Source organism: Hemitrygon akajei, chromosome 18, assembly GCF_048418815.1.
Source record: "Hemitrygon akajei chromosome 18, sHemAka1.3, whole genome shotgun sequence".
Taxonomy (NCBI): domain Eukaryota; kingdom Metazoa; phylum Chordata; class Chondrichthyes; order Myliobatiformes; family Dasyatidae; genus Hemitrygon; species Hemitrygon akajei.
The window spans coordinates 65,909,613-66,486,328 of record NC_133141.1 but is presented as its reverse complement, the minus strand read 5'-3'; the positions used below and the strand labels follow the sequence as shown (position 1 = coordinate 66,486,328).

Genomic DNA, 576,716 nt, shown 5'->3' with positions numbered 1-576,716 from the left:
TTTAATGTGTGTGTGTGTAAATTTGTGAGTGTGTTCCTATATGTGTTAGCTTGGTCTGTAGTTTGGTGTTGGTGTATCTACGTGAGCGTATTAATATGAGTGTGCCAGTGTACGTCTGCATTACTCTGTATGTATGCTAATTTGTGTGTGAACGTGATCGCGCTTGTTTGTATTCAGTGCTTGGTTTGATACCAAAAAAGCGACAGTGGGACGTGCGTGGGTGCGTTGACAAATCGCAACCCTACATGATTCTAAATTCAGTGATTCTGAGAATTAAAACTTCCGACTTTGCTGTGACAAATTAATGCACAGAAAGAAACAATGCGCCGCATTAGCTGAGGTTGTTTAAACTGCACGATCATGCTCTTATTCAATTGTTCTATTTTTTTCCCTGCTAATATGCGGCAGATTATTTATGGGCAGCTTGCTTGTGTGTCTCTGCGGCGAGGGATGCCATTTTTTTTAGGTTTGGGGCTGATAGGCAAAATCCTTTCCAGAAGAACAAGCCGAGGCTAACCGGCGTCGGAAAATTAAAGGCGAGAGAAAGGCACGTCAATTTATTTCTCTGGTCTTTCCCTAATGTTATGGGAAACATCCTCTCTATATCCACTCCACCTAGGCCTTTCAATATTCGATAGGTTTCAATGAGACCCCCGCCCCTCCATTCTTCTAAACTCCGGCGAGAACAGGCCCAGAGCCATCAAACGCTCCTCACATGTTAACCCTTTCATTCCCGGAATCATTACCCGTTCAAGTTGATCAGATCCTTAGAAATAGATTTCCTTCCCTGAAAGGAAAATTGAATTAGTCAATCATTTGAATTAATAGAAAAAAACACGAAAGAGAGGGTAGTGTTATAAAATAAAAGGTTAGATAATTCTTAATTATAATAAGTAGGTTCCATGTATTTTCGTAGCTGCTGATGGACAAAAATAACTATTCCAAAATATTGGAATGGATGAAAAGGTTACAAGGATGTTGCGGGGACTTGAGGACCTGAGTTATAAGGAAAGGTTGAATAGGTTAGGACTTTATTCCCTACAGTGTAGGAGAATGAGGGGAGATTTGACAGAGTATACAAAATTATGAGGGGCATAGATAGGGTAAATGTAAGTAGGCGTTTTCCACTGAGTTTGGGGGAGACTAGATCTAGAGTTTATGGGTGAACGGTGAAATATTTAAGGGCAACATGAGAGGAAGTTTCTTCACTCAGAGGGTGCTGACTGTGTGGAACGAGCTACCAGTGGAAATGGTGGATGAGGGTTCGATTTCAATATTTAAGAGAAATTTTGATAGGTACATGGATGGGATGGCTCCGGAGGGATATGGTCTGGGTGCAGGTCGCTGGGAATCCGAATCAGAATCAGGAGTAGGCAGATTAATAGTTTGGTACGGATTAGATGGGCCGAATAGTCTGTTTCTGTGTTGTAGTGTTCTATGACTCAAAATGATCTGCCACGAAGTGTCATCTTTCTTGGCGAAGAATACAACCGTGTTACCATAATAATCTAACTATGTAGTTGGTTACTCGTATTATTATCTGCCAGCGCCATGTACAAGTACAACCTTATTTTAAGAGATCATTCATCTTGAGCAATTAGTGTTACCAGACAGTGTAGAATTGGCCTTTACTAATGGACGTGGAAATACATTAACCTATAACATTCTGAAAATTCATTAATAGTGTAATCATTTAAAGGATACAGATAGCTTTGGGGTAGCGTGATGTTCTAATAAGGAATGTGATCTTTGAGCCCAGTAAAAGAGACTTGCTTAGGCTGTCTTGCTTATCGTTGCTGAATTGTACAAGTATGCAATATATTGTTGTGACTAATGTACCTAGAACTATCAATTGATCAATATTCCCTACAACCTTTCAGGTAACCTGACCAGACTGAAGACGGTCGGTCAATTTCTCTTTAATTCGGTACCTGTTAATCATTGCAGTCCTTGTAATAAAACCGCGTCGTGTAGAAGGAATTAAGCAAAACTAATGTGTTGCTAGAATAGGTTATTTTCCTTATTTTGCTGAGAATATACTTACACAGAACATAGCAAAAACTTTTGCCAAGTTTGAATAGATTCAAGATGTGGATGGAATGGCGTCTTAAATTTTAAAAAAATATTGCTACAACCTATGAATTGAAATACATCTGTTGTCCGCTGTAAACATATCGCAAGGTCCAAAATCTCACTCTCTTACCTTCCTCATTTTCCGGGAACGAGAATTCCTTATTGAATTTTTACATTTTACAATTTCCTTTTCGTTGTGTGATTGTTGATGACAAGGCCAGCACTTACTGCTCACCCCAAAGTAATGTTTTATTCCGAATCAGATTCCATCCAGCACCGCAGCGATTCGGTATCTACAGCATAGAGCACGCCGATCGCCCACAACACAACAAACGTTTTGGTTTATAAATGAACTTTATATAGATAAAACCGGTAAAGTGCAAAAATAATGAGATAGTGCTCACGGGTCGATTTTTTCCGACCCATGAACACTACCTCACTATTTTTGCTCTCCTATGCACTACTTATTTAACACGCGCATACTCATATACACACGCGCACACACATAATTGTATAATATATCTATTAAATAAATATATATATATATTTATATATAGTGAGGTAGTGTTCATCGGTTTGACAATGAACACAATGAATACTATAAATTACAATAATATATATATTCTTATTGCAATTTATAGTAATTGCTACCTATTGCATTGTACTGCTGCAGCAAAACAAATTTCATGCCATTTGTCAGTGATATTAAACCTGATTCTGGTTCTGACAAATACCCTCATAATTGTGTTTAGAAATAATTCATACACACTGTTTTAAGACCGTGTACCCTCTAATGCAAGTTGTGGCTCCTTCAGAACTTACAATGATGGTTAATATAGTCACAACCATTTCTATATTTATAAATTATATATTATTTATACATTTATATATTGCCATTTATATAGCAACTTTGATATAGTAATGATTCCAAGGACCGCTCTGATATCCAGAGTATATAGCATTAGGATCTGACTAACATCAGAAATGAATGGGTTTTATGGAGCGCTTAAAGGGAAGAAAGAAAGAGAAAAAACGTAAGAGATGTTAATAAGAATGAGGATTCTACAGGACAGATTCTGGCACTAGGTGAAATATTGTGAATGGTGCAAGTACCGCACGTTTTAAGCTAATTTATTGATGCTTACAGAAAATCCCCCCCCCACCACATATTCAACGCACATATCGCAAAATACACTCAGTGAAAAAAGACGACATCTAAAACAATAACAGAGAATCTGAGATATAGATAACGAGAATTTATTCTTCACACTGTGAATTTTACTCTTCAGAAAACAATTAGTCTTGTTTTAATTAGAGGTGCACGACGATAAAACCGTGTTGGCTTGAACAGAATGCGTTCCGCAGTGATTGCATTTAAACGTCAATGCATGCAGACGGGTCCCGCAAGGATTTTACAGGACACCTGGATTATATTAAATGTTGAATATAGGAACATAGAACTGAATTACTTAGCGTATCATATAAGGTTTGGAATACAGGAAGATTTAGTTGCATCTGTATCAGATAATTGATGATGTTCTGAGTAGTTTCATTTTATGATATTCCTCTTTTGGTATTTGCTTTTATAAACGTGACCGCTTTCACAGAAGGTTGAAGATTCTGCAATTGTTTTTCTACGACGGGTTCTCAACTCAAACAAGAAGTTCTAGACGCAACATTGCCTGGAAGTCAAAACAATGCCGACCAAATTTGGAGATGACGTGAGATAGTAAATATTTTGCTGCATGCTTCATCGCGCCAACAAACCTCTCCAAAACTGTGCTCTTAAACGTGTTGCAAACAGAACACAAGAAAAAATCTTTCAAGAAGGAATATGTCAGTGCATGAATAGGATCTTAAAACAAGGCGGCTGAGCAGCTAACCTTATACTCTTCCCTCTTGCTCGCGCATCTTCAAAAGGCCTCAGAAAAGCTGCATCCATCATTAAGGACCCCCATCACCCAGGACATGCCCTCTTCTCGTTGCTGCCATTGAGGATGAAGTACAGGAGCCTGAAGACACACGCTCTAGATTTCAGGAACAGCTTCTTCCCTTCTGCCATCAGATTTCTGAATAGACAATGAACCCATGTATATTACCTCACTATTTCCTTTTTTCTCTCTCTTTTTACACTACTTACTTAATTTAATTATAACATGTATATTCTTATTGTAATGTACAGTTTTTATTGCACTGTACTTTATAGCAATGTACTGCTGCCACAGAACAACAAATTTCATGACATTTGTTAGGGGATATTAAGCCTAATTCTGATTCAGATTCCAAAACAAAATGGTTTACTGAATCCCTACCAATTCACACAATTTCAAAGTTCAGAGTAATAATTAAGGCATATTTTAAAAAGTGAGTAAAAATTTCAGTGCTTACAAAATGTATTCAAGATAATATATCAATTCAGTGTATGATCAGATAATTTAGAAGTAATTACAGCATTGTTACAGAAGGGTCTAATTCATCAAAAGGTACTTTTTGTAACAATGCATTGCTAGATTAATAGACAATCAAATTAGGAGACGGTAAGAAAGTGTGCTGAATTACTATGCGATTTGCAGGGAATTTCTAAAATGAGCAAAAGGACTAACAAATGTTGCAGTATTGTGTTGGCCTGGACGTGGAATGGGATCGGAGATGTGAAGTATGTGTGTGACTTGAGCTCCTTGGTTGTACATGTTGATGTATATGTGCTTTGATAATAAATTTACTTTGAACTTTGAACTGTACAAGTAAAACCTAAAGCAACACACACAAAATGCTGGAGCAACTCAATAGGCCTGGCAGTATCTATCAAGGTGAATAAACATTGGACATTTTGGACCGAACCCTTCATCAGGCCCGAGATGTCGACTGTTTATTAATTTCCATAAATGCTAACTGGCCATTTGAGTTCCTCTACCATCTTGTGTGTGTTGCTCTGCATTTCCAGCATCTGCAGAATCTCCTGTGATACAGTCCAAGCTAATGTTTGCTCGCAGACTTTGTCTGACTAGTCCGGGAGGTCGTTCGCGAGACTGATAAATAACACACGAAGGAGAGAACAGGGGTGTTCACCACATCTACATGCAGAATTTATTTTTGCATTGTACTTCTAGGGTGGGGTCAGTCTGGTGAAACAGTAGCAAAAGTGAAATTTGGCAGCCCAACCCCGGAGGTTTCATTGATAGTTTTAAGGTGAAAAATACAATGCAGGATGTGACACCCTTCAATACGAGAATCAAAAAATACGTAGCGCCGGGATCTTAATGAGGGATGATTGACACTGAACACAAAACAAAATAAGCATAGGTTTATATTAGCTCTATATAAGAGGAGTGTCCCGTAAAGGTGAGATTACATGTCTTGGACTTTTCTTTTGTTCGTACACAATGTGTACCTGAGAATGTTTGTACACATTTGAGTGTTTGTGTGCAGTTGTGAATATTTTAGAGAGATCGGGTAAGATCACCATATTGTGTCTGTACCCCTGATTAACAATCACTCCATTCTCAAGACTTTACAATGGTTATTGGGTAAATATTAGCAGACAAGTAACTATGTGAAAACTCCACCATGGGCGGTCTCAAGCTCGGCTGCAAAAGGAGAAGGGTTTTCCATGGGTCTAGCAATCCCATCCTGTAAAATCCCAGAGCTACAGAAGCTTGAAAGGCCTCATCCCTGGGAGAGGACGGATACACCAAGAAGATGGGCTACACCTGGGGACAGCGTGAAAGCCTGGCCCAGGGCAGAGGACTCTGGTGAGCTGCTGTTGGCGGCCTGTGCCCCAGTGGGGCTGATGGGGTTAAGAGAATTATGGTAAACTATAAAAAGCGGTTTAACATTTGATTGCACTCATCAATTAACGGTAATGGAATACCAATTTCTGTATTATAGAAGTAGGTGGTGACTCCAAATGTTGTTAATTTCCAGTAGTAAGATACAATAACTCAAAAGCTCCATTCTAACTACACAGTGGACATGGAATAATCTCCGAGAGACCAGTGAGGTTCCATATTCAAGGTACTTGCACTATCATCTGGCACAGGATCTTTCCCAAGTATACCTGACATCTGCATCCTGTTACTTGGGGAATATTGTGACATAATCTGGCTTTCTTTTCATTATTCAAAGAACCCGGTTGTCCAGTGAGATGTTGTATTTGTTGGGTGGATTTTAAAGACTTCTCTCACAAAATGGCTGATGTCAGCTTTATATATTCGAAAAATAGCTCGTCGTATTAGGTGGAGTAACTTGAGCCCGAGATGTTATATTTTTTTCTTCAAAATATACGCACATTGAGACAGGGATGCACACGTGTAAATATATATCATTCACATATGTGCTTGGCGAGCCATTAATTGTACGATACAAACCAAGTATGCAGACACTCGCACATAATCTATAAATAGATACAGACACAGGGTCACGTATATAGACAGACACACACACATGCACACACACATGCACACACACACGCGCGCACGCACACGCCCTCAAATGCCATTGTGTGTGTGTGTGTGTGAGAGAGAGAGAGAGGGAATGCAATATATGCACATGTGGTTAGAACCATAGAACACTGCAGCACAGTACAGGCCATTCAGTCCTCCATGTTGTGCTGACCTATATAAACCTTAACATAAAGTACTAAACCCACTCTACCCCATAACCCTCCATTTTTCTTTCATCCATGTGCCTGTCCAAGAGGCTCTTAAATACCCCTAATGTTTTAGCCTCCACCACCATCCCTGGCAAGTCATTCCAGGCACTCACAACCCTCTGTGTAAAAAAACTTACCCCTGATGTCTCCCCTAAACTTCCCTCCCTTAATTTTGTACATATGCCCTCTGGTGTTTGCTATTGGTGCCCTGGGAAACAGGTACTGACTATCCACCCTATCTATGCCTCTTATAATCTTGTAGACCTCTATCTAGTTCCCTCTTATCCTTCTACGCTCCAAAGAGAAAAGTCCCAGCTCTGCTAACCTTGCTTCATATGACTTGTTCTCCAAACCAGGCAACATCCTGGTAAATCTCCTCTGCACCCTCTCCATAGCTTCCACGCCCTTCCTATAATGAGGTGACCAGAATTGAACACAATACTCTTAAGTGTGGTCTCACCAGAGATATGTAGAGTTGCAACATGACCCTCTGTATACAGAACCTCTGGTTCTGTATTTCTGCTCAGGTTTGTGTATATGCAAATGCATATTGATGAAATGAATGGACACAAAAACATATGTATATATATGTTTTTAACATATGTGTGCCCACACATGTAGGCGTGTGCGTGTGTGTGTTTATGCAAATTGGGTACATTTGTATAAACACATATCTACATTACATACGAATGTTTACATGCAGGCATACCCACATAAACGTGGGTGTTTTTATGGAGAGAGATGAATGACAAAGTTGATAAGAGAATAAAGTTTGTAGATGAACAGACTGAAAAATAGATAGACACAGGAGATTCTGCAGATGCTGGAAATCCAGAGTAACAAACACAAAATGCTGGAGGAACTCAGTAGGCCAGGCAGCATCTTTGGAGAGGAATGAAGAGATAACGTTTCAGGCCGAGTCAGACAGACGGACAGATAGATAGATAGGAAGGAACACATAACCTTAGGTTTTAGCCGAACTACGAGATGGCTCGCCCTATTGTGTCATTATTCAACACGGACTCCGAATTGGATCCAGGGCTCACTCTGTGCAAAGTAGGGAATCCAAATGGCGAAGCTACATCTCAACCCTACTCATTGTCTGCCTGCTTGGCGTCCAGCTCTGACATCGCATATTTACCCCGGTCACAGTGCCACACAGGGTTATTCCTCCCCCCGCCTCCGTATCCACCCCCACACAGCCAATGCCTATTTACTTCCCGATAAGGCTCGGATCGATCAAGTTAACGCCTTTTTAAAAAAAGTTTAAGGCATCTGTTTGAGCGTGAAGTCTCAATGTGGCTCAGGGGTAACCTGAGCCAAAACAAACCATGGCCAGAGAGAGAGGGAGAGTGAAGCGAATGCATTTGAAAAACTGCATGTATTTAATAGAATAGTTCGGGCAGTGTTTGAGCTGCAGTCCCTGCCTCTTGCAGAGAAACGCAGCAACAATCACCTGGTTTAAAACCGACACTAATAATTAAAAAAAATAATCGCCCTCTCGGTATGACTTCGTACTTAAAATATTTTGAGTGAAGAAGTAGCATATGCTGAAATTGATATTTTAAACGACGAGGCTGTAAGCGACTTCCTGCCGATAAAACAAATATATGGGTGAGCCAGAGAGGGAAACACGACTCTGCCCTGAGAGTGTTGCAAAAATAGTTTTTAAAATTAAGTCTGAAGGCGGCGTTTTTCGTGGCTGTAAGGATGATATCTGGGTCACGCAGTCGCGTCAAAATTGGATTCTGCTTTAATTATAAAGGCGGTGTTTGACTTTCGAAAAACATTGGTTGGGATATTGAAAAATAACGCTTGAAATACCCTCAATGAGTGTATGTAAAAAAAAAAGCAATGTTGTTTTAACGGGTGCATTGGGAGCTCTCCGGGTAGATCAACATAGGGGAATATACATATGTTCCGATTTTAGATTTATGTAACATGTATCCTGCTGGGTTACTTCGAACTTCGATAACTGCATTAATGTTAGTGATAAGGGCAAGATCAATGACCTCTTATATTGTGTCGCTTCTAGATGAAATAAGTGGAAAATGAGCAGCTTTGAGCTGTCCTTAGCCAGAGGAGTAAACAGTAAGGAAATTGTCAGTTCCAAATTTGGAAAACGTAAAGCGTTTTCTTGTTCTGCAGCTACTGAAATAAATAAATGAAATTTGAATCAGAATCTAATCAGGTTTATTATCACTGACGTGTGTCGTAAAAATTGCTATATTTACGGCAGCAATACAGTGCAATACATTTTAAAAACTATAAATTAGTTTTATAGTTTTGTGTGTGAGCGGTGGAAAAGAGCAAAAAAAAGTGAGGCAGATTGTATACGTTGCTCAAGATTTCCAGCATCTGCAGAATCTCTTGTGTTTCTGTTTTATTTTTAGTTGGAGTTCAGCACGATTATGATAATGTTGGGACTCAGTGTTTTATATGATCCCCCTTATTTACAAAACTCGTTTTATCCTCTCGCTACTCATTAACGTGCTTAGAAACTACAGCCAGGCTTAGTTTTCTGAAGCAGTGTCTTATAAATTGAAATATTTCACGAGATAAATAGTGAGTTAGTGTTCATGGGTTGCTTCATTGTCCATTCAGTAATCTGATAGACTCATGGATGTTTTACATTTAGGGAACTCGTTCTCCTTGTGAATACAAAAGCGTGTTTAATCTGGAGTCGGGGATACGACGATGTCGTGTGTTTGCTCTTAAATGGTGCTGGCAATGATTACAGGAACTTGATCAATATTTTGGAGACAGGACGTTGTCGTGTTTGCTCTTAACTGGTACTGGCATTGATTACAGGAACTTGATCAATAGTTTGGTGAGTTTAGAGATTTTCCTGCCAGTATGAATTTCTGCGTGATGTACTGTAAATGAATAAACTATTTGTTCGTAATTGTAAAGACTGGATCAAAAATGGAAGAAACGGGAAACTGAATAAAATTACAAATGGCTTGTAAAGGTGAATTTCAGCCCCTTTACCTGAGAGGAAAAACTGTGACAATCTCTGTAAAGAAGCACTTAACCCGCACAAAATGCTGGAGGAACTCAGCAAGCCCGGTGGCATCTATGGAACAGAATAAAGAATCGACGTTTCCCGGAGACCCTTCATCAGATGTCCGCTCGAACGGTCGACTGCTTATTCCTTTCCATTGATGTTGCCTGGCCTGCCGAGTTTCTCCAGCATTTTGTATGTGTTACTCTGGATGTCCAGCATCTGCAGAATCTCTTGTGTTAAAGCTTAAACCGCGGTCTAATCAGCAATTAATACCACTTGAATTAATCTCGCATTTAATGAATCCAGGTGGAGCGAAAGGCGTTTTCCTTTTTTTCAGACAGCACTACTAAGTCTTTCCTGGCTCTTTGTACTATTTTCGGTGAAGAATAAATAATATATCAAATTCGTATTTACAACTGGTTGTACATATGTACTGGAAGATATGGATTTCAGTTCTATTTCCTTTAACGTATCATCCAGGTGGTCTTATTTAAACAATGGATTAAACTCAGACACAACACGTGGTTGCAAAGGACGCTGGATAACTATTCATTAGAATATAAAAATGTCACTGATCTGAGTTTATTTTGGGGGTAAAATTAAATAGTTCACGATAATACAAGGAAGTTTAATTTTAAAGAACATTCAACATATAATCCACTTTAACAGTAAAGAAAATGCCTTCCATGTTTCGGGTCAGTGTTGAGTTGTAAAATTTCCGAAAATTATTCTGTAGTCGTCTTAAATCCTTAGGCCTTTTGTAACTGTTCAGTTAAAGTTTTTTTTTAAAGAACGCTCCAAACTAAAATGAAAGGTGACATTTATGTTTAGAATTGGCCCAAAATGCTTAGATTCGGAAATCGCTTAATTTTGTGATTTAGAAACTATAACTCGGGGCGATTTATAAATATACGCATTGTGTGATGAAGAGATGTTCAAATTTATTAGCATACGGTTTGATTTACGGTTGTGGAAGAATATATGAGGTTCAGACGTCATTGAACATGCATGTTGCGATGGTCGTTTAAAGAATCCTGGTACTCCAGATAATAAAGAAAACTCGCTTTAACAGCGGAAATGTACGCAGGATATATTTAATGTGATGTCTACTTGCTGTTCGGGTGGTTATGAGTGTTTGGGGTGGTGGGGGGGGGAGTGGAGGTGGAGTTGGAGATGGGGGGGTTAAATATCGGCTTTTATTGCATCACATGTACAAAGTGTCCAATCAGCTTTGAGTTGAAGGAAATTATTTGGTGGAGTGTCTCTGGACAAGTGTGGCTTTTATTGAGAACTTTACTCTTGGAACGAAGCGGGTTGGAGTTGGACCCCCCCCCCCCATCTTAAATATCTCGTCTAATCGGGGTTTAGTTACACCTTAAAATAAGCGGGCGCCTAAATGCTTCGATTAAATGCATAATTGTTTATTCCAACCTTAGTGTCGCTCTCTATGCGAATTATTTAATATTAACAAAATTTAATTAATGGCAGAGCCGGCCTCACTCTTTTTCGTATGGCAAGTACAATGGTTGGGATTATTCCAAGGTGCGTGGATTATATCTCAAGTGTTACACTGGATGGATTTCAGTTTGGGCATTTGGAGATGTTCGGCGTTAGACTGGGTTACCTGCGTATTAACGGCAAGCAAATGTTCGCCCTGTCTCAAGTGCTAGCTGATCTCTTCAAGCATGTCCCCAGGACCACGATCCGAAAAAGAATGGAGTACCTGAAAATCAAAAGGCGTCGCTGCGATTTGCAGGAACTACGGACGCTCAAAGCCATGAAATCTGTGCCAACACGGGCAGTCAAATGTACGCTCATTTCTAAAGAGGACCTGGAGGCTCTGTACACGGTTTACAAAGACCCCGAATGCACCAGGAAGAAACTCAAGGTAAAAGTAAGGGAGAAGGGACATTTTCCCAGCCGCCAAGACCCCAGTTACTTCTCCGATTTCTGTAGAGAGAGGACGGTGTTGTTGCGGACTCGGAACTCCGCCGTGCCGTGCGAGGAGGAATCCAACCGAGTTGTCGAATCAACTGAAAACAGCGGCCTATTCGAGCGACCCGGCTGCCGATCCATCACCGATCCAGCCGAACAAGGCTTCACAAACTATGAAAATGACGGAAAATCCAGTTTCTGCCCGCTGTATCGAGAACGGGACGGGTTTCATCAGGACGAGGGCAGGTGTTACCCCAGAACAGTTCAACCCGCCATAGCAGTTCGACTCAATAGAGCGGGCAGTCCCGTTCACTTCAGGGCGAAATATTCTTGTTGCAATCAGAGCAAAAATGCGGAGAGTGGATTTATCGGAAACTATAATTCATCCTTACCGCCACCAGTTTTGAAGTCTGTAAAAAGGATGGTTCTTTGCGGGGATATAAAGGCTTTGAGTGGAACTCCCTGCGCGCAGATGACTCAGGGCGCCTCTCTGGGATGCTCCAGCGACTCAGACTGCAGCCTAGATCCCGAAAACGACTCGGATTTCGGATCGACGGACGAAGACGAAGAGGGAGAGTCGCTACTGTCCGGCTGCAGTAGTGACGACGAAAGCTCTTCGGCCTCCGATTCCAGTTCGGCTTTCAGCGGTGCCTCCTTGCACAGCATCCGCTTCAGGCGGGCCACCTTACCCAGTCTCTGTCACAAGACCCCTGCTGTCCCGGGGCAACCCGGACTGGAGGAGAAGCCGGAGCTCGCGACAGGGGAATGTCAATCACTTTACGCCGGAGGTGCAGCCCTGTCGCGCCCGTTCAGCCGCCAACCGAGTTACGGGCCCTCGGGCAACGCGACTGGCCGCCAGAACGCTCTTAAAACTGAGGCCGAAGAGGTCGACGCGTCACAGCCGCAGACGGCTAGAAATCCCACTCTGACCCCAAGCTACTTAGCAAAGCGTGGGGCCTCTCAACCCAGCCACCAAGAGAGCTCGCAGCCTTCACAACAAAGGGATTTGCTGCATTCAGATGCACGTTCCGGTGCATCCACTGCACTCTGCCTCGGCAATAACTATTTGAAAACCTCCGGGAGGGACGAGGGAACTTCACCAGCTCCCAACACCCAGGCTGAAGGGAGGATTAAACAAACTTTCAAGAGTTCTGATTTAAACCAGAATTCTACAGTCACCAGCGCTGCCCCGGCCCAACAGAATACCCAGAGAGTCTTCGATCCCATCCACAAATCGGGCTTTTGGAAGTTGGGAGAGCGCGAGGGTCCGGGGAACTATGGCCTCAAGAGGAAACGGCGGAAAGCGAAACTCGTCCAGGGAATCCACCGAAATGAAAATGGCGGAGTGCAGTCTGCGAGGGGCAACGGTGCCTCCGTCCATCGCCCCAAACACTCTACCTCAAAAGGAGAACAAAACCGCAGCACTTTACACAGCAAAGCTTCGGCCATTGGTAGGTGGGACAATGGTACAAAAAAGAAACAGGTTTCTTCCAGGCGTGACAAACAGCTTAACTCCAAGGGATACTCCGCGAAGACACCTGATAGGATTCAACCTTGGGTGACCGCGGCGGGAAAGAGGGAGAATTTGCTGAAAGACACGTCGAAGTGCAAACGGGTCACTTGCGGATTAGCAACGCCAGTAAAGACAGCTTTTAGCCTCATGGGCAATTTCCCCTCGCCACCCTCACTGGTTGTGGGGGATGATGGTGATTTGTGCCCAGCCTATTCGTTTTGCTCTGATCATTCCTGTTCGATGCAGAAAGCTCACCCGGTGTGGAGATGGCAAATCGGGGGCACCGCCATCCCTCTTCCGCCAAGCCATAAATTCAGGGGTTTCAGCATTTAACTCCTTAACCTGCTTGGGTTTGAACATGAATTGGCTGCGAATGAGATCTGCAGAGTTGGTGCTAATGGGAATGACCCTGAAAGTTATTCTATTTATGACATATACAAACAATTTGGGGAAAAAACTATCAAATCGGGAAGTATGGTTTACAATGTTGTATGAATGAGAGTATTTCTATCACGTCACCTCAAATGAAACTCAGTCATAATCCTTAAAAAAAATCTGTCACATTTTAGCAAATTAAATATGGCACGTGCCATTGTTTTTTTTCGAGACTGAAGTGTATGGGAAAAAGGAATTTAGTCCAAGGATTGTACAAGCGTGTCTGTACCTTTGCACTATTGATCGTCCCTGTACAATCGACTTATATACATGGGAGCCTCGCTGGGTGAATTCTTCAGTTTATCCAGCGAACACAATCTCAAACAATGCGTTAACACAACAAAATAATAACAAATTTCAAATCTACATTCAAAGTAATCAGAATGCATTGTGGAAAGTGAAAGGGTGTTGGAGTTTTGTGATTGTTTTGTTTTCCTCTGGATAGTTTTGTTTTTAATATTAGGTAATCCCAAAATGCAACAATCTTTTATTTTTGCTTATCTCTGTTCCCTCGTTGTGTTCAATAAGCCTTAATTAAAAATAGGCGGAAAACAGTAGTAACAAAGCAAGAGGAGGGGCCATCTGTCATTTTTATAATGGATGGAATGTTCTCATAAAAATTTTACTCTATTTCTTAAATTTTTAAAATGTTTATTTTCTCTTAAAGTCGTTACGTAAGGACGAACTATTCTGAGATTTAATTTAAATTCTGAGATTTAATTTAAAACATGGTTTAGTTGAGATTACACTGAAGAGGGAAGAAAAACGTGTGTGTGTGTGTGTGTGTGTGTGTGTGTGTGTGTGTGTGTGTGTGTGTGTGTGTGTGTGTGTGTGTGTGTGTGTGTGTGTGTGTGTGTGTGTGTGTGTGTGTGTGTTGGGGGTCCCTTTCCCTTTGACCGTCGTTCGGCCAGAACGATTAAACTTCTATGCTCTCTTTTACTTGTATCTCTTTAATAATCGGATGTATGACTTGCAGGGAAACACGGTAACCTCCTTCCGTTTAGATGCAAATCAGTTGTACTCCGGAGGAAGAGAGGTTAATGCACCAGGGCACCAGGACATGCATTAGTGATCAAACCCCCACGCAATCCTCCAATCAATAGTTCCTTTCAGAATGACTCAAGACGAAATGCCATTGTAATACCTTTTGGAAATTAAAAAAAACAATAATAGTCAGTTGTTATAAGCGTCATTTGTTTAGTGATCCTCATGGGGCCGGAAAAATGTTGAAAAGTTTTGCATCTAAGTTTCTTTCTGTCCTTTGTGGTAACTAGAGTCTTTCGGCGGCAGGATGCTTCTTTTTCACGTGAGAGTTAAGGAAAAATATGGCGATGGTCTTGCGTGTTATTTATACAGTTTCTATGACGGTGCTAGGTAGATCCGCTCAAAGATCGGTTTTGAATTAGCGTGATGCAAAACACATTGAACGCAAGTTGTTGTGAGGGGGCCCCAAGCTTTTCTGAAAAGATTTTTAAATCTATTTCTACCGCTCACTCCCGGCGCACATACTAAAATTTGCATTTCTTCCAAGATGGTGGTCGTTTATTTACATAAAGTAGAGTCCAGAGTGAAGGTATCGGCTCAAATTACTCTCATCCTTTGGGTCAGAGGAACTGCCAAATGTCACGGATGTTGGCTGTGGACAAAAACAAGAGGTCGAAATGTTGCACACATTCGCTTCTCGTGTCACAGAAGGTAGATGAAAAATTAGGCTTAACTGGCGAAGTTGTTTTAAAGCAGCCCCTGATACGGGAGGGAGAGAGAGAGAGAGAGAGAGAGAGAGAGAGAGACTGCTGTTCTTTGTCGGCGAGGGAGATTGGGGTGGCTGCACTCAATGTAGCAGAGCCTTTAAAGGTTATAAGGAAAACAATCTCTGGGGGAAAGAACGAAATGATCCCGTGAATTTTAAACCCAAGTCTCGCGGTGATATATAAAAAAACAAATTTCACGAGTCTGAACAATTTACGAAATCTAAGGAATGGGTGAAATGAGTCCTTTACAGTGGAAAGTTGTAACCCGAATTCGAGAAGCCGACACGGTTTCCAAGTCTTGTTTGACGCAACTGCCATTTTCCCACAAGGAACATGTTCTAATCAGTAGCGTTTTCTACAAGGTTCTCATTTTCACTCAGAAGAAAATATCTTAGTTTTGAAAGTGGTGGGGTTAGTGGGCAGGAGTTTCAAATGCATGAAGAAAATAAAGTTGATGCTGAAGAGGCAATTGCCATATCAGTTGTCGAGCCCTACGCTTAAATCGCAGGAAATAGCGTTATAAACCCTGCCTGTAAAGATGAATGACAACCATAGCTTTGTCAGCGGCCGGTGAGTCGTGCTCATACAACAGAGTAAATTTAGATTTTAATTAGATTCCCATTCAACCAAATGCAATAACTTCAGGCGAGGCCATCACAACAAGATGATTCTGGCCGTGGTCTAATTGTTGGGGGGCACTGGGGGAGGGGAGGGGGGAACAAGATAAAGTTAAAGTATGAATTGATCAGGAAACACTCAATGTGCATACTGTCTATACATTTTGTCTGCAATTGTAAGACGGTTGTTTGTGTGGATGAATGCTTAAAACAAAGAAAGATAAATAGATACACACACACATATACACACACATACACACACACATATATACACATACACACACACATATATACACACACGTAGCATAATACAGGGTCTCGGCTCAAAACGTCGACTGTTTATTCTTTTCCATAGATGTTATCCGATCTGCTGATTTCCTCCAGGATTTTGGGTCTCCATTGCTCTAGATGACCTGTTCCTACTCTTATGTGTCTAAGTGGTAAATGCAAATAAAAAACTAATTTCTGAATAATCCAATTTAAATTCAACTTTCAGAAAATTGGACATATAGATAGATACATACATAGACATAGATAGATACGTAAATAGACAGATAGATAAGTACACAGATAAACAGATAGAGATAATGGTGTTAACTGAATGGGTTTCTCTATCTCTTTATACCAGTTTATCTTAAAGGGTTTAATGCCCAAGGAGTCTTCTTTGATGTCGATGTCGCTGCATGTTTGCCTTGCCATTTTCAAACGTGTTTGTACTATTTGTTCTTGTATGTGCCTGCCTGCCTTATTTTCAGACTGAAAATAGAATTGTATGTCCTAGTGGGCTGCTGGAGCGAAGGTAGCACAAAACATTTCATTAGACCGAAAAGCTATGCCAGGATGCAGATTACTCGAACCTATTAGTCCAACCATTCTCAAATAGGGAGCCGTACTTTTCAGGATATTACAGGGAGCCCGGGCTTACAGTCAGACTTTGATCAATAGTAACGCGATCTTGGGATCAGACTAGGCAATCGGTTTTTCTTACCAGGTTGAAATTGGAGCTGTGTTCTGGAGTCAGGTTACGACTTCGGCACTTATAGTATTATAATGCAAACGGATTAAAATTAATATTTAGGGTGAACACTCCGACCGATACTGGATATAACCTCAAAGACTGCACCGAAAACTCTTACATAGTTGATTTGTTGATTGTTAATCATTAGAAACGGGTCTTATTTGCGATTGAGGAAATGTGAACCATTCTGCACTTGGGTAATTCACAAATTGTATTTACGACCGACGGACTAACGTCTAAACCAGAGCAGCCCGTTGAAATGGAAATCCACCCTCCCCACTCACTAATCTCCTCTCCAAGTACAACGTCACTTTGAGCCTTGAGGCCGTGATTTCCAACGACATTCTGAGTTTCCGTTGCAATTGCTTTATGCCCACTTGCATGATCCAGGTTTTCTAGCTGATTAAGAGCTAAATTGGATATTGACAGCTTTTCAATAATGAAATACGTAGAACGATATTGTTGCCGCAAACCACATAGATTAGGGGGAGCTGGCGCATTAGATTCAAGATTCAAGATTCAAGATTCCGTATTGCCATTCTTTAGTGCACGAGTGTAAAGGAGAACGAAATGATTGTTGCTCGGGATCCGGGAATTAAGTACATCGAGTTTGGATTACAGAAAGAAGCAACATCCTAGCGGAGGGATTCGGGGAAATACAGACCACAATATTTATAAATAATCGATTTCAACGCTTCGTGGAAAAGGGGAAGGGTCAGCGGCGTTGGGGAGAGGGAGAGAGTGATTGGAGGAATATTCCAGACAAGACATTAAACTGGTGCCATGGAGGTGTCACCTTTGACTCAGGGGACGTCACCCCTAGTTCATGGAGTTTGTGCGTTCAAGTCACGCTGGGGGCATGATCAGAAAACTCTCGATTACATTCCAGTTCCACATTAAGTGAGTGCTACGCTGTTGGGAGTACTGCATTTCGGATACGCTTTAGCTGCTCTTTCTGATAGACGTAAATGACCCCACCGCAGTATTTCAAAGTAATTTAACATCGCGGAATTACAAAGGTCCTAATCACGTTCATGTGTGGGCGCTTGGTGTGCTCAATCTGGCTCTACCTCGTCACACTCCAAAAATATGTAATTGACTTGCACAGGATGGCTAGATAGATTAACTTTATTCACCATTACATTTACATGTATTAGGACTTTGCTGTGGTGTGTTGGCACAATATGCAACAAAAAACAACATTCAACAATTATACAGAATAAATAATCACATAAGATATAGTTAGAAGTATAGATATGGAATAAGATGTGCATGAGTAAATAAATACTGGCATGTATTTACAATGTAAATAGCATTATAAAAAGTGATTTAAAGTGTTTACAGTACAGTGCAGTGACAGGTCATAGATGGAGGGGGTGGGGTGCTAACAAGAATGCTTGATCAGATGAATTGCCTGGGAGAAGAAAAGTTTAAGATGGCATGAAGTTTTTGTTTTTATAGCTCTATTGCGCTTTCTGGAAGGGAGTTTTTGGAAAAAGTAGTTTGCTAGGTGGGTAATGACACCCTTTTAAGAATCCAATTAATTCAGGTTTTTTTAAAAAAAACTCTTGATAGTCCCAAACGCGTTTACGATCAGGTATCTGGTTTTGAAGTGATGAATTTTAAATGTAGACATTTGAGATATTTCGGTTATGTGGCTATCTTTGTTACATTCAGCAGAGAAACACACAAAATGATGGAGGGACACAACAGGTCAGAGCAGCATCTGATGGAGGATTTTGGCATGAAACTATTTATTCCGCTCCAAGATGTTGCCTGACCTGCTGAGTTCCTCCAGCATTTTGTATATGTTACTCTGGCATCCATCTATTTGTCAGTCTGTCTATCTACAAATCAACTATTGTAGCTCACCAATTGGGGTTGTAATCCAAGAGAGGTAAATTTAAACTCTGAGACGGCATGTACCAGAAAGTCTCACCGGTTCTTGGTCGTGATCTCATCTTGCATAATATAAAGTTACTTCCCATTTTCTCCTGCTACAGTTGACCTCTTTTAATTATATCCCATATTCATAAAGGGAAGGAGTAATCGCTGAATGAATCTATTGTCTTGGAAACTAAAGCTAAAACACTACTTCTGCAGAACAGCAGCACAATGGAGTGAATTTGTTAACGATTCAGGGTTGGATACCCTCAAAGTTCCAAGTAAGTTCATTATCAAAGTACACATATGTCACATATACAATCCTGAGATTCATTTTCTTGCGGGCATTCACAATAAGTACCAGAAACACAATATAATTAATGAAAGACCGCACCCAGCAGGATCGACAAACAACCAGTGTGCAAAAGACACCAAACCTCGCAAATACAAAAAGAAACAATAATGAATACATAAATAAGCAATAAATACAGAGAATATGAGATGAAGAGTCCCGGAAAGTGAGTCCATAGGTTTTGGGAACAGTTCAATGATGGGACGACTGAAGATATCCCACTTGGTTTAAAAGCTTGATGGTTGAGGGGATCCTTTACCTTCTTCTCGATGGTACAGTGAGAAGAGAGCATGTTCTGGATGGTGCGGGTCTTTCCCCTACCATCAATAGATGCTGCTTTCCTGCGACAGCAATCACATTTAAACAACTGTGAAATTTGGAAGGTACACAGTTAGTCTGCTCTTTAATCCAAACCAGTCACACATGAATATTACTTCTACGTAAAATGTGTGCACCTGTATAGATAAAACTGCCATGTTTTGACCTGTTATTCAAAGGAATAGTACAACAGGGTGGCGGTTACTGTAATACTATTTACAGTGCCAGCGACCTGGGTTCAATTTTCACCACTGTCTGTAAGGAGTTTATACACTCTTTTCCTGACTGCGTGGGATTCTTCTGGGTGCTCCGGTTTCCCCAACATCCCAAAGGGTTAGTATGTTAATTGGACATATGAGTGTAATTGGGCGGCGTGGAGATGTTGGGCCAGAAGGTCCTGTTACTTTGTTTTTTCTCGAAATACATAAAAAATAAAAGTTGAAACCTGAATTCGGGGAAATCTATAGCTATTCTGGTATGTCCTTTGTGAGTTGGACTACTTATTGAAAGGAACTAGCTCGGCTAAAAGAACAAGCACGCTTTTAGAACATTATCAGTATCAATGTAGAAGAGGACCTGTCAATTCCATGCAATGTATTAGTACGCGCGGATCTACATTCAGTGGCCACTTTATTAGGAACACCTCTACACCAGCTCGTTAATGCAAAAATCTAATCAGCCAATCATGTGGCAGCAACTCAAAACATAAAAGCATACAGACATGGTCAAAAGCTTCAGTCGTTGTTCAGACTAAACATCAGAATTGGGAAGACATGTGACATAAGTTACTTTGACCGTGGAATGATTGTTGGTGCCAGACGGGTGGTTTGAGTATCTCAGAAACTGCTGATCTCCTGGGATTTTCACACACAACAGTCTCTAGAGTTTACAGAGAATGGTGCGGAAAACAAAACAAAAAATCAAGTGAGCGGCAGTTCTGTGGGAGAAAATGCCTTGTTAATGAGAGGTCAAAGGAGAATGGCCAGACTGGTTCACGGTGACAGTAACTCACATAATCACGTGTTACAACAGCGGTGTGCAAAAGAACATCTCTAACGTAAAGCACGTCGAACCTTGAAGTGGATGAGCTACTGCAGCAGAAGACCACAGAATTCCACTCCTGTGCCGAATAAAGTGCCCACTGAGTGTATATGCAATTTTAATCCTACCACTTATTGCAATAGAAGCTATTTTCCTTTTCAAGCTGATATTAGCACGCGTCTTTCCATGTCAGGATTCAGTAGGCATGTTTTTTTTTACATCGTATAAATATTAAACATTTAAATATAAGATACCGATATAAGATATCTTTAATCGGTATACTGATATAAAAGATGTCTACTGAAATCTGTCATTGAAAGACACTTTGTCATATCAATACTTTTGTAATATTTCAGTATCCGTTTGGTAATATTGTATTTATTCAGGAGACAGGTTGAGCCAAAGAGCTCTAACATGCATCCAACAGCAATCCACTTTTCTCACATTTCAGGAACACAAGAGATTTTGCAGATGCTGGAAATCCCGAATAACACAAACAAAATGCTGGAAGAACTCACCAGGTCAGGTAGCATCTATTGAAAGAGATAAACAGTCAACTTTTCAGCCCTAAAACATCAACTGTTTACAGTATTCCTTTCAATAGATGCTGCCAGACCTGCTGAGTTCCTTCAGCATTGTTTATGCGTTTCTCACATTTCAGAATTTGAAGTTATGCTCTACCAAGAAACCAAGTAAACACAATGCAGCTGGCAAATGCTATAAACAGAACAGAACTAGAATTAAGTCGACGTGTACAGTTCCGTCCGCTTCATTGGAATGATAAATCTTCACCCTCTGGTTCTAAAAACAATTATCTAACGCCGAGATGTTAAAGATTGTGAGGCAACTGGACAATTGACAAACCTACAGTTGATAAAAGCACATCAATTCCCTAATGTGGCCCATCCATTAGTTTCCTTTTTATGTTGAGTACCAGCATAAATTCTACTGACTAATTAGCTTTTGTGTTGGCCGGGATTTAAGTGTATCGCATTAAAACCACGGCTGATCTGAACCAATAACGCCTGCAGATGAATAAATGGCCGGAGCAGCGTCTCCCAATGTTACTTCGCGCTCTGGTGCCCAGACAAAGGAGGTTTCAAAATCTGCTCCTCAGATTTAAAAAAAAACTCGCTATGAAATAAAATGGCCTGTGAATACAGTTTGGATCCTAATTGAACTTTCTTTTCAGATAGGATTTCTGTTGAGACTTCTGTCAAGGCGCTACTAATATACGCTGTGAATTCTGTTTCCGGGTTGAAGAGAGCTTCAGAAAGCAGATGAAATAATTGTTTTTAAAGTCCTCCACTACAATGTAGTTTTCAAATCTTCCGTCCGATCTGAACGTTAGTGTTGATCGCGGGAGGGGAGAGGGGCACTGAGGTTAACACTAAACTTAATGAAAATTTAGACAGTGTTTATTGCAGTCACTGTGAAATATGATCTGCACGCAGCGAAGTTTTTGACAGACAGACATACTTTATTGATACCGAGGGAAATTGGGTTTCGTTACAGCCGCACCAACCAAGAATAGTGAAGAAATATAGCAATATAAAGCCATAAATAATTAAATAATAATAAGTTAATCATGCCAAGTGGAAATAAGTCCAGGACCAGCCTACTGGCTCAGGGTGTCTGACACTCCGAGGGAGGAGTTGTAAAGTTTGATGGCCACAGGTAGGAATGACTTCCTATGATGCTCAGTGTTACATCTCGGTGGAATGAGTCTCTGGCTGAAAGTACTCCTGTGCCTAACCAGTACATTATGGAGTTAGTTCTTAACGTGAATTATTAACTACCTAGCATTCTCTCAGATGTAATTAATTTCATTCTTCCCTCAGCAGGTCAAAACTAGGGACTTAATAATACGCTAACCACGAGTAGAAAATAGAACTAAAGTTCCTTATACTTTCTCGTTCAATTCCGAATGTTGACTTGAGCGCAAAAACATTAGGCTAGTACACCAGGCAGCTGGGAGGGAGCACTATGTTGTTGGAGATCTCCATTTTTGGTTGTGAAATTAATCCAAGTGAAGTTCCCGGGGCACTGAGGGGTGGGGTAGGGGAGTGAAGAAATGTCCCCAGAATCCTGACCAATTTATCCTGCAACAAACATCAGTTAAAATATTATTGCCGCCTTAGTCGTGGAAGCTTATTCTGCGTAAAATTGACTTGCCTTATTTCATATATTATAGAGGCGAGCACCCTTGAACGTCACTGGTTGAAATTCTCTTTCAGGCGCCATACAGGACATAGGGACTTTTTTCGATGGAAGACGATTCCGTCTATCTATGAAACAATTTATTTTTGATCCTAAAGATTACCTTTCATCTATCATCAGTTTATGTACCCATCTATCTATCCATCTATAAATGCACCAAGGGTTGTACAACATCAAACGACTGGTTATCTAGTTAGATAGTTAACATAAATTAATATAAAGTATTAAGCGAATTTCACTAAGGTAAATTATCAACTTCTTGCAGTTTTTGAGTCTTTGATTAGTAACAATTCAGAATTTTTAATTGTCTTTCGAAGTCTACGATGGTATTTATATGACTTGCAGCCACAATTGCATTTTGTACGTTCTTGCGTCTTTATATAAGTCTGAAGGTTTCAGCACAATAGTTGTATGTGTGCAAAAAGGGGGTGGGGTGGAAGGACAAGTAACGTAGAGTGGATGATAGGGGAAATAATATTAACGGAAATTGAAATAACTGCCTGTTTAAACATATATCCGAAACCCTTGAACTCGGAGTTTATTTTAATAGTTTAAAGCTGGCTGTTTGCCAGCGGAACAGCATTGTTTTGGGGGTCGTGGAAAAGCTGACGTGCCTTGGGAATTCAATGTTATTTTTAAATACAGTGTATAGCGCGTAGGGTTGGAATAGCGATAGGCGTGAACGAGGCGCCTCAAAAAGGCAGTATCCATCATTAAGGACCCTCATCACCCTCATGCTTACTTCTCATCAGGGAGGAGATACAGGAACCCTAAACACACACACTCAACGTTTTTGGAACAGCTTCTTCCCCTCCGCCATCAGATTTCTGAACGGACAATAAATCAATCCATTAACATTACTCCACTATTTTTGTTCTCTTTTTGTACTACTTATTTAATTATATATATTATTTACAGTTGTTTTATTAATTGCACAGTACTGCTACTGGAGAACAAACTCCACGGCATATGTCAGTGATATTAAACCTGATTGTGATTCTGAGTCTGTTAAACGGCGCAGTTCGACCCACTTCTGCACCGCTTTATCACCGGTTTGCCACTATGCAACCGGTTTGAGGGACGGTTCTATGTCTGCGTCCTCTTCCACTATTCTATTTTCCAACTCATGTATCCAGCCCTGCCTCTCCGTGCCTCCGTGTCCCTTTTTCTCAGAGCCATCATTTAGTCTTGGCTTCATCCAGTTCGATAGTCCATGGACTCCTCCAACTTTGGGCTCCTGCATGCCTCCGATAGTCCGAAGTTCAAAGTAATTTTTTATCCAAATACATATATGTCACCATTTACCCGAGATTCATTTTCTTACAGACATTCATAGTAGAACGAACAAATATAATAGAATCAATGAAAAACCACACACACACACACACACACACACACACACACACACACACACACACACACACACACACACACACACACACACACACACACACACACACACACACACACACACACACACACACACACAGAAAAACAACCAATGTGCAAAAGAAGACAAACTGCAAATTAAAAAATAACTTATAATAGTAATAATGATACACAGATAGAAAATAAATAGATAGGTAGATTATTGAAATTGACAATACGAGTCCTTGAAAGTGAGTCCATAGGTTTTGGAATCAGTTCAATATTGAGGTGAGTAAAGTTATCCACGCTGGTTCAGGAGCCTGATGGTTGAAGGGTAATAACTGTTCCTGGACCTGGTGGTATGACCCCTGTACCTCCTGCCCAATGGCAGCAGCGAGAAGAGAGCATGGCCTGGGTGATGGGGGCCCTTGATAATGGCTGCTGCTTTCTTATGTCTGCGTTCCTTCTAGATAGTCATTGCCCACCGATCATTCACCTATCTAGGTCTCAAGACGAAGTTTCCCTCCGCCTCTTTAATACAGTTTATCTCTACGATGCCGCTTATCTCTATCCATATGATACCTCTTTATCTGGTTCGTTGTGAAATACAGTGTTGACTACTCAGGCGGCAAGTCACTTTGATGAACGCAGATCATTAACACTTTCCTTCAATTTTCTATCTATCCTAATGAAGGGTCTTGGGCCGAAACATTCACTCTTTATTCCTCTCCATAGATGCTGCCTGACCTGCTGAGTTCCTGCAGTATTTTGAGTCTGTTACTCTGGATTTCCAGCATCTGCAGAATCTCTTGTATCTATCTATTTGTCTGTCAGTCTGTCTACATACAAATCGATCGATCTATCCATTTACCAACCTTCACATCCATCTCGCTCTACAAATACACTCACACGTTTATGTGTGTATGACTATGTGTATATGTAATCATGCGTATGTAATGTAGATATGTGTTCATGCAAATGTGTGGTATTTACCTGTGTGCAAACGCTTATATTTATGTTTCTGCTCATACATGTATATTTGTGTACATACATGTGCATACAATTATAAATGTATATATGCATTCCCTATTGCATTAACATTAAATACAAGTGCGTGCGCGCGCACACAAACATACACACACCCAGACATACACAAACGCGCGCTCACGCAACATGCATAAGAGTGTGGGTATACTTATGTTTTAGGTATATACTGCTGCCTGACCTGCTGAATTCTTCCAGAATACTTTTTCTGAGTCTTGCTCTGTATTTCCAGCATCTGCATAATCTATTGCGTTTCTGTCTGTCTGCCTCTCTTTCTGTCCGTCCAAGTCTCGGCCTATCTTTGTACTTGGAAACGAACAGTCAACGTTTCGGGCCGAGACCCTTCGTCAAGACTGAAGAGGGAGGGGCAGGGGCCCTAAAAAGAAGGTGGGGGGAGGGTGGGATGGAGAAGGCTGGTAGGTGCCAGGTGAAAAACCAGTAAGAGGAAAGATCAAGAGGTGGGGGAGGGGAAGCAGGGAGGGGATAGGTAGGAAAGGTGAAGAAAGAATGTAAGGGGAAAGCACTATGGGTAGTAGAAGGAGGCGGAACCATGAGGGAGGTGATAGGCAGCTGGATGAGGAGGCAGAGTGAAACTGGGATGGGGGAAGGGAGGGGGAGGGAATTACCGGAAGTTGGAGAGTTCAATGTTCATACCAATGGGCTGGAGACTACCCAGACGGTATATGAGATGTTGCTCCTCCAACCTGAGTTTGGCCTCATCATGGCAGTAGAGGAGGCCATGTATGGACATATCCGAATGGGAATGTGAAGTAGAGTTGAATTAGGTGGCATTGAGATCCTGTCTGTTGTGGCGGACGGAGCGGAGATGCTCGACGAAGCGGTCCCCCAATCTGTGTCGGGTCTCACCGATGTAGAGGAGGCCGCACCGGATGCAATAGATGACCCCAACAGACTGACAAGTGAAGTGTTGCCTCACCTGGAAGGACTGTTTGGGGTCCTGAATGGTGGTAAGAGAGGAGGTGTAGGGACAGGTGTAGCACTTCCGCTTGCAGGGATAAGTACCAGGTGGGAGATCTGTGGGGAGGGACGTGTGGACCAGGCAGTCGCGGAAGGAACAATCCCTGCGAAAAGCAGAGAGGGGTAGAGAGGGAAAGATGTCCTTGTGGTGGGGTCCTGTTGAAGGTGGCGGAAGTTGCGAAGGATTATATGCTGGATCCGGAGGCTGGTGGGTGGTAGGTGAGCACAAGGGGAACACAGTCCCTGTTGTGGTGACGGGAGGATGCGGTGAGGGCTGAAGTGCGGGAAATGGAGGAGATGCGAGTGAGGGCATCATTGATGACGGCAGAAGGGAAACCACGATCCTTACAGAAAGAGAACATTTGAGATGTCCTGGAACGGAAAGCCTCATCCTGGGAGCGGAGACGGAGGAACTGGAGATAGGGAATAGCATTTTTGCATGTGGCAGGGTGGGAAGAGGTATAGTCGAGATAGTTATGAGAGTCAGTGGGTTTATAGAAGATGTCAATAGACAGTCTGTCTCCAGAGATGGAGACCGAGAGATCGAGAAAGGGGAGAGAAGTGTCCGAGATGGACCGAGTGAATTTAAGGGCTGGGTGGAAGTTAGAGGCAAAGTCGATGAAATTGACGGGCTCAGCATGGGTGCTAGTCAAGGACTACATCTGTAGCTTGCTACCACCCAAACAGGACTCCCTACAATTTACCTACCGACACAACCGATCGACAAATGACACAATAGCCACTGCTCTACACACCGTCCTTACACATCTGGAGAACGATGCTTATGTGAGAATTCTGTCCTTGCACTACAATTCAGCATTCAACACCATAGTTCCATCCAGGCTCGACAAGAAGCTCAGAGACCTCGGCCTTCACCCTGCCTTGTGCAGCTGGATCCTGGACTTCCTGTCAGATCGCCAGCAGGTTGTAAGAATGGGCTCCCTCACCTCCACCCCTCATACTCTCAATACAGGAGCACCTCAGGGCTGTGTACTGAGTCCCCCCCCCTTTACTCCCTGCATGTCTGTATCGCCACCCACAGCTCCAAACTGCTAATTAAATTTGCCGACAACGCTACACTGATTGGCTTAATCTCAAACAATAACGAGGTGGCCTGCAGGGAAGAAGTCATCTCTCTGACACAGTGGTGTCAAGAAAACAACCTCTCCCTCAATGTCTCAAAAACAAAGGAGCTGGTTGTGGATTACAGGAGGAATGGAGACGGGCTAACCCCTATTGAAAGCAATAGATCTGGGGTTGAGAGGGTAAACAGCTTTAAGTTCCTCGGCATCCACATCATCGGGAACCTCACGTGGTCTGTACACACCAGCTGTGTGGTGAAAAAGGTACAACAGCGCCTCTTTCACCTCAGACAGTTGAGGAAGTTTGGTATGGGGGCCCCCAAACCCTAGGATCTTTCTACAGGGGCACGATTGAGAGCATCCTGACTGGCTGCATCACTGCCTGGTATGGGAACAGTACTTCTCTCAATCGCAGGACTCTGCAGAGAGTGGTGTGGACAGCCCAGTGCATCTGTAGTTGTGAACTTCCGATGATTCAGGGCACTTACAAGGACAGGAGTGTAAAAACGTCCCGTAGGATCATTGGGGGGCCCAAGCCATCCCAACCACAGTCAATTCCAGCTGATACCATCCGGGAAGTGGTATTGCAGCATAAAAGCCAGGACCAACAGGCTCCGGGACAGCTTCTTCCACCAGGCCATCAGACTGATGAACTCACGCTGACCTGAGTGTACTCTATATTACATTGACTGTTCTATTTATTATAAATTATTATGATTGCACAGTGCAGATTTCGACGGAGACGTAAAGATTTTTACTCCTCATGTATGTGAAGGATGTGAGAAATAAAGTCAATTCAATTCAATTCAACATATCAACCGATACACTTTTAAAGATATCAATAAGATTGAAAGAGTGCAGAGAAATTTTACAAGCATGTTGCCAGGGCTTGAGGACCTGAGCTATAGGGAACGGTTGAATAGGTTATGACTTTATTCCCTGGAACATGGGAGAATAAGGAGATTTGATAGAAGTATACAGAATTATGAGGCGTATAGATCGGTTAGTGCAAGCAGGCCTTTTCCACTGAAGTTGGGTGAGACTTGAACTCGAAGTCATGGGTTAAGGATGAAGGGTGAAATGTTTAAGGGGAACATGAGGCGGAATTTCTTCACTCAGAGGGTGATGAAAATGAACAGCCAACAGAAGTGGTTGATGCGGGTTCGATTTCAACATTTAAGACAAATTTGGATAGGTACATGGATGAGAGGGAGACGGAGGGCAATGGTCCTGGTACAGGTCAATAGGACTAGGCAGACTACTAGTTCCGCACTGACTAGATGGGTCAAAAGTTTTGTAATACTCTGTAACTATGACTTTATGGCTCTAAATAAATAGCAGTGGTGATTTGTGTCTTGTATAGTTAAATTGGGTAATATAGAAACGTATGGCCGTGCCAATGGATTAAACTTACTGATGAATAATAATTCCAGTGAGTCCTTCCTGTGATAGCCAAGGCAGTCGGGGTGTTTTGCTGTAGGATAAAGGCAATAAATAACCAATTTTCATTTTGTTTTATATTCGGAAGCGCCGCTCTAATCACACGAAGGGGTTTCGCCGCTGCAGGATACGGATGGTCTGGTTTGTATTTTCCGGAGCCTCCTACCTCCTCAAAAAAAAATCTCTAATGCACTGTAAGGAAACACCGAAGTATTAAAGGAGCCGATTATTATGCGGTCATTGTGGCGGCAACTAGCCAATAAGCTCATTTTGTATATCTATTGCATAGTTTTAAACAAAAAGTTCGGATGTGTGAAATGACCAAGTGCAGCTATATAAATGTGTATCTTTTTAACATCAAAGAGATTCTCCCGATCTTAATTCACTATTTATTTTCCATTCCGGGCCTTTGTGCCACTGCTCTGTGGCTCAAAGCGGAGTTTCCGGTCTCTTGAGGTTATTTTTCCGAGCACTGGTTATTGGATGTTGCCATTGATCTTCCGATCACCGATACTTGCTGGGTCGTAGATCGGGGTGAAATGAATACCTAGAGCACACAAACGTTTGATGGTTTATTTATACAAGCCCATCACCCTCACACCTGGACTATACCTGGTCTTCCTTGTTACAGAGAACAATCACTGAACTTCATTTTGTTCTGAGTCGCTTCCGACAGATGTGACCCCGAAGGCGCTGTATAATTGCATTTCTTTCTAACTCGTTGCTGCGCTGCGTTCGACTTCAATGCACGTCAACATTAGGGAACATATTAGTACCACTACTCTTATTTTGAAGAAACCTCAAATAAGTCTACTGCAACTACACTCAGTGGCCACTTTATTATGTACCTGCTGTACCTAACAAAGTGGCCATTCAGTGTTTATTCATGGTCTTCTGCTGCTGTAGCCTGTCCACTTCAGGTTTCGACATATGCGTTCAGAGAAACTCTTCTGCACACCATTGTTGTTACGCGTGTTTATTTGAATTTCTGTCGCCTTCTTGTCAGCTTGACCCAGTCTGGCCATTCTCTTCTGACCTCTCTCTTTAACGGCGGTTTCACCCACAGCTTTCACTCACTGGATTATTTTTATTTTTTTAGACAATTCTCTGCAAACTCTAGAGACTGTTGTGCGTGATAATCCCAGGAGATCAGCAGTTTCTTAGATACTCAAATTACCCGTTTGGCACTAACAATCATTCCACGGTCAAAGTCACTTCGATCACATTTCTTCCCCCATTCTGATGTTTTATCTGAATAACAAATGAATCTCTTGATCACGTCAGCATGCCTTCTAAGCACTGAGTTTCCGACACATGATTGTCTGATTAGTTACATTAACGAACAGGTGTGCGTAATAAAGTGGCCACTGCGTGTAGATATCCGCGAGCAAACGAGGTCTTCAATTGTGAGCCGCACGAGCAAACTTTCTAAATAGCACAAAAGTAACAGAAATTTCTGCTAATTGTCGCCATTTTACTCTCTTCTTTTGCGAGCGATTTACTGCAGGTTCTTATGAACATCTTCTAACGTTATGAGAGATGTCAATGTCACAGCTCTGCACCTAATGATGTGGAATGGGAGATATGACAAACAATCTGACGGAGCCTAAAACTCTGCTTTTTCCACAGATGCTGCTTGGTCCAACGAGTAATTTCAGTATTTTCCAGTGTTACACACAAAATACTGGAGGAACTCAGCAATGCAGGCAGCATCTATGGAGAGGAATAAATAGTCGACGTTTCGGGTCGAGATTCGGTTGCCATGGTAGCTTAGCGGTTAGCCCGTCGCTATCACAGCTCGGGGTGTTCCAAAGTTCGGAGATCATTTCCGACGTTCTCTGAAACGTTGTACGTTTTCCCCGTGAGTGCGTGGATTTCCTCCGGGTGCTTCGGTTTTCTCCCACAGTCCAAAGATATATCAGTTCGTAGGTTAATTGGTAATTGTAAGTTGTCCTGTGACATGGCTAGTGTTATATAGGTGGGTTCCGGGGCAATGCGGGTCGAAGTGCCGGAAGGCCCCGTTCGGTGCTTGTGTTTAAATGAAATCAGGACTGTGTTGTGTTCAGTATTTTCTATCTTTACTTCAGAAGTCCGAAGGATCCCCAGTGCATTGCCTTTTGTCGACATAACCTACAATATACGTTAAAGACAGTTAACCTATTGAACAGGTGAGCATGAAATATTTTAGCGTTGGGAAGAACTAACATGCCTCGTAAATGTGGATAATTCTGTTTTCCTCTGTTGTTCAGGCTTCGCCTTCCCTGACTCAGAATCAGGTTTAATATCACTGGCATGTGTCGTAATATTTGCTGTTTTGTGACAGCAGTACAGAACATAATAACAAAGAGTATCAATTACAATAAGAAAATACTGTATATACAGAAAATTAAATTAAACAATTAGTGCAAAAAGAGAGCAACAGAGAAAAGAAGAATAGTGAGATAGTGTACATGGTTCCGTTGTCCATTCAGAAATCTGTTACTAAAATGTTGAGTGTCTATCTTCAGGCTCCTGTGCCTCCCCACTCTTGGTAGCGATGAGAAGAGGGCATGTCCTGCGGTGATATGGGTTCTTAATAATGGATACCGCCTTTTTGAGGCATTGCCTTTTGAAGATGTCCTCGATCCTCTCTCAGGGCCTCGCCCTATTTTAATAGGGAAACTTCAGCTTGCGAGACACGCAGTCTTATCTCCATTTCATGAGCTGATTTTTTTTGGGGGGGAGAACCATAATCTTCGGGCAATTAAATATGAATTTCCCTCCCTTTTATCTTTATCTCTACCCATCTACCCCAACTCTTCCCATTCCTTCCTCTGCCCTCTCTTGAATCTGTCGTTGTGTCGTGTTCCAGTTTCACCTCTTTGTTTTCCGCTCAGTCATTTACTCAGTCTGCGTCTATCTACCCCAGTTTTTTTTTTCGTGCCTCTCTCCCGAGTTCGCGATGAACAGGCCTCACGGCTGTACTGTGTCCAGCTGCGGTCCGAGCCTCTTCAAGCCACAGTCATTAACATTAAATTGTACATTTAAACCCCTGAGTCTGTCGTTAAGAGAGCATGAGGGAGAAGGTTGCATATGAGACGCTCGGTTTCAGAAGCGCACGTCTCCATTTAAGTACCAATTATCATTAAGGGTTCAACCCTTCCAATAGGAATATGCGTAACACGAATAAACGTTTTAACTGATTGTGGTTAGAGTAAAGGTCCGTTCCACGCAAAAGAAGACGTGAAACCGAGAGTGATTCCACTCAACAGTATGTGTGATGCTGTCTAATTCCGGTTAGGTAATCCCATTTACAGAACTCTGCCAACAGTGACATTTCTACTGACATTACCAACAGGATGTCCTGCGTGGAAGCTTTGATACCTTGCGGGATCAAAGAAAGAGCGTACACTACGTATTTCCTATCTCAATTAGTTTCATGAAGCTTGTTTTGTTCTTTCAGAGAGGTTGGTTTGTTTATTAAAACAATTTAATCATATAATAATAAACATTGTATTTATATCTTATGTATTTAATAATATATACTGTATGTATGTATACAACATTGCATGTATGCAAATATACAGTATTATATTTATAAAATATGTAATAAATATATAATAATATTACAAATATGGTATTCATTTATTATTGTTTAATTGTATCTGTATACTGTATCTACCTATATATGGTATCTATACAATATATACACTGTATATATTATACAAATACATATCCATATAACAGCTTATTAAAACAAGTCTAATTCCGGACGCAAAAGTAGTTCATGCACTCTAATTGACAAATAAATTGTTGATTTCCAGCAAACACTCACACACTATTTATTAACATTACATAATCTAAAATCATTGTATGTTACAGCACAGGAGGTGGTCTTACGTTCCATCGTTCCTGTACTAATTCTTTAAGATAGCTCTCCAATTAGTCTTACATCCCCAGCAATTTCTTATAAGGTTCACTCTTTGCAGGTCTGAAAAGGTCTACGAGGTGAGAACCACCTTATAAATTCAAATTAAACGCCTCACCAATAAAGACAAATTGGAATGTTTAATTATATGTTGCAATTACAGCACATGGAACCAGATTCAAGAACAGTTACTTCCTATCAACCGTTCGGTTCTTGATCCAATCGGTAAAACCCTAACCGTTACAGTTTAGCCACACTCTCTCCACGTTGCATTAACTTGGGCTTTGTTTTCTCATTCTGATTGCATTTTCTGGTAAAAATGTGTATAATATATGATTAGTCTATACTTTTTTGCGAACTCTGCTGATATGATGCTGTGTGCCTGTGATGCTGTTGTGCGTACATTCTATGTATAACAATAAACTCGCTTTGACTTAGACATATTAACGAAAGCACAGAGGCATTATTTAATCCCAACACTGCAAGTAAACCACTTTTTATAGCTGGAAGGAAGCACGTGTTCTTATTTTGTAATTCAAACTCAGCAGTGGCGAAGGCGGTTGTAACAAGATCCAGACAGTGAAAGCTCCTTCCTATTACCTTACACCGAGGACTTGTGTATTATAAGGGAGGCTTGTCTGACATACCGTAGATGCCATAGGGAGATGGTTTTATAAGCCAACCGTATTTCAAACACTGCAAAGTAATTGAGAATTTGGAGGTGTTTCTGACCAAAAATAAAATGCAAGTGTGACGTATGATTGAATGAAGGCAATAATTTCACAGGTGCCGATTTATAAAGCGTGGATTTCCCATTAAATGTGACATGATAACAATTATTTTAACACTTCAATGCCATTCGGGTTGTTACAGTTGCTTTTAAGTATCAACGCTGTGTTTTTACAGCGAGTCTCCAGATTGTTAACTGGCAATCTAAGTAATAATTGGGATGGGAAAGCAAACGGCAGATGCTGATTCGTCAGAACACCCAGAAAGTGTGGAAACACTCAGCAGGTCAGTCAGCATCTGTGGAAAGAGAATTTGTGTTTTCATATAGAAGACCTCATCATTCTTGGAAATCCAGACTGCTTTCATTTAGACTTGCAAAATCTTTCCGCCACCTTTCTCTGCAATCTTTTAGTATGTTCATTATTTAGTCATTTTAATAAGCATTTTGGTTCATGGATCAAAGACTGACTTTTTAAAACTCTTTCATATTTCATTCAAAACAATAACATAAAACGAGTGCACGGTGATATCTTCCATCAAGCCGTAAGAATATAGCATTAAGTTGCATGTTGGTCCCTGTTTGTGTCATGTTTATATAATTGTAGTATGCGTTTCTGGGCTGTTTCGATTATTTTTTTGTGTCCAATGCGAAATGTTTACGTACGTGTGCCGGTATTTGGTATGTGATTATGATTTTTTAAATAAAGAAATATCAAATGAGAAGACGAATGACGGAACTAGAAATAACTCCTTTATCATTTCTATCAAAACTAGACGCGTGACAGCAGCATTAAAACTGATTCTCCCAGTCCGTCTATCCTAGAACAATCTGGTTTATTCCTTAAACCAGGTCATTGCTGCGAGGTGGCCACTTTGTACCTGTAACCACGTCCTCAGTGTGTATCTGTAGGGAGATACAGCGAGTTTCCCAAGAAACACCAAGGCTGAAACGCACATAATTACTGCTCACCCCGTGTAGTCTGAATGAGACGCAGACTGTTAAATTGCTTCTATCTCCTCGACATACAGGTTTGTTTGAATATACACAGCAGGGGTACAGATTGAGGGTTCATCGCCCTCGTCGTTTGAGGAAATCAACCATCTAGGCTGTATTTCATGTATTTAGTTGTCCAATTGCAATCAATTCAGAAGGATATGTAACAATAAAACACCATGGCTCATTTCCCCTTTATCTCTCTTTGTAACATTTTATGTATCTTAGAAATAGTTTTTTTTAGAATATTATTCCAGAGAGCTCTCTCACAAATGACCGGTAATCCGCATGGATTATGAAACCTCTGGTGGTTTGACATGTCTACAATGAAAATGTTTTATATGTTGAGTCTGCTATTCGAATTGTTCCTGCCGTATCTTGGTTGGTAAAGAGCCCCATGCAATCTCGATTCCCGGGATTTAGTGAATGCTGATCGACAAGGGATCGAAGATAACTCCCTGTTGAGGCCGAAATCAAGTGATGGCCATGTGATTTCTGAAACCTCTCCCTGTTGTAATGTAAAACCTAACCTCACGTGGAAAGACTCACAAAGACTCTTAAACATTCAAACCATGTCGATTAACAATTTCAATTTCCTGTGCAGAGCCTACGGTGAACGGTTTATTAAGATGAATCTCACTTTGGTAAACCGATCAGGAAATTTTAAAAAACGTGTCATTGAGCACAAGACCAAAAATGTTACTTTGGAAGATTATAGATCCAGCTGTATGTGCGAGCGCTGCCGGGAGACTTTCGCCCAAAATACTAATCCCTCTTGTTAGCCAGACTCTGAATTCTCATTTTGTAAAGGGATCAGTCATTGGGATTTTTTTTAGGGAGTTTTAGTTGGAAGTGGTATTTAAAGCATTCAGGGATCTTTGCATGAGTTTGAATCTGTCAGCCCGTCTCTCGCAGCCGCTCAGCCATTGTGTGCGCGGCTCTCTGCGGTCGCCATGTTTACGGGTTACAAAACTCAAGCAATCATCTCTTTTGTTAACACATTTTCCTTCTTTATGCAATTAGAACTGCAAGTTTAAACCACACTGCACAGCAAAATAAATAGCTGCATAATTACAGAAAGTCATAGAACGTTATTGAAAATAAATAAACGCATTTTAACAGGAGAAATCGAAAGTTGACGATAAGTGGCGCGACTGTAAAGATCCAAACGGCTCGCAGCCACAGAGATTCTCTGTTCAAATGCCAGCTTCAGGCTGATCGAACACTGAGTCGTTTCATTTTCACTATTTCTAATTAGGATCTTTACATTTCCCAATTTTATTTAACGATAGAAGTCTCTGATACAATAGTAGTGTGAATTTATTTAATATAACATCTGCAAACGACAGGCGTTGGGATACCGAAATTAAGAATGAATTATATTCCAGGACTGTTATAGTTGTTTTTCCAAAATATTTAAAATCCATTGAGATAGACAGCGACAATGTAACTGTATCTACAAGCGTATAATCGTCCAAAGAATTAATAAAAATTCTCGTCTGTAAAGGCTAGTAGGAAATATGTAGATTGTTTTTATCGCGGGATTTTTGGCCCGATATGATCTTCCCAGTATTGTAACTCACGTAGATTTGTGTCAATAGTACAGAAGTACATGAAATTAAATACACAGCGGACAGATAAAATCAAGACACGTGTAATGAAGCACAATTCTTTCCACAGAATCATTTGCAAATAAAAACAAAATGCAATGATTGTCCGTTTGTTTCCAGGACAAGACTGTTGGAGCACTTTAGCCTTACGGTAAGTAAAATCAATTTTGTGAAGTGGGGGCAGGAAAAAATTTTGGAAGTATATGCTTGAAATTTTAAAACAGACTTTTGTTGCGGGAGGATCCAAAGTATGAATTGTTTCATCAGTAACGCCTGCTCCATGTTGGCCAGTATTGCTTTGTATCTTCTCTCAGCGATGTAGATGCGGGCAGCTCACTCTCGGCACGCAGTTACCAGCAACATACACACCATGTCAGATCAGAAATGATGAGCTTAGTTAGGGTTTCGGAGTTTTCAGTCTGAACAGCAGCCTTGTATAATCGAATCTAAAAAGCATTCTTATTTATAACCTCACACTTAACGGGAACGTGACCTTGTAAGGGAAAAGGGGTTGTCAATAACTGGCGAGGCAGTATAAGAAAACATATTATCCCAAATTTATATCCCCTGACTAGGGATTTCACATCAAAGGAATAACTCATAATTCTAACTTACTCAAATTCAAATGAAATTCTTGGTTAAATAGTAACATCAGCTGCATATTTTTTATTTATCTGGATCCTGTTTATGTGACAGCTCCCAATTCGTTAGAGGTTTATTGCGGTCGCCAGCAACCCATCTTTTAGGAGATGCTTTGTGTTAATAGTTTTTTTGTGATGAGCATGTGGGCGATTCAGAGTTAAATGGTTCCTCCATCTCTTCTATTGATCAATTATGGAATCCGTAAGGTTTCGGTTTCCGTACTTCATCTAAAACATTCCACTCTGACAGATCAAAGATCTCCTGCAAAAAAATGTTGATGCAAACACATGAAGCATTTAAGTCGCAGATGGGTAAAAACTAGATGGACTTTTACAGTCTGTTTAATCCAGTGATCAGATCGCCACGCCTCATTATGTATATAAATAATAACTGTTTAATATTACTTGCTGCTTGTTTATTTATTACTTTTTTTTCATTTTTTATTTACACAATTTGTCGTCTTTTGGACATTGGTTGTTTGTCCGTCTTTGTGTGTAGTTTCTTTGTATGCCCGCAAGAAAATGAATCTCAGAGTGGTATATCGTAACATATACCTACTACTTTGATCTGTGCTAAGCGTTTATACTCTTGATCCGCGATAAGCTTGTTCTTTGTCTTTCCAAAATCAGAATTGTGTAATTGTATATTGCTTTGATTTGTGTACTTAATTGTGATTCCCAATTGACAGGAATATTTAGAAAGCACTGGGGCAAAATAAGCTTAATTTGTTTCCTACTTAAGCATGTGTTTACAGCCAAATAAAATTCCCAGGATTTTACAGGAGTAAACAGCAAATTAAGTAACCAACCTTCTAGACTCAAACAGCACCTCTTGGTTGGGACTATCCAAAGATCACAACATAATATGTTAATTCTTTCTCAACTCTGGCATATAGATTCAGTTACAGTCTGATGCATAATTACTTGCCACTCATGCACACTCTCATCTCACTTGGTTCATGAGATTCATTTCTGTTCCCTTTGCCCTCTTACCCCATAATCAGGTTGGTGCTGGATCTCAAGAGAGAGAATTTCTAGAATGCCTACAAGATGGCTTTTTAGAGTAGCTTGTGGTTGAGCCCACTAAGGTATCAGATATTCTGGATTGGGTATTGTATAATGAACCAGATTTGATTAGAGAGTTGAAGGTCAAGGAACTCTTAGGAGATAGTGATCATAATATGATAGAATTCACCCTGCAATTTGAGAGGGAGAAGCAAAAGTCAGATGTATCAGTATTACAGTGGAGTAGAGGGAATTACAGTACAAAGGCATGAGAGAGGATCTAGCCAAAGTTGATTGGAAGGGACACTATCAGGGATGACGGCAGAGCAGCAATGACTGGAGTTTCTGGGAGCAATTTGAAATGTGCAAGATAGATACATCCCAAAGAGGAAGAAGTATTCTAAAGGCAGGATAACACAACTGTGGCTGACAAGAGAAGTCAAAGCCAACATAAAAGCAAAAGGGAGGGCATATAATAGAGCAAATATTTGTGGAAAGTTAGAAGATTGGGAAACCTTTAAAAACCAAAAGAAGGCAACTAAAAAGCCATAGAGGGAAAAGATGAAATGTGAAGGTAAGCTAGCTAACAATATCAAAGAGGATACCAAAAGTTTTTTTTTCCATAAAAAAATAAAAGAGAGGCAAAAGCAGATATTGGACTGCTGGAAAATTACACTGGAGATGTAGTAACGGGGATGAACTGAATAAGTATTTTGCATCAGTCTTCACTGTGGAAGACACTGGCAGGATGCTGGAGGTTTCTGAGTGTCAGGGGGTAGAAGTGAGTGCAGTTGCTATACTAGTGAGAAGGTACTTGGGAAACTGAAATGTGTAAAGGTAGATAAGTCTCCTGGACCAGATAGACTACACCCCAGGTTCTGAAAGAGGTAGTTGAAAAGATTATGGATGCATTAGTAATGATCTTTCAAGAACACTAGATTCCAGAATTGTTCCAGAGGGCTGGAAACTTGCAAATGTCACAGCACTCTTCAAGAAGGGAGGGAGGTAGGAGAAAGAAGAAAGCAGCTGGGTGATCTGGAAGACCGTGTGAGGAATCTGGAGCAGCAGCTGGATGACCTTTGACTCATAAGGGAGAATGAGGCAGTCATAGATGAGAGCTACAGGGAGGTAGTCACACCTAGGCTGCCGGAAGCAGGTCGTTGGGTGACAGTCAGATGGGGGAAAGTGAAGGATAGTAGACAGGTAGTGCAGAGCACCCCTGTAGCCATTCCCCTGAATAATAAGTTTACAGTCCTGGAAGCTGTTGGTGAGGACGACCGACCAGGTGTGAGCCACGGTGGCAGGGCCTCTGGCACTGAGTCTGACCCTGTGGTGCAGAAGGATGGGACAGAGAAGAGGAGAGCTTTCGTCATTGGAGAATCTATAGTCAGGGGAGCAGACAGGAGATTTTGTGGACGTGAGAAGGACACCCGCATGGTTTGTTGCCTCCTGGGTGCCAGGGTCCGGGATGTCTCTGACCGGGTGCATGACGTCCTGGTACGAGAGGGAAAGAACCGGAAGTCATGATACATGTTGGTACCAATGACATAGGCAGGAAGAGGGATGAGGTCCTGAAGTGTGAGTTTCAGGAACTAGGCAAAGGCTGAAGAACAGGACCTCAAGGGTGACGTTCTCAGGATTGCTGCCAGTACTACATGATAGTGATGGTAAGAATTGGAGGAGATGGCAGTTGAATGAATGGCTGAGGAGTTGGTGCAGGGGGCAGGGTTTTAGATTTTTGGATCATTGGGATCTCTTCTGGGGAAGGTGGGACCTGTACAGACTGGATGGGTTGCACCTGAACTCAAGGGGGAGCAATATCCTTGCAGGTAGGTTTGCTAGCATGGTTCGGAAGGGTCTAAACTCATTTGCAAGGGGGATGGGACCCGGAGCCATAGAGCAGTGAAAGAAGTGCATGGAGTAAAGCCAGATCTAACATATAGAGAGGCTTTATGGAAAGAGAAGCAGAATAAAGGGTGTAAAGGTAGTAAAATAGAAGGGCTAAAGTGTGTGTACTTCAATGCAAGAAGCATCAGGAACAAAGGTGATGAACTGAGAGCTTGGATACATACCTGGAATTATGATGTAGTGGCCATTACAGAGACTTGGCTGGCACCTGGGCAGGAATGGTTTCTCAATATTCCTGGATTTCAGTGCTTTAAAAGGAATAGAGAGGGGGGGAAAAGGGGAGGAGGGGTGGCATTACTGGTCAGGGATACTATTACAGCTGCAGAAAGGGTGGGTAATGTAGCAGGATCCTCTTTTGAGTCAGTATGGGTAGAAGTCAGGAACAGGAAGGGAGCAGTTACTCTACTGGGGGTATTCTATAGGCCCCCTGGTAGCAGCAGAGATACCGAGGAGCAGATTGGGAGGCAGATTTTGGAAAGGTGCAAAAATAACAGGGTTGTTATCATGGGTGATTTTAACTTCCCTAATATTGATTGGCACTTGATTAGTTCCAAGTGTTTAGATGGAGCAGAGTTTGTTAATCCAGGACGGATTCCTGTCACAGTATGTTGACAGGCCGACTAGGGGGAATGCCATACTAGATCTAGTATTAGATAACGAACCGGGTCAGGTCACAGATCTGTCAGTGGGTGAGCATCTGGGGGTCAGTGATCACTGCTGCCTGGCCTTTAACATCATCATGGAAAAGGATAGAATCAGAGAGGACAGGAACATTTTTAATTGGGGAAGGGCAAGTTATGAGGCTATAAGGCTAGAACTTGTGGGTGTGAATTGGGATGATGCTTTTGCCGGGAAATGTACTATGGACATGTGGTCGATGTTTAAGGATCTCTTGCAGGATGTTAGGGATAAATTTGTCCCGGTGAGGAAGATAAAGAATGGTAGAGTGAAGGAACCATGGGTGACAAGTGAGGTGGAAAATCTAGTCAGCTGGAAGAAGGCAGCATACGTGGGGTTTAGGAAGCAAGGATGAGATGGGTCTATTAAGGAATATAGGGTAGCAAGAAAGGAGCTTAAGAAGGGGCTGAGAAGAGCAAGAAGGGGGCATGAGAAGGCCTTGGCGAGTAGGGTAAAGGAAAACCTCAAGGCAGTCTTCAATTATGCGAAGAACCAAAGGTTGACAGGAGTGAAGTAGGACCGATTAGAGACAAAAGTGGGAAGATGTGCCTGGAGGCTGTGGAAGTGAGCGAGGTCCTCAATGAGTACTTCTCTTCGGTATTCACCACTGAGAGGGAACTTGATAATGGTGAGGACAATATGAGTGAGGTTGATGTTCTGGAGCATGTTGATATTAAGGGAGAGGAGGTGTTGGAGTTGTTAAAATACATTAGGACAGATAAGTCCCCGGGGCCTGATGGAATATTCCCCAGGCTGCTCCACGAGGCGAGGGAAGAGATTGCTGAGCCTCTGGCTAGGATCTTTATGTCCTCGTTGTCCATGGGAATTGTACTGGAGGATTGGAGGGAGGCGAATGTTGTCCCCTTGTTCAAAAAAGGTAGTAGGGATAGTCTGGGTAATTATAGACCAGTGAGCCTTATGTCTGTGGTGGGAAAGCTGTTGGAAAAGATTCTTAGAGATAGGATCTATGGGCATTTAGAGAATCATGGTCTGATCAGGGACAGTCAGCATGGCTTTGTGAAGGGCAGATCATGTCTAACAAGCCTGATAGAGTTCTTTGAGGAGGTGACCAGGCATATAGATGAGGGCAGTGCAGTGGATGTGAGCTACATGGATTTTAGTAAGGCATTTGACAAGGTTCCACACGGTAGGCTTATTCAGAAAGTCAGAAGGCATGGGATCCAGGGAAGTTTGGCCAGGTGGATTCAGAATTGGCTTGCCTACAGAAGGCAGAGGGTCGTGGTGGAGGGAGTACATTCAGATTGGAGGGTTGTGTCTAGTGGTGTCCCACAAGGATCTGTTCTGGGACCTCTATTTTTTGTGATTCTTATTAACGACCTGGATGTGGGGGTAGAAGGGTGGATTGGCAAGTTTGCAGATGACACAAAGGTTGGTGGTGTTGTGGATAGTGTAGAGCAGGGGTGTCAAACTCATTTTAGGTCACGGGCCGGATTGAGCAAAATGCAGCTTCATGCGGGCTGGATCAGTCGGACGCGTGCGAATGCAGCTTTCGTTGCCTCCGTTTTTTCAGCCTGCTCTCATGTGTCTCAGTCTCTGCTATAACTACAAAGTGTTTCACTTTACAAATTCCGTTTCTTATGAAGAAGACTGCCGAGCAAGACTGCCGAATAAACACTAAAAACCCTGAAAACCTAGTACCTGAATAAACTCAGCATTAGCCATATCATACACCGTAGGTGCTTCGATTACTGGGGCCAGCTTTAATAGTAATTAGATATTATCTCGCGGGCCAAAGATAATTCCACCGCAGGCCGGATTTGGCCCGCGGGCCTTGAGTTTGACATATATGGTGTAGAGGATTGTCAAAGATCACAGAGAGACATTGATAGGATGCAGAAGTGGGCTGAGAAGTGGCAGATGGAGTTCAACCCGGAGAAGTGTGAGGTGGTACATTTTGGAAGGACAAACTCCAAGGCAGAGTACAAGGTAAATGGCAGGATACTTGGTAGTGTGGAGGAGCAGAGGGATCTGGGGTACATGTCCACAGATCCCTGAAAGTTGCCTCACAGGTAGATAGGGTAGTTAAGAAAGCTTATGGGGTGTTAGCTTTCATAAATTGAGGGATAGAGTTTAAGAGATGCGATGTAATGATGCAGCTCTATAAAACTCTAGTTAGGCCACACTTGGAGTACTGTGTCCAGTTCTGGTTGCCTCACTATAGGAAGGATATGGAAGCATTGGAAAGGGTACAGAGGAGATTTACCAGGATGCTGCCTGGTTTAGAGAGTATGGATTATGATCAGAGATTAAGGGAGCTAGGGCTTTACTCTTTGGAGAGAAGGAGGATGAGAGGAGACATGATAGAGGTGTACAAGATATTGAGGAATAGACAGAGTGGACAGCCAGTGCCTCATCCCCAGGGCACCACTGCTCAGTACAAGAGGACATGGCTTTAAGGTAAGGGGAGGGAAGTTCAAGGGGGATATTAGAGGAAGGTTTTTCACTCAGAGAGTGGTTGGTGCGTGGAATGCACTGCCTGAGTCAGTGGTGGAGGCAGATACTCTAGTGAAGTTTGAGAGACTACTAGACAGGTATATGGAGGAATTTAAGGTGGGGGGTTATATGGGAGGCAGGGTTTGAGGGTGGCACAACATTGTGGGCTGAAGGGCCTGTAAAGTGCTGTACTATTTTATGTTCTACGTTCTAAAGGAAGTTATAGGGCAGTTAGCCTGACCTCAGTGGTTGGGAAGATGTTGGAGTCCATAGTTAAGGATTGGTTTTGGGGGTACTTGGAGGCACATGCACATTAGGCCAGTCAGCATGGTTTTCATAAAGAAAAATCTTGCTTGACAAATCTGTTAGAAATAACGAGCAGAATAGACAAAGGAAGACCTGAGGATGTTGTGTGCTTGATGTAATGCCCTGGTTAATATTTCTACTGCTATGCTGTGAGGTAGTTTATTTTAGCAGATTTCTGTAAAAGCACTGTGTCCTACTGGTAAGAGTGTTTTGATTTCAGCTAATGATGAGGAGCTATATTGTCCAACTTAGCAATGTCATGTCACCCAATCAGGATTGTGGAATGCAAGAGAATGTTCTGGAGAGTTGGGTTGTAAGAGATTTCTGAAAGACAGTGGTCTGGTTTGGGATCTTTTGGTGGGAATGGCTGAGCAAGGCACAAGGGAAGATGTCGTAGAATGCCGTCTGAAGGAAACACTGTGTTGTAAGGAGTGCTTTGTGCAGCCAAATGGCAGAAATGCCAATACTCCTAAGGAAGTCAATTTGTTCGAGATGGTCTTCAAGGGAACTTCGAACTGTGTTCTTCATGCAGGATGTGGGTTCAGCATTTGAGTAAAGCAATACCTCCGACTTCTCCAGAAATGATCTTTAATGTTTATGTGCACATTGACTGGTTTAACTGTAACTGGCCCTTTTCTGTTAACTGTTTCATGAAGTTAAAAATTTGTAAATATACTTTCTTTATAGTTTTATGCTGGTATACGAGCTTTCATCTCTTGGCGACAGATAATTGTGTATGGGCAGTATTTACACAGAATTCACCTGAATCGAGGTTCCTTTAATCAGAACATTCCAACTTTCCTGTTTGGTTGAACCCCCAAATCATACTGACCCAGGACTTGTATTGTTTATGAATGGCGGCCTTCTAAACACTGAGTTATGTGGCTGTAATCAGAGTTAGCTAATGAGCCAAGTTTGTATAGATCCTGGTGAAAGGGTTACATTGGATTTTCAGAAGGCCTTTGACAAGGTGCCACATATGAGGCTGCTCAACTTGATAAGAGCCCATGGTATTACAGGAATGATACTAGCATGACAGAGCATTGCCTGATTAGCAGGAGGCAAAGAGTGGGAACAAAGTGTGGTGAACTACATATACCTGTCTGGACACGCCCCCTCCCCCCCTGCTGACTGCTCCTGTGGCTCCTCCCACAGATCCCTGTATAAAGGCAATTGGAGGCACTGCTCCTCCCTCAGTCTCCAGGATGTTGTGTGATGGTCTCTTGCTGCTGATTGTGCTCTCTTCCAGCTAATAAAAGCCTATATCTCGCCTCACGTCTCCGAGAGTTATTGATGGTGCATCACAAAGGGAATCTTTTCTGATTGACTGCCAGTAACTAGATGTGTTCTGTAGGGGGTCAGTATTGGGACCACTTCTTTTTATGTTGGCTTTGTGGCCAAATTTGTGGACAATAAGAAGATAGGTGGAGGTGCAGGTAGTATTGAGGAAGCAGAGAGGCTGCAGAAGGACATGGTCAGATTAGCAGAAATAAGTGGCAAATGGAAAACAGTGTCTAGAAGTGTATGGTCATACACTTTGGTAGAAGGAGTAAAAGCATAGATTATTTTCTAAATGGGAGGAAAATTCAAAAATCCGAGGTACAAGGGGATTTGGAAGTCCACTTTCAGGATTCCTTAAAGGTTAATTTGCAGGTTGAGTTGGTGGTGAGGAAGGCAAATGCATGGTTAACATTCATTTCAAGAGGTCTAGAATATAAAAGCAAGGATGTAATGCTGAGGCTTTCTAAGGCACTGATGAGGCCTCTATAGAGTATTGTGAGCAGTTTGCGGTCCCTTATCTAAGAAAGGATGTGCTGACATGGAGGGGGTTCACAGAAGGTTCATGAGAATGATTCCAGGAATGAAAGGCCTATTGTATGAGGAGCGATTAATTGCTCTGGGCCTTTACTTAATGGAATTTAGAAAAATGATGAGGGATTTTATTGAAAGCTATCAAATATTGAAATGCCTAGATAGAGTAGTTGTGGAGAGGATGTTTCCTATGGTGAAGGAGTCTAGGACCAGAGGGCACAGCCTCAGAAAAGAGGGACATCCACTTAAAATGGAGATGAGGAGGAATTTCTTTAGCCAGGGAGTGGTGAATCTGTGGAATTTGTTGCCAGAGGTGGCTGTGGAGGCCAGGTCATTTGGTGTATTTAAGGCGAAGGTTGTCAGGTTCTTGATTAGTTGGGGTGTGAAAGGTTATGGGGGGGAAGGCAGGAGAATGAGGTTGAGAGGAAAATGGATCAGCCATGATGATATGACAGAGCAGTCTCAATGGGCCAAATAGCCTAATTATTCTCCTATGTTTTGTGGTCTTCCGGTCTAAAATCTCTTCCTGTCTCATATGTAGTTGATGATGCTCCTTGCTCCCACTTCCAACTATTCTGCCATCCCTCTCCTCAAAGGCAAGGCTTAACATTTTCATCCTTGAACACTATCTGTATCCCTTGAAGATTGCAAATTGGCTGTTTGTTCATCTTGTTATGTATGGTCTTTCATTGATTCTATTGTGTTTCCTTGTATTGTGGTGAATCCCCACAAGGAAATGAATCTCAGGATTATATATGGTGACATATATGTACTTTGATAATAAATTTACTTTGAACTTTGAACATGTGGTCACCTCTCTACTCAGTGCCCATCTGTCCAGGAACTCCATACTCTATCTCTTTAATCAGTTCTCTTTTCCTGGCTTCTTTAAAAGCCCCAGTATCTAGTCCATACTGGATTATTATTCTGCTTAGTCCCATCGATGTGCACCAGGACCACAGCCTTCCATACCCCTCCCATTAATGTACTTAATCAAATTTTGCTTAAAGGTTGAAATCAAACCTGCATCCACCACTTATGCTGGCAGCTCATTTCACATTCTCACCACCCTCTGAATGAAGAATTTTCCCTTTGTGTTACACTCAAATATTTCCCCTTTCACCCATGTCCTCTAGTATTAGTCTCACCCAACCTTAGTGAAAAATACCTGCTTGCATTTATCCTCCCTCTAACCCCTCATAGCTTTGAATACATCTATCAAATCTCCCCTCATTCTCCTGCACTTGGCAAATCTCCCCTCATTCTCCAGGAATAAAATCCCAGCCGATTCAACCTTTCCCTATTACGTAGGTCCTCAAGTCCTGGCAACATCCTTGTAAATTTTCTCTGTACTCTTTCAACCTTTTTGATATCTTTCCTGTAGGTAGGTGACCAGTAGTTAGGTGTGAACTAACATGACTTTAACAAAGGAATACTTTTCTCTCTTGGCATGTTTTCAGCATGAATGACAACAATACCAACACCTCTCCAAAATTGTCCAGCAGGATGGCACTGCACTAATCTGGTCCCATTCTTATCTAGCAGTGATAGTGAAACAACTACCAGCAAATTGTTCTAGCTTCTAGCTTGTACTCTTCCCCCCCCCCCACCCCACTTCTTTCCAGTCCTGATGAAGGGTCTTGGCCTAAAATGTCGACTCTTTATTTGTTTCCATAAATGCTGCCTGAGATCTTCCAGAATTTTGTGTGTATTCAGCATCTGCGGAATCTCACGTTTAGCAAATTGTTCTTTTCTTTTTTCCAGTTCACCCTTGGCCCTCTCCAACCTAGATATTATACTGAAGATGACTATCAATACCCATGTAAATGGTTGTAAACCAAGCTTTATCTCATCATTGCCTTTCCTGGCTCTAAGCTTATCTACCATTGAATAATGGATCAATAAGACCGTGAAAAGGGGAGGATTGAGTTAGGTCTCTGCCATTTTTTCTTAAACCAGGTACCGAGTCCATCTGGCAACCTGGGAACTCTGAAACTGATCCAAACTGTTTGAAAATTCAGTATCATATTTGGCCCCATGATGACCATCCAACCTGGTACTCATTTCATCCCTGAGATAGCCCACTTCTACCTTTTCATTACCTAATCACACCTGAGACAATCCATTTGCTCTTGTAACAATTTTCCATACATTTGTTATGACTTGGCAATCTCCACACAACCAAACTCTGAGATACTCTAACATGTTGCTATCCGTGGTTTACACTAACCTACCCCTAGAGCATCAACACCTCATATTCCATCTGGGTAGCCTCCAACCTGATGGATTGAACATTGATTTTTTAGTAATTTTCCCCTTCCCCCTTCTTCCATTCCCCAATCTTAATTCTTAACTCTTGTCTTCTCCTCACTTGCTCTGGTGCACCTCCTCCTTCTCTCTCTTCTCCTCTCCTCTCAGATTCCTTCTTCTTTCCACCTATCACCTACCAGCTTCATTTCATCCTCCCCCCTCCCTCACCCACCAACTTTCCTCCTCATCTGGCTTTGTCTATCATCTTCTAGTTGTACTTTTTCTCCTCCCCCCACCTTCCCCTTCTGGTTCTTCCCCTTTCCTTTCCAGTCTTAATTAAAGATGTCGAATTGAAACATCACCTGCTTCATAGATGTTGCCTGAACTGCTGAGTTCCTCCAGCATTTTGTATCTGCTACCTCTGCTAAAGAATGTTTGCTGGCTTAGAGTAGATCCCAGCTAACAATGACACATTTCAACTTTTCACCTTTATTTACAAGCCCTCTGTGGACTCACTCCATAATTTCCTCCACCCCAGAGATCTGCTTTATTGCATTTCAGAATTTCCCATGAGCTTACTGGCTTGATGCCAAACCCCCACATTCTGAAATGCTCTCTAAAACATCTCCACCGTTCTTTCCTTCTGAAGGTGGTCCTTAAAAAAAAGTGATTTTAAAAAGTAACAAGTTTATGTAAATACTACAAACCCTCATTCATGGGTAACTGTAAAAAAAACTAAATGTAATGCTGTTCCTATCAGGTTCCTGAACTAGTGTGGATAACTTCACTCACCTCAGTACTGAACAGACCACTGAACACAACCTATGGACTCACTTTCAAGGATTCTACAACTCATGTTCTCAGTATTATTTTTTTTTGCATTTGCTGAGTTTGTCTTCTTTTGCACATTTGTTGTTTGTCAGTCTTTGTGTGTAGCTTTTCATTGATTCTTTTGTATTTCTTTGTTATTTCGTGAATGACTGCAAGAAAATGAACTTCAGGATAATATATGGTGATATATGCTCTACCTTTGATAACAAGTTTACTTTGAACTTTGAACCATTGATGCCAAACCCCACATTCTGAAACTCCCTCCAAAAACATCTCAATTTTTCCTTCTTTCTGAAGATGTTCCTTAACGTAAGATTTTAATAAGTAACAAATTTATGTAAATACTACAAACTTGTATTAATGGGTAATTATGAAAAATTTTGCTAAACGCAATGGGATACCTCCTTCTGATTCTATGTTTTATTTGCCTTCTCCAAATTAAATTATCTCAAAGACCCTTAAAAAGAGATTTACCAAGCTAAATAAAACAGTCACAGAGTGGGCTATCAATTGCATTATTTATCATTTAATTTTGTCTAAAATTCCCTATTAAAGGGGAGCTGCAACATGTAGATAAATCCATAATTTTAAATTAAGTAAACAAAATCACAAAACACTCCTGTTTTTATCAGGGGCTTAATCCGTATTTATTTGTTGGTATTGATATCAACAACCGAGTTTCCTAATTCCATTTTCCAAATTTCCTATACTCTTGTTAAAAATGCAATTGTATAAGATTTTAAAAGAAACAGATTTATCGACCCAAAACAATTTCTACATTGCTCTATACCATGTATTTGGGAAGTCTTTAATCCCAAAACTTGAAGGACCAGTATAATAGAGCCTTCAAGATAATGTGCTTTCAATTATTATTATAATATAGCATTTTAATATCTCCAACACCAAAGATAAGTCGTCTTTAGAATCTACTGTTACACTATGCAGCCCAGATAGAAAAACGATACAATTAGGTTGATTAATAAATCCAGTGATTGATGGGGAAGCTCCTGTCCTTAATCCACTCTCTCTGAGTTTCAGCAGTACGGAGTAAACGTGCACTGTTTATATTAGTTCCCTGTAGGATGTTGTGTTCACATTTTGCTTATCTTGCCTTTATAAAGTCACGTATGTTGTGGGAGGTCACTGCCTGGCAACAAACATCACAGTGTCGGGTGTAACAATACTCTGAAGGTTAAGTCAATCTCAACTCTTGCAGGAAAGTATTTCCAGTTTTATATTCACTGAAATCGCTGACTCGTGGAAAGCACATCCTCAATTTAGACCTCTCGAGTTTGTACTTTACATACCACTCTAATAAATATTAAATATACCGGTGAGACATTGACTCATTGTCCGTCACCAACCGTGTATTGCGGGAAGAGCCAATCCTGATGCATCGTCTTGACTTCCGCCTCCCCAGATGCTGTTTGACTTCCTCAGTTCTTCGAGGAGTTTGTTCTCTCTACCTCCGCAGCAATGTAGCACCTTGACTTGAAACTCAAACTGAACCGCTGAGTTTTTCCGGGTTTTTTCCCCGCTTATTAAGACCATAAGTCTGTAAGACATAGGAAGAATGTTAGGCCATTCCGCCCATCGAGCCAGCTCTGCCATTACATCATGGCTCATCCCTCTTAACCCCACTCTCCTGTCTTTTTCCTTTACTAATAAACACCCTATCACCCTCCACTTTAAGTATACCGAATGACTTGGCCTTTATAGCGGTCAGTGGCAATGAATTCCACAGATGCACCACCCTCTGGATTTAAAAAAAAATCTTCCTCATCTCTGTTCTAAAGGGATGCGTTTCTATTCTGGGGCTCTGATCCTAAACTCCCCCACTGTAGGAAACAACCTCTCTACGTCCAATTTCTTGGCCTTTCAATATTCGATAGGTTTCAATTATATCACCCCTCGATTTTGTAAACTCCAGCGAATACAAACCCAGATGCGATGCCTCCAAAAGATGCGGCATCAATCACTAAGGATCCTCGCCATCTTCTCTTTGCTATCATCAGGGATGAGGAGAGCCCGAAGACATACACCCAAGATTTTAGGAACAGCTTCTTCCCCTTCGCTGTCACATTTATGCACGGAAATTGAACCCATGAACACTACCTCAATATTTTATTCTCTCTCTTTGCATCAGTTATTTAATTTAAAACACATTTATTATCATCATCATCATTTATAATATATTGTATGTATTGCACCGTACTTCTGCCTCAAAACAACAACTTCCACAACAGTATGTCAGTGATAATAAACCCCAATCTGTTTCTGACTCCTTAAGGAAAGGAAATCCGCCTGGTGTGACCAATACCGGTCAGTGATAATAATCCTGATCCTGACGCATCTGATCGTTGGCCTGGGCTCCAGCTTCCTGCTTGGTAGCCCCTCCTTTACTTGGATGCAAAGAATCCATCTAACTCGCCGGCTGGCTCAATAAACAGCGCGGGTTTAAATCGAAACCGCCTACACATGTTTGAATACGTAGTGGTCACTTCATTAGATACCTCCTGTACAAAATCGTGGTCTTCTGCTGCTGTAGCTCAACCGGTTCAAGGTTCGCCATGTTCTGCATTCCGAGATGCTCTTCTGCTAACCGCTGTTGTAATGCGTGGCTATTTGAGTTACTGTCACCTTCCTGTTAGTTTGAACCAGTCTGGCCATTCTCCTCTGCCCTCTCTCTTTCTTTTCTTTTTAAATCTTTTTATTAATTTTAAGAAAAACATAAGTGAAATATGAATACAAAACGTTTGAGAGTTCATAATTAATAGTTTAAATAGACAATCAGATATGTAATAATCAATATATAAAGCCTCCCAAACTCATAGTATTAATGTAAAAGAATCGAAAAAGAGAAAACAAAACCCCAAAAAACTAAAAGAAAACTTTTAAAAAAAACTAACCAACATGGGCAATTGCATAATGTTAAATACATACAGTAGTGCCGAAAACTCCGAACCTCCATCCAAATAATTAAGGATAATAACAGTAAGGTTTAGGATCAGACCATTTAACTCATATGAAAATGTTGAATAAATGGACTCCAAGTTTCCTCAAATTTAACTGAAGAATCAAAAACCACACTTCTAATTTTTTCTAAACTCAAACAAGAAATAGTTTGAGAAAACCACTGAAATACAGTTGGAGGGTTAATTTCTTTCCAATTCAGTAAAATAGATCTTCTAGCCAGCCCTCTCTCATTAACAAGGCGTTTTCGTCCACAGAACTGCCACCCACTGGATTCTTTTTTGTTGTTGTTGTTCTTTTTCGCAGCATTCTCTGTAAACTCTAGAGACTGTTGTGCGTGAAAATTTCAAGAGATCAGTAATTTCTGGGATACTCAAACCACCCTGTCTGACGCCAACAATCATTCCACGATCAAAGTCGCTTAGACTACATTTCTTCGCCATTCTGAGCTTTGATTGGCTGATTAGATTTTGATTCCCTATCCATGCCTGATTAGATATTTGCATTAATGATGTGTGCAGTTGTACCTAATAAACTGGCCATTGACTGTTTAATTTATTAGAAATCCCAGACAATTTAACCAATCGCTGCACTTTCGGGGTGAAATGACTTTCGGACCAAATCCCCTCAATAAGATGTAGGAGTGTTTTCAGACTGGCGCAGATTGACGGCGTCAAGTAGAATAGACTGTTATTTTAATGTTTCTGTGGGGGAGTTCTATTTTAAATGTATTATTATCGACTCCAGTCTGGGCTAACATTCCCCTGGGTAATTCTCAATTCTTTCACCAAAATGCATCCTATAATTATTTTATGGTAAAAAGAAAACCGTGACTTCTGAGAATTCCGCAACAAACGATACTGATTAAGCGACTTAATAAACTTTGGGCCGAAATAAATCCGTTCTTGTCGCATTATGAAAGGATAGAAGTGTCAAAATAAAGGAAACCATTTAAAGAGAAAATGTACCATAAAATGGGCACGTTTTGTCTGCGCTTCACAGAACTCATTTTAACTGAGGCTGGATAAAAGAGAAAGTGGCTTGTCCCTTTAAGTTAACTGCTTCAACGCCGCAATGACATTTAAGGAGTCCTGCTCATTTACCTCCCGTTCTGCGCAAAAAGGATGATTAAATGTGCTGCTGACCTCACGGGCCCTTCGCGAGGGAGGTACGGATGATGTGAATAATTGTTTATCTTGTGAGCTTGGTGGAACTATTATTATTGATGAAACATTCAGTCGCCGATGTCTCGGAAACGAGTAGAGTGTAGACATGACTGGGAAAGTGGACTGGAGTAAAAGACTGGACAAAGTAGACTTTTCTTTTAGAACAGAGATCATTGAGATGCATGCAGACACGAAGGACACGGTTAGGAGTAACAAACCTATGAAGAAAGGTAGAGTTAAGGTAGGGCTTCTCTCTCTGGAGTGAAGAGGAGTCTTGATAGAAGCATAAATAGAATGGACAGCCGGATACCTTTCCCCCGGGTGGAAATGGCTAATACCAGGGGAATTATACAATTTTACGGTGAATGGCTGAAAGTATAGGGGGAATAGAAGTATACGGAAAGTTAGAGAACCTTCTGCTAGGGGTAATGGCAGAGGTACATGCATTAAGGTATTTAAGGCATTCTAGACAGCCACATGGATGATAGGAAAATAGAAGACTATGCACGAGGAAAGGGTTAGTTTGATTTTAGAGTAAGTTTTACAAAGTCGGCACAACATCGTGGCTAAAGGCCCTATATTGTGCTATTATGTTCAAAACTGCAAATGTCGGTGGAACTCAGAGGGTCTGGTAGCCTCTATGGAGGGCAATGAACAGTCGACCTTTCGGGGCGATACCTTTCATCAGCCATGGTTAGGAGTTATTTTTCTCAGATGAGTACCCAAAAAGCAGGAGAGAAAGAACCAAAACGATTGGGTGAATGTTTCGAGGGGAGATGAGGATAACCTTTTTAATCATCCCGAGCGTAGTTGGAGCTCTGAGATTTGCAGTATCGCTACCTATATCAGCACATATAACATCGATCTAGGACCCAGTAAAGGGGGGGGGGTCTATTGAATGGATGTATGGCATTGTCTCATTTTGGGTATCCCGTCAGTCTGATCATGAAGCTACCATCCACGTGGAGGATCTGCCCCATTAACTTTGGTTTAGTTTAGAGATACAGACGACAGCAGGCTTTTCTGGCCCAACGAGCCCGCGCTGCACAATTACACGCACGTCGTCAATTAACCTACCAACCAGTACTTTATTGGAATGTAGGAGGAAACACGTGCGGTCACTGGGAAAATGGACAGCGGTGGGAATTGAACCGGGTCGCTGGCGCTGTAATAGCGTTACGCACATGGTGCGTTTAAACGAGACTAAAATAGGCAATTTGCCGCTGGCATCAGAGATAATGAAAATGGTCCCATTTGGCTGTGCGCTTCAAACTGTGACATTGAAGACAAGCAACTCAATGGAGTTGGCCGAATAGTACGGACACGTGGTTCGAATGGAACTCTCTGTAACTTGTCTCCACTTCTATAATAGTATCCTATTAAAAATAGGATGGACCGCGTTTATTAGAATGTAATAGGTTAATGGCTGAGCCGACCTGAATTTCAGGTCATCTCGGGGGTTGGTGCAGAGAACTAAATCGTCATGACCAACTGATCAACGGCCATTGACGAGATTAACCCCGCTTCTCCTTGGAGACACAAGAGGCAGCGGATGCTGGAGTTTGAAGCAACGAACAGTCTGCGGGTGGAGCTCAACGGGGCGATGGTCTGCAGATCCAGACTGACGACCCGAGTTACAACGGGAGATTGGCCGTGCTAGGTCTTTGTTCCTTAGAACATCGAAGAATGAGGGGCGATCTTGGAGAAATGTATAAAATTATGAGAGGTATTGAAATAGTGGATGGTAACAGCCTTTTCCCCAGGGACACGAGCAGCAACTTCACGCAGAGAGCGGAGTATATACAGAGTGAGAAACCGGAAGAAATGGTTGAGGCAGGTAAAATACCATCATTTAAGAAGCAAAAACAAACGAGAAAATCCGCAGATGCGGATAAAACAATCGACGTTTTGGGCCGAGACCCTTCAGCAGGACTGGAGAAGTGTCTCGACCCGAAACGTTGACTGCACTCTTTTTCCATAGATGCTGCCTGGCCTGCTGAGTTCCTCCAGCATTGCGTGTGTGCTGCGTGTTTATTTAAGAAGCAGTTTGACAGGATGTGAGTCGAACACAAGAAATTGAGATGAGCGGGGTGGGGACTGGTTTCAGCATGGACTAGTTGGGCCGAAGTGTTCTGTAACTCCATTGAAATCTGGAGCAACAAACAATCTTCTGGAGGAACTCAGCGCGTCCCGAACCCGCTTTTTTCCCCCTCCCTCTCTCCCTAGACGCTGTTCGATTTGCTGTGTGTTTCCAACATTCCAAAGTGACGCGGTATTTCCCATTCTCCACCTATAGGCGGTAATGGCCCTGAGGAAAAAAATGTAAGGAAGGGTCTTGGTCCAAAACGTTAACTGTTTATTCATTTCCATTGATGCTGTCGGACCCGCTGAGTTCCCCCAGCATTTTGTATGTTGTTCTGGATTTTTATAGCAGGATCTCTTGTGTGCTGAGAAAAAACAGGCGTGCTCTGTGGTGAGACGCTCAACATGCGATCTTCCCATGCATCTATCGTCTCTGCACGCATTCAACGGAAACACATCCCCGGGTCCATTTTACAGGCATAGATATAATTTATCGAGCTCACGATCACGCCTCTCGGTTTCTCCGAAGCCCCAGTTATATACTGAAGGAGATCCTCCTTTAATACAATTCAGGTCTGCCTGTCATTGAGTAGCTTGGGGCGTTTGAGCCTCCGTTCAGCTGATTTGCATTAATGAACGTCTCCTCACAGTCCCCTCCTGGAACACGCATTCCTCTCATTAAGACCTTCTTTCAGTAGATAAGAGGCTGTCCCCGCCATTTGTTTTCGCAGTTAATCCCGCTGACAAGTGTTCGCTAAAACAGTAAATCACAGGAGTGTGGGAACTCAATTACATAAAAATAGAACGAGCGTGTTTAAAGAGTATCACTAAAACGGCGTTATAACAGAATAGTAGGGTCGATGTGTAAGTATATGTTTATGTTCAGAATCAGTCAACTGTATCAATGGCACGTGTCGTGAAATTTGTTTTGCGGCAGCAGTACTTTATAACACAATAAAAAGCGAACAATTACAATAACATAAAATAAACAAGTAGTGCATAAAAAGAGGAAAAATAATGAGGCAGTAAGTCGTGTTCTTGGATTCATTGTCCGCTCAGAAATCAGATGGCGGAGGAGAAGGTGGTCAATAAAGTGGCAAAATGCAACAAGTAAAATGAATGCTTATTCTGGCTTCTTCCCCCTTTCTTTCCAGTCCTGATGAACGGTCTCAGCCTCTATTCCTCTCCATCGATGCTGTTCCCCCAACATTTTGTGTGTGCCACTCTGGATTTCCAGCATCTGCAAAATCCCTCGTGTTTAAGATTAATGCTTAATATTTTAGGTTTCCACCACTTCTTTCAAGTGTTATTCGTCCCAAGATGTTATCCCAACCAATTATTTTTTCCCGTTTTAGATTTCCAGCGTTTTATGTCTCTTGTCTCTGACCAACTCCGTCTTTAGCTGCTTAGGGCTTGTTTTCCTTGCTACCTCCTAAATCTAGGCGCTGTGGTGTTAGCATACCAACGCCTCACACATTGGTGATCAAAGTGAAACTGAATTGCCCCAGGTCCTCTACCGGATGGCAAAAGTGGCGGTGGGGGGGGGGCGCACATTCCAATTGGCGAGCCCATAATCCCATTTGTGTTGGTTGGGGATTTGTTACCAAGGTGAATTCATGACATCATAACACTTGCAAATTTCAGCGGCAACCTGTGTGTCTGGGTGATTTCATGAAAGATCTGACCGTACTTCATTTGGTCGCTGTCAGAGAAAATCTGAACCGAAGGGAGGGGGAATTCGGTGCTTGACTAGACCTGGGTTTTGGGGAGAGGGACATAGAGATTAAGACAGAGAATCCCAGAGTCGAGGGCCGACGAAAGTAAAGACTTGGGAGGTGAAATGAAAAGAAAAAGAATCAGGTTTATTAACACCAGAATGTGTCGTGAAATTTGTTGTTTTGCAGCAACAGTGCAATGCAAAAAATTACGAAGTAACAATAAGAAATATGCAAATAAGTAATGCAAAAAGAGAACAAAAGGTTCATGGTGCTCATGGTTGAGCATTTTAAACCACTTTATATTGTTTACATTGTAAATACATGCTGGTATATATGTATGCACATTTTATTCCATATCAGTACTTTAGTCTCTAACTTTAGTTTTAATATAATTCTTTATTTTTTTGTAATTCCTAATATAAAAAATGAATAAAGTTGAAGGTGAATAAAGTTGATGCTTGAAATCTGATGGCAGGGGGGAAGCAGCTGCTCCCAAAACATTGAGTGTGTGTCTTCAACCTATTGTACCTCCTTCCTAATGATCATAATGATATGAGGGCATGTCCTGGATGGTGAGGGTCCTTAATAATGGATGCTGCACATACAGCGCCTTCTGTTTTGACTTCCAATTTGGCACACCTGCATTTTGTAATTTTTTACATTTACTTTGATAACAACTTTCAAGGCATCTTCATGGTCCTAATTTGCTTGATAATGAAGTCTGAGATGTTTTACCAAGTGAAAGGTGCTATACATAAATGAAATTTCTGTTTCCCTACTGAACATTCCTAATATCTTTTTTTTTAATTTATCCTGATGTTTACTACCAGTACAGAGTCAATAAATTTCATTCCAACTGTTCTATTATTCAAGAAGGGAACCAGGGATAATCCTGGAATCTATAGACTGGTGAGTCTCATCTCAGTGGTAAGTAATTTACTGGAGGGAATTCTTAGGGATAAGATTTAGGAACATTTGGGAAACTAAAGAGTGCCAGCATAGCTGTGTGCAGAGTAAGTCTAACTAGTTTGAGATTTTTGATGAGATGACAAGGGTGATTGATGAAGGGAGAGCTGTGGATGTTGTCTGCATGGATTTTAGTAAGGTGTTTGACAAGGTCCCTCATGGGAGGCTCATGCAGAAGATTAAGATGCATGGGATCCATGGTGAATTGGCCATTTAGATTCAGAACTGGCTTGCCCTTAGAAGACAGTAGTGGTTGAAGGGACTTATTCTAACTGGAGGTCTGTGGTGTTCAGTGGTTGGTGATCCATCACCTGGATGAAAATATAACCAGATGGGTTAGTGAGTTCGAAGATGATATGAAGATTGGAGGTGTTGTGGATAGCATGGAAGACTGGCAAGTAACACAACACATCAGTTGCAGATATAGGTGGAGAAATGGCAGATGGAGTTTAGCCCAGCTAAATGTGGTGTTTCACCTTGGTAGGTCAAATGCAAAGTAACAGTATACAGTTAAGGGCAAGATCCTTAACAGTATTGATGAGCAGAGGGATCTTGCAGTCAAAGTTCATAGCTCCCTGAAAGCGTCTACACAGGTTGATAGGGTGGTTAAGAAAGCATATGGTATGCTTGCATTTATTAGTCGAGGCATTGAGTTCAAAAGACAGGAAGTTATGTTGCAGTTTTATAACAAAGTAGTTAGACCACATTTGGAGTATTGCATATGGTTCTGGTTGCCCCATTGCAGGGAGGATGTCAAGGCATTGGAGGGGCTGTAATAGAGGTTTACTAGGATGGAACCTGGATTAGAGTGCATGTGCTGTAATGAGGTTGGACAAATTAAGTTGATTTTTCTGGAGCAGTGGTGGTTGAGGGGAGATCAGAGAGAGGTTATGAGAGACATAGATAGAGTAGACAGACAATATCTTTTTCCCAGGGTTGCAATGTCTAATACCCGAAGGCATGCATTTAAAGTGAGAGGGGGCAATTTTAGGGGTGCAAGTTTTTTACACTAGAATGCACTTTCTATGGTGGTAGTAGAGACAGATACATTAGGGACTTTTAAGAGGTGTTTAGATAGACACATGAATGTGAGGAAAATGGAAGGATATGGACATTGTGTAGGCAGAAGGGATTGGTTTAGCTAATCATTTGCTTACTAATTTAATTGTTTTGGCACAACATTGTGGGTCAGAAAGCCTGTTCCCGTCCTGTACTGTTCAATGTTCTGACTCAGTTCAACTCTGCTCTTATAATAATGATTCAGTTTCAGATTCATTTATTTATCACATGTACATTGAAACATGCAGTGGAATGTGTTGCTGAAATTTGCATTTGCTTTCACATTCTCTGACTTTACCCTTCATTTTCTGGATCACTGTGTCTCTATCTCAGGAGATAGGCCAGCCACCTACATTCAGATCAGACTCAGAATTATTTATTACGTGTAAATTGAAGCATAGAGTGAAATGTGTAATTTGCATTAGCAACAAACAGAACCTAATGATGTAATGGGGGTAAGTGTCCACAAATGTCACTACACATTCCAGTTCTGTGTCTTTCTTTCAAATCCCACACCATATAGCTCCTCCATCATGGGCACTAACCTCCCCACCATCAAGGACATCTTCAAAAAGCGATACCTCAAAAAGGCAGCACATCCATCATCCCACATCCCAGGGCATGCCCTCTTCCCATTTTTACTATCAGGGAGGAGATACAGGAGCCATTCCCACCTATCTCAAGATACTTTGACCAGCGACCATTCAGGAGATCAGAAATTTGAAAGGAAGGAATTTCACTCTGGTTCGCTGACCAAGTAGAAAAGGCAGCAACTCACGGCAGTTTATTGGAGCTTTGACCAGTGACCAATCAGCATTTGTGAATGATTAGCAAGATCAAATTGAAGGAAGTCAGGGGCAAGTGGAGCAACTGTCGTAGGAGTGGATAGAGTTAGAGTGATTTTGAGGCTTTAGCTCTTTGAGGCTTCGGTGAGGACAGTCTTCAGTTAGAGAAGGCAAAAAAGAAAAGCAGTAGGTGGAGTTCCCCTGCCCCCCTGACCCTTCTTCTTTACATTTGATCAGTTAGAACTGCAGAGATGCCAGACAGGATAGTTGAATGCAGGATGCGGGAAGGCAAAGAGACCTCCAGTGTCCCTGACAGCTACAGCTTCTAACAATCTGTATTAAGGAACTGGATGAACTCTGGATCATTTGTGAGGCTGATAGTGTGATAGGCAGGTAGTTACACCCAAGGTGCAGGACACAGGAAACTGGGTGACAGTCAGGAAAGGGAAAGGAGTTAAGGAGCCAGTGCAGAGTGCTCCTGTGGCTATTCTGCTCTACAAAAGGTACATCACTTTGGATACTGTTGAGGGAAGGGGGGATCTAGCAGAGGAAAGTCATAGTGGTTAGGATACAAATGACATGGGTAGGATAAGTGATGAGGTTTTGCAAAGTGAGTTCAAGGAGTTAGGTGCTAAGTTAAAGGGCAGGACTTCTAGGGTTGTGATCATAGGATTGCTGCCCATGCCACATGCTAGTGAGGCCAGAATGAGGAAGATTATACAGTTTGATATGTGGCTAAGAAGTTGGTGTAGTAAGATTTTTGGATAATTGGGAGGTGGGACCTGTACAGAAGAGACGGTTTGCACTCGAACTGGAGGGGGACTAATATCCAAGCAGGAAGGTTTGTTAATGCTGCACGGAGGGGTTTAAACTGGAGCTGCAGGAGGATGGGAACCAGAGTGCCAGAACAGTTAGTGGAGAAGTTATGGAGACAGATGTTGGTTAGACCTCAGGCAAAGTCAGGAATCAAAAGATTGAGCATGGTGTGACTAGTATCCAGGGCTGTGTATATTTCAATGCAAGAAGTATTGTAGGAAAGACGGATAAGCTCAGGACATGGATCAGCTCCTGGAATTATGATATTGTAGCCATTATTGAGATGGGGGTTGCAGGAGGTGCAGAACTGGCAGCTCAATATTCTGGAGTTTCATTGTTTTAGACATGACAGAGCAGGAGGGATTAAAGGAGGAGGGGTGGCGTTACTTGTCAGGAAAAATGTTGCAGCAGTGCTCAGTCAGGACAAACTGGAGAACTCATCTAATGACACACTATGGGTGGAACTGAGAAATAAGCAAGGTATGACCACATTAATGTGGCGAGATTACAGACCACCCAACAGTTTTACAGATTTAGAGGAGCATACTGTATTTGTAGAGAGATTGCAGACTGTTGTAAGAATCATAAGGTTGTCGCAGTAGGTGATTTTTAACTTTCTACATATTGATTTGGAATCCCATACTATAAACGGACTAGATGGGATAGAGTTTGTCAAATGTGTTCAGAAAAGTTTCCTTCATTAGTACATAGAAATCCCAATGAGAGAGCATGTGATACTGGATCTGCTATTAGGGAATGAGACAGGGCAGGTGACAGAAGTTTGTGAAGGAGAACACTTTGCAACAATACACCATGATGCCATTAGTTTCAAAGTAAATATGCATAAAGACAGGTCTGGTCCACGGTTGAGATTCTAAATTGGAGAAAGGCCAATTTTGCTGGTATCAGAAATGATCAGGCAAGTGTGAAGTGGGGCAGGCTGTTTTCTGGCAAGGGTGTACTTGGTAAGTGAGAGGCCTTTAAAAGCGTATTTTGAGAATACAAAGCTTGTATGTGCCTGTCAGAATAAAAGGTAAAGATAACAAGTTTAGGGAACCTTGGTTTTCAAAAGATATTGAGGTGCTGATTAAGAGAAAAGAGGAGGTGCACGACAGGTATAGACAAGCAGGAACAAATGAGGTGCTTATGAAGTATAAGAAATGCAAGAGGACACTTAAGAAAGAAATCAGCGGGCTAAAAGAAGGGATGAAGCCACTCTAGTGGACAGGGTGAAGGAGAATCCTAAGGGGTTCTACAGATATGTTAAGAACAAAAGGATTGCAAGGGTCAAAATTGGTCCTCTGGAAGACCAGAATGGTAATTCATGTGTAGAGCCAAAACAGATAGAGAAGATCTTAAATAATATATTTTTGCATCTGTATTTTCTCAGGAGACAGTGACAGAGCCTGTAGAAGTGAGGCAAAGTGGCACAACATCATGGACCCTATACAGATTACAGAGGAGGAGGTGTTTGCTATCCTGAGACAAATCAGGGTGGATAAATCCCCAGGGTCTGACAAGGAGTTCCCTCCAACCCTAGGGAAGGTATGTACAGAAATCGTTGGGGCCCTAGCAGAGATATTTAAATTAACCCTCGCAACAGGAGAGGCACCAGAGGATTGGACGATAGCCAATGTTGTTCCGCTGTTTAAAATAGGATTTAAACATACACCAGGAAATTTATAGGCCAGTGAATCTGACGGCAGGTGTGGGAAAGTTGTTGGAAGGTGTTCTGAAAGACCGGATATGTAAGTATTTAGATAGACATGGACTGATTAAGGATAGTCAGCATGGTTTCATGCATGGTAAGTCATGAATAACCAATCTTAGAGTATTTCGAGTAAGTTACCAGTGAAGTGGATGTTGTCTACATGGACTTTAACAAGACATTTGACACGATCCCTCGTGGGAGGCTGGTCAAGAAGGTTCAGTCGCTTGGCTTTCAAGATGAGGTAGTAATTTGGATTAGACATTGGTTTTGTGGGAGAAGCCAGAGTGACAGTAGATGTTAGCCTGTCTGGCTGGAGGCCTGTGACTAGTGGAGTGCTGCAGGGATCAGTGCTGGGTCATTTGTTGTTTGACATCTACATCAATGATATACAGTGGTGCTAGAAAGCTTGTGAACCCTTTAGAATTTTCACTATTTCTGCATGAATATCACCTAAAATGTGATCAGATCTTCACGCAAGACCCAAAACTAGATAAAGAGAACATAACAAAAACATTATACGCTTGAGTTCTGCCAGCATTTTGTGTTTTTATATGCTTTCATTTATTTATTGAGAGAAATGATCCAATATTATGTATATTTGTTGGAAAAAGTATGTGGACCTTTGCTTTCAGTAACTGGTGTGACCCCCTTGTACAGCAATGACTTCAACCAAATGTTTCCAGTGACTGTTGATCAGTTCTGCACATCGGCTTGGAGGAATTTTAGAATATTCCTCCATACAAAACGGTTTCATTTCATCTATATTTCTGGGATTCCTTGCATGAACAGCAGTCTTCAGGTCATGCCACAGCATCTCAATTGGGTTAAGGTCTGGACTCTGACTTGGCCATTTCAAAACTCAAATTTTCTTTTTAAACCATTCTGTTGTTGATTTACTCTTGTGTTTCAGATCATTATCTTGTTCCATCATTCAGCTTTTATCAAGCTTCATGTGACAGACTGCAACCCTGACATTCTCTTATCTTGATACAATTTTGAATTCATTGATCCTTCAGCGATTGTGAGCTGTCCAGGCCCTCAGGCAGCAAAGTGGCCCCAAACTATGATGCTCCTTCCATCATGCTTCATAGTTGTTATGAGGTTTTGATGTTGGTGTGCAGTGCCATTTTTCCTCTAAACACAGCATTTCTGCCAAAAAGTTCAACTTTTGTCTCATTTGTCCACAGAACATTGTCCCAGAAGTGTTGTGGAACATCCAGGTGGTCTTTGCAAACTTGAGACATGGCAGCAATTTTTTATTTTGGAGAGCAGTGAAGAGCACCATTCTTGTTCAGTGCTTTTCTTATAATGGACACATGAACAGAGACTTCAGCAAGTTCTAGAGATTTCTGCAGGTCTTTTGCTGTTACCCTTGGGTTCTTTTTCACCTCCTTCAGCATTGCACATTGTGCTCTTGGTGTGATCTTTGCAAGATGCCGACTCCTAGGGAGAGTAGCAGCAGTCAGTAGCCTTTTCCAGCTTCATGCACCTCTACAATTTTTACTTCTTCTAAGGTCCTCTGAAAGTTGTTTGGATCGAGGCCTGGTGCACATAAACAGATCTTTCTTGAGAAGAGCAGGCTCTGTCAGTAACCTGACTTCGTGTGTCTTTAAAGGGCAGAGCACCTCTACAACCCACACCTCCAGTCACAACTCATTGATTGGAACACCTGACCACAAATAGCTTTTGTAGAAGGCATTACTCCAGAAGTTCACATACTTTTTTGAACCTAGACTGTGATTGTTAAAATGCTGCACTCAGTAATGATGAGTATAATTGTTTGTGTGTTATTAGTTTAGGCAGATTGTGTTTGCCCATTATTATGACTTAGATGAAGATCAGACCACATTTTATGAGTAAGTAATGCAGAAAACCAGATAATTGCAAAGAGTTCACAAACGTTTTCTTGCAACTATAGATAATATGGTTAACTGGATCAGTAAAGTTGTAGTTGACACCAAGGGTGGTGGTGCAGTGGACAATTAGGAAGGCTATCAAAGTTTGCAGTGGGATCTTGACCAGCTGGAAAAATGGCAGATGAAAATGAATGCAGACAAGTGTGAAGTTTTGCACTTTGGTAGGAGCAACTATTGTGGGTCCTACACAGTGAACGGTAGGGCATTGAGGAGTGTTGTAGAACAGAAGGATATGGGAGTACAGGTCCATAATACATCAAAAGTAGTGTCATAGTTAGATAAGATTGTAAGAAAGCTTTTGACACATTGGCCTTCATAAATCAATGTATTGGGTGCAGGAGATGGGATGTTATGTTGAAGTTGAGGCCTAATTTGGAGTATTTTGTGTAGCTTTAGTTAGCTATATACAGGAAAGATGTAAACAAAGTTGAAATCATACAGAGAAAATTTACTAGGATGTTGCTGGGTCTGGAAGACCTGAGTTATAAGAAAAGATTGAATAGATTCAGACTGTATTCCCTAGAATGTAGAAGATTGAAAGGAGAATTGATAATAGGAAACAAAATGGAGGGGTATAGATATGCAAGCAGGCTTTTTCCACTGAGGTTGGGTGGAACAACAACTAGAGTTCATGGGTTATGGGTGAAAGGTGAAAAGTTTAAGGGGAACAAGAGGGAAAATATCTTCACTCTGCAGGTTGCGAGAGTGTGGAACGAGCTGCATTCAAGCTCAATTTCAGAATCAGAATCAGGTTTATTATCACTGGCATAATACCATAAGGTATCGGAGCAGAAGTAGGCCACTCGGTCCATTGAGTCTGCCCCACCATTCAATTATGGGCTGGTCCAATTTTTCCACTCATCCCCACTCCCCTGCCTTCTCCCCATACCCTTTGATGCCCTGGCTAATCAAGAACCTATCTATCTCTGCCTTAAATGCACCCAATGACTTGGCCTCCACAGCCTCTCGTGTGGCAACAAATTCCACAGATTTACCACCCTCTGACTAAAGTAATTTCTCCACATCTCTGTTCTAAATGGATGTCCTTCAATCCTGAAGTCATGCCCTCTTGTCCTAGACTCCCCTACCATAGAAAATAACTTTGCCATATCTAATCTGTTCAGGCCTTTTAACATTCAGAATGTTTCTATGAGATTCCCCTGAACTCCAGGGAATACAGCCCAAGAGCTGCCAGACGTTCTTCATAAGGTAACCCTTTCATTCTTGGAATCATTCTCGTGAATCTTCTCTGAACCCTCTCCAATGTCAGTATATACTTTCTAAAATAAGGAGCCCAAAACTGCACATGATATTCCAAGTGTGGTCTCATGAATGCCCCATAGAGTCTCAACATCACATCCCTGCTCTTATATTCTATACCTCTAGAAATGAATGCCAACATTGCATTTGCCTTCACCACCAACTCAACCTGGAGATTAACCTTCGGGGAATCCTGCACAAGGACTCCCAAGTCCCTTTGCATCTCTGCATTTTGAATTCTCTCCCCATCTAAATAATAGTCTGCCCATTTATTTCTTCCACCAAAGTGCATGACCATACACTTTCCAACATTGTATTTCATTTGCTGCTACTTTGCCCTTTCCCCTAAACTATCCAAGTCTCTCTGCAGGCTCTCTGTTTCCTAAACACTATCTGCTTCTCCACCTATCTTTGTATCTTCAGCAAATTTAGCCACAAATTCATTAATCCCATAGTCTGAACCATTGTCAGACATCATAATAGGATCCCTTTATTCCCACTCTCTGTTTTCTGCTGATCAGCCAATGCTCCACCCATGCTAGTAAATTCCCTGTAATTCAATGGGCTCTCATCTTGCTGAACAGCCTCATGCGGCACCTTGTCAAAGGGCTTCTGAAAATCCAAGTACACCATATCTACTGCATCTCCTTTGTCTACCCTGCTTGTAATTTCCTCAAAGAATTGCAGTAGGTTAGTCAGGCAGGATTTTCCTTCCAGGAAACCATGCTGGCTTTGGCCTGTCTTGTTATGTGCCTCCAGGTACTCCGTAATCTCATCCCTAACAATCTATTCCAACAACTTCCCAACCACTGATGTCAGACTAACAGGTCTATAGTTTCCTTTCTGCTGCCTCCCACCCTTCTTAAATAGCAGAGTGACATTTGCAATTTTTCAGTCATCTGGTACAATGCCAGAATCTATCAATTCTTGAATGATCATTGTTAATGCCTCCGCAGTCTCTCCAGTTATTTCCTTCAGAACCCAAGGGTGCATTCCATCAGGTTCAGGAGATTTTTCCACCCTCAGAGCATTAAGTTTCCTGAGCACCTTCTCAGCCATAATTTTCACTGCACATAATTCCCTTCCCTGACACTCTTGAATGTCCGATATACTGCAAATGTCTTTCACTGTGAAGATTGATGCAAAATATGTATTCAATTCCTCTGCCATCTCTGTGCCTCTCATTACAATATCTCCAGCGTAATTTTCTATTGGTCCTATATCTACCCTTGACTCTCTTTTACCCTTTATATACTTAAAAATGCTTTTAGTATGCTCTTTGATATTAGTCGCCAGCTTCCTTTCATAATTCATCTTTTCCCTCCTAATGACCTTCTTAGTTTCGCTCTGCAAGTTTTTAAAAGCTTCCCAATCCTCTATCTTCCCACTAGCTTTGGCTTCCTTATATGCCATCTCTTTTGCTTTTACTTTGGTTCTGGCATGTGTCGTGAAATGTGTTAACTTAGCAGCAGCAGTTCAATGCATTACATAATATAGAAGAAGAGGAAAAAAATAATAAATTACAGTATACATATGTTGAATAGATTAAAAATTATGCAAAAACAGAAATAATATATATTAAAAAAATAAGGTAGTGTTCACAGGTTCAATGTCCATTTAGGAATCGGATGGCAGAGGGGAAGAAGCTGTTCCTGAATTGCTGAGTGTGTGCCTTCAGGCTTCTGTACCTCCTTTCTGATGGTAACAGTGAGAAAAGGGCATGCCCTGGGTGCTGGGCGTCCTTAATAATGTATGCTGCCTTTCTTAGACATGAGAGAAATTTGGATAGGTACATGGATTGTAGGGGTATGGAGGGCTATGGTCGATGGGAGCAGGCAGTTTAAAAGGGTTTAGCATGGGCTAGATGGGTCAAATGGCCTGTTTCTGTGCCGTACTTCTCTATGGCTCTGTGACTTGAGGCAAACTAGTGAATGTTTATTTGGAGGATCTCCGGAGCAACCTGGCTGCACACAAGTTTGCAGAAGAGAGCCAGGATCTTTTCATTACTCCCTTTGGGGAGGAGGTTCAAGAACCTGAAGATCCACATTCAACATTTTAGGAACAGTTTCTTCCCCTTCACCATCAGATTTCTGCATGGTCTATGAACACCTCCTCACTATTTCGGTCACTTTTTGCACTATTTATTTTAAATTATTTCTTATTGTAATTTATAATAATTTTTTAATGTATTGCATTGTGCTGTTGCCACAAAATCATAAGACACAAGAGCAGAATTAGGCTGTTCAGCCCATCAAGCCAGTTCCACCATGCCATCTTGGCTGATTTACTATCCCTCTCAAACCCATTCTTCAGCAGCACATTTCATGGCATTTGTCAGTGATCGTAAATCTGATTCTGATTCTCTAACCATTCTATGAAAGCTCTTTCGCATAAGACTTTGGTTACTGGAATTCCATAAATGAACTCTCTGTAGAGGCCCAATCCCTAACAGTTTGGAGTTTTCCTCACACCTCTACACTAACGCTTCACTTTTATAAGTCGTCTCTCACTTGGAGCTCTCTCCACTCCACTAGCACTGCTTATCTTCCAACAGTTTTAAAATACACACAGTGACCACTTTATTTGGTACCTCCTGTATGTCTGTGGCCTTCTGCTGCTGTAGCCCATCCACTTCATGGTTCGACGTGTTATGCATTCAGAGACGCTCTTCTCCACACCATTGTTGTAAGGTGTGGTTATTTGAGTTACTGTCACCTTCCTGTCAGCTTGAAATAGACTGGCCATTATTCTCTGACCTCTCATTATCAAGGAGCTTTCGTCCATATGACTGCTGCTCACTGGATTATTATTTTTCATTTTTTGCATCATTCTCTGTAGTTTCTGGAGACTGCTATATGTGAAAATTCCTGGAGATCAACAGTTTCTGAGATACTCAAACCACCCCATCTGGTACCAGCAATCATTCTATGGTCAAAGTCACTTAGATCACGTTTCTTCCACATTCTGATGTTCAGTCTAAACCTCTTACTATGTCTGCATGCTTTTATGCATTGAGTTGCTGCTGCATGATTGGCTGATTATATATTTGCATTAACAAGCAGGTGCACTTAATAAAGTGGGTACTAATTGTATGTATCTAGAAAATATTCTGCAGTTGCTGGTTATTAATTACACCTTTGTACAAAAGTGGGTTGTACACAAAAGGCCCAGGAAGTTCGGAGTTATATCCTGCACCATCTGCAGCAGTTCAAGGCTCAGCCAATATCCTTATTCCAGTCACAGAGATTATGCTAAAAATATAAAATATATTTTAATTCTACTTGAGAGAACATCATAATTAAAAGTTACAAACTGTGATTAAATAGTTGGATTGTTAACGTGAAAGTAGTAGCTGTGGTTTTGTTTACTGAGTGTTTACAAGTGTTCTATCCTCTCCTTCATGCACAGCACATGAAGAAAATGCACAAAAGCATCTTTACTGTCTCTGCGAGGTTTGGCACGCTTGTCATGATTGCTCAGCATGCACTAGTCACTCCTTAATACTACTCTGTGACAGATAACTGCTTCAAAACATATGCACGTTTCTTCCCTCAGTCTACAGAAGTTTAGAAGAATGGCGGGGAGGAAGTCCACCCCTCCTACAAATGACCAGGTGCTGTGTCTCACCATGGCTGATGTGAGAAGAACCCTTTGCAGGGTCAACCCACAGAAGGCTGCTGGACCAGACAACATCCCTGGTAGAGTGCTCAGAGGATATGCAGACCAGCTAGCAAATGTTCTCACTGACATCTTCAACATCTCCCTGAGCAGCGCCACTGTTCCAACGTGCTTCAAGGCCGCCACCATCATCCCCGTGCCAAAGAAGTCTTCAGTGTCCTGCTTCAATGACTACCATCCTGTTGCTCTCACATCCATCATCATGAAGTGTTTCGAGAGGCTCATCATGAGGCATATCAAGACCCTGCTGCCCCACTCACTGGACCCCCTGCAGTTTGTGTACCTTCCCAACCGCTCAGCAGACGACACCATTGCCATCACCCTCCACCTGGCCCTAACCCACCTGGACAAAAAAGACACATGCTGTTCATAGACTTCAGTTCAGCATTCAATACAATCATCCCTCAGAAACTGATTGGAAAGCTGAGCCTATTGGGCCTGAACACCTCCCTCTGCAACTGGATCCTAGACTTCCTGACTGGGAGACCTCAGTCAGTCCAGATCGGGAGCAGCATCTCCAATGCCATCACACTGAGCACAGGGGCTCCCCAGGGCTGTGTGCTCAGTCCACTGCTGTTCACTCTGCTGACCCGCGACTGTGCTGCACCACACAGCTCGAACCATACCATCGTTCGCCAATGACACGACCGTGGTGGGTCTCATCAGCAAGAACGACGAGTCAGCTTACAGAGAGGAGGTGCAGCGGCTAACGGACTGGTGCAGAGCCAACAACCTGTCTCTGAATGTGAACAAAACAAAAGAGATGGTTGTTGACTTCAGGAGGGCATGGAGCGACCACTCTCTGCTGAACATCGACGGCTCCTCGGTAGAGATCGTTAAGAGCACCAAATTTCTTGGTGTTCACCTGGTGGAGAATCTCACCTGGTCCCTCAACACCAGCTCCATAACAAAGAAAGCCCAGTAGCGTCTCTAGTTTCTGCGAAGGCTGAGGAAAGTCCATCTCCCACCCCCCATCCTCACCACATTCTACAGGGGTTGTATTGAGAGCATCCTGAGCAGCTGCATCATTGCCTGGTTCGGAAATTGCACCATCTCGGATCGCAAGACCCTGCAGCAGATAGTGAGGTCAGCTGAGAAGATCATCAGGGTCTCTCTTCCCGCCATTACAGACATTTACACTACACGCTGCTTCCGCAAAGCAAACAGCATTATGAAGGACCCCACGCACCCCTCATACAAACTCTTCTCCCTCCTATCATCCGGCAAAAGGTACCGAAGCATTCGGGCTCTCACGACCAGACTATGTAACAGTTTCTTACCCAAAGCTATCAGACTCCTCAATACCCAGAGCCTGGACTGACACCTTACTGCCCTATTGTCCTGTTTATTATTTATTGTAATGCCTGCACTGTTTTGTGCACTTTATGCAGTCCTGGGTAGGTCTGTAGTCTAGTGTAGTTTTTTTTCTGTGTTGTTTTTTACATAGTTCAGTCTAGTTTTTGTACTGTGTCATGTAACACCATGGTCCTGAAAAAACGTTCTCATTTTTACTGTGCACTGTACCAGCAGTTATGGTTGAAATGACAATAAAAGTGACGACTTGAAGGGGAATCTCATTGAAACCTATCAAATATTGAAAGGCCTAGGCACAGTGGATGTGGAGAGGATGTTTCCTATGGTGAGGGGTCTAGGACCAAAGGGCACACGCTCAGAGTACAAGGATGTCCTTTTCCAACAGTGATGAGGAGGTATTTCTTTAGCCAGAGGGTGGTGAATCTGTGCAGTTCATAACTACAGACAGTTGTGGAGGCCAGGTCATTGGCATATTTAAAGCAGAGATTGATGTTCTTGATTAGTAAGGGGGGCAAAGGTTACAGAGAGAGAAGGCAGGAGAATAGGATTGAAAGGGATAATAAATCCACCATGATAGTATGGCAAAGCAGGCTCAATTGGCTGAATGGCCTAATTCTGCTCCGATGTCATTGGCTAACACTCAATGGCCCGGGACCCAGTTCATCAGGAAGACACGCCAGAGTCTTTACTTTCTTTAGGAGGTTAAGCTTATCATCAACTATCTCCCAAATTTCTACATTTGTATTGCTGACTGGCCGCATCATAGTCTGGTAGGGCAATATGAATGCACAGGAAGATAAACTGCAGAAAGTAGTCGACTCTGCCCTATACATCATGGGCACATCCTTCCCGACCATCGGTCATATCTACAGGAGGCGCTGCTTTAAGAAGGCAAGATCCATTATCAAAAATCTCCACCATCCGTGCCATGCCTTCATCTCACGCTACCATAGGGCAGGAAGGAGGTACTGAAGCCTCAAGACCCAAACCACCAGATTCAAAATAGATTTAGCGATATAAAGCATGATAACAGGTCCTTCTGTCCCAATGAGTTTCTGCCCAATTACACCCACGTGACCAATCAACCTACACCTAAGTCATATGTCTTTGGAATATAATCACAAACAAGAGAAAATCTGCAGGTGCTAGAAATCCAAACAACACAAACAAAATGCTGGGAGAATTCAGCAGGCCAGGCAGCATCTACGGAAAAGAGTACAGTTGATGTTTTGAGCCGAAACCCTTCGGCAGGACTGAAGAAAAAAAGCAGGGGGAAGGGGAGAGAGAAACATAAAGTGATAGGTGTAACCGTGAGGGGGAGGGATGAAGTAAAGAGCTGGGAAGTTGATTGATGAAAGAGATACAGGGCTGAAGAAGGGGGAACTTGATAAGAGAGGACAGTAGGCCATGGAAGAAGAAAAAGGGGGAGAAGCACCAGAGAGAGGCAATGGGTGGGCCAGGAGATAAGGTGAGAGAGTGAAAGGTGATGGGGAATGGTGAAGGAGAGTGGGGGTTGCGGCATTTCCAGAAGTTTGAGAAATTGATGTTCATGCCATCAGGTTGGAGGCTACCCATACAGAATATGAGTTGTTGTCCTTCCAACCTGACTGTGGCCTCATTGCAACAGTAGAGGAGGCCATGGATAAATATATCAGAATATCTATGAGAAATGGAATTAAAATGGGTGGCCACTGGGAGATCCCGATTTTTCTGGCTGATTGAGCGTAGGTGCTCGGCAAAGCAGTCTCCCAATCTATGTCATGCCTCACTGATATACAGGAGGCCACAACAGGAGCATTAGACACAGTATATGACCCCACAGGTGAAGTGTCGCCTCACCTTGAAGAACTGTTCGAGGTTCTGAATGGTAGTGAGGGAGGAGCTGTAGGGGCAGGTGTAGCACTTGTTCTGCTTGGAAGGAGAAGTGGCAAGAGGGAGATCAGTGGGGAGGGATAAGTGGAATGTCTGAGGAAACCAGAACACCTGGAGAAAACCCACATGGTCACGGAGAGAGCTGTTCACAGACAGTGGCGGAAATGAACCTGGGTTACAGGCACTGTAATAGTGTTACACTATTCTGCTACCCCTTAAGGCTACTTTCCTTCAACCATTCGGTTCTTGAATCAACCAGCAAAACCCCAATTACTACAGTTTAGCAACACTATGACCATTTTGATCACCCTGCACAAAATGGACCGTATTTTTTTTGTTCCATTTGTCTTTTCCTGTAAAAATTGTGCATATGTTTTTCTTGTGAATGCCATTTGTGTCATGTTATGTGACTGTGGATGCTGCTCTAAGTGTTTTTACTCCCCAGAAGTTTTCATATTTTGTTGTTTTACAACATTGAATCACAATTTGGCTTTTTTTACACTGATCAACAGAAAAAGACTCTTTCATATCAAAGTGAAAACATATTTCTGCAAAGTGATCTAAATTAATTACAAATATACAACACAAAATAATTGATTGCATAAGTATTCACCCCCTTTAAAATGACACACCAAATCATCTCTGGTGCAGCCAATTGGTTTTAGAAGTCGCATAGTTAGTAAAATGAAGATTTGTTTTTGGAGGTCTGTGTGCAGTCAAAGTGTTTCAATTGATTGTAGTAAAAATACACCTGTAGCTGGAAGGTCCAACTGCTGGTGAGTCAGTGTCCTGGCAAAAACTACACCATGGAGACTGTGGTGAGCTACATATACCTTGTCTGGACACGCCCCCCTGCTGACTGCTCCTGTGGCTCCTCCCACAGATCCCTGTATAAAGGCAATTGGAGGCACTGCTCCTCCCTCAGTCTCCAAGATGTTGTGTGGTGGTCAATTTCTGCTTGTGCTTTCTTCCAGCCAATAAAAGCCTATATCTCGCCTCACGTCTCTGAGAGTTATTGATGGTGCATCAGAGACAAAAGAACACTCCAAGCAACTCTGCGATAAGGTTATTGAAAGGCACAAAGTCAGGAGATGAATACAAGAACATTTCCAAGTCACTGGATATCCCTTGGAGTACAGTTTAGTCAATGAACAAGAAATGGAAAGAATATGGCACAGCTGTAAGTCTGCCTAGATCTGGTTGTCCTCAAAAACGGAGTGACCGTGCAAGGAGATGACTAGTGAGGGAGGCTGCCAAGAGACCCATGAGAACTCTGGGGGAGCTGCAAGTTTCATCGGCTGAGATGGGAGACACTGTGTGTACGACGACTGTTGTCCAGGTGCTTCACCAGTCGCAGCTTTATGGGAGAGTAGCAAAGAGAAAGTCACTCCACTGTTGGAAAAACTCGCATGAAATTTCAGCTGGAGTTTGCAGAAGGCCCGTGGGAGACTCTGAAGTCATCTGGAAGAAGGTTTTGTGGTCTGATGAAATCAAACTTGAGCTTTTTGGCCATCAGACTAAACACAATGTTTGGCATAAGCCAAACATTACATATAATCAAAAACACACCATCCCTACTGTGAAGCATGGTAGTGGCTGCATCATTCTGTGGGGATGTTTCACTGCAGCAGGCCCTGGAAGGTTTGTGAGGGTATATAACCATATAACAATTACAGCACAGAAACAGGCCATCTCGGCCCTTCTAGTCCGTTCTGAACGCTTACTCTCACTAGTCCCACCGACCTGCACTCAGCCCATAACCCTCCATTCCTTTCCTGTCCATATACCTATCCAATTTTACTTTAAATGACAATATTGAACCTGCCTCTACCACTTCTACTGGAAGCTCGTTCCACACAGCTACCACTCTCTGAGTAAAGAAATTCCCCCTTGTGTTACCCCTAAACTTTTGCCCCCTAACTCTCACCTCATGTCCTCTTGTTTGAATCTCCCCTACTCTCAATGGAAAAAGAATGGGTAGAAGGTAAAATACAGGGAAATCTGGGAGGAAAACCTGATGCAGTCTGCAACAGAACTGCGGCTTAGAGAAGATTTGTTTTCCAGCAAGACAATGAGCCCAAGCATCAAGCCAAAGCTACACAGGAATGGCTTAAAAGCAATAAAGTTAATGTCCTTGAGTGACCAAGTCAGAGCCAATCAATTTGAGAATTCATGGCTGGACTTGAAGAAGGCTGTTCCCTTACAATCTGACAGAGTTTGAGCAGTTTTGTAAAGAAGAATGGGTAAAATTGCAGTGTCCAGATGTGCTAAGCTGATAAAGACCTATCCACACAGACTCAAGATTGTAATTGCTGCCAAAGGTGCAACTACCAAATACTGACTTGAAGGGAGTGAATACTTAATGCAATCAATTATTTTGTGTTTTATATTTGTAATTAATTTAGATCACTTTGTAGAGATCTGTTTTCACTTAGACGGAATCTTATTCTGTTGATCATGTCGAAAAAGATAAATTAAATGCACTGTGATTCAATGTTGTAAAACAATAAAAATACACTTTTTATAGGCATTGTATGTCAGTGATGATCAATTTTCTTCACTGTCTTGTATAACTTATGTTCTGTGTATTGTTGTCTGAACCTATGTGTCATAATGCTGCTGCAAGCAAGGATTTCTTTGCAGCCATACCTCATGGTACTTGTGTATTCAACAATAAACTTGGCTTTACTTGACTTAAAAATAATTTGATAACTGGAAACTCTTCAGAAAGAATGTTCTGCCCTACTTAAGATCCAATGGACCTCAGAAATCTTAATTTATTTTGATTTTGAGCTAACAGTCCTTTCCGGCCCAACGAGCCCGTGCTGCACAATGAGCCCATGTGACTAATAAACCTATGGACCCGTACGTCTTTGGACTGTGAGAGGAGGGAATTATCAGATCTCTTATCAAGGAAACCTCTAAACTTTAGGGATTGTGTCCTGACAATGTATTTAACCATACTTCCAATTAATGTTTGCTTTCGTGTATCTCCATTCAGGATTATTGAGAGATGATTTTGGGAAGAGTAGCAAGATCCTTTGTGAATATTCATGCATTACCCTTTAAGTAGAATCATAGAATGAATCAGCTAATATTGCACAGGAGAACAACTGACACTGTCCCAGCTTTTGCTCAGCAGTCTAATCAGTTCCATCTGCCTGCAAAATGCCAGTCCAATTCCCTGTTGAAGGCTCGAATTGATCATAAGACATACGAAGGAGCAGAATTAGGCCTTTCAGCCTGTTGAGTCTGCTCTGGCTGATTTATTATCCTTCTCAACCCTAGTCTCTTCCCTTCTCCCCATACCTTTTGACGTCCTTACTAATCAGAAACCGATTAAACCTCTACTTTAAATACACTCAATTACTTGGTCTCCACAGCCATCTGTGGCCACAATTTGCCCCAAAGCAACTGGGGAGAAAAACATTTATGCAAGGATGTAGAAAAAATGACTACCTGTGTTCCTCCCATTTTAATCTACCAGTATGTCATATTAACCTGTTGAAGATGGATGATGTAAATGTCAAATACTTAATCGCAAGAGCAGTAGGAATGAAATTAAAATTTACTGAGCAATGCAAGCTGTGAGAATCAATGCAGGATGTTCTGAAACGACAGACTGATTAGAAAGGGAGGCAGATCAAAAGGAGATGCAGTTTAACTCAGAGAATGCATGTTGGGAAAATGAACAGTGAAAAGAAATGTACTCCAGACGGTAAAATCCTTTTAGAGAAAACCTCAATGGAGAGATATTGAGGTCCAGATAAAAAGCTTATCGAAAGGCAACAGTATTCTGAATTCAATAGACAGTGCGTCAAATAGGAAAACATAATATGGAATTTGTAGAAAGTATTGATTAGGCCATGTTTCAAATTTAATGAATACCCCAGTCTGGATTTTAGAGCTTAAAACAAATCACTGCTACAACACTACAGATGATGCAAACCATTTTGTTGATGTTTCTAACATTTTGACTATCCAGGGTGAATTAGATGAGAAACAGGCTCTCTATTCGCCATTCAGATCAATATTGACAACCTGTTCAAAAAGATTCCTTGCACCTCTGATAATTTTAGGATTACCATTACTAGGCCATGCAGCCTTCTACCATGAGGGAGGAGATACAGGAGCCTGAAGACATGTATTTAATGTTTTAGGAACAACATCTTCCCCTCCATCATCAGATTTCTAAATGGTCCATGAACACTACCTCACTTTTTGCTTTCCTTTTTTGTAATATAATATCACTGATATATATTGTGAAATTTTGTGGCACAGTAGTACAGTTGTGTGGTGGTTATTACAATGCTTTACAGCACAGGTGATCTGGGTTCAATTTCCACTGCTACCTGTAAGAAGTTTGTACATTCTCCCAGTGACCGCATAGGTTTCCTCCCACAGTTCAAAGATGTACCAGTTGATAGTTTAATTGATCATTGTAAATTGTACTGTGATTGGGCTAGGATTAAGTCAGGGGATTGCTGTGTGGCATGGCTCAAAGGGCTGGAAGGGTCTATTCCACACTGTATCTCAATAAATAATCTAAACATTGTTATTTTGTGGCAGCAGTACATTGCAATACATAAAATATGCAATAAATTACAACAATAAATATTTCAGTGATGTTTTATATGTGTGTGTGTATATATAGAATATATATGTATACATGTGTATATGTGTATATATTCGTACATATACACAAATACATACACTGTCTAATATACAAACATTTGTACATATATATACATAAACATGTAGACATATTATACATAAATAATTTATGTTTAATATTTGTAATATATAGTATATATATTAGTACCAATCATCTTATTAATATATATATTTCTTATTGTAATTTATAGTATATTTTATGTATTGCATGATACTGCTGCATGCAACTTCCATAACATCTGTCAGTGATAATAATCCTGATTCTGATTCTGGATTAGTTAATGAAAACATCTAGAGAAAATACACACAATTCTGGTTTAACAGCCCTCTGATTTTTTCCCCTCAGGTTGTGGCATTCAGCAGGGTACAGGATATTAATTCCTGGACAGTCCCTGAAGAGTGCTAACTGGTATTCAGTAGGCACAAAGCCATTTTGTGATCTTATCAATGAGAGTTCTGTGCTCCTGACTGCCACACAAAAACAGAGTGCTTTAGAAGGCTTCTCCTTTTCTGCATTGGTACAACTCATCTCATTAATCAAGACAATACTGGGTTGCTTGTGGGTGCAATTCGAACCTTTTTTTAATAACGAATAGCCTACACATTCTAATTCACTCCTTTGTCATCTCTCTGGGTGGTCAGGAACAATTCAGGGCTCTTGCAAAAAAGGAAACAGAGAATGGTCCGAAGTGGCCTTCGTGGGTTTTGGATAATAGCTGATTTAGGTCAACAACAGATGTTCCTGCTCTTTAATAATGATTGTGGAAGGACAGATTTGTCAACAGTGGATCCTTCAGTGGTCCTGTTTTGAGGGCTTGATTTCAGTCTTGTGTTTATTGGAACTCAATGGTCATGCTCAAGAATGTTTAGCTGTTTACACTCTTCATGGCAAACATCTTGTGTTAGGTGGATTTGTTTGTGTGATCCTGGCTGAGGTCATTTATTGCCCAATTGTCATCTTCCTTAAAAAGGCAGTTGTGACAGCAAATGTCCTGTTGTGTTATTCTATAGGACAATTAAGAGTTAATCATATCTTCAAGAGAATTTTGTTTTCCAAAATATACTTTACTCAGTACATGTGGATTCATATGTAGCAGCATGGAAACAGCCACTCTGGTCCAACCAGTGTATGCTGACCGCGATTCGAATTGAAGCTGGTCCCATTTCCCTAATTTTACCCATATCGCTCTAGATCTTTTCTATCTATGTTCAAAGTTCAAAAGTTCAAAATAAATTTATTATTAAAGTTATGTATATGTCACCATTCACTACCCTGAGATTCATTTTCTTACAGGCATTCACAGTACAACAAAGAAATGGAATAGAATCAATGGAACGTTACACGCAAACAACCAATGTGCAAAAGAAGACAAACTATGCAAATACAAAAAGACATATAACAATAATATAATAACTAATAGAGAGAACATGAGTTGTTAAGTCCTTGAAAGTGAGAGCATAGGTTGTGAAACAGTTCAGTGTCGGGGTGAGTGAAGGGCAGGTTTAGGGGCCTGATGGTTGAGTGGTAATAACTGTTTCTGAAGCTGGTAGTGGGATCCTGATGGCAGCAGTGAGAAGAAAGCATAGCCTAGATGGTGGGGTCCTTGATGATGGATGCTGCTTTCTTGTGGCTGTGCTCCCTGTAGATGTAATCAATGATGGAGAGAGATTTGCCTGTGATTGACTAGGCTGTATCCATTACTTTCTGTAGTCTTTTCCATTCCTGGGCATTGGTTTTTCCATACCAGAAAGTTTTTGGTTTTGCAACCATTCAGGATACTCCCCACTGTGCAACTATAGAAGTTTGTTGAAGTTTTAGATTACTGCTCAAACTTTAAAGAATGCAGTGCGCTGCCTACCTGTCCAAGTATCTCCCAGGCCTCAATGCCTTAATTTGGTTTGAAGTTCACAGTTTTGTGGGTGAAAATGAGAGAAAATGTGGGTTAATGATTGATGTCTGAGGAGAACAGCTAGACTGGTTCAAGCTGACTGGAAGGCAATTGTAACTCAAAAATCACCCATTACAATAGTGGTGAGCAGAATGCACAACATGACTGAGTGTATGAGATCGTCTCATTCTCCTCCTCTCTGATGACAAAAAACTCCCAACTTGCTTAACTTCTATAACTCCGTCCCTAAAGTCCCAGCAACATCCTTGTAAAATCGCCTCTGCAAACTTTCCATCTTAATGGCAATTTTCCTATAGCAGCATGACCAGAACTGAACATAATATTCCAAATGCAGCCTTACCAATGTCCTGTACTATGGTAATAACATATTACCATACAATAGATGATAATATCAGCAAATGTCACTCAAATTCATTACATTAAGCAATTTCAAAGTTCAAAGTAAAAATTATGATCAAAGCGTTTACAGGAAAATAAAGAAATACAATAGAATTTATGAAAAACTATACATAAACCAAGACTGACAAATAATCAATTAGCAAAAGAAGACAAATTGTGAAAAAAAAATACTGAGACCATGAGTTGTAGAGTCCTTGGTAGTGAGTTTGTAGGTCATAGAATCAATTCAGATTTGTGGTAACCAAATTTCCTGTACCTCCTGCTCAATGCTAGTAGTGAGAAGAGAGCATGGCCTGTATATAAAGCAGGGTATTAGTTAAATGCTGAGAAATTGGATAGCACTGATCTTCGGAGGAACTTGGGTGTATCTGTGCCCAAGTCAATACAGATACAGAAGGAGATTAAGAAACGAAGTGGTACAGCATTTATTAGAGATGATTAAAATACAGCAGTAAGTAGACCAAATGTAATTATCTATATATCCTTTTAACTTCTAAGACTCAATTGATCATATTCCAGATAGTTATGTGACACCCTGAGCAGATAACAAGCGTAGGGAACTTTGGTTTTCAAGAGATATTGAGGCCCTGGTTAAGAAAAAAAGGAGGTGCATAGCAGGTATAGGCAGATAGGAACAAATGAGGTGCTTATGGGGTACAAGAAATGCAAGAGAATGCTTAACAAAGAAATCAGGAGGCCTAAAAGAAGGCATGAAATTGCTCTAGCAGACAAGGTGAAAGAGAATCCTAAGGGATTCTAAAGATATGTTAAGAGCAAAAGGATTGCAAGGCACAAAATTGGTCCTCCAGGAGACCAGGATGGTAATCCATGTGTGGATCCAAAAGAAATGGGGAAGACCATAAATGAAATTTTTTGCACCTGTATTTACTCAGGAGATGAAGACAGAGTCTGTGGAAGTGAGGCAAAGTGGCATTGACTTCATGGACCCTGTGCAGTTTGCAGAGGAGGGGGTGTTTGCTGCAATGAGGCAAATTAGGATGGATAAATCCCCAGGGCCTGACATAGTGTTTCCTCGGACCCTGAGGGAGGCAAGTGCAGACATTTCTGGGGCCCTAGCAGAGATATGTAAATCATCCTTAGCACCAGGAGAGGTACCAGAGGATTGGAGGATAGCAATGTTGTTCTGTTGTTTAAGAAAGGCTCTAAGCATAAACCAGGAAATCACAGACCAGTTAGTCTGACATCAGTAGTGGGAAAGTTATTGGAAGGTATCCTGGGGGACCGGATATATAAGTATTTGGATAGACACGGACTGATTAAGGATAGTCAGCATGGTTTCATACGTGGTAGGTCATGCCTAAACAATCTTAGAGCGTTTTTCAAAGAAGTTACCAGGAAAGTTCATGAAAGCAAGGCAGCGGATGATGTCTACACGGACTTTAAGCAAGACGTTTGACAAGGTGTCTCATAGAAGGTTGGTCAAGAAGGTTCAGTCACTCAGCATTCAGGATGAGGTACTAAATTGGATTAGACATTGACTTTGTGGGAGAAACCAGACAGTGGTGGTAGATGGTTGCCTCTCTGACTGAAGGCCTGTGACTAGTGGAGTGCCACAGAGACTGGTGCTGGGTCCTTTATTATTTGTCATCTGTATCAGCGATCTGGATGTTAATGTGGTTAACTGGATCAGCAAACTGGCCGATGACACAAAATTTGAGGGCGTAGTGGACAATGAGGAAGGCTATCAAGACTTACAGAGGATTTGGATCAGCTGGAAAAATGTTCTGAAAATGGCAGATGGAATTTAGAACAGACAAATGCGAGGTGTTGTACTTCTGTAGGAACAGCCAGGGTAGGTCTTATAAGGTGAACTGTAGGGCACTGAGGAGTGTGGTAGAGCAAAGGGATCTGGAAATACAGGTCCATAATTCATTGAAAGTGGCATCACAGGTAGATAAAGTCATAAAGAAAGCTTTTGGCACAATGGCCTTCATATATTAAAGTACTGAGTACAGGAGATGGGATGTTATGTTGAAGACATTGGTGACATTGGTGAAGCCTAATTTGGAGTACATATTGTGTGAAGTTTTGGTCACCCACCTACAGAAAAGATGGAAATAAGCTTGAAAGAGTGCAGAGAAAATTTACAAGGATGTTGCCAGGTTCGGAGGACCTGAGTTATAAGGGAAGATTGAATAGGTTAGGACCTCATTCCTTGGAATTTAGAAGATTGAGAGGAGATTTGATAGAGGTATACAAAATTATGAGGGGTATAGATAGGGTAAATGCAAGCAGGCTTTTTCCACTGAGGTTGGGTGGGACTATAATCAGAGGACATGGGTTAAGGGTGAAAGGTGAAAATTTTAAGGGGAACATGAGGGGAAACTTTTCACCCAGAGGTTTGTCAGAGTGTGGCACGAGTTGCCAGTGCAAGCGGTTATGCGAGCTCGATTTCAACGTTTAAGAGAAGTTTGGATGAGTACACGGATGGGAGGGGTATGGAGGGCTGTGGTCCCAGTGCAGGTCGATATGAGTAAGCAATTTAAGTGGTTCAGCACAGACTAGATGGACCAAAGGGTCTTTTTCTGTACTGTATTTTTCTATCACTCTTGATGATATGTGGCAACTGAGTACTCTGGGGTAGAGATTACAGGGATGTACTACCCTCTGTGTGATGTCCAAAGTTCAAAATTCAATGTTCAGTTGAATTAATTGTCAAGGTACATGCATGGCATCATATAGATTCCGATTTATCTATTTATTACATGTATATTGAAACATATGGTAAAATGTGTCATTTGCTTTAACAAACAAAGCAACTCAAGAATGTGCTAGGGGCAACATGCAAATATTGCCATACATTCCTGTGCCAGCAATGGTCAGACTGCACCTGGAGTACTGTGATCAATTTTGGGCCCCTTATCTAAGAAAGGATATGCTAGCATTGGAGAGGTCCAGAGGAGATTCACGAGAATGATTCTGGGAGTGAAAGGGTTAATGTATGAGGAGTGTTTGATGGCTCTGGATCTGTACTCACTGGTGTTTAGAAGAATGAGGGGAGATCTCACTGAAACTTATTGAATATTGAAGGTCCTAGACAGAGTGAACGTTTGTCAGTACGTTTCCTATACTGGGGGAGTCTAGGACCATAGAGCACAGCCTCAGAATAGAGGGACATTCATTTGGAAGAGAAATGAGGAAGAATTCCTTTACATAGTGGTGAATCTGTAGAATTGATTGCGACAAACGACTGTGGAGGTCAAGTCATTGGGTATATTTAAAGCTGAGATTGACAGGTTCTTGATTAGTAAGGGCATCAAAGGTTCTGGGGTAAAGGCTTAATTCTACTCCTATGTTTTATGGTCTTATGGTTCCTAAATTTGTTAATGTAATGCAAAGATTTACAGTATTTGAAGATATTTGCTCAACCATCAATCTTAATTTTCTGGTAAGAGTGACAAATAGGGCCTTCAGCTGGAATAATATTGACAGCATTATCAGAATCAGAGTTAGGTTTATTATTACTGACAAATATCGTGAAATTTATTGTGCGGCAGCAGTACAGTGCAATACATAAAATATTACTATAAGTTGCAATAAGTAATGCAATGTATATTTAAAAAATTAATAAGTAGAGCAAAAATAGAGTAAAAAGTAATGTAGTGTTCATGGGTTAATTGTCCGTTCATAAATTTGATGGTAGAAGGGAAGAATCTGTTCCTAAAATATTGAGTGGGTGTCTTCAGGCTCCTGTACCTCCTTCCTGATGGTAGCAATGAGATGGTAAATGAGACTTCCAATATAACTCAGAGTCCTGCCATGTGCAGAAGTTCGCTGATGACACGGCCATAGAGGGGTGTGTCAGGAATGGACAGGAGGAGGAGTATAGGAAACTGATACAGGACTTTGTGAAATGGTGCAACTCAAACTACCTGCGTCTCAATATCACCAAGACCAAGGAGATGGTGGTGGACTTTAGGAGATCTAGGCCTCATATGGAGCCAGTGATCATTAATGGAGAATGTGTGGAGCAGGTTAAGACCTACAAGTATCTGGGAGTACAGTTAGACGAGAAGCTAGACTGGACTGCCAACACAGATGCCTTGTGCAGGAAGGCACAGAGTCGAATGTACTTCCTAAGAAGGTTGGCGTCATTCAATGTCTGTAGTGAGATGCTGAAGATGTTCTATAGGTCAGTTGTGGAGAGCGCACTCTTCTTTGTGGTGGCGTGTTGGGGAGGAAGCATTAAGAAGAGGGACGCCTCACGTCTTAATAAGCTGGTAAGGAAGGCGGGCTCTGTCGTGGGCAAAGTACTGGAGAGTTTAACATCGGTAGCTGAGCGAAGGGCGCTGAGTAGGCTACGGTCAATTATGGATAACTCTGAACATCCTCTACATAGCACCATCCAGAGACAGAGAAGCAGTTTCAGCAACAGGTTACTATCGATGCAATGCTCCTCAGACAGGATGAAGAGGTCAATACTCCCCAATGCCATTAGGCTTTACAATTCTACCGCCAGGACTTAAGAACTTTTTAAAGCTATTATTAATGCTTTTTGAGATGGTGATTTAGATGCATATCATATTTTTTTTTACTGAGTTAAGTATTGTATGTAATTAGTTTTGCTACAACAAGTGTATGGGACATTGGAAAAAAGTTGAATTTCCCCATGGGGATGAATAAAGTATCTATCTATCTATCTATCTAACTTCACAGGCTCATTAATGATGGAGAAAATGGCAAAGGATAAAACCCAATGCACCTACTGCATGTTGAGCTGCTGTACATCAGAGAGAGCTGCCCTGTTCTCAGCATCTGTAACACAGTAAACAGGAATTCAGTCAGCACTAAGTAGTTCACAAGTTTAATCTTTTGACTTTTGATAACAAAAGTAAGCAAATAAATCCTGGAGGCTGTGTTTTCTGTGCAGCAGAGTCGCAACGGAGATTGTTCGATGCGGTATCTTCATTGATGAAAGGCAGAAAAGTATAATATTTGGCATAATCCATTTACAATTCATTCATAAAAACCATAAGACATGGGAGCTATTTGGCCCATTAAGTCTGCTTCACCATTCCATCATGGCTGATTGATTATCCCTCTCAACCCCATTCTGCTGCCTTCTTTCCGTAACTTTTGACATCCTTAGTATTCAAGAACTTATCAACCTCCGCTTTAAAATATTCTCAATAGCTTGGCCTCCACAGCAGTCTGTTGCGATGAATTCCATAGATTCATCACCCTCTTGCTAAAGAAATTCCTCCTTATCTCTGTTCTAAAGTGACGTCCCTTTATTCTGAGGCTGAGCCCTCTGATCCTTGACTCCACCACCGTAAGAAATATCCTCTCCACATCTACTTTGTCTATGCCTTACAGTATCCACTCTGTTTCAAAGGGATCACCCGCCTCCCATTCTTCTAAACTCCAGCAAGTACAGGCCCAGAGCTATCAAACACACTTCTTATGTTAACCCTTTCAGTCCCTGGATCATTCATTTTCATTTAAAATATTTTTTATTAATTATTATTGATTAACAAAAAAAGATACATTGAGTCAATATGTCATTATATACAATAAAGAATTAAATTAGCAAATAACTGATTAACAAAGCTAAGCAATATATCAATAATAATAAGAGAAAATAAAGTGTTAAGAATATTTTTTGAAAGAAAAAGAAGGGGAAAAAAAACCCCTACTAACTAAAAAAACCCCCTACTAACTGAAAAAAAAACAAACAAAAAAAAAACCATTGGGCACACAACCCCGGAGCTATACATCATACAAGCTTCCATAGAAAAAAAAATACCAATCCGCCAACTCAAATCCATTAAAAAAAAATCGGAAGGAAACCATATTAATTAACTCAAATCAAATGATAGTAGCAGGTGAATGAACCCAACCTTTTCTCAAAATCAAATCAAGGATCAAAAGTTCGACTTCTGATTTTCTCCAAACTAAGACAACATCACCTGAGAAAGCCATTGTATCAAAGTAGGAGTAGAAACATCTTTCCATTTCAACAGAATAGCCCTTCTGGCCAATAATGTAACAAATGCAATTACATGTTGGTCTGGTGGAGAAATACCATGAATATATTGAGGGAATAAAAATAAAACTGTCAATTTATTAGGTTGTAAATTAATTCTTAAAACTTTAGAAATTGTAGAGAAAATAGACTTACAAAAATGTTTTAATACAGAACACAACCAAAGCATATGTATCAATGTGGCTGTCTCGGTTTTACATCTGTCACACATCTATCAACATTAGAAAACATTTTTGACAGTCTCTCCTTTGTCAAGTAGTAACGATGTACAATTTTAAATTGAATTAGAGAGTGATTGGCACAGATCGAAGAAGAGTTAACCAACTTCAAAATCCACAACCAATCTTCTGTTATCAGGGTCATGTTATCATTCTCATTAACCACCCATTCAGGCTAAGTGCACGGGTTTTACAAGCTACATTTGTCTTTACAAAAGAGGAAACCAAAATAAATTGATGTTGCTGGAGTCTGAAAATAACACTACTGCTCTAGTCAGCTTTTATTTTGAAGAGTGTTCAAAATACACGCAAATAGAATGGAAAATTATCTGTACTGTCAACAGAAAACGTTTATAGCGTGCCTCTAATGCACTAAAAGTCTCCGAGACTTTTCACAGCACCATTTATTATCAGCACATGGTAAGGCATGCTGGACCACACTTGGAATATTGTGTTCAGTTCTGGTTCCCTCATTTTCGGAAGGCTGTGGAAACTTTAGAAAGAGAGTAGAGGAAATATAGCAGGATGCTACCTGGATTAGAGAGCATAGGTTGCATGAGCTAGGGGTTTTCTCTTTGGAGAAAAGGAGAATGAGAGGTGAATAAGATGATAAGAGACATTGATCAAGTGTAGAGACAGAGACTTTTTCCCCAGGGTTGAAATAGCTGATACGAGGGGGGTAAAATTTTAAGATGATTGGAGGAAAGTATAGGGAGAGGTACATGTCAGAGTTAAGTTTTTTTACACAAAGAATGGTGGGAGTGTGGAACAGCCTGCTAGGGGTGTTGGTAGGGGCAGATACATTAGGTGCTTTGAAGAAACTCTTAGATAGTCACATGAATGATAGAAAAATGGAGATCTATGTAGCAGGGAGGGTTAGATTGATCCTCAAGTAGGTTAAAGGCTCGGCACAACATTGTGGGCTGAAAGAGCTATACTGTGCTCTATATAAATCAATTCTTTGTCAAAGAAGCAGATTTTAAGCAAGGTCTTAAAGAAAGGGAGAGAGACTGTTGGAGTTCAGGACTAGATCACTTCCCTTACATGTGGATGGACCCACATCTGTAGTTTGAATTTGAGGTGTGCAAGGCACTAAGTTATTTTTTTTCAGAAGGGGGAGCTGGTGCTGTTGTAGATAGCTAGAAAAGCATAAATCAGGGCATTGAGTACAGGAGTAGCAATGCTATGTTGAAGTTGACATTGGTGACGCCGAATTTGGAGTAGGGTGTGCAGGTCTGGGCGTCTACCTACAGAAAAGATATCAATAAGATTGAGAGTACGGAGAAAATTTACAAGGATGTTGCCTGGACTTGAGGATCTTAGATATAGGGAAAGGTTGAATAGGTTAGGACTTTATTTGCTGAAGCGCAGGAGAATAAGGGGTATAGAAGAGGAGAATGCATGCAGTGTTCCCCCCTCACTTTGTGTGAAACTAGAACATAGAACAGTACAGCACAGGAACAGGTCCTTCAGCCTACAATGTTGTGCCAAATCAGCTAAAAAGTAAATCAAAAGACACCCAAACACCAATCCCTCATACCTACACAATGCCCATATCCCTCCATCTTCCTCATTTTCAAGTGCTTATTTAAATGTCACTTAAAAGCTTCTCATGTATTTGCCTCTACCAGACAACACATTCCAAGCACCCACAACTCTCTGAGTGAGAGGTCATAGGTATAGGGCGAAAGTGAAATACTTAAGGGGAATCTGGGAGGGAACTTCTACATTCAGAGAGTGGTGTGAGTGTGGAACAAGCAGCCAGTAGAAGCTGCAGGTTCAATCGCAGCATTTAAGAGAAGTTTTGATAAACACAAGGAGGAATATGAAGGGCTATGGTCTGGGTACAGTTAGATGGGCTGAAGGGCCTGTTTCTGTGCTGTAATGTTCTATAACTCTATGAATATTGTCTGAGGCTACAGCCTGATATAGATCAGCTGGCAAGTTGGGTGAAATAATGACTGACAGAAGTTAATCCTGACAAGTGATGTATTTTGTAAGGACAAACAAGGCCTACACAGTAAATTATCATTGTCCAATTATAGTTGATAAATGGTTAGAGTTTAGAATACGAATCCCTAATCCTGCAAACAGGAGTATACAGTTGGAGAGGGTGAAGGTATATTGAATGTTGCCTTCATTAATCATGATGTGGAATATAATGGCTGGGATATCAGGTTACTACTTTATAAAACATCCAGGTTCCCAGGATCGGATATCCATGCAAGCAGAGGGCATGAGGAGGCATGATGGCCAGTGAATCTGTGTGCCCAGAGTTCAAGCCTGGAGTTTGGGGGCCCATTATTGGCTAGTCCAGGGGCAGATACCAACCAAAAGTCCAGCAAACTGGGGGCCTGTCCTGCAGTTGGAAGACTGTTTGTGTGTGGGTGGATGGGAGGGAGGAAAGGGACTTGCATCTGTTGAGTTGTGGCTTCTTGTGTTCTGCTGAGCATTGCAGGCATGCTGTGTTGGTGCCGGAATGTGTGGCAACACTTGTGGCCTGTCTCCAGCACATCCCTAGGTTGTCAATGCGACCGACACATTTCACTGTACAGGTGATAAATAAATCTGAATCTGAATCATGGGGTAACACTCTCATAGAGAGTGTACAATAACAAAGAAAAGTAGTATAATGAAAACTTGGCATTTTCTTAACCTGTTAAGGTTCATTGGTCATCAAGCTGCAGTTTTAGAAATAACCAGGGGATTTGCTACAAAGAACATTTTAACTCTGATGGAGAAAATCCAGAATAAGTTTCACAGTCTTAAAATTAGAGTCAAGGCATTTGGGACTGAAATCAAGAAGCACATGTGTAAAAGAAAAAATAGTTATCCGTGGCTAAGTAAAGAAATAAAGCAAAGTATACAACTAAAAAGAAAGTTATATAAGGTAGCTAAATCTAGTGGGAAGATTGAAGATCGAGAAGCTTTTAAAGATCAGCAGCAAATAACAAACAGATTGATTAAGAAGGGGAAGATAGATTATGAAAGTAAATTGGCGAAAAACATAAAAGCAGATAGTAAGAGTTTTTATAGTTACATAAAAAGAAAAAGGGTGGCTAAAGTAAATGTTGGTCCCCTAGAAGATGAGACCAGGAAATTAATGGTAGGGGACATGGAGATGGCGGAAACGCTGAACAAATATTTTGTATCAGTTTTTACAGTAGAGGACACTCAAAATATCCCAACACTGGATAAGCAGGGGGCTCTAGGGGGAGAGAAGCTAACTACGATTCAAATCACCAAGGAAATGGTACTTGATAAATTAATGGGACTGAAGGTGGATAAATCCCCTGGACCGGATGGCTTGCATCCTAGGGTCTTAAGGGAAGTGGCGGTCGGGATTGTGGATGCATTAGTGATAATTTTTCAAAACTCGCTGGACTCGGCAATGGTCCCGGCAGATTGGAAAAATGCTAATGTAACTCCTTTATTTAAAAAGGGCAATAGACAGAAGGCTGGGAATTATAGGCCAGTTAGCCTAACATCTGTGGTTGGCAAAATGTTGGAATCGATAATTAAGGAAACAGTAACAGGGCATTTGGATAAACATAGCTTAATAGGACAAAGTCAGCATGGCTTTACAAAAGGGAAGTCATGTTTGACAAATTTGTTGGAGTTCTTTGAGGACATAACATATCGGGTAGATAAAGGGGAACCAGTGGATGTGGTGTATTTGGACTTCAAAAAGGCATTTGACAAGGTTAAATTTTAACCTTGATTAATTTAACCAAAGATTATTACTTAAAGTAAAAAATCATGGGATTGGGGATAATATTCTGGCATGGGTGGAGGATTGGCTTTCTAACAGAAAACAGAGAGTTGGGATAAATGGTTTATTCTCAGACTGGGAGTTGGTGACTAGTGGTGTTCCGCAGGGGTCGGTGTTGGGACCCCAACTCTTTACAATCTATATTAATGATTTGGAGAAAGGGACTAAGTGCAACGTATTGAAGTTTGCTGATGACACAAAGATGGGAGGGAGTGTAATGAGTGCGGAGGACATTGAAACCCTGCAGGGGGACATAGATAGGCTGAGTGATTGGGCAGACATTTGGCAGATGAAATATAATACTGACAAGTGTGAGGTCTTGCACTTTGGCAGGAAAAATAATAGAGCAAGTTATTATCTAAATGGAGAGAAACTGGAAAGTGCTTCTGTGCAAAGGGATCTGGGGGTCCTGGTGCAGGAAACACAAAAAGTTAGTATGCAAGTGCAGCAGGTGGTCAAGAAGGCCAATGGAATGCTGGCTTTTATTGCTAGGGGGATGGAGTATAAGAACAGGGAGGTCTTACTGCAGTTGTACCGGGTATTGGTGAGACCACACCTGGAGTACTGCGTGCAGTTCTGGTGTCCATATTTAAGAAAGGACATACTGGCTCTCGAGGCAGTGCAGAGAAGGTTCACTAGGTTAATTCCGGGGATGGGTGGGTTGATGTATGATGAGAGGTTGAGTAGATTGGGACTCTACTCATTGGAGTTCCGAAGAATGAGAGGCGATCTTATTGAAACATATAAGATTGTGAAGGGGCTTGCTCGGGTGGATGTCGGGAGAATGTTCCCAATGATGGGTGAAACTAGGACTAGGGGGCATAATCTTAAAATAAGGGGATGGCGTTCCAGGACTGAGATCCGGAGAAATTTCTTCACTCAGAGGGTAGTGGGGCTGTGGAATTTACTGCCCCAGAGAGCTGTGGAAGCTACTACACTCAATAAATTCAAAACAGAGATAGACATTTTCCTGGATAAAAATGGCATTAGGGGATACGGTGAGCGAGCAGGTAAGTGGACATGAGGCTAGGTTTAGATCAGCCATGTGATCTCCTGGACCAGTTTTCGATAGCCTGGATGGGTCGGAGAGGAATTTTCCAGATTTTTTCTCCTCAATTGGCAACTCTGTTTTTTTCCCCCGGGTGATCACATGGGTTTGGGCGGGATGAATAATAAAATAAAATGGGCAGCATGGTGCCCTGTTGGTTGGCACTGTTGCCTTGTGGGATTCGGTGAAAACTAGAGTTAAGATTGGATCAGCCATGATCTTGTTGAATGGCGGAGCAGGCTTGAGGGGCCGATTGGCCTACTCCTGCTCCTATCTCTTATGTTCTTATGTATGTTCAGAGAAAGAAGAGTGAAATTTGGAATTCTCCCGTTCAAAAATTTTGAATGTTGTGTCAATTACAGCTATTAAGATTGAAATTAAGCTGATTTTAATTAAGTAATCGGAATCAGAATCAGGATTGTGAAATTTGTTCTGAGGCAGCAGTATGGTGCAATACATTAAAAAACTATAAATTACAATAATAAATATACTGTTCCATACATTGCAAAATTAAATTAAAAAAAACAGTACAAAAAGAGATCAAAAATAGTGAGGTTGTGTTCATGGGTTGGTTTATTGTCTGTCAGAAATCTGATGGTGGAGGGGAAGAAGCTGCTCCTGTCTTCAGGCTCCTGTACCTTCTCGCTGATGGTAGAAATGAGAAGGGGGATGTCCTGGGCTGATGGGGATCTTTAATGATCAATGCCACCTATTCGAGGTATCGCTTTTTGAAGATGTCCTCGATGCTAGGGAGGCTAGTGCTCATAATAGAGCTGGCTGAGTTTGCAACATTCTGCAACTTTTTCTGATCCAGTGCAGTGGCCCCTTCATACCAGACGGTGATGCAACCAGTTAGAATGCTCTCCATGGTACATCTGTAGAAATTTGCTAGTCTTTGGTGACATACCAAATCTCCTCAAACTCCTAATGAAATATTGCCGCTGGCAATCCTTCTTCGTAATTGCATCAATTGAGTAAGTTGGACAAATCAACATAGTCTAATTGAATAACACACAAAAATGCTGAAGGAACTCAGTAAATTAGGCCGCATCTGTGGAGGGGAATAAGCAGTCAACTTTTTGGGTCAAAACCTTTCTCGGCCCGAAATGTCGACTGTTTATTCCCTTTGGCCAGACCAGCATTTTGTGTGTGTGCATTGCTCAAGAAATCCAGCATCTACAGAATCTCTTGTGTTTATAATCTAATTGAATGCTGTTTTTTGTCTCTTCCAATCTAAATTGTGGGAACATTGATTATGTTTCCTATTCCCTTAATCTAGAGGTGGTGAAAGCGAATGGAAAAGGGGAGACTTCATAGAGGTGAATAAAATAATGAAGGACCTCATTAGAGTAAATAGGAAGAACATACTCCTTGAGGCAGGAGATTTGAAAAAATAAGGATCATTTTAAAGGTTCACTTTATTTGTTACATGTACATCAAAACATGCAGTGAAATGCATCGTTTAAGTCAATCACCAACACAGTCCAAGGATGTGCTGGGGGCAGCCTGCAAGTGTTGCCATACTTTCACTGCCAACATAGCAAGCCACAACTTACTAACCCGTACACCTTCAGAAAGTGGGAGGAAACCCATGCGGTCATGGGAAGAATGTGCAAATTCCTCACAGACAATGGTTGAAGCCCCAGGTCGCTGGCAATTTGCCAACCGCTATGCCACAGCACTGTCTCTACTATGTTTCCACTTCTTTTAATCTAGAGGAGGTGCAACCAAATGGAAAAGCGGAAGTTAAGGTAAGATTTCATGGAGGTGAATAAAATTATGAAGGACCTCTCTGGAGTAAATAAGAAGTTCAAAGTAAATGTTTATTATCAAAGTATATATATGTCACCATTTACAACCTTGAGATTCATTTTCCTGCAGGCATACTTAGTAAATCTATAGAATAGTAACTATAACAGCAGAAGACAACAAATTGTGCAAATGCAAATATAAATAAATAGCAATAAACAATGAGAACATGAGATAACAAGGTAAAGAGTCATTGGTTGTTGGAAAAATCACAATGATGGGGCAAGTGTGTGTACCCTCTTTGTTCAAGAGCCTGAAGATTGTGGGGTAGTAACTGTTCTTGAACCTGAGGCTCTTGTACCTTCTACCTGACAGCAGCAGTGAGAGGAGAGCATGTCCTGGGTGGTGGGGATCTCTAATGATGGATGCTGCTTTCCTACAACAGTGTTTCATGTAGATGTGCTCAATGGTTGGAGGATTTACACTTTGCAGCAAATCACAGGACATAAATTTAAAGTGACTGTTAGAAGGATTTGAAGGGTGGTATGGTGGCACAGCGATTAGTGTCAGTAACGCACACGTCCAGGGACCTTGGTTTGATCCTAATCACGGATGCTATCTTGTGGAGCATTTGCATTCTCCTTGTGTACATATGGGCTTCCCCTGGGTGCTCTAGTTTTCTGCACACCTCCCAAAGATGTGCTGATAGGTTAACTAGCAGTGCATATTACTCCTTAATACAGCGGATGGAGATTTAAAAACAAAGGAGATTTAATGGGTGAGAGAATAACTTCCCTGGCTGCAGTGAAAATAAGGAGGGGTAATGGAAATGGTGGGAGCCAGCATAGACATACTAGGCTGAGAAATCTTGTTTTATGTCATCGTATGTAGTGGGTAAATGAGTTTATTATTTTTCACCTGAAATAGGGTAGAAGTCTGGACTTCTGTTTCAGGGCGGAGGTACAGAAGCATAAAGACCCACACTCAATGATTCAGGAGCAGCCTCCTCCCCTCTGTCATGAGATATCTGAGTGTTTCATGAAGCCATCAACATTTCCTCATTATTCCTTTTTATATATGATTTATTAACTGTATTTTATGATAATTTTATTTTTATGCACTATACTTCTGCCACAAAACAACAAATTTCATGTCATATAAGACAGTGATAATATCAAATATTGAAAGGCATAGACAGAGTTGATGTGGAGAGGATATTTCCTATACTGGCGGGGGGGGGGGGAGTCTAGGACCAGAGGGCACAGCCTCAGAATAGAGGGGCATCCATTTAGAACAGAGATGAGGAGGAATTTCCATAGCCAGGGGGTGGTGAATCTGTGGAATTTATTGCTACAGATGACTATTGAGGACATTATTGGGTATATTTAAAGCAGAGGTTGATAGGTTCTTGATTAGTTAGGACGTCAAAGGTTACAGGGAGAAGGCAGGAGAATAGGGTTGAGAAGGATGATAATAACCAGGTTCAGGAAGTTATTACCCCTCATTGCTACAGACAGATGTGGAGGCCTAGTCATTGGGTATATTTAAGGCAGAGGTTGATAAAAGGCAGGAGAATGGAGGTTGAGAGGGATAATAAATCAGCCATGATGGAATGGCAGAGAAGACTCGATGGGCCAAATGGCCTAATTATGCTCCTACATCTTTTGGTCTTATAATAAACCTAATTCTAATTTTGATTTTAGCATAAATTCTTGCTGCATTTCAAGGGTGCCTGGATTTGCACTTGAAGACCAGTAGTCTATAAGACCTGCTAAATAGGTGGTAGTTCTTTTTCCAATTGTGTGGACACAATGGTCAAAATAGTCTTCTGCGTTGTAAACGTCCTATGCTTAGCACAGAGCATCCTTGGTTGAAATCATTCTGGGAACTTCCTGACCTGTCTCATTCCAATAACTCATCAAAGGATGCATTTACAAACTACACCCATGAGAGGGGGCATTGTTTTTAATTCATGAATTCACAGTTTGGGGCATGAATACTTTTGGGTTCCTTTCAGACAGTTGGTGTCAGTCTGGATTTAGTTATATTGTTAGCAAATACACTCAGAGAACATATATTCGTGGTCTTCTGCTGCTGTAGCCCATCCACTTCAAGGTTCGATGTATTGTGTGTTCAGAAATGCTCTTCTGCACACCACTGTTGTAACGTGTGATTACTTGAGTTACTGTTGCCTTCCTGCCAGCTTGAACCAGTCTGGCCATTCTCCTCTGACCTCTCTCATTAACAAGGCGTTTTTGTCCACAGATCTGCAGCTCACTGGAATTTTTGTTTTGCTTTTTGTTCCATTCTCTGTGAACTCTAGAGACTGTTGTGCGTGAAAATCCCAGGATTTCAGCAGTTTCTGAGATATTCAAACCACCCCGCCTGGCACCAACAATCATTCCATAGTCAAAGTCACTTCAATCAAATTTCCTCCCCATTCTGATGTTTGGTCCGAACATCAAGTGAACCTCTTGACCATGTCTGCATTGAGTTGCTGCCACATGATTGGCTGAATAGATATTTGCATTAATGAGCAGGTGTACTTAATAAAGTGGCCACTGAGTGTATAAACTAATGATCTAGAGGGGAGCGCTTGAAAGCTCACGAAAACAAAAAGGCTGGTCATTGACTTCAGGAAAGTGGTTGGTGACATGTTCCTGTCTACATCAACAGTGCTGAAGTTGAGAAGGTTGAGAGCTTCAAGTTCTTAGCCATGAACATCACCAAGAGCCGATCCTAGTCCTGGTCCAACTACATAGACATCATGGCCAAGAAAGTTCACCATCACCTGTACTTCCTCAGGAGGCTAAAAAAATCTGGCATGTCCCTGTTTTTATTGATGCACCATAGAAAGCATCACATTTAGGTGTGGCAACTGCTCAAAACATTATCACAAGAAACTGCAGAGTTGTGGACACAGCTCAGCACATCACAGGAACCAGCCTCCCCTCCACGGACTCTGAACTGTCACCTTGATCTCAAAATCAACCTTGTTACGATCTTGCACTTTATTTCTCCATTGTTACTGTTTTACCCTAATCTAGCTCAATGCACTGTGCAATGATTTGATCTGTATGAATAGTATACAAGACAAGCTTTTCACTGGATCTTGGTACGTGACAATAATTAACCAATACCATTATGATTGGACAACTTATCTGCAATGAAACTGTGACCAAGAAACTACAGGATAAAAAGATAATTTTTTTGGTTAATTCATGTTCTTCAAGAACAGATACCCAACTTGACGTGCCCCTGTGTTGATTGTCAGCGAGGAAGAGATGTTGTTACCGATCTACACTGACTGTGGTCTCCCGATAAGGATGCAGTTGTAAAGATTTCCAACATCTGCAATGTTTTTATGTATCATTTTCAACAAGGACACAGAAGTTTTAGGAGGAATGTAGGGTCCAGGAGGCGGCACAGTAGCTCAGTGGTTAGTGCAGTCGCTTTACAGCACCAGTGATCACTGATCAGCATTCGATTCCTGCCACTGTCTGTAATGAAGTGTACATTCTCTCCGTGACCACATGGATTTCCTCTGGGTGCTCAGATTTCCTCCCATAATCCAAAGTCCTATAGTTAGGGTCAGGATTAGCAAATTGTGAGCAGAAGCATGGTGGCACTTCAGCACTGCCCTCGCTGATTTGATTTGATGCAAAATGACATATTTCACTGTTTGTTTCAAATAAAGTCAATCTTATCTAAAAGAGTGGTTACCAAATGTGAGGGGATTAAAACTGCAGATGCTGGAAATCTGAAATAAATGCAGAAATTGCTGGACTCAGCCTGTCAAGGCATCTGTGCAGAGAGATGAACGTTTCTTGTCCAACACCAGTGAGTGTCGTTCCCTCTCCAGGGAGGCTGCCTGCCTACTGAGATGTTACTCTGGGTATAAACGGATAGAGGTGTGGAAACACAACAGGACGGAAAGAGATTGCGGAACAGGGTGGGGCGAGGCGATGGAATGAAGACAATACAGGAATGGATTTTTAAAATCGAAGAACTGGCCAATATTGCGGAATGAGCAAATATTATTTAAAATAAAACAACTTTCAACTGAAATATACTCTGAATTTACAACATCTGCAGAATCCCTTGCTTCAACTCAAAACTACTGCTCGATCAGTTCGTTACTCAAATCGATGAGAGACTGTTTTATGGTACTGTATTTCGTTTCGAAACTCGACGCTAGCGAACGTTATCAAGATTTTTTCCGAAACTGGGTCCCACTTTCATCCGGTTAACGTAATCCAACAACCCAGGCTAGAGATCGGAGCTAAACACGCAAGTGGTTTTAAAACTAACCAGACATCCACCCCAGCCCCGGGGAGAGATTAACAAAAAAACAGGAAAAGATAGGGCGGAACTTAAAATAAAGCACTTGTTTAATAAAGGGAGGTGCTTGAAACTTTGGGTTTGTTTCCCCCAGCAAAAGAGATAGTGAATTTTTAAAAAATACATTTTTATATAAAATGCTTCCTGCAAGTGGAAGAGCGTGGACATTTAACACGAGATGCAGATCAGCGTTTAAGATATTTTCATTTTAGCAAGCGAACGTTTAAGCAAAAGGGAACCGAAATAGACTTGCAGTTTAAAATAGCCACCCAATGCTTATAAATAAATGACTTATTTGAAAAGATGAGATGGGGGGAAATTGCCCCTTCCCCACTGACACAACCAGACACAGGTTTAAAGTCCCCGGCTCATTAACAAGAAAATGGCAACATTTCAAGTCTGCACTGACAGTTTCCGGCTCGCCCACTTGTTTACCCACAATCCTCTTCAAAAAAAATTATATCTGGGAAAAAATATAGTTTCAAAAGATCTTCTGTTGCATTTTTCAAGCGTCCCCAGATCACTCGCTATAGTCTCTCGCCCACGCTTACACGCACAGTGTCCTCATGTATTCATTATCAGCGCCGAGAGATCATAATGAATTCTGATGTTGGCTGGATCGCGTTTGGGGCATTTGCGAGCTACACTCTCCCTCGTTCCTGACACCGTCGGTGTTCTGAAATAAAATGGTCCAGCCTATTTTTTATCAACACTTCTGGAGGCCACCTCCCTCACTCCCTAGGGACATTGAGTCTGCCAGAGCAGGGGCCTGGAAGGTAGGGAGGGTTTTAATCTTGACTGGGTATGTATTAAATCAACAAAAACTCAGTTCACAGAGCAAAATATCCCACAGTTCCGTCGACCCCTGGATTCAACTGTATCCTCTCAATGATGGGAACTGCACGCCCCCACCACCTCTTTTCCCATGCCAGGTTGAAGTAATTTAGTAATTTTTAAAAAATGATAATCTGGTATTGAGAGCAAGTTTGAGGACAGGTTTGAAACTTAACCTCTGTGCCATAAACTCTCTGAAATTCATCTCTGAGATACTTAAGTCCACAGCACTACGTTCAGGGACAGTTATTAGCGTACAACCATCAGGCTCCTGAACCAGCTTAGCTAACTTCATTCACCTCAGTACTGAACTGACGCCACAACTTACAGACTCACTTTCAAGGACTCTACTTGTTCTCAATAGTATTTATTACTTATTTTTTTATATTGGCACAGTTTACTTTCTTTTGCACAGTGGTTGTTTGTTTATTTATTGAGATACGGCACGGATCAGGCTGTTACGGCACTTCAAACCACAATGCCCAGCAACCCCTGATTCTAACCCGAGCCTAATCATGGGACAATTTACAACAACCAATTAACCTACTAACCGGTACATCTTTGGGAGGAAACCCACGTGGTTACGCGGAGAACATACAAACTCCTTACAGGACAGCAGCAGGAATTGAACCTGGGTCACTGGTACTGTAAAGCATTGTGCTAACCACTATGCTACCATGCCGCAATTGTGTCACTCTTTGTGCAACACACACAAAAATGCAGCAGGCCAGGCAGCGTCTATAGGGAGAAGCACTGTCGACGTTTCGGGCCGAGACCCTTCGTCAGCACTAACTGAAAGAAAAGATAGTAAGAGATTTGAAAGTAGGAGGGGGAGGGGGAAATGCGAAATGATAGGAGAAGACCAGACGAGGTGGGGTGAAGCTGAGAGCTGGAAAGTTGATTGGCAAAAGGGATACAGAGCTGGAGAAGGGAGAGGATCATGGGACGGGAGGCCTAGGGAGAAAGAAAGGGGGAGGGGAGCACCAGAGGGAGATGGAGAACAGGCAAAAAGTGATGGGCAGAGAAAGAAAAAAAGGGAAGGGGGAATAAATAAATCAGGGATGGGGTAAGAAGGGGAGAAGGGGCATTAACGGAAGATAGAGAAATCAATGTTTATGCCATCAGGTTGGAGGCTACCCAGATGGAATATAAGGTATTGTTCCTCCAACTAAGGAGGCTCCTCTACTGTCAAGATGAAGCCACACTCAGGTTGGAGGAACAACACCTGATATTCCATCTGGGTAGCCTCCAACCTGATGGCATGAACATTGATTTCTCTAACTTCCGTTAATGCCCCTCCTCCCCTTCTTACCCCATCCCTTATTTATTTATTTTCTCCCCTTTTTTTTCTCTCTCTGCCCCTCTCACCATCACTCTTTGCCTGTTCTCCATCTCCCTCTGGTGCTCCCCTCCCCCTTTCTTTCTCCCTAGGCCTCCAGTCCCATGATCCTCTCCCTTCTCCAGCACTGTATCCCTTTTGCCAATCACCTTTCCAGCTCTCAGCTTCACCCCATCCCCTCCGGTCTTCTCCTATCATTTCGGATTTCCCCCTCCCCCTCATACTTTCAAATCTCTTACTACCTTTTCTTTCAGTTAGTCCTAATGAAGGGTCTCGGCCCGAAACATCGACAGCGCTTCTCCTTATAGATGCTGCCTGGCCTGCTGTGTTCCACCAGCATTTTGTGTGTGTTGTTTGAATTTCTAGCATCTGCAGATTTCCTCATGTTCACTCTTTGTGTGTAGTTTTTCATTGATTCTGTTGTATTTCTTTGTTCTACTGTGAATGCCTGCAAGAAAATGAATCTCAGGGTAGTATATGGTGATTTATATGTACTTCCATAATTACTTTACTTTGAACTTTGAAATTCACCACTGAGATACTATAAAAGCTCAGAGGTGCATCAGAATGGGGCTCTAACAATGTAACTTTCTGATAAACACTGTGGCCTCACCATGGCTCACCTGTGAAGGGATTTCTACGGAGAGTTTGAACAAACTTGGGCTGGTTTTTCTGGAGTATCAAAAGTTTGAAAGTTAGTTTATTATTAAAGTACATATATGTTACTATATACTGCATTGGAATTCATTTCCTTGCAGACATTTACAAAAACTAAGAAAAACAATAAGAAATACCTCATACACGCAAAGACTGACAAACAATCAAGCTGTAAAAGAAGACAGAATGTGCAAATAAAATACTGAGAAAATGAGTAATAAAACAATCCTTGGAAGTAGGTTGTATAATCATTTTGGATTTGTGGCATATAGGAGGGAGACTGAAAATCTGGTCGAGTGGTGCCACAACAACATCAGGTACTCGGATAGGAAAAGGCATGGAGGGTTACAGACACAATGCAGGCAAATGGGAGCAGCATAGATTGACATTGTGACCAGCTTGGATGAGATGAGCTGACCAATTCACTCTATGAATCTATGAAGCAAGCTTGGGGAGGAATTAGTGTATGTCTATACTTTTGGATCTGCTCTACTTTAGTCAGAGTCTCCACCTTCATGTCTCTATAACTCATGTTCTCAGTATTTTTGTATTTGCTCATTTGTCTTCTTCTGCACATGGGTTGTTTGTCAGTCTTATGTATAGTTTTTCATAAATTTTATAGTTTTTTAAATTTTCCTGCAAGAAAATAGATCTTAAGTTAATATACATAATATACTTCGATAATAAATTTTATCTTGTCTTTGAGGAAGGACATAGTATGTTGCAATACATTGGCTGTGACAGTCTTAAGAACCAGAGTAACACTGATGGGCTGAATGGTCTCAAACCAAAAGGTATCGGATCCATTTCCCTCCACAGATGCTGCCTGACCCTTTGAGTTCCTCCAGAATCTTGGCTGTTGCCACTGAATCACTACAGTTATGCAAGAGGGCAGGGCTGGGACTACAGGCAAAGATTCAGCATCCTTAGTACTTTGGAATTGCAGGGTGATAGAAGGATGGAATATGTACTTAGTAGATCAGGCAGCATCTGTGGAGAAAGAAACTTTAATAAAAACTGGGAAAGTGAGAAAACCAATGTGTGTTTGAAGCTGCAGAGGAAAGGAGGTATGGAGAGAACAAGTCACACATCAACCCCAATCCCATACCCTGACCACCTTGTTCCTTTCCCCTCTTCAACCTACTCCATCTGCCCACGTCCCACTTGCTCCCCTATCCCTATCCATCTTGTCTGCCCACCACCCCTCCGTTATCACCTTCCTATCTTATTAGATTCATCTGCAGTTTCCATCAGTCATCTCCCAGCCCCCGTTGCCCTCCGGCAGCTGACCCCCTCTGTCAATCAACCCTCCCCCCTTGGATCCACCTACAGCTTGCCAGTTCCACCCCTATGAATGCCTACAACAAAATGAATCTCAGGGTTGTATATAATATCAGTTTGATAATAAATTTAGTTTGAACTTTGAACTCTATTCTTCCAGTAAAGATTTGCTTAGATTAGCTAAACTTTATTTTTTGTCACAAGATTTGAATAGCTCAGACTCAGCAGAAAGCAACTGATTGGGCAATCAAAAATTGAAAAGCTCAAACAAATAAAAAGAAGGGTAGCTCAAGCAGAGTGGCCAGTCAAGGAGTGGAGCATTGAGGCTTTGGCTTGAGAGGCTTCGGCGAGAAGAGGCAGAGGACGAGCTTACTGCAACTGCGGTAAGGCCGGGTAAGTTTCTTTAATTAATTTAATTAATTTAGTTGTTGGCAATGGAGGCAGTAGATAGGGCAATCCAGTGCTCCGATTGTAGGATGTAGGAAGTCAGGGAAAGCACTATTGTCCCTGATGACTACACCTGCAAAAGGTGCATCCAGCTGCAGCTCCTATCAAACCGAGTTAGGGAACTGGAGCTGGATGAACTTCGGATCATTCAGGAGGCAGTAGTAGATTGGAGTTTCAGGGAGACAGTCACCCCTAGGAGTCAGGAGGCAGGTAGTTGGGTGACTGTCAGGAGAGGGAAGGGGAATAGACAGGAAGAGCAGAGCACCCCTGTGGCCGTTCCCATCAACAATAAGTATACCGTTTTGGATACTGTTGGTGGGGACGACCTACCAGGGACAAGTTGCAGTGGTTGCGTCTCTAGCACCGAGACTGGGCCCTCAGCTCAGGAGGGAAGGAGGGAAAAGAGGAGAGCAGTAGTGATAGGGAATTCAATAGTTAGGGGGACAGATAGGAGGTTGTGTGGAAGAGATCGAGAATCCCAGATGGTCTGTTGCCTCCCTGGTGCCAGGGTCCACGATATCTCGGATCGAGTTCTCAGTATTCTCAGGAGAGAGGGTGAACAGCCAGATGTTGTGGTCCACGTGGGGACATAGATAGGAGTAGGGATGAGGTCCTGAAGAACGTATATAGGGAGTTAGGAAAGAAGTTAAAAAGCAGGACCTCAAGGGTGGTAATCTCGGGATTGCTGCTTGTGCCACGAGACAGAGAGGGTAGGAACAGGAAGTTATGGCAGATGAATGTGTGGCTGAAGAGTTGGTGCAGGGGGCAGGGGTTCAGATTTCTAGATCATTGGGATCTCTTCTGGGGAAGGTCTGACCTGTAAAAAAAGGATGGGCTGCACCTGAACTGGAAAGGGATCAATATCCTGGCGGGCTGGTTTGCTAGAGCTGTTGGTGAGGGTTTAAACTAGTTTGGCGGGGGATGGGAATCAGAATATGAGTGCAGAGATTAGGCTAGAAGGACAAGGGCATGATGCTATGTGTTCGGAGTTGATGAGGAAGGACAGGCAGGGGACAAAATATAAATGTAGCCAGTTAGAGGGGTTGAAATGTGTCTATTTCAATGCTAGGAGTATTAGGAATAAAGGGGATGGACTTAGAGCATGGAACAGTACGTGGAACTACGATGTTGTGGCCGTTACTGAAACTTGGTTGGAGGAAGGGCAGGTACCGGGGTTCAGGTGTTTTAAAAGGAATAGGATGGGAGGTAGAAAAGGGGGGGGGGGAGTGGCATTGCTGGTCAGGGATAGTATCACGGCTATAGAAAGAGAGGACGCTGCAGAAGGAGTGTCCACGGAGTCAGTCTGGGTGGAAGTCAGAAATAGGAAGGGATCAGTCACTGAGCTGGGAGTAGTCTATAGGCCCCCAAATAGCCCTCGGGACACCGAGGAGCAGATAAGCAGGCAGATTTTAGAATGGTGCAGGAAATACAGGGTTGTAGTTATGGGTGATTTCAACTTCCCTCATATTGACTGGCACCTCCTGAGTGCAAGGGGGATAGATGGGGCTGAATTTGTCAGGTGTGTTCAAGAAGGATTCCTGACACAGTATGTGGACCGGCCGACGAGAGGAGAGGCTATACTGGATCTAGTTCTGGGTAATGAACCTGGTCAGGTGACAGACCTCTTGGTGGGGGAGCATTTTGGTGAGAGTGACTACAACTCCCTTAGCTTCAGCATAGCTATGGAAAAGGATAAAAACAGACGAAATGAGAAAGTGCTTAACTGGGGAAGGGCTAACTATGAAGAGATGAGGCAGGAACTAGTGAGAGTAAATTGGAAACAGATGTTCAAAGGGGAAAGCACAGAAGTAATGTGGAGGAAGCTTAGGGACCACTTGAGCTGGGTTCACGATAGGTTTGTCCCACTCAGACAAGGAAAAAATGGTAGGAAAAGGGAACCGTGACGGACGAAACCCATGAGGCAACTCATCAAGAGGAAGAAGGAAGCATATGTTAGGTATAAGAAGCAGGAAGCAGGAGGGGCTCATGAGAAACATAGGGTAGCCAGGAAAGAGCTTAAGAAAGGACTTAGGAGAGCTCGAAGGGGGCATGAGAAGGCCTTGGCATGTAGGATTAAGGAGAACCCCAAGGCATTTTATGCGTATGTGAAGAACAGAAGGATGACAAGGATGAAGGTGGGGACGCTAAAGGATAAAAAGGGCAACATGCACCTGGAAGCAGAGGAGATTGGGGAGGTCGTAAATGAATTCTTTGCTTCAGTATTCACAAGTGAAAAGGACCTTGATCAGGGTGAGGTTGAAATAGAACAGGCCTGTGTGCTGGACAATGTGGAGATTAAGGAAGAAGAAGTGTTGGATCTTCTTAAAAACATCAAGACTGATAAGTGCCCAGGGCAGGACGTGATATACCCCAGGTTGTTGTGGGAAGTGAGAGAAGAGATCGCTGGAGCAGTAGCTATGATCTTTGAATCCTTTTTGGCTGCAGGGGAGGTGCCAGAGGATTGGAGAATGGCAAATGTAGTTCCCTTGTTTTAAAAAGGTAATAGGGAGAATCCTGGGAACTATAGACCGGTGAGTCATACTTCGGTGGTCTGCAAACTATTGGAAGGGACTCTTAAGGATAGGATCTACGAGCATTTGGAGAAGTACAGTCTACTCAAGGATAGTCAACATGGCTTTGTGAAGGGAAGGTCACGCCTCACGAGCCTAATTGAGTTTTTTGAAGAGGTAACAAAAGAAGTTGATGAGGGTAGGGTGGTAGATGTGGTCTACATGGATTTTAGCAAGGCATTTCACAAGGTCCCCCACGAGAGACTCATCCAGAAAGTCATGAGGCATGGGATCAGTGGAACCTTGGCTGTTAGGATAAAAAAAAGGCTTACAGGAAGAAAGCAGAGGTTAGTAGTGGAAGGAAAGTATTCTGCCTGGAGGTCGGTGACTAGTGGAGTGCCGCAAGGATCTGTCTTGGGACCCCTGCTCTTTGTGATTTTTATAAATGACCTGGATGTAGAGGTGGAAGGATGGGTGAGTAAGTTTGCGGATGACACAAAGATTAGAGGAATTGTGGATGGAGCTGTAGGTTGTCGAAGGTTACAAGAGGATATAGACAGGACGCAGAGTTGGGCAGAAAAATGGCAGATGGAGTTCAATTCGGACAAGTGTGAGGTGATGCATTTTGGAAGGACAAACCAGAAGGCTGAGTACAGGGTTAATGGTCGGTTAATTAAGAGTGTGGATGAACAGAGGGACCTTGGGGTTCAAATCCATACATCCCTCAAGGTCGCTGCACAGGTTGATAGGGTAGTTAAGAAGGCCTATGGGATGCTAGGCTTCATTAACAGGAGGATTGAATTCAAGAGTAGAGAGGTCATGTTGCAACTCTACAATTCTCTGGTGAGACCACACTTAGAGTATTGTGTTCAGTTCTGGTCACCTCATTATAGGAAGGATGTGGAAGCTATGGAGAGGGTGCAGAGGAGATTTACCAGGATGTTGCCTGGATTGGAAAACAAGTCACATGAAGCAAGGTTAGCAGAGCTGGGACTTTTCTCTTTGGAGCGTAGAAGAATGAGAGGGGACTTGATAGAGGTCTACAAGATTATGAGAGGCATAGATAGGGTGGATAGCCAGTACCTGTTTCCCAGGGCACCAATAGCAAACACCATAGGGCATATGTACAAAATTAAGGGAGGGAAGTTTAGGGGAGACATCAGGGGTAAGTTTTTTTACACAGAGGGTTGTGAGTGCCTGGAATGACTTGCCAGGGATGGTGGCGGAGGCTAAAACATTAGGGGTATTTAAGAGCCTCTTGGACAGGCACATGGATGAAAGAAAAATAGAGGATTATGGGGTAGAGTGGGTTTAGTACTTTTTTTAAGGAATATATGGGTCGGCACAACATCGAGGGCTGAAGGGCCTGTACTGTGCTGTAGTGCTCTAGTGTCTACTGTCTAGTGTCTAGTACTGCATATCAAAGCACATAAGTGAAATGCATTGTCTGCATCAACGATCAACACAGTCTGAGGATGTGCGAGGGGAAGCCCGCAAATGTCGCCATGCTTCTAGCGCCGACATAGCATGTCTCCAATTTACTAACCCTAACACATACAGCTGTAGAATGTTGTGGGGGGGGGGGGGGGAAGCAACCAGAGCACCTGAGGAGAATGCACAGACTCCTTCCAGATGTCAGCAGGAATCAAACACAAGTCGCTGGTGCGGTAAAGAGTTACGCTAGTTTCTACAATACCTTGTTGACTGTTCATTCCCATCTACAGATGCAGCTTGACCCGGAAGTTCATTGTTTTTGCTCCAGAGTGCAGCGTCTGCACACTCTAGTGCCTCCATTCAAAGCAAGGTTGTCCAGGTGACACAAGTGTGATCTTTGAGACGGGTTGCTTGAATGCTTGTTAATCACAACTGATCCATCTGGGAGTGATATGAAAACAGAGAGATGGGTTACATAAAGACAGAAGCAGAGATAATCTGAGGTGAAGGTCATGGCAGTTGTGCTGGGGTGTGGACAGGAAATTGAAACTGAGGCCAAAAATAGATCAGATGTAATTGAAAGGCAGAGCAGACTCTTGAGGAAGTCAGGTTGACATTTGCTTCTGTTTCACACGTTCTTATGCTGATTTATCCACAGCACCTTCCTAGACCATAAGACCATCAGACATAGGAGCAGAATGAGGTCACTCAGCCCATTAAGTCTGCTCTGAGCCTGCTCTCAGAGAGCAAAAGGTAAACGTTTAGCATTATTTGTCACGTGCATCGAAACATACAGTGAAATGGAATTGTTTTCATCAGTAACCAACACATTTCGAGGATTGTGCTGAGGGCAGCCCGCAAGTGTTGCCGTGTTTCAGGCACTACATAGCATGCCCACAATTTACTAACCCTGACCCGTATTTCTTTGGAATGTGGGAGGAAACTGGAGCACCCGGAAGAAAATCGCATGGTTGTGGGGAGAAGATACAAACTCCTTACAGACAGAGGTGGGAATTGAACCCTGACCACTAGAGCATTGCATGAACTGCTATGTTGCCATGCCTCCTGTCATGAGACTTTGGAACTCTTTTCTTCAACGAGTGGTGGAAATAGACTCAACTAATATTCCTAGGCAGAGGTACGACAGGAATGCAGAAAGGACGTTACAATTAGTCATTTCACAATCATATGCCATGCCGAAGCTGGTTGAAGGGTCTGATGGGCATATTCCTGCTGCATTTAAAGGTTTCTTCTTCAAATCTTTCCTGACATCAAAGGTATGTGGTTCAATGTTTGTTGGTGATTCATCCCCAAAAACAAGGGATGGCAAAGAAGGCACAACAGCGACTCAATTTAGAAGTCTGTGTAGATTTGGCCTGTCATCTAAAACTTTGACAAACTTCTATAGATGTGCAGTGGGGAGTATCCGGCCTAGTCATATCATGGCCTGGTATGGAAACACCAATGCCCAAGAATGGAAAGCCTATAGAAAGTGGTGGATACAACCCAGCCCATCATAGGCAAAGTCCTCCCCACCATTGAGCACATCTACAAGGAGCAGTGCCACTATAAAGCAGCACCCATCAACAAGGACCCCCACCATCCAGGCCATGATCTCTTCTCACCGCTGCCATTGGGAATGAGAACAGGAAGTTTAGATCTCACACCACTAGGTTCAGGAATAGTTATTAATTTATGTGGATAACACCACTCACCTCAACAGATTCCACAACCTACAAACTCACTTTCAAGGACTGTACAACTCATGTTCTTAGTAGTATGTGTGTTTTTATTCTTTTTTTTGTCATTTGCACAGCTTGTCTTCTCTTGCAGATTGGTTTCTTGTTAGTCTTTGTGTGTAGTTTTTCATTGATTCTATTGCATTTCTTTATTCTACTGTGAATGCCTGCAATAAAATGGATCTCAAGGTAATATAAGGTGGCATATACGTATTTTGATAATTTACTTTGAATTTGAGCAAAAATCCTCGACCTAGCACCTCTTCTCCTGAAACATCAGAAGGTCAGAGCCACTCCTTTAGCAGGTTATAGCTGCATGCTATAGTTCTTTCCACAAACTAACCCACACCCCCAACCACCACTACGTTATCATTTCCTGTCTGTCACCTGATGTACAGGCACTCCTGTGCCTAGTGTCATTTTATAGACAAATATTTATTGTGTTTTTTATTATTGTTGTGTTTCTTATCTGATTGTTTTTTTTGTGCTGCTTCAGATGTGGAGTAACAATTATTTTGTTTTCCTTTACACTTCTGTACTGAAACTGACATTAAACAATCTTGAATCTTGAATTTATCTTCCAACTGCTTTCCAATCTCTTGGTCAGAGGAGCATGACTTTTAAATGAGGCTATTTGGCTAAGACAGGATTCACAGGCAAGCCCCAGTCCTATTCCCACACATGTTCCATCAAAGATCATAGAACACAGAAAAGACTATTCAACCCAACTCATTCATGCTGAACAAGGTGCCCATCAAAGCTAGTCCCATTTGCCCACATTTGTCCCACATCCCTCCAAACCTCTCCTGTCCACACTGCTGGAGGAATAAATCAGAGGTTTTATTCCATGGCAAAGGAACGGCATTTCCCTTTCACTCTGAAGTGTCAAGATGGCACTGAGCTGTGGTCTCCATTGAACTCATGGCTCAACTTAGATTTTTTTTTAGGTTTGTAGGGATGATTTTGGAGACAAAGAGGGGAGTTAGGGGTCAGGTTAGGGTTTAGGACAGAGATATGGGGGAGTTAGAGACTGTAATCTAGGCCTCCACTCTGCGCTCTGTGTTCAAAGGGCAGCAATGATGCCCTTCTGCGGATGGATGTCAGACCTGCAAGCGTTGTGGACGAAGACCAGCGAGGTGAGAGCTGGTACCCCGCCGTCTCCAGGTCAGCAAGTCCCAGTGGAATCAGTGGGATGGGAGGTTCATGTGGGCAGGATGCACCAGCACCAGTGATCCTCTAAGTATACAAGTTCATGGCCTGGAATTCCATGTTCCATCATTGGCAAGACCTGGAGTTGATACCAAAGATCAATGCCTGAAGGTAGATTGAAAATTTGGAATTCATCACACGATGACCAAAGCCCTGGGTTTGTGAGTCCACCTGATATCTATGAGTCCAATGAGGGTGAGAGGCCAGAAATGGCCTGTCCTAGATTGGAGGAGCATCTGTGTGTGTGAATGAGTAAGTGGGTGGGTGGGAGGGAGGAAATGGGGTTGTTTTACTGTTGTTATTTACAACTTCAAAGTGCACTTATTATCAAAGTATGTATAAATTATACAACCTTGAGATCTGTCTGCTTACAGGAAGAAACCCAAAATAAAACAATTATTAAAAATAAAGAAATAAAGACCTGCTGTCATTCTGCAGAACATTATGGGAATGCGATATTGGCGTTGGAATGACACAACCGGGTTTCCCCAGCACATCCTTAGGTTGTGTTGGTTGTTAATACAAACAATGCATGTTACTGTATGTTTCCATGTACATGTGTAGTAGGCAGCCGTCAATCCCAGGGGATCATGGGTTTGTGCCTCTGGTGGACTATGTCCTGTCCAGGGCGCAAGCCTGGGCGGGAAGATTTGAAGAACCGGCTGTTGCCCAATCAGTGAGTTCCCTCACTCCACATCACTGATGTAGTCCAAGGGAAGGACTCCTTTGCTTGCATCTTTGTAAGCAGCTCTATTTCTATCTTTAATATCTCTATTTTTCCCTTTCAGGATTCTTTTGAAGACCCTGACCTGGAGTCACACACTGACTTCGGTTCTTTGTGGGAATGGGACCCACTCTCAGGGTTTCACGACTGGCCAATATTCAATATGCTCGCCTAAGAGATTTGCTCGCCTTCGAAGGTCCGGAATCTCGTGGCTCTGGAGATGGGCAGATCGAAGGTCAGTGTCCCGGTAGGAAATTGGTGTGTCGTGGGAGACGGAAGATCTCTGGCTGTATGCCCAGAGACCCAAAATCTTTGGGCACAGAGCTCAGAAAAAGCGATGTAACGGATGTTAAACTTTGTAAATCAGCGAGTTGTTTGTTATGTCTCCCCTCTCGCTGTGAAACAGAGACACCTCTTTGTCAGTTATTAGGGAGAGAGAGAGCCTGTGGTATGTCAAATACTGGGTGAACAAGTAGTCTTTGGGGTAACTGCAAGTCTGTTTCTTTGCTGTTGCTTTGCTGCACGCTTGAATGCTCGGTGGTGGGTGCCAATTTTTTTTTGCAGGTAGGGCAAGGGGGATTGTTGCTTTGCTGCTGCTTGTGCATGGGGGGGCTTTGAGGTTCTAACATTTAACTGTCATTCATTCTTTGGGGGCTCTCCTCTGTTTTCGTGGATGTTTGTGAAGAAAAAGCATTTCAGGATGTATATTGTATACATTTCTCTGACATTAAATGCACCTTTGAAACATGTTGGGGAAACAAGATGTTATCAGTTAATCATAAAGACAAGAGAAAATCTGCAGATGCTGGAAATCCAGAGCAACACACACAAAATGCTGAAGGAACTCAGCAGGTCAGGAAGCATCAGTCTGCTGTAGGGTCTTGGCCTGAAAGTTGACTGTTCATTCCTCACCATCAATGCTGCCTGGCCTGCTGAGCTCCTCCAGCACTTTGTGTGTGTCATCAGTTAGTTATTTAAAGTCTATTTGACTGTATCAATGAGCATGAGAAACATTGCCCATACTGCGACTACATCAATCATCAAACACTGCGTGTTGCTTTCACACTACAATGCAACTCTGATACAAATGAGCTTGTAATTCCATCGTGCCCCGAAACTGCTACTCACATAAATTGCCTCCCACAGAGCTCCATTTACTGGCATATGTTGCACGGTGCTAAGAGACACATTGACCTGTGATGCTCATTGTCACCATACTGTTAATTAAATCATTGGCAAATCGGGGGGGGGGGGGGGGCTAAAAATATTTTCCTTATGTATAACTGCAACAAGGCAGTCCACAGAAGCAGGCCTAAATGCAAGACACATCAGCAGGTTCTGGAACAAGACGTTCACATTTTAAACGAAGCTTAAGGGGAGAGATAATTACCAGAAGTTAGAGAAATCAATGTTTATGCCAACAGGTTGGAGGCTACCTAGACAGAATATGAGGTGTTGCTCCTCCAACCTGAGAGTGGACTCATGCCCCCTCCTGCAGTCACCAACCTTGTTCCTCATCTGGTCTCACCTATCACTTGCCATCTTGTACTCCTTCCCACTCCCCCCTCACTTTCTTACTCTGTCTTCTGTTCCTTTCCTTTCCAGAGCTGATGAAGGGCCTCAGCCAGAAACATTGACAGTTTATTTCTCTCCATAGATGCTGCCTGAACTGCTGAGTTTTTCCAGCATTCTGTCTATGTTGCTCACACAGTGGGTTTTAAGGAGGAGAAAGACAGACAGAGAGTCAGAGGCTTAAAAGATGATGGAGCTTAGGTTCACGGGAGTGGAAAACAGAGCAGCCACTGCCGAACAAGCTTCAGGATGATAAAGCAGTCTGACTTAAAGAAGCAGGGGTAAAAATCATGTTAATAGGGCCAGAGGAGATTATAGACATAGAGAGGCTGGAGACATGGTTGAGTCTGAGTGTCAGGGATTGCTTAATCGAGTGGCATTGTCACTTAGTGTGAAGTGTGAAGGACTGCTGAGACGCTCATTGAGGCCTCTTTTCCACCCATCCGAGATATTTATCAGGGGCGCAGGGCCCTTAGAATTGTCAATGATCACTCCCATCCATCCCACAATTTCTTTGGCCCTCTATCCTCAGGCAGGAGTTACCATAGCATTCAGACTGGAACTGCCGCCACCCAGGTCTCATCATTTATGAAGTGCCAGTGGCAATATACTGTTTACTTTTTAAATTGTGTCATAAATACACCTTATTCTTTGTTACTTTATTTGTGGTAATATTACTTTATGCATTCTTTGTGAGTTACAATGTATGTACTGTGTTGTGCACCTTGGTCTCAAGTAACGTTGTTTCATTTGGTGGTATACGTGTATACAGTTGAATGACAATAAACTGAACTTGAACTTGAGATATGGTGTTTGGAAAAAGTCAGGATATAGGTAGTAATGATCTTCAGTTTTCTCATTGCATTAGAACAGTCAACTCTAAGAAACAAAGGCATGGCTGGGGGTTCTGAACATCAACAGGTCAGTGGATGAAATGGAAATGGACAATGTAAGGGCGAAAGAAATAGGCAGTCTTAAGTGATGGGATAGATTCCAAGTTCAAAGCTTGTTGAGCATGAAATATGACAATAACTTTCCAAACTGTAAACACAAGAGATTTTGTAAATGCTAGAAATCCAGGGTAACACACACAAAATGCTGGAGGAACTCAGCAGGTCAGGCAGCATCTATGAAGGAGAAAAATAGTTAACATTTTGGGAGAGACCCTTCATCAAGACTGGTGAAGGAAGATTTTGGGAAGATGTCAGAGTTGATTGTTAAGGATATGGTTCCAGGGTACTTGTGGCCACATGTAAAATAGGTCAAACTCTGGATGGTTTCCTCAAGGGAAGATCTTGCCTTACAAATCTGTTGGAATTCTTTGAAGAAATTACAAGCAGGATAGACAAAGGAGAATCAATGGATGTTGTGTACTTGGATTTTCAGAAGGCCTTTGACAAGGAGCCAAACATGAGACTGCTTAATAGGTTAAGAGCCCATGGTATTACAGGGATGATAGTAGCACAGATAGAGCAGCAGTGATTGGAAGGAGGCAAAGAGTGAGAATAAAGGAAGCCTTTTCTGGATGGCTGCTGGTGACTAGTGGTGTCCCACAAGTATCTGTGTTGGGACTGCTTCTTTTTATGTTGTATGTCAATGATTTGGATGATGGAATTGATGGCTTTGTGGCCAAGTTTGCTGATGATACGAAGAAAGGTGGAGGGCAGATAGTGTTGAGGAAGCAGAGAGGCTTGGACAGATTAGGAGAATGGGCAAAGAAGTGGCAGATGGAAGGCAGTGTTGGGAAGTGTATGGTCATGCACTTCGATAGAAGAAATAAAATTGTAGACTATTTTCTAAATAAAGAGAAAACTCAAAAATCAGGGGTACAAAGAGACTTGGGAGTCCTCGTGCAGCATTTCCTAAAGGTTAACTTGCAGGTTGAGTTGGTGGTGAGAAAGGAAAATGTGTTGTTAGCATTAATTTGGAGAGGACAAGAATATAAAAGCAAGGACGTAAAGTTGAGGCTCTTTATAAGGAACTGCTGAGGCCTCACTTGGAGTATTGTGAGCAGTTTTGGAGGATGTGCTGACATTCACAGGAATTTCACGAAAGTGATACCAGGATTGAAAGGCTTATCATACAATGATTGTTTGATGGCTCTGGGCCTGTACTCACTGGAATTCAGAAGATTGAGGGTGGATCTCATTGAAACCTTTCAAATGTAGAAAGGTCTCGATAGAGTTGATGTGGAGAGGATGTTTCCTCTGGTGGGGGAATCTAGAGGACACAAAGTCAGAATAGAGGGATGTTTATTTAGAATGGAGATGAGGAACTTCTTTAGCCAGAGAGTGGTGAATTTGTGGAATTCATTGCCACAGGTAGCTGTGGAGGCCAAGTCATTGGGTATATCTAAGACAGAAGTTGATAGATCCTTGATTAGTCAGGGCATGAAGAGATATGGGGAAAAGACAGGAGATTGTGGCTGAGAGGGAAAATGGATCAGCCATGATGAAATGGCAGAGCAGACTTGATGAGCCAATGTCCTAATTCTGCCACTATATCTTATGGAATTTCTTTAGCCAGATGGTGGTGAATCTGTGGACTTTGTTGCCAAAAGTGACTGTAGAGGCTGGGTTATTGGGTGCATTTAAAGAGGAAGTTGATAGGTTCTTGATTTGTCAGGGTGTGAAAGGTTATGGGGAAAAGGCAGAAGAATGGTGTTGAGAGGTATAATAAATCAGCCATGATGGAATAGCAGAGCAGACTTGATGGGGCAAATAGCCTAATTCTAGTCCTGTGTTTTATATTCTAATAGTCTTTATAGCAGCCTGGAAATAACAAGGCAATAGAGGGCTCAAAAAAGTTGGTTGTGGGATAGAACTTGGTGTCATCAGCATATAGTATATGCAAATGGATGTCAGAATCAGAAACAGATCAGGTTTCGTATCACTAACATATGTTATGAAATTTGAAGGTTCAACATTGATTTCTTCAACTTCCGGTAATTTCTAACCCTTCCCTCCTTCACTTTTTTTTTCGATAACTCATTCTGATTGCCCTTGCTCCCCTTCTCTTCTCACCTGCTTATCAACTCTGTCTAGTGTCTCCTCTTTTCCTTTCTTCCATGTACAACTATCCTCTCCTATTAGTTTCCTCCTTCTTCAGCCCTTTACCTCTTTCACCTACCCTTTCCCAGCTTCTCTCAATATCCCTCGTCCCCCACCCACCTTTCCCCCTCACCTGCTCTCACCTATCACCTGCCAGCTTGTACTCCTTCCCTTCCCCCTCCTTCTTATTCTGCCTTCTGCGCCCCTTCCTTTCCAGTCCTGATAAAGGGTCTCAGCCTGAAATGCCGACTCTTTGTTGCCCTCCATAAATGTTGCCTGACCTGCTGAGTTCTTCCAGAGTTGATAAGAGTTGGCATTATGTGGAGTTTCAAAGTGATCATTGTGTCTGATAATCAAAATAAAAGGAAAATATTAAAGATCTTTTTTAGCCATTCTGTATTGGTTATGGGGATCCACCCTATCATGAAATGTTGTCTCTCCATTAACCATATGCATGAAAAAAATCATTTGGCTCATATTATTTTAGATTAATAACTAAAGAAAGAGTAATCAGAGATGGTGAATGTTTTGTGAGTGTTTATTAATGACAAAAAGGAAATTGTGCACTTTACGGTTGTGTGTGCTGAATGGTAATGGAACAATAGGTAATTGTGCAGTAAGTACATCTGTGTGAATTACATTTCCTGTTTCATGTGAATGTGTGCAAAATATGTTCTGCATGTGGCAGAAAGCTGTGTCACTAGAGCTATGCCTGTGTCTAATCATCAGTAGTTATTGGATGACATCAGTATTTGGGAAAAAAACAGTGTGGTAAAGTTTAATGCAGAAAATTACTTCAGTGAAGATTATGTGATTAGGAGAAGGGGTCCTAAAATCAGTCTTCTGAAGTTTATACACAAAAGATTCTGCATATGCTGGAAAGCTTGAGCAATATGCACAAAATGATGAAGGAACTCAGTGGGTCAGGCAGCACGTATGAAGAGGAATAAACAAGTTCAAGGTCAAGTTTAAGTTTCACACACAAGAGAAAATCTGCAGATGTTGGAAATCCAAGCAACACACACAAAATGATGGAGGACTTCAGCAGGCCAGGCAGCATCTATGGAAAAGAGTACAGTTGACCTTTCGGCCGAGACCCTTCGTCAGGACTGGAAAGAAAGGAAAGGAGTCAGTATAGGTGGGGGGAGGGGAGGAAGAAGTATAAGGTGGCAGGTGATAAGTGGAACTGGGAGAGGGGGAGGGGTGAAGTAAAGAACTAGGAAGTTGATTGGTGAAAAAGATAAAGTGCTGGAGAAGGGGGGAGTCTGGTAGGAGAGAAGATCATGGAAGAAAGGGAAGGTGAAGGAGCACCAGAGGTAAGGAGATAAAGTGAGAGAGGGAAACAGGAATGAGGAATGGTGAAGGGGTGGGGGGCATTACTGGATGTTCAAGAAATTAATGTTCATGCCATCAGGTTGGAGGCTACCCAGGCAGAATATAAGATGTTGCTGCTCCAACCTGAGTGTGGCCTCATTGCAGAAGCAGAGGAGGCCATGGACTGACATGTCAGGATGGGAATAGGAAGTAGAATTGAAGAGGGTGGCTACCGGGAGATCCTGCTTTTTCTGGCAGACAGAGCATAGGTACTCAACAAAAAGGTCTCCCAGTCTACGTCAGGTCTCACCGATATACATACAGGAGCACTGGATACAGAGGATGATCCCAGCAGACTCGCAGGGGGAGTGGCACCTCAGTTGGAAAGACTGCTCGGGGCCCTGAATAGTGGTGAGGGAGGAGGTGTAGGGGCAGGTGTGGTATTTGTTCCACTTGCCAGAATGGAGATCAGTGGAGAGGGACAAGGGGGTCGTGTTGGGAGCAGTATAATCCTACTGACACTGTCATCAATAATGTGTACTGGGTGGTAGCAGCGTGTTCAGAAATCTCACAGCCTGGGGGAAGAAGCTGTTACCCGGCCTAACAGTCCGTGTTCTTACACTGCTGTGCCTTCTGCCTGACGGTTGGAGGTCAGAGAGATTGGGGGATGGATGGGAGAAGTACTTGACAATGCTGAGGGCTCTGCGAGTGCAGCGCTTCTGTTATATGTCCTGGAGGAGATAGGCAGGTTAGCAGAAGAAAAGATGTGGGAGGAGAACCGGAATGGGGAATGGTAAAAGAGAGAAGTGGAGGGGGGGCAGGAGTAATTACCGAAAGTTAGAGAAATTGATGGCCAGTCTATCAGGTTAGAGACTACCCAGACGGAATATGAGATGTTGGTCCTCCAACCTGAATGTTGTTTCATTGTGACAGTAGAATAGCCTCCAACTTTGGTGTGGCCTCATTCTGAATTGTAAGCTTCTGGCTGAAATCTGGAAAGCATTTTTCATAGTACAGCCAAAATCAGAGCACATTTTATATGGCAAAATGTTTAGGCAAATTTAAAGGATCACCAGGTGTGATTTTACACTGAGGCACATATTAAGATAGGTGGACAAAAGTATTGTTACAAGAGTACAGTAATTCACACAAACCCTAGTCACCCACCATTTCCTGAGCTGACTGACCGATATGATCTCCTAGTGCACCAATCCCTTCTTTTATCCTTTTTGTCCACTCCCACTATCACTGTGACCTCTAACCCACCCTCATATTCAGAATCATAATCAGATCCATTATTGTTAATATAGGCCATGAAATGTCTCATTTTTGTGTCAGCAGTATTGTGCAATGCATAAAATATAACTTATAATGAAGATAAATAAGTAGTATAAAAAAAGAAAAATGGTGAGGTGGTGTTCTTAGGTTCATTGTTCATTCAGAAATCTGATGACTGAGGAGAAGGGAGGGATAGTAAATCAGCCATGATGGAATGGCAGAGCAGACTTGATGGGCCAAATGGCCTAATACTGATCCTATATCTTGTTGTTTTATGGTCTAAGATGTTGATTGAGTCCTCAGGCTCCTGTACCTCCTGTCTGATGGTTGTAATGAGAAGAGGGCATGTCCTGGGTGGTGAGGGTCTTTGATAATGGATGCTTTCTGCACTTTGCACTCATTCCAACTCTTGTTTCTTACACATCCCCAATTTATGTTACACTTGGCAACTTTGTCTCTCGGCCTTTGGAGCCTATTCTTTTGAACTCTCCCTTTAAAGCTCTCCTCTGCTCTTATTTTTCCCATACCTAAAACCTAACATTTGATTAAATAGATGAGTGTGTGTGTGTGTGTGTGTGTGTGTGTGTGTGTGTGTGTGTGTGTGTGTGTGTGTGTGTGTGTGTGTGTGTGTGTGTGTGTGTGTGTGTGTGTGTATGCGTGTGTGTTGTCATTGTGAGATTTTGTTTCATTAACATCCAGTGCAGCAGCACTTTGGGTGTTTAACCACAGTGAATGTGTGATATATATATATTTTTTCAAATGTTATGTTGTGAATTTCACTGGAATTTCCAGGGGAGCTTTTGGAAGCGATTGGCACAATCTGGGTGGTTGGTTTCTTTACTACTTTTTTTTTATCTGGTTTCCCTTGTGGCTACAGATCTGTCTGGTTCCCACTTACTGAGTGGGAGTGTTTACATCAAACTTTTTTGGTGTCCTACAATTATAGAAACTTCCAGCACAGAAGGTTGCCAATTGGTCCATTCTAGTTGTGCTGGTTCTTTGTTACTCACTCCCATGTTATTTTCAAAGAGTCTTACAATCTTCCCTTCTGATGAAAATATCCAGCATCCTAAGAGTTTGCTTCTAGAATCTGTTTAATTTGCTGACCTAATCCAAACTCCTTGCATTACAGTCTGTTTGAGGCTGCTGAGGGCTTTAGACTCAATCATGGCCACAACCCTCCCCACTTTTGAAGACATCTCAAGAACATGGCATCCATCATAAAGGACCCCAACAATCCAGGACATTCCTTCTCCTTATTGCCATCAAGGAAGAGGTACAGGAGCCCAAAGACACACACTCAACGATTTAGGAACATCTTCTTCCCCTCTGCCATCAGATTTCTGAATGGTCCATGAACCCTTCAACCCTCGCCACTCCTCTTTTTCATTGTTTGACTGTCTATCTGTCCATCTGCCCCTCCACACTTTAGTCATTTATTATTCTAATTTATAGTAATTATTGATGTCTTGCGCTGTACTGCTGCCACAGAACAACAAATTTAATGACATAAGTCAGTGAGAATAAGCCTGATTCTGATAACTTCTGCCATAAGGAGAACTAAACCATTATCTCCAGCACTCCATGGAGCTGACGTCTATCAACCTGGTGAGGCTTTGGCATTAATCCTAAAGTCCAGAATTTCTTGTAGCTGAGGCCTATCAAAGATTTGGCAAAACTTAACGTCCAAACAAATTTAGGAATTTTATAAAGCAATAATGTTGTGATTGAGTGCTGTGTGTGTGCTTAGGGAACTTTCAAAGATTTCCTCTCATGACAGAGAAATAAAGCAGAGAGCGAGACACAAGAGACAGCAGAGACTGGAATCTGGAGCAACAAACAACTTGCTGAAGGAACTCAGATTGTTGAGCAGCATCTGAGAATTAGAGGGTAAAGGAATGATCAGATTCTGATTCAGAACAGATTTAGATTCAGATTTATTTATCGTAGGCAAATCGAAACCTACAGTGAAATGTGTTGTTTGCATCAATGACCAACACACCCAAGGATGTGCTGTGGGCCAAGTGTTGCCACACATTCCAGCACCAACACAGGATGCCCATAACGTTCAGTACAGCAACAACACGTCACAGAACACCGAGCAATACAAGCAGCAGCAACAACAGCAAAACTAAACAAGACAGCAACAGCAAAACAAGCCCCATTTCCACCCTCCCACCCTCTCACACACATCAGTCTTGATCAGTGAGAAAGCAAAGAAATATTCTCGCAATTCCTCACCACCGCATTGACTGTTGGAGCACTGTTGTGTCCTCAATGTGTTAGTCCAGGCTGATAGGGAATTGACAATGGTGGCATTCGGCTGAGGGACATACCACACTGCTCCTGGCTGCTCTCCTTACATTGCCGATGGCTGCACAACGAGCTACAGCAAGGATATTACCAGGTGGACACATGGAAAGATTCAAGTATATTATCAAAGCCTCATATGATTGAATATAGGAAAAAATAATGTGATTGCTGTAGGATTACTGTAAATGGGTCATTGATCTTCAGTACAGACTCGATGGACTGAAGGGCCTGTTTCCCTGCTCTAATTCTCAATTACTCTGACTCTAAGGATAATGACTTTTCAAAGTACGAAGTTTTTTTGATGAAGTGATGAGGGTAATTGATGAAGGAAGAACTGTGGATGTTATATACATGGATTTTAGTAAGGTGTTTGACAAGGTCCCCCATGGGAGGCTCATCCAGAAGATGAAGACACATGGGATCCGTGGTGAATTGGCCATTTGGATTCAGAACTGGCTTGCCCATAGAAGACAGAGGGTAGTGGTCCAAAGGGACTTATTCGAGTTTGAAGTTTGTGTCCAATGGTGTTCCACAAGGATCTGTGCTGGGACCTCTGCTATTTGTGATGTACATAAATGACCTGAATGAAAACGTAGATGCATGGGTTTGTAAGTTTGCAGATGATACGAAGATTGGTAGTGTTGAGGATAGCTTAGAAAACTGGCAAAGAATACAATTGGATGCAGATCAGTTACAAATATTGGTGAAAAAATGACAGATGAAATTTAACCCGGCCAAATGTGAAGCCTTTCACCTTAGTAGGTCAAATGTAAAGAAATAGTACATTGTTAAAAGGGAAGACAGAGGGATCTTGGGGGTCCAAGTTCATAAGTCTCTGAAAGTGGCTACACAAGTTGATAGGGTGGTTAAGATGACATATAGCCTTTATTTGTCGAGGCATTGAGTTCAAAAGCCAAGGAGTTATGTTAGACCATAAGATGTAGGAGAAGAATTAGGCCATTTAGCCCATCAAGTCTGCTCCACCACTTCATTATGGCTGATTGAATTTTCCTCTCATGCCCAATCTCCCTCCTTGTCCCGTATCCCATCATGCCCTGACCAATCAAGAATCTATCAACCTCTGCCTTAAATATACATAAAGACTTGGGGTTTACAGCTGCCTGTGGCAAAGAATTCCACAGATTCACCACACTCTGGCTAAAGAAATTCCTCCTAATCGCCGTTCTAAAAGGACGCCCCTCTATTCTGAGCCTGGATCCTCTGGTCTTAGACTCTCCCACCATAGAAAACATCCTCTTCACATCCACACTATCAAGGCCTTTCAACACTTGATAGGTTTCAATCAGGTCACCCTTCATTCTTCTGCATTCTAGTGAATACCAGCCCAGAGCCATCAAACAACAAGTCATTCAATCCTGGAATCACTTTTGTGAACCTTCTTTGAATTCTTTCCAGTTTCAATATACCCATTCTAAGATAAAGGGCCCAAACCTGCTCACAATAGCCCAAGTAAGGCCTCAACAGTGAAGAATTAACATTACATCCTTGCTTTTTATATTCCAGTCTTCTTGAACTAAAAACTAACATTGCATTTGCCTTTGTCACCACAGACCCAACCTGCAAATTAACCTTTAGGGATTCCTGCACAAGGACTCCCAAGTCCCTCTAGCTCTCAGATTTTTGAATTTTCTCTCCATTTAGTAAATCAACAAACTTAAATATCGCATCGGAGCTGTTCTTACCAACACAGTCATAAATGTAAAGTGAGTAGAGCAGGCGACTAATCACACAGCCTTGTGGTGCACCTGTGCTGATAGAAGGAGATGTTGTTGCCAGTCCAAACTGACAGGGGTCTGCAAGTAAGAAAATTGAGGATCCAATTGCACATGGAATTAAGGTCAAGGTCTTGAAGCTTATTGATTAGTTTTGAAGGGATAATGGTATTGAATGCTGAGCTGTAGTTGATAAAGAGCATCCTGATTTATGCATCTTCACTGTCTAGGTGTTCCAGGGTTGAGTGAAGAGCCAATGAAATAGTATTTGCTGTAGACCTATTGTGCCAACAAGGGAAATTCAAGTGGATGCAAGTCGCTTCTCAGGCAGGAGTTGATATGTTTCATCAGCAACCTCTCAAATCATTTCATCACAGTGGATGTAAGTGCTACAGGACAACAGTCATTGAGGCAGGTTATCACATTCTTCTTAGGCACTGGTATAATTGAAGCCTGCTTGAAGCAGATAGGAATCTCAGACTGTCAAAGCAAGAGGTTAAAGATCTTAGAGAACACTGCAGTCAGTTAGACAATAGACAATGGGTGCAGGAGTAGGCCATTTGGCCCTTCGAGCCAGCACCGCCATTCAATGTGATCATGGCTGATCATCCAGAATCAGTAACCCGTTCCTGCCCTCTCCCCATATCCCTTGACTCCGCTATCTTTAAGAGCTCTATCTAACTATCTAGCTCTAGCGTGCTAATCAGTTGATCAGTACGGGTCTTTAGTACTTGGCCAGGTACCCTGCCTGGGCTGGATGCTTTCCATGGGTCACCCTCCTGAAGGATGCTCTCACATCAGCCTCAGAGACTGAAATCACAGGGTCATCGAGGGCTGTGACAGTTTGTGATGGTTCCTCCATGTTTTGACAGTCAAAGAGAGCATGAAAGGCATTAAGCTCATCAGGAAACAAAGCCTTGTTATCACCTACTGTATGTCAATTGGTTTAACTTTGTAAGAAGTGATAACATTGCCACATAAGTGATTAATGATAACCCTGCCACATTTATTGATTCAGGTTTAGTCTCACTTCACCCATGAGAAGGCTTTCCAGAGATCATACCTGGACATCTTGTAACTTTCTTGGTTGCCAGGCTTGAATGCCTCTGATCTGGCCCTCAGCAGATTGTAGATCTCATGGTTCATCCAAGGCTTCTGGTTCTGGAAGACTTTGAATGGTTTTGTGCGGACCCACTCGTCTACTACTGTTTTTATAAAGTCCACTACAACTGTGGTGTATTCATTCAGATCCACAGATGAGTTCTTGAACACGACCCAGTCCACCAATTCATGGCTGCTTCTCTGCCTCCCGCAACCTCCCCTTTATTGTCCTAATCTCTGGAGTTTTGCTCTTTATGCTTGTATGCAGGTAGGAGAATGATGGACAAGTGATCAGATTTACCATAATGCAGTCTGGACATGGAACTGTAGGCATTCCTTATCATAGTGTGTTGGGATCTCTGGTGCTACAGGTTATATGCTGATAGTAATTGGACAGGGATTTCTTCACACAAGCCTAATTGAAATCTCCGACAATGCTATGAGATGCGTCTGGGTGGACTGTTTCTTGTTTGGTGATGGCATCATGCAATATCTCAAGGGCTGCTGGTCAGAATCAAGGAGGGGAACTCTCTTGGTAAATAGAACAGTTGGCACTTGATCATTAGGTGCTCAAGTTTGGGGAACACGAATATGACAAAACCACCACATTGGAGCCTCTAATTTCCACCCTGCCCTTAAATTCATTTGTTCCACCTCTGACACATTTGTCCCTTTTCTCAATTTCTCTGTCTCCATCTCTGAAGACAAACTCTCAACCAACCATCTTTTATAAACCTACTGATTCTCATGGTTATCTTGACTATAACTCTTCCCACCCTATCTCCTGTAAAAATGCTATTCCCTTTACTCAGTTTCCCAGGACGCAGCTTTTTATTCCAGAGATGTCCTCCTTCTTTAAAGAATAGGGTTTCTCTCCCTCTACTATTGATGCTGCCATCCTTCATTTTCCGTACATCTGCACTTTCCCCATCTTCCTGCCGCTGTAATGGTGATAGGGTCTCTCTTGTCCTTACCTACCACCCCACCAGCCTCCCCATCCAACACATCATCCTCCGCATCTTCCACCATCTCCAAAGAGATCCTACTACTAAACATATCTTTACCTCCTCTACTTCCTCCCTCACCACCATTCAGGGCCCCAGACAGTCCTTCCAGGTGAGGCGACACTTCACCTGTGAGTCGGCTGGTGTGGTATACTGCATCCGGTGCTCCCGGTGTGGCCTTTTATATATTGGTGAGACCCAACACAGACTGGGAGACCGTTTCGCTGAACGCCTACGCTCTATCCGCCAGAGAAAGCAGGATCTCCCAGTGGCCACACATTTTAATTCCACGTCCCATTCCCATTCCCATTCTGATATGTCTATCCATGGCCTCCTCTACTGTCAAGATGAAGCCACACTCAGGTTGGAGGAACAACACCTGATATTCCGTCTGGGTAGCCTCCAACCTGATGGCATGAACATTGACTTCTCTAACCCGTTAATGCCCCTCCTCCCCTTCTTACCCCATCCTTTATTCATCCATTCATTCATTCATTCATTCATCCATCCATTTATTTATTTATTTATCTATCTATTTGTTTGTTTATTTATTTATTTCCCTCTTTTTTTTCTCTCTTTGTCCCTCTCACAATTACTCCTTGCCTGTTCTCCATCTCCCTCTGGTGCTCCCCTCCCCCTTTCTTTCTCCCAAGGCCTCCCATCCCATGATCCTCTCCCTTCTCCAGCTCTGTATCCCTTTTGCCAATCAACTTTCCAGCTCTAGGCTTCACCCCACCCCCTCCAGTCTTCTCCTATCATTTCGGATTTCCCCCTCCCCCTCCCACTTTCAAATCTCTTACTATCTCTTCTTTCAGTTAGTCCTGACGAGGGGTCTCGGCCCGAAACTTTGCCTGTACTTCTTCCTATAGATGCTGCCTGTCCTGCTGTATTCCACCAGCATTTTGTGTGTGTTGCTTGAATTTCCAGCATCTGCAGATTTCCTTGTGTTTACCTCCTCCAACTCTGCTTTCTGCAGGGACCACTCCCTCTGCAATTCCCTTAGCCATTTGTTCCTTCCTACTAATCTCCCTCCAGCACTTATTCCTGCAAGCGGCCTATACACTTGTCCATACACCTCCTCCCTCTCCTTCATTCAGGGCCCCAAACAAACCTTCCACGTGAGGCAACAATTCACTTGCGAATCTGCTGGGGTTGTCTATTGTGCCCCGTGCTCCTGATGCAGCCTCCTCTACACTGTTGTAAATTGGGGGACCGCTTCATTGTGCACATTTGCACTATCTGCCACAAGTAGGGCTTCCTGCTGGCCAAACAGTTTAATTCCGATTCCCATTCCCGTTCTGACATGTCGATCCATCATCTCCTCTTGTGCCTTATATTCCAACTAATGGCATGAATATCGATTTCTCCTTCTGGTGAACAAATCTACCCCCCCACCCCCTTTCCTCAATACCCTACTCTGACCTTTCACTTCTTCTCACCTGCCTATTATTTCCCCCTGGTCCCCTCCTCCTTCCCTTTCTCCTGTTGTCCACTCTCCTCTCCTATCAGATTCTTTCTTCTTCAGTCTGGTTTCACCTATTGCCTTCCAACTACCATCTTTCCCCACCCACTACCTTTTTATTCTGGCATCTTCCCTCTTCCTTCTCAGTCCTGAAGAAGGTACTTGGCCCGAAACGTCATCTGTTTACTCTTTTCCATAGATGCTGCCTGACCTGCTGAGTTCTGCATTTTGTGTGTGTTGCTGTGTATTGAGAAGCCTTTGGATCTGATTGCCGTATCTGATGTACTCTGAGTAAGCTATGTATTGGTAAAACACAGAACACAACAATTAATCATTTCCCTACGATACCTTGCACCCTGGTCCTCAATTTATTATCAAATAATGTATATGTTGCTATATACTACCATGAGATTCATTGTCTTGCAGATTTTTACAGGAAAAATAAAAAATGCAATAGAATCTTCAAAAAACCATACATAATCAAAAACTGACAAACAATCAAGGTGCAAAAGAAGACAAATTGTGCAAATAAAAAATACTGAGAACATGAATTGTAAAGAATTGAAGGTGAATTTGTAGGATATAGAATTAGTTCAGAGTTGTGGTGAGTGAAGTTAACCATGCAGGTTCACAAGCCTGATGGCTGTAGGATAATAATTGTTCCTGAACCTGTGGCATGGGAACTAAGCTTTCTGCAGCTTCTGCCTGAGGGTAGTAGTCAGAAGAGAGCATGGCCTAGATGGTAGAGGTCTTTGATGGTGCATACTGCTTTCTTGTGGCAGCGGTCCTTGTAAATGTGTTCAATGGTGAGAGGGTTTTTCCTGTAATGCACTGGGCTGTGTCCATCAGTTTCTGCAGCCTTTTCTGTTCTCTGGCATTGGTGTTTCCATAACAGGCTGTGATGAAACTAGTTAGAGTACTCTTTACTGTGGATCTATGGAAGATGGTCAATTTTTTGATGACATGCCAAATCTTCTCGAATTCTAAGAAGGTAGGAGTTCTCTCAAAGGCTGATTGGTCCTATTGTAAGAACTTAGCCTCATCTATTGCTGAGGCCGAGCTTTCAGTGTAGTGAGTGAATAACTAGCCATCAAGGAAAGCTGAGTAGCTAGACTGATGTCATCATCAAATTCCATACAATTCTATTGAGCTGGGTTATCAGTAGTGATTACACAGCTGAATAAAAGGACTGCAAGTATGTGGCCAGCCTACAAGAAGATTGTTATCTAATGTAACAATTTGTCATTTGCCCGAATCAAGAAGCCTGAAGGTGGGTGGAAGGGGAGGTGTACAAGCTAACAGGTGACAGGTGAAGCCAGGTGAGGTGGAATTGTTATTCTTCTTATTCTGGCTTCTGCAATATGCTTTAGCAGTTTCACAAGTACACCAACCTCTGAGAATAGTACATTCATCCCTTATCCATTCCTGGTTTTGTTGGCTAGACCTCGGCTCCCAAGACCCCAAGCTCCGGAATTCACCCTCTAAACCTCTCACACACACCCCCACCCTCTAACATTTTCTGTAAGATCATGTGATTATAGGAGCAGAAATAGGCCATTTGGCCCATTGAGTCTGCCCCACCATTCCAACATCAATTTCGTATCTCTCTCAACCCCATTTTTCTACCTTCTCCCTGTAACCCTTGTCACCCTGACTAATCAAGAACCTACCAACCTCCACTTTAAATATACCCACTGACTTGCCCTCCACACAATGAATTCCACAGATTCACCACCCTATGGGAAAAATCCTCTGCACATCCACTCTATCCAAGCCTTTCAATACTTGATAGGTTTCAATGAGATTCCCCCCACCCCCCCATTCTTACAAACTCCAGCGAGTACAGGCCCAGAGCTATTAAATGCTCTTCATGTGTTAACCCTTTCTGGAATAATTCCTGTGAACCTCCTCTGGACCTTCTCCAATGCCACCACATCCTTTCTTAGATGAGGGGCCTAAAATTGCTCCCAATACTCCAAGTTTGACCAGTGCCTTATAAAACTTCAGCATACATCCTTGCTCTTATATTCTAGTCCTCTTGAAATGAATGAAAAGCACAACAGAGCCTCTTTCACCTCAGATGGTTGAAGAAGTTTGGCATGAGTCCCCAAATCCTTAGGACTTTCTACAGGGGCACAATTGAGAGCATCCTGACTGGCTGTGTCACCACCTGGTGCTAAGTTAAAAAATTTCACGACACCTGCCGGTGATAATAAACCTGATTCTGATTCTGGTATGGGAACTGTACCCTCAATCACAGGGCACTGCTGAGAGTGGTGCGGACAGCTCAGTGCATCTGTGGATGTGAACTTTCCTCTATTCAGGATATTTACAGCAGCAGGTGTGTAAAAAGGGCCCGGAGGATCATCAGGGAGTCCAGCCACCTGACCACAAACTGTTCTAGCTGTTTCCATCTGGCAAACAGTACCACAGCATTATAAGTCCAGGACCAACAGATTACGGGACAGCTTCTTTCACCAGGCCATCAGATTTATCAATACACATCGATCTGATTGCATATTAATTCTCGGTTCATCTAGCGGCTTAATCTAGGGGAAGACAGCCCCCTGCCCGGCCAAACTTAAATAATCTTGTTTGGGTGGATGCTGTGTGATGTGTTCCCCTGTTACAAATCTGTATCACAAAATAACAAACAGTACACAATATGTGATTAAATGATTGAGCTTTATAATTCTTAATTTGACTATATGGTTAGTAAAGAAACAAAAAAAAGAAAAGGGCCCATTCTCATGAAACAGTCTAATATGCAACGTTGCAGCTCATGGTTCAGTCCACTGGTTCCCTGTCGACCACCTCCAAGCGTAGCCGACCCTCGGATCCTTGCACCAAGTCCACTCCATCCAGCGGTCTACCAACTCTCTCCATTTGCATCTTCTCTCCTCATCTCTCCCTGACAAAAGACTGCAAAATCCCTGCTCCCAGACCCATAAGAAAGAACAACATGTCTCATTGGATAGCACACATTCCAAAGTCCCATTATCTCTAGTCATAACAGACAGACAGACATACTTCATTGATCCCGAGGGAAATTGGGTTTTGTTACAGCCACACCAACCAAGAATAGTGAAGAAATATAGCAATATAAAACCATAAATAATTAAATAATAGTATGTTAATCATGCCAAGTGGAAATAAGTCCAGGACCAGCCTATTGGCTCAGGGTGTCTGACACTCCGAGGGAGGAGTTGTAAAGTTTGATGGCCACAGGCAGGAATGACTTCCTATGATGCTCAGTGTTACATCTCGGTGGAATGAGTCTCTGGCTGAATGTACTCCTGTGCCTAACCAGTGCATTATGGAGTGGATGGGAGTCATTGTCCGAGATGGCATGCAACTTGGACAGCATCCTCTTTTCAGACACCACCGTCAGAGAGTCCAGTTCCACCCCATAACATCACTGGCCTTACGAATAAGTTTGTCGATTCTGTTGGTGTCTGTTACCCTCAGCCTGCTGCCCCAGCACACAACAGCAAACATGATAGCACTGGCCACCACAGCCTTGTAGAACATCCTCAGCATCGTCCGGCAGATGTTAAAGGACCTCAGTCTCCTCAGGAAATAGAGACAGCTCTGATCCTTCTTGTAGACAGCCTCAGTGTTCTTTGACCAGTCCAGTTTATTGTCCATTCATATCCCCAGGTATTTGTAATCCTCCACCATGTCCACACCTCCTCCATCCATTTCCTTGGATAGAAACGGGGGTCACGGTGCCTTAGCCCTCCTCAGGTCCACCACCAGCACCCAAACATTGCTGCTACAGAGAAGCCACTACCTTAGCGGTGAAACATTACAGAGAGGCCATTACATTAGCAGTGAAACTTTACAGTGCGTTACGCATATCTGACTGTACATATGCTTACAAAACAATTATATATACAATTTTAGTGTTTGGGCAATATCCTCCCACATTTCCCTTCCTTATTGCTTGTACAGAGCGACGGAGATGGAACATAAAGATTTTTTCTCCCTCATGTTGTGAGATGGATGTAAAAAATAAAATTCTAATTCTAATGCTAATTCTAATTCTAATTCTAACATTGCATTTGCTTTCCTCATCACTGACTCAACCTGCAAATTAACCTTTAGGGAATCCTGCACAAGGACTCTTACCTTGTTAAGCAGCCTCATGAGCTTGTCAAAGGACTGAAAATCCAAATAAACAACATCCACTGACTCTCTGTCTATCCTGCCTGTCATTTTCTCAAGGAATTCCAATAGATTTGTCAGGCAAGATTACCCCTTAAGGAAACCATGCTGACGTTGGCCTGCTTTATCATACGCCTCCAGGTACCCTGAAACCTCATCCTTAATGGACTCCAACATCTTCCCATCTTCTAACTGACCTTTAATTTCCTTTCTTCTTCCTTCTTCCTTTTTTAAAAGTGGAGTGACATTTGCAATTTTCAGGTCCTTTGGAACCATTCCATAATCTAGTCATTCTTGAAAGATGACTAAGATTGACTAATGCCAACACAATCTCTTCAGCTACCTCTTTCAGAACCCTGGGATGTAGTCCATCTGGTCAAGTGACATATCTGCCTTCAGACCTTTCAGCTTCCCTAGCACCTGCTTAATAATAACAACTACACTCACTTCTGCCCCCTGACACTCTTCAATTTCTGGCATACTGCTGGTGTCATCCACAGTGAAGACTAATACAAAATACTTAGGTTCATCCACCACTTTTTTGTTCCCCCATTACTACCTCTCCAATGTCATTTTCCAGTGGTCTCATATCCACTCTCACATATCTTTTACTTTTTATATAATTGAAAAAACTCTTTGTATCCTCTTTTATATTATTGGATAGTTTATTTCATAATTCATCTTTCTGAATCAGAATTAGAATCAAGCTAAATATCAGTGTCATATGTCATGAAATTTGTTGTTCTTGTGGCAGCAGAACAATACGATACATAATAATAGAGAAAAACTGTAAATTACAGTAAGTATAAATGTTAAATTGTTAAATTAAATAAGTAGTGTAAAAGTAGAAATTTTAAAAAGTAGTGAGGTAGTGTTCATGGGTTCAATGTCCATTTAGAAATAGGATGACAGATGGGAAGAAGCTGTTCCTGAATCATTGAATGTGTGCCTTCAGGCTTCTGTACCTCCTCCCTGATGGTGGCAATGAGAAGGGGGAACGTGCTGGGTGATGGAGGTCCTTAATAATGGATGCTGCCTTTTTGAGGCATCGCTCTTTGAAGATGTCCTGGATACTACGGAGGCTGGTGCCCATGATGGAGTTGACTAAGCTTATAATTCTCTACAGCTTACTTTGATCCTGTGCAGTAGCCCCCTCTGATGCACCATCAATAACTCACGCTGAGACTTAGGAAGTGAGATATCGGCTTTTATTGACTGGAAGAATAAACAGCACTACATCCTGGGGAAAATGAGGGAGAGCAGCAGCCCACAGTCGCCTTTATACAGGGGTCTGTGGGAGGAGCCACAGGAGCAGTCAGCAGGGTCTGTGGGAGGAGCCACAGGAGCAGTCAGACAGGTATATCTAGTTCACCACACCCTCCACCCTCCCAATCCATATCAGAAGGTGATACAACCAGTTTTACACTTCTACATGCCTTTTCTATCTCCTGTTGTGAATTCTACCCCACATCCTGGCTATTGTTTGGAGGCCTGTATATAACTTCCATCAAGGTCTTTTTACCCTTGCAGTTTCTTAACCCTGTCCATAAGAATTTTGCATCTTAAGGTACAATGTCACCTCTTTCTAAGATTTGATTTCTTTTTTTAACCAACAGAGCCATCCCACCCCTTTGCCTACCTGCCTATCCTTTTTGTACAATGTGTATCCTATGTTGTTAAGCTCCCAACTATGATCTTCTTTCAGGTACAACTCAGCATTGCCCACATCATATCTGCCAATCTTAACCTACACTACAAGATCCTCTAACTTATTCTGTATACTGCATGCATTCAAATTGATAGGTTCACTGGCTCCTTAAAATCATGTGGCTCATCAGCCATAGTTGGCAGCTCACCTTGGAGAAGTAAAACTGATCTCAAATTTCTGCTGCCTTGCAGCTATACCCACTCATGGGGAAGGCTTCCGGAGTAAACCCCAAGGAAAATTCCAGATCTGAAATCCCTAAGGCAGTCCTACATCGAATTTAATGCTGACTGGTAACTCTTACAATGTGGCTGGTGCTAAACTGTATTGGTCTGTACCATTTCTTTGCATTTATCAGCTACGTGGAGAGCAGGAGCCTGCTACGTGGACAACAGCTTGCTTTCCATATTGTTGTGTCCTGACTTGCGTACTGGATTGCAAATTCCGTAGACAACATCCATGGTCAGCCCCAATCAACAGAGGGCCTCAATGAACCTAGGTATATTTCCTCAAAATATTATTTTTCTTTTTTGCTCTCTTCTTACACTACTTATTTAATTTTATATATGTGTGTGTGTGTGTGTGTGTGTGTGTGTGTGTATATATATATACACACACACACATACACACACAGATTTCTTATTGCAATTTATAGTTTTTAAAATTATGTATTGCACTGTACTGCTGCTGCAAAACAACAAATTTCACGACAAGTGCCAATGATATTAAACCTGATTCCGATTCTGATTCTCATTCTGAAATGCAGATGGGGATGTTCAGTTGGAAAGATATGGGATATGTGGGTGGATCCGAAGAGAGAAAGGAAATCTGAGAGAGCAGTTTGCTTGAAATTGTAAGATTCGATGTTTATATCATTGAGTTATCGACTATCCAGGGGAAAGAGAGCAAACATAGCGAGGTAGTGTTCAGAAATCTGACGGCTGAGAGGAAGAAGATGTGCATTACATAAAAACCAGTATGTAAATAACATTATAAAAAAATGGTTTAATGTGTTTACAGTGCAGTGACTGAGGTCAGAGATAGAATCAAATAATCCTGAATGCTCTCTCCTGCGCATTGATCAGTTCTGGGCCAGATTCCCATTGCAAGCATATGCTTAAGTTTATTTTATTTTGCTTATTTATTCTTTATTTGGAGAAACAGTGCGGAACAGGCCCTTCCAGCCCTTTGAGCTTTGCTGCCCAGCAACCCACCAATTTAACCCTAGCCTAATCACAGGACAACTTACAATTCTCAATGAACTGGTCTAGTTTTGGACTGTGAGAGGAAACTGGAACACCTAGAACAAACCCACGTGTACATAGGAAAAACATACAAACTTCCTTACAGAGGATACTAGAAATGAACCTCTGCACTCGGATGCCCCGAGCTGTAATAGCGTCGTGTAAACCACTACGCTATCGTGACACTCGATTGTTATTGTTACATAATTTTTTTCCAGTGTATAAATGCCAATGAAAATTAACTTTTTATAGAAGCATAGTATAACACAAACATGTTCACATAAGTTAGCATAATCTTAAATTAACATAAACTGTACACAACTTACACAATAAAATGAACAAAAATAAATATGCTGAGGGAGAGAAAAACAAAAATGTAGACCAAGGTAGTGTTAGGGTTTTTCAGGTCACTTCAAGAACCGGGTGGCAGAGGGGAAGAGGCTATTGCTAAATATTGAGATGTGAGTCTTCAGGCTCCTGTACCTCCTGCTTGATGCAGCATTAGGAAGAGTACTCCCACTTTAGTACAGTTGTGGGGGCAGACGATCTACCTGGGGGAAGCAACAGTGGCCGTGCCTCTGGCACAGTCTGACCCTGTGGCTCAGAAGGGTAGGGAAGGGAAGAGGAAAGCAGTAGTGATAGGGCACTCTACAGTTAGGGGGTCAGACAGGTGATTCTGTGGACGCAGGAAAGAAACACGGATGGTAGTTTGTCTTCCAGGTACCAGGGTCCGGGATGTTTCTGATCACCTCCATGATATCCTGAAATGGGAAGGTGAACAACCAGAGGCCGTGATACATATTGGTACCAATGACATAGGTAGGAAAAGAGATGAGGTTCTGAAAACAGACTACAGGCAGTTAGGAAAGAAGCTGAGGAGCAGGACCTCAAAGGTAGTAATCTCGGAATTGCTGCCTGTGCCACGTGACAGTGATTATAGGAACAAAGTGAGGTGGAGTATAAATGTGTGGCTGAGGGATGGAGCAGGGGGCAGGGATTCAGATTTCTGGATCATTGGGACCTCTTTTGGGGCAGGAGTGACCTGTACAAAAACGCCAGGTTGCACTTGAATCCCAGGAGGACAAATATCCTGGTAGGGAGGTTTGCTAAGGCTATTGGGGAGAGTTTAAGCTAGAATCGCTGGGGGGTGGGAACTGAACTGAAGAGATGGAGGAAGGGGCGGTTGGCTCACAAATAGAGAAAGCTTGTAGACAGGGCGAGAGGGAGGATAGGCAGGTGATAGAGAAGGGATATGCTCAGACTGGTGGCTTGAGATGTGTCTATTTTAATGCAAGGGGTATTATGAACAAAACGGATGAGCTTAGGGCGTGGATCAGCACTTGGAGCTATGATGTTGTGGCCATTACAGAGACTTGGATGGCTCAGGGGCAGGAATGGTTACTTAGAGTGCCAGGCTTTCGATGTTTCAGAAAGGACAGGGAGGGAGGCAAAAGAGGTGGGGGCATGGCACTGTTGATCAGAGATAGTGTCACGGCTGTAGAAAAGGAGTAAGTCATGGAGGGATTGTCTACGGAGTCTCTGTGGGTGGAAGTTAGAAACAGGAAGGGGTCAATAACTCTACTGAGTGTTTTTTATAGACCACCCAGTAGTAACAGGGACATTGAGGAGCAGATAGGGAGACAGATTCTGGAAAGGTGTAATAATAAGAGGGTTGTCATGATGGGAGATTTTAATTTCCCAAATATCGATTGGCATGTCCCTACAGCGAAGGGTTTCGATGGGGTAGAGTTTGTTAGGTGTGTTCAGGAAGGTTTCCTGACACAATATGTAGATAAGCCTATAAGAGGAGAGGCTGTACTTGATCTGGTATTGGGAAATGAACCTGGTCAGGTGTCAGATCTCTCAGTGGGAGAGCATTTTGGAGATAGTGATCACAATTCTATCTCCTTTACCATAGCATTGGAGAGGGATAGGGACAGACAAGTTAGGGAAACGTTTAATTGGAGTAAGGGGAAATATGAAGCTATCAGGCAGGATCTTGGAAGCATAAATTGGGAACAGATGTTCTTAGGGAAATGTACGGCAGAAATGTGGCAAACGTTCAGGGGATATTTGCGTGGGGTTCTGCATAGGTACGTTCCAATGAGGCAGGGAAAGGATGGTAGGTTGCAGGAACCATGGTGTACAAAGGCTGTTGAAAATCTAGTCAAGAAGAAAAGAAAAGTTTAGGAAAGGTTCAAAAAACTAGGTGATGATAGAGATCTAGAAAATTATAAGGCTAGCAGGAAGGAGTTTAAGAATGAAATTAGGAGAGTCAGAAGGGGCCACGAGAAGGTCTTGGCAGGCGGGATTAAGGAAACCTCAAGGCATTCTACAAGTATGTGAAGAGCAAGAGGATAAGACGTGAGAGAATAGGACCAATTAAGTGTGACAGTGGGAAAGTGTGTATGGAATCGGAGGAGATAGCTGAGATACTTAATGAATACTTTGCTTCAGTATTCACTACAGAAAAGGACCTTGGCGGTTCTAGGGATAACTTACAGTGGACTGAAAAGCTTGAGCATATAGACATTAAGAAAGAGGATGTGCTGGAGCTTTTGGAAAGCATCAAGTTGGATAAGTCACCGGAACCGGACAAGATATATGCCAGGCTACTGTGGGAGGCGAGGGAGGAGATTGCTGAGCCTCTGGCAATGATCTTTGCATCATCAGTGAGGGCGGGAGAGGTTCTGGAAGACTGGAGAGTTGCAGATGCTGTTCCATTATTCAAGAAAGAGAGTAGAGATAGCCCAGGAAATTATAGACCAGTGAGTCTTACCTCAGTGGTTGGTAAGTTGATGGATAAGACCCTGAGAGGCAGGATTTATGAACATTTGGAGAGGCATAATATGATTAGGAATAGTCAGCATGGCTTTGTCAAAGGCAGGTCATGCCTTATGAGCCTGATAGACTTTTTTGAGGATGTGACTAAATACATTGAATAAGGAAGAGCAGTAGATGTAGTGTATATGGATTTCAGCAAGGCATTTGACAAGGTACCCCATGCAAGTTGTGAACTTCCCATGATTCAGGACATTTACAAGTACAGGTGTGTGAAAAGAGCCCGAAGGATCACTAGGGACCTGAGTGACCCCAACCACAATCCATTCCAGCTGCTACCATCCGGGAAACGGTACCACAGCGTAAAAGCCAGGGCCAACAGGCTCCGGGACAGCTTCTTCCACCAGGCCATCAGACTGATGAACTCACACTGACTTGAGTGTACTCTATGTTACGTTGAATGTTCTATTTATTATAAATTACTATAACTGCTTTCTGCTTTCCGCAGGGATTGCTCCCTACGTGACTCCCTTATCCACTCGTCCCCCCCATCCCTTCCCACCGATCTCCCTCCTGGCACTTATCCTTGTAAGTGGAACAAGTGCTAGACCTGCCCTTACACTTCCTCCCTCACCACCATTCAGGGCCCCAGACAGTCCTTCCAGGTGAGGCGACACTTCACCTGTGAGTCGGCTGGTGTGGTGTACTGCGTCCGGTGCTCCCGGTGTGGCCTTTTATATATTGGTGAGACCCGACGCAGACTGGGAGACCGTTTCGCTGAACACCTACGCTCGGTCCGCCAGAGAAAGCAGGATCTCCCAGTGGCCACACATTTTAATTCCATGTTCCATTCCCATTTTGATATATCCATCCATGGCCTCCTCTACTGTCAAAATGAATCCAAACTCAGGTTGGAGGAACAACACCTTATATACTGGCTGGGTAGCCTCCAACCTGATGGCATGAACATTGACTTCTCTAACTTCCGTTAATGCCCCTCCTCCCCTTCTTACCCCATCCCTGACATATCTGGTTGTTTGTCTGTTCTCCATCTCCCTCCGGTGCTTCCCCCCACCCTTTCTCCCGAGGCCTCCCGTCCCATGATCCTTTCCCTTCTCCAGCTCTGTATCTCTTTCGCCAATCACCTTTCCAGCTCTTAGCTTCATCCCACCCCCTCCGGTCTTCTCCTATCATTTCGCATTTCCCCTTCCCCCCACTACTTTCAAATCTCTTACTATCTTTCCTTTCAGTTAGTCCTGACGAAGGGTCTCGGCCCGAAACGTCGACAGTGCTTCTCCTTATAGATGCTGCCTGGCCTGCTGCGTTCCACCAGCATTTTGTGTGTGTTGTTTGAATTTCCAGCATCTGCAGATTTCCTTATGATTGCACATTGCACATTTAGACGGAGATGTAACGTAAAGATTTTTACTCCGCATGTATGTGAAGGATGTAAGAAATAAAGTCAATTCAATTCAATTGAGAAAGTAAGGTGGCATGGGATCCAAGGGGACCTTGCTTTGTGGATCCAAAATTGGCTTGCCCACAGAGGGGAAAGAGTGGTTATAGATGGCTCATATTCTGCATGGAGGTTGGTGACCAGTGGTGTGTCTCAGGGATCTGTTCTAGGACATCTTCCCTTTGTGGTTTTTATAAATGACCTGGATGAGGAAGTGGAGGGATGGGTTAGTAAATTTAGATAGATAGAGATAGATAGATACTTTATTCATCCCCATGGGGAAATTCAACTTTTTTTTCCTATGTCCCATACACTTGTTGTAGCAAAACTAATTACATACAATACTTAACTCAGTAAAAAAATATAAAAAAATTTGCTGATGACACAAAGGTTGGAGGTGTTGTGGCTAGTGTGGAGGGCTGTCAGAGGTTACAGCGGGGCATCAATAGATGCAAACAGGGCTGAGAAGTGGCAGATGGAGTTCAACACAGATAAGTTTGAGGTGGTTCATTTTGGTAGGTCAAATATGATGGCAGAATATAGTATTAATGGCAAGACTCTTGGCAGTGTGGAGGATCAGAGGGATCTTGGGGTCCGTGTCTATAGGACACTCAAAGCTGCTGCACAGGTTGACTCTGTGGTTAAGGCATATGGTGCATTGGCCTTCATCAACCATGGGATTGAGTTCAAGAGCCGAGAGGTAATGTTGCAGCTATATAGGACCCTGGTCAGACCCCACTTGGAGTACTGTGCTGAGTTTTGGTCACCTCACTACAGGAATGATGTGGAAACCATAGAAAGGGTGCAGAGGAGTTTACAAGGATGTTGCCTGGATTGGGGAGCATGCCTTATGAGAATAGGTTAAGTGAATTGGCCTTTTCTCCTTGGAGCAACAGAAGATGAGAGGTGATCTGATAGAGGTGTACAAGATGATGAGAGGCATTGATTGTGTGGATAGTCAGAGGCTTTTTCCCAGGGCTGAAATGGCTAACACGAGAGGGCACAGTTTTAAAGTGATTGGAAGTCAGTACAGAGGGGATGTCAGGGGTAAGTTTTTTACGCAGAGAGTGGTGAGTGCGTGGAATGGGCTGCAGGCGACTGTGGTGGAGGCCGATACAATAGGGTCTGTTAAGAGACTGGATAGGTACATGGAGCTTAGAAAAATAGAGGGCTATGGGTAACCCTAGGTAATTTCTGAAGCAAGTACATGTTCAGCTCAGCATTGTGGGCTGAAGGGCCTGTATTGTACTGTAGGTTTTCTATGTTTCTATGTAAGATTTACACATTGAATGGTAGGGCACTGAGGAGTGCAGTAGAACAAAGGGAATACAGGTCTGTAATTCCTTTAAAGTGGCATTACAAATAGAGCATAAAGAGAGCTTTTGACTCATTAGTCTTCATAAATCAATGTATTGAGTGCAGGAGATGGGATGTTATGTTAAAGTTGTGTAAGGCAATGGTGAGGACAAACTTGGAGTGTTGTGAACAGTTTGGTTCACCTACCTACAGGAAAGATGTTGATAAGTTTGAAAAAGTACAGAGAAATGTTACAAAGATGCTGTCGAGCATTAAGGACCCAAGTTATAGGGAAAGGTTAAATAGGTTAGGACTTTATTCCCCGGAACACTTGAGAATTGGGGGAGATTTGATAGAGGAATACAAAATTATGAGAGATATAGATTGGGTAAAAATGCAAGCAGGTTTTTTCCACTGAGGTTGGGCGAAGCTAGAACTGAGGTCATAGGTTAAGGGTGAAAGATGAAACATTAAAGGGGGAATCTGGGGGGAATTTTCTTCACTCAGAAGGTGGTGCAAGTGTGGAATGAGCTGCCAGCAGAAGTGGCGTGTGTGGGCTCAATTTCAACATTTAAGAGAAATTTGGATAGGTACATGGACGGGAAGGGTATGGATTTTTTACTGACAGTCTTGCAGTTTTGACTGCCCCAGTTATCAAGTTTTTCAGTGGTACAATGTAGAACGAGCTGCCAGCAGAAGTGGTGGATGCAAGTTTGCTTTAGGTTTATGACTGTGAGGCCAAGCACAGCTCCAATGCCTTATTTAATTTGCTGATGACACCACAGTCGTAGGCCCATTCAAAGGTGGTGACGATTCAGAATATAGAATGGAGAGTGACAATCTGGCTGAGTGGTGCCATGACAACAACCTCTCACTGAAAGTCAGAAAAACTAAAGAGCTGTGTACAGGAGGAGGAAATCGGAGGAATGCAAGCCAGTCCTCATCAGAGGTGGAGAGGGTCAGCAACTTTAAACTTATTGGTATTATCATATCAGAGGATCTATCCTGGGTCCAGTATGTAAGTGCTATTACAAGGAAGGCACAGCAGTGCCTCTACTTTCTTAGAAGTTTATGAAGATTTGGGATGCCATCTAAAACTTTGACAAAATTCTATACTGTAGATGTGTGATATAGTTTATATTGACTGGTTGCATCACGGCTTGGTAAGGAAACACCAATGCCCTTGAACGGAAAAGCCTACAAAAAGTATTGGATACAGCCCAGTCCATCACAGGTAAAGCCCACCCCACCATTGTGCATATCTGTGGTGAACTACATATACCTGTCTGGACACGCCCCTCTGCTGACTGCTCCTGTGGCTCCTCCCACAGATCCCTGTATAAAGGCAATTGGAGGCACTGCTCCTCCCTCAGTCTCCAGGATGTTGTGTGGTGGTCGCTTGCTGCTGACGGTGCTTTCTTCCAGCCAATAAAAGCCTACCTTAACTCACGTCTCCGAGAGTTATTGATGGTGCATCAATATCTACAAGCAACACTGCTGCACGAAGGCAGCATCCATCACCAAGGACCCCGCCACCCAGGCCTTCTCACTTCTGCCATCAGGAAGGTAGTACAGGAACCTCAGGAGGACTAGGCCTGAAGCCATGATGTCGCCTGTTTGCAGCCGCAGGAGTGAGGAGATGAAGCTGTTGCGCTCACTGGGGGCAGTTTGGGATGGCGCCCAGAATGGAGTTGGTACTGCCCTCCCAGGGTTTCATTCGGCAGAAGGCAAGCTTTGTTTCGGTTGGCAGCAGATTTTTTGGCGGCACTGATGGACTTGGGCCTCATGCTGCAGGGTCACTTGCTTTACAGCCGCTAGGGGAGAGGCACCCATGCCGTCACGCTCAGCTGGGAGTGGCGCAGCACAGTTGTGGTCAACTTCAATTGGACTGAGGGATCTGGACTATATACATATTTATTTGGTTGTGCTTTTACTAATATTCTATTTGGACCCATATATATCAGGACTGGGTTTCTAAGCCACGGTATCACCTAGCGGGCGTTGGGTGACAGGACTGGTTGAGAGATGATCTCGGTGGATTGGGAGGTCTGGACTACATACATACTTATTTTGCATCATTTTATTTTTACTAATATTCTATACGGGTTTGTTGACTTCTGTGTGTGAGCACTGGGCATCAAGCTGCTGTGACGCAGTGTGTGTGGGGAGTACCTTTTATTCTCTGAATGTTTTCTTGCGTGTGACTGTTGGTAATGTGTTTTAGCACCTTGACCCCCATAATAATGTCTTGTTTGGCTGTATTCATGTATGGTTGAATGACAATTAAACAAATTGAATTAAATTGAATTGCTTGTTAAAAGGCCGAGATAGAGTGGAGGTGGAGAGGATGTTTCTTATGGTGAGGAGCCTAGGGCCAGAGGGTACAAACTTTCAATAGAGGGATGGACATTTAGAATGGAGGAATTTCTTTAGCCAGAGGGTGGTGAATCTGTGGAATTCATTGCCAAAGTTGGCTGTGGAGGTCTGTAGGTTCTTAATAAGTCAGGGCATGAAAGGTTATGGAGAGAAGGCTGGAGAATGGGGTTGAGAGGGAAATGAATTAGCCATAATCAAATGGCAGAGCAGACATGATGGGCTGAATAGCCCAATTCTGCTCCAATGTCTTATGGTCGTATGGTTAATGCAAATATCTAATCAGCCAATCATGTGGCAGCAACTCAGTGCATAAAAGCAGGCAGACATGGTCAAGAGGTTCAGTTGTTTTTCAAACCAATCATTAGAATGGGGGAAGAAATATGATCTAAGTGACTTTGATTGTTGGTGCCAGATGGGGTGGTTTGAGTATCTCAGAAACTGCTGATCTCCTGGGATTTTCACGCACAACAGTCTCTAGAGTTTACAGAGAATGGTGCAAAAACCAAAACAAAACATCCAGTGAGCGGCATTTCTGTGGGTGAAACCACCTTGTTAATGTGAGATTCAGAGGAGAATGGCCAGACTAGGTCATGCTGACAGGAAGGCGAGGTAACTTAGTAACAGTGGTGTGCAGAAGAGTATCTCTGAACACACAGCACATCGAACCTTGAAGTGGATGGGCTACAGCAGCAGAAAACCACGAACGTACACTCAGTGACCACTTTATTAGGAAGAGGAGGAGGCACAGTATAAAGAGGTTTATATCCTATGCCTTTAATCTAAATTTAAACTGATTTATTTATAACAATGGCTTTCATCTTTTACTGCGTCAGTCGGTTGCAGACCAAGCAAATGTGGGGGAGTGCAGCTGCTTTTTCTCATTTTGTCCTTTGTTTTCACAGTAAGCAGCTTAATTTTAACCAGGGGGCCATAATCTGGTTGCAGTAATAGTCTTGTACAGCAGTTCAAAATTCCTAAGAAGCTGCAGAGTGGTGGACTCAGCCTAATACATCATGATATTATCTGGGGGTGACTTGGTAGCATAGCAGTTAGCATAATGCTATTACAGTACCAGCAATTCGCATGTTGTCTGTGAGGAGTTTCTACGTTCTCCCCATGACCATGTGGGTTTCCTCCAGGTGCTCCAGTTTCCCCCTGCATTCCAAAGATGTACAGGTTAATTGGTCACATGGGTGTAACAAGGGCTTGCTACTGCGCTGTATCTCAAAATAAAATAAAAATAAAGAGCCACTGCATCAAGAAGGCAACATACATCATCAAAGGTCTCCACCGTCTGGCCATGCCATCTTCTCATAGCAACCATTGGGTTAGAGGTACAGATGCCTGACCAGGTTCAGGAACAGCTACTTCAGTACTTGAACCAACCAGCACACCCTAATTACTAATTCAGTATAGCATCACTATGACATCTTTGACAATTTTGCACTACATTGGACTCTGTTTACTTCTTTTATTTCAATTGTGTTCTTTTTTGTATAATTTAAGTTTTTCTTGTGAATGTTGTGCATCTGATGCTCTGTATCTGTAATCCTGCTGCAAGAAAGATTTTTATTCTCCTTGTCCATATTTGTACTTTAGCAGATGAAAATATATTTTTTAATAACGAGCGGTGTGGCTTAGTTGGGCCAAAAGGGCCTGTTATCACATGTATCTCAAAATAAAAATAAACTCAACTTTTGGCTTTTCATAGACAAATTCTTTGTAAAAGAAAGCATTAATCAAATCATAAACACAAGAGGTTCTGCAGATAGTTGCTGTGAAAGGCAGGATCTCCTGGTAGCCACCCATTTCAAATCAAATTCCCATTCCCATTCTGACATGTCTGTCCATGGCCTCCTCTACTCCCATGATGACGTCACTCAGGATGAAGGAACAAGTATCTCATACCTGGTCTGGGTAGCACCCAACCTGATGACATGAACATTGATTTCTCCAACTTCCAACAAATTCTCCCCCCCCCCTTCTCTTTTTTTTCCATTCCCAATTCTGGTTCACCTCTCATCCCTTCTCTTATCCTCACCTGCCCATTACCTCTCTCTTGTGCCCCTCCTCTTTTCCTTTCTTTTCTGGTCTCTTAAAAGGTTCCTACTTCTTCAGTCCTTTATCTCTTCACCTGTCCCCTCCCAGCTTCTTACTTTATCCCCCTCCCCACCCATCCACTTTCCTTCTCACCTGGTTTCACCTATCACATGCCTACTTGTACTCCTCCACCACCCCACCCCCCAACACCACCTTATTCTGGCCTCTGCCCCTTAATTTCTGTCCATATTCTCTTGCAAACTCCTTGCATCCTCATGTTCCCCATTAATTTTTTTTCAGCAATCTTGGAAATGGAGTCATAGAGTTGTAGAAAGGCCTAGATAGGTCAGACATGAAGAAGATGCTTCCAATAGTGGGAGAATCCAGAACCAGAGGGCAAGGCCTCCAAATACAAGGACGTCCCTTTCAAACAGAGTTGAGAAAGAATTTCTTTAGCCAGACGGTGGTGAAGTTATGGAATTCATTGCCACAGATGGCTGTGGAGGCCAGGTCACCGGATATATTTAAAGTAGAGATTAATAGGTTCTTGATTAGTAAGGGTATCAAAGGTTACAGGGTGAAGGCAGGAGAATGGGATTGAGAGGGTTAATAAATCAGTCTCTGCCTTCAGCGTCTCTCCCCTGGGCAGCTGCAACAGGCTGAGGCTGAGTCTGCAATACAACCAAGGCCATGCAGCTCCCCCACCATTGGTCTCTTCCATTGAACCAGTGCATTGGACTTACTGTATTCTACATTATCAATGTTTAACAGGGTCCTGCAATCACAAGAAAAATGTTCAAGTCTTGATATCCAGGCACGCCCAGGATCCTCTTCAGTTTGCGTATAAGGAGAAGGTGGGAGTGGAGGATGCTATCACGTATTTGCTGCACAAATCACTCTCTCACCTAGAGGGGGTCAGTTGTGCTGTGAGGATTACATTCCTTGACTTCTCTAGTGCCTTTAACACCATCCAGCCCAAGATCTTAAGGCACAAGCTAACGGAGATGGGAGTAGACTCTCACATGGTGGATTGGATAGTGGACTACTTGACAGATAGACCTCAGTATGTGCGGTTGGGAGACTGTAGGTCTGACACGGTGGTCAGCAGCACAGGGGCGCCGCAGGGAACCGTACTCTCTCCGGTCCTGTTCACCCTGTACACATCAGACTTCCAATATAACTCGGAGTCCTGCCATGTGCAGAAGTTCGCTGATGACACGGCCATAGTGGGGTGTGTCAGGAATGGACAGGAGGAGGAGTATAGGAAACTGATACAGGACTTTGTGATATGGTGCAACTCAAACTACCTGCGTCTCAATATCACCAAGACCAAGGAGATGGTGGTGGACTTTAGGAGATCTAGGCCTCATTTGGAGCCAGTGATCATTAATGGAGAATGTGTGGAGCAGGTTAAGACCTACAAGTACCTGGGAGTACAGTTAGACGAGAAGCTAGACTGGACTGCCAACACAGATGCCTTGTGCAGGAAGGCACAGAGTCGACTGTACTTCCTAAGAAGGTTGGCGTCATTCAATGTCTGTAGTGAGATGCTGAAGATGTTCTATAGGTCAGTTGTGGAGAGCGCCCTCTTCTTTGTGGTGGCGTGTTGGGGAGGAAGCATTAAGAAGAGGGACGCCTCACGTCTTAATAAGCTGGTAAGGAAGGCGGGCTCTGTCGTGGGCAAAGTACTGGAGGGTTTAACATCGGTAGCTGAGCGAAGGGCGCTGAGTAGGCTACGGTCAATTATGGATAACTCTGAACATCCTCTACATAGCACCATCCAGAGACAGAGAAGCAGTTTCAGCGACAGGTTACTATCGATGCAATGCTCCTCAGACAGGATGAAGAGGTCAATACTCCCCAATGCCATTAGGCTTTACAATTCTACCGCCAGGACTTAAGAACTTTTTAAAAGCTATTATTAATGCTTTTTGAGATAGTGATTTAGATGCATATCATATTTTTTACTGAGTTAAGTATTGTATGTAATTAGTTTTGCTACAACAAGTGTATGGGACATTGGAAAAAAAGTTGAATTTCCCCATGGGGATGAATAAAGTATCTATCTATCTATCTATCTATCTATCTATCTATCTATCTATCTATCTATCTATCTATCGGAATGTATTAAATCTCCTCCCACTGCATTTCCAGACAACATGTTCCAGAACATAACTTAAAACTGAATCTCATCTCACCATAGATGTTTTTTGCCAATTTTCTTAATTCCTTATTGCCTACATACTGGCCTGTCTTCCACTGGGAAATAAGTTTCTTTATTTGTCCATCTAAAAGCTTTATAGTTTTGATCAACTCCAACATTGAAGTCCCAAAGCACTTTGTGGCATGGGGCATTTTGAAGCATGGTCTCCATTGTAATAAGGAAATATGTAACTTGTAACTTGTGCACAGCAAAATCCAATCAACAGCATTGACTGGATAATCAGTTTTTCGTGAGGCTGAGTAAGAGATATTCTGACATCAAAAAAAGTATGAGATTTTCTTTCTTTACTTCTATTGTACTGAGGCTCTGGAGGAGATGGGGTAGTGTAATGGTTAACATAACACTTTATCACACCATCTGTAAGATCAGGATTCAATTCCCACCGTTGTTTGTTAGGAGTTTGTACATTCTCCCTGTAACCACATGGGTTTCCTCTGGATGCTCCAGTTTCTTCCCACATTCCGAAGACTTACGGTAAGGGTAAGTGAGTTGTGGGCATGCTATGTTGGCACCGGAAGTGTAGCAACACTTGTTGGCTGCCCTGTACAATCCTCCTTGATTTGCTTTTAAGCAAATTATGCATTTCACTGTTTGTTTCACTATACATGTGATAAATAAAGCTAACCTCCATTTAACACACACAAAATGCTGGAGGAAGTCATCAGTTCAGGTAGCCTCCAGCCACAGCAGCATATTACAACTCAGAGCATCAGAGTTTGGGGTTCAATCCCTCCATCCTTTGAAAGGAATCTGTACATCCTCCCCATGGAATGCATTGTGTTTCCTTGGGTGCTCCAGTATCCTCCCACAGTCCAAAGATGTACTGGTTAGTAGGTTAGTTGGTCATTGTAAATTGTTTTGTGATTAGGTTAGGGTTAAATCGGGGTTGTCGGACGTTGCTGAGCGGCATGGCTTGAAGGACTGGAAGGGCCTTTTCCACACTATATCTCTAAATAATAAAATAAACAATAACCTAACAGCATGAACATTAATTTCTCTTACATTTGTTAATTTATCCACCTTCCCTCCTCTCTTTTTCCATTCCCAATTCAGGCTCGCCTCTTACCCTTTCTCTTCTCCTCACCTGCCTATCACCTCCCCCTGGTGCCTCTCCTCCTCCTTCCCTTTCTCCCATGGTCCACTCTCTTCTCCAATCATATTCCTTGTTGTTCAGCCCTTTAACTTTTCCACCTATCACCTTGCAGCTTCATACTTTATTCCATCTCCCACCCACCCACCTACCTACTGCTTCACCCATTATCTGTATTCCTTCTGCTCCCCCCATCTTATTTTAGCTTCTGCCCCCTTCCTTTCCAGTCTTGATGTAAAATGTTGTCTGTTTATTCACCTCCATAGATGCTGCCTGAGCTGCTGTTTCTCCAGCATTTTGCATGTGTTACTCTGGATCTCTGGCTTTTTAGAGCAACTCATGGTTGAGCCCATTAGGGGATCAGCTATTCTGGATTGAGTGTTATGCAATGGACTGGAATTGATTAGAAACCTTAAGGTAAAAGAACCCTTAGGGGCCAGTGATCACAATATGATCAAATTCACCCTGAAATTTGAGGAGAAGCTAAAGTCAGATGTATCAGTATTACAGAGGCATGAGAGAGGAGTTGGCCAGAACTGACTAGAAAAGAACACTGGCAGGGATGATGGCAGAGCAACAATGGCTGGAATTTCTGGAAGCAATTTGGAAGGCTCAGGATATATACATCCCAATGAGGAAGAAATATTCTAAAGGCAAGATGACTCAACCATGGCTAACAAGAGAAGTCAAAGCCAACATAAAAGCCAAAGAGAGGACATATAATAGAGCAAAAATTAGTGGGAAGTTAGAGGTTTGGGAAGCATTTAAAACCAACCGAAGGCAACTAAATGGTCATAAAGAAGGTAAAGATGGAATACAAAAGTAAATGAGCCAATAATATTAAAGAGTTTCTTCAGATACATGAAGTGTAAAATAGAGGTGAGTGGATATCGAGCCGCTGGAAAACAATGCTGGAGAGGTAGTAATGGGGACAAGGAAATTAATAAGCTCATCAGTCTTCACTGTGGAAGACACTAGCAGTATAGTGGAAATTCCAGGTGTCAGGCTTCATGAAGTGTGCAAAGTTACCGTTACTATAGTGAAGGCTCTTAGGAAACTGAAAGGTCTGAAGGTAGATAAGTCACCTGGACCAGATGGTGTACACCCCTGGGATCTGAAAGAGGTGGTTGAATAGATTTTGGAGGCATTAGTAATGATCTTTCAAGAATCACTAGACTGGAATCGTTCAAGAAGGGAAACAGATAGAAGAAATGAAATTATAGGCCAGTTAGTCTGACCTCAGTCTGACATCCTTAACAATTGGTCATAGTCAGCATGGTTTCCTCAAGGGAAAATCTTGCCTGACAAATCTGTTGGAATTCTTTGAAGAAATAACAAGCAGGATAGACAAAGGAGAATTGGTTGATATTGTGTACTTGGATTTTCTGAGGGCCTTTGACGAGGTGTCACACATGAGGCTGCTTAACAAGCTACCAGCACAGGAAAGATTCTAATTTGGGTAAAGCAGTGGCTGATTGTCAGAAGGCAAAGAGTGGGAATAAAGGGAGCCTTTCCTGATTGGTTGCTGGTGTCTAGATGTGTTCCACAGGGGTCGGTGTTGGGACCAATTCGTTTTAGGTTACTATATATGTCAATGATTTGGATGATGGAAGTGATGGTTTTGTTGCAGTTTACAGATGATATGAAGATAGGTGGAGGGGCAGATAGTTTTGAGAAAGTAGAGAGGCTACAGAAGGACTTAGATTCGGAGAATGGGCAAAGAAGTGGCAAATGGAGTCCAATGTCAGGAAGTGTCTGGTCATGCACTTTGGTTGAAGCAATGAAAGTGTTAACTATTTCCTAAATGGAGAGAAAATACAAAAATCTGAGGTGCAAAGGGACTTGGGAGTCCATGTGCAGGATTCTCTAATAGTTAATTTGCAGGCTGAGTTTATGGTGAGGAAGGCAAATGTGATGTTAGCATTCATTTTAAGTGGACTAGAGTATAAAAGCAAGGATGTAATGTTGAGACTTTATAAAGCACTAACGAGGCCTCACTTGGAGTATTGTGAGCAGTTTTGGGCCCCTTATCTCAGAAAGGATGTGCTGAAACTGGAGAGGGTTTGAAGGAGGTTCATGAAAATTATTCCAGGATTGAATGGCTTGCCATATGAAGAGCATTTGATTGCTCTGGGCCTGTATTCACTAGAATTCAGAAGAATGAGTGGTGACCTCATTGAATTGAATTGACTTTATTTCTTACATCCTTCACATACTTGAGGAGGAAAAATCTTTACATTATGTCTCCATCGAAATGTGCAATGGCAATCATAGTAAATTATAATAATTTATCATAAACAGAACAGTCAATGTAATATAGAGTACACTCAAATCAGCGTGAGTTCATCAGTCTGATGGCCTGGTGGAAGAAGCTGTCCCGGAGCCTGTTGGTCCTGGCTTTTATGCTGTGGTACCATTTCCCGGATGGTAGCAGTTGGAATAGATCGTGGTTGTGGTCCTTGCAAATGTCCTGAATCATGGGAAGTTCACAACTACAGATGTGCTGGGCTGTCCACACCACCTTCTGCAGAGGAACTTAAAGCTGTTTACACCCTCAACCCCAGATCCATTGATGTCAATAGGGGTTAGTCTGTCTCCATTCCTCCTGTAATCCACAACCAGCTCCTTTGTTTTTGCAACATTGAGGGAGAGGTTGTTTTCTTGACACCACTGTGTCAGGGTGATGACTTCTTCCCTGCAGGCCACCTCGTTATTGTTTGAGATTAGGCCAATCAATGTAGTTTTGTCGGCAAATTTAATTAGCAGATTGGAGCTGTGGGTGGCGATACAGTCATGGGTATACAGGGAGTAAAGGAGGGGACTCAGTACGCAGTCCTGAGGGGCTCCTGTACTGAGAGTCAGAGGGTTGGAGGTGAGGGAGCCCACTCTTACAACCTGCTGGTGATTTGACAGCAAGTCCAGCATCCAGCTACACAAGGCAGGGTGAAGACCAAGGTCTCTGAGCCTCCTGTCAAGCCTGGATGAATTATGGTGTTGAATGCTGAATTGTAGACCAAGAACAGCATTCTCACATAAGCATCGTTCTCCAGGTGTGTAAGGACGGTGTGTAGAGCAGTGGCTATTGCATCGTCTGTTGATCAGTTGTGTCGGTAGGTAAATTGTAGGGGGTTCAGTTTGGGCGGTAGCAAGCTACAGATGTAATCCTTGACCAGCCTCTCAAAGCATTTGCTTATTACTGCGGTGAGTGCGACAGGACATCAGTCGTTCAGGCATGTTACCTAGGTCTTTTTTGGTACAGAGACAATGGTGGATAATTTGAAGCAGGAGGGCAGTCTACACTGGGAGAGGGAGAGATTAAAAATGTCTGTAAACACATCTGCCAGTTGTGCTGCACACATCCTGAGTACTCGCCCTGGGATGCTGTTCAGTCCCACAGCCTTGCGACTGTCCACCCGTTGGAAACATCTATGTACTTCATCCTCAGAGATGACCAGGTTGCAGGTTGTAGCGGTGGCTTTCCTCGGAGGCTCAGGGTTAGTGACATCAAACCGAGCGTAAAGGCGATTGAGCTCGTCTGGGAGAGAGGCCGCAATGTTGGTGGCGCCACGATGTTTGGCTTTGAAGTTTGCGATGGTATGCAGCCCTCGCCACAAGTCACATGTGCTATTCATTGTAAACCTTGACTCAATCTTATCCCTATATTGTTATTTCACAGCCTTGATAGCTTTACGCAAATCATAGCTGCTTTTCTTGAGCTCTCGTTGATTGCCAGCAATGTAAGCTCGATGTTGCTCTGTAAATGCTGCTTGCACAGAACTATTGATCCAGGGTTTCTGGTTCAGGAAGACCCAACTTAGACCATAAGATATAGGAGCAGAAGTAGGCCATTTGGCCCTTCGAGTCTGCTCTGCCATTCAATCATGGGCTGATTCAATTCTTCCAGTCACCTCTACTCGCCTGCCTTCTCCCCATACCCTTTGATGTTCTGGCTAAATAAGAACCTATCTACCTCTGCCTTAAATACACCCAATGACTTGGCCTCCACAGCTGCTCGTGGCAACAAATTCCACAGATTTACCACCCTCTGACTAAAGTAATTTTTCCACATTTCAATTCCAAAAGGAAATCCTTCAATCCTGAACTCATGCCCTCTTGTCCTAGACTCCCCTACCATGGGAAATAACTTTGCCATATCAGGCCTTTTCAGGCCTTTTAACATTCAAAATGTTTCTATAACCTCTGGGGGACAACATTGTTTATGCACTTCCGGATGAAGCACGTGACTCCATCAGTGAACTTGGAGACATCTTCATCATGGAAGACATTGCAGTCAACGTCATCGAAGCAGTCCTGCTGATTGGTCGGACCAACAATGGATGATTTTAACTATGGCTGCCTCTTGTTTTAGATTCTGCCTGTATAAAAGCAGGATCGAAGAGTGATCTGATTTTCTAAAAGCTGGGCGAAGGAGAACTTTATAAGCATTGTGGAAGGAAGTGTAGCAGTGGTTAAGTTAAAACCTATAAAATTTGAAACCTAATGAATAGAGAAAGGCCTTGATAGTGTGGATGTGGAGAGGATGTTTCCTTTGGTGGGAGAGTCTAAGACCAGAGGATACAGGCTCAGAATAGAGATAAGGAGGGATTTGTTTAGCCAGAGAGTGGTGAATCTGTGGACTTCGTTGCCACAGGTAGTTGTGGAGGCCAATTTATTTAACGCAGAGGTTGATAGAATCTTGATTGGTTTGGACATGAAGGGATACAGTGGGAAGGCAGGAGATTGGAGCTGAGTGGAAAAATCGATCAGCCATAATGAAATGGCGGAGCAGACTTAATGGGCCAAGTGGCCTAATTCTGCTTCTATATCTTATGGTCTTATGGTCTAAATCAATTTCTGACTTGTTACACTCCTGTAAGGTGCCTTGGGATGTTCTTAGCCACCTGAAAGTCACGATATAAATGCACATTGTGGTTAAGTGCATGAGGTGAGGTAAGTCAGCCAATTGATGAATCAGCCAGCAATTCCCTTTCCCCACATAAGCCTTTACATATGCACACCAGGTGCCTCAATTTTATTTCTTTATTTCTGTTTAAGGTATAGGCATGATAATGGCTTTGATTCAAGCTCAACAGCAACTCAAGGGGCAGTAATTTAAAATTTAACCGTTTGTAATTAGCCAAGGCTTTCATAGTGGTTTTGAGTATCTCCTATCCACATGAAATGGCAATAGATAGGACACAGTCTGAAAATATCACCACTCTGCACCTACAACCTGTTTATTCTTCACAGCTGCTATCACCCGAGGCTCCTGATGGTGTGCCTGTGCCTATTTAAGTTGCAGGACTATCTCCATAGCAGCTCACTCAATGTGAGACAACAACTGTGAAATATGACTTTCATATTTCATGAATTCATAGAATGTAGAACACAGAACAGCACAGCACAGAAACAGGGCCTTTGGCATGCTATGAGGTGCTGAAACTAAACTAACGTCTTCTGCCTACACAATATTCATAATCCTTCCATTTTCCTCACATTCAGGTGTCTATCTAAATGTCTCTTAAAAGTCCCAAATGTATCTGCCTCTACCACCTCCCCAAGTAGTGCTTTCCACTCTCTCTAAAATCTTGCCTCTAACATCTCCTTTAAAATTACCCTCTCTCACCTTAAATGCTTCAATAGTTCCAAGAAAATTTATTACTAAAGTACACAGATGTCACCATATACAACCCTGAGATTAATTTTCTTGTGGGCATACCCAATAAATCTGTATTAGAATAATAACCATAATAGAATCAATGAAAGACTGCACCAACTTGTGCATTCAACCAGTGTGCAAAAGACAACAAACGGTACAAATATAAAAGTAATAATAAATAAATAAGCAGTGTCGAGAACATGAGAAGAGTCCTTGAAAGTGAATCTATAGATCGTGAGAGTATTTCAATGATGGGGCAAGTGGAGTTGAGTGAAGTTGGGCGAGTGAAGTTATCCCCTTTGATTCAAGAACCTGATCGTTGAGGGATAATAACTGTTCCTGAACCTGGTGGTGTGAGTTCTGAGGCTCCTGTATCTTCACTCTGATGACAGTAGTGAGAAGAGAGCATGTCTGGGTGGTCCTGATGATGCTGGATGATGGATGCTGCTTTCCTGTGACAATGCTTCGTGTAGATGTGCTCAATGGTGGGGAGGGGCTTTACCCATGATGGACTGGGCCATATCCATTACTTTTCATTGGATTTTCTGTTCAAGGGCATTGGTGTCCTTGAAAAGAGGACTGGCTCATGAACCTCTGGTTTCCTCTTCCTGAAGTCAATAATCAGCTGCTTGGTCTTGCTGACATTGAGTGAGAAGTTGTTCTTATGACACCTTTCAATCTGCCTCCTATGTGCTGATTGGTCACCACCTTTGATTCATTCTACGACAGTGATATCATCAGCACACTTAAATATCGCATCGGAGCTGTTCTTACCAACACAGTCATAAATGTAAAGTGAGTAGAGCAGGCGACTAATCACACAGCCTTGTGGTGCACCTGTGCTAATAGAAGGAGATGTTGTTGCCAGTCCAAACTGACAGGGGTCTGCAAGTAAGAAAATCAAGGATCCAATTGCACATAGTGGTATTAAGGCCAAGGTCTTGAAGTTTATTGACTAGTTTTGAGGGGATGATGGTATTGAATGCTGAGCTGAAGTCGACAAAGAGCATCCTGATGTATGTATCTTTACTGTCCAGAGGTTCCAGGGTTGAGTGGAGCCAATGAGATGACATCTGCTGTGGACCTGTTGCTCCAGTAGGCAAATTGCAGTGGATGCAAGTCAGGCAGGAGTTGATATGTTTCATCAGCAACCTCTCAAAACACTTCATCACAATGGGTGTAAGTACTACTGGAGAATATTTATTGAGGCAGGTTATCACATTTTTCTTGTGCACGAGTATAATCAAAGCCTGCTTGAAGTAGGTGGGTACCTCAGACTGCCAAAGCGAGAGGTAAAAGATCTCAGTGAACACTCCAGCCAGTTGATCAGCACAGGTCTTTAGTACTTGGCCAGCCACCCTGTCTGGGCCGGATGCTTTTCATGGGCGCACCCTCCTGAAGGCTGCTCACATGTCAGCCTCAGAGACTGAAGTCACAGGGCCATCAGAGGCTGTGAGAGTTTGTGAAGATTCCTCCAAGTTTTGATGGTCAAAGCAAGCATAGAAGGCATTGAACTCATCAGGAAAAGGCCTGTTGTCAATTATGCCACTTGGTTTCACTTTGTATTCAAGCCCTGCCACAGCTGTCGAGCATCCTTCTGTGATTCAAGTTTGGTCTGGAATTGCCACTTCACCCATGAGATAGCTTTCTGGAGATCGTACCTGGATCTCTTGTGACTTTCTTGGTCACCAGTCTTGAATGCCTCTGATCTGGCCCTTAGCAGATTGTGGATCTCATGGTTCATCCAGGGCTTCTATTTGAATGGTTTTGTGGGGACACAGTTGTCTACAACTGTTTTTATAAAGTCCATGTCAACCATGGTGTATTCATTCAGAGCTACATACGAGTCCTTGAACACGGTCCAGTCCACTGACTTGAAGCAATTCCATACCTGCTCCTTTGCTTCCTGCGACCACCTCTTTGTTGTCCTATTCCCTGGAGTTTTGCTCTTTAGCCTCTGCCTGTATGCAGGTAGGAGAATGATGGACAAGTGATCAGATTTACTGCAATATAGTCTGGACATGAAACGGTAGGCATTCCTTATTGTAGTATAACAGTGGTCTAGTGTGTTGGGACCTCTGGAGCTAAAGGTTATATACTGATGGTAATTGGACAGGGATTTCTTCAAACAAGTCTGGTTGAAGTCCCCAACTATGATTTGAAATGCGTCAGGGTGGACTGGTTCTTGTTCAGAGACAGCATCAAGTAGTATCTCAAGCGCTTGTTTATAGTCGGCTGCTGGTGGGATATAAACTACTGTCAGGATTATGGAGGAGAACTCACCAGCTAAATATAATGGATAGTATTTAACCATTAGGTGTTCAAGGTCAGGGGAACATGAGTTCAACAAAACCGCCACATTGGATCACTACCGAGAGTTTATCATGAAACACGCACTTCCATCTTTTGCCTTTTCCGTCTCTGCAATTTGGTCCATACTGTGAATTGTCTGATCGCTGTATCTGGCATGCTGGGAGCAAGCCGCATCTTGTTCAAACTTAGAACACAACTGATGCACCATCAATAACTCTTGGAGACTGGAAGTGAACGATAGACTTTTATTAACAGCAAAAGGGAGCACGACATCTCGGAGACTGAGGGAGGAGCAGTGCCCCAATCGTCTTTATACAGGGGTCTGTGGGAGGAGCCACAGGAGCAGTCAGCAGAGGGGCGTGTCCAGACAGGTATACATAGTTTACCACAACAACATCTCTTTTCCTTCCAATACAGCAATCTGGCCCTGAGGTCCTCAATTTTGTTCTTCAGTGACAGCACATTTGTTAATGAAATATTGTGTAAAAGGGGTCTCATTTCTTGGTGTTTCTACCCACCCCCCCATGCTACTTCTGGCCATGACGATGAACCTTCAGCCGCTTAAAGGTGCCATACCTGCTTGCTTGAGAGTTGTTCACCAAGTCCTTTATAAGATCGTGAAATATTATATAAAACTTTAAAAAAGTAACATACAAATACAGTATACTATAACCTTTTAATCAAAACACGGCATTTTAGGTGGAGACTGAAACCCTGCCATTGTTTGTTGTTGATTCAGGTATTCTCCCGATGCTGCTGTGCAGCTTTTGCTACCTTGCATACATTTTCATTTCATTATACTTTTACTTTTATGTACATTTATGTGACAAAGTCTATTTACCTATAGCATATAAATTCAGAGGCAGAAGTTATGGCGATCCCAAACTTACCTCATTATATATTACAAAATCGGAAACAATCCCACCCCAAGCATTTCAGATGAGGGTTAAACTGTATACAGTACTATCAAAAGTCTTAGGCGCATACGTATACATAGTTAGGGCGCCTAAGACTTTTACACAGTACTGTATTTGTCAACATGGAGTGGAGAATGAGTTTGTAAATCAGGTGGGAGCAAAAGATGTTGGAAATGGCAAACGTGGAGCGCTGTGGGAGGGGTGGGGGACAGGTGGCAGAGAAGGAGTGTCAGGGGTGGGGGTGGCCTGGGTCCAGACACACCCAGCCCTGAGACACCAGGCAAGGTCATTTGATTCCAAACAACTGGTTTATTGATCATTACAGAATGTCTCTCTGGTGCTTCCCACTTCCTCCCCTCTCCCTTCCACTTTCCCAACCATGATTTCCCTCTCCCTGCCCCCCCTTCCCACTCTCAGTCCATAATAGAGACCCAAACCAGAATCAGTCATATATGTCACGAAATTTACTTATTGATGTGGCAGTAGTACAGCGTAATACATAAAATTACAATACCGTGCAAAAGTCTTATATACCTGTTGTGCAAAAAGCGAGCAAAATAAAAAGAAAAATATAGTGAGGTTGTGAACTTGGCTTCATTGTCAATTCAGAAATCTGAAGGCGGAGGGAAAGAAGCTGTTTCTAAAATGTTGAATGTGTGTTTTCAGGATCCTGGATGGTGAAAGATCTTCAATGATAGATGCCGCCTTCTTGAGTCATTTCCTTCTGAAGATGTCCGCAATAGTGCAGAGGCTAGTGCCCGTGATGGAGTTGGCCTCTGCAGCTTTTCCCGACCCTCCATACCAGACAGTCTCTCCAGGGTACATTTGTAGAAATTTGCTCGAGTATTAAAGGCACATAGCAACATGTAAGCAGCACTGATAAGAAAAACATAAAATAAATGTAAATTAAACACTATCCTTACAAGAAAGGCAAATCAGAAGTGATAATAAAAACAAATCCATTTTAGTTCAAAATGATCAGTGTTCATAGTGTTGCTGAACTCTAGTGATTAGGGTTGTACCAATTGGTTTCAGAACTGAATAGTTGTTAGAAGACCATAAAAAACAGGAGCAGAAGTAGGCCATTCAGCCCATCAGACTGCTCAACTATTCCATCATGGCTGATATATTAACCCTCTCAACCCCTTCTTCTGCCTTCTCCCTGTAACTTTTGACACCCTGCCTAATCAAGAACCTATCAACCTCCACTTTGAATATATTCAATGACTTAGCTTCCACAGCTGTCTGTGGCAGTGAATTCCATCAATTCACCACCCTCTGGCTAAAGAAATTCCTCATTTATGTTCTAAATGTCCCTGTATTCTGAGGCTGTGTCCTCTGGTCCTAGACTCCCCAACTATAGGAAACATCTTCCCATCCACATATATAGGCCTATCAATGTTCAATAGGTTTCAATGAGGTCCCCCTTCATTCTTCTAAACTCCAGCAAGTATAGGCCCAGAACCATCAATCACTCCTTGTACATTAACCCTCTCATTCCTGGGATCATTCTCATGAACGCTGGACTCTGGACGCTCTCCAATGCCAGCACTGTTCTCAAACATCACATAGTGAGCCAGAGCTGAAAGTAGATGATTTGTAAACATAAGTGAGAATTTTAAAACCAAGGTCTACTTAACAAGGAGCTGTTGTAAAGCCTTAACTTCTAGATTACTTTAGGGAATTAGTAAAGTGTACCAAGGGTGAAGGGCTTAAGTCATGGAAAGGCTGAAGAACATAAAATATAGAACATTACAGCAGTACGTGATCTTCAACCTTCAATGTTGTGCCAACCCTTTAATACACTCCAATATCAATCTAACCCTTCCTTCTCACATACAGTACTGTGCAAAAGTTTTAAGGACATATATTTAGCTACAGTACCTAAGACTTCTGCAGAGTTTTTTGTAGTAATTTATGTATTGCACTGTACTGCTGCTGCAAAAATAAGAAAATTTCATGACATATGTGAGTGATGATAAAACTGCTTCTGAATTGGGTCTCTATTGTAGACTGAGGGTGGGAAGGGGGAAGGGAGCAGGGAGAGGGGAATCAAGGTTGGGAAAAGGGGAAGGGAGAGGGGAGGGAGCACGAAGCACCAGAGAGACATTCTGTAATGATTAATAAACCAATTGTTTGGAATTAAATGATCTTGCCTGGTGTCTCAGGGCGGGGTGTGTCTGCACCTCCCAACATCCTTTGCTCCTGCCAGATTTACAAACTTGCTCTACACTCCACATTGACATATACAGTACTGTGCAAAAGTCTTAGGCGCCCTAGTTATATATATGTGCCTAAGACTTTTGCATAGTACAGTGGCACTCCATTTTTCTATCATCCATGTGTCTACCTGAGAGTCTCTTAAATGTCCCTAATTTTCTGCCTCTACCACCACCCCGGCAGGGTATTCCATGCACTCACCACTATCTGTGCAAAGAACTTAACTCTGACATCTCCCCAACAGCATACACAAAATGCTGGAGGAACTCAGTGGGCCAGGCAGCATCTATACGAAAAAGTACAGTCGACGTTTTGGGCCAATACCCTTGAGCAGGACTTCCCTATACTTTTCTCCAATCACCTTAAAATTATGCCCCTCATACTACTTATTCCTGCCCTGGGAATAAGTCCACTCTATGTATGCCTGTTGTCATCTTATACACCTCTATCAAGTCACTGCATATCCTCCTTCACTCCATAAGACACGCCATTTAGTCCAGGCATCATGCTGATGAATCTCCTCTGCACCCTCTCCAAAGTTTCCTCTCACATTCCAAGTCACTTCTCTTCCTCCTTCATGCCAGAAGAATCTGATGTTGTTCTCCTCATGGCTTAGATATTTAAGGGGAGATGTGGCCAGGGTGGTCAAAATTATGAAGGTTTTGGTGGGGTAAAGAAGAGAATTTGTCTCACAGAGTCAGTGGCTCAACAACTCTAATTTAAGCAAATTTGCAGAAGTGTAAAAGCTGGGATGGGCTTTATTAAGTCATACACTGGGATATGTCTGAAATTGTGATGAAAGCTGGATCAAAAAAAATTCCAAAAGGGAATTGTGACAGCAGTTGAATGGAAAAGGCCTGCAGAGTAATGGGGAAGGAGTGTGAGAGTTGTAGGAACAGACAGATGTGTCAATAGAGCATGATGACTCGAATGGCCTCCTCGCATGTGGAGTGATATCGTTCTATATTGGCACACACAGTAGCAGACAGATTTTTAAAAATCAGTTATTTGTGGCATTGAATGGGGCCATTGAGCCCCATTAAGTTCTTGTTGCCCAAAAATAGACTTCAGTCTAATCTTACTTCCAGGTCTTGATCCATTGACCTGTGGCATTCCAAATGTTGATCCTTCTATTTTTACTTAAATGCAATGAGAATTACTTCCTCCACCAATAAACACCAGAGCTCAATCATGTATTGAGTAAAATAATTCATAGAACATAGAGCATAGAACAGTACAGGCCCTTCGTTCCATGTTGTTGTACCGACCTTTTAGTCTACTCTGTTCAATCCAACCCTTCCCTCTATATAACCCTCCATTTGTTTATCACCCATGTGCCTATCTAAGAGTCTCTTAAATGCCCCTGATGCATCTACTCATTTCATTCTTAATTTCCTCTTGTTTTTCTACCAAACAATTTAAACCTGGGAGGCACAGTAGCACAGCAACTAACGTAATGTCTACAGTGCTAGTGGTTAGTATAATGCTTTACAATGCTAGTTGTAAAATAGGGATTAAATTCTCACTGTAAAGAGTTTGTATGTTTAAGATGATGCTGCTGAAACACAGTGATGATTTGTCGGTAGCAAACAAAACTACTAACTACTTTATTAATCACACCTTTTCTAGAAAATGATCACTGCAATCGATAGCCTGCAACTTCTCTTTTGGAATTGAGCTTTTGAACTGCCTGTACAACCTGATATTTTTGCAGTGTGAACTGAAGTCTTGAAGGTGCGGTGGTATGGGCAGAATCGAGGCAGTGGGGCCTGAGCCCGAGAGGGAGGAACGAGTTTGGCCATTGCTGGAGTGGATTTAGAGCCAATTCGAACTGGCTGATCCGAGGCGAGGCTAGGCGGGGCCGGGACTCAAGAGTGAGGAACAAGCTGATGTTTGACCTATTTAAGTACCGGGTCAGATTGGAAAGGCCAGATATGGGCCAAATTGAGGAGGCAGGTCCCAGGTCAGAGAGCGAAGAATGAGCCAAGGTTTGGCCAATTTAAGCACCAGGCCAGTTTGAAAAGGTCAGGGTGTCAGGGCTGGTGGCAAGGGGTGGGCTGGTGTTCAGCTCGCTGCTTGGCAAGATTTATTTGTCTCTGCACTGAACTGAGGCTGTGGGCTTTTGGACTGGCTGCAGCAATGAATTGGCTTTATGGTTGCGAGCTCACTTTCGTTAACTTTAGTTCTCAATGTTATTTGTTTACTTTCTATTGTTTGCACGATTTGTTCTTTCCACATTGGGTGTTTGACGGTCTTTTTTAAAATGGGTTCTATTGGGTTTCTTTGTTTTGTCGCTGCCTGTAAGGAAACAAATCTCGAGGTTGTATATTATATATACTTTGTTAATAAATGTACTTTGTATGTTCTCTCATGACTTCTCCGGTTTCCTCCCCATTCCAAAGATGTATGCGTTAGGGTTTGTAAGTTGTGGGCATGCTATGTTGACACTGGAAGCATGGTGATACTTATGGGCTACCCCCAGCACACCCCTGACATAAATTGCACATTTCACTGTATGTTTCAACATTTTGGATTTACATGTGACAAATAAAGCAAATCTTTCTTTTTTCTTTCTCTCTCCCAAGATTCCAGATCTCCTCCTTACATGTTGCCCTCTGTTCTCTTTGAGTATAGAAATAAGCAGAAGGAACCACAGAAAAAAAATACAAAGATGAAACCAATTAGACATTCAGGAAATGCAGAAGAGGCAAAGGGCAGTTTCTTTAGAGAAAATAGAAAGATGAACTACACTCTGTCAAAACTCTGAAGGGCTTCAAAAAGATGAATGTATAAAGATGTTTCCCTTTATATAGGAGTTCTGAAATAGAAACATAAGCATAGGGAAGTCACTAATGGCATGCAGGCCATGTTTCCTCAAGGTGAGCTAGCTTTTTGAACCCCTGCAGTCTGTACTGTAATTAAGGCACTCCAACAATGATGTGACTTGCATTTCCAGAATCTTGATCTGGGAATGATTAATAGACAGTGACATATTAGACAATAAGATATAGGAGCAGAATTAGGCCATTTAGCCCATCAAATCTGCTCTGCCTATCAATCATGGCTATTTATTATGACTCTCAACCCCTTTCTCCGTGTAACCATTGACACCCTGATTAATCAAGAACATATCCACCTCCGCTTTAAATATATCCAATCACAGTATTCATTAATACATACGGTTCTGTGCAAGTGCCTTAGGCATATATATATATATATATATATATATATATATATATATATATATATAGCTAGGGTGCCTAAAACTTTGTACAGTGCTAGACTTGTCCATGTGGAATGGAGAGTGAGTTTGTAAATTTGGTGGGAGCAAAGTATGTTAGGAATAGTGAGGGTGGAGAATGGAGGGATGTGTGACAGGTGGCAGAGGAGGAGTGCCAGGGGTGGGGGTGGTACAGGTGCAGAAACACCCAGCCCTAAGACACCAGGCAAAGTCACTTGATTCCAAACAATTGGTTTATTGATCATTACAGAATGTCTCTCTGGTGTTTCCTGCTTCCTCTCCTCTGTTCCCCTTTTCCCAACCACGATTCCCCTTTCCCGGCCCTCTTCCACTCTAAGTCCACAATAGAGACCCATATCAGAATCAGGTGTATCATCACTCACATAGGTCATGAAATTTGTTTATTTTTGTGGCAGCAGTACAGTGCAATACATAAAATTTTTACAGTACTGTGCAAAACTCTTAGACACTCTAGCTATATATATGCGCCTGAGACTTTTGCACAGCACTATTGAACATAGAAAAGTACTGCATAGGAATAAGTCCTATAGCCAACAATGTTGTCCTGAAATGATTAAACACCCAAATGAATTTGTACCTTCTGCTTATACAATGTCCATATCCCCTCATTCTCTGCCTTTCTAAAAGTCTCTTGAATGCTTCAATCATATTTATCTCCACTGTCACTCCTGGCAGTGCATACCAGGCAATTACCATTCTCTGTTTTAAAAACTTGTCCCACACACTGACTAACACTCATCTAACAATCTCTCATAATCTTCTAACCTCTATCTCCCCCAGCCCTTTGTCAATCCAGAGAAAATAGCCCAACTTCTCCTTATAGCTATAATGCAGATAGCATCCTGGTAATCCTCTTCTGCATCCTCTCGAAAATCTGCACATTCATTCTATCATGGGGTAACCAGAATTGAATGCAATATGCCAGATGTGGTCTAACCAGAGCTTTATAAAGCTGTAAATTATTATAAAGAGTATATTTTCCAGTGGTTTAATTATAAATAGTGTTTAGATGATTATTCATTGAATAGAAAGCATTAAAATAAGTGTATGTTGACTGATACCACATAGATTATTGCACAAAATGGACCTTCCTGAATTACAGGGAAATCAATTTACAGGACTTTTCTCAGGAATGATGCCAGTGTAATCCAGGGACTGTCTGTATTTAAATTACAAAATGCACCAGAATTTTTGTAAAAGCAAGTGAGATTCTTGTAAAAGTCATGTGTTGACAAATGCAGGCTCCTCCTGATGGCTTTTTTCAGTAGCTGGGAGTCAACATGAGTTTGGTCATCTTTCCTTTGATTCAGAAGGTTCTGAGTTCAGGTCCCAGTCAGGATGCTAGAGGGAATGTTGCTTCACTGCTGCACAGTGGCTTTCAATAAGCTGTTCTTTCAGGTAGATGCAGGGTTATTACTGGCATTGGTAAGATCTACAGAGGGCATTGTCTCAATTAGGCAGCATCCATCATCAACGAACATACTGCACAGTAACCTTTCCCTCCCATATAGCCCTCCACTTCTCTTTCATCCATATGCCTATCTGAGAGTCTCTTAATGTCACTAATATATCTGCATCTACCACCACTCCTGACAGCACGTTTCGCACATCAGCATCTATCTGCCCTGTCTCAGACTCCACCACACATTTTCAGTTCAGTTTCAATATCTAGTTCTTTTTCATAGCTATACATATCCAGGGTAGAAATGCCATGAATATTAGCAGCAGACATAAATTCTTCTCTTCATGGCCCATCACCCCTACTGGGACAGCAGCTCACCAGAGATGGCCAGTCTTTCAAATTGTCCCAGATGTAGCTCATCTTCTTAGAACCTTCCTTTCTCAGGGTGAGGTCTTTGTAGCCTCTATTGTCTGTAGCTCTGCCTTTTTAAGGGATAGGGTTGCTAGGTCCGTGCTCAACCCTGCTCCTTTTGCAGCCAAGCTTGGGACCATCCATAGCAGAGTAACAATATAAATCAAATCAAATTCAAGTTTAATTGTCATTCAACACACACATGAATACAGCCAAACAAAACAACGTTCCTCCAAGGTGCAAAACAGAGGACACATGGCACAAGGCACATATAGCACATAAAATTACAATAGCAGAAAAACATATGGTCATAAAAAAATAATAATATAACCCAAGTCCCCTAGTGTCGTGGCTTATGGATTGATGGCGCATGGGACCTTGCCCTGGAGTAAGAACAAGCATTGTGCGAGTGAATCCGCAAATGAATACAATCCAGCTTGTGTTCTGCTGCGCAAATATTTGAAGGCAGCACTGACAGGTGGGGCCAGCCCCCAACCCAGACTGCACGCCTGTCATGCCACACCGCCTCCAGCGTCTCCTCCCCTGGGTGGCTGCAGCAGGCGACCCTGCGCATGAGGACCTGGTGCCTGGTCCATGCAACAACCGAAGCCACACAGCTCCCCTGCCATCAGTCTCGCCAATGAACCAGTGAACCTGACTTGCAATATTCTACGTTACCAATGTCCAACAGAGTCTTTCAATCACAAACAAAAATCCAAGACAGTTATTTGCACTGTTTGTAGGACCGTGCATTGCCTCTGACTCCTTCCTCCTTGGCTGGAAATAGCAGGCAGCAGAAAGATGGCACACAACAAGTCCAACTTCACCGCTATCACAAATTACATAAAAATACATCAACATAAATTGTACATAACTTACATGACAGTACAAACAAAAATAAACAGAACCACATCGAGGGAAATATAGTCTGAGGTAGAACTGGGGTTTTCCAGGTTGGTTCAAGAACCTGATGACACTGTTGTTGTTCAAGCTTGAGGAGTGGATCTCCAGGCTCCTGTATCTCCTGCCTGATGGCAGAAATGAGAAAAAGACGTGTCCTGGATGGTGGGGTCCTTAATGATGGAAGAGCACATTCAACATTTCGGGAATAGGTTCTCCCCCTCTGCCATCAGATTTCTGAATGAACAATGAACCCATGAACTCTACTTCACTCATTTTTTTGCTCTCTTTTTGCACTACTTATTTAATTGATTTATATATACCTCTTATTTCAATTTATAGTTTTTTATGTATTGCACAGTACTGCTGCTGTAAAACAACAGATTTCACAACATACTATATTAAACCTGATTCTCACTCTGATGGAACTGGCTGAATCCACCATTTTGCATAGCAACTTGTGTTCCTGTGCTTTGGGGTTCACATACCAGGTTGTGATGCAACCAGTCAGCATGCCTTCCTCTGTACAGTTCATCAGAATCTTTAATCACATGCAAACCTCCTTAAACTTCTGAAAAAATATAGATACTGATGCCTTTTCTTCATGGTTACTTCTACTGTATGTGGACAGATCATCCTAGGTATTAACACTCAAGACCTTGATGCTGCTCACATATTCCATCATACACCCCTCAATGAGGACTGGCGTGTATTCCCCTACCTAAAGCCCATAGCCAGTTCTTTCATTTTGCTAACCTCAGCTGCAAGGTTGTTGTAAAGCCAGAGGTGCTCAACAATAGTCCAGAGCTCAGAGAACTGGAGAGGAAGTAAGTTGCCCCCAATTCCAGTGTTCTGTCTCAGTAGAAGAAGCTTTGCGTGTGGAGTTTGGTGCATGTAAATGTAAATTGGTACTGTATTTCCTGCTTTACAAAAGTGATTACATTTCTAAAGTGCTTCAATGGCTGTCACCATTTGTGGTTTTCTGAAGAGGATGTGAGAGGTGGCAGATGAATTCACATCATTCTTTTTCTTAAAACTCTTTTGACTTACCAGTGGAAGGAACCGTGTGTGGGGGAGGGTAAGGTCTGTGGTTTTTGATTGAATGTGTTTTAAGTCTAAATGGCTGAGAACATCACTTTAATGAGTTAAGTTCAAATGATGCAGGAGAAAACAGGTTGAATTTCTGTCACAGAAAAGCAGCATCAATCATTAAGGACCACCACTATCCAAACCATGCTCTCATCTCACTGCTAACATCAGGAAGAAGATACAAGAGCCTTAGGTCTCACACCATCAGATTCAGGGACAGTTATTACCCTGCAACCATCAGGCTCCAAACCTGTGTAGATAACTTCACTCACCTCTACTCTGAACGGATCATTGAACACAACCTATGGACTCACTTTCAAGAACCCTACAACTCATGTTCTCAATATTATTTATTTATGTATTACTATCACTTGTTTCTTTTTGTACTTGCACAATTTGTTGGCTTTGTATGTGGTTTTCATTGACTATCGTACTTCTTTGTTCTATTGTAAGTGCATGCAAGAAAATGAATCTCAGGGTAGTACTTTATGATGTACCTTAATAATAAAATTAACTTTGAGATTTTAACTGAGAGAAATTAATGACTCCCAGCACAAACGAGACTTGTGGCTATCAATTGGTCTCAGAAAAAGACAGAAAATTCTGGAAGCACTCAGCAGGTTAGGTTACACCTATGGAAAGACAAACAGAGATGATGTAGTATTTCAAGTCAAAGATCCTGACAGTCATAGTCATAGAGCACTACTGTACAGAAACAGAACCTTCAGCCCATCTACTCCATGCCAAACTTATTCCTCCCAGTACCATCGATCTGCACTTGGACCACAGCCTCTTTCTTTCTGGTTATTCTGTTATTTCTTTTTGCACTTCTTCAGATTGCAATACAGTCTTTGCTGTATTTTGCATTTGTACTCTGCTGTTTTTGCATTTGTCTTGCTTATTGTTGTGTTTTTATTTATTATTATCAGGTATACTGTATGAGCTTCATGTGAACAAGTAATTTGATTGCACCCTAGCTTATATAACGATGATCAAAAATCAGTTTTATTCACCATATACATTTACATGTATTAGTAATTTGCTGTGGTGTGTTAGTGCAATATGCAACAAAAAACATCATTCAACAATTATAAAGACTAAAAAACTATATAAAAATAAATTAGAAGTTTAAGTACAAATCTGTTGGAATTTTTTGAAGAAATAACAAGCAGGATAGACACAGGAGAATTGGTTGATGTTGTGTACTTGGATTTTCAGAAGGCTTTTAACAAGGGTGCCACACATAAGGCTGCTTAACAAATTAAGAGACCATAGTATTACAGGAAAGATACTAGCATAGATAAAACATTGGCTGATTGGCAGGAGGCAAAGAATGGGAATAAAGGCAGCCTTTTCTGGATGGCTGCTGGTACTAGTGGTGTTCTTTGGGTGTCTGTGTTGAGACCGATTCTTTGTATGTTACTGTATATGTCAATGACTTGGATGACGGAATAGATGGCTTTTTTGTCAGGTTTGCAGATGATAGATGGAGGAGCAGGTAGTTTTGAGGAAGTAAGGAGGCTACAAAAGTAGACAGACTAGGAAAACGGGCAAAGAAGCGTCAGATGGAATACAGTGTTGGGAGGTGAATGGTCATGCACTTTGGTAGAAGAAATAAAATGTAAACTATTTTCTAAATGGGGAGAAAATTCAAAAATCTGAGGTGCAAAGCGACTTGGGAGTCCTCGTGTGGGATTCCCTAAAGGTTAATTTGCAGGTTGAGTTGGTGGTGAGGAAGGCAAACGTGATGTTCGTCTTCATTTTGAAAAGACTAGAATATAAAAGCAAGGGTGTAATGTTGAGGTTTTATAAAGCTCTGGTGAGGCCACAGTAGGAATATTCTGAGCAGTTATGGGCCCCTTATCTACAAAAGGATATGCTGACATTAGAAAGGGTTCAAAGAAGTTTCACGAAAATTATTCCAGGATTGAAAGACTTGTTAAATGAGGATTGTTTGATGACTCACTGGAATTCAGAAGAATGAGGGGTGACTTCATTGAAACCTATCAAGTGCTGAAAGGCCTTGATAGAATGGATGTGCAGAGGATGTTTCATGTGGCGGGAGAGCCTAAGACCAGAGGACACAGCCTCAGAATAGAGGGGTGTCCTTTTAGAATGGAGATGAGGAGAAATTTCTTTAGCCAGAGTGGAGAAACTGTGGAATTCGTTGCCACAGGCAGCTGTGGAGACTATGTCATTTGGTATATTTGAATTTGATAGATTCTTGATTAGTCGGGGCATGAAGGGATATGGGAAGAAGGCAGGACATTGGGGCTGAGAGGAAAAACGGATCAGCCATGATGAAATGGTGGAGCAGACTTGATGGGCCAAATGGCATCATTCTGCCTTGATATCTTATGGTCTTAATGTCTTAACTCCAGATCATTTGGGAGGCTGAGGGGTTGACAGACAGGACACAAAGGGAGGTAGTTACACCCAAGACACAGGTGACTGTCAAGAGGGGGAAAGGGGAAAGGTAGCCAGTGCATGAGTACCCCTGTGGCCGTTCCCTCAACAGCAGGTATGCCACTTTGGATACTGTTGGGGGGGGAAATGACCAGGCAGCGGAAAGCCACAATGGTCAGGTCTCTGGCTCAGTGGCTCAGAAAAGAGGGGGAAAGAAGAGGTGAGCTGTAGTGATGGGGGATTCGTTGGTTAGGGGAAGGGAAAGGAAGTTCTGAGGTTGAGAACCAGATTCCCAAATGGTTCGTTACCTCCCAGGTGGCAGGGTCCAGGACATCTTGGATCAAGTTCACTGCACAGCCCAGCTGACAGATATATTCAGCACCTCTCTGGAACAGTCCATTGTCCCCTTGGTTTTCAAGGCTGCAGCCATCATTCCAGTGCCAAAGGAGGTGACAGTAACCCACCTAACTGACTATTGTCCGGTGGTATTAACATCAACCATTATGAAATGCTTTGAACGGCTGGTCATGGTGCACATTAAAACCTTCCTCCCGGTTACACTGGACTCTTTCCAGTTCACTTGTCACTCAAATCGATCCACTGATGATGCAATAGCCTCTGCCCGCCACTCTGTCCTGTCCCACCTGGAAAATGGGGTCTTATGTCCCAGACTGCTGTTTAAAGACTTCAGTTCACTGATCAACACCATCATACCTCAGAAACTGGTGGGGAAACTGTCCTCGCTGGGTCTCAACACCTCCCTCTGCAACTGGATACTGGACTTAACAGTAAGGCCACAGTCAGTCCACGTGGGCAGCAACGTCTCCAGTCCCATTACACTGAACACTGGCGTTCCCTGAAGCGGTGTGCTCGGCCCGCTGCTGTTCACACTGCTGACGCAGGATTCAGCTCAAACCGGGTCATCAAGTTTGCGGATGACACAACAGTGGTTGGCCTCGTCAAGAACGATGACGAGACAGAGTACAGAGAGGAAGTGCAGCGGCTGGTGAATTGGGGTGAGAAGAACGACCTGAGCCTGAATGTGGAGAAGACCAAGGAAATCATTGTGGACCTCAGGAAGGTGCAGGCAAATCATCCCCCTCTGTGAATACATGACTCCTCCATACAGAGAGCCAAGTGCACCAAGTTCCTGGGAGTTCACGTCATGGGTGACCTCACTGGTCCCTTAATACCACCTCCCAAAACAAGAAGGCATAGCAGCGCCTCCACTTCCTAAAAAGATTGAGGCAAGCAAAGCTCCCACCCCCACACCATCTTAACTGCATTTTATAGGAGCACCATTGAGAACATCCTTACAAGTTACATCTCCTTCTGGTATGGAAGCAGTGGAGCATTGGACCAGAAATCCCTACAAAAGGCTGTGAGAACAACTGAGAGGATCACTGGGGTCTCCCCACCATCCATCGGGGACATTTTTTTCAGAGATGCTGCATGGGTCCCACCTATCCACCCCACCCATCTATCCAGCATCCTCTTTGACTTTCTACCATCAGGAAGGAGACTACGATGCATAAAAACAAGAACAGTCAGGATGGGAAACAGTTTCTACCCCCAGGCCATTAGGCTTCTGGAACTCCTGGCCACATCATATTCGAAGTGTCACTGGTTAATCTGTTACAATATTTAATATTAATGCATTTTAGTTTGTTACTTATGTGTGATTCATTCATAGAATTTGTTATCATGTGTTATGTGCTTGACACCCTGGTTCAAAGAAATGTCTCATTTCTATATACATTATATATGTTATATACATGTATGTAGTTAAATGATAATAAACTTCATTTGCCTTGAATATTCTTAAATGGGAGGCTGAACAGCCAGAGGTCGTGGTCCATGTGGGTACCAATGACATGGGTAGGATGAGTGATGAGGTCCTGCAAAGTGAGTTCAGGGAGTTAGCTGGTGAGGCCGGAAATAGGAAGGTCATACAGTTTAAAATGTGGCTAAGAATGTGGAGCAGAGGGAGGGCTTCAGATTTTTGGATCATTTGGCTCCCTTCCAGGGAAGGTGGTCTCTCTACAGAAGGGATGATTTGCACCTGAATTGGAGGGGGATAGCATGAAAGTTTGCTCGTACTTTACAGGGGGAAGGGAGGGTTAAGCTAGATTCACAGGGTGCAAGAACAGATAGTGGACTAGTTGTGGAGAAAGATGTTAAGACCACAGACAAAGTCAGGAAACAAAAGATTGAGCATGGTGGGACTAGTATTCTGGATATTCCTATGGAAGAAGTTTTGTAGGAATGACTGATGAGCTCAGGTCATGATCAGCATGTGGAGTTATGATATTGTTGCCATTCGTGAGACTTGGTTGCAGGAGAGGCAGAACTGGCAGCTCAATATTCTGGGGTTTCCGTTGTTTAAAGCATGATAGAGCAGGAGGGATTATAGGGGGGACGGATGGCATTATAGTCAGAGAAAATGTCATGGCAATGTTCCCACAGGACAGACTGGAGAACCTGTCTACTGAGGCTAAATGGGTGGAACTGAGGAAAAAGAAAGGCATGACCACGTTAATGGGGTTATATGTGGACCACCCAACAGTCTGCGGGATTTAGAGGAGCAAATTTGTAGAGAACTTTGTAGACTGCTGCAAGAAACATAAGGTTGTGATAGTAGGTGATTTTAACTTTCCACATGTTGACTGGGACAGCTAGGCTGTAAAAGGACTAGATAGGGTAGATTGTCAAATGTGTTCAGGAAAGTTTCCTTAATCAGTACATATGATTCAGTAGTAGGGATTGAAATACCAGATTTCTTATTGGGGAATGAGACTGGGCTGGCGACAGAAGTTTATATAGGGGAACATTTTGCATCTAGTGATCATAATGCAATTACCTTCAAGGGAATTAATGGAAAAAGGTGGGTCTGGTTCTTGGGTTGAGATTCTAAATTGAAGGACGGACAAATCTGATGGTATAAGAGAGGACCTGGCAAGTGTGGATTAGCACAGGTTGTTTTCTATTTTCTGGCAAAGGTGTACTTGGTAAGTGGGAGGTCTTCAAAAGCGAAATTTTGAGAGTACAGTTTGTATGCTCCTGTCAGAATAAAAGGCAAGGATAATAGGTTTAGGGAACCTCAGTTTTTGAGAAATATTGAGGCCCTGATTAAGAAAAAGAAGGAAGTGCATAGCAGGTATTGACAGGTAGGAACAAATGTGGTACTTCAGGAATATAAGAAATGAAAGAGAACACTTAAGGAAATCAGGAGGGCTGAAAGAAGACATGAGGTTGCTGTCACAGACAAGGTGACAGAGAATCCCAAGGGCTTCTACAGATATATTAAGAGCAAAAGGATAGCAAGGGACAAAATTAATCCTCTTGAAGATCAGACTGGTAATCTATGCGTGGAGCCAAAAGAGATGGGGGAGATCGTAAATGGATTTTTTGATATCTGTATTTACTCGGGAGATGGACACAGAGTCTAGAATTGAGGCAAAGCAGCAGCGAGGTCACGGACCCTATATAGATTACAGAGGAGAGGAGGTATTTGCTGTCTTGAGGCAAATTAGGGTGGATAAATTCTCAGGGCTTGACAATCTGTTCCCTAGGACTGTGTGTGAGGTGAGTGCAGAAATTGCAGTGGCCCTAGTGGAGATATTTAGGTGAGGTGCTGAAGGATTGAGCATAGCTAATGTTGTTCTGCTGTTTAAGAAAGGCTCTAATAACCCAGGAAATTGTAGGTCAGTGAGCCTGACACCAGTTGTGGGAAATTTATTGGAATGTGTTCTAAGGGACCGGATATATGAATATTTGAATAGACACGGACTGATTAAGGACAGTCAGTATGGCTTTGTGTATGGTAAGTCACGTCTAACCAATCTTATAATAGAGTTTTTCAAGGAAGTTACCAGGAAAATTGATGAAGGCAAGGCAGTGGATGTTGTCTACATGGACTTTAGCAAGGCATTTAATAAGGTCCTACAGGGGAGGTTGGTCAAGAAGGTTCAGTCACTTGGCATTCAAGATGAGGTAGTGAATTGGATTAAACATTGACTTTGCAGAAGAACCAGAGAGTGGTTATAGATGGTTGCTTCTCTAACTGGAGGCCTGTGACTTGTGGAGTGCAGCAGGGATCGGAGCTGACCATTGTTGTTTGTCACCTATATCAATGACCTGGATGATAATATGGTTAATAGGATCAGCAAATTTGCAGATAACACTAAGATTGGGGGTGTAGTGGACAGTAAGGATGGCTATCAAAGCTTGCAGCAGGATCTGGACCAGATGGAAAAATGGGCTGAAAAATGGCAGATGGAATTTAATGCAGAGAAGTTTGAGGTGTTGCATTTTGGGAGGACTAACCAGGTTAAGTCTTATACAGTAAGCGGTAGGGCACTGAGGAGTGTGACAAAGGGATCTGGAATACAGGTCCATAATTCCTTGTAAATGGCGTCACAGGTAGTTAGGTTCATAAGGAATGCTTTTGACACATTGACCTTCATAAATAAATTCACAGAGTACAGGAGCTGGGATGTTATATTTGAATTATACAAGACATTAGTAAAGCCTCACTTGGAGATTTGTGTGCAGTTTTGGTCACCTACCTACAGGAAAGATAGCATTAAGATTGAAAGAGTGCAGAGACAATTTACAAGGATGTTGCCGGACTTGAAGACCTGAGTTATTGGGTAGGTTGATAGGTTAGGACTTTATTCCCTAGAACATAAAAGAGTGAGGGAAGATTTGATAGAGGTATACAAAATCATGAGGGGTGTATATAGAAACAGGCTTTTTCCACTGAGGTTGGATGAGACTATAATTAGAGCTCATGGGTTAAGGGTGAATGGTGAAATGTTTAAGGGGAACATGAGGGGGAACTTCTTCACTCAGAGGGTGGTACCAGTGTGGAACGAGCTGCCAGTGGAAGTGGTGCATGCTGGTTCAATTTCAACATTGAAGAGAAATTTGGTTAGGTATATGGGTGGGAGTGTTGAGAGGTAAATGGTCTGGGTACAGATTGATGGGACTGGGCAGCTTAACAGTTTAGCACAGACTAGATCGGCCAAAGGACTTGTTTCTGTGCTGTAGTGTTCCATGACTCTTATGAGTCTAACAGAATGCAAAGTATACACTCAATGGCCAATTTGTTCGGCACACCTGGCTCATTAATGCAAATACCTAATCAACTAATCATGTGGCAACAACTCAATGCATAAAAGCACGCAGACACAGTTATAAAGTTCAGTTATTGTTCAGGCCAAACATTAGAATGGGGAAGAAGTGTGTTCTGGGCATACAGGAGATACCTGATAAAGAGGTGACTGAGTGTATAAAATGGTAAGTGGCATAGACTTTGACTATGGAAGGATTGTTGGTGCCAGACACAGTGGTTTGGATATTGCAGAAACTGCTGATCTCCTGGGATTTTCACGCATAACAGTCTCTAGAATTTACAGAGAATGGTACAAAAAATAAAATCATCCAGTGAGCAGCAGTTCTGTGGGGGAAAACACCTTGTCAATGAGAGAGTCAGAGGAGAACAGCCAGACTGGTCCAAACTGACAGGAAGGTGACAGTAACTCAAATAACCACACATTATAACAGTGGTGTGTAGAAGAGAACCTTGAACCTCGGAGTGGATGGACTACAGTGGCAGAAGACCATGAGCATACCTGATAAAGAGGCTACTGAGTGTATAAAATGGTAAGTAGCATAGATAGGGCAGATGGCCAAATGTTTCTCACAGGGTGGGAATATTAATTACCAGAGGGTATAGATTTGAGGTGAGAGCGGGGAAAGTTTCAAGGAGATTGGGTGTTTTTTAACATGTTACAAAAATAAGTAATGTAAAATACAAAAAACAAGGTGGTGTTCATGGACCATTCAGAAATCTGATAGCAGAAGGGAAGAGGTTGTTCTTAAAACATTTAGTGTGGGCCTTCAGGCTCCCGTATCTCCTCTCTGTTGGGGCTGCACGTTAGCATAATTATAATACGGGACCAGTGACTTGGGTACAGTTCCTGCCAGTGTCTGTAAGGAGTTTGTACATTCTCCCCGTGACCATGTGGGTGTTCTCCAGGTGCTCTGGTTTTCTCCCACATCCCAAAGACGTGGGTAACTAGGTTAATCGGTCACATGGGCAGTAGGGGCTCATTGGGCTGGAAGGGACTGTTACTGTGCTGTATCTCTAAATAACAATACACTGCTGGGGAAGGTGGTGGAAGGAGATACAATAACCACATTTAAGAAGCATTTAGACAGACACATGGACAGGCAGGAAATAGGGGAATATATTCCACATGCAGGCTAATAAGTTTCAACTGGCATCATCGAGGGAGAGGTCAGCAACTTTAAATTCCTCAGTGTTATCATTTCAGAGGATCTGTCCTGGGTCCAGCACGTAAGTGCCATTACAAAGAAAGCACAGCAGCACCTCTACTTAGAAGTTTGTGAAAACTTAGCATGACATTTGAAGCTTTGACAAACTTCTGTAACTGTGTCAGAGAGTATATTCACTGGTTGCATCATGGACTGGTATGGAATCACCAATGCCCTTGAATGGAAAATCTTATAAAAAGTAGTGAATATAGCCCAGGCCGTTACAGGCCAAGCCCTCCCCTACCATTGAGCACATCTACATGGAGTGCTGTTGCAGGAAAGCAGCATCCATCATCAAGGGCCGCTCCTTCCAGGTCATGCTCTCTTCTCGCTGCTGCCATCAGGAAGGAGGTACAGGAGCCTCCGGACTCACACCACCAGGTTCAGGAACAGTTATTACCCCTCAACCATCAGGCTTCTGAACCAAAGGGATTAACTTCACTCAACTTGCCCCACCACTGAACTGTTCCCACAACCTATGGACTCACTTTCAAGGACCCTTCGCCCCACTTTTTGCATATTTATTGCTCATTTGTTTTTTTTTACTGTTCTGTTTTGTCTTCCTTTTGTATTTGCACAGCTTGTCACTTTTTGCATTTTGGTTGGTTTGTCTTGTGTGCAGTTTTTCATTGATTCTGTTATGTTTCTTTGTATTTTCTGTAAATGCCCGCAAGAAAACGAATCTTAGGGTTGTATATAGTGACAGATATGTACTTTCATAATACATTTACTCTGTACAGCACAGAGGTGGAGGGCTGAAGGGTCAATCCCTGTGTTGTGTTGTACTGTACTGTTTTCTGTGTTTTATATACTGTTATTACCGAAGCTACTAACCACGAAGGACCCTCACCATCCCAAACACACTTTCTTTTCCGTTACTACCATCGGGAAGGAGGTTCAGGATCCTGAAGAGCCACACTCGGTTGTTGAAGAACAGCCTCTTCCCCTCTGCCATCGGATTTCAGAATGGTCCACGAACACTACCTTGTTATTTGTCTTTTGCAATATTTATTTATGTAACATAGTAACGTTTAGGCGTTGCACTGTACTGCTGCTGCAAAACGGCGAATTTCACGACACATGTCAGTGATAATAAGCCTGATTATGATTCAAACTAAGAGCTGTAAAGGGCAAACACACCAGAGATGAGGTACGCATATAAAAATAAGATCTAGAACACGTGACTCATTTCAAACGCTTCTTAATTTCCCCCAAACATCGTTCAGTGTTCCAGCACTGAGATAGGCGTAAAATTCTGCAAAGGAAAACAGAAATAGAAAAGTCACCCTACCTAGCGACTTTGAACGGGGCCGGGTCGGGGAACCGCAGAATTTATTCTCTGCGGCCATAGTTGCGAGAATGAGCAGCGCTTGCGCCCTGGTAATGGTTGTATTGCACTGAGAGGGACGGGACTGCCCCCCCCCCTCCAAATTATGGGGAAACAATGTGTCGGAGAGAAGATGCTGCTGGTTACTTTGTCGTAACTACTTTTCAGCGGGGAATCGGGACGGGCCGGGAAGTATGAAGGAGATGGTTGGAGGTTGCTGCGTGTGTTCAGACGAGAGAGGATGGGACGAGAATCCTTTGGTCTACTGTGACGGACATGGTTGCAATGTTGCTGTTCATCAAGGTAAAGGCAGCGAGGAGGAGGAAGGCATATTTTAAACCGAGAGAGAAAAGCAGGCTTAAGGCTTGTAAGAGGATGTGGTGCTTCGGTGCACGTTCATTTCTCGCCTTTGAAAATTAAGCGTGTGATTTAAAAAAAATATATATATTCCCTTTCCCTGGTTTTAAACCGGCAGGGAAGGATTGTAATTTTAAAACCAGAAGTTAGCAACATTCGCCCGTCTTATTTGCCGGCCGTGGAGGCCAATGATGTGTCCTTTCCAATTGTCAGTCACGTAGCCTTGTTTGTGAGGTTATTTTAAACCCTCTCTGCCGCACGCATGTTTGTCGGTAAGGCAATCGTGCACATTTTCCCGATGGTGTATATTCGAGATGTATTTTGGTTGTTCATTTTTTTTGGAAAGGAATCTAACTTTTTATTTCTGGCTGGGCTTTTCGGACACTTAGAAGTGCGCCACATTGACCTGTGATTAATAATCCAATCTCATAATTATAAGCGTGGGGCGATAGAGGGGAGTGGAAGAGTATGCTGCTCACCTACTGCGTTCTACTGATTGACGGCTGTGTGTGATGTTTGGCAGTTAGTTCCCGGGAGCGTTGCTAGCACCTACTGGTGTCTCTGTTTACAGTCATCCCATAAACCCCTCGCGGATCTCCTGATAGCAACCCCCCCTCCCCCCCACTTGATGGGACTATTACATGGCCCAGAAAATTCCTAGGCTGAAGATATGGATTAGGTGAACCAGATTGACATTAGGGTCTCTCCAGTCGGCGACAAGAAGGAAGGAGGGGAAGAAATCAGGCTTCACTTATAGGAAGTCCACTTTAAAAATAATAACAGTTCTGAAGAGACTTCACAGAGCTGGTTAATGAGGAGATCATAGGCCTGTACTCGGTATAGTTTAGAAGAATGGGGGGGGGGGAATCTCATGGAAGCCTATTAAATCTTTAAAGGCCCAGATAGAATGGACGTGGAGAGGAGTGAGGGAGTCTAGGACCAGAGGGCACAGCCTCAGAATAGTAGGACATCCCTTCATTACAGAGATGATGTAGACTTCTTTAGCCAGAAAGTGCTGAATCTCGAATTCACTGCCACCAGACAACTTTGGAGGCCAAGTTATTGAGTATATTTAAAGTGGAACTTGATAGATTCTTGATTAGTCAAGGTGTCAAAGGTTACAGGGTGAAGGCAGGAGAATGCTGTTGAGAGGGATAGTGAATCAGTTATGATAGAATGACAGCACAGACTCAATGGGTTAAACAACCTGCTATATCTTATGGTTTTATATACACAGAGATTCTGCAGATGTTGGAAATCCTGAGTAGTGCACACAAAAATGCCAGAGAAATTTAGCAGGTCTGTGCAGAGGTATTAGACATAGAACATAGAATAGTACAGCACATTACAGGCCCTTTGGCCCACAATGTTGTGCCGACCCTCAAACCCTGCCTCCCATATAATCCCCCACCTTAAATTCCTAAAACAGTTGACACTTTAGCTGAGATCCTTCATCAGGATTGGCAAGAAAGGGTGAGTAGCTAGACTTGACCCGAAATGCCGACTGTTTATTTTTTCTCCAGAGATGCAGTCTGATGTGCTGAGTTCCTTATGCAATTAGTGTGTGTGTTAATCAGCAAGGACGTGTTGAGGCAGGTGACCAAAAGGTGACTCAGTGAAGTTAGGTTTTAACCAGCCTCTGAGGAGGAGAGGAGAGTTAGAGAGTTTGAGGTTGGCATTTCATTGCTTGAAATCCAGACTGAAGCCAATGGAAGCAGCGAAGAGGTGAGGGAAGTGCTGGGATTTACTAGCTCAGAGTTGGAGGAAGTTTGACTTCCCAAAGCTGGGTGAGGCTCTGCAAGGATTTGAACACTGTCGAAGACTATATACAGAAAGGTGCTGGAAAAAGGCCAGGAACAACATGAAGGATCCCACCCACCCTGTTCATGGAGTTTGTCCCTCTTCAGGACCACCAGACTCAAAGACACTAACCAACCCTCCATGCAGCCCACCACCGCCATAACTTTGTCATTTCCTGTCAGTCATCTTGTGTACAAATGCCCCTGTACTTAGCATCACTTTATGAACATAGAATCAATCTACAATACAATAAGCTATTTTATGTATTTATATTTATTGTGTTTTTTAATTATTGGGTTCTTTATCTTAGTGTGGTTTTTTTTGTGCTGCTTCAGATCCAGAGTAACAATTATTTCATTGTTCTTTACACTTGTGCACTGGAAATTATATTAAACAATCTTGAATCTTGACTCCAAATTGGTGCTCCTGAATGCTGATGTGGACACGATTTGTTGTGGTTGTGTACAGCCTGCACAGTTAATTTGGTTCGCTGCTGCTCACTGCCTGGGCATGGCAAGCAGACAGGGTGAATCTGTTCTGAGCGTGTGACAGGGTGGGAGAATCCAGTCTTCAGATCATAAACACAAGAGATTCTGCTAGGGTAAGATCCTTCATCAGGACTTGTTTTGCTGTTGTTTTTTGTTGCTGTTTTATTGTGGCTTGTTTTTATTTCTGTTGAATGTGTAGCGACATTTGTGGGTTGCCCGCCAGCACAACTTAAGGTTATCTTGGTTGATAACATAAGCAACACATTTAACTATGTTTCAGGAAGTTCAAAGTAAATTTATTATCAAAGTACATATATGTCACCATATAGAAGAACCCTGAGATTGGTTTTCCTGCAGGCATACTCAATCAATCCATAATAGCCATAATAAAATCAATGATGGGCATTGAGTACAACTCGTGATTGACTGGGCTGTATCCACTACTTTTTGTAGGATTTTCCATTCAAGGGCATTGGTGTTTCAATACCAGGCTGTGATGCAGCCTGTCAATATATTCTTCACTACACATCTATGGAAGTTTGTCAAAGTTTTAGATGTCATGTTGAATCTTCATAAACTCCTAAGGAAGTAGAAGCACTGCCTTGCTTTCTTTATAATTGTGCACACAGTACATGCTGGGCACAAGACAGGTCTTCTGAAATAATAACACTGATGTAAATGTAAATATGCCCAGAGCATGTGTTACAAAGCCTGGTAAAAGTTCCTTCTTGTGGCTTCTTTTGAGGCTATGCCATGTAGTCTGAGGAATTGTGCTGGAACTCTGTACTTCACTCCTGAGCATGAGCAGGCAATGGAGGAAATTGGGAGTTTGTTTATTATTGTCACATGTACTGAAATACTGCAAAACTTGTATACTATTTATACTGATCAAACCATTACACAGTGCATTGAGGTTGATTAAGGTAAAACAATAACAGTAACACTTACTTTTTTGCTCTCTTTTTGCACCACTAATTAAATTAATTTTTAAAATACATTTCTTATTGTAATTTATAGTTTATTATGATGTATCACAATGTACTGATGCTACAAAGCAACAAATTTCACAACATATTCCAATGATATTCAACCTGATTCTGAGAATGCAGAATAAAGTGTTTATAAAAAAAAAACAACTATGGAGAATTGCAGTAGAGGTAGACAGTGAGGTACAAGATTATAATGAGGTAGATTGTAAGGTTAAGAGTTCATTTTATCGTACTGTGGAACCATTCAGTAGTCTTGTAGCAGCAGGATAGAAGCTGTCCTTAAGCCTGGTGGTACAGGCTTCCAGACTTTTGTACTGTATCTTCCATCACTGAATTATTGAAATTTCTAAGACAGACATATTATAAATGAAGCCGCTCAGTCTTTTACACATTGAATGTTTGTCAGTCTTTGTATAGTTTTTCATAAATTCTACTGTATTTCAGATAGAGTGGACGTGGAGAGGATATTTCTTATACTGGGGGAGTCTAGGACCAGAGGACACAGCCTCAGATTTAGGACAACCCTTTAGAGCAGAGATGAGGAGGAATTTCTTTAGCCAGAGGATGATGAATCTGGTGAATCTTTGCCACAGACTGATGAGAAGGCCAAGTCATTGATATATTTAAAGTGGAGGTTCCTGATTAGTCAGGGCGTCAAAGGTTACAAGGAAAAACTTCTTCTCCCAGAGAGTCGTGGGGGTCTGGAATGCACTGCCTCGGAAGGTAGTGGAGGCCAATTCTCTGAATGCTTTCAAGAAGGAGCTAGATAGGTATCTTATGGATAGGGGGATCAAGGGATATGGGGACAAGGCAGGAACCGGGTATTGATAGGAATTGATCAGCCATGATCTCAAAATGGCAGTGCAGGCTCAAAGGGCCGAATGGTCTACTTCTGCACCTATTGTCTATTGTGAGAAGGCAGGAGAATGGGGTTGAGAGGGATAATAAATCAGCTGTGATGGAATGGCAGAACAGACTCAATGGGCTGAATGGCATAATTCTGCTCCTATGTCTTATGGACTTCTATATGCACCTTGATAATAAATTTACTTTGAACTTCGAACCTAAACTCACATCTCAACTGTCATCCTTGTGGTCTTTACCTCGGTAGCTATACACTTGGTTACTGTTTAAGTCCAGATTTCTGCATTTACAGTCCATTAAGGCAGTGAGATGCAGATCCACTAATTACCCCCGGGTGAAAAAGTGTTTGCTTAGTTTCCCATAGTGTCAGTTTATTTACTTATTCATTTAGAGATGTATCACAGAACAGGACTTTCCTACTCAATGAGCTGCATCACCTAATTAATCACAGGAACATTTATAATGACCAAGCACATCTTTGGAATGTAGGAGGAAACCCATGTGGTTCAAGGGGCGAATGTGCAAACTCCTTGCAGATGGTGCCAAAATTGAACTCTGCATCACCTTTTGCTTGAAGAAGCTTCTCCCAATGTTCGTTTAAATTTTCTTTCCTCTGAGTTTAAACCTTTGCCCTTTTTTTTTAGCAACCCCTCCCTGGGGTGCCAAAGTATAGTGTAGGGGTTAGTGGGATGTTGGGGTTCAATTCCAGTGTTCTCTGTAAACAAGTTTGTGCGTGCTTTCCCCAGTGGCTCTGGTTTTCTCCCACTGTCCAAGGATGTACTGGTTAGTAGGTTAATTGGTCATTTCAAATTGACCTGTGATCAAGCTAGGGTTAAATCGGTGGTTGCTGGGCAGCACGAGTCAAAAGGCCAGTAGGGCCTATTCTGCACTGTATCGCTAAGTAAACAAATAAAAGACTTTGTGCTTTCATGCTGTATATGGCCCTCCTCAATGTGTACACCTCCATCAGGTTACCCATCAATCTTCTGTGTTCCATGGAATTTGTATATTATATGTATGATCTGTTTAACTCGTGGAACTTGTTTGGATGTTCAAAAACACCGTAGTGTTTTGAAGTCCAGTCATTCTCATAATGTTGCAATGAGGCTGGAGTCCTCCAGTGGTACGTAGATAATTTGAGTAGGTAACACCCTCTGAATTGTGCAAGAGCCTGGTAGAGTACTCAGGAGTGTCAGGCTAGCAACACATACAAATTGCTGGAAGAACTCAGCAGGTCAGGCAACATCTATGGAAATGGACAAAAAGTTGACATTTCAGGTTGAGACCCTTCCTCAGGACTAGAAAGGAAGGGGGGAGCGGAAGGAGGACAAGCTAGATAGGTGAAGCTAGGTGGGTAGGGGAGGGTTATGAAATAAGCTGGGAGGTGATAGGTGGAAAAGGCAAAGGGTTGAAGAAGAAGTAATCTGATGGGTGAGGAGATTGGACTATGGGGAAAAAAGGAAGGAGGAGGGGCCCCAAGGGGAGGTGAGAGGCAGGTAGGGAGAAGAAGTAAGAGGGCACTGATGAACTGAAGAAGAGGGAAGTGGGAGGGAAAAAGTTACTGGAAGTTGGAGAAGTTGAAGTTCATGCCATCTGGTTGGAAGTTACCTGGACATGTTACTCCTCCAACCTGAGAGTTGCCTCATCACGTCAGAAGAGGAGGCCATGCACTGATATGTCGGAATGGGAATGGGGATAGTAGTAAAAATGGATGGCTACCAGGAAATTCTGCATTTTGCGGATGGACCGGAGGTACCTTCTGAAATATGATACTTGCAATAGTGCAAGAGCCTGGGAGCGTGTCAAAGTAACAGCACACATTGGAGAAACTCAGCAGGCTCTATGGAGGGAAATAAGCAGTCGACATTTTCAGCAAAGACCCTTCATCAAGACAGGGAAGGAAGGGAGTAGAAGCTAGAACATGGAGGTGTGGGCTTGTTGCATCATTACCCCTCCCCAACCCCTATCTTCCTGTTACTGTACTCTTCCGGTGTGACTCAGTAAAAATGTTTAATCATACTATTCCGTAGTTGTCCTTGCTCCGCGCAGACGTTGCACTGCATCCTTCCTTTCCAATTGTGAAGAAGGATCTTGACCCAAAATGTCAACTGTTTATTTCCCTCCATAGGTGCTGCCTGACTTGCCAAGAGTGGCATGATAGTGCAGCAGTTAGTATAAAGCTAATTCCCGTCGCTGGTTTTCCTCCAGGTGTCCCAGATTTCTCTGTCACTCCAAGGATGTTAGGGTTAGTGAGTTGTGTTGGCACCGGAAGTGTAGTGACACTTGCCTCCAGCACATTCTCGGACTATGTTGGTCATTGACGTAAATGATGCATTTCATTGTACATGTGATAAATGAAACTAATCTTTAAGTTCCTAACACACTTTGTGTGGTGTTGCTCAAGATTTCTAGCATCTGCAAAATGTTTTGTGTCTCTGAGTGTTGGGCTAGATTTTATACTCAAACCTCTGCTGTGAGTTTTGAACTCTGGTGTGGACGTGAAGAGTGGTTTCTGCTGAGCCACAATGCGCACTTTCACTAAGAATGGGAAAGAGTAAATCGGCAAACAAGGATAATGTCGTGTTGTGGAAGCATTGACTATACACTCAGTGGCCACATTATTATGTACTTCCTATACCTAATAAAGTGACTGTTGAGTGTATGTTGGTGGTCTGCTGTTGTAGCCCATTCACTTCAAGGATCGATGTGCTATATGATGTGTCACCAACTTTTTTTGCACCGCGGACTGGTTTAATATTGACAATATTCTTGCGGACGTGGCCGGGGGTGGGGGGGGGAAGATGTTAATTGCAACCGGAATATAAGTGTTAAGTCAACTATAAGTCACATATAAGTGGCTAATACACTCAATTTTGTTTCTAAAAGGGTTTATCTAACGAATTTAATATTAAACACACAGCGCATATTTTCCTCGTATGAATATATAAAATCATTGCAACACACCAGTGAGAGGACAAGGTAAGGGCTGGAGGTCCCCATACTGGGGCCACGGCGGCCGCAGTCTGGAGAGAACGACCGACTCAACGAGGAGGAGTGTGACAGGGCACGCGCCCGCCCCCCTTGTAGATAGGTAGGAACGATCTATCGGCTGACAAAAGTTTGGCTCAAGGGATGACTTTCAGTAGATCGCAACGAGGTAGCTGCTCTGCTACTATGAGACCCTGAGCCCGAATTAGGTCGTCTGCAAATATTTTAGCACCGGGTTCCCCACGAACATTCGGTGTGCTAAGCAGGTTTAGAGACGGTGCCCATCTGTCCGTGCTCCAGGCCAGTAGCACCGGCACTTCTTGCCGGCCGGTTACCAGAGGCCAACCAGTGATCCCTGGCACGAGGGTATCACTGCATTTAGGCGACTGATGACCTCACGTGGGTAATGACTTCACGTGCGTTCAAGTTCAACAGTGGGCGTGACAGGGAATGAGGAAAGGTGCAGCTGACATATTTCATATTGCCAAATCATATCGTTTCCTCACGGCCCGGTAGCACATGCTTTGCAGCCCGGTACCGGTCCGCGGCCTGGTGGTTGGGGACCTCTGTGCTATACATTCAGCACACACTTTTTTAATGTGTGGCCTTCCTGTCAGCTTGAACCATTCTGGCCATTTTCCTCTGACCTCTGTCATTAACAGTGCATTTTCAGCCACAGAAACTGCTGCTGCCTGGATATTTTCTGTTTTTATTTTTTGCTACATTCTTTGTAAACTCTAGAGATGGTTGTGCATGGAAATCCCAGGAGAGCAGTTTCTGAGATACTCAAACCACCCTGTCTAGCACCAACAATCATTCCAAGGTTAAAGTCACTTCTTCCCCATTCTGATGTTTGGTCTGAACAACTATTGAACCTCTTGGCCATGTCTCCATGTTATGTATTGAGTTGCTGCCACATGATTGGCTGATGAGGTGTAGCCACTGAGTGCATTTCTCTATATTCATGATACTTTTTCATTCTCTTTATTTGCAGCTTGTTATGGAATCATTCAGGTGCCAACTGGACCTTGGTTCTGCAGGAAGTGTGAATCTCAAGAACGAGCTGCCAGAGTAGTGAGTATTTGTTGGATGTCATAACAGTTATTAGTTTTAACTGCCTTGATCTTTGAAGGATTGAAGTTTTCAAACATGGTGTTGTGCCTTGCTTGTGATAGTTCTAATATCAAGTTTATGTTGCAGCTCAATTTTACAATTGGAATTTTGTCCTGGATACAGTGATCTCATTGAAACTTACAAAACTTGTTGGGTGGGTGCAAGGATAATGTTTCTTTTGGCTACAGTTTCTTAAACTGTGGTTCACAATCTCAGAATACAGGATAGGTTACTTGGTCATTGTAAATTGTCCTGTGATTAGATTCGGGTTAAATCGGTGTTGTTTGCAGTTGCTGGGCCGTGCTCCTCTGGACCTATTCCTGCTGTATCTCCTAGTATAATAAATAAATAAAATGAATCTCAAATGTAGTATATGGTGATAATAAATTTGCTTTGATCTTTATGGTTGAGAACGGTAGAATGAATTTGAAATGCAATTTCTACAAAGTGCCTACCGGTTCTGCAAGAAAATGCACGATGAACTGTCATGGACTTGGGCAGAAGGGCCTGTATCCGTGCTGTATTCCTCTCTCTGACGCATAGATTATGGAGTGATGCAGTGGAGGAGGAGATGGCCATTCAACCTATTTGATGATTGCCCAATTTACCTCAAAGTTCATTACAAGTTGGTGCAGTGTTGAATGTGTTGTGTAGTAGTTATCACCTTGTTGCCACGCAAGTTGATAGGGTTATTAAGAAGGTGCAAGGCATGTTGGCCTTCATTAGTCAGGGGATTGAGTTCAAGAGCCACGAGGTAATGTTGCAGCTCTATAACACCCTGGTTAGACCACATTTGGAGTATTGAGTTCAATTCTGGTCATCGCAGTATAGGAAGGATGTGGACACTTTAGAGATGGTGCAGAGGAGATTTACCAGGATGCTGCCTGGCTTAGAGAATATGTCTTATGAAGGTAGGTTAAGTGAGCTAGGGCATTTTTCTTTGGTGCGAAGGAGGATAAGAGGTGACTTGATAAGAGGTATACAAGATGGAGTGGATAGCCAGAGGCATTTTTCCAGGTCTGAATTGGCTAATACAAGGGGCACAGTTTTAAGTTGATTGAAGGAAAGTATAGGAGGAATAGCAGAAGAAAGTTCTTTATGCAGGAGGGGGTGTGTGTGTGTCAGAGGTAGTGGCAGAGGCAGGTACATTAAAGGTACTTAAGAATCTGTCAGATAGGCACGGATGACAGAAAATGAGGGTTACATAGGAAGGTCCTGATAAAGGGTCTCGGCCCAAACTGTCAATTGTTTATTCCTCCCCATCGATGCTGTCTGACCTGCTGAGTACCTCCACCACTTTGTGTTTGTTCCAGCATCTGCAGAATCTCTTGTATTTATGTAGAGATTGATCTTGGAGGTAGGTTAAAGGGTCAGCACAACATTGTGGGCTGAAGGAACTGTACTGTCCTGTAATGTTCTATGAATTCCTCTACCAAATTTTGATTCCTTTGTTAATGAGACCGAATTTTGAAAGGGAAACAAAGTGCATAGCACCTACAATGCAGCATGATTAGTGCAGTCTAGGGGATGAGTTTCCTTCCTCTCACCTCTGTAATTACATTGTGCATTTTTCAAGCACTGTCCACATTTCTATGTTATAAAAGTGTACATCATGATAGCATTGTAACATGATGGGCACCACACTAATGTTTACTATCCTAATAAAGATATTTCTGAGCCGGCTTCCAAAATTCTTTGTGGGCGTAATCACTAGAGCAGTGGTTCCGAACCTGGGATCCATGGACCCTTTACTTAATGGCATGGGTCCAAGGCATAAAAATAGTTTGGAACCTCTGCACTAGAGGGACATTGTTTCATTTGGTTGTATATATGTACAGTCAGATGACAATAAGAGTGAACTTGAACCGAAACTAGAATATAGAACTGTACACACCCTTTAGCCTACCATGTTGTGCCAACCATTTAACCTATTCCAAGATCAATCTTGTCCTTCCCTCCTACCTAACCATCTAGTTTTCTGTCATCCATGTGCCTTTCTAATAGATTCTTAAATGTCCCTAACATATCTGGCTCTACCACCACCCCTGCAGGACAATAGCTGCATCAAACATAACTATCAACTTAACAAGTACATTAATTTAGGGAATGCGCTGCTTGGGGAGGTGGTAGAGGCAGATATATTTGAGGCTTTTAAGAGACGTTTAGATTGGCACATGAATGTGAGGAAAATTAAGGGGTGTGGACATTGTGTGGACAGAGGTGTTTAGTTGGTCATTTGATTACTAATTTAATTGGTTCGACACAACATTGTGGGATGAAGGGCCTGTTCCTGTGCTGTACTGTTCTATGTTCTTAATTCTGCTCCATAAGACATACGAGCAGAATTAGCCATTCAGCCCGAGTCTGCTCCGCCATTCCATCATGGCTGATTTATTATCCCTCTAAACCACATTCTCCTGCCTTCTCCCTGTAACCTTTGACGTCTTTACTAATCAAGAACCTATCAACCTCTTCTTTACATATACCCAATGACTTGGCCTTCACAACCGTCTGCAGTAATGACTTCCACAGACTCAGCAACCTCTGACTAAAGAAATTTCTCCTCATCTCTATTCTAAATGAGCGTCCTTCAATTTTGAGGCTGTGCCCTCTGGTCCTAGACTCCCCTAATATAGTAATATCCTCTCTGTCCACTCTATTTAGGCCTTTCAATATTCAATACTTTTTAATTAGACCCCCCCCCACTCCACCATTCTTCTGAACTCCAATGAGTACAGGCCCAGAGTCATCAAACACTCTTCATAAGTTAACTCTTTCATTCCTGGGATAGTTTTTGTGAATGATATTGAAATCATGCTCATCCGACTAATATTCTTAAATCTTCTAACTCTGTTTAGTAGTCCCATGCAGCTTCAGTATTCAGTAAACACGAGAGAGTTGAAAGATGTTGGAAATCCAGAGTAACACACACAAAATGCTGGAGGAACTCGGCAGGTCAGGCAGTATCTATGGAGAGTAATAAAGAGTTGATGTTTCAGGCTGAGACCCTTCGTTGGGACTCGTTCTGTCCCCCTCCTTTCCAGTCCTGATGAAGGGTCTTGGCCCAAAATGTTAATTGTTCATTCCTCTCTATAGTTGCTGACTGACCTGCTGAGTTTCTCCAGCATTTGTGTTTCACCATTACATACCTCCTTGAAACTCAACAGACCCAGCGCTCCTAATCTTTCCACATAAGGATGGGATTCTGTGCAATTTTTGGTGTGACCTGCCTTCCTCATCCCCTTCCTCATCACACTAATTCCTTGTGTGAAGCACGTAATTGGGTCAGGTGCTGGAGGACTGCCAAAACTCTATTGGTAAATGAGAGGGAAAGTCAGCAGAATACTGGTTATTTTCTATCCTTTTACCTGCTCTTTATTGTGATTACTTCATTGAATTCTTGGTCTTTTTGTGACTGTAATTATATATGTACTTGTGCATTTGTCTACAGCTGCTGTTGGGTTTTCTTGACATTTGAAACTGGCCACATGAAGTAATCACATGAAAGGAATAGAGAAAGAGAGAAAAATAATTGGATATGATATATGCCAAGGTTGTGGAAATTCAATTCAAAGTCTGGTACAGCCAGAGTCTAGAATGGGACTGAATGTGATGGAATCACAGGAAAGGAAAGGGATGAAGAGGGGAGAGAGGGCTAATCTATAAGCTCCAAGACATAGGTACCATTAGCTCCTTATGCAGTTGGATCCTCGATTCCCTCACTTGCAGACTCCAGTCAGTTTGGATTGGCAACAACATCTCCTCCACAGTCTTCAACAGGACATATGCACCACAGGGATGTGTACTTAGCCCCCGGCTCTACTCGCTTTACACTTATGACTGTGTAGCCAAGCACAGTTCCAATGCCGTGCTTGCTGATGACACCACTGTTATGGGCTGAATCAAAGGTAGTGACAAGTCCACCTTTGCATAGGAGGAAGATTGAAAATCTGGCTGTGATGTCACAACTTCTCACTCAATGTCAGCAAGCCCAAAGAGCTGATAATTGACTTCAGGAGGAGGACACTGGAGATCCATGAACCAGTCCTCATTGGGGGATCAGAGGTGGAGACGGTCAGCAGCTTTAAATTCTGTGGTGTTATCATTTCAGAGGATTTGGCCTGGATCAGGATCAGGTTTATTATCACCAGCATGTGTCATGAAATTTGTTAACTTAGCAGCAGTAGTTCAATGCAATAGCTAATATAGAAGAAGAAGAATAAATAAATAAATTACAGTATATGTATAATGAATAGAATAAAAATAGTGCAAAAAACAGAAATACAAAAGTGAGGTAGTGTTCAATGTCCATTTAGGACTCGGATGGCAGAGGGGAAGAAGCTGTTCCTGAATCGCTGAGTGTGTGCCTTCAGGCTCCTGTACCTCCTCCCTGATGGTCAGTGAGAAAAGGGAATGCCCTGGGTGCTGGAGGTCCTTAATAATGGACGCTGCCTTTCTGAGACACCGCTCCCTGAAGATGTCCTGGGTACTTTGTAGGCTTATACCCAAGATGGAGCCGACTATATTTACAACCCTCTGCAGCTTCTTTCGGTCCTGTGCAGCAGCCCCCCCCCCCCCCCCACCCCATACCAGACAGTGATGCAGCCTGTCAGAATGTGCTCCATGGTACATCTATAGAAGTTTTTGTGTCTATTTGTTGACATACGAAATCTTTTCAACCTCCTAATGAAGCGTAGTCGCTGAGTTGCTGTCTTGCCTTTTTTATAACTGCATTGATATGTTGGGACCAGGTTAGGACCTCAGAGATCTTGACACCCAGGAACTTGAAACTGCTCACTCTTTCCACTTAGGATCCCTCTATGAGGATGGGTATATGTTCCTTCGTCTTACCCTTCCTGAAGTCCACATTTAGCTCTTTTGTCTTACTGACGTCGAGTGCAATATTGTTGCTGCAACACCATCCCACTAGTTGGCATATCTCACTCCTGTACACCCCCTTCGTCTCCATCTGAGATTCCATCAACAATGATTGTATCATCAGCAAATTTATAGATGGTATTTAAGCTATGTCTAGCCACATAGTTATATATATATATGTATATAGAGAGAGAGAGAGTAGATCAGTGGGCTAAGCACACACCCCGAGGTGCACCAGTGTTGATCGTCAGTGAGGAGGAGATGTTATCATCAATCCGCACAAATTGTGGTCTTCCGCTTAAGAAGTCAAGAATCCAATTGCAGAGGGAGTTACAGAGGCCAGGTTCTGTAACTTCTCAATCAGGATTACGGGAATGGTGGTATTAAATGCTGAGTCATAGTCAATGAACAGCATCCTGACGTAGGTGTTTGTGTTGTCCAGGTGGTCTAAAGCCGTGTGAAGAGCCATGGAGATTGCATCTGTCATTGACCTATTGTGGCAATAGGCAAATTGCAGTGGGTCCAGGTCCTTGCTGAGGCAGGAGTTCAGTCTAGTCATGACCAACCTCTCGAAGCATTTCATCACTGTCGATGTGAGTGCTACCAGGTGATAGTCATTAAGGCAGCTCACATTATTCTTCTTAGGCACTGATATAATTGTTGCCTTTTTGAAGCAGTGGGAACTTTCGCCTGTAGCAGTGAGAGGTTGAAAATGTCCTTGAATACCTCCGCCAGTTGGCACAGGTTTTCAGAGCCTATAACCGCCAACAGGATCCAGCATATCACTGTGATTACAAAGAAGGCACAGCAGCACCTCTACTTTTTTAGAGGTTTTCATAGATTCAGCATGTCATCTACTTTACACTTGTGTACAGGAAGTGACATTAAGCAATCTTGAAACTGAAAATCTTTGACAAACCTCTATAGATGTGTGGTCGAGAGTATACTGTTTGCATCACAGCCTGGTGTGGTAATACCAATGCCTTTGAATGGAAAAATCCTACAAAAAGTAGATGACACACACACAATGCCAGTGGAACACAGCAGGCCAGGCAGCATATATAAGGAGAAGCACTGTCGACGTTTCGGGCCGAGACCCTTCGTCAGGATGGGGATCTCCCATCCACTGTCACCAACCTCATAGTTCCCACACCCTGCACTTCCCGTTAAATACACTGAAAAAGTAGATGATATGGCCCAGTCCATCACGGGAAAAGCTCTCCCCACCATTGAGCACAGGAAAGCAGCATCCATCATCAAGGACCTTCTCCATCCAGTCCATGCTCTCTTCTCACTGCTGCCATCAGAAAGGAGGTAAGGGTGCCTCAAGTCCCATACCACCAACTTCAGGAACATTTATCGCTCTTAAACCAATTACCCCAAAGTGGAACTGATCTCTCACAACCTATGGAGTCACTTTTAAAGACTCTAAATCTTGTGTTCTTGATGTTTATTGCTTATTTACCATTATTATTTATTTTCTTTTTGTATTTGCACAGTTTATTGTATTTTGCACATTGGTTGTTTGCCCATCTTTGTCACGTGTGGTTTTTTTATTGATTCTATTTACTGTGAATGCCTGCAAGAAAATGAATCTCAAAGTAATATATGGTGATGTATATGTACTTTGAACATTGGGAGAGTGGGGGAGGAGGAGAGAGACAAGCGAGAGAGGGAGAATGAGAGCATTGTGTAAAGGTAGGGGTTCAAAATCCAGAATGGGATTAAATGTGCTGGATTCACATGAAAAGAAAGGAACAGAGAGAAGAAAAAAGAAGTAGAGTGAAGGGGAGAGAATGAGAGAGAGAAAATAAATGAGAGGGTGAACAGGAGAGAGAATTGTATATGATCTGTGCAAAGATTGGAGGAATTAATTTCAAAGTCTGGTACAGCCAGAGTCCGGAATGGGACTAAATAAACTGGATTAAAGCAGATTGCCAGTTTGCTGAACAGCTTTTGGCAGTTTCTCAGTTTAGATGCATGGAATTACAGAATGAGGAAGTGGAAGTACTTTTCCATTTCAGGATGTGTGATGGTTCATATCCTACTGGAATCCTGAAACTCTGCCATGTGGAAGGGGGTGGGATCAGTAGCACAGAACAGGAATGCACATGGCTTTGGCCCTTCCAGTACAAGGAATGAAGTGCTACTTGGCCACCCTGCCGATTGATTCATTGCAGTTTCAGACAAAGTTATGATAAAGGCAGTTTGTTTTCTGACAGCACTTGCTGGAAGATAGCATTAGGAGTTGTAGTACGATCACTCAAGTCGAGTATGTTGTTCTCTTAAGGGGTTGTCTATTGGGTCCACATAACCAGGATTTTAGGGTGGATTCCCTTAATGGAGAACGCCATGGCATGACTTGATTTAACATGGGGAGGCTGATGCATGGGCAGCCACCACGTGGTCCTTGACAGATCCGGGTCAGAATCCAGTAGCATGGAGTGCAAGACGACTGGGGACTTCCTCTGCCTTCACTGCCGTTGTGTTTTGTCATCATCTTCTGCCATATCCACTGTTGAGGTCTTGGTTGGATCGCTTTGTCTGAAACCTCTCCCTTGACATTTATCACCATGGCTGACCCTAGCATGGGCTCAGCACCAGTTGGCTAAACTCCAGACAGCATCGCTCTCGGAATCTCAGGAACTCACAAGCCTCCCCACCATGACAAGGTGGCGATCCTTGGAGAAGACTGAAAAATAATGTAGTAATAACAAAATGTCATGTCTTGAATTTTAAATATTCCATTCCCAGGCATTTCATCAAACAAAAGAATTGAAGCTGAACCTTATAATGAGATGTACACCATATGTGCATCAATATGCTCAAATAGGTAGATTTTAAGGAATGCATTAAAAGAGACAGAAATCCAAGTCTAGACTTGAGCCTTAGCCAAAGCAATGCAGAATGCCTGTTATTGTTTCAGATTTGTGATTACATTAACTACATTAATAACCTTAGAGGCAATTTTAGGGATAACGAGAGGAGACACTGCAAAGATTCGAAAACAAGAGTGAGAATTTGCAAATTGAATCCTGATTTATTTTTCATCACTTGTTCATGGAATGCAAGGCTGTCATTTGTTATCTATCTCTAATTACTTTTCAGAATCAAAGTTCAAGGAAATTTTATTATCAAAATAGTAGCAGTAGTGCAATCAGAATCAGGTTTAATATCACTGGTGTATGTCTTGAAATTTGTTTTATGACAGCAAATGCAATACATAATAAAAAAAAATTATAATAAGGAATATATATTAACATAAATAGGTAGCACAAAAGAGAGCAAAAAAAGTGAGGCATTAAGGACATCTTCAAAGAGCAGTGCCTCAAAAAGGTGGTATCCATTAAGGGCCCCCATCACCCAGAACTTGCTCTGTTCTCATTGCTACCATCAGGGAGGAGGTACAGGAACCTGAAGCCACACACTCAATGATTCAGGAAAAGCTTCTTCCCCTCCAGCTTCAGATTTCTGAATGGACAATGAACCCACGTAGACGACACTTGAGTGTGATGTTCTCCTGAGGGATTGTGTATTGGTAGGTCCTCAGGGGATTGCGGAGGCCAATCTGGGATCCACATATTCTGGTGCAGTTTAGTGGTGGCTGTGGTTAGTGGTTGGGTCTCTTGTTTGTTATTATCAAAGTACATGTACGTCACCATACGCTAACCTGAGATTCATTTTCTTGTGGGCATCCACAGTAGAACAAAGAAATACAATAGAATCAAAGAAAGAACCAGATGCGAACGAAAACTGACAAGCAACCAGTGTGCAAAAGAAAACAAATGGCAAATACAAAAAAACCCAATAACAATAATTAATTAATTAATAATATGAAGAACATGAGTGAAAGTGAGCCCATAGGTTGTGGAATCAGCTCAGTATTGAGGTGAGTAAAGTTATCCACAGTGGTTATTTATTATCACTGACATACAATGTGAAATTTGGTGTTTTATGGCAGCAATGATCGTGTGCGTAGCATTCTGAAATGGGAGGGTGAGCAGCCAGATGTCATGGTACACATCGGTACCAATGACGTAGGAAGAAAGAGTGAGGAGGTCCTGAAGAGTGAGTATAGAGAGCTTGGTAGGAAGTTAAAAAGCAGGACCTCAAGGGTGGTAATCTCAGGATTGCTACCTGTGCCACGTGCCAGTGAGGGTAAGAATAGGATGCTCTGGAGGATGAACATGTGGCTGAGGAACTGGTGTAGGGGGCAGGGTTTCAGATTTCAGGATCATTGGGCAGGTGGGACCTTGACGAGAGACAGGTTGCACCTGAACTACCGGGGGACCAACATCCTTGCAGGGAGGTTTGTTAGTGCTATTGGGGGGGGGTGGTTAAACTAGATTTGGAGGGGGATAGGAACCAGAGTGCCAGAGAAGATAGTGGAGCAGGGGTGAAAATAAATGATGTTAAAGTTTCATGCAAAGTCACAAATAGAAGGGTTGTGTGTGGTGGTAATAATCTTCTGAGGTGCGTCTATTTCAATGCGAGGAGTATTGTGGGGAAGGTAAGACGAGCTGAGGGCGTGGATTGACACGTGGAGTTACGATATTGTAGCCATTAGTGAAACAGGAGGGGCAGGACTGGCAGCTTAATGTTCCAGGGTTCCGATGTTTCAGACATGGCAGAGGGATGAAGGGTGGGGGGGGGGGGGTGGGGTGGCATTGCTAGTCAGGGAAAATGTTACAGCAGTGCTCAGGCAGGACAGATTAGAGGGCTTGTCTACTGAGGCCATATGGGTGGAGCTGAGAAACAGGAAAGGTATGACCACATTAATAGGTTTGTATTATAGACCACCCAATAGTCAGTGAGAATTGGAGGAGCAAATCTGCAGAGAGATAACAGACAACTGCAGGAAACATAAAGTTGTGATAGTAGGGGATTTTAATTTTCCACACATTGATTGGGACTCCCATACAGTTAAAGGTCTAGACAGGTTAGAGTTTGTAAAATGTTTTCAGGAAAGTTTTCTAAATCAATATATAGAGGTACCAACTAGGGAGGATGCAATATTAGATCTCCTATTAGAAAACGAGTTAGGACAGGTGACGGAAGTGTGTGTAGGGGAACACTTTGGTTCCAGTGATCATAACACCATTAGTTTGATCATGGATAAAGATAGATTTGGTCCTTGGGTTGAGGTTCTAAACTGGAAAAAGGCCAAATATGAAGAAATGAGAAAGGATCTAAAAAGCGTGGATTGGGACAGGTTGTTCTCTGGCAAGGATGTCTTTGGTAAGTGGGAGGCCTTCAAAGGAGAAATTTTGAGAGTGCAGAGTTTGTATGTTCCTGTCAGGATTAAAGGCAAAGTGAATAAGAATAAGGAACCTTGGTTCTCGAGGGATATTGGAACTCTGATAAAGAAGAAGAGAGTAATGTATGACATGTATAGGAAGTAGGGAACAAATAAGGTACTTGAGTATAAAAAGTGCAAAAAAAAATACTTAAAGGAATCAGGAGGGCTAAAAGAAGACATGAGGTAACTTTGGCAGTCAAGGTGAAGGATAATCCTAAGAGCTTCAACAGGTATATTAATAGCAAAAGGATAGTAAGGGATAAAATTGGTCCTCTTGAAGATCAGAGCGGTTGGCTATGTATGGAACCAAAAGAAATGGGGGAGATCTTAAATCGTTTTTTTGCATCTGTATTTACGAAGGAAACTGGCATGGAAATAAGGCAAACAAGTAGTGAAGTCATGGAACCTATACAGATTGAAGAGGAGGAGGTGCTTGCTATCTTGAGGCAAATCAGAATAGATAAATCCCCAGGACCTGACGGTATTCCCTCGGATCTTGAAGGAGACTAGTTTTGAAATTGCAGGGGTCCTGGCAGATATATTTAAAATATCGGTATGTACGGGTGAGGTGCCAGAGGATTGGAAGATAGCTCATGTTGTTCCGTTGTTTAAAAAAGGCTCTTAAAACTAATCCAGGAAATTATAGGCTGGTAAATTTGATGTCGATAGTGGGTAAATTATTGGAAGGAGTACTAAGAGATAGGATCTACAAGTATTTAGATAGACAGGGACTTATTAGGGAGAATCAACTTATGCATGGTAGGTCATGTTTAACAAATCTATAAGAGTTTTTCGGGGAAGTTACAAGGAAAGTGGATGAAGGGAAGGCAGTGGATGTTGTCTACATGGACCAGTAAGGCCTTTGACAAGGTCCCGCATGGGAGGTTAGTTAGTAAGATTCAGTCATTAGGTATACATGGTGAGGTAGTAAATTGGATTGTTGTCTTATGGTAGTAATGAGAAGAGGGCATGGTGAGAGTCTTTAGAGATGGATGCTACCTTCTTGAGGCATTGCCACTTCAAGATTTCCTTGATGGCAGGGAGGGTATATTGATTTTTTTAAATTTAGAGATCTAGGCCCTTCTGCCCCCATAGGCATGCGATGTGCCCTTGTGAACAATTAACCGACTGACCCATATGACTTTGGAATGTGGGGTAAACCGGAGTGCCTGGAGGAAACCCATGTGGTCACGGGGGAGAATGTACAAACTCTTTGCAGGCAGTGGTGAAGTTGAACCCAGGTTGCTGGTGCTGTACTCTTGCTACACCACTGTCCAGCCCGTGCCTGTGATGGAGCTGCAGAGTCAACAGTCTTTTGCACCCTCTTATGATCTAGGCTGTGATGGTACTAGTCAGAATGCCCTCCCCACCGTACATTTGCAGAAATTTACAAAAGTCTTCGGTGGTGTAACAAATCTCCTGAAACTCCTAAAATAAAATAGTCGCTGGTGTCAACACCACTTTCAAGATGTTGATTATAGTTGTGTCATTGGCAGATTTATAGGTGGTGTTTGAGCTGTGCACAGTTGTGAGTGTAGAGAGAGCAGAGCAGTGGGCTAAGCATGCATCCTTGAGTTGAGTCTGTGTTAGAAAACTAGAACACTACAGCACAGTACAGGCCTTCAGCGCTTGATGTTGTGCCGACCAAAATATTCCCTAAAAAAAAAAGTACTAAACCCACACTACCCCGTAACCCTCTATTTTTCTTTCATCCATGTGCCTGTCCAAGAGGCTCTTAAATACCCCTAATGTTTTAGCCTCCAGCAACATCCCTGACAAGTCATTCCAGGCACTCACAACCCTCTGTGTTTTAAAAAAAAAACACACCAAAACTTACCCCTGATGTCTTCCCTAAACTTCTCTCCCTTAACTTTGTACATATGCCCTCTGGTGTTTGCTATGTGTGCCCTGGGAAACAGGTACTAGCTATCTACCCTAACTATGCCCCTCATAATCTTGTAGACCTCTATCAAGTCCCGTCTCATCCTTCTACGCTCTAAAGAGAAAAGTCCCAGCTTTGCTAACCTTGCCTCATAAGACTTGTTTTCCAATCCGGGCAACATCCTGGTAAATCTCCTCTGCACCCTCTCGATAGCTTCCACATCCTTCCTATAATGAGGTGACCAGAACTGAACACAATACTCTAAGTGTGGTCTCACCAGAGATTTGTAGAGTTGCAACATGACCTTTCTACTCTTGAACTCAATCCCCCTGTTAATGAAGCCTAGCATCCCATAGGCCTTCTTAACTATCCTATCAATGTATGCAGCAACCTTGAGGGATGTATGGATTTGAACCCCAAGGTCTCTCTGTTCATCCACACTCTTAAGTAACTGACCATTACCCTGTACTCAGCCTTCTGGTTTGTCCTTCCAAAATGCATCACCTCACACCTATCCAGATTGAACTCCATCTGCCACTTTTCTGCCCAACTCTGCATCCTGTCTATATCCTCTTGTAACCTTCGACTACCTGCAGCTCCATCCACAACTCCTCCAATCTTCGTGTCATCCACAAACTTACTCACCCATCCTTCCGCCTCTTCATCCAGGTCATTTACGAACATCACAAAGAGCAGGGGTCCCAGGACAGATCCTTGCGGCACTCCACTAGTCACCGACCTCCAGGCAGAATACTTTCCTTCCACTACTACCCTCTGCTTTCTTTCTGCAAGCCAATTTTTTATCCAAACAGCCAAGATTCCATTGATCCCATGCCTCATGACTTTCTGGATGAGTCTCGTGGGGGACCTTGTCAAATGCCTTGCTAAAATCCATGTAGACCACATCTACCACCCTACCCTCATCAACTTCTTTTGTTACCTCTTCAAAAAACTCAATTAGGCTCGTGAGGCGTGACCTTCCCTTCACAAAGCCATGTTGACTATCCTTGAGTAGACTGTACTTCTCCAAATGCTCGTAGATCCTATCCTTAAGAATCCTTTCCAATAGTTTGCAGACCACCGACATAAGACTCACCAGTCTATAGTTCCCAGGATTCTCCCTATTACCTTTTTTAAACAGGGGAAATACATTTGCCATTCTCCAATCCTCCAATCCAAATTATCATGAAGGAGGTGATGTTGCGTACCAATATGCACTGACTATGATTTCCTGATAAAGAAATTGAGGATCCAGTTGATGAAGTGATATTTTCAACTGCTGCCATCTTTCTAGTGAAAATACTCACACAGTGCCATTGAGACGAGAGTTCCAGGATTTGTATCCACCTTTGAAGAAGTCATTGCAATAAATTTCCAACTTGGGGTGGTGTGTGGCCTGAAGCGGAACTATTGTGTATCTTCCTGCTGAGATTTGAGTTGCTGACTGAAGAATTATTCAGCTCTGTAGAGGGTGAAATGATCAAGCTCTTTAGTTTGTGTGCTCTCTGACTCTCTTAATAGACAGTTATTTCTACAAAGTAGAGGCTGACAATCTACAGCCTGCCTTTCCTTCTACACTGGGCTGGAGGTTAAATTTGTATTTAACTGAGGTTGTGATTTAGTGGATAACGTCAAAAATATCACAAGAACTAGATGGTTGTGGTTTTAAAGAAATATAGAAAGTGCAGGAGGAACTCAGCAGATCAGTATGAAGGGTCTTGACCCAAAACATTGAATGCTCATTTCCCTCCGCAGATGCTGCCTGAGCTGCCAAGATCCTCCAGCTCTTTATAGAATCATTGAACACTACAGCATAGAAACGGACTCTTTGGCCCATAGTGTGCATGACAAGCTATTTATCTGCCTTGTCCCATCGTCCTGCATTCAGACCATAGTCCTCAATACCCTCCCATCCATGTACCTATCTAAATTTCTCTTAAATGTGGAAATCAAACCCACATCCACCACTTGTGCTGACAGCTCGTTCCACCCTCTCATCACCCTTTGAGTAAAGACTTTCCCCTTAAATGTTTCATTTTTCACCTTTAACTCATGAACTCTAGCTCTAGTATTTCTCAACCTCAGTGGAAAACGCCTGCTTGCGTTTACCCTATCTAAACCTCATAATTTTGTATACTTCTATCAAATCTCCTCTCATTCTACTCTCCAGGGAGTGAAGTCCTAACGTAGTCAACATTTCCTTGCACTCGGGTCCTCAAGTACTGGTAACATCCTTGTAAATTTTCTGTGCACTTTCAATCTTGTTGACACTCTTGTAGGTAGATGATCAGAACTGCACAGAGTACTCCAGATGTCTTGTACATCTTCAACATGTGTGTTACAGCACTTTGTGTTGCTTCAGATTCTAGAGTTTGTAGTCTCTTGTGTCTCAGCTATGAGTTTAAGCTAGTTTCTGTGCTGGCTATCTACGTGGTGAATATTGACAAACTATTCACTGCGGTGCACAATGTAACAAATAGTGAATGGAAAAAGAGGGCATTGGAAGTAGAGCAGTTTTAGAGCCAAATTACCCCCTCTCCCCCATTCTTTTCTGGGGTAGGGGTAGTTATCTTCACTATCTGCTGGGTGATGTGGAATAATTCACTCTGCTTATTAAAGGGAATAGTTATATAACAGACCATATACTCTAAATATATCTTCTGAGGAGGTTCACAACAATGATCCCAACAATGGAAGGGTTAATGTATGAGGAACATTTTATGGCTCTGGGCCTGTACTCACTGGCGTTTAAAAGAATGAGGTGGGAACTCATTGAAACCTATGGAATATTAATTGAAAGCCCTAGATAGAGTGGCTGTGATGCAATGTGGGGGAGTCTAGGACCAGAGGGCACAATCTCAGAATAGAGGGGTGTCCACTTAGAACAGAGATGAGGAGGAATTCTTGGTGAATCTGTGGAATTCATTTCCACAAATGGCCATGGTGGACAAGTCATTGGATATATTTAAAGCAGAGGTTCATAGGTTTCTTGATTGGTAACAGCATCAAAGGTTATGGTGAGAAGGCAGGAGAATAGGGTTGAAAGGGATACTAAGTCAGCCATCATGGAATGGTGAAGCAGACCTGATAGGCCCAATGGTCTAATTCTGCTCAAAGGTTCATTTTATTATCAAAGTATGAATGCAGAATACAACTCTGAGATTTGTCTTCTCCAGGTAGTCATAAAATACAGAAAACCATAGAAGTAGTTGAAAGAAAGACATCAACCTCCCCCCTGCATGAAAAGAAAAATAAGCAAAAACTCGCAAACCCCAAATCCCCCAGAATTCTCCCTCGCACAAAAACTAACAGATCACCCAACATCCAGCCCGCTAATCGGCAACAAGAAAGAATGGGCAAGAACACAAAAGAACTAAAAGAGGTTAATTTGAATTACAGTCCCATCCATAAATCTCAGAATTTCAATAACGTCTCTGAGAACAGCTATGTAACATGTCTTATGATTTTATATGCATTTCATCTTCAGTTTATCTTAGTTCTGTATGTGCTAGAGTCTTCCTGAAGAACAGTTCATTAAATTTATGGCATTACTAACTTAGTTTCTTACTCCTACCCCCCACCCCCCACAAACCCCCCACACACTGTTTCCTTAAGAGACATTAAATAGATCAGGATTTAATCCCAACTAAGTTTATTACCACCATCTTGTTTCTCTGTCCCTGCATCTTTCCAGAATATTCCAACCACTTCCAGTACTCCAGATGGTTAATGTTTTATCCCCTTGTTCCTTGTCTTAAGATGCAGTGTGGTAATATGTGAATCTTGAGCTCAGCTTTTGAAATGTGATTCCACTGAAATCCAATGGATCAGACTATAGCTTCTCTAAGATCAGAAGGCCCTACTCTCTTTTGACTTTCTGGCACTCTTGGACGGTTGTTGGAAATTTGAGCTGCAAAGAAATTCAAGTTCAACTTTATTGTCATTGAACTGTATACATGTACACCAACAAACAAGATAACATTCCTCTGGACCAATCTGCACAACACAGTGCATATAGCTCACACATAACATGTAAGGTAATATTACCACAAATAAATGAAACAAATAATAAGGTACAAGTCAAAAAGTCAACGCTACTGGCGCGTCATACGTGATGAGACTCGGGTAGTGGTAGGGAGTTCATTTTCTCACGGCCTGGGGAAAGAAGCTGTTTCCCATCCTAACAGTTCTTGTCCTAATGCTACTGACGATAGGGGGGGTCAAAGACATCGTTGGACTGATGGGAGGGATCATTGACAATGCATGCAGTGCTCCTGATAAATATCTTGGATGGGTGGAAGAGAGAAATTGCATTGATCCTTTCCAGCCCTGATGAAGGGTCTTGAACCAAATTGTTGACTGTCTGTAGATGCTGCCTGATTTGCTGAGTTACTCCAGGATTTGGTATGTGTTGCATTGATCTTGTACCTTAGTTAGAGCACACTTTGCTCATTGTCAATGTGTATTTTAAAAGTGCAAAGTAAACAGGTCTACAGCCATGATATCTGCACTGAGAGATTAACAGGCAAAACAGAATAAGTGTGGTTAATTTTTAGCTCTACAAAACATAACTGATGATAACCTAATAGAGGTTTGGAATGGAACATAGTGGTTTTGAAGGTAAAGTATAGATTGGATGTGTATTTTGTCAACTCATTTGCGTCATGTGGCTGTATTTGCAATGTATTGCACCTCTCTAACTTCCCTTGAGAAAGAGGTGTAGAGTTTACTCCTTTAAACTGTTGCTTTTAGTGAAATGCTTGCGTGGTTCAAAAACAGCAGTCATAAATATAAGAGCAGCACACACGAAATGCTGAAGGGGCTCTGCAAGTCAGGCACTATCAATGGAAGTGAATAAACAGTCAAGGAGCCAGAATGGGGAATGGATAAAAGAGGGAAGTGGGAGGGGGAAAAATTACTGGAAGTTGGAGAAATTGATGTTCATGCCCTCAGGTTGGAGGCTACCCAGATGGACTGTGAGGTTTTGCTCCTCCAACCTGAGAGTGGCTTCATCGTGGCAGCAGAGGAAGCCATGGACCAGAAGGTCAGAATGGGAATGGGGATTTCCAGCATCAGCAGAATTTACAGAAATGAATGAAGAGTCAATGTTTTGGGCCATGTCCTTCATCAGAGACTTGGTCCAAAATGTTGACTGTTTATTAATTTCCATAGATGTTGCCTGACCTGCTGAGTTCCTTCAGCATTTTGTGTGTGTTCTTCTGGATTTCCAGCATTTTTAGAATCTCGTGTGTTAGTCAAGAACACAAATAATTGTATTCTTTCCTCCATGATAGAATTATCAAGAATTGTCAAAAACGAGTGCATGGGCTTAAAATTAGAGGAAAGAGTTTTAATGAAGGTTTGAGGGGAAGATTTTTCTTTAAACAAAGTGGCTGATACCTAGAACTGAGGGAGGAAGAGGATTCCGAGCCAATGTCAACATTTAAAAGGCAGTTAAACAAGCAAGGAACTGAAGCTTATGGACTCAATGCACGAAAAAGATTAGTGTAGACGAGCAAAAGGGTCAGCATGGATATGATGGGCCATAGGGCTCACTTCTGTGAAATTCAAGAGTAATGTCCTTAGCTAGAAGGTGAATTGAGGATCATAGAACATTAGAGCATTACAACACAGTACAGGCCCTTTGGCCCACAATGTTGTACCAACCTATCTAAGATGAATCTAACCCTTCCCTCCTACATAACCCTCCATTTTTCTATCATCCCTGTGCCTATCTAAAAGTCTCTTAAATATCCCTAATGTATCCACCTCTACCACCAACTCTGGTAGGACATTCTATGCAACCACCATTCTCTGTTTTACCCTTGACATTCCTCCCCACCTATACTTTCCTCAATCATCTTAAAACTATGCCCCCTGCTATCTGCCATTTCTTGGGGGAAAAGTCTCCGGCTATCCACTTGGTCTATTTGGTCTATGCCTCTCATCATCATGTACACCTCTATCAAGTTGCCTCTTGCCCTCCTTTGCTCATAGCTCACTCAGCCTACCCTCGTAAGACATGGCACCAGAAATGGTAGATAATCCAAATAAAGGTATGAATCTGGAATGTGTCTTCTCCTTAAGGCATTACAGGGTTTTGAGAAAACTAAGTTCATTTTCAAGTTCAGATTTATTGTCATTCAGCCATACAGCAAAACGAAACATCGTTCCTCTGGGGTCAAGATGGAAAACACAGTACATATAGTCACACACAGCAGATGTTGTTATGATCAAGCACATAGTCACAAAATAATATTAGCACAAGTCCCTGAGAGGCCTGGCCTGAAGATTGACAGGTTGACATAAAGTTTAAGTTGCATGTTCATGTAAGAGTATAATGTTATTGGCACTATTATAATAAAACAAGCAGTGATTATAAATAAATTAATTACACTGCTAGAGTATAAATTAACAATAAGTAGTATATTAGCTGGGGGGTATAGCTCAGCTGTAGAGCGGTTGACTAGAAATCCCTGGTTCAAATCTTGGTGTCCCTTTCAAAATACACTCAGTGGTCACTTTATTTGGTGCAGAAGTGGAACCCAGTATGGTCTTCTGCTTCTGTAGACTATGCACTTCAAGGTTCGACACGTTGTGCGTTCAGAGATGCTCTTCTGTAACTGCAGTGCAGTGGCTAGCGTAATCCTTTGCAGCACCTTCAATTTCAGCTGCTGTTTGTAAGGAGTTTGTATGTTCTCCCTTGTGACCATGTGAGTTTCTTCTGGGTGCTCCTGTTTCCTTGCTGGAAAGTGACCAGTGCAGGATGTGAGTGACTCTGTAAAATGGCTGTTATTTCAGAACTCTGGTATGCTTGATTGCAAAGTCAACAATTAGGTCAGTGGTTTTGAGATTTCCCCCGCTACAGTCTGATAGAGTTATTGTACATTTGTTCCAGTCTCCATGTAACTCATTTCCTGCGATTGGGCAGGTTGCAGCTGGAAATGACTGAAATGAATGAACTGAACTGTGAATCTCAGATTCTTTTGTTTCGTATTGTCACCTGACTGGTTTCTAAATGTGCTGTAAGTTGGGTTACACAAACAAAATGCTGAAGGAACTCAGAAAATCAGGCTGCATCTATGGATAGGAATAAACAGTTGACCATAAGTAAATGCCACCTGGCCAATTGCAGTGTGAACTGAAGTCTCAAAGGTGCAGGATGGTTGCAGCGTGGTGTGTACGGGCCAAATTGAGGTGGCTGGGCCGAGGCATGGGAACGAGTAATGAGTCTGGCCATTGCTGGTGCGAAGTTAGAGCCAGCGGATCCGAGGCGGCAAAGTTAGGCTCAAAAGCGAGGAATGAGCCAAGGTTTGGTCGATTCAAGTGCGGGCCAGATTGAAAAGGTCAGCGTGTCAGGGACGAGGGACAGGCAGGTGCTCAGCTCACTGCTTCACGAGATTTAATCATCTCTGCACTGAACTGAGGCTGTGGCCTGCAACTAGTGAGCTCTGGGACTGGCTGCAGCGATGAACTGGCCTTATGGCTGTGAACTCACTTTCATGAACTTCAGTTGTGAATGTTAATTGCTTACTTTTATCATTTGCACAATTAGTTTTCTTTCCATGTGTTGGGTGTTTGACAGTCTTTTAATGGTTTCTATTGGGTTTTGTGGCTCCCTGTAAGAAGGCGAATCCCAAGGATGTACATAGTATACATACTTTAATAATAAACATACTTTGAACAAAAGATTCTGCAGAATGTGAAAATCCAGAATCACACACACAAAATGCTGGGTTAGGCAGCATCTATGAAAATGAATAAACAGTTGACTTTCAGGGCGAGGCCCTTCAACAGGACTGGAAAGGAGTGCGACAGAAGCCCGAATAAGAAGATGGGGGGAGGGGGAAGAGTACAAATCGGTGAGTGATAGGTGACACCAGGTGATGGGGAAGGTAGGTAGGTGGGGGAGGAGGGAATTAAGGGTGTCTGCTGCCTGACCTGCGCTGAGTTCAGCACTTTGTGTGTGATAATCAGTCAACATTTCTGATGTCCTCTTGAAGGGTTTTGGCCTGAAACTTTGACTGTTTACCTCCCTGCATTGATGCTGCCTAACTTGTTGAGTTGCTCAAGCATTTTCAAAGTTCAAAGTAAATTTGTTATCTAAGAACATATATGTAACCATATACTACCCTGAGATTCTTTTTTTTTTGCAGGCATTGTGTGAGTGTTTGTATGTGTTGCTCAAGATTTCCAGCATCTACAGAATCTCTTGTGTTTATTTAAATTGGGTTGGTGTTAGCTTTGTCATTGCTATATTCTCCAGTGTGGAAGCAAGCTAAGCAGGAAGTTCCTTTGGACCAGGGTATTGGTCTATGGCATAAAGAAGGCTGGGAACCCCTACCGTAGACAAATCTTTTCAAATGAACTATGATTCATTCCATAAGTAGGTAACTAGAGCTTATCATCTGGCCCAGAGATGACAATGAGATGCAACATTTCCAACAGAAGCTGTAAATGTATTGTATAAGGTAACACAAGAGAGGTACAGATTTATCTGCGAAGTGTTGGGACAGGTAACTCTCTGCTGGGTCATGGGTAAGATTTTTAAGGAATGTTTTAAAGGATGGAAAAATATGTCAAATTTTTTAGGAAATTTGGGGGTTTAGGGCCTTGTTAGGTGAAGGCATGGCTGCCAATTATAGTGCATTATAACACGAGATTCTGCAGATGCTGGAAATCCAAAACAACATGAACAAAATGCTGGAGGAAGTCAGCATGTCAAGCAGCATCTATGGAGGGGTATAAACAGTCATGTTTTGGGCTGAGACTCTTTATCAGGACTGGAAAGGAAGGGGACAGAGGCCAGAATAAAAAGGTGGGAAGAGGGCAAGGAGCACAAGCTGGTACTTGAGAGATGAGACAGGTTAAGGGGGAATGTGGGTGGGTGGGGGAGGGTGAATGATGCAAGAAGCTGGGTGGTGATTGGTGAAAGAGGTAAAGGACTGAAAAAGAAGGAAGCTGATAGTAAATAACCAATGTGCAAAAGAAGACAAACCGGGGAAATATAGTAAAATAATAATAAAGTAATACTGAGACCATGAGTTGCCAAGAGTCCTTGAAAGTGAGTCAGTAGATAGTATTATCAGTTCAGTGTTGAGCTGAGTGAAGCTGTCCATGCTGGTTCATGAACCTGATTGTTATAGGGCAATTACTGACCCTGAACCTGGTTGTGTAGTCCCTAAAGCTTCCGTACCTCCTTCCTGATGGTAGCAACGAGACGAGAGCATAGCCTGTATGATGGGGGTCCTTGATGGATGCTGTTTCCTTGTGACAGTGTTCATTTAAATATGCTCAATGGTGGGGAGGGCTTTGCCTATGATGGACAGGGCTATATCTTCCAGTTTCTGAAGTGTTTTCCATTTCTGGGCCGCGGTGTTTCATTACCAGGACGTGATGCAACCAGTTAGGATACTCTCCACTATGCGTCTATAGAATGACCAATCAGCAAGAGTGGTCACTTGGACAGTGTTGCTAAACCTGGTGAAACAATGTCATAATAACATAGTGGATAGTGTAATGCTTGTGCCATGAGTTCAATTCTCAGCACTGTCTGTAAGGAGTTTTCTCCCACATTTCAAAAGCGTATGGGTTTATAGCTTACCGTAGATTCCAGATTTTAAGCCGCTACTTTTTTCCCACATTTTGAACAGCTTTGAACTTTGCGGCCTTTAAAACGGAGCGGCTAATACATGATTTTTTTCATGCCGCCTCGTAAACATTTTGCCTCATAACAGTAGACCAATAAAATTGATGAGTAGTTCACAGAGGTCCAATGAAATTGTACGATAAATCAAGCGCACTTTCACAATTAAATTATTGTAAATCAGTCATTTGTACTCACCCTCATCAACATGGAAAACACTCGAAGCATTGTGCTGCCTTATAGCAGTTATTTAGTTTATAATATTTTCGCTTAGTAATTCATTTTCTAGTTAAAGTTAGAAGAGTTTTAACTATATTTGTTTTCTGTACTACATCGCGGGATGCTATGACGTCACACCCGGTTTCGCGGTGTCTTGTGGGAAAACGCCGTTTGCGAATAAACGGAAAGGTGGGGGTCGAGCGGCGGAGCGAAACGCTGCTTTTAAGTTAAAGGCGATCAATAACTTTTCCTGGTAGGCTGCAGTATATATATTTTTTACCAGTCGTTAGGAGATATTGGAATGTTGTTCAGTAAAGAAGTATACGCAACGTATATTTAAAAGTAGCCGCGTTACGGGCACGGTTCGAAAAAAAGCATTTGCAATATGTATTTGTTTTTGTTACCATATGGATTTAATTAAAAGTTAAAAAATCCTCACGTGTAATATCTTTCTGTGTAAATATCTCATATTACAACGTGGGACACCTGCGGCCGAAAATCCGGTGCGGCCGAAAATCCGGTGCGGCCTAAAATCCGGTGCGGCCTTTACAATTAAAAAATTGATTTTATTTCTAAAATTAGAGCCAGCGGCTTTTAATCAGGTGCGCTCTGTAGTCCGGAATCTACGGTAATTGGTTACATGGATATAACTGGGCAGTGCAGGTTTGTTGCTCTGGAAGGGCCTTTTACTCTGTTGTATCTCTAAGTAAAAATAAAATTTATTTATCTCGGGAGAGAATAGAAGGTATTAACACAGGTAGGCAAGGACAGATTTTCTGTTAAATCATTGTGAATCTGACAGTTCCAGTAAGTGGAAACCTTCTGATGTTTGAATTCATGAAGGTCTGACATACGTTATTAATCAACACTAAAGTGTCAGGTTGATTTGAATTTTTCAGTTAATCCTGTCTGGATAAAATTATTTTTAACTACTTGAGATTTCCCAAAGGGTGAAAAATATAGTGAGTGTTTCAGACATTCCAATGGTTTTCCTGATCAATGAATTTACACTAATCATTTGCCTGATCAAAGTGCACTTAAACAACAGTTAAATAATCTAATGAAAATTGTTTATTGTCATTCTTCAGTACATGAGTGTCAAGGAGAATGAAATGATTGTTACTCCACATCCGATGCAGCACAATAAAGTGAAATAAAGTTTTTGTGTGTATTGCTCTGGATTTCCATCATTTGCAGAATCTCTTGTGTGACTACATATGTTGAGTGAAAGAACAGTCCAAAGCTGGTAATACAATCTGAAAAAGTGAAAGAATAACCAAGAAAGAGTACAGTTAAGAGCCCAAGAACATGGCAGGCCCACGAGGAAAAGGGTGTGAAAGAGGTGATGTGTTCAGAAGTCTGATAGCAGTGGGGAAGAAGCCGTTCTTAAGTTAAGATGTCCTGGAAAAGAAAATACAAGATTGTTTATGATTGTTCTTCGAATCCCAAGTGTAAAGGAAAACAAAATGCTTGTTACTCCAGATCCAATACAGCATGAAAAATGTAATAAATATCAAAGCAATCCTATAAAACAACAATGTACAAGTAACTGTTATATACATAGACTGATTGTATGTACATAAAGTGACACTAGGTGATTTGTGTCTAATGGGGATAGGTTAATGAGAGGAGGTGTTGATCAGCCTTGCTGCTTGGAGTAAGTAACTGTTTTTGAGTCTGGTGGTCCTGGCGTGGATGCTACGTAGCCTTCTCCCTGATGGGTGTGGGACAAACAGTCCATTAGTAGAGTGACACACGATGTGCAAAACAAGACAAACAACAAATAAAATAAATAAATAATATGGAGAACATATAAAACCCTGGTTAGACCAGGTTGTGGAATCAGTTCAGAGTTGAGCTGAGTGACACAGCAATCATACCAGGACCACTGGGCTCAAAAACAGTTAGTTTCCCAGTGCTGTCAGGCTGATTCATCCATTAACCATTCACCTCTACATAAACAACACTTAGCGACATTTTATGTATATCCAATCAGCTTATGCATATAACAGTTACTTGTACAGTGTTTTATAGGATTTCTTTTATATTTATATTTGTTTTTGTTTTTTTTCCTGTTTTTTATGCTTATTTTATTTCTTTAATGCTGCATGGGATCCAGAGTGACAATCATTTCAAGCAACATACACAAAATGCTGGTGGAACGCAGCTGGCCAGGCAGCATCTATAGGGAGAAGCACTGACGACGTTTCGGGCCGAGACCCTTCGTCAGGACTAACGTCAGGGTCTCGGCCCAAAACATCGACTGTTCTTCTTCCTATAGATGCTGCCTGGCCTGCTGCGTTTCACCATCATTTTGTGTGTGTTGCTTGAATTTCCAGCATCTGCAGATTTCCTCGTGTTAACAATCATTTCATTCTCCTTTACACTTACGTACTGAGGAATGACAATAAAAAATCTTGAATCTTGAATCAGAATGAATTAATACACCAGCACAAAGGTTCTAGCACCTTTTGGAATAGGTGCTATGCTTCAGGGAAGTAGAAAACAGCTTTTATTCATTTGGGATCCATTTTGGCCTAAGTTAAATGCCCAAGACTCTTCGGGGATAGCACCAAAACAAGGGTTAGAGATCTCTCCCCTCCGCCTCAACTTATTCTGGTTTCTTCTCCCTTCCTTTGCAGCCCTGATAAAGGGTTTTGACCCAAAATGTCAATCGTTTATTCCCCTCCATAGATGCTGCTTGACTTACTGAGTTGCTCCAGTATTTTGTATGTGTTACTCTGGATTTCCAGCAGCCCCAGAATCTCTTGTGTCTACGAGGTCAGACACAGGAAGGAGATTTGGGGTGGGGGAAAGAATGTGCAGCAAGCTGAGGAGGTTTTGATGGTTATGAAAGTGGGTGGGATAATGTGAATGGGGCAGTAGAGGCAATCCACTCTAGTCCAGATTCAGCTGTGTGGAAGGTGCCAAGAGGGCTAGGGCTGAATGCAGGACCAGAGTACAGTGGAGTTGTGAATAATAAAACCATGGAAATGTACTGCATGAAAATAGACCTTTTGGCCATTCTTGTTCTTGCCAGCAGTGATGCCTATCTTATGTGAATCCTATTTGCCCACATTAAGCTAATATCGCTCAACACATTTCCTGTGAATTTTTAAAGATAAAATGCATTTTAAAAGATTAAGTCTTTCTTCACCACCTCCCCTGGCAGCTTGCTTTAGATAGTCATCTCTGGCTGCAATAGCATTGGAGAAGTATACAGGACAGAAACAGGCCTTTTGGCCCAACTTGATCGTATTGACTACAATGCCTAATTATGCTAATCCCATTTGTTGCATTAATTGCTAATTTGTTTATTATTATTGCAACATGTCTACAGAAAGTCCATCACAGGCAAAGCCCCTTCCCATGATTTCCACGAGTGTCTCCGCATTCATTATCAAAGACTCCCACCAGCCAGGCACACTCTCTTCTCACTGCTACCATTGGCAAGGAGGTACAGAAACTTTAGGTCTCACACCATAAGCTTCAGGACCAGCTATTACTGTACAGCCATCAGGTTCCGGAACCAGCGTGGGTAACTTCACTCACCACAATGCTGAACTGATTTCACTACCAACAGACTCACTTTAGCAGTTTGTCGTCTTCTGCACCTTGGTTGTTTGTCAGGCTTGGTTTATGTTTTTCACAGATTCTTGTATTGTATTTCTTTATTTTTCTTACAATTGCCCACAAGAATCTGGAAATGTATACGATTGCAAGAAAACGTTTGTGAACCTTTGTAATAACCTGGTTTTCTGCACTAACTACTTGTAAAATGTGGTCTGATCTTCATCTAAGTCATACTAATAGACAAATACAATCTGCCTAAACTAATAACCCACAAACAATTGTACTTCTTGGCAATGCTGAGTACACCATTTAAACATTTGCAGTCTAAGTTCAAAAAAGTATGTGAACCTCGGGGGTAATGCCTTCTACAAAAGCTATTTGGAGTCCGGTGTTCCAATCAATGAGATGATATTGGAGGTGTGCATTGTTGAGGTGCCCTGCTCTTTTTAAAAAAAGACACACAAAGTCAGGTTACTGACAGAGCCTGCTCTTCTCAAGAAAGATCTGTTTATGTGCACCATGCCTCGATCAAAACAACTTTCAGAGGAATTTAGAAGAAGAATTGTAGAGATGCATGAAGCTGGAAAAGGCTATAAAAACATTTCTAAAGACCTGAGTATTCATCAGTCCACAGTAAGAGGAATTGTCTACAAATGGAGGAAACTCAGTACTGCTGCTACTCTCCCTAGGAGTCGGCATCCTGCAAAGATCACACCAAGAGCACAACCTGCAATGCTGAAGGAGGTGAAAAAGAACCCAAGGGTAACAGCAAAAGACCTGCAGAAATCTCTAGAACTTGCTGAAGTCTCTGTTCATGTGTCCATTATAAGAAAAAACACTGAACAAGACTGGTGTTCATGGAAGGACACCACAGAGGAAACCGCTGCTTTCCAAAACAAAAACAACATTGCTGCACATCTCAAGTTTGCAAAAGACCAGCTGGATGTTCCACAACACTTCTGGGACAATGTTCTGTGAACAGATGAGACAAAAGTTGAACTTTTTGGCAGAAATCCACACTGCTGTGTTTGGAGGGAAAAGAGCACTGCACACCAACACCAAAACGTCATCCCAACTGTGAAGCATGGTGGAAGGAGCATCATGGTTTGGGGCTGCTTTGCTGCTTTAGGGCCTGGACAGCTTGCAGTTGTTGAAGGAACAATGAATTCAAAATTATATCAAGACATTTTACAGGAGAATGTCAGAGTAGCGGTCTGTCATTTGAAGCTTAATACAAGTTGGATGATACACCAAGGCAATGATCCAAAACACACAGTAAATTGACAGCAGGATGGTTTAAAAAGAATAAAATTCATGCTTTGAAATGACCAAGTCAGAGTCCAGACCTTAACCAATTGACATGACCTGAAGAGGACTGTTCATGCAAAATATCCCAGAAATATTGATGAACTGAAACAGTTTTGTATGGAGGAGTGGTCTGAAATTCCTCCTCATTGTGAAAGTCTGATCAGCAGCTACAGGGAACGTTTGGTGGAGGTTATTGCTACTAAAGGAGGTTCTACCAGTTATTAGATACAAGGGTTCACATACTTTTTCCAATGTGACTGTGAATGATTAAACAATGTGTTCAATAAAAATATGAAAAATACTATTGTTTGTGTGTTATTAGTTTAGGCAGATTGGAATTGCAAAGGGTTCACAAACTTTTTCTTGCAACTGTATGTACTTTCATAATAAATTTACTTGGAACATTGAGCTTTGACCACAACACTGCCTAGCTCACATCCTGTACGTGGATCAGAGTTGTGGACATAGCCCAACACATTAAGCAAACCAGCCACCCTTCCACTGTATCCCAGTACATGTGAGGGAGACAAAAAGCAATACACTTCCTTTTTGTCTCATGAAATTGACCAGTCTAAGCAAGGCCCCTCCCATCCTGGTCATTTTCTCTTCTCCTTTCTCCTGTTGGGTAGAAGATAACAAAAGCTTAAAAGCATATGTCAAGGACAGCTGCTTTCCTGCTGTTATCAGACTTTAGAATTGGCCTTTCATATGCTAAAGGTGAACTTATGATCTCCCTGTCTACCTCACTGTGGCACTTACACTTTGTGTACCTGCACTGCCCTTCCTCTGCAGCTGCAACATGAGATTCTGCATAATTTTCATTTTACTATCCTGATGTACTTGTGTATGGTGTAATCAGTCTGGATGGCACACAAACATTTTTCACTGTATCTCAGTACGTGTGACAATCATAAACTAATCCCAATTCTATCTGGCCCACTGTGTAGCAATGTAAAATGGTATTTCTTGCTTAATTCAGTGTGCAGCTCCTTTCCTTAGTGGAGGATGTGTTGGAATTGGTCAATGCAGCACAGCCCAGCAACCATCCTGGTCTAGGAGGCGTAAAGAAATGGAAGAGATTAGCATTATTTGTCACATGTACATTGAAACATATTGTGAAATATGCTGTTTTGCTTTAGCAACCAGTGCAGTCTGAATATATGCTGGGCCATCCTGCAAGTGTCGCCTTGTTTCTGGCGCCAACATAGCATGCCTACAACTTACTAAACTTAACCAGTACATCTTTGGAATGTGGGAAGACCCAAAGTGAGGTCTTGTCATCTTATGTAACTTCAACATAACATCCAAATTTCCTTACTCACTGCGCTGATTTACAGCAGCCAAATTACAAAGCTAAAAGTACAAAGTAAATTTATTATCAAAGTACATGTATAACCCTGAGATTCATCATCTTGTGGGATTCATCAGTAAATACAAAAAACACAATAGAATCAATGAAAGACCACGCCCAACAGGATGGACTAACAACCAATGTGCCAAAAGGCAACAAGTTGTGCAAATACAAACATAAAGGGAAAAAAGAAATAATACTACTAATAAATAAATATCAAGAAAATTAGATGAAAGGTCCTTGAAAGTGAGTCCATAAGTTGTTGGAAAAGTTCAGAAAATGGGTGTGAAGTTATCCTGTGGTTTAAGAGCCTGATGGTTGAGGGGTAATAACTGTTCTTGAACCTAGTGGCATGAGGCCTGAGGCTCCTGCATCTCCTTACTGCAAGCAGTGAGAAGAGAGCATAGCATGGATGGTAGGGTCCTTGATGATGGATGCTGCTTTCCTGAGACACTGCTCCATGCAGATGTGCTCAGTGGTGGGGAGAGCTTTTCCCGTGATGGACTGGGATACATCCACTTTTTTTTTTGTGTAGGTCTTTCCATTCTAAGGCATTGGTGTTTCCATACCAGACCGTGATGCAACAAGTCAGTATACTCTCCACCATACATCTATAGATGTTTCTCAAAGTTTTAGATCTAATGCTGAATCTTTGCAAACTTCTAAGAAATCAGAGGTGCTCCCATGCTTTCTTCATAATGGCACTTGCATGTTGGACCCAGGATAGATTCCTCTGAAATGATAACACAGAGGAATTTGAAGTTGCTCTGACCACCCCCCCCCCCCAACCTCTGATCCTCTGAGGACTGGCTCATGGACCTCCAGTTTCCTACTCCTGAAGTCAATAATCAGCTCCTTGGTCTTGCTGACATTGAGTAAGAGGTTGTTGTTGTGGCACCAGTCAGCCAAATTTTCAATCTCCTCTTGTATGCTGATTTGTCACCACCTTTGATTCAGCCTGCAACAGTGGTGTCGTCAGCAAAATGGCATTAGAGCTGTGCTTAGCCACACAGTCATAAACATTAAGGGAGTAGAGTAGGAGGCTAAGCACACAGACTTGTGGTGCACTTGTACTGATTAAGATTGTGGAGGAGATGTTGCCAATCTGAACTGACTAAGGTCTGCAAGTGAGGAAATCAATGATCTAATTGCACAGGGACTTGAAGCTTATTGATTAGTTTTGACACGATGATGGTATTGAATGCTGAACTGTAGTTGATAACGAGCGTCCTGATGTATGCATCTTTGCTGTCCAGATGTTCCAGGGTTGAGTGGAGCCAATGAGATGGCTTCTGCTGTGGACCTGTTGCTCCAGTAGGCAAATTGTAGCAGATCCAAATCGCTTCTCAGGCAGGAGTTGATATGTTTCATCACCAACCTCTCAGCACTTCATCACTGTGGATATAAGTACTGCTGGATGATAGTCAATGAGGCAAGTTACCACGTTCTTCTTAAGCACCAGTGTAATTGAAGTCTGTTTGAAGTAGGTGGGTACCTCAGACTGCTGAAGTGAGAGGTTAAAGTTATTAGTGAACAATCCAGCCAGTTGATCAGCAGAGATCTCTAGTACTTGGCCAGGTACCATGTCTGGGCCAGATGATTTTCCTGGATTCACCCTCCTGAAGGATGCTGTCAGGTTGGCCTCAGGCTTGAAATCACAGGGTCACCAGGGGTGTGGGAGATCACGTAGGTGCCTCCATGTTTTAACAGTCAAAGTGAGCATAAAAGGCATTGAACTTACCTGGAAGTGAAACGTTGTTGTCAGGTATGTCATTTGGTTTCACTTTGTAGGAGGTGATAGCATTCAAGCCCCGCCACAGCTGTTGAACATCCTTCAGTGAATCCAGTTTGGTCCGGAATTGCCATTTTGTGTGTGAGATGGCTTTCCAGAGGTCACACCCAGACCTCTTGTGCTTTACTTGGTTGCCAGACCAAGACCAGTGAGGACATCACTGATCTGTCCTCAGCAGGCTGCGGGTCTCATGGTTCATCCAGGGCTTGTGGTTGAGGAAGACACTGATTTTTGTGGGGGCACACTTGACTATGATTCCAATAATGTCCATGACACCATGGTGTATTCGTTCAGATCTTCTGATGAGTCCTTGAACATTGCGCAGTCCACTAACTCAAAGCAATCCTGTAGTCACACCTCTGCCTCCTGTCCTTGCTTCTGGAGCCTTGCTCTTTACCCTCTGCCTGTATGCATATAGGAGGATAGCCAAATGATTAGGTTTCCCAAAATGCAGTCTAGGGATTCCTTATGGTAGTGATGAGCGTGTTGAAACTCTTGGTACTCTTGGTGCTGCACGTGCTTTGTTGATGATAATTGGACAGAGATTTCTGCAAATGAGCCTGATTGACGGCCTCAACCATGATTTGAAAGGCATCGGGTTAGGCTGTTTCTTGCTTGCTGATAGTGGCTCTTGGTACCTTGAGTGCTGAGTTAACATTCGCCTTTGGATGTATATAAACCAATCAGAATCACGGAGGAGAACTCTCTTGGTAAGTATAACAGTTAGCACTTAATCATTAGATGTTCCAGGTCATGGGGGGGGGGGGGGAAGGGGTAGTGGTGGGAAGAGTGCAACAAGATCAGTCATCCAATCACCATAAGGAGTTTATCATGAAGCACAGACTGCCACCTTTTGCCTTCCCCGAATCAGCAGTCCTGTCCATCCTGTGTATCGAGAGGCCCTTGGGTCTGATCGCTGAATCCAGTGTGTCTTAATTAAGCCATGTCTCCATGAAGCGCATAATGCACCAATTTCTAATTTCCCTCTTGCCCTTGGGTCCTCAGCCTTGTTTTCAGTGACTGTACATTTGCTAACAAGATACTGGGTAGAGGAAGTTTCATACTTGATGTTTTAGTCTGGCTTTGAGTTCTCTCCTCCCTCTCTTCTGGTCCTGGTGTTGCATTTTTATCTACTTAAAGGTGCCGTACCTGCATTCTTGAGAGTTAAGTCCACGGAATCCTTCAGAAGATCATAAAATCACTAGTTCATTAAGATGGTTCAAAAGTATGTTACTTAAAGGGAAATTGCAGGCTGCAGATTTCAGTGAGAGTAGTTAAATATATTTGGAAGTTTTGTAAGCTGTCAGTAAAGTGTCACTGTTTTTTATCAGCACCATTCTACTTTCAAAGAGTTATGGATCTGTATTTCCAGATCCCTTTCATCTACTGTAAATGTCATTGCCCGACCAAACCAGGGTAGAACTTATACAGTGAATGAGCTCCCAAATATGCAACACCTTACATTTGTCTGCATTAAATTCCATTTTTCTGCCCCATTTTCAAACTGGTTAAGATAATGCTGCAAGCTTTGATAGCCTTCCTCGCTGTCTGAAAAAATTTGCATTTGCTGGAAATCCAAAGCAACACACACGTCGACTCATCTTTCCTGGGTAGGTGACCAGAACTTCAAGACAAAGGTTAACTTTGTTTTTTGCACATATATCAAAATATACAGTGAATGTATTATTTGCGTTAATGGCCAACACAGTCCAAATATGTGCTGTGGGCTGCCCACAAGTGTCGCCATGCTTCCGATACCAACAAAGTATGCCCATAACTAACCCTAACTTGTACATCTTTTGAATGCTGGAAACCCACATGGTAATAGGGAGAATGTATATATGCCTTACAGACAGTGGCAGGAATTGAACCCTGAGCGTTGATTGCTGATATTGTAATAGTGTTAAACCCAGCAGCCATACTGATCTAGTGGCTGTGTTTTCTTCCTGAGCCTTGGGGAACCAATTATAGTTTCTTGAGGCCCTCCATTGGTCAGGGTCAACCGTGGATGGTACTTCCCAGCTGTCTACATGATAACGCAAGCCAGGGCAGTATGAGAGCAAGCTGTTGCCCATGCAGCAGGTTCCCTCTCTCCATGAAGCTGATGAATCCAAAGGAATGCAGAGACCAATAGAGTTTGGCACCAGCGGTATCAGAGGAGTTGCCAGATAGCATTGAACTCAACGAAGGACTGCCTTAGGGAATCCAGTGCCAGACTTTTCCTCAGGGGTTTTCTCCCGAAGCACCTCCCACGAGTGGGTTTACTGCAAGGCAGTGGAATTTTCCTTCGAGATGAGCTCCAAACACAGTCTGCCCAAAGTGATTGGTTTTAATCCACCTTTGCTGCTTCTGCTATCAGTAAAAATGGTTCCGTTGGGCTTAGTAGCTAAGCCACACGTGAAAGCCAGGAGCTCGACTTGGTTGTCTGAGGCTATTTGAAATGCACGTGATTGTGAGCACTTAATAGGTAGTGCAAGCTTATCTCCACTACCATCCCTGACTATAACAACTTTAAGGAACCTATAGTTTCTATCATTCTAATAAATGAAAAGTTACAACTGAGAAGTGGAAGCTTGCAAATTTCAATGTTGTTGACATAGCTGCAGAGTTCATTGAAGTGTATGAAAGAATGGATGGTACACCAAGTGTCTGCAAATTGAAGGGCCTTTTCCAACCTGTCCCTGAAACATGATGTTACACCTCAATATTATTTCCTATCATTCTGGAAAACATGGATCATAGAAAATAGCAGATACAACATAGAACAGTACAGGTCCTTCGGCCCTCAAAATTGTGCCTACCTTTTAACTAACCCGAAGATCAATCTAACCTTTCCCTCTCACCTAACCGTCCATTTTTCTTTCATCCATGTGCCTATCTTAAGTGTCTCTTAAATGAACCTAATGTATCTGCCTTAAGTCCTGTTTTATGGAATCGCTTACCATAAAGCAAAAACTGCCACTTAGTGAAGGCAGATGTTAATGATGGTCACACCTTCCAATATGCTGGCACAGCAATTGGCCACTTGAGGATAAATGTGCTTGAAGACTAGAAGCTCACACTGAGTGCTGAACTTCTGCCCTCCTGGTCACTGGTGATCCATGATTATCTACTTCTGAGGCATGGACTACATGTAAAGCACTGGAGAGGCACCAAGCAACACTACTAAATGCTGGAGGAACTCAGCAGGTCAGACAACATCTAGGATGGGGAATAAAAAGTCAATTTTTTGGGTGGAAATGTCAAATGTCAATGTCTAACCTTCTGTGTTCCTCCTGCATTTTAGATTGTTGCTGAAGATTTCCAGCATCTATAGAACCCCTTGTGGCTCTCTCTGCAACTCTTTCCAAAAGCATCTAGAGGGCAAACAAGCCCACAACAGCTTCCTCTTCCAGGGTAGCATGCCCTGTACCAATCGCTGATTATGCTGTGTCTACTCCAATACCCAACACCAAATTCCAAATTCTCCAAACACCCTTCAGGCAAGAGGATCAGAATCAGGTTTATTATCACTGACATATGTTGTGAAATTTCTTGTTCTGTGGCAGCAGTACAGTGCAATAGATATAAAGTTACTATGTCATAATAAAAATATAAAAAATTAAATAAGTAGTGCAAAGAGAGAGCAAAACAGTGAGGAGGTGTTGATGAGTTCATTATCTATTCAGAAATCTGATGGTGGGCGGGGGGGGGGGGGGGAAGGAAGAGGCTGTCCCTAAAACATTGAGTGCGTCTTTAAGCTCCTGTTCTTCCTGCTGCCACAAACCAACAAGTTTCACAACATACGTCAGTGATTATAAATCTGTTTCTGATGCTTCTTCCACTCTGATGGCGGTAATGAGATGAGGACCTTTTCTGGATGGTAATGGTCCTTAATGATCAATGCTGCCTTCTTGAGGCATCATCCTTTGAAAATATCCTCAATAGTTGGGAGGTTAGTGCCCATGATGGAGCTTGCTCTACAACACTCTGCAGCTTTTTCTGATCCTGTGCATTGAGAGCCATAAGACAGAGGAGCTGAATCGGGCCATTTGGCCCATCGAATCTGCTCTGCCATTCCATCATGGTTCATTTATTATCCCTCTGAATCCCATCCTTCTGCCTTCTCCCCGTAACCTCTGATGCCCTTACTAATCACGAACCTTTCAACTTCTGCTTTAAATATACCAAATGGCTTGGCCCGCACAGCCAATTCACCATGCACTGGCTAAAGAAATTCCTCCCCATCTCTGTTCTAAATGGACATCCCTCTATTCAGAGGCTGTTCCCTCTGGTCCAACACACATTCACTATAGGAAACATCCTCTCCATCTAGACCAGAGGTTCCCAACCTTTTTTATGCCATGGACCAATACCATTCAGCAAGGGGTCTGTGGATCCCAGGTTGGAAACCCTGCTAGGCCTTTCAATATTTGATAGTTTACAATTCTTCTAAGTTCCATGAGTACAGACCCAGAGCCATCAAATACTCTTCATATGTTAACTCTTTCATTCCTGGAATCATTCTTGTGAATTTCCTTTGGACCCCCTCTCATGCTAGCGCTAGCACATCTTTTCTAAGATAAGGAACCCAAATCTGCTGACAATACTCCAAGTACGGTCTTATCAATCCTTATAAATCCTCAACATTACTTCCTTGCTCTGAAATTGTAGTCCTCATGAAATTGCCTTTGCCTTTCTTAGCAATGATTCAGTCTGCAAGTTAACCTATTGGGATTCCTCCGCAAGGATTCCTTTGCACCTCTGATTTTTAAAATGTTCTCTCTGTCTGGAAAATAGTCTAAGCCTATATTCCTTCTTCTAAAGTGATTGACTATATACTTCCCTACACGATATGCCATCTGCTACTACTTTGCCCATTCCCCCAATCTGTCCAAGTCCTTCAGCAGACTCCCTGTTTCCTCAACATTACATACCCCTCCACCTATCTTTGTGTCATCTGCAAACTTGTCCACAAAGCTATCAATTCAATCATCCAGATCATTGACGTATAACATTAAAAGAAGCAGTCGCAACACTGACTCCTGCAGAACACCATGAGTCATCAGCAGCTAACTATAAAAGGCCCCCTTTATTGCCACTCTTTGCCTCCTGCCAGTCAGCCAATCTTCTATCCATGCTGGCTTCTTTCCTGTAATACCATGGGCTTTTTATCTCATTGGCACCTCTATACCAGATGCTGCATCAACCAGTCAAAATGCTCTCCACTGTTACGAAAGTAATACCAAGAGATTACTACATCAGAGTGAATGCATGAGTGAGTTGTTGGTGGGGAGGTGTGGGTAGACAATGTAACATCCTCATCAACTCCTGGAGAATATTTCACTTCCAACCAATCAAAATGGAGAAGGAGAATCAATGAGATCCTTGCATGTCTTAGGCAACATGTGTCATCCCATGAAAATAGCAGAAGGAATGTGGCACCTCCCATTTAGGTTACCCCCTCACCCCAGAAGGTATCTCTAGCCCCACTAGTGACAGGCCGCAGATACCACAATGCCCTCAGCAGCCAACCCAGAAGCCACAGAACTGGAATGGAGCCCAGCAGACAGTCAGAAGCAACAGCCAAGTACAAGGAGCTCTTTGAGATCATGACTAATCTCTACCTCATCTCCACTTCCCTGCATTTGCTCCATCTTCTTTGGTGCCAACCCCAACTAAAAAACCTCCATGACTTTCTCCAACTTTTGTGTCTCCAAATGTTTCCTAGTTGAGAATGGCTTCACCTGAATTTAACATTACAGAGTAAAAGTTAGCCTTGAGACATTCACTTTTAAATGTGCAAATATCCTAGATGCCTCATGTTGCCTTCTGCAATTGAAATTTACTGATTTTTGTTTGCCTGGGAGCTATGGGTAGTACTTGGTGTATTAAGCGATTTGGAGAGCAAGAATTTTTTCAAAGATTTGGCATTTGGCTCAATAAAGCAGGAGTTTACCTAAGGTCAGAAAAAAGGGGAAGAATATGTAATGACTTTCCATTGCAACATTTCCCTTATTTATCTTCATGTTTCCAGAGCCTTGGATGCAGTGTAAAAGTCAAAATTAATTTATTATCAATGTACATGTATACTACCATGTACTACCTTGAGATTCATTTTTTGGGTATTTACAAGGAAAAATGAAATACAATCAAATTTACAAAAAGCCATAAGTGAACAGACAACTAGTGTGCAAAAGAAGACAAACTGTGCAAGTAAAAAAATAATATTGAGAACACAAATTGTAAGAGTCCTTGATATTAGTCTGTAGGTCGTGGAATCAGTTCAGATTTCATTCATTTGTTACGTGCCCTGTTGTATGACGTGGGTGATCATGATCTTTTCATGACCATGATTGTTCTCAGCAAATTTTTCTACAGAAGTGGTCTTCTGGGCAGCGCCTTTACAAGACGGTAACCCCAGGCTTTATCAATACTCTTCAGAGATTGTCTGCCTGGCATCAGGGTTGCATAACCAGGACTTCTCTTATGTACCAGCTGCTCATACGACCATCCACCACCTATTCCCATGGCTTCATATGACCTTGATCGGTTGGGGGGGGGGGCGGAATGTGGGTAAGCAGGTGTTATACCTTGCCTAAGGATGATTTGCATGCCAGCAGACGGAAGGAGTGCCTTAAACCTCCTTTGGAGCAGACACATCTCCACCCAGAGTAAGGGTTATTTCAGTTATCCATGCCGGTTCAGGAGCCTGATGGTTGAAGGGTAGTAACTGTGCCTGAATGTGGTAGTGTGAGACATAAGGCTTCGGTACCTCCTACCTGATGGTAGTAGCAAGAACAGGACATGGCCTGGATGGTGGGGTTCTTTGATGATGGATGCTGCTTTCATGTGGCAGTCCTCCTTGTAAACATATACAATGGTGATTGTTCTAGCCTATAATAAATTCAGGTGAAACCATTCTGGGCAAAAACAGGAAACACTTTGAGACACAAACATTGGAGAAATTTTAAAGGTTCTATCTTCCATGGAGTGTTTTTTGTTAGGGTTGGCACCAAAGAAGTTGAAGCAAATGCAGCCCTAACCAAGAAGATGGTAGAGAAATTCAAGGGATTGAATGATCTCCTTGTACTTGGCCGTTGCTTCTTACTGTTTTAGTCAGTCCAGTTCTTGCTCCACTCCAGTTCTGTGGCTTCTGGGTTGGCAGCTAAAAGCATTTTAATATCTGTGGTCTCTGTCACTAGTGGGAATGGCTTGTCAGGGTGAGGAGGTGGCCTAGATGGGAGGTACCCTGTCAAACACCATCTGTGGTAGTGTCTGAGGGTCCACAGAACAGGTGTTGAACTAAGTCACCCTCCCACCCTGAGGGAACTGCCTGGTTAATAGCAAATGTTATTTATTTTATATATTTAGAGATACAAGTCCTTCCGCCCCAATTAGCTTATTCTGCCTAATTACACCCATGTAACCAATTAATTGAGCAATCTGCATGTCTTTGCAATGTGGGTGGAAACCAGAGCACCTGGAGGGAACCCACGCAGTCATGGGAAGAATGTACAATCTCCTTACAGATGGTGGTGAGAATTGAACCTGGGTCACCGACAGTGTAATAGAGTTGTGCTAATCATTACGCTGCTGTGCCAATAATAAAAAGGAGCCATTGCGAAGCTGTAACCTTTGTAGTTTTAAACTGAAAGGCTTTTTGCCAATGATAATCTGATAGGTCCAATCGAGTAGACTAAAAAGATCTTTCCTCCTTGGCAGCTTGCCAGTGCCTCCTGACTGGAGTTTGTTAAATTTATGACTTTAGATTTATATAGTTGTCTCTGCTTCCTTCTCTGGCACCCTCTCATCCGAACAAACATCTCTTTGTGATAGAGCCTGCACATTTCACATTGGCCAGCCCAAAACTGGAGTGGAAGCAAGTTAACCATGAACCTCTGCCAAGTTGCAGCTTGGCAGGCCAAATGTGCTTGTTCATATGAGAGAGAAAATAACAGGACTTAGCTAGTTATTTGGCCAAGGAATGCTTCACAGATTCAGATTCATTTATTTATCACGTGTACATTGAAACATACAGTGAAAAGGTTCATTTGCATTAACAACCAATACAGTTTAATGATGTGCAGGGAACAGCCTGCAAGTATCGCCAATCATTCCAGTGCCAACATAGCATACCCACCACATTCATCTATTTATCAGATGTACGTTGAAATATATTGTGAAATGGATCATTTGTTTTAACAACCAACATAATAACTAAGGGTGTGCTGGGGGCAGCCTGCAAGTGTTATCGCACATTCTGGTGTCAACATAGCATGCCCACCATGTTCAGCAGAGCAACATGAGCAACAACAGCAAAACAAATCCCTTTCCTTCCTTCCACTCGCCCACCCACACACAGATAGTCCTCCGATTCCAGGACAGACCGCCTTTGGGCCGCCACTGTCCAGTGGACTTGCAGACATTCGTCCTCTGACTTCCCTAGTGGCCTCACAGACCCAAGGGCCTCAGCTATCAAACCTCATCTTCTGGATTTCCAATCAACCTTCAGGCTTTGATCTTTGGTGTCGCCCCAGGGCTTGCCAATAATCCTAATACACGGTCCATCAGTGTTCAAGTCCCAGCATAATTCATTATTTGCTTAATATCCCCATCCTCGATATCCTAAGATGCTTCTGTTGAAGAAATGAATTTGGAGTGTCTTTATGGCTGTGCTGCAACCAAGTATTGGCAGCTGAGACAGACACATTCAGTAGTGTGTCTACATTCATACTTGGATTATACTTTTTAATACATCATGATTTTCTTTTTTAAAAGTAATGCTGGCCTCCTGAATATGACAAGAAGAAACCAGCAACACAGCAGTTTGACTAATATCAAAAACTTGTTGAATATTGAAAGGTCTAGATAGAGTGGACATACAGCAGATGTTTCCAATAATGGGAGAGTCTGAGATCTCAGAATAGAAGGATGTCCCTTTAGAATAGAGATGAGGAGGAATTTCTTTAGCCAGAGGATGAAGAATCTGTAGAATTCATTGCTGAAAGTTAAATTAAAGTTCAAATTCAAGTTTGATTCATTTTTACCCATATACATTCATACAGCTGAGTGAAACAGCATTCCTCTGAGGCCGAGGTGCCAAATACAGTATGTACAATCACACATAGAACATGTAGTTATGATAACACATGCAATCAGAAAAAACATAATTCCCTGAGTGGAATGGCATGAAGATTGATGGTGCATGGAATGTTGTCCTGGAACCATGTTTGTGCAAGAACAAGTACACAGCAGTTCCTTATCTCGCACTGGTTCATCAGACAAAGGCAAATTTGTTTTATTCATGCTGGGTTAGCCACAGGTAGTCCAACTTGTCTTCCAGGGAGCAAACACTGGAGAGCAGCATCAGGAGGGGCCAGCTCCTAACTCAGCACAGATTCCAGCACGCCTGCCCTCCCACACTGTCTCTGATGCTACCCTGCTGGGTGGCTATAGCAAGTGATACCGCAGCATGAGGGACTGAAGCATGCAACAAATGAGGCCACGTAACTCCCCCTCGCTGTTGGTTTCACCAGTGAACTGGACTTGCAGTACTTTTTAGTACCAAAGCCCAATAGCACTTTGCGATCACAAGAAAAATGTTTAAGATACACATTTGCACCATTTGTTGGACCCAGAGAGGCTGCCACAACCAAGCGTGCCACCATCTTACCAAAAGTTGCCACAGGTGGCTGTAGATGCCAAGCCACTGGGTATATTTAATGCAGGCATTAATAGGTTCTTCATTAGTAACAGCATCAAAGATTATGGAGATTGGAGTTGAGAGGGGTAATAAATCAGTCATGATGGAATGGTGGAGCAGACTCGATGGGTTGAATGGCCTAATTCTGCCTCTGTGTTTTATGGTTTTATGACGTAATATAGGGATTCCCAAATGGTAGGGTTCGTGGCATAAAAAGAATGCCTGGTCTAGTAGAAACTGCCTCATGATACTAGGGACCCAGGTTTAATCTGTTCTGGGTGCTGTCTATCTAGAGTTTGCAAATCCTTAGTGCTTTTGTTTGAGGTGCCTCTGGGAGACCCTATTTCCTCTCTCCTCCTAGAGCTGAATTCAAGGGGATGTTAAATTCCCCCAAATGTGTCAGGAAGTACTGGAATTGGAACATGAAGAAAATGTTTTAATGTAGGATTAGTATAAATTCAACTCATATTCTTGGTATTATTTTTATTTGCACATTTTGTCTTTTGCACATTGGTTGTTTGTCAGTCTTTGTTTATGTATAGTTTTTGTAAGTTGTATTGTATTTCTTCTTTCCCTGGAAATGCCTGCAAAAAATGCATCTCAAGGTAGTGTAGTTGTTAGTGCGATGCAATTACAACACAGGGTGTTGGAGTTGGGAATTCAATTCCGATGTCGTTTGTAAGGAGTCTGCACATCCTCCCAATGGATTGCATGTGTTTCCTCCCACAGTCCAAGATGTATCGGTTAGTAGATTAATTGGTCATTTGTAAATTGTCCTGTGATTAGGCTAGGGTTAATCGGGAGATTGTTTGGCGGCACGGCTCGAAGGGCCAGAAGGGCCTGTTCCACGTTGTATCTCAATAAATAAATAAACATGTACGTACTTTGATAATAAACTTAACTTAAACTTTGAAAAGATGGTTGAGATGGACCTGTTGGGCCACAGGGCCTGTTTCTTTGCTATGTATCTCTTGGACCATCGCAACAGCCAGAGAATAAGCTGCAAATTCAGGTAATTTGGTAGCGGTAATTTCCAGGTCAAATAGTATTACTTTGTAAACATGATCGGGCACTTCTGGTTACCATTCCAGCCTTGGGCATACAACACAATATCTGCGTCAGATAACTTTGTTCCCATGTAACTCTACTCTGGAGCTTTTGCCAGGGAAATCAGAGCAAGTTGCTTCAGGCTGCCAATCTTTGGCTTCTCCTGGAGCAGAGGGATTTCAATAGCACTGGAGAGGGCTACAGTGCAGTGTCAGTACAGCCTGTCCAATCGCAACAGGCAGGAGATCCTGGTAGCCACCCATTTTAATTCCACTTTCCAATCCCATTTCGTCATGTAGGTCTACTGCCACGATGAGGTCATTTTCAGATTGGAGGAACTCTGGGTAGCTTCCAAGCTGACAGAATGAACATCGATTTATCCAATTAATGGTCATTTCTCCTTCCCCTTTCTCTTCTTTTTCATTCCCCATTCTGGCTCCCCTGTTACCACATTCTTCTCATCACCTACCTACTCTGGTGCTTCTCCTCCTTCCCCTTTACTCTACATCCCATCAGATTTCTTTAACTTAAGCCCTTTTCCTTTTCCACCTACCAGCTTCTGACTTCATCCCTCCACCCCCATTCTTCTACCTTCCCCCTCACCTGGCTTCACATATCTCCTTCCAGCTTGTAATCCTTCCCTTTCTCCCACCTCCTTATTCCAGCTGTTCTCCATGATGAAGGGTCTCGGCCTGAAACATTGACTGTTTATTCCCCTCCATAGATGCTGCCTGACTGCAAATTTCCGCCTGCATTTTGTGTCTATAACTCTGAATTTCCAGCGTCTGTTCAAAGTGATGTAAACTTATTTTCAGAGTACGTATATATCTCCATATATTACCCTAAGATTCATTTTGTTGCAGGCATTTGCAGTAAATACAAAGAAACACAATAGAACCAATAGAAAGTAGCAGATAACAACCAGTGTGCAAAAGACAACAAACTGTGCAAACACAAAAAAAAACAAAATAATGATAATAAATACTGAGAACATGAGATGAGGAGTCCTTTGAAAGTCAGTCCATAGGTTGTGGGAACATTTCAATGATGGGGCTAGTGAAGTTGAGTGAAGTTATCCCCTTTGGTTCAAGAGCCTAGATGAGGGGTAATAACTGTTTCTGAACCTAGTGGTGTGGGTCCTGAGGCTGTTGTATCTCCTGCCTGATGGCAGCAGTGAGAAGAGAGCATGACCAGGATGGTGGGGGGTCCTAGGTGATAGAAGCTGCTTTCCTGTGACAGTGCTCTTTGTAGGTGTGCTCAATGGTGCAGAGGGCTTTGTATTCGTGTTTTTGATGCAACCAGTCAGTATACTCTCCACTGCACATCTATAAAAGTTTGTCAAAGTTTCAGATGACATACAAGTTTCTAAGGAAGTAGAGGTGTTGCCATGCCTTCTTTCTTATGGCACTTGCGTGCTGGACCTAGGACAGATCCACTGAACTGGTAATGCTGAGGAATTAAAAGTCGCTGACCCTGTCCATCTCTGATCCCCCAATGAGGACTGGCTCATGGACCTTGGTTTCCTCCTCCTGGTCAATAATCAGCTCTTTGGTCTTGCTGACATTGAGTGAGAGATTGTTGTGGCACTACTCAGCCAGATTTTCAATCTTCCTCCTATATGCTGATTTATCCACACCTTTGATTCAGCCTACAACAATAGTGTTATCAGCAAACTTAAATATGCCATTGGAAAACTGCTTCATCTCACAGTCATAAATGTAAAGTGAGTAGAGCAGGGGGCTAAGCACTCAGCCTTGTGGTGCACCTGTGCTGATGGTGATTGTGGAGGAAATGTTGCTAATCTGAACTGGCTGGGGTCTGCAAGTGAAGAAATAGAGGATCCAGTTGCACAAGGAGGTATTGAGGCCCAGGTCTTGAATTTGTTGATTAGCTTTGAGGGGGTGATAGTGTTGAATGCTGAGCTGTAATCAATGAAGACCATCCTGATATATGCATCTTCACTGCCAGATGTTCCAAGATTAAGTTAAGAGCCATTAAAATGGCTCCTGTTGTGACAGTAGGCAAATTAGAGGCAAATCCAAGTTGCTCCTCATGCAGTAGTTGATATGTGTCATCACCAACCTCACAGAACACTTCATCACAGGATTCACATTTTTCTTGAGCATCTGAAGTCTACTTAAGAGTTAAAAATATCAGTGAATACTCCAGCTAGTTGATCAGCACAGGTCTTCAGTATTCTGGCATGTTCATCGTCTGGGCCAGATGCTTTCCGTGGATTCGCCCTCCAGAAGAGTGCTCTCACATTAACATTAGAAACTGAACTCACAGCGTTGTGGGGCTGTGGAGGTTTGTGAAGGTGCCTCCATGTTCTGTTGGTCAAAGCAAGCATAAAAGACATTGAGCTCATCTGGGAGCGAAACCTTGTCGTCACGTATGTCACTTGGTTTTACTATGTAGTAGGTGATAGTATTCGTGCCCTGCCACATCAGTCAAGCATCCTTCAATGATTCAAGTTTGGTTCAGAATTTCCACTTTGCATGTGAAATAGCTTTCTTGTATTTACTTTACTTGGTCACTAGACCTGAACACTACTGATGTCTCTCAGCAAATTGCAGATTTATTGGTTCATCCAAGGCTTCTGGTTGGGGTAAACTCTAAATGATTTTATGGGGACACACTCATCCATGGCTGACTTTACAAAGTCTGTGACAACTGGTATATTCATTCGGATCCTCTGATACCTTGAATATGGCCCAGTCCACTAACTCAAAGCAATCTTGTAGCTGCTTCTTTGCCTCCTGCAACCACCTTTGTTGTCCTTGCTTCTGGAGCCTTGCTCTTTATTCTCTACCTGTATGCAGATAGGAGAAGGTCAGTCAGATGATCAGATTTCCCAAAATGCGTTTGAGGGACAGAACGGTAGGCATTCCTTATGATAGTGTGTTGGGGCCCCTGGTATTGCAGAAGATATGTTGATAACAATTCGGCAGAGATTTCTTCAGGCAGGCTTAATTGAAGTGCCTGGCAATGATTTGAAAGGCATTAGGGTCGGCTGTTCACAGGGATGATCCCATTACAGATCAGCATGGGCAGTTTTGATCTCCATTTCAGACCTGTGCCAGTTCAGCCCTCTTTATCACACTGGGTGGTTCCAAGTTCTGTTGGAGCAAGCACCATGTAGATAGTGAATTTAATGTGGATGCCCAAAAAACAGTCCAATGCATCACCAGCACCAGCCTACCAGCCACTAAGGTCATATACATTCAGTGGCGTTATTAGGTACACCTGTACACCTTGTTAATATAAATACCTAATCAGCTAATCCTGTGGTAGCAACTCAATGCATAAAAACATGCAGACTTGGTTAAAATGTTCAGTTGTTGTTCAGACCAAACATCAGAATGGGGAAGAAATGTGATCTAAGAGACTTTGGCCATGGAATGATTGTTGGTGCCAGGCGGGTTGGTTTGAGTATCTCACAAACTGATGATCTCCTGGGATTTTCACACAGAACAATCTCCAGAGTTTACAGAGAATGGTGTGAAAAGCAAAAACAAAACATCCAGTGAGCAGCAGTTCTGTTGGTGAAAACCCCTTGTTAATGAGAGAGATCAGAGGAGAATGGCCAGACTGGTTTAAACTGACAGGAACTCAAATAACCATTTGTTACAACAGTGCTGTGGAAAAAGAGCATTTCTGAATGCACAGCACATTGAACCTTGAAGACGAATGGGCTACAGCAGCAGAAGACCCCAAACGTACACTCAGTGGCCACTTTATTAGGTACAGGAGATACTTAATAAAGTTGCCACTGACTGTATATAGAAAGGTGCCAGAAAAAGGCCAGCAATATAATCAAGGATCCCACATACCATGCTTTTATGGACTGTTTGTTGCACACCCATCGGGGAAGAGGCTTGCAGTTTCCATGCCAGGACTATTAGACTCCGAAACAATTACTTCCCCCAAGCTGATCAACACCTCCACCACCACTATATCCACATCAGCCACTCCTCTCCTCAGCCCCTCAGCACCTTTCATGCTCCATGCATTGCTACTCTAGTTATTTGTACATTGTGTTTTATAGTATTGCTTTGAAGAAGAAGAAGAATGGGTTTCCTCTCCTCTACCATTGATGCCGCCCTCACCCGCATCTCCTCCACTTCCCAGATATCTGCCCTCAATCCAGCTTACTGTTGCCATAACAGGGATAGAGGTCCTCTTGTCCTTGCCTATCACCCCACAAGATTCCACATCCAGTACATCATACTCCACAATCCTACCACGAAACACATGTTTAAACCCTCCCCCCCCCACTTCCACTCTCTGCTTTCCACTGGGATCTTTCCCTCCATGATTCTCTTATCCATCCATCCGTCTCCACTGATCTCCTGGAACTAATCCCTGCAAGTGGAAGAAGTGCTACACCTGTCCATTCACCTCCTCCCTCATCACTATTCAAGGTCCTGAGCAGTCCTTCCAGGTGAGGCAACATTTCACCTACGAGTTTGTTGAGGTTGTCTACTGTATCCAGTGTCCTTATGTGTCCTCCTTTGTGAGACCTGATGTAGATTGGGGGACCGTTTTGTTGAGCACCCTTGCTCTTGTCTGCAACAAGAAGGATTTCCTGGTGGCTAACCATTTTAATTCAACTCCCATTCCGACATGTCAGTCCACGGCCTCCTCTACTGCTCTGATGAGCCTACTCTCAGCTTGGACGAGCAACACAACCTGACAGCATTCCTCCTTCTTCAGCCCTTTACCTTTACCATCTATCACTTCCAGCTTCTCACTTTATCCCCCTTCCCTACCCTTCAATCTCCCCGCTCACCTGGTTTCCCCTATCACCTTCCGGCTTGTACTTCTTCCCCTTCCCCCACTTTCTTATTCTGCCACCTTCCCCCTTACTTCATCAGGACTGGAAAGGGTTTCAGCCCAAAATGTCAACTGTTTATTCCTCTCCATAGATGCTGCCTGACCTGCTGAGTTCCTCCAGCATTTTGTGTGTGTTACTCTACATTTCCAGCATCTGCAGAATCTTTTGTATTTGTGAAGGGATATAGATCATGTTCGAGCCGAAGAGATTTAGGTTAATTTGGCATCGTGTTCAGCACAACATCATGGATCAAGGGGTCTGTTTCTGTGCTAAACTGTTCTGTTTTGTGGGCTTTTAACAACAAACTGGTATTTTTTCTGGTTATCATTGGAAGATGAGTTATTGTTGTTTCCTCGGTCTACATTCTTAAAGCAAATTGGAATTCCAAGGTGAGATTTGAATTTTGGTTTCTCAATTACTAATCTACAAGCTGAATACCCTGTACCACTAGCACCACCTGTTAAGAAGCAGAATGATTTCTAGGCTCATGGTTGAGGGAGTGGCTTGGACACCAGGAGAGATCTTCCTCTCCTCAGACAATAGCTTTGCATCCTCCCAGCTGCTGGGTTGGAGGTTCACTAAGGACCCTCACCATTTGGGACATGTCCTTTCAAATGGCCTGATTCTGCTCCTAGATCTTGGGTCTTGTGAATGGTTCAGCAAATTGCAGCTACATCTCATTAGGATACACCAACACATCCAGGCAGATGCTTTCAATCTTGTCAATGTTCACTTGTAGGGAATTTCTATTCATCCATCACTGGATAGTAGGGAAACTGTCCCACTTTACTAGGGACTGCCCATCACCTTATTGAAGAAGCTTCTCCTAAAATGTTGAGTTGATGTCTTCAGGCTCCTGTACCTTCTCGCTGATGGCAGTAATAAGAAGAGGGCATGTTCTGAGTGTTGGGAGTCTTTAATGATGGTTGTTGCCTTTTTAAGGCATTGTATTTGGAAGATGTCCTTGATGCTTGGGAGGCTTGTGCCCATGATAGAGCTGGCTGTGTTTGCAACAGTGATGCAACCAGTTAGAATGCTCTCCATGGTACATCTGTAGAAATTTGCTATTATTTGGTGATATTCCAAATCTCCTCAAATTCCTGGTGAAATATATCTGCTGTCATACCTTCTTTGTAATTGCATCAATATGTTGGGCCCAGGATTGATCTTCAGAGATGTTGACACCCAGGAACTTGAAGCTGCACACCTTTTCCACTGCTGATCCCATGATGAGGACTGGTGTGGGTTCCCCTTTATGAAATCCACAATTAATTCCTTAGTTTTACTCACTACTTTATTAACTTAATCAATCCTTTGTGTGGGTTTCTTAATTACCTCCTATTGTAGTGATTGTTTTCTGTGTATAACTGAGGCTAAAGCTTAGTCACCTGCCTTGATTGGAGGCTGGCTTACAACTGAAGTGATAAACAATAAATCCATTCCCTTTGTTTCCAGCGATGTGAACTCTGTCCCCACAAAGATGGTGCTCTCAAGAGGACTGATAATGGAGGTAGGTTGCATCAAAGTGTGGAATTATGAGGATATAGACAATGGTAAAAGTAATTAACAGCACGCAGAGTTGTGAAGTAACTGTTTTCATAAATGATTACTTTTCAGAATTTTTATGCTTCATTGATGGTGTCTCTGCTCCTCTCCCTCTCCACCTCTCTCCCTCAAAATCTCAAAAGTTCAAAATTCAAAATGTTCAAAGTACATGTATGTCACCCAGAGAATCATTTTCTTGTGGGCATTCACAGAAACTACAAAGAAGCACAACAATCAATGGAAAACTGCACACAACAAAGACAGCCAAACAACCAATGTGCAAAAGGCAACAAATTGTGCAAATATAAGAAAAAGAGGGAAAAAAGGATAGTAAATAAATAAGTAATAAATATTGAGAACATAAATTATCGAGTTCTTGAAAGCAAGTCGATCAGTAGGTCAGTGGAAGCTCAAAGTGGTTAGTGAATGAAAGGAGGTCATTGAGGCACACAAGCCTCCAAACCCTACAACAAGGTTGTGGTCCTCTTGGAAGATTTGTGTTATTGCCATCACTTTTTATTAGGGGTTCCCACGTGTTAATATTTGTCACATTTGGTCTGCTTTATGTCCCAGAAACAAGTCCAGTAATGTTGGCTTCTTTATCAGGCCAGGATCATACTGAATGCATTTCAGAAACTCTTGGCTCTCTTTGTTTCGTGTGTCATTGCTTTCCTTGTCTGTGTTTGGCCGGTATCCCAGTCTGTACTTTAATGGATGAAGTCCCCCATTATTACGACTCTACTTCTTTCTCACATCTCTGTAATTTCACTGCTGATTTGCTCCTGCTTGTAATCAGCATCTAGAACATTCCCAATGGTGTAATTACAGCTCTATTGTTCCACAACTTTGAACAGTATTTTCTCTCCTCACTCATTCCTGGATGGCTGTCCCCTCAGTTCAATGCTGCATGATTGTCCTCGCCCCAATATCTCACCGTCTAATGTTTTACTTTCCCCATTTTTCAAAACACATTATATCCATGAATATTTAGAGATTCTGCTTGCTGGAGTGTGTTTACATAATTCACTGTCTATATCCTCCAATCCCCCTCAATTTTGCATTCAGTGCAGTTGCCTTTTGCTCTCTAGTACTATTTGGGAATGTTATTTTCAGGTGGTGCAGACAGGGTATTAGTCATCCAGCCCTGTAGCTTTCTCCCTTTTCCTTTGAGGAAGTGGCTGGCCTCATTTGGCAACAACACAGAGACAAAGTTGGAGCTGGAAGTTGGCTGTATAAGACCTGATTCCCAGAGAGACTGGGCAGCCCCAGACAATCATGGGCACAATTGTCCTGAGGTGAGTTGGCTCTCACCAAAGGCGGGTGTTTGGTTCCAAGCTCAGTGCACACAAGCAGGTGTGTGGAATGGTGTAGAGTGGGACAGTGAGGGAGGGGCATGGGAGAAAGGGTAAGGAATGAGACGGGAGATAGTGAAGGATGTGAGGGAAGAGGAGGTAAAGAGTGAAGCGGTCAGAAAGGGTGAAGTTTGGGGCAAGGGGGAGAGGGGTTGATGTGTGGGGTGGGGAATCAGAGGTGAGAAGGTAGAGAGAGCGGGAGTAGGCAATTGTCTCTCATTTAGAAGATTTTGTGTTCGTGTCCAATGGGAGGTTTCTGGCTGACTGTCACTCCCAATGCAGTGCTGAGAGTATGGTGACTGCTGGAGGCCCAACTGCTCAGCTGCCCAGCATCCCAGAGGAACGCCTTCCACTCTGGACATCAATAATTGGAGAGGGAGAAGAGATTTCCCCTTGCTCTTTACCTCACTCAACACCACTGAAACAGATTCAGTAACCATTTCATTTATTAGTTTTGGGTTTGTGCTATGTACAACTACATGTATTATGGTAGAGGCCACTTTTTCAACAAGTAGAAGTATGTCATGATGAGGTGGTTGCAAGTACTATGTTATTGGGAATAGGAGGTTATTCTTTGAGGTACAGCACACTGAACCATTTTGTTCTGTTTGGTGTCTTTAGGTTGGGCCCACGTGGTGTGTGCCCTCTATGTTCCCGAGGTGCAGTTTGCTAATGTTATAAGCATGGAGCCCATTGTACTGCAGTACGTTCCCCATGAACGCTTCAACAAGGTAACAGCTCCACCGTCTCTCCGCGGGTATTCTCTCTGATCCATGTAACGTGTTAGCTCTGTTATATACCTCCATCAACAACCTTACCTTGCTTGTTCCTTTGTCCACTTGGCCTCAAGAATGGTCATTCTAGTGGTCTTTGGAGCTTGCAGTCCCCGAGGAGGCCGTCTGCATGGTACGGAATCTGCTGGTTCTTAGTGAGAGAGATGAAATCAGTCCCTGCTCCCACCCATCATCCTGCAAGATTTTCCCTTTTGATATTTGCTGGGTCTCCTTTGAATCGTCACAGAGTTGCACTGCATGGGAACAGTTCACTTGGCTCATCTGGTCCAGGCCAACTGAGATTCCCACCTATGCCAATCCCACTTCCCCATGTTTGGCTCGTATCTCTCTAAGCCTTTCCTATCCACGTCCCTGTCCAAGTACCTTTTAAATGTTGTTAATGTACCTGCCTCATCTACTTCCTCTGGCTGCTCATTCCTTAGATGGACAACCGTCTTTGTGAAAAAATTGCCCTCAGGTTCCTATTGAATCTTTCCCCTCTCATCTTAAACCTATGTCCTCTAGTTCTTGATTTTTCAGCACTGAGGAAAAAGATGTCATTTACCCATGTACACCCCATAACTTTATGCACATTCACATTACCTACGCTTCCCTGTTGTCCTTGTTCCTGCTTCCATTGTCTTCAAACTGGACTATTACCCAGTGAGGAAAGATTCAGATTGATAGGTTCTTGATCAGTCAGAGTGTCAAATGTTATGGGGAGAAGGCAGGAGAATGGGGTTGAGAGAGATAATAAATCAGCCATGATGGGATGGCAGAGCAGACTCTGAGTTTTTACTTGCTGGAGTTTAGAAGCATGAGGGATGATCTCATTGCAACCAATCAAGTATTGAAATTTCCACATAGAGTGGATATGGCGAGCATGTTTCCCGTAGTAGGTGAGTCTGGGACCAGAAGTAACAGCCTCAGAATAAAGGGACATCCATTTAGAACAGAGATGAAGAGGAATTTCTTTCGCCAAAGAGTAGTGAATCTGTGAAATTCATTGCCACAGATAGCTGTGGAGGCCAAATTATTTGGGTATATTTAAAGTTCTTGATTAGTCAGGGCATCAAAGTTACAAGGAGAAGGCAGGAGAATGGGGTTGAGAGGGATAATAAATCAGCTATGATGGAATAGTGTACAAACTTGATGGGCCGAATGTCCTAATTCTGCTTCCCTTCCATGTCTTATGGTCTTATTAAGTATGCTGGAATTTATTTCCTTTGAAACACAGGAGGCTGTGGGAAGAGTAAACTGCAGGTGTATAAAATTCTGAGAGTCTAGAGAGAGGAAATAGCAAGGGCTTAATTCCCAACAAGGAACTGACAAAAACCAGGGGCATAGATTTATAGTTCCTGGCAGAAGGATTGGATTGAAGATGAGAAAAGGCTTTTTTTCCCCCACACAGATGGGAGATCATGGTGGAATTTGTAGACAAGGAGAATTTTAATATTACAAGAGATGCTGGAGGATCTCGGGCAATGGAGGAAAGTGAACAGTTGTTATTGTGGGTCAAGTTCTTTCTTCTGAACGATCCAAATGAAGGAACCCAAACCACCGTTGCTGTCTGAGCCATTAAGTTCCACCAGCAACTTGTGTATTGCTGCACATTCCAGTATTGCAGTCTCTTGTGCCCTAAGAATTTTAATACAAGTTAAGTACCTCTTGTCCAAAATGCTTGGGCTGGAACTGTTTCAGGTTTTAGACTTTTTGAATTTTAGAATATATAATGAGATAGCTTGGGATCACCATCTGAATTTATGTGCTACTGGTAAGCAGCCTTTGTCTTGTTTGTTCATTGCATCTATGTACTTAACAGTAAAAATTATTTCATGCCATTGATATAATGAAATGATAATGTATGCAAAGTAGCAAAAGTTGCAGCATCGGGAGAATACCTGAATCAACAACAAACAATGGCAGGGTTTCAGTCTCCACCTAAAATGCAATGTTTTGATGAAAATGTTACAGTACATTGTATTTCTATTTTACTTTTTTGAGGCTTTATGTAAGGTATTAAAAGACAATTTAATTGCAGGTAGTTGTAATGAAAACTGAAAAAAGTCAACATTTTATTTTTAGTGCAATAATGGCACTGTCATGTTATACTCAAACTTGAGATTTTAGTTAGAGGTGAAATTCAGATTTTGTGCAAAAGTTTTGTCATTACTAAAAATATGTGATGTTCTTTGTTTACAAAAGAAGAAAAATGCTACACCAAACACAACAACTATGTGAGATCTGAAACTTGAAGGAGAGGGTACATTATTGCAGTTCAGGGACCTGAAAGTGGATGCTCTTTGGATGTGGAGGGTCTCTGCTAGATGACTTTTTAAAATGTTTCTTTCAGTGTTGTCTGCCTGATTAACAAGGGAGTTTGGCTTGCGATTTTTTTTTTCTTTGATTTTATAACCAACATGATCTCTTGTTCTGTTATGAATGCGTACTGCTCTAACCAGTAAGTCCATCACATATTTTCACCATGTTGTCTATGAGCATTTTTCTACTGTATTAACAATAACATCTTCGTCTTCACTATTAATATCATGATCACCTTGATTCAGAACCATTTCAGCTATTTCACCATCGGTCATTGAATGAACAACTGGAATCTCATTATTGATGTTAAAAATGTCTTCGATATCCACTTTCTCCAGTTTATTGATGGACTCTGAAGGTATCCTTTTGATTATGTAAGGAGTTCCAACATCTCATTTGACATACGTAATCCTTCAAACTCATCACTCTGTTCATCATCATCATTGAACATATTCATAGGCCAGAGGTTGTTTTTCTATTTTTCATTAATTTGTGTTCATTACTTTCAGTATAGAACTTTAACAGTTTGTCCTTCTGTTCCTTCAGGTCATAGATGGTGGTCTTTCCAACACCATACTCTTCTGTCAGATGCTTCACACTTATACCGCTGATAAGTTTTTCCAACAACTGTGTTATTGATAAACATAAATGCTTCCTCTTTTTCTATTCACTATTACCCATAGGGGTAACTGCAGGCCTTTTTGACATTTTGAACAATATCTTCATAGCACAGAACAGAGAATAAGCGCAAAATACATGGAAATCACTGTGAGTAATGCATAAAGGTCTGGCTATGAAAACTGCTGAAAACAAACTGGCGGCAACAGGACCCCACTCAGGGTGTGTGAGGTCACTTCTCAGAACTGTTTGTGATGTGCAGTGACCTGCATATCACCAGGGAACCTTCCCAGCACCTTGTGGAATTTCCCATTTGTGACGTCATGTCTGCACTCAAAAAAAAATAATTAGGATTTCTGAGGTTTTTAGATTTTGGGATATGGGGCACTCAACCCGCACTACAGTAGATGCTGTGGGAACTCGGTCGGTCAGGCAGCATCTATTTTGGGTTGAGATTCTACTTCTGATCAATTGAAGTCAAGGGACCCAAACCATTTCTCTCCACAGAGCTGATGAGTTCCTCCAGCATCTTGTGTGTTGCTACAGATTACAGAATTGCAGTTTCTTGTGCCTTAAGAATTTTAATACCACTGGAAGCCAACATTAGCAGTGATTTTAGAGTTAATGGGTGAAAGGGAATACATTGGAAACAAGTGATTCTGCAGAGCAACACACACAAAGTGCTGCAGGAACTCAGCAGGTTTGGCAACATCTGTGGAAAGGGCTAAACAGTCAATGTTTCAGGCCAAGACGCTTCATCGGGACTGGAAAGGAAAGGGGAAGAAGGCAGATTAAGGTGGTGGGGAGAAGGGGAGGAGTACAAGCTGACAGGTGATGGGTGAGACCAGGTTATGTGGGTGAGTGGGGTAGGCAGGATGAATTGAGAAAATGTTAGGGGTTAGGTGAAAGAGGTAAAAGGCTAAAGAAGGAGGATTCTGATAGGAGAGGAGAGTAGACCATGGGAGGAGGGGCACCAGAGGGGGGGTGATGGGTAGGTGAGGAGAAGTGAAGGAGCAAGATGGGAACTGGAATGGGGAATGGAAAAAGAGAGACAAGAGAGGGGGAAAAAGTTGGAGAAATCTATGCTCATGCCATCAGGTTGAAGGCTACCCAGGTGGAATATCAGGATTTGCTCCTCCAGTCTGAGACTAGATGCATCATGATCTTAGAGAAGACTGTGGACCAAAATGTCCATAGTTCCAACTGGTGATAGGAAATGCATGCCAAAAGAGCCATGTTACAATAGTCACGGGGGATTTCAATATGCAGGTACAGTGCATAAGTATTTATCCCCTTCAAGTCAGTATTTGGTAGATGCACCTTAGGCAGCAATTACAACCTTGAGTCTGTGTGGATAGGTTTTTATCAGCTTAGCACATTTGGACACTGCAATTTTTCCCCATTCTTCTTTACAAAACTGCTCAAGCTCTGTCACATTGCATGGAGATCTTGAGTGAGCAGCCATTTTCAAGTCCAGCCACAAATTCTCAATTAGATTGAGATCTGGACTCTGACTTGGCCACTCTGGGACATTAATTTTGTTGTTTTTTAGCCATTCCTGTGTAGCTTTGGCTTGATGCTTGGGGTCATTGTCTTGCTGGAAAACAAATCTTCTCCCAAGTTGCGGTTCTGTTGCAGACTGCATCAGGTTTTCCTCTAGGATTTCCCTGTATTTTGCTGCATTCATTTTACCTTCTACCTTCACAAGCTTTCCTTGGCCTGCTGCAGTGAAGCATCCCCACAACATGATGCAGTCACCACCATACTTCACAGTAGGGATGGTGTGTTTTTGATGTGCGGTTTTTGGCTTATGCCAAGCATGGTGTTTAGTCTGATGGCCAAAAAGCTCAATTTTGCTTTCATCAGACCATAGAACCTTCTTCCAGCTGACTTCAGAGTCTCCCACATGCCTTCCGGCAAACCCTAGCTGAGATTTCATGTGAGTTTTTTTTTTCAACAGAGGCTTTCTCTTTGCTACTCTCCCAGAAAGCTGTGACTGGTGAAGCACCTGGGCAACAGTTGTTGTATGCGCAGTCTCTCCCATCTCAGTCACTGAAGCTTGTAACTCCTCCAGAGTTGTCTCTTGGTGGCCTCCCTCACTAGTTCCCTTCTTGCATGGTCACTCAGTTTTTGATGGCGACCTGCTCTAGGCAGATTTACAGCTATGCCACATCCTTTCTACTTCTTGATGATTGACTTAACTGTACTTCAAGGGATATTCAGTAACTTGGAGATTTTCTTGTATCTATCTCCTGACTTATGCTTTTCAATAACCTTTTTGTGGAGTTGCTTGGAGTGTTCTTTTGTCTCCATGGCGTACTTTTTGCCAGGATACTGACTCACCAGCAGTTGGACCTTCCAGATGCAATTAATTGAAACACCTCTCCATTTAACTAATTATGTGACTTCTAAAACCAATTGGCTGCACCAGTGATGATTTGGTGTGTCATATTAAAGGGGGTGAATACCTATGCAGTCAATTATTTTGTGTTTTTTATTTGTAATTAATTTAGTTCACCTTGTAGAGATCTGTTTTGACTTTGACACGGAAGAGTCTTTTTTTTTGTTGATCAGTGTCATAAAAAGCCAAATTAAATCCACTGTGAATCAATGTTGTAAAACAATAAAACATTTTAACTTCCAAGGGGGATGAACACTTTTTATGGGGACTCTAGATTGGGGAAAATCAAGTCGGTGCTGAATTCCAAGAGGGGGGATTTCTGGAATGCCTACGAGATGGCAGCTCATGTTTGAGCCCATGAGGAGATCAGCTGTTCTGGATTGAACTGGAATGAACTGGATTGAACAGAGAGCTTAAGGTCAAGTGATAACAATATGATTGAATTCAGCCTGAAATCCGAGAAGGAAAAGCTAAAGTCAGATAGATTGGTATTATAGTGGAGTAAAGGGAATACAGAGGCATGGCCAGAATTAATTGGAAAACAATACTGGCAGGGATGATGGCAGAGCAGCAATGGCTGGAATTTCTGGAAGCAATTTGGAAGGAACAGGATATATACATCCCAAAGAGGAAGAAGTATTCTAAAGGCAAGATGACTCAACCATGGCTAACAAGAGAAGTCAAAGCCAACATAAAAGCCAAAGAGAGGGCATACAACAGGACAAAAATTAGTGGGAAGTCAGAGGATTGGGAAACTTTTTAAAACCAACAGAAAGCAACTAAAGAAGTCATTAAGAAGATAAAGGTGGAATACAAAAGTAAGTTAGCCAGTAATATTAAAGAGGATACCAAAAGTTTCTTTAGATACATAAAGTGTAAAAGAGCGGTGAGAGTGGATATTGGACTGCTGGAAAACAATGCTGGAGAGGTAGTGACAAAGAAATGGCGGATGAACAGAGTAAGTATTTTGCATCAGTCTTCACTGTGGAAGACAGTAGTAGTATGGTGGAAGTTTCAGTTGTCAGGAATCATGAAGTGAGTGTAGTTGCCATTACTGGGGAGAAGGTTCTTGGGGAAACTGAAAGGACTGAAGGTAGATAAGTCACCTGGACCAGATGGTGTACACCCCAGGGTTCTGAAAGAGGTAGCTTAGGAGATTGTGGAGGCATTCGTAATGATATTTCAAAAATCACTAGATTCTGGAATGGTTCCAGAAGACTGACAAATTGCAATTGTCACTCTTTCCTTCAAGAGAGAGAGGCAGAAGAAAGGAATTTGGAGGCCAGTTAGTTTGAACTCAGTGGTTGGGGAGATGTTGGCATCGATTGTTAAGGATGTGGGTTCGGAGTACTTGGAGGTGCATGATAAAAATAATCCGTAGTCAGCATGGTTTCCGCAAGGGTAAAATCTTCCCTGACAAATCTCTTAGAATTTTTTAAAGAAATAACTAGCAAGATAGACAAAGGATAGACAAAGGTTGATGTTGTGTACTTGGATTTTCAGAAGACCTTTGACAAGATGCCACACGTGAGGCTGCTTAACAAACTATGAGCCCGTGGTATTACAGGGAAGATTGCATGAATAAAGCATTGGCTGATTGGCAAGAGGCAAAGAGTGGGAATAAAGGGAACCTTTTCTGATTGGCTGCCAGTGACTAGTGGTTTCCACAGGAGCCTGAGGACAAGTTCTTTTTACATTATATGTCAATGATTTGGGTGATGGCTTTGTTGCAACGTTTGCAGATGGTACGAAGATAGGTGGAGGGGAAGTTCATTTTGAGGAAGTAGAGAGCAACGGAAAGACTTAGATAGATTAATGGAATGGGCAAAGAAGTGGCAGATGGAATACAGTGTCAGGAAGTGTCTGGTCATGCACTTTGGTAAAAGTGAAAAGGTTGACTATTTTCTAAATGGACAGAAAATACAAAAACCTGAGGTGCAAAGGGACCTAGAAGTCCTTGTGCAGGATTCCCTAAAGTTTAATTTGCAGGTTAAGTCTGTGGTGAGGAAGGCAAATGCGATGTTAGTACTTATTTCAAGAGGACTAGAATATAAAAGCGAGGATGTAATGTTGAGACTTTCTAAAAGACTGGTGAGGCCTCAGTTGGAGTATTGTGTGCAGGTTTGTGCTCTTATCTTAGAAAAGATGTGCTGAAATTGGAGAGGGTTCAAAGGAGGTTCACTAAAATGATTCCAGGATTGAATGGTTTGTTATATGAAGAGTGTTGGCTCTAGGCCTGTATTCACTGGAATTCAGAAGAATGAGGGGTGACCTAATTGAAACCTATCAAATTGTGAGAAGCCTTGATAGTATGGATATGAAGAGGATGTTATCCTATGATGGGAGTGTCTGAGATCAGAAGACACAGCCTCAGAATAGAGGGATGTCCTTTTAGAATGGAGATGAGGAATTTCTTTAGCCAGAGAGGGATGAATCTGTGGAATTCTTTGCCATAGGTGGCTGTGGAGGGCAAGTCTTTATGTATATTTAAGGCAGAGATTGATAGATTCTTGTCTGGTCAGGGTGTGAAAGGATATGGGGGGGGGTGGGGGATGCAGGAGATTGGGGCTGAGAGGAAAAATTGATTAGCCACAATGAAATGGCGAAACAGACTTGATGGGTCAAATGGCCTAATTCTGCTCCTAAATCTTATGGTTTTATGTCAGAAAGGGAAGTGGAATTAAAATGGATGGCTGCTGGGAAAGCCCTCCTTTTGGGGCAGACGGAGTGAAGGCGATTGGTAAAGTGGTCCCCCGATCCATGTCAGTTCTTACTGATGTAGGGAAGGCCACACCAGGAGCACCAGATACAGTGGGCAACCCTGACAAACTCACAGGTGAATTGTTGCCTCACCTGGAAGCACCATTTTGGGCTTTGAATGGTGGTGAGGGAAGTGGTATTGGGGCAGGTCCTGCATGTAGGGCTAAGTGCCAGAGGGAGATCAGTGGGGAATATTGGAAAAACTCAAATTCAGATGGGAGAACTAATGAAGCTGGCAGCAAAGATATAGATCAGTGTGTGAGCAGCAGTGAATGTTGTTAAGGTGGTATTAGTGCCGGAATATCTAGATCAAAGCACATCTTGGAGCTAGGTATAATACCAAGTGTCTGCAGAGTAAGATCAGGCTTGATAGCAGCTTCACTGACTTGGAAATTGACTCTTGGAGATCAAACCCTTAGCCTTGCCAATATTTGGTATCAGCCCTAAACATCAACTATTTATTTATAGATGTTGCCTGACTACTGAGTTCCTCCAGTGTTTTGTGTGTGTTGCTCAAGATTTCCATAATTTGCAGAGTCACCTGTGCCTGATCCTTGCTTCATGTCAGATGAGACACTCTAAGATGATGGTTTTAATGATTGTCCTGAATAAGTGGGAATGGAATCCACAGTGTGAGCAAGAAACTACTGTGTGTTCGAAGCACACATTAACAAGTGTCCATCTTTTTCCTTTTGGATTTAGACCTGTTATCTCTGTGAAGAACAAGGACGAGAGAGCAAGGCAGCAACGGGAGCCTGTATGACTTGCAACCGGCATGGGTGTCGGCAGGCGTTCCATGTCACTTGGTGAGAAGACCTTCCAAACTTTCCCAGAACTTCTCTCAACTCCAGAAAGCCCAGTTCCCTTTCCACAAACCTGAAGCTGATAACACAACCTAGGGCTGAGTTTAACTAGAGAGCCACAGGATTACTATAAATGTTTCCTGAAGATGGAGAGAGTCTCCTGGTATTGGGAAAGTTAGTTTTGGGAAGAAGGATTCTCACTTGTGGGAGAGTCCCAAAATGAAAGGGCTGAAAATGAATCCAAAAGGGATTGAAGGTGGATTTTTGTTCTTAAGTTCTAGAGCCCTCTACCATGAGTAGTAGTACCAGGACAATTTGTCAAAAGTAGCAAGGAGCAGAAAAGACAACTAAAGGGTTGATGTGAAGTAAGAAGACTAGAACACCTAGTTCTGACCTAGTGGTCCAGGTGGTCTATTGCTGTACTGTTCTCTTCAGTATATTTTTTTAGAATCCCAAGTGTTTTGCCAATAAGAGATTTTAGTGAGGTAGGTCATAGGCCATAAAAGTTTAATGGCAGATGGTCACTTGGACTATTTATACCATATGCGGAGAAACCAGAAATTTGAACTGAGAGACCTTCATGCAGCTGAATCGAGTGTAGGTATCACTTAATTTGTTCCTCCATTCCTCTGATCATCTCACACTTTCCCATTCACAATGTTGATTCCTGATCCTGCAAAATCTGAATTTTAGCATTCTCCTCTTTATCTCCAAATATTCCCTGCCTCTCTTTTGTATTTATTTAGGGATATAGTATGGTACAGGCCCTTCCGGCTCACTGAGCCCAATTACACCCATTAACCTACTAACCTGCATGTTGTTGGAATGTGGAGGAAACCCAAGCACCCAGAGGAAACCCGCATGGTCATGGGGAAAATGTACAAGCTCTTTGCAGGCAGCACCAGGAATTGAACCCCAGTCGCTTGCACTGTAATAGTATTACACCAACAGCTATACTACCGGGCTGCCCCAAGTCACTAAAAGTTAGTGTAAAAAATATTTGTTATGCAAATTTAAGATGTTGTCTCCCTGACCTGGGAAGAGGAAAGCATTCCAGAGGATGTCAGAGAAGCTGTAATCATGACTGTGTCCAAAACAGGAGAGAAGTCCAATTGATGAGAGTTCTCTCTGCTTTGGAGGTCACCATTGGAAGAATCCTCCTTGATTATCTCTTCCCAGCAGCTGAAGAGCTATTTCCAATGTCACAGTGTGGATTCTATACAGCAAGAGGCGAAATAGCTGTCATCTTCATCCCCTCAAAAATCCAGAGTGAGTGGTGGAACCTTGTTTTGATGTCTGTCAGATGAGGGGAATAGGACGTTTCCTTCTCAGGTTGACTGTATCCAGGCCATTCCACAGCAAAAGGTGGAAGGGGAAGTGTCTTATGGGAATAGGTTGAGTGAGCGTGGGCTCTTCTCTTTGGAGCAAGGATGGTGAGAGGAGACTTAATAGAGGTATATAAGATGGTAAAAGGCATAGATGGAGTGGACAGCCAGGGACTTCTTCCCAGGGCAGAAATGGCTAATATGAAGGTGAATTTAATTTTAAGGTGATTGGAAAATTATAGGGGCGTGGGAATGCTGGGCTGGCCGGTGGAGTAGTGGCATCAGCACTGGACTTCAAGGTGAATGGTCCTGAGGTCATTTTTTAATACACAGAGAATGGTAGGTGGGGGGAACATGCTGCCAGCAGTGGTGGTAGAAGCAGGTACATTAGGGACATTTAAGAGACTCTTGGATAGGCATGTGGATGGTGTAAAAATGGAGAGCTAGGAGGGAAGGGTTTGATTGATCACAGAGTAGGTTGTAAGTTCAGCACAAGATCATGGGCCAAAGGACCCTGAATGGTGCTGTAGTTTTCTATGAATAAACATCTCCCACCTTGTGATGCCATTCCCACTCACCCCTCAGCTGGATCCTCAAATCACCTGCCAGTTCTTGCTCCACCCTTTCCCTCCATCTTTTTTAAACAGATGATTTTTCTCTCTTGTCTTTCAGCCCAAGATGAAGTGTTTTGATACAAAACATCAAATGTCTATTTCTCCCCCCCCCCCCCATAAATGCTGCCCAAATCCATGAGTTGTTCCAGCACTTTGAGTGGAGCTCGAGATCCCTGCACCTGCAAATTCTTGTGTCTCATTGGTGAATGGAACAGGCCACGGCCACAGATGTTAGGGACTGATCTGGAAAGTAACACCCCTGCCACAAAAGTACTAGGCCATAATCATCACGGCCATGAGATGGTGTAATTATCTGCTGTGGCTATTCAGTGACATTACTGAAGTGCCCCCACTGCGATATCCTGGGGGCTGCCACTGACCAGAAACTCAACTGGACCAGTTGAAAGTAATGCAACTTCAAGTACAGGTCAGGAGGTGGGAATCCTGAAATGAGAGATTAACAATAAAGATTAGCTTTATTTGTACATGAAGCATATAATGAAGTACATCATTTGCATCAATTCCTATCAGTGAGGTTCGTGCTGGACAGCCTGCAAGCATCACCACGTTTCGAGCACCAACATATCATGGCCATAACTCACTAGCCCTAATGCTCCTAATACCCTGAAGCATTTTCACCATCCCCAGCAAACAAGTCAAGAGTGTAATGGAACACCCTCTGCTTACCTGGATGAGTGCAACTGCAATAACTCCTAAGAACCTTGGTGCCATCCAGGTCGGGGCATTCGGCTGGATTGACACACCTCATTCACCTGTCTAAACGATCTCACTCTGCAACTGCTGCTATGTGTACCATTCTGCAAAGTGACAGTGCTCATCTTTTTTTAACAGAAGTTTATTCACCAACCATAGGGCGCTACAGTAGTGTAGCAGTTAGCACGATGCTATTACAGTTCAGCATTGGAATTCAGAGTTCAATCCTGGCATCCTCTGCAAGAAAGTTTCTCTGTCCTTCCCATGTGTGTATAGGTTTTTTTTTCCTGAAGGCTCCAGTTTCCTCTCACAGTCCAAAGACATACTAGGTAGTAGGCTAATTAGTCATTGTAAATTGTTCTATTAGGCTAGGGTTAAATCAGTGGGTTGCTGGGCAGCATGGATCGTTGGGCCAGAAGCACCTGCTCTGTACTGTATCTCTAAATAACATTTTTTTAAAAAGCTAAGCACTGAACAGTAAATCAGGGCTTCATAAGCTATTTACAGTTTCAAATTAAAATACCATCGTTACTATCTACAACACATTCAAATTCAAAGTAACTTTATTATCAAAGTACATATGTTACCATATACTACCCTGAAATTCATTTTCTTGCAGTCATGTTCAAGGGCATTGGTGGGCCTTGAGAGGCTCACTGTTCTTGGAATTCCACCATTTTGCCAATAGAGACCACTTGCACCTTCTCCAAGGACACCCGGGCACAGACGTAACCCAGGAAGAGAGACAAGCAATCAGCTCAAGCAAAGCCCTTGACAGCCCGCTGCGGATCTGTGATTGACCAGCTTGGCCAAACCCAGGAGCAAGCTGACTAGGAGATCCCTTGAGTCGGCCTCTCCCCTCTATACCCAGTGAGGCTGCAACCTCTCACATTCCATATGCACATGGTACACTGACTCTTCCTGTCTGTAGAAAGGACAGATAGATAGGCAGTCGGTGAATGGCACTCTGACACCTTCCAGCCCAGGTCCCCAATGTTCAGGGAAACCAGCTACTAACTAACAATGTGAGAGGTTCCAGCCTCTACTTGAGTATCTTGAGGCTGCTCCTCAAGTTTCGATTATACTCTCCTGATCTACAGTCACCAAGTACAGAGGAGAGAGGTTGGCTTGCTCCTGGTCACTAATGAGTCCGTAGCATAAAAAGACATCCACTCGGGGACATAACTCATCTAGGTTACTCTGACAGTCACCAAACCTGCAGTCTGTACCATTAAGAGGACAGGAGTAGCTAAGTGTATGGGAGCATCATTACCCATGGGATTCCCTCCAAATGAAACAGTTTCCTAATTTGGGAATTTATCACCATTCATTACTGGGTCTAAATGTTGAAACCTTCCCCAAAAGCACTGTGGGAACACCCTCAAAAGAAGGACTGCAGAGGTTCACCTTCTCAAGGGCAATTGAGAATGAGCAGTAAATGACAGAATGCCAGTTACACAAAGTGCCTGAGGAACTCAGTAGATCAGACATCAATGAGAAGGAGTCGATGTTTTGGGCTAAGATGCTTCATATAGACTGGAAAGGAAGGGGGACAAAACCAGAATAAGAAGATGGGGGATGGGAAGAAGTACAAAGCAGAAGTACCCAGGAAGGACATGTGGCTGAGGTAGTGAGTCTGGGTGAGCACGTGATCGAAGAGTCAGAAGGCAGTAGAGATCATGGGATGTGACAGTAAGAGAGGGTCTCACTGAACTCCCATCAAAGAGGAGATGTAAACTTCTTCAGGGATACCTCAAAGAGACTTTGTAATGGAGGAGCAAATCGTGAACACAAGATTCTGCAGATGCTTCTCTGGATTTCCAGCATGTGCAGAATCTCTTGTGATTATGATGCCAATTGTGCCCACATCCAGGAAAATAAATTAAGGAAGTGTTTCAGCTCATTTCCTTGGGCATTCCATGGGTAATACCTCAGCTGATGTTTGGTGATCTCAGTATGGGAACTTGTGTTACAGTGAGACAATTTTCAATTTATACTTAAACTACCTGTAGGCTTACAGGTAAGGCCAATATTTATAGCCCATTCCTAAATGCCCTGACATGATGGACCCTAGATCATTTCAGGAAGATTAGCTTCAGTTGTCTCATGAACATCGAAGCATCATTTGCATCAAATCAAATCAATGAGGTTTGTGCTGGGCAGCCTGCAAGTGTTGCTACACTCTTCCAGCACCAACATAGCGTGCCCGCAACTCGCTAACCTTAAGTATACATGTTTGGAATGTGGGGGGGGAAACCCATGTGGTCATGAGGAGATTGTACAAAGCCCTTTCAGACAGTGCCAGTAATCCTGAGCCCAATCTTAAAGCCTGTGCAGTAAAGCATTGCGCAAACCACAGTGCTTCTGTGCCGCTCAATTTATGCGTCCTTTAAGAGTTCACTGTTTTGTATGGGACTGGAATCATCTCCAGACTGGACCAGGTAAGGATGGCAGCTCTCCTTCTCTGAAGGACAGTTGGAAAATGGATGTGGGATTTGGCAATTTGAGATTCTACCATTCTATTGTGCAGAGCTTATCTTCATGTCTGTCCTGGGAAAGAATGGTAGTTATTCTGCAGCACTTGAATTACCACCCTTCAGAACAACTCAGTAACCATCTCAAGACAAAATGAAGTCATTCGTTTTATTTATTTATTTATTTAGCAATACAGCACAGAGTAGCCCCTTCTGGCCCTTCGAGCCATGCTGATTCAGCAACCCCACAGTCCCAGTTAATTCCAACCTAATCATGGGACAATTTACAATGACCAATTAATCTACCCAGTACGCTTTTCGACTGTGGGAGGGAACTTGAGCACCCGGGGGAAATCCCACACCTTCCACAGGGACTCCTTACAGAATGGTGGCAGAATTGAACTCCAAACTCTGGAACGCTCCAAGCTGTAATAGAGACATGCTAACCACTACGTTACCATGGAATTCATTGCCACGGATGTCTGTGGAGGTCAAGTTATTTGGTGTATTTAAAGCAGAGGTTGATTCAAGATTGAAGATTGTTTAATGTCATTTCCAATATACAAGTGTAAAGAATGAAATAATTATTACTCAGGATCCAAGGCAGCAGCAAAAATCACAATAAGCTAAAGAACACAATTATTAAAAAGCACACAATAATTAAAAATATTTGAAGTCTGGTGGTTCTTGCATGGACTAACGAACTAGGCTAACAGACTGGTGCAGAGCCAACAACCTGTCTCTTAATGTGAACAAAACAAAAGTTGACGACTCCTCGGTAGAGATCGTAAAGAGCACCAAATTTCTTGGTGTTCACCTGACGGAGAATCTCACCTGGTCCCTCAACACCAGCTCCATAGCAAAGAAAGCCCAGCAGCGTCTCTACTTTTTGCGAAGGCTGAAGAAAGTCCATCTCCCACCCCCATCACATTCTACAGGGGTTGTATTGAGAGCATCCTGAGCAACTGCATCACTGCCTGGTTTGGAAATTGCACCATCTCGGATCACAAGACCCTGCAGCGGATAGTGAGGTCAGCTGAGAAGATCATCGGGGTCTCTCTTCCCGCCATCACGGACATTTACACTACACGCTGCATCCGCAAAGGAAACAGCATTATGAAGGACCCCGTGCACCCGTCATACAATCTCTTCTCCCTCCTGCCGTCTGGGAAAAGGCTCCGAAGCATTCAGGCTCTTATGACCAGACTATATAACAGTTTCTTCCCCCAAGCTATCAGACGCCTCAATACCCGAAGCCTGAACTGACACCTTGCCCTACTGTCCTGTTTATTATTTATTGTAATGCTGGTACTGTTTTTGTGCACTTTATGCAGTCCAGTGTAGGTCTGTAGTCTAGTATAGCTTTCTCTGTTTTTTTTATTACGTAGTTCAGTCTAGTTTTTGTACTGTGTCATGTAGCACCATGGTCCTGAAAAACGTTGTCTCATTTTTACTATGCACTGTACCAGCAGTTATGGTCGAAATGACAATAAAAGTGACGACTTGACTTGGATGCTACATAGCCTCATCTCTGATGGGAGTGGGACAGATAGTCCATGAGCAAGGTGTGTGGGATCCTTCATGATGTTACTGGCCTTTTTCTGGCACCTTTCTGTATATATGTCCTTGATAGCCAGCAATGCTGAAGACAGTTTGTACTACCTGTTGTAAAAACATCCTGTCCACCATACTGCAGTTTCTATACCAAGCAGTGATACAGCTTGTTCTGATGCTCTCTACTGACCAGACCTGGCAAGGATGGCAGCTCTTCTTCTCTGAAGGACAGTTGGAAAATTGCTTTAGGCAATTTGGGGTTCTGTAGAAGGACGTGAGTATAGATGTACAAAGTCCAGCTCCCTTCAGCCTCCTCAGAAACTGGCGGTGTTGGTGAGCTTTCCTGATTGTGTTCTGGGACACATAGATTCTTGATTAAAGTTCAAAGTTCAAAATAAATGTTATTATCAAAGTGTGTGTATGTGTATATGTATATATGTGTGTGTGTATGTATATCTATATATGTGTGTGTGTGTATATATATATGTATATATATGTATGTGTATATATATATATATATGTGTGTGTGTGTGTGTGTGTGTATATATATATATATATATGTATATATATATATATATGTCACAATATGCAATCCTGTGATTCATTTTCTTGTGGGCATACTCAGCAAATCTATAGAATAGTAACTTTAACAAAATCAATGAAAGGTCAACCAGCAGAAAACAGCAAACTGCGCAAATGCAAATATAAATAAATAGCAATAAATAACAGAACATGAGATAACAAAGTAAAGAATCCATAAAGTGAAATCATTGGTTGCGGAGTATTAACTGTTCTTGAACCTGGTGGTGCGAGTACTGAGGCTCTTGGACCTTCTACCTCATCGCAACAGGATCTTTGATGATGGATGTTGCTTTCCTACAACAGCGTTTCATGTAGATGTGCTTAATGCTTGGGAGGGCTTTACCTGTGATGTAGTGCTCTGAATCCAGTACCTTTTGTAGGATTTTCTGTTCAAAGGCATTGGTGTTTCCATACCAGGCTGTGATGTAACAAGTCAATACGCTCTCCACTACACATAGAATTTTGTTACAGTTTTAGATGTCATGCCAAAACTCTGCAGACTCCTACAGAAGCGGAGGCACTGGCATGTTTTATTCACAATTGCACTTGCGTGCTGGGTCTAGGACAGATCCTCTGGAATAGTAACACTCAGGAATTTAAAGTTGCTAACCCTCTCTGCGCCTGATCCTCCAAAGCGAGAGGTTAAAGATCTCGGTGAACATGCCAGTCAGTTGGTCAGCAGAGGTCTTTAGTATGTGGCCAGGTAACCTGCCGGGACTGGATTCACCCTCCTGAAGGTAGTCCGCATGTCAGCTTCGGGTACTGAGATCACAGGATCATCGGGAGATGTGGGGGTTTGCGATGTCCTGATGGTCAAAGCGTGCATTGAAGGCATTGAGCTCATCTCCCGTGTTGCTTGATTTAATGTTGCAGTGTTCAAGCCTTGCCACAGCTGTCAAGCATCCCTTGTTGATTTCAGATTGGTCTGGAATCTCCACTTCACCCGTGAGGTAGCTTTCTGCGGATTATGCCTGCACCTCTTGTAGATTAGTAAGCACATCAAAGGTTATGGGGAGAAGGCTGGAGGATAAGTTTGAGAGGGATAATTAAATCAGCAATGATGGGATGGTGAAGCGGACTTGATGGGCCAAATAGCCTAATTCTGCTCCTATATATTATGGTCCTGTGAAGGTTGTGCGACAGCAGTGCAAGAAGAATGAGCTGCGTGACTAGGATCGCTGTCACTAATAATGTGACTTCTGGATTATGTTTGCAATAGCATTAACAAGAATGAAACATCCAAGATATTTAATCCCAGGAGTTGATTTATAAATATTCCATTAGCCACTGATATCTGTCAACTGGGATCTTAAAAAAAATCTGATGCTGTAGTTTAGTGCCTGCAGAACCTTATTGTGTATTGGGTGAATCTCAGTCCTTTGTAAAACATTTTATGATTTAGATCCATGCCAGAAATAGTTTGCCTTTAGCAGTTTGTAATAGAAGTATACACTCAGTGGCCAGTTTATTCAGTACACCACACACCTGCAAATATCTAATCAGCCGATCATGTGGCAGCAACTCAAAACATAAAAGATTGCAGACATGCTCAAGAGGTTCAGTTGTTGTTTCGACCAAACATCAGAATGGGGAAGAAAGTGACTTTGATACAGGAAGAGTAGAATAAAGTGACTACTGAGTGTAGAATGTGAATGCTGGATTCAAACTTTAAGGTTCATTTATAAAGAACTTAAAAAGAAGCTAAAATTAATATTGAGGGCTGGGCTTGCCAATTACAGGAGCAACATTTCTACATTTGCAAAACAATATCTGGTTGGTTTGTGACTGCTCCTGACTTCTCTGTAACCTTACGTTGAAGGGTTCCCCTGGCTTTTTGCAATTGTGTGTTATCTCTAATATTCTTAAGATCATTGCTTGGTTGGGGCAACAATTCTCCTACTCAACCTTTTATCCCTCACTCTTTCTTCACCACCTAACAATTTGTTCCCAATTTGTTCATTCTTTTTCCACTACTTCCTCTTCTGCACTTTGGAAAATAAAATACTACAGGTGATGGAAATCTGGAATAAAAGTAAGGAATGCTTGAAATATTTAGCCCTTTAGGCAGTATGTGTGCAGAAAGCAATAGAGTTTTCCTTTTAGGTCAATCAACTTTCAGGATATTGGTAGATGTTTTTTATTATTGTCACGTGTACCCAAGTTACAATGAGAAGTTCATCCAGGCAGCTTATTCCAGACATTAAGTACTTTGAGAAGCAAGAATCAACTTTATTCACCATATATATTTATATGTATCAGGAATTTATTGAGGTATGTTGGTCAGGGCGTGACATGCAGCAAAAAAAAAACAGCATTCAACAATTAGAAGGAATTATATTTAAAGAAATAAAATTAGTGGTTAAGGTATAGATATGAAAGACAATGTGCAAAAACATAACTACCAGCATGGATTTATAATGTAAATAACATTATAAAAAGTGGTTTAAAATGTTTACAGTGCAGTTCAGTGACTGAGGTAATAGATAGAGGGGTAATGGGGAGGGGGGCTAACTAGAATGGTTGATCAGATTGACTGGCAGAAGAAACTTTAACGATGGCATGAAGTTTTTGTTTTAATAGCCCTATAGCGCTTTCCAGAAAGGAGCTTTTGGAAAAGGCAGTTTGCCATGTGGGCAGTGTCTGCAAGGATTTTTCCTGCCCAATTCTTTGTCCTAGACTTATACACATCCTGTTGTGATGGTAGACTGCAGCCAGTGACCTTTTCTACTGACCTGACAGTTTGATGTAGTTTCCATATATTTTGCAACAAACCAGAACGTAACGGTTGATGTGAGGATGCTCTCTGTGTAGTACAAAAGAAAGAATATGGTGTTACAGTTACACAGAAAGTTCAGGTAGACAAATGAAGTGCAAGGGCTATGACAAGGTAGGTTGAGGGATCCTTTAGAGTATAAGAGGTCTGAACTGTGTTTCTCTCCATAGATGCTGCCTGACCTGATGAGTATTTCCAGCATTCTGTTTATAATCTTACACTCTCTTTGCCTTTGCTTTTAAGCATCTGCCCTGGTTCCCTTCTCTCCCTGTTCAGGGCAATAAGCCATTATTTTGTGAACTTGATTGGGACACGAGAACAGTAGAGAGTTAGCGTTTAATTATGCTCCTCTTGGGTGCCTTCTCCATTATATTTACTATGGTGGTCCTATATATTGTGCAGGATAGTTTGTAAGAACATGTATTTCTCTTCAAGATATAATGATTTTCCAATGAGCTGAGAATAATCGGCCTTCCATCAACTTACTGTCAACTTTATTACTAACAGAGCATCCTCTTTCCTTACAAGTGTTGATTATGATGTTCATTTTAAGGTGATCACCATGGTAAAGGTGTTAGTCAGATTAGAGAGACAGTACAGAAACACTGTTCAGCCCATGAAGTCCATGTCAATCATCAAGTACCCATTTAAAAAAAAAGATTAAATTAAAGATTAGCTTTATTTGTCACATCTACATGGAAACATACAGTGAAATGCATAATTTGTGTCAATGACTAACATAGTCCAAGGATGTGCTGGGGGCAGCCCACAAGTGTCACCATACTTCCAGCACTGATATTGCATGCCCGCAACTTACTAACCCTCACCCATATATCGTTAGACCGTGGGAAGAAACCAGAGCACATGGAGGGAATCCACACAATTGTATGAAGAACATACAGACTCCTTCCAGGCAGCAACGGGAATTGGACCCAGATCACTGGTGCTGTAAAGTGTTGCACTAACTGCTATGTGACTGTGCCAGTCATATTTTTGCACTAATCTCCCACTTTCCTGTCAACTCCATTTGATGGCCAGTAAACCTATGAACCTGCAGATTTTTGGGATGTGGGAGAAAATCCATGTGTTTGCAGGGAGACCATGCAAACTCCACACAGACAGCACCAGGTGTTTAGACCAAACCTGTGTCTCTGGAGCTGTGTGATAGCAACACCACTGTCCACTGTGGTGATGCCCTTAACAGGTGAAAGTTCATGGCCAGGAGCCGGAGTGAAGACGTCTGATCTAGGGGTATTCTGACATTTGACAGGTGTGAAGTCTGAGTGTGCGGCTGATGTGTGATATGTTTCTCCCTAGCGCCCAGATGGCAGGCCTACTGTGTGAGGAACAAGGCTCTGAAATCGACAATGTGAAGTATTGCGGCTATTGCAAGTACCATTTCAACAAAGTGGTAAGTTGATCTACGACAAGCAGACTGTTCTTGTTCCATTTCAAGTTCAAGTTCAAATTTATTGTCAATCAACCAATATACATATGTACCATTAAATGAAACAACATTCCTCCAGATCAAGGTGCACAATACAGTACATATAACTCGCACACAACACATGAAGTAATATTGCCACAAATAACTTAAATAATAAGCTGCATCTATGACATAGGTTTAGAAAGTAAACAGTATTACACTACTGGTGCTTTGGTATGGGATGAGACCTAGATGTTGTCAGGGTGTTTAACAGTCTCACAGCCTGGGGAAGATGCTTTTTCCCATCCTAATAGTTCTTCTCCTAATGCTGTGGTGCCTCCTACCTGATGGTAGGGGGTCAAAGAGATTGTTGGATGGATGGGAGAAATCATTTCCAGCTTGTGCCTCCTCCCATCCCCTCTAGACATGAAGACTTGACTCATTATTGGTGAATAGTCTGTAGGCATCTTCCATTCCCTTGTCTAAAAGGCCAAGGGCTTTCATTCTGATCAAAGGTCAATCACAGCTAATCCTATAAGCTTTCCCCAGGCCATTGTTCAGGATCAGGTGTAGTATCACTGATATACTGCATGTCATGAAATTTGTTGTATTGTGGCAGCAGTACTGTGCAATACATAAAAATTACTGTGAATTACAATAAGAAATAGAAATTAAAAATGTAGTGCAAAAGAAAACAGAAATAGTGTGGTACTGTTCATGGTTTAGTTCATTGTCCGTTCAGAAATCTGATAGCAGAGGGTAAGAAGCTGTTCCTGAAACGTTGATTGTCTATCTTCAGGCTCCTGTATCTCCTCCCTGATGGTAGTAGTAAGAAGAGGGCACATTCTGGGTGATGAGGGTCCTCATTGATTGGATGCTGCCTTTCTGAGGCATCGCCTTTTGAAGATGTCCTCGATGCTGGGGAGGATAGAGCCAATGATGAAGCTAACTGAGTCTGCAACCCTCTTCAACTTTGTTCACACTTCCAAGTGGCCTGGATGTTATTCAGTGTTAAGAACTGTACCTTGTTCTAGGCTAATTGAGGTGACACAACAAAAACTCAAATGAGGGATGGAAATTGGTGCAGGCATGGCCCAAAAATCTTGTCTATTCATTGCATCAACTCTAGAATTCATTGGGTGAGCACATGAAGTGCTCTACCTGCTTCATTTATCCTCTTCAGTTGCTTGGCAGGATTTTGGAAAAACCTCATCATGTCTGAATTAAACTAACTTCAGTGTTGGATATTTGGATAGATTGGTCTCAGGGTTAGAAAAACAGTAAATCTCTCTCTCACTCGAACACACACACACACACACACACACTAAAGTGCACAGGGTTTGGTGACAGTAATTGGCACTGACAAAGAAAGGGACAATAATGCAGGTGTCTTAGCCTGGTTCAAAAACACATCTTAAGAAGGAATGAGGGGTAAAGGTAGCAAAAGATGTAGGCAGAAAATTTGTGGTTTCAGGCTGAGGAACGGTAAAAGTTGTGGGGAAGAGGCAAGAAAGCCCACAAGACCATGAGACATAGAAGCAGAATTAGGCCACTTGGCCCATCGATCCTTTCTGCCATTCCACCATGGCTGATTTCTGATCCCTTTCAAGCCATTCTTCTGCCTTCTTCCTGTAACCTTGGACACCCTGATTAATCAAGAACCTATCAACCTCTGCCTTAAATATACTCAATGACTTGACCTCTACAATTGTCGGTGGCAATGAATCCCACAGATTCACCACCTTCCGGCGAAAGAAGTTCCTCCTCATCTTCATTCTAAATTGACGCCCCTCTATTCTGAGGCTGTGCCCTCTGGTCCGAGATTCCCCCACTATAGGAAACATCATCTCCACATCAACTCTGTCTAGACCTTTCAATATTTAATGTGTTTGAATGAGATCCCCCTCATTCTTCTATAGAAGTGGGAGAAATGCAGACAAGTGAAAGAATTGCAAGACTGAAGAGGATACAGAAGTAGGGAGATACGAGGTTGTCCAGGCCCACTGAGGTTAACAGACTGAGGCACAAGAGCTAACACTTGCTACGTCAGATTGGCTCAAAATAATCTTCCAATTTACTATATGTTGGCATTCTTAAACTGGATTCACACTATTGAGTCTGGGTTCAGTTTGAGAATGGTGGCTTGGGACTGTGCACGGTTAGAGCCAGTGTGTAATGGAACAGCTGATCTGAGCCAGGGCCACAACATGGTTCGTGGAAAACTTGGTAAGTTTATATGACACACAATTGTACACATCTTCTGAGTACAAAATATTGTTGGCACTTGCGTCAAAAATGGTGCATGGGAAATCTGTCAAGTTTCCTGAGAGTAATGGGCGTATATACTGTGTATTTAAGATCTGCACGGATTGGGGTGGAGGTGTGAATTGAAACTATTTTTGCTCATTCATCCTTCAGATATCCCTGGATGGCAATGAAGAGAAAATTGTGGCTTTTCCTCCCCAGAGGTCAAGCCCTAAGCTTGATTGAGTAACGTTGGCCCCAAGCACTGAACTGGGGATCTTTGTGACTGATTCATTCATTACTTTGGCCGATACTGTGTGGTGTGACTCTGAATAATAATCTATGCTTGCACTCCAGTGCGGCACTGAGGGAGCATCTGACTGCCAGAGGTGCCATCTTTCATTTGTTATGTTAAACTGAGATCTTGTCTGGTCTGTTGGGAAGAGTTAAAACATCCCATGCCATTTATTCACAGCGGAGTGGCGAGCTTTCCAGTGTCGTGCCTGATAGCCACTCCCGAATCTGTTAACTGGTCATCTTCATGTTGCTGTTTGTTGGTATGGGGGGGTGGGTCTTTCTTGGTACAAATTGGCTGCTGCATTTCACACATCACATCAGCAAGGCACTTTTGCTGTGGTGGTGGTTGTTGTTAGTGTTGCTCTGTTGAACATTGTGGACACGTATGTTGGTGCTGGAATGTGTGCCGACACTAGCGGGCTGACCCTAGCACATCCTTAGGATGTGTTGGTTGTTAACGCAAGTAATACATTCCACTGTATGTTTTGATGTACATGTGATAAATGAATGAACTGGAATCACAATGGTAGGATGTACATAAATCATGAAAGGTCCTGGTCCTGGTGAACATTTTTGTGCACATCACTCTCTGTCTCCTTCATTTCTTTCGCTTCTGAGCCTCAGAATGTATATTTGCCATCGCAACCCTCCATTATTTTCCATATGCGTATTTGACTACGGTAATTTTCTGTATTTAGAAGTAATTTCGTTATTTTCCATATGTGTATTTGATTAATTTTCTCTTTCTCCCCTTTTCTGTGTACATGAATTCTCTCTTGCCCCTCCCTCTACACTGTCCCTCGCACCCTCCCCTCCACCTCTACCCCACCGCATTTCCTGGCATCCTCCCTCCGAATATTCCCTCCACCCCGTTCCTTCACTGTCCCTAGCACCCTCCCTTAAATCCCCCCCAAACACCCTCTGTCCGCCACTCCCTACACTGACCCTCACACCCTCCCTGCGCATTGCCCACTCTCTCCTTTCCTCCCTCCTCCTCCTTCCCCCCCCTCCCTCCTCCTTCTCCCCCCTCCCTCCTCCTTCTCCCCCCTCCCTCCTCCTTCTCCCCCCTCCCTCCTCCTTCTCCCCCCTCTCCCTCCTCTGCACCCTCTCTGACAACTACTTGCCTGCTGTTGGATGGGATGATAAATACTGACACATTTTGGGGGGCGAGTAGTTAAAAGGAGTGGAAGGAAAGCCACTTAAGAATATATACAGGAGTAGTTTTCAAAGTGTCTGTCGGACGACGTGGTTCCCTTGGGATTAATGACTGCCATAGCCCACCATCTGCAGTGAAACCTGTTTATTCTCTTGAAGCTTGTATCTGAGTCCATTTATTATCTTTGGATTCCATAATGCCAGGCCATTTCCTATTCACTTCATACAGACTACCAGATGGCCACAAGTGTAAAGAGGCCTGAAGCACAGACACAAGGGGATTTGACAAAACTGCAGCAACAATTTTTTGCAATGTTACAATAACATACGAACCCAAATATTTTGCTTTTAAAAGTTATTTGTTCCATTTAACTTCAGTTACATTTTCCCCCTTTTGCTTTGTTTCTATCAGATGTCAGCTATGTCTGAGGCCTTGAACCACCTGATTAACTGTTACATGTAATTTAAATAACCATGCAGCTTGGAGTTCTGACAATAAGCACTACTGGTGTGTGCTGGTGTTTTTCAGCATCATTTGACATAGGAGCAGAATTAGTCTATTCAGCTATTCTCTCCACATCCACTTTATCTAGGCCTTTCAACATTAGATAGGTTTCAATGAGATTCCCCCTCATGCTTCTAAATTCCAGTGAGTACAAGCCCAAATAATGAAGGATAAATTACTTTTAAATACAGAAAATATTATTTTAAGTAATACATGATAATACAGAATACATAATTTAGAATACATATATAACACAGCCCCAAATAATAGAATGCATACAATATAGAGTACAGTATAATAATACAGGCTGAAATAATACAGAATATATCATATAAAGTACATACATTATACAGGCCTTAATAATACCACTTGACCATTCCTTGTTCCACATTCCAATCCTTCTCTCTAAATAAAATCTCTTGAATGCCTTTTTGGATTTATGGTGACTATTATATTCATGATTCCTGGCTTTCTGTCCCTCTGCTAAAAGAAATGTTATCTCCATTTATCCTCAATGTTTAATAACTTCTTACAGTACTGTATCTGTCTGAGCATTTGAGCTCTTCCTTTCTGTTATGAGGCTTGTTAAATCTTTTTTGCACTTTCCATAATGCCTGTGTGTCATGGGATTTTTTTTTTTGCTGGATTTCCCAGCGGCCATCCATTTCAATCCGACTTCCCATTTGCATTCCAACGTGTCGGTCTGCTGTCACAATGAGGACACTCAAGTTGGAGGAGAAACACCTCATATTCAGAGATAGATAGGTTCTTGATTAGCCAGGGCATCAAAGGGTATAGGGTGAAAGCAGGGGAGTGGGATGACTGGAAGAATTGGATTAGCCCAAGATTGAATGGCAGAGCAAACTCGATTGGTCAGATGGCCTACTTCTGCTCCTATATCTTATGGTCTTATTCTTTCTGGGTAGCCTCCAACCTAATGGCATGAATATCCATTTCTCTAACTTCTAGTAATTTCTCCCCTCTCCACCCACCCTCTTTTTCTATTCCCCATGAGGGTAGCTCCCCTCATATCCTATCTCTTCTCACCTACCCATCCTTGCTCTCTAGTGCCCCTTCTCCTTCCCTCTCTCCCATGGCCCAATCGCCTTTCCTATCAGATTTCTTCTTTTTTAGCCCTTTAGCTGTTACATCTATCACCTCCCGGTTTTTCTCTACATTCCCCCCTACCTGACCTGAATTCCTCCAGCATTTTCTTCTGTGTGTGTTGTTCAAGATTTCCAATGTCTACAAAATCTCATACTTTTTATGGTCGTGTCTGCCCTAGATATTAGATGACAATGGACCATTCACCCACTGTGCTCCTCACAGTCTGTGCCCAAGTCAGAAGATATTAAGTGGTCAATCAGGGGTAGGAGCCTCATACTTTCATTCATATTTTAGCCAGGAGTCCAAGGCATGGACCTTGGTTGAAACATGCCAGTTGTAATGACCTCAATGCCACAGGATTTGGATTGATCTTGTGTTTCCCCGAGCACAGAACCTGTGCTCCAATGCATGTTTTGCAATGTGTTGGAAGGCTGCACTGAGAACATTGTAGCAAGGCAGATGGATGTGGTGGGGATGATTGATCCACTTGACTGAACAGAAGGCATCACTGGTCATATTTTAGTGCCTTCACTGGAAAGCAGTGGGGCTGAGTGAGTTGGCTTACAAGACAATCACAAAAAGGAGATCTTCGATCTCAGGAGCAAGTGCTCAGGATTTCAATATCTCAAGAAACTTTACAGCCAGAGAAATACCCCTGAAATGTGGGAATTGCTGTAATGTAAGAAACACAGCAGCAAGTTTATTCTACTAAACCTTAAGATGTGGAAGTAACTGGTAACATTGGCAATTTCTGATCAAAACTGAGAGGAGCAGGTAAGACCCAGTCAGGTTTCTGAATCTGGGGTGAATCTGAGGCTTTATAAGGCATTGGTCGAACTGCACTTGGAATACAATGAGTAGTTTTGGACCCCTTATCTAAAAAAGGATGTGCTGGCATTGGAGAGAGTCCAAGGGAAGTTTACAAGAATTATCCCAGAAATGAAAGGGTTAATGTATGAGGAGCATTTTATGGCTCTGGGCCTGTACTTAATGGTTTAGAAGAATTTTGGGAGGATCTCATTGAAAACTATTGAATAATGACAGGCCTAGATAGAGTGGATGTTTCCTATAGTGGGAGAGTCTAAGACCAGAGGGCACAGCCTCAAAATAGAGGGATGTTAATTTAGAACAGTGATGAGGAAAAATTTCTTCAGCCAGAGGGTGGTGAATCTGTGGAATTCCTTGTCACAGATGGCTGTGCAGGCAAAATCATTGAGTATATTTAAAGCAAAGGTTGATATGTTCTTGATTAGTGTGTCAAAGCTTATGGGGAGAAGGCTGGAGAATGGGTTTGAGAGGGGTAATAAATCCTATATCTTATGGTCTCATGGTAATGGTCAGATCAGGCAGATTCCCTTTCATAAAGAATCACAATCAAGTTTATTATCGCTGATGTATCATGTGGTTTGTTGTTTTGTGGCAGCAGTACAGTGCAATACATAAGATATAAGGTATAAATTACAATATATAGACATTAAAAAATAAAGTATTGCAAAAAGAGAGCACAAATTGTGAGGCAGCTCATTGGTTCGTGGGTTCATTGTCCGTTGAAATGGCAGAGGAGTAGAAGCTGTTTCTAAAATGTTGCGTGCATGTCTTCAGGTTCCTGTACCTCTTCTCTGATGGTAATTGTGAGAAGGGGGCATGTCATGGGTAGTGAGGGTCCTTCGTGATGAATGGCACCTTTTTGAGGTATTGCCCTTTGAAGATGCCCTCGATGGTGGGGAGGCTAGTGTCCATGATGGAGCTGGCTGAATTTGAAACCCAATGCAGCCTTTTCTGATCTTGTGCAATGGCCTCTCCATACCAGATGGTGATGCAACTATTTAGGATGCTTTCTACAGTACATCTATAGAAATGTGCATTAGTCTGCAGTGACAAATGAGGAATTTAAGATGGTGCAGTGGTTAGTACTGCTGCCTCACAACAACAGATTTGATCCTGACCTCAAGTGCTCTCTGTGTGGAATTTGCATGTTTCCTGTGACTTTGGTTTATTTCTCATGCCACAGAACATTTTGATAGAATAACTGGTTGCTGTCAATTATCCCTTAGTAATTAGTAATTGGCAGAGAGAAACTGGTGTGTGAGAGAGAGAGAGAGAGAGAGAGAATAAGTCGCAGAGTTGCGGGAAAAGAAGAGGGGGCCTTGGACCAATTGGATTGCTCTGTAATGAGCTGTGAGGGTCAGATGAGGAGAGTGGCCTTTTCCTTGGTCAAAGTAAGCTGATAATCGGATGAGTTTTATAACACCAACAAGTTCATGGTTACTTTCAGTCTAATTTTTATTTTTAAATGTATGATCCCAAAAGTAAAAATTATTATAAAAATCCTCTTTAATTTGCTAATTGTAAAGGGAAAGTTTGACTAGGTTATGACTTTATTCCCAAGAGCATAGGAGAATAAGGGAAGACTTGATAGAGGCATACAAAATTATGAGGAATATACAAAGTGTAAATGTAAGCAGACTCTTTGAGGTTGGATGAGACTATAATTAGAGCTCATGGGTTAAGGGTGAATGGTGAAATGTTTAAGGGGAACATGAGGGGGAACTTCTTCACTCAGAGGGTGGTGCCAGTGTGGAACGAGCTGCCAGTGAAAGTGGTGGATGTAGTTTGATTTCAGCATTTAAGAGAAATTTGGATTGGTACTTGGATGGGAGGGGTTTGGGTCTATGGTCCAGGTGCAGATCGATGGGACTAGTTCAGCATGGACTAGATGGGCTGAAGGGCTTGTTTCTGTGCTGTAGTGCTCTGTGACTCTAGTTGAGAGCTAAATGTTGGCCCTACATTGGGCAGGACACCTGAGCATTTACAAAATGACACGACAATGACCTGTATCTCCTCCACGAGAGTGTTTCTGACCATTCTGCACGTCCTTTCAGTGTGGGATTCCAGCTGGAGTTTTGTACTGAGGTGCCTTGGAGGTGGTCTTGCCCCCACAAACCCTCACCTCACCCCCGACATCCACTACTGTAGACCACCGTTGATCCCAGCTGGGTGAATGATCACTTGCTTTGCCGAGCAGAGGGTTGCACTAATTGAACAGGTCCTTGAAAGAGCTAGTACCGCTGTGATGGGGTGACAGGCCTTTTGTGTTGTGTCTTTCTTATCCACAGTTTGTTTGAGGTGGGTATTTGTGACTTCCTAGTTCCTTTGACCTTTTCAGGGAGAAACCTCTTTGCTGTTGGAGGGCGAAGGTGGGATACTTAGTTCTTACTCTAGTGGCCGATCTTCAGTGACCGCTCTTTGCTGGTGTCTTGTGTTGATGCTAATGACTGAATTGAACATGGCTTCATCTCTGAGGTCCTGAGCTGTGGTGGACACATATACCGCAGATGCCAGTGTCACAACACATGCTGAATGCAACCTGTGTAAAGTCTCATCTTTGAGTGTCTCTAAGTGCATCCTTTCTGGTGGGACACCCAGTCACATGCCTCAGTCCCTCAGTTTTGACCAAGCCAATCAGAGTGCAAGGTAGACCCACTGTAACACATTTGGTCATTGATGGTCAAGTTGGGTATTGGACTGCAAATCTTGGTTTAAAAAAATGGGAAAATTATCCAGGGATCACGCTCCTGATCGGCAACATCCATTGACAAACACAGGTTATAGACGGGGAGTGAATTTATCCTGTTTTAACTGTTACTGGGGATTGAGTGACTGCCTCAGTGAAGCAGGAGAAATCTGGCCTGTTGATATCTCAGCTGAACGTTTGGGGCCATAAGAAAGTCAGGGAAATTTTTTTAAAGCATCAATAAAATCCTTTCTGAAGCAGTTTTCTGTATTGGATTTGATAAAGATTCGATTTCTATTTAACTTTGAAACTCTTTTTGAATTCTGCAGAAGAAATGTCGGCATTCAGCTAACACATCCTATGACCAAGGCCTGAGTGATTCCTCCTCTCACTCGCAAGATAAACTGAGCTCCCTGTATGACAGACAGAGAAAGGTTTGTGTTAATCTTGTATTAACCTCAAAGTTAGGACAGATCAAATAATAGACAGAGACCGGACCTGTGGCCTACTGTTATCATCTCTGTTGTGAAAATGAAAGAGACTGGAATTAGGGACACTGTGTGTGGAAATGCACCTGTTAACGTTACAACAGTTAGGTTACAGATGGGGAAGATAGTGTTGGAGGGATTAGGGTCAGTAGGGACACCTCCCAACAGACTACCCTAGCCTCCAGGCTGTCCAGAGTATTCTGTCGTTCACACTCCAGCCTTGTGCTTCAGGAGAGAACATTACGAAGGACTAACAAAATGAACAGGCTAGTGTCAAGAATTCACCATTTGAGCTATTGAGGGCAATGTGTCAACGTCTCATTTCACTTCTGTTTCAAGTTGCCGTCAGATCTCCTTGCCCAGACAGGAGAGTTTTCTCTTTCAAACACACTGCACATTTTCTCTGTGCATGTGAATCTGTATTGAATTGCTCTGTCCATTTGTAACTACAAAGTGTGGTTGCTGTAAATAGTAATGGTCTGTGGTCAATTAGAGGCCATTTGCTGTTCCAAATTCCTTTGGGTTTCTATTTTAATATTTGCAAGATGTTACTTGTTCACTGAAATAATTTTCTTGTTCAACTGTGATTTGCTAAAATATATGTAAAAATACATTATGGAATTTTTTGAACCAGTCCCAGTAACAGAAACATTGAATTACAACTGTCATCTTGAACTCTGACAGTCATATTGGATACAAGTCTTTCTTCTATTTTTCCATTTAAGATGCAACACTGTCCTTTTTAACAAAGCCAGACCCCTTATATAATTGTTTTAAAAAAAAATCTGACCAGGGGCTAATAGTTTAGAAGCAGCTACAATTGCTGTCTGGTCTGAAGAGTTAACAAGGAACCACAGTTGCCAATTGTTCAATTGCTTTCAAGGAGAGCCATAGGTGTGACCTCTAAGGATGAGGTCAAGTTAGCAAATGAACTTTCCCTTCTGTGTCCTCCTCTGATGAATGCTATGGCAGATCTGCCACTGTGGATAATTTATCTTGCATTTCAGAATCTACAATTAATTTACTTGATGGGTATCAGCCTAATTTTGTTAAGAGTATTCGTCGTTTCCATGTTATATGCAAGCATTAGAACATACCAAGGTTAAAAGAGAGGTCTTATTCCCTGCAGCACAGGGGAGTGAGGCTAGATCTTGTAGAGCTGTACAAAATTATGATGGATATAGATAGGGTGAGTGCATGCTGCCTTTTTCCTTCAGGTTGGGTGAGGCTAGAACTAGAGGTCATAGGTACAGGGTGAAAGGGAGAATCTGAGAGGGTGAGGAGAGGACGAGGAGGGAGGTGGTGGTCAGGTGTTCCTGTGCCTGTATGTTTTGATGTGCAGGTGACAAAGCCAATCTTTATCTTTATCTTTATTTTTAATCTTTTAATTTAATCCTCTTTCAGTCTGTATGTTTCCCTCTTTTTGTGCTATTGATCTAGAGATTGCTATTGCACTGCATGTTCTGCTTACGTATTAATGAAGATGGTTACTCTAATTAGTTTTTGATGTCTTTTGAATTTCTATTTGCTCTTGGAATGAACTATTAACATAAATCATATAACGTAGAACAGTACAACCCAGTACAGGCCCTTCGGCCCACGATATTTTGCCAACCTTGTAACCGACTCTACTCAAATGCCTTCTTTGTGATTGCATCAATATATTGGGCCGAGGGAGATCCTCTGAGATGTTGATTATCAGGAACTTGAAGACTTTCCACCACTGACCCCTCAATGAAGACTGGTGTGTGTTCTCCTGACTTTCCCTTCCTGAAGTCCACAATCAATTCCTTTGTCTTCTTGATGTTCAGTGCAAGGCTGGTTTTGCAATACCACTCAACCAGCCAATCATCTCTCTCCTGTATGTCTGCTCATTGCCATCTAAGATACTACCAACAACAGTTCTGTCTCTGGTGAATTTATAGATGCATTTATGCCATGCCTAGCACTCAGTCATGAGTAGAGCAGTAGGCTAAGCACAGATCCTTGAGGTGTACTAGTATTGATTGTCCATAAGACTTTGGAGCAGAATTAGATCATTTGGCCCATCAAGTCAGCTCCGCCATTCAATCATAGCTGATCCTTTCCCCCCCCTTCTCAGTCCTACTCCCCAGCCTTATCCCCATAACCTTTGATGCTGTTTCCAATCCTTAAATTCACCCAATGACCTGGCCTCCACAGCTGCTTGTGGTATGAAATTCCACAAATTTATCACCTTCTGGCTAAAGAAATGTCTCTGCATTTCTGTTTTAAATGGACACTCCTCTATCTTGAGGTTGTTCCCTCTTGTCCTAGACTCCCCCACCATTGGAAACATTCTTTCCATGTCTACTCTGTCTAGATCTTTCAACATTCGAAAGGTTTCAATAAGATCCCCTCCTCCTTCTGAATTCCAGTGAATACAGACCCATAGCCATCAAACGTTCATTCCCAGAATCATCCTTCTGAGCCTCCTCTGAACCCTCTCCAATGTTAGCACATCTTTTCTTCGATAAGGAGCCCAAAACTGTTCACAATACTCAAGGTGAGGCTTCACCAGTGCCTTATAAGGCCTCAGCATAACATGCTTGTTCTTGTATTCTAGACCTCTTGAAATGAATGCTAAAATTGCATTTGCCTTCCTCACCACCGACTCTACCTACAAGTTAACCTTCAGGTTGTTCTGCACAAGGACTCATAAGTCCCTTTGCATCTCAGATTTTTGGCTTTTCTCCCTGTTTCAAAATAATCTACACATTTATTTCTGCTATCAAACTGCATGACCATGCATTTTCCAACATTGTATTTCAGTTCTTGCCCATTCTCCAAATCTGTCCAAGTCCTTCTGTAGCCTTCCTGTTTTTCCAACTCTTCCTGCCCTTTCACCAATCTTCGTATCATCTGAAAACTTGGCAACAAAGCCATCTATTCCATCATCTAAATCATTTATATACAACATAAAAAGAAGTGGTCTCAACACCAACCCCTGTGGAACACCACTAGTCATTGGCAGCCAACCGGAAAAGGATTCTTTTATTCCCACTTGCTGCCTCCTACCAATCAGCTAATGCTCTAACCATGCCAGTAACTTTCCTGTAATACCATGGGCTCTTAACTTGGTAAGCAGCCTCATGTGTGGCACCTTGTCAAAGCCTTCTGAAAGTCCAAATATACAACATCCACTAAATCCCCTTTATCTATCCTACTTGTTATCTCCTCAAAGAATTCCAGCATGTTCATCAGGCAAGATTTTCCTTGAAGGAAATCATGCTGACTTTGTCCTATCTTGTCCTATATCCCCAAGTACTTCATAACCTCATCCTTAACAATTGACTTCAACATCTTCCCAACCACTGAGGTCAGGCTAAATAATCTATAATTTCTTCTGCCTTCCTCCTTTCTTAAAGAATAGAGTGACATTTGCATTTTCCACTTCTCTGACACCATGCCAGAGTCCAATGATTTTTGAAATATCATTACTAATACCTCCACAATCTCAACCACTACCTCTTTCAGAACACCAGGGTGTAGTTCATCTGGTGCAGGTAACATGAACCCTTAGGCCTTTCAGCTTTTTGTGCACCTTCTCCTTTGTAATAGTAACTGCACTCACTTCTCTTCCCTCACACCAACATCTGGCACACTAGGTTCTTTCACCTCAGGCTCCCAAATTGCTTCCGGTTCATTACATAACACCCAATCAAGTATAGCTGATCCCCTTGTTGGCTCAACAACAAACTGCTCATTTTCCCATGTTGAAATCTCCAATGACTCTCATAACATCGCCCTTTTGACACACCTTTTCTCTTTCCCGATGTAATCTCAGGTCCACATCCCAACTACTGGTGGGAGGCCTGTATATAACTGCCATCAGGGTTATACCTTTTACCCTTGCAGTTTCTTCCACAGTCCACAAGGATTCAACATCTTCCGATCCCATGTCTCATCTTCCTAATGATTTGTTGCCATTCTTTACCAGCAGAGCCGCACCACCCCCTCTGCCTAACTTCCTATCTCTCCAATACAATATGTAACATTCAACTCCCACCTACAAGCATCCTTCAGCCACAACTCAGTAACGGCCACAACATAATGACAGTCTGTGATAGTGCAACAAGATGACCCACCTTATTTCTTATACTCCATGCATGGAGATATAACACTTAGAGTACTGTATTTGCTACGCTTTTTAATTCTGCATCACTAATGCCCTGATATTCGCCCTGCTGGCTGCAATTTTGTCCTATCATTTACCTGCTCTTCCTGAGAGTCTGACTGCGTGCTATCTTAGCTTTTTTACCATCTGTCCCATCCTGAGTCCCAACACTCTGGTTCCCACCCCGCATGCCAAATTTGATTAAACCCTCCCCAACAGCTCTAACAAATCTGTCCACGAGATTATTGGTTCCCCCTCAGGTTCAGGTGCAAATTGTTACTGTTGAACAGGTCATACTTCTCCCGGAAGAAATCACAATGATCCAAGAACCTGTAGCCCTGCCTGCTGCACCAGCTTCTCAGCTAAACCATCCTATTACTACCCTGGAAGTCCTGCTTCTCAGCTTTATGCCTAGCTCTCTAAATTCTCTTTTCAGGACCTCTTTGCTTTTCCTTCCTTTGACATTGTTACTGCAACACCCTGGTTTCCTTGGCTGCGTAAATCTAGGGAAGACACTCTCAAGTCCCGCCAAACTTGTGAGATTGAGGTGGCTTGTCCCACCCCAAACCCCAGTTTGTGTGGATGCTGTTTATTCGTTACCCTGTTACAAATTAGTGCCAAGAAATAACAGACAGTACACTGCTTACGATTAAAGGAATTAGATTTATGAATCTTAACCAAAGGGTTAGTAAAGAAAAACAAAAAGAAAAGGGCCCATTCTAATTAAGCAATCAAATGTGCACAATTTGGAGCTCATCTTGAACTTCTCTGTCACCCACATGCTGGGCCACACGTCGCTGGCAATCTCCTGTCTGTTCCCCTGACTATAGAGTCTCTTGTCACTATTTCTCCTGAAAGTCACCCAGCTACTCACCTCCTGCAATTTAGGGGTGACTACAGTGGAGATGTTATTACCAATCCATGCTCAGTTGCTTTGAAGGTCTTCCCATGCAAAATCATGGTGGATGTTAATTTTAATTTAAAACATCAAGCAGACAAGAGGGAGGGCAGGTTGTTCATAGATCTTTTGCATTTACTGTCAGCCTCCTGGGTACCATAGAAACATAGAAAATCTACAGCACAATACAAACCTTTCGGCCCACAAAGTTGTGCCGAACATGTCCCTATCTTAGAAATTACTAGGCTTACACATAGTCCTCCATTTTACTAAGTTCCATGTACCTATCCAAAAGTCTCTTAAAAGACCTTGTCGTATCCAACTCCACCACCGTTGCCAGCAGCCCATTCCACGCACTCACCACTCTCTGCATAAAAAAGCTTACCCCTGACATCTCCTCTGTACCTACTCCCCAGCACCTTAAACCTGTGTCCTCTTGTGGCAACCATTTCAGCCCTGGGAAAAAGTCTCTGACTATCCACACGATCAATGCCTCTCATCATACACTTCTATCAGGTCACCTCTCATCCTCCATCACTCCAAGGAGAAAAGGCCGAGTTCACTAAACCTGTTTTCATAAGGCATGCTCCCCAATCCAGGCAACATCCTTGTAGATCTCCTCTGTACCCTTTCTATGGCTTCCACATCCTTCCTGTAGTGAGGCAACCAGAACTGAGCACAGTACTCCAAGTGGCGTCTGACCAGGGTCCTATATAGCTGCAACATTACGTCTCAGCTCCTAAATTCAATTCCACAATTAATGAAGACCAATAAACCGTACACCTTCTTAACCACAGAGTCAACCTGCGCAGCTGCTTTGAGTGTCCTATGGACTCAGACCCCAAGGTCCCTCTGATCCTCCACACTGCCAAGAGTCTTACCGTTAATACTATATTCTGCCATCATATTTGACCTACCAAAATGAACCACCTCACACTTATCTGGGTTGAACTCCATCTGCTACTTCTCAGCCCAGTTTTGCATCCTATCAATGTCCTGCTGTAACCTCTGACAGCCCTCCATATTATCCACAACTCCCCCAACCTTTGTGTCATCAGCAAATTTACTAACCTTATCCCTCCACTTCCTCATCCAGGTCATTTATAAAAATCACAAAGAGTAAGTGTCCCAGAACAGATCCCTGAGGCACTCCACTGGTGACCAACCTCCATGCTGAATATGACCCGTCTATAACCACTCTTTGCCTTCTGTGGGCAAGCCAGTTCTGGATCCACAAAGCAATGTCCCCTTGGATCCCATGCCTCCTTACTTTCTCAATAAGCCTTGCATGGGGTACCTTGTCAAATGCCTTGCTGAAATCCATATACACTACATCTACTGCTCTTCCTTCATCAATGTGTTTAGTCACATCCTCAAAAAATTCAATCAGGCTCATAAGGCACGACCTGCCTTTGACAAAGCCATGCTGACTATTCCTAATCATATTATACCCTCTCCAAGTGTTCATAAAACCTGCCTCTCAGGATCTTCTCCATCAACTTACCATCAAAAACAATATACCCTTCAAAGACAATATAGAGCACTGGAGAGCACCTGGCATGTGTATTCTTGGGATTGAAAATAATCTGGAAAACTTTCCCAATTTTGTGTTTTGCTTCTCTTCTGGACAGATGTGCTTTCAATAAATATCTATTCCAAAATAAACTATTAAATATTTGCTGTCAGGGGACATTTGAAGGTAATTTATTCCCTTCTAAGAGACCTGGCACACACCATGCTTTGCTGCTCTCTTGTTGTCAGTTGGTTGTACGAATGCTGAGCACAGTTTTTTTTACAAAGGCCATTAAATTAAGGAGAGTGCATCTCGATGTTTGGTCAACAAGTTCAGTAAAGCTAAAGCTACATTAATAGGTTGCAATTTGTCTTCGTAATGTACTTCAACAGAATGAATATGAGTCAGGGAACATCACACTGACACCACTCTATCGGATTAGTTGCCAGAGATAAATGCCTCGGCTTTGTTATTTACACTCAGTGGCCACTATATTGGATACCACTTGTATCTAATAGGGGCCACTGTGTATATGTTTGTAGTCTTCTGCTGCTGTAGCTCATCCACTTCAAGGTTCGACGTGTTTGTTCAGAGATGCTCTTCTGCACACCACTGTTGTAACACATGGTTATTTGGGTTACTGTCACCTTCCTGTCAGCTTGAACTAGTCTGCCCATTCTCCTCTGAGCTCTCTCATTAACAAGGCGTTTTCACTCACAGAACTGCCGCTCACTGGATGTTTTTTTTTTGGTTTTCACACCATTCTCCGTAACCTTTAGAGACTGTTGTCCTTGAATATCCCAAGAGATCAGCAGTTTCTGAGATACTCAACCCACCCCGTCTGGCACCAATAATCGTTTCACAGTCAAAGTCACTTAATTATTCCTTCCCCATTCTGATGTTTGGTCTAAACAACAACTGAACCTCTTGATCATGTCTGCATACTTCTGTGCATTGAGTTGCTGCCACATGATTGGCTGATGAAATATTTGTATTAATGAGCAGATGTACCTAATAATGTGTGGCCACTAAGGTGTAGTGTTATATAGTTGTTGATTCCACTTTGAAAAGGTGTTGATGAGAGAAGCCCCTAGAGCAAATGTAAAACTTTAGAGTTACCGGTAATCTGATTTTAGCAGTATTGCAGCAAGATCATTGCTCTGTTGCTGGTCGTTATCCTGTGAAAGGATATCATGTATATTGATTAAAATTATTGGTCTTGAGTGATTCTCACCCATCTGTACCAGCTAGTAATGTTTACTGAGTTACTAAATCTTGTGGATAGACACTGAAAATGAGATACTTTGCATGTCAGGCAGTATCTGTAGAAAGGAAAACAGTGAATGTTTCAAACAATCTGCTGAAGTAACCTAGCAGGTTGAGCAGCAAAGGAATTGTTAAGGTTCAGGAGCAAAGTTGAACAGTGTCAGAATTCAAGGATGTTCGTTTAGAATGGAGATGAGGAATGTCTTCAGCCAGAGTGTAGTGAATCTGTGGAATTTGTTGCCATAGATGTCTGTGGAGGCCAATTCATTGGGTATATTTACAGTGGAGGTTGATAGGTTCTCAAGTGGTAAGGGTGTCAAAAATTATGGGGAGAAAGCAGGAGAATGAGGTTGAGAGGGATAATAAATCAGCCATGATGGAATGGAAGAACAGAATCGATTGGCTGAATGGCCTAATTCTGCCCCTGTTTTATGTGTTTTGACCCAAAACATCAACAGTTCCTTTCTCAACCACCCCATTCCCCAACAGATGCTGCTCAACCTGCTGAGTTCCTCCAGTAGATTGTTAGTCGCTTCAGGTTCCAGTGTCTGCAGGCACTTGTCTCCACAGTGTATATTTCAGTTTGAAGAGCTGTCAGTTATAGTTCTGCAGCGGAGAAACAGTCCCACTGTGAGCATACTCACTGTTGCTAATCCCATTTACCTGCTGAATTAGGTCCATTCTTGGCAATTCTCGTGTTTGCCAAAATGCTTCCATAACTGACCTGAAACTCTGACCCTGTTTCTCGCTGAGCCATTTCCATACACGTTTGCTGTGTTTATTTCTGATTTTGTTTTACCTCAGTAGATTTCAACCGGTAGGGAGCAGAGAAACATGGGAGCATTTCTGTACTTTCTGTCCATGATGTTGAGCATAGAGCTCTACATCACAGTACAGGCCCTTCAGCCCACAAAGTTGTGCTGACTCTTTAACCTACTCTAAGATTAATCTAACCCTTCCCTCCTACATAGCCCTTCATTTTTCTGTCATCTAAGAGTCTCTTCAAAGCCCCTGATGTATCTGCCTTTTCTACCACTGCTTCTGGCAGCATATTTCATGCACCCACCACTCTCCGTGTTTAAATAAAAATCTACCTCTGATAATCACCCTGTATTTTCCTCCAATCAGCTTAAAATTATGCCCTCTCATAGTAACCATTTTCACCTTGGGGGAAAAATGTGCTGGCTGCCCACTGCTTATCAGTGTGTATGTGCACGGGTCCTTCCATCCATCGCGAACAGTGAGGACTACTGACATCCATGGGTGGCTGTTACTTCTGTGTCCAGAGGTGAGTGTTAAGTCAATCTGGGCTAGGAAGTATCTCCCACACATAGGGCAAGTGTGTGAAGGTTTTGTAGTTGAGATGCCTGCTGCTCGTTCATTCCGCTTTTGCTTCAGCGTTGCGAGTCTTTTCAGTTTTGGTGGCACCTTTATTGAGAAGCCTGCACCAGGATGAGCGATTGAAGGCTGTGTGTTCCCAAGAAGTGTGATTGATCTCAAGGGCCGTGAGCGTGTCCTTGAGTTGTTTTCGCTGACCACCACGAGAGCACTTCCCTGTGGACAGTTCCCAGAAGAATGACTGCCCGGGGATGCGATTGTCTAACATCCTGACGACATGGCCTGCCCATCTGACAATGTTTCAGCAGCAATGTGGATGGTGGGCCTGTCTGCTGCTGACAGCACTTCTGTGTCAGGAATTCTGTTTTGCCAATTTATTTTCATGATCATCTGTAGGCATGACAAGTGGAATCTGAACCACTATCCTCTTGCATACCTCTATCAAATGACTTCTCATCGTCCTTCGTTCTGAAGCTCGCTCAACCTATCCTCATAAGATATGGCCTCTAATCCAGGCAACATCCTGGTAAATCTCCTCTTCGTCCTCTCCAAAGTTTCCATATATTTTCTATAATGAGTCAACCAGAACTGAACACAGCACTCCAAGTGTGGTCTAACCAGTGTTATATAGAGCTGAAACATTACCTCATGGCTGTTGAAATCAATGCTCTGCCTAATGAAGGCCAAAATATCAGATGCCTTCTATATTTATGTATTCATATGCCTATCTGCAAGGTGTCTCCAGGTTATGGCAAGTTTTTGTTCTTGTGAATTTTTCTTAACCCTAGTTTGCAGATAGTTTGCAGTTGGACCATGAACCAAGTTCTCGGGTGGCAGAAGATGCCTGCAGCCAGCAAATCCATCTCACTCTCCTGCATAGGATTGTATACAAGTGGGGTGCTCATAATCTGGAGAGGACTTCAATTAAGTGAAAACAAATTGACCCCAATTATTTTTGGGAAGCTTCACATTTGCAACAGCCTTTGGAATAAAGTGTGCAGAATCAAAAGTTCACAGTTCAAAGTAAATTTATTATCAAAGTGCATATATGCCACCATGTACTACCGTGAGATTTGTTTTTTTTGGCATTCACAGTAAATCAAAACAATACAATAGAATCAGTGAAAGTCTACATACAAAGACTGACAAACAACTAATGTGCAAAAGAAGACTAAGCATGCGAATTATAAATAAATAAGCAAATAAATAGAGAAATGCACTGAGTCCATAAGTTGTGGAATCAGTTCAGAGTTCAGGTGAGTAAAATTATCCACACTGGTTCAGTAGCCTAAACATGGTGGTGTGGGACCCAAGGCTCTTGTACCTTCTTCCTGGGCATTGGAGTCCTCAGAAGCAGTGGCCCCATTGAAACAGAGTCAGTGCTTCATGTTGAAGATTCTTCTTGAGACCTCAAATTTTTAATCCCGGACATGAATATTGTTGTTATTTTTGATTTCCAGCATCACTGAACATACACTCAGTGGCCACTTTTTTAGTTGCAGGAGTGGACCCTGGTGTAGTCTTTAGCTGCTCTAGCACATCCACTTCAAGGTTCAATGTGTTGTGCGTTCAGACATACACTTCTGCACACCAAGAAGTATCGTAGTAAAGGCAGATGAGCTCGGCATGGATGCACACCTGGAATTATGATATTATAGACATTAGTGAAACTGTTTGCAGGAGGGGCAGGACTGGCAGCTCAATATTCTGGGGTTTCATTGTTTTAGACATGACAGAGCGGGAGGGATTAAAGGAGGAGGGATGGCGTTACTAGTCAGAGAAAATCTCACGGGACATGAGGGGAAACTTCTTCACTCCGCAGGTCGTGTGAGTGTGGAACAATCTGTCAGTGCAAGTGGTGCATGTGAGCTCAATCTCAACGTTGGACAGGTACATGGGTGGCAGGGATATGGCGGGTTATAATGCTGGTGCAAGCCAATGGGACGAAGTATTTTAAATGATTCAGCATGGAATAGATAGGCCGAAGGGCCTGTTTCTGTGCTGTACTTTGACTCTATAGTGTGCAGAGAAGCATCTCTGAGCACACAATACGTCATATCTTGAAGTGGATGGGCTACAGCAGCAGTGAATCATGAACACAAGGTACCTAATAAAGTGGCCACTGAGTGTATATACGTAATTTTACAGTGATCTTTCCAGTAATTGTAATATAGTTGCTTCTGTATTTTTCTAGAAACTTTGTTTTTCTGCAGCTTGTGTCAAGCTTCCTGTCCTAGGTTAAAGGACTGTGTATATGCATGGGTGGGAGGGAGGAATGGGGCTATTTTTGCTTTTTTTTGTTGCCTGTTGTGTTCTGTGTTGTTCGACTGAACATTGTGGGCATGCTATGTTTGAGCCAGAATGTGTGGTGACACTTGAGAGCTGCTCCCCCAGCACGTCCTTAGATTGTGTTGGCTGTGAATAAAAATGACACATTTCACTGTATGTTTCGATGTACACATGACAAATAAACTTGAATCGTGAGTCTTGAGTCTTCTGGCTTCTCCCCTTTCTTTTCCAGTCTTGATGAAGGGTCTTGGCTTGAAATGCTGACTTTTTATTCATTTCCATAGATGCTACCTGGCCTGCCGAGTTCCTCCAGCATTTTGTGCGTGTTGCTCTGGATTTCGAGCAATTGCAGCATCTCTTGTGTTCTTGACTCTTGAATCCTGTTCCTCTGCAGCACTTGAGTCTGGCTATTCTATAGGTTACTTGTTATTGTAGGTTACTTGAAAAACAAACCAAAACCACGGAGAGACTGAAAGGGATTCAACACTGTGTGACGCGCTTCCAAATAACTGAGTTTCCAAGTCAAAGAAAGTATATTCGATCCTTTACTATGAAACCAGCAAAGAACGATCTAAAATAGCATTAATGAAATTAACGATATTTTGAAGCTTGCAGAGTTAGTGATAATAGAATTAGTGAAAAGAGGGTAATTAGCAGTCAGCAAAAAATACAATACAGGCAGACAGAAAATAGATACCCGACCCCTACAGTGGTAACTGGAATATTCTTATCATTTTAGCTGGAACTAGTTTTTGTCTAAAACGACCACAACTTTGTTGTTCTTTCTCTTTTCTTTGTTTTGTAACATATAATGAAACACCATAAGCAACAAGTTTTAAACCTCATTCTTCATTTCCAAACCTCTGGATCACAAACACACCAGGATTCAACATCTCAGTAGTGCATTAGATACCAGATATAACCATATAACCATTACAGCACGGAAACAGGCAATCTTGGCCCTTTTAGTCTGTGTCGAATGCTTACTCTCACCTAGTCCCACCGACCCGCACTCAGCCCATAACCCTCCATTCCTTTCCTGACCATATTCCTATCCAATTTTACTTTAAATGACAATGTTGAACCTGCCTCTACCACTTCTACTGGAAGCTCGTTCCACACAGCTACCACTCTCTGAGTAAAGAAGTTCCCCCTCATGTTACCCCTAAACTTTTGCCCCTTAACTCTCAACTCATGTCCTCTTGTTTGAATCTCCCCTACTCTCAACGGAAAAAGCCTATCCACATGAACTCTATCTATCCCCCTCATAATTTTAAATACCTCTATCAAGTCCCCCCTCAACTTTCTACGCTCCAAAGAATAAAGACCTAACTTGTTCAACCTTTCTCTGTAACTTAGGTGCTGAAACCCAGGTAACATTCTAGTAAATCTCCTCTGTACTCTCTCTACTAACTTATAATAAATACTATGTACAACAGGACAGTCAGTATAACATAGAAATACAGTTGTATCAGCATGAATCAATCAGTCTGATGGCCTGGTGGAAGAAGCTGTCCCAGAGCCTGTTGGTCCTGGCTTTTATACTGCGGCACCGTTTCCCAGATGGTAGCAGTTGGAACAGATTGCGGTTGAGGTGACTTGGGTCCCTAATGATCTTTTTACACACCCGTCCTTGTAAATATCCTGAATCATGGGAAGTTCACACCTACAGATGAGCTGGGCTGTCCGCATCATTCTCTGCAGAGTCCTGCGATTGAGGGAGGTACATTTTCCATACCAGGCAGTGATGCAGCCAGTCAGGATGCTCTCAATTGTGCCCCTGTAGAAAGTCCTTAGGATTTGGGGGCTCATACCAAACTTCTTCCACCGTCTGAGGTGAAAGAGGCGCTGTTGTGCTTTTTTCATCACACAGCTGGTGTGTACAGACCACCTGAGATCCTCTGTGATGTTTATGCATGGGTGGAACTGAGAAATAAGAAATAATGACCACGTCAATGGGACTATATTACAGATCACCCAACAGTCCATGGGATTTAGAGGAACAAATTTGTAAAGTGATTGCCGACTGTTGCAAGAAACATAATGTTGTTATAGTAGGTGATTTTAACTTTCCACATATTGACTGGGAATCCCATACTGTAAAAGGACTAGATAGGATAGACTTCGTCAAATGTGTTCAGAGAAGTTTTCTTAATCAGGACATGCAAGTCCAAGGGAGAGAATGTGCAATACTTGATCTGCTATTAGGGAATGAGACAGGGTAGTTAACAGCAGTTTGTGTAGGGTAACACTTAATATGTAGTGGTCACAATACCATTAATTTCAAAGTAAATATGCAAAAAGATAGGTCTGGTCTGTGGGTTGAGATTCTAAATTGGAGAAAGGCAAATTTTGATTGTATCAGAAAGGATCTGGCAAATGTGGATTGGGACAGGCTGTTTTCTGGCAAAGGTGTACTTGGAAAGTGGGAGGCCTTCAAAAGAGAAATTTTGAGAGTACAAAGCTAGTAGGTGCCTGTCAAAATAATAGGTGAAGGCGACCTTGGTTTCAAGAAATATTGAGGCCCTGGTTAAGAAAAAAAGAGGTGCATTGCAGATATCAGCAGGTAGGAACAAGTGAGGTGCTTATAGAGTCCAAGAAATGCAGGAGAACACTTGAGAAATAAATCAGGAGGACTAAAAGAAGGCAAGAGGTTGCTCTAGCAGACAAGATGACGGAGAATCCTAAGGGATTCTGCAGATAGGTTAGGAGCAAAAGGATTGCAAGGGATAAAATTGGTCCTCTAGAAGATCAAAATGGTAATCTATGCGTGGAGCTAAAAGAGATGGGGGAGATTCTAAATTAATTATTTTCATCTGTTTTAACTCAGGAGACAGACACACTATCTATAGAAATGAGGCAAAATGATATCAACTTCATGGACCCTGTACAGGTTACAGGGGAGGAGGTTTTTTGCTGTTTTGAGGTAGATTAGGGTGGATAAATTCTCAGGGCCTGACAAGCTGTGCCCTTGGACCCTGTGGGAGGCAAGTGCAGAAATTACCGGAATTCTAGCAGAGATGTTTAAATCATTGTTAGTGACAGGTGAGGTACTAGAGGATTGGAGGATAACCAGTGGTGTTCTGCTGTTTAAGACAGGCTCTAAACATAAACCAGGAAATCGTAGGTCAGTGAGTCTGACACCAGTTGTGGAAAGTTCATTGGAAGGTGTTGTAAGGGACCGGATATGTAAGTATTTGGATAGACGTGGACTGATTAAGGATAGTCAGCATGGCTTTATGTGTGGTTGGTCATGTCTAACCAATCTTATAGAGTTTTTCAAGAAGTTACCAGGAAAGTTGATGAAGGCAAGGCAGTGGATGTTGCCTGTAACTAGTGGTATGCCACAGGGATCGGTGCTGGCTCCATTGTTGAATGATAATGTGGATAACTGAATCAGCAAGTTTGCGATGACACCAGAATGTGTACCGGACAGTGAGGAAAACTATCATGGCTTGCAGAAAGATCTGGACCAGCTGGAAAAATAGGCTGAAAATTGGCAGATAGAATTTAATGCAGACAAGTGTGAGGTGTTGCACTTTGGGAAGACAAACCAGGGTAGGACTTGCACGGTGGATGGTAGGACACTGAGGAGTGCAGCAGAACAGAGGGATCTGGAAATACAGGTCCATAATTCATTGAAAGTCACATCACAGGTAGATAGAGTCGTAAAGAAAGCTTTTGGCACATTGGCCTTCATAAATCAAAGTATTGAGTACAGGAGATGGGATGTTATGTTGAAGTTGTGTAAGACATTGGTGAAGCCTTATTTGGAATATTGTGTGCAGTTTCGGTCACGTACCTACTGAAAAGATGTAAACAATGTTGAAAGGGTACAGAGAAGAGATACAAGGGTATTGCCAGGTCTGGAGGGCTTGAGTTATATGGAAAGTTTGAATAGGTTTGGACGTTATTCCTTAGAACCTGTAAGATTAAGAGGAAATTTGTTAGAGGTATAGAAAATTGAGGGGTATGGATTAGGTAAATGCAAGAAGCCTTTTTCCTCTGTGGTTGGGTGGGACTACAACTAAAGGCCATAGGTTATGTGTAAAAGGTGAAAAGTTTAAGGGGAACATTAAGGAAAACTTCTTCATTCAGGGTGTTTTGAGAGTGTGGAATGAGCTGCCAGTGCAAGTGGTGCATGCACACTCAATTGTAAGGTTTAACAGAAGTTTGCATAGTTACATGGATGGTGGGGGTGTGGAGGGCTATGGTCCTGGTGCAGGTCAATGGGAGTCGGCTGTTTAAATGGTTTGGCATGGACTAGGGCCTGTTTCTGTGCTGTGCTTTTCTACAACTCTGACACTTGTAACGTGTGACTATTTGACTTACTGTCGCCTTCCTGTCTCCTTGAACCAGTCTGGCCATTTTCCGCTAATCTCTCTCATTAACAAGGTGTTTTTGCCCACAGAGCTGCTACTCACTAGATGTTTCTTGTTTTCGCACCATTCTCTGTAAACTCTAGAGACAGTTATGTGTGAAAATCCCAGGAGATCCGCAATTTCAGAGATATTCAAATCACCAATCAATCTGGCATCAACAATCATTCCATGGTAAAAGTCACTTAGATCACATTTCTTTCCCATTCTGATGTTTGGTCTGAGCAACAACTGAACCTCCTGACCACGTCGGCATGCCTTTATGCTTTGAGTTACTGCCACATTATTGGCTAATTAGATATTTGCCGTAACAAGCAGGTGTACGGGTGTAAAATAGAACATAGAAATTTACAGCATATTACAGGCCCTTCGGCCCACGATGCTGTGCCGATCATGTAACCTACTCCAGAGACTGCCTAGAATTTCCCTAGTGTATCAAATAAAATGGTTACTGAGTGTGATGAGTTGGGGCAGCGTTTATGTTGATTTATTGCACCTAGGTTCTTTGAACTGACATCGTGCATTGCATTGAACAGACCCAAGCCTGTCTGCGAGCTGCATTTTTCTAACAGTGGCCCTTCCTCTAATGTTATTATTTTCAACATGAAAGCTTTCATATGCTTGTGGTTTGCCTTTTTGTTGCCTGATGTCATATGACATGTCATAAGGGCTCTTTCGAATACCCATGAACAGCAGCAAATACATTAAATGTGTCCTTGTCAATGCAAGGACATGTGAGAGGTACCTGAGCTAAACTAAAATAGATCTGATCACTTTTTTGGTGGCTGGAGGTTGCTTTGGCTTTACAGCACTAGCTGTAAGATTGGGTTTGTAATAAATTTGTCCATTCTCCTCATGACCACGTGTATTTTCTCTGGGTGCTCCAGTTTCCTCCCTCATTCCAAAGTCGTTTACATTAGTGTTAGGAGGTTGTGGATTATGGGGAGAAGGCAGGAGGATTGGGTTGAGAGGGATAATAAATCAGCCATGATGGATTGACAGAGCAGACCTGATGGACCGAATGGCCTGATTCTGCTCCTGCGTCTTATGTATATTTAATGTGTGTAAGCAATTTTAGCTTTCTTGCATGCTAAAATAAAATTGAGTTCAAATTGGAGACTTCTCAGATGAGTGGATTCGAAGAGGCCCTGTCATCCACAGTATTTAGAGATGCAGCAGTGTACATTGTTTTGGACCAACATTAATGATCATGGAAAAGAGATGTGCACTGGGTGCACCATGTACTTAGAACAGGCAAACTGTGCACAACTTCATGCAGCTGGAGCTGTTCAAATCATAAGGGACTGTGGGGGACTGTCTTCCGCTGAGACCTTCTTTCAAATAAATATTTTTTATTGCTAGAGATATTTTAAAAATTACATTCTAATTAGAAACAAATGTGCCCAACATGCAGGATTTTGCCTGCACATTGTTTCAATAAGCAAGATCCTCCATGTTTAGTGTTCAAGCCTAGAGCCTGAGAGAGTAATCTAAATTGACAGCACATAGAGCACTGACAGTATGCAGATTTTGATAAGCCGGACCTGAATCTGAATCAGATTTATTATCATAGCATATGTTATGAAACTTCTTGTTTTGCAGCAACAGTACAGTGCAGTACAGAAAATATATTATGAATTATAATAAGAAATATATTTTAAAATTAATTGAGTAGTGCAAAAATAGTGAGGTAGTGTTTTGAGGGTTCACTGTTTATTCAAAAATCTGTTGGTGGAGGGGAAGAAGCTGTTCCTAAAACATTGAGTGTGTGTCTTCAGCCTCCTGTACCTCCTCTGTGATGGTAGTAATGAGAAGAGGGCATGTCCTGGGTGATGGGGGTCCTTAATGATGGATGCTTCTTTTTGAGGCATCGCCTTTTGAAGATGTCCTTGATTGTGGTGAGGCCAGTACCCATGATGGAGCTGGCTAAATTTACAACCCTCTGCAGCTTTTTTTGATCCTGTGCAGTTGCCTTGATCCTTCCAATGTCTCTGACTCTATGCCCCCTCTCCTGCTTTCCCAGAGTTTTTTTTCTTTTGGCACTGGCTTCCCTTGTATCCTGAAGGCTGTGGGTTCAAATCCAAGTCCAGAGGTTCCACCACCAATTGTCAGCTGCTGGCCTTGTCCAATACTGAGGTTCACTGCTAGAAGTGAAGTCATCAAATCTTGTCATCTCAAGAATCAATTTTATTCACCACATACATTTACACGTATTAGGAATTTGCTGTAGTGTGTTGGCACAAGCACCAAAAAACACATTCAACAATTATAAAGAAAGAATTATATAAAAATAAAATTAGAGGCTAAAGTACGGACATGGAATGAAATGTGCATAAATACATAACTACCAGCATCTATTTACAATGTAAATAGCATTATAAAAAGTGGTTTGAAGTGTTTACAGTGCAGTTCAGTGATGGAGGTCAAATATAGATGGGGTTGGGCGGTGCTAAATCAGACAAACGAAGAGAAAACTTTTAATATAATGTGAAGTTTTTGTTTTAATAGAGCTATAGCGCTTTTCAGAAGGCAGCTCAGATACTTTAGCTCTACTTTGAATAAATCTCTGAATTAATACCAGCAACATAATTAAAATCTGACCAACAACCTAATACCTTCTTGGCCATAGTTTTAAGTGATCCAACTATAATCGGGATTTGAATTCCAGCTCACTGGGTTTCTAGTGAAATTTGGACCACAACACTATCCGTTACCATGCACTCGCGTGTTTGAAGTTCAAAGTAAATTATCAAATTAAGTTACCATATGCTACCTTGAGATATATTTTCTTGCAGTCATTTATAGGCAAATGAAGACTATAGAATTTACAAAAGAATACAAACAAAACCAGGCAAACAACCAATATGCAAAAGAAGACAAACTGCTAATACAGAAATAAAATTACTGAGAACAAGAATTGTAATGAGTCCTTGAAAGTGAGTTTGTAAGACGTACAATCAGTTCAGAATAATTTTGATAGAAGTTATCCAGGTCAATTCAGGAGACTGATAGGTGTACGGTAATAACTGGCATCTAAGGCTTCTGTACCTCCTGCCAATGGCAGCGGTGAGAAGAGAGCATGAGCTGGATTGTGGGAGTGTTTGACGATGGCTGTTGTTTTCTTGTGGCAGTGCTTCATGGAAACATGCTCAATGGTGGGGAGATTTTTGCCTGTGATGGACTGCACTGTATCCACCATTTTCTGTAGTCTTTTTCTGTTCCTGGTATATCTATAGAAGTTTGTCAAAGTGTTTGGTGACATACTGAATTTACACAAACTTATAAGAAAATAGAGACACTGTTGTGCCTTCTTTGGAATCATACTGGTCTGAGGACAGGTCCACTAATGTGTTAATGCAGAGGAGTTTAAAGTTACTAACCCTCTCCATCCTCCAATTTCCCCTAATGAGGACTGGCTCGTGGACCTCCAGCTTCTTCGTCCTGTAGTTGATAATCAGCTCTTTGGTTTTGTTGTTGTTGTGACACCAGTCAACCAGATTTTCAGTCTCCCTCCATCATCTATCATCACATTATCCCAGATTGCAATTAACTATCCCCATAGATTGGTTGCTACACCCGTATACAGTATACGTTGATACTTTACCTTCATGCACCAATCAGAAGTTGGGAGGTCTCTGTTGCCTGACTGGATGTTTCTTTTTCCACCACATGACTAGTATTCTTTATAGGTGTTTATAGTCACTTTATAGATATACAATTGATTGATGTATTTAAGATATATATTTATATTTATTGTGGGGTTTTTATTATTGTATTCTTTATCTTGTGTGTTTTTTTGGTGCTGCATCAGATCTGCATCAGAAATGACAAACAATCTTGAGTTTCCATTTAACTCTTGTGCAAAAGCTTCAGAAAGGAAATGTAAAAGAATTATTTCTCCTGCGAGCAGCATGATATGTAGTTCACATTAGTTTGTGGTTTTCAGGGTTGTGCAGTATGCAAATTACCAGCCCACTTCCTACAGTGAAGCCTACTCGAGTACGGCCACCTCTGTGTTGACTGAAAAACGCCTTGGGCGTGACATGAGTTCTTAAAAGGTGCTGTAGAAATTCACCTTATTTGTTGCTCGTTAGAAAGACTTGACATAAAGCAATGAGCAAGATGGGAGATAAGTCTGCCTCTGTCTCTGCATTGAAACTTCCGTTCATTGTGGTGTCAAACTCGACCCTACATAAGGCATAGGAGCAGAATTAGGCCACTTGGCTCAACGGGTCTGCTCCACCATTCCATCATGCCTGATTTATAGTCCCCTTCAATCCCATTCTCCTGCCTTCTCCCTGCAGGAATCATGGGCTGGTTTCCTGGATCCAACAGTGGAAAATTAGCTTATCAGCTTTTATTTGTCAAAACGTACAGTGAAGTGCATTGCTTACATCAACACAGTCTGAATCAGCACTGGAGGCAGCCCACAACTGTGCCAAGATGGCATGCCCACAACTTACTAACCCTGACCCATACATCTGTGAAATATGGGAGGAAGTTGGAGCAGCCAGGAATTTGCATGGTCATGGGCATAATGTACAAACTCCTTACTGACGGTAGCAGGAATTGAAAACGCAATCTTCCGATCTCTGGCAGTGTAAAGTGTTAACGCTAATCGTTATACTACCATGCCTCCCACCATGCTAGTTGCATAATAGCACCTCCATTTTATCTCCTGGCACTCTTCTCTGTTTTAGTACTTGACCCCCCAAAGTAATTTTCTATCGAAGGATCAGGTTTAATATCACCAGCATATATCGTGAAATTTATGATCTTTGTGACAGCAGTACAATGCAATACATGATAATACAGGGAAAAAATCTGAATTACAATAGGTATATATGCATATGTACTGTACATCAAATAGTTAAATTAAATAAAGAGTGCAAAAACATAAGTTTAAAAAAGTAGTCAGGTAGTGCTCATGGGTTGGATGCCAGAGGGAAAGAAACTGTTCCTGAGTCACAGGATGTGTGCCTTCAAGGTTTTGTACCGCCTTCTTGATGGTAACAGTGAGAAGAAGGCAGGTCCTGGGTGGTGGGTGTCCTTAATGACGGATGCCACTTTTTTGAGGTACTGCTCCTTGTGAAGATGTGTTCAATACTACGGAGGCTAGTACCCAAGGTGGAGCTGAGTAATTTTGCCACTCTCTGCAGCTTACTTTGGGTCCTGTACAATAACCCCTCTCCATATCAGACAGTGTTGCAGCCAGTAAGAATACTGTCCACGGTACATCTGTAGAAATTTTTGTGAGTGCTTTGGGTGACATTCCAAATCTCCTCAAGCTGCTAATGACATATAGCTGCTGTCTTGCCTTCTTTATAGCTGCATCAATATGCTGGAACCAAGTTAGATCCTTAGCGATATTATCAGCCAGAAAACTCGAAATTGCTCACTCTGTCCACTTTTACTCCCTCTTTAAGGATTGGTGTGTGTTCCCTCGTCTTACCCTTTCTGAAGTCCACAATCAATTCTTTGGTCTTACTGACATTAAGTGCAAGATTGTTGCAGCAACACCACTCAACTAGCTGGTATCTCTTGCTCCTGTACGCCCTCTCATCACCATCTGAGATTCTGCCAACAATGGTTGTATCGTCAGCAAATGTATAGATGGTATTTGAGCTCTTCCTGTCCACACAGTCATGGGTGTAAAGAGAGTAGAGCAGGGCTCAGCACACAGCCCTGAGGTGTGCCAGTGTTGATCGTCAGCGAGGAGGCGATATTATCACCAATCCGCATAGATTGTGGTCTTCTGGTTAGGAAGTTGAGAATCCAGTTGCAGATGGAGGTATGAATGCCCAGGTTCTGCAGCTTTTTGATCAGGACTGCAGGACTGATGGGGTTAAATGCTCAACTATAATCAATGAACAGCATCCTGACGTAGGTGCTCCAAGGCCATGCGGAGACCCAATGAGATCATGGCTGCTGTAGACCTATTGTGACGATAGGCAAATTGTGGTGGGTCCAGGTCCCTGCTGAGGCAGGGATTGATTGTAGCCATGGACAACCAATTGCACAAGGCAATTGTAGGAAAGTGGTTGTGGCTGCCACCTGCTCTAGAGATCCCATTTGTTTAGCACGAGCCCACTTTGGAAGTGTCAAAATCTGATCTCCTAAGAGGCTGCAGAAATCCCAGTGATGCCATTGTGAAGAAAAGAGGAATTTTCCCCCTTTTCAACATTTAAAATGTTATCTGCTTCCTCATGCTATCCTTCTTACCATCAGAATCTGAATCAGGTTTAATATCACTGGCATATGTCATGAAATTTGCACACAACACAGAGGCAGGAGTGAGGAGGCCAGTGAACAGTGGTGTTTCTACCACCAGCGGTGGGGCACAAAAGCCCGCCGTTGTCGCCTGCCCTGCAAGGGCCAGCTGCCGCTAATGACTATGGCGGCTGGCCACCAGGACAGCCTCTTGTACGTCTGGGACAAACAGTCGGGACACCGCTTCTTGGTCGACACCGGAGCGGAAATCAGCGTCTTGCCCCCGACGGGGTACGACACCCGCAACAGGAAGCCAGGACCCACCCTGAGGGCCGCAAACGCAGCACGATACGGACCTACAGCACCCACACGGTGCAGCTGCAGTTCAGCGCCAGCCGGTTCACGTGGGACTTCACACTGGCCGCCTGGCCCAACCACTCCTGGGGGCGGACTTCTTGCGAGCTCACAGCCTGCTGGTCGACTTGCAAGGGAAAAGACTGGTACATGCTGAGACTTTCCAGACGTTCTCCCTGGGTGAAGCCAAGTTGCCGGCCCCACACCTGGACTCCATCAGTCCGTTATCATGCGCCCTTTGTACACCCTGATGTCGGGTAAAGGCAAGGACATTACTTGGGACAAGGAGGCCGCGGCCGCTTTCATTAAAGCCAAGGAAGCCTTGGCAGATGCCGCGATGCTGGTGCACCCCAGAACGGACATTCCGACCGCCCTCACAGTGGACACATCTGACACAGCAGTCGGTGGGGTGCTGGAGCAGCTCATCGAGGGGCGCTGGCGATCCTTGGCGTTCTTCAGCAAGCACCTACGACCACCCGAACTCAAGTACAGTGCTTTCGACCGGGAGCTGTTGGCACTGTATCTGGCAATCCGGCATTTCAGGTACTTCTTAGAAGGCAGGCCGTTCACCGCGTTCACGGACCACAAACCGTTGACCTTCGTGTTCACGAAGGTGTCCGATCCCTGGTCGGCTCGCTGGCAGCAACATCTGTCCTACATCTCCGAGTACGCTACGGACATCCAGCATGTCTCGGGAAAGGACAATGTCGTGGCGGACGCACTCTCCAGACCAGCTGTCCAGGCCCTGTCCCGGGGGGTGGACTGTGCAGCACTGGCGGAGGCACAGCAGGCAGACGACGAGATGCCCAGCTACAGGACCGTAGTCTCGGGTTTGCAGCTGCAGGACTTTCTCGTAGGCCCAGGTGAGAGGACTCTCCTGTGCGACGTGGCTACCGGCCAACCTCGTCCCATCGTCCCGGCAGCCTGGAGGCGGCAAGTTTTCGACTCCGTACACAGTTTGGTGCACCCATCTATCAGGACAACCATCCGGCTGGTCTCCAGCAAGTTCGCGTGGCACGGACTTCGCAAGCAGGTCAGTGAATGGGCCAGAACGTGCGCGCAGTGCTAAACAGCCAAGGTGCAGCGGCACACTAAAGCCCTGCCGCAGCAGTTCGAACCCACCCACCGGAGGTTCGACCACATTCATGTGGATATCGTGGGCCCCCTACCAGTGTCCCGAGGAGCGCAGTACCTCCTAACTATGGTAGACCGGTTCACGAGGTGGCCAGAGGCGGTCCCGCTCACGAATACATCTGCCGATTCCTGCGCCCGAGCACTGATCGCAACCTGGGTATCTCGCTTTGGTGTACCGGCCCACATTACCTCCGACAGAGGCGCCCAGTTCACCTCCAGCCTGTGGTCAGCCATGGCCAGCCTTTTGGGAAAACAGCTGCACCACACAACTGCCTACCACCCACAATCGAACGGACTAGTGGAACGCTTCCACCGTCACTTGAAGTTGGCTCTCATGGCCCGCCTGAGAGGACCTAACTGGGTGGACGAGCTTCCCTGGGTCCTGCTTGGAATTCGCACGGTGCCCAAAGAGGATCTAAACACCTCGTCGGCCGAGTTGGTGTACGGCGCACCCCTGGCCGTCCCAGGAGAGTTCATACCAGCCCCAAGGGGGCAAGAGGAAGAACCCGCAGCAGTCCTGGGCAGGCTACGCAAAAGGCTCGGCAACCTGGCCCCCATACCCACTTCACAGCATGGACGGACCCCGACCCATGTACCCAAAGACCTGCAGAACTGTAAGTTTGTGTTTGTACGAAGGGGCGGACACTGGGCACCGCTACAGCGGCCGTACGAGGGGCCGTTCAAGGTGATCAACAACAATGGGTCCACGTACGTTCTGGACATTGGGGGGAAAGAGGAGGTTTTCACAGTGGACCGACTCAAACCAGCCCATGTGGACTTGGCGCAGCCGGTCGAGGTTCAGGCACTGCGGCGCAGAGGCAGACCTCCCAAACAGAGGCTGATCCAGACTGTGGACATTGGGGGGTGTATCGCTGGTTCTGGGGGGGGGGGGGGTTATGTGGCGACCCACTTTCTGTGCAGGCGAACCGGCTCACAAATAGCCAGCGCGCAGGGGGAGACTTTGGTAATGCACCTCTGATGTCATTTCCGCCCGGAGAGGGCGGGCACTAGAGATTAAGTGCCAGTGCCGCGAAGTTTGAATAAACTAGTCTCGAAACGACTTACCGACTGTGTGTTGTTATTTCAGTGCTGTGTGTAGCACATCGCTACAAGTAATTATTTTAGATCACTTTGTAGAGATCTGTTTTCACTTTGACACGGAAGAGTCTTTTTCTGTTAATCAATGTCAAAAAAGCCAAATTAAATCCACTGTGATTCAATGTTATACTGTATACCAAACAAACATGAAAACTTCTTGGGGGGGGGGGGGGGCTCGTGAATACTTTTTATAAGCACCATATATTTCTTATTGTAATTTATAGTATATTATAATTTATATATTGCACTGTATTGCTGCCACAAAACAACACATTCAGTAATAAGCAATCTGATTCTGGTTCGTTCTATCCTGTCACACACACACATCAATCTCTGACTGCCCATACGTGTTTCGGGCAATTTCCAATCAACTTTAATGGTAGGATTTATTTGAGTACCCAGGGCACAATCCCATGTAGTCACAGGGAGAATTTACAGTGTTCCCATTTGTATTGGATCTGTTGAGTTTGCAGTGACCAACTTTTCGTTTTGATCTTCCTTTCTGAAAGGGGGCGGTCAAGATTCGATTTATTAATCTCATACATTGAAACATGCACTGAAATGCATCTTTTGCATTAACAACTAACACAGACTATGTGCCGGCGTAGCCCACGATGTGCTTGCATTGCAGGTATTTCAGTGTTCACTCGGTTTGTTCTTGGATGCTCAGTGAAATTGAGTAAAAGGAAAGGTGATTTTCCTTAAACGAGTTAGACTCTGTAAGGAATTGTGAGAATGAATGCTGAGAGGATAGTTGATGTGCTCGAACTAGGGGGCACAGTTTCAGAATAAAGGATTCAAAGTTCAAAGTAAATTTATTATCAAAGTACATTATGTCCTGAGAATCATTTTTGTGGACAATAAGATCAATGAAAAACCACACAGAAGATAGCCAAGAAAACCAACAAACTGTACATATACAAATGAAAAAATAATAATAAATACATAATAAATATCAAATACGTGAGATTAAGAGTCCTTGAAAGTAAATCCATAGTTGCGAGAACAGTTCAGTGTTGGGGTGAGTGAAGTTATCCCCTCTGGTTCAAAGCCTGATGGCTGAGGGGTAATAACTATTCCTGAATCTGGTGGTGTGGGTCTTGAAGCTCCTGTACCTTCTTCCTGACGGTTGCAGCGAGAAGAGGGCATGGCCTGGATGGTGGGGATCTTGCTTTACTGTGACAGCGCTCCATAAGATGTGCTCATTTGGGATGAGGGCTTTACCCGTGATGGACTGGGCCATATCCACAACTTATTGGAGGCTTTTCTGTTCAAGGCCACTGGTTTTTCATACCAGGCCATGATCCAATCAGTCAATATACTCTCCACTCCACGTCCATAGAAATTTGTCGAAGTTTTATATTATATGCAGAATCTTCGCTAACTTCTAAGAAGTAGAGGCACTGCTGTGCTTTCTTTTATAATGGCAGTTATGTGCTGGACCCAGTACAAATCCTCTAAATTGATAACACTAGGAATTTAAAGTTGCTGAGGAGCACTGGCTCAAGAACCTCTGGTGAAGATGAGCAGGAATTTCTCAGAGCCAAATAACACAACAGCACAGCTCCTTTACTCCGCACCTTGATTTATGAAGGCTAATATACCAAAAGCTGTCTTTATGAGCCTGTCTACCTGTGAGATCACTAATATAGGTCTTTGGGTTCAATCCCAACACCAATGCTGTTAATGTGGAGTGTGCTCAGGTTCTCTCTCATATCTCAAAGCTGTGTGGCTTGGTAAGTCAGTTGGCTCCTGTGAATTGCCTCTGGTCTGTAGGTGAGTGGAAAAATTTGGGGAGGGGGGAGAATTGATGAGAATGTGGAGAGAATAGGGCACTGAGGTAGAGTAGCAGATAGTATCACGCAATTACATCTCAGTGTATTGGAATGTGGATTTCAATTCCAGCGTCCTCTGTAAGAAAGTTTGTTTGTTCTTCCCATGAGTGCCTAGGTTTCCTCCAGGTGCTTCAGCTTCCTCCCACGGTCCAAAGACATACCGGTCTGTAGGTTAATTGGTCATTGTAAATTGTCCTGTGATTAGGCTGGAGTTAAATTGGTGGGTTGCTGGGAGGCACAGCTTATTGGGCCAGAAGGGCCTGTCTGCACTGTATCTCTAAATAAATAATTAATAAAGTGGCATTAGTGTAAATAATGTTTGATTGCTGTGATTGCTGTTGTTTTGTAGCAGCAGTAAGTGCAATAAACCATATACTCAGTGGCCACCTGTGCACCTGCTCGTTATTGCAAATATCTAATCAGTCAATCATGTGGCAGAAACTCAATGGATAAAAGCAAGCAGATATGGTCATGAGGTTCATTTTTGTTCAGAGCAAGCATCAGAATGGGGAAGAAATTATGTGACTAAACACATTGATGAAGGTAGAGCAGTAGATGTAGTGTGTATGGATTTCAGCAAGGCATTTGATAAGGTACCCCGTGCAAGGCTTATTGAGAAAGTAAGGAGGCATGGGATTCAAGGGGACATTGTTTTGTAGATCCAGAACTGGTTTGCCCACAGAAGGCATCGAGTAGTTGTAGACAGGTCATATTCTGCATGGAGGTCAGTCACCAGTGGTGTGCCTCAGGGATCTGTTCTGGGACCCCTACTCTTTGTTATTTTTGTAAATGAACTGGATGAGGAAGTGGAGGGATGGGTTAGTAAATTTGTTGATGACACAAAGGTTGGGGATATTGTGGATAGTGTGGAGGGCTGTCAGAGGTTAAAAGTGGGACATTGATAGGATGCAAAATTGGGCTGAGAAGTGGCAGATGGAGTTCAACCCAGATAAGTGTGAGGTGGTTCATTTTGGTATGTCAAATATGTTGGTAGAATATAGTATATATTATAATATAGTAAGACCCAGTGCCAAGCTGTATGGGTCCTAATGACCTTCCCTTGGACAACATCGGTGGCATGGAGAGGGGAGACTTGTAGCTTGGGCAGCTGCTGGTCTTCCATTAAAAAAAAACCTTGCCCAGGCTTGCGCCCTGGAAACTTTCCAAGATGCAAATCCATGGTTTATCGAGACTAATAGAGGCCTAAACACAATGGTACGACTCTTGGCAGTGTGGAGAATCAGAGGGATCTTGGGGTCCGAGTCCATAGGACACTCAAAGCTGCTGCGCAGGTTGACTGTAGTTGAGAAGACATATGGTGCATTGGTCTTCATTAATCATGGGATTGAGTTTAGGAGCCAAGAGGTAATGTTGCAGCTATATAGGACCCTGGTCAGACCCCACTTGGAGTACTGTGCTCAGTTCTCGTTGCCTCACTACAGGAAGGATGTGGAAACCATAGAAAGGGTGTAGAGGAGATTTACAAGGATGTTGCCTAGATTGGGGAGCATGCCTTATGAGAATAGGTTGAGTGAACTCGGCCTTTTCTCCTTGGAGCGATGGAGGATGAGAGGTGACCTGATAGAGGTGTATAAGATGATGAGAGGCATTGATTGTGTGGATAGTCAGAGGCTTTTTCCCAGGGCTGAAATGACTAGCACAAGAGGGTACAGTTTTAAGGTTATTGGAAGTAGGTACAGAGGAGATGTCAGGGGTAAGTTTTTTTACGCAGGGAGTGGTGAGTGCGTGGAGCGGGCTGCCAGCGATGGTGGTGGAGACAGACACGATAGGGTCTTTTAAGAGACTCCTGGATAGGTACATGGAGCTTAGAAAAATAGAGGGCCATGGGTAACCCTAGGTAATTTCTAAGGTACAGCTTAATGGGCCAAAGGGCCCGTATTGTGCTGTCGGTTTTCTATGTTTCTATGAAATGTGATCTAAGTGACTTTGACCGTGGAATGATTGTTGGTGCCAGATAGGGTGGTTTAATATCTCAGCAACTGCTGATCTCCTGGGATTTTCACACACAACAGTCTCCAGAGTTTACAGAGAATAGTACAAAAAACTTAAAACATCCAGTGACCAACAATTCTGTGAGTGAAAAAGCTTTGTTAATGAATGACAGAGGTCAGAGGTGAATGGCCAGACTGGTTCAAGGTGATAGTAACTCAATTAACCACATGTTACAACAGTGGTGTGTAGAAGAACATCTCTGAACACAACACATCGATCCTTCAAGTGGATGGGCTACAGCAACAGAAGATCACACCAGGTTCCATTCATGTATCAAATAAAGTGGCCACTGAGTGTGTGTACATGGACCTTACAGAAATTTGATGGTGGAAGAAATGAAGCTGTTCCTGAAACATTGAGTGCGTGTCTTTGGGCTCCTGTAGCTCCTCCTTCATGGAAGATTGTCAGCATGAACACTGGGCTAAAGGGTGTTGTTTTAATGCCAAGTGACTCTGTGACCTCCCAAAGAGAATCAGATATACACACTGAGGAAGAATTTGCTGTAGTTTGTGGAAGGAGCAGAGACAGCACTAATTAGATAGCTATTAATTGAAATGCCACAGCCAGTGAGCTCAGTCCTCTTCTGTGTAACTCCAATACAAAGCTCTGCCAGGTATCCTGCCTTCCTGCAATAATTAAAGCGGTTCTGAAAAGATTTGAACAAAGTGCACACTTTTACAGATATAATTTCTTGAACCCTTCACGTTCTTCATTTTTGAATGAAATTACTGTAGTCACGGGTGACATACAAACCCATGGCTGGGAGCCAAACATTCAAACACTCTGGGAAATTTCCCAGGCAACTGCAGTTCAGTGCCAAGTGAATTATTTTTAGTGAACAGCTGTTGTATTTTAAAATTGCTCCTTTCAGATAGAACCCTATGATGCCCAGAGCTGGCACTGTTGTAGATTTGGCCACTGGCTGAGGAGCAAAGGTTTTAAGTTAGGAAATCACTATCCTCCAATCTTATCAGTGATCAACAAACATCATCACATATCAGCAGCACCCCTCCCCCTTCTCCCTCTCTGTTTAATAACAGCAGCCTGGTAACACAATCGACAGTAATTGGTTGGGATTATGGGATAGGTTCATGGTTCAGGGCAACAGAAAATCGAGTGAACTCTGATACATTCGCTTTTGCAGAGAACTTGCAAGCTCTTTAACCCCTTTCACTGCAAAATTTCTTCTCCCCCCCCCCCCCCTTTTACCCTCAGTTGATTACAACCGGAGGCAGCAACACTGTTGTTGGAATGTTTCCACGGACACCTAATCGCAGCATCATTAAAATTTATGATGCAGCCAAGGCTTATTTGGTCTATCGTGTCCACGCTGGGCCAAAAAGTAACCTCAAAGTTCAAAGAAAATATATTGTGGAACTATGCTTGTCAAAGTAATTAAGAGACTGTTAGACAGGCACGTAGGTGATAGGAAAATCGAGGACTATGTAGGAGGGAAGGGTTATATTCATCTTAGAACAAGCCCATGCTGCCCATTTTCACCCGTGTAACCAGTTAACCTGCCAACCTGTACAGTTTTGGAATGCAGGAGGAAACCCACACGGCCATAGGGAGAATGCAGATAGTGGCAAAATTGAACCTAGGTGACTGGCACTGTAACAGCTCCCCACTGCATCATGTGTAATGGAGAAACTGTGATGGTCTTTGTGCATAGTTAACTCCTGCAAACAGTGGTGTTGGAGCTTGTCCTTTGCCTGTTTAACCACTGAGGCAGCAACAGTGATGAGGAAATCCCTGAATATCAAGTAAAACAAACAGTAATGAAGGTGTTGGTTGCCTTTGATTTGTCCTTCTCATCTGCTTATCGTCTTCCTCTGGTTCCTCTCCTCTCTCCCTTTCTCACATGGTCCACTCTCCTCTCCTATCAGATTCCTTCTTCTCCAGCCCTTTACCACTTCTGCCTATTACCTCATAGCTTCTCACTTCATTCCCCTCACCCGGCTTCACCCATCATCACCTACCAACTTGGACATCTTCCCCCTTCCTTTCCAGTCCCAATGAAGGGTCTCTGCCCGAAACATCAACTGTTTATTCCTCTCCATAGATACTGCCTAACCTGCTGAGTTCCTCCAGCATTTTTTGAATGTTGCTCTGGATTTCCAGTATCTGCAGAATTCCTTGTGTTATCGACTTGTGTTTGTTGTTAGTTCACCTACTGCAGAAACAAACCTGAGATCCATTAATCAGTGCTTAATACATAGCAGACAGAAAGTTATCACCAGCAGTACTGTCCCTGGGCAGTTAGCCAGGAGAGGCAGTGTATTCTAATTAAGATGATGGGGGAGAGCACAGAACTTTCCGTCAGATAACAATTATCTACTATGTTCTTTCGCTTCAGTGCTCTAACCTTTTGGTTAAATTTTAAACTGCCTTGTCACCGAAGTGATTGCTGCTTTGTGAGGTTAACAACAACTTCACATTAGGTAATGCCTTTAATGTAACTAAATAACTTTTGCCCAAGCTGTTGACAGAGAATCAGTAGTGTAGCAGTTAGAGTAACACTATTACAACGCTAGCTATAAGATCATAGTTTAATTCCTGCTGCTGTCTGTAGGAAGTTTGTAAGTTCTCCATGTGAACAGATTCAGATTATTTATCATGGCTTTATCATGGAGCAGAATAAATAGTCGAAGTTTTGGGTCAAGAGCCTTCATCAGGACCTAGATCCTCCAGCATTTTGTGTTTTGTCACTCTGATTACCAGCATCTGCAGAATCTCTTATGTTTTTGTTTGCAGCATGGTTATATTACTGGATGAGTAATACAGAGGTCTGGATTACAAATTCATGGACATGAGTTAAATTCCCACTATTTCAAGTCTGGAGAAGTTAAATTGTTAAATAATTGGAAATGAAAAGTCATTTTAGAAATGGCAAATGTGAAATAACAGATTATTCATCTGTTTCACTAAAGAGGAGGTCTTCCCTTACTCCAGGGGTGTCAAACTCATTTTAAGTCACGGGCCGGATTGAGCAAAATGCAGCTTCATGCGGGCCGGATCAGTCGGACGCGTGCGAACGCAGCTTTCGTTGCCTCCATTTTTTCAGCCTGCTCTCATGTGTCTCAGTCTCTGCTATAACGACAAAGTGTTTCACTTTACAAATTCCGTTTCTTATGAAGAAGACTGCTGAATAAACACTAAAAACCCTGAAAACCTGGTACCTGAATAAACTCAGCATTAGCCATATCATACGCCATAGGCGCTTCGATTACTGGGGCCAGCTTTAATAGTAATTAGATATTATCTCGCGGGCCAAAGATAATTTCAACGCGGGCCGGATTTGGCCCGCGGGCCTTGAGTTTGACATATATGCCTTACTCAGACTGATCTATCTGTGACTCCAGACCCACCAGTTTGTGGTAACCTGTAAGTGATCTCAGCAGACACCATCCACCCAACAAACTGGCTTTACCAAAAACTCCTCTCTGGAAGTGTTATAGAACTGTTAAAACACAAATGTCATGGCATCTTAAAAGTTTCTTCTCCTAGGTAGGTAATCTGGTTAACCATTCTATTAACCCCCAAACCCCTCTAATCTATTAACCACCTCCCCCTCAATGAGCTGCACTGTAAACACTTTAAACTATTTTTTTATAATACATTTTACATTGTAAATGCATGCTGGTATTTGTGTATTTATGCACATTTATTCCATATTCATACTTTTGAGAGGACTAGAATATAAGAACAAGGATTTAATGCTGAGGCATTATAAATTATTGGTCAGACTGGATATGGAGCATTGTGAGCAGTTTTGGACACCTTACCAAAGAAAGAATGTGCTGGTATTGGAGACGGTCCAGAGAAGGTTAACGAGAATTATCCCAAGAATGAAAGGGTTAACATATGAGGAGCGTTTGATGGCTTTTAGCCTGTATCCACTGGAGTTGAAGAATGATGGGGGAATCTTGTTGAAACCTGTCAAATATTGAAAGGCCTAGATAGAGTGGACTTGGTGAAGATGTTTCCTGTAGTGGGGGAGTCTCGGACCAGAGGGCACAGCCTCAATACAAGGATGTTCCTTTAGAACAGAGGTAAGAAGGAACTTCTTCGGCCAGAGAGTGGTGAATCTGTGGAATTCATTGCCACAGATGAATGTTGAGGCCAAGTCATTGAGTATATTTAAAATCAGCCATAATGGGCTGACTAGCCTATTTCTACTCCTATGTGATATGGTCTTATGATTATTAATCTCTAACTTTATTTTTATGTAATTCTTTATTCTTTACAATTGTTGAATGTTGTTTTTGGTGCATGTCATGCAAACACAGCATAACAAATTTGTAATACATGAATCCCAATCAGGTTTAATATTACTGACATATGTTGTGATATGTGTTTTGTGGCAGCAGGATAGTGCAATATTTAAAATATACTATAAATTGCAACAAGAAACCTATATTTTAAAAATTGAATTCAATGAATAGTGCAAAATAGAGAGCAAAAATACTGAGTAATAGTGAATAGTTCATTGTCCATTCAGAAATCTGAGGATGGAAGGGAAGAAGCTCTTTCTAAAACATTACATTTAAATATGTTACCAGGAAAGCTGATGAAGGCAAGGCAGTGGATGTTGTTTACATGGACTTCAGCAAGGCATTTGACAAAATTCCGCATGGGAGGCTGGCATTATTCCCTCTAAGCTGCACGCGTGCATGGCCATGCAGTAACTGAAATGCTCCCACGCTCACAGCCTTTGCTGCTGTGCAGCTGGAATTTTCCATTATATAATATTTTATTAAAGTGCCATGCAGTTTTCAGGCCATGTAAAAATGTCCTCCTCAAAGCAATGGTTGGTCCGTGCAACTGTAAAATAAAATTAGTGGGAATGTTGCAGGCTGGTCAAGAAGGTTCTGTTGCATAGCGTTCGCAATGAGGTAGTAATTTGGATTAGACATCAATTTCGCAGGAAAAGTCAGAGAGTGATCGAGTGGAGTGCCACAGGGATCGGTGCTGGGTCTGTTGTTGTTTGTCATCTATGTCAATGATCTGGATGATAAAGTGGTTAACTGGATCAGTAAGTTTGTGGATAACACCAAGACTGACTGTTTTGATCACCTACCTACAGGAAAGATGTAAATAAGGTCAAAAGAGTACAGAGAAAATTTACTAGGATGTTGCTAGGATTAGAGGATCTGAGTTATAAGGAAAGATTGAACAGAGTAGGATTTTATTTCTTGGGATGTGGAAGACGGGAGATTTGATGGATGGAGGAAATTGTGAAGGGTATAGATAGGGTAAATGGAAGCAGGCTTTTTCCACTGAGATTGGATGAGACTAGAACTAGAGATCATGTATTAAAAGTGAAAGGTAACTTGTGTAAGGGAAACATGAGGGGGAACCTCTTCATTCAGACAGTGGCAAGAGTGTGGTGAAAGCGAAAGTAATGGTTGCAGCTTTGATATTCAGAGAAGTTTGGATGTCCATGGATGGGAGGGGTATGGAGGGATATGGTCTCGGTGCAGATCAATGGGACGAGGCAGACTAACAACTCAACACAGATTAGATGGGCCAAAGGGTCTGTTTCTGTGCTGTATTACTCAATGTACAAATTTACACATACATGTCAATGTATATAGTGAAGAAAGTTGAAACTTGATCTTTAAACCCTTCAATTTAAAGCCAATGGAATTAATGCTGATCTTACTAATGAGACCCACATGCCCTGAAAAATAACAAACAGTACTTGTAAGCAGGAGTACGGGGTAAACATATGTGCCTAGAAATTCGATCACAGAGTGCTGAGTATAACACACGCCTGGCTCAGGGCCATCTTCTGTAAAATATGATGATGGTTTCCTGGATGAATTGCAATGCTCCAGAAACTCATTTCTGGGTGTAAATATCACTAGAGCTGTTGTGTTTTTTTATCCCAGACAGCGTTCATTTGGAAGATTATTAGGAGAGATTAGTCCCTGCTATTCTGAAGCACATCTTACATTGGAAACTTGCAAGATATCACTGAGGCCTAATTTGGAGTATTGTGGACAGTTCTGGTCACCCACCTCAAATTCAAGTTCAAGTTTAATTATTCAATCATACATGAATATCCATGGATACAGACCCTCTGGTGCCAAGGTGAAAAACACAGTACTAACAGTCACACACAGCTCATGGCACAGTTAGGACATATAAGGTAGCAGTAAACATACAGTCACATTAAAAAATGCATATCTTGCCCAAGCCCTTGAGTGACAAGTCCTGTAAATTGATGATGGAATGGTGTTGTCAGGAAAAACAAGGAACTCTCAGTCATGCACAGAAGAATGTACGCAGTCCAGCTTGTCTTCCACCAAGGAAGGCAGCTCTGATGGGAGGGGTCAGCCCCAGTCAGCATGGATGCCATGCCGCACTGCCTCCAATGCCTTCCCTCCTGGACTGCTGCAACAGGCAAGCACAAGGATTAGTCCTCACTGCAACCTACAGGAAAGATGACCATAAGACAACAATAGGTTTCAACAGGTACATTTAATGTCAGAGAAATGTACATAATATACACACTGAAATTCCTTTTAGGCCAAATTGCCTAATTCTGCTCTTATCAAATTTTTCCACCATTCTATCATGTCTGATTTATTATCCCTCTCAACACCACTCTCCTGCCTTTCCCCGTTACCTTTGACACGCTTACTCATCAGAAGCTATCAACTTCTCCTTTAACTATACCCAATGACGGGCTTCATAGCCATCTGTGACCGTGAATTCCACAAAACTCGATAAGATTGAATGAGTACAGAGAAAATTTATGAAGATGGTGCCAGGACTGGAGGACCTGAATTATGGGGAAAGGCTGAAGACATTAGTATTTTATTCCCTGGAGCATAGGGAAAGGTATACAAAATCCTGAGGGTAATTTTAGTAAATGCATAGGGTAATGCATAAAGGCAAGGTAAATGTAAGCAGGTTTTTTCCATTGAGGATGGGTGAGGCTAGAGCTAAAGGTTATGGATTAAGGGTGAAAGGTGAAATATAAGAGGAACCTAAGGGGGAACTTCTTCACTCAGAGGGTGTTGAGAGTGTGGATTGAGCTGCCAGTGGAAGTGTTAGATGCTGGTTTAATTTCTACATTTAAGCCAAGTTTGGATAAATACATAGATGGAAGGGACATGGAGGGTTATATTCCGGATACAGCTCACTAGAGCTAGGCAGAATACTAGTTCAGCCTGGATTAGATGGGCCAAAGGGCCTGTTTCTGTGCTGCAGTGCTCTATGACTCTATGACACCTGGCAATAAAGCCATGTGTGAAACAGACAGTCAGACATACTTTATTGATCCCGAGGGAAATTGAGTTTCGTTACAGTTGCGCCAACCAAGAATAGTGAAGAAATATAGCAATATAAAACTATAAATAATTAAATAATAATAAGTTAATCATGCCAAGTGGAAATAAGTCCAGGGCCAGCCTATTGACTCAGGGCGTCTGACACTCCGAGGGAGGAGTTGTAAAGTTTGATGGCCACAGGCAGGAATGACTTCCTATGACACTCAGTGTTGCATCTTGGTGGAATGAGTCTCTGGCTGAATGTACTCCTGTGCCTAACCAGTACATTATGGAGTGGATGGGAGTCATTGTCCAAGATGGCATGCAACTTGGACAGCATCCTCTTTTCAGACACCACTGTCAGAGAGTCCAGTTCCACCCCCACAACATTACTGGCCTTACGAATGAGTTTGTTGATTCTGTTGGTGTCTTGCTACCCTCAGCCTGCTGCCCCAGCACACAACAGCAAACATGATAGCACTGGCCACCACAGACTCGTAGAACATCCTCAGCATCATCCGGCAGATGTTAAAGGACCTCAGTCTCCTCAGGAAATAGAGACAGCTCTGACCCTTCTTGTAGACCACCTCAGTGTTCTTTGACCAGTCCGGTTTATTGTATCCCCAGGTATTTGTAATCCTCCACCATGTCCACACTGACCCCTTGGATGGAAACAGGGGTGACCGGTGCCTTAGCCCTCCTCAGGTCCACCGCCAGCTCCTTAGTCTTTTTCACAGTAAGCTGCAGATGATTCTGCTCACACCATGTGACAAAGTTTCCCACCGTAGCCCTGTACTCCACCTTATCTCCCTTGCTGATCCATCCAACTATGGCCGAGTCATCAGAAAACTTCTGAAGATGGCAAGACTCTGTGCAGTAGTTGAAGTCCGAGGTGTAGATGGTGAAGAGAAAGGGAGACAGGACAGTCCCCTGTGGAGCCCCAATGTTGCTGACCACTCTGTCTGACACACAGTGTTGCAAGCGCACATACTGTGGTCTGCCAGTCAGGTAATCAATAATCCATGACACCAGGGAAGCATCCACCTGCATCACTGTCAGCTTCTCACCCAGCAGAGCAGTGCTGATGGTGTTGAATGCACTGGAGAAGTCAAAAAACATGACCCTCACAGTGCTCGCCGGCTTGTCCAGGTGGGCGTAGACACGGTTCAGCAGGTAAACGATGGCATCCTCAACTCCTAGTCGGGGCTGATAGGCGAACTGGAGGGGGTCTAAGTGTGGCCTAACCATAGGCCGAAGCTGTTCTAGAACAAGTCTCTCCAGGGTCTTCATGATGTGGAGGTCAGTGCCACCGGTCTGTAGTCATTGGAGCCACTGGGGCGTGGCGTCTTCGGTACGAGGGACGAGGCAGGACGTCTTCCACAGCACAGGAACCCTCTGGAGACTCAGGCTCAGGTTGAAGTCATGGTGAAGTACTCCACATAGCTGGGGGGCACAGGCTTTGAGCACCCTGGGGCTGACACCATCCGGGCCTGCAGCCTTGCTTGGGTGGAGACGTTTCAGCTGTCTTCTCACCTGTTCAGCTGTGAAGCCCACCGTGGTGGTTTCAGGTGTGGGAGGGGTGTAGTCATGAGAGCAGAGTGGGGGGCTGTGAGGAGGGGTAGGAGGGGAGAGTGGAGTATGTGTTGGTTGGGGGGCCGACAACCGATGAATTGTGGGGGATGGGCAGGGGCCACAGTGTCAAATCTGTTGAAGAACAGGTTAAGTTCATTGGCCCTGTCCACACAGCCTTCAGCTTCTCCGTTGCTAGTTTGCCGGAACCCAGTGATGGTCCTTATCCCACTCCAGACCTCTCTCATGTTGTTCTGCTGGAGTTTCCACTCAAGCTTCCTCCTACACCTGTCTTTAGCCTCCCTGATCTTGGCTTTCAGGTCCCTCTGTATTGTCCTCAGCTCCTCCCTATTTCCATCTCTAAACGCCCTCTTTTTAGCATTCAGGATGGCCTTAATGTCTTTTGTTACCCATGGTTTGTTATTTGAATAACAAAGGACAGTTCTTGCCGGAACATTGCAGTCCACACAGAAGTTGATGTAACCAGTGATGCACTCAGTGAGCCCATCAATGTCCTCCCCATGTGGCTCACAGAGTGCCTGCCAGTCTGTCACCTCAAAACAATCCTCCCCCGACCATGTCCTCACTGACCTCGAGGTTGCAGGTTTACTCTTCACCAGAGGCAGGGTTTGAGATGTCCCCTCAAAAGGGGGCTTTCCCTCCATAGCCATGTTGGGGACACAACTGCGAGAAATCCTATCCAGTTCATATATTCCAGACACAAGAACCTGCAGTTGCTAAAATCTGAAGCAGCAAACAGCCTGTTCAAAGAACTGTGGATTGAGTCGCACCTGTGGGTGGAAAGTCCTGATGCAGGGTTTCAAAAATTCATTTTCTTGTGGACATTTACAGTAGACCAAAGAAATACAATAGAATCAATGGAAAACTACACAAAAAGACTGACAAACAACAAATATGCAGAAGAAGACAAATTGTGCAAATACAAAAAATCAGCCTATACACCTGCCTTCTCACCAGAACCCTGACCGATCAGGGGATCTCATTGAAATCTACTGAATGTTGAAAGGACTAGATAAGATGGATGTGGAGAGGATGTTTCCTCCAGAACTAAAAGACACAACCTCAAAATTGATGGGCAACCCTTTCAAACAAAGGTACTTTGCACTTTAAATACACCCACAGTCTTTGCCTTCACAGCTGTCTATGGCAGAGCATTCCACAGATTCACTACTCTCTGGCTAAAAAAAGTTCCACTTTACCTTTGTTAATTTATTATCCTCTGCTAATTCATTATCCCTCTCAACCCTATTCTCCTGCGTTCTTCCCATAACCTTTGACGCCCTAAAGCTAACCAAGTCATTGAGTATATTTAAAGCAGCGGTCAACCGTTTCATTCCTGTGATCATACTTGTGAACCTTCTTTGGACCCTCCCAAATGCCAGCACATGTTTTCTTAGATAAGGGGCCCAAAACTGCACACAGTACTTTAAGTGTGGTCTGACCAATGCCTTATAAAGCCATAGCAATACATCCTTACTATTGTATTCTAGTCCTCCCAAAATGAATTTGAACATTGTATTTGCCTCTCTTACCACCGACTCATACTGCAAGTTAACCTTCAGGGAATGATGCATGAGGACTCCCAAGTTGCTTTGCACCACTGATTTTGGAATTTTCTCCCCATTTAGAAAATAAGTTATTGGAAGGTATTCTAACTAACTGGCTACATAAATATTGGGATAGACCAGGACTGATTAGGAATAGTCAACAGGACTTTGTGCACTTTAGGTCATGTCAAACTAATCTTACAGATATTTTTCAAGGAAGCCAGCAGGAAAGTTGATGAAGGGAAGGCAGTGGATGTTGTCTACATGGACTTTAGAAAGGCATTTGTCAAGGACCCACATGGGAGATTGGGCAAGAAGGTTCAGTCACTTGGCATTCAGGATGATGTGGTAAATTGTATTAGCCGTTGGCTTTGTAGGAGAAGCCAAAGGGTGGCAGTAGGTGGTAGCCTGGTGATTGGTGGTGTGCCTCAGGGATTGGCGCTGGGACTGTTGTTGTTTCTCATCTGGATCAGTGATCTGGATGATCATATGGGAGACTGAATCATCACATTTATGGATGACACCAAGATTAGGGGTGTTGTGGACAGCGAGGAAGGCGATCAAAGTTTGCGACGGGATCTGGACCAGCTGGATAAATAGGCTAAAAAATATCAGATGGAATTTAATGCAGACAAGTGTAAGGTTTTGCACCTTGGGAGGACAAACCAGGGTGGGACTTGCATATGGTGAGTGGTAGGGCATTGAGGAATGCAGTAGAACAGAGGGATATGGGAATACAGATCCATAATTCCTTGAAAGTGGCATTACATATAGATAGGGTCGGAAAGAAAGCTTTTGGCACATTGGCCTAGATAGATCAAAGCACTGAGTACAGGAGTGAGGCCTTACTGGTGCTTTATAAAGCCTCAGCATTACATCCTTACGTTTGTGTCCTAGTCCTCTCGAAATGAATGCTAACATTGCATTTACCTTCCTCTCCACTGACTCAACCTGCAAATTAACTTGGCTCTGCCCAGCAATGGGGATCAGTGAACTTCCAGAGCAACACTGGATGAGCAAACCCACTTTCCCAGCTGGTTCCATTTTGCCGAAGTATTGAGTGAGATTGATGGACAGGCCCATCAGACCCCAGTCTGACTCTCAAACAAAGAAACAGAATTTGGCCATTTTGGCCTATTGATTCTGCTCTTCTTTCCATCATGGCTGATCTCTCTCAACCCCATTCGCTCTTCTTTGAATCGCTTACTAATCAAGAACCTGTAAAACTCTACGTATGCAGTTGGCCCTCCTTATCTGCGAGGGATTGGTTCCGGGACCCCTCGCAGATACCAAAAAACGCGGATGCTCAAGTCCCTTATTCAACCTGTCTCAATGCGGTGGACCTTAGGACCCAGCGGAACCCCAGACCTTATTTAACCTGGCTCAGTGTGGTGGACATTAGGACCCGGCGCCAGAGCTCTGAATCCACAGTGTTTCTGTTCACGAAAATAATCACGATCACGATTGAAAATAAAGTGGAAATAATAAATCGATCGGGAAGAGGTGAAATGCCATCGGTCATTGGTAAAGCGTTAAGCTGCGTCGGTCAATGATCTGAACAATTTTAAAGGATGAAGTGAGAAAGGCCCTGCCCCGATGAAAGCTACAATTATTACTAAGCAATGCAGTGGTTTAATTATTGGGTTTTGGGTTTTTGATCCTCCACATCAACCCGGCACAGTGGAGAGCACACTCGGGAGCGGTCTGTCACTGGATTGAACTCTGGAACTTCCGTTCCCGAGCCTGGCGCTGAAACATATGTTCTTAAGTGTTTTATATGCATAGAAAGGTAAAATATATACTATATACTAAGACAAACGTTTGACTAACTGACACTAAATAATACTGGGTGTACCTGTTCCGACTTACTTAGTAAGAGAACTACCGATTTTTTTCAATCCCGATCCACGATAACCCACGTACATCCTCCCGGATACTTTAAATCATCTCTAGATTACATAAAACCTAATACAATGTAAATGCTATGTAAAATAGTTGTTATACTGCATTGTTTAGGGAATAATGACAAGAAAAAAATGTCTGTACATGCTCAAACAACAAGTGATGGAAGAGCACTTCTGGGTTTTCTCGATTTGCGGTTGGTTGAATTTGCGCCTGCGGAACTCGTGGATAAGGAGGGCCGACTGTACCAAATGCTTTGGTCTCTACAGCAGTCTGTGGCAATGAATTCCACAGATTCGCCACCCTCTGCCTAAAGAAATTCCTCCTCATCTCTGTTTTCAATAGACATCCTTGTATTCTAAGGCTGCGCCCTCTGGTCCTAGACACTCCCACTACTGGAAACATCCTCTTCACATCCACTCTATCTAGGCCTTTCAGTATTCGATAGGTTTCAATGATATCCACCCTTATTCTTGTTAACTCCAGTGAACACAGGCCCAGAGCCATCCAATGCTTCCCATATGTTGACCCTTCCATTCCTGCAGCTCACACTCTGATCGTCAAGCAGTAACACAGCTCTGACTCAGGAGACTCCAACCTGACTGCATCAATATCGATTTCTCTAAGTTCAGGTCATCTCTAACCCCCCCCCCCCTCCATTTTACCATTCCGTGTTCTTGCTCCCCTCCCACCCCTTCCTGTCTCCTCCCCCACCCATCACCTCCCCCTTGTGCCCCTCCTCCACCCCTTTCTCCCATGGTTCATTCTCTTATGTCAAATTCCTTCTGCTGTAGCTCTTTACCCTTTCCACCTATCACCTCCCAGCTTCTCACTTCATTCCTCACCCCTGCCTTACCCCTCCCCGGCTCACCCATTAGCTGCCATATGGAGGGGCCACTGCACAGGGTTGGCAAATGCCGCAGAAAATGCTGCAAAATCCATCATGGGCACTGGCCTTTACAGCATCGAGGACATCTTCAAAAGATGATGCCTCAAAAAGGCAGCATCCATCACGAAGGACCCCCATCACCCAGTTCATGACCTCTCCTCTCATCAAGGAGATGAGGAGTCTGCAGGAGCTTGAAGATACATACTCAATGTTTTAGGAACTGCTTCTTCCCCTCTACCATCAGGTTTCTGAGTGGACAACGAACCCATGTTCATTACCTCACTATATTTTTATCTTTTTTTGCACTACTTACTTCATTTAATTTTGTAATTTCTAGTTGTATCTTATTATGTATTGCATTGTACTGTAGCCACAGAATAGCAAATTTCACAACATATGCCAGTGATATTAAACCCGATTCTGATTCCCGTAAGTGTCTGTGAAAGTCAAACCAATTGTAATTGTGAAAGGGAGAGATATACCGTAAAAGACATCTGTTAGTAAAAATTACTGCATATTCCAAAATGCATAACGACTATCTTTCTGAACTGTGTAGTGTGACATGGGGCCCCTGGGATTCATTTGCAACAATCTGCCTGAATACTTACATTAAATCTCCAGCTAGGTTCCTCTAGAGCTGTAACTCATTCTTCATTTAATTTGCAGAGGTATTACAGTGAAGTCATTTTAATTACTGCTTCTTATGGGTTTTGTGCAGAGAGGGGTTCATTACAAGGGGCTGTTATACATCTCAGCAGCATAAGAATATACATGGCAAGAACTTAAAAGCACGTGCACAGCAGGTGCACGGAATTCTCTATACCTCAGTTCACACTGGACACTCACAGACAGAAAGGTGGAAATAAGTTTATGATAGCTGCACTAATCAGTCAATCCAAAGATTGATTGGAAGTCAAATCTTGATGGCCAAAGCCTGGAGACTGGAGGCCCAGAGGCCTGACCTGGAGTTGGGAGGAAAAAAAGATGTTATGAATTTGTCCAATCTAATTAGACAAATTGTCATTTAAACTAAAATTGGATGTGTATATGGATATGAAAGGAATGGAGGGTTACGGGCTGAGTGTGGGCCAGTGGGACTAGGTGAGAGTAAGTGTCGGCACGGACTTGAAGGGCCGAGATGACCTGTTTCTGTGCTGTAATTGTTATATGGTTAATATTAAAACATTAAACAGTACAGTACAGAGACAGGTTCTTCTGCCCACTATGTCTGTTCTAGCCATGATGCTAATCCAAGATAATCCCATTTGCCTGCCCATAGCCTATATCCCTCCATTCACTGGCTGTTCATGTGCCTGTCTAAATCCCTTTTAACCCTTTTAACCATTTCTCTGGTATCTGCTTCCACTACCTTCCCTGTCAATATATTCCAGGCACCTAGCACTGTCTGTGTAAAACATAATTTGCCACCTATACTGTAGCTCCTTTAATATTTCATCCTGTTGCTTTCAAGTCATGCACTTTAAGCATTTACCATTTTCACTCTGAAAGTGTCTCATATCGTTTTATAAAATTCCCCTTCAGCCTCCGATGCTCCAGAAAAAGCAATCTTAGTTTGTCCAACCTCTCCTTCTAGATAATGCTCTCTAATACAGGCAACATTGTGATGAACCTCTTCTGCACCCTCCCCAAATCTTTTCTGTGCAACACACGCAAAATGCTGGAGGAACTACACACATCAGGCAGCACCTCTGGAAGAGAATAAACAGTTGAAGCTTCGGGCTGAGAGCCTTCGTCAAGAATCGTACATCCTTCCCGTCAATGTGGTGGCTAGTACTGCACGCAGTACTCCAAATGTAATGTCGCATTGTACTCTTCCAAGGAATGACCACAGAGAAGGAGATCTGAAAAGAAACTTCATAATTGTCCTCTTTGTTGACATGATAAATACTCTTTAAGCTCCCTTCTTGCTCACTCTCTTCATTCTTCACTGCCTGCCTCCCAATCTGATTTGCTCTCTGCCACTCGCTGTGCATTCACTGGGTAAGGGTTGATATTGTGGTCCATATGATCATAAGACCTCCCAAAGTGGGGACAGGATTAGGCCACTTGGCCCTTCCACCCTACTCACCCATTCAGTAAGGTTATGGTTGATCCAGACATTGGTCAAGTCCGTTTCTCACTACTCTTGATTCAGATTTATTTATACATGTACATTGAGACGTATAGTGAAATGTGTCATTTCCATTAACAACCAACACCCCTATGATGTGCTGGGAGCAAGCCCACAAGTGTGGCCACACTTACTGCCGGCAACATAGCATGTTTATCATGTTGACAGAATAACACATGCAGCATCAACAACAACAACAACAGCAAAACAAGCCCCTTAGCCACCCACTCACACATACACAGTCAGGCAATCGACCCCAGGACAAGCTGTCACCAGCCTGCAGTTTTTGACCCGAGACTCTCAGACTCAAAGCCATCAGGCCTCTGACTACCCCACGACTTACTGATCACAGGACATTGACCTTGACTTACTCATTGGTTAGAAATATGTCTAGTACAGTCTTAGATTGGCCCAAGGATACCACCGCTACAGCTCTCTGTGAGAAATTCAAAATCTTGCAACCCTCTGAGAAAATAAATTGTTTCTCATCTCGATTTTAAATAGGTTTCTCCTTATTCTGGATCTTGCCCTCCAGTTCCATATTCTCCCATGGGAAGAAACATCCTCCCAGCATATAGCCCTCTAAGAATTTTGAGCCTCACATGCAAAGTGCTGGAGGAACTCAGAAGGTCAGGCAGCACCTATGGAGAGCAATAATCAACATTTCAGGCTGAGTCCCTTCATCACTACTGGGAATGAAATGGGTAAGAATGGAGCCAGAACAGGGAATGGAAAAGGAGAGATGGAAATTAAGGATGGAAAAATTGGAGAAATCAATGATCATGCTGTCAGTTTGGAGGCTACCCACCCTGAATTGTTGCTGGCTGTTTGATATAGTTGACCAACACTGTATTCAGAGTCAAAGTAAATTTATTTTCAAAGTATGAATATGTTGCCATATACAACCCTGAGATTCATTTTTTTGCAGGCCAAGAAATACAAAGAAACACAATAGGATCAATGGAAAGTCACACACAACAAAGACAAATCAATGTTCAAAAGGCAACAAACTGTGCTAATACAAAAAAGAAAAAGAAACAAAATAATAATAATAAAGCGATAAATATCGAGAACATGAGATGAAGAGTCCTTGAAAGTGAGTTTAAAGTTTGTGGGATTAGTTCATTGATGGGGCAAGTGGCGATGAGTGTAATTATCCACTATGGTTCAAGAGCTTGATAGTTGAGGGGTAATAACTGTTCCCGAACCTGGTGGCGTGAGTCCTAAGACTCCTGTACTTCCTTCCTGATGGCTGCAGCGAGAAGAGAGCAGTCTTTGATGATGTATGCTGCTTTCCTGTGACAACACTCCATGTAGACGTGCTCATTTGTGGAGAGGGCTTTACCTGTGATGGACTGGGCTGTATCCATTATTTTTTTTTGTAAGGTGTTCCATTTGAGCCTTGGTGTTTCCATATACAACATTGCAATTCATTTTCTTGAGTTGGGAGTTCCAGTATGTAGATCGAGCTAGAGTGAAGGAATGCTCAGGAAGCAATGTGACTCGAAGAGGAACCTCTTATTTTCTTATGATAAAAAGGAGGCCATTTGGCCCATTTGAGTCTGTGCTAGCACTTATGCCGTTATTATCTTAAAACCATCAGGCTCCTGACGGGCATGGATAACTTCAGCCACCACAACTCTGAACTGATTCTATGACCTACAGACTCTCTTTCAAGGACTCTTTACAACTCATGTTCTCAGTATTGTTATATTTATTTATTATTTATTTGCACAGTTTGTCTTCTTTTGCACACTTGCTGATTGACAGTTTTTGTCTGATCATGTATAGATGTTCATAAATTCTATTATATTTCTTTATTTTCCTTAAAAATACCTGTAAGAAAATGAATCTCAGGGTAGTATATAGTAACATAAACATATTTTGCTATTTTGAATTTTGAAAAGTCCCATCTCCCCATGACCATCTGGGTTTCCTCCGGTTGCTCCAGCTTCCACCCACATTTCAAAGACTTACCGGTTAAGGTTAGTAAATTGTATTGACAACGGAAGCGTAGCGACACTTATTGGCTGCTCCCAGTGCATCTTGGACTGGGTTGGTTGGTGTTTTGATGTACATGTAACAAATAAAGCTAATCTTATCACAAAGCAAAGGGAAAGGAGAGGCAGACAGTGGAAAGGCTCCTGGTCGTTAGCCTCAGGGTCATTGTATTCACAGTTCTCGTGGGCAAACACATGATGGCTGAAGCTGCCAGGGCTCCACATGTTGGAGTGCTGAGAAGGATTGCAGTAATTTGTAAAACACAGTGCATTCCAGTTAATTGGGCCCCATTAGACCAATGCATTTTGGCCCAATTAAGCGGCTGCCCCCAATTAGTTGAGGTTTCATTGAAATAGTTAAAAAGGGATAAAAAAAGACAAACTACTGTTTAACTGAATAACTAATTATGTATTTAATTGAAATACAGAACAAATTGTAACATCGCCAATGATACTACAATACTATAAAACTGTACATTAGTTCTTAATCGTTATTGACAGGGGAATTCATCCAGTGTACACTGCCGTGTTCTTTTGACTGACTGTAAGTAAGACCAGAAGATATAGGAGCAGAAGTAGGTCATTTGGCCCATCGAGTCTGCTCTGCCATTCAATCATGGCTGATCCAATACTTCCAGTCATCCCCACTCCCCTGCCTTCTCCCCATACCCCTTGATGCCCTGGCTAATCAAGAACCTATCTATCTCTGCCTTAAATGCACCCAATGACTTGGCCTCCACAGTCGCTCTTGGCAACAAATTCCACAGATTTACTACTCTCTGACTAAAGTAATTTCTCTGCATCTCTGTTTTAAATGGATGTCCTTCAATCCTGAAGTCGTGCCCTCTTGTCCTAGACTCCCCTACCATGGGAAATAACTTTGTCAGATCTAATCTCTTCAGGCCTTTTAACATTCAGAATGTTTCTATGAGATTCCCTCCTCATTCTCCTGAACTCCAGGGAATACAGCCCAAGAGCTAGCAGACATTCCTCAGACCGTAATCCTCTCATTCCTGGAATCATTATCGTGAATCTTCTCTGAACCCTCTCCAATGCTAGTATATCCTTTCTAAAATAAGGAGCCCAAAACTGCACACAGTACTCCAAGTACTCCAAGTTAAGGCCTTTTTGAGCCTCAACATCACATCCCTGCTCTTATATTCTATACCTTTAAAAATTAATACCAACATTGCATTAGCCTTCTTCACCACTGTTTCAACCTGGAAGTTTACCTTTTGGTCATCCTGCACAAGGACTCCCAAGAGCCTTTGCATCTCTGCATTTTGAATTCTCTCTTCACCTAAATAATAGTCTGCCCATTTATTTCTTCCACCAAAGTGCATGACCATACACTTTCCAACATTGTATTTCAATAAAAAAAATCTGCACCTAGTAGATAACAGACTGCCTTCATGCAATGCTTTCAATCATTGTAACATTCATGATGATTGTTGGTACCTTCAAATTCTTCGTAGTTCTAACTTGCTGAAGCAGTGAAATCATTTCATTTTCACTTTGGTCGTTTCAAGCATCTCTGAGCAATACTTGAAACTACAGTGAGTAAAACAGTTCTGAATTGTCTTACTGTTTATTTCTTGTGAACTCTTCACATAACCCTCCATTTTCTTTCGTCCATGTACCGATCTAAGAGTCTGTTAAATGTCCCTAATGTATCTTCCTCTCCCGCCACCGCCACTCCCAGCAGCGTGTTCCACTCTCAGTGTATAAACTTACTCCTGACATCACCCCTATATTTCCCTCCAGTCACCTTAAAAATATGCTTTCTTGCATAAGCCATTGCTACCGTGGGTAAAAGGGACTGGCTGTCCACTCAATCTACCCCTCTTATCATCTTGTATACTTCTATCAAGTCACTTCTCATCCTCCTTCTCTACAAAGAGAAAAGCCCTACCTCACTCATCCTATCCTCATCAGTCCAGGCAGCATCTTGGTAAATCTCGTCAACACCCTCTGTAAAACTTACATATCCTTCCTATAATGAGGTGACCAGAAATGAACACAATATTCCATGTGTGGTCCAACCAGATTTTGAAAGAGCTATATAGCTGTTGAACTCAATCCCCTAACTAATGAAAGCCAATACACCATTCGCCTTCTCAACAACCCCATCAACTTAGAGTAATCGAGTCAAAGAACACCTTTGGCCATCTAATCTGTGTCACACTATTATTCTGCCTAGTTCCATCGACTTGCACCCAGACCACAGCCCTCCATATCCCCTCATCCAAATGCCTCCTAAATGTTGAAATCGAATCTGCATGCACCACTTCCACTGGCAGATCATTCCACACTCTCACCACTTTCTGAGTGAAGGCGACCCCCTCATGTTCCCTTTAACCATTTCACCTTTCAATCTTAACCCATGGCCTCTAGTTCCTGTTTCATCCTATCTCAGTGGAAAAAGCTTGCTTGCATTTATCCTATCTATACCCCTCATAATTTTATATACCTCCTTGGTATATAATTTATATCCTTGTAAATTTTCTTTGCACTCTTTCAATCTTATCGATAAAATTATTTATTTATTTAGAGACCCGGTGTGGAACAGCTCTTTCTGGCCCAATAAGCCATTGCTACCCTGGGTAAAAGGGAACTCAGTAACCCACCGATATTTAACACTATCCTAATCACAGGACAATTTACAATGACCTGTTAACCAGTATATCTTTGGACTGTGGGGGGAAACTGTGCACACCGAGGAAACACATGCAGTCACGAGGAGAAGGTACAAATTCCTTACTGACTGCATCAGATTTCAACTCTGAACTCTGGCGCCCTGAGCTGTGAGAACATGTACATGTGATAAATAAATAGTTGGATGGACAGATAATTAATCTAAATCTAAATTTAGATCTAAATCTAAGTTTTGGTGAAACATTTTTTGGCTTCATTTTGTAGATGGGACTTTGCAAAGTCACGCAGAATCTGATTTCCATATTAATCTGTTATTGATGATGGGATATGAAAAACGGGATACAGGACTTTTTCATCAATTTCTGCTGAAATGTTTTCGTTGTGATTGAATTGCTTGGATAGCTTGGGGTTAATAAATTCTACCGAGTAATTGAAGCTCAGACCCAAGTTACTGATTCACATTTCCTGCTGCTCAGCAATCCATCCGTGTAACTAGGTGCGATGCATTTTGCCTCAGAAACTGTACTCCCACAGCTGATGGAGGACAGACCAGTCTAATCGCTTGCAAATTTGCTGAGCTAGCATAGGGAGAACTGAGCAAGGCGGCCACTTCCACGGGCAAACGACACAGACTCTTGCGTGAAGGCGATTAGATCTGCTCGGTCATGTGATCCTAAAAGAGGTGAGTCGTGTATAAATAGTATCCTGTCCAAGCGTTTACTTTCATCCAGCAACAAGTCACCGATTATTCCTCTTCCTGTCGCCAGAATGCACAGGTCTGTCAAGTTGATTATGGTGCAGTTTGTCAGAGGGAGTTAGGGGTGGAGGGTGGGGAGGGGTGCAGGTCTTTCTCTGTTAATGTCTGTCTGTCTCTTTCCCATGCGCTATCTCTTTATCTGTGTGGTTCTCTTCTTATGTCTGTGTTTGTGCCTGTGTGTCTGTCTGTATTTTTAAGTAACACTCTCTGGTGTCTGTCTAGCTGTCTGCCAGTCTTCTGTTCAGCATGCCTGTACGTGTGTGTGTTTGTCTATTTTGAGTTCAGCTTGTCTGTGTGGGTCTATGTTTGTTGTGTGTCTATATTTGTATTCTGTGTGTGCGTATATATTCAGTTTGTTAAGTGTGTGTGTGTGTGTGCGCGCACACGTACAGATCCATTTGTAGAATGGTGGTTGTTTCCGGGTGCCAGCAAGGGGGAGCTGTGTTGGTGGAAGTTCAGGGAACAGTGAAAGCTGCTTTTGTGGTGAAGGACAGTGTTACAGAGTGAAGCAAGAGCTGCCGACCAATCCCCACAGCAGCCTTTTGAGCTGAGGAGGCTTATTTTGTTTGCAGTGAAGTGAAAGAGAGATACAAAGACAAAGAAGAAAGAGAGAGACACACGGAGAGAGTTTAGAAGTTGAGGTTTACTGCTGATCGTCTGGGCAATTGGGGGAAGGGTTTGAGGATCCGTTCAGGTAGTTTAAGTGCCACAGTTTATGCTTGAATGTAAAGATCAGCCCACAGCTCAGTTCTGCCTCAGAGCTATAGAGAGATATGTACTGGGTGGAATGGGAATGGGTCGGGTTGTGGATTGGGAGGGAAGATAACATAGGAGGGGCTGACAGGTTATCTATTTGCTAAGACCTTGCTGGAGTTACACAAGGGCATGTTTAGTGTGCTGTTAATCATACACCTTCATCTGGTAATCAGCTTTGCACTTCAGAAGTCTTCATGGGCAACTGCCTGAAGGACGATTTCATGCACCTGTTGCATAGGAGTCTTTGCCCTGTCTAATGGAGAAGATGTTTCCTTTAGTGGAAGAATCTAGGACCAGAGGGCACAACCTCAGAGTAGACGGACATCCCTTTAGAACAGAGATGAGGAGGAATTTCTTTAACCAGAGTAGTGAATCTCTGGAATTTATTGCCACAAATGGCTGTGGAGGTTAAGTCATTTGGTGTACTGTATTTAAAACAGAGGTTGATAGGTTCTTGATTAGTAAGGGTGTGAAAAGGAGGAAAAGACAGGAGGATGGTATTGAGAGAGATAACTAATCAGCCATGATAAAATGGCAGAGCATTTTCGATGGGCCAAACAGCCTGATTCGGCTCCTATATTTTCTGGTCTTATTACTGAGCCTTTTATTGTCAAGGAAGTCCATCCGTGTAACATTAAAGAAAGCCCCCACTACCTTTCAACCATCAGGCTCCTGAACCGATGTGGATAACGTCATTCATCTCAACTCTGAACTGACTCCACAAACTATAGACTCACTTTCAACAACTCTACAACTCATGTTCTGAGTGTTATTTATTTACTTTCTTTGCATTTGCACAGTTTGTCTTTTGCACACTGGTTGTTTGTCAGTCTTTGTTTACATGTAGCTTTTCATTGATTCAGTTGTATTTCTTTGTTCTAATATAACACACTCAAACACACTTTATTAGGTACATCTGCTTATTAATGTAAATATCTCATCAGCCAATCATGTGGCAGCAACTCAATGCATAAAAACATGGAGAACTGGTCAAGAGGTTCAGTGGTTGTTCAGACCAAACATCAGAATGGGGAAGAAATGTGATCTAAGTGACTTTGACTGTGGAATGATTGTTGGGTGTAGACAAGTTGGTTTGAGAGCCTGCTGATCTCCTGGGTTTTTCACACAAAACAATCTCTCAAGTTTACAGAGAATGGTGCAAAAAACAAAAAAAAAAACATTTAGTGATCAGCAGTTCTGTTGGTGAAAATGCTTTGTTAATGAGAGAGGTCAGAGGAGAATGGACAGACTGGTTCAAGCTGACAGGAAAGTGACAGTACAGTCGGCCCTAGTTGTCTGCAAGGGATTGGTTCCGGGACCTCTCGCGGATACCAAAAAACGTGGATGCTGACGTCCCTTATTCAACCTGTCTCAATGCGGTGGACATTAGGACCCGGCGCCAGAGCTCTGAATCTGCATTGTTTCTGTTCACGAAAATAATCACGATCACGATTGAAAATTAAGTGGAAATAATAAAGCAAACGGAAAGAGGTGAAATGCCATCGGTCATTGGAAAAGTGTTAGGCTACGTCAGTCAATGATCTGAATAATTTTAAAGGATAAAGTGAGAAAGGCCCTGCCCCGATGAAAGCTACAATTATTACTAAGCAACGCAGTGGTTTAATTATTGTGTTTTGGGATTTTGGGTTTTTGATCCTCCACATCAACCAGACACGGATGGAGAGCACGCTCGGGGGTGATCTGTCACTAGATCAAACTCAAGAACTTCCGTTCCTGAGCCTGGCGCTGAAACATACGTTCTTAAGTGTTTTATATGCATAGAAAGGTAAAATATATACTATATACTAAGACGAACATTTGACTAACTGACGCTAAATAATACCAGATGTACCTGTTCCGACTTACTTAGTAAGAGAGCTTCCGATTTTTTTCGATCCCGATCCACGATAACCTACGCACGTCCTCCTGTATACTTTAAATCATCCCTAGATTACTTATAATACCTAATACAATGTAAATGCTATGCAACATGCTATGTTATACTGCATTGTTTAGGGAATAATGACAAGAAAAAATGTCTGTACGTGCTCGAACAACAAGTGATGGAAGAGCACTTTCGGGTTTTCTCGATTCGCGGTTGGTTGAATTCGCGCATGCGGAACTCGCAGATAAGGAGGGCCGACTGTAACTCAAATAATCACACATTACAACATGGTGTGCAGAAGATCATCTCTGAACACACAACACATCACATCTTGAAGTGGATGAGCTACAGTAGCAGAAGACCACGGATATATACTCAGTGGCCAGTTTATTAGGTGTAAGATTTATCTAATAAAATGCCTACTGAGTACATAGATATTTTGATAAATTTACTTTGAACTTTGAAACTCTTCCCTACCTCATGACCCTCATCCCCAAGTGAAATCATCCTTTTACTCCCTTTGCATGTTTCTTTGAAGTTGTAATGGTTGTTTAACTTCCACTACATCCCTTCCCTGTTTACTTACTTTGGGATGGTTAACCTGGGTCCAGAGGTGGCTTTGGAGCAAGTTTTTCTGCTCTTCTTATGTTGAAGTTGCTGCTTTGTAACTGTTATTATAACCAGAAAACATCTCATTGAAACCAGTCAGTAAGCCGGATGCTCAAGGCAGATTTAACTGCAGCAGGGATAATTTGTGATAGACAGAGGAGCCAATGGGGACAAAGATTCCTTAATTCAAGCCATGTATCCACTTTGATCTGTATGATGGATTTAAAAGTAACTGCCCCGTAACACCCACTCTCAGTAATCTGTTTGCTACAGTTTCTGATGTGAATCTCATCTCTATTTCCCGAGGCAGTGTGTCAAGAGGTTCAGGATTTTTAAAATTTTTGAACAGATGTCTTCTTTCCCTTCTGGTTTAAGATCTTTCTATGAATGTTTTAGGCCTCTCCAATACAAGGAGTGATTGATAAGTTCATGGGCTAAGGTAGAAGGAGTCAATTTTAGAAAACCTAGCACATTTATTTTTCAACATAGTCCCCTTCAGCGGTCGTGGAGCATAGGGATCTTGAACCTCCAGAAAGTGTCCACAGCAGGGTGATTGATAAGTTTGTGGCCTAAGGTAGAAGGAGATGAGTTATACAGCTCTCGTTACATGCACATGCAGTTCAACTCTTTGAGTGATTATGCAGAAGTTTTGAAGTTAATAACTCATCTTTTAACTGACACTTTGTTGACCAAGCTGGGGGAAAGCTTCAGAATAAATGGAGACTGGGAATTCACAGTGACATTCAGAAGATAACCACATGAAGAACAGCAGCCTCCAAGACTAAAGGTTAAAGCCAGGGAGAAAATTAGGCCGCTCAGGTATTTCTAGACCAGCACTGATGTGCTGAGCCGAATGGCCACCTCTTGCAGATTAGATTTTCTACAGCTTCATGAATTTAAGGCATTAATCTCCTGGGCATTTATTCACTGGAGCTTAGAAGAATAAGGAAGGATCTCATTGAAGTCTATCGAATATTGAAAGGCTTAGACAGAGTGGACGTGGAGAGGATGCTTCCTGTAGTTTGGGGGGGGGGGGGTGGGGTCTAGGACCGGAGGGCACAGCCTCAGAATAGAGAGACCTCCATTTAGAACAAAGATGAGGAGGAATCTTTTTAACCGGGGGTGGTGAATCTGTGAAATTTTTTGCTACAGACGACTGTAGAGGCCATCATTGGGTATATTTAAGCAGAGGGTGAGAGGTAAGAGTGTCAAATGTTACAAGGAGAAGGCAGGAAAATGGGATTGAGAGGGATGATAATAACCACATTCAGGAACAGTTATTACCCCTCAACCATCAGGCTCTGGAACCAGAGCAGATATTATTATTAATACTTTTTTCTCTTTCGTACTTGCACAATTTGTTGTCTTTTGCACATTGGTTGTTTGTCTGTCCTGTTGGATATAGTCTTTCATTGATTCTTTTGTGTTTCTTGTATTTACTGTGATTGCCCACAAAAAAAAGTGAATCTCAGGGTTGTATATGGTAAATTATGTGTACTTTGATAAATTTATGTTGAACTTTGAACTGTAAATCAGCCATGATGGAATTGCGAAGTGCCAAATGGCCTAATTCTGCGTATATGTCTTATGCTCTTATATGTCCATGGACCCCTCAACGTTGCTGTGAAATTTGGTAGAGCGGTTAAGAATGTGCATGGTGTGTTGGCCTTCATTAGTCAGGAGATTGAGTTCAAGAGCCGTGGGGTAATGTTGCAGCTCAAAAAACCCTGGTTGGGGGATTGTCTTCAGTTGTGGTTATCTCATTATAGGAAGAATGTGGAAGCTTTAGAGAGGGTGCAGAGATTTACCAGAATTCTGCCTAGATCATGTCTTCTGAAGGTAGGTTGAGTGAGCTAGGGCTTTTCTCTTTGGAATGAAGGAAGATGAGAGGTGATTTGATAGAGGTATACAAGATGATAAGAGGCATGGATCAAGTGGACAACAGAGACTTTTTCCCAGGATGGAAATAGCTACACCAAGGTGGCTGGGGGTGGGGGGGGGGGGGTAGGGATGGCGGGCATGATTTTAAGGTGATTGGAGTGAAGGATAGCACCAGGGAGTGTCAGAGTAGGTTTTTTACACAGTGAATGTGGGTTGCATGGAACGCCTTGCCAGGGATGGTGATAGAGGCAGATATATTAGGTGGAATTAAGAAATTCTTCAATAGGTGTATGCATGATAGAAAAATAGAGGGCTATGTGGGAGGGAAGGGTTAGGTTGAAAAATCGGCAAAACATCGTGGTCTGAAAGGCCTGTACGTGTGCTGTAATGTTCTGTGTTGTTTGGGTATGGTGCAGTTTATATACAGTATAATTCTACGTAACGCCAATGTATTATTGGAACAGAAGCTATTATTAAAGGCAGTTGATTTTCAAGTTGTTTTTTCCTTCATGAACTAAGTTAGATGTTGGGAATTGAAATGCAACATACACCCAGTGGCCACTTTATTAGGTATCTTCTGTACCTTATAAAGTGGCCACTGATTGCCTGTTCATGGTCTGCTGCTGCTGTAGCCCATCCACTTGTAGGTTCGATGTGTTGTGCATTCAGAGATGCTCTTCTGCACACCACTGTTGTAATGCATGGCTATTTGAGTTACAGTCACCTTCCTGTCAGCTTGAACCAGTCTGGCCATTCTCCTCTGACCTCTCTCATTAACAAGGTGTTTTTACCAACAGAACGCTGCTCACTGGATGGTTTTTGATTTTCGCACCATTCTCTGTAAACGCTAGAGACTGTTGTATGTGAAAATCCCAGGAGATCAGCAGTTTCTGAGATACTCAAACCACCCCGCCTGGCACCAACAATCATTCCACAGTCAAAATCACTTAGATCACATTTCTTCCCCATTCTGATGCTTGGACTGAGCAACAACTGAACTTCTTGACCATGTCTGCATGCTTTTATGCATTGAGTTGCTGCCACATGATTGGCTGATTAGATCTTTGCATTAATGAATAGGTGTACAGGTGTACCTAATAAAGTGTCCACTGTGTGTATAGTTGCAACACAAGTTCATTTTTATTACAGGCAGTAAATTTCCCAAGTTTTTAATGTTAGGTGTTGGGAATTTTTTTTTTTTAAAATGAAACATATGTCTGAATGTTTTATTATTTTGGAGGGATTTGGTAAATTACATCAGAACAGAAACCCCCATCATTCCTTATCTAATCATCAGCTTGAGCCCTCCTTCAGGCTTTTTCATCCTTCCCCAACTCCCCATGGGTTTCACATTCTTACTAATCAATGTCTAAAGGTATTTTCCTGAATTCCCTAGTGGATTTCTTGGTGACTCTCCTGCAAGTTGAAGTTCAGGTTTAATTACCATTCACCATACAGCTAAATGAAACAGTGTTCTTCCAGAGCCATGGTGTGAAACACACAGAATACAGCACATATAGTTGCAATAACACACAGTTACAAAAAATAATATTTGCGCAAGTTCTGAACTGGCATGACCTGAAGATTGATGGTTATAGGGATGTTGTCCTGGAGCCGCATTTCTGCAAGAACAAGTGCACAGCAGCTCCTCGTCTTGCGCTGGTTCAGGAGATTAAGGTAAATCAGCTTGTTTGTCACTGGGTCAACACATGACTGTGTTCTGCCACACCAGGTGGAAATTCTCCGTCTCAGTTCTATCTAAATCTTTCATAATTGTAAAGATTTATATTAGGTCTTCACTCAGTTATCTCCTCTCCAGGGCAAAGAGACTCAGTCTATTTATCCTTTTCTGATACCTAGAGCTTCATGTCACCTTTGTAAATCACCTCTGCATCAGGCTTTAATCCACACGGAAGTTTCCATGGCAGTATATGAACCTTAAGAGATACAGTAGATGGTAGCAAGCAACAGACAGTTTCACTGCAGGAGATTCAGGAGCCTATGGTCTCACACCATTGGGTTTAGTAACAGTTTTTACCCGACAACCATCAAGCTCCTGAACCAGAGTGGATAACTTCACTCACCTCAACACTGAACTGATTTCACTACTTTTGGACTCACTTTCAAGGTCTCTACAACTCATGCTCTCAGTATTATTTACTGTGTATTTGCACAGTTTGTCAGTCAGAATGAGGTTTAATATCATTGGCATATGCCTTGAAAGAGTTGTTTTGCTTCATTATTGCTTATACTAAGAAATATGTAGATTAAAAAAAAATTAATAAGTAGTTCAAAAAGTGAGCAAAAAATAAAGATAGTGATGTAGTGTGCATGGGTTGGTTCATTGTCCATTTAGAAATCTGATGTTGGAGGGGAAGAAGCTGTTCCTGAAACCTTGAGTGTCAGGCTCTTGTATCTCTTCACTGATGGTAGCAATGAGAAAGGGGCATGTCCTGGGTGACTGGGGTCCTTAATGATGGGTTCCACCTTTTTGAGGCTTCACCTCTTGAAGATGCCCTCGATGCTGGGAGGCTAGTGGCCATGATGGAGATGGCTGAGTTTGCAACTTTCAAATTGCAGTGCATTGGCCCCTCCCCATACCAGATGCTGATGCAACCAGTTAGAATGCTCTGTGAGAATGATCAAATTTTTCATCGATTCTATTGTATTTCTTTGTTCTACTGTGAATGCTTGCAAGAAAATGAATCACAGGGTAGTGTATGGTGTCATATACGTATTTTGATAATAAATTAACTTTGGTCTTTAACAAGAGTTTGCAAAGCAGTATATGAACATGAGAGCAAGCAGCAGTGTAAAATGAGATCTACAGATGATTTCACTGCAAGAGCTCTGGATCCAATTTTCCATTCAGTTACACTGCAAAAGCATGGTTTTATTTTGTTGTATCTCCCTGGCATTACTGGGGATTTTATGGACTGTTGAATGGGTTCATTGAATGAGATCCATTGTATTGATCGATTATGATATCATGATTTCCAGGAAAGGCTTTTCTGCTCTCAAACATGTCTCATTGATGAGCACAGCAGCAGGTTGGAAGTGTTAAGTCAAGTAGTGTTGATGCCTGGTTGGTCAGGCCATGCTAGTCAGATGTGCCTCAGTGCATTTTGTTCTTTCCTCAGATAGTTGTGGGTTCAAGTCTCATTCCAGGTCGAAAGAAAAATACTGCAAATGATGACAAGGTGAAATCAAAAATGGAATGTACTTTGCAAATCTGGAAGTATCTGTGGAAGAGAAACATAGATAATGAAAAAAGTCAATTAAATTGAAATATTATCTGAATTGTGTTTATTATCACTTACTTATATGATGTGAAATTTGCTTTGTGGCAGCAGTACAGTCCAAAGACTCGAAATTACTAAAAACTACAAAAGTAAGAAATAGTGGAAAGAAAAGGAATAAGTGATTCTTGGTGCAGGAGTATCTACACAAAGTGACTGGACTGACAGGGATGATAAAGTGACAAAGTGACTCTTCTTGGTAGCAGCAGGCCACATGAAAACACAGTAGGAGAGTGACTGTGTCAGTGTAGGTATGAGATGTGGAGAGTAAGCATAATGTGGCCTGGAGAGGGGATGAAGGGTACTGAGGGGCTGTGGAGTGGAGTGACTGATGCAAATGTAGTGATAGGGGGTGGGTTTATTTATTTATTGGGATACAGTGTGGAGTAGGCCCTTCCAGCCTTTCAACCCGTGCCACCCAGCAACCCTCAATTTAACCCTAGCGTAATCACGGGACAATTTACAGTGACCAATTAACCTACCAACCAGTACATCTTTGGACTGTGGGAGGAAACTGGAGCACCCAAAGGAAAGCCACAGGGAGAATGCACAAACTCCTTACAGACAGCGGTGGGAAATGAACCCCGGTCGCTGGTACTGTAAAGTGTGCTAACCACTAACCATGTGATTAATGAGTGGCGGTTTCCATCGGCCTGATGGATCGGGGGAAGTAATGGTATTTGAGTCTAGTGGTTCTAGTGCGGTGTGTTGGTTGTTAACGCAAAAGACACATTTCACTGTGTGTTTCAATGAAAATGTGATAAACCTGAATCTGAACAAGGTGTGCCTGAGTAACTTTAACTTATGAAATAAATTGGTTTTGGGCTTGTTCCAAAAAATATTCATCAGGAGGGAGTTCATTCCAGAAATATTTTCTTGCTCCCACCTTTCCCTTGAACTTCCTCCCCACATCAGTGCAGAAGTAATCCTGTTGTCTTTCACTGTTCACGGTCACGAGTCAGCATTGTTTCATTGACCCTGGCTGCCAACTTTATGCCACGTAAGCAATAAACACATCCCAACACCTGTGCTGTGAGGGAGGAGCCAAGACAAGTCCTGTAAAGCAGCTGTGAGTGTTGTGATCCAATCACCTTTCAACACCTAGAGCTCTCAGCTGCCTGAGACCATGTTATTGTGGACTCTTGTGCTTAGGTAAGCTCTCACAGGACTTGGGAGTGCACAGTTTCAGGGAGTGCCCCCGGGAGCCCTAGGGGCAGGAGCATGAGGCTGCTTTCACTGCACAACCAAAAGTAATATCCTTCATCACACACCAATATAGTGTCAAATAGAAGAACGAGACCTCAGAATCAACTTTTGTATCACTGGCATATATTGTGAAATATGTTGATTGGTGGCTGCTGCATAATAAAAATAAATTACAATAAGAAATATATAAACAAAAAATTAATAAGTAGTGCAAAGAAGCAAGAGCAAAAACAATTAAAAAGGTGAGGTATTGTCCTTTCAGAAATTTGATGGTGATGAGGAAGAAGCTGTTCCTAAAACATTGAATGTGTGTCTTCAGGCTCCTGTACCTCTTCCGTGATGGTAGCAATGAGAGGAGGGCATGTTGTGGGTGATGGGGTCCTTAAAGATGGATGCAGCCTTTTTGAGGCACCGCCTTTTGAAGGTATCCTTGATGCTGGGGAGAGTAGTGCCCATGATGGAGCTGACTGAGTTTGCATCTTTGTGCAACTTTTTCCTCTTGAGATCAAAGTCGAAGTTGAGTTTATTGTCATCTGCACAGGTATAATGAAAACTTAATTTGCAGCAGCATCACAAACACATAGCATCAGATGCATAAAAAACATAAATTAGACTTAAATTGTACACAATTTTTAGGGGAAAGAACATAATTGTGTCTGTCGTGGTGCAAAGTGGTCGTAGTGTCACTATGCTGAGGTAGACAATCAGGTTGTGCTGGTCGGTTCAGAAACTGAATAATTGAAGGAAAGTTGTTGTGATGGTGTGATCCCAGAGGGCTGTGTAAGGATACAGCTTGCTTAAGTAAAAATACTTATAGAGCACAAGGTTCAAATATGCCAGGACACTGGTGGGTGGACAAAGTGGTAGGTGGGGGGGGGGGGTTTGCTGAAAGGTTAAAGATTAGCTTTATTTGTCACATGTGCATTGCAGCTTGGACACGTGCCCTGAAATGCATGTGTCAAATCGGATCTGCAAGGATTGTGCTGGAGGCAGCCCACAAATGTCATCATGTTTCTGGCAGCAGCCCACAACTTACTAGCTGCAACCTGTATGTTTTTGGAATGTGAGAGGAAGCCAGATCACCTGGAAGGTACCCATGCAGTCATGGGGAGAATGTACAAACTCCGTACACGCAGTGGCAGGAATCGAACCCTGCATCAGTGATCACTGGCATTGTAAAGCGATTGTGCTAACCACTACACCTTCATACCAACCACCTATGCTACCGTGCTGCCCTCATATGCTAGTGTACCACCCACCTATGCTGCCATGCCAGCAAGGGACTGGCATTTTGATAGCATATTTCAAAAGAGCTTATTGAAATGGCGACAGCTGTAATACAGGGCAGTTTCATGTAGAGCAAGCTCCCAAAAGTGACACTGTGACCATGAACAGTGGTATTGTAGCGGAGCCGTTAGCGCCAGCAATCATCAGTCAGGGTTCGATTGCTGTTGCTGTCTGTGAGGAGCTTGTATGTTCTCCCTGTAACCACATGTGTTTCCTCCCACATCCCAAAGATGTATGGTTTTAGGGTTAGTGAGTTGTGGGCACACTATGTTGGTGCCAAAGTTGTGGCGACACTTGCAGACTGCCTAACACAATTCTCGCTGATTTGATTTGACGTAAATTATGCATTTTACTTATGTCTTAATGTGCGCATGACAAATAAAGCTGATCTTTACATTGTATGAAAATGCTTTGAACTATTTAAAAATTAATTATTATGTGAATTGGTTAAGAAATGAGTATTGGCTAGGATATTGGGAATAAGCTGCTCTTCCTATGTGAGGCAATACCTCGGTATTTTCTGCAGGGCTCTGAGAGTTCCTCACTTATTCAGCACAGGGAAATCAGCCGGGACAGGGATCTCAACACACAGCCTTCAGGCAGAAGCCAGGTTGGTGTCAACTGATCCAGAACTGATGGTGAGGTTTAGAGAAATGTCCAGACATGTTACTTCAGGCAGAACCAAGATCAGGAGATGAAGTGAAACAAGTATGGGGTTGCTAAATTAACATCAGAACAAGGTTGTTTAGGGAAGCTGTTATCTGCATAAATAAACAATGCGAATCCGGAGGTCTCTCCCCACGCCCCCCCCCCCCCCAACAAGCTAAAGGGATCAATACAAAATTTCACACAAAATGCTGGTGGAACGCAGCAGGCCTATAGGAAGAAGTACAGTCGATGTTTTGGGTCGAGACCCTTCGTCAGAACCAACGGAAAAAAGTCATAGTAAGAGATTTCAAAGTGGGAGGGGGAGGAGGAGACCGGAAATGATAGGAGAAGACAGGAGGGGGAGGGATGAAGCTTAGAGCTGGGAAGTTGATTGGCAAAAGGGATACAAGGCTAGAGAAGGGGGAGTATTATAGGACAGAAGGCCTTGGAAGGAAGAAAGTGGGAAGGGAGCACCAGAGGAAGATGAAGAACAGGCAAGGAGTTATTGTGAGAAGGAAAGAGAGAAATAAACTGAATGGTGGTGAGGGAGGAAGTGTAAGGGCAGGTGTAGCACTTGTTCCACTTACAAGCATAAGTGCCAGGAGGGAGATCAGTGGGAAGGGATGGGGGGGACGAATGGACGAGGGAGACTGGGAGACTGTTTTGCTGAACTACACCTGCCCTTACACTTCCTCCCTCACCACCATTCAGGGCCCCAGACTGTCCTTTCAGATGAGGCGACACTTCACCTGTGAGTCGGCTGGTGTGGTATACTGCGTCCGGTGCTCCCGGTGTGGCCTTTTATATATTGGTGAGACCCGACGCAGACTGGGAGACCGTTTCACTGAACACCTGCACTCGGTCCACCAGAGAAAGCAGGATCACCCAGTGGCCACACAGTTTAATTCCACGTCCCATTCCCATTCTGATATGTCTATCCATGGCTTCCTCTACTGTCAAAATGAATCCAAACTCAGGTTGGAGGAACAACACCTTATATACCGGCTGGGTAGCCTCCAACCTGATGGCATGAACATTGATTTCTCTAACTTCCACTAATGCCCCTCCTCCCCTTCTTACCCCATCCCTAATTTTTAATTTTTAGTAAATTTTTCTCCCTCTTTCCCTCTCACAATAACTCCTTGCCTGTTCTCCATCTTCCTCTGGTGCTCCCCTCCCCCTTTCTTCCTTCCAAGGCCTTCTGTCCTATGATACTCCCCCTTCTCTAGCCTTGTATCCCTTTTGCCAATCAACTTCCCAGCTCTAGGCTTCATCCCTCCCCCTCCTGTCTTCTCCTATCATTTCCGGTCTCCTCTTCCCCCTCCCACTTTCAAATCTCTTACTATGTCTTTTTTCTTTCTTTCTTTTTTTTAAATGTTTTTTTAAATTAGTTTTTCTATACATTTTACAAATTAAAAACCCCAAATTCCAATGAGGAACATTAATACAGTGCAAAATTAAGCATACAATGACAATATGCTACAAAGGAAGAGAATTTGACAAAAAAGCACCTAAATTGAAGACAAGTAAACTTAGTATCCTCCCCAAGCCCCACAACACAAAAAAAAACAACTCCAGACCAACCACAACACAATATAGAGAGTATAAATCAGGACAATCAAACTCCCAGACTGTGAATACACTTAGCAACAGAGGATAATAATGCCTACTACCAGAAAAAAAAGGGAGCTGAAAGCAAGGGACCGAAAAGAAAAAAAAACCCTAGTCAGGAGGAAGGTTATGAAAGTACTCGATAAAAGGTCCCCAGACCTTATGGAACTTTAGATCCGAATTGAGAACTGAATAATGAATTTTTTCGAGGTCCAAGCAGGCCATAATGTCGTTAAGCCATTGAGCATGAGTGGGCGGGGCAACATCTCTCCATCTAAGGAGGATCAAGCGTCTAGCCAGGAGAGAGGCAAAGGATAATATTCGGCATTTGGTTGGACTCAGACGTAAATCTGTCTTGCCCCAGAAACTGAACAAGGCAATTAAGGGGTTTGGTTCTAGGTGCTGATTCAGAATATACGATAACGTAGTGAAGACATCTTTCCAGAATTTCTCCAAGCTAGGACAGAACCAGTACATATGGATGAGAGAGGCCACACCCCTCTTGCATTTATCACAGAGCGGACTAATGTTAGGGTAGAATCGAGATAGTTTAGATTTAGACATATGGGCTGTATGAACAATCTTAAACTGTAAAAGGCAATGGCGAGCACAAAGAGAGGTTGAGTTAACCGATTTGAGAATTGAGTCCCAGCTCTCATCGGATAAGGAGGTATTTAAATCCTGCTCCCAGGCCATTTTAATTTTATCTACAGGGGCCCATCGTAAGGCTGCTAATTTATCTCGAATAATTGATATTAAACCTTTACCTAGTGGATTAATGGAAAGAAATAAGTCCATAGCGTTTTTCGCAGGCATTTCAGGAAAGTTAGGAATTAAAGGAGCAATAAAGTGTCTAATTTGGAGATATCTACTATGTCTTTTTTCTGTTAGTCCTGACGAAGGGTCTCGACCCGAAATGTCGACAGCGCTTCTCCCTATAGATGCTGCCTGGCCTGCTGTGTTCCACCAGCATTTTGTGTGTGTTTGAATATCCAGCATCTGCAGATTTTCTCACAGTACAGAATTTCAGACTGATAGATTTCTTTTGCTCAGGCAAGGGCTTGAGGTTTTACTGAGAGACATACTCATGTACTCAGACGTACAATCTTGCTTGTATCCTTTTACTCGACAGCACCACCCACCACCCCTCCACGATCCCCCATCCTCTCAGCTCCCTCCCCTTCACTCTCTCCCTCCCACCTCACCTCTTCTTTCTTCACCTCCCTACTCCCCCTCTTCTTGGCCTCCCCTCCACTCTTCAGCTCCTCACGATCTCCTGGCGTGAAGGAACCCCTAACCACCCATCTCAACAGCCAGTCTGCCTGTGGTCTAACCCAGAACCCCTGGAATTCTCCCGAAAAGCCTCAGGGGAGTCCACAGCCCAGTGTTGCTGATTTTGGCAGAATGTGCTCTCAGAGGGTTAATGGAATTTGTTGGAACCTGGTGAAGAACAGCTGTCTGAATCATTCTGTGAAGGGCCTAATTTCATTAAGATATAAACCAGTCTGCTGGGTTTCTGGTGATTAGTCTATCTTTTAAATCCTCTTAAGCAGCCAACTTGCATTGACAGAGCTCTGATAACGTAATATAAAAGGCTCCCAGGCATTTCTCTGCTATGTTATCAGCTAGAATTTGACACTCAGGCACATCAAGAAATTTTAAGGCAGGTGATGAAAAGATTACTCCCTCTCACACCCCTTCCTGTAACATTGGTGATCACGCACAGAAGTCAGAGGCCTCCTTAAGCATCATTTGTGAAACTGAATTGCTTGCACTCGGATAAGCTGCTCCCACCTCAGATCCTGTACTGTGTGATTCCTCCTTTACAAGGATGTTGCCCGGACTTGTGCACCTGAGTTATACAGTGAGCAATGTTCCCTTTAAGCTGAAATGCTCCCGTGCACGTCGTCTTTGTTGCTGCACACCTGGATTAAAGACAGATGAGAAAAAGTTTACTTTGTATTTCATTATACACTTCAATGAATAAATAAAATCAAGTGTATGTGACTGTCCAATTTTCATTCTAAATATTCACATTGTGCATGTTACAAAAAAGCACATTTAAAGTGTCGTGCAGTTTTCAGGCCATGTAAGCATTTCTTCCTCAGAGCTATGGTTGGGCCGAGCAGCTCTAAGAAAACATTGGAGGGAAGATTGGTTATAAGAAAAGGTTGTCTGGGGAAGGATATTTTGTGGTGTAGCAGTTAACATTACACTTTACATTCTTATTTGCTCCTCTCAGATTTTACCACACAGAAGTACAAAGTTCAAAATAAATTTATTATCAAAGTATGAGAATATCACCGAGATGCATTTTCTTGCAGTCTTTACAAAGAAATACAATAGAATCAATGAAAAACTACACACAAATCCTGACAACCAATGATAAAAAGGCAAACTGTGCAAACACAAAAAATTATAATTAATAAGTAATATTGAGAACATGAGTTGTAGAGACCTTGGAAGTGACACCGACACACCAGGGACAATTTAGAATGACCAATCAACCTACCAACCCACATAAATGTAGAATGTGGGCTGAAACCGAAACACTTGGAGGAAACCCATATGGTCACAGAAAGGACAAACTCCACGCAGAAAGTGCCCAAGGTTAGGATTGAACCCAGGTCTCTAGTACGGTGAGACTGCAGCTCTGCTAGCTGTGTCATCTGGTTGAGATTAAATTCGGAGAAGCTCAGACTTAAGGGGGTTATTGAGGGAGGAAGAGACAAGACAATGGAGTGATTTGGAAATGAGGATGGAACCTGGAGAATGGAGTTGGAGAACTGTCCATGTATGTTGGTAGGTGGGTGATAGGAAAAGGGCTTGTTTTGCTTTTGTTGTTTGTAGTTTTCAGCTATGTTGTGTTCTGTGTAGTTCTGCCCAGTGTTGTGGCCATACTATGTTGGTGCTGGAACGTGTGGCAGCACTTGTGCTCTGCCACCAGCACATCCTTGAGCAATGTTGGTTGTTAATGCAAACGACACATTTCAGTGTTAACATGTACATGTGGTAAATGAATATAAGGATGAGAATTATGAGACTGATGTAAGTTAGAGTGTTTAAGTGATGGATATTTTTGAGTTGCAGTATGGAGAAGTTAGTATGTAGACTTAAGTCCATGTATTTATTTATTTAGAGACAGTGCAGAACAGGCCCTTCTGGCCCAACAAGCTGCACTGCCCAGCAACCCACCTACTTAACACTAGCCTAATCACAATGACCAATACATCCCAGTACATCTTTGGACTGTGGCAGGAAACCCACATGGTCACAAGGAGAATGTACCAACTCCTTTCAGATGGCAGTGGAATTGAATTCCAAAATCCGGAGTTTTAGTTAATGTGGCACTAACCACTACGTTACTGTGGTGAATAAGATGAGAATGAAATCTCTGAGAGAATTAGAGCTTTAGGCATAAAAGCATAAACATTAAATCTAAGTTATGCCATAGCCAAGAGTTTAGATTTAGAGCTTTTACGACTGTCATCTTTCTGTGTACAACAGGAAGTGCCTTGGGGTCTTTTCAGTTAATTCTCTTTAGAGCAATTCCCAAGTGCACATGGATTCAAATGCCTCATAGTTGTGGAATGAGAGCAGACTTCAAGATGTCAAAGCTGAACTGGGAAGGTTGTTAGAAAATTTGCTTAAACAAATACGCCTTTAAGAGGGGGAGTTGACAGTTTAATCACTGTTACTGGAGTGCCATGTTGCCCAGAAATATCCACAATGGAACCAGAGACTGTGTAACTCATAAACACAAGAGGCTCAGCAGATGCTGGGAATCCAGAGTAACACACAAAATACTAGAGCAGACAGTCAGACAGCAGAAAAGAGAAAAGACTCTGATGAAGGGTCTCAGCCCAAAACATCGACTCTGTATATATCATCTCTTTGAGATTTATGTTAAAGTTCTCTGCCTGTTGAGTTCTATGTATAGTACTGTGCAAAAAATCTTAGGTGCATACTGTATATATCTAGTTAGGGTACCTAAGACTTTTTCCACAGTACTGTAATAATCTTATGTATTGCACTGTACTGCTGCTATTTTTAAAAAAAACAAATTTCTTGACATGTGAGTGGTGATAAAGCTGGTTCTAATACGGGTTATTGTGGACTGAGAGTGGGAAGTGGGCAGGGAGAGGGGAATCATGGGAAAAGGGGGAGAGAGGAGGGAGCAGGAAGCACCAGAGAGACATTCTGTAGTGATCAATAAATCAATTGTTTGGAATCAAATGGCCTTGCTGGGTGTGTCTGCACCCGCGCCTTCCATCCATCCCAGCCTTCCACCTCTGCAACCTGTCCCACACCCCTCCCATGGTGCTCCACCTCCCAACATCCTTTGCTCCCACCAGATTTACAGACTCGCTCCCCACTCCACACTGACAAATACAGTACCGTGCAAAAGTCTAGGGCACCCTAGTTATATATATGTGTGCCTGAGACTTTTGCATAGTACTATCAATAAGGAGTTCAGGTCTCAAATCAGAATAATAAGATGTCTGAGTGGGCGGCACAGTATGGTAGCATAGTGTTTAATGAAACACTATTACAGCACCAACTATTACCCACCGCGGTTTACTTACTGCTGCTGTTTGTAAGGAATTTGTACATTCTCCCCATGTCTGCGCGAGTTTCCTCTCACATCCCAAAGACGGTTGGGTTTAAGGTTAGTGAGCTGTGAGCATTCTATGTTGGCGCTGGAAGTGTGGTGATCCTTTACATTGCAAGGTCCTTCGGTGTTTCCATTCTCAAGGCAATATTTAGGTTAACCCAGCTTTCCTGATTGCTTATGGTTCATAGCACATCAAGTGATCTTGCAGATACCCTCTAAATGATGGAAGGTTTCTCTTTCCACCACTCTGCCAGGTAACAACCTTGTCTACTGATGCACCATCAATAACTCTCCGAGACGTGAGGCGAGATATAGGCTTTTATTGGCTGGAAGAAAGAACAAGCAGTAATTGACCACCATGCTACATCCTGGAGACTGAGACCAGGGCTCAGGCTCCAATCGCCTTTATACTGGGGTCAGTGGGAGGAGCCACAGGAGCAGTCAGCTGGGGGGCGTGTCCAGGCAGGTATATGTAGTTCACCACATTCACCCCCCCCTTTGTTTTAAAAGAGAGTCCCCATGGGGCGAAGTTTCTTACAAGTATATTTACAGGTTAAGTCTATCAGGTGGTCGAATCTGTCGCTGCGATCTACGCAGCACCGGCTGTGATTGCACAGGTGCCGGTGGTGGTGATTGCACAGGTGCCGGTGGTGGTGATTGCACAGGTGCCGGAGGTGGTGATTGCACAGGTGCAGGTGGTGGTGATTGCACAGGTGCCGGTGGTGGTGATTGCACAGGTGCAGGTGGTGGTGATTGCACAGATGCCGGAGGTGGTGATTGCACAGGTGCAGGTGGTGGTGATTGCACAGATGCCGGAGGTGGTGATTGCACAGGTGCAGGTGGTGGTGATTGCACAGGTGACGGTGGTGATTGCACAGGTGCAGGTGGTGGTGATTGCACAGATGCCGGTGGTGGTGATTGCACAGATGCCGGTGGTGGTGGTGATGGCACAGGTGCAGGTGGTGGTGATTGCACAGATGCCGGTGGTGGTGATTGCACAGGTGCCGGTGGTGGTGATTGCACAGGTGCCGGTGGTGGTGATTGCACAGATGCCGGTGGTGGTGATTGCACAGATGCCGGTGGTGGTGATTGCACAGGTGCCGGTGGTGGTGATTGCACAGGTGCCGGTGGTGGTGATTGCACAGATGCCGGTGGTGGTGATTGCACAGGTGCCGGTGGTGATTGCACAGATGCCGGTGGTGGTGGTGATGGCACAGGTGCAGGTGGTGGTGATTGCACAGATGCCGGTGGTGGTGATTGCACAGATGCCGGTGGTGGTGATTGCACAGGTGCCGGTGGTGGTGATTGCACAGGTGGTGGTGGTGGTGATTGCACAGGTGCTGGTGCTGATTGCACCGGAGACGGTGGTTGTGCTGGTTCCGGCCTGACTGGAGGTGTCAGCCCACTAGGCGTCAGTGATCCCTCATGCGTATGCGAGGCGCCCAGTATGGGAGTGTCGTGAGGAGTCTGTGTAGGGCTTGGTATGCTCGTTGTCACCTCGGGTACAGGGTTCATAGTTACCGTGGAGTGTTCGGGGTAGTGGTCTGCTGCTCCTGCGGGTGCCAGGTCGCGGATGGAGACCGTGTCCTCCCGCCCATCAGGTAAGACCACGTAGGCATACTGGGGGTTCGCATGTAGAAGGTGAACCCTCTCGACCAGCGGGGAGTATTTATTACTCCTCACATGTTTCCGGAGCAGCACTGGCCCTGGGGACGTCAGCCAAGCCGGTAGGGTGGTCCCAGTGGCAGAATTCCTGGGAAAAGAAAATAGGCGCTCGTGAGGGGTGGCATTGGTGGACGTACATAACGAAGCGGATAAAGTGGAGTGCCTCAGGGAGGACCTCCTGCCATCGAGAGACCGGCAACCCTTTTGACTTAAGGGCTAAAAGTGTGGCTTTTCACACTGTGGCATTCTCCCTCTCCACCTGTCCATTTCCCCGGGGATTATAGCTCGTGGTCCTACTAGTAGCAATACCCCTAGCCAGCAGGTACTGGCGCAGCTCGTCACTCATAAAGGAGGACCCTCTATCACTGTGGATATAGCAGGGATATCCGAACAGAGTGAAGAGCTGGCGCAGGGCTTTTATGATGGACGTGGCAGTGGTATCGGGGCAGGGGATGGCAAAGGGGAACCGCGACTACTCGCCGATAATGTTGAGAAAGTAGACGTTGTGGTCGGTGGAGGGAAGGGGGCCCTTAAAGTCAACACTCAGTCGCTCAAAGGGGCGGGTGGCCTTGATAAGTTGCGCCTTTTCAGGACGGTAGAAGTGCGGTTTGCACTCAGCGCAGACTTGGCAGTCCCTGGTCATCGTCCTGATGTCCTCAAGGGAGTAAGGCAGGTTCCGGGCTTTCACGAAATGGTAAAATCAGGTAACCCCCGGGTGGCAAAGATCTGCATGGAGGGCGTATAGCTGGTCGAGCTGCGCGCTGGCACATGGTCCCCGGGATAGGGCATCAGGGGGCTCATTGAGCCTTCCAGGCCGGTACAGGATATCATAGTTGTAGGTGGAGAGTTCTATTCTCCACCACAAAATTTTATCATTTTTGATTTTGCCCCGCTGTTGGTTGCTGAACATGAACGCAACTGAGCGCTGGTCGGTCAGCAAGGTGAACCTTTTGCCGGCGAGATAGTGCCTCCAGTGCCTAATAGCTTCCACTATGGCCTGGGCTTCTTTCTCCACCGCGGAGTGCCGAATTTCAGAGCCTTGAAGGGTACGAGTGAAGAATGCTACCGGCCTTCCTGCCTGATTGAGGGTAGCAGCCAGCGCGAAATCGGAGGCTTCACTCTCTACTTGGAAGGGAATGGTCTCGTCCACCGCATGCATCGTTGCTTTGGCAATGTCCCCTTTAATGCAGCTGAAGGCCGCGTGGGCTTCGGCAGAGAGGGGAAAAGTGGTAGACCGGACCAGGGGGCGGGCCTTGTCCATGATGCGGGGTAGGGGGTACGTGTCAAGCTGCGTGAACCTATTGATGGTCTGGCTATAGTCCACGACCATCCTATTTTTCTGCTCGGTCCGAACAACAACCACCTGGGCCCTCCAAGGACTTGTGCTCAGCTCAATGATCCCCTCCCTGAGCAGCCGCTGCACCTCTGACTGAATGAAGGCCCTGTCCCCCGCGCTGTACCTCCTGCTTTTAGTTGCCACAGGTTTACAGTCGGGGGTCAGGTTGGCAAACAGCGGTGGAGGAGGGATCTTGAGGGTGGAGAGGCTGCAAGTGGTGTCAGTAGCGCAGCTGTCGGCATGGTGTTGGGTGGGATGTGTGGGTTGGTGTGTGTGTGTGGTCAGTAGCGGGGTATATGACGAAGTCCCACAAAACTGAGGATTCCTGACAGTGAGTGGTGGGAGGGGCCCGTCATATGCCATAGTCACACTTTCGAGATGGCTCTGGAAGTCCAGCCCCAATAGCACAGGCGCGCACAGTTGAGGCATGACCAGTAGCGCAAAGTTCCGATATTCTGTGCCCTGCACCACCAATGTCGCTACACAACCCACCCGGATGTCTGTGGAATGCGACCCAGAAGCCATGGTGACCCTCTGGCTTACCGGCCGTGTCACGAGTCCGCAGCGTTGCACCGTGTCCGGGTCAATAAAACTCTCAGTGCTGCCCGTGTCAAACAGGCAGCTAGTCCTGTGCCCCTCCACCAGGATGTCCATCATTGACCTTGCAAGCTGGTGTGGGGCGCTTTGGTCGAGGGTTATGGAGGCCAGAGCTGAATCGCCGTCTTGGTGCCCGGTAAGCACCCGTGGGTCGGGGGCGGGGTGAGGTGGCGCCGACAAAGATGGCCGCCCCCATGTCTCGCACGAGGCGGGCAGGCAAGATGGCAGCCCCCATGCCTTGCACGCGGCGCTGCCCGACCCCGCTCGTGGTTCAGACTTACAGACCTTGGCGAAATGGCTCTTCTTCCCGCAGCGGGAGCAGGTAGCTTCTCAGGCCAGGCAGCGTTTTCGGGGGTGCTTTTCAAGTCCGCAGAAGTAACACTGCGCGGACTTGCAACTGGCAGCAGCTGTGGTCGGTTTCGGGGGGTTCGTGGACTCGCGACTGGCAGCGGCGGTGGTGAATTCGCTCGCGGGCAGCGGGGTCTGCGGTGTCCACAGGACTGGCGGGGGATCGCGTGGCTGGACAGCGTCAGCGTTGTGCAGAGCAATCTCCAGCGTGTTGGCCGTCTCGATTGCCGAGCGTAAGGTAAGATCGGCGTTTTCCAGCAGCCGCTGGCGCACGTACACTGACCTGATCCCCGTAACAAAGGCGTCTCGTACCAGGAGCTCCGAATGCTGCTCCGCTGTCAGACCTTTGCAGTCGCAGACCCGCACGAGTGTCTGTAGGGCTCGGACAGACTTGCCGGGTCGCTGTCACTGCGTCGCTAAGCGATGTCTTGCATAGACGGTGTTCACCGGCCGCAGGTAGTCTTTTGAGGGCGTCCAGTGCCCCTTGGTAGGTCAGTAGGTCCCTGATAAGGGAGAATACTTTCGGACTTACTCTAGGTAGTAATATTCTGTACATTGTGGCAGGCTCAGACACTGGAATCTGTTCCAAGTATGATTGGAAGCATGCAAGCCAGAGTTCAAAGGCAAGAGCTGCTTTGGAGTCTTGAGGATCGAGGTCTAATTTTTCCGGACGTAAAATGCTTTCCATGTTTTACACTTCCAGCCAATAAAATTGATGCACCATCAATAACTCTCCGAGACGTGAGGTGAGATATAGGTTTTATTGGCTGGAAGAAAGAACAAGCAGCAATTGACCACCATACTGCATCCTGGAGACTGAGGCCAGGGCTCAGGCTCCAATTGCCTTTATACTGGGGTCTGTGGGAGGAGCCACAGGAGCAGTCAGCGGGGGGAGCGTGTCCAGACAGGTATATGTAGTTCACCACATCTACCATACTTCGAGTTGGTCTCACACGAAGGCCGCTGAAATCACACCCACTATCAATGGAGCAGCTAAAATGACAGACATACGGTAGGCCAGAACTGGGCCGGAAAGGTTTGTATGAACCAAGCCCAACTTTCCTGCTTAAGGTTTAGGTTTTTAAAAGTGACAAGTGGGGATAAATTCGATAGGGAAGTTTGGTGGTGTTGTGGATAGTGTATGGGACATTGATAGGATGCAAAGCTGGTCTGAGAAGTGGCAGATAGAGTTCAACACAGGAAGGTGTAAAATGCTTCACTTTGAAAGTCAAATTTTGAAAGCAAAATACAGGGGCTAATGGCAGGATTCTTAGTGTGGAGGAACAGAGGGATCTTGGGGTCCATGTCCATGTATTCTCATAGTTGTCGTGCAAGTTGATAGGATGGTTAAGAAGGCATATGGTGTGTTGGCCTTCGATATTCGGGCGATTGAGTTCAGGAGCCGCAAGGTAATGTTGCAGCTCTATATAAAACCCTGGTTAGACCACACTTTTGGAATATTGTATTCAGTTCTGGTCACTTCATTATAAGAAGCATAGTGAGGGTGCAGAGATGATTTATTAGGATGCTGGCTGGGCTAGAGAGCATGCTTTATGAAGACAGGTTGAGCGACCTAGTATTCTCTTTGCAGCGAAGGATGAGAGGTGACTTGATAGAGGTGTGCAATATGATAAGCATAGATTGAGGAGACAGTCAGAGACTTGTTATCAGGGTGGAAATGGATAACACAAGGGGACATAATTTTAAGGTGACTGGAGAAAAGAGTAGTGGTACATCAGAGTTGAGCTTTTTAGACAGACAGTGACTGCATGGAACACGCTGCCAGGGGTGATGGTAGATGCAGATATATTAAAGGGCATTTAAGAGATTCATGTAGACACATGGATGATAGAAAAATGGAGGGCTGTGTGGGAGGGATGGGTTAGATTGATATTGGAGTAGGTTAAAAGGTCAGCACAACATTGTGGGCAGAAGGGCCTCCAATGTGCTGTTCCTTCCTTGCTCAGCAGGTCCAAAAAGGGTTGTGGAAGGCAGTGTCTCATTTGATTGTTCTTTTGGGAACTGGCAGCACCTCAATCATCTGTGGTCTCCTCGTGAGTTGTATGACTCCTTCGAGGCACTTTTTCGTAGGAGCTGGAGAGGAGGACTTTAACTCTGTTCCCACCCTAGCCTCTGCTTTTCCTTCCCTCCTGCTGAAAGTATGCTGATGACTCAGGAGATAGACTGCCACCTGTCACTGAACCTGCATCCAAGCGTCAAAGGACATGGAAGTCATCAGGCTGCTAGTTCAGTGAAGTTAGAATGTCGTGTTCCTGTGCAGTGTATCTCCTCAATTTTCCTCCTCCTTGCTTGTTGTGTCAGGTCTGTGATCGTCTGTGTTAAATGAGGGCAAGCTACAGCATGTTGACATCAGAGGCTGCCCAGCACTGACACAAACGACATTATTTCACTGTATGTTTTGACGTACATGTGACAAATAAAGCTAATTTGTAAAAAGAATCTTATGAAATATCTTTAATGCCTTTTTTTGTCTGACAACATCACTCTATGCCACTTTAGAGTTAATGTTTAATTACCAGCACTATCCTTACCACCTCTCTAAAGTTTCTCAAAACTCAGCACCCTGCTGGCTCTTAAATCCTTAGAATTCCTAACTGCGTTGTTGACATTTGTAGTTACAAAATTGTTCCTTATGTTTCCCACATTCTGCATAAAGTCAACCAGAAAGGGTAGTCATCATCAGGGACATCCAGCACATGCTCTCTTCTCGCTGTTGCCATCAGGAAGAAGGTACTCACACCAACAGATTCAGCCTCAGGGCTCACACCACCAGGTTCAGGAATAGTTATTACCCGTCAACCATCAGGTTCTTGAACCAAAGAGCACAACTTCACTTGCCCCATCATTGAAATGTTCCCATAACGAATGGACTCACTTTCAAGGACTCTTCAAAGGTTTCAAAAGTCAAATTTAATGTCAGAGAAATGTATACAATATACATCCTGAAATGCTTTTTCTTCACAAACATTCATGGAAACAGAGGAGTTCCCAAAGAATGAATGACAGTTAAATGTTCGATCTCCAAAGTCCCACCCCCCAGCTCCCCCCTCCTGAGCCTAAGTGGCAGCAAGCAACAGTCACCCCTCCCCCCACCAGCAAAAAGAAAACCATCGGCACCCGCCACCGAGCACTCCAGCGTGAGCAAAGCAACAACAAAGACACAGACTTGCAGTTACCCCAAAGACTTTGCGTCTCACCCGGTATTTGACATACCACAGGCTCTCTCTCTCCCTAATAAGGGAGAAAGAGGTATCTCCATTTTCACAGCGAGCAGGGAGACATGACAAACAACTCGCTGGTTTATGATGTTAAAAGTCCGCCACGTCACTTTTTTCGAGCTCTGTGCCCAAAGGTCACGAGTCTCTGGGCACACAGCCGCAGATATTCCGACTCCCCCGACAACACACGGGTCTCCTGCTGTGACACCGACCCTCGATCCGCCCGTCTCCAGAGCCCCGAGATCCCAGGCTAACAAAGCCGAGACAAATACTTAGGCCGAGCCCTGGCGTGCCGAACAACGGCCAGTCATGAAACCCCGAGAATGGGTCCCATTCCCACAAAGAACTGTAGTCAGCGTGTAACTCCAGGTCAGGGTCTTCAACAGAACCCCGAAAAGGAAAAATAAAGATATTAAAAGATGGAAATAGAGCTGTTTCCAAAAATGCAAGCAAAGGAGTCGCCATTTATCACCACCATCTCTCCGCTCTGCCTTCAGCATGTTCTCAATATTTATTGTTTATTTATTTGTTATTACTATTATTATTATTATTCCTTTCTTTTTGTATTTGCACAGTTTGTTGTCTTTTGCACACTGGTTGATCTCCCAAGTTGTTGCACTCTTTCATTGATTCTGTTATGGTTATTATTCTATTATGGATTTATTACGTATGCTCATAAGAAAATGAATCTCAGGGTTCTTTATGGTGACATTTACGTACTTAGATAATAAATTTACTTTGAACTTTGGCATAGTGCCAGCGACCCACCGCTGTCTGTATGGACGTTCTCTCCGTGACTGCGTGAGTTTTCTTCAGGTACTCTGGTCTACTCCCACATTCCAAAAATGTACAAGTCAGGATTAGTAAATTTTGAGCATGTCGTGTTGGGACCAGAAGCGTGGTAACACTTGAGATCTGCCTACAGCGCATCCTCTGACTCTGTTGGTCATTGACGCAAATGACATAAGTGACAAATAAAGCTAATCTTTAATATTTCAAAGTTTAAAAGTTCAAAGTAAATTTATAATCAAGGCACATGTATATGTCACTGTATACTACCTTGAGATTCATTTTCTTGCAGGTATTTACATGAAAATAAAGAAATAAAATAAAATTTGTGAAAAACTATAAATAACAAAGACTAACAAGCAATCAATGTGCAAAAATGTCTTAGAAGCTAACTGACCTCGAGTCACAGTATTAGGGTTCCTGGTCCCAGCCACAGAGGGCAAGGCTGAGGCTAGGTTGTGTAAGGTCTAGTAGACAGGAAGGGAAGGAAGAGGGAACTGGCAGCCATTTGCCAAGGAAATCCACTGGCATTACTTGATTTCTCTTCATTGTCTCATTTGTGGTCTCATGAGTTCACTGCTGCCCCCTGCCCCAATAGGGTGTGTGTAGAAGCTACCTAAGATGAAGACACTAGAGACTGCAGATCATAAGCACAAGAGACTCTGCAGATGCTGGAAATCCAAAGCAACACACACAAAACGCTGGAGAAACTCAGCAGCTCAGGCAGCATCTATGGAAAAGAGTAAATGTCAACATTTCACGCCAAGACCCTTCATCAAGACTAGAAAGGATGGGGTAAGAAGCCAGAATAAGAAGGTGAGGGAAGGGAAAGGAAAAAGCTGACAGGTGATAGGTGACACAGGTAAGGGGGAAGGTGGGTGGTGGAGGGGCAATGCAGTGAGATGCTGGGAGGTGATAAATGGAAGAGGTAAAGAGGAAGAAGTACGAATCTGATAGAAGAGGAGAGTAGACCATGGGAGAAAGCAAAGGAGAGGGGCCCAAAGGGAGGTGATGGGCTGGTGAGGTGGAGGGGTAGAGAAGGGAGCCAGAATAGGGAATGGAGAAAGAGGGAAGGGGGGTGCTGAAATTACCAGAAGTTAGGGAAATCGATGTTCATACTGTTAAGTTGGAGGTTACCCCTACTTCTGGTACTACTCCCCCTCCCCACACCTCATAGTCCTGATGAAGGGGCTTGGCCTGAAGCACTGTTTTTTCCTCTCCATGCTTCCTGACCTCTGCGTTCCCCGGCATTTGTGTATGAATTCTGACCTTTTGCTGTCGGTTTTCACACCTCATGACCCTTACTGGGTTCAGTTGCAGTTCCCAGAATTAAGTCGCAGCCTTGTTGCTGGAGTTGCTTTCAGCCTCTTTCAGGTCCCTTTTGGCTATTTTGTGGGGTTTGTTCCAGCCTCCTGTCTACATATTCCTCTCCTGGAAATCATTTGCAAACTTCTATGGGCTGTTAGTTGTAACTCCTCATGGGTGCATTCAATCTTCCTTGTGAGGCTAACAGTTCTGCACACAACTGTTCTCCAGTTAACAGAGAATCATGCTAGCTGGGACCCAGGTACGTCTATACAATAAACTTGCCAGGTCTCACTGAACAGTCAGTATGTTTAAGAAAAGGGGCCAAATTTTCCTTAATGCCTGCAATGTTGTTTTCAGTGTTTTAAATCCTCAGAAGCACTGTCTGAGCTCCACATGTTGCATACACTCTGCCCTTGTAATTTGAAGACTATAAGACATAGAAGCAAAATTAGGTGATTCGCTTCATCGAGTCTTCTCCACCATTCAATAATAACTAATTTATTTTCCCTCTTAAACACATTCTCCTGCTTTCTCCCATAACATTTGACACCCATACCTCTCAACCTCCATTTTAAATATACTCAATGACTTGGCCTCCACAGTCATCTGTGGCAATGAATTCCACAGATTCACCACCCTCTGGCTAAAGAAATCCCTCTTTATCTCTGTTCGAAAGAGATGTCATTGAATTTTGAGGGTGTGTCTTCTGGTACTAGACTCCCCCACTACTGGAAGCCTCCTCTCGCCATCCGCTCTATTCAGCCTTTTCAATATTTGATAGGTTTCATTAGGATCAACTGAGAATAAAAGATCTGTTTGAGAAGATGTGAGTTAGACATCTGGATGCCATGACCTATTCATTGGAGTTAGTATTACTTGCTCAGTACAGAAGTATAGAGGACCAGAAAACAGCAGAGAGATGTTTATGTGCAAAGAAACAGCTTTTGCCTTCTGGCAGGAAGTCAGCCATGTCTGTGAATAGACAGGGGGTTTGGAGTTTTGTCTGATTGCATAGATGGGGTGGGGGTGGATGAGGAGGAACAGTATTTCTCTGGTTGGGATCTCACAGCCGGATGTTTGGGTTGGTGGGCTGCAGCCCAATCTGCTGGGACAGAGATCTAACCCAGGAATAAAATTAAAATCAGAACCATTCTATCAGAGCCAAGTCCAAGGAGATCATTTGTTCACTGCCCGACCCACCTGAGTCCCTCCCTACGGTGTAATAAAACAGAAAATGCTGCTAATACTCAGAAGGTCAGTCAGCAGGAAGCTGAGTTAATGTCTAAGGTCACAAACTTCAACCAATGGTACAAATGGTGGTGTCAGCTGAGGAAGGTAATGAAGGCTTGTTAGTGATTAGGTTCTTTCTGGAATATACCCCCACCCCCTTCTATCCATTACCCTGGTCACTGTGCAGCACTGTAAACACTTTAAACCACTTATTTTTATAATGCTGTATGCAATGTAAATAAATGCTGGTATTAGTGTATTTATGCCCATTTTACTCCATATCTATACTTTAGTTTTATTTCATTCTTTATAAATGTTGAATGTTTTTTTTTGTTACATGCCACGCTCTGACCAACATACCAAAGCCAGTTCCTAATACATGTAAATGTATAAAAGTATACGAATAAAGTTGAAAGAGTCCAGCATGGAAACAGGCCCTTTGGCCCAACTTGTCAATGCCGACCAAGTTTCCCTCCTGTGCTAGTCCCATTTGCCTTCATTTGGCCTATAGCCCTCTAAACCTTTACTATCCATCTACCTGTCTAATGGTCTTTTAAATATTGTAATTGACCTGCCTCTACCACTTCTTCTGGCAGTTTGTTCCAAATACTGTTTGAAAAATGTGCCCCTCAGGCTCTCCTGAAATTTTCCACTAGTGTAATAGCTGTTCCTAAACCTGGTGGTATGGGAGAAAGGCTCCTGTACCTCCTGCCCGATGGCAGTAGCGTTACAGATTTATAGACCAAATTGTAAACTTCTGCGCTGTAGCCCATCCATTTCAAAGTTCCATGGGTTGTGCATTCAGAGATGCTGTTCTGCACACCACTGTTATACCTTATGTTTATTTTGAGTTACTGTCACCTTCCTGTCAGTTTGAACCAGTCTGGCCATTCTCCTCTGACCTCTCTCATTAATAAAGTTTCATCCTCAGAACTGATGTTTTTAGTTTCTCGCACCATTCTCTGCAAACTCCAGAGACTGTTGTGTGCGAAAGCACAGGAGATCAGCAGTTTCTGAGATACACAAGCCACCCCGTCTGGCACCAACAATCATTCCACGGTCAAAGTCACTTAGATCACATTTCTTCCTCAGTCTGATGTTTTGCCTGAACAACAACTGAACCTCTTGACCATGTCTGCATGGTTTTATGCATTGAATTGCTGTCACATGATTGGCTGATTAGATATTTGCATTAATGAGCAGGTGTACAGGTGTACCTAATAAAGCGGCCACTGTATATGAAGTATATAAATTATAGTAGATCTATAGATTGAAATGAGCTGATAAATCTTTTGCCTGAGGGCAGTTTGCACACGCCATCAATGCCTGTCTTTCCAACCTCTTCTCCTGACCCTGTAATTCCAACAGGGCTGGCACTGCTAAGAGCTGATTTGTCAAACAAGAGCCACTTTTACATGCCAGCAGGCTATTTCACTCCAGAAGGTATGGCAGGAATACTGGATTCTGCTCTCCAGCCTGCACACACTTTCCAGGAAAGGGTCCCTGGATAGCAATCAGTTGCAAAAGCCCTGGCAGATTTCTGGCAACCCTCACTCCCCAAAGCAGAGCCAGGTCAGATTCTCATCCCTCTCTGTCCAATATCTGCTTCCAGAACTCACCTTGTAAAATAAAAGGTGGCAAAATAACATAGTCATAGAGCAGACGGTACAGAAACAGGCCTTTTGGCCCATTTAATCTGTGCCAAACTATTATTCTGCCAAGTCTTATCGACCTGCACCTGGATTACAGCTCTCCAAAACCCTCCCATCCATGTACTTAACCAAACTTCTCTTAAATGTTGAAATCGAACCCACATCCACCACTTCCGCTGGCAGTTCGTTCCACAGTCTCTCCACAATTTGATTGAAGAAGTTCCCCCTCATGTTCCCCTTAAATTGTTCACCCTTAACCCATGACCTCTAGTCGTAGTCTCACCCAACCTCAGTGGAAAAAGCCTGCTTGCATTTACTATCTATATCCCTCATAATTTTGCATACATCTATCAAATCTTCTCTACTCCTGTGCTCCAGGGAATAAAGTGCTAACATATTCAGTCTTTCCTTATAACTTAGATCCTCCAGTCCCAGCAACATTATTGTAAATTTTCTTTGCACTCTTTCAGTCTTATTGATATCTTTCCTATAGCTAGGTGACCAGAACTGCACACAATACTCCAAATTAGTCCTCACCAGGTTCTTGGGCATCTTCATCATAACCTCTAACTCCTAGACACAAGAGGTATTACAGATGCTGGAAATCAAGAGCAATACGCACAATGTGCTGGAGGAGTTTAGCAGGTCAGGCAGAAACTGTGGATGGGAATAAACAGTCGACGTTCCAGGCCGAGACACTTCATCAGGACTAGAAAGGAAGGGCTGAAGAAGGGGGAATCTGATAGGAGAGGACAGAAGGCCGTGGAAGAAAGGGAAGGGGGAGGAGCAGCATAGGGAGGTGAAAGAAGAATTGGGTATGGTCAAGGAAAGGAGGTGTGTAATTTCCAGAAATTCAAGAAATCGAAATTCATGCCATCAGATTGGAGGCTACCCAGGTGGAATATAAGGTGTTGCTCCTCCAATCTGCGTGGCCTCATCACAACAATAGAAGAGGCCGTGGACTGACATGTCGGAATGGGAATGGAAAGTAGAATTGAAATGAGTGGCCACTGGGAGATCCTGCTTTTAGTGGTGGATGGAGCAAAGATGCTTGACAAAGCGGTCTCCCAATCTACGTTGGGTAGATTCCTGTGTCCAACTCCTATAGCTAATACTTTGGTTTATGAAGCCAATATCCTTTCATCTTTCACATACAGTTTTTGGGATGTGGATGTCATTGCCAATTGTGGCATTTAATTCTCCTTCCTAATTGCTCGTGAGAAGGTGTTGATGGCTTCCCTGAGCTTCTGTAGTCCTTCTGGTAAAAGTTCAATTGTCATTCAACCATGCACGTGTATACAGCTAAATGAAGCAGGCTTTCTCTGGGGCCAAGTTACAAAACACAGTACATACAGTCACACACAGCACATATAGTTACGATCCAGCACATACAGTCATAAAAGTAATATTAGCACAAGTCCCTGGAGTGGAATGGCCTGAAGATTGATATTGCACGGAATGTCCTGGAGCCACGTTTCTGTAAGAACAAGCACACAGCAGTTCCTCATCTCTCACAGCTGCAGTCAAAAGCAACCCAACATCTTCCAGGGAGTAAATGCAAGAGAGAAGCACCAGTGGGAGAACCAGCCTGCAAGGGCCAACCACCAACCCAGCACAGATTTCCAGCATGTCACCCATGTTCTCTCCCATGCTGCCCCAGCACCTCCTCCCCTGAGTGGCTGGAACAGGTGACACAATTACATAAACTGCTCCCACAGTGCTTTTGGTGGGGGTTTGAGATATTCAAAATTTCCAGAATTTATACTGGGTGACAGTGCAGTTATAGTGATTATATTTCCAAATAAGGATGGTGTGTAGTGAGCAGGAGAAGCTGCAAATGGTGGTGTTTTAGTGTGTCTACTTGCCCTTGTTAATTGAGTTCACAGATTTGGGAGGTGTGATGCAATAGTCTAGGTGAGTAAACACAGTGCATTTCGTAGTGCTGTGCTACAACACATGTAAGACATGGCCTCGGTAGTTTGAATGTATCATGATAGCATTGTGGGCATGCTATGTTGGTGCCAGAATGTGTGGTGACACATGTGGTTTGCTTGCACATTCTTAGGTGTATTGGTTGTTTACACAAATGATGCATTTCACTGTATGTTTCAATCTACATGTTAAAAAATAACCCAAATCTGAATCTAAGTAAATACCAAAGCAGCTGGCACACTGGACGATTTTGAATTCTGATAAAAGTCATGGACATGAAATGTTGACTCAGTTTCTCTCTCCACAGATGCTGACTGACCTGCTGGGTATTTCCAGCCACCCCTTTCTCAATGAGAAATTTTATTTCTTGTTTTTTCATGTTTTACAGAGCCGTAAGGACAGGGAGAGGCCAAAGCAGAAAGTAAAGAAAGCCACAGAGTCTCTAAGCACGGTCGTTAGCTCAGTCTCTGTAACAACAGAGAAGGTGAGTGGATACTGACAGATATAATTAAGCTGCCTTTGGGCCCATAATACTTAAGCCCAGCTCAAACGAGGATGTGTTTTTGATTATCAGCTCAGTGAACTAGAGTTTACACACCTGGTGCTCAGATTCTGAGGTCTTGTGATTTTGGCTGCTCGGGCTTTTTGTCAAGCTGTTTGTCCTCTTCCTGTTTTCCAGCTGTTCCCCCAACCCTTTGTGTACCTGTGCCACATGCACAAAATGCTGGAATCCTGATGGAGGATCTCAGTCCAAAATGTTGGCTCTTTTTTCCTCTCCAAAGGTGCTGTCTGACCTGTCCTCCAGCATTTTGTATGTGTTACTCTGAAATGCTGGAGGAACACAGCAGGTCAGGCAGCATCTATGGAAGGGGAATAAACAGTTGATGTTTCGGGCTGAGACCCCTCATTTATGAAAGGAAGGGGACAAAAGCCAGAATAAGGTGGGGAAGGGAAGGAGTGCAAGCTGGCAGGTGATAGGTGAAATCAAATGAGGGGGAAGGTAGGTGGGTGGTGGAGAGGGGCGATGATGGTAAACAAAGGGCTGAAGAAGGAGGAATCTGATAGGAGAGGAGTGGACCATTGGAGATGGGAAGGTGAGGAGAAGGGAAAGGGGTAAGAGGGAGCCAGGACGGGGAATGGAAAGAAAAAGTGAAGGGGGAGGGGGAGAAATTACTGAAAGTTAGAGAAATTAATGTTCATGCTGTCAGGTTGGAGGCCACCCAAATGGATATGAGGTATTACTCCTCCAACCTGCAAGTGAATGGCCTCATCTTGGTAGTAGAGGAGGCCGTGAACCAACATGTCAGAATGGGACTAGGGAGTAGAATTAAAATGGGTGGTGTCCAGGAAATTCCAGCTGTTGTGACGGATGGAGTGAAGGTGTTCATGAGTACCTGTGCCAAATGGGTTCCTTGTGAAGACACATTCCACGTATCAAAGTATTTCTTCTCGTCCCAATGAGGTGATTCCAGTGATATCTTAGTGAACCACCCCCAACGATGTCACAGCCCCAGGAAGTACCAGATTGAGCTGGTCCCAGTGAGTTGTGCCTGGACAGGCTGCCAATGAACAGATCCCAGGAGAGGTCTTATGATCCCAGTGGTGTCCTAATGAGACACCCCAAATTGTATGCCACCCGTAATAATGTCTCACTGAGCAAATGTTCACTATGTCACACATGTACACCCTGTCTGAATGCACTGCCCAACTCACAGACACACTCTTATCCTACACTGCTCACTCTTCATCTTTTATTGCTGTTTCACATATTTATACGACTGCTTGTATTTTTGTCAGGAACATTATACTGTCTTACGTAAACATGCATCGCACATTTTATATCAACTTGTCAATCTTCCAGTCTTGCCACTCTGGGACTTGTGCTAATATTATTTTCTGACTGTATGTGCTGCATCGTAACTATTGTGTGACTATATGTACTGTGTTTTGAATCTTGGCCCCCAAGGAACAAAGTTCTGTTGAGCTGTATACTTGTGTATGGTTGCATGACAATACAGTTAGTCTCCGAGTTACGGATGTCCAACTTATGGACAACTCGTACTTATGAACTGAGGAAGGAGAACGCCGTCTGCCATTTTAAGTTGGATCGTGACGCTGTCCGCCATTTTAAGTTGGATCGCGACGCCGTCTGCCATTTTAAGTCGGATTGCAACGCCGTCCGCCATTTTAAGTCGTTGTCGTTGACACTGTGTTGAGTGTGTAACTTTGTATTTGGCTTAAATTTTTCTTAGCAAGATTCACCTTGACCCTGCCCCCCCCCCCCTCCGGTTCTGGTTGGCTGGTGGCGCAGTGAGATCAGCGCCGGGCTTGAGAACGGAGGTTCCCAAGTTTGATCCAGTGACAGACCACTCTCGTACCAGGTTGATGTCGATCCAGTGACTCCTGTACCATCCGTGCCGGGTTGATGTCGCACTTGCAACTCGACCTTGTTAAAAAAAAACACTGCCACCTCTAGTTTAAATTCCCACGTGGAATATTGTGGAGGATCAAATACCCAAACCCAGCACAGACCCCACTTGTCCCATTTAACCTGTCTCAGTGCGGTGGACTTTAGGACCCAGGGAATTCAGTGCAGTGGTCCTTAGGACCCAGCGGATCTCGAGAGCTGGCACAGGTCAGGACCTGCCGCCCGCAGTGTTTCTGTTCCGTTAATGGGAAGCAATCGTGATTGAAAATAAAGTGAAAATAATAAAGCATTTGGAAAGAGGTGAAACGCCATCGATCAGTGGAAAAGCTTTAGGCTACAGTCGGTCAACAATCGGAACAATTTTAAAGGATAAAGTGAGAATAATGGAGCATGTGAAAGGCCCTGCCTGATGAAAGCTACAATTATTACTAAGCAATGCAGTGGTTTAATTATTGGAATACATACGTTTCTTAAGTGTTTTGTATGCATAGAAAGGTAAAATATATATTGTATACTAAGACAAACGTTTGACTAACTGACGCTAAATAATACTGTACCAGATGTACTTGTTCCGACTTAAGTACAAATCCAACTTAAAGACGGACTCAGGAACGGAACTCGTTCGTAACCCGGGGACTGCCTGTATACGTGAATTTGAATTTTTATGACTGGGAGGAGTTTTACATTGGGGTGCAATATCAAATGCTCCTAGAGCTCTGCAGACAGTGTGGTTTATCTGAGTGTAAGTCATTGAAAATACCTTTGTACTGCTTTATGGAGCATTTTCAGCATTATCTGTTGTTCCATGTGCCACTGCAAAGCTTGGAAGATTCCTTGCAAATGTAGAATATGCATGCAGTGCCAAAAGACAAACTTTAAAAATGTGTGATGGGAAAAGATGGCCAAGGTTTGCAGAGTAGCCTGTGTTAAAATTTGCCCTTTTAAGTCCATCACCCCTACTGGTACCACAGTAGCATAGCAGTTTACTCGATGCTATTAGAGCTGGGAGCATTTGGGAGTTCAGAATTCAATTCCAATGCTGTTCTGTAAGGAGTGTTTGTATGTCCTTCCCAAGGAATGCATGGGTTGTCTCTAGGTGCTCTGGTTTCCTTCCGCGGTCCAAAGATGTACTGGGTAGGTTGATTAGTCATTGTACAATAAATTGCTCCATGATTAGGTGTGGGTTAATCGGTTGATGGGGTAGCAGGGCTGGAAGGGCCTATTCCATGCTGTATCACTCAATAAATAAATACTGGGGCATAAACTGCTGACAGCAGCTCACCGTAGTCATCTGTCCTGGGCCAGCCTTTCAAGGTGCAGTGCATTTAAGATTCTTCCTCTCCCAGGGATGAGGTCTTTGGAGTTTCTGTTGGCGTTTCTGTATCGCTAGATTTTTATGGGATTGGGATTACTAGCCCAATGACCAACCCCCCCCCTTCTCTTTCTTTCTTTTTATATCTTTTTATCAATTTTAAACGAACATAAGAGAAACATAGATACAGAGAGTTTGAGAATACATAATTAATAGGTTAAAGTATAAATACAAATAGATGATAATCCATATATAATAACCTCCCAAACTCATAGTGATTACGAGAAAAGGAGTAAATAAAAAAAAACCCTCCAAAAAAAAACTAACCAACATGGGCCATTGCATTATGTCAAATATACACAGCATCGTCAATAACTCCGTACCTCCATCCAAATAATTAAGGATAATAAAAGTAAGGTTTAGGAAAAGTCAGTTTAGCTCATATGAAAATGTTGAATAAATGGTCTCCAAGTTTCTTCAAATTTAATTGAAGGGTCAAAAACAACACTTCTAATTTTTTCTAAACTCAAATAAGAAATAGTTTGAGAAAATCACTGAAATATGGTTGGAGAATTAATTTCTTTCCAATTCAATAGGATAGATCTTCTAGCCATTAACGTAACAAATGCAATCATCCGTTGAGCTGAGGGGGATAAACAACTATTATCCACCATTGGTAAACTGAAAATTGCAGTAATAGGATGCGGTTGCAATTTAATATTCAGAACTTTTGAAATAATACTGAAAATATCTTTCCAATAATTTTGCAAGCAGGGGCAAGACCAAAACATGTGGGTCAATGAAGCAACTTCAGAATGACATCTGTCACAGGTTGGATTAACATAAGAATAAAATCGAGCAAGTTTATCCTTAGACATATGAGCCCTATGTACAACCTTAAATTGTATTAAGGCATGTTTAGCACAAATAGAAGAAGAATTGACTAATTGTAAAATTTTCTCCCACTGCTCAGTGGGTATAAGACAATGAAGTTCTTTTTCCCATTCCTTCCCCCTCCTTTCTCACCCAGGATTGAGACTGTCCATGGCAGAGTCAAAATCTACCCTGCTCTTCCTCTTATATCAGAATCAGGTTTATTATCACCGGCATGTGATGTGAAATTTGTTAACTTAGCAGCAGCAATTCAATGCAATACATAATCTAGCAGAGAGAGAAAAAATAAAATAAAATAAAAATAATAAAGAAAAAAGTAAATCAAGTATGTGTATTCAATAGATTTTTCAAAAATGTACAAAAACAGAAATACTGTATTTTTTTTAAAGTGAGGTAGTGTCCAAAGATTCAATATCCATTTAGGAATTGAATGGCAGAGGGGAAGAAGCTGTTCCTGAATCACTGAGTGTGTGCCTTCAGGCTTCTGTACCTCCTACCTGATGGTAACAGTGAGAAAAGGGCATGCTCTGAGTACTGGAGGTCTTTAATAATGGACACTGCCTTTCTGAGACACCGCTCCATTTTGGGTACTTTATAGGCTAGTACCCAAGATGGAGCTGACTAGATTTACAACCATCTACAGCTTCCTTCAGTCCTGTGCAGTAGGCCCCCCCCCAATACCAGATGGTGATGCAGCCTGTCAGAATGCTCTCCACGGTACATCTATAGAAGTTTTTGAGTGTATTTGTTGACATGTCAAATCTCTTCAAACTCCTAATGAAGTATAGCCGCTGTCTTGCCTTCTTTATAACTACATCGGTATGTTGGGACCAGGTTAGATCCTCAGAGATATTGACACCCAGGAACTTGAAACTGCTCACTCTCTCCACTCCTGATCCCTCTATGAGGACTGGTATGTGTTCCTTCATCTTACCATTCCTGAAGTCCACAATCAGCTCTCTTATCTTACTGACATTGAGTGCCAGGTTGTTGCTGCGGCACCATTCCACCAGTTGGCATATCTCACTCCTGTACGCCCTCTTGTCACCACCTGAGATTCTACCAACAATGGTGTTCTACCAACACCAGCAAATGTATAGATGGTATTTGAGCTATGCCTAGCCACACAGTCATGGGTATAGGGAGAATAGAGCAGTGGGCTAAGCACACACCCCTGAGGTGCACCAGTGTTGATCGTCAGCGAGGAGGATATGTTACATCAATCCACACAGATTGTGGTCTTCCAGTTAGGAAGTCAAGGATCCAATTGCAGAGGGAGGTACAGAGGCCCAGGTTCTACAACTTCTCAATTGGGATTGTGGGAATAATGGTATTAAATGCTGAGCTATAGTCGATGAACAACATCCTGATGTAGGTATTTGTGTTGTCCAGGTGGTCTAAAGCCATGTGAAGAGCCATTGAAATTACATCTGCCATTGATCTATTGTGGCGATAGGCAAATTGCAGTGGGTCCAGGTCCTTGCTGAGGCAGGAGTTCAGTCTAGTCACGACCAACCTCTCAAAGCATTTCATCACTGTTGATGTGAGAGCTACTGGGCGATAGTCATTAAGGCAGCCCACATTATTCTTCTTAGGCACTGGTATAATTGATGCCTTTTTGAAGCCAGTGGGAACTTCCGCCCATAGCAGTGGGAGGTTGAAAATGTCCTTGAATACTCCCGCTAGTTGGTTGGCACAGGTTTTCAGAGCCTGACCAGGTACTCCATCAGGACCTTCTGCCTTGCGACGGTACACTATCTTTAAAGACAGTCTAACATCGGCCTCTGAGACGGAGTTCACAGGGTCATCAGGTGCAGCAGGGACCTTCACAGCTGTAGTTGTGTTCTCCCTTTCAAAGCAGGAATGGAAGGCGTTGAGCTCATCTGGTAGTGAAGCATCGCTGCCATTCATGCTATTGGGTTTTGCTTTGTAGGAAGTAATGTCTTGCAGACCCTGCCAGAGTTGCCGTGCATCCAATATCACCTCCAACTTCATTCAAAATTGTCTCTTCACCCTTGAAATAGCCCTCCGCAAATCATACCTGGTTTATATCTCAGAGGGTAAGGATTCAGGTGAAGTAGAACTGGTACTTGATGATCAAGCTGGAGAACAGGAGCACAACTGAACTCTGAACCACAACTCTGAAGTGATTCTACAACCTACAGACTCACTTTCAGGAACTGTTCATATCTCATGTTCTCAATTATTTTTATTTGCACAGATTGCCTTCTTTTGCACATGGGATGTTTGTCAGTCTTAGTATATGGTTTTTCATAAATTCTATTGAATATCTCTTTATTTTCCTGTGAATGCCCACTGAAAAATTAATCTCAAGGTAATATAAGACAGTGATTATCATAACGCTATTACAGCACCAGCAACCTGGGTTCAAGTCTCACTATTCTCTGTACATTCTCTTCATGACCATGTGGGTTTCATCTCAGTGTTCTGGTTTCCTCCCACATTCCAAAGATAGTAGGTTAATTAGTCATATGGGTACAATTGGGTGGCATGGGCTCATTGGGCTAGAAGGGTCTGTTACTGCATTGTTTCTTTAAATAAAAATAAATAAATAACGGTAATATTTCTTCTTTATTGATTGCTTGAAGCCATCATTAAAAAAGAAATAGCAAAGCATTTGGAAAGAAATCGATCCATCAGACAGATGCAGCATGGATTCAGCAAAGGCAAGTCCTGTTTAACAAGCTTACTGAAGTTCTTTGAGGATATAACAAGCGCAGTGGATAGAGGGGAACAGATGGATATTATTTACTTGGATTTCCAGAAGGCGTTCGATAAGGTTCAACATAAAAGACTTCCATAAGATAAAGATGCATAGACTTGGGGGTGATGTATTAGCATGGTGAGATGATTGGTTAACAAATAGAAAGCAGAGAGTTGGGATGCATGAGTGTTACTCTGGTTGGCAATCAGTGGTGAATGGTGTGCCGCAGGGGTCGGTGCTGGGCCGGCAACTGTTCAAGATATACATTAACGATCTGGAAGAGGGGACCGAGGTATAGTATATCTAAGATCGCTGATGATACTAAATTGAGTGGAAAAGCAAATTGTGCAGAAGATACGGACAGTCTGCAGAGAGATATAGATAGGTTAAGTGAGTGGGCAAAGGTCTGGCAGATGGAGTACAATGTTGGTAAATGCGAGGTCATCCACTTTGGAAGGAAAATGAAAGAGCAGATTATTATTTAAATGGTAAAAAATTGCAGTATGCTGCTGTGCAGAGGGACTTGGGAGTGCTTGTGCATGAATTACAAAAGGTTGGTTTGCAGGTGCAGCAGGCTATCAAGAAGGCAAATGGAATGTTGGCCATTGCTAGAATGATTGAATTTAAGAGCAGGGAGGTTATGCTGCAACTGTATAGGGTACTGGTGAGGTTGCATCTGGAGTACTGTGTGCAGTTCTGGTCTCCTTACTTGAGGAAGGATATACCGGCTTTAGAGGTGGTGCAGAGGAGGTTCACCAGGTTGATTCCAGAGATGAGGTCGTTAGACTATGAGAAGAGATTGGGTTGCCTGGAACTGTACTCACTTGAATTCAGAAGAATGAGAGTAGATCTTATAGAAACATAGAAAATTATGAAATGGATAGGTAAGATAGAGGTAGGAAAGTTGTTTCCACTGGTAGATGAGACTAGAACTCGAGGATATAGACTCAATATGCGGGAGAGTAGATTTAGCACGGGTATGAGGAGGAACTGCTTTTCCCAGAGAGTGGTGAATCTGTGGAATTCTCTGCCCAATGAAGCAGTGGAGGCTACCTCAGAAAATATATTTAAGACAAGGTTGGATAGATTTTTGCATAGTAGGGGAATTGAGTGTTATGGGGGAAAGGCAGGTAGGTGGAGATGAGTCCATGGCCAGATCAGCCATGATCTTATTGAATGGTGGAGCAGGCTCAATGGGCCGGATGGCCTATTCCTGCTCCTATTTCATATGTTCTTATGTAATATATATGTATTTTGCTAATAGATTTACTTTCAACTTTGACTGGTAGTTAGGTTGATATTTGATCTCATAGAGTATTTAACGGTAGGAGCAGGGAAGTTACTTCCATGTAAAGGATTTTAAAGAGAAAGGGATTTTTGGAATGTTGATAAAGGGAAATTGGAAGGTGGCTCTTGTGAAGTATAAATAACGTTGTGAACCTAATTGTTATGCTGTGCTTTCGTATTGTTGTGACTGTGTTTGAAGTAACCAGAAAGACACTGAAGCTGGTGATATAGAAGCCTTTATTCATCACAACAAGCAGGCATTCTTATGGAGATGCTCACATTGGAGCAGAATTTCTCAACTGGCGTTCAAAATAAACATTGTTTTGTTTAAATTTGCTAGCGCTTGCAGTGGTGGGCAGTGACTGCGTTGTCCTGTCAGCAATCTCGTTCGCGGTCTCTCAGCCCAGTGTGGCAGTGCACAGTAGGACCATGTTTATTTGGTCAAGTGCATTCTCAATTTTTGACGCGAGATAGGGGAGGCCGTTGATAATTGGTGAGTGCTGTATTGCACAGGGGGAGGACGGTAGTCAGATAATTGGCGAGTGCTGTATTGCACAGAGGGGAGGATGGTAGGTTGATGAGGAGCATGAGTGCTTTTTCTGAGCATTGAATGGACTCGCCCAACTTGGGCTGTGATGTCGCCTCTCCCTCCCGAATTACCCCCCCACCAACTTCCCCTTACTAACTGACTGACTGACTTATGGGAGCAAACAAACTGCCAGTGTAGTAGAAAATGGGAGGGAAATTTTCATTCTAAAAAAGGAATTTTTACATGCCATGCCTGAGCTGCTGGACTGCCATTTTGCTGTTGTAAATGTTGCAAAAGCTAGATCGTGTAGGTTAAAAATGAATTGTATCGTGGAAGTTTTTGTATTTTTTGAAGTTTTCTTGTTTGGTTATATAGTGGGTACAATACTAGGATAAGATGTAGTATGAGACATTCAAAAGGTTTCATTCTCAAACAGTACGATAAGTCGACGTATTGATGACATGTCACATGATGCTGAAGCGGTTTTGTGTGATAAACTGAAAAACAACAGCTTCTCTATCCAAGTTGATGGTTCAACAGATTTCACCAATAAATGTCATGTTGTAGCATTTGTAAGATTTGTAAATGATGGTGAAATTCAAGAAAACTTTTTCTGTTGCAAAGAGCTGCCCAAAACAAACAAAGGCCAAGATATATTTAATACTTGGTCTTCATTTCTGGAAACAAAATGTCTCTTGGCATCTGTACTGATGGTACCCCATCAGTGGTTGGTTCCATGAGAGGTTTCGTTTCTCTTGTAAAATAAAATGAAAATCCTGATGTTACAACATACTGCTTCAACATTGCAAATAAATTTTCATGTTGTAAATAGCATTAATGAAAATCAATTTACAACCTTTATTTAAATTAAATCTACTGAGCCTACCTTTAGAAAAAATAAATCCCATTTTGGCTTAAGCCAAACATAAACAGAAAGTTATTATGTTTGCCTTATGAGTTTTAAAAATTATGAAAGGGGAAGAAAGTTAAGCCAAGCCTAACTTTTTTTTCCCCCCAAGAAAAGTTGGCTAAAAATTCAATCTCTACTCAAAAGAGCATTGACAATTATTTTTGGATTGTTACAGGTGTGTCCCCCCCCCCCCCTTTTACAAAGGTAGAGAATCCCTATGAAACCTTTCTTAAGCCAAAATGGTGTAAAGCGAAGAACCATTAATTTATATGGGAAAAATTTTCGTAAAAGCAAAATCCTCTTTGTAATGCAAAAACAGGTTACTAATGTAGGTCTTTTGTAAAAGCGAAGTGGTGTAAAGCGAATATTCGTAAAGCGGGGTACACCTGTATATCTAAACTTACTGATCACATTAACGTACCATGAACTGTAGATATATTTGTTACACGGGCTCCCTGAGACCTGAAAATTCTTTCAAGTGTTCCTCCAGGGCAAAAAGCTTGAGAAAGGTTGCATTAGAGTCTCAAAAACTCAGAAGTACATCACATTTTTATACCCTTAAAATGAATAAGTGATTCAGTACAGATTCAATTGTAACAAAGACATCATTTACTTCAGTATTTTGGGCTGACAGTGCTTCCTTTGAATTACATATGTACTATGGGAGACACCGCTGAATGTTCAAATACCTTTGCTGGGACAAACTAATTGCAGACTTCCCTGAACTTCCACAATATTCATAATGTTGTAATAGTGCAAATGGGACAAATTCCTTAAACCTATAGTTGATGCAGAGTAATTAACACCACCCTATTGTCTTAAGCATATGCAAACATCTCACTTTAAGGAAATATAAGGTTAAAGATTAAAAATAAGCTTAATTTGGCACAAGTACATCAAAACAAACAGTGAAAAATGCCATTTGTGAAAATAACCAACACAGTCTGAGGTTCTGCTGGGGGCAGCCTGCAAGTGTGAATAAGACCATAAGATATCAAGTCTGCTGCAACATTCCATCATGACTGATATCCCTCTCAACCCCATTCTCCTGCCTTGTCCCCATAATGTTTTGCACCCTGACTAACCAAGAAACCTCCACTTTAATTATACTCAATGACTTGCTCCACAGCTGTCCATGGAAATGAATTACACAGAATCACCACCCTCTGGCTAAAGAAATTCCTTCTCATCTCTGTTCAAAATAGGTGTTCCTCTATCCTGAGGCTTGTGCCCTGTGGTCCTAGGCTCCCCCACTATAGGAAACATCCTCTCCTCATTCACTCCATTTAAGCCTTTCAATATTCTATAGGTTTCAGTGAGATCCCTCCTCATTCTTCTAAACTTCAGCAAGTACAGGTCCTCAGCCATCAAAAACGCCTCATCTGTTAACCCTTTCATTCCTGGAATCATTTTCTTGAACCTTCTCTGGGCCCTCTCCAATGCCAGTGTGTCTTTTCGTAGATAAGGGGCCCAAAATTGCTCACAATACTCCAAATACGGTCTGACCAGTGCTTTATAAATCATCAACATCACATCCTTGCTCTTATATTCTAGTCCTCTTGAAATGAATTCTAACATTGCATTTGCCTTCCTCAACACAGACTCAATCTGCAAGTTAACATTTAGGGAATCTGCACAAGGACTCCCAAGTCCCTTTGCACCTCTGATTTTTGAATTTTCTCCCCGTTTAGAAAATGGGGAGAATACATTATTCCTTTTACTGAAGTGTACAACCGTACACTTCCCTACACTATAGTCAGTCTACTACTTCTTTGCCCATTCTGTCAATCTGTCCAAAGCCTTCTGCAGACTCCTTACTTCCTTATAACGACATGCTCCTCGACCTATTTTTGTATCATCTGCAAACCTGGCCACAGAACTATCAATTCCGTCATCCAAATCATTGACATATAACATGAAAAGAAGCAGCGCCAATCCCAACCCCTGTGGAACATCACTAGTCACTGGCAGCCAACTAGAACAGGTCCCCTTTATTCTGACACTTTGCCTCCTGCCAGTCAGCCAATCTTCTATCCATGCTCATATCTTTCCTGTAATACCATAGGTTGTTATCTTGTTAAGCAGCCTCATGTGTGGCACCTTGTCAAAATCCTTCTGAAAATATAGTCAAGAACATCCAGTGACTCTTCTTTGTCTATCATGCCTGTTAATTACTCAAAGATTTCCCCATAAGGAAACCATACTGCTTTCAGCCTATTTTATCATATGCCTTCAAGTACCCCAAAACTTCATCTTTAATAATGGATGCCAACATTTTCCCAACCACCTGGCTTATAGTTTCCTTTCTTCTGCCTCCCTCCGCTCTTAAGAGTGGAGTGACATTTGCAATTTTGCAATTCTCCAGAACCATTCCATAATCTAGTGATAATTTAAAGATCATCACTAATGCCTCTATAATCTCTTCAGCTACCTCTTTCAGAACCCTGGGGTGTAGTCCGTCTGGTCCAGGTGACTTATCTAACTTTTGACCTTTGAAACTCCCAAGCACCTTCTTCTTAGTAATAGCAACTACACTTACTTCAGCCTACTGACATTCTCGAATTTCAGGCATACTACTAGTGTTTTCCACAGTGAAAACTGAATCAAAATATTTATTAAGTTCATCTGCCATCTCTTTGTCCCCTATTTCTGCCTATCCAGCGTAATTTTCCAGCGGTCCAATATCCATTCTTGCCTCTCTTTTACTCTTTATATATCTGAAAAACTTTTGGTATCCTATTTTATATTATTGGCTAGCTTACTATTTCATCTTTCCTCTCTTTTTTATTAGTTACCTTCTATTGCTTTTTAAAGCTTCCCAATCCTCTAACTTCCCACTCATTTTTGCTATATTATCTCCTCTCTTTTGCTTTTATGCTGTCTTTGACTTCCCTTGTTAGCCACAGTTGCCTTATCCTCTCTTTAGAATGCTTCTTTCATCATCTTTGGGATGTATCGATTCTGCACCTTCCTAATTTCCTCCAGAATCTACAGCCATTGCTTTTCCTAATAGGGTCTCAATCCAATCAATTTTGGACAGCTCTTCTCTCATGCCTCTGTAATTCCCTCTTCTCTCTCTCATACTGCAGGGTGAATGCTATCATATTATGATCACGGCCTCCTAAGGGTTCCTTTACATTCAGCTCCCTGTATACAACACCCAATCCAGAATTGTAGTGGGTTCAATGACAAGTTACTCTAAAAAGCCAACTTGCAGGCATTCTACAAATCCCCTTTTGGAATCCAACACCAACCTGATTTTCCCAATCTACCTAGATATTGAAAACCCCCATGACTACCATAACATTACCCTTATTACATGCCTTTTCTTTTTCCCATTGAAATATATATCCCACATCCTGGCTACTGTTCTGGAGTTCCCATCAGGGTCTTTTTACCCTTGCAGTTTATTAACACTACCCACAAGGATTCTACATCTTCTGATCCTATGTCAGCAATTTCTAAGGATTAGATTTTATTTTTATCGACAGAGCACTCCAACCCCTGTGCCTACTTGCCTGATCTTTTGATACAAGGTGTATTCTTGGATGTTAAGCTCTCACTACAATCTTCTTTCAATCACGACTCAGTGATGGTCACGACATCATATTTGCCCATCTCTAACTGCACAACAAGATCATCTACTTTATTCAGTATACTGCATGCATTCAAATATAACACCTTCAATCCTGTATTCATCACCCTTTTAGATTTTGCTCTCATTTTACACTTCAACTCATCCCCTTGACTACAATTTTGCCCTATCATCTGCCTGTTGATTCTCAGTCTCACTACACACTGTATGCCAACTGCTCCATCCTCAGACTTATCACTGTCAGCCAACTTAGCTTAAACCTTACCCAACAGCTCCAGCAAACCTGCCTGCAAGGATATTGGGGGTCCCTTGGATTCAGATGTAACACATCTTTTTTGTGCAAGTCATATCTTCCCCAGAAAGGATCCCAATGATCCAGAAATCTGAATCCCTATTCCCCTTGCACCATTTCCTCAACCATTCATTCATCTGTACTGTCATTTTATCCCTGACCTGACTAGCACGTGTTACTGGCAGTAACCCAGAGATTACTACCTCGGAAGTCCTGCTCTTGGTCTTCAGCCCCTTCCCTAACTCCCTACACTCACTCACAGGACTTCTTCCCCCTTTCTACCTATGTCAAAACAGACGGTCAATGTTTTGGACCAAGACCATTTGTCAAGGAAAGGGGCAGAAGCTAGAATAAGATGGGGAAGGAAGGAGTACAGGCTGGTAATTGGTTGATGAAACAAGGTGAAGGGGAAGGTGGGTGGCTGGGGAGGGGCATGTAGGGCGAAACTGGGAGGCGATAGGTGGAAAAGGTAAAGGACTGAAGAAGAAGGAATGTGAAACAAGATGACAGTGGACCATGAGAGAAAGGAAGGGAGGAGGGGCATCAGAGGTAGAGGATAGGTGGGTGAGAAGAGAAGGGATAAGAGGGGACCCAGAATGGGGAAAAGTAAAAGAGAGAAGAGGGAGGGGGAAAAAGTACCGGAAGTCTGAGAAATCGATGTTCATGCCATCAGGTTGGAGGCTACCCAGACAGAATATGAGGTGTTGCTCCTCCAACCTGAGGGTGGCCTCATTGTGACCATACAGGAGCCCATGAACCAACATGTCCAAATGGGAAGTAGAATGACAGTGTGTGGCCACTGGACAATCCTGCCTTTTGTAGCAGATGGAGCAAAGGTGCTCGATGTAGTCCCCTAATCTTGTACATTGGATCTCAACATTTCGAGGAGGCTGCTGCAGGGCACCAGATACAGTAGATGACCCCCACATACTTGCAGGACTGCGTGGGGCCTTGAATTGTGGTAAGGGAGAAAGTGTGGGGGCAGGTTTAGCATTTATCCCACATGCAGGGATCAGTGCCAGGTGGGAGATCAGTGGAGAAGGACGCAAGGACAAGAGAGTTACGTAGGGTGGAGAGTGGGTGGAGGGAGGGGGTAATTGTGTGTTATCGGTTGGTTCCCATTGAAAATGGTGCCAGATAGCAGGCCGTCAGTTTATGTCTTTGGAATATGGGAGGAAACTGGAGCATGCAGTCACAGGGAGAATGTACCGACTCCTTACAGACAGTCGTGGGAATAAAACCCTGATTACTGATCGCTGATACGGCAAAAGCATTGTTATAACCACTAGGCTGCCATGCTGCTGTGTAACACTGGGGAAAAGAATAACCACTGAATCGTCTACAACTTCTACGTGCAAGCTCTCCTAGGACGTGCGATCAGATAGTTTAACCTCTTAGTTCTTATCTGAAAGGTTGAGGGAAGTAACTTACAAAGGGAATTGGATAAATAACCAGGGGGAGGGGGGAATATTGCAGTGATTTGGAAGAATATTCATGGTTAACAGGACAAATACCTCTCAACAAGGGTGGGCATTCTAATGAATAATTCTCAAAAGATTAGACTGCAGGAACTGCACGTTCAGGCTCTCCCTGCTTACAAATACCTGACACTCTAAGTATGCAAACAAGTGTGTTGGATTGGCCAGCTGCTGCCAGGCCTCAGGCATCTTCTGCCACGTGGGACCTTCTGATTTGAAAACTGGTTATGGACAGCCATTCAAAGCAGAGCTGAAGGCAAAAACAGGAATAAAGAATCAAAATTTCAGGCCGAATCATGATGAAAGTTTGTGACCTGAAACATAGACTCTTTATTCCTTTCCATGGATGCTGTCTAACCTGCTGAGTTCCTCCAGCATTTTGAGTGTGTTGCTCAGAATTTCCAGCATCTGAAAAATCTCTTGTGTTTACAAGGCAAAAGTTGTTCTCTCAAGCGATAGTGAGTCTTTGAAACTCTCCTATCAGAATGAGGAGCTGTCTAAATATTCTTAAGGCAAAGGTAGGTGGATTATTGATAATACTAAGGAGTGAATGCTTATCACGGGTAGTTGGGATTGTGGGCTTAAGGATGCAGTCAGATAGATGTTATTAAATGATTGGGCATACTTGAGGGTTAATTGCCTGCGCTTCATTCATAGTCTGATCGCGAGAGACCCAGCACAGGTGCAAGGTTCAAAGAGACTATCTTCTGTACTTCAAATGTATTTAAAAATTGCAATACACAATTAATAATTTATGTTGACTAAGATCTGTGCACGTGTACACCTTTAAGGACCTGAGCGTCATTGCTAAAGCCACCATTTATAGCCCATCCCTAAAGGCCCTTGAACCAAAGCAGTTTGCTAAGCCATTTCTGAGAGCAAGTAAGAGTGAACCATGTTGATGTCTCTGGCAAGGATGACAGACTTCCTCCCAGATGAACGTTAGCAAGCAAGATGAGATTTTACAATGGTTTTTTTTAAAAATTAATATCTATTTAGAGTTAGAGGTTCAATGGGCTCATGCTGCCCAATTACACTCATGTGACCAATTAATCCATACGTCTTTGGAATGAGGAAATCCACACAGTCATGGGGAGAATACTCAATTTTTTTTTACAGACAGCAGCGGAATTGAACCCAAGTCACTGGCACTATAATTGTATTGTACCCGGTAGCATAGTGATGAGCATGACGCTGTTACAGCTCGAGCCGTTGGAGTCCAGAATTCAATCCCACTGTCCTCTATAAGAACTCTGCACGTCCTCCCCATAGAATGCTTGCGTTTTCTACAGGTGCTCTGGTCCTCCTGCAGTCCAAAGATGTACCGGTTAATAGGGTCATTGTAAATTGTCCCATGATTAGATTAGGGTAATCGAGGTTGTCGGGGGTTGCTGGGTGGTGTGGCTCAAAGGTCCGGAAGGGCCTATTCCACCCTGTATCTCTAAATAAAATAAATAACCACTATAAAAGTTAAAAATCTTCTTGGATTATCCAAGTTCTAGTGTTCTTTGGTCAGCACTGTCTATCAGCCACGTTCCTGTGTCAGCATGACGTGTAAAAAATGGAACTGAGGATGAACAAACAGGGTTTGTGAAGAATAACAGAGTGGACACAAAGGCACAGTGCTCTCCTCCTGCTCCTAACTCTCGTTAAAAAAAACTTTGCCAAAGATGTTATGTTTAATTCCCAATTATTAACTGATTTCAGATTCTGTAGTTACCATGGTGGGATTTGAACTCAGGTTTCTGGGTCATTGGTGCAGGTCTCCATTAAAGAAAATATGGTATAGATAGCAGGGATAGAAGAGATTTTAAAGTATATGGGTCAAACATGGGCAAATGAGGCTTGATAATGTAGGCACCTTGGTCGGCATGATCAAGTTGGGCATATGTCTTTAGAATGTGAGAACCTGTTTGAAACCCAAATGGTCATGGAGCAAGTGTACGAACTCGTTAAAGGCAGCAGCAGGAAAGATTGGTGGCATGGTAATAGCACTACACTGCTGTGACGTGCCTGCTTTTTTTTCCAGGAAGGTCTCTGGGCTCCGAAGGTTAAATGATGAAGAAAGATTTAATTAGTTTAAGCAAATTTGCTGCAGGTCTCAACTTTAAATGTCAACAATTCCATTCCTCCCCACAGATGGTGCTCGACCTGCTGAGTTCTTCCAGCAGTTTGTTGCTCCAGATTGCAGCATCTGTGGTCTCTTGTGTCTCCTCTTAATTACATTCGTGTTCCCTGGAATTTTGGACCATTTCTCAGCTCTGACATTGAGAAGAGAAATGTGTAAGAAGTACTCAAAAGAGAGAAACTTGCAGGACTCTGAGGAGAGGGTGGGGGAGTTAAACTATGATTGATATTATTTTGAAGTTCAGAGTCAGAGAGAAATACAAGACAGAAACTGACTCAACTCATCCATGCCAACCAAGGTGACCACCCCACACCCTCCTCACTGGTACTCCCTACTTGCCCCACCCTCCCTCTCTCTACATCATCTCTCCCTCTTACCCTGTCCTCCCTCCCACCCTCCTCATCAACTCTCTCCCTTCCCCCACCCTCCCAACCTCCTCCTTACCACTCCTGCTTCACCTCCCCCCATCCCATTGCCTCTCTGTCTACACCCTTTCTTGCTGCCTCTCCCATTCCCCACTCCCTTCCTCTTGCTTGTCTCCTTTCCCGCTTCCTCCTCCCTCCTCGTCGCTTCTCCGCTTCCACTTTCATTGCTGCCCCTCCACCTTCCCCTGCTCTTCCTCCCTCCTACTGCCCCCACTCTCCCTCCACGTTACCTCTCCCGCTGCCCCCCTCCGCTCTCCATCCCTCCTCATCACCTCTCCCATTGACCCCCCCCCCACCAACTCTCCCTCCTTCCTTCATTTGGCCTGTCATCATCATTATGTGGCATATCATGTGACATGGGCGATCATGGGAAATTTTTCTACAGGAAAGGTTTCCCATTGTCGTCTTCTGGCCCATGTCTTTACTAGGGTGACCCCAGCCATTTGGCCTGTGCCTTTCTAAATTTTTCCTATCCATGTATATAACCAAATATCTTTTAAATGTCATCGATGAACTGGATGGCTGGTTTTGATGCTGTAACCATTCCTTGATTCTGAGATGTCTTGAAGATATTGAGGGAAGTTCTTCAGGAAGATAGGGAATCGAGGAAAGCTGGACATGGTCTTAAAATTTAAAGCCATTCCTTTGAGTGGCCAGGAAACATTCTACAAGAAGAGGGAGGAAGAAGCTTGGAATATTTTTCTTAAATGGCAGTCGATGCTGGGGCAATGTTCCCCTTAAATCTAAGACTGATGTATTTTGGTTAAGTGAAGGGTGAGTGGGAAAGTCAGTAACATGGAGCTAATTCAAAATCAGGTTTATTATCACTGACATATGTCATGACATTTGTTGTTTTGTAGCAGCACTGCAATGCAAAACATAAAATAATGGCTATAAGTTACAATAAAAATATAAAATAAATACTACAAAAGAGGAATAGCAAGGTAGTATTCATGGACCATTTGATACCTCCTGGTGGAGCTATTCCAAAAATATTCAGTGTGGGTATTCAGGGCCCTGTACCTCTTCCATGATAATAGTAATGAAAGAGAGCATGTCCCAGATGGCAAGAGTCCTTAATGATGGATGCTGCCTTCATGAGGGATTGATTTTTGAAGATATTCTTGATGATGGGGAGGCTTATGCCCATAATGGAGCTGGCTGAATTTACACCCTCTGCAACTTTTTTGATCCTGTGCATAGATGCAACCCCCCCCCCCACACCCATACTAGATGGTGATGCAACCAATCAGAATGTTCTCCATGATACATCTGTAGAAATTTTGCTAGATTCTTTGGTGACATAAATCTCCTCAAATTCCTAATGAAGTATAGACATTGGCATGCCTTCTTGTTGATTGTATGCATATGTTGGGCCCAAGATAGAGCTTCAGAGGAGCTTCAGAGGAGCTTCAGAGATGTTGACAGCCAGGAACTTGAAATTGCTCACCTATTCCACTATTAGTCTCTCAATGTGGTTTCTTCTAGTTTCCCTTTCCTGCTGTCCACAATCAATTCTTTGGTCCTCACTGAAGAGCCCTAACTTCATAGAATGAAAAAGCAGGGTAAAAAGATAAATATATAAAGATTTCCTGTCCTGATGAAGGGTTTTGGCCTGAAACGCCAGCTGTTTACTCTTTACCGAGATGCTGCCTGACCTGCTGAGTTCCTCCAGCATTTTGTGTCTGTTGCTTTGGATTTCCAGCATCTGCAGATTTTCTCATGTTTGTAATTTAAAGATTAGCTTTATTTGTCATATGTATATCAAAACATACAGTGAAATGCATTATTTACATCAAATCAAATCAGCGAGGATTCTGCTGGGGCAGCCCACAACTGTTGTCATGCTTCTGGCGCCAGCATAGCATGCCCACAACTCACTAACCCTAACCATGCATCTTTGGACTGAAAGAGGAAACCGGAACACGTGGAGCAAACCCTCACGGTCTTGGGAAGAACATACAAACGCCTTACAAACAGTGGCAAGAATTATACCCCAATCAACGATTGTTGCCACTATACTTTCCCACCTAAAGAGGCTGAATATCCCATGAAATCCTTGTAGTATTCTTCTATAATGTAGTCACTATGGTGCTCTCCTCCAACACCTTTCTCATCCTGGGAGCCAACATCTCTGAAGATGTCCTGGGCTCAATATATAGATGCAATTGTGAAGAAGGCATGCCAGCAGCTATATTTCATTTGGAGTTTGAGGATATTTGGTATGTCACCAAAGACGACAGCAAATTTCTACAGATGTACAGTGGAGAGCCTTTTAACTGTTTACATCACCATCTGGAGTGGAGGCACCAATGCAATCTTAGCAAGCTCCAGCTTCAGCACAATCATGGGCACTAGCCTCCTCATCATCGAAAGCTGATCCCATAAAAAGGCAGCATCTATTATTAAGGACAGTTACCATCCAAGACATGCCCATTTCTCATTACTGCTATCAGGGAGGAGGTACAGGAACCTGAAAAAACACATTGATGTTTTAAGAACAGCTTCCAACTTGTCAGATTTCTGAACAGACCATGAACCCATGAACAAACACGAGGAAATCTGCAGATGCTGGAAATTCAAACAACACACACAAAATGCTGGTGGAACACAGCAGGCCAGGCAGCATCTATAGGGAGAAGCACTGCCGACGTTTCGGGCCGAGACCCTTCGTCAGGACTAACCGAAAGGAAAGATACCCATGAATACTACTTAACAATTGTTTTGCTCTTTTTGCACTAACTTAGAGCAAATCTGCCAGTCATCCCAACTTCAGATATGAATTTAGATTCATTTTAGAGTATGTAACTTCAGTTCAAGAGCTATTAGGGATGGGCGATAAGCATTGGTTTTACCATGGATTCCCATTTCCTTCAAAGTGAGTAAGCACAAAATTTCCAGTCCATATCTGATTGGTGACAAATACTTTCATTGTTTTGTTGTGCATCAACAGTGGCTCTTTAATGAAAGTATACACATGAGGCGCTACCTCAGGAAGGCAACATATGGTATTCAAGGATCCCCACCATGCCATTTTCTTGCAGCTACCATCAGGCAGGAGGTACAGAAGCTTGTCCCACACGATCAGGTCAAGGACAGCTACTTCTCTTGAACCAACCGGCACAACCCTAATCGCTACCTCAGTGCAGCAACACTATGACCATTTTCCACTACAGTGGCCTTGATTTTGTTCCAAATCTATTCTTTCTTGTAAAACTTATGTATAACTTGTGTTCAATTTATGCTTTCTTATGAATGTTGTGTCTCTAATGCTGTGTCCCACATGTCCTGCTGAAAGTTTCTCATTGCATCCATGAATATGCAAATTATTCATTGTACCTGTGCATACACGTGCTTGTGTATGGGACAGTACATTTGACTTTGACTTTTCTTTAAGTTGTGTTATGTTTTGAAAGTACCATCTGTGTGCAGCATACTTGCCCCATCTTCAGAATCTCAGTTCTTCTTATGGCACACCTTTTCATTTTAAAGTAACACACACAAAATGCTGGAAGAACTCAGCAAGTCAGGCAGAGTAATAAACAGTTGATGTTTTGAGCTGAGACCCTTCATCAGGACTGGGGTCACAGAAAGGAAGGGGTCACAGAAGCCAGAATAAGGTGGGGAATAGAAGGAGTACAAGCTAGCAGGTGATAGGTGAGACAAGGTGAGGGGGAAGGTGGGTGGCGGAGTAGGAATGAAGTGAGAGGCTGGGAGGTGATAGGTGGAAAGGGTAAAGGGACAAAGAAGAAGGAGTCTGATTGGACAGGAGAGTGAACTATAAAGAAAGGGGAGGAAGAGGGGCACCAGTGGGGTGATGGGCAGGTGAGAAGGAGTAAGGGGGGAGCCGGAATGGAAAAAGAGAGAACAGGGTAGAGGGAGAAATTACCAGAAATTAGAAAAATTTATTTCATTCCATCAGGTTGGAGGCTATCCAGAAAGAGTATGAGGTGTTGCTCCTTTGTGCAATAACATATATCTAGTATAGTGCAAAAGATGCAGAGCAACACACATAAAATGCAAGAGGAATTCAGTAGGTCAGGCAGCATCTCTTGAGAGGAATAAACAGTCCACAGTTTAGGTTAAAAACTTTCTTCAGGACTAGTAAACACAAAGTACACTGCAGATGCTGTGGTCAAATCAACGTGTACAAACAAGCTGGAGGAACTCAGCAGGTCGGGCAGCATCCGTTGAAATGAGCAGTCAACGTTTCGGGCCGAGACCCTTCATCAGGACTGAAGAAGGAGTGGGCAGGGGCCCTATAAAGAAGATGGGGGGAGAGGGGAAGGTGCCAGGTGAAAAACCAATCAGAGGAACGATCAAGGGGTGGGGGAGGCCTCTTCCAGCTGCCTATCACCTCTCTCATGATTCTGCCTTCTTCTACTACCCATAGTGCTTTCCCCTTACATTCCTTCTTCACCTTTCCTGCCTATCCCCTCCCTGCTTCCCCTCCCCCACCCCTTGATCTTTCCTCTGATTGATTTTTCACCTGCACATCCCACCCTCTCCCCACCTTCTTTATAGGGCCCCTGCCCCCTCCTCCTTCAGTCCTGATGAAGGGTCTTGGCCCAAAACGTTGACTGCTCTTTTCCACGGATGCTGCCCGACCTGCTGAGTTCCTCCAGCTTGTTTGTACGTGTTGATTTCTTCAGGACTGCAAGGGAAGGGGGAAGAGGCCAGAAAAAAAATGGTTTGTGGGGTGGGGAGGAGTACAAGCTGGCAGGTGATAGGTGAGACCAGGTGAGGTAGAAGGTGGGTGAGTGGGTGGAAGGGGGAGGAGGATGAAATAAGAAGCTGGGAAGTGATAGGTGGAAAGGACTGAAGAGAAATGAATCTTATGGGAGAAAATAATGGACTATGGGAGAAAGGGGAGAAGGAGGAGCATCAGAAGGAGGTGATGGGCAGATGAGGAGAGGAGAGGCAGTGAGAAAGGAGCCAGAGTGGGGAATGCAAAAAGAGATGAAGGGGAGTGTGGAGAAATTACCAGAAGTCAGAGAAATCAATGTTCATGCCATTAGGTTGGAGGTTATCCAAATGGAATATAAGGTGTTGCTTCTCCAGTCCAAGAGTAGCCTATGTTTTCATTTTAAATTTATTTCTTTAGATGTAATGCAAACTGACAGAAAGATGGTTGTGCTCACTGTATTTTCCTGTTTTCTGTCTAATGTCCACCAGACTTGCACAAGTACCAGTGGCAGTGGGAGCAGCAGTAGCAGTAGCAGCAGCCGTGCTTACAAATCAGGCACTGCGAGAGGTTTGGATGAAGCCACACCCAACTTTGCCAGCAAGCACTTCCAGAGACCATCCACATCGCTCGTAAGCGGGAAGGAGACGGCAGAGGTGGCTAGGTCAGAGGTCAAAAGCAAGAAGGCTTCCAGCCATGGCTCCAGTCAGCGGGGGCGGAAGCCAGGCGGAGGTGGACCCAAGAGCACAGCAACTGTTGCCACAGTCTCCTCGCCCAGCCTGTTTCAACAAGGTACTGTACTGTCCGCAACTGGCCCAAGGCACAATATATGTGGATGCTTATACACACAAAATGCTGGAGAACTCAGCAGGTCAGGCAGTATCTATGGAAAAGAGTGAACAATTGACACTTTGGGCCAAGACCCTTCATCAGGACTGGAAAAAAAAAGAGAAGCCCTGATGAAGGGGTGGGGGATGTTAGAGGTAGTTTTTTTTTATACAGGGAGTGCTGGCAAAGGAGATATATTAGGGACAATTATGAGAAAAATGGGGGCTATGCGAGAAGGAAGTGTTAGATTGATCTTGGTTCAGGTTAAAAGGTTGGGACTACATTGTGAGCTGAAGGACCTGCACTGTTTTATGTTCTATACTCGAACTTTGAAAGAAAGTAGGAAATGCTGGGAATGCTCAGCCAGTCAGGCAGCATTTGTGGTGAGAGAAATAGAATGGGGTGTAATAATTCAAAACTTGATGATGGCACCAAATCCCAAGGATGATTTTTTTTCAAACAAGACTCTGAGAACAGGAGATCAACCATTAGAGCACATGAGCAGAGCTCCACTAGTAGAGCTGCTAGCTCACTGCTCCATTCCCCCAGGTTCAATCGAGACCTCATGTGCTCTCTCTGCAGAGTTTGCACATTCTCCATGTGGCCAGGTGAGTTTCTGCTGTTTGATGCCCCAAGTGTGTAGGTAAAGGTAGAATCTTGGGGAGAGATAATGGGAAAGTGGGAAGAATAAAGATTAAAGAGTAGCTTAATTTGCCACTTGAGCAGGGAAACATCGAAACATACAGTGAAATGTGTTGGTGTCAATGACTAACACAATCTGAAAATGTGCTGTGGTCAGCCTGCAAGTATCGCCAGGTTTCCAGCACTAACATCGCAAGCCCTACTAACCATAACAGTATATCTTTGGAATGTGGAAGGAAGCCAGAGCTCCCGGAGGAAGAACGTTGTCATTGGGTAAATTTAAAACAGAGGTTGATAGTTCAACTTTATTACCATTTGACTATATATATAAAACCAAACAAAACGTTATTCCTCTGGACCATGATGCACCCACAATACAAAGGTTCAAAGGTCCAACTTATTGTCAGAGAAATGTATACAATATACATCCTGAAATGCTTTTTCTTCACAAACATCCACAAAAACAGAGAAGTGCCCCAAAGAATGAACAACAGTTAAACGTAAAAACCTCAAAGTCCTCCCCCCTTCTGTGCATAAACGGCAGCGAGAACAATCCCCCCTCCCCCCTTCCCCCCTGGCAAAAAAAAGCAAGCATCGGCACCACCACCGAGCACTCAAACGTGAGCAAAACAATGGCAAAGACACAGACTTGCAGTTACCCCAAAGACTTTGCGTTTCACCCGAAGGGAGAAGGAGGTGTCTCTATTTTCCCAACGAGTGAGGAGACATAACAAATAACTCACTGGTTTACGATGTTAAAAGTCACTTTTTTCGAGCTCTGTGCCTGAAGATCACAAAGATCCCAGGTCTTCAGGCCCACAGCAGTAGATTTTCTGACTCCCCAACGACACACGGGTCTCCTGCCGTGGTACCGATCCTCGATCCGCCCGTCTCCAGAGCCCTGAGATCTTAGGCGTCCAAATCCGAGCCAGGCTCTTAGGCCGTGGTGTGCCAAATAACAGCCAGTCCTGAAACCCCAAGAACGGGTCCCATTCCTGCAAAGAACCAAAGTCAGCATGTAACTCCAGGTCAGGGTCTTCAAAAGAACTCTGAAAGGGAAAAATAAAGATATAAAGATGGTATGTCTTATGGAAATAGAGCTGTTTCCGAAGATGCAAGCAAAGGAGTCACCGTTTAGCGCTGTCTTAACTTCACCTCCCCTGTCTCATATTAAACAAAATATTACCATAAATAAGTTAATAAAATATAATTTAAAATGCATGCAGTGTGCAGCACAGGTAAAGAGTAAACAGTACAGTATACAGTAAACAGCTGGCTGTCCAAGTGACGAGACCTTTATGTTGGAAGGGTATTCATTAGTCACACAGCCTGAGGAAAGAAACTTGTTACCCAGTTTGGCAGTCCTAGCCCTGATGCTTCTATACTTCCTTCCTAATGGTAGTGGATCAAAGAGATTGTTGGATGGGTGGTAGGGATCCTCGATGATGCTTTGTGCCCTTTGTCTGCAGCACTTCTGGTAAATGTCACAAATGGGGGGAGGGGGGAGGGAGACCCTAATGATCCTCTTGGCAGTTACTACTATCCTCTGTAGGATCTTATGGTCTGATGCCTTGCAGCTTCCATACTGCACAATGATGCAGCCAGACAGGACACTCCCGATGGCGTTCCTGTAGAAAGTTGTTAGAATGGGGGTGGGGAGCCTTGCACACTTAATTCTCCTCGGTGTAGATACTGCTGTGCCTTCTTGACGAGTGAGGAGATGTTATGGGTCCAGATGAGATCATCTGTTATGTGCACATCAAGGAACTTTGTGCTCTTCACTCTCCATGATAGAGCCTTTGAAGTGCAATGGAGAGAGGTCAACCTGTGCCTTCCTGAAGACCACAATCATCTCTTTCGTCTTGGCAAAGTTGGGGCTCAGGCTGTTGTTCTCACACCATTTGTGAAGCCACTGTACCTCCACTCTGTGACAACTCATCGTCGTTGCTGATGAGGCCACCACTGTTGTATCATCAGTGAACTTGGTGCGGCTTGAGCTGCCTCTGGCAGTGCAGTCATGAGTCAGCAGTGGACTGAGCACGCAGCCCTCGGGGCACCAGTGCTCAGGGTAATGGAGCTTGACATGTTGCTGCCAACTCAAATTGATTGGGATCTATCACAAACTCCAGATCCAGTTACAGAGAGGGGTGTTGAGTCCCAACAAGGACAGTTTACCCACCAGCCAGCCTCTGAGGGTCAATCATGTTAAATGCCAAGCTGAAGTCTCAGCATATGAGGCATTGTTTTTTAGCTGGGACAGGACAGAGTAGATGGCCTAGGCTGCAGTATCATCAGTGGACGGATTTGAGCAGTAGATGAACTAGAAAGGATCCAGTGTCGCTGGAAAGTGGGATTTTATACAATCCATTACCAGTTGCTCAAAGCCCTTCATGATTGTTGAAGTCACTGCCAATACTGGTAATTGTTGATAGCTGCCTTGAAGCCTGCAAGGACAGTAGATATTAAAGATGTCTGTTAAGATTTCTGTTAGCTAAGCTGCACAGTCCCTCAGCACCGGACTGGGTATGTTGTCCAGCCCTGCAGCTTTGTGTGGGTTTACCCTGGCTAGGATCCTCTTTGCCCCGGCTGTGGCAAGACAAAGTGTCTGTTCCTCAGGCGGAGAGGGGGTTTGATAGGCTCTTGATTAATGAGAGCATCAAGGTTATGGTGAGAAGGTAGGAGAATGGATTTTAAACAAAATGGGGAGAAGACTGGATGGGCCGAATAGCCTAATCCTGTTCGTGTATCTTAGAGTCTTACAAACTCCTTAGCGGTAGGAATTGGACTGCTGATCACTGGTGCTGATATTACTACCGTGCCACCATAAAATAGGTTAGATTAGGATGAGTGTAAGTGGATGTTTGATAGATAGCACAGAGTTGGTGGGCCAAATAGCCTGATTCTATGCTCTGCCTCTCTATGACACAGTTCTGCTTAGTGCCAAAAGTCACTCCATCCTTTAAGAAGGGAGGGAGGCAGAAAAAAGACGAAATGATAACCAGGGGAAAATAGATCAGCCGTGATCAATGGCAGAGTAGACTCGATGGGCTGAATAGTCTAATTCTGCACCTCTGTCTTATGGCCTTGTGTCTTATATATACAGTACTGTGCAAAAAGTCTTGGGTACCCTAGATTTTTCTTCTGCATTAGTTTGTCAGCAGAAAAGAGAAAATTTTAGATTTTCAAACATTTATTTTCCAAAACATTAAATTTTTAGAGATTTTTTTGCATTTCGTTAAAGTAACATATTAAGTAAAAGATGACTTTTCAAATAAAAACTTGCTTACTTTGTAGGTATACAGCCCAGTGCAGCATTAAACAAAGGTAACAAACAGGATGCTAATGATCAATGACATAATGAGTTGAATGAATTAAACTGATTAACTGGAATAGAAATGGGTGTAGAAGGAATCAAACTGGGCAAAGGACAACCAAACTAAAAGGTGAGGGTGTGGCAGATGTTTGACCTTCAAATCATCAATTTTTACACCATGGCAAGATTGAGCATAACATAGCAACAAGACACAAGGTGGTCATCCTGCATCAGCAAGGTTTTTCCCAAGCAGAAATTTCACAGCAGACAGGAGTTTCAAGATGTGCTGTCAAAGCTGTTCTGACGAAGCACAAAGAAACGGGAATGGTTGAGGATCAGAAATGCAGTGGTCAGCCACCGAACCTGAATTCAGCAGACGAGAGATACATCAAACTGACGTCCCTTCTAAATCGGAAGACCAGAACTGCCATCAGCTCTGAACTCACAGAAACCACTGGAATCCAAACACATCCCTCTACAGTCCGGGAGAAGTCTTGTCAGAAGTGGTCTTCATGGGAGAGTTGCTACCTAAAAACCATTCCTCCAAAGTGGAACCAAAGCCAAGAGACTCCCTATTCTACCCTTGCTCAAGAGTTTTCTCCATTTTCTCTAGTTTTACAGATAGATAACCCCAGTCCCAATGTAGCTGTAATTGAAGCCAGTTTTATTATTCAGCAATGCATTACAGTACGCAAGGAGCTGGTGTAAAAAGACAGTACTTACTGCTGTTCTAATGGAAGGTAGATTCAAACACTGATCAAAACTCCCTTGACTTCTGACTGAGGCTACGTCCACACTACACCGAATAAATCCATAACCAAAGCTTTTTCTCTTCGTTTTACCCTTCGTCCACACTAAAATGGCGTTTTCGTCCCCCGGAGCTTTTCAGAAACACCCTCCAAAGTGTGTATTTTTCAAAACGCCGGATTGGCCAGGGCAATGTGGACGGGGGTAACCGGAGAAATCTGAAAATGCCGTCAGACGGCAGCGTGCTATTTCATTGTTTTCTTGAACACAACCTAACAATTTCAGAACGTACGGCAACGAAACTGACGCCAGAAGAGTTAGAAATGTACTCACCAAATACTTTGACCCATAACTTACTGAATAAATAAGTACACTCACTTTGCCCTGTTTTCTGTCCTTGCTCGTATGAAGGTGGTTTACCTATTTATGCAAGTACTTCTCTGACAATAGATGTGCAACAACCTAATGTAACATTGTATGGAAATACAAGATAACACTGATGCAGACATGTTTTATACATTTAACAAGGTGCTTTATTAATGCAACAGAGTTAGTCAGTCAGAGTTAGTCACACTAAATGTGTGTGTGGAGAGCCGAATGAGTCTTTTCATTGACAGATTTGACAACGAAGCCTCTTGCTCTTTGCCCAACTGCCTGTGAGACACCTGCACAAGTTTTAAGTGTGTAAGGTGAGGCTCCCATCAGTTACGTTGAAGATGTTGAATAAAGATGATTTAGCAAGAGACTTATTGTTCTGATCATCCAAGCCAACATACATCCTCATCCTCTTCTCACAGTGACTTTGGGGTAAACCTTGATGAGGGAAGGCATTTGACAAGGTACCCCATGCAAGGCTTATTGAGAAAGTAAGGAGGCATGGGATCCAAGGGGACATTGCTTTGTGGATCCAGAACTGGCTTGCTCACAGAAGGCAAAGAGTGATTGTAGATGGGTCATATTCTGCATGGAGGTCGGTCACCAGTGATGTGCCTCAGGGATCTGTTCTGGGACCCTTACTCTCTGTAATTTTTATAAATGACCTGGATGAGGAAGTAGAGGGATGGGTTAGTAAGTTTGCTGATGACACAAAGGTTGGAGGTGTTGTGGATAGTGTGGAGGGCTGTTAGAGGACATTGATAGGATGCAAAACTGGGCTGAGAAGTGGCAGATGGAGTTCAACCCAGATAAGTGTGAAGTGGTTCATTTTGGTAGGTCAAATATGATGGCAGAATATAGTATTAATGGTAACACTCTTGGCAGTGTGGAAGATCAGAGGGATCTTGGGGTCCGAGTCCATAGGACACTCAAAGCAGCTGCACAGGTTGACTCTGTGGTTAAAAAAGCATGTGGTGTATTGGCCTTCATCAATCGTGGAATTGAATTTAGAAGCTGAGACGTAATGTTGCAGCTATATAGGACCCTGGTCAGACCCCACTTGGAGTACTGTGCTCAATTCTGGTCGCCTCACTACAGGAATGATGTGGAAACCATAGAAAGTGTGCAGAGGAGATTTACAAGGATGTTGCCTGGTTTGGGGAGCATGAATATTTTGAGTGAACTCAGCCTTTTCTCCTTGGAGTGACGGAGGATGAGAGGCGACCTGATAGAGGTGTTTAAGATGATGAGAGGCATTGATCGTGTGGATAGTCAGAGGCTTTTTCCCAGGGCTGAAATGGTTGCCACAAGAGGACACAGGTTTAAGGTGCTTGGAAGTAGGTACAGAGAAGATGTCAGGGGTTAAGTTTTTTACTCAGAGAGTGGTGAGTGTTTGGAATGGGCTGCCGGCAATGGTGGTGGAGGCAGATACGATAGGGTCTTTTAAGAGACTCCTAGATAGGTACATGGAGCTTAGAAAAATAAAGGGCTATGGGTAACCTTAGTAATTTCTAAGGTAAGGACATGTTTGACACAGCTTTGTGGGCCAAATGGCCTGTATTGTGCTGTAGGTTTTCTATGTTTCTATGTCTTATGTATATCTTTGAACATGACTTACTGGTGGAGATTTCCTCGCAGACCTCAGTACATGAAGAGGTGGCAACTAGAGAGGAAGAGCACTGGATGACAGTATTACAGTCCCTCATCAGAGCACTGGATGACAGTATTACAGTCCCTCATCCAGTGGCTGGTTGAAGAACAGCAGCGCAAACGTATGGAGTGCTCTTTGAGAAAGGCCCTTCGCTCCTCTAGACGTTTCTCCCTGAAGCCTCTACACCGGGAAAGGGTGTGGCTCCTGATGTAGAGGGCATTGTTTGTTAGCATCTTCCTTTTGGACAGCATTGGCCACCTCAGTTTTTTGCACCGTGACAGGACCTGTAACAGGTTTCTCTGATTTAAGTGGTGCTGAGCTAGAGGGGGTCATGATAAAGTTCCTCATTTTGGCTTCATCTTGGATGAAACTAGAAAAGAAGGAAAATGGTGGGAAGCTGACTCCATTTTCCAGTTTGTATATAGTTCCCTCCTACATCCACTATTGCAGACGAAAGGGGATTTTCTGCAAAATGGGATGAATTCCTCATGCAAGACAAGCCACATAAGTAGCCTTCAGCTTTGGCTGCCTCCATCTCCAGTAGCAGGTCTCCTACCTCTTGTAGACGTTGGGGGTTCCTGCTGGCACTCTTCCAGTAGCACTCTTCCAATCTTTGTCAGACTAAAGAGAGAGCAGCACTGGGGCACTTGATGTGAACTGACGCTTAATCTGCTTGCTTGCTCGGCAGACTTGGGTCCAAGCCACTTTACCAGCAGGTCCAGTTCTTCACTGGGCTTGAGGTCTTCAGTGGCATTGGAGAAAGTAGACTTCCAATCCCAGTAATTTTCTGGCTTATCATCAAATGGCCTTCAGCAAGTCATGACAGGCTAGGAATCTTGCAAGATCTAACACAGCATTAAGTTGGGGTTCTTGTGGGGGGTGTGGTGCACCTTACCAGGAGGCTGAGCAGCATCTCCACCTGTATTAAGCCACGCCTTGGAGCCTTGAGCTTAATTTAACATAGTCATGGTCAACTCGCTGCTCCATACCCACCTCAGAAACTTTGGCCTTGGCTAAAACTGCTTCCATCTCTTTTTCATGCTGTAATGCCTCTGATGTGGCTTCCAGGTGGGTTTTCTCTACGTTCAATTCAGCCTGTTTCACTTTAACATCGAGGTACATGGAGCTTAGAAAAATAGAGGGCTATGGGTAACCCTAGGTAATTTCTAAAGTAAGGACATGTTTGGCACAGCCTTGTGGGCTGAAGGGACTGTATTATGCTGTAGGTTTTCTATGTTCCTATGTTTCTCCTTGTGCTAAATATGCCTTGACTTGTGCATGGAGTTCCAGCGCTGCTATGCATACCGCAGGTCTGTTAGACTGTCCAGATAATCCACGTGAATTTATTGAACAGACTGATCTGATTTCAAGGCTTCCCTTCTCCGTTGCTGTCATTTCAACTTTCTGTCATGTGGGAGCTTGCAAGATCGATATCCAATCCACCGCAGATGGAATCACAATTGAGAGTTGTCTTTTTTTACAATTCTGCTCTCGCTCAAGAGTTTTCCCCATTTTCTCAAGCTTTATAGATAGATAACTCCAGTCCTGTCATAGCTGTATTTGAAGGTAGTTTTATTATTCACCAACGCATTAAAGTACGCAAGGGGCTGGTGTAAAAAGACAGTACTTCTCAGTGTTCTCATGAAAGGCAGATTCAAACACTGATCAAAACTCCCTCCAACAAACTGACAGAAATGTACAAACAATATAAAATGTCCGACCTAATAATAAAGGCTAACTGCTTAACAATGTAAAATGAGCAATAAAAAGCTGTGAACCCACAAATAAGCAGTAAGGTACAGTCGGCCATCCTTATCCGCGGGTTCCGCATGCGCGGATTCAACCAACCGTGGATCGGGAAAACCCGGAAGTTCTCTCTCCAGCACTTGTTGTTTGAGCACGTACAGACTATTTTTTCTTGTCATTATTCCCTAAACAATACAGTATAACAACTATTTACATATATTTACATTGTATTAGGTACTATAAGTAATCTAGAGATGATTTAAAAGTACAGACAGTCCCCGGGTTATGAACGAGTTCCGTTCCTGAGTCTGTCTTTAAGTCGGATTTGAAGTCGGAACAGGTACATCCGGTATTATTTAGCGTCAGTTAGTCAAACATTTGTCTTAGTATATAGTACATATTTTACCTTTCTATGCATATAAAACACTGAAGAAACGTATGTATTTCAATAATTAAACCACTGCGTTGCTTAGTAATAATTGTAGCTTTCATCGGGGCAGGGCCTTTCTCACTTTATCCTTTAAAATTGTTCCAATCGTTGATTGACTGTAGCCTAACGCTTTTCCAATGACCGATGGCGTTTCACCTCTTTCCGATCGCTTTATTACTTCCACTTTATTTTCAATCGTGATTATTTTCGTGAACAGAAACCCTGCGGATTCAGAGCTGCGCTTGCTCCTAAAGTCCACCGCACTGAGACAGGTTAAATAAGGTCCAGGGTTCTGCTGGGTCCTAAAGACCACCGCACTGGTCAGGTTCAATAAGGGACTTGAGCATCCGCGTTTTTTTGGTATCCGCGGGGGGGTCCTGGAACCAATCCCCTGCGGATAAGGAGGGCCGACTATATAGTAATTAGAAATAAATTTGGAAAGACAAAACACACACCTATGCACAAAAACACAAGGACTGGCGTGCTCTGGGCTGAATTTTTGGCTCAAGCAGACGGCAGATTGTCTGTAGAAGAGCTGGAGAGTATCTGCACAGCTGGAGAGTATCTGCAACCAACAGGGAATTACGATGGAGGGTCCCTGCAGGTTTGGGGCTGCATTTCTGCAAATGGAGTTGGTGATCTAGTCAGAATTAATGGAATCCTCAATACTGAAAAGTACAAGCAGATTCTCATCCATCACACAATACCAGCAGTGAGGTGTTTGATCTGTCCCAACGTCTTTCTGCAGCAGGACAATGACCCAAAACATACGGTCAAGGTCATAAAGAAATATCTTCAGTGAAAAGAACAAGGAGTTTTGCAACAGATGGTATGACGTCCACAGACCCCTGATCTCAACATCATCGAGGCTGTCTGGGATTACCTGGAGAGACTGAAGCAAGTGAGACAGCCAAAGTCTGCAGAAGGACTGCGGCAGAAGATGCTTGGAACTATCAAACGATTTTCTTATAAAAACTGAACAACAGTGTATCTTAAGAGAATTGATGCAGTTTTAAAGGCAAAGGGTCACACCAAGTATTGATTTGATTTGGTTTTTTAGTGTGTACTGCTCTTGGTAGTAATTTTTTTCGAATTTTAGAAACTTTTCATTTAATCATTTTTGAAAGCATCTTCACTTTACAGAAGTTTTTTACATGTACCTAAGACTTTTGTACAGTATTGTCTGTATGTATGTGTGTGTGTGTATTTTTTGTTGTCATTTATAGTTTTTAATGTATTGTACTGTACTCCCACAAAACAACAGATTTCATGACATATGTCAGTGATAATAAGCCAGATTCTGAGTTAAAGAGGGTGCAGAAAAGATTCACAAGGATTCTGCCTGGACTGGAGGGCTTGAGCTATGTAGAGAGATAAAATAGGCTGCTGCTGTTATCTCTAGAGCAAAGGAGAATGAGGATGACTCTAATAGTGACAGAGTCTACAACCAGAGATCACAGCATCAGAATACAAGAACTTCCCTTTGGTCCTAGACTCACCCAGCACAGGAAACATTCTCTAGACATTCACTCTATCAATTTCAATAGTTTTCAATTAGATCCCACCCCCATTCTTCTAAACTCCAGTGAACACAGGCCCAGAGACATCAAATGCTCCTTATACAGTAACCCTTTCATTCCCCAAACTATTCTCATGAACCTTCTCTAGATCCTTGCCAATGCCACCACCTCTTCTCGTGGATAAGGGGCACAAAATTACTCACAATACTCCAAGAGTATTGATTTTTGATTCGGAACAAGAAGGCAGTGGGAGAGCACCTAAGGATTTCCAGTGGGAAGACATTTTGAGTTCTCGGGGGAAGAGGCCAGACTGCTCAGGCACGTGATGTCAGCCAGTTGAGCGCAAACAGTTTAAAAAGAAGGCAGCCATATCCAGCGGGCAGCGGAGTGAGAGGCAGCAGAGTGAAAGGGCTTTGGCTCCATGGGCTTCGGCGGTAACAGGATGAGGTGAGGCAGTTGTTGATTCCAAAAGGAGGTAGTATGTGTGTGAGGCCAGTTTTCTGTGGTTGGTGTCAGATGTGGGAGGTCCTGGAGTCTCCCGGCATCCCGGGCGGCCACATCTGCACCCGGTGCAACGAGATGCGACTCCTAAGGGACCGTGTTAGAGAACTGGAGCTGCAGTTCGATGACCTTCGTCTGGTCAGGGAGAGTGAGGAGGTGATAGAGAGGAGTTATAGGCAGGTGGTCACACCAGGGCCATGAGGAACAGAGAAATGGGTCACAGTCAGGAAAGGGAAGGGGAAGAGTCAGGTACTAGAGAGTACCCCTGTGACTATACCTCTTGACAATAAGTACTCCTGTTTGAGTACTGTTGGGGGGGACAGTCTACCTGGGGTAAGTGACAGTGGCTGTACCTCTGGCACAGAGTCTGGCCGTGTGGCTCAGAAGGGTAGGGAAGGGAAGAGGAAGGCAGTAGTGATAGGGGACTCTATAGTCAGGGGGTCAGACAGGCGATTCTGTGGACGCAGGAAAGAAACTCGGATGGTAGTTTGCCTTCCAGGTGCCAGGGTCCGGGATGTTTCTGATCGCGTCCAAGATATCCTGCGGTGGGAGGGAGAACAGCCAGAGGTTGTGGTACATATTGGTACCAATGACATAGGTAGGAAAAGGGAAGAGGTCCTGAAAGAAGCCTACAGGGAGTTAGGAAGGAAGTTGAAAAGCAGGACCTCAAAGGTAGTAATCTCGGGATTACTGCCTGTGCCACGCGACAGTGAGAATAGGAATAGAATGAGGTGGAGGATAAATGTGTGGCTGAGGGATTGGAACAGGGGGCAGGGATTCAGATTTCTGGATCATTGGGACCTCTTCTGGGGTGGGTGTGACCTGTACAAAAAGGAACAGGTTGCACTTGAATCCCAGGGGGACCAATATTCTGGTGGTCAGGTTTGATAGAGCTGTTGGGGAGGGTTTAAACTAGTTTGGCAGGGGGGTGGGAATCAGAATGTGAGTGCAGGGATTAAGGTAGAAGGACAAGGGTATGATGCTGAGTTCTGAGTTGATGAGGAAGGACAGGCAGGGGCAGAACATAATTGTAGCCAGTTAAAGGGGTTGAAATGTGTCTATTTCAATGCTAGGAGTATTAGGAACAAGGAGGATGAACAGAGCATGGATTAGTATGTGGAACTACGATGTTGTGGCCGTTACTGAAACTTGGTTGGAGGAAGGGCAGGATTGGATGATGCAGGTCCCAGGGTTCAGGTGTTTTAAAAGGAATAGGATGGGAGGTAGAAAAGGGGGGGGGGGGTGGCATTGCTTGTCAGGGATAGTATCATGGCTATAGAAAGGGAGGACGCTGCAGAGGGAGTGTCCACTAAGTAGGTCTGGGTGGAAGTCAGAAATAGGACGGGATCAATCACTGTGCTGGGAGTAGTCTATAGGCCCCCAAATAGCCCTCGGGACACCGAGGAGCAGATAAGCAGGCAGATTTTAGAATGGTGCAGGAAATACAGGGTAGTAGTTATGGGTGATTTCAACTTCCCTCATATTGACTGGCACCTCCTGAGTGCAAGGGGGATGGATGGGGCTGAATTTGTCAGGGGTGTTCAAGAAGGATTCCTGACACAGTATGTGGACCGGCCGACGAGAGGAGAGGCCATACTGGATCTAGTTCTGGGTAATGAACCTGGTCAGGTGGCAGACCTCTTGGTGGGGGAGCATTTTGGTGAGAGTGACCACAATTCCCTTAGCTTCAGCAAAGCTATGGAAAGGGATAAAGTCAGACGAAATGGTAAAGTGCTGAACTGGGGAAGGGCTAACTTTGAAGGGATGAGGCAGGAACTAGTGAGAGTAAATTGGAAACAGATGTTCAAAGGGGAAAGCACAGAAGTAATGTGGGAGAAGTTTAGGGACCACTTGAACTGGGTTCAGGATAGGTTTGTCTCACTGAGGCAAGGAAAAAATGGTAGGAAAAGGGAACCGTGGCCGATGAAACACGTGAGGCAACTTGTCGAGAGGAAAAAGGAAGCATATGTTAGATGTAAGAAGCAGGAAGCAGGAGGGGCTCATGAGAAATATAGGGTAGCCAGGAAAGAGCTTAAGAAAGGACTTAGGAGAGCTCGAAGGGGGCATGAGAAGGCCTTGGCATGTAGGATTAAGGAGAACCCCAAGGCGTTCTATGCATATGTGAAGAATAGGAGGATGACGAGAATGAAGGTGGGACCACTAAAGGATAAAGAGGGCAACATGTGCCTGGAAGCGGAGGAGGTTGGGGAGGTCCTAAATGAATACTATGCTTCAGTATTCACAAGTGAAAAGGATCTTGATCAGGGTGAGGTCAAAGTAGAGCGGGCCTGTGTGCTGGAGAATGTGGAGATTAAGGAAGAAGTGCTGGATCTCCTTAAAAATATTAAGATTGATAAATCCCCAGGGCCGGATATGATACACCCCAGGTTGTTGTGGGAATTGAGAGAAGAGATCGCAGGAGCATTAGCCATGATCTTTGAATCCTCTTTGGCTGCAGGGAAAGTACCAGAAGACTGGAGAATGGCAAATGTAGTTCCCTTGTTTAAAAAAGGTAATAGGGAGAAACCTGGGAACTATAGACCGGTGAGTCTTACGTCGGTGGTATGCAAACTACTGGAAAGGATTCTTAAGGATAGGATCTACGAGCATTTGGAGAAGTACAGTCTACTCAAGGATAGTCAACATGGCTTTGTGAAGAGAAGATCATGCCTCACGAGCCTAATTGAGTTTTTTGCAGAGGTAACAAAAGAAATTGATGAGGGTAGGGCAGTGGATGTGGTCTACATGGACTTCAGCAAAGCATTTGACAAGGTCCCTCACGAGAGACTCATCCAGAAAGTCATGAGGCATGGGATAAGTGGAACCTTGGCTGTTTGGATAAAAAATTGGCTTAAAGGAAGAAAGTAGAGGGTAGTTGTGGAAGGAAAGTATTCTGCCTGGAGGTCGGTGACTAGTGGAGTGTTGCAGGGATCTGTCCTGGGACCCCTGCTATTTGTGATTTTTATAAATAACCTGGATGTAGAGGCTAGGCAATACCCTATCTACCTAGGCAGGAGATAAGGTATTGCTCCATCGACCTGCGTGTGGCGTCATCTTGACGGTGAGGCCTCATCTTACCTTATCTCCCGCCTAGGTAGCCTCCTTCCTGCTGGCATGAACATCCAACTCACTGACCTCCGTTGATACCTCTGCCCCCCACCCTTACCCCCATCCCTATCTATTATTTTAGTCTGGTTCGCTTTCTCTCTCTTTTTCCCCCCTCACTATAATCTCTCCCCCCAACCCTACCTTTCTTTCTCTTTTATTTCCCATAATTCTCCACCTTCCCCCTAGCCCATTTCCCTCCAGCCTATCACTTCCCAGCTCTCTACTTTATCCCTCCCCCCACTTCTTATCCCCCCTCGACCATCCCATGTTACTTCACTCCTGATGAAGGGTTTCGGCCCGAAACGTTGTTATTACCTCCTCCCATAGATGCTGTCTGGCCTGCTGAGTTCTGCCAGCATTTTGTGTTTTTTACTTATTTATTTTTTTCTCCCTCTCTGCTAGATTATGTATTGCATTGAACTGCTGCTGCCAAGTTAACAAATTTCATGACACATGCCAGTGATAATAAACCTGATTCTGACTTTGACATACAATGTAAAATGAAGCGGCCCCAATACTGACCCTGGCAAATCACCACTAGTCACTGGCAGCCAACCAGAATAGCCCCCCTTTATTCCATCTCTTTGCCTCCTGCCAGTCAGCCAACTATCTATGCTAGTACCTTTCCTGTAATACAGTGGGCTCTTGTTAAGCAGCTTCACGTGTGGCACATTGTCAAAAGCCTTCTGAAAATCCAAAATCCAAATAAACAAGATCCACTGACTCTCATTTATCTATCTTGCCTGTTGTTTCCAACAATACTTTATCATGTGCCTCCAAATACCTCAAAACCTCATCCTTAATAATGGACTCCTCAACATCTTTCCAACCACTGAAGTCAGTCTACCTCACCCGGTCTATTTACAGACCGACAGACAGACATACTTTATTGATCCCGAGGGAAATTGGGTTTCGTTACAGCTGCACCAACCAAGAATAGTGAAGAAATATAGCAATATAAAACTATAAATAATTAAATAATAATAAGTTAATCATGCCAAGTGGAAATAAGTTCAGGACCAGCCTATTGGCTCAGGGTGTCTGACACTCTGAGGGAGGAGTTGTAAAGTTTGATGGCCACAGGAGGAATGACTTCCTATGATGCTCAGTGTTACATCTCGGTGGAATGAGTCTCTGGCTGAATGTACCCCTGTGCCTAACCAGTACATTATGGAGTGGATGGAAGTCATTGTCCAACATGACATGCAACTTGAACAGCATCCTCTTTTCAGACACCACCGTCAGAGAGTCCAGTTTCACCCCCACAATATCACTGGTCTTACTGGCTGTTAAGGATTCTAACTATATTTATTATCAAAATATGTATGCAGTATGCGACTCTGAGATTCGTCTTATACAGACAGTCATGAAACAAAAAAGAACCATGGAACCAACCTGTTCAAAGCAAAAAAAATCAACCCCCCCCCCCCATGCACAAAAAAACAACAAATTGTGCAAACAGCAACAAAAAAATAGAGCAACAACACAGAATATAAAACACAAAATCAAAAACAGCTCAGTGTTCATTATCTGCAGGCTGCCCCAATTCAAAAATCATCCAAACTAGCAACAAAAATAGGAGCGACCAGAAGAATTATTCATATGTGAATTAGAGTCCACAATCCACAAACTGCGTCGATTAAACCTTGCCTGGCATCATCCTTGCAGAAGAGAGAGATCACTCAAACTCAGGGACCTTCCCTTGGGAGCAGTGAGTCAGAAGGAGAGACCGCCACAGATAGACACCTTCCTCCAGCAGCAGCAAGTGGAAGGCTGGTAGATGGCGCTGAACATTTGCTCACCCTCTGCATCCAGTTCGACAATTTCAATCGTCCTCAGTGCCTTAATTGCCGAGAACGGTGAGAGATGGAGTCAATCATGGGCTCTCCTGGCTTCCTGGCCTCCATACTGCGCATTTTGCTTGCAGCCTTATGGAACGCTGTCAGAGACAGCAAAGCGTAAGATCGCCCTATCGGCCCAAAGACACACCACCAGAATGTAGACAACAAGTTCTAACAGCAGAACCGCATCTGAAGTAAGAAGATGTAAAAGAAGTGAAAGGAATTGCTTCATGAACCATCTTGAGGTTTTCGCCTTTGATAGTGTTGTTCACTGGTACCACCTTCTTTTAAATATAATTTCCTGTTCCAAACTCCTGTTATATTTAGATATAATTCTGCCTCCCTCCCTTGTTAAAGAGTGGAGTGACATTTGTAATTTTCCAATCCTCCAGAACCATTCCAGAATCAAGTGATTCTTGAAAGATCATCACTAATGTCCTCCACAATCTCTTCAGCTACCTATTTCAGGACCCTGGGGTGTTCACAATCTGGTCCAGGTGACTTGCCTAACTTTACACCTTTCATCTTCCCAAGCACCTTCTCCTTAGTAATAGCAACTACACTCCCTTCTGCCCCCTGACACTCTCAAATTCCTGGTATACTGCTGGTGTCTTCCACAGTGAAGACTGATGCTAATACTTATTAAGTTTGTCTGCTATTGCTTTGTTCCCCATTACTACCTCTCCAACATTGTTTTCCAGCAGTCTAATATCCATTCTCACCACTATTTTCCTCTTCATGTATCTGAAAAAAATTGGTATTTTCTTTGGTATTATTAACTAGGTTATCTTCGTATTTCATTCTTTATCTGCTTCTGAATTTTTAGTTGCCTTCTGTTGGTTTTAGACAGTGAATTGACGTGGAACAAATAAAACAATAACAATGCAGAATAAAGTGTAACGGCTACAGAGAAAATGCAGTGCAGGTAAACAATAAAGTGCAAGATCACAACAAGTTAGATTATGAGGCCAAGAGTCCAATATTTCATATGAGGAAACGATTTAATAGTCTTATCCCAGAGAGGGTGCAGAGGGAACAGTAGTAGAGGTGGGGGATTTCAGCTCCAAGCTTGGAATGGAGAGGCGGGTGTTGTCCACCTTGAAGCAAGGCAGCTGGGTAAAAGATTTGATGGAAGTGTCTGAGATCCAAATGTGTTTAGAAAAGACAAATGTAGAAATGCAAGTTACCATTAGCAAATAATTCAAGTAAGTACTGGGGAAGATGCTGTTTTAAAACATGGTATAAGGGACTTTTTTTTAAAACACTAATTATGATCAGAAATTCAATGGTGGAAGCAGAGATAATCATTGCCTTCAAGAAAGAAGTGGTTAGGCATCCAAGTGAGAGGATTTAAAGTTAAAAGTAAAATTATTATCAAAGTAAATATGTCACTATATACAGCCCTGACATTCATTTTCTTGTGGGCATAAATATGAAAGGTAATAATAATAAATAAATAAGCATATTGATAACATCAGATGAAGAGTCCTTGAAAGTGAGTCCATTGGTTGTTGGAACATTTCAGTGATGGGGTAAGTGAATTGAGTGAAGTTATTTATCCCTCCTGGTTCAAGAGCCTGATGGTTGAGGGGTGATGACAGTTCCTGAACCTGGTGGTGTGTCCTGAGGTTCCTCCGCCTTCTTCCTGATGCCAGTAGAGAGAAGAACCTGGGTGGTGGGAGTCCTTAATGATGGATATTCTTTCCTGCGACAACACTCCATGCGGATGTGCTCAGTGGTAGGAGAGCTTGTGTTTGTGCGTGTATGCCACCACCACCCCAGCACTCCTGCTCTGCCAGCTGTTGCACACCTCTCCCACAACGCTCCACCCTCACCATCCCCAACATCCTTTGCTCCCGCTAGATTCACAAACTCGCTGTCTGCTCCACGTTGACAAATACAGTACTGTGCAAAATATTGCAGGTGCTGCAAATCTGAAGCAGAAACACAGAAAATGCTGTGGCTTTCCTTGGTTATGAGGGCAGTGTCTGCACTAAGAGAAAGAGTGGTGACTGCGTGCATCTACATGTATAATCGCTGTGAAAATGAAGTTTGAGCAGCGCCCATCCCACTGAGGAAACCACAGAGGCTCGCTAGGAAACTCTTAAGAAACTTGTCCACCATGCACAAATTTAAACAGGCAGTGCTGCTGCCAGGTGTAGACTAGCTGGCAGTATTTGCACCAAGTTAGATGGTCATGGGTTTGATTCCTACAGTAGAGATTTGAGCACAGATGTCCTGGTCACGTGCTATGGGTGGGAGAGTGAGAAAGTGGTTTGTTTTGGTGTTGTCTTGTTTTTGTTGTTTAACCACTTGATGGGCTGAATGGACTTATTCAGCTCTTATGGTCTATAAAGTCATCAGGGATGTGAACGAGACTGCAAGAATGCAAACCTTGAAAATCAATGCCTGTTTTTCTTTGGAGTTTACAATTTGTGTTTCACTCACAGTGGGACCATTAAAGCAGCTTATTAATGCCCCATTCTCACTTTTAAACACATGCAACTGTTTGTCTAAGTAGATCACTTTAGCACCTCGTTACTTCCAATTATCTAAACCCAGCTATTCATAGTGACACCTCCAGCTATTTAAGAGCTATCAATCATTTTAAGTGGTATTATTAATGTAAATATAATTTCTCGTAAATGTGCCTGTTAACACTAAAGGAACACTCTTCTCTACGCCTGTTAGTGGCTTTTCACATGTTGGAGGAACTCTGGATTAAAAAAAAGGATAAACCATGATTGAATGGCGGAGAGACTCAATGGGCCAAATGTCCTAATTATGCTTCTATGTCATATGGTTTTATATATAGTAATTCCACTTCTCAGAAGGGAGAGGTAAGCCAGCGAGTCATGTAGCATGGAAACAGGCCCACATCCATGATGATCACTAAGCACATTAATCCCATTTTATTCTTGTGCACATTCTACACTAAGGGCAATCACTTGGTGGCCACTTTATTAGGTACACCTATATACCTGCTCGCTCGTTAATGCAAATATTTAATCAGCCAATCATGTGACAGCAACTCAATGCATAAAAGCACGCAGACATAGTCAAGAGGTATAGTTACACATACAAACAAGCTGAGGGAACTCAGCAGGTCGGGCAGCATCCGTGGAAATGAGCAGTCAACGTTTCAGGCTGAGCCCCTTCGTCAGAAGAAGTATAGTTGTTGTTCAGACTGAACATCACAATGGGGAAGAAATGTGATCTAAGTGACTTTGACCATGGAATGATTGTTGGTGCCAGAAAGGATGGTTTGAGTATCTCCGAAACTGCTGATCTCCTGGGATTTTCATGCACAACAGTCTGGAGTTTAAAGAGAATGGTGCGAGAAACAAAAACATCCAGTGAGCAGCAGTTCTGTGGGCCTTGTTAATGAGAGAGGTCAGAGGAGAATGTCCAGGCTGGTTCAAGCTGACAGGAAGGCAACAGTAACTCAAATAACCAGGTGTTACAACAGTGGTGTGCAGAAGAGCATCTCTGAACACACAACATGTTGAACCTTGAAGACTATGGGCTAGAGCAGCAGAAGACCCCAAACATACACTCAGTGGACACTTTATTACACAGGTACTACCTAATAAAATGGCCACTGAGTGTATAGTGGCAATTTAACCCACCAGCCCACATGTTATAGAGTCATACAGCATAGCAGTCTTTGCAGTGTGAGAAGGTGACCATGCAAGCTCTACACAGGCCACTGTGGAACTATGAGACAGTTCTACCTGCTGTTGATGGATGCATGTCTTCACCTCTAACCTTTCCCACATAAACTTGCTTCTGTCTGACACTTAATAAATGAATGAGGAGTGCCCTTATAGAGGCATAGATAGGGTAGATGGTACAGTCTTTTCCCCAGGGTAGGGGAGTCCAAAACTAGGCCCTTCAATTGATTGGTTTGACTACGGATGTTGTGATGCACAAGTCGGGGCAGTACAATGTGAAAACAAAGATGTTGCCCATGCAGCAGGCAGCTGATAAATCCAAAGGAGCGGCAGAGACCAATAGAGTTTGGTGTCAGCGGCGTCACAGGAGTTTTCAGATAGCGTTGAGCTCAACAGAGGACCACTTGGGCCCAGCACGTAAGTGCAAATACGAAGAAAGCATAGCAGCGCCTCTCCTTCCTTAGAAGTTTGCGGAATTCAGAATAACATCTAAAACTTTGACAAACTTCTATGGATGTGTAGTGGAGAGTATGTTGACTGGCTGCATCACCACATGGTATGGAAACTCCAATGGCCTTGACCAGAAAATCCTACAAAAAGCAGTGTATATGGCCTAGTCCATCACAGATAAAGCACTCCCCGCCATTGAGCACATCTGTTACAGGAAAGCAGCGTCCATCATCAGGGACTCCCTCCCCAACCCAGGATATACTGTCTTCTCGCTGCTCTTTACCATCAGGCTCTTGAACCAAAGGGGATATACTTCACTTACCCATCACTGAAGTGTTCCACCAACCAGTGGACTCACTTTCAAGGACTCTTCATATCAGTTTCTCAATATTTATTGCTTATTTATTATTATTATTTCTTTCTTTTTGTATTTGTGCAGTTTGTGCAGTGTCTTCTGCACTCTGGTTGAATGCTCAAGTTTGGTGGTATTTCATTGGTTCTGTTATGGTTATTATTCTATGGATTTATTAAATATGCCCACAAGAAAATGAATTTCAGGATTGTATATGGTGACATACATGTACTTTGATAATAAATTTATTTGGAACTTTGAATTTAAGGACTGCAGCTCCAGATTTTTCCTTTGGGGTTTACTCCCGAAGCCTTCCCCATGAGTGAGTATTAGCCACAAGGCAGTGGAAGTTTTAGATCAGTGTTTTCCTTCTCCTAGACCTGTTGATGAGCCCTAGCTGCCCAAAGTGCAGTTACCCACCTTTGTAAGTAGAAATGGTTCCGTTGGGCTTAGTAGCTAAGCCACATGTGAAAGCCAGGAGCTGGACTTGTTTATCAGAGGCTATTTGAAATGCATGTGATTGCGAGCATTTAATAGGTAGTGCGAGCTTATCCCCAGATACCCACAACATCCCCTCCCTGGCTATGACAACCTTAAGGCATCAGTCCAAACCTAGGAAGAATTAATTTAGGGTGAGACAAGAAGGATTTAAAAGGTACTTGAGAGAAAACTTATTTGTGTAAGTCTATGGTACAACTTCCAAAGAAAATGGCAGAGTAGTATCATTTAAGATTTAGCATTTGGTTCTTAGCAGGTAATGTAGCATCTGTGGAGGCAAAGGGTTGAGAGCCTGAATGAGGACTGGAGTGAAGAGGAAAGATTGCCGAGATACAGAAATATGAGGGCGGGTTGGAACAAAGGCTGATGGGTTATTGATGGAAGCATGAAGTGGGGGTAGGGAGTGATGGGCAGATAGAACCAGGAAGGGGTAGAGATGCAAGACATGAACAAGGGGAGAAGAAAATTAGGTGGACAGGTGAGTGTGTGTGTGTGAGAAGAACTTTGATAAAGGTTACCTGTACTTGTCACATGTACATTGAAACATCAAAAACGTACAGTGAAAGTCGTCATTTGTGTCAATGACCAACACAGTCTGAGGTTGCACTCAGTCAGCCTGGACATATCGCCATGTTTGTGGCGCCAACATAGTGCGCCCACAAATAAGTAACCCTAACCGGTACAGTATGTCTTTGGAATGTGGGAGGAAACCAGAGAAAACTTATGTGATCACAGGGAGAGAGCACAGAACCCACCGACCACTTGCTGATTTGGGGAGGTGGGACATGCCCCCAGTCCTCATCCTCAGTGGTCTGCTGGATGAACCGTCACTGGTCTTCTAACATGGAGCATAGAATAGAGGCTTAATCTCAGGCTTACCCTTGAGCACCATCCTGTTCCCTCTCATAAATAATGCAGGACCTTGTCCCAAAGCATCAATCTACACCTTTTGCCTCCTCAGATGCTGCCCAAGCCCAGCGAATGCTTCCAACATTCTGTTTCTTGTTCCAGCTCCCAGCATTTGCAGTCTCATGTGTCTTTGAGGTCATGACCAGATAATCTATACCACTGATTTGGAGTCATTTCACTAAGTCCAAACCCCATAACTCACAACCCAACAACAAGTAGCTTCCAACCTGATGGCATGAACAGCGATTTCTCCATCTTTCAGTAATTTTTCCCCTTTCCCCTCTTCTTCTATTCTCCACCCTGGCCTCTTACCTCTTCTCCTCACCTGCCTATCACCTCCCTCTGGTGCCCCTCCTCCTTTCCTTTCTCCCATGGTCCACTTTCCTATTCTTCTCTGGCCCTTTACCTTTCCCACCTATCACCTTCCAGCTGCTTACTTCACCCCCTCCCTTCCCCATCCACCTGGTTTCATCTATCACATTTTAGCTTGTCCTTCTTCATTTCTCCCCACCTTCTTATTCTGGCATCTTTCCCCCTTCCTTTCCAGTCCTGATGAAGGGACTCAGCCCAAAACATCAGCGGTTTATTTAATTCCATAGATATTTACCAGTGATGCCCATCTGTCAAAAAAAACACTGACAGAGAAAGAGTGAGAGATGAGCTTTGTTATGGGATAACTCTTTCCTCTTTTCCTTTCCATGTTCACGAGAGAGAGAGAGAGAGAGAGAGAGAGAGAGATAATGAGAATTAAAGCAACAGCAGAACAAGTTGTTAGTATGCTCATTGTTTGCTGAGAATTACCCCTATTGTGTTCTCAAATGCTGCAATCTGGGAAGAGAGGAGGGGAATGTTGAGAGGATCAGGTAGAATTAATGTAAATGGGTGCTTTGATAGTTGCTGTGGAAACAGGCTGCTGAGGGCCTGTTCCATATTCTATGACTCAAGGATACTGTTGGCATTCCTGAGGTCCCTCAGTACTGTGAAGGCTTCCTCTATTGCCACAGACGCAGGTTAGAGGAGCAACATTCATATTGTATTTTGGTTATCTCCATCCTGATGGTATCAGTGTTGATGTCCTTAATTCCGGTAAGCACTCCCCTCTTTCCCCACTCTCCCTTTATTTTCCCTTGCCCCTGAGGCACCTTTACCCCTTCTCTTTCTCCTCCACTCTCATGACTGTCACCTTCCTGCCTCTGGTTCTTGGCATTCTCCCCTTTATTCCATGGTCTAGTGTCCTCTCTCATCAAATTTCTTCCTCTTCAGTCCTTTGCCCCTCAGACTTTTCACCTCCCAGCTTCTCACACAAAATGCTGGAGGAACTCAACAAGTCAGGCAGCATCTGTAGATGGGAATAAACAGTGTTTTACGCAGAGATCCTTCATCAGGACGGAAATATTGGCAATTTATTCCCCTCTATATTTGCTGCCTGACCTGCTGAGTTCCTCCATCATCTTGTGTGTGTTGCTCTGGATTTTCAGCATCTGCAGAATCTCTTGAGTTTTTGACGTTCCAGCTTAACCATATAACCATATAACAATTACAGCACGGAAACAGGCCATCACGGCCCTTCTAGTCCGTGCCGAACGTTAACTCTCACCTAGTCCCACTGACCCGCACTCAGCCCATAACCCTCCATTCCTTTCCTGTCCATATACCTATCCAATTTTACTTTAAATGACAATACCAAACCTGCCTCTACCACTTCTACTGGAAACTCATTCCACACAGCTACCACTCTCTGGGTAAAGAAATTCCCCCTCGTGTTACCCTTAAACTTTTGCCTCCTAACTCTCAACTCATGTCCTCTTGTTTGAAATTCCCCTACTCTCAATGGAAAAAGCCTATCCACATGAACTCTATCTATCCCCCTCATAATTTTAAATACCTCTATCAAGTCTCCCCTCAACCTTTTACGCTCCAAAGAATAAAGACCTAACTTGTTCAACCTTTCCCTGTAACTTAGGTGCTGAAACCCAGGTAACATTCTAGTAAATCTTCTCTGTACTCTCTATTTTGTTGATATCTTTCCTATAATTTGGTGACCAGAACTGTACACAATACTCCAAATTCGGCCTCCCCAATGCCTTGTACAATTTTAACATTACATCCCAACTCCTATACTCAATGCTCTGATTTATAAAAGCTTCTCACATCATTTCCTTTCTTCCCCCTCTCCCCTTGCCTTACTCCTCTCACCTGGTCCTACCTATCACCTGCCAGCTCTTGTTCCTCCCCCTCCCCCCCACCTTTTTATTCTGGCTTCCGTTCCTTCCTTTCCAGTCCTGTTGAAGGGTCTCAGCCGGAAACCTCCACAGATGCTGTCTGACTTGCTGAGTTCCTCGAGTTTTGTGTGTGTTGCCCCAGATTTCCAGCATCTTATGTCTCTGTATAAACCAGTGAGTAGGAGTTGGTGGGAGGAGGAGGGAGGGTCATTGGAGAGTTGTGAGTAATTTGTGATAATCCTGCTTCAGCTCTGTTTCACTGGTAATCTGTTACAGGTAGTCTCCTGAGCTCCTCTAGCAGTGGGCTACAGCCTCCCCAGGAGAGTGGAGTGTTCCCCAAATCTGACCTGCGTGGAGAGGCCTACCTAACTGCCCGGGATTCCTCGCAGGCTCCAGTGCCCTATGACGCCTCAAAATCAGATGTCTTCAGCGCTGAGGGGCCCCCATCAGGTTTTGGCTCGCTGATGCGCTTTGGGCCAGCTCCCACGGCCCAGAGGAAAGCCTCAGAGGGCTCTCCCGGAGACTTCAGACCTTCCGGTGGGGCGGGGGCCCCTCCTGGCATAGGCCCCAGCTACAAGCGGCCCCAGCCAGTTGCAGGACTGGAGGAGGAGGAGGCGGTGAAGGAGAAGAAACACAAGGGCAGCAAGAAGAGCCGGCACGGGCGGGGGAGGCCGAAGGGCAGCCGGAACGACGGCAGCACCAGCTTGGCGATCCCCATGTCCCTCATGTCGTCGTCGGCAACTGATCGCAGCGGATGCATCACAAGCCCTGCTTTGCCAAAGCTCACACCATCCACCAGCCTGAGTGGTTCCATTCCAAGTCTGACATTGGAACCGTCGCTTCTGGGGTCAGGTATGGAATTGCGCTATTTTGTATTTGTCTTAACTGTTTTCTTTCTTCAGGTTCAAAATTCAAAGTAAATTTTGTATCAAAGTATGTATATGTTACCATATAGAGTCATAAACCACTACAGCACAAACAGGCCTTTCAGCCCATCTAGTCCATGCAGAATCATTGGCCTACTCCCATTGACCTGCACCCAGACCATAGCCCTCCCATCCATGTGCCTATCCAAATTTTTCCTAAATATTGGTTCCTCACTCTCACCACCCTCTGAGTGAAGAAGTTCCCCCTCATGTTTCCTTTAATCATTTCACCTTTTGCCCTTAACCCACAACCTCACCCAACCTCAGTGGAAAAAAGCCTGCTTCTATTTACCCTGTCTATACCCTTCATAATATTGTATACCTCTGCCAAATCTTCCTTCAATTTTCTCAGTTCTAGGGAATAAAATCTTAACCTATTCAACCTTTCCCCATATGCTAAATGAACCTCTAGCTTGAGATTAATTTTCTTGTAGGTATTCATAGAAAAAAATAAATGCAATCAAATTTATGAAAAAGCTATACAGGTTTTCCCCCGCTATTCGAAGGTAGAGTGTTCCTATGAAACGGTTCATAAGCCGGAATGTCGTAAAGTGAAGAAGCAATTGCCATTTATTTATATGGGGAAAATCAGTGAGCATTTGTAGACCCAAAAAATAACCTACCAGATCATGCCAAATAACACACAAAACCTAAAATAACAGTAACATTATAGTAAAAGCAGGAACGATCTGATAAATACACAGCCTATATGAAGTAGAAATACTTCTCTGCAATTATTATAGCACTGACCACCGCAGCGAAAATCTCACGTAAGCACACTCGGCAGAAACGCTCGGCGTAAGCGCTCTCGGCAAAAACGCTCGGCATAAGCGCTCTCGGCAGAAACGCTCGGCGTAAGCGCTCTCGGCAGAAATGCTCGGCGTAAGCGCTCTCGGCAAAAACGCTCGGCGTAAGCGCTCTCGGCAGAAACGCTCGGCGTAAGCGCTCTCGGCAGAAACGCACGGCGTAAGCGCTCTCGGCAGAAACGCTCGGCGCAAGCGCTCTCGGCAGAAACGCATGGCGCAAGCGCTCTCGGCAGAAACGCTCGGCGTAAGCGCTCCCGGCAGAAACGCTCGGCATAAGCGCTCCCGGCAGAAACAGTTGGCGCAAGCGCTCTCGGCAGCACTCTTGGCAAAAATACTCGGCGTAAGAGCTCTCGGCAGCACTTGCAGCAAAAACACTCGGCGCAAGCGCTCTCGGCAGAAACAGACCGTGCAAGCGCTCTCGGCAGAAACAGTCCGTGTAAGCGCTCTCGGCAGAAACAGACCGTGCAAGTGCTCTCGGCAGTATGCGCGGCAAAAACACTCAGCGCAAGTACTCTTGGCAGAAACACTCGGCGTAAGCGCTCTTGGCTGAAACACTCTCTGCAGTAACCTCTAAGCTATGAAACTGCCAAATCATACCAAATAACACATAAAAATACACAGCCTATATAAAGTAGAAATAATGTATGTACAGTGTAGTTTCACTTACTAGAATCAGGAAGACAGTGAGCACACTGACGATGGTGTGTTAGGCTGAGTTGTTGGAGGTTGAGGTAGAGGAGACTGGGGTGTCATCTCATCGTCGTCTGTTTCCATCAGGGCAGGCTGGTCACTAACGTCTTCTATGTCTGCCTGTCTCAATGTTGAAGGTTGAGTTTCGTTGTCTGCTGTGGCTGATGTGGAAGGCTTGAAAAACAACAGTATGCTTGACTGCTTAGCCGCGTGCATTTTTCTATCATACAGTTTGTAAGCACTCAAAATATCCTACAAATATGCCCTAAACCTACGTACCCGTTCAAAATTAAAGTCATATTTTTCTGCAATCATTGCAGCGTTGTCAATCGCGGCGAAAATCTCAGGCAATTGCTTTCGGTTTTGATTGTTATTCTTTCCTCTTGCAATTGCATCAGCTCTTCATCTGTCAGTTCTTGGTCATGGGATGCCAAAACCTCTTCAACATCATCTTCGTCAACTTCCACAAACCCAGCCTCCTTAGCCAAACTCACTTTGTCCTTACTTCGTTCGCCATGATCAAAACGTTTAATTATGTCTAGTTCTACGCTAAGTGTAACACCCTTTTGAGCTCTTTTAGGCTTTTCAGAAACTGTACCTTAGAACTCATCTTGCTAACAGATGCACAAAATAAATCGACATAAAGCACAGATGCTCACAGGCACGTGTTTAAGCAGTGCTGGCTGGAATGCAGTTCCAGGGGAGGCTCTGCCTTTTATCGCGCGCTGCCTTTTTTCGTAACAGTGAAAACACCTTCCATTAGCGAAAACAGGTAACTAATGTAGGTCTTTCGTAACAGTGAGGTGTCGTAAAACGAACGTTCAAAGAACGGGGGACACCTGTACATAAAGACTGACACGTAACCAATGGGCAAAAGAAAACAAACTGTGCAAATAAACAAAAATCAGAACATGAATTGTAAGGAGACCTTGAAAAGTAGCATGTAGGTCGTGGAATCAGTTCTGAGTTGTGAGTGAAGTTAGCCATGTTGATTTGGGAGCCCAATGGTTATAGGTAATAATTGTTCCTAAACCTGGTGGTGTAGGACTTAAAGTTTCTGTATCTCCTGCCCAATGGTAGTAGTGGGAGGGAGCGTTGCCTGGAGAGAGTAAATGCAGAAATGAACATCCAAGTAAGCCAGTCCCTGCCCACAGTAGAGAGAAGTCTCATTGCAGTTGCTCCAACATTTCCCAGAATTCCAGGGGAGTGTCCTGCAGTTTAATAGTCTGGCACCATTCTACACCCATGCATATCGCATGGCTTTGCTGTGACTTACTGTTCAAGTTCATTTATTTATCATATGTACATTGAAATATACAGTGACGACATCACATCCTCAGAATGTGTTGATCATTGACACAAATGACACATTCCACTCTATGGTTCGATACATGTGTGACAAATAAAACAAATCTTATTTTATATCTTCAATGGGATCTATTTCAAAGGGGAGGCAGGGGAGTTATCCCTGATTCCCTACCATATTTACTTGCCAACTTGTCTTATACCATCATAATGTGGGATCTTCCTGTGCACCACTTTGTATTCCAGTGGTGACTGTGCGTGAGGTGGGGACATGTGCAGTAGGGAGGCTTTCTTTATCATCTTCAATGAGTGAAATATTTTTTTTTTATTTAGAGATACTCCATGGAATTAGGGTCTTCCAGCCCAATAAGCCCTTGTCACCCATTTACACCCATGTGACCAACTAACCTTCTAATCTCAAACACGAGAAAATCTGCAGATGCTGGAAATTCAAGCAAAACACACAAAATGCTGGAGGAACTCAGCAGGCTAGGCAGCATTTTGCCAAATGGCCTCAGCCCTAAACATCAACTGTACTTTTTACCATAGACGCTGCCTGACCTGCTGAGTTCCTCCAGCATTTTGTGTGTGGAACCTATTAACCTGTACTTCTTTGGACTGTGGGAAGAAACCAGAGCACCCAGAGGAAGCCCACACAGTCATGGGAAGAACATACAAACTCCATAGAGGCAGTGGTGGGAATTGAACCCAGGTTGCTGGTGCTACATTACGTTATCATGCCAGTCTACTGGTCACCATACCGAGTGAGGTTTCAGTGTAGCGCTGAAGGAGTACTACACTGTCAGCGATGCTGCCTTTCAAATTAAACCAAAGTGGCTCTGTACCTTCTCTAAAGGGATCTATTTCAAAGAAGAGGCAGGGGAGTTATCCCTGATTCCCTGCGATATTTACTTGCTAACTTATGCCATCACAGTTTGTGGGATCTTCGTATGCACCATCTTCTCATATTCCAGTGGCGACTGAATACATTGATCTCAGCGTAGGCCAAAGGGCCTGTACTGTGCTGTAATGTTCTATGTTCTGTGACTATGCATGAGGTGGGGGAATGCAAGGTTGTCTTTACCCTTCTCAATGACTAAAATAGAAAGAAAGAAATGAGAAGTATGTGGGAGGGAAAATTGAACTCAGGAAGCCCATCAATAAAGAGTTATGCTTCAAAGTCTCCCAGGATTTATGCTGTTTTGATTGTACAACTGCATAAGTAATGTGGCTGTTAATTCCTTAGCCAACATCTTAATGGCAGGGCCACTAACCTATGGGCGAGTTGACTCATAGCCTCGCCATTGGTTTGGTAAAGGTGAAACAAGCAACAATTCTAAGAATGCTGACTTCTGTGTTTCTATGAAAACTAGTTCACATCATACCAAATTTAAGGACAAAAATATAATATTAATAGACAATAGACAGTAGGTGCAGGAGTAGGCCATTTGGTCCTTCTAGCCAGCACCGCCATTCACTGTGATCATGGCTGATCATACACAATCAGTACCCCGTTCCTGCCCTCTCCCCATATCCCTTGACCCCGCTATCTATAAGAGCTCTATCTAACTCTCTCTTGAATGCATCCAGAGACTTGGCCTCCACTGCCTTCTGGGGCAGAGCATTCTACATATCCACCACTCTCTGGGTGAAAAAGTTTTTCTGCATCTCTGTTCTAAATGGTCTAATGTCATATTCTTAATCTAAATACTGATTTAGAGAGCATGTCTTAGGAGAGGATAGATTGAGTGAGATGAGGGTTTTCTCTTTGGAATAAAGAAGGATGAGAGGTGATGTACAAGAGGATAAAAACATAGATTGAGTAAACCAGAGACTGTTTTCCCAGGCTAAACTAATGGGCATATTTTTAAGGTGATTGGGGGATGTCAGAAGTAGGTCTTTTACACAGAGAATGGTGGGTGCATGGAACACTTTACCAGTTGTGATGGTAGAGGGAGATACTTCAGGCGCGTTTAAGAAACTCTTAGGTAGGCACGTAAATGATTGAAAAATTGAGGCTTATGTAGAATGGAAGGATTGGGTTGATATTAGATTAAGTTAAAAGTTTGTTGGAACATTATGTGTGGAAGGGTCTGTACTGTGCTGTAGTGTTTTAATTTCAATGTTAAATATATGTTTGACAGTATTGAAATAGGTCAATAGGTAGGTACATTTAATGACAGAGAAATGTATACAATAGACATTCTGAAATTCTTTTTCAAGTCAAGTCAAGTTTATTGTCATTTCGACCATGAACTGCTGGTACAGTACACAGTAAAAATGAAACAACATTCCTCCAGGACCATGGTGCTACATGAAACAACACAAAACTACACTAGACTACGTAAAACAACATAAAAAAAACTGCACTAAGCTATAGACCTGCACAGGACTACATAAAGTGCACAAAACAGTGCAGGGCAGTACAATAATTAATAAACAAGACAATAGGCACAGTAGAGGACAAATTACAATATAATAATAAATGATGTAGATGTCAGACTAGACTCAGGGAATTGAGGAATCTAATGGCTTGGGGTAAAGAAACTGTTGCACAGTCTGGTCGTGAGAGCCTGAATGCTTCGGTGCCTTTTCCCAGATGGCAGGAGGGAGAAGAGTTTGTATGAGGGGTGCGTGGGGTCCTTCACAATACTGTTAGCTTTGCGGGTGCAATGTGTAGTGTAAACGTCTGTAATAGCGGGAAGAGAGACCCCGATGATCTTCCCAGCTGACCTCACTATCTGCTGCAGGGTCTTACGATCCGAGATGGTGCAATTCCTGAACCAGGTAGTGATGCAGCTGCTCAGGATGCTCTCAATACAACCCTTGTTGAATGTGATGAAGATGGGGGGGTGGGAGATGGGCTTTCCTCAGCCTTCGCAGAAAGTAGAGACGCTGCTAGACTTGGAGTTGGTTATGGAGTTGGTGTTGAGGGACCAAGTGAGATTCTCCACCAGGTGAACCCCAAGAAATTTGCTGCTCTTGACAATCTCAATGGAGGAGCTGTCAATGTTCAGCGGAGAGTGGTCGCTCCGTGCCCTCCTGAAGTCTACAACCATCTCTTTTGTTCACATTCAGAGACAGGTTGTTGGCTCTGCACCAGTCCGTTAGCCACTGCACCACCTCTCTGTAAGCTGACTCGTCGTTTTTGCTGATGAGAACCACCGCGGTCGTGTCATCGGCGAACTTGATGATATGGTTCGAGCTGTGTGGTGCAGCACAGTCATGGGTCAGCAGAGTGAACAGCAGTGAACTGAGCACACAGCCCTGGGGGGCCCCCGTGCTCAGTGTGATGGTGTTGGAGATGCTGCTCCCAATCCGGACTGACTGAGGTCTCCCAGTCAGGATGTTTCTTCACAAACATCCACAAAAACAGAGGAGTGCCCCAAAGAATGAATGACAGTTAAATGTTAGCTCCCCAAAGCCCCCCCAGCTCCCCCCTCCCACACACAAGCAGCAGCAAAGTGACGATCCACCCTCCCCCATCAGCAAAAAAGCATCTGCACCCCCCACTGAGTACTCAAGCATGCAGCAAAGCATCAATGAAGTCACAGACTTGCAGAACCCCAAAGACAACTTATTTACCCGGTAATTCGACATACCACAGGCTCTATCTCTCCCTAATAAGGGAAAAAGAGGTGTCCCCGTTTCACAGTAAGAGGGGAGACATAACAAAACAACTCGCTGATTTATGGTGTTAAAAGTCTGTTGCGTTGCTTTTTCCGAGCTCTATGCCCAAAGAACTCGGGTCTCTGGGCACACAGTCAGCAGCCAGCTCGCTGTTTTTGATCTTCCGTGTATTCCCACGACACATCAGGCAACGGTGGCACTGACCTCGGTCAGCCCGCCTCCGGAGGCACGAAAATCCAGCACGCTGAAGGTGTGCTAGTCTTCCAGGCCACATACTTGGCATATCGAAAAGTGGCCAGTCATGAGGCCCTGAGAATGAGTCCCGTTTCCACAAAGGACCGCCTATCTATGATATCAATAATAATTTAGATTTAGATTAAAGATTAGCTTAATTTGTGGCATGTACATGAAAACATACAGTGAAATGTGTTGTTTATGTCAGATCAAATCAGTGAGGAGTGTGCTGGGGGCAGCCCGCAAATGTCAGTACGTTCCTTGTATTAACATAAGATGCCCGTAATGCATTCACCCTGGGATCTTCCTATGCACAGTGTTTTGTTGGTCCAGCAGTGACTATGCATTAGGTGGGGACAGCTAAAGTAGAAATATAAGGCTGTACAATAACCTCTTCGATGAGTGAAATATTTTTTTTTTTTATTTAGAGATACAGCACTGTCATAGACCCTTCCAGTGCAATGAGCCTGAACACCCAATTCCATCCATGTGACCAATTAACCTACTAACCTATACATTTTTGGACTGTGGGTGGAAACCGGAACACCCGGCAACTTACAAACTCCTTACAGTCAGTGGCAGGAATTGAACCTGATCTTACAGCTGGTGCTATAATAGCATTCCACTAACCACTACCTTGTCACGCTGTCCCATTGTCTGCCTAACTCACTCACTGAACCATTCCAGAAGAATCTTGGAGGAAAATGAGACACTGAGCAACAAAACGGGGAATTGGACCAAAGAGTTAGGAACAGGTTGGTTTGAAGGAGAGAAAGTTGGAGAGGTGAAAGCATTGGGGCTGAGACAACTGGGGGAGGGTGCAAATTATTATGTGGACAAAGCTGGAGAGGGAAGGAATAAGAGGAATTTAGTCCCTCTCCACAGATGCTCCCTGACCCGCTGAGTTCTCCAGCGTTTTGTGCATGTTAGCGGGAAATTAGTGATCAATTTATGCAGCGATTCTTGGATTGAATTTCTATCTTCTCTCTGTCCAACCTGAAAGATCTTCGTTTTCCACATTATTTATTTATTTATCTAGCGATACAGCACACTACAGGCCCTTCCAGCCTCATGAGCCACACTGCCCAGCAACCCACGTATTTGACACTAGCCTAATCACAGGACAATTAACCTACTAACTGATATGTCTTTGGACTGTGGAGGGAAACCAGAGCATCTGGAGGAAGCCCACGTGGTCACAAGGAGAACGGTCAAGCTCCTTACAGATGGTGCTGGAATTGAATTCTGAACTCTGGAATGTCCCAAGCTGTAATACCATTGCGCTAACCGCTATGCTACCGTGATGCCCAAATTTATTTTTAACTTTATAATAATCTTATGCCCTTTCACTGTACTACTGCTACAAAGCAACAAATTTAACTTAATCAAAGTTAGAGATAATAAATCTGATTATTATTCTGATGAAGGTTACAATGACCATTGTTTTTCCAAAGTTTCCTGTCTTCCACCTCCCAATGCACAAAGCTGCCTTCCTACTTCGTGAAGTGAAATAATGAAACCCAGTCTTATCTGGGGATGGGAGTAAACAATCAACATTTTAGGCCAAGACCCGAAGCACTTTTGTGTCCCGAGATGTCAACTGTGTATTCTCCTTCATACATGATGCAGTAAGTCTGGTAGCGACATGTTAGTGTAGCAGTTGGCTCAATTGATTTGCGGCATCAGCTATAGGATCAGGGTCCAATTCCTGCCGCTGTGTGTGGGGAGTATGTACATTCTCCCCATGACTGCGTGGGTTTCTTCCAGGTGCTCCAGTTTTCTTCTGCATTCCAAAGGCATAAAGTTAAGGTTCGAGTTGTGGGCATGCTGTGTTGGCGCTGGCAGTGTGGCCACGCCTGTGGGCTGCCAAGTGCAGCCCTTGCTGATTTGGTTTCACACAAATGATGCAATTCAATGTATCTTTAAATGTGCCGTTGACAAATAAAGCTAATCTTTCTCTTTAATCTTTGTACTGCCTGACTTACTGATTTCCTGCAGCATTTTGTATGAGTTGATCAAGATTTCCTGCATCTGCAGAATCTTGTGTTTTACGATTTACTGCATCATAGTCCCACATGCACCCTGTCAGGCCCTCTCAGAAATTTATACACACACTTGGGTATTGTGTGCAGTTTGGACACCACACTACAGAAAGAATGTAGAGGTTTTTGAAGAGAGTGCAAGACAGGTTCACCAGGATGTTGTCTTGATTGGAGAGTATTAGCTGTAAAGAGAGATGGTGTTCTTTGGAGACTGAGGGAGTAACATAACAGCAGTGTATACAATTGTGAGAGGCATAGATAGGGTCGCTTCCCCAGAGTGGTAATGTCAAGTACTAGAGGGTATAGATTGAAGGTGAGAGGAGGAAAGTTTAAGGGATATTTATGAGTCAAGTTCTTTTACAAAGTGTGTTAGATGGCTGGAAGCAGGTATAATAACTTTACTTAAGAGGCATTTAGATAGGTACATAAACAGGTAGGGAACAGAGTAATTCCAACTGTGTGCAGGCAGACAAGATTAGTTTAGATGGTCAGCACAAACATGGTGGCCCAAAGGGCCCATTCCTGTACTGTTTAGTGTTCCAAGTTCATTGCCAGTTTAGAGAGTATTGTACCAAATTGCTTGAAGTATCCTTGCATGACAGACCCTGCCATCCCTGAAGCAGTTTGGTGAATCACTTCATAGCAAGCATATCCTTTTTATAATACACAATAGAGTGGATGTGGTGCATGTAGGTTCAATTTCAACATTTAAGAGAAATTTGGATAGGTACATGGATGGGATGGGTACAGAGGGCTATGGTCCAGGTGCATGAAAATAGGTCTAGACAGAATAATAGTTCAGCACAGGCTAGATGGGCCCAAGGGCCTGTCTCTGAGCTTGTAGTGCTTTATGATTCTAACTCTACAGTCTCCCAAATGCCCATTTTATTCATTGTGAAGCATCTTTGCTCATGCACTGAAATCCTCCCATACCAGTTCTGACAGCAAATGTTGACCGTTCACACTCATGTAGGCCAGAAATAACAGCAATCTATAAATCAGTGAATAGGAATGAGAAGAGCAGTGGAAACAGACAAAGCAAAAGTTTTTCTTCTTACCATGTGTTGACAGGAATGGAGGCAGCCATTTTGTGAGACTGTCCTTGTCGCCGCCATTTTGTGAACTGTTTGGTGAATTGATTCTTGCTCCGGGATAATTTAATCAGAGCAATTGAATGTGGACACAAAGAGTTTCTGTTAATGATCTGTCAATCCAGAGACTATTCTTAGATAAGAAGTTGATGATTAGGTAAAAAGGCAGGTTTGCAAAAGGAACACACTATGATTTGATCGGCTGGGCCCAGTGTTTGGGCAATCTGGTTAGACTGGTTTGGACCAGTACGAGTTGGACTGAACAAAGGAAATCATCTCAGACACAAGGCTGCCGGAAACAGCCATAAATCAATACTGCTTGTAGCCCTCAGCTTTATCCATTGAGAACTGATACAGGGCAGTCAGATGACATCGAGCCAATGAAATTGAAACATTATAGATTGATCTGATAAGGAAAATGATAAGAATGAGGATTTTGGGAGCACAGACAGCGACAACTCTCCAGAGACCAACCATTGCGGATGTGGAGGATCCCACGTCAGATACATGAAGATCACTTTGGGACCACAAGGAACACCTGGCCAATGTAGGCACCTTTCCCTGGGTATTACCTTTTATCTAATATGAATGTTCCTGGAGAGTCAGGAAACCTGGTAGGTGTGCACACAGCTATTCAGTTGTGAAAATTTTTCTTGTGAAATGAGCCAAATACTTGTCAGTAAATACAGATCCTCTCTGTGCCTAACTGATCATTATTGTTGAAGGTAATTGTCGTAACACTCAGAACTGAAGTAGGTAACTTTACAATTTTTAAAGAAAGACAGATTAGCTTTATTTGTCACATGTACATTGAAACATCGAAACATACAGTGAAATGCATTGTTTTGAGACAACAACCAACACAGTTCTAAGGTTGTGCTGGGGGCAACCTGCAATTGCCACCATGCTCCTGACACAAACATAGCACACCCAGAACTCACTAACCCTAACCACATGTCTGTGGAATCATGGGGGAAACCTGAGTACCCAGAGGGAACCCACACACTCACGGGGAGAACATACAAGCTCCTTAGAGGAAGTGGCGAGAATCAAACCCAATCAGTGATCGTTGTCACTGTAAAGTGATTGCACTAACTGGTACAGTAAAGTGTCACCTGTGTTTCTCCATAGAGTCATGGAACAAGACAGTGACAATCAGTGATCAGAAGCATGAGAAGATGTAGCTCACTTAGGTTCACTGATTAAGTACCTAAAGCATCGATTCATAGCATTTTAGTGCTTTGAGCAGTGACCAATCAGCGATCCAATGCGTGAGAAGACATAGCTTACTCAGGTTCACCAAATGAGTACATAAAATATCGACTCATAGCAGTTTAGTGTTTTGAGCAGCTGCCAATCAGCAATCGGAATTGATTGGCAAGGACAAGTTAAAATAAGGCAAGGGTAAAAAGAGCAGTGTTAGAGTTGGAGTGGACAGTGTTAGAGTGGACAGTGTTAGAGTGATTATTTGTGGGTTTAGCTCTTCGAGGCTTCAACGAGGAGAAGCTTGAGTGAGAGAAGGCAAAAAAGTTGTAGGTTTCACCCCCACCCCGCCCCCAGTTTATTTATTGTTTTCCTTCTTTATATTTGCACAGTTAGAGCATTTAGGATACCAGGCAGGATAATTGAATGCTCCTCTTGTGAGAAGTGGGAAGACAGGGAGACTTCCAGTGTCCCTGACAACTACACCTGGGAGAAGTGCATCCAGCTGCAGCTTCTAACCCCCTGCAGTAAGATGTTGGAGTTGGAACTTGAATTCCAAATCATTCGGGAGTTTGAGGGGGTGATGGATAGGACTTATAGAGAGGTAGTTACACCCAAGGTGCAGGACACAGGAAACTGGGTGACTGTCAGGAGGGGGAATGGGTTAAGGAGCCAGTGCAGAGTATCTCTGGCCATCCCCCTCAACAACAGGTACATCACTTTGGATACAGTTGGGGGGGATGACCTGGCAGAGGAAAGTCACAGTGATCATGCCTCTAGCACTGAGTCTGGCCCTGTGACTCCGAAGAGAAGGTGGGAGACGAGACGAACTGTGGTGATAGGGGATTCCTTAAGGGAACAGAAAGGAGGTTCTGTGGACAAGAATGAGATTCCTGGATGGTATGTTGCCTCCTGGGTGCCAAGGTCCGGGACATCTCACATTTAGTTTACATCTTTCCTGTTGTTAAATGACCAAAACTGCATACCATACTCCAAATTAGGCCTCACCAACATTGTATACAACTTCAACATAATACCCCATCTTCTGTACTCAATACTTCGATTTACGAAGGCTAATGGATCAAAAGCTCTCTGTACAACCCTATCTATCTGTGATGCCACTTTCTTTTTTTTAAAATATATTTTATTGTTTTATGTGAACAACTTGAAAAAAAACTAACGTAAACAAAATACAGCACATCCACAAAAACCACAACCATAGCAAAATCAAATTAAATATTGAGCAGCAAAAGAGAAAAAAAATATAAAAGCAAAAGTAAACATACAGAGCAGAGGTGCACCGCACCAAAAAACCTCAGTCCTCACCCCGTAAGAAAGTCCAATACAGGGCCCCATATCCTTTCAAAGATGTCCCCTCTGTCCTCATTACATAGTCTCTCCAAATGTAAAGTGTTTGCCAGTTCTCTCAGCCACAGATCGTACGTAGGCACAGAGTCCATTTTCCACATTTGCAGGATTAACTTCTTAGCAATCACCTTTCCAAACAACACAGCCATTTTTTCATACTTATGTCTGAAGATAGGGAGCTTGTTGCTCCAAGGATGGCTATGAGCAGGTCCACTTCCCATAACCCTCAGAGAAACAGTGAAAGATACTTTTCCAGTATGCATAAAGCTTACAACATGACCAGAATGAATGTGACAAGCTACTGTTCTCAGATTTACATCTATTACAAGCTGGTGAAACATCAGGGTAGAAGCTGTGCAACTTTTCTTTGGAATAATGAAGTCTATGTATTGTTTTAAACTGTATGAGTCTGTGTCTAACGTTGACCGAACAATCATGTCTACTCTTTAAACACTCATCCCAGACCTCCTCTGTCAGTTCTATACCCAATTCATCCACCCATGCCTGTTTAAGACCTGCAGTATTCACTCGAGCTCCATTATATAGTATCTGATAAAAATAGGATACGGCACTATGAGGAACAGGACCAAATTTATTTATTGCCTCCAGGGACTCATGGTTGTCTAAAACCTCGAAGTTAGGTATATATTTTCTAACATAATCTCGAATTTGTAAATATCTAAAAAAACTAGATGCAGGGATATTGTAAACTGCTTGTAACTGCGCAAATGAGGCAAAGTTTCCATTAATATATAGGTCACCTACACAACAGATACCACTCTGTTTCCAGGTGGAAAAAACAGAATCATTCAGGCCAGGCAAAAAGGAATGATTGTCACAAATCGGAGTGTCAATATAAGTTTTTGGGGCCTTAATGTGTAGTTGAATCTGCTTCCAAGTTCTTATAGTGCTGCCAACCACAAAGCTGTTACTAAAATGTGACTTATTAACTGCAGTGGGGCTATTAAGGAGCGCTGGTAAGGAAGTCTTCTTACAAAGCACTCGGTCTATGAGTAACCATGCTGGGCACGAGTCTGAGGTAGAGGGTGGGCCTTTTATCCACCATGCAAGAATGGATAGGTGGGCAGCCCAGTAATACATTTTAACGTCCGGTAGGCAAAACCACCTGCTTCCTTGGGCTTTGACAAGTGTTTTTTAGAAATTCTAATGGCTTTATAATTCCAAATTAAGGGTATAATAATTGAATCCAATTGTTTAACATATGACTGAGGAATTGACTGGAAAAGATGAAGAAATCGTGGCAGTACAATCATCTTGATTGCGTTAACCCTCCCCACCAAAGAAATTGGAAGTGTTTCCAAAAGTTGAACCTGCTCAACTTTGTTTCGCCAGTTCACTTGCAAAAGATCATCTGGGTTTTTTGTAATAGTCACACCAAGATAGGGAAAATTATCATAAGTTATTTTAAAGGGAATGGACTGTACATACACTGTATTAACCACTGCAGTGACTGGCATTAGTTCACTCTTATCCCAATTAATAGAGAAACCTGAGAAACTGCCAAAATTATTAATTAGAGTCAGAAGGGCGGGTATTGATGTTTGTGGGCTGGAGATATATAAAAGGACATCGTCAGCGTATAATGAAAGGTGATGTTTATGTCCATGCATATCAATGGGAGATATCAAAGGGTCCTGTCTGATGCTAACAGCCAGTGGCTCAATGATAACTGCAAACAAAAACGGAGAAAGGGGGCAGCCTTGACAAGTCCCACGATGAATTGCAGAAGGGGAGGAAATATTCTGATTCGTGATTCAAGCAGATGGGTGTGAATAAATTATCTTAATCCATTTAATGAAGGATGCTCCAAATCCAAATTTCTTAAGTGCAAACATCATATATGGCCATTCCACTTGGTCAAACGCACATTGCACATCTAATGAAATGACTACAGCCTCTTCTGCATGCTTTGTATATAAAATATTGAAGCGACGGCACGGATTAAAATACATACGTCTATCTGACATAAAGCCAGTTTGATCTGGATGAATAATAGAACAAATGCATTCTTTTAACCTATTGGCAAGGACTTTCCCAGGAGTTTTGGTTTCAATGGGCAGCAGTGAAATGGGGCGATATGATGAAACCACCTCGGGATCACGGCCTAGTTTTGGAATCAGAGAGACATTGACTTTACATAAAGTGGGTGACAATCTGGAAGCTGTCCAAGAGTGATGCCACTTTCAATGAATTATGGATCTGTATTCTCTGATCCCTCCATTCTATTGCACTCCTCAATGCCCTTCCACTCACTGTGCAAATACTGCTGTGATGTGTCTGCCCAAAGTTCAACACTTCGCATTTGTTTTTCCATCTGCCATATTTAGCCCAATTTTCCCACTGATCCAGATCCCACTACAAGAAATGTTAGGCTTCCTCGCTGTCCATTATACCCCCAGACTTGGTGTCATCCGCAAATTTGCTGATTCCAGTTTACTACGTAATTATCCAGACAAACTCTTACTCAATGTCAGCAAGACCAAGGAGCTGATTATCGACTTCAAGAGGAGGAAACCAGAGGTCCGAGAGGCAGTGCTCATCGGGGAATCGTCAACTTTAAATTCCTTGTTGGTATCATTTCAAAGGAGCTATCCTGGGCCCAGCAAGAAAGCATGGCAGCGCCTCTAGTTTCTTAAGAGTTTGTGAAGAATTTGCATGACATCTAAAACTTTGACCGACTTCTATAGTTTGTAGTGGAGAGTATATTGACTGGCTGCATCATGGAAACACTCATGCTCTTAAATGGAAAGAAAAGCAGTGGATACAGCCCAGTCCATCACAGGTAAAGCCCTCCTCCACCATTGAGCGTTGTCACAGGAGAGCAGCATTTATCATCAGGGACTCTCACCACCCTGGACATGCTCTCTTCTCGTTGTTACCATCAGGAAGAAGGTACAGGAGCCTCAAGACTCACGTCACCAGGTTATTACCCCTCAACCATCAAGCTCTTGATCCCATCACTGAACTGTTCCCACAACCTGTGGGCTCCATTTCAAGGACTCTTCATCTCATGTTCTCAATATTTATTGCTTATTTATTTATTAATCATATTTCTTTCTTTATCTGCACAGCTTGTTGTCTTTTGCACACTGGCCTGTTAGGTATGGTCTTCCATTTATTCTATTATAGTTGTTGGATTTATTGAGTATGCCCATAAGAAAACTAATCTCAGGATTGTACTTTGATAATAAATTTACTTTGAACTTTGTGATCATTGATATAGACGACAAACAACAACGGACCCAGTACCGATCCCTGCAGCACACCACTAGTCACAGGTTATGCTCCAAGTGAATGGAGTACATTTCAAAAGTGATAACAGAATACAAAAACAGTTCCAGACTCTCTGAGATGCGGCTGAGTTCTTCACAGAGGTGTAGTTTTAGGAAAGCTTTGTGGAAGTTGTTTGTAGGCTGGGGAAAGTAGAGGTACACTTGAGCCTGGATCACTAGCTGTGTCAGTTTTTGACACTCACCAACACACAGAACCTTTTCCTCTCTGATGTCCTTTTCTACGTTAATGGATTCCTTTGCAACCTTTTACCTTTGATAATTTTCTGTTTCATTAATCATTTGAACACTCAACGTGACAGTCATCACTACAAACACACAACATGGCGAATGGTTGCCCTGAGCAGTGATTGATTGCTTTGTACTTCTGTTAAGAGTGTGAGTGGTATTTCAATGGGACACAGTTTGATCCAGAGAAGGAGGTATCTTTGTAGCTTGACCTTTAATTGAGGCCCACTGTGTTTAAGATGCTGGTTCAAAGCCACCAGGCAGAGCTGAAGTGGAGTGACCCCTTGAACCCCCAACTGCACCCCCACCCCACCCGCTGAGAATAAAGAGCCTGTTTAGCCCCATGGGGAGGTGGGAGACAAGTATATGGTTACACTGAGGGCATTACTATAGCAACAACTCAAAGACCAGTTCCATTTTATTAATAATAAGTTGGAAGTTGGGTTAATAATGAGAGATTTTTATTTAATCCTTTTTGTTTATTTGGAAGCACAGAGGGAGAGGATAGCGTGTAGCACCTGGACCACGTTGCAGATCAAATTTCAAAGTAAACCAAACTACTTTCATGTCATCATTTACTGCCCTGAGATTTATTTTCTTGCAGGCATTCAAAGTAGAACAAAGAAATATAATAGAGTCAGTAAGTGAAAAACTACTCACAAAGTTGGGATGTAATGTTAAAATTGTACAAGGCATTGGTAAGGCCAAATTTGGAGTATTATGTACAGTTCTGGTCACCGAATTATAGGAAAGATGTCAACAAAATAGAGAGAGTACAGAGAAGATTTACTAGAATGTTACCTGGGTTTCAGCACCTAAGTTACAGGGAAAGGTTGAACAAGTTAGGTCTTTATTCTTTGGAGCATAGAAGGTTGAGGGGGGACTTGATAGAGGTATTTAAAATTATGAGGGGGATAGATAGAGTTGATGTGGATAGGCTTTTTCCATTGAGAGTAGGGGAGATTCAAACAAGAGGACGTGAGTTGAGAGTTAGGAGGCAAAAGTTTAAGGGTAACACGAGGGGGAATTTCTTTACTCAGAGAGTGGTAGCTGTGTGGAACGAGCTTCCAGTAGAAGTGGTAGAGGCAGGTTTGGTATTGTCATTTAAAGTAAAATTGGATAGGTATATGGACAGGAAAGGAATGGAGGGTTATGGGCTGAGTGCAGGTCGATGGGACTAGGTGAGAGTTAGCGTTCAGCACGGACTGGAAGAGCCGAGATGGCCTGTTTCCGTGCTGTAGTTGTTATATGGTTATAAAGACTAACAAACAAATAATGCATAAAAGAAGCCAAAATGTGCAAATACAAGAAAAACCAAATAATATCAATAAACTAGTAAATAAATACCACTGAGAACCTGAGTTGTAGAGTCCTTGAAAGTGAGTCCGTAGGTTGTGGAATCAGTTCAGTGTTGAGATGAGTGAAGTTATCCACTCTGGTTCAGGAGCCTGAATGTTGTTGGATGAAAGCTGTTCCTGAACCTGGTGGTGTGGGACCTAAGGTTCCTGTACCTCCTGCCGGATGGCAGCAGCGAGAAGAGAGCATGAGATGGATGTTGCAGATCTTTGTTGATGGATGCAGCCTTTTTTGTGGCAGCGCTCCTTGTTGATGTGCTCAATGGTGGGAAGAGCTTTTTTTATGTTGTACTGGGATGTATAATATCCACTGCTTCTGTAGGCTTTGGTGTTTCCATATGGATAGATAAATATTTTATTGATCCCAAAGAAAATTACTGTGTCACAGTATCATTACAGGTGCACTGATATACAATATTAGAAGAGAAGGATAAAATAAGTTACCTCAAACAGTCTAACAGGAGGGGGTCATCACTTCCCTGGCTATAGGCTGACTCATTCTAGAGCCTAATGGCCGAGGGTAAGAATGACCTCATATAGTGCTCTTTGGAGCAGTGCAGTTGTCTTAGTCAATGTCTAAAAGTGCTCCTCTGTTCAGCCAAGGTGGCATACAGAGGGTGAGAAACATTGTCCAGAATTGCCAGAATTTTCAGTAGGGTCCTTTGTTCTACCACAGCCTCTAGTATGTACAGTTTGACTCCTATAACAGAGCCAATCTTTCTCATCGGTTTATTGAGCCTGTTGGCATCACCCGTGTTGATGCTATTGCCCCAGCACACCACCACATAGAAGATTGTCCTGGTGACAACAGACCGGTAGAACGTGTGAAAGAGAGGCCTGCACACTCCACAGGATCTCAGTCTCCTCAGGAAGTAGAGGTGACTCTGGCCCTTCTTGTACACAGCCTCTGTGCTGGGGCTCCACTCAAGTCTGTCATCCAGGTGCACCCCCAGGTACCTGTAGGTCCTCACCACATCCACGTCCTCACCATCAATAGTAACAGGGAGCAATGCAGGCCGAGTCTTCCTAAAGTCCATCACCATACCTTCTCTCTACGTACTTACAGGAAAGTTTTATAAAATGTTAGTCAAATGTATTTGTATCAGAGTGTCTCTATTCTTTTTCTCATATCTTGTTTTAATAAAGCACAACCATTTACCTTCCAAACTGCTTTCTGTACCTACAGGTTGACTTTCAGTCAAAGGACTCCCAGATACTTTTGTATGTTGATGTCTTTAGTCTCTCACTGTTTAAAAAGTACAATGGATACCAGTTAATTGGAAGACATTGGGACTAGTACACTTTGGCCAAATTAGTTGAACTTTCTTGGAAATAATTCTAAAAGTATAGAAAAGACAAATTGAGTAATGAATTATTAATTTAAATTAAATACAGAACAAATTAGAACACTACCAATACTACTGCACTACTATAGTGCCTTTAAAAAGTATTCACCCGGAAGTTTTCATGTTTTATTGTTTTACAACATTGAATCACAGTAGATTTAATTTGGCTTTTTTTGACACTCATCAACTGAAAAAGACTCTCGTGTCAAAGTGAATACAGATCTCTACAAAGTTATGTAAATTAATTACAAATATAAATCACAAAATTATTGCATAAGTATTCACCCCCTTCAAGTCAGTATTTAGTAGATGCACCTCTGCCAGCAATTACAGCCTTGAGTCTGTGTGGATAGGTCTCTATCAGCTTTGTACATCTGGTCACTGCAATTTTTTCCTATTCTTCTTTACAAAATTGCTCAAGCTCTGTCACATTGCATGGGGATCGTGAGGGAACAGCCCTTTTCAAGTCCAGCCACAAATTCTCAATTGCATTGAGGTCTAGACTCTGACTTGGCCACTCCAGGACATTAACTTTGTTGTTTTAAAGCGATTCCTGTGTACCTTTGGCTTCATGCTTGGGGTCATTGTGTTGCTGGAAAACAAATCTTCTCTCAAGTCAGAGTTCTGTTGCAGACTGCATCAGGCTTTCCTCTAGGATTTCCCTGTATTTTGCTGTATGCATTTTACCTTCTACCTTCACAAGCCCTCCAGGACCTGCTGCAGTGAAACATTCCCACAGCATCACTGCTGCAACCAATTGGTTTTAGAAATCACTTAATTAGTTAAATGGAGATCACCAGGGAAAGAGTGTTTTGCTTTTGTAATCCCAATCCAAAAGCAGGGGTTTGTTGTTCCGGGTCTTTGTTTCTCCGGGAGAGAAGAAGCTGACCCTCCCATTCGTGTGAGCTGTTGAGCTGCTGAGAATGTTTGGATCCCGCACCTGCCACTGGCTGTTCTGGTTGACTGGGCCCAAGGTATTTCCTGGGGCACTGATCACATCATCCACAGTGACTGATTTCAAAAGTAATCCACAGCAGATGGACCAAGGCGGGTTGTTGATGTCTAAGAAGATTAAGGGAGTTTATAGATTGAATTAGAGAGAAACTCAACTCTCTCTCTCTCTCCCTCCCTCATAGCAAGAGCAGAATTTACCAGAATGAGATCGCACATGCTAGGTTGTATTCTCTGGAATGTCAGAGGTAATGGGGTGATCTGTGTGAAGCTCTCTAGACATTAAGGAAAACTAATATAGTCAAGAGAAGACTGAACACAAAGAGATTCTGCAAATGCTGGAAATCCAGAGCAACACACACAAAATGCTGGAGGAACTCAGCAGGTCAGGCAGCATCTATGAAAGGGAATAAACAGTCAATGTTTTGGGCCAAGACCCTTCATCTGCTTATGTGTCTATTCTGTGTGTTGCTCCAGAAAGGTACCTAGTGGCTACAATAGACATTGTGGGCCGAATGGCCTGTTTCTGTATTATTTTGCACCAACAAAGAGTTCTTCTAGTGATCTGATGAGCACAGAGGCACAAGGGATTGAAAATGCTGCAAACCTTGACCAATAAATACAAAATGCTGGAGGAAATCAAGCAGGACTTGAATGAAGCATCTCAGCCCAAAAATGTGGACTGTTTATTCTCCTCCATAGATGCTGTTTGACCTGCTGAGTTCATCCAGGCTTTTTTTTATGAATAAGAGAGAAGAAAACTAAGTTCACTGGATAGAGTGCCAAGAGCAAAGCCTTAAAAGGTTAGAGGCAGACTTGTCAGGAGGGAAGGTGGCAAGCAGTAACTTGGAGCTCCCATTATTTACTCAGAGATAAATAAATCTCAGAGATAGAGGTTTTCATTATCCTAAGTGTGGAAATGGGGCTAATTTGTGCACAGCTGTTCCTGAATTCCTGTATTCCAATGCTTCTCTGTTACGAAGTCAGAAAAAAAAGCAACATAATTAAAATTAGAGCTGGGGAAATATTAATAAGCTGAAATTTGGAACTTTGGAATTTTGCCAGGGAGCACTGTATTATATAGGCACACAGTGGTCACTTTATTAGATACACCTGCTCATTAGAGCAAATATCTAATCGGTCAATCATGTGGCAGCAGCACAGTGTATAAAAGTATGTTTATGTGGTTATGAGATTAAGTTGTTTTTCAGACCAAACACCAGAATGAGGAAGAAATGTGATCTAAGTGACTTTGACCATAGAATGATTGATGGTGCCAGACAGGGTGGTTTGAGTATTTCAGAAACTGCTGATCTCCTGGGATTTTCACACAGAACAGTCCCTAGAGTTTACAGAGAATGGTGAGAAAAACAAAAAACCATCCAGTGAGCTGCAGTTCTGTGGGTGAAAACGTCTTGTTAATGAGAGAGGTCAGAGGAGAATGGCCAGACTGGTTTAAACTGACAGGAAGGGGACAGTAACTCAAATACATGGTACAACAGTGGTGTGCAGAAGAACATTGTAATGGATGGACTATAGCAGCAGAACACACTGAAAGGAAGGCAATGGTAATTTAAGTAACCACATGTTACAAGAGTGGTGTGCAAGAGAGCATCTCTAGATGCACAACACATCAAGCCATGAAATATCCTCTTCATAGGCTACAGCAGCAGAAGACCATGAACATACACTAGGTAGCCACTTTATTAGATACTGAAGGTATATTTACATTTATTAGAATTTGCTGTGGTGTGTTGGTCAGGGAGCATCAAACAATAGAAAAGGACAACATTCAGCCAGTATACAGAAAAAGAATGATATAAGAATAAAGTTAGAAGTACAAATATGGAATAAGATGTACATAAATACATAAACACTAGCATGTATTTACAATGTAAACAGCATTATAAAAAGTAATTCAGAGTGTTTACAGTGCAGTGTCATAGGTAATGGGTATAGGGGATGGGGTAACTAGAATGGTTGATCAGATTAACTACCCAAATCAAAGTTCTAGTAGATTTTATTTCAGTACATATTTTTCAATTGGGGGATTAGTACTGTGACAGGTGGATAATGAACTCATAATTTCAAGTACCTGAAGAGGTTCAGAGTATTAAAACAACCATTTTTATTGCAGTGTTTATTCTACTTAAATAAATCCAGCAGTGAACCCATCTGAAGAAATATGTTATCCCCTGCAGAAAGATAAATAATTCTAACCTATCTCAGTGTGCTGATCTGCCATTGTTGGTATCTGCTCTTTAAAGACCTACCACATCTCACCCTAAAGATTCTTCCTTGGGATGGAGAAGATGGAATTAAGAATTGTATGGAGGAGTTGGATAGGTTTGGAATGGGGGTGTTGGTCAGGGCTGCTGGGGGTGTAAGCTAGTCTAGGTGTTCATTAGACATACTTACGTAAGGGGTTGTTGATTTGAGTAGGAGATGCTTAGGATTTGGGGGAGTAGCTCCCAGTTAGTTGGGGCGTAATTTCAGATGTAGCTGAGATTGCATAAGGCATTCATCAAGACCGCATCTGGGGTATTGTGATCAGTTTTGGGGTCCATGTCTATGAAAGGCATTGTCAAGGGTCCTGAAGAAGTTCACAAGAACGATCCCTAGAATGAAAGGTCAACTTATGAAGAGTGTTTGATGGTTCTGAGTCAGGACTCGCTAGAGTTTAGAAGAATGGGGGAGGGGGGGTAAAATCTCATTGAAACCTATCAAATATTGACAGGCCTAGATAGATTGGATATGGAGAGGATGTTTCCTATTGTAGGGATATCTAGGACTAGAGGCCACAGCCTCCAAATAGAGGGACATCCATTTAGAACAGAGATGAGGTATTTTATTAGCCAGAAGTGGTAAATCTGTAGATTTCATTGCCACAGACAGTTGAGGAGGCCAAATTGGGTCTATTTAAAGTGGAGGTTGATAGATTCATGATTAGTAAAGGCCTGAAAGATTACTGAGAGAAAGCAGGAGAATGGGGTTGAGAGGGACAATAAATCAGTCATGACTGAATGGCTTAATTCTGCTCCTATCTTATTTTCTTATAAGTAAGTATGGACCAGAATGTAAGTGTGTGGGAGGTAGAGAGGAGGTGGAATGTCCAGAAATATATGTGGGATCAGAGGGGATATGTGCTGCACAGACTTTGTGGGGGTAGGTGCTTGAGGGCACCATGTTGTTACATAACTATGTCAGGATGAAAGGGGGTGTCATTTGAGGTAATTTGTGTTGAGGAGGCTACCTAGCACCCAGGTAAGTGTGCAGAAGGTACGTACATAAGTATATGTGAGGTCAGCAGTGGTGTGTGTTCCCTGGCCTACGTGGGGAGAGGATGCCCAGAAACCCAATATAAGTGTATAGTAATGTAGTAGAATGGTAGGGGTAAGGGATTGAGAGCTGAGTGGTCTGTGTTGGGGGATCAATCTGGGACCCAGGTGTTAGTGTGTAGGGGGAATATGTGAAAGTATATGTTGGATCCAAGGATGTGGGTTGACTGGTCTAGATGAGGGAAGCACCATATTGTACCAATACACTCAGTGGCCACTTTATTAGGTACACCTGTACACCTGCTCAATAATGAAAATATCTAATCAACCAATCATATGGCAGCAACTCAAAGCATAAAAATATGCAGACATGGTCAAGAGGTTCAGTTGTTGTTCAGACTGAACATCAGAATGGGGAAAGAAATGTGATCTAATGAACTTTGACAGTGGAATGATTGTTGGTGCCAGACGGGGTGGTTTGAGTATCTCAGAAACTGCTGATCTCCTGCAATTTTCAAGCACAACAGTCTCTAGACTTTACAGAGAATGTTGCAAATTACCTTTGTAATGAGAGAGATCAGAGGAGAATGGCCAGACAGGTCCAAGCTTTGAATACTGCTGGGAAGGCGGATGACCTATCAGGGAACAGCCGCAGACAGGCCAGTGGCACTGTGGCCAGCTCCAAGGCTCAGCAGGGAAGGGTAAAGTCAGGCAGAGTGGTAGTGATAGGGGACTCGATAGTTATGGGGACAGACAGCAGATTCTGTGGCAGTGAAAGAAGCAAGGATGATGCATTGCCTCCCAGCTGCTATGGTTCAGGATGTCTCAGAGCAGTTGCAGAATATTCTGAAGAGGGAGGGTGATTGTGCCAGAGATCATGGTGCACATTGGCACAATGACATAGGTAGAAAGGGGGAAGAGGTCCTGTGCAGTGAGTATAGGGAGTTAGGGAAGGGGCTGAGAGACGGACCTCCAAGGTAATAATCTCTGTATTTTTCCGAGTGCCACGTGCTAGTCAGGGCAGAAATAGGATGAAAGTACAGATGAATGTGTGGCTGAGGAAGTGGTGCAAGGAACAGGATTTCAGATTTCTGGATCTGTGGGATCTCTTATAGGGAAGGTATGACTTGTACATAAAGGACGGGTTACACCAGATCCCAAGGGAGACCAATATCCTTGTGGGCATGTTTGCTAGAGCTGTTTAAACTAAGTCGGCGGGGGATGGGAACTGGAATGATAGGGCAGGGGGTTGTGCAGTTGGTAATCAAATCAATGCAGTGTGCAGTAAAACTGTGAGGATGGACAGGGAGGTGTATACTAGTCAATACATTGTGTAGTGAGACTATGAGGAAGGATAGGCAGATGAGATGGCTCAATTGCAGTCAGTAGGATGAGTTGCAGTTTGCATTGGGGACAAACTCAAAAAGGGTGATGGATATAGGATTGTTAGAGATTGGCAGGTATGACATGGGTATCACTGAGACGTGGCTGAAAGAAGATCATTGGGAGCTTAACATCCAAGAATGGACCTTATATCAAAATGACAGGCGGGTAGGCAGAGGGGAGTGGGGTGGCTCTGCTAGTAAAAATTAAATCAAATCCTTAGAAAGAGGTGACATAGGAGAGAAAGATGTAAAATCCTTGTGGGTAGAATTATGAACTGCAAGGTTAAAAAGAAACTGATTAGAGTTATATATAAGCCCTCGATTATGCAGCCAGGATGTGGGATATACTGTAAATTTCAACGGGAAATCAAAAAAGCTCACAATAAGGGCAATGTTACAATAGCCATAGGGGATTTAAATGTGCAGATAGATTGGGAAAGTCAGGTTGGTGCTGGATCTCAAGAGAGGGAATTTGTAGATTGCCTATGAGATGGCTTTTCAGAGCAGCTTGTGTTTGAGCCCACGAGGGGAAAGGCAAGTCTGGATTGGGTGTTGTGTAATGAATGAAATTTTGATTAGGGAGCTTAAGGTAAAGGAACCCTTAAGAGCCAGTGATCATAATATGATAGAATTCACCCTGCAGTTTGAGAGGGAGAAGATAAAGTCAGATGTGTCAGTATTTACAGTGGAGTAAAAGGAATTACAGAGGCATGTGAAAAGAACTGGGCAAAGTTGATTGGAAGGGGATACGAGCAGGGATGACGGCAAAATAGCAATGGCTGGAGTTTCTGGGCAAAATTCAAAAGGTGCAGGATAGATACTTCCCAAAGATGAAGAAGTATTCGAAAGGCAGAATGAGACAACTGTGGCTGACAAGGGTATTCAAAGACAGCATAAAAGCCAAAGAGAGGGCATATAATATAGCAAAAACTAGTGGGAAGTTAGAGGATTGGGAAGCTTTTAAAATCAAACAGAAGGCAACTGAAAAAGCCGTAAGGAGAGAAACGATGAAATCTGAAGCTAAACTAACCAATAATATCAAAGAGAGGGGTGAGTGGATATTGGACCACTAGAGAGGTAATAATAGGGGACAAATAAATGGTGGATCTACTTCATAAGTAGTTTGCATCGGTCTTCACTGTGGAAAACACTAACAGTATGCCAGAAATTCAGGAGTGTCAGGGGGCAGAGGTTAGTGCAGTTGCTGTTACTAAGGAGAATGTACTTGGGAAGCTGTAAGGTCTGAAGGTAGATAAGTCACAAACAAGAGAAGATCTGCAGATGCTGGAAATCCAAGCACTGCGGTCTCAGCCTAAAACATCGACTGTACTCTTTTCCGTAGATGCTGCCTGGCCTGCTGACTTCCCCCTGCATTTTGTGTGTGTGGCTAAGGTAGATAAGTCACCTGAACCAGATGGTTTACACCCTAGCATCTTGAAAGAGGTAGCTGAAGAGATTGTGGAGGCATTAGTAATGATCCATCAAGAATCGCTAGATTCTGGGATGGTTCTGGAGGACTGGAAAATTGCCAATGTCACTCCACTGTGTAAGAAGGGAGGGAGGCAGAAGAAAGAAAATTAATGCCAGTTAGCCTGATTTCAGTGATTGGAAAGATGTTGGCGTCCATTATTAAGGATAAAGTTTTGGGGTACTTGGAGGCACCTGATAAAATAGGCCAAAGACAGTCCTGACGAAGAGTCTCGGCCCGAAACGTCGCCAGTGCTTCTCCTTATAGATGCTGCCTGGCCTGCTGTGTTCCACCAGCACTTTGTGTGTATTGTTTGAATTTCCAGCATCTGCAGATTTCCTCGTGTTTGCTCTTCAAAGACAGCATGGTTTTCTTAAGGGGAAATCTTGCCAGACAAATCTGAATTCTTTGAGGAAATAACAGGCAGGATAGACAAAGAAAAGTCAGTGGATGTTGCTTATTTGGATTTTCAGGACGTCTTTGGCAAGGTGCTGCAATGAGGCTGCTTAACAAGTTAGGAGCCCATGGTATGTACAGGAAAGATACTAGCATGAAAGAGATTGGCTGAATGGCAGGAGGCAAAGAGTGGGAATTAAGTGGGGGGGGGGGGGGTCTATTCTGTTTGGCTGCCTGTGACGTGATGCCTCCATACTGGTCAGTATTGGGACGACAACTTTACATGTTATATGTCAATGATTTGGATGTCAGAACTGGCCAAGTTTGCAGATGATACAAAGATAGGTGGAGGGGCATCTAGTGTTGAGGAAGCAGGGAATCTGTACAAGGACTTGGACAGATTGGGAGAAGAACAAAGAATTGGTAGATGGAATATAGTGTAAGTAAATGTATGATCATGCATTTTGGTAGAAGGAATAAAAGTATGGACTATTTTCAAAATGCAGAGAAAATTCTAAAATTGGAGGTGCAAATCAACTTGGACGTCAGGATTCAGTAAAGGTTAACTTGCAGGTTGAGTCGGTGAAAAAGAAGGCAAATGCAATGTCAGCATTCATTTTGAGAGGATTAGAATACAACAGCAACGACGTGGTGCCGAGGTTTTAGAAGGCATTGGAGTATAATGAGCAATTTTGGGCCCCTTATCCAAGAAAAGAGGTGCTGGCTTTGGCAAGAATTTAGAGGAATGGAAGGGTTAATGTATGAGGAGTGTTTGATGGCTCTGGGTTTATACTTGCTGAAGTTTCATAGAATGAAGGGGGATCTCATTGAAACCTCTCAAATATTGAAAGACCGAGACAGAGTGGATATGGAGGGGATGTTTTTTATAGTGCATGAATCTGGGACCAGAGGGCACAGCCTAAAAATAGAGGGACATTCATTTAGAACAAAAATGAGATGGAATTTCTTATAGCCGTGGGTGATGAATCTGTGGATTAATTTACATGGGTGGCTGTGGAAGCCAAGTCATAGAGTATATTTAAAGCAAAGGTTGATTGGTTCTTGGTTAGTCAGGGCATCAAAAGTTACAGGGAGCAGGCAGGAGAATGGAGTTGAGAGGGATAATAAATCAGCCATGATGGAATGGTGGTACAGACTTGATGGACCGAATGGCCTAATTCTGCTTGTATGTCTTGATCAAAGCCGGCAGGAAGGCGACAGTTACTCAAGTAGCTGTGCATTACAACAGTGATGTGCAGAAGAGCGTCTTTGAATGCACAAGTCAAACCATGAAGTGGATGTGTACAGCAGCAGAAGACCACGAACATTATTAGATATATTAGATATAGGTGGCACATAATAGAGTGGCCACTGAATGTATGTATGATACTACAAATGAGTTATTTTCTTCAGGAAAGACCATTAATTGGATAGACCATATAGTGCTTCCCTGCTGCCCCTCTGGGAGTTTCACTCAGAATTATGTACTGAAGTCTCTGAAGGGGACTCAAGCCTATAAGAGTGGCTTGGGAGTGTTGCAGTTAGTGTAATGTTATTATAGCCTTAGCGATTACTGATTGGGGTTCAATTCCTACCGCTGTCTGTAGGAGGTTTGTTCGTTATGCCTGTGACTGCATGGGTGTCCTCCGGGAGCTCCGATTGCCTCCCACTTTCCACAGACGTAGGGTTAGGGTTAGTCAGTAGTGGACACGCTATGATGGTGCCTGAAGGCTGCCCAGCACAATCCTCACTAATTTGATTCATCGCAAGCTGCGCATTTCAAACTTCAAAGTTCAAAGTAAATTTATTATCAAAGTACATATATGTCACCATATTCTTGAGATTCATTTTCTTGCGGGCATACTCAGTAAATCCGAGAAACGCAATAGGATCAATGAAAGATCACATCCAGTCGGACAGATAAACAACTAAAAGCAGAATCAAAATCAGGTTTAATATCACTGGCATATCTTGTGAAATTTGTTGATTTGTGGCAGCAGTACATTGCGATATATAATAATAAAAACTGAGAATTACAATCAGTAGTGAGGTAGTGTTCATGGGTTCAGTGTCCATTCAGAGATCTAATTGCAGATGGGAAGAAGCTATTCCTGAATCGGAGAGTATGTTCCTTCAGGCTCCAGTACCTCCTCCCTGATGATAGCAATGGTGATGGGGGTCTTTAATGATGGATGTTGCCTTTTTTGAGGCATTACTGGATGCTGGGGAGTCTAGTGCCCATGCATTCACAATTCTCTGCAACTTATTTCAATCCTGAGTAGTACCCCCACTGCCATACCAGACGGCGATGCAGCCAGTTCGAATGCTCTCCACAGTAAAAGACAAGAAACTACAAATACAAAAGAGATAAAAAGAAATAATAACAACAAATAAATAAGCAATAAATATTGAGAACATGAGATGTAGAGTCCTTGTTTCAATGTACATGTAGCAAATAAGACTCATATTTATCCATTGACTCAGAATCAAAATTGTTTCCTGCTAAATCATCAGATTAATACATCTTGAAGGACACTCAGAAAAGATGTAGTAACATGAATGTTGTACTAGCTGTCACTGGAACTAAACCTCCAACCTTGTAACTTAGAGATGTCTTGTGGTCTAAAACTGTAAAATTATCACTAAAACCACCAGGTAAGCCTTTCCACAACACCCTACATAACCTCAGGCAGCCTAAAACACCATCACCAAAGAGTTAATGTGTCACCACTACTATAATGTATGATCATTTACACTCATAATGATCCCACAAACTAAAGGAGATGCTATAACTGTAACCATTTCCAAGATATGAAACCAGCATAGCAGTTAGCGTAACACTTTACAGCACCAGTAATTGCAGTTCAGTTTCTGCCCCAGTGCGTATTCTAGAGTCATACAGATTATTAAGGGTTAGTAAGTTGATGGCATGCTACTTTGGTGCTGGAAGCATGGCGATGCTTGTGGGCACATATTTGGACTCTGTTGGTTGTTGACACAAATGACGCATTTCACTGTATGTTTCAATGTTTTGATGTACAGAACTGTACAAAAGTCTTAGGCTTATATGATTTTAGATGGTATGGCCCGAACAGCTCCCTGATTTCAACATCAAAGCTGTCTGGGATTACCTGGAGAGACAGAAGCAAGCGAGACAGCCAAAGTCTGCAGAAGAATTGTGGCAAGTTTTCCAAGATGCTCGGAACAACCTACCAGCTGATTTTCTTATAAAACTGCACCACAGTGTACTGAAGAGAATTGATTCAATTTTAAAGGCAGTTTTAAGTGGTCACACCAAATATTGACTTGATTTTGTTTTTTTCTGTTTACTGCTCTTTATGGTAATTTTTTTGATATGAAGAAACTTCATCTCATTATTTTTGAAAGCATCTTCACTTTACAGAGTTTTTTACATGTGCTTAAGACTTTTGCACAGTACTGTACATGTGACAAAGTTAATTTCTCTTTTATACAGATCATATCATTACACAATGTACTGAGGTAGATTAAGTTTAAAACAATAACCATGCAGAATAAAGTGTAAAAGCTACCAAAAAAGTGGAGTGCAGGTAAATGATGAAGTGCAAGATTAGACTGAGGTAGATTGTGAGTCAATAACCCATGATTCCATGTGGATCTCTCAGAAAGTTTAGGATTCCTGTACCTAGGTTACTGCAGGTTCAATGGCTGGACACCCAACTGTTCTGAATGAAAGCCCGTACTTTAATAAATAAATAATGCTGTTCCTCTGCTGCCTGTGTGTACCCTGTTTGCTTCAACTCCCTTTGCTATCACTTTCTGAAACTACTGAATTAATATTGACAGGATCTAGTGTTCACAAATACAGGTAGCAGCTAGGGTCAATATTCATCATGCTACCCATTTCAAATGTTACTTTGTACTCTGTTTCTGGCTTCTCGGGCAGTGCCATGCAACAGATTTTTCAGCCGGTTCACTGACACCCTGTCCACCTGCCCTTTCTGTGGCTGGGAGGAGTCTGTGTACCATGTTTATATGAACTGTGAGAGGTTACTGTCCCTGTTCGAGTATCTGAAGGGGCTGTTCCTCAAGCTTTAGTTACACTGCAGCCCTGCACTCCTGATGTATGGTCACCCAGTATGGAGGGAGGGTGGGTCGCTTGAGGGATCTACAGTGGGCTTGCTCCTGGGCTTGGCCAGGATGGCCATTCACGGGCCCAGGCAGCGGCCAGTCGAGGGCTCTGCTCGAACCAACTGCCTGCACCTCTTCCACAGTTACATTTGAGCTTGGGTGTCCTTAGAGAGGGAGCATGTGTTCATTTATGGGTACAGTGGAGTATTTCCAGGAACGGTGCCCCCAGGTAATTGAGTGTTTTATGTATAGTGGTAACAATATTTTAATTTGAAATTGTTAACTGTCTTGTAAATAATCCCTGATGTTTGCATTTTGTATATTTTATGAGTGAATAAGCTTTTATAGTTTTGTTAAACAAAAATAAAGAGCACAAGGCATGGATGCCACATTTCACCTCAGCACCCATCAGCTAATTTTGAGTGAGTTTAATGGTTTACAGTCTGGCATTCTCAAGGGTGTGGTGTCACCACATAGGAAGTCCCTGTGCTCAAATCTGAAGTTCAGCCTTAATAGTGATCTTTACTCTCTTCCCTTCCCCCTCACTGTTTTTCCTTACTTTACAAACACAAGAGATCCTGCAGATGCTGGAAATCCAGATGGAAGTGTAGCTGTTAGTGCAACGCTATTACAGCTCAGGGCATCGGAGTTCAATTCTGGCGTCCGCTGTAAGAGAGTTTGTACTTTCCCATGTGTATGTGGCTTTCCTCCAGGTGCTTCAGTTTCTTCCCAGTCTGAAGATGTACCGGTTGGTCATTGTAAGTTGTCCTGTGATTAGGGTAAGGTTAAATCGGTGGGTTGCTGGGCGGCACAGCTCAAAGGGCCGGAAGGACCTGTGCAACGCTATATCTTTAAATAAAATAAATAAAACACACATACTGATGGAGGAAGACCTTTAAACTTTTTATTCACATCTTTCCGTGATCCTCCCTCCTTTCAGCACTGTTGGGTGGTCATGAAGGTAACTCTTGTGTAGAATAATGTTGTGGTCTCAACATGGAGATTCTCTGTGTTTACGTTCTCCTTACTGAGTCTGTAAGATAAAGTGTCCTTAATGCAACAGGAGGTCTTGAAGATGAGCTTAGTTGTGCTGGAAAACTTTCATGTTTTCATGTCCAAGGATCATATTGGAAATGGGAGAAAAACCAAGTTTCCTCATGCATGCATTCTGGCCAGCTGTGTATGATTCATTCTCTCTCTCTCTCTCTCTCTCTCTCTCTCTCTCTCTCTCTCTCTCTCTCTCTCTCTCTCTCTCCCTCTCTCCCTCTCTCCCTCTCTCCCTCTCTCCCTCTCTCCCTCTCTCCCTCTCTCCCTCCCTCCCTCCCTCTCTCTCCCCCTCTCTCCCTCTCTCCCTCTCTCTCTCCCTCTCTCCCCCTCTCCCTCTCCCTCCCCCCCTTTCTTTCACTACTCTTCTCTCCTTGTCTCTCTCTCTCACCTCCTCCTCCCCTTCCCCCTCTCTCCCTCTCTCCTCCCTCTTTGTCTCACTCTACTCCTCTCAGAGAACCTGAACAGACGGGAGTTTTTTTTTTACTGTGGATAGCTGAGAGTTGGCTAGAGAGAAGTTTTAAAGGCTTAACTGACATAGCTGTAGGTAAGATGGCCTGTATATTCCATCATACATATGGTATTTATGTGAACAATTGCATGAGGATTCCAACAAAAACACAATTCCTGTAGTGGTCTTGCAGTTGCATTATTTACAAAGTTTATACAGTTGCTCCCAGAGGCCCATACGAAAAGCAAGCTGATACACGGAGAGACTTGTGCAGTGGCATTGATTTGGAGCTATATTATGCACACATGACCTGCAGGCACAGCCCAGCACAATGCATTGACTCACACACACCAGAACTCCAGAGCAGTACAAAGCACGTGTTGGCTCACTGCATGCACTGTACAGGGGCATTCCGGTCTGTAGAAGAGTACTGCCGACTGCCATGTTCCAATTGCAGGAGTACGTGCTGAGGGACACACTGAAGCTTGCTGCAGCCACCACAAGGACTCATTGGGGAAGGACCACAGTATGGTGGTCATATGGTGTGATGGCCTTCATTAGTTAGGGATTGAGTTGAATAGGCACAAGGTAATGTTGCAGCTCTGTAAAACCCTAATTAGACCACAATTGGAGTATTGTGTTCAGTTCTGGTCACCTGATTATAGGAAGGATGTGGAAGTTTTAGAGAGGGTGCATAAGAGATTTACCAGGGTGCTGCCTGGATTAAAGTGTGTGTTTTATGAAGATACATTGAGCAAACTAGGACTTTGCTCTTTGGAGAGGAGGAGAAATGACTTCATAGAGGTGTACAGGATGTAAGAGGCATAGATTGAGTAGACAGCCAGAGACATTTTCCCAGCCCAGAAATGGCTAATAAATTAGGGTATAATTTTAAGGTGATTGCAGGAAAGTATAGGGGGATGTCAGAAGCAAGTTCTTTACACAGAAAGTGGTAGGTACATGGAACATCCTGCCAGGGCTGGTGGTTGATGCAGATACATTAGTGGCATTTAAGAAACTCTTAGATGACAGAATAATGGGGGTTATGTAGTAGGTAAGTGTTAGATTGACCTTAGAGTAGGATAAAAGGAAGGCACAACATTGTGGGCCGAAGGGCCTGTACCATGATGTAACATTCTATGTTTTATGTTCTTCCACTACTGGAAGGGGAAGGGAGAGGAAACCTCTCAATTATTGAAGTTGTGTACCACCCTAGAGGGCCACATTAATGGCAACACACCATTTGGTTTTAAGGAAAGTAAAACATGGCAGCATAGCGGTTATCATAAAGCTATTACAATGCTAGCAACCCATGTTCAATTCCTGCTGCTGTCTGTATGGAGTTTGTATATTCTCCCCATAACTCTGGGTTTCCTCCCACATTCCAATGACATATGGGTGTGTAGGTTAATTGATCACATGGATGGATTGGTGAGCACAAGCTCATTGGGTTGAAAGAGCCTCTTTCATACTACTGTATCTCTTAATAAAATAAATACAGTGGATTACAGTTAACTGGTCCATTGGTTAATTGGGGCAGCCACTTACTTGGGACAACTCTTAAAGAATAACAACTAATCAAGAAATTTGCCGGGATTCCCTTTGTTTATTTTGGACACTATGCTGCTTAATTGGGACGGGAGGCTGTTGCCAAACAGTTTTTAACTAGTGTCAGTTGCATGAACTTGTGTGGTCATTAGACATTACACCATGCTTAGAGTGAACAGTTTTTAAATAGTGTCAGGTATGTGTGTTTGTGTTCAAAAGCAGTGATTTTTGTCACCAATAGTTAGTGAGAAATAAGCAGGAAGATAATTTGGAACTGTTTTGCTCACTGCGGTTTCAAACATTCAGGCTCAGAGATCCCAGAAACGACAAGGAGTGAAAGTGAAATGATTTCACTACTTCAGCAAGTTAGGGATTACGAAGAATTTGAAAGTATCAGCAATTATCTTGGACATTACAATGAAAGTGAAGATTTGGAGGATGCAGTCATCGACAGCATTGTATGAAGGCATCCATTAGGTGTCTGTGCTGATTTTGTTCATTTACAGTCAATCAAAAGAGCACAGCAGTGTGTTGATTGCCTGTTGTATCTGACGATGATAATGAAACCTGTGCAGGTGAGTTGTTAAAGTGCACTTGGACAATTCCACTCTCTCAACCTCGGAAGACCATGTCCAGTGATGTGAGTAGTCATCACAAACTGAGGTCTTCTTTGGTTGCAGTGGATAACCATAACCATGTGTCGTATCATGCCCTTCGCTCCCCACGAAGCTTTCTTGGCCGTTGGATCTCACTGCTGATCTCATGTATGTGACATTGTATGGGACATTGGAAAAAAAAGTTGAATTTCCCCATGGGGATGAATAAAGTATCTATCTATCTATCTATCTATCTATCTATCCATCCACCCAGTCTGCCAGAGCTGACTTCACATGCTAGGACAGGCATGTCCCTATCTCACTGGGGCATAAGGCCCACTGGTTATCCTCACCAGGTTTAGCCCACTTGTCGAAGCTGCTGTCACATGCATGCAGCTACTTAAAGCTACAGGTGAGAACTGAGTGTCCAGCAGGGCCAAAGGTAAGTGAGCTGCCCCACTATGGACACCCTAAGCAAAGCAGCATACACTGGATGAATTCCTCCATCAATGACTATTAGGAACTAATACACCATTTTATGGTACTGCACTAGCATTGGTAGTGTTCTAATTTGTTCTGTACTTAAATACATAATTTATCACTCACTTAATGGTACTTTGTCTTTTTTATGCCTTTTAACTATTTCCATGATACTTCAGCTAATTGGGGCAGCTGCTTAACTGGGCCAAAATGTACTGGTCCGAGGGTCCCAATGAACCGGAAGCCACTGTAAATAAGCCATTCACTAATAAACCTATCAGGGAATTCTGAACCCAGATGGGGGGCGGGGGCAGGGGGTGTGAAATGGAGATGTACAAACTCTTTACAGACAGCAGCAGTGGGGATTGAATTCCAATAGCTGACGCTGCAAATCATTACACTAACTGCTATGCCACCCAAAAGAGGAATAAAAAGTTCCACTAATGGAGTGAAATGTGGGAGCAAAAACCAGCCTTTATCAGTAGAGCCAAATGGCCTATCAATTCTGTGTAATTAGGATTATACTAGAGGCCAGTTTACAGACAATAATGTGGTTGCCTCTGTGTTAACGACAGGGATAAAACAAGCCTGTGTGACATTAAAGATATAGTTGAGAGCATTACAATCAGTGTGTAATAGAGATGTATGGGTTCTCCATTCATAAATTCAAGACTTAAGATTGTTTATTGTCAATCTTTGGTACCCGAGTGTAAAGGAGAACAAAATTATTGTCTCTCCATATCCAATGCAGTATAAAAACACAATAAATATAAATATAAAAGCAATTTTATAAAGCACAGTGTACAAGTAACCGTAAAATATGGCAGTATATGCATAAAATTAGGTCATAGACAAAGACTAATTGTATGTAAATAAAGTGACATAAATACATAAAATGGTGGGGGATAGTGGGGTGGGCTAGTAGGTGGAGGTGTTCATCAGACTGATGGCTTGGGGGAACTAACTGTTTTTGAGTCTAGTGGCCCTGACGTGGATGCTGCATAGTCTCTTCTGTGATGTGAGTGGGATTAACAGTCCATAAGTAGGGTGGGTGTGAATCTTCTTGATGTTGCTGGCCCTTTTCCAGCACCTTTGTATGAATGTACAGTACTTTGCAAAAGTGTGAGGCACCCTGGATTTTTCATATAATTTTTGTTTTAGATGTTTATTTTTTATCTTCTGCATTAGTGTGTCAGCAGAAAAGGGCAAATTTTAGATTTCCAAACGTTCATTTACCAAAAAAATTAAATGTTACAGAGAATTGTTTGTATTTTGTTAAAAAAGTAACATATTAAGTAAAAGATGACTTTTCAAATAAAAACTTGCTTACTTTGTAGGTATACAGCCCAGTGCAGCATTAAACAAAGGTAACAAACAGGATGCTAATGATCAATGACATAATGAGTTGAATGAATTAAACTGATTAACTGGAATAGAAATGGGTGTAGAAGGAATCAAACTGGGCAAAGGACAACCAAACTAAAAGGTGAGGGTGTGGCAGATGTTTGACCTTCAAATCATCAATTTTTACACCATGGCAAGATTGAGCATAACATAGCAACAAGACACAAGGTGGTCATCCTGCATCAGCAAGGTTTTTCCCAAGCAGAAATTTCACAGCAGACAGGAGTTTCAAGATGTGCTGTCAAAGCTGTTCTGACGAAGCACAAAGAAACGGGAATGGTTGAGGATCAGAAATGCAGTGGTCGGCCACCGAACCTGAATTCAGCAGACGAGAGATACATCAAACTGACGTCCCTTCTAAATTGGAAGACCAGAACTGCCATCAGCTCTGAACTCACAGAAACCACTGGAATCCAAACACATCCCTCTACAGTCCGGAGAAGTCTTGTCAGAAGTGGTCTTCATGAAAGAATTGCTACCAAAGACAATTCCTCCAAAGTGGAAACAAAGCCAAGAGACTCACCTATGCATAAAAACACAAGGACTGGGGTGTTGAACAATGGCAGCAAGTACTCTGGACTAACAAGTCAAAATTTGAAATTTTTGGCTCAAACAGACAGCAGTTTGTCTTTAGAAGAGCTGGAGAGCGCTACATGGATGAGTGTTTGCAGCCAACAGGGAATTACGATGGAGGGTCCCTGCAGGTTTGGGGCTGCATTTCTGCAAATGGAGTTGGTGATCTAGTCAGAATTAATGGAATCCTCAATACTGAAAAGTACAAGCAGTTTCTCATCCATCACACAATACCAGCAGTGAGGTGTTTGATCTGTCCCAATGTCATTCTGCAGCAGGACAATGACCCAAAACATACGGTCAAGGTCATAAAGAAATATCTTCAGTGAAAAGAAGAACAAGGAGTTTTGCAACAGATGGTATGACGTCCACAGACCCCTGATCTCAACATCATCGAGGCTGTCTGGCCTGGAGAGACTGAAGCAAGTGAGACAGCCAAAGTCTGCAGAAGGATGCTTGGGACAACCTACCAGCCAATTTTATTATAAAACTGCACTTAAGAGAATTGATGCAGATTTAAGGCAAAGGGTAGTCACACCAAATATTGATTTGATTTAGTTTTATTAAGTGTTTACTGCTCTTTATAGTATTTTATTTTGATATTTAAAATCTTTTCACTTCATTATTTTTGAAAGCATCTTTGTTTTACAGAAGTTTTTACATGTGCCTAAGACTCCTGCGCAGTCCTTGATGGCAGGTAGGCTGGTGCCGGTGGTGCATTGGACAGTTGGGACTACCCACTCTGGAGCCTTCCTGTCCACCACAGGTCAATTTCCATATCACATATGTTCCCCAGCAGTGTGTTTGGAGCTTGGTGGCAAACTTTACAGGCAAACTGCTTACATGTTTTCTCCATTAGTGAAGGTTTATGTGTGTTTACAGCATGAAGTGGGTGCTATCCAACCTGTTTTAAATGGTTTTGCCTATTTGTGTGATGGCTATAAGATATGTGGTTTGTTTCTGTGCGAGATAACTGTCCTGTGCACAGTGTGGAGGGTCATTGCTCTTGGTTTACAGCCAGGCATTCAGATGTCAAGCAGAAGAACTAATCTCTGTTGCTGGGCTCAGTGGTTGGTGGGTAGGGGGAGGTTAGTGGAGGACTGAAAGTACAGAGACACTCTGTTACTCCATAGGCCGTGGTAGATCACTGGCAGTATAGGCCAGTTGCCGTGTGACCAAGTTGTGGAGCTTATGTAAAGGACCCAATCCAGGTGAGGGACACCTTGGAAAATGGCAAGTGTGCGGTGTTGATTGTGCTGGGTGTGTGGGTAGGTGGAAGATAGGTGGAGTCAGGAAAAGGGGCAGCATGCCCACAACTCAGTCTAACCTGGGGCACTGACACTCGCTACTCGCACAGCTCCTGTATGCCACGTAGTACTTTGCAGCTTGACCCAGAACCAGCCCTTAGCCCACCTCGATTCATGACCTGATCCTGGAACAATATCTAGGACAGCTCAAGTGGAACCTGAGTGTAATTAGAAAATAATTGCCTTCTGCGTAACAGTGCCAGAACTTGAGGTTCAATTCCCACAGTTTGTGAAGAGTTTGTACATTCTCCTGTGACCACGTGAGTTTCCTACTGGTGCTCCAGTTACCTACCACAATCCAAAGATGTGTTGCTTAGAGTTAGTGAGTTGTTGGCACCAGAAGCATGGTAACACTTTTGGGCTGCCCCAGCACATCCTCAGACTGTGTTGGCCGTTAACCCGAACAGTGCATCTCACTGTATGTTTTGTTGCACTTGTTACCAATAAAGATAATCTTTAAAGATCTCTAATCTTTAAATGGGGGGAAATGGGAATAGTTTAGGTGGGCACCTTGGTTAGTATGGACAGGTTGGGCCGAAGGGCCTGTTTCTGTGCTGTATTTCTCTGTGATTGCACAAAGTCATTGAAAGTGATTGTAGGTTGCATGAGTTCTGAGTAGTGGTGAGTGAAGTTATCCACGCTGATCCAAGAGCCTGATGGTTGTATTAACTGTCCCTGAACCAGGTGTTGTTGGACCTAACACTTCTGTACCTCCTACCTGATGGTAAAAAACAAATGTAGGAACCTTCGCCCACCCAACTCCACAGCATGAGATCGATCCCACATTTCCTGATAGGACAGTACCATGGCAGGCTGGTAAAAAAAAAAAATACCACACAGCTGTCAATCTGGATTCAATCTTGACCTCTGGTGCTGACTGTGTGGAGTTTGCAGACCATATGGATGCTCTGAGCTCCTACCACATCTCAACAACGTGCAGTTTGGTAGGTTAAATGGCTACTGTAAATTTGCACCACGAACAGAACTAAGCAGCCAGTCCCAATAGAGATGAGTGCAGGGCAGAGACTTCCTTCAGGATAGTGACCACCCTCCCCTCACCACTTCTATAACCTCATATAACGAAACCATCTGCACTCAAGGCCAGCCACGACCACACAGTGGTGACTGTGATTGAAGTGACCGTAGAGACACTGAAGCTGGTGATATAAAAGTCTTTATTCAGCACAACAAGCAAGTATTCTTATTGACATACACTTGGTAGTCTCACAGACTCAAAAATATATCACATTTTTATACCCTTAAAGTCAAAGGTAGGTGATTCAATACAATTTCAATAATTACAGTGACATTGTTTACTTCAATATTTTAGGTTGACAATTCTTCATTTGAATTATATCTGTACAGAGGGAGACACCTCTGAATGTTCAAATACCTTTGTTGGGACAAACTAATTGACACAGAGTGTTTAAAGTTTTCAAAGACAGAGAAGCAAATGCCCAAGATTCGTGCTGTGAGAGCTGACTGTCTGAGTACACAAATTTCCCAACTCTTGATAGATCCACTTTTTGATGTGATAAGTGATAGTATCAGTCTGGTCTGTAACTTGTTACAATGGTGCAAGTTACTTAAATCCATAATTACTTGGATTGATGCAGGCCAATTTACTCAACCCCATTGTCTTAATATTTGACCAATGCATATGTGAACGTCTCATGGTCATCATTTTGCAAACAATATCTCTTAGTCTGTGGGCCAGTCTGTGCTCCACAGACAGTATTGTTTATTTGCAAAGGTGTGTTTTAAAGTTGAATTTACTGCTTGCAATTTGCAATTTATATTAAGAACTGAAAACTAGTTCTTGCTTGAATTAGTATCTGCTATAATTCACATAGTTCCAAAATACTCCTTAACATGCACCACCTCCTAAGTTAATTGACAGCTGTCCACCCTGTTGTAATTGAGTTGATCATGGTGGAACCATACCTTAGCATTGATATCTGTGTTGTACTTCTGTATGGGTTCTGTTCTGTCGCTGATCCCAAATATCAACCTCTGGTGCTTCTGTCTGCCTGCTAGGTATCTATGCAAATAAGGAGATGCCACTGTCGCTCAGTGGTGGCGTTTTAGGAGTTGGCTGCAGCACTCCTCTCTCATCCAACATCCTCCCACATCACCGTGCCCCCCACATGATGCACCTCAGCCGTCCATCACTGCCCACCTGTATGGCTGCCACTGCCTCCATCAGTTCCACCCAGGTAAGAGCAGCATCACCAGGTGAGCCTTTGGTTTGTTACTTATTTAGAGGTACAGAAACGGTAACAGGCCCTTGCGGAACAATGAGCCCACACCGCCCAATTAACCTACTAACCCATATGGGTTTGTAATGTAGGAGGAAATGGAGCAGCAAATCATAGACACGAGATTCTGCAGATGCTGGAAATCTAGAGCAACACACACAAAATGCTGGAGGAACTCAGCAAGTCAGTTAGCATCTACGGAGAGGATTAAGCAGTCAACATTCCAGGCCAAGATGCTTCATCAGGACTAGAAAGGAAGTGGGTAGAAGCCAGAACAAGAAGGTGGGGGGGGGGGGTGATGGGAAGGAATAAAAGATGGTAGATGATAGGTGAAACCAGGTGAGGGGAATGGTGGGTGGAGAATGGGGAGTGAAATAAGAAGCTGGAAGGTGATAGGTTGAAAGAGATAAAGAGCTAAAGAAGAAGAAATCTGATAGGAGAGGACAATGGAGGGACCATGGGAGAAAAGGGTGGAGGAGAGGTATCAGAATGTGAAATGGAAACTGGAATATCTGGAAGAAACCCACATGGTCACAGGGAGAACATATAAGCTCCTTCTGATTAAAACTAAGAGAAGGTGCAAAGGAAATTTACCAGGATGCTGCCTGGATTAGAGGGCATATCACATGAAGATAGGTTGAGCGAGCTAGGCCTTTCTCTTTGGAGCAAAGAATGATGTATAATATTTATAGAGGCATCCAAAATGATAAGAGACATAGATAGGGTATAAAGCCAAAGACTTTTTCCCAGGACAGAAATTGCTAATATGAGGGACCATGATTTGAAGGTGATTGGAGGAAGGTATATGGGGGGTGACAGAGTTCCATTTTCTACACAGAGAGTAGTAGCCGTGTTGAATGCCTTGCCAGGGGTGTTGCTAGTGGCAGATGCATTAGGGACATTTAAAAAAACTCAATAACAAAGTGGAAGGGAAGCAAGTCAACCCTTATTTTAGAACCAGGGAACACACACAAAATGCTGGATGAACTCAGCAAGTCAGGCAGCATGTATGGAGGGGAATAAGCAATCAGCATTTTGGTCCAAGACCCTTCATTAGGACTGGAAAGGAAGGGGCTAAAACCCAGAACATCCTGAAAGTGGAAGTCAGGCAGTGTCCTGATATGTCTTTTCTGACCTACTCCAAAGTCAGCAGCATCCTGATAAATCTCTACATCCTTCCTGTAATGGGATAATATCACAATCATACTGAACTCAAACCAAGAATAAATCATAAATGTTATGTTTTGTAACTCCAAAACATAAAAAAAATTGGAAGAAAAACAAGGAAGTCCAAATGTGAGTCTAATTTTGTTTTTACTTTAAGCAATGTGCGCAAATATGACGCAGTGGCGTGATGACATATGCCATTCACGTTCTTCATACATATAACCATAATGAACTATTTAAACAACAAAGAATGCTTAATCAAACAATATATTTACAGTATTACTCAAATGTTACTGATATGTTAAGTACACACCACACTCCTTCCTGATTATTTATAAACTCCAATACATCTCAACTTATATGTATATAGTGTGGTGCTCCAGGGGTGTGGTCAACAGCTAGCCCGAGCATTCCTAACAGCCAGCACTACTTATTGTTCTTATTTTAAGATGCAATCGTGGTGTGCATGTTCAGAAGAGTTATGGTGACATTTTTTTTGCTTGGGTTATACAGTTGCTCGCTTGTGTGTTTATGTACCACCCTGGATGTAAACAGGGTGTGTTATAATCACCTCCTCCGTCTATATGTGACTGCATTCGTTCTCACTGAGCTGTTGTGCTCTGTCTGTTATAGTGCTTATCGCAATAAAAATGGCAGTTGTGATAAACGAGCTCTTCTCGTCTCATTGTGGACAAAATACTTGCCACTATATATATATCTATATACTACTAAAACTCTCATGCTCTGTTTGTCTGTTTGTGACCTCCAATTAGCGCAAACGGTGCATTACAGCGGCACTTTTTTTTGGCTAAATTGACTTAAAATGCGCTAACTTACAGAATGCAGGCAAAGTTCAGGGTTATATATTCGTATAAAATTGCTCATTTGCCAAAATCAACAGCCCTGCTTTCACCCGAGAACCGATCCACCATCATGGAAATCGGGACGCGACACCACGACGCATGCGCACGGCCAGCCTCAGCAGCGACACCGAGCGGAGCAAAGGGGCAGGGCAGCTCTATTTCAATTCTCTCAAAGGGTGCTCCAACGGGTCACCCTGTTGTCTGGTATTATACATATATGGTCTGAGACTACAGGAAGTGGTTTTGACAGCTCTGGACACTTTTCTTGGTTAGTCTCTCTGTATCTATTCGATCCTTGCTTTTCTCCCAGTCCCAGCTTCTCTCTCTCTTTATTCCACTCTCAATCCCTTTTTTCATATTTCTTCTCTCTTTCACACCTTTCTTTAGTTCACTCATTCTTTTTATCTCTTCTTTCCTTTTCAACTTCTTGTCTTTCTTTTTCTTGCCTTCCTTTTTCTTCTAGTTTCATGTGAGTATCTCTGAATTTGCTAATTTCTCGAGAAATTGGGTCTTGTTTATCCCCTTCCATTTCCACAGCACTTACAGTATTTCATCCTCCTTTTTCTTCTACTTTTCCATCTTGATCTTGGGAAGGTGTATTCCATTCACTGGAGGACAGAATCCTTCTATTTCTCCCTTTACGATCTAGTGTTTCCCCTTGGTTTCCTGATCTGCAACATCATCTGATGAGAAAGGCTGTAGTGCTTTCCCTGTGTATATGGCGCACAAGAGTTTATGCATCATCTGATTAATCTATTTTTGCATCTCCATTGATTCCTTTCTTTTTGGCCTTCCATTCATCCAACTGGGCTTTGGTCTTTGCATTTACTTTTACAAGCAGTTTTTAGCTTTCCTCGTGAAGTTTATGCAATAACCTTAATGCCCGCAGAATAGATTCTAGTTATTTATACTAATCATCATTATGTGCCATGTCGTATAATCATGGTCTCATTGACCATGATTGTTCTTGGCAAATTTTTCTACAGAAGTGGCTTGCTGTTGCCTTCTTCTGGGCAGTGTCTTTACAAGACGGGTGACTCCAGCCATTATCAATACTCTTCAGAGATTGTCTGCCTGGTATCAGTGATGGCATAACCACGACGTGTGATCTGCACCAACTGCTCATATGAACATCCACTACCTGCTCCCATGGCTTCACATGACCCTAATCAGAGGGCTAAGCAGATGCTACACCTTGCCCAAGGGAGACCTGCAGGCTAGTAGAGGGAAGGAGTGTCTTACACTTCCTTTGGTAGTGACGTATCTCCAGCCTGCCACCCCAACTCACAAAAGCCGATTGCATGCAATTTTCTTAAAGCTCCTTGAATTCTCTTCCAGCTTAAAACCAAGCCACATTTTGCAAGTAACTGTCTGATGAACATATCGGAAGCTTCCTCAGATATGTTCCCTACAAAATTCCCCACTGCTTTTGTCACGCTCACGCTTCCTCAGAGCAGCAGGATCCTTTCTGGATTGAATATGGTTTCCAATCAGAGGCACAGAGGGTTGGCACCAGCACCTGTTTGTCCTCTGTTGGGGATTGGGTCATGGTGTTCGGCACGGAGACAGTTGTGGCATCATCCAGTACCTTTCTTAATTTACTTTCAGTTGACTCTATTATAGGGGATATGGCATGCAAATAGTGGATGGATCTCTAAGCAAGTTATAGTTGTCTCAGCCACTCATGATCCCACAATGCTGGTCCTCCTTATTTTTTTAATCACATACAAGCCCAATGTGGCTTATTGGTTGTATTTCACTGTCACAAATGTCATTCCCACAGGAGTTACCTTTTTTCCAGTATCTGTTCTGAGTTGGATATCTACAGGCTTCAGTTCAGTATCTTTGAAATGCCATTCAAACTCATTTTGTGCAATGACTGAAACAGCTTAGCCAGTGTGTATCCAATCCCATTTTAATTGATTTGTCATTCACTCCTGGTAAGCCATATTGCTTGTCTCATGTTAGTTTTCACATTGTAAATCTCAAGGCTATCTGGTCCTGTGCCATTCTCATCATTATCAGATTTTTCATTAACAGATTAAAACTGCAACTTATCTTTTTCTCTTCCCTGTGCAATCCATTTATTTTTGTCTGCCCAACATACTTTTTCCAATGTAGCCAGCCATTTCTGCTCTTTTAAAATTTATGATTATTATCACCTGGTACTCACTGTTTATGAATCCATGAATTTCATCCATTTCCTGGCTTTTAAAAAATGTGTATGTCTTCTCTTGCAAAGAAAGCATGCTGCTCTTTTTTTTTAAACTCTAACATCTCGCTGCCCTTCAACAGGTAGGTAGTCGACTCAAGTTCATTTTAAATCTTCCTGATCACCACTGTTATGTCCTGCAACTCCAAAACTTAAAACTAATCAAAAGGAAAACAAGGGAGCTTGGGAAAACAAGAGATAACATGTCTAACTTCGTTTTTCCTTTCAGTGACAAGCATATGCACGATGCAGTGGTGTGATGATATATGTAATTTGTGTACTTTGTACATATAACCATTATGAACTATTTAAACAAAGAATGCTTAATTAAACAATATATTTACAATATTACTCAAATATTGCTGATGTATTAAATCAGTGGTCCCCAACCACTGGGCCGCAAAGCATGTGCTACCGGGCTACGAGGAAACTATATGAGTCAGCTGCAGCTTTCCTCGTTCCCTGTCACACCCACTGTTGAACTTGAACGCACACGAGGTCACTACGCACGCGAAGTCATTACCCACGCGAGGTCATCAGTCGCCTAAACACAGTGATACCCTAGCGCCAGGGATCACTGGTTGGCCTCTGGTAACCGGCCACCTCGTGCAGCTGGCAAGAAGTGCCATCGTTACTGGCCTGGAGCACGGACAGCACCGCCTCTAAACCTGTTTAGCACACCAAATGTTTGTGGGGAACCCGGTGCTAAAATATTTGCAGACGACCTAATTCAGGCTCAGAGTTTCTTAAGTAGCAGAGAAGCTACCTCGCTGTGATCTACTGAAAGTCATCCCTCGAGCCAAACTTTTGTCAGCCGATAGATCCTACCTACCTACAAGGAGGGCGGGCACGCACCCTGTCGCACTCCTCGCTCGGTCAGTCGTTCTCTCCGGACTGCGACCGCTGCAGCCCAGGTACAGGGACCTCCAGCCCTTACCTTGTCCTCTCACTGGTGTGTTGCAATGATTTTATATGTTCATATGAGGAAAATATGCGCTGTGTGTTTAATATCCAAACGTTACTTAAAATGTTATGATGCTATTGACTTATAAGTGAGTTATAATTGACTTATCACTATATTCATGCAAGGAAAATATGCGCTGTGTGTTTAATATTAAATTCGTTAGATAAACCCTTTTAAAAACAAAATTGAGTGTATTAGCCACTTATAAGTGACTTATAGTTGAGTTATCACTTATATTCTGGTCGTGATTAACACCCCCACAACACCCTGCCCCCCCGTCGGCCAGTCCGCAAGAATATTGTCAATATTAAACCGGTCTGTGGTGCAAAACAGGTTTGTGACCCCTGTATTAAAAACGCAACAATAAACACAAGAGCTTATGCTGATTTTGGAAATCCAGAGTAACACACACAAATTACTATTCTGCTCATTTACTTGACGGTCACAGACATAGGTCTGAAGAGAGCCTGTTCCTGTGCAGTATGGCTGTATGTAGCAATGAAAAAAGATTTTGGTTCTGAGAAGATCATTCACAAGAATGATCTTAGGAATAAAAGAGATAGCGAATAAGGAGTGAAGAGTGAGGGGGATCTCATTGAATCCTATTGAACATTGAAAAGCATGGATAGAATGGACATGGAGGGGATGTTTCCTATAGTGGGGAAGTCTAAGACCAGAGGGTATAGCCTCAGAACTGAAGGATGTCCCTTTAGAACAGAGATGAGGAGGAATTTCTTTAGCCAGAGGGTGGTGAATCTGTGGAATTCATTGCCACAGATGGCTGTGGAGGCCAAGTCATTGGGTATATTTAAAGTGAATGTTATTAGATTCTTGATTAATCAAGGTGTCAAATGTTACTGGGAGAAGGCAGGAGAATGGGGTTGAGAGGGATAATAAGTCAAACTTCAAAATAAAATTTATTATCAGAGTACATACATGTCACCACATAGAACCCAAGAACACACACAAAATGCTGGTGGAACACAGCAGGCCAGGCAGCATCTATAAGGAGAAGCACTGTCGACGTTTCGGGCCGAGACCCTTCATCAGGACTAACTGAAAGGAAAGATAGTAAGAGATTTGAAAGTAGTGGGGGGAGGGGGAAATGCGAAATGATAGGAGAAGACCGGAGGGGGTGGGATGAAGCTGAGAGCCAGAAAGGTGATACGGAGCTGGAGAAGGGGAAGGATCATGGGACGGGAAGGCTCAGGAGAAAGGGGGGTGGGGGAAGCACCAGAGGGAGATGGAGAACAGGCAAACAACTAAATACGTCAGGGATGGGGTAAGAAGGGGAGGAGGGGCATTAACGGAAGTTAGAGAAGTCAATGTTCATGCCATCAGGTTGGAGGCTACCCAGCTGGTATATAAGGTATTGTTCCTCCAACCTGAGTGTGGCTTCATCTTGACAGTAGAGGAGGCCATGGATAGACATATCAGAATGGGAATGGGACGTGGAATTAAAATGTGTGGCCACTGGGTGATCCTGCTTTCTCTGGCGGACAGAGCGTAGGTGTTCAGTGAAACAGTCTCCCAGTCTGTGTCGGGTCTCACCAATATATAAAAGGCCACACCGGGAGCACCGGACGCAGTATACCACACCAGCCGACTCACAGGTGAAGTGTCGCCTCACCTGGAAGGACTGTCTGGGGCCCTGAATGGTGGTGAGGGAGGAAGTGTAAGGGCAGGTGTACCACTTGTTCCACTTGCAAGGATAAGTGCCAGGAGGGAGATCGGTGGGAAGGGATGGGGGGGAATGAGTGGACAAGGGAGTCGTGTAGAGAGTGATCTCTGCGGAAAGCAGAAAGGCGGGGGGGAGGGAAAGATGTGCTTGGTAGTGGGATCCCGTTGGAGGTGGCGGAAGTTACAGAGAATTATACATTGGACCTGGAGGCTGGTGGGATGTTAGGTAAGGACAAGGGGAACCCTGTCCCAAGTGGGGTGGCAGGCAGATGGGGTGAGGGCAGATGTGTGGGAAATGGGAGAGATGCGTTTGAGAGCAGAGTTGATGGTGGAAGAAGGGAAACCCCTTTCTTTAAAAAAGGAAGACATCTCCTTCGTCCTGGAATGAAAAGCCTCATCCTGAGAGCAGATGCGGCGGAGACGCATCTAACCCTAAGATTCTTTTTCTGCAGGCATACTTAGCAAATCTATAGAACAGTCACTGTAAACATCAAAAACTGTAAACTAAACTGTGTAAATGCAAATATAAATAAATAGCAATAAATACTGAGCATAGAATAATAATATAACATCTATCAATATAACAGAGTCCTTAAATGAATGTAGCTATCACCTTTTGTCCTAGAGACTGATAGTTGAGGGGTAATAACTGTTCTTGAAGCTGGTGGTGCAAATCTTGAGGCTCTTGTACCTTTTACCTGATGGCAGCAGCGAGAAAAGAGCATTGTCTGGGTGGTGAGGATCTTTAATGATGGATGCTGTTTTTCTACAGCAATGTTTCATGTAGATCTGCTCAATGGCTGGGAGGGTTTTACCTGTGATGTGCTGGGCCGAATCCACTACTTTCTGTAAGATTTTCCATTCAAAGATATTAGTGTTCCCATACCAGGCCGTAATGCAGCCAATCAGCACACTTTCCACTACACATCTCTAGAAGTTCCTCAAGGTTTTCGATGACATGCCAAACATCTGCAGGCTCCTGAGGAAGTAAAGGCACTATCGTGCTTTCTTTGCAATAATACTTATATGATGGGTCCAGTACAGATCCCCTGAGTGACACCCAGGAATTTAAAGTTACTGACCCACTCCACTTCTGATCCTCCAATGATTACTGACCCATGGACCTTTGGTTTCACAATCAGCTCCTTGGTCTTAGTGACGTTGAGTGAGAGGGTGGTTGTTGTTCTTGCATCTCTCAGCCAAGTTTACAATCTCCCTCCTGTATGCTGATTCATCACCACCTTTGATACAGCCCACAACAGTGGTGTCATCAGCAAACTTGCATATGGTGTTGGAGCAACACACACAAAATGCCGGAGGAACTTTGCAGGCCAGGCAGCATCTATGAAAAAGAGTACAGTTGAGGTTGACTGTACTCTTTTCCATAGATGCTGCCTGGCCTGCTGAGCTCCTCCAGCATTTTGTGTGTGTTGCTTGGATTTCCAGCATTTGCAGGTTTTCATTTGTTTATGATATGGTGTTAGAGTTGTACCTAGCCACGCAGTCATAGGTGTAAAGCAAGAAGAGCAGGGGCTGAGTACACATTCTTACGGAGCTCATGTTAGAATGGTGGAGCAGACTCACTAGGCCAAATTACTTAATTCTGCTCTGATGTCTTATGGTCTCATGGAAAGGAAAAATGAGGCCAGGGTTTAATTGTAAAACTTTGTCCAAAGAACTAACACAGGCTCATTGACAGAAAGACTTCCATCTCTGCAGTTAAGAACCCACGATGAGTACCCAGGGGCAGTTTTTCTGCTGCCATTCACAGACTGCTTCTGAGTGTTCAAAGGTATTTCAATATCTTGTGGCACAGTATTTCAACCATCCAAGACTGTGCATGTGGCGAAGGTGCCGCCAGTCAGTGTGGAGTGCCATCTGCTGGTATAACATCAACCTGTGATTCAGGAACTCCACGTTGTCACATGACCTCACACCTGACCTGGACCACTACTTTATTAACCCTTACCTTGCTGGGGAGCAGAGAGACACAGAATACAGCAACTGCCTTGCATCACGGCTTATGCCTCATGTATATTCAGTGTTGAAAGCGAAACATTTTCTAATCGATTCACCTAGCCAGGGGGCAGTAAGGTGAGGTGAAGAGAGAAATGTCCTTCACTTACTCACTGGCCCAAAACATCGCCCCTGACTGCACAGTCACTCGGTTTCTTCACACGTGAGGCAACTTTGATCAGATCATATAATTTTCATTTTCGATGATCATTAACAACCATTTACAGTAAGTTAGATTTAAAGATTAACTTTATTTGTCACATATACATTGAAACATCCAGTGAAATACCTAATCTTGCATTCTGGGAGCACCACCCAGCATGCCTTCAACTTTCTTTAACCCAGAAGAAACTCACTTGTTCATGGGAAAGCCCATCTTCCGATTGCTGGCGCTGTCAAGTGTTACACTACCAAGTCTCTTACAGTAGCCAAACGGTTGGTAGGCAATCGTAGTAGGGAGGTTCAACTTGTTTGTGACATGGAACGGTCTTGCAGTATTTTAGTATGAAATCGCTACTATAGTGCAATAAATTCAAGTGATTGTCAGTGATAAATAGAGACGGAGGAAGCAGCCCCACGGTGCCAAAGCGTGCTGCTCTGTGGAAAGAATTAAAAAGCTGCAGGGCAGCACATGCTTACGTGTGACTGCAGTTTGCTAAGTGGCCTGGCGTAGGTTTCTTAGATTTTGGTACAGCGTAATAAAACAGCTTTATCCCTGAAAGTATTTACAAGGGGAGGAGAAGCTGGGTCTTTAGCTGTTTATGGTGTTTCAGTGGAGTAATTTGTGCTGGCACTGAGAACACTGCTCAGTAACTTCACCCCAATTGAAACTGGATCATCTGTCCTATAAGGCTGTCGCAGCAAAGAACATTTATAGCCCAGGAAGTACTTCCTGAAGTGGATTTGTTAATATGCAGTAAAATACCTCAGTCCATTTGTACACATCAAGCAACTAGCGTGAACAAGTAGGAGAGCATCTCCACAAATGCAAGAGGTTCTGCAGATGCTGGAAATCTTGAGCAACACACACACATACAAAATACTGGAGGAACTCAGCAGGTCAGGTAGCATCTCTGGAGAGGAATTTGGGTATATTTAAAGCAGAGGTAGATAGGTTCTTGATTAGTAAGGGTGTCAAATGTTATGGGTAGAAGGCAGAAAACTGGAATTGAGAGGGAAGACATGATGGAATGCTGGAGCCAAATGGCCTAATTCTGCTCCTATATCTATTTTCTTATGGAGTCCATGTCGGCTCCCAGCACAGCACTCTCATCAGTTCCATTTCCCCTCTCCTTATTTCCCTCTAACCTTTTAACTTACACTCTCCCATATGCCAATCAAATCCCTTGGTTTTGTTTTGGCATTTACCTACACTAGGATAACCTTACCAGCATGTTTTAGAGGCACAGATTCAGACCCTTTGGTCCACCACATGACGGAAAGCAAGGGTTTCAGAATCAGAATTGAAGATCAGTTTATTATCACTGACATATGTCATGAAACTTGTTATTTTGCAGCAGCAGAACAGTGTAATACTTAAAAGTTACTGTAAGTTACAATGAAAAATACATTAAGAATAAATAAGTAGTGCAAAAAGAGAGCAAAAATAGTGAGATTGTGTTCATGGGTTCATGGACAATCCAGAAATCTGACAGTGAAGGGGAAGAAGCTGTTCCTGAAATGCTCAGGCTCCTGTACCTCCTCCTCGATGGTGGTATTGGGAAGTGAGCATGTCCTGGGTGCTGGTAGGTATACTTTGAATACCCTATGGCATGAACTCAATGGACCAAGGGACTTCCTCAGCAAAGAAGAGATAGCCTGGTTCTCCCTCCCGTAGCATTAACACTCAACACAAGGAGCATTGTCTGCCTGCATGTAAATATTATGCAGTTCTTTTGGGAAATAAATCTCTATTTGATGGCCTCTCCTGTTACTTCTCAGCATCCAGGCAGTACACTTCATGCCTTTACATGCTATAGCAAAAAGATTTACACTCATTGGCCACTTTATTAGATACACATGTACACCTGCTCGTTAAAGCAAATATCAATCATGTGGTAGCAACTCAAAGCATAAAAGCATGCCGACGTGGTCAGGAGGTTCAGTTGTTGTTCAGACCAAACATCAGTAAAGGAAAAAAATGTGATGTAAGTGCCTTTGATCGTGGAATGATTGTCAGTACCAGACGGGATGGTTTGATTTCCTGGGATTTTTATGCACAACATCTCTGGAGTTTACAGAAGAATGGTGTGAAAAACACAAAAAAAATCTAGTGAGCAGCAGTTCTGTGGACAAAAATGAGAGAGGTCAGAGGTGAACGGCCAGACTAGTTCAAGTTGACAGGAAGATATCAGTAACTCAAGTAACCACGCATTACATCAGTGGTGTGCAGAGAGCATCTCTGACTGCACAACTCGTCAAAGTGAATGGTCTACAGCAGCAGAAGACTACACCAGATTCTCTTCCTACACCTAACAAAATGGCTGCTGATCATGTACCCTTTCTATGTAGCTTAGATAAATATGTTTTTTATTGAACCTGCTAAACATGAATGTAATGTTAAAGAAAGAGTTTTATCAGGTTTCCACTTCAAAAAAAAACAATTTGAAAAAGACACATTATAAAGCTGATGAGGTATGCCTAAGTGCACTGCCCAATGAACTATAAAAGAACATTTACTGCTTTTGCTGTTTCACCAGAAACTTGTGATCTCAGCCAAGTGAGTGGAGGTTAAAAGCACCGGGTCTGCCCCCCAGTGCCACAGAGCTCAAATGTCAAAAATAATTTTATTATCAAATTACATACAGTGTATATGTCACTATAGGCTATCTTGAGATTCATTTTCTAGCAGGCATTTACAGAAAACAAAGAAATGCAATAGAATTTATGAAAAACTATCCAGAAACAAAGACTGACAAACAGCCAATGTGGAAAAGAAGACAAATTATGCAATTAAAATATAAATAGATAAATATTGCTTGGAACATGAGTTGTTGAGGCCTTGAAAGTGAGTCCATAGGTTGTGGAATCAGTTCAGTGTTGAGGTGAGTGAAGTTATCCTCTCTGGTTCAGGAGCCTGATGGTTGAGGGGTAATAACTGTCCCTGAATCTAGTGCTGTTGGATCTAAGGCTTCTGTACCTCCTTCCCAATGGCAGCAGTGAGAAGGAGAGCATGGCCTGGATGGTGGGAATGCTTGATGATGAATAGTGCTTTCTCATGGCTGCTCTTCTTATAGATATGCTCAGTGGTGGGGAGGGTTTTGCCTGTGATGGATTGGGTTGTTTCCACCACGTTCTGTAGACATTTCCATTCTTAGGCATTGGTGTTTCCATACCAGGCTGTGGTGCAACCAGTCAGGATACTTGCCACTGTGCATCTGTAAAAGTTCGTCAAAGTTTTAGGTGATGTGCTGAATCTACACAAATGTCTAAGAGAGTGGTAACTTGCATATCAATGACTGCTGACATCTCCATTCCCTGGACTGTTAACTCCATCCCTCTCCCTGCTATCTGAATGAAAAAGTACCAGGTGATCTTGGCCCAAAATGTCAACTCTTTATTTGTTTCCATAGATGCTGCCTGACCTGCTGAGTTCTTCCAGCATTTTATGTGTGTTGCTCTGGATTTCCAGCATCTGCACAATCTCGTGTGTTTATGAAAAAGATTCGGGCTTTTTTTTGTACAGTTTAGTATTGCCTGTGTGACTGGGAGATTCATATTCAGATTTATTTATTTATCACATATACATCAAAACATACCGTGAAATGTGTTGTTTGCGTTAACAACCAACACATGCTAAGGAAGTGCTGGGGGCAGCCTACAAGTGTCACCACACATTTCATAGCATGCCATGCCCACAATGCTCAGCAGAATAACACAACCAACAACAGCAAAACAACAGCACAGGCCTCCGACCCCCAGGACAAGCCACCTCTGACCACCATTTCTTGGACGCAGTAACACATACTCACAGACATTGGCCTGCAACCTCCAACCCATAGCCCAGATTCGTGAACATCGGGCCTCTGACCTCTAAGCAATCTAACCCAGGTGCTTCAACCTTTGGGCCTCAACCTCCAGACTTGCCAACTTTGATCTTTGACCTTCAGGTTTGAACCTCCAAGCTCGCTGACCTCTGTACTTCGACTTCTAGTTTTGACCCCATAGTACCATTATGATGAACCATCCCTACTTCAAAAGCTGCACTCAAATCTGTGCCTGTCCCAACTCTGCTCCCAAAAGTCACATTAATGCCTTTGTCACTTGTGTTCTTTGTGTGGGGCAGCTTCTGAGTTAGGATAAGAGAGGGTGCAAAAGAAATTTAACAGAACACTGCTGGACTAGATAGAGGACTTGTCTTATGAAGATAGACTGAGTTGGTGCTTTTCTCTTTGGAGCGATGAGAGACAATATAATAGAGATGTACAAGATGATAGAGTGAATAGCCAGAGACTCTTTCCCAGCACAGAAATAACTAGTACAAGGGGGTATGATTTTAAGGTGATTGGCAGAAAGTATAGGGGGCATATCAGAGGTAAGTTTTTTTTAACACAGAGAGTGGTTGGTGTGTCGAACGTGCTGCCAGGGGTTATGGTCGAGACAGGTACATTAGGGACTTTTAAGAGACTTTTAGATAGGCACATGGATGATAGAAAAATGGAAGGTTATGTAGAAGGGAAGGATTAGATTGATCTTAGAGTAGGTTAAAGGGTCAGCATAATATCATGGGCCGAAGGGTCTGCACTGTGCTGAACTGTTCTATGCTGTTCTATTCTGAGGCTGTGCCTTCTTTTCCTGGACTCTTTCATAAATAGAAACATCCTTGCCATGAATTCAGGATAGACATTAGAAGTTCTATGTTGCATTTCTAACATAAAATCAGATGGTTTACCGATGCTGTTAACCTAGTGTAATCACTCGTTGTCACAGTGTTGATTTTTTCTGTGTAGGTGTTTTCCCTGCCTGGCTCATCATACAACCTGGCTCCTTCCAATGTGTTTGGAGGGCCAATTACTCCGGGCTCATCCATCTCTTCACTGTTGAATCCTGTGGAAAGTGGCCAAACAGGTAGGAAGTTCTTCTCTCATCTGAAGTCCATGTTGGTCCGGAGAGCATTTGGGAAGTATGTTAACTTCAACAGCAGTGAGCTGTGGGCTTGAATGTTCTTTCTGGTTGGTCAGAATTAGGATTAATATCACTGGCATGTGTAATGAAATTTGTTACACATCAAAATAATATATTTGAAAAATTAAATTAAATAAATAATGCCAAAAGAGAACAAAAAATATTGAGGTAGTGTCCATTCAGAAATATGATGGCAGAGGGGAAGAAACTGTTCCTGAAATGTTGAATATGTGTCTTCAGGCTCCTGTACCTCTTTCCTGATGGTAACAATGAAAAGAGGGCATGTCCTGGATGATGGGGGTCCTTAGTGATGGATATGACCTTTTTGAAGCATCGCCTTTTGAAGATGTCCTCAATGCTGGGGAGTCTAGTGTCCGTGATGGAGCTGGCTGGGTTTGCAACTTTCTGTAGCTTTTTCCGATCCGATGCAGTGGCCCCTCCATACCAGACAGTGATGCAGCCAGTTAGAATGCTCTCCATTCTACATCAGTAGAAATTTGCTAGAGTTCTTGGTGACATACCAAATCTCTTCAAGTTCTCAAAAAGATAAAACCTGTTTTTATTTCGTGTTTCCACCATCTGTAGATGCTTGTTTTTTACTAAATGTGTACACCCTGAGTTGTTGGTATGTGGAAATGAAGATCTTCTCACAGTTTCACAATCACACATAGGAATAGGTTCTTGATTAGTCAGGGTGTTAAAGGTTACAGGGAGAAGGCAGGATAATGGGGTTGAGAGGGATAATAAATCAGCCATGGAAATGGGCCAAAAGTCATAATTCTGCTCCTACATCTTACAGTCTCATGGAAGCATTGTATATTTCAATAGTCAAGAAATACATTTAAAAAAACTCATCTTCCTGACTTGGAACTTTTTGTTTTTGAAGTAATTGACATAGAATCAAACAAAATGAAAGCAGGCCCTTCACTCACCGAGTCTACACCATCAAATATCTATCTTCACAAACCCTCACTAATCCTGTTATTTTCACCCAACATTTCCTTGAACTTCCCACAGGTTCCTCACTCACTTGCACGCAAGGGGCAATTTACAGTGGCCAATTAATCTACCAACCTGCACAACTTTGGGATGTGGGAGGAAACAGGACACTCACATGGTCAAAGGGAGAACTGTAGGTGGTCCTCTAATCTCTGCTCATGGCCCTGATCCCACCCAAATGGGAATGGCTCAGGCAGGACTCAGTGGAATTTCCTCCCAGGTCAGGGTCAGACACACCACGACACAAACTCATTCCTCTTTCAGTGGTAACTTCTTCCCCAGTTATTTCTCTATCTTAGATTCCACCTTGCCCTACCAGCATCCCACATTTGAGGCCATTTTGTAGATAGACCTCTCTGATGCCTATTATCTTTCTTCAGCCCTGAACCTATCCAGGTAAAGTTACCCAAGCCTTATAAGCCAACACAACTCAGAACTCTATTAAAAAAATATTAAAGCTTGGTAACTCTACACGTAAGACAAGAATATCACAAGAAACAACAAAAGATTTAAACAAAATAATATATAATAAGAAATTCCTTCTTATTTCTGATCTATGGTCCGTGGCAATGAATTTCAGAAAGTCACCACCCTCTGGCTAAAGAAATTCCTCCTCATCTCTGTTCTAAAGGGACTTCCTTGTGTTCTGAGGCTGTGCCTTCTGGTCCTAGACACTTCCACTATAGGAAACATCCTCTCCATGTCCACTCTATCTAGGCCTTTCAATAATCCGTAGGTTTCAATGATATTTCCCCCCTCATTCTTCGAAACTGCAGCGAGTACAGGCATAGAGCCATCAAAAGTTCCTCAAACATTAACCCTTTCACTCGTAGAATAATTCCTGTGAACCTCCTCTGGACCCTCTCCAATGCTAGCAGATCCCTTCTTAGATGAGGGGCTGAAAATTGCCCACAGTACTCCAAGTGCGGTCTGACCAGTGCCTTATAAAGCTTCAACATTACATCCTTATATTCCACATTATTCAACATTACATCCTTATATTCCACATTATTCAACATTACATCCTTATATTCCAGTCCTCTCAGAATGAATGCTAAAGTTGCATTTGCCTTCCTTACCACCAACTCAGCCTGCAAGTTAACCTTTAGGGAATCCTGCACAAGAACTCCGAAGTCCCTTTGCAACTCTGATTTCTGAATTTGCTCCCCATTTAGAAAATAGTCTACACCTTTATTCCTTCTACCAAGGCGCATGATTCTGACATTCTTTGAGCCATCTGAAGGTAAAGTGACCCATGGTGGGCAAAGGAAGTTTTCCGAGATCATGGAGGTTACAGGAACATCAAGATTTATCGAGGATACACTTAGTGACCCACCTTATTAGGCACACCTATACATTAAAGCAAATATCTAATCAGCCAATCATGTGACAGTTACTCAATGCATAAAAGAATGCAGACATGGTCAAGAGGTTCAGTTGTTGTTCAGACCAAACATCAGAATGGGTAAGAAATGTGATCAAATTGACTTTGACCGTGAAATGATGGTTGGTGTCAGACAGGGTGGTTTGAGTATCTCAGAAACTGTTTATCTCCTGGGATTTTCACACACAGCAGTTTCTACAATTTACAGAGAATGGTGCAAAAATGAAACAAAAACATCTAGTGAGTGGCAGTTCTGTAGGCAAAAACACCTTGTTAATGAGAGAGGTCAGAGGAGAATGGCCAGATTGGTTCAAGCTGACAAGAAGGCGACAGTAACTCAAATAACCACTTGTTACAAATTACAGGAAGGATATTAATAAGGTTGAAAGTGTGCAGAGAAGGTTTACAAGGATGTTGCCGGGACCTGAGAAACTGAGTTACAGAGAAAGGTTGAATAGGTTAGGACTTTATTCCCTGGAGCATAGAAGAATGAGGGGAGATTTGATAGAGGTATATAAAATTATGATGGGTATAGATAGAGTGAATGCAAGCAGGCTTTTTCCACTGAAGCTAGGGGAGAAAAAAACCAGAGGACATGGGTTAAGGGTGAAGGGGGAAAAGTTTAAAGGGAACATTAGGGGGGGGGCTTCTTCACACAGAGAGTGGTGGGAGTGTGGAATGAATTGCCAGATGAAGTGGTGAATGCGGTCTCACTTTTAACATTTAAGAAAAACTTGGGCAGGTACATGGATGAGAGGGGTATGGAGGGATATGGTCCAGGTGCAGGTCAATGGGACTAGGCAGAAAAATGGTTCGGCACAGCCAAAAAGGGCCAAAAGGCCTGTTTCTGTGCTGTAATGTTCTATAGTTATGTGGTGTGCAGAAGAGCATCTCTGAATGCACAAAAAATTGAACCTCAAAGTGGATGGGCTACAGCAGCAGAAGACCCCAACCAAACATTCAGTGGCCACTTTATTAGGTACAGAAGGTACCTTAAAAAAAAGGCTGCTCAGTGTATATGAACTAAGGGTCTGATTTTACTTCTCTCCCCTGTTTGTTTTCCAGAGCCAGACCTCGATGACAATGATTGCAGCTTTGTCTGCAGAGACAGTTCTTCTAGAGGAAGTCTTTCTCCAACGTAAATATTGCCATTTACTTTACTTTTCCATACCTCTCCTTTCTATTTGTGCTGTGTCATATGCACTGGACATCAGTTAGGCCATTTTCTATCCTCCTTCAATATTTGATTAGTCACACAAACATCAAAAACATGCAGTGAAATGTGTCATTTGTGTCAAAGACCAACACTCACCGAGGATGTGCTGGGAGCAGCCTGCAAGATTGGCAACATAGCATGTCCACACTTAATAACCCTAGTCAGTATATCTTTTGGAATGTGGGAAGAAACCAGAGCACCTGGAGGAAACCCACGTGATCACAGGGAGAATGTACTAAATCCTTACAGACAGCGGCGGGAATTGAACCCTGATTGTGATTGCTGGCACTGTAAATTGTTGTGCTAACTGCTGCACTACCATGCTGCTTCCCCCACCCCTATTCCATCAGATCATGGTTGATCCACTCCTCAGTCCATAAGATCATAAGATATAGCAGCAGAAGTAAGCCATTTGGCCCATCGAGTGTGCTCCGCCATTCAATCATGGGCTGATCCAATTCTTCCAGTCACCCCCACTCCCCTGCCTTCTCCCCATACCCTTTGATGCCCTGGCTAATCAAGAAGTGATCTATCTCTGCCTTAAATACACCCAATGACTTGGCCTCCACAGCCGCTCGTGGCAACAGATTCCACAGATTTACTACCCTCTGATTAAAGTAATTTCTCCACATTTAAGTTCCAAAAGGACGTCCTTCAATCCTGAAGTCGTGCTCTCTTGTCCTAGACTCCCCTACCATAGGAAATAACTTTGCCATATCTAATCTGTTCAGGCCTTTTAACATTCAGAATGTTTCTACGAGATTCCCCCTCATTCTCCTAAACTCCAGGGAATACAGTCCAAGAGCTGCCAGACGTTCCTCATATGGTAATCCTTTCATTCCTGGAATCATTCTTGTGAATCTTCTTCGAACCCTCTCCAATGTCAGTATATCCTTTCTAAAATAAGGAGCCCAAAGCTGCACACAATACCTCAAGTGTGGTCTCATGAGTGCCTTATAGAGCCTCAACATCACATCCCTGCTCTTATATTCTAAACCTCTAGAAATGAATGCCAACATTGCATTCACCTTCTGCACCATCGACTCAACCTGGAGGTTAACCTTCAGGGTATCCTGCACGAGGACTTCCAAGACCCTTTGCATCTCTGCATTTTGAATTCTCTCCCCATCTAAGTAATAGTCTGCCCATTTATTTCTTCCACCAAAGTGAATGACCATACACCTTCCAACATTATATTTCACTTGCCACTTCTTTGCCCTTTCCCCTAAACTATCTAAGTCTCTCTGCAGGTTCTCTGTTTGCTCAACACTACCCACTCCTCCACCTATCTTTGTATCATCGGCAAATCTAGCCACAAATCCATTAATCCCATAGTCCAAATCATTGACATACATCGTAAAAAGCAGTGGTCCCAACACCGACCCCTGTGGAACTCCACTGGTAACCGGCAGCCAGCCAGAATAGGATCCCTTTATTCCCACTCTCTGTTTTCTGCCAATCAGCCAATGTTCCACTCATGCTAGTAAATTCCCTGTAATTCCATGGGATTTTACCTTGCTGAACAGCCACATGTGTGGCACCTTGTCAAAGGGCGTCTGAAAATCCAAGTACACCATATCTACTGCATCTCCTTTGTCTACCCTGCTTGTAATTTCCTCAAAAAATTGCAGTAGGCTAGTCAGGCAGGATTTTCCTTTCAGGAAACCATGGTGGATTTGGCCTATCTTGTCATGTGGCTTCCAAGTACTCTGTAATCTCATCCCTAACAATCTATTCCAACAACTTCCCAACCACTGATGTCAGGCTAACAGGTCTATAGTTTCCTTTCTGCTGCCTCCCACCCTTCTTAAATAGCAGAGTAACATTTGCAATTTTCCAGTCATCCAGTACAATGCCAGATCTATTGATTCTTGAAAGATCATTGTTAATGCCTCTGCAATCTCTCCAGCTATTTCCTTCAGAACCCAAGGGTGTATTCCATCAGGTCCAGGAGATTTATCCACCCTCAGACCATTAAGCTTCCTGAGCACTTTCTCAGTTGTAATTTTCACTGCACAAACTTCACTTCCCTGACACTCCTGAATGTCCGGTATACTGCAGATGTTTACCACTGTGAAGAATGATGCAAATTATGCATTCAGTTCCTCTGCCATCTCTGTGTCTCTCATTACAATATCTCCAACGTAATATTCTATTGGTCCTATATCTACCCTCGACTCTCTTTTACCCTTTATATACTTAAAAAAGGTTTTCAGAATCAGAATCAGACTTTAATCGCCAAGTACCTATGCACATACAAGGAATTTACTTCCGGCAGATGTTGTCTCTCTGCTCATAACAATAATAATGATAAATATAAATGAAAATATAAATTATACATACAGGTAGTGCAATCCAAGTAATAGTTAGCTGACAGTTAACCGGCAGTTAACTGTTCAGCAAAGTGACATCTTTGTATCATCTGATATTAGTCACCAGCTTCCTTTCATAAATCATCTTTTCCCTCCTAATGACCTTCTTAGTTTTGCTCTGCAAGTTTTTAAAAGCTTCCCAATCCTCTATCTTCCCACTAGCTCTGGCTTCCTTGTATGCCATTTCTTTTGCTTTTACTTTGGCTCTGACTTCACTTGTCAGCCACGGTGGTGTCCATCCATTTGAAAATTTCTTCTTATTTGGAATATATCTGTCTTGCACTTCCCTTATTTTTCGCAGAAACTCCAGCCATTGCTGCTCTGCTGTCCTTCCTGCTAGTGTTTCTTTCCAGTCAACTTCGGCCAGTTCCCCTCTCATGCCATTGTAATTTCCCTTATTCCACTGAAATACTGCCACATTGGAATTCAGTTTCTCCCTCTCAAATTTCAAAGTGAACTCGGTTATATTGTGATCACTGTTCCCTAAGGGTTCCTTAACCTTAAGCTCTCTTATCACCTCTAGTTCATTACACAATACCCAATCCAGCACAGCCAATCCCCTAGTGGGCTCAACAACAAGCTGTTCTAAAAAGCCATCTCGTAGACATTCTGCAAATTCTCTCTCTTGAGGTCCAGTACTGGCCTGGTTTTCCCAATCCACTTTCATGTTAAAATCCCCAGTGATTATCATAACATTGCCCTTCTGACACGCCTTTTCTATATCCTGCTGTAATTTGTAATCCACATCCCGGCTGCTGTTTAGAGGCCTGTATACAACTACCATTAGGGTCCTTTTACCCTTGTCATATCTTAATTCAACCCATAGAGACTCTACACCTTCCAATCCCATGTCATCCCTTTCTAATGATTTAATATTATTTCTTCAGTCATTACTTAAATCTCCAGAAGTCTATTGATGTAGTCTTTTAGAAGATCTAGCTTGTTCCCTGGTGTACAAGCATCCATAGGTCTTCCTACATTAAGAACCTATGCTGCTCTTTGAAGCTTGAGGGGTGTTGGATGCAGGTACTCTCATGACATTTAGCAGCTATTTAGATGGGCATCTGTCATAGAACATGTTGAAATGAGTGTTAGAAATGGAGTTGGTCTAGACAGGTACCTTAAACATAAGAGGTTCCGCAGATATTGGAAATCAAGAGCAACACACAATTCAGCAGGTCAGGCAGCATCTATGGAGGGGAATAAACAGTCGACAGGTCCTGTGTGCTGCTATGTCCATTTGTCTATTGCTTTAAATCGGTACCTGATGGCTAGAATAAGCATGGCGTTTCTGTGCTATATTGCTCTAACAGAGAGTTCTGTGAGCACAGAGACACTGAAAATCTTGAGCAACACATAAAAAACGCTGGAGGACCTCAACAGATCAGGCAATATCTATGGAGGGAAATGGACAGTCGACATTTCAGTCCTGATGAAGGGTCTCTGCCCAAAGTGTTGACTGTCCATTCCTCTCTATAGATGCTGACTGACCTGCTGAGTTCCTCCAGCACTTTGTATCTTTGTATGAGCAGAAATGACTTGACCAGCCACAATGAAAGGGAGCAGAGAGTGACTAGCTATTTGCCTCATAGACAACATGAATAAAGGCCCTTCAGCCTAACTCATCCATGCTAACGAAGATGCCCACCTAAGCTAGTCCAATTTGTCTCCTGTTCTTCACTGTAGAATTTTATTCTTTGGAGAATCACTTACAATGGTATTTGATTTTCCGTGTCTTTCCAGCACAAAAGATCTGTTTTTCATCGTCTTCAGCAACAAATCTTGATCGCAGCCATAACACATCAGTTTCCACTATACATTGATGGTACCTAGATCCTGCCAATGTCTTTGGTCTTTGTAATGATTTCTGTGTTCTGACCACTGACTCCAGTTCTCTCCCTGGCAAGTGTCTGAATCTGACTGTGATCTCAGTTGGCCCTGGACTGAGTTTCCTTGCTACACTCCTCCATCAGTAAAGCTTCCACACCGTAGTCTGACTCCACCTTGATCTGCAGAAATCCTCCCCCTTGCCTCTGTTCCTTTGGCTGTCCTTGTTGCACTTCCCACTAACACAGAGCGAGAGATTAGTTTTATTTGTCACAAGTTCATTGAAACATATGGTGAAATGCATCATTTGCAACAGTGACCAATACAGTTCGAGGATTATGCCTGGAGCAGACCATGAGAGACGCCATTCTACCTATGCCAACATAGCATGCCCTCAACTCACTAACCCTAACCCTAACCACTCATCTTTAGAATAAGGGAGGAAATCTATGTGGTCAAAGGGAGAACATACAAACTCCTTATAGGCAGCAGCCTACAAGGAATCAGACGGTGATCGGTGATCACTGGCACTGTAAAGTTTTGTGTTCAGCGCTAAAGAATCGTGCCACAATTGCTGGATCTCTCTGCCAGAGACAGGAACAGCCCATCAAATACCCATTTACACAGATTCTTACACTGATCTCCCCACATTCTCATTGACTCCCCCCAAGATACTGCCACTCATCTACACACCTAGGGTAGCTTCCAGCCACAAACCAACCTACATGTCTTTGGGACATGGAGTATGTGGGGGGAGGGAATGGGAAACTGAAGCACCCATGGGAAACCCAAGCAGTCATAGGGAGAACATGCAACTCCACACAGCTGGCACTGGAGATCAGATTCAACCCTAGTTGATGGAGGCAACAGTTCAATTAACTGTTTCTCTGTGCCACTCCAATGTTTAAAAGGCCATTCCGCTCATGTCCATGCCAGCAGTAAACTATTCTAACAAACTCCAACTTTCAAGCTCATTTTGTGGCCTTGTGGTTATGACATGTCAAGCACCCTCCATCCAATTTTGATTGTTTCTGCCTGAAAAGCCCTTTTAAGGCTCTGATCATCCTCTTGTTCATCTGTCAAGGAATTAGGTTGACAAAACCTAATACTTTAAGTTTAAAAGGAGATACTTATTCACGTTCATTTGAGATACAACCTAGACTTTTCCCACTCTCCCATTGTTACAGATCTCCCATTGGTGGCCTGTCCATGCTCTACAATCAAACAATAACCAGTCAGCTGGAGAATGTACCACAGACAACATCCAACATTGAAGAGCTCTTGGACAAGCACTGGAGTGGAGAAGGAGGCATTGACAGTAAGTACAGAGTGTATGCATGTTAAGACTGCTGTATGGGAATATACCAGCAAACTGTCCCCGCCTGTGTAGATAGGTGGGCATTTTTATGCACGCAAATGGAAGAGATTTGATAGGAGTGTTCAAAATACTGCCATGTTTTCATTGGGTAGATGAGACCATAAGATACTGTATAGGAGCAGAATTAGGCCATTCAACCCATCGAGTCTGTCCCCATTTGGTCATGGCTGATTTATTCTCCTGCCTTCTCCCTGTAACCTTTGACACCTTTACTCATCAAGAGCCTATCAACCTCTGCTTTAAATATACCCAATGACTTGGCCTCCACAATGGTCCATGGCAAGGAATTCCATAAATTCACCACCCTCTGGCTAAAGAAATTCCTCCTCATCTCTGTTCTGAAGGGATGTCCTTGTATTCAGAGGCTGTACCTTCTGGGCCTAGACTCCCCCACTATAGGAAACATCCTCTCCACATCCACCCTATCTGTGGCCTCTGGTCCTAGACTCCCCCACTATAGGAAACATCCTCTCCACATCCACTCTATCTGTGGCCTCTGGTCCTAGACTCCCCCACTATAGGAAACATCCTCTCCACATCCATTCTATCTGTGTCCTCTGGTCCTAGACTCTCCCACTATAGGAAACATCCTCACCGTGTCCACTCTATCTGTGTCCTCTGGTCCTAGACTCCCCCACTATAGGAAACATCCTCTCCACATCCACTCTATCTGTGTCCTCTGGTCCTAGACTCCCCCACTATAGGAAACATCCTCTCCACATCCACTCTATCTGTATCCTCTGGTCCTAGACTCCCCCACTATAGGAAACATCCTCTCCACATCCACTCTGTCTGTGTCCTCTGGTCCTAGACTCCCCCACTATAGGAAACATCCTCTCCACATCCCCTCTATCTGTGTCCTCTGGTCCTAGACTCTCCCACCATAGGAAACATCCTCTCCACATCCACTCTATCTGTGTCCTCTGGTCCTAGACTCCCCCACTATAGGAAACATCCTCACCGTGTCCACTCTATCTGTGTCTTCTGGTCCTGGACTCTCCCACTATAGGAAACATCCTCTCCACATCCACTCTATCTGTGTCCTCTGGTCCTAGACTCCCTCACTATAGGAAACATCCTCTCCACATCCACTCTATCTGTGTCCTCTGGTCCTAGACTCCCCCACTATAGGAAACATCCTCTCCACATCCCCTCTATCTGTGTCCTCTGGTCCTAGACTCCCCCACTATAGGAAACATCCTCTCCACATCCACTCTATCTGTGTCCTCTGGTCCTAGACTCCCCCACTATAGGAAACATCCTCACCGTGTCCACTCTATCTGTGTCTTCTGGTCCTGGACTCTCCCACTATAGGAAACATCCTCTCCACATCCCCTCTATCTGTGTCCTCTGGTCCTAGACTCCCCCACTATAGGAAACATCCTCTCCACATCCACTCTATCTGTGTCCTCTGGTCCTAGACTCCCCCACTATAGGAAACATCCTCACCGTGTCCACTCTATCTGTGTCTTCTGGTCCTGGACTCTCCCACTATAGGAAACATCCTCTCCACATCCACTCTATCTGTGTCCTCTCGTCCTAGACTCTCCCGCTATAGGAAACATCCTCACCGTGTCCACTCTATCTGTGCCTTCTGGTCCTAGACTCCCCCACTATAGGAAACATCCTCTCCACATCCACTCTATCTGTGTCCTCTGGTCCTAGACTCTCCCACTATAGGAAACATCCTCTCCACAACCATTCTATCTGTGTCCTCTGGTCCTAGACTCCCCCACTATATAGGAAACATCCTCACCGTGTCCACTCTATCTAGGCCTTTCAATATTCAGTGGGTTTCAACGATACTTCGCCCCCCCCCCTACTGCATTCTTCTAAACTCTAGTGAGTATAGGCCAAATGCCATCGAACACTCCTCATATGTTAACCTTTTCACTCCCAGAATCATTCTCATGAACCTCGTCCAGATCCTCTTCAATGCCAGCACATCTTGCCCAATATAAGGGGCCCAAAACTGCTCACAGTACTGCAAATGTGGTCTGACCAATGCCTTACAAAGCCTTAGCGTTACATCTTTTTTATTCTAGCCCTCTCGAAATGAATGCCAACCACGTGGGTTTCCTCCTGATAACTTCCACATTCCTAAGACATATGGGTGGTAGGTTAATGTGGAAGGGCCTGTTAACCATGCTATATCTCTAAATAAATAAAAATAAATAAAATAAAGTGGAAGAGAGCATATTGTGAATACTGAGTATGGTTTGCTTAATCAGAAGAGGTGTAAGTTCTCCTGTTTGGGATTCTGCTCCTTGATCGTGTCGACAACATTTGAAGGGCGTAAGAAAATGACTGACTTGATCTCTTTAACCTTCCCAGTTGTGGATATGTTAAAGTCTCTGCACCTGCTGCAGTTGGACAACCGGCGTCTACAGGAACAGATCATGAGTCTCTCGGCCAAGAAAGAGCGGCTTCAGCTGCTGAATGTCCAGCTATCCGTCCCCTTTGCCAGCGTGACATCAACCAATGGCCCGTCCTCCCAAGCACATTTAATGAGTTCCCAAAACGGTAAGGAGTGCTTCCTCATTGGTGGACTGTACACATGAGAGGGAGACTGAATGACAGGGAGCTTGAAGGGCTTAAGAAGGGTCAGTCTTAGCTGAGATACCATGTTGGCTGTTGCATTTATTAGCAGTGAAGCATTGAAGACTCTTTAGATATGGAGTGACAAAATGACAGGATCATAATTGGTGACAGAGAGATCCCTCACCAGTTTATCAGCACAACCCAGTAAATCCAATTACAAGCCAAGAGTGTTTGGAGAGCCGTGGGTGGGACGGATAGGGGAACAGGGCTTTTTTTTTGCTGTTTGTTGTGTTCTGTGTTCTTGGTAGTGACACTTGCAGGCTACCCCCAGCACATCCCTAGATGTTGTTATTGCAAACACCTCATTTTACTGTATGTTTCAATGTACATGTGATAAATAAATGAATTTGACTCTGAGAGGAAAATGGAGAGAAAAGTTGTGTTGTTGTTGCTATCTGTGTTGTGTATTGTGTTCTTGTTTTGAACATTGTGGGCATACTATGTTGGCATTGGAATGTGTGGCAACACTTGAGGGCTGCCCCCAGGACACCCTTGGGTGTGTTGGTAATGAATGCTAACAATGCATTTCATTGTATGTTTTGATGTACACATGATAAATAAACTTGAATCTTGAATTTTGACTGCAAAGGATGCTTCAGTCTTACATTATCCCTCCCACCATACCAGGAGTTTGGCTTGATGTAGCCTCCAGACTAATTGTTAGCTCTTAGTTGGGGTGTTCAGCCTCTTACTTACCCCTGTGCAGTTAACATTTACCCTTTAACCCGCAGTGTTTGACATTTTCTCCATAACCTTTGAACTCTGAAATTGTCCAGCAGTGTACCCATTGAAAATAGTATTTGAGATGTTGCCAGAACCCAACAGCCTGAGTTATAGGGAAAGGTTGGCAGCCTAGGACTTTTTCTTTGGAGCAGTAGGTAGCCTTATGAAAATGTATAAAATGATGAAAGGCAGAGATAAAGTGAATGTACACAGGCTGGAGGATCAGGCAGTATCTGTGGTGGGAAATTGGCAGTTCAACACCCTGCTTCGAGGCTAGTGTTCGTGGTCCTGCTGTATTGTCCATCAAACCCTGTCAGAAAGCTTGTGTATAGAGCCCCAGCTAAGATGCCACCCATAGTTGACTCACATTCTTGCTGTCAAGGATTATACACAAGAGCACAAGAAATAGGAGCAGGAGTAGGCCATCCGGCCCATTCAGCTTGCTCCACCATTCAATAAGATCATGGCTGAGACACAGTCAACATGATCGTCACTCGGGTCAACTGCAAGCAGAATGCAGAGAGCAGCAGCAGCCACCATATCTGACCTGTTCTGGTCTCACAAAAATCTTTGACTCCTTTAACTAAGGCCCTCCCTGCATCTCCATTCTACTTCTGACACATGATTGTATGCAAGCTTTGATTTTAACAAGTTCACACAATGAATTGAGACATTATTAGACCGGTATATTGCTAATTTAGTTTTGTTAGTTGTTTAACACTATAAGATCATTTGTTTTTGCTGGTTTCATAACAAAGGATCGAATGAACCTTTATTGATTTGGAAATTCATTATTTGGAAGCGTGTCGCATAGTGTTGATTACCCTGGCTTAGTCTCTCAGTGGTTTTGGTTTGGTTTGAAGTAACTGCTACTTTTTGTCAGCAAATAAAATCATTCCCTGTGGCTCACTCCCTCGGGCTAACAACTACTTATCCCTAAGCTTGAATACATAATCTGAATCTGAATTTGCTTCTACTACGCCCCAACCCACATGATGAATTACTATAATAAATGCGCCACAAAATACAAGACAGGCAGAAAATAGATACATGGCTCCTACAATCCAAAAAAAGCTTACATGGCTTCTATAGCCGGGTTATCCCCAACAACTTTCTCACTGGAGCAGAAACAATCAGTTAGACAAATTGGAACTATTCAACTAACATCAGAAACAAGTCACGTCCCAATCAGCAAGTAGATTTAAACTGCAGTCATATCGATTTTAATTCAGAAAGTGCTACGACATAAGAAGATAACATAAAACACATGAACAGGAGTAGGTTGTCTGGCCCATTGAGTCTCCTCCACCTTCAATAAGATTATGGCTGATCTGGCCGTGGACTTAGCTCCATCCTATGCCTGACATGTGATGGCCTACTTCTCATGTTCATGTACATAATCCTTGACATTCAGCCGTAGTGTAACAGATTCAAAGGGTTTGCAGTGCAAGTAAACAAATAAGGTGGAAAAGCTGAGAGATCAAAAGTTCATCGTTATCATTCAAGAGGTCTGTCAAGTGCTTTATAACAGCAGGATAGTTCAAGTTCACGTTTATTGTCATCTGACTGTACATATATGTAACTAAATGAAATAATATTCCTGTGGACCACAGTGCACCCACAAAACAAATTTCATACACAGCACATAAAACAAAATATTGCCACAAATAAGTAAATAAAATATAATTCAAAAATGCATGTAGTGTGCAGCACAGGTAAACAGCTGGCTGTTCTAGTGACAAGACCTCAGTGGTGGCAGGGCATTCATTAGTCTCACACCCTGATGGAAGAAGCTGTTACCAGTCTGGCAGTCCTAGTCTTGATGCTTCTGTACCTCCTTCCTGATGGTAGTGGGTCAAAGAGATAGTGGGATCAGTGGTAGGGATCATCAGGCCCTTCCTGTGCAAGGCTTCTGATATATCTCACAAATAGTGGGGAGAATGACCGTGGTGATCCTCTCAACGGTTTTTACGATCCTCTGTAAGGTCCTTGAAGTTGTCCTTGAGCCTGGTGGTACGTGTTTCTGGTCAAAATTAATGATTAAATGAAAAGGAAAGTCACAGCATCTGGCACCCCTGTAACAAAAGATCCCACTGGCTGAATCCAACCCTATCCAAGGGGACAAAAATTCAATTTCTATTTAAGAAAATGGCCACACCATATTTGTTAGGACATTCCAAAGACCTTCACAAACAACTTGTATTATTTGTAAGGTATATGATGTGGGAAAGTATAAGCTGTGAATCTGGCCGCTGCAAGATCCAGCAAATGCAAATACCATGAACAACGGAACTTTTGTACTTTCTCTGAATCTGTTTGTCTTTTTATGCTATGTGATGTAAATACAAATGGAATGATCTATGTGGATGGCATTAAACCAAAGCGTTTCACTGTATCGCAGAGTTACTCACATACAAAATTCCAGAGGAACTCGGCAGGTTAGGCAGCAACTATGAAGGGGAATAAACAGTCAATGTTTCAGTCCTGCTGAAGGGTGTCAGCGCCACCAAAGACGGCTGTTGTAAGGTGCTCTCATGCTCCATGCTCTCTTCTCACTCTACCATGATACAGGAACCTTAGAATTCACACCACTGGGTTCAGGAGCAATTATTACCTGCTCAACCATCAGGCTCTTGAACCAGAGGGGATAACTCCATTCAACTTCACTCTTCCCAACACTGAACTGTTCCCACAACCAATGCACTGACTTTCAAGGACTCTTAATCTCATTTTATCAATATTTATTACTTTTTTTTATTATTATTATGTTTGTTTTTTTTCTTTGTATTTACTGTAAATGCCTGCCAGAAAATGAATCTCAGAGTTGTATATGGTGACATATATGTATTCGAAGGCCTCCATTGGTCAAGGTTGACCGTGGGTGTTGAATACTAGCTTGTCTAGATACACAAGCCTGGACAATACGATATGGAGAGCAAGCTGTTGCCCATGTAGCGGGCTCCCCCTCTCCACGCATCTGATGAACCCAAAGGGACGGCAGAGACCGATACAGTTTGGCACCGGCAGCGTCGCAGGAGTTGCCAGTCAGTGTTGAACTCAACGTAGGACTGCCTTAGGGACTCCAGCTCTAGATTTTTCCTCGGGGTTTGCTCCCAATGCCTTCCCCATGAGCGGGTACAGCCGCAAGGCAGCAGAGGTTTGAGATCAGAGATTTCCTTCTCCTAGATGAGCTGCCAACTATGGTTGATGAACACCATCTGTCCGAGTCAACTGGTCTTAAGGTGCCAGTGACCTGCCTTGGCCCTTTCTCTTGTCATTAGAAATGGTTCCCTGGGCTTAGTAGCTAAGCCACATGCGAAGGCAAGGAGCTGGATTTGGTTGTCAAAGGCTATTTGAGATAATTTAGAGGGAGCTTATCCCCATTGCCACCCCCGGTTATAACAGCCTTAAGGAACCTGAAATATATGTACTTTGATGATAAATCTTACTTTGAACATCAATTGTTTATTCCCCTGTATTTGGTGTGTGTTACTCTGGACAATAATAATAAATCACCCAATTAATCTGTTCATTTTCCCTCTTTTTCCTGGGTACAGCCTGCAGCTCCGAACTGCTGAACAGCAGTAAGAGTCCTCCTTCGAAGAGCAGTTTCATAACTGAGAACTCTCTCTCTGCATCATCAGAGGTATTTAACAAGCTGTCGGGGAAGATCTGTTGCCTTCCACAGCACGAGACATTGACATGTTACAGTTTACAGTATAGCAGTATAAAGAGATAACCTTCTGCAGCATGATACAGTGACCTATTACAGCACACCACTAATGAGACAGCCCCCTGCTTAGTAAATAAAAGTCCCAGTCACCTGGAGGACCCTAGAACAAGGAGGTGTAAACTACATATTAGTGATATCAGTAAGTCGTTCCTTACACAGGCTAGAAAGACAGCTGGATTTATCTTTATAATAAGTAGTTCAAACGAAGGGTCTAAATGAAAACATTAAAACATTTCTCTCAAGCAATTTTGTCAAAAGCTTCAGGTCAGCCACAATATGATTGAGTAGTGCAACAGGCTCTGATGATTAAATAGCTTTCTCCTGTTAAAGATTTAAAGATTAGTTTTATCGAAACATACAGTGAAATATGTCATTTGCGTCAGCAACCAACACAGTCTGAGGTTGTGCTGGGGGATGGGGGTGGGGTGACAGCCTACAAGTATCATTATGCATTCGGTGCCAACATAGCATGCCCATGACTTACTAACACAAACTCATACCTTTTTGGAATGTTCGAGAAAAGCAGAGTGCACGGAGGAAACGTAACCACAGGTGAATGCACAATCTCCTTACAGAACCCACTTATAATCCCATTAAAACCTACTTTGGGTTTCAGTGGCATTTTAAGAGAATTAATCCCAATGAGTCATGGCTGGTTTATTTTCCCTTTCAACCCCATTCTCCTGCTTTCTCCCATAACCTTTGATGCCTTACAGCTGGCCCAGAACATTGTTTGTGCTCCTCAGTAGTTTCCTCCCACCGGCCCCTCTTCACTTCACCTCTTTCTTTCTGCCATTTCCAGCTTGCCCTTTAATATATCTGTTAATCCACCTCAAACACACTCCACTCTCTGGGCCGAAAGGTTTCTGCTGAATTCTGTACTAGTGACCAACTTCTGTGTTGCATGATATTTATTGCCAACACTGTATCACCCTCTGAAGTTGGAGGTGGGGAGAAGAAGATGGAGGAGTGTGTATTATTCAATAGGGTATCGTACACTAAACAAAGTCAATTTACTGCAACTGGTATATTTCATTAGGAGTTTGAGGAGAATTGCTTTGTCAACTAAAACACTTGAAAGCTTCTACAGATGTACTATGGAGAGCATTCTGACAGGCTGCATCACTGTCTGGTATGGTGGGGGTGGGGTGGAGGCTGCTACCTCACAGGATCGAAAGAAGCTACAGAAACTTGTAAGATTAGTCAGCTCCATCTTGGGTACTAGCCTCTGTAGTATCCAAGACATCTTCAAGTAGCGGTGCCTCAGAAAGGCGATGTCCATTATTAAAGACCCCCGTCACCCAGGACATGTCCTCTTCTCATTGTTACTGTCCGGAAGGAGGTACAGAAGCCTGAAAGCACACACTCAGCTTCTTCCCCTCTGGCATCCAATTTCTGAATAGACATTGAACCCTCGAACACTCACTCACTTTTTAAAAAATTTCTGGTTTTGTACTGTTTTTAATTAAACTACTTTTTTATATATATATCAAATTTCATGACATATGCCTGTGATACTAAACCTGATTCTGAAATAGTCTATTTATAATAAGGAAGGATGTGGAAGCTTTAGAGAGGGTGGAGAGGAGATTTACCAGGATGCTGCTGGAATAGCGAGCATGTTTTATAAGGAGAGGTTGAGTGAGCGAGGGCTTTTCTCTTTGGATTGAATGAAGGTGAGAGGTAACTTGGTAACATTGCATCTCTGTTTATTTTCTGATCCTTAGGATTCTTCTGGGCATCTAAGATTTCTGTTTATTGAGTAGAAATGTACAAATACTAAGTATACTAAATAAAGAGCTGAGAAACAATACTAAGAGGTGTAAGACAAAGGAATAAATATAGGAAAGAAGCCAAGATGGCACTTCTGAAAAATCTATCACTTTTATAGATAAGATAAAGAAATTCCTTAGATAGGAATGAACTAATAGGCTACATAATTAAAACAGTTACATCAGAATCAGGCATGTCGTGAAATTTGTTAATTTAACAGCCGCAGTCCAATGCAATACATAATATAGAAGAAAAAGAAACAATAAATAAGTAAATCAATTACAGTATACATATATTGATAGATTAAAAATTGTGCCAAAAACAGAAATAATATATATTTAAAAAGTGAGGTAGTGTTCACGGGTTCAATGTCCATTTAGCAATCAGATGGCAGAGGAGAAGATGCTTCCAGGGTGCCTCGAGGTGACTTGTGTGACAGAAGAACTCTCAATTATATCATGTGGGTAATGTGTTCATACTTATCCAATGAAAAATGAGGATGGTGATAAACCGTCAGTTAGTTGTGATACTGCTTTCTGGGTGTGAAGATGCATGAGTTTGTTGGAAAGCACAAATCTTATAAGGAGTATTATTAAAAAATCAGTGGTTTCCAACAAGGTGTATAAGATAAGAGACATGGATAGAGTGGACTGCTTTTTCCCCAGGGCTGCTGTAGCTAATACAAAAAAGCATAGTTTTTAAGATGATTGGAGGAAAGTATAGAGGATTTATCAGAGATAGGTCTTTTACACAGAATTGAATTGAATTCACTTTATTACTTACATCCTTCACACACATGAGTAAAAATCTTTACGTTACATCTCTGTCTAAATGTGCAATGTACAATTTATAGTGATTTGTAATAAATTGTATGTACAGCAGGACAGTCAATATAGCATAGAAATACAATTGTATCTGCATGAATTAATCAGTCTGATGGCCTGTTGGAAGAAGCTGTCCCGAAGCCTGTTGGTCCTGGCTTTTATGCTGTGGTACCGTTTCCCAGATGGTAGCAGCTGGAACAGTTTGTGGTTGGGGTGACTCGGGTCCCCAATGATCCTTTGGGCCCTTTTTACACACCTGTCTCTGTAAATGTCCTGAATAGTGGGAAGTTCACAACTACAGATCCATTGGGCTGGCTGCACCACTCTCTGCAGAGTCCTGTGATTGAGGGAAGTTCACATCTACAGATGCGCTGGGCTGTCCGCACCACTCTCTGCAGAGTCCTGTGATTGAGGGAAGTTCAGTTCCCATACCAGGCAGTGATGCAGCCAGTCAGGATGCTCTCAATTGTGCCTCTATAGAAAGTCATTAGGATTTGGGGGCCTATAACAAACTTCTTCAACCATCTGAGGTGAAAGAGGCACTGCTGTGTCGTTTTCACCACACAGCCAGTATGTACAGACCACGTGAGATCCTTGGTGATGTGGATGCTGAGGACCTTGAAGCTGTTTACCCTCTCAACCCCAGATCCATTGATGTCAATAGGGGCTAACCCGTCTCCATTCCTCCTGTGTAATCCACAACCAGCTCCTTTGTTTTTGCGACATTGAGGGAGAGGTTGTTTTCTTGACACCACTGTGTCAGAGAGATGACTTCTTCCCTGTAAGCTGCCTCATTATTGTTTGAGATGAGACCAATCAATGTAGTATCATCAGCAAATTTAATTAGCAGAATGGAGTTGTGGGTGGTGACACAGTCATGGGTATATAGAGAGTAAAGGAGGGGGCTAAGGACACAGCCCTGAGAGGCACCTATGTTGAGGGTCAGAGGGGCAGAAGTGAGGGAGCCCACTCTTACCACCTGCCAGCCATCTGACAGGAAGTCCAGGGTGCAGCTGCAAAGGGCAGGGTCAAGACCAAGGTCTCTGAGCATCCTGTCGAGCCTGGAGGGAATTATGGTGTTGAATGCTGAACTGTAGTCCAAGAACAGCATTCTCACATGAGCATCCTTCTCCAGACATGTAAGGACGGTGTGTAGAGCTGTGGCTATTGTGTCATCTGTCGATCGGTTGTGTTGGTAAGCGAATTGTAGAGGGTCCAGTGTGGGTGGTAGCAAGCTGCAGGTGTAGTGGATGAATTGAATGCATGCTAGTGGTGGCAGTAGAGGCAGATACATTAGGGACATATAAGAGACTCTTAGATCAGCACATGGATGATAAAAAATGGAGGGCAATGTGGGACGGAATGGTTAGATTGATCTTGGAGTAGGTTTAAAGGTCGGCACAACATTGTTGGCCAAAGGGCCTGTACTGTGCTGTAATTTTTTATGTTCTAAGTTCTGTGTTTAATAAAGGCAGTTTCTCCTTGTAAATGTGTTCAGTAATGGGGGAGGGCATTGCCTATGATGGACTGGACCATATCCACCACTTAGAACATACAACCTAGAACCTAGCACGTTACAAGCCCTTCCCCCACAATGTTGTGCCATCCTTTTAATCTAGTCTAAGATCAACCTGACCCTTCCTACCTTGTGTAGAGATTTCCATTTTTGAGTATTGATGTTAACAGACCAGACTGTGATGAAACCAGACCAGACCAGACTGTGATATTCTCCACTGTGTATCTATAGAAGTTTGTCAAAGTTTTAGCTGACATGCCGAATCTGCACAAACTTCTAGGAAAGTAGAAAACCCATTTTATAGAAACATGGGTTGTTACTATTTATTATTAAAGGGATTATGTGAGTTTCTCTCTCTTTCTCTAGGATCTCCACTCTGGTTGCCACAGTAGAAGCAGCTCATCTTCGTCCCTCCAGAGCACCCCACCTCCTGCCCTGCCACTTCTGCAGCAAAGTCCGGTCTCCCTCCAGCTCCCAGGAATGGCCGGAATTTCGCAGCCAGTCAACGGGTTGGCCAGGACCTGCGTGGGAAGCCTGGGCAGCAGTGTTTCCACGGCGACGACCACTTTCTCATCTACACCCATGATGACTGGGATGATGGGAGGCCCCCTGGGTTCCCAGTTGGCCAGCAATGGTATTGTCGGTCCTCTGAATGGTGTGAGCCAATCATCTGCATCTGTGGCATCAATCCATAACTCCCTCGCACATACGTCTGCACCCATTAATGTTCCACCAACAGCTGGCCTTTGTCACAGGTCAGATTGCCTCATTTTTCAGTAACCAGGCAGACCTTATTTGAACAATACTGCCTAATGTGTGCATTTGTTCCTAATCAAATACTAATATATATTGTTTCAGTGAAGAGAGTTAGGAAGTGTTTCAGATTAATTCTTCTTGGGCAGTTCCAGATCAGCATATAAAAAAATGTTTACATTTCTGTGGTGCCTGTCACTTCCCTCTCATTGAAGACCATCAGAATCAGCTTTATTATCATTGACTTAGAAAGCGTGAAAGACATAAAACTATAAACTGCAAAAATAAAAATAAATATACATATTAGCTGCCATTAGGGAGAAGTACAGGAGCCTGAAGACACACATTTACCATTCCTGCAACCCTCTGCCATCAGATTTCTGAAGAGTCAATGAACACTACCTCACTATTCCTCTTTTACATTATTTATTTATTATTATGATGATTTATTGTAACATTTATAGTATTTTTATGTCTTGCCTATAGACCTGTCATAAATCAACTCCGGCTGTTGGCATGGTGGCATCAGCGCTGGACTTCGGAGCGAAGGCTCCCAAGTTCAAGTCCAGCCGGCTCCAAAAACCTGGAGAGGGATGGGCTCCGCCAGGATTCAGATGCCCAAGACACACCGTACGATGAGCTATCACCAAAAAGATCGGTGCTTGTCATGATGGCGCCCTGATGACTCCAGCAGGAGTTAAGGGCGCACACACACAGAACAACACATTTTATGACAAACGTCAGTCATAATAAACCTGATCTGATTCTGATAAAAAGGGAGTAACAAGGTACCGTTTACGGGTTTGTGGGCTGTTTAGAAATCTGATGGCAGAAAGGAAGAAGCTGTTTTTGAATCATTCAGGCTCTGCATCTCCTCCCAGCTGGTAGTAACAAAAAAAGAGCATGTCCCTTATGCTGAGGGTTCTTAATGATTGATACCACATTTGGAAGTTAAGTCAGGACTGCAAGTTCCTACTAATAGCAAAGTGATAATGAACCGATAACCTATTGCAGTGAAATCCAGAATTTATTAATATTCCTACATTTCCCTTAATATCAGTGGCTTTCACCCGCATCTCAGGGTATAGTTAGGAGTCGACTACATCCTTTATAAATTTGTTCAAAGACCTTTCTGGCACTGACAGAGCCAGTAATTTTTTTATCCATTTTGAAGTTATCTCTGAACTACAAAGAATTGGCTACATTGGTGGTTCTGAAATCATATTTAGGTTAGGCCATGTAAGGATGGCAAATTTCATAGAATATAGGACATTATACAGTACAACACAATAAAGGCCCTTTGACCCATGATGTTTTGCTGACCCTTTAACCTGCTCCAAAATCAAACTAATTCTTCCCTCCATTTTTCTTTCATCCATGTGCCTATCTAAGAAACTCTTAAATGTCCTAATGTATCTGTCTCTACCACCACCCCTGGCAGCACACTCTACCCACCCAGCGCTCTCTGTGTAAAAAAAACCTTACCACCGACTTTTTCCCTATACCTTTTCCAACCACCTTAAAATTATGCCCTTTCATTCCCTTTCCTAATTCTTCTGTTAGTGAATCACTTTAGTTTTTTTATGCCATTCCAGTTGTTCCTAGAAGATCACAAGTAAAGATGCCAGATTTGTTCCCAAATTATTTAATTATTTACATACAGCACACACAAAATGCTGTTGGAATGCAGCAGGCCAGGCAGCATCTATAGGGAGAAGCACTGTCGACGTTTCGGGCCGAGATTCTTCGTCTTCGTCATGTCCTGACGAAGGGTCTCAGCCCGAAATGTCGACAGTGCTTCTCCCTATAGATGCTGCCTGGCCTGCTGTGTTCCACCAGCATTTTGTGTGTGTTGCTTCAATTTCCAGCATCTGCAGATTTCCTCGTGTTTGCTAATTATTTACATTTCAGCTTTCCCTGGCTGCTGTGATAAGACTTGAAGGAATGTTTCTGGATCATAATCCAGGCCTTTGTTAACAATCCAATAACATATCTACTGTGCTATTGAATCCATAATGCCATGAGACATAAGAGCCGAATTAAATCATTCAGCCCATCAAGTCTGCTCTACCATTCCATCATGGCTGATTTATTATCCTTGTCAACCCCATTCTCCTGCCTTCTCCCCGTAACCCTTTGACACCTTTACTAATAAAGAACCTATCAACCACCCCCTTAGATATACCCAATGAATAGGCCTCAACAGTTGTCTGTGGCAATGAATTCCACAGATTTACACCCTCTAGCTAAAGAAATTCCCCATCATTGCATAACATCAATGACCTTGGCTGGTCTGGAATCACACATCGAACAGAACAGGGAAAAACAGCAGGTCTTCCTCCCTAAAGGAAGTTTTGGGTTCATTATTGGATTTGTAAGGCAGGCCGGTGCTTTCCATTGCTCTGACAGGCCAGGAGAATCAAGAACAATATAATGACCACAACATACAGCAAACAGCAAACCCTACCTGTTCAACCTGCCTCATCTTTCAGTTCATCTCCTTCCCTCTCCTTCTCATGGGCATTCACTTTCATCTACTGCTTGACCAGTTTGGAGACTATTCTGCATGGCTTCTGCCAACATTGTCCTCTGTGCTTGAGCTATTGGAGAGATATAATGAGTGTGTGGGGGTGGGGGTAAGGGTGGTTAATGTGGGTAAACTAATGCTTCTGGTACATTGCATCAGCTTAAATACAACACCTTTAACTGATATAGCACCATGAAACCAGTTAAACATTACACAGCATTTCACAGTGGCAACAGAATTTTGATTCAAAATTGTTTCAATAATGATTACTCTGGATCTGATGCAGCACAAAAGGTAAAAGAACACAGTAATAATAAATAAACAATAAATATAAATACTGAAGATACTTATATACATTGATTGTATATCCTTAGAGTGACGCTAGATACAGGAGTCTATACAAAAAGTGGCTCTGATACGAAATCATAAAGTAGTAGTGGTTGGGGGTGTGGAGGAGTAGGTTAGTGGGAGGAGGTGTTGATTTAATCAGCCTTACTGTTTGGGAAAAGTAACTGTTTTTGAGTCTGCTAGCCCTGGTGTGGATGCTACGTTTTCAAGAACATCTTGAAGGAAGTGAGGAGAGCACAGGCTTAGGGCTGAAACACAGAAAGGTATGGAGACCGCAAGGGATACTCCGGAAACCAGTACTGGAGCGCTCCCTGAAGGTTGTAGAAAGTGATGGAGATCAGGTGTGGCAAAGTCCACAAAGGGAATTAAATATAAATGTTGAAACCAAACAGTTGCTGGACTTGGAGCCTGTGTAAGTCAGAGAGCAATAGCTGACGGATGATTGTTTCTTTTTATTTAGAGGTACTGCACGGCAATTGCCCAGTGGTCCGTGCCACTCAATTACACCATTGTGACCAATTAAGCCTTACTTCATTTGAAGTGTGGGAGGAAACCAGAGCACTCAGAGGAAATCCATGCGGTCACGGGGAGAACATACAAATTCCTTACGTACAGCAGCAGTAATTGAACCCGGGTTGTTGGCCTTGTAATAGCATTACACTAAACGCTGCACTATCATGTCAGCCATTGAAGATGTCTCCTCCCTAATGTTCTCTCCTCCTTTATAACGCTCCTTAAAACTATTAACCATGCCACTTCAATTGTAACTTGTGAGTCAGGATATGAGTTTCAGATACACTCATATGTACAAAGTAATATAAAACTGGGGAGCATGAAATTGTTAAATCTCCAGAGCAACACACACAAAATGCTGGAGGAACTCAGCAAGTCAGGCAGCATCTATGGAAATGAACCTAAGAAGGAAGGGGGAAGATGCCGGAATAGAAAAGGTGGTGATGGGGGAGGGGGGGAGGAGGCTAGCTGGAAGGTGATAGGTGAAGTCAGGTGGGTAGGAAAGTTCAAGGTCTGGAGAAGAAGGAATCTGGTAGGAGAGGAGATTGGACCGTGGGAGAAAGGGAAGGAGGAGGGTACCCAGGGGAAGAAATAGGCAGGTGAGAGGAGGTAAAAGTTAGAGTGGGGAATAGGGGAAGGAGGGGGGTAATTAGTTTTCCAGAAGGAGAAATTGATATTCATGCTATCATATCAAATCTCCAATATACAAGTACAATTTTTAAAAATGTAATGAGAAGGATTACATGAGAAGCCTGAATATTCAAAAAGGAGGTGCCTTATTTCTAATCAGCAAACCAACCTGATGATTCATCTGAAATAATCAAAGTTTAATATGTCTTTCTGGAGTTTGATGATTGCTCTGGGTGCTTTAATTTGAATTTCTATCAGCAGTGAGTAATTGCTGCCCCATGGCAAACAGTATGGTGCGGAGTTATGCAAATGAGGATCTATATGCTCAGAATTAAATTAGAACTCAAGTGCTATTTAACCAGAGTGCAGGAACATGAGGAGCTGGACCCTGAGCTGACTGACAATCTGTGAGACCGTCTGGGAATGTGGAGGGAGATTCAGATGTTGCTTCTTATTGTCACATGAAGCAGGCTGCCAGCTCTTGTTTGGTAATAAAGAAAATAACACCTCAGAGAACCTTCTGGCCCAGAAAGCGGTCCACTTTGCCCACTGTGCCCAGTATGGTTTGTGCTATCCAATTAGTCCCAATCCCTGCTGTTTCTCTTAGCTTTGTAATTTTTTTCTCCTGAATTAATTTACCCAATTCCCTTCTGTAATTTATTATTGAACCAGCTTCCATCACCTGTTAACACAATTGGGCTGCACAAACAATGTGTTTTTCAGGTTCCATGTTTCCACAGTGGGTGGAAGGCCACTTGGTCCATTGACTCTATTCTAGCTCATAGAGCAATCTTACTCACTCCATCAGTGTTCCTTGGGATCTTTTACTTTTAACCAAGAGTTTTAACTCCAGAAGATCATAGGGCACCACGGTAGCATAGCAGTTAGCGCAACTTTATTACAGCTCGGGGCATTCCAGAGTTCAGAATTCAATTCCTGCACCTTCTGCAAGGAGTTTGTACATTCTCCTTGTGAGCATTTGGGTTTCCCCAGGTGTTCCAGTTTCCTCCCACAGTCCAAAGACATACCAGTTAGTAGGTTAATTGGTCATTGTAAGTTGTCCCATATTTAGTCTAGTGTTACACAGGTGGCATTGCAGCTTGTTGGGCTGGAAGGGGTCATTCCATGCAGTATCTGTAAATAAAAATAAGATAGCATCTCTCCTGAGGACAACATCAGAGTACCTACAATATCTTTTGTTTCCATTTTGTGACCTTCAAGATTCAGAGTATTTGGACATGATGTGTCCACTTTGCACCTAACAAGCCAATGAGAGAAGGCGCTTATGTCAAGGTGCTGTAGTAGCCACTGCCCACCACCAGATGATCACAGCGAGCTCTATTGCAACCAGAGCTCCCCCTAATGGCAGTGGATGGACTCGTCCTTCAAATTCCCGCAGAACCATCAATCTGTAATGTACATTTTTGTTCCCTAATTCTCTTTCTCACCTGGCTTCAAGCTGCAATTCAACGCTTGTTTGTTTCCAGCACTGTAGCATAGCAGCTAGCGATACGCTTTACAGTGCCAACGATCACAGTTCAATTTCTGCTGCTCTCTGTAAGGAGTTTGTATATTTTATCTGTGACCGAGTGGATTTCCTCTGAGTGCTCTGGTTTCCTGGCACATTCCAAAGATGTACAGGTTAATAAGGGTAAGTAAGTTGTGGGCATACTATGTTGGCACTGGAAGCATGGCAATACTTGCAGGCTGTCCCCAGCACATCTTCAGACTGTGTTAGTTGTTGACACAATACATTTCACTGTATGGTTCGATGAATATGTGACAAATAAAGCTAATTTATAAATCTTTTACTTCACGACGTATTGAGCCTCTGGGATGACTTGTATTCTTGCCTCTTCATTGGTTTATGATAGATCCCGATGTCTATATTTAATAAAAAAAACACTTGTGTGAACCAGGAAGTCTGTAACCTGCTCCAGAATATACTCAGAAATCTCTGTGCTTCTCAAGATTTGGTCTCTTGGACAGCACCAATGCTAAAATTATGGCATCAATTAATGATCTAAAGTCACATGTTCATCAAAACGTACAGTGAAATGCATATTTGTATCAACTACCAACACAGTCTGAGGATGTTCTGAGGGCAACCTCAAGTGTGGCCATGCTTCCAGCGCTAAATAGCATGCCCACGACTTAGTAACCCTAACTCATGTGCCTTTGGAATATGGGAGGAATCCGGAACACCAGGAGAAAAATGGGGAAAACATATAAAACTCCTTACAGACAGCAGCAGGAATTGAACCCCGATCATCTATGATGTAAAGTGTCACACTAACCACTACAGTACCATGTCTGCCACCTCCCTGGCAGCCTCCCTCTCCCTTATATGTCCCCTAAAACTAATATCTCCGACCAAACTCATAGACCGCATGTCCCAATACTCCCTTAGTGGTTTGATCTCAAGCTGGGTTTAGTAAAGTTGATGTGATATTTCACTGCATTAATGATGGTTATACATAGAACATAGAACATGCATCAGTACAGCACAGGAACAGGCCCTTTGGACCATAATGTTCTACAAACCAATTAAATTAGTAACAAATGGCTAGCTGAACTAATCTCTCCTTCCTACACAATGTCCGGATCCTTACACTTTCCTCACATTCCTCACATTTCCCTTAAAAGCCCCTAATGTTTCTGCCTCTAACACCACATCAGGCAACACATTCCAGGCACCCACTGCTCTCTATGTAAAAGAAAAACTTGCCCCTCACATCTCCTTTGAAATTACCCCCCTCACCTTAAATACACATCTTCTGGACATTTCAACCCTTGGAAAAAGTTATTGTTTGTCTACTCTATCTGTCCCTCTCATAATCTTATAAACCTTTTATCAGATCTCTCCTCAGCCACCGCTTCTTTACAGGAAACAACCCAAGTTTGTCCAACCTGTCATTATAGCCCATGCCCTCTAACCCTGGTAAACCTCTTCTGCACCCTCTCCAAAGCCTTGACATTCTTCCTGTAATGGGGTGAACAGACGTGACTAGATGCAATACTCCAGTCACCAGATGTGGCCTAACATGAGTTTTATAAAGCTGCAACATAATTTTTTGAACTCAGTGCCTTGACTAATAAAGGCAAACATGCCATATGACTTCTTAACCACCCTATCAACTTGTGTAGCCACTTTCAGGGGGCTATGAACTCGGACCCCAAAATTCCTCTGCTCATGAACGCGATCATGTGAAAGATTGTTGTACAAGAAAGGTTAGTGTGTTAAGCTGTAGAGTCGCAACATACTGTTCATCCAAAGTTGTTACTTAGAATGTAGCTGATAAATAATGTAATTTCTTAAAAGGCTAAGTTCACTCTTTGAAGCATTAACCATAGAACCATAGAACACTACAGCACAGTGCAGGCCCTTCAGCCCTCCATGTTGTGCCGACCCATATATTCCTTTAAAAAAAAGTACTAAACCCACACTACCCCATAACCCTCTATTTTTCTTTCATCCATGTGCCTGTCCAAGAGGCTCTTAAATACCCCTAATGTTTTAGCCTCCACCACCATCCCTGGCAAGTCATTCCAGGCACTCACAACCCTCTGTGTAAAAAACTTACCCCTGATGTCTCCCCTAAACTTCCCTCTCTTAATTTTGTACATATGCCCTCTGGTGTTTGCTATTGGTGCCCTGGGAAACAGGTACTGACTATCCACCCTATCTATGTCTCTCATAATCTTGTAGACCTCTATCAAGTCCCCTCTCATTCTTCTACGCTCCAAAGAGAAAAGTCCCAGCTCTGCTAACCTTGCTTCATGTGACTTGTTCTCCAAACCAGGCAACATCCTGGTAAATCTCCATTGCACCCTCTCCATAGCTTCCACATCCTTCCTATAATGAGGTGACCAGAATTGAACACAATACTCTTAAGTGCAGTCTCACCAGAGATTTGTAGAATTGCAACGTGACCTCTCTACTCTTGAACTCTTGAATTACTTACATTGATTAATACAGAAAGTGATTGAATTATTAAGGAACCCTATTGAATAGCCACCTGAACAAAAAATTTGGCAAAATTTTACAGCATTTTTTGCGATCTCAAGACATAAGCATATTTTAAATCTATTGAAGTGTAATTAATGTTTTACCTAGAAACACAGCAACAAGTTTGCACACACATATAAGTGAGTATGCCCAGGTAGTGTAAAATGGTGATGTTGGTAAAGGGGGTAATGTTGACCAGTGTGCTGTGAAGAACATTTAACATTGAGCTCAGAGGGCAGATGTGGCCATTGTTTCAACCAAGTCTTGCCACCCCCAGCTTTTCAGGAGATGGAATTTTCCATGGTTGCTCCAGTTTCCTCCTGCAGTCCACAGTCTCACAGTCCAAAAATGTACCAGATAGGTTAATTGGTCATAGTCAATTGTCCTGTGCTTGGGTTAGGGTTAAATCAGGGTTGTTGGGGTGGGTGGGTTGCTGGGCAGCGTGGCTCAAAGGCCAGAAGGACATATTCCACGCCATATCTCTAAAAATAAAATTTAATGCAAAGAACTGAGGTGATGCACTTTGGGGAGACAACCCAGGGTAGGACTTACACAGTGAACGTAGGGCACTGAGGAGTGTGGTAGAACAAAGGGATCTGGGAATACAGATCCATAATTCCTTGGAAGTGCCAACTGAAGTAGATAAGGTCGTAAGGAGAGCTTTTGGCATATTGCCCTTCATAAATCAGGGCTTTGAGTACAGGAATTGGAAGGTTATGTTGAAGTCGAATTAGATGTTGGTGAGGCCTAATTTGGAGTATTCTGTGCAGTTCTGGTCATTACCTACAGGAAAGATGTCAATAAGCTTGAAAGAGTAGAGAGAAAATTTACAAAGATGTTGCCAAGAGTTGAGGACCTGAGTTACAGGGAATGGTTGAATAGGTTAGGACTTTATTCCCTGGAATGTAGGAGAATGAAGTTGATAAAAGTTTATAATTTTTTTTAGGGCCTTTCTTCCCCTCAGGTTGAGTGAGACCAGAGCTAGAGATTATGGTGAAAGGTGAAATATTTACCTGAGTGGAAGCCTCTTCATTCGGAGGTTGGTCTGAGTGTAGAATGATCTGTCAGCAGAAGTGTGGATGTGGGTTTGATGCAACATGTAAGAGAAATTTAGATAGGTACATGGATGAGAGAGGTATGGGTGTCTATGGTCTGGACTAGATGGACTAAAAGACCTGTTTCTGTGCTGTAGTGCTGTATGACTCTATGTCACTCTGTTGGTACTGGATTGGAGTGGCACCCTGGATTATTTGATCATGCAAACTTACTTTATTAATATTTAATTATTCCACTTATTTTAGTCTTGGGCATTTTTATTCTTTCTGGAAGGTGGGTGTCAAGAGCTAGCACAGCATCTACTGCCCAGCCCTTGGGAAGTTGCCAACTTGAACCGTGGCTGTCCTTCAGGTGAAGGTACACAGTGCTATTGGCCAGGGAGATCCAGGAGTTAGTCTGTGTTTGTACTGGTGCTTATAGGAGAGAAATGGTGGTGGGGTAAGAGATTTAGGGCAGGTGAGGGGGTTGAGAGTTGTTCTCTCTGAAGTTAGCAGGCCAAACCAGTGGAAAAGGCAGATTACAGACTGGGTTGGAGTTTCAGGTCCTCACACGGGGTGTTGTGGCAGCACCCTCATCCTGTCATTAGACTGATATGCACACTTCAACACACTGATCCAGGAAACATGCCCAGTCCAGCACTGCACCCCTCATACATAAACAACGTTACAAGGCAGTCTTTTATAAAATAAGTATGGGGGAACTCATTCCTTTCTCTCTCTCTCCCCCCTCCCTCTCCCTTCCTCTCTCTCTCTCTCCCCCTCCCTTTCTCTATCTATCTCTCTCTCTCTCTTTCTCTATCTCTCTCTCTCCCTCTCCCTTTCTCTATCTCTCTCTCCCCCTCTCCCTTTCTCTATCTCTCTCTCTCTCTCTCTTTCTATCTCTGGCTGTCTCTCTCTGCAAAAACTGTTTCTTTCTCACTCTCCTCGTAGTACCATGTCTGTGCCCTGCTGGTAACCCCTCTCAGTCTCCAGGTGTTTTCACCGTCACTAGCTACTCCATGTAACATCTGCCCTGGCTTTTGAGGAATGCTCTCTGACCCTCTCCCAGGGTGGAAGTGCATCTTTATATAAGCAGTTGCTTCTCTCCAAATGACTCAGCCTTGTCTTTTCTGCCCTTGTACAGCAGTGTCTCCGGATTGGGCCAGATATCTGACCAGCAAAGACAGTTCCTGTACCAGCAGCAGCAGCAGCAGCTACAGCAGTTGCTAACCTCCCAGCAGTTGACTCCGGTAAGGTTCGCTAATTTCTCCATCATGGTTTCAAGGAATGCATAGACTATTTTCTAAATGAGGAGAAATTTCAGAAATCAGAGGTGCAAAAGGACTTGGGAGACTTCATTCAGGATTCCCTAAAGGTTAACTTGCAAGTTGAGTCAGTGGTGAAAGAGACAAATGAAATATTAGTATTCATTTTGAGAGGCCTAGGATATAAAAGCAAGATGTAATGCTGTGGTTTAAAAGGGTCAGACCACACTTGGAGTACTATGAGCAATTTTATGTCCCTTGTCTAAGAAAGGATGTGCTGACATTGGTGAGGGTCCAGAGAAGTTCCATGAGAATGATTCTGGGAATTAAAGGGTTAATGTATGAGGAGTGTTTGATGGCTCTGGGCCTGTACTCACTGGAGTTTAGAAGAATGGAGGGGGGGGAAATCTCATTTAAACCTACTGAATATTGAAAGGTCCAGAGAGAGTGGATATGGAGAGGATGTTTCCTGTGGTGGGAAAGTCTAGGATCGGTGGTTACAGCTTCAGAAGAAAGGGACATCTCTTTAGAACAGAGGTGAGAAGAAATTTCTTTAGCCAGAGAGTGGTGAATCTGTGGAATTATTGCCACGAATGGCTGTGGAGGTCAAGTCACTGAGTATATTTATAGGTTCTTGATTAGTCAAGGCATCAAAGATTACGGGGAGGAATCAGGAGAATGGGGTTGAGTGGGATAATAAATCAGCCATCATAGCAGTCTCAACAGGCTGACTGGTATAATGCTGCTCCTATAAATCTTATGATCTAAATCCCACTCAAGCTAGACCACAGGATGCCTGAATGATGGACTGTGGCGCAGTCGAGGCTGCGTTTCAGAGTGAGTGGTGGGTGTTATGTTTAGTAACTTCAAAACGTTAAACTAATTCAAAGGAAGACACGGGAGTCCGAAATGCAGATCTAACTTTGATTTTACTTTAAGCGAGGCGTGCATGTATCACATGGTAATGTGATTTATGTATTTACACATATAACCTGTAATGAATTATTTAATGAAGAATGCTTAATCAACCAACATATAAACAAGATTACTCAAATATTACTGAAGTATTAAATACACAACAGTCCTCTCTGCTTAGCTATAAACTCCAACTCAATATAGATTCATCTCAACTACATACACAGTATACTATATAATACAACTACTGTACAGACTTCCACTGCATAGTAAATTTTAAATTGTCCTATTCAGGCCTAAAGATTTGCTGTGCAGGATTTCTTACTCTTGTGAGATAATGTTTTTCCTGACAAGGGGGATCACTCTGCTTGGCAGGTGTGACTTGTGGCCTTGAAGACAATCTCACGTTTTGGGGTTGTAGGAGTTGACTCTGAGACAGCAGGAAGTGGCTCTGACACTGGCAGCCACCTTTCTTCTTCTTTCCTTTTTCTTCTTCTAGTTTGTGCATCTTGATGTTGGGAAGATACATTCCGTTCTCTGCACTGGAGTATTCTCTTATTAATCCTTCTATTGTTCCCTTTACGATCTGATCTCTCCCTTAGTTTCCACATTTACGACATCATCTGACAAATCCTCTTTTCGTATCTCCATTGACTCCTTTCTTTTTCGTGTTCCATTCATCCAGCTGGGCTTTGGTCTTTGCATCTACTTTTACAAGCAGTGTTTTGTCTTCCACTTGAAGTTCATCCAATAACCTTAATGCACGCAGAGTAGATTCTGGTTCTTTATACCCACAAAAGCTGAATGCTTGCAATTTTCCTGAAGCTCCTTGAACTCTCTTCCAGCTTAAAACCAAGCCATGTTTTGTAAGTAACTGCCTGATTAACATATTGGAAGTTTTCTCAGATAAGTTGCCTACAAAAACTGTTGTAGTGGGACCACTACTTTTGACACTTTCATGATTCCTCTGAGCAGCATGATCCTTCCTTGGTTCAATCTGGTTTCCAAGCAGAGGCACAGAGGTTGGCACCAACACCTGTTTGTCCTCTGTTGGGGAATGGGTCATGGTGACAGTTGTGGCATCATCATGTGACTTTCTTAATTCACTTTCAGTTGGCTTCATTGCAGGGGATGTGGCATGCAAATGGTGCGTGGATCTCTAATCAAGTTGTAGTTGTCTTAGCCAATCATGCCCACACAATGCCAGTCCTCCTGTTTTTACCGCATACAAGCTCAATGTGGCTTTTTGGGTGTTGTATTTCATGGTCACAAATGTCATTCCCATATGAGCTATCTTTTCTCCAGTGTAAGTTCTGAGTTGGATATCTGCAGGCTTCAGTTTAGTATCTTTGAAATGCCATTCAAATTCATTTTGTTCAATGACAAACAGATGAGACAGTTTTCAATTCCATTTTAGTTATTTTGTCGTTCACTTCTGGCATAAGCCATATTGTTTGTCCGTTGTTGACGTTCACTCTGGAAATCTCAAGGCTACCCACTTCTGTGTCACTGCCATCATTATCAGATTTTTCATCAACAGCATGCAGATTAGTGCTCTTTTTGAAACTGCATCTTGACTCTTTAGCTATTTCTGTGACCTACTTTGTTGCATTTTCTGCAAGATTCACCTTTAAACCTGCATTTGTTTGGTGTATGTGAGCCCCTGCTACAATGGTAACACAATTTAATTGGCCAAGCTGGTTTCTGTTTAGATGTTGCAATTTTGTTCACACTCACTTTCATTCCTAACTGCAACTCAATTGCATCTTTCTGTAGTTTCCATTGAAACAGTGATTTCAACTGTTCTTTTAAATTTGAGCTGTGCTTCAGTTCGGAACCATTTTTGAATGCTTTCTTGTAAGATTCCATGAACTAAATGATTTCTCAGTGCATCATTAAGCCCATTACTGAACTGACAGTGCTCAGACAATCTCTTCAGTTCAGCAATGAATGCTAAAATGGACTCCCCTTTCTTTTTATTCTGCTTATGAAACCTAAGACGCTCTGTAATCAACGTTGACTGTGGTTCTAAATGTTCCTGCATTACTTTGATAATATCAGCAAAGCTGCTGGTTTGGTTAGAGCAGTCAAATTTTGAAGCAAATTGTATGCCTTTAAACCAAATACGCTGAGCAAAATTGGCACTTGTTCCTCATTGGCTATTTCATTTGCTTCAAAATATTGTTCAATCCATTCAGTATATAAAATCCAGTTTCTATTGTGTAATCAAATGCATCAATATTTACGTGTAGCCAGCAATTTCTGCTGTTTTTGTATGATTATTATCACCCAGTACTCACTCTATGAAAATGTGACTTCTTCTGTTTACTGTTATTTTTAAATTTGATTGTGTCTTTCCTTATGAAGAACATTGTTTTTTTTAAAAATGTGACCATCTCTACATGAAATGTGAGTCTAACATTGAGTTTATTTTAAGCAAGGGGCGCGCGTATCGAATGGTAGTGTGATAATGTGGAATGAACTACTTAAACAAACAAAGAATGCTTAATCAATAACATATTTACAAAATTACTCAAGTATCATTGAAATATTAAATACACAACAGTGGGGGGATGCGGAGTGGTTTAGTGGAGCTGAAGTGGCTAAAGTTTTATTCAGGATTTATTTTATTGGGAAACTTTATTCTGAAGTTAACCGTGCAATATGGTTGGAAAGAGAACACAGTCTTCATTCATTGGACCATTAGACATTGGGGTAGAATCAGGTCATTCGGCCCATTCCCTCTTGGCTGATTTATTATCCCTCTCAACCCATTCTCCTGCCCTTTCCCTGTAACCTTTTATGACCTTACCAATCAAGAACCTATCAACCTCCACTTTAAATATACCCAGTGACAGCCTTCACAGCCATCTATGGCAATGAATTACACAGATTCACCACTCTGGCTAAAGAAATTTTTGCTCATCTCTGTTCTAAACCTTAAGAATCAGAATTAGGTTTATTATCACTATCTTATATGTTGTGAAATTTGTTGTTTTACAGCAGTAGAATAAAGCTGCAATATGTTCAATGAATTGAGGACTGAGATATCAGTGAAGGACCTTTAGCAACTTGACCAAAGAGGTGGAACAGCACCTATGGAAATTAATAACAGTTGATGTTTTTGGTCAAGGCCTTTCATCAGGATTGGAAAGGAAGGGGGAAAAAGCCAGAATAAGAAGGTGGGGGGAGGAGAAGTAGTGCAAGCTAGGGTGATAGGTGAAGCCAGGTGAGGAGGAAGATGTATAGGTGGGGGAGGAGGAATGAAGTGAGAAACTGGGAGATAATAGGAGAGGAGAGTGACTATGGGAGAAAGGGGAGGAGGAGGGGCACCAGAATGAGTTGATAAGCAGGTGAGAAAAAGAGAAGGGGTAAGAGGAGAGACAAAATGGGGAAAGGAAAAAGACAGAAGGATGGGGTGGGGGGAGAAATTACCAGAAGTTAGATAAATCAATGTTTTAAGTACTATTCTGAAAGAATTAAGGGATTAAAGATCTAAAGATTACCTATTTGTTACATGTACATCAAAACTCACATCTGTTTCGTGTCACTTGCATCAAATCAATTCAGTGAGGATTGTTTGGGCAGCCTACAAGTGTCACCATGTTTCTGGCACCAACATAGCATGCCCACAACTTAGTAACACTGATCCGTACATCTTAGGATGTGGGAGGAAACCGGAGCACCCAGAGGAAAACCATGCATTCAGGGGGAGAACGTACAAGCTTCTTACAGACATTAGGGGAATTGACCGCAGATCTTACAGCTAGTGTTGTTACAATGTTACATTCAGTAAAATGCTACCATGAGGGAAAAGTCTGACATGGAACTACACAACAGTTAAACAGATGGGAATCAAAGGTAGGAAAGGGATGGGACGCATACAGTTCCCAGAACCCACGTTCAGTCCCAACAATAGGTCCTGCTGGCATGGAGTTTGCATGTTCTTTACGTGACCACAGGGGTGTTCCAGGTTCCTCCCACATCTCAAAGATGGACCGGTTAGTTGGCTCCTGTACAATACCCTGAACATCACTAAGTGGTAGAAAGAATTGGGGTGGAGGGTGTCATATCAGAGGGAATACATTGTAGGGTTATGGGAGGGATATGGAGGGCTATGGTCCAAGTGTAGGTCAGTGGGACAGGGCATAATAATAGTTCATCAAGGACTAGATGGGCTGAATCTGAATGACCTGTTTTTGTGTTGTTGTACTCTATGACTCTACAGGGAAAAAGTAGAGGGGAATTGGCACTGACGGGAGTATTCTGCTGGGAGCTGTCATTTGACCTGATGGGGAATGGCATCAGGGTAGATAAGTAAAGCAGGAGAAGGTTGGAGAAGGAGGGGTCAGCCCATGAAGATGTACACTTTATTAAGTATCTTTTCTTTCTTTTCTTTTTAAATCTTTTTATTAATTTTAAGAAAAACATAAGTGAAATATGAATACAAAACATTTGAGAGTACATAATTAATAGTTTAAATAGACAATCAGATATGTAATAATCAATATATAAAGCCTCCCAAACTTATAGTATTAATGTAAAAGAATCGAAAAAGAGAAAAAAAAACCCCAAAAAAAACTAAAAGAAAACTTTAAAAAAAACTAACCAACATGGGCAATTGCATAATGTTAAATACATACAGTAGTGCCGATAACTCCGAACCTCCATCCAAATAATTAAGGATAATAACAGTAAGGTTTAGGATCAGACCATTTAACTCATATGAAAATGTTGAATAAATGGTCTCCAAGTTTCCTCAAATTTAACTGAAGAATCAAAAACCACACTTCTAATTTTTTCTAAACTCTAACAAGAAATAGGTTGAGAAAACCACTGAAATACAGTTGGAGGGTTAATTTCTTTCCAATTCAGTAAAATAGATCTTCTAGCTATTAATGTAACAAATGCAATCAATCGTTGAGATGAAGCGGATAGACGATTATTATCTATCATTGGTAAACCAAAAATTGCAGTAAAAGGATGTGGTTGGAAATTGATATTTAAAACTCTTGAAATAATATTAAAAATATCTTTCCAATAATTTTGTAAACAAGGACAAGACCAAAACATATGAGTCAATGAAGCAACATCAGAATGACATCTGTCACAAGTTGAATTAACATAAGAATAAAATCGAGCAAGTTTATCTTTAGACATGTGAGCTCTATGTACAACCTTAAATTGTATTAGAGCATGTTTAGCACAAATAGAGGACGAATTTACCAATGATAAAATTTTTTCCCATTGCTCAGTAGATACAGGACAATGCAATTCTTCTTGCCATTCCTTCTTAATTTTTTCTGATACATCTGGCTGTACACTCATAATCATATTATAAATGATAGCTACTAAACCCTTTTGACAAGGATTGAGGGCTAAAATTCTTTCTGTAATGTCCAATGGACATTCTTTCGAAAAAGACTTTAATTCATTATACAGAAAATTTCTGACTTGCAAATATCTAAAAAAATGGGTTTTAGGTAAATTATATTTATTAGATAGCTGTTCAAAGGACATAATGTTATCATCCAAAAACAGATCACGAAAACATGTTATACCTTTTGTTTTCCATAATAGAAAAGCTTGATCTATAGATGAAGGCCGAAAGAAGTAGTTAGATGATAGATAGATAGATAGATAGATAGATAGATACTTTATTCATCCCCATGGGGAAATTCAACTTTTTTCCAATGTCCCATACACTTGTTGTAGCAAAACTAATTACATACAATACTTAACTCAGTAAAAAAAAATATGATATGCATCTAAATCACTATCTCAAAAAGCATTAATAATAGCTTTTAAAAAGTTCTTAAGTCCTGGCGGTAGAATTGTAAAGCCTAATGGCATTGGGGAGTATTGACCTCTTCATCCTGTCTGAGGAGCATTGCATCGATAGTAACCTGTCGCTGAAACTGCTTCTCTGTCTCTGGATGGTGCTATGTAGAGGATGTTCAGAGTTATCCATAATTGACCGTAGCCTACTCAGCGCCCTTCGCTCAGCTACCGATGTTAAACTCTCCAGTACTTTGCCCACAACAGAGCCCGCCTTCCTTACCAGCTTATTAAGACGTGAGGCGTCCCTCTTCTTAATGCTTCCTCCCCAACACGCCACCACAAAGAAGAGGGCGCTCTCCACAACTGACCTATAGAACATCTTCAGCATCTCACTACAGACATTGAATGATGCCAACCTTCTAAGGAAGTACAGTCGACTCTGTGCCTTCCTGCACAAGGCATCTGTGTTGGCAGTCCAGTCTAGCTTCTCGTCTAACTGTACTCCCAGATACTTGTAGGTCTTAACCTGCTCCACACATTCTCCATTAATGATCACTGGCTCCATATGAGGCCTAGATCTCCTAAAGTCCACCACCATCTCCTTGGTCTTGGTGATATTGAGACGCAGGTAGTTTGAGTTGCACCATATCACAAAGTCCTGTATCAGTTTCCTATACTCCTCCTCCTGTCCTATAGGACAGGATACTATAGGACATGACAGCATAAACTTATTCAAGCCAAAAATTTTATGAAATTGAAACCAAATTCGTAATGTATACTTGACTATGGGATTAGTTATCTGTTTATTCATTTTAAGTAACGAAAAAGGAAGTGAAGATCCTAAGATTGAGATCAATGAAAAATCTTGCACAGATTTACATTCCAAATTTACCCATTGTGGGCAAGCAGCTGTAGTCGATTCTTGTGTCCAGAATATTAAATACCGTATGTTAACTGCCCAATAGTAAAATCTTAAGTTTGGTAGAGCCAAGCCACCCTCCTTCTTAGGCTTCTGTAAATATTTTTTGCCTAGTCTAGGATTTTTGTTCTGCCACAAATAAGAAGATATTTTAGAGTCAACCATATCAAAAAAAGATTTAGGAATAAAAATTGGTAATGCTTGAAATAAATATAAAAATTTAGGTAGTATCATCATCTTAATGGCATTAACTCTGCCTACCAAAGACAAAGATAATGGAGACCACCTATTAACCAGTTGCTTAATTTGATCGATTAAAGGTAGAAAATTAATTTTAAATAAATCTTTATGTTTTTTAGTAATTTTAATACCTAAATAAGTAAAATAATCTGTAACAATTCTATATGGTACATGATTATAAATTGGAACTTGCATATTTAATGGAAATAGTTCACTCTTATTAAAATTCAATTTATAACCAGAAAAGTTACTAAATTGAGCGAGCAAAGAAGAAATAGCAGGAATAGATCTTTCAGGGTCAGATATATATAATAACAAGTCATCCGCATATAATGATACCTTATACGTCGTCTCCCCACGGGTAATACCGAAAATATTGGGTGATTCACGAATAGCTATAGCCAAGGGTTCTAAAGCAACATCAAATAATAAAGGACTTAAAGGACAACCTTGCCTTGTACCACGAAATAGCTGAAAAAAAGGTGATCTTTGATTATTGGTAAAAACCGAAGCTAGGGGTTTATGGTATATTAATTTAATCCATGATATAAATTTTGAACTAAAATTAAAATGTTGCATTGTATTAAATAAATATGGCCATTCGACTCTATCAAATGCTTTTTCGGCATCTAAAGAAATGACACATTCTGGTATTTTAGATGAAGAGGTATAAATAATATTAATTAATTTTCTAATGTTAAAAGATGAATAGCAATTTTTAATAAATCCAGTCTGATCTTCAGAAATAATTTGAGGTAATATATTTTCTAATCTAATAGCCAAAATTTTACTAAAAATCTTAAAATCCGTATTCAACAAGGATATAGGCCAATAGGATGCGCATTCAGTAGGGTCTTTATCTTTTTTAAGAATTAAAGAAATAGAAGCTTCATAAAAAGATTGTGGTAGTTTACCTATACTTAATGCATCTTTAAAAATTTTACAAAGCCAAGGAGAAAGTATGGAAGAAAAAGATTTTAAAAATTCTGTAGAAAAACCATCTGGACCAGAATCTTTACCCGAATTCATTGAAAAAATAGCCTTTTCTATTTCAGACTCCGTAATAGGTGTATCCAAAAATACACTATCCTCAACAGTTACTTTTGGAATATTCAATTTCCTTAAAAATTCATTTATTATAGAAGAGTCCTTAGTACATTCTGATTGATATAAGGAATTATAAAAATCTTGAAAGGCTTTATTTATCTCTTTGTGATTGATCGTCAAAGTACCATCTTGTTTACGAATCCTAGTAATCTGTCGTTTATCTGAAACAATTTTCAATTGATTAGATAGTAATTTACCAGACTTATCTCCATATATATATAATTGGGCTTTTGATTTAATTAACTGACTTTCAATCGAAGAGGATAATAGTAAGCTATGCTCCATTTGAAGTTCCACTCTTTCTTTATAAAGTTCTTTTCTAGGGGTCATTGAATAAATCTTGTCAATTGCTTTAATTTTATCAACTAGTATTAATATTTTAGAATTAGTTCGTTTCCTAACTCCAGCAGAATATGAAATAATCTGTCCATGAATATATGCCTTAAAAGTATCCCACAAAGTTCCACTAGAGATCTCTGCTGTAAAATTTGTTGAGAAAAACAAATCAATTTGCTGTTTAATAAAGTTGACAAATTCAGGATCCTGCAATAAAACAGGATTAAACCTCCAACCTTTAGTATTAATAGATGAATCAGTCATCTTAATAGATAACTTCAAAGGTGCATGATCAGATATGGTAATAGAGTCATATTTACAATCCACAACATCTGTAAGTAAATGGTGATCAATGAAAAAGTAATAAATTCTTGAGTAATTATGGTAAACATGGGAAAAGTATGAAAACTCTTTATCGTTAGGGTGTAAAAAGCGCCAAATTTCACAAATAGCTGAATCAATCATAAAAGAGTTAATAAGAGAAGCCGATTTATTCGGAAGAGTTTGGGTGGGCTTGGATCAAGTATCTTTTGTACCTCAAAGTTTTTGAACATTGTGGTCTACTGCTGCTGTAGCCCATCTACTTCAACGCTTGACACGTTGTGCGTTCAGAGATGCTCTTCTGCACATCACTGTTGTAACACGTAGTTATTTGAGTTACTGTCGCCTTCCTGTCAGCTTGAACCAATCTGGCCATTCTCCTCTGACCTCTCTCATTAACAAGGCATTTTTGTCAACAGAACTGCCACTCACTGGATTTTTTTTTTCCGCACCATTCTCTGTAAACTCTAGAGACTGTTGTGCATGAAAATCCCAGGAGATCAGCAGTTTCTGAGATACTCAAACCACCCTGTCTGACAGTCAGTCTCTTAGATCACATTTTTCCCCATTCTGATGTTTGGTCTGAACAACAATTGAGTCTCTTGACCATGTCTGCATGCTTTTATGCATAGAGCTGTTGCCACATGATTGGCTGATTAGGTACTTGCATTAACAAGGTGTAATTATGATGTTTAAATAGTCTGTGCAGGTCAGGAGCGAAAGGGGATGTGAATTGGATGTGGGGAATAGCAGACAGTGGTGAATGGGGTGAGCAGTCCAATGTAGATGAAGTCCTCAACAGCAGGTAGACTGAGGTAGGGGCTAAGAAGACGGGCTGGTGGTGCTCAGACTTCGGTGCTTTGGAAGTGACTTTATGGCGTTGACATTGTAATCCGTGTTCTCTGAGCCAGGACCAGCAAGCCTTGGTGTATCAGATGATGCAACAACAACAGCAGCAACAGAGGCAGCGGGAGCTCCAGCGGCTGCAGATGTCCGGAGCATCACAGCTCCCCGTCAACAACCTGGCTCAAGCATCACCATCCCTACCTGTCCACTCGGACCCAGACTCTTTCATTTCCCTTCACACCGACAACAGTGCGCAGAAAGCTCAGGTAGGCTTCGGACTTCTGCACTTACCTTGCAAACGAGCAATGAGGAAGTAGAGGCATCAGGACACCATGTAACCCTCATTCAGCCACTGGTTAAAGAATAGATTTATTTGTCATATGTACGTCGAAAATACAGTGGAATGCATTGCTTGTGTCAATAACCAACACAGTCCAAGTATGTGCTGAGGGTAGCCTGGAAGTGTCACCATGTTTCCAGCGCCAACATAGAATGCCTACAACGTACTAATCCTAACCTTAACCTGTACATCTTTGGGATGTGGAAGGAAACTGGAGCACCCAGAGGAAATCCATGTGTTCACAGGGATCCTTACAGACAGTGGCGAGAATTGAACTCTGATCGCTGGTGCTGTGAAGCATTGCGCTAACCGCTACACTACTGTGCCATTCCGGCTGGGTGTGTAGGCTAGCTGAAATTGGAAAGTTCAGTGTTCGTCTTTCACAGACATTTCTGACACTGGCTGGGGCAGTATTGTAATAATTTTACAACCTCAAAAAAACACACTCAAACAGGGAACACCAGCTAAGTGTATTAATACATGTATGTTTTATGTTTGTTGTTTGTCGAGTGCTGTGTTAATTTGTTTGTGGTTTGGCAGTTCCAGGTATATCTAGGCACAACTGAGGCATTGCTGGTATTATTCATGAGAAACTGCACACGCACAGTGTGTAGAATGGTCGTACCATAGACAGTGGGGAGTGGGGAGACTAAAGGGCTTCAGTGTATCCCTCAGGGTGTGGTTGGAGAGAGACTCTAATTGTGGTAGGTGCTTGTGAACTAAGTTGTGTAGTAGTTGATCCATGTAAACATTATATTGTACATATACAGTATATTGTATATAGTTTTTTCTTTCATCACTGTACATATATTTTCACATGTTGGGACTTGGTGTGAAAATTGGGAGAAATTAATAAAACATCTGAACCTGCTATAGCGATGGAGCCAGTTATTTTTTCAAGAGATGTAGAGCCCATACATCACATTGTGGCATTGTAACTTATAATCTCTTCTGATTTGGGGAATTGAACTGCAATCTTACAATCAGACTAATCGCTAAGCTACCATGCTGCCTTGTGACTTAAGTTAAAAATTAAGATTGTGACAACTTTTTCCCAAGCACTACGCCTGAACTGATGGCATATCCAATGAATCTTGTCATATCCCACTGTTTCTCCATCTTTGTCCTGTGTGTGTGTGTGTCTCTCTCTCTCTCTCTCTCTCTCTCTCTCTCTCTCTCCCCCTCCCTCCCTCCCTCCCTCTCCCTCTCCCTTTCCCTTTTTCTCTCTCTCGCCCTCCCTCTCCCCCCTCACTCTCTCTCACATCTCATTTTTCTTCATATTTCAGCCCTGCAAATCTGGTCCCATATTTTGACACCATGACCCCCTGCATAATCAGTTCAAGCGTCCTATCAGGTCCTGTAAGAATTCTCTACTTTTTATTGAGCTAACATGACTTTCTTGTAAACTTTGAAAGGTATAGGACCAATCTGTTAACCTCGCCATACTGGGCTGTCAAGAATGGATCTGATGAATGCTGGTTGCCCTTCCTCAGAGGGATGTAGATTCTTCCTTAGACTTGCACATGATTTTCCATCAGTGGCATGCATGAACCTGTGCTGTTTAACTCTAGAACTCTTATGTAGAACATTGATGTCAATGTCTCTAACTTCCGGTGATCTCTTCTTTTCCCCCCCCCCCCCACTCTTTTTTTTTCCATTTCCCCATTCTGGTTCCTTCTCCTCACCTGCCCATCACCTCCCTCTGGTGCCCCTTCTCCTTCCTTTTCTCCCATGGCCTCCTATCTCCTATCAGATTCCTTCTTTCAGCCCTTTACCTCTTCCTGGTCTCACCTATCACCTTGTACTCCTTCCACTCCCCTCCTCCTACCTTCTTATTCCAGGCTTCTGCCCCCTTCCTTTCCAGTCCTGATGAAGGGTCTCAGCTGTTTATTCTTCTTCATAGATGCTGCCTGACCTGCTGAGTTCCTTGACCACTTTGTGAGTGTTGGTCTGGATTTACAGCATCTGCAGAATCTCTTGTTTATGCTTTTCCATGTGCTGTCTGGTCTCAATGTGCAGCTTTATAATTAGAATGAGCTATCTTTATTCTTGCGCTCATATTCTTTTGCAGTAAAGGTGAAAGTACCATTTGTCTTCTTGGTTGTTTGCTGAACATTTCTACCAAAGTTCAAGGTAAATGTATTAACAAAGTCATATATGTCACCCTGACGTTCATTTTTTGGGGCAGCATGGTAGTGTAGTGGTTAGTATAATGCTTTACAGTACCAGTGACCCGGGTTCAATTCTTGCTGTCTGTAAGAAGTTTGTACATTCTCCCCATGACTGCATGGGTTTCCTCTGGGTGCTCTGGTTTCCTTCCACAGTCCAAAGACGTACCATTTGGTAAGTTAATTGGTCATTGTAAATTGTCCTGTGATTAGACTAGGGTTAAATTGGGGGATTGCTGGGCAGTCTGGCTCAAAGGGCTAGAAAAGCCTATGCTGCACTGTATCTCAATAAATAAATAAATAGATTTTCCTGTGGGCATTCAAAATATCCTGTTTTGGCCCTTTTACTTCATCAATTATCCCCCTCAACATCTTTGCATTCTTTCTACAACCACCCTATTTGTATCATAAGACCATAAGACAAAGATGCAAAATTAGGCCTTTCAGCTCATCGTGTCTGCTCTGCCATTCCATCATGGCTGATTTATTTTTCCTCTCAACCCCATTCTCCTGCCTTCTCCCCATAACCTTTGATGCCCTTGCTAATGAAGAGCCAATGACTTGGCCTCCACATCTGTCCATGGCAACGAATTCCACAGTTTGACCACCTCTGGCTGAAGAAGTTCCTCTTCATCTCTTCTAAGGAGACATCTTTCTATTCTGAGGCTGTGCCGTCTGGTCCTAGTCTTAGGGATAGACATTAAAAGTTGAACCAGCTAGTAATGTGTACATCCTGTGAATGAGTGAATTACAATAATAATTGGTTCAAGAACCGCATTGAGAAAATCCACACGTGCTAGTGCTAAAGGTGTTATTGTATTCTGAGGTTGTGCCATCTGGTCCTAGATTATGCCACTATTGGAAACATCCTCTCCACAACCATTTTATCTGGACCCTTCAATAATCAGGAAATTGTGGCGGTCCGCACACACGGGACTCGAACCGCCATCGGGAGCCGCAGGCAGTAGCGCGTTTGGAACTATCCCCGCTGATCGCAGGGACCCATGGGAGGGGAGATTTAAGCGCGAGAGTTTGAATCAGTAAAGACATTCCAAGTTCAGCTCTCTCTGCCTCCGTGTGTTCCTTTCGTAGCTCTTTGCGCGCGACTACATTGGTGACCCCGATGTTCCAGACGGCATCTGGAACCGGCGACTCTGCAACCAGCCATGAATCCGAGCGATTCGCACAGTGCGGTGTCTCTGAAGCTTCCGACTTTCTAGACCACTCAGCCCCACGTTTGGTTCGAGCAGGCTGAGGCCCAGTTCAATATCAGAGATATTACAGCTGACGCCACGCGGTACTACTACGTGGTCAGCGTGCTCGACCAGGAGACGGCAGGCCAGATCATCGACTTCCTACGCCAGCCACCAATGGAGGATGAGTACAGTAAGCTTAAGGTGCTCCTGATCTGTACCTTCGGACTCTCCCGCTGTGCGGCTCCTACACATGGACGGCCATAAGCCGTGCCTTTTATTTGAACAGTTGTTCCTCGAGCAAATGCCAGAGGATATTCGCCTCCTTCTCGCGAGTGAGGATTTCAATTACCCACTCAGGGTCGCGGCTAAAGCAAACGTCCTTTGGCAGAGCAAGCAACGTGGAGCAGCCTCCACCGGCCTAGCCACGATTGTGTGCCCCAGAGCCCAGGCCCCGCAACCGAAGCCGTCGAGACCCGGGGGGGAAAAGACGATAGTTTGGAACAATGGTGTTTCTATCACCAAAGATGGGGCTCAGGCGCACGCCGCTGCCGTCCACCATGTGCTTTTCCGGGAAACGCCAGGGCCAGCCGTCGCTAATGGCTACGACGGCTGGCTACCGAGGCAGCCTCCTGTACCTCTGGGACCGACACTCCGACAGGCGCTTCCTGGTAGACACCAGGGCCGAAATCTGTGTACTCCCCCCGTCGAACATGGACACTCGTAATGTGGTCCCAGGCCCCAAACTCACCGCTGCAAATGGCACCAGTATTCAGATGTACGGCCTGCGAACTATCTCACTGTATTTCGGGTCCAGCCGTTTCACTTGGACTTTCACGTTGGCAGCGGTGTCACAGCCACTACTAGGGGCAGACTTCCTCTGAGCCAACTGCCTCCTGGTCGACTTGAAAGGCCGGTGTTTGGTCCACGCCGAGACATTCCAGACTTTCCAGCTCGGAGAAGCCAAGCTACCGGCCCTCCACCTGGATTCCGTGACCCTCTCGGGTAATGAATTCGCCAGAGTGTTGGCAGAATTCCCCTCCATAGCCACCCCGCAGTTCTCCACGGCCGAGCTCGCAGGCTCCCACCCGACAAGCTCCACCTCGCCAAGGAGGAGTTCCGTAAGATGGAAGAGATGGGAATCGTACGCCACTCAGACAACCCGTGGGCATCCCCGCTGCACCTGGTGCCCAAGTCCTCAGGAGGATGGAGGCCCTGCGGAGACTACAGAAGGCTCAATGATGCCACAACCGCCGACAGATACCCGGTGCCCCACATCCAGGACTTCACGGCGAACCTGCACGGAGCGACCATCTTCTCAAAAATTGACCTGGTCAGGGGATACCATCAGAACCCAGTGCACCTCGACAACGTGCCCAAGACAGCGCTCATCACCCCATTCGGCTTGTTCAAATTCCTGAGGATGCCTTTTGGTCTCAAGAATTCAGCCCAAACTTTCCAAAGGCTCATGGACTCGGTGGGTCGTGGCCTGGATTTTGTTTTCATTTACTTGAACAATATCCTGTTGGCCAGCAGTTCGCACCAAGAGCATGTGGCATATTTGCACCAGCTCTGCCAACGCCTGAGCGACCACGGACTGGCAATCAATCCGGCGAAGTGCTAGTTCGGGCTGACGGAGATCGACTTCTTGGGCCACAGAGTCAACCGACATGGTGCAGTTCCCCTACCAGACAAGGTCCAGGCCATCGGCCAGTTCCCCAAGCCCAGCACAGTCAAGGGCCTGCAGGAGTTCGTAGGGATAGTCAACTGTGCTGGTGGCGGCCCACATCATGAGACCCTTGTTCTGCCTGATGGCCGGCAAGGCCATAGAAGTGGCATGGGTTGCGGAGTCTACAGAGGCGTTCGAACAGACTAAGACGGCCCTCCTAGTGCACCCGAGAGTCGATGTACCCACGACGCTCACAGTTGAGGCTTTCGACATGGTAGCAGCTCGTCGAGGACCAGTGGCGACTACTCGCGTTTTTCAGCCGGCACCTACGGCCACCAGAGGTGAAGTACAGCGTCTTCGACAGAGAGTTGCTAGCGCTCTACCTGGCTGTCCGGCATTTCCGGTACTTCTTCGAGGGAAGGGAGTTCACCGTGTATATGGACCACAAGCCCCTCACCTTCGCACTGGCCAAGGTATCGGACCCACGGTCGGCTCGGCAGCAGAGGCACCTGTCCTTTATTTCAGAATTCACCACGGACATCCCCCACATCGCAGGGAAGAACAACGTTGTCGCCGACACACTGTCTCGCCCCGCCTCCACTCAGTAGGCATATCGTCCTCTGGAATAGACAACGCAGCACTGGCGGAAGCACAACGGTCGGACACGGAGATTCCGGCTAACCAGTTGGAGGACGTCTCCATCGGCCAGGCAGTGGATCGACTCCTGTGTGACGTGTCTACCGGCAAACCCCGACCCGTGGTACCAGCAGCATGGAGACACTGGGTGTTCGACACGCTGAACGACCTGGCCCACCCGTCCATCCGGGTGTTCGACACGCTGAACGACCCGGCCCACCCGTCCATCCGGGTGTTCGACACGCTGAACGACCCGGCCCACCCATCCATCCGGGTGTTCGACACGCTGAACGACCCGGCCCACCCGTCCATCCGGGTGTTCAACACGCTGCACGACCCGGCCCACCCATCCATCCGGGTGTTCGACACGCTGAACGACCTGGCCCACCCGTCCATCCGGGTGTTCGACACGCTGCACGACCCGGCCCACCCATCCATCCGGGTGTTCGACACACTGCACGACCCGGCCCACCCGTCCGTCCGGGTGTTCGGCACGCTGTACGACCCGGCCCACCCGTCTATCCGGGTGTTCGACACGCTGCACGACCCGGCCCACCCGTCCGTCCGGGTGTTCGACACGCTGAACGACACAGCCCACCCGTCCGTCCGGGTGTTCGACACGCTGCACGACCCGGCCCACCCGTCCATCCGGGTGTTCGACACGCTGAACGACACAGCCCACCCGTCCGTCCGGGTGTTCGACACGCTGCACGACCCGGCCCACCCGTCCATCCGGGTGTTCGACACGCTGAACGACCCAGCCCACCCGTCCATCCGGGTGTTCGACACGCTGCACGACCTGGCCCACCCGTCCGTCCGGGTGTTCGACACGCTGAACGACCCAGCCCACACGTCCGTCCGGGTGTTCGACACGCTGTACGACCCAGCCCACCAATCCATCCGGGTGTTCGACACGCAGAACGACCTGGCCCACCCATCCATCCGGGTGTTCGACACGCTGAACGACCCGGCCCACCCATCCATCCGGGTGTTCGACACGACCCGGCCCACCCGTCCATCCGGGTGTTCGACACGCTGAACGACCCGGCCCAGCCGTCCATCCGGGTGTTCGACACGACCCGGCCCACCCGTCCATCCAGGTGTTCGACACACTGCACGACCCGGCCCACCCGTCCATCCGGGTGTTCGACACGCTGAACGACCCGGCCCACCCGTCCATCCGGGTGTTCGACACGCTGAACGACCCGGCCCACCCGTCCATCCGGGTGTTCGACACGCTGAACGACCCGGCCCACCCGTCCATCCGGGTGTTCGACACGCTGCACAACCCGGCACAACCATCCATCCGGGTGTTCGACACGCTGAACGACCCGGCCCACCCGTCCATCCGGGTGTTCGACACTCTGCAAGACCCGGCCCACACATCCATCCGGGTGTTCGACACACTGCACGACCCGGCCCACCCGTCCGTCCGGGTGTTCGACACGCTGTACGACCCGGCCCACCCATCCATCCGGGTGTTCGACATGCTGCACGACCCGGCCCACCCATCCATCCGGGTGTTCGACACGCTGAACGACACAGCCCACCCGTCCGTCCGGGTGTTCGACACGCTGCACGACCCGGCCCACCCGTCCATCCGGGTGTTCAACACGCTGAACGACCCAGCCCACCCGTCCATCCGGGTGTTCGACACGCTGCACGACCTGGCCCACACGTCCGTCCGGGTGTTCGACACGCTGAACGACCCAGCCCACCCGTCCGTCCGGGTGTTCGACACGCTGTACGACCCAGCCCACCAATCCATCCGGGTGTTCGACACGCAGAACGACCTGGCCCACCCATCCATCCGGGTGTTCGACACGCTGAACGACCCGGCCCACCCATCCATCCGGGTGTTCGACACGACCCGGCCCACCCGTCCATCCGGGTGTTCGACACGCTGAACGACCCGGCCCACCCGTCCATCCAGGTGTTCGACACACTGCAAGACCCGGCCCACCCGTCCATCCGGGTGTTCAACACGCTGAACGACCCGGCCCACCCATCCATCCGGGTGTTCGACACGCTGAACGACCCAGCCCAGCCGTCCATCCAGGTGTTCGACACGCTGTACGACCCAGCCCACCAATCCATCCGGGTGTTCGACACGCTGTACGACCCAGCCCACCAATCCATCCGGGTGTTCGACACGCTGAACGACCCGGCCCACCCATCCATCCGGGTGTTCGACATGCTGAACGACCCGGCCCACCCATCCATCCGGGTGTTCGACACGCTGTACGACCCGGCCCACCCGTCCGTCCGGGTGTTCGACACGCTGTACGACCCGGCCCACCCATCCATCCGGGTGTTCGACACGCTGCACGACCCGGCCCACCCGTCCGTCCGGGTGTTCGACACGCTGAACGACACAGCCCACCCGTCCGTCCGGGTGTTCGACACGCTGCACGACCCGGCCCACCCGTCCATCCGGGTGTTCGACACGCTGAACGACACAGCCCACCCGTCCGTCCGGGTGTTCGACACGCTGCACGACCCGGCCCACCCGTCTATCCGGGTGTTCGACACGCTGCACGACCCGGCCCACCCGTCCGTCCGGGTGTTCGACACGCTGAACGACACAGCCCACCCGTCCGTCCGGGTGTTCGACACGCTGCACGACCCGGCCCACCCGTCCATCCGGGTGTTCGACACGCTGAACGACACAGCCCACCCGTCCGTCCGGGTGTTCGACACGCTGCACGACCCGGCCCACCCGTCCATCCGGGTGTTCGACACGCTGAACGACCCAGCCCACCCGTCCATCCGGGTGTTCGACACGCTGCACGACCTGGCCCACCCGTCCGTCCGGGTGTTCGACACGCTGAACGACCCAGCCCACACGTCCGTCCGGGTGTTCGACACGCTGTACGACCCAGCCCACCAATCCATCCGGGTGTTCGACACGCAGAACGACCTGGCCCACCCATCCATCCGGGTGTTCGACACGCTGAACGACCCGGCCCACCCATCCATCCGGGTGTTCGACACGACCCGGCCCACCCGTCCATCCGGGTGTTCGACACGCTGAACGACCCGGCCCAGCCGTCCATCCGGGTGTTCGACACGACCTGGCCCACCCGTCCGTCCGGGTGTTCGACACGCTGCACGACCCGGCCCACCCGTCCGTCCGGGTGTTCGACACGCTGAACGACACAGCCCACCCGTCCGTCCGGGTGTTCGACACGCTGCACGACCCGGCCCACCCGTCCATCCGGGTGTTCGACACGCTGAACGACACAGCCCACCCGTCCGTCCGGGTGTTCGACACGCTGCACGACCCGGCCCACCCGTCCATCCGGGTGTTCGACACGCTGAACGACCCAGCCCACCCGTCCATCCGGGTGTTCGACACGCTGCACGACCTGGCCCACCCGTCCGTCCGGGTGTTCGACACGCTGAACGACCCAGCCCACACGTCCGTCCGGGTGTTCGACACGCTGTACGACCCAGCCCACCAATCCATCCGGGTGTTCGACACGCAGAACGACCTGGCCCACCCATCCATCCGGGTGTTCGACACGCTGAACGACCCGGCCCACCCATCCATCCGGGTGTTCGACACGACCCGGCCCACCCGTCCATCCGGGTGTTCGACACGCTGAACGACCCGGCCCAGCCGTCCATCCGGGTGTTCGACACGACCCGGCCCACCCGTCCATCCAGGTGTTCGACACACTGCACGACCCGGCCCACCCGTCCATCCGGGTGTTCGACACGCTGAACGACCCGGCCCACCCGTCCATCCGGGTGTTCGACACGCTGAACGACCCGGCCCACCCGTCCATCCGGGTGTTCGACACGCTGAACGACCCGGCCCACCCGTCCATCCGGGTGTTCGACACGCTGCACAACCCGGCACAACCATCCATCCGGGTGTTCGACACGCTGAACGACCCGGCCCACCCGTCCATCCGGGTGTTCGACACTCTGCAAGACCCGGCCCACACATCCATCCGGGTGTTCGACACACTGCACGACCCGGCCCACCCGTCCGTCCGGGTGTTCGACACGCTGTACGACCCGGCCCACCCATCCATCCGGGTGTTCGACATGCTGCACGACCCGGCCCACCCATCCATCCGGGTGTTCGACACGCTGAACGACACAGCCCACCCGTCCGTCCGGGTGTTCGACACGCTGCACGACCCGGCCCACCCGTCCATCCGGGTGTTCAACACGCTGAACGACCCAGCCCACCCGTCCATCCGGGTGTTCGACACGCTGCACGACCTGGCCCACACGTCCGTCCGGGTGTTCGACACGCTGAACGACCCAGCCCACCCGTCCGTCCGGGTGTTCGACACGCTGTACGACCCAGCCCACCAATCCATCCGGGTGTTCGACACGCAGAACGACCTGGCCCACCCATCCATCCGGGTGTTCGACACGCTGAACGACCCGGCCCACCCATCCATCCGGGTGTTCGACACGACCCGGCCCACCCGTCCATCCGGGTGTTCGACACGCTGAACGACCCGGCCCACCCGTCCATCCAGGTGTTCGACACACTGCAAGACCCGGCCCACCCGTCCATCCGGGTGTTCAACACGCTGAACGACCCGGCCCACCCATCCATCCGGGTGTTCGACACGCTGAACGACCCAGCCCAGCCGTCCATCCAGGTGTTCGACACGCTGTACGACCCAGCCCACCAATCCATCCGGGTGTTCGACACGCTGTACGACCCAGCCCACCAATCCATCCGGGTGTTCGACACGCTGAACGACCCGGCCCACCCATCCATCCGGGTGTTCGACATGCTGAACGACCCGGCCCACCCATCCATCCGGGTGTTCGACACGCTGTACGACCCGGCCCACCCGTCCGTCCGGGTGTTCGACACGCTGTACGACCCGGCCCACCCATCCATCCGGGTGTTCGACACGCTGCACGACCCGGCCCACCCGTCCGTCCGGGTGTTCGACACGCTGAACGACACAGCCCACCCGTCCGTCCGGGTGTTCGACACGCTGCACGACCCGGCCCACCCGTCCATCCGGGTGTTCGACACGCTGAACGACACAGCCCACCCGTCCGTCCGGGTGTTCGACACGCTGCACGACCCGGCCCACCCGTCCATCCGGGTGTTCGACACGCTGAACGACACAGCCCACCCGTCCGTCCGGGTGTTCGACACGCTGCACGACCCGGCCCACCCGTCCATCCGAGTGTTCAACACGCTGAACGACCCAGCCCACCCGTCCATCCGGGTGTTCGACACGCTGTACGACCTGGCCCACCCGTCCGTCCGGGTGTTCGACACGCTGAACGACCCAGCCCACCCGTCCGTCCGGGTGTTCGTCACGCTGTACGACCCAGCCCACCAATCCATCCGGGTGTTCGACACGCAGAACGACCTGGCCCACCCATCCATCCGGGTGTTCGACACGCTGAAAGACCCGGCCCTCCCATCCATCCGGGTGTTCGACACGACCCGGCCCACCCGTCCATCCGGGTGTTCGACACGCTGAACGACCCGGCCCAGCCGTCCATCCGGGTGTTCGACACGCTGAACGTCCCGGCCCAGCCGTCCATCCGGGTGTTCGACACGACCCGGCCCACCCGTCCATCCGGGTGTTCGACACACTGCACGACCCGGCCCACCCGTCCATCCGGGTGTTCAACACGCTGAACGACCCGGCCCACCCATCCATCCGGGTGTTCGACACGCTGAACGACCCAGCCCAGCCGTCCATCCGGGTGTTCGACACGCTGTACGACCCAGCCCACCAATCCATCCGGATGTTCGACACGCTGTACGACCCAGCCCACCAATCCATCCGGGTGTTCGACACGCTGAACGACCCGGCCCACCCATCCATCCGGGTGTTCGACATGCTGAACGACCCGGCCCACCAATCCATCCGGGTGTTCGACACGCTGTACGACCCAGCCCACCAATCCATCCGGGTGTTCGACACGCTGTACGACCCAGCCCACCAATCCATCCGGGTGTTCGACACGCTGTACGACCCAGCCCACCAATCCATCCAGGTGTTCGACACGCTGAACGACCCGGCCCACCCATCCATCCGGGTGTTCGACACACTGAACGACCCGGCCCACCCATCCATCCGGGTGTTCGACACGCTGAACGACCCGGCCCAGCCGTCCATCCGGGTGTTCGACACACTGAACGACCCAGCCCACCAATCCATCCGGGTGTTCGACACGCAGAACGACCCGGCCCACCCGTCCATCCGGGTGTTCGACACGCTGCACGACCCGGCCCACCCGTCCATCCGGGTGTTCGACACGCTGAACGACCCAGCCCAGCCGTCCATCCGGGTGTTCGACACGCTGAACGACCCAGCCCAGCCGTCCATCCGGGTGTTCGACACGCTGTACGACCCAGCCCACCCGTCCATCCGGGTGTTCAACACGCTGAACGACCCGGCCCACCCATCCATCCGGGTGTTCGACACGCTGAACGACCCAGCCCAGCCGTCCATCCGGGTGTTCGACACGCTGTACGACCCAGCCCACCAATCCATCCGGGTGTTCAACACGCTGTACGACCCAGCCCACCAATCCATCCGGGTGTTCGACACGCTGAACGACCCGGCCCACCCATCCATCCGGGTGTTCGACACGCTGAACGTCCCGGCCCACCCATCCATCCGGGTGTTCGACACGCTGTACGACCCGGCCCAGCCGTCCATCCGGGTGTTCGACACGCTGAACGACCCAGCCCAGCCGTCCATCCGGGTGTTCGACACGCTGTACGACCCAGCCCACCAATCCATCCGGGTGTTCGACACGCTGTACGACCCAGCCCACCAATCCATCCAGGTGTTCGACACGCTGAACGACCCGGCCCACCCATCCATCCGGGTGTTCGACACACTGAACGACCCGGCCCACCCATCCATCCGGGTGTTCGACACGCTGAACGATCCGGCCCAGCCGTCCATCCGGGTGTTCGACACGCTGAACGACCCAGCCCACCAATCCATCCGGGTGTTCGACACGCAGAACGACCCGGCCCACCCGTCCATCCGGGTGTTCGACACGCTGCACGACCCGGCCCACCCGTCCATCCGGGTGTTCGACACGCTGAACGACACAGCCCACCCGTCCATCCGGGTGTTCGACACGCTGAACGACCCAGCCCACCCATCCATCCGGGTGTTCGACACGCTGTACGACCCGGCCCACCCGTCCATCCGGGTGTTCGACACTCTGTACGACCCGGCCCACCCATCCATCCGGGTCTTCAACACGCTGTACGACCCGGCCCACCCATCCATCCGGGTGTTCAACACGACCCGGCCCACCCATCCATCCGGGTCTTCAACACGCTGTACGACTCGGCCCACCCATCCATCCGGGTCTTCAACACGCTGTACGACCCGGCCCACCCATCCATCCGGGTGTTCAACACGACCCGGCCCACCCGTCCATCCAGGTGTTCGACACAACCCGGCCCACCCATCCATCCGGGTGTTCGACACGACCCGGCCCACCCGTCCATCCGCTGTTTGACACGACCCGGCCCACCCATCCATCCGCTGTTCGACACGACCCGGCCCACCCGTCCATCCGGATCTTCAACACGCTGAACGACCCGGCCCACCCATCCATCCGGGTGTTCGACACGCTGAACGACCCGGCCCACCCATCCATCCGGGTGTTCGACACGCTGTACGACCTGGCCCACCCGTCCATCCGGGTGTTCGACACGCTGAACGACCCGGCCCACCCATCCATCCGGGTCTTCAACACGCTGAACGACTCGGCCCACCCGTCCATCCGGGTGTTCAACACGCTGAACGACCCGGCCCACCCGTCCATCCGGGTGTTCAACACGCTGTACGAGCTGGCCCACCCATCCATCCGGGTGTTCGACACGCTGTACGACCCGGCCCACCCGTCCATCCGGGTGTTCAACACGCTGTACGACCTGGCCCACCCGTCCATCCGGGTGCTCGACACGCTGAACGACCTGGCCCACCCGTCCATCCGGGTGTTCGACACGCTGTACGACCCGGCCCACCCGTCCATCCGGGTGTTCGACACGCTGAACGACCCGGCCCACCAATCCATCCAGGTGTTCGACACGCTGTACGACCCGGCCCACCCATCCATCCGGGTGTTCGACACGCTGAACGACCCGGCCCACCCATCCATCCAGGTGTCCATCAAGCTGGTAGTGGACTGATTCGTCTGGCACGGTTTATGCAAACAGGTCAGACACTGGGTCGGGACCTGCGTACACTGCCAGACTGCCAAAGTCCATTGGCACATGAAGGCTTCCCTCCAGCAGTTCCAGCCGACACACAGGAGGTTCCAACACATCCACGTGGGTATCGTCGGCCCCCTGTCAGTCTCCCGGGGCGCCAGGTATATCTTTACCATGGTAGACAGGTTCACCAGATGGCCGGAAGCCATACCACTCGCAGACACGTCCACTGAGTCCTGCGACAGGGCGCTCATTGCAAACTGGATCGCCAGGTTCGGCCTCCGAACGGACATCGCCTCCGACAGAGGGGCGCAGTTCATGTCTGGTTTGTGGACAGCACTGGCACAGCTCTTGGACACCCAGCTGCATCACACCACAGCGTAACATCCCCAGTCCAACGGTTTGGTAGAGCGATTCCACCGGCATCTCAAGTCAGCCCTGATAGCGCACCTCAGGGGCCCCAACTGGACAGACGAGCTTCCCTGGGTCCTACTGGGCATCCGCACAGCCCCCAAGGAGGACCTGGGCACCTCCTCGATGGAATTGGTCTACGGCGCCCCCTTGACGGTCCCGGGCGAGTTCGTACCAGAGGCCCGAGGTTCAGACGAAACTCCAGCAGCGGTGCTAACGAGGCTGCGGGACAAGGTAGGGACCCTGGCACCGGTCCCGACCTGCAGGCATGGTCCCACGCCATCCTTCACCCCCTAAAGACCTACGAGACTGTGAGTATGTTTTTATTCACAGGGGCATGCACAGGTCACCTCTACAGCGGCCGTACGAGGGACCCTTCAGGGTGATCTGGCACAATGGAACCACGTGTGTCGTGGAGGTGGGTGGCTGGGAAGAGACTTTTACAGTGGACCACCTCAAACCGGCGCACTTGGACATTGAGCAACCAGTGAGGGTACCCACACCGCGCCGCGCTGGCGAGGCCCGCCACCCAGACTGGGGGCTCCACTCCCCTGATGGACGTTTCTGGGGGGGGGGGGGGGGTGGCGGTCCGCACACACGGGACTCGATCCGCCGTTTGGAGCCGCAGGCAGTCGCGGCCTGCTCGGGGTGGACCTTCCGGGGACGGTCTGATGTCACGTCCACCCTGCTGGTCGCAGGGACCCATGGGAAGGGAGATTTAAGCGCGCGAGTTTGAATCAGTAAAGTCATTCTGAGTTCAGCTCTCTCTGTCTCCGTGTGTTCCTTTCGTAGCGCTTTGCGCACGACTACAAAATATGGAATTATTACACTTCATCCCCTAATCTAAATCATTACCTCCAGGGTCCCAACATCAATCCCTGTGAGTTCTGCAGGTTACAGCCCACCTGCATGGGAATAAACCATTTATTATTATTCTCTGTTAATGAATCCTCAATTCCAAGCCAGCTTTCTCACCTGAATTACATTATTGGAAATTCCTAACAGACTTGTCAAATGTGATTTTCCTTTCATAAATCCACATTAATAGTATTCATTCCTATTGTTACTTTCTGACTTCCCTGAAACCACTTAATAACTGATATAATTGTTTTCCTCATTGCTGATGTCAGGCTAACTGGTTTGTTTTCTCTCCCCCCCTCCCCCCCCCCACTTAAAGATTAGCTTTGTTTGTCAAAACACACAGTGAAATACATTATTTGCATCAATGACCAGCACAGTCCAATCTGAGGATGTGCTTATGGTAGGCTGCAAGTGTCATTAGGCTTCTGGTGCCAATATAACCTGCCCACAACTCACTAACCCTAAAATCCTTTGGAATGTGAGGGAAAACCAGAGCACCCGAGGAAACCCACGTGGTCCTGGGAGAATGTCCAAATTCCTGACAGGCAGTGGTGGCAACTGAACAAAAATCAGTGAATGCTGGTGTTGCTCACATGTCTCCATACAGTTAGCCACAATTGACATTCTAAATTTTAAAGTTGGCACAAAAATGTGTAAAGTAAGAAAAATGATTGACAGGTAGAAATGTACCCCACATGAGATTTATTTTAAACTAAGTGCAAAATCTTTAACATTGGCTAAATTTTGTCCATAAATTGCTAGCCTATTATTCATATGGCTGATATAGTTTTTATTATGCCGATAATCACAGGGTCAAAATCTGTGCAAGCACCATGGTTGGCACATATTCATTGGATCACAGGCACTATATCTATGCTGTATTAAGGCAAGACACACACAAAATGCTGGAGGAACTCAGCAGGGTCGCGGCCCGAAACATCGACTGTACTCTTTTCCATAGATACCACCTGGCCTGCAAAGTTCCTCTAGCATTTTGTGTGTATTGCTTGGATTTCCATCATCTGCAGATTTTCTCTTGTCTGTGCTGTATTAATCTATGATTCTATATGTAACAATAATCTTTTTGTTTATTACCTTTTAAGAGGCTGAATGATAAAGTCAACCAGGATAAAAGCTGACAATGTCATGACTGCACCTCGGCCTGATAATTTTGGATCACTTTTCCTGAAGCCAGAGATCATGGGTCAAGAGTTGGACAGCCTCGGATATCTGCTGCCGAACAACAGACTCTTGCACAGGGGGGAGGCACAAGAAAAAAACAAGCCAGAAATGAGTTGCACAAGCAACTTTTGCCCAGCAGCAAGCCATTGGAATCACCGCTGCAGAACTCAGTTCTGGTCTTGTGAAACAGAGGAACATGATCATTGCTGCTGTACAGAAATTCAGAGACGCAAAGTCAAAGGATCAGAAAAACTTCTACGATTCCATGTACACATCTGAACATATGTGTTAGCAATATCTGTGGCATCAAAGTGACAAGTCTGACCCCATTATGGTCCTCTGTGACAAATATTGTTATTTCTTTATTTTTGTGTGTGTGTGTATATATGCTGATGGTACTGTGTCTTTCTCATGTCAACAAAGGCAAGAATGAATTAATGGGGAAGAAGTTCTCTGTCAATTGCATATGCTAAACATGTGATGCGGTGATGAATGTGCATTGAATTTTACACATCGTGGCCACTTTATTAGGTACAGAATAGAACCTGGTGTGGCCTTCTGCTGCTGCAGCTCACCCACTTAAAGTTTCAACATGTTGTGTGTTCAGAAATACTCCACTGCACACCACTGTTGTAACATGTGGTTATTTGAGTTACTGTCACCACCTTGTCAGCTTGAACCAGTTTGGCCATTCTCCTCTGACGTGTCTTATTAACAAGGCATTTTTGCTAACAAAACTGGTGCTCATTGGATTTTTTTTTTGTTTTTCACACCATTTCTGTGAACTTTAGAGACTGTTGTGTGTGAAAGTCGCAGAAGATCAGCAGTTTCTGAGATACTCAAACCACCCCGTTTGGCACCAACAATCATTCCACGGTCAAAGTCACTTAGGTTACGTTTCTTACCCATTCTGATGTTTGGTCTGAACAACAACTGAACCTCTTAATCATGTCTGCATTTGTGCATTGAGTTGCTTCCACATGATACTTGCATTAATGAGCAGGTGTACAAGTGCATCTAATAAAGTAGCCACTGAGTGTAGTTCCATTGGTTCAATGGAACCAAATTTTATAAGTACAGACAACACCATATTACTCAATTAGCCAAACGACAATGAACTTCCAGTCCAATGTCATTTCTGAGATAGAGCTGTGAGGTAGCAGTTAGGTTTGGGACAAGACTGACCTGTCCTGCACTGAGAACTCCTCCACTCCAGGCCACTCAAATCAGCTGAAGTTGGGAATGCTTAAGGATGTGCTGGGTACTCCCAGGGTGGTCTGCACTGGATATTTAATCTGGGATAATATCAAGCAATATTTTTTTGCATAGGAGAGATTTTTTTTATATTACCTGTATTCATACTGGGTCATGTGGACCAAATCATATTTATCATCCCATCCCTTATTAAAGTGACTGTATCGAGGCAGACCTCAAGAACTGCCATGGTCCACAATAGTAGAGTTACCCTTTAGATTGATGCAAGCCCCAGCATTTTCACCCTGTAATGCTTTATTCCCTGGGTACCAGTTTTAACCTGGCCATGGATCATGTGCCCCTTATAAATTTAAGAATGGAATTGAGAGCTTTGGAGTAAACATGAAACAAGGGAGGTTTTCCTGTATTCCAGAGATTGAAATCAATACAGAATGGTCTCACCAATTACCTCCCAGCTTGTGTTCCTTTCCCTCCCCCCACCCCACCCACCTCCTAATTCTGGCTTCTTCCCCTTCCTTTCCAGTCCTGAAGAAAGGTCTCGTCTCGGCCCGACACGTGGACTGTATGTATATTAATTTCCATTGATGCTGCCTGACCTGCTGACTTACTCCAGCATTTTATGTGTGTCTTGCTCTGGATTTCCAGCATCTGCAGAATTTCTAGTGTTTGCAACTTGTGAGAGAGAGTGGGTGTTACAGAGGAAGGCATGAACCACTCAGACACTGACTGCGCTGCAGCTGATGTATGCTGGTCTAGGATTAGCTGAGCTATTAATAAGCACGTCCTAAGCATCAGCTGAGATAAAGGTCATTAACCACTGGCTGTGCTTTATAAACTAAAACTCCCTCTAGGAATTGTCAGTTTCTCCTCCCTTCCACTGATAGGTGAACCCTAACGAAACCTCAACCTGGTCACCCCTTATCCTTTATTTTCACAGAAAGTCTTAACTATTGTTATGCTCTTTGTTTCCTTAGTAGCCTGTTCAGAGAGCTGATCTGCTTAATGCCCAGGTGCTTTGCTCAGACATTTCAACAGACAAGAATTGATGTCATTTTTCGAAAGATTTCAGGAAACTGTGTGGAGTAGCAAGCACAAAATGCTGGAGGAAATCAGCATGTCTGGCAGCATCTTTGGAGAGGAATAAACAGACTCTTTTCAGGCCAAAACCTGATGAGTTGTCTTGATGAAGGTTTTTGGCTGGAAACATCAACTGTTTATTCCCTTCCATAGATCCTGAATTCCTCCGGCATTTTATGGGTGTTTCTCTGGATTACCAGTATCGGCAGAATCTCTTGGTGAATATTCTGTGGAAATTGGTCCAGAGTGTCTGGCCAGTGGATGGGGATGAGGAAGAGCAGGAAAATGGGGGCTGTAATCACTGAAGTCAAAAAAACCACCCCACCCCCACCCCAGTGCTTGTGGGGCATGTGCTTTTTCGTAGCACTCTGGAAAACCCCAAAGAGAGTCCTAAAACCTGGGATTTCTCCAAGGAACTGGTTCTTTTTCAACGACCAAGTTAAACTCTCATTAATCCTAGAGTTGCACTGGGTGGGTAGCGTTCAGACCCCTCAGTGATGGGACTATCCCAAGAGTCCAGTGCCAGCAATCTGCTCCTACACACTCATTCACCCAGAGGAAGACCAGGGTCCATACCAACTCTGGATTTGTTTCTTTGCTGAGAATACTCCAGGCCTTATCAGCAGGGTCCACCCTTATACGCTTCCCCCCACTCCTGATTCCCTCTCCCTCAGGTTCTCACTCTGCACCCAAGCCAGAGGAATAAACCCAGCAGCAAAGTTTCCCCCACCTTCACCAAGCATCAGTTGGCAACTGAGGGGTGATACCCTCATCTCCCTGTTCCTAAAGGCAGGCAATCTGGGCTGGTTGGGTTTAGAATGGGAAGACAGAGCCTTATTTGTGATAGTTTTGTTGTTGTCTTACAAAAATTCTTGCACTTTATAATGGAAAGGTGAATGCTATGCATCTATGATTTAGATTAATTCCCAAGGCTTCTTTGCATGTGCGTGAGCTGAGGCTGGTTGGAATAGAGGGAGAGAAAGCAGAAACATCACTTCCGCTCTTTCTCCCAGGTCAGATAGTGGGTTTGATTCGATCATCTATAGGGCATGGATCCTTAAGCAAAGACTGGAGAGACCCATTTGCTCTCTCATGGTTTAAGTTGCTTTGCCTGGTCTTTTAGAATCAAGAACTCCAGTTTTTAGGTAGTACTTCTCTCAATCTATGGTTACCCTGCACTTTAACTCTGGAATGACACAGCCCTGAACAGAGAAGGAACAGGATAAGGTGACCCACTCCAGCACCAACTCGTCTTCTATCTTATGTTCTAACTGTTATCTTCTGTCTAGGTGCAAGGAGTGTTTGAGAGGGCAAGGTGTGTTGTTGATGGGATCTGGCACTTGGCTGGTGAGGGTTTGTGACTCAGGATGTAAAGGCGCAAACCTGCCCCCATTTTTTGGACCAAATCTCACTTTGTGGGGGTGGGTTTGGGTTAAGGAGGCATCTTGACAGTACCTCCTCTGTGAATGGGCACAATATCATACATGTCAGGATGGTGTTGCCAGTCTTCTATGCCAACCCATCAGATTTGGACTGGAGTTTCCAGAAAGAAATCTTAATCTCCAGGGAAACATTCCACATTTTGCTAGGCACTTCAGCAAAAACAAAGCATTGCAAAATGGAGGAAGGGTTTGTTAACTGGCACCCTGTGTGTTACTGAGAATGGCAGGGTGGAAAGGCCCAGCCAGATTATTCAGGAGAGGGTGGACTAGGATTAGGCCAAAAGTAGAGGGGAGAGGACTACCAACTCTAGATGTGGGGTATCCTTTTAGTCCTCTCACCACAATGGTAGTAAAGAACTGGGGTTCCCATCAGAGCAATGATGTGCATTGTCTTCTTTCTGAAAATGTGATGCATTTGAAGCTCCCTGCAAGAGTTGCAGGAATTAAATACCTTTCTCGCAAACCATCTCAAAAGAGTTGAGTTTGAACCTTGTGTAGACAATAACAGCATTGGTTTCTGTCTGAGAAAACACTGCTAATTTGTAACTGTACCCTCATAGGCATTGTGAATCAGATTTAATGTCCTTTTATGTGTAGTAAACCTAACCTTCTGCACTGTCTCGTTATATCCCGAGAAAGGTGTATTTTCAGTGATAGTAAATGGATGTTGTTCACCACAGGCTTCCATCACCCAACCATTAATATAAATAGGAATGTAGACTTGGACCAAACATTCAGGATTGGCCTGAAATTGACAGGAAATCAAGGATTAAAACTCCAGGTGACTGGCACAAGCAAGCCCCAGAGGTAAATCAGAGGAGAGTTATCTTGGAAAGGCTTCATTTAATGTATGAAAAGAATGGAGATGGCAGGAAAACTGGGAGACAAGTGGCCACCAGAGATTGCTTGTCTTCCCAGTTGGTGAGGTAAGATGGACATGGTGGTGACTGGGAAGGTGGAGGTCAAGGGTGGTGAGATGAAATTTCCAGAGATATGGAAGAGTTAGCAAGTTGACATGTAATGCACAAGATGGAAAACTCCCATGGTGAGTTGGAGGTAGTTGGGCATTTTCATGTAAGACGATGTCCAAAGTCAATTCTGACCAAGATGAGAAGACAGGTGGTTGCGCCCATATTGATATGATGGCTCATGGGCTTCATGTGAATGTATTCACCACTAATGACAGAAATTCTCGTTCTGAGTCCAAAGGACCTGTGGATTTTCAAGGTTACTTTTCCTTACAAGATAAAGTCGGCTTTACGAGGTGCAGGTTTCAGAAGTAGTGAGGGGTTGGCGATGATGTTTGGTCATGTCTTGCTCTCCACCATCATGTTGTGTTTCTTGTGCACTTTTTTTCTTTCTGAAAACGTGAGAGCAGTGGGCGTCTTGTGATTGGCGATCATGTACTGCTCTCTCATCTGGTCTAACTGCTTTTGATAGATTTATCCAAACTGGCGTGTAACTGTAGCTGCAGACATAGCGTGTAATGTTACAGTGCTGCAGTGAATATGTGCAGAAAACATTGTCCTTGTACTGTAAAGAACTTTTCCTTTTTAGAACGCAGCATGTTTATAAAATATATCATGTTTTTTTTCAAGAAAATAATCATTTGCTACATTCAATAGACTATTGTATGGGGTTTATCCTTGGATGGGTGACCCACTGTGACGTGCGCTGATCGGGGTTACCTGGCTAAGCCAGGTTTGCTGGGTTGAATGTAGAAGGTGTTGAAGTTTTCCTTGTACTTTGTCTGGTGGTTCTAGTCCCAGGGCCCTTGCTGTCAATAAGCATGTGATTGGTGGGATGATGGAATTCCCAACCCAGTCCTCCCAGTGGAAGACCGAATGATTTAAGGAAAACGACACAGCCAGACAGAGAGCTGATGAATCCTTTACTGGTGCTTTTAGTGCAGTGAGGTGACAGTCAGGGTGCCCGGTGTGGGTTGTACAGGGGATTCATCTGACTTGTAAATAAACTCATTTCAAATATTATTTGTCAAAAGCATAAAAATCTAAATATGCTCATTTGTAATATTTCTATGAAAGACATTTTGCTTAGAGATTTATCTGTGTGATTTTATTTATTGTTTTTTTTTTGTTTTGTTAAAAGAATAACTTTGGAATTATACACCGAACTGTGCAGAGAACCCAGGTGGCCATGTTGCTTCAGGGCAACATGAGAGCTGAGAAAATGTAAGAGAGATATTTTGCTATGAAGGATTACATTTTTACTAAAAAAAAAGATTGTTCAAAAGAAGAAAATAATTTATCTTGTTTATTTGCAACTGTGTGGTGTCCATTTACTCTGTATGTGTGGGAAACACTTGCCAGTGGTGCCCTTGAGAAACCAAGGGAGCCTGGCAATATCTGAGCTACTGTCTTTTAGATGGGACATTACATGGAATATGGAACATATTCAGCACAGAAACAGACTCTTTGGCCCATGATGCCAAGTTCCTTTATTTCTACACGTGATACATATCCCTCCATTCCAGCATGTATATGTGTTTTTCTAAATGCCTTTTTAGTATCTTATATCTTTTTCCTCCACTACTCTGACAAACCATTCCAGGCACCTACCATTCTCTACATATAAAAAAAATGTATCCTGCACATCTCCTTTAAATTCCAGCCCCTCCGTAACTCCACCACCAGTCCATCACAGCCAAAGCATCCCCTTCCACCATTGATCACATCTACAAGGAGCACTGTCACAAGAAAGCAGCTTCCGTCATCAAGAACCCCATCATCCAGGGCAGGCTCTCCTCTCACTGCTGCCATCGGGAAGGGGTTACAGGAGCCTTCGGTCCCACAGCACCAGGTTCAGGAACAGTTAGTCCTGACAAAGGGTCTTGGCCAGAAATGTCGACAGTGCTTCTCCTTATAGATGCTGTCTGACCTGCTGTGTTCCACCAGCATTTTGTGTGTGTTGTCAGGAATGGTCTTTAACCATCAGTCTCCTGAACGAACATAGATAACTCCACTCACCTCAACCCTGAACTGACTCCACAACCTATAGACTCACTTTCAAGGGTTCAACAACTCATGTTTTCAATATTATTTATTTATTATTAATACTATGTTTTTTTGTATTTGCACAGTTTGTCTTCTTTCACACGTTGGCAGTTTGTCAGTCTTTGTTTTACTGTGAATGCCTGCAAGAAAATGACTCTCAAGTAGTATATGGTAACATACATACTTTGATAATAAATTTACTTTGAACCTTTGAGCCATTTGAACCATCACTGCCTTGAAGGTATGTCCTCATGCCCTTTAGTATTTCTACCCTGGAAAAAGATTCTGACTATCTGCTTTATTTATGCATACCATAATTTCATACAATTACATCAATGTCCCATCCGCCTCTGATGCTCCAGAGAAAACAAGGGACTTGGCCCAAAATGTCAACTGTTTATTCCTCTCCATTGATGCTGCTGGACCTATTGAGTTCCTCTACCATTTTGTGTGTGTTAATCCAAGTTTTTCCAACCTCTTGCCTCAAGCACCCTCTATCCAGGCACCATCCCGATGAACCTTACTGCACCATTTTCATAGCCTCCACTCCAAACTTTATTCTCATGAAGCACTCAATTAAACCTTCTCTGCCTGAACACCGAACAGTACAGCACAGTACAGGCCCTTCAACCTATGACACTGTGCTGACCTTTTAACTTTCTCCAACATCAGTCTAATGCTTCCCGCCCACATACCCCTCCATTTCTCTAACATCTTGATGCACCATCAATAACTCTCCGAGACGTGAGGCGAGATATCGCCTTTTATTGACTGGAAGAAAGAACAAGCAGCAATTGACCACCATGCTACATCCTGGAGACTGAGAGGCAGGGCTCAGGCCCCAATCGCCTTTATACCGGGGTCTGTGGGAGGAGCCACAGGAGCAGTCAGCGGCGGGGGGCGTGTCCAGACAGGTATATGTAGTTCACCACACATCCATGTGCCTATCTGAGTCTCTTAAATCTCTCTAATGTTTCTGCCTCTACCACCACCCCAGCAGTGTGTTCCACACACTGTGAAAAAACCTACCTCTGGCTTCCCCCCTCCCCCATACTTTCTTCCATTCACCTTTAAATTATGCCCTCTCAAATTTACTCTGGGGAAAAAGGCATTGACTGTCCACTCAATCCATGTCCCTTATCATCTTATACACCTCTATCAAATCACCTCTTGTCCGATTTAGCTCCAAAGAGAAAAGCCCTAGCTTGCACTACCTTTCTTCATAAGACATGCCTGCTAATCCAGGTAGCATCCTGGTAAATCTCTGCAACCTCTCTAAATCTACCACATCCTTCCTATAATGAGGCAACCAAAACAGACAGCCATTCTCTATATGTGGTCTAACCAAAGTTTTATAGAGCTATATTACCCCATGGTTCTTGAACTCAGTTCCCCAACTAAAGAAGGGCAACACACCATACACTTTCTTAACCACCCTATCAACTTGCACAGCAACTTTGAGGGATCTATGGACATGGAACCGAAGATCCCACTGTTGCACCACACTGTTAAGAATTATGTCATTAATCCTGTACTCTGCCTTCAAGTGTGACATTCCAAAGTTTATCATTTCACACTTTTCCAGATGGAATTCCATCTGCCACTTCTCAGCCCATCTCTGCATCCTATCAATATCCCGTTGTACCCTATGACAACCTCCTACACTATCCACAACACCACTTACCTTCATGTCATCTGCAATTACTGGTGAATAGATTGCTGGGCGAATAAAGGCCAGGGGAGTTACTATTTCAAGTAAACCAGGGAGAGCTGGAAACTCAGCAGCGTGGAAGAAGAAACAAAATTAGATTTTCACCTCGAAAACTATTCCTTACTACTGGGAAAGAGATTGAAATACGTAGATTGTTTTTCCTTGCAAAAAAAAGGGCACTTGTTACAGTTTCTTCTGATGTTCAGTATCGTTGACTTCATGAGACCAGATTCACAGTAAGATCCTGCCCTGGGAGCTGGTCATTTTTACACTGAGATTTGTGGGAGCTTTCTATGTGCAGTTTGGTGTTTTGGATAAGTGAGCTTTCATCGCAGAGCTTCCCATCCCTAAAGCAGCATCCATCACTAATGACGCCTACAATCCAGGACATGTCCTCTTCTCATTACTATCATCAGAGAGGAGATACAGAAGACTGATGTCACACACTCAACATCTTAAGAATAGCTTCACTATTTTGCTCTCTTTTTGCACTAATTTTTAATGTATATTTCTTATTGTAACCTAGGGTAATCCCTTTTATGTATTACACTGAACTGCTGCCGCAAAGCAACAAATTTTGCAACATATGTCAGATATAATAAACCTGATTCTGATTCTGATCACCAAAACATTCTACCGACACATTTCCATTGAAATACTATCCTAATTTTATTGTTGCCGGATCTGAATCCCAGAACCCACTCAAGGCACTGTGGGAGCACCTTCACAGCAGGACTAGAGCAGATCAAGGAGGCAGCTCACACCACTTCCTCAAAGGCAAGTAGCAATCAGCAAGTGGTTAAGTTATACAGTGCTCTCTGATTCTGATCTTTTTTGTACCATCTCTTGCCTATTTTGAGGCTATGCCCTCAAGTCCTTAACTCCCCTCTATCTGGGCCTAGATTAAGTGAAATGTGGAGTAACAGCCTTTCAGTATTTGATAGGTTTCAGTGAGATCCCCATCATTCTTCTGAACTCCAGCAAGTACAGGTCCAGAGCCATCAAACACTCCCCATACATTAACACTTGCATTCTCAGGATTGTTCTCATGAACGTCCTCCGGACCATCTCCAATAGCAAATAGAAGGACCTCCTTTTAGAACATAGATGAGGAGGAAATTCTTTAGCCAGAGGGTGGTGAATCTGTGGAATTCATTGCCACAGATGGCAGTGGATGACAAGTCAATGAGTATATTTAAAGCAGAAGTTGAAATGTTTTACTTGTCCATGCGTTTATTTTTAGTAGGCTTGACAACTGTAATGGTGTTTTCACAGGTCTCTGTAAAAAATCCCTCAGACAGCTGGAGCTCATTCAGAACACTACTGCTAGAGTCCTCACTAACAGCAAGAAAGTAGAACACATCACTCCAGTTATCTGATCACTGCCTGTCCATCAGAGGATTGGCTTTAAAATATTACTACTGGTTTCTAAAGCACCGAATGGTCTAGGGCCATAATACATCTCTGATCTCCCGCTGCATAATGAACCATCCCAAGATCTCAGGTCTTCTTACTATCCCCAAGGTCAAAACTAAACATGGTGAAGCAGTTTTTAGTTACTATGCCCCACATATCTGAAATAACCTTCCAGAGGAAGTCTGCTCCAACTTTAGCTCTTTTAAATTGAGGTTTAAAACTTTTTACTGTGGCTTTTAATTAGAATCTCCTGCACTGTAACTTGTATTTATCATATCTATTTTTTGTGTGTTTTTATTCTCTTATATATTGTCTGAAATTTGATGTTTGATTTTATATCTTGTTCTATGTAAAGCACTTTGAACTGCCTTGTGTTTGAAAAGTGCTGTACAAATAAACTTGCTTGCTTAAGACCATAAGATATAGGAGCAGAATTAGACCATTTGGCCAAACAAGTCTGCTCCATCATTATCCTTCTCAACCCCATTATCCTGCCTTCTCACCATAACCTTTGATGCCCTGATTAAGAACCTTTTAAACTACACCTTAAGTATACCCAATGATTTCGCCTGCACAACCATATGAGGTGATTAATTCCACAGATTCAACACCCTCTAGCTAAAGGAACATTTCCTCATCCTCTGGTCTTAGACTGCCCTCACTACATCCACTCTATCTCGGTCTTTCAAAATTCAATGAGATTCCCCCCCCCCCCCCCCATACTTATGAACTCCAGAGAATACAGGCCCAAAACCATCAAATGCTCCACGCATGTTAACCCTTTCATTCCTGGGATCATTCTCTTGAACCTTCTTAGGACTCTCTTCAATGTCTGCACATCTTTTCTAAAAAAAAAGCAACCCAAAACTGCTCACAACACTTGAAGTGCGGTCTGACAAATGCTTTATAAATTTGCCGCCTTTGCCACCTACTCAACCTGCAAATTAACCTTTAAGGAATCCTTTGCACCTCTGATTTTTGAATTTTCTCCCCACTTAAAAAATCGTCTACACCATCATTCCTTCTACTAAAGTGCATGACCATACACTTCCTGACACTATTCCATCTGCTACTTCTTTGCCCATTCTCCTACTCTAAATCCTTCTGCAGACACCCTGCTTCCTCAACACTACCTGAACCTCTACCTATCTTTGTATCATCTGCACTCAATTCCTTCATCCAACTCATTGGCATGTAAAGAAAAAAGAAGTGGTCCCAACACCAACTCCTGCAGCACACCACTAGTCACTGGCAGCCAACCTGAAAAGGCCCCTGTATTCCCACTCCTTGCCTCCTGCCAGTCAGCCAATCTTCTATCTATGCTAGTATCTTTCCTGTAAATACCATGGGCTCTTATCTTGTTAAGCAGCCTCATGTGTGGCACCTTGTCAAAGGCTTTCTGAAAATCTGAGTAACCAGCATCCACTGACTCTTCTTTGTCTGTCCTGTGTGTTGTTTCCTCAAGGAATTTCACCAGATTTATCAGGCTAGATTTGCCCTGAAGGAAACCATGCTGATTTAGGCTTATTTTGTCATGCGCCTCCAAGTAACCTGAAACCTCATCCTTAATAATGGACTCCAAAATCTTTACAACAACTGAAGTCAGGCTAACTGGCCAATAATTTCCTTTCTTCTACCTCCCTCCCTTCTTAAACAGTGAAATGAAATTTGCAATTTTCCAGTCTTCCAGAACAGTTCTAGAATATATTGATCTTGAAAGATCATTACTAATGCCACCACAATCTCTTCAGCTACCTCTTTCAGATCCCTGGGATGTAGTCCATCTGGTCCAGGTGACTTATCTACCTTCAGACTTTTCAGCTTCCCAAGCACCTTCTCCCTAGTAATAGCAATAGCATTCACTTCTTCCCCCTGACACTCTTGCATTTCTGCCATTCTGCTAGTGCCTTCCACAATGAAGACTGACACAAAATACTTATTCAGTTCATCTGCCATTTTTTTGTCCCCTATTAGAAACTCTCCAGTGGCATTTTCTGGTGGTCCAATATTCACTCCCGTCTCTCTTTTATTCTTTATGTATCTGAAAAAACTTTTTGTATCCCCGTTTATATTACTACCTTTGTATTTCATCTTTTCACTCTTTATAGTGTTTTAGTTGCCTTATGTTGGTTCATAAAAGCTTCCCAATCTCTAACTTCCCACTAGTTTTTGCTGTATTACATGCCCTCTCTTTTGCTTTTATGCTGTCTTTGACTACCCTTGTCAGCCACAGTTGTCTCAAACTCCCTTCATCGTTCTTGTGCTTTCCGAATTGTCTCCAGTAATCCCAGCCATTGCTGTTCTGCCATCATCTCTGCTACTATCCCCTTACAATCAATTTTGGCCAGATCCTCTTTCATGCCTCTGTAGTTCCCTTTAGACCATAAGACATAGGAGCAGAATTAGGCTGTATGGCCCATCAAGTCTGCTTTGCCATTTCATCATGGCTGATCAAATTTTCATCACAGCTCCAATCTCCTGCCTTCTCCCTGTATCCCTTCATGCGCTGACCAATCAAGAATCTATCAACCTCTGCCTTACATAAAGACTTGGACTCCACAGCTGCCTGTGGCAAAGAATTCCACAGATTCACCATTCTCTGGATAAAGAAATTCCTCCTCATCTCTGTTCTAAAAGGACGCCCCTCTATTCTGAGGCTGTGTCCTCTGGTCTTAGACTCTCTCACCATAGGAAACATCATCCCCACATCCACTCTATCAAAGCCTTTCACCATTCAATAGATTTCAATGAGGTCACCCCTCATTCTTCTGAATGCCAGTGAATACAGGCCTAGAGCTATCAAATGCTCTTCACATAACAAGCCATTCAATCCTGGAATCATTTTCATGAATCTCCTTTGAACCCTCTCCAGTTTCAATACATCCTGCAATTTGCAATTTGAAAAGGATAAGGGCAGCTCAGAGGTGTCAGTGTTGCAGTTGAACAAAGTTGGAGCCATGAGGGAGGAGCTGGCCAAAGTTAACTGGACGGATATCCTAGCAGAAAAGACAGTGGAACAGCAATGGCAGGTATTCTTGGGAATAATGCACAAGGTGCAAAATCAGTTCATCCCCCGGAGAAGGAAGGATTCAAAGGGGGGAAAGGGGCCACAGTGGTTGACAAAGGAAGTCAGGGATTGCATAGCATTAAAAAAAAGGAAGTATGACAGAGCTAAGATGAGTGGGAGGACAGATGATTGGGAAATTTTTAAGGAACAACAGAACTTAACTAAAAATGGAATACGGGGAGAAAAAATGAGGTACGAACGCAAGCTAGCCAGGATTATAAAGGAAGATAGCAAAAGCTTTTTTAGGTATGTGAAGAGAAAGAAGATAGTTAAGAACAATGTTGGGCCCTTGAAGAATGAATTGGGTGAAATTGTTATGGAAAACAGAGAAATGGCAGAAGAATTTAATAAGTACTTTAGATCTGTCTTCACTAAGGAAGACACAAGCAATCTCCCAGATGTATAGATGGGCCAATGACATAGGGTAACAGAGGAAATGAAACAGATTGACATTAGGAAGGAAACGGTGATGAGAAGACTGATGGGACTGAAGCCTGACAAATCCCCAGGTCCAGATGGTCTGCACCCTAGGGTACTAAAGGAGGTGGCCCTGGAAATTGCGGATGCACTGGTAATCATTTTCCAATGTTCCTTAGATTCAGGAAGAGTTCCTGAGGATTGGAGAATGGCTAATCTTATCCCACTTTTTAAGAAAGGAGGGAGGGAGAAAACAGAGAACTTATTGACCTGTCAGCCTAACATTAGTAGTGGGGAAGATGCTAGAGTCCATTATTAAAGATGAAATAGTGGCATATCTAGATAGCAGTGATAGGATTGGGCCGAGCCAGCATGGATTTACCAAGGGTAAATCATGCTTGACTAATCTATTGGAGTTTTTCGAGGATGTAACCAGGAAGTTAGACAAGGGCGATCCAGTGGATGTAGTGTACCTCGATTTTCAGAAGGCATTTGATAAGGTCCCACATAGGAGATTGGTGGGTAAAATCAAAGTTCATGGCATTGGGGGGAAGACATTGACATGGATAGAAAACTGGTTGGCAGATAGAAAGCAAAGGGTAGCGGTGAATGGGTGTTTCTCGGAATGGCAGGTGGTGACTAGTGGGGTGCCACAGGGCTCGGTATTGGGACCACAGCTGTTTACAATTTACGTCAACGATTTGGATGAAGGCATTGAGAATAACATCAGCAAGTTTGCTGATGAAACTAAGCTGGGTGGCAGTGTGACATGTGATGAGGAAGTTAAGAGAATTCAGGGTGACTTGGATAGGCTGGGTGAGTGGGCAGATACTTGGCAGATGACGTTTAATGTGAATAAGTGTGAGGTTATCCACTTTGAGAGTAAGAACAGGAAGGCAGATTATTATCTGAACGGTGTAGAGTTAGGTAAGGGAGAAATACAAAGAGATCTAGGAGTCCTTGTTCATCAGTCACTGAAGGTGAATGAGCAAGTGCAGCAGGCAGTGAAGAAGGCTAATGGAATGTTGGCCTTTATTACAAAGGGAATTGAGTACAAGAGCAAGAAATCCTCTTGCATTTGTGCAGAACCCTGGTGAGACCACACCTGGAGTATTGTGTATAGCTTTGGTCTCCAGGGTTAAGGAAGGACATCCTGGCTGTAGAGGAAGTGCAGCATAGATTCACGAGGTTAATTCCTGGGATGTCTGGACTGTCTTACGCAGAGAGGTTAGAGAGACTGGGCTTGTACATGCTGGAATTAAGGAGATTGAGAGGGGATCTGATTGAAACATATAAGATTATTAAGGGATTGGACAAGATAGAGGCAGGAAATATGTTCCAGATGCTGGGACAGTCCAGTACCAGAGGGCATGGTTTGAGAATAAGGGGTAGGTCATTTAGGACAGAGTTAAGGAAAAACTTCTTCTCCCAGAGAGTCGTGGGGGTCTGGAATGCACTGCCTAGGAAGGCAGTGGAGGCCAATTTTCTGGATGCTTTCAAGAAGGAGCTAGATAGGTATCTTATGGATAGGGGAATCAAGGGATATGGGGACAAGGCAGGAACCGGGTATTGATAGTAGATGATCAGCCATGATATCAAAATGGCGGTGCAGGCTCGAAGGGCCGAATGGTCTACTTCTGCACCTATTGTCTATTATCAGGCTGCTGTTTATTGTCTATCCTTTCTAAGATACTGTAAGTGGCCGAAACTGCTCACAGTACTGCAAGTGAGGCCTCGTTAGTGCTTTATAAAATCCCAACATTACAACCATGCTTTTATATTCTAGTCCTCTTGAAATGAATGTTAACTCCTCACCAGCAAATCAACCTACAAATTAATCTTTAAGGAATCCTGCACAAGGACTCACGAGTCCCTTTGCACCTCAGTTTTTTTGTATTTTCTCTCCATTTAGGAAATAGTCAACCCTTTTCATATCTTCAAAACCAAAGTGCATGACCATACACTTCCCATCACTGTATTCCATCAGTCATTTCTTTGCCCATTCTCCTCATCTGTCTAAGTCCTACTGTCCCCTTTTTACTTACTCAAAACTACCTGCCCCTTCACCTATCTTCATATCATCTGCAAACTTTTCAACAAAGCCATCAATTCCATCATCCAAATCATTGACATATAATGTAAAAAGAATAGGTCCCAACACAGATCCCCGTGGAACGCCACTCATCCCTGGAAGCCAACCAGAAAACTCACTCTTTACCTCCTGCCAATCAACCATTTCTTTATCCATGCTAGAATCTTTCTTGTAATACCACGGGCTCATAGCTTGTTAAGCAGCCTCATGTGTGGCACCTTGTCAAAGGCCTTCTGAAAATCCAAGTACACAACATCAACCAATTCTCCTTTTGTCTATCCTGCTTGTTATTTCTTAAAAGAATTCCAACAGATTTGTCAGGCAAGATTTCCCCTGAAGGAAACCATGCTGACTACAGCCTATTTATCATGTGCCTCCAAGTACCCCAAAACCAGCTCCTTAACAATCAACTCCAACATCTTCCCAACCACTGAGATCAGACTAACTGGCCTATAGTTTCCTTTCTTCTGCCTCTCTCCCTTCTTGAAGAGTGGGATGACATTTGCATTTTTCCAGTCTTCCGGAACCATTCCAGAAACTAGTGATTCTTGAAAGATCATGACTAATGGCTCCACAATCTCTTCAGCTACCTCTTTCAGAACCCTGGGGTGTGCACCATCTGGTCCAGGTGACTTACCTGCCTTCAGATCTTTCAGTTTTCCAAAAACCTTCTCTCTAGTTATGGTAACTTGACACACTTCATGACTCCTGACACCTGGAACTTCAACAATACAGCCAGAGTCTTTCACGGTGAAGATTGACGCAAAATACTTATTCAGTTTGTCCGCCATTTCCTTGACTTACTACCTTTCCAGCATCATTTACCAGTGGTCCGATATCCACTTTCACGTCTCTTTTACACTTTATGTATCCGAAGAAACTTTTGGTGTCCTCTTTAATATTTCTGGCTAGCTTACTCTTGTATTCCATCTTCACCTTCTTAACGATTTTTTTAGTTGCTTTCTGTTGGTTTTTAAAACAGTTCCAATCCTCTAACTTCCACTAATTTTTGCCCTATTATATGCCCTCACTTTGGCTTTTAAGCAACACACACAAAATGCTTGAATTTCCAGCATCTGCAGATTTCCTCGCGTTTGGCTTTTAAGTTGGCTTTGACTTCTCTTTTCAGCCATGGCTGTGTCATCTTTGCTTTAGAATGCTTCTTCTTCTTTGGGATGTATATATCCTGTGCCTTCTGAATTACTTCCAGAAATTCCAGCCATTGCTGCTCTGCCATCAACCCTGCCAGTGTTCTTTTACAATCAAATCTGGCCAACTCCACTCTTATGCCTCTGTAATGCCCTGTAATATTGATATATCTGATTTTCACTTCTCCTTCTCAAACTTCAGGGTGAATTTTATCATCATTGTCTCCTAAGCAACACACACAAAATGCTGGTGGAACACAACAAGCCAGGCAGCATCTATAGGAAGAAGCACTGTCGACGTTTCGGACCGAGACCCTTTGTCAGGACTAACTGAAACAAGAGATAGTAAGAGATTTGAAAGTGGGAGGGGGATGGGGAGATCCAAAATGATGGGAGAAGACAGGAGGGGGAGGGATGAAGCTAAGAGCTGGAAAGTTGATCGGCAAAAGGGATACACAGCTGGAAAATGGAGAGGATCATGGGATGGGAAGCCTAGGGAGAAAGAAAGGGGGAGGGGAGCACCAGAGGGAGATGGAGAACAGGCAAGGAGTGATTGTGAGAGGGACAGAATAAACAAATAAATTAATTAATTAATTGATAAGGGATGGGGTAAGAAGGGGAGGAGGGGCATTAATGGAAGTTAGAGAAATCAATGTTCATGCCATCAGGTTGGGAGAGATGCACGCACATCTGCTCTCACCCCATTCTCCCACCACCTCACGGGATAGGGTTCCCCTTGTCCACACCTACCACTCCACCAGCCTCCGGGTACAACATAATTCTCTGTAACTTCCGCCACTACAATGGGATCCCACTACCAAGCACATCTTTCCCTCCCCCCCCTTTCTGCTTTCCGCAGGGATCGCTCCCTACATGACTCCCTTGTCCATTCATCCCCCCATCCCTTCCCACCGATCTCCCTCCTGGCACTTATCCTTGTAGGTGGAACAAGTGCTACACCTGCCCTTACACTTCCTCCCTCACCACCATTCAGGGCCCCAGACAGTCCTTCCAGGTGAGGCGACACTTCACCTGTGAGTCGGCTGGTGTGGTATACTGCGTCCGGTGCTCCCGGTGTGGCCTTTTATATATTGGTGAGACCCGACACAGACTGGGAGACCGTTTCGCTGAACACCTACGCTCTGTCCGCCAGAGAAATCAGGATCTCCCAGTGGCCACACATTTTAATTCCATGTCCCATTCCCATTCCCATTCTAATATGTCTATCCATTGACTCCTCTACTGTCAAGATGAAGCCACACTCAGGTTGGAGGAACAATACCTTATATTCCGTCTGGGTAGCCTCCAACCTGATGGCATGAACATTGATTTCTCTAACTTCCTTTAATGCCCCTTCTCCCCTTCTTACCCCATCCCTTATTTATTTATTAATTTGTTTATTCATTTATTGTTTTTTCCCTTTTTTTCTTTTCTCTCTTTTTTCTCTCTCTGTCCCTCTCACAATCACTCCTTGCCTGCTCTCCATCTCCCTCTGGTGCTCCCCTCCCCTTTACTTTCTCCCTGGGCCTCCTGTCCCTTGATCCTCTCCATTTTCCAGCTGCGTATCCCTTTTGCCGATCAACTTTCCAGCTCTTAGCTTCACCCCTCCCCCTCCTGTCTTCTCCCATCATTTTGGATCTCCCCCTTCCCCTCCCACTTTCAAATCTCTTACTATCTCTTCTTTCAGTTAGTCCTGACGAAGGGTCTCAGTCCGAAACGTCGACAGTGCTTCTTCCTATAGATGCTGCCTGGCCTGCTGTGTTCCACCAGCATTTTGTGTGTGTTGTTTGAATTTCCAACATCTGCAGATTTCCTTGTGTTTGCGTTTTTACGGCTCCTAAGGGTTCCTTTACCTTAAGCTCCCTAGTCAAATCTGGTTCATTGCACAACATCCAATCCAGAATTGCCATTCCCCTCGTGGGCTCAACCACAAGTGCTTTAAAAAGCCATCTCATAGACATTCTAAAAATTCCCCCTTTTGGGATCCAGCACCAACCTGATTTTCCCATCTACCTGCATATTGAAATCCCCCTCAACTATCGCAACGTGCCCTTTTTATATTTTTTGATTAGTAAGCACGTCACAGGTTACTCAGAATGGGGTTGAGAGGGATAATGAATCATCCAGGATGGAATGGCAGAGCAGACTTAGCCTGAATGTTTTGGGGTCTTATGGTGTTATTTGGATTTCAATTAAACTACCAATAGATAGTATTCAACAATGGGACTACATGTAATACCTTGTGAATTGATACAATTAGTGAGGTGCAGATGGTATAATGCGGTGGGATAGGATTACATAGAACACAATATGAAAAATAGATTCTTCATCACAAGTCCATGTCAACCCATTCTATCTACTCAGGCTTGCCTATCAAAATATCTTTCATTGTTAAGATCTTATTTGAATGGTTATATTCATTCAAGGAATGTGGGATTTGCTGAAAAACTATCTATACCACCCTATTTTCCCTTAAAATGCCAATTCAGAGGGCAATTGAGTCTCAACGATTTTGAGAAGCTGAAGTCACCCAAAATTGAGACTGAAATTGGAATTGGAGATGGATTTGGTATTGATTTATTATTGTCACATGTACCAAGATACAGTACAAATCTTGTCTTGCATTCCGTTTACACAGATTAAATCATTACACAGTGCATTGATGTAAACAAAGTAAACCAATAGCAATGTAGAATAAAGTGTAACAGCAATAAAGTGCAGTGCAAGTAAATAAGATGCAAGATCATGACACACAAAATGCTGGTGGAACGCAGCAGGCCAGGCAGCATCTATAAGGAGAAGCACTGTCGACGTTTTGGGCCGAGACCCTTTGTCGAGACAGTGCTTCTCCTTATAGATGCTGCCTGACCTGCTGTGTTCCACCAGCATTTTGTGTGTGTTGTTTGAATTTCCAGCATCTGCAGATTTCCTCGAGTTTGCAAAATCATGAGTTAGTTTGTGAGGTCAAGAGTCCAACTTATTGTATGAAGGAACTATTTAATAGTCTCATAACAGTGGGTTTGAACGTGGCCTTGAGCTGTGTTTGGCACAGGTTTTCAGGCTTTTGTATCTTCTGTCCAATAAGTATAGGAGATTTTCCCTCCGCTCCCTCCATTATTCTCATCTACCACCATCACTCCTCCCTATCTGGTTTCACTCACCACCTCTGTCGATATCTGCCCCTCCCACCCCAAGATGGCTCCATCTGCCAATCAGATCCACCTTTCTCCTGCTAGCTCCTGCCCCACACTTCTCCCTCCCCTCTTCGTGCTGGCCTTATCTTCTTCATAAGCCCATCACCCCTACTGGGTCAGAGGCCACTGACAGCAGCTCACCAGAGTCCTCTGCCCTGGCCCGAAGGTTAATGGCTACTACTTTCACCACACAACTTCATACATCTAAGCAAATGAGGTCTTTGGAGCTTCTGATGGCATTTCTGTAGCTCTGGATTCTTACAGGATGTGGTTGCTAACAGCTCTCAGGCTCCTCTTGCAACCTGGCTTGGGACTGTCCATGGCCGAGATTTTATGCCCCCTTTAGACTCTCAGTCTTGAGATAGATATTGACCCAAAAAGTTGAACATCCTTTTCCTCCCCAGATGCTGCCTGACTCTTTGAGTTCCTCCAGCAGTTTTCCTTTTTTTGGCTTTAAATTACAACTTCAGCAGTTTCTTGCGTCTTTCCCTAGAGGATATCCACAATCGTTAAACCACTGAATGACTGGATAGCTCATGAATATATAATAATACAAAGAAAATAAACACATTTACAGTTCAATGAGTAGGGAGAACAATGTCTACAGGGTACAGATAAAAAGAAATCCACAGAAAGTGTAGAGAGAAAATGAGGACAAAAACAAAACATTCAGCAAGTAAAGGGGAGTTTGGGATTCATCTCCCGGTAGACTGATTGAGGCAAAACTCTCACCACAATTACAGAATCCGGGCTCTTTGGCCCAGTAAGTCTGTACTAGGCAGCAACCACTCACCTGCACTCGTGCCACGTTAATTTCGTTTCTAACCAAATCCTCACAGACTTTACCTCCACATACTGAAGCAATTACAAAGAAGACACAGCAGTGACTACATTTCATTAGGATCTTGTGGAGATTTGGAATGTCACCAACAACTCTTGCAAATTCCTACAGATGCACTGTGAAGAGCATTCTAACTGGCTGCATCACTATCTAGTCTGGAGGGGCTACTGCACAGGATCAGAAAAAGTTGCAGAGAGTTATAAACTCAGCCAGCTCTATCATGCCTTCGCACCATTGAGGGTATCTTCAAGAAGACAGCATTCTTCATGAAGGACCCTCACCATCAGGACATGCCCTCTTCTTACTACTACCATCAAGGAGGGGGTACAGGAGCTTGAGGACACACATTCAATGATTTAGGGACAGCTTCTTCCCCTCTGCCATGAGATTTCTGAATGGTCCATGAAACCATGAACACTACCTCACTATTTTGCTCGCTTTTTGCACTATTCTTTTGTATAAAAGTAATTTATTATAATTGTTATGCATTGTACTGTACTGCTGCTACAAAACAATACATTTCACAACATATGTCAGTGATAATAAGCCTGATTCTGATTTTGATTTTGATACTGATTCTGATTCACCAAGGGCAATTTACAATGGCCTACTAGATGTGGGAGGATTCACCACATTCATGCCAACTAGCCACAGGCACTATCACTAGCTTACACAATATGGGAACTTACAGTAACAAATTAAGCTACCAACCTGCATGTTATTTATTTATTGAGATACATCCTCAACCCATCAACCCATCAATTTGACCCTAGCCTAATCAAGCAACAATTTACAATGACCAATTAACCTACTAACCAGTGCATATTTAGACCGTGGGAGGAAATCTGCATACATGTGGGAAGGACCGTACAAACTTTCTTACAAAGGACATCAGAATTGAACTTTGAACTCCATTACCCTGAGCTGTAATAGCATCGCACTAACCACTACACTACTGTGGCACCCCATGGTGTTGGGTTTGGAGGAAACTGGAGCTCCTGGAGAAAAATCCACCTGGTGACAAGGAGAGCATGTGAACTCAGTACCCAAAGGTTATTGAACTGAAGTCCCTGGTGAGACAGCATCTCTACCAGCTGCACCACTGTGCAACCCCTGGATGGATGAACCCATGAAAAGTTGCAACGCATTGAGGTACAGACCAAGGAGTAGTGCATGGGATTGACCTATATCCCATTTTAATGCATTTCATGTTTATTGTCACGTGAAAAAGAAAAGTGAGGTTCAGGTACAATGAAAATCTTGTTTGCAGCAGCATCACAGCACATAGTCATGCAAATAGTGGTCCCTATTATTCCAATGCTGAGGTAGGATTAGGATTGTGCAGATTGGTTCACAATGGCTGGTTATAAGAAAGGAGCTGTTCCTGAAATTGATGGTGTGGGACTTCAGGCTTCTCTACATCTCGAGAAGAGTACCTGACCTGAATGTTGGGAATCATTGATGATAGATGCCATCTTCTTGGGGCAATACCTTCCCTAGAAGTGTTCAATGGTGGGAGATATTTTGGCTGTTACGGAAATGATGGTCTACCCTTAAATTTCCATGACTCTATTCCATTTATTCTGTTTACGAACTTCATTGCAGCTGACTTGAATTTCTACCCCAACAGCTCGGACCAACCTTCTGCTCCTAAAGGCAGTACAGGAGGATGAAGGGAGCAATTCATTGCAAGAACAGAGACTCACTTTATGAACAAGGTACACCTTCTGCTGAAGATGTGATCCTTTCATCATTTATGGCTTAGTCACCACTCTTCTGAAGTAGAAGGATATAGGCTTCTCTCTGAGATCTTAAAACAGGTCCATCTGCTTCCAATGTTGTGCTGAACTTTCAACCTGTAAGAAAAAATCAATAAGACTCTGTATTATTCAAAGAGGCCGCATGAGTGGCATTGGTACTTTGTAAGTAGAATGTATTGACTTAATGACATTATGAATGTATGGAATTTTATTTATTCATTTAAACAAAGGGTGACTTCGAACCACACCACCCAGCCAACCTTGATTTAACCCTAGCCTAATCATGGGAAATTTACATTGACAAATTAACCTACCAACTGGTACGTCTTTGGACTGTGGGAGGAAACGGAGTACCCAAGGGAAACCCAGGCAGTCACGGGGAGAGTGCACAAACTCATTACAGACAGAAGTGGGAATTGATGATACAATGAATATTAACAATGTACTGATGGCTTTGTATTCTTGTATATATGAAGTTTATTTTTAAAATGAAAGTGTACAGCCAGAACCTTACAACACAGAACACAAAGCACTACAGCACAGTACAGCCCCTTCAGCCCACAATACCGTGCCAGATCTTTAACTTACTCCAAGATCATTCTAACCCTCCCCTCCCATATAGGCCTCCATTTTCTATCATCCATGTGCCAAAAAGTCTCTTCCAAGTACATAATGTTTCTGCTCTACCAACATGCCTGGCAGCACATTCCATGCACCCTCACTCTCTGTATAAAAAGCATCCTTCCTATACTTTAACTCCAACCACCTTAAAATTATGCCCCTCGTATTAGCCATTTCTGCTCTGCAATCCATGATCTATGCCTCTTATCATCTTGTACACCCCTATCACCTCTCATCCCCCTTCACTCCAAAGAAAAAGCCCTCTCTAAAAATATTCCAGGCTGGCTCTCCTCTTGTAATACAGAGGGAGAACTTTGTTATAGGTGTGTTCCAGATGAAGATATACAATGAGTTTACCCTGATGATGGGTCTCGGCCCAAAACATCGACTGTTTATTCCACTCTATAGATGCTGTGTGACATGCTGAGTTCCTCCAGCAATTTTCGAGCATCTGCAGAATCTCTTGTGTAATTGTGTTTGTCCACTCAGTCTGATGTAAAATTCCCATGGCATTATTGCAAAGAAAAGCAAGGGAGTGTGGATTCTTTTTAGTGTCCCAGCCAAGATCTATTGGCCAATCAACATCACATTTCTATATGTGGAAGTTTACTGTGCATGAGGTAGCTACATTACCACAACAACTCAAAGTCGAAGTCAAGTTCATTGTCATCGGCACAACTACATTGATAAACTTACTTGCCACAGCATCACAGGCACAGAACATCAGATAAACGGCATTCACTAGAAAAACAAACATTAAACAGAAATTATACAATATTATACAAAAAATTTTGTACCTTGGAGAGCATTCTAACTGGTTGCATCACTGTCAGGTATGGAGGGGTCATTGCACAGGATCAGAAAAATCTGCAAGAAGTTGTAAACAGCTCGTTCTATCATGGGCTCTAGCCTCCCAGCATCCAGGACACCTTCAAAAGGAGACGCCTCAGAAAGGCAACATCTATCATTCAGGACCCCCATCACCAAGGCCTCTTCTCATATGTGCCTTCAAAGAGGAGGCACAGGAGCCTGAGACACATGCTCAATGCTTTAGGAATAACTTCTTCCCTCAACTATGAGATCTCTGAATGGACAATTAACTCATGGACATTTCCTCAGTATTTTTGAACTCTTTTTGCACTACTTATTTAATTTATGTTTTTATATATTTCTCATTGTAATTTATAGTTTTTATTACTATGTATTGCAAAGTACTGCTGCCACAAAACAACAAATGTTTGAACAATAGAAAATGATAGAAAAATGGGGGAGTCTATGTTAGAGGGAAAGGTTAGATTGATCTTAGAGTAAGTTAAAAGGTTGTCACAACATCATGGGCCAAATATCATGCTGTAATGTTCTATCTAAAAAAAACTATGTTCATTGCAAAGTGATCAAGGTGAACTTCCCTTCAAGAGTATTTCATTGGCTGGTAGTGAGGTATGAGATATCTGCCAGCGCTACTGAAATGTAACTTTTCCAAAAATATTCCTTGGCCATTAACACTTGCAAATGTACATAATTTTGAACATTCATTTCAGAATCAGAATCATGTTTCATACCACTGGCATATGTTGCAAAATTTGTTGTTTTGTGGCATTGCAATAAAATAAATTACAAGTATATATACTGTATATAACTAAATTAAATAGGTAGTGAAAAAAGAGAGGAAAAATATTGAGGTCTTGTTCATGGGATTATTGCCTATTCAAAAATCTGATGGTAGACGGGAAGAAGCTGTTCCTGAAACATTGAGTGTGTGTCTTCGGGCTCCTGTACCACATTCTTAATAAGAAGAGGGCATGTCCTGCGTGATGGGGTTCTTAATGATGGATGCCACATTTTTGAGGCATCGCCTTTTAAAGATGCTGAGGAGGCTAGTGCCCATGATGGATCTAGCTGAGTTAACAACTTTCTGCAGCTTTTTCCAATCCTGTACAGTTGTCCCTCCATACTAGACGGTACACCTGTAGAAATATGGGGGCCTTCGGTGACATACCAATTCTCCTCAAACTCCTAATGAAATATAGCCGCTGTCATGTCCCCTTTGTAATTGCATCAATATGTTGGGGCCTGGATATATCTTCAGAGACTTTGACACCCAGGAGCTTGAAACTGCTCACCCTTTCCACTGCTGATCTCTCGATGAGAACTGGTGTGTCTTCATTCAACTCCCCCTTCCTGAAGTGCACAATCAGTTCCTTGGTCTTACTGATGTTGAGTGCAAGGTTGTCGCTGTGACACCGCTCAACCAGCTGATCTATCTCACTCTTGTACACCTTCTCATCACCATCTGAAATTCTGCCAGCAATAGTTGTGTCATTGTCAAATTTATAGATGGCACTTGAGCTGTGCCTAGCCTACGATTGTGGGTGTAGAGAGTAGAGCAGTGGGCTAAGCACATATCATTGTGTGCGCCAGTGTTGACTGACAGTGAGAAGGAGATGCTATTTTTGATCTGCACAGACTGTGATCTCTCAATGAAGAAGTCAAGGATCCAGTTGCAGAGGTACAGAGGCCCAGGAGCTTGTTGATTAGTATTAAGGGTATGATTGTGTTAAACATTGAACTGTAATCAATAAACAGCAGCCTGATAATAGACAATAGGTGCAGAAGTAGACCATTCAGCCCTTCGAGCCTGCACCGCCATTTTGAGATCATGGCTGATCATCTACTATCAATACCCGGTTCCTGCCTTGTCCCCATATCCTTTGATTCCCCTATCCATAAGATACCTATCTAGCTCCTTCTTGAAAGCATCCAGAGAATTGGCCTCCACTGCCTTCCGAGGCAGTGCATTCCAGACCCCCACAACTCTCTGGGAGAAGAAGTTTTTCCTTAACTCTGTCCTAAATGACCTACCCCTTATTCTCAAACCATGCCCTCTGGTACTGGACTCTCCCAGCATCTGGAACATATTTCCTGCCTCTATCTTGTCCAATCCCTTAATAATCTTATATGTTTCAATCAGATCCCCTCTCAATCTCCTTAATTCCAGCGTGTACAAGACCAGTCTCTCTAACCTCTCTGCGTAAGACAGTACAGACATCCCAGGAATTAACCTCGTGAATCTACGCTGCACTTCCTCTACAGCCAGGATGTCCTTCCTTAACCCTGGAGACCAAAACTATACACAATACTCCAGGTGTGGTCTCACCAGGGCTCTGTACAAATGCAAGAGGATTTCCTTGCTCTTGTACTCAATTCCCTTTGTAATAAAGGCCAACATTCCATTAGCCTTCTTCACTGCCTGCTGCACTTGCTCATTCACCTTCAGTGACTGATGAACAAGGACTCCTAGATCTCTTTGTATTTCTCCCTTACCTAACTCTACACCGTTCAGATAATAATCTGCCTTCCTGTTCTTACTCCCAAAGTGGATAACCTCACACTTATTCACATTAAACGTCATCTGCCAAGTATCTGCCCACTCACCAGCCTATCCAAGTCACCCTGAATTCTCCTAACTTCCTCATCACATGTCACACTGCCACCCAGCTTAGTATCATCAGCAAACTTGCTGATGTTATTCTCAATGCCTTCATCCAAATCGTTGACGTAAATTGTAAACAGCTGTGGTCCCAATACCGAGCCCTGTGGCACCCCACTAGTCACCACCTGCCATTCCGAGAAACACCCATTCACCGCTACCCTTTGCTTTCTATCTGCCAACCAGTTTTCTATCCATGTCAATGTCTTCCCCCCGATGCCATGAACTTTGATTTTACCCACCAATCTCCTATGTGGGACTTTATCAAATGCCTTCTGAAAATCGAGGTACACTACATCCACTGGATCTCCCTTGTCTAACTTCCTGGTTACATCCTCGAAAAACTCCAACAGATTAGTCAAGCGTGATTTACCCTTGGTAAATCCATGCTGGCTCGGCCCAATCCTATCACTGCTATCTAGATATGCCACTATTTCATCCTTAATAATGGACTCTAGCGTCTTCCCCACCACTGATGTCAGGCTGACAGGTCGATAGTTCTCTGTTTTCTCCCTCCCTCCTTTCTTAAAAAGTGGGATAACATTAGCCATTCTCCTGATTACATCTCCTGATAACATTAGCCTGATATAGGTATTACTATTGTTCCAGTGGTCCAAGGCCGAGTGGAGAGCCAGTGAGGTTGCATCTGCCATGGATCTATTGTGGCAATAGGCAAATTACAGTGAGTCCAGGTCTTTGTTTAGGCAGAAGTTGATTCTAGCCTTGAATAAATTCTTAAAACACTTCATCACAGTAGACATGAGTGCAATTGGGTGATAATCGTTAAGGCAACTCATCTTGCTCTTCTTGGGCACTGGTGTGATTGTCGTCCTTTTGAAGCAGGTGGGAACCTCTGACTGCAACAATGAGAGATTGAAGATGTCCTTGACCACTCTTGCCTGTTGGTTGGAGCAGGTTTTCAGTCATCTACCAGATACGCCATCAGGGCCTGATGCCTTGTGAGGGTTTGTTCTCCTAAAAGATGTTCTGAAGTCAGCCTCTGAGACAGAGATCACAGAGTCATAAGATGCTGCAGGGATTTCAATAGATGTAGTTTGAGTCTCCCTTTCAAAGTGAGCATAAAAGGTGTTGAGCTCATCTGGGAGTGAAGCATCACAGCCATTCATGATGTTAGGTTTTGCTTTGTAGGAAGTAATGGCCTGCAAACCCTGCCAAAATGAGTGCACCATTGTCACAGACTTTATTAAAAAACAGTTGTAGACAAGTGTATCCCCATAAAAGCATTCAGAGTCTTCCCCAACCAGAAACCCTGGATGAACTATGAGTTTCACAATCTGCTGAGGGCCAGGTCAGAGGCATTCAGGTCTGGTGGCCAAGGAAGTTACAAAAGGTCCAGATATGATCTCTGGAAAGCCATCTTACAGGCCGTGGCAATTCCAGACTAAACTTGAATCAATGAAGGATGCTTGACAGTTATGGCAGGGCTTGAATACTCTCACCTCTTATAAAGTTAAACCAAGCAACATAGGCAACAAACAGGGTTGCACTTCCAGGTGAGCTCAATGTCTCCTATGCTCGCTTTAACCATCAAAATATGGAGGAACCTTCACAAACTCCCACAGACCTCAGTGATCCTGTGACTTCAGTCTCTGAAGCTGACATGTGAGCAGCCTTCAGGAGGGTGAACCCATGAAAAGCATCCGGCCCAGACAGGGTACTTGGCCAAGTATTAAAGACCTGTGCTGATTAACTGGCTGGAGTGTTCATTGAGATCATTAACCCCTTGCCTCAGCTGTCTGAGCCACCCAAATGCTTCAAGCAGTCTTCAATTATACCAGTGCCTAAGAAGAATGTGATAACTTGCCTCAATGACTATTGTCCAGTCACACTTACATCCACTGTGATGAAGTGTTTTGAGGGGTTGGTGATGAGACATATCAACTCCTGCCTGAGTGATTTGGGCCCACTCCAATTTGCCTACTGAAGCAACAGGTCCACAGCAGATACCACTTCATTGGCTCTTCACTCAACCTTGGAACATGTGGGCAGCAAAGATGATATGCATCAGGATGCTCTTTATCAACTACAGCTCAGCATTCAAGACTATAATACTCTCAAAAACTTACTAATCAATAAGCTTCAAGACCTGGGCCTCAATGCCTCCTTGTGCAATTGGATTCTGGATTTCCTCAGTTGCAGACCCCAGTCAGTTCGGATGAATGATAACATCTCCTCCACAATCTCCATCAGCACAGGTGCACCACAAGGCTGTGAGCTTAGCCCCCTGCTCTACTCGCTTTACACTTACGACTGTGTGAGTAAACTCAACTCCAAAGCCATATTCAAGTTTGCTAACAACACCACTATCGTAAGCTGAATCAAAGGTGGTGATGAATCAGCATATAGGAGGGAGGTTGAAAATCTGGCTGAGTAGTGCCAAACAACAACCTCTTACTTAATTTCAGCAAGACCATAGGGCCGATTATTGACTTCAGAGGTCCATGCTCCAGTTCTCATTGGAGGATCAGAGGTGGAGAGGGTCAGCATCTTTAAATTCCTCGATGTTATCATTTTGAAGGACCTGTCCTGGGCCCAGCATGTAAGGGAAATTATGAAGAAAACATGGCAGTGCCTCTACTTCCTTAGGAGTTTACAAAGATTCAACATAGAGTTAGAGAGCCATACAAAAGTACAGCACAGAAACAGGCCCTTCAGCCCATCTAGACTGTGCCAATCCATTTAAAATGCCTACTCACATCGACATGCACCAGGACCATAGCCTCCATCAATGTACCTATCTAAACGTAATCCAAATTTAACATGACATCTAAAACTTTGACTAACTTCTTTTACATGTAGTGGAGAATACATTGATTGGCTGCATCACAGCCTGGTATGGAAACACCAATGCCCTTGGATGGAAAATCCTACAAAAGTAGTGGATACGACCCAGTCCATCATGGGTCAATCCCTCCCCACCACTGAGCACATCTACACAAAGCATTGTTGCAGGAAAGCGGCATCCATCATCAGGGACCCCCACCACCCAGGTCATGCTCGCTTCTCACTGCTGCCATCGGGCCTCAGGACTTACACCACAGGTTCAGGATCTATCATCCATCAGGCTTTGAACCAAAGGAAAAATTTCACTCAATTTCACTTGCCCCATCATTGAACTGTTCCCACAACCTGTGGACTCATTTTTTAGGACTCTTCTTCTCATGCTCTCAAAATCTATCTATCTATCTATCTATTTATTTATTTATTATATCTTTCTTCTTTAATTGCAGTTTGTTGTCTTTTGCACACTGGTTGAATGCTAAAGTCGGTGCAGTCTTGCATTGATTATATTCTGGTTATTATTCTAACATGGATTTATTGTGTATGCCTACAAGAAAATGAATCTCAGGGTTGTAAATGGTGACGTTTATGTACTTTGATAATAAATTTACTTTCTTTTTTTCAAATCTTTTTATTATTATTATTATTCAAAAATAGCACAAGTACATCGAAGTAACAACACTTACAATGCCTCAAAAAAAAAAGAAATTATCTTAAAGATTGAAAATTTTTGTGAATAAAAAAACCCCACTAAGCAAGAAAAGTGAGAAAAAAAAAGAAACCCATTGGAGGTACAACCCCGGAGCCATGCGTCATACAGAAAGCTTCTAAAAATAAACATCAAAACACCAACAAGAAAGAAAGATATATCAAAAAAAAATTTACACTTAGATTGTGGAGGAAATCTATCAGTTATCTGAAATGATAATAATGAGCAAATGAGCCCCATCTCTTCTCAAAATCAAATAAAGGTTCAAAGGTTCGACTTCTAATTTTCTCCACGCTAAGGCACAGCATCACTTGAGAGAACCATTGTGACCAAGTAAGAGCTGATATATCCTTCCATTTCAACAAGATGGCCCTCCGAGCTATCAATGTAACAAACGCAATAACATGTTGGTCAGACACAGAAATACCATGGATGTTTTGAGGAATTATTCCAAAAAGCACAGTCAATTTATTAGGTTGTAAATTGATTCTGAGTGCTTTAGAAATTGTCGAAAAGACTGACTTCCAAAACTGTTTTAATATAGAACATGACCAGAACATATGTGTCAGTGTGGCTATCTCAGTTTTACATCTATCACAATACTTGTCAACATTGGGAAATATTTTAGAAAGTCTCTCCTTCGTCAAATGGTAATGATGTACAATTTTAAATTGAATCAGTGAATGACTAGCACAGATCGAAGAAGAGTTAACCAGCTTCAGAATCCACGTCCAACCCTCCTATATAAAAGTCAAATTGAGTTCCTTCGCCCAATCCTGTTTAATCTTAAGTAAATAGAACCTTTGATCGAGAGGTTCGTATTCATAATAGTATCTAATAAGTCAGCCTCCAATATGTAAGGGAAATTACTTAAATATTTTTGTAAATAATGTCTGACTTGAAGATATTGTAAAAAGTGTGAATATGAGAGAGAATATTTATCGACTAATTGTTCAAAAGACATCAATCTGCCTTCTTTAAATAAATCCAAAAAAGAATTAATACCTTTATTTTTCCAAAGTAAAAAAAATTGGATCACTCCAAGAAGGTTTAAAAAAGTAATTACAATAAATAATACTACAAAGTTTAAATTTTTTAAGATTAAAAAAATTGCGGAACTGGAGCCAAATTTGTAAAGAGTGCTTAACCACAGGATATAGGTTTAAATTAGCAACTTCAGCTAATTGTATAGGTAGAGCAACTCCTAATAACCAAGTTAAATAAAACTGTTTCACAGCTCTCAGTTCCAGGTCTACCCAAATTGGCCGATCATTCCTATCACCCCAATATAACCAAAAGGACATAGACCACAAATTAACTGCCCAATAATACATTCTTAGATTAGGCAAAGCAAGACCTCCATCCTTTTTCAACTTTTGTAAATGACATTTACTAATTCTTGGTCTTTTATTATCCCAAATAAAAGATAGAATAATAGAATCAATCCGATCAAAAAACTTCTTAGTCAAAAAAACAGGAATATTCTGAAATAAATATAAAAATGTTGGTAAAATCATCATTTTAACTACATGAATACAACCAACAAGTGAAAATGTAAGTGGGCTCCATCTACTAAATGAGTACTTCATAGAGTCCACTAAAGGAGGAAAATTGGCTTTATAAAGATCCTTATATTTTTTTAGTAATTATGACACCTAACTATCTAAAAGAATCTGTAACTTTAAAAGGAATATTATCATATATAGAGACAGATTCATTTAAAGGAAATAATTCACTTTTACTAAAATTTATTTTATATCCTGAAAAATCTCTAAATTTGTCAAATAATTTTAGCAAAGCAGGAATAGATTCTTCAGGCTTAGATATATATACCAATAAATCATCAGCATAAAGAGAGATCTTGTGCATGGTCTCATTCACAAAAATCCCATGAATATTTTTGGCTTCACGAAGAGCAATAGCAAGGGGTTCTAATATTAAGTTAAATAACAAAGGACTTAATGGACAACCTTGCCTTGTCCCCCGTGGTAGCTGGAAAAAAAAGGAGACCTACAGTTATTGGTGACAACAGTAGCAATAGGAGCTTTATATATCATTTTAATCCAATTATTAAAATTAATACCAAAACCAAATTTTTCTAAAACATTAAATAAATATTTCCATTCGACTTGATCAAATGCTTTTTCAGCATCCAAAGATACAACACATTGTGGAGTTTTAGAAGAGGGTGAATATATAATGTTAAATAATCTTCAAAAATTTGAAAAAGAATAACAACCCTTTCTAAAGCCTGTTTGATCTTTAAAAATGATTTTACCCAAAATACTCTCCAACCAATTGGTCATTATCTTTGAGGGAATCTGAGCATCAACATTCAATAATGAAATAGGTCTGTATGTATGAGGCACAATCAGTAGGATCTTCATCCTTTTTGAAAATTAAAGAAATAGAAGCCTCATAAAAAGCAGAGGGTAAATCTCTTCTCACAATAGAATCTTTAAACATCTCCAATATATATGGAGAAAGCACTTTTCCAAATTTTTTATAAAATTCTACAGGATAACCATCAAGTCCCGGCGCCTTACCAGATTGCATTGAAAAAATAGCTTTATGAATTTCAGATTCAGTAATTTGGGCATCAAGAGTTTTTTTTGATCCTCAGCAGAAATTTTGGGAAAAGCAATCTTTCGTAAAAAAAACATTCATTTCAGAAGAGTCTACTGGACATTGAGATTTATAAAGTTCAGTATAAAAATCTTGAAAAATCTTATTAATTTCATCATAATCCGGAGCCAGGGTACCATCCTTTCTACGTATTTTCAAAATTTGCCTTTTGGCTCCAGCCGATTTTAATTGAGATGCAAGTAGTTTATTATTTTTATCTCCAAACATATAAAATTGGCTCTTTAACTTAAGTAGATAACCTTCAATTGGCTGAGTTAATAATAGGTTATATTGTGATTGAAGTTCCACCCTTTTTTAAATAAGTCAATATTAGGGGAAGTCGCATAGATATTATCTAAATCTTTAATTTGTTTTGAAATTTTATCTAATTCTGCTTTAGTCTGTTTTTTAAGTTTCACTGAATAAGAAATAATCTGACCACGTAAAAATGCTTTGAATGTATCCCATATAATTAATTTGGACATATCTCCTATATCATTAAAAAGGAAAATTTCTTTTATCTGGCTTTCAATAAAACTGATAAAATCAGAGTTTTGCAATAAAGTCTGAGACATGCGCCAAGGTGGACGGGCAAAAATGACATCATCAAATTCAAAGGACAAACTCAAAGGCACATGATCAGATATAGCAATAGCGTCATATTCACAGTTTTTAACATTAGGCAAAAGTCGGGGATCAATTATAATATAATCAATCCTTGAATATTTTTATAGACATGCGAAAAAAAGGAATATTCTGTGTTATCAGGGTGTAAGTGCCTCCATAATTCGATCAACCCAAAGTCAGTCAAAAAGGGGTTAATAACTGACGCAGAATGATCTGGAAGTTGCTGATTAGTTGAGCTCTTGTCAATCATAGGATTTAAACAACAGTTAAAATCCCCACCCATTATCAACATATACTCATTTAAATCTGGCAGTAAAGAAAATACTTTTTTTTAAAAAGGATCATCTAAATTGGGACCATACAAATTGACCAAAACAACCTTTCTATTACAAATCAGTCCTTTAACAATTAAAAATCTACCATTAGAATCTGATTCAATATCCTCTTGAGTAAATATATTAGATTTAATAAAGATAGATACGCCTTTAGTTTTACTCTAAGAAGTAGCATGGAGCTGTAATCCATTCCACCAACGAAAAAATCTATTTTGATCTCCCGTCTTGATATGCGTCTCCTGAGCAAAAATTATGTCAGGTTGGAATCGATTAATAATTTTAAAAGTCTTTTTCGTTTAATAGGATGATTCCAACCACGTACATTCCAACTTATTACATTAATCCGTTTAACTGCCATACTATAATTTTATTCTAATTTACTTTATACATGCACAGAGCTCATACCAATACGGGATTATCAAAGATGGCGGTGATGAAGAATACAACCATATAAAAAACACGCATGCTCCAGAACCACCCAATGGGAAAAAGCTCCTAACTCTAAACCCACCCACCCTCCCAAAAGCCCCCCAAAAAAGGCAAGCGAACTAATATAGGATACAAAGCCATGGGCCGCTCTGTCGGTCTTGTCTCTCCCTCCCCCCAGCTGATAATAAATTTACTTCGAACTTTGAACTTTTTAAACTTCAATGTGAATTATTTTTTCACTCTTAAAATAGCCTACCATCTGTCTTACTTGGACTTCTTGTATAGTTCTGGGTCACCAGTCTTGAACGCCACAGATCTAGCCTTCAGCAGACTACAAATCTCCTGGCTCATTCACAGCTTTTGGTTTGGGTATGTCTGGTATGTTCTCAAAGGCACACACAAGTCTTGATGAAGTCAGTGACAACTGTGGCATATTCATTCAGACTCAAAGATGAATCTCTGAATATTGTCCAGTCCACTGACTCAAAGCAGTCCTGTAAGCACCTCAATGCCTCCCTAGATCATACTTTCTTGGCCCTCATCAGTTTTTAGTCTCTGCCTATACGCTCGGAGTAGTACAGCCAGATGATCAGACTCTCTGAAGTATGGGCATGGGATGGCATGGTAAGCATCCTTGATGGGGGTATAACCATTGTCACATGTGTTGGCTCCTCTGGTTCCACAGGAGATATGTTGGCGGTAGTTGGTCAGACGCTTCTTCAAGCTGGACTGCTTGAAATCTCCCGCAATGATGAGGAAGGCATCGGGTGTGCAGTTTCATGCCTGCTGATTATGTTGCTTAGTTCCTCCAGAGTCTGCTTGATGTTGGCCTAAGGTGCAATGTGCTCTGCTACCGGGATAATGGCAGAACACTCCCTTGGCAGATAAAATGGACAACATTTGACTGCTAAATGTTCCAAGTCGGGTAAGCAGAACTGAAACAGAACTGCCTCATCCGTGCACCACAATAAGTTAATCATAAAGCATATTCCACCTCTTATACCTTTAAAAGACTGATCTGTCCTGTCTTTGGCTGATAATAGTGAAGCCATCAAGCTGCAGCGCTGTGTCCGAAATTGCAAATGTGAGCCATGTTTCTGTAAAGCCGAGTACATAGCAGTTCCTGATGTCCTTCTTACTTTGAGGTCAGAATAGATAGGAATGAAGTCTAAGACCTCTGTGTTTCAATCAAACCTGTAGACCAGCATGCCGTCCCCGCTTCCATTTTCTTAAAGGGGAACTGCACTTGTGACCCAAGTCTACCATCCGAGGCAAAAAAGCAAAGAGGTCCTGAAAAGAGAATGAACAGAATGGAAAAAGCCCTTCAGCCCACCTGGACAATGCCAACTAAGATGCCCTATCCAAATAAGTCCCATTTGTTAGAGTTTGGCCTACAGCCTTCTAAATATTTCCTATCCATATACCTGATGTGCTACCTTTTAACAGTTGTTATTGTACCTGCCTCATTCCACATACACATCAACAATTGTGTAAAAGCTTTCTCCTCAAATTCCTATTAGACCTTATTCTGTTTTACTGACGTTTCAACATTTCTTTTTGCATTACTTCAGACTGCACTACAATCTTGGCATTTTTCTGCTGTTTAACACTCATCACTGTATCTTTTATTGATTGTTACAGGGTACACTGTTTACTCTGTGAGCTTCGTAACAAAGATTAGCTTTATTTGTCGCATGTACATTGAAACATACAGTGAAGTCCATCGTTTGTGTCAAATCGAATCAGTGAGGATTATGCTGCCACACTTCCAGCACCAACGTAGTGTGCCCACAACTCACTAACACCAACTGGTACATCTTTGGAATGTGGGAGGAAACCAAAGTGCCCAGAAGACACCCACACAGTCACGGGGAGAACGTATAAGCTCCTTACAGACAGCAGCAGGAATCAAAATCCCAATCTTACAGCTGGCCCCACTTCGAATATATCTCCACTTTGAATATTTTCAAGGATTTATCTTCCACAAAGTCCATGGAAAAGGAATTCCAAAGACACAGAGAGAAGAAATTTTCCTCATGGACACCCACTTATCCTGAGATCTTTCCCTTGTGTCCTAAACTCCCCAACAGGGGAAGCATACACCCATGCAAAGCTTTACAGCACCAGCAATCACCAAATGGAATTCAAATCCCACTGTTGCCTGGAAGGAGTTTGTATGTGACTGTGTCCAGGTGCTTCACTTTTGTCCCACATTCAAAAGATGTAAGGATAAGTATGAGTTTTAGATTTGCCCTGAAGCCTGTCAATACTTGCCTCCAGCACATCCTTAGACTGTGTTGTTTGTGGATGCAAACAACACCTTTCACTGTATGTTTCGATGTATGTGTAACAAATAAAGCTAATCTATTGATGCACCATCAATAACTCACGCTGAGACTTAGGAAGTGAGATATCGGCTTTTATTGACTGGAAGAACAAACAACACTACATCCTGGGAAAATGAGGGAGAGCAGCAGACCACAGTCGCCTTTATACAGGGGTCTGTGGGAGGAGCCACAGGAGCAGTCAGCAGGGTCTGTGGGAGGAGCCACAGGAGCAGTCAGACAGGTATATCTAGTTCACCACATCTATAAAGCTTGAATTTACCATCTCCAGTCCCTTATGAATATTATGTTTCAATAATGTTTAAAAATTAGTGAAAAAAGATTAGCTTTATTTGTCACATGTACGTCAAAATGTACAGTGAAATGCGTCATTAGCATCAAATCAAATCAGTGAGGATTGTGCTGAGGCAGCACACAGGTGTTGCCATGCTTCCGGTGCCAACGTAGCATGCCCACAACTTACTCATCCTAATCGTACATCTTTGGACTGTGGGAGGAAACCGGAGCACCCAGAGGAAACCTACAGTCATAGGGAAAACGTATAAACTCCTTACAGATAGTGGCAGGAATCAAAACCCAATCTCACAGTGGCACTAACTGCAACATTGCCATTAGGTATTCTTGTCTCACTCTTTTAAACTCCAGTGAATATCAGTCTACAAGGAAATACCTTCAGATCTCCTCTAATCTACCTCCAATTATATCTTTCCTTAAATAAGGGGGTAAAATTATACACATTACACCAGATGTGCCTTGGACAGTATGTTTAGATCTACCCAATTCTATACCTAAACTCCATTCAAATTAAAACCAGCATTCAGTTGGAATCAGGTTTATTACATGCAGTACTGTGCAAACGTTTTGGGCACAAGTAAAAAATTCTGTAAGGCGAAGATGCTTTCAAAAATAATGAAATGAATAGTTTAAAAATATCAAAAAATACTACAATGAGCAGTAAACACTAAAAAAAACTAAATCAAATCAATATTTAGTGTGACTGCCCTTTGCCTTAAAACTATCAATTCTCTTAGGTACACTGTCATGCAGTTTTATAAGAAAATCAGCTGGTAGGTTGTTCCAAGCACTTTGGAGAACTTGCCACAGTCCTTCTGCAGACTTTGGCTATCTCGTTTGCATCTGCCTCTCCGGGTAATCCCAGGCAACCTCGGTGATGTTGAGATCACGACTCTGTGGGGGCCATACATCTGAAACCATATAAACCATATAAGTTGCATGCCATCTTGGACAATGTCTCCCATCCACTCCATAATGTACTGGTTAGGCACAGTAGTACATTCAGCCAGAGACTCATTCCACCGAGATGTAACACTGAGCGTCATAGGAAGTCATTCCTACCTGTGGCCATCAAACTTTACAACTCCTCCCTCGGAGTGTCAGATACCCTGAGCCAATAGGCTGGTCCTGGACTTATTTCCACTTGGCATGATTAACTGATTATTATTATTTAATTATTTATGGTTTTATATTGCTATATTTCTACACTATTCTTGGTTGGTGCAGCTGTAACGAAACCCAATTTCCCTCGGGATCAATAAAGTATGTCTGTCTGTCTGTCTGTAAAATCTAGAGTGCCTAAGACTTCTGCACAATTCTGTATGTCGTGAAATTTGTGGCAGCAGTACGGAGAAAGTCAAAAAAATACTACAAGTTACAATAAATAAATAGGTTAATTAATCAATAGATAGATAAATAAATAAATGAATGAATGATGCTAAAGAGGAACAGTGAGGTAGTGTTCACGGACTGTCCAGAAATCTGATTAGGATTATTGAATGGTCACTTAGTACCATAAAATGGACTGTTGACCTCATAATCCACCTTGTTATGGCCTTGCACCTTATTGTCTGCCTGCCCTGCTCTTTCTGTGGAATTGTAACACTTCATTCGGCACTCTATTATTGTTTTCTTGTGTACTACCTCAATGCACGATGTAATCAAATATCAATGGCATACTATAAGAAACAAGTTCTTCACCATATCTCGGTACACGAGACTATAATAAACAAATAACCAATTTATTTTCCATTCCATTACCCTTCTCAATTACCCACTTATATGGTAACATTTTGGCAAAGACCCCCAGATTGCTTTCCACAGTCTTTCTTCATTTACAGTAACACTCTTCCACACTGAACACTTTCATATTATACTTCTTTTGTCAACACGCTATTCTTACACGAGAGACAGCAGATGCTGGAATCTAGAGCAACAAACAATCAGCTGGAGGAGCTCAGTGAGTGAAGCAGCATCTGTTGAGGGGAGGAACTGTTGATACTTTGTTTGAAACCCTGCACAGGGCTACTCAGCCCACTGAATTCAAGTTTAAGTTCATGATTATTGTCATTCAACTGCATGTATACCGCCAAACGAAACGACGTTCCTCTGGACGTAGGTACACAACGCAGTACATATAACTCACACACGCAACACACAAAATGATATTACCACAAATAACTGAAATAATGAGGTGCATTTACGAGACAAGCTAAAATGTAAACAGTATAACACTACTGGTGCTTCATATGTGATGAGACCTGGGTGCTGTCAGGGAGTTCACTAGTCTCACAGCCTGGCGGAGAAAACTATTTCTTGTCCTGATGCCACGGTACCTGTGCTTGTTGCTACTTATTCTGCACATTTAGTTGCAGCACATTTATTACCTACCTGTAAATGATTAATATTTATTGTAAACAGCTGTGATCCTAGTACCGATCTCTTTAGAAACCCACTGAATGCAGGCTGCCAGCTTGAAACCCTTTGACCCCCCACTCCTTTTAGATAACAAATCCTTGAGTTGTGTTAATACATCACTTTCAATGTCATGAGCCCTCATCTTTCAAAGTTACCTTCCCTGTTGCACCTTGTTAAAGGTCAGTTTTCAATTTACACTCAATTCAAGGATCAAGGATCAACTTTTACTTTTCATACACATTTGCATGTATTAGTTATTCGTTGTGGTGTGTTGGTCAGAGTGCAGCATGCAACAAAATAAAACAACCTTCAACAATTTAAAAAAATTATGTAAAAACTAAAGTTAAAGATGAAAGTATATGGATATAGAATAAAATGTGCATGAATATGTAAATACCAGCATCGATTTACAATGTAACAGCTTTATAAAAAAGGTTTAAAGTACTTACAGTGCAGTGCAGTGACGGGGATAATGGCTAAACCATAGAACCATGAGGAGAATTAGGCCATTTGGCCCATCCAGTCTGCTCTGCTATTTCATCATGGCTGATCCATTTTCCCTCTCAGCCCCAATCTCCTGCCTTCTCCCTGTAACCCTTCATGTCCTGACCAATCAAGAACCCATTAACCTCTGCCTTAAATATACACAATGACTTGGCCTCCACAGCTGCCTGTGGCAAAAAAATTCCACAGATTCACCACTCTCTGGCTGAAAAATTCTTCCTTGTCTCCATTCTAAAAGGACATCCCTCTATTCTGAGGCTGTGTCCTCTGGTCCCCACCATGGGAAACATCCTCTCCACACCCAGTCTGACTAAAGCTTTCAACATTTGATAGGTTTCAATGAGGTCACTCCTCATTCTGAATTCCAGTGAGTAGAGGCCTCATCTGACAAGCCTTTCAATCACAGAATCATTTTCATGAACCCCCTTTGAACTCTCTCCAATATCAGCACATCCTTTCTTAGACAAGACTGGGACAAAACTGCTCCCAATACTCCAAGTGAGGCCTCACCAGTGCTTTATAAAGCCTCAACATTACATCCTTGCTTTTATATTCCAGTCCTCTCGAAATGAATGCTAACATTGCATTTGCCTTCCTCACCACTGACTCAACCTGCAAATCAACCTTTAGGGAATTCTCTATGAGGACTCTCAAATCCCTTTACACCTTAGATTTTTGAATTTTCTCTCCATTTAGAAATTAGTCTATGCTTTTATTTCTTCTACCAAAGTGCATGACCATACACTTCCTGACACTGTATTCCTTCTGCCACTTCTTTGCCCATTCTCCTAATCTAAGTCCTTCTGTAGCCCCTCTACTTCCTCAAAACTACCTGCTCCTCCACCTATCTTCATATTGTCCGTAAACTTGGTCACAAAGCCATCAATTCTGTCATCCAAGTCATTGATATATAACATGGAGAGAAGTGGTCCCAATACAGACCCCAGTGGAACATTACTAGTCACTGTGTGGTGAACTAGATATACCTGTCTGACTGCTCCTGTGGCTCCTCCCACAGACCCCCTGCTGACTGCTCCTGTGGCTCCTCCCACAGACCCCCCGCTGACTGATCCTGTGGCTCCTCCCACAGATCCCTGCTGACTGCTCCTGTGGCTCCTCCCACAGACCCTGCTGACTGCCCCTGTGGCTCCTCCCACAGACCCCTGTATAAAGGCGACTGTGGTCTGCTGCTCTCCCTCATTTTCCCAGGATGTAGTGTTGTTCTTCAGTCAATAAAAGCCGATATCTCACTTCCTAAGTCTCAGCGTGAGTTATTGATGGTGCATCACACTGGCAGCCAATCAGAAAAGGTTCCCTTTATTCCCACTCTTTGCCTCCTGCCAATCAGCCAATGCTTTATCCATGCCAGAATCTTTCCTATAATACCATGGGCTCTTAACTTTTTAAGTAGCCTCATGTGTGACACCTTGTCAAAGGCCTTCTGAAAATCCAAATACACAACATCAAATAATTCTCATTTGTCTACTCTGCTTATTATTTCTTCAAAGAATTCCAACAAATTTTTCAGGCAAGATTTTCCCTTGAGAAAACCATGCTGACTGCGGCCTATTTTATCACACAAACATGAGGAAATCTGCAGATGCTGGAAATTCAAGCAACACACACAAAATGCTGGTGGAACACAGCAGGCCAGGCAGCATCTACAGGAAGAAGTACAGTCGACGTTTCGGGCCGAGACCCTGCATCAGGACTAACTGAAAGAAAAGATAGGAAGAGATTTGAAAGTGGGAGGGGGAGGGGGAAATCCAAAATAATAGCAGAAGACAGGAGGGGGAGGGGTGAAGCTAAGAGCTGGAAAGTTGATGGGCAAAAGGGATACAGAGCTGGAGAAGGGAAAGGATCATGGGACAGGAGGCCCAGGGAGAAAGAAAGGGGGAGGGGAGCACCAGAGGAAGATGGAGAACAGGCAAGGAGTGATTGTGAGAGGGGCAGAGAGAGAGAAAAAGGGGGGAGTAATAAATAAATAAGGGATGGGGTAAGAAGGGGAGGAGGGGCATTAATGGAAGTTCGAGAAATCAATGTTCATGCCATCAGGTTGGAGGCTACCCAGATGGAATATAAGGTGTTGTTCCTCCAACCTGAGTGTGGCTTCATCTTGACAGTAGAGGAGTCAATGGATAGACATATCAGAATGCCATAGAATGGGAATATCAGAATGGGAATGGGACATGGAATTAAAATGTGTGGCCACTGGGAGATCCTGCTTTCTCTGGCGGACAGAGTGTAGGTGTTCAGCGAAACGGTCTCCTAGTCTGCTTCGGGTCACACCAATATATAACCATATAACAATTACATCACGGAAACAGACCATCTCGGCCCTTCTAGTCCATGCCGAACGCTTACTCTCACCTAGTCCCACTGACCCGCACTCAGCCCATAACCCTCCATTCCTTTCCTGTCCATATACCTATCCAATTTTACTTTAAATGACAGTACCGAACCTGCCTCTACCACTTCTGCTGGAAGCTCGTTCCACACAGCTACCACTCTCTGAGTAAAGAAATTCCCCCTCACGTTACCCTTAAACTTTTGCCCCCTAACTCTCAACTCATGTCCTCTTGTTTGAATCTCCCCTACTCTCAATGGAAAAAGCCTATCCACATCAACTCTATCTATCCCCCTCATAATTTTAAATACCTCTATCAAGTCCTCCCTCAACCTTCTACACTCCAAAGAATAAAGACCTAATTTGTTCAATCTTTCCCTGTAACTTAAGTGCTGAAACCCAGGTAACATTCTAGTAAATCTTCTCTGTACTCCCTCTATTTTGTTGACATCTTTCCTATAATTCGGTGACCAGAACTGTACACAATACTCCAAATTCGGCCTTACCAATGCCTTGTACAATTTTAACATTACATCCCAACTCCTATACTCAATGCTCTGTTTTATAAAGGCCAACATACCAAAAGCTTTCTTCACCACCCTATCCACATGAGATTCCACCTTCAGGGAACTATGCACCATTATTCCTAAATCACTCTGTTCTACTGCATTCTTCAATGCCCTACCATCTACCATGTATGTCCTATTTGGATTATTCCTACCAAAATGTAGAACCTCACACTAATCAGCATTAAACTCCATCTGCCATCGTTCAGCCCACTCTTCTAACTGGCCTAAATCTCTCTGCAAACTTTGAAAACCTACTTCATTATCCACAACGCCACCTACCTTAGTATCATCTGCATACTTACTAATCCAATTTACCACCCCATCATCCAGATCATTAATGTATTTGTCAAACAACTTTGGACCCAGTACAGATCCCTGAGGCACACCACTAGTCACCGGCCTCCAACCTGACAAACAGTTATCTACCACTACTCTCTGGCATCTCCCATCCAGCCACTGTTGAATCCATTTTACTACTTCAATATTAATACCTAACGATTGAACCTTCCTAACTAAACTTCCGTGCAGAACCTTGTCAAAGGCCTTACTGAAGTCCATATAGACAACATCCACTGCTTTACGCTCGTCAACTTTCCTGGTAACCTCTTCAAAAAATTCAGTAAGATTTGTCAAACATGAACTTCCACACATAAATCCATGTTGACTGTTCCTAATCAGACCCTGTCTATCCAGATAATTATATATACCATCTCTAAGAATACTTTCCATTAATTTACCCACCACTGATGTCAAACTGACAGGCCTATAATTGCTAGGTTTACTCTTAGAACCCTTTTTAAACAATGGAACCGCACGAACAATACACCAATCCTCTGGCACCATCCCTGTTACTAATGACATTTGAAATATTTCTGTCAGAGCCCCTGCTATTTCTACACTAACCTCCCTCAAGGTCCTATGGAATATTCTGTCAGGACCCGGAGATTTATCCACTTTTATATTCCTTAAAAGCACCAGTACTTCCTCCTCTTTAATCATCATAGTTTCCATAACTTCCCTACTTGTTTCCCTTACCTTACACAATTCAATATCCTTCTCCTTAGTGAATACCATAGAAAAGAAATTGTTCAAAATCTTCCCCATCTCTTTCGGCTCCATACATAGCTGTCCACTCTGATTCTCTAAGGAACCAATTTTATCCCTCACTATCCTTTTGCTATTAATATAACTGTAGAACCCCTTTGGATTTATTTTCACCTTACTTGCCAAAGCAACCTCGTATCTTCTTTTAGCTTTTCTAATTTCTATCTTAAGATTCTTCTTTCATTCTTTATATTCCTCGAGCACCTCATTTACTCCATGCTGCCTATATTTATTATAGATATCGCTCTTTTTTCCTAACCAAGTTTCCAATATCCCTTGAAAACCATGGCTCTCTCAAACTTTTAACCTTTCCTTTCAACCTAACAGGAACATAAAGATTCTGTATCCTCAAAATGTCACCTTTAAATGACCGCCATTTCTCTATTACATCCTTCCCATAAAACAAATTGTCCCAATTCACTTCTTCTAAATCCTTTCGCATCTCCTCAAAGTTAGCCTTTCTCCAATCAAAAATCTCAACCCTGGGTCCAGTCCTATCCTTCTCCACAATTATATTGAAACTAATGGCCCGAAGTGCTCCCCAACACATACCTCCATCACCTGACCTATCTCATTCCCTAACAGGAGATCCAACACTGCCCTTTCTCTAGTTGGTTCCTCTATGTATTGCTGCAAAAAACTATCCTGCACTCATTTTACAAACTCCAAACCATCCATCCCTTTTACAGAATGGGCTTCCCAGTCTATGTGTGGAAAATTAAAATCTCCCACAATCACAACCCTGTGCTTACTACAAATATCTGCTACCTCCTTGCAAATTTGCTCCTCCAATTCTCGCTCCCCATTAGGTGGTCTATAATACACCCTTATAAGTGTTACTACACCTTTCCCATTCCTCAATTCCACCCAAATAGTCTCCCTCGATGAGCCCTCTAATCTATCCTGCCAGAGCACTGCTGTAATATTTTCTCTGACAAGCAACACAACACCTCCCCCTCTTGTCCCTCCGATTCTATCACACCTGAAGCAACGAAATCCAGGAATATTTAGTTGCTAATCACACCCCTCCTGCAACCATATTTCACTAATAGCTACAACATCATATTTCCAGGTATCAATCCATGCTCTAAGCTCATCCACCTTTCTTACAATGCTCCTAGCATTAAAATAAATGCATTTAAGAAATTCTCCACCTCTTCCTCTCTGCTTATCTCTAACAGTACAAAGAACTTTACTGTCTTCTTTCTCTTCCTTCTTCCATACATCTGTTCCTACACTCTGGTTCCGCTCCCCCCTCGTATCTAGTTTAAATCCACTGGAGCCTCTCTAGCAAACCTACCTGCAAGAGTATTTGTCCCCCTCCAGTTCAGATGTAAACCGTCCCACCGGAACAGGTCCCACCTTTCCTGGAAAACTGCCCAATTATCTATAAATCTGAAGCCCTCCCTCCTGCACCATGTCTTCAGCCACGTTGATCTGTGCTATCTTACTATTTCTAAACCCACCTGCACGTGGCACTGGTAGCAATCCTGAGATTGCTATCCTGGAGGTCCTGTCCTTTAACTTGGCACCTAGCTCCCTAAACTCACCTTTCAGGACCTCCTCTCTCTTCCTACCCACGTCATTGGTCCCTACATGGACCATGACATCTGGCTGCTCACCCTCCCTCTTGAGAATACTGAGAACTCGATCTGAGATATCGCAGACCCTGGCATCAGGGAGGCAACAGACCATCCGGGATTCTCGATCTCTTCCACAGAACCTCCTATCTGTCCCCATAACTATCGAATCCCCTATCACTACTGCTCTCCTCTTTTCCCTCCTTCCTTTCTGAGCTGAGGGTCCAGTCTCGGTGCCAGAGATGCAACCACTGCAACTTGTCCCTGGTAGGTCGTCCCCACCAACAGTATCCAAAACGGTATACTTATTGTTGATGGGCACGGCCACAGGAGTGCACTGCTCTTCCTGTCTATTCCCCTTCCCTCTCCTGACAGTCACCCAACTACCTGCCTCCTGACTCCTAGGGGTGACTATCTCCCTGAAACTCCTGTCTATTTCTGCCTCTGCCTCCCGAATGATCCAAAGTTCATCCAGCTCCCGCTCCAGTTCCCTAACTCGGTTTGTCAGGAGCTGCAGCTGGATGCACCTTTTGCAGGTGTAGTCATTAGGGACAATAGTGCTCGTCCTGACTTCCCACATACTGCAAATGGTGCACTCAACTGCCCTAACTGCTGCCTCCATTACCTACTCCTAAGCTAATTAGATTAATTAAAGGAGCTTACCCGGCCTTACCTCACTTGGGGTGAAGTTCGTACTCAGCCTCTGCTCGCTTTTTAAATTTTCCCGCTGATCTCAGAGGCCGACTTTCACGCGCCTGCGCAGTCTAGCCTCTGCCGTGATCAGTTAAAAAAACAGCTTCTCTCTGAGCTTCTTTTACCTCTTCCCTCTCCGCCTCTTGCTGCGATTTAAATATTTAAAAGGCCACACTAGGAGCACCGGACACAGTATACCACACCAGCCGACTCACAGGTGAAGTGTCGCCTCACCTGGAAGGACTGTCTGAGGCCCTGAATGGTGGTGAGGGAGGAAGTGTAAGGGCACTGTGGTAAACTATGTATACCTGTCTGGACATGCCCCTCTGCTGACTGCTCCTGTGGCTCCTCCCACAGACCCCTGTATAAAGGCGATTGGAGGCACTGCTCCCCCGCCCCCCAGTCTCCGAGATGCTGTGCTCTGTTTTGCTGCTAATAAAAGCCTATCGTTCACCTCCCGTCTCCGAGAGTTATTGATGGTGCATCAGGCAGGTGTACCACTTGTTCCACTTGCAAGGATAAGTGCCAGGAGAGAGATCGATGGGAAGGGATGGGGGGGACGAGTGGACAAGGGAGTCGCGTAGGGAGCGATCCCTGTGGAAAGCAGAAAGAGGGGGGAGGGAAAAAATGGGCTTGGTAGTGGGATCCCGTTGGAGGTGGTGGAAGTTACAGAGAATTATACGTTGGATTCAGAGGCTAGTGGGGTGGTAGGTGAGGACAAGGGGAACCCTATCCCAAGTGGGGTGGCGGGAGGATGGGGTGAAGGCAGATGTGCGTGAAATGGGAGAGATGCATTTGAGAGCAGAGTTGATGGTGGAGGAAGGGAAGCCCCTTTGTTTAAAAAAGGAAGACATCTCCTTCGTCCCGGAATGAAAAGCCTCATCCTGAGAGCAGATGCAGTGGAGATGGAGGAATTGCGAGAAGGGGATGGCAATTTTGCAAGAGACACGGTGGGAAGAGGAATAGTCCAGGTAGCTGTGAGAGTCCGTAGGCTTATAGTAGATATCAGTTGTAAGCCGTCTCCAGAGATGGAGACAGAAAGATCAAGAAAGTGGAGGGAGGTGTCAGAAAAGGACCAGGTAAATTTGAGGACAGGGTGAAAGTTGGAGGCAAAGCTAATGAAGTCAACGAGCTCCACATGTGTGCAGGAGGCAGCGCCAATGTAGTCGTCGATGCAGCAAAGGAAAAGAGGGGGACGGATACCCGTACAGGCTTGGAACATGGACTGTTGCACAAAGCCAACAAAAAGGCAGGCATAGCTGGGATCATACGGGTGCCCATGGCTACACCTTTGGTTTGGAGGAAGTGGGAGGTTTTATCATGTGCCTCCAACTATCCCAAAACCACATCCTTAACAATCCACTCCAACATCTTCCTATCAAAGAGTTCAGACTAACTAGCCAATAGTTCCTTTGCTTCTGCCTCTCTCCCTTCTTGAAGAGAGGAGTGACATTTGCAATTTTCTATTTCTCCGGAACCATGACATAATCAATTGATTCTTGAAAGATCATTACTAATGCCTCCGTAATCTCTTCAGCCACTTCTTTCAGAACCCTGGGTGGGGTGTACACCATCTGATCCAGTGTATTTATCTACCTTCTGACCTTTCAGTCTCCTGAGAACCTTCTCCCCAGAAATGGCAACCACACACTTCTGCCCCCTGTTACTCTTGAACTTCTGGCATACTCCTAGTGTCTTCCAAAGTGAAGACTGATGTAAAAGTCTTTTCAGTTCATCTGCCATCTCCTTGTCCCCCATTACTACTTCTCCAGCATCATTTTTCAGCGGCCTAATATCCACCCTCACCTCTCTTTTACACTTTGTGTATCCGAAGAAACTTTTGGTAACCATTATTGACTAGCTTACTTTTGTATTCCATCTTTACCTACTTAATGATTTTTTTTAGTTGCCTTCTGTTGGTTTTTAAAAGCTTCCCAATCCTCTAACTTCCCACTATTTTTTGCCCTCACTTTGGTTTTTATGTTGGCTTTGACTTTTCTTATCAGCCACGGTTGCATCATCCAGCCTTCTTCCTCTTTGGGATGTACATATATCCTGTACCTTCTGATTGCTCCCAGAATTTCCAGCCATTGCTGCTCTATTGTCAGCCACGATTCAGTCATGCTCATAACATCATACGTACCAGTCTGTAGATACAGTTGGAAGTCGGGGAGGGCTAACTAGAATGGTTGATCAGATTAACTGCTGGAGGAAGAACCTTCTCAGATGACATGAAGTTTTTGTTTTAATTCTGGATTAAAGTTGAATCAACAGAGAATGCTTGACAGTTGTGGCAGGGCTTGAATACTATCACCTCATAAAATAAAATCAAGCAACGTTGGCGACAGCAGGGCTTCACTTCCAAATGAGCCCAATGCTTCCCTTTGTCTTCTAAACGTGGAGGAACTATCACAAAGTCCCACAGACCCCAATGAACCTATGACTTCAGTCTCTGAGGCTGACGTGTGAGCAGCCTTCAGGAGGGTGCGCCCATGAAAAGCATCCAGCCCAGACAGGGTGGCTGGCCAAGTACTAAAGACCTGTGCTGATCAACTGGCTGGAGTGTTCACTGAGATCTTTTACCTCTCGCTTTGGCAGTCTGAGGTACTCATCTACTTCAAGCAGACACGATTATATTGGTGTCTAAGAAGAACATGGTAACCTGCCTCAGTGACTATTGCCCAGTAGCATGTACATCCATTGTGATTAAGTGTTTTGAGAGGTTGGTGATGAAACATATCAACTCCTGTCTGAGAAGTGATTTGGATCCACTCCAATTTGCCTATTGGAGCAACAGATACCATCTCACTGGCTCCACTCAACCCTGGAACAATCTGGACAGCAAAGATGCATACATCAGGATGCTCTTTATCGACTACAGCTCGGCATCTAATACCATCATTCCCTCAAAGCTAATCAATAAGCTTTAAGACCTTGGCCTCAATAGCTCCTTGTGCAATTGGATCCTCAATTTCCTCACTTGCAGACTTCAGTCTGTTCAGATTGGCAACAAAATCTCCTCCATTATCTCCTTCTATCAGCACAGGTGCACCACAAGGCTGTGTGATTAGTCCCCTGCTCTACTCACTTTACATTTATGACTGTGAGGCTAAGCACAGCTCCAATGCGATATTTAATTTGCTGATGACACCACAGTCGTAGGCCAAATCAAAGGTGGTGACCAATCAGCATATAAGAAGGAGACTGAAAATCTGGATATGGTGCCATTACAACAACAACCTCTTACTCAATGTCAGCAAGACCAAGGAAATGATCATTGACCTCAGGAGCAGGAAGCCAGAGGTCCATGAGCCAGACCTCATTGAGGATCAGAATTGAAGAGGGTCAACAACTTTAAATTCCTTGGTGTTATTATATTGGAGGACCTGTCCTGGGCCCAGCAAATAAGTGTTATTACAAAGAAAGCATGGTAGTGCCTCTAATTCTTCAGGGGCTTGCATAGATTTGGCATGACATCTAAAACATTGTCAAATTTATATAGATGTGTAGTGGAGAGTACACTGACTGGCTGCATTGGTATGGAAACACCAATGGCCTTGAATGGAAAGATCATACAAAAAGTAGTGGATATGGCCCAGTCCATCATGGGTAAAGCTCTTCCCACCATTGAGTACATCCACACAAACCGTTATCACAGGAAAGCAGCATCCATCACAACGGACCCCCACCACCCAGGACATGCTCTCGTCTTGCTGCTGCCATCAGGAAGAAGATACAGGAGCCTCAGGACTCACCAAGTTCAGGAACAGTTATTACCTCTCAATAATCAGGCTCTTAAACAAAAAGTGATAATTTCACTTAACTTCACCTGCCGCATCATTCACATGTTCCCACAACCTGTGGACTCGCATTCAAGGACTGTTCATCTCATGTTCTCAATATTTATTGCTTATTTATCTATTATTATTATTATTATTATTATTTCTTTCTTTTTGTATTTGCACAGTTTGTTGTTTTTTGCACACTGGTTGAATTCCCAATTTGGTGTGGTTTCCCATTGATTCTATTATGGTTATTATTCTCAAAGTAATATTTATTATCAGAGTACAGACATGTTACCACATGCAACCCTGAGGTACTTTTTCCTGTACTTAGCAACTCTGTAGAACAGTAACTGTAAACAGGATCAATGAACAACAAACTGTGCAAATGCAAATATAAATAAATAGCAATAAATAACAAGAACATGAAGTAACAAGATAAAGAGTCCTTAGACCATCGATTGTGGGAACACCAGAAATAGAATCAGTGTAGTCATCCCCTTTTGTCCTAGAGCCTGATGATTGAGGGGCAGCAACTGCTCTTGAGCCCGGTGGTGCAAGTCCTGAGCTAGTTGTACCTTCTACCCGATGGCAACAGCAAGAAAAGAGAATAACCTGGCTGATAAGGATCTTTGATGAAGGATGCTGCTTTTCTACGGCAACATTTCATTGAGATGTGCTCAATGGTCGGGAGGGCTTTATCCGTAATCTACTGGGCCGAATAAACTACTTTTTGTAGGATTTCCCACTCATTGGTGTTCCCATGCCAGGCCAGATTGCAGCCAGTCAGCACACTTACCACCACACATCTATAGAGGTTTGTCAAGGTTTTTGATGACGTGCCGAATCTCCGCAGACTCCTGAGGAAGGAGAGGAGCTGCTGTGCCCTCTTTACAATTACACTTATACGATTATATTCTATTACATTTATGTTTTATTATGGATTTCTTTTCTCAGCAATATTTTTATTGTTTTTTAAATCAAGAAAGCACAGTACAAAGGAGGTTTATGCAGTACATAACAAATGTAACAAATGTACAATTCACATCTATGAAAGAGATGCAATCATGCTTTGGTTGCCTCCCTGCCCTGACCTACCCCTCCCCATTCCCATCTCCAAGCCACCATTGCATTAGCAAACAGGGTTAAACAGAACCTTTATCCCCACAGAGCTGCATTGGTATAGAGGTGGTGTATTTTCCTAACACATAAACTGTTGTATGTTTACACATCTGAGTTCGTAGAATTTTACTGGAGAATGCTGAAAGTCAGGGAGTTATGTGCAGAGGAAAGGAAGAAGGGATGAACTTTTAGTTTGGCTGGGAATTCCGAAAATATTCAAGAAAGAGTCCCCACACCTTTTGGAACTTTATGTCTGAATTGAGAGTTGGATAATGGATCTTCTCAAGGTGGAGACTGGACATGATGTCCCTGAGCCACTGAGCATGGGTGGGTGGGGCAGCATCCCTCCACCTGAGCAAGACTGTGCACCTGGCCAAAAGTGAGGCAAAAGACAGTATGCAATGTTTGGTTAGACTTAGGTGCATGTCCCCCTCTCCAGGGGTGCCGAAAAGAGCAATCAAAGGGTTAGGTTCCAGATTGTAACTAAGTATTTGGGATAGAGTTTGGAAAACATCTTTCCAGTATTTTTCCAAACTAGGGCATGTCCAGTACCTGTGAATAAGGGAAGCCTCACCCCTTTTGCATTTGTCACCGCAGAGATTAACATCTGAATAAATGCAAGATAATTTAGTTTTAGACATATGGGCCCTGTATACGACCTTGAACTGTAACAGGCAGTGGCGGGCACATAAAGAGGTTGAGTTAACTAACTTGAGAACTGAATCCCATACATCGTCTGACAGTGAAAAATTTAAATCTTGCTCCCAGGCAGTTTTAATTTTGTCGGGGGGGGGGGGGGGGGTCTCGCCTCAGAACCGCTAGCTTGTCACAAATAGTAGATATTAGACCTTTGCACGAAGGATTCATGCAGAGAAACATATCAACAACGTTTGTGTCAGGTGCCTCAGGGAAGTTTGATAACAAAGGGCTGATAAAATGTCTAATTTGCAAATATCTGAAGGAATGAGTGTTGGGTAAGTTAAACTTTGCAGACAATTGTTCAAATGATGCAAAGCAGTTGTCTATAAAAAGATCTTTAATGTGTCTGATGCCCATTCTATACCAGTCTTGAAATGTTGGATCATGTATAGAAGGCTGGAAGAGGTGATTATGTAGAATAGGACTTGAAGAGAAGAGGGAAGCCAGACCACTATACTTTCTGAACTGAACCCACACTCTCAGGGTGTGCCTGATAACAGGATTAGCAATTGGTTTAGGTGTAAGAAAAGGGAGCGGGGATCCAAGAAGTGCGGAAATAGAGAAATTCTTAATAGAGTTCAACTCCATTGCCACCCATATTGGGCAGTCAGATTGATCGTGGAAATGAGTATTATGGATTTTTTGAGTATGTCTGCAAGAAAATGAATCTCAGGGTTGTATACGGTGATATACAAACGTTTGTACATATCCTTTGATAATAAATGTACTTTAAACTTTAAACTTGGAACTATAGCGCTATCCAGAAAGGAGCTTTTGGAAAAGGCAGTTTGCCATGTGAATAGTGCCGGCAAGGATTTTTCCTGCCCAATTCTTTGTCCTGGACACATACAAGTCCTGTGGTGATGGGAGACTGCAGCCAATAACCTTTTTTGACAAATTGCTGTGGCTTTCGTAAATTGTGAGAGGATGCTGCACCAAAGCAGACAGTAACTGCTGATGTGAGGATGTAGAAATGCATCAGTATATTGTGGGGAAAATGGAATTTCACCAATGACCACAAGAAGTACATCTTCTGCCGAGCCTTTTTGTTAAAGAAGGGGATATGGTTGTCATACATAAGGACCTGCGAAATAATGATGGCTAGCAACCTGAACGTTGAAACATTGCTAACTGTAGTATTGTTGATGATGAATGGGTGGAGAGGAAACACATTTCTGTTACAGTTAGTATGCATCTCTGTGGTTTTCAAATTTACTATCAAAGTATGTACATGTCACCATATATTGCCTTGAGATTCATTTTCTTGCAGACATTCACAGGAGATACAAAGAAATACAATAGAATCAGTGAAGAACTACACACAAAGACAGATGAACAACCAATATGCAAATACAAAAAAGAAAAACAAATAATAATAATAAATAATAAATAAATAATATTGAGAACATGAGCTGTCGAGTCCTTGAAAATGAGTCCATAGGTTGTGGAATCAGTTCAGTGTAGAGGTTAGTGTTATCCACGCTTGTTTAGGAGCCGATGGTTGAAGGGTAATAACTCTGTTCCTGAACCTGGCAGTGTGGGACCTAAAGCTCCTGTACCTCCTTCCCGCTGGCAACAGCAAGAAGGGAGCATGACCTGGATGATGGGGGTCCTTGATGATGGATGCTGCTTTCTTTTGGAGACCCTCCTTGGCATATCGATGACTAGTTGAAGGTTTACCACCAACTGAAGATTGGGTGAACAAGTTCGAAGATCTGCACAACTGCAGGGTCTGTGGGGCTAGAGCAGGATGAAGAGATGGGTGAGGTTGCCTTCTGCAGACAGCTGAAATCAAAGATATTAAAATGCAGGATTTAAAACCAGGGAACTGCATAACTCAGGGAACACAAGGACAGCAGTATGAATCAGCCTTGGGACAAGGAAAGGGGAGTTGCATTGGGTAGTTAAAATTGCCCAACGCATCACTGGCACCAGCCTACCTGCCACCAAGGACATAAGTACAGAAAGGTTTCACAAAAACACCAACAACATCATGAAGGATCCCAAACCTTGCTCATAGACTGTTTGTTCTACTCTCATCCACGCCAGGATCGCCAGGCTCAAAAACAGTTACTTTCCCCAAGCAGTAAGGCTGATCAACACCTCCACCCACTAACCTACCCCTCCACACCCACCACCATCACCTAGCATCACTTTATGTACAATCAGTCTATGCTTTTAATTTACTTGTACATTGTATTTTATAGGTATGCTTTTATATTTATTGTATTTTTATTGTGTTTTTAAACAATATTGCATTTTTATTGCTACATCAGATCCAGAGTAACAATCATTTTGTTCTCCTCTGCGCTTATGTACTGTGGAATTTCAACAAATATTCTTGAATCTTGAGTTTTGCAATAATGAGGAATAAAAGTGTTGTATTTGCCAGAATGGCCTCTTTGGACATGGGCTCATCTCTGAGCTCCTGAAATCAGATAATGAATATCATTCCATACAATAAAACGCTACTCACTCTGACACTGGAATCTATGGGAGTGAGGAGTCAACACACGAGATTCTGCAGATGCTGGAAACCCTGAACAGCACACACAAAGTACTGGAGGAACTAAGCAAGCCAGGTAGCATCAATGGAGAGGAATAAACAGTCGACGTTTTGGGCCGACACCCTTCATCAGGACTGGAAAGGAAGCTAGAATTACCTCACACTCGCCAGCTCGTACTCCTACCTACCACCACCTTCTTATTCTGGCTAGTGCCTGTTTCCTTTCCCGTTCTGAGGAAAGGTCTCGACCATTCATTTATTTGCATAATGCTGCTTGACCTTTTGAGATCTTCCAGCATTTTGCGTGTGTTGCTTTGGGAGTACAGCATCGCCGTCAAAAATTATTTGGAAAATTTAGGATGGACGGGAGGGTTTCTCAAAGCGAACATTGTTGGAAATGGATGAGCCCAAGCAGTTAAACAGCACTACTCGGAACCGATTTAATTCTGCGAACACTTCCAAACAATCCAGATTTTGACTGTGAATGGATGACCCAGGAACCAAAAGTAAGAAATAGGGGGACGGATTTTGCAACCGTTTTCCTTCCGGCTGCAGCTTGGTTTGGAGTGGAAGTGGAGTAGTGTTTCACGATGCTGTCTCTCAGACTGGTGCGACCCGCAACCACGTTACAGGTATTTTTTTTTGCCGAGTCCTTGCAAATATTCTGTGCTGTTGCCTTAAGTTGTGTATGGGTGCGCCCGTGCGAATCTGCTCTCAAATCCCCCTCTCTCCTCCAGCCCCCATCACCCCCTCTCTCCTCCAGCCCCCATCACCCCCTCTCTCCTCCAGCCCCCACACACACCCCCCTCTCTCCTCCAGCCCCCACACGCACCCCCTCTCTCCTCCAGCCCCCCACACGCACCCCCTCTCTCCTCCAGCCCCCACACGCACCCCCTCTCTCCTCCAGCCCCCCACACGCACCCCCTCTCTCCTCCAGCCCCCCACACGCACCCCCTCTCTCCTCCAGCCCACACACACACCCCCCCTCTCCTCCAGCCCCCACACCCCCTCTCTCCTCCAGCCCCCACACGCACCCCCTCTCTCCTCCAGCCCCCACACGCACCCCCTCTCTCCTCCAGCCCCCACACACACCCCTTCTCTCCTCCAGCTCCCACACCCCCCCTCTCCTCCAGCCCCCACACGCACCCCCTCTCTCCTCCAGCCCCCACACACACCCCCTCTCTCCTCCAGCCCCCACACCCCCTCTCTCCTCCAGCCCCCACACGCACCCCCTCTCTCCTCCAGCCCCCACACACACCCCCCTCTCTCCTCCAGCCCCCACACACACACCCCCTCTCTCCTACAGCCCCCCACACACACCCCCTCTCTCCTCCAGCCCCCACACACACCCCCTCTCTCCTCCAGCCCCCACACCCCCTCTCTCCTCCAGCCCCCACACACACCCCCTCTCTCCTCCAGCCCCCACACACACCCCCTCTCTCCTCCAGCCCCCACACACACCCCCTCTCTCCTCCAGCCCCCACACACACCCCCTCTCTCCTCCAGCCCCCACACACACCCCCCTCTCTCCTCCAGCCCCCACACACACCCCCTCTCTCCTCCAGCTCCCACACACACCCCCTCTCTCCTCCAGCCCACACACACACCCCCCTCCTCCTCCAGCCCCCACACGCACCCCCTCTCTCCTCCAGCCCCCACACGCACCCCCTCTCTCCTCCAGCCCCCACACGCACCCCCTCTCTCCTCCAGCCCCCACACGCACCCCCTCTCTCCTCCAGCCCCCACACGCACCCCCTCTCTCCTCCAGCCCCCACACGCACCCCCTCTCTCCTCCAGCCCCCACACGCACCCCCCTCTCTCCTCCAGCCCCCACACGCACCCCCTCTCTCCTCCAGCCCCCACACGCACCCCCTCTCTCCTCCAGCCCCCACACGCACCCCCTCTCTCCTCCAGCCCCCCACACGCACCCCCTCTCTCCTCCAGCCCCCACACGCACCCCCTCTCTCCTCCAGCCCCCACACACACCCCCCTCTCCTCCAGCCCCCACACACCCCCTCTCTCCTCCAGCCCCCACACGCACCCCCTCTCTCCTCCAGCCCCCACACGCACCCCCTCTCTCCTCCAGCCCCCACACGCACCCCCTCTCTCCTCCAGCCCCCACACGCACCCCCTCTCTCCTCCAGCCCCCACACGCACCCCCTCTCTCCTCCAGCCCCCACACGCACCCCCTCTCTCCTCCAGCCCCCACACGCACCCCCTCTCTCCTCCAGCCCCCACACGCACCCCCTCTCTCCTCCAGCCCCCACACGCACCCCCTCTCTCCTCCAGCCCCCACACGCACCCCCCTCTCTCCTCCAGCCCCCACACGCACCCCCTCTCTCCTCCAGCCCCCACACGCACCCCCTCTCTCCTCCAGCCCCCACACGCACCCCCTCTCTCCTCCAGCCCCCACACGCACCCCCTCTCTCCTCCAGCCCCCACACGCACCCCCTCTCTCCTCCAGCCCCCACACGCACCCCCTCTCTCCTCCAGCCCCCACACGCACCCCCCCTCTCTCCTCCAGCCCCCACACGCACCCCCTCTCTCCTCCAGCCCCCACACGCACCCCCTCTCTCCTCCAGCCCCCACACGCACCCCCTCTCTCCTCCAGCCCCCACACGCACCCCCTCTCTCCTCCAGCCCCCACACGCACGCCCTCTCTCCTCCAGCCCCCACACGCACGCCCTCTCTCCTCCAGCCCCCACACGCACGCCCTCTCTCCTCCAGCCCCCACACGCACGCCCTCTCTCCTCCAGCCCCCCACACCCCCCTCTCCTCCAGCCCCCACACCCCCCTCTCCTCCAGCCCCCACACCCCCCTCTCCTCCAGCCCCCACACCCCCCTCCTCCTCCAGCCCCCACACCCCCCTCTCCTCCAGCCCCCACACCCACTCTCTCCTCCAGCCCCCACACCCCCTCTCTCCTCCAGCCCCCCACACCCCCTCTCTCCTCCAGCCCCCCACACCCCCTCTCTCCTCCAGCCCGCACACCCCCTCTCTCCACCAGCCCCCCACACCCCCTCTCTCCTCCAGCCCCCACACCCCCTCTCTCCTCCAGCCCCCACACCCCCTCTCTCCTCCAGCCCCCACACCCCCTCTCTCCTCCAGCCCCCACACCCCCTCTCTCCTCCAGCCCCACACACACCCCCCTCTCTCCTCCAGCCCCCCACACACCACATCTCTCCTCCAGCCCCACACACACCCCCTCTCTCCTCCAGCCCCACACACCACCCCCTCTCTCCTCCAGCTCCACACACACCCCCTCTCTCCTCCAGCTCCACACACACCCCCTCTCTCCTCCAGCTCCACACACACCCCCTCTCTCCTCCAGCCCCCCACACCCCCTCTCTCCTCCAGCCCCCCACACCCCCTCTCTCCTCCAGCCCCACACACACCCCCTCTCTCCTACAGCCCCCACACACACCCCCCTCTCTCCTACAGCCCCCACACACACCCCCTCTCTCCACCAGCCCCCCACACACACCCCTTCTCTCCTCCAGCCCCCCACACCCCCCTCTCTCCTCCAACCCCCCACACACCACACACACCCACTACAAGAATTGCAGGAAAATGAATGTCAGGATGTTGTATATGGTGACATAATCATACTTTGATAATAAATTAACTTTGAAATCTATAGGATGGAGTATCTGTGTTCGGCAGTCTCCGTGCCTGTTTAAACCATACCAAACATACCCACTTACCTCTACCTATCCATCAACTGGAAACCAGGGATTGGAATAATTTGCATTTTGTTAAAAGCTAAACTAAAATAATCCCTGGACAAATTGCTCTGAATTATTCATGTTAATAAGGTTGAACTGTGGAACACTGAAGGCAAGTCTCTTTCATACACTCACTCCTGGTTTCTGGGTAATCACTGAGATTGCTTTAGTTTGTTCTGTAAACCTGAATGTTGAGGAATGAAGTGTGGAAGCAGTTTTTAAATGTTCATTAGTGTTTGCCAGAGTTTTGGAGGAATCTGGATTGACTCATTGTGGGACATGGTTTTCCACAGCACCAGGAATTTTAATGTACAGCGTGGGGAGTAAGTGGACTAAACCCAGCATACACAATTAACTTCTATTTGCAGGGTAGGCCTAGTCAATGTTTTAAAGACCACACTACACCAAAGTTAACCCAAGAAAAACAAAATACTCTGAATACCAGATTGATTCCTGTACAGTTTATCATAAGTTGTTTTGGGCAAAGGAGCTGATATGCAAACAGTATTACTCCTGTTAGGGGTCAGAGAAAGGAATCAAACCTCAAGATGTGACATTACATTCTATTTTATAAACTTGACATTAGTTTTGATGCATATCCTATAATTCAGAGCTACGCTGTGAATCTCTATGAAGTTCAAGTTAACAATGATAATTTTATATTTTAATATAAGAATCCTTCCCTACAAAAGATAGTTTGAAATTCCAAAATGAGGTAGCACAATAGTGTGGCAGCAGGCGTAACATTTTACAGTGCCTGTGTCTGTGGGTCAGTTCCTGCCACTATCCACAAGGAGTTTATATGTTCTTCCCGTGACTGTGTGGGTTTCAACTGGGTTTCCTCCAACATTCTAAAGATGTACGGGTTAGTTGTGGGCACGCTATTGTTGGTGTCGGAAGTGTGGCAACACTTGTGTGCTGCCCCCAGTGCATCCTGAATGGCATTGGTCATTGGAAATGATGCATTTCACTGCGTTCTTCGATGTTTTGATTTACAAGTGACAAATAAAGCAAATCTTGAAGATCTTTATCTTTACTGCAACCAATTTAGTTAGGAAATTTCAAGTACCGTGGAATGCCAACTGCTCACTTCTGGTTTGGTGTGAGATTAAATCATGCCTTCTTTGCAGTGAGAAAGCAGAAAAGTTCACCATTTGGGAATTTGACATAATTCACCAATGAGGCAAACAGATGCCAGTCTCACCAAGGCAACAGCATAATGATATATTTCAGTGCCAGGTTTTGTTCTTTGCACGTTTCTGCATCCCTGTCGCTAACAGCGTACAGTATTAGTTTCACTGTTATTTTAATTCCAAAATCCATAAGATCATAAGACATAGGTGCAGAATTAGGTCATTTGGCTCATCGCATCTGTTCTGCCATTCCATCATGGCTGATTGATTTTCCCTCTCAACCCCGATCTCTTGCTTTCTCCCCATAACTTTTGACAGCCTGACTAATTAAGAACCTATCAACCTCCACTTTAAATATACTCAATAACTTGGCCTCCACAGCCATCTATGGCAATTAATTCCACAGACTGAACGCTCTCTGGCTGAAGAAATTTTTCCTCATCTCTGTTCTAAAGGGGCGTTGTATTTTGAGGCTGTGCCCACTGGTTCTAGACACCTCCCATTGCTAGAAACATCCTCTTCACATCCACTCTATCTGGGCCTTTCAGTATTCAGTAGGTTTCAATGAGATCCCCCCTCATTCTTCTAAACTCCAGTGTACACAGGCCCAGAGCCATCTAATGCTTCTCATACATTAACCCTTTCGTTCCTGGGATCAATCCAGGTGGTGTATGTGTATACTGCCAGAGGATGAATGTGGATCTTCATGCAGGCCATGTTCTTTTGTGGATGGTGCTCCATGTAGATGTGCTCAATGATGAGGAGGGCTTTGCCAGTGATGGACTGGGCTGTATGCACTAATTTTGGTAGACTTTTCAAATCCTGGGCATTGGTGTTTGCTTCTTGAGTAATGAATTCTAATACTCTCTGAGCAAAGAATGGGGCTTGAAATCACTATTATATTAATCCATCAAAAAAAGGTCTTCCTGATAAAAGTGCACGCTCCTGCCAGCAGAACTGACAGAACAATGGAAAGTCCCTGTATTAGCCACAATGACCACAGTGTCTCGGAATGAGGGACATTCAACATGCTTGAACAGTTAATTCCTTTTGGAGTGAATGGGTGAGGGTTCTGGATTGCCACTCATGTTTTTATTAACAAATGTTTTGACCTGTACTCTCATAGTTTATGGAGGTCATCCAAAGCCCTCTGGTGTGTTAGATGTGAAACACTGTCCCAGCCATCTGTTCACCTTTTTTTTAATTGTACTCCATCTGTGAGATTTTACTTTTGGCTATCTGTCCCAATTATATGAAAGTGCACTCTGTAAGTTGTAATGGAATACATTGTTCTAATATAGCATATATAATATACCGGTAATAGGACAATTAATGAACTTCTCTATACATATTTTTTTCTTTCCATTAATAATTCTTTGTGTTGTGCATGGTGTAAAGAAAAATGATTTAGCTGTATTTACATGTTCTATAAATTTTGGGGATTGTGCATTTTGAAACACCAAAGCACCAACTTTAAGTTATTAGAGAGTCATATATTTTCCAGAGAAGATCTTATTGTGAGCATCACACACAAAATGCTGGAGGAACTCAGCTGGTCAGGCAGCAACTATGGAGAAGAATAAACAATCAACGTGTTGGGCCAAGACCCTTCATCAGCACTGGAAAGGAAGGGGACAGAAGCCAGGTGTGTTTGGGGGGTTTGGAGGAGGAAGGAGTACAAGCTATCAGGTGATAGGTAAAACCAGGTGAGGGGGATGTGGGTGGGAAAGGGGGAATGAAGTGAGAAGCTGGAGGTGATGTGGAAGAGGTAATGGGCAGAAGAAGAAGGAATCCTTAAGAGACCATGGGAGGAAGGGAAGGAGGAGGAATGCCAAAAGGAGATGGTGGGTGGGGAGAAGAGAAGGGGTAAGAAGGAAGTCAGAATAGGGAATGGAAGAAGTGAGAAAGGGGAAGGGGTTGAAATTACTGGAAGTTAGGAAAATTGATATTCATGCCATCAGATTGGAGGCTACCCAGATGGAACAAGAGGTGTTGCTCCTCCTTTATGCAATACCAATCTATATATAGTTTAATGGGGCAATTATTTAACTTGTAGCCCTTTGTTCCTCTATTAATTATGCTTTGAGTTGAGCATTGTGTAAAGAACGAATTATTTGGCTATGGTTATGTGTTGCCTAAATTTGGGCACTGTGCATTTTGGAACCCCAAAACAGCAGCTTTAGAGAGTATTTTTCCAGAGAAGATCATCTTATTTTGAACAGTTTCAGGCTCCTTATCTAAGAAAGGATGTGCTGGCAATGGAGATGGTCCAGAAGAGGTTCATGAGAATAATCCCAGGAATGAAAAGGTTAACTATTGAACATTTGATGACTCTGGACCTGTACTCACTGGAATTTAGAAGAATTGGGGGGGGGGGGGGGGGGAATCTTGTTGAAACCTACTGAAGATTGAAAGGCCTGGATAGGGTGGACATGGAGCCAATGATTCCAATAACAGGGGAATCTAGGACCAGAGGGAACAACCTCACAATATAGAAATGTCCCTTTAGAACAGAGATGAAGAGGAACTTCTTTCACCAGAGAGTGGTGAATACATGGAGTTCATTGCCACAAACAGCTACGAAGACCAAGTCATTGAGGTTAATTGGTTGTTGATTAGTAAGAGCATCAAAGGTTGTGGGGAGAAGGCTGGAGAATGGGGTTGAGAGGCATGATAAATCAGCCATGATGGAATGGTGGAGCAGACTCTGATGGGCAGAACGGCCTAATTCTGCCTCTGTGTCTTACGGTCTTAAAAAGCTTTCACACTCTGCTTTAAATATACCCAATGATTTGTCCTCCACAGCCGTCCATAACTACGTCAACATCAGCTAGCCATAAGAATACACAATCCTCTGTCACTCATCTCACTACATGAAGACCAAGATGGACACGTTTGTCTGGGAAACTACAAAAGTCCTGGCAGAAGCACAATACAAGAAATCAAGAAAATTCTCAGAAGCTTGGTTCTCAATGGAAGACTATTAACAAGCATTTTGAACTGCACGCAAGTTACGTACCTATGTGTCTGCAGGATCAGGGCCAAAGGATAAGCCACGAGCATCCAAGGAATCCATAATCACAACAACCAACGACCAGCGATATGGAGATCACTCAGCTATCCAGCTGGCCGGGACCCAGTGGAGACTAGTGGCTAGTATGACAGCCAGCCATTCAGAACAATGAGTCAGACCAATATAAACACAAGCACTCAGCTGAAACAACACTCAATTGCATCTTGATAATGTCATCTTGACTGGTGATTAAACGTTTCTGACTTGACCTTCAGGCTTGGTGAACAACCCTACAAACAAGGAACTTAAGTAGTTTCATGGCCTGGGGGAAGAAGCTGTTTCCCATCCTAAAGGGCTTGTCCTAATGCTACAGTACCTCCTGCCTGATGGTAGAGGGACAAAGAGATTGTGATACTGATGGGAGGGATCGTTGGCAATACTAAGGGCCCTGTGTACGCAATGCTCCTAATAGATGTCTCTAATGGGTGGAAGAGAGATCTTGATAATCCTTTCAGCAGTCTTCGCAATCCTTTTGTAGGGTCTTGTGGTCAGCTGCCTTTTATTTCCTTTTTGTCTTCCTTTGTTTCATAGAAGTTGACACTGGATCAGCTGTTAGTTTGTGATATGCAATGGATAGATTCTTGTTAATCAAGATTATCAAGAAATATGTATCTAAGTTTGTAGAATTGATCAGTCTGAATGGCGGGGCATAAACACAAGATTCTTCTTGAGCAATACACAAAATGCTGTAGAAACTCAGCAGGTCAGGCAACCCACATGAAGGGTCTTGGCCTGAAACATCGACTGTTTATTCCCCTCCATAGATGCTGCCTGATCTGCTGAGTTCCTCCAGCATTTTAGATGTTCAATAGCAGGGCAGACTTCTGGATCTGAACCCCTTCCTATGTCTATTTTTGATCAAAATTTCAGATAATCTACACTCAGAGACCACTTTATTAGGTACACCTGCTTGTTAATGGAAATATCTAACCAGCCAATCATGTGGCAGCAACTCAATGCATAAAAGCATGCAGACACGGTCAAGTGGTTCATATCAAGAAATGTGACTTTGACCATGGAATGATTGTTGGTGCCAGATGGGGTGGTTTGAGTGCCTCAAACAGCTGATCTCCTGGGATATTCATGCACAACAGTCTCAAGAGTTTACAGAGAATCGTGCAAAAAACAGAAAATAATTCACTGAGCAACAGTTTTGTGGGCGAAAATGCCTTGTTAATGAGAGAGATCAGAGGAGAATGGCCAGACTGGTTCAAGCTGACAGGAAGGTAACAGTAACTCAGATATTTTGCATGTTACAACAGCGATGTACAGAAAAGAACAACAAATTGAGCCTTGAAGTGGATGGGTTGCAGCAGCAGAAGATTACAAACCTACACTCAACGGACACTTTATTAGGTACTTCCTGTACCTAATAGCTATATTAGGTACCAACTGTACCCAGTAAAATGGCCATTTAGTGTATGTTCCTTGCTGAAACATTGGTGGCCTTAGGAGTTGGACTAAAAGTCGTACACATTTTATGAAACTGGTTTGTAATTTTATTAAATATTACCAGTGACTGAGGCCACATTGAAAGAAACTTATTCTGGGGCATTCAGTTCCTGCTTCTGAGAAATACTTGCTATGCTTTTCATCCTCTGTGGTAACTGCCTTTCGATCCAAAGGGCAGAGGTTTCTTGGCTATAATGTCCCCTTGTATATACCTAGGTTTTTTGATTGAAAGATCTCAAATCTTGGAGAAACTCCAACATTCCCCTTCAATTATAGAATTTACTATATTGACTTTTTGCAAAACACAAATTCTTAACTTCTCTATGAAGTTGCCTGCTTTAATGTATAAGGGTGCCGATTAAATTACACCTTTTTCTGGCTAGGGGAAGACCCTGATGAGCCCAGGGAGCATGGAGTAGGCTTTGCAGTGAGGAACACATTGTTGAAGATGGTGAATTCAGAGAGAAATGGATCTGAGTGACTTCTTACTCTTCACCTCAATACCACCGAAGGTCCATTTACTCTTGTCAGTGTGAATGCTCCCCCGCTATGCTCCACATCTGAGGCAAAGGACGAGTTTTGTAAGAACCTTGCAGCCACCGTCAGGAATACCCCCAGAAAGGAACATCTTGTAATCCTGGGTGACTTCAATGCCAGATTGAGTGCAGAATACAACTCATGGCCCTTTGATGTGGACAAGATGAATGAGAATGGACAGTGATTGCTGGAGTTCTGCACCTGTCATGATCCATGTATCACCAACTCATACAATACTTCCAGACCAAGTTACAACACCAGGTTTCCTGGCGACACCCTCACTCCAGATGCTGACACCACCTGGACAGGTGCTCCTTCTCGGCAGCGTGCTTTTCACATGTTCCTACCATAGCGCAGACCACTTGCAAGATCAGACTGCAGTCAAATAAATTTCATCATGCTAAACAAGGGAACCCTTGCATTGATGTCAGCAAGATGTCTACTCAGACCTGCTGGAGCAGTTTGCTGAGTCCTTCAAGAAAATCTGAGTGCCCAACAGCCTGAAAACTCTGTCACAGAGAAATGGGGTCCATTATTAATGACAAACTCTCCTTGGGTGCAGAAGTCAACAAGCACATTGGGAAGATTAGAACAATCTTGCCCGCCTCACCACACGAGTCAGGGAGAGCCCCACACTCTCAGTCAAAACAAAGATGGCAGTGTACAACACTTGCATCACCAGCACACTGTTGGACAATATATGCTAAGCAGGAGACAGAGCTCAACACCTTCTATTAAAGGTGCCTTTCGTCACAGTTTGGGCGTCTCCTGGTGAGACAGAGTACCCGAAGCTGAGGTTGTCTCTTGTGCCACCCTCCCTAGTGTATACATCCTGTTCAGGCAGCATAGGCTGTGCTGGCTGGCCATGTCTGCCACATGCAGGATGGCCACATCCCAAAACACATCCTCTACGGTGAGCTGGCTTCAGGCAAGAGAACCGCTGGATGTCTGCGACTGTGCTACAAAATATCTGTAAATGGGATGTAAAGGTGCTAAGTTTCTGGAGGAATTTGCAGCCAATGCAGCAGATGGAGAAGCAGCCTGAAACAACACCTCATCAGGCGAGGAAAAATTCCAGAAGGCAAACGGGCCCATAGGAAGGAGTGCTACAGCTCCAGCAGACAAACCATTTATGGATACGACCTTAGCAACAGAGACTCTTATATTGATTGGTCTTGTCAATTACAGACGGTGCTGCACCAACAACGTAGATAGCTAGGATGCAACATCCATAGTTGACCTTGACCACTGGAGGACCCTAATGAGAATCCAAATGGATGTTGAGACTGGGCAGTTTTTTGTGCATTCTGAAATCTGGTGATGTCCTCCCAGTTACAATTAAAACCCAAGTTTTCCTGGATGGATTTCATTGTGCTTCTTGAATTGAGTGGATGTGATTTGATTGCAGAAAGCCTTCCCAACCTAGAAATGCTCAACAACATCCTTCCTGGCTCCAGCAGTACAGACCATTTCAGATTTAGATTAATTTACTGATCACATGTACATGGAAACATACAGTGAAGAAGATGGTGCCAGCGAACAACGCTACCAAAGGCGACATCCTCAAGATGGGTCACGAAGCAATTCCTTTCACTTCTTTAAACATCTCTTCATTTCAAATGTGGTTCTGCAACTGTTAGAGCCTTGTTATCTACATTCTAGTGGTGTGATTTCAGGCCAATTGGGCGATCTTACACTTTGCTGTCTCTGAGAATGTTCCACGAGGCTGCAACCAAAGCATGCGGCATGGAGACAGGGCGCAAGCCCATGATCGACTCCATCTTTCACCAATCTCGTTGATTAAAGCGCTGAATAAGGTTGAAATTATCAAGGCAAGCAAGTGAGTGTTCAGCGCTGTCTACCAGCCTCCCACTCACTTCTGCTGCCGATGGAGAAGGTAGCTACGTGCGGCAATCTCTCACTCCCTTGTTGCTATCGGAGGATAGGGCCAGAGCAAGGCTTAATCGATGTGGATTGTAGATTTGGACTCTACTTTAGGCTTATGATGTGTTATATAGTTCTACATTTGGGCGATTTTTGAATCTGGGCAGCCAGCAGATAATGAACACTGAGCTGAACTGTACTGAAATATGCCTTTTGATTTTGTTTTATGTTCTGTGTTTTCACTCTTTTTTTTTTTTGCTGCCTTTTGCATGATTTTTTGTGCTTGGGGGGAAGGGGAGTTTAATGGGTTTTTTTTAGAATGGTTTGTTTTGGTGATTGTGGAGAAGATGAATTTCAGGGAAGTATACTGCATACATACTTTGATAATGAAAGTACTTTGAACCTTTGAAATGTGTCATTTGCATTAACAAGCAACACAACCTAAGGGTGTGCTGGGGCAGCCCACAAGTGTTGGCACACATTCCGGCACCAAAACAACATGCCCACAATGTTTGTAGAACAGGAAAAAAATGCTGCAAAACAGGCTTCTTACCTCCCTACCACCTACTCACCCATGTGCGCACACAGATTCCTCTTACCGCAGTTCAGGCCATCTCCAGGCCCTCAGCCTCCTTTGGACTTGCAGTCTCATAGGCTTCAGCAATTGGGCCTCGACTTCCAGAATTCTGATTGCCCTTCGGGCTTCAGTTTTTGGTGTGCACCCCAGGACTCACTGATGACAAAAAATGAAGACCCTGAACTCTAGGCCTTGATCTCAGGTCTCGCCAACTTGCATACCTTGAGGAAGTCATTGACTTTGGACCGCATTGATTCACTGACCCATCACCTCATCAACATCAAAACACTTAATCCACTATCCCCCAGAAATTTCAAAAAACTGTTTACAGCATTTCAAGTTTCAAGATTGAATATGAGTTATAGGAAAAGGTTGAATAGGTTAGGACTTTATTCCCTGGAGCGTAGGAGAATGAGAATTTGATAGAGGTATACAAAATTATGAGGGGCATAGATAGGGTAAATGCAAGCAGGCTTTTCCCACTAGGTTGGGTGAGACTAGAGGCTATAGGTTAAAAGTTAAAAGGTGAAATATTTAAAGGGAATCAGAAGGGGAGCTTCTTCATTCAGAGGATGGTGCGCATGTGGAGTGTTAGTTGTGGGTTCGATTGCAACATTGAAGATAAGTTTGGATAAATACATGGATGGGAGCTTCTTCCCTCAGGCTGTGTGACTAATGTACACCCTGCTATCACCGAGGTCTCATCACTTGGACAGCGAAGCACTTCAGGCATTTTGAATTATGTTTTATTAACTTATTTGTGGTAATATTTTGTTTTTACGTGTTGTGTCATATATAGCGCAACACAATAGTGGTGAATCTCTGCAATTTGTTGCCACCAGAAGCTGTGGAGCTCAAGTCATTGGGCATATCTAAGGCAGAGGTTGTTAGATTCCTGATTGGTCAGGGCATGAAGGGCTACGGAGGGAAGGCAGAAGATTAGAGCTAAGAGGGAAAATGGATCAGCCGCAATGAAATGATGGAGCAGACTTGATAGGCCAAATGGCTTAATTCTGCTCCTATATCTTATGGTCTTATATATGTATTGTCGGTTTGCAGTGGTCCAGAGAATCTTTGCTTCGTTGGGTTGTATAAGTGTACAGTCAGATGACAATAAACTTGAAACACAAGCAGTTTCTCCCACTCAGGAACAAATGAGAAGCTGTACACCTGAGCACCACATTGTAGGCAGAACTTCCACTGCCCCAGCCTTTCACTGAAGGCTCGTATTTAAAGTGAACCTCCGTAGCTATGCTTGATAGGCAGACTAGATAATAAAAAGCAGGCCACGTCTTCTTGGCACAGAAATTATAAATATTACTGTCTGGATTACTCCTTTCATTTGACTGTGCTGATTTGACAGTCAAAAAAGGGCTTTCAGTTGTTCAGAGTAACACACACAAAATGCTGGAGGAGCTTGGCGGACCAGGAAGCATCTATGGAAGTGACATTTCTGGCCTCGCCCCTTCAACAAGACTGCTGACTTCTCCAGCATTTTGTTCAAAGTAAATTTATTATCAAAGTACATATATGCCACCCTGAGATTCATTTTCTTGTGGATATTCATGGTAAATACAAAACACAATAGAATCAGTGGAAAAACTGCACACATCAAAGATGTGTAAAAGATGACAAATTATGTGTGTGTATGTGAGAGAGAGAGAGAGAGAGAGACTCTGGATTTCCAGCATCTGCAGAATATCTTTTGTCTCCGACATTACCGGTTGGTTGTAAGGGTCATGTAAGCCTTCCTTCCTGTAATCTCCCCTTCCAACAATAGGATTGAACTGGTATTTTCTTTTTCATTAAAATCTCCCTCCGTCTGCAACTGTCCCAATAGGTAATTGTTTCATTATCAAGTCTTGTATTTTTTTTCCCTATTGTTCGGCCTGTGTTTTCGTTTGTCAGAGGAAAGTGGATCTTGTTGGATAAATTATCATAAATAAAATAAATATTTCACTTTTCATAAGGAGCCTGTTTCATCCATATCTGTGATCTGTCACAAAATGAAGCGGCTTGCGCTGTGATACATTTGATAAGTGAATTTTGGATGAGATAAGGAATAGTACAGTAAAGAAACAGGCCCTTGGGCCTACAGCATCTATGCCAAACGTCATGCTTACCTACTTGCCTGCATATAGATAGATAGATAGATACTTTATTCATCCCCATGGGGAAATTCAACCTTTTTTCCAATGTCCCATACACTTGTTGTAGCAAAAACTAATTACATACAATACTTAACTCAGTAAAAATATGATATGCATCTAAATCACTAACTCAAAAAGCATTAATAATAGCTTTAAAAAAAAAAGTTCTTAAGTCCTGGCTGTTGAATTGTAAAGCCTAATGGCATTGGGGAGTATTGACCTCTTCATCCTGTCTGAGGAGCATTGCATCGATAGTAACCTGTCACTGAAACTGCTTCTCTGTCTCTGGATGGTGCTATGTAGAGGATGTTCAGGGTTTTCCATAATTGACCGTAGCCTACTCAGCGCCCTTCGTTCAGCTACCGATGTTAAACTCTCCAGTACTTTGCCCACGACAGAGCCCGCCTTCCTTACCAGCTTATTAAGACGTGAGGCGTCCCTCTTCTTAATGCTTCCTCCCCAACTCCCGATAGAGGTATTGTAAGCGGCTTCATGAGGTGGCACAGTAGCTTCACAGCACCAGCAATCCTGTCGCTGTCTGTGAGGAGTTTCAACTTTCTCCCCATGATCGCATGGGTTAACTCCCACGTGCCAAAAGACATTTTTAGGATTTGTCAATTACAGTAGCAGGCTCCTGTCAGACCTGGCTACTGTGCTCCACCCCTTGAACTCATTACTACAGATCAGGAAGAAATGGCAATGGACCAGTGTGAGGTGGCTTTCCAAAAGGTAAAGGGAATGGTGACGTCAGACACTACTCACACTTTATAATCCACATCACCCAGTGAAGCTTGCCTTATGGTATAGGTGCCGTCATGTCACACGTTATGAGTGATGGAGGTGAACGCCCCACTTTGCATCCCATTCCCTTAGCGCTGCGGAGAGAAAAATTACACACAGATTGAGAGAGAGGCTTTGCATCTGGTTTGGGGTGTAAAACGTTTCAATCAGTGCTTGTATGAGAGAGAGTTTACCTTCATTTCTGATCATCAACCACTAGTGTCTATTTTCAATCCACAGAAGTGTGTTCAACCAACAGCAGCAGCACAAATGCAGAAATGGTCTCAGTTTCTGGGAGAACGCAGTTCCACAATTGAATTCAAGAGGACAGCTGATCATGGAAATGCTGATTGATTGTCCCATTTTCCCTTAGAAAAGGAAATAACCTGAAAAATTTAGAAAAGAAGACACTCCTCTTGATACATACTCCCTAATGCAAATCAAAAGCCTCCCTATTATGGCACAGATGATCCAAAGGGAAGACTCCACACTGCCTGGAATGTGCAGCAGAAGTGAAACAAAATCAAGTACACACGTTTATCCCCAGGCTCCCCTTTTTGTTCTTTCTATTAGTTTTGGAGTTATGAAACATTACAACAATGAAAGTGAAGAATTGGATGATGTAATCTCCAATAGCATTGTATTATCTGCACGAGGTGTCTGGGCTGATTTTGTTCATTTACAGTCAATCAAAAGAACACGGCAGCGTACACTGGATGAATTCCTCCGTCAATAACTATTAGAAATCTGTTCTGTATTCTACTCAGTTAAACTTTAGTTTGTCTTTTTTATATCTTTTTAACTACTTCCATGAAACTTTGGCTAATTGGGCCAAAGTATACTGGTGCCGATGTGTCCCAATTAACAGTAATCCACTGTATTTGCCAGTTGTGCCTAATGATAGTATAATAAACCACCAACCAGTATTTTAATTTTTCTTTCTTCCAAGCATAGATGAGAAGTTGTTGGTACTGTACCTCAGCCACACCAAAGAGAGCTGTTATTGCAGCTAAACATCCCTTCAAAGAGGATCTCCAAGCAAATAAATTCTACGCTTGGTGTGCCTGTGGACACAGTCATAAACAGGTATGTGCACTTACATTCCCTGTGCTAAGGCAATATAGTCCAGTTAAAATATTAGCTGACAGTTTAAGATAATGATGGGTATACTTTATTTAGAGATACAGCGCAGGACAGGCTCTTCAGCCCACCAAACCGCACAGCCCCAATCCATTGATTTATCCCTAGCCTAATCACAGGAGAGTTTACAATGCCAATTAACCTACTAACCGTTATGTCTTTGGACTGTAGGAGGAAACCAGGTGAATGGACAGGGCAAATGCAAACAGGTCTTTTCCACTGAGGTTGAGTGAGACTAGAACTAGAGGGTTAAGGGTGAGTGGTGAAAAACATAAGAGAAACTGAGTCAGTCTTGATGAAGGGTCTCAACCCAAAACGTCGACCATTTATTTCTCTCCATAGATGCAGCCTGACTTGCTGAGTTCCTCCAGCATGTTGTGTGTGTTGCTGCAGGACGATGGGAGTAGGCATTATAACAGTTTGTCACGGACTAGATTGGCTGAAGGGCCTCTTTCTGTGCTTGCTGGGTGGACTAGAACTAGGTGAAACATGAAAGGTGAAGTGTTTAAGGGGATCCTGAGGGGAGACTTCTTCACTCAGGGTGATGAGAGTTTGGAATGTGGTGCCAGTAGAAGTGGTGGATGCGGGTTTAATGTCAACATTTAAAAGAAATTTGGATTGGTACATGTATGGGAGGGCTATGAGCTAGGCAAGTTGATGGGGCTTGGTAGAATGATAATTTGGCACGGGCTAGATGGACCAAAGGGCCTGTTTCTGTGCTGTGCTACCCTATGACTTCATAAGATGCAAGGTGTTCATGGAGGATGCAACATTGAACACCAAATAAGATGGATGCAGAATAATGGCAACTCTGCAGTTTTCCAACATTTTACTGGATCCTCCTAGAATTCCTGAGTATCCCATCCACCAAAACTTTTCGATATTTAGCTGTGAGGTGAATGAGAGTTTTCCATTTTTACCAGTATGGTATTACTGGCAAAATTATGAAAAAAGATGAATCATTGTTGAGGATCCCTACCGTCCATCTCACAATCTCTTTGACCCACTACCATCATGAAGGAGGTACAGAAGCATCTGGACTCGGACTGCCAGACTGGGTAACAGCTTCTTCCATCAGGGTGTGAGACTACCACTGAGGTCTTGTCGCTAGGTAACTATTTACCTGTGCTGTACACTACATGCATTTTGAATTATATTTTATTATTGTGGTAATGTTTTGTTTTATGTGCTATGTATAATATATGTTTTGTGGGTGCACTGTTGTCCAGGGGAATGTTGTTTCATTTGGTTGTATATTTGTACAGTATATGCAGTCAAATGACAATGAACTTGAACGTGAGCTTGTCTCTCCTGATACAGTGGGTCTGGAGTCACGTATGTATAGACAGGACCTGCGTGGATTGGTGGATTTTCCGTCCTTGAAGGGAATTACTGAATCAGCTAGGTTTTTAATGATGGCCCAGGCATTTCATAGTCACTTAACAGTTCGCAGCAGCAGCAGCCTGGGTTCAATTCGCACCACTGTCTGTGAGGAGTTTGGACGTTTCTTCAGGTGCTTCAGTTTCCCTCTATGGGTTATTAGGTTAATTGGTCACATGGGTGTAATTTGGCTGCCTGGGCTTGTTACTGTGCCGTATCTCTAATAAAATATTTTAAAGTAACTCAATAAATACAGGTGGTTCTGTTAGAATCCTTGAAGGTAAATAGCAGGATTCTTAGCAGTGTGGATGAACAGAGAATTCTTGAGGCCTATGTCCATGGATCCTTCAAAGTTGTCATGCAAGTTGATAGTGTGGTTAAGAAGATGTATGATGTGTGGGCCTTCATTAGTCAGGGGTTGAATTCAATTGTCACAAGGTAATGTTGCAGCTCTATAAAACTGGTTAGACACTTGGAGTATTGTGTTTGGTTTTGGTCACCTCGTTATAGGAAGAATGTGGAAGCTTTAGATTAGGTGCTGAGGAGATTTGCCAGGATGCTGCCTGGATTAGGGAGCATGTGTTATGAAGAAAGACTGAGCAAGATAGGGCTTCTCTCTTTGGAGTGAAGGAGGATGAGAGGTGACTTGATAGAGGTGTGTAGTACCGAGGGCATCCTTTTAAGGTGAGCAGATTAAGTAAGGTGGTCAAGGCCGATACATTAGGGACATTTAAGAGACTCTTGGATAGGGACATGAATAATAGAAAAATGGTGAGTTCTGGGCTGTGTAGATTGACCGTGGAATAGGTTAAAAGGTTGGCATTGGCCATTGCCGCCCTGGGAAAAAGGATGCTGGAATCTCACTTTATCTATGCCTATCTTACATCATCTCTCATCCTCCTTCGTTCCAGAAATTAGTCATGGGTGTTGCGTGGGCTGCCATCACTGAAGGGCCTGTACTGTGCTGTACTAATCTATAACGCAGTTCCTAATATTCCTAAGGCAGTTGTGTTACAGCAGAACAGGCTACAGTTGTCTTCAAAGCACATTTAATCAGGTTTTCCCTGAAGCTAATGCAGCCTGAATAATGCTAATACTGTTTCCTAATCTACCAAACACGATATCCACCAAATACTTGTTTATGTATGGAAACACATGGTATGGAGCAACTACTTATGTTCGAGGTGTATTTCAGTAAATTTTAATCCCCATGACCGCATGGGTTTCCTCTGGGTACTCTGGTTTCCTCCCACAGTCCAAAGACATACTGATTAGTAGGTTAATTGGTCATTGTAAATTGTCCTGTGATTAGGCCAGGGTTAAATTGGGAGATTGCTGGCTCAAATGGCCAAAAGAGCCTATTCCACGCTGTATCTCAATAAAAAAAAAAGTCAATCTGTGAAAATAGGGCTTTGAGCTGTATTTCACTGGGCCAATTTAAAGACCATTTAGTGTCAGTTGCAGCTCAGTGGATCAGTCCTCTTTCCAGAAGCTTCCATCCCATTCTATCCCAGGCTGGTGGTTCAGTGGGCACTTACTCTTGTGGGTCCGGGGGAGGGGGTCCACTGTGTGAGTGGGGTTTGTGGGTGGGTGGGAGCCAGTGTCCAGAGGTCTTGTATACCTCCTGTTTTCTTGGAACTGGTCAGGTTCACTGAAAAACTCACTACGCTACAGTGTGAAACACACAATGCTGGAGAAAATCAGCACGTCAGGCAGCATCTGTGGAGAGGAATAAACAGTTAACATTTAGGGCTGACACCCTTCACCAGAGCTGATGAAGGGCCTCAGCCAGAAACATTGACAGTTTATTCCTCTCCATAGATGCTGCCAGACCTGCCAGCACTGTGTGTGTGTGTGTGTGTGTGTGTGTGTTGCTCTGGATTTCTACTATCTGAAAAAACTTGTGTTTTTGCTGCAGTGTAAGGTGAGTGAAATAGAAGTTCCTTAGGGTATTAATAGGAGTAATATCCACTGCTCTGGAAAATCTACTAGTCTGGCGTCACCAAGGGTGCTGGTTTACTGGAATTTTGCATATATAACCAGTGAACTCAGAGTATCTAAATTACATTCAGGAGAACATTTTAGCCAATATATGGTAAGCCCCGCAATTTTTATGTCACACTGTACTGCTGCCACAAAATTCATGACAACTTCTGGTAATTTCTCCCCCTCCCCTCTCTTTTCCCATTCCCCATTCTGGTTCACCTCTCACCCCCTTCTCTTCTCCTCACCTCCCTCTGGCCTTCCTCCTCCTTCGCTTTCTCCCAAGGACTGCTGTCCTCTTTTATCAGATTCCTCCTTCTTCAGCCCTTTGCCTCTTCCATCTATCACCTCCCAGCTTCTCACTAAGTCTGGCCACCCAGCTTCCCCCTCACCTACCCCTTATCAGCTTGTACTCCTCCCGCTCCTCCTTCCGTCTTATTATGGCTTCTGCTCCCTTTCAGGTCCTGATGAAGGGTCTCAGCCCGAAATGGTGACTGTTTATTCCATTCCCTAGATGCTGCCTGATCTGCCGAGTTCCTCCAGCATTTTGTGTGTGTTGCTCTGGATTTCCAGCTTCTGCAGAATCTCTTGTGTTTAAAATTTCATGTCAGTGATAACGAACCTGATTCTAATTCAGAAAGGTTGAAGTTGGTTAGTTCAGAGAATGATGGTTAGACAACATATATTCAGCGGCCACTTTATTTGGTACATCTGTAGACCTGCTTGTTTAAGTCAAGTCAAGTTTATCATCATTTAATAACTATGTACATATATATAATGTATCTAACCATATAACGTATATAGAAACAAGAAAGCGTTTCTCCAAACTGGGGTGTAAAGCACAGCAGTACATGTGACACACATAACACACAATAACTTATGAAGGTAAAGATAAAATCTACAGATGAATTGCACATAAACAGCAAACTAAAGTGCATAAATTAATTATTGTAAGGTATAGAACAGCTTAACCAGTGACACTTAGAATACAATGTGGTTGAGAGTTCAGAAGCCTAATGGCCTGGGGGTAGAAACTGTTTCCCATCCTGACCGTTCTTGTTTTTATGCATTGTAGTCTCTTTCCTGATGGTAGAAAGTCAAAGAGGATGCTGGATAGATGGGTGGGGTGAATAGGTGGGACCCATGCAGCATCTCTGAAAAAAATGTCCCCGATGGATGGTGGGGAGACCCCAGTGATCCTCTCAGTTGTTCTCACAGCCTTTTGTAGGGATTTCTGGTCCAATGCTCCACTGCTTCCATACCAGAAGGAGATGTAACTTGTAAGGATGTTCTCAATGGTGCTCCTATAAAATGCAGTTAAGATGGTGTGGGGGTGGGAGCTTTGCTTGCCTCAATCTTTTTAGGAAGTGGAGGCGCTGCTATGCCTTCTTGTTTTGGGAGGTGGTATTAAGGGACCAGTGAGGTCATCCATGATGTGAACTCCCAGGAACTTGGTGCACTTGGCTCTCTGTATGTAGGAGTCATGTATTCACAGAGGGGGATGATTTGCCTGCACCTTCCTGAGGTCCACAATGATTTCCTTGGTCTTCTCCACATTCAGGCTCAGGTCGTTCTTCTCACCCCAATTCACCAGCCGCTGCACTTCCTCTCTGTACTCTGTCTCGTCATTGTTCTTGACGAGGCCAACCACTGTTGTGTCATCCGCAAACTTGATGACCCGGTTTGAGCTGAATCCTGCGTCAGCAGTGTGAACAGCAGCGGGCCGAGCACACCGCTTCAGGGAACGCCAGTGTTCAGTGTAATGGGACTGGAGACGTTGCTGCCCACGTGGACTGACTGTGGCCTTACTGTTAAGTCCAGTATCCAGTTGCAGAGGGAGGTGTTGAGACCCAGTGAGGACAGTTTCCCCACCAGTTTCTGAGGTATGATGGTGTTGATCAGTGAACTGAAGTCTTTAAACAGCAGTCTGGGACATAAGACCCCATTTTCCAGGTGGGACAGGACAGAGTGGCGGGCAGAGGCTGTTGCATCATCAGTGGATCGATTTGAGTGACAAGTGAACTGGAAAGAGTCCAGTGTAACCGGGAGGAAGGTTTTAATGTGCACCATGACCAGCCGTTCAAAGCATTTCATAATGGTTGATGTTAATACCACCGGACAATAGTCAGTTAGGTGGGTTACTGTCACCTTCTTTGGCACTGGAATGATGGCTGCAGCCTTGAAAACCAAGGGGACAATGGACTGTTCCAGAGAGGTGCTGAATATATCTGTCAGCTGGGCTGCTCGGTCTTTTTCGAACCCAACCTGGTATGTTATCGGGCCCCGCGCTCTGGTCAGGATTTTCCTCATCTCAGCTTGAGCCAGACAGAGTGTCTGCTCCCCCAGGGTGACTTCCTTGCTAGCACAAATCAGGCATAGAAGGCATTCAGCCTCTTGGAGTGAAGCATCTTTGTCACTGACACGCAGGGTAGTCTTGTAGTCTATAATCCTCTGAATTCCCTGCCACATGTGCCTTGTGTCCCAGGTATTACAGAAGTGGCTGTAAGTTCTCTGACAGTGCTTCCGTTTTGCCTTCCTGATTGAGTGGGAAAGCACAGTTCTTGCTTCTTTGAGAGATGTCACAT

The 576,716-nt window shown here is 43.3% G+C and overlaps 2 protein-coding genes and 1 long non-coding RNA gene across 9 annotated transcripts; 2 read left to right on the top strand and 1 right to left on the bottom strand.

Annotated features, from left to right (window-relative positions):
* Positions 1-10,995: 10,995 nt before the first annotated feature.
* On the top strand, positions 10,996-14,790 carry LOC140741501 (SKI/DACH domain-containing protein 1-like). Of its 2 annotated transcripts, XM_073071777.1 has the most exons (2): positions 10,996-13,117; positions 14,591-14,790. In XM_073071777.1, exons 1-2 carry the CDS (start codon positions 11,242-11,244, stop codon positions 14,653-14,655), a joined length of 1,941 nt encoding a protein of 646 aa, XP_072927878.1. In that variant the 5' UTR covers positions 10,996-11,241; the 3' UTR covers positions 14,656-14,790. The 2 variants fall into 2 exon arrangements, with proteins under 2 accessions (XP_072927878.1, XP_072927877.1); XM_073071776.1 differs by having other exon boundaries at positions 10,996-14,790.
* A 33,900-nt stretch (positions 14,791-48,690) lies between these two features.
* LOC140741500 (uncharacterized) lies at positions 48,691-104,167 on the bottom strand. The gene is made up of 3 exons (XR_012102072.1): positions 104,051-104,167; positions 82,879-82,927; positions 48,691-49,407 (listed from the first exon to the last, which is right to left on the bottom strand). It is a non-coding gene; the product is annotated as an uncharacterized lncRNA (long non-coding RNA).
* A 66,766-nt stretch (positions 104,168-170,933) lies between these two features.
* LOC140741499 (protein AF-10-like) lies at positions 170,934-506,338 on the top strand. Of its 6 annotated transcripts, XM_073071770.1 has the most exons (20): positions 170,936-171,217; positions 179,395-179,474; positions 226,486-226,540; positions 228,549-228,658; positions 237,504-237,607; positions 248,958-249,051; positions 258,218-258,322; positions 339,871-339,966; positions 362,661-362,961; positions 387,253-387,828; positions 427,540-427,718; positions 441,612-441,729; positions 445,235-445,307; positions 450,772-450,902; positions 453,297-453,485; positions 457,844-457,932; positions 462,499-462,887; positions 473,091-473,196; positions 483,742-483,942; positions 500,246-506,338. In XM_073071770.1, exons 1-20 carry the CDS (start codon positions 171,109-171,111, stop codon positions 500,279-500,281), a joined length of 3,141 nt encoding a protein of 1,046 aa, XP_072927871.1. In that variant the 5' UTR covers positions 170,936-171,108; the 3' UTR covers positions 500,282-506,338. The 6 variants fall into 6 exon arrangements, with proteins under 6 accessions (XP_072927873.1, XP_072927876.1, XP_072927871.1 ...); XM_073071772.1 differs by lacking the exon at positions 500,246-506,338 and having other exon boundaries at positions 170,934-171,217; positions 462,499-462,766; positions 483,742-483,878; XM_073071775.1 differs by lacking the exon at positions 387,253-387,828 and having other exon boundaries at positions 170,935-171,217.
* The last annotated feature ends 70,378 nt before the right edge of the window (positions 506,339-576,716 follow it).

Coding starts and splice junctions, on each gene's coding strand:
- LOC140741501 (XM_073071776.1), top strand. CDS start 11,242: ATGGCAAGTACAATGGTTGGGATTATTCCAAGGTGCGTGGATTATATC.
- LOC140741499 (XM_073071770.1), top strand. CDS start 171,109: ATGAAGGAGATGGTTGGAGGTTGCTGCGTGTGTTCAGACGAGAGAGGA. Junction 237,608..248,957: donor CAGGCGTTCCATGTCACTTG/GTGAGAAGACCT, acceptor GTTTCTCCCTAG/CGCCCAGATGGCAGGCCTAC. Junction 450,903..453,296: donor TGGAGAAGGAGGCATTGACA/GTAAGTACAGAG, acceptor TAACCTTCCCAG/TTGTGGATATGTTAAAGTCT.